Source organism: Melanotaenia boesemani, chromosome 22, assembly GCF_017639745.1.
Source record: "Melanotaenia boesemani isolate fMelBoe1 chromosome 22, fMelBoe1.pri, whole genome shotgun sequence".
Taxonomy (NCBI): domain Eukaryota; kingdom Metazoa; phylum Chordata; class Actinopteri; order Atheriniformes; family Melanotaeniidae; genus Melanotaenia; species Melanotaenia boesemani.
In genome coordinates, this window is record NC_055703.1 from 5619773 (window position 1) to 6150117 (window position 530345).

At 39.9% G+C, this 530345-nt stretch overlaps 16 protein-coding genes and 5 long non-coding RNA genes across 45 annotated transcripts in view; 12 read left to right on the forward strand and 9 right to left on the reverse strand.

Moving 5' to 3' along the window:
- The window catches only part of LOC121633944, a 20351-nt gene extending 20104 nt beyond the window's left edge, over positions 1-247 (reverse strand). Inside the window, exon 1 of the long non-coding RNA XR_006009154.1 lies at positions 236-247. This is a non-coding gene — a long non-coding RNA (uncharacterized LOC121633944). The remainder of the gene's footprint in view (positions 1-235) is intronic.
- Positions 248-2670: 2423 nt separating this feature from the next.
- On the reverse strand, positions 2671-12482 carry LOC121633343. Its single transcript, XR_006009044.1, has 3 exons — positions 12472-12482; positions 9392-9396; positions 2671-2797 (listed from the first exon to the last, which is right to left on the reverse strand). It is a non-coding gene; the product is annotated as an uncharacterized LOC121633343 (long non-coding RNA).
- A 20353-nt stretch (positions 12483-32835) lies between these two features.
- LOC121634030 (thrombomodulin-like) lies at positions 32836-35886 on the forward strand. The gene is made up of 2 exons (XM_041976423.1): positions 32836-34532; positions 34779-35886. Coding segments are annotated over exons 1-2 (1527 nt in total). The 5' UTR covers positions 32836-33007; the 3' UTR covers positions 34781-35886.
- Positions 35887-36516: 630 nt separating this feature from the next.
- On the forward strand, positions 36517-41380 carry LOC121634148 (thrombomodulin-like). The gene has a single exon (XM_041976643.1). The coding sequence runs from the start codon at positions 36686-36688 to the stop codon at positions 38318-38320; it is 1635 nt and encodes a 544-aa protein (XP_041832577.1). The 5' UTR covers positions 36517-36685; the 3' UTR covers positions 38321-41380.
- Positions 41381-41828: 448 nt separating this feature from the next.
- Positions 41829-50547, forward strand: tlr5a (toll-like receptor 5a). 2 transcript variants are annotated; one of them, XM_041976159.1, is made up of 5 exons: positions 41829-41847; positions 44260-44319; positions 46293-48567; positions 48753-48841; positions 49118-50547. In XM_041976159.1, the coding sequence occupies exons 2-5, from the start codon at positions 44272-44274 to the stop codon at positions 49376-49378; spliced, it is 2673 nt and encodes an 890-aa protein (XP_041832093.1). In that variant the 5' UTR covers positions 41829-41847; positions 44260-44271; the 3' UTR covers positions 49379-50547. The 2 variants fall into 2 exon arrangements, with proteins under 2 accessions (XP_041832093.1, XP_041832094.1); XM_041976160.1 differs by lacking the exon at positions 41829-41847 and adding an exon at positions 44156-44179.
- Positions 50548-57579: 7032 nt separating this feature from the next.
- Positions 57580-159783, reverse strand: disp1 (dispatched homolog 1 (Drosophila)). 6 transcript variants are annotated; one of them, XM_041975253.1, is made up of 13 exons: positions 159653-159783; positions 158387-158463; positions 133143-133220; positions 106963-107067; positions 89630-90294; positions 67354-67383; positions 66666-66789; positions 66229-66356; positions 63741-63835; positions 63565-63662; positions 61885-63474; positions 60172-60435; positions 57580-60081 (listed from the first exon to the last, which is right to left on the reverse strand). In XM_041975253.1, exons 5-13 carry the CDS (start codon positions 90253-90255, stop codon positions 58282-58284), a joined length of 4755 nt encoding a protein of 1584 aa, XP_041831187.1. In that variant the 5' UTR covers positions 90256-90294; positions 106963-107067; positions 133143-133220; positions 158387-158463; positions 159653-159783; the 3' UTR covers positions 57580-58281. The 6 variants fall into 6 exon arrangements, with proteins under 6 accessions (XP_041831187.1, XP_041831186.1, XP_041831189.1 ...); XM_041975252.1 differs by lacking the exon at positions 159653-159783 and adding an exon at positions 158726-158826; XM_041975255.1 differs by lacking the exon at positions 159653-159783 and adding an exon at positions 158738-158809.
- LOC121633346 lies at positions 78493-86348 on the forward strand. Of its 4 annotated transcripts, none has more exons than XR_006009046.1 (5): positions 78493-78511; positions 78637-78739; positions 78824-79773; positions 85582-85684; positions 85769-86348. It is a non-coding gene; the product is annotated as an uncharacterized LOC121633346 (long non-coding RNA). The 4 variants fall into 4 exon arrangements; XR_006009048.1 differs by lacking the exon at positions 78493-78511 and having other exon boundaries at positions 78518-78739; positions 85769-85845; positions 85981-86348; XR_006009047.1 differs by lacking the exon at positions 78493-78511 and having other exon boundaries at positions 78518-78739; positions 78824-78900; positions 79036-79773.
- A 615-nt stretch (positions 159784-160398) lies between the features above and the next one.
- On the forward strand, positions 160399-162536 carry LOC121633347. 2 transcript variants are annotated; one of them, XR_006009049.1, is made up of 4 exons: positions 160399-160572; positions 160997-161230; positions 161904-162418; positions 162496-162536. It is a non-coding gene; the product is annotated as an uncharacterized LOC121633347 (long non-coding RNA). The 2 variants fall into 2 exon arrangements; XR_006009050.1 differs by having other exon boundaries at positions 162351-162418.
- Positions 162537-173499: 10963 nt separating this feature from the next.
- On the reverse strand, positions 173500-192487 carry LOC121634245. 2 transcript variants are annotated; one of them, XR_006009202.1, is made up of 3 exons: positions 192451-192487; positions 175229-175485; positions 173500-174364 (listed from the first exon to the last, which is right to left on the reverse strand). It is a non-coding gene; the product is annotated as an uncharacterized LOC121634245 (long non-coding RNA). The 2 variants fall into 2 exon arrangements; XR_006009201.1 differs by lacking the exon at positions 192451-192487 and having other exon boundaries at positions 175229-175701.
- Positions 192488-198133: 5646 nt separating this feature from the next.
- On the forward strand, positions 198134-222171 carry hmbox1b (homeobox containing 1 b). Of its 3 annotated transcripts, none has more exons than XM_041976780.1 (10): positions 198134-198406; positions 200284-200964; positions 209645-209730; positions 211840-211950; positions 213214-213367; positions 213589-213671; positions 214336-214431; positions 215093-215187; positions 215483-215566; positions 218134-222171. In XM_041976780.1, exons 2-10 carry the CDS (start codon positions 200288-200290, stop codon positions 218275-218277), a joined length of 1530 nt encoding a protein of 509 aa, XP_041832714.1. In that variant the 5' UTR covers positions 198134-198406; positions 200284-200287; the 3' UTR covers positions 218278-222171. The 3 variants fall into 3 exon arrangements, with proteins under 3 accessions (XP_041832714.1, XP_041832713.1, XP_041832715.1); XM_041976779.1 differs by having other exon boundaries at positions 198135-198406; positions 200281-200964; XM_041976781.1 differs by having other exon boundaries at positions 198135-198406; positions 200281-200964; positions 215096-215187.
- A 1358-nt stretch (positions 222172-223529) lies between these two features.
- Positions 223530-267329, reverse strand: LOC121634243 (kinesin-like protein KIF13B). 5 transcript variants are annotated; one of them, XM_041976774.1, is made up of 42 exons: positions 267198-267329; positions 266968-267061; positions 266702-266796; positions 265565-265658; positions 258243-258255; positions 258091-258151; positions 257679-257771; positions 254337-254517; positions 253924-254011; positions 253695-253829; positions 253058-253170; positions 252769-252880; positions 250472-250684; positions 250282-250392; positions 249993-250127; positions 248842-248972; positions 248357-248443; positions 247972-248162; positions 247632-247866; positions 247386-247548; positions 245648-245794; positions 245366-245515; positions 245155-245283; positions 244855-245028; positions 244622-244779; positions 244034-244166; positions 239469-239612; positions 239349-239378; positions 239148-239247; positions 238161-238287; positions 237957-238012; positions 237757-237875; positions 237497-237673; positions 237327-237419; positions 236124-236273; positions 235848-235925; positions 234254-234301; positions 233157-233244; positions 232857-232939; positions 226807-226872; positions 224439-225696; positions 223530-224354 (listed from the first exon to the last, which is right to left on the reverse strand). In XM_041976774.1, exons 3-42 carry the CDS (start codon positions 266760-266762, stop codon positions 224110-224112), a joined length of 5970 nt encoding a protein of 1989 aa, XP_041832708.1. In that variant the 5' UTR covers positions 266763-266796; positions 266968-267061; positions 267198-267329; the 3' UTR covers positions 223530-224109. The 5 variants fall into 5 exon arrangements, with proteins under 5 accessions (XP_041832708.1, XP_041832707.1, XP_041832712.1 ...); XM_041976773.1 differs by having other exon boundaries at positions 232857-232975; XM_041976778.1 differs by lacking the exon at positions 234254-234301.
- A 277-nt stretch (positions 267330-267606) lies between these two features.
- Positions 267607-298896, forward strand: elp3 (elongator acetyltransferase complex subunit 3). Its single transcript, XM_041976005.1, has 15 exons — positions 267607-267762; positions 268015-268114; positions 268697-268835; positions 269058-269128; positions 269398-269461; positions 270173-270241; positions 270808-270962; positions 283287-283448; positions 284657-284783; positions 291830-292023; positions 293364-293454; positions 295344-295409; positions 295510-295737; positions 295971-296052; positions 298051-298896. Exons 1-15 carry the CDS (start codon positions 267741-267743, stop codon positions 298140-298142), a joined length of 1662 nt encoding a protein of 553 aa, XP_041831939.1. The 5' UTR covers positions 267607-267740; the 3' UTR covers positions 298143-298896.
- Positions 298897-302661: 3765 nt separating this feature from the next.
- Positions 302662-312927, reverse strand: si:ch211-63o20.7 (uncharacterized protein LOC566836 homolog). Of its 3 annotated transcripts, XR_006009123.1 has the most exons (5): positions 312750-312927; positions 311690-312439; positions 309644-309866; positions 303759-304071; positions 302662-303470 (listed from the first exon to the last, which is right to left on the reverse strand). XR_006009123.1 is itself a non-coding variant. In XM_041976006.1 (4 exons), the coding sequence occupies exons 2-4, from the start codon at positions 312422-312424 to the stop codon at positions 303833-303835; spliced, it is 1197 nt and encodes a 398-aa protein (XP_041831940.1). In that variant the 5' UTR covers positions 312425-312439; positions 312750-312927; the 3' UTR covers positions 302662-303832. The 3 variants fall into 3 exon arrangements, 2 of the variants coding, with proteins under 2 accessions (XP_041831940.1, XP_041831941.1); XM_041976006.1 differs by having other exon boundaries at positions 302662-304071; XM_041976007.1 differs by having other exon boundaries at positions 302662-304071; positions 312662-312927.
- A 7175-nt stretch (positions 312928-320102) lies between these two features.
- Positions 320103-346659, forward strand: pnocb (prepronociceptin b). The gene is made up of 3 exons (XM_041976249.1): positions 320103-320173; positions 337301-337556; positions 344416-346659. Exons 2-3 carry the CDS (start codon positions 337419-337421, stop codon positions 345061-345063), a joined length of 786 nt encoding a protein of 261 aa, XP_041832183.1. The 5' UTR covers positions 320103-320173; positions 337301-337418; the 3' UTR covers positions 345064-346659.
- A 1597-nt stretch (positions 346660-348256) lies between these two features.
- Positions 348257-369513, reverse strand: znf395b (zinc finger protein 395b). Of its 2 annotated transcripts, none has more exons than XM_041976248.1 (10): positions 369400-369513; positions 367265-367427; positions 366610-366725; positions 366413-366525; positions 360608-360807; positions 360405-360505; positions 357100-357391; positions 349910-350005; positions 349462-349568; positions 348257-349164 (listed from the first exon to the last, which is right to left on the reverse strand). In XM_041976248.1, the coding sequence occupies exons 2-10, from the start codon at positions 367379-367381 to the stop codon at positions 349053-349055; spliced, it is 1254 nt and encodes a 417-aa protein (XP_041832182.1). In that variant the 5' UTR covers positions 367382-367427; positions 369400-369513; the 3' UTR covers positions 348257-349052. The 2 variants fall into 2 exon arrangements, with proteins under 2 accessions (XP_041832182.1, XP_041832181.1); XM_041976247.1 differs by having other exon boundaries at positions 357100-357394.
- A 21175-nt stretch (positions 369514-390688) lies between these two features.
- paqr8 (progestin and adipoQ receptor family member VIII) lies at positions 390689-394970 on the reverse strand. 3 transcript variants are annotated; one of them, XM_041975087.1, is made up of 3 exons: positions 394765-394970; positions 391840-392979; positions 390689-390807 (listed from the first exon to the last, which is right to left on the reverse strand). In XM_041975087.1, the coding sequence occupies exons 1-2, from the start codon at positions 394869-394871 to the stop codon at positions 391884-391886; spliced, it is 1203 nt and encodes a 400-aa protein (XP_041831021.1). In that variant the 5' UTR covers positions 394872-394970; the 3' UTR covers positions 390689-390807; positions 391840-391883. The 3 variants fall into 3 exon arrangements, with proteins under 3 accessions (XP_041831021.1, XP_041831020.1, XP_041831019.1); XM_041975086.1 differs by lacking the exon at positions 390689-390807 and adding an exon at positions 390894-391447; XM_041975085.1 differs by lacking the exon at positions 390689-390807 and having other exon boundaries at positions 391711-392979.
- A 4480-nt stretch (positions 394971-399450) lies between these two features.
- mcm3 (minichromosome maintenance complex component 3) lies at positions 399451-407198 on the forward strand. Its single transcript, XM_041976719.1, has 16 exons — positions 399451-399666; positions 399897-400009; positions 401459-401667; positions 401753-401883; positions 401961-402199; positions 402284-402392; positions 402486-402639; positions 403522-403862; positions 403960-404134; positions 404221-404347; positions 404427-404577; positions 404664-404804; positions 404898-405007; positions 406179-406252; positions 406457-406553; positions 406665-407198. Exons 1-16 carry the CDS (start codon positions 399592-399594, stop codon positions 406861-406863), a joined length of 2445 nt encoding a protein of 814 aa, XP_041832653.1. The 5' UTR covers positions 399451-399591; the 3' UTR covers positions 406864-407198.
- Positions 407199-414391: 7193 nt separating this feature from the next.
- il17a/f3 (interleukin 17a/f3) lies at positions 414392-418893 on the forward strand. 3 transcript variants are annotated; one of them, XM_041976265.1, is made up of 4 exons: positions 414392-414506; positions 414813-415015; positions 417156-417299; positions 418409-418893. In XM_041976265.1, exons 1-4 carry the CDS (start codon positions 414498-414500, stop codon positions 418530-418532), a joined length of 480 nt encoding a protein of 159 aa, XP_041832199.1. In that variant the 5' UTR covers positions 414392-414497; the 3' UTR covers positions 418533-418893. The 3 variants fall into 3 exon arrangements, with proteins under 3 accessions (XP_041832199.1, XP_041832200.1, XP_041832201.1); XM_041976266.1 differs by lacking the exon at positions 414392-414506 and adding an exon at positions 414597-414733; XM_041976267.1 differs by lacking the exon at positions 414392-414506 and adding an exon at positions 414610-414733 and having other exon boundaries at positions 414863-415015.
- Positions 418894-423130: 4237 nt separating this feature from the next.
- Positions 423131-431289, reverse strand: stmn4 (stathmin-like 4). Its single transcript, XM_041976646.1, has 6 exons — positions 431182-431289; positions 426611-426671; positions 426301-426396; positions 425927-426132; positions 425111-425302; positions 423131-423286 (listed from the first exon to the last, which is right to left on the reverse strand). The coding sequence occupies exons 2-6, from the start codon at positions 426621-426623 to the stop codon at positions 423227-423229; spliced, it is 567 nt and encodes a 188-aa protein (XP_041832580.1). The 5' UTR covers positions 426624-426671; positions 431182-431289; the 3' UTR covers positions 423131-423226.
- Positions 431290-475750: 44461 nt separating this feature from the next.
- On the forward strand, positions 475751-514235 carry emilin1a (elastin microfibril interfacer 1a). Its single transcript, XM_041975798.1, has 12 exons — positions 475751-476112; positions 493083-493199; positions 495696-495874; positions 496354-496453; positions 496901-496997; positions 497084-497260; positions 499188-500453; positions 509542-509956; positions 510304-510429; positions 510574-510591; positions 510690-510824; positions 511840-514235. Exons 1-12 carry the CDS (start codon positions 476000-476002, stop codon positions 512157-512159), a joined length of 3063 nt encoding a protein of 1020 aa, XP_041831732.1. The 5' UTR covers positions 475751-475999; the 3' UTR covers positions 512160-514235.
- A 2576-nt stretch (positions 514236-516811) lies between these two features.
- ankef1a (ankyrin repeat and EF-hand domain containing 1a) lies at positions 516812-524559 on the forward strand. Its single transcript, XM_041976727.1, is given in 8 exon segments — positions 516812-517001; positions 517250-517411; positions 519612-519811; positions 519893-520042; positions 520272-520395; positions 520607-521414; positions 523213-523442; positions 524231-524559. Coding segments are annotated over 8 exon segments (2193 nt in total).
- The last annotated feature ends 5786 nt before the right edge of the window (positions 524560-530345 follow it).

Sequence of the window (530345 nt, forward strand, 5' to 3'; positions counted from 1 at the left end):
AAAATAATAAATGAAGATTTTTATTGTAATTATTACTATTGAAAATGAAGTAGTTTTTTAACTAATTACTTTTTAATAAACTATTTCATTACAATTTCCTCTGGAGATTAAAGCATTTTTTTACATGTGATTTAATCTCATCACTTCACAACAACACTCTGTATAGGCAGCTATACAGAAAGTCTTCATAACCTTCTGACGCTTGAATTATTAATAAACTGCACATTTCTTTCACAAACAATATTTTACTTCTACACACATAGTGACTCTTTCCTGCATTTTTAATGTTATTGGACTTTTAATCTAGTTTATTTATTTAGTTAATCTATTCTATAAAATATTTCTAAAACTTTTGTTGTTTATGTAACAGAAAATATGTATAAAAATACAGCTGTATCATTTTATTTTCCTATTAATCACTGAGTAAAACTTAGTTTACATTGTATGTATATGCATTACATTTTATATTTATTTATTCTTCAGTGAGTGGTAGTGTATTAGAAATAGCTAATTTGCAAATGTACCATCCACGCCCATGCAAGTGCTAGAAAACAGTCTTTAAACAGGTGTCCAAGACATTAAAGTGTTTAGTGCAACACAGTACAATATAGTTCTAATCCATTTCAATTAAATTCCTTCAGAGTTAAACTTCAACATTAATTTACATGCGTACTCAAAGTGTGAGCTACAGGTATGAAGGAGTTAAAGTTTGAACATGTTTTGTCCATTTTTGTTGTGTGGTGGTTGTTGTGTAGGTTTGCAAGACAGCTGTATCACCAATATACAGTCGCTATAACTTGAAATAAAAAATATTTATTTTATTTTTAATTTAAGAATGTAATCAAGAATGTTTCAGCTTCATGAATCGTGTGACACATTGATGTCAACAATGGTTTTGTAGGTACTTCAGAGTTTGTAATGTTGTAAAAAATGGGCTTGTCCCCAAGCCGGCAACTAAGGCAAACCACGGTGGACCCCTGAGCAAGGCCCTTAACCCCCAACTGCTCCCCGGGCACTGGAATCTGGCCCCAACTGCTCCTTGCTGCTAGGATGGGTTAAATGCAGAGAAAGAATTTCCCAGCTGGGATTAATAAAGTAGAATCAATAAAGCAAATAAATATAGATACAAAAAGCAACAGAGCCAACATGACTCAGAAAGTCATATCATGGTAGCATATGACACTTAATCTGCTTGTACTCTTATTAATCTACTTGTGGATCAGACATCTTGTAAACTTTTCTTTCTTTTCATAAGCAGTAATCATCCTTTTAAAAGAGTGAGACATCAAGTCTGATGGAAGCTATATTTGAGGAACTAAAACAAACAGCTCTGTTTTTACTTCCATTTATTTTAGCAGTTTCACACAGTTTGACATTTACAGTAGAGTAAAGTTCAACTTTTTGAACAATGTCACGTTAACAAGCCTGAGTGCATCCAGCTGCAGCTTTCAACAAATATTTAAGTTTCTTTTAATAGCACAGTATGCTGTTTATACCATAATATTTTCCAGTTCAGTATAAATTCCTTATTTCAGTTAAACTGTTATTTTTTATGGATCTGGTCTAAACATAATTCATTTTTATTTATTATTTGTATTAAGGACTTCTTTAGCTTCTGGATAGAGCATCTACTACCACAGTATTCTACAGCTTCTGCATGTGCTCTGAGAAATATTTAAACTAGACCATCCTTTCTTTCTACAGTCCCCAAGTATTTAAGTAAACATGTTGGTACTCCCTCCATTTGAAAGAACAATATATCCATTTTAAGGTCGCTGCATTAGCTGCCCAGGTCTTAGAGGCCCTTTCATTTCCTGTAGCCTTCTGACAGACATAAGAACACGAGTAGCAGGAAATACAATCAGCAACCAGTGTGTTTACCTGGCGGGAGAGTGGGCTAAAAGGAGAAGTGGGCCAAGATGTAATCTAAAATGTTACTCTCTAAACGTCTAATAAGACATATTAAAGCAGGTTAAGTACTTCACCTTGAATCTGCTATAATGTAGATAATCAGGATTTAATATCAACAATTAATCAAATAATTACTGCCGTTTTAATGTGTTTTTTTACTTTCTTTTTTATTTCAAATGCAAGTTTTCTTATTTATTCCCTTTAATTATTAACTCTAACCATCAAATATACTGTAGAATATCCTCTAAGATAGCAGATAAGACTGGCTGAAGCTGCAATAGGGAAATGACATCAGTAAAGCTGGGTGTTATGAAGGACCTCACGGAGACAAGACTGAATTGACAGGTTTATTGTTCACAAGGTTATCTCATCCAGAAAGAATCATACGAGTTCCAAAGATAGTTCAGAGTCCAAGTAATCAGCTGGGTTAGTTGGGACTGGGACGGGGAGGAGGAGAAGGTCAGGTTGCATGAACGAGGTCTGACGAAGACTGTCTGGAGAGCTGGCGCTTATATATCCTGGAGCTGGGATTACTTGCGATTACTGATTGATTGGAGCAGGTGTGGGCGTAGCAGAGTCTGGTGAAACGGTGACACTGGGCTTACACCAGAAGACTTTTAAAAGATTTGCATAAGACTCTAGAAAACCACCAGCGCACACAAGCTCACATCTAAAGACAAATGTTTAGAGTTTTGAGTCTCAGCCTAGTCTCAGACTGAGATTTGACAAAGACTGTGAATCACTCTTTACAGACAACGACTAGATTCTTTTAGCATTTTTTGTGTTATGTTGAACAGTTTATATCGAACAGGGCTGATCTGCCCACAGCAAAACAAACAAGGGGAGAGTTTCCCTCCAGGACGGAATTACACATTATTAAGTGTGCCTTGAAAGTTTTTGAGGAAATTGCATTCAATAGCGGATGAGGAAGCGTCACAGTCGGTGATGCAGAGTGGATTCCAGAGAAAGTAGTAACATATTGAAAAGTTTCTTCACCGTTTATGAGGACGTTTCTCAGCTATCAGTCATCTCTGATTCTGGAAGGAAATGTTTGCCTCATGACAGATTAGTGACGGTAAAAGTAATGCTTCTGTTGGAAATCAAGGTGTGTCCTTCCATAATAATAACGTTCTGAGGTCAGGCAAGCAGAATCCAAATGTTTTGGAGAATTTCTGAACATGGTGGAGACAACATGGGGGGAAAACGTAGCTCTGAAACATCTGTGGGAGCAACATATTAATCATTAAGAGGCTTATGCAGAACTTGACAAAAACCTGCAGGACAGGTGATGATCCACTTATTAATCTTCCTCTTTACATTCAGGTATGAACTGCAGTATTAGTTTGAGACAGGATTTTGGTTCACATTAAAAACTCTTGGATAAGTTATGTTAATAACATATTTACTAATCTGAAAACATTTCCATGTTCATCTACAGGTTTTCTGAACATTTCCAGAGTGTGAGGATGACGAGCTCTGATGAAAAGAGGAAGATGGAGAATCACCTCTTTAAAAAGTTGTGTTGAATCAAGGTTGGTGCTGGTTGGTGAACCTATTGGATGAAAGCTGCAGGGGAAAAAATTAAGTTAGATGGAAAAGTTCAGTATAATAGGAAAAATACTGTCAAACTATACAGTGTGTGCATAATTATTAGGCAACTTCCATTCCTTTGGCAAAATGGGTCAGAAGAGAGATTTGACGGACTCTGAAAAGTCAAAAATAGTGAGATGTCTTGCAGAGAGATGCAGCACTCTTAAAATTGCCAAGCTTTTGAGGCGTGATCATCGAACAATCAAGCTTTTCATTCAAAATAGTCAACAGGGTCACAAGAAGCGTGTTGAAAAAACAAGGCGCAAAATAACTGCCCATGAACTGAGGAAAATCAAGCGTGAAGCTGCCAAGATGCCATTGGCCACCAGTTTTGCCATATTTCAGAGCTGCAACATCACTGGAGTGCCAAGAATCACAGGGTGTGCAATACTCAGGGACATGGCCAAGGTAAGGAAGGCTGAAAAACGACCACCACTGAACAAGACACACAAGATAAAACGTCAAGACTGGGCCAAGAAATATCATAAGACTGATTTTTCTAAGGTTTTATGGACTGATGAAATGAGAGTGAGTCTTGATGGGCCAGATGGATGGGCCCGTGGCTGGATCAGTACAGGGCAGAGAGCTCCACTCCGACTCAGACGCCAGCAAGGTGGAGGTGGGATACTGGTATGGGCTGGTATCATCAAAGATGAGCTTGTGGGACCTTTTCGGGTTGAGGATGGAGTCAAGCTCAACTGCCAGTTTCTGGAAGACACCTTCTTCAAGCAGTGGTACAGGAAGAAGTCAGCATCGTTCAAGAAAAACATGATTTTCATGCAGGACAATGCTCCATCACACGCATCCAAGTACTCCACTGCGTGGCTGGCCAGAAAAGGTCTAAAAGAAGAAAAAATAATGACATGGCCTCCTTGTTCACCTGATCTTAACCCCATAGAGGACCTGTGGTCCCTCATCAAATGTGAGATCTACAGGGAGGGAAAACAGTACACCTCTCTGAACAGTGTCTGGGAGGCTGTGGTTGCTGCTGCACTCAATGTTGATCGTGAACAGATCAAGACACTGACAGAATCTACGGATGGCAGGCTTTTGAGTGTCCTCGCAAAGAAAGGTGGTTATATTGGTCACTGATTTGTTTTTGTTTTGTTTTTGAATGCCAGAAATGTATATTTGTAAATTTTGAGTTGTTATATTGGTTTCCCTGGTGAAAATAAATAAGTGAAATGGGTATATATTTGGTTTTTGTTAAGTTGCCTAATAATTATGCACAGTAATAGTCACCTGCACACACAGATATCCTCCTAAGATACTAAAACTAAAAAAGCCCCACCCCAACTTCCAAAAATATTCAGCTTTGATATTTATGAGTCTTTTGTGTTCATTGCGAACATAGTTGTTGTTCTATAATAAAATTAATCCTAAAAAATACAACTTGCCTAATAATTCTGCACACCCTGTATTAATCATCTTTATTCTTCACCAGTTGAAAACGGTTTCTCCTTTTCCATCCTCTTTGGCTTCAATTTTTCCTGTACAGCATAATTTCATGATCAAATCTAATTTTGTTCTCTGGTAAATTTTAATCATGAACTCCCTATTCTTCTCCCACGATGCTGCTCTGTTTGGGCTTTTTTTGGAGAAAAACACTGGTTCATCTTATCTTCATTCCACTGCAGTAAAGCCAAAGCTGTTGCACAAGATTTCCATTTCGTTATCCCCACTGAATGTTGTTTCTGCCACTCTTCAGTCTGGTTGAGTGTTTAGGTTATGATAATGTTACAATGCAACCATTTTATCAGGCTTCACCACAAGCTGTGCCACAACCCATCCAGCCTTCAGGCATGTCGTTCTAAAAATAAATATTACATTAAACATTAGATATTATATAAAATTAAATAAATAACATAATGCTTATAAATGGAAGATGATTTTGGAAGGTGTTTAAGGTGTACATAAAATATTGACCAATATTGCCAATTTTGGAAGGACAAAACAACAAAACAAGCAAACAAACAAAAATACAATGGACCCACTTCATAATTTGCATTAAAGATAACTTCCTCATCAGCCTAAATATGGAAGTTAGTCTGCAATTAATATGTATTTGTTTATTGAACAGGAAAGAACTTTTGTGCAACTGGTAATGCAGGTTGATTAACACTTATTACAAAAAACTACATTTGCAAACAACATTGCAGTAAACATGTAGAATATTCACAATGTGTGTATCTAAACTAAAGGCCATAAAAATGCCAGGCAAGGTCATCATCAGTCATTAGGAAGATATACATGAGACAGCTATAGTCAGCCATGTCAGCAGCCTGATTTTCCTGCATTAAGCAGTTATTTGAGTCAGTTTAATAAAAACCAGGTCCGTCTCACGGTCCTGGTTCTGCAGCTGATTTCAAGTGGAAAAAGGAGCATAAATGACCTTTATCACAATTCATTAGCTTTTCAGATGGTTTAAAAGAAAAGGTCTAGAGAGCAAAGAAAATCACTTCTTTTAAGTGGTATAGGACATCAGATAGGGGGGAAGAAAACCGAAATCAAGTTTGTTTATACATCATTGTTTGAGAATACCTTAGAATAAAGCAGTGGTGGAGCTAGACTTTTATTCGCGGGGGGGGGGGGGATAATCTAGGAAAGGAAATTGTGTTTCTCTCTCTCTCTAACGCACACTCACATCCACTGCTTTGATAACTGTGGTCACTTTAGAGAGACATGAGAAATCATACATCTTTACATCAATATCATGGATCACCAAGTGGAATTTTTTTTTACAACAAGTTAAAAAAATGTCCATAGAAAGGAAAGCTGGTTGTTTTGCATGGCTGTAGCTTTACATTGGAAGCTTTCAGGGCTGCACTGGGTCTGGGGTCTGTCTCGGCCTGAACTGTGTCCTTCCTTTTTATGAAAAAAATCAGACCTATCTCAATTTCACTTCATTCTGATACCTTCCTGTACAAAAGCAGACTGGCTACACGATACATTTCTCCATATTTTCATGCAGTAGCTGTCATGAGACAGTTCCTCCCTGTCGCTCGGCAAGCGCTGCACTTCCTGGTCTCGCTCGGCCCCTCCTTCTCTACCTGCAACTGCACCTGACTGGACAGGCTCTGTCACAGTCCTGCAGTAAGAGTCGCCACACTTTCATAGACTTCCATAGAAAAAATGGAATGTGGAAGTCATGTGGTTCATGGGGCTGCCGATAGTTCCACCATTGACCGCCGTCCAATCTGTGTTTCTGCAGCATTTTCTCTGGTAATTGGCTGAAAATACTATATTTCTTGGAACTGAGAGGCATTAACAGAATGTTCTACAAAAAATTAAGTCAATTGCTTTATTCCACATGGCCACATTTTGTTAATTAATTGTGTTTTTAACAAGCTAGTGGTAGTTTAACTGTGTTTAGCTAATGTGAGCCAGACTCCAGTCTCTGTTGACGCCACCAGTAAGTCAATATTTATCACAAGTTTATTGCAGCTATTAGCAGTTTTTTTGTACCCATGAAAAGATTTTCTTTGATTATTAGATTTGTCCTTTGAGATGACATAGTAGTATACCGGATTTTAGTTCCTGGTAGTAAACTATAGAATATTAACTATATTTTAAGCTTTTCTTCTGTGAGATTGATTTATTGGTTGGTCGATTGGTTTATTAAGTTGGCGTTTTACACCCTTTAACAGACAATGCCTCAGAGCAGCAGCATTAATGGGGAGACGGCCTTGTCCTGCTGGATAAATGTGGATAATATAAGTTAATATTTTATTGTGAAATTATGTATTTAATATTTTTCAGCTCCTGTCAGTGCCTATTGAAACTCCACTGGTGTTGGGACAGGATTCCTCTGCCTGATGCAGCTGAATCAGTTTTCCAGACAGTCTTGGGTTAACCTTCTCGTCAACACAAATGTGTCTTTTTGGATAAATAAAATTGTAGATGTTGCCATCATAAGTCTTGTTTTCACAGGTGTCCAGAAATTAATTTGACTTAAGTCCAGAAGAGTTTCATCATGTCTTGGAGGAACTTAGTGGCGTTGTTGTGGTTCCCTGCCAGTTGGAAAATCTGTTTGATTGTTACTAACAAAAATGCAGGACCATACATATGCTGCAGCAGCACGGCAGCCGTTTCCACCATCGCCAATAAAGAGAAAAAGGACACTTAAAAGGACACTTGCTACCATGGGCAGCATAACAGTAGTTTATTCTAAAATACACTAGCCTCACTCAGCCGGACTAAAAGCTGGTGGGAAGGCTTTATAAGCTGGCTTTCACTGTGACAAAAAGCCAGTGTTGTGTCGAGGTCAGTTTCCCCGTTGAGATTTGTTCCCCCCCTGTGAGAAACACTCTTCCTTCTAAACGCAGAAGAACGATATCTAACATTGAATTTCCGTCCACCAGATGTTTTCCTCCTGACCAATTATGATCCAGACCTGAGTGAACACGTTTTTTGAGATACGGCGGCTAACAGTGTTGCAATGAGTGTTTAAGAAACTGAGACACTAGAATGCACTTCCAATGTTAGATGGTAGTAATTCTCACACAATGTCCCTTTAAGAACATGATCTCAGTGATTAATAATGCTCTTTGCTTTCTGGAGCACCTGCCTGCTTCACAGAGTGTAAATCTGGAATATGCACATACATGACTTTGGCACAAGTTTTGACATTGCTGGACAAGCTGTTTTTATCCTTCACTGACAACCCATAAAACCAACACATAAAAGAAAAAGTTAAAAGACTCTCAATTAAAGAACTATAATCCACACATAAAATGTATTTAGATACATTAAAACAATTCAATTTCTGCAGCAAATAGATATGCTGTCGGCCATTTTGTGCAATAGCCTCAGTGTTTTTATCAAATTAGAGAATGGAATCCAATATTATGCCCAAATATCTGTAGTTCGACTCTTTCCCCGTTGATGATACCAACATCATGGTTTGAAGATTTTTTCCTAAAGTCAATAATCATTTCTTTAGTTTTTGTCACGTTGAGATCAAGAGAATTTTCTCCACACCATGTGACAAAATCACACAGAGCTCTACTGCCTGGATACTGGGCCCTGAAAAGGAGACAACAGAACATTGTCATCTGAGAATTTGACCAGATAAGTGCCCTCCTGGATAGCTCGGCAGGTCTCCATCTATAAAATGTACAGCAGCAGCAATAGAACACAGTCCTGGGGTGAACCTGTGCTGGAGATGACATAGTCAGAAATATGCCCATTTACTAAAACCTTACTGAACTCTGTCGGTTAAAAAATTTAACAGTAAGAATAAAATCTGATCGGAGAGGTTAAAAATGGATGCTAGATATTCTATTAAAATATGTAGTTGCCTCTTAGTAAAAGCAGAAGAGAAATTGGGAGTGGGGTTTTGTTCATAAATTATGTCTAAGATAAAAATCTTGGCATCGTCCACATCCTTCCCTGCTTGGTTTGCAAACTGCAATGGATCCGGCTTGCCTTCAATAAGGCCAAGGATCATTTCTTTAAGGATTTTCTCAAAGTATTTCATCGCAAGGAATGTGAGAGCTATGGGCCTGAATTCATTCAGTTCTTTTGGTTGTTTAGATTTAGGGAAGGAAATAATGTTGAAGCTTTTCCACAATTTTTGGACATATCCACTAAAACTTTTCAAAGCAGTGGTGCAATGTTCTCCCACAGATGAAATCAGCAGTTTTACAGACATTCACTTTCCTAAGCTAAGATCCTAACTTCACTTTTTAAATTACTGTTCATGAACCTTGTTGAGGTTTGAAATATTTCAGAAAGTTCTGTCTTTTCAAGCCTACAGAAGAATAAATTAAAAGCATTACTGTCATTTATACCATTAATTAGACCTGGGCGATAAAAATTATTTATTCGGATTTAATCATTTGAAATGTCTATAAAAAAATCACAACTGTATCAAGAACACACCATAGACCTTTGCTTTTAAAATAAAAAGATGAACAAACGTATAGCTTCAAATTCAAGTAAATATAAACTGATGGCACATTTTTCAAATTATGCATTGATAAAAAAAAATTGCACAAATACTGTAAACATCTTCTTCTGTTTGTAGTGGTTTGAAGATAATCACAGGTTTTTGGCCAGGAAGACTAATCTGTTTACATTATCTGGCTTCACAGCTGCCCTGTGGCATGACACAATATGCCATGTGTACTAAAGGCTCTCTCTGAGGGTGTGTTGGTAGCAGAAATACACAAGCAGCGTTTTGCAAGGGCACTCACTCTAGCGTACGTTTTGCAGTGGACCTTCCACCATTTCAGGGGATTGGTCTCGCTGTCTACACATGGAGCCAGAAGGTAGCTACTTCATTCAGCTTCAGAAGCCTTCTGCTCTATTAGTCCAGACACGGAAGCAGTAGAAGTGGACTTCTTAAAAAAGCTGCCCAGTCTCTTCTTTTGATCTTTGGCAAATAAAAAGAAAGGCACTGGGCTAGGTGAAGTGCTGAACATTTCACCACAGACAGAGTAATAATTTACCATCTGTGCAATGGCATCATGTCTTTTTGTATATAATGTGATCTAGCGTTTGTGATATTTTAATAATGTTAGCACCTGTAGCAGGAGCAGCAGCAGCAGACGAAGTAGAAGCTTGTGCTGGGACAGCATGCCTTTTCATATTCTTTGTGTTCAAAGAGTGGTACCTTTTAAGGTGTGAAATACTCTGGTTTTGTTTCCCGTCTTGGCATCACAGAATGCTAGCACTTTGTGTTTGGAGTTGTAGAATATTATAGTCAAAGATATGTGAAAAATTGTCCGGGGGTGCTGTAGAGCACCACAAAGTAAACTTAAAAAAGGTTTAAAACTTAATGTGTCCTCCTATCTCTGCAATTATTAAATGCAAAAATTAAGTCCATTACCCTAGATAATCTTATCTAGTTTTGCCAATTGCTAAGCTGTTGTACTGTTATTTTAATTACTTTAACAATAATGCCCCCCAATTAATGTTTGTATTTTTGTTTTCAAGCGTCAGGGAACTACAGGGCCAAAAGTGAGATCTAGAGTTCACTGCTATTGTTCAAGGAAACCAGCTGAGAACATAATTAGTAGTGAAGTCTCATGTTTAAAGTTTTGTTGAACATGTTTTGGATTTTTACTGTTCTACCATGTTTCAGCTTGGCCAAAAAAAAAAAAAAAAAAATATATATATATATATATATATATATATATATATATATATATTAGCCAATTATGTGATAATGACTTTACACACACAAAGTGTTCTGCTTACACTCCTGCAGACTCGAAGTTGGGGCGCAGCCTTAACATAAATGTGGAAATACCACGTGCATACAGCCTTTTGAAGCACACTTAATCTCTCATCACCTTCAACACTGATACAAAAAGGGTTTCTTTACCCACCAGTCACCAGTCCATCATCAAATCTGGGAGTTCCTGTAACCAGAATCCTGCCTTGAACTTGACAATTTTTGTAAATAAAATTATCTTTGATCCTTTGAACCCTTGCTAGCCTCCTGTTTAAAATGATTGGATTGAGTAGTACTAGCTTAGTGTGTGTTAAGTAATGTGGAAACTGAAGTGCTCTTTGAACATATTTATAGTTAATTTTCAGCTCCAATGTAAAAATCTTAAAATTAATATAGTGCTACTATATAACTATATTAGCACTGCTACATAGCGTCATGCTAACATCAGAAATGGCCTTACATAACATTAGTAGTTGTACTTGCACATGGACAAAATCTCTTCTTGAAATGTGCAGCCAAATGTCAATATTTTTGAAAGGATGACTAATTAGGAAACTACATTAAAAATGACTTAAAACTGATGTAGTGATACTGGTGATCCGTGGAGGTCTGGAAATATGTTTGGACCTCCTCCAGTGACCTGTCAATCACCTGAAGGGGCATCTGGGGTGTCCTATCAAATTTCAGGGGGTGGCCAGTGCCACCCTGCTTTCTCCAGCTCTGCCACTGGGAAAAAAAAAGCAGACCATCAAACTTGAGAATACAATGACATAAAGGGTGTTAAGAAGCACTTCAGAACTTTGGTAGATTTTCTCCATGACGAGCCCCCTATTCGACAGTTAAATCTGCATCCATCTTGCATCCTAGCTGTACTGTCTGTGAGATCTGTCCAGCCAGTAAAATTCTCTCTCTTGTCGTATATCTTGCTCTGTCCCTTTCTGTCTATTCTGTCTTCCTCCGACAATGTCTTGCATTTCTTTGCTGAATCAGCCATGGTGCGCATTTCTAAACAGGCTGGTGTGTTTATATCTGCTTACTAGCATGTGAAATGGTTCATAAAGCAAAACTCAGCTGCAACATCACGCAGCGCCCAGGCTTCACGTAAATAATGTAAGCTCTACAAAGATGCATCCATGGAAGTTAAAATTACACAATCCAGCACAGACACAAAAATGATAACAAGTTATAAAGAGAAGTGTTTGCAGACCTCAATGAGCTGGTCCACCAGCTGGTTGACAGGCCTGTTTCTCTTGTTTGACATGTGTGTCTTTATAAAATTGACTGCATAAACCAGACAGACCATGAAACAAGAGGAGCCTTTCCAACAGGGTCTGTGCATTAGGGAAAAGGTTGTTTTACACAAGGGACTTTATCAGAAGACCTTGCTCTGTGGGAAACTCAGGTCTGATGTTGAAATTTATAATGTATGAGAAAAGATTTACAGGAATCTAATTTCCACCAAACATGTTGTTATTTCTTACTGATGGTGCTCTGAGGATAAACCCTCCAAGGAAACTAGTTTTCCCACAAGGTATTATTCTACAGCTGACATTTTGGAGCTCACTGTGCGACAGTAACAAGGTCATTTTTCCATCCAAAGACATGACATTGGTTGTCCTCCCTTACCATTTGAAGTGGTTCATTAATTAATCTATCTATACAACAAAGCCGTAGAGACAAGAGTACGGGAAGAGTGGAAATTGTTGACATGACCTTTTGCATGACTGTAATCTCTAGATGCGCTATAGTATGGAAAAAACATGGATCATTTCCAAACTTTTCAGACCCACCATCTCCATCACACACACACACATACAGAGAAACATACCTCCTCAGACCAGTTACTGTTGACATATCTGGACTGCCTCTCTGCAGATCCCTCCCTCATGTTTCCTTCCACATATGTACACATAAAGACATGGGAGTGAACATTTCGGTCAAAGGTTGCACAAATAGTCAAGCTGCACAGAAAACTGGAAGATGGAAACAGCTTTAAGCCCCCAAATGTAAATGCAATGAAACTTTAACCTTAGTTTTCCATTATTTTATTTAATTGGGATAATAATTTCTATGTTAGGTTAATTGAAGCTACTGCATGTTCCAGCAAAATTAAGTAAGATACTGTTAGGTTTTGAAATACAAACTTCTTTGTCCTTTAAATCTGTGGATACATAATCTTCCTGATTTGTAGAGTTCTGCTTGCAGGCTTTCATTCTGCTGTTATTCCAGAAGAGAGCATAAAAACAATCAGGCGTTCTCATGTTGTCCCAAATCTGTGCTGGGGTCTGTTTTCCATGTGTAAAACAAAAGGTGTGTTTAAAGAGCCAAAACTTTGTGTGTGTGTGTGTGTACTTCATGTAGAACATGGAAGGGTAAACCTGTATGAAATGGTAAATGAATGTGAGGATTTGATGGAGGCCGGTATTTACACCTCCTTTCCAAGGGTCTACATAGAGTATTGTTTCTGGGGTTAAGGGAAGTGCAGAAAGTTCTGTCAGAGAGCCAAGTTGACCTCTTCAAGAGAGCAGTCTTATTTACCACAGAAGTAGCAGAAACACATTCGGGGTGTTCTTGCCCGTTCCTTGATACATCCACGTGACTTGACAATGGTCCTGTAAATGGAACTGGGAACAGTGGGAAGGAAACCTGAGGGGAAGCAGTGGTCCTTAACAAAGAGGCCCATGGGAGACAGAGTTTATGGCGATGCAAACACAGTAAGACTTTCCTTGTAATTAATCTGTCAAGATCAGTATTTTTTTTTTTTTTTTTTTTTTTGGTTGTTATTAATAATATTATTTCAAAGAGAAAAAATCTAAGAGGATAACACACGCCTGCTGTGATTACAATCAGCCAAACAATCCCTTTAGGGCACAGCCCTGTTTCTGTGCCCATGTTGTATAAATCTGGATGGAAATAAAAGCTGATAATGATGAAAGGTTACCTAAAACAAGTTAACTTTAGTAACTGCACGTAAGCATCTGTCATCCCCTGAGAAAGGTAAGAATTTACAGTGTGTCTTTAGATACCTCCTTAATTGACTCCTTTCTGAGCTGCAACACAATAGCAGGAAATGTAATTTCAGCCAGTCTGGACCCCCAGAACGGCAACCTAGCAGGAGTGTGGTCCATCTCTGGGTCACGCCCCAGTAGCAAGCTCACCAGTTCTGCAGCGGGGATGCAGGGATAGCCTGCTGGGTTTTTGGGTGGCCAGTTCATTCTGTTGGGTTGCAGCGTGGATAAGGTGAGGACCCAAGTGTAGGCAGATGAGGCAGAAGGCAGACTGGTGCAGGCGTTTAAAATTTCCCATCCCATCCCACAGCAGTGTTGGACCAAGCTATTGACCAGCATGAGGAGGTACCAGGCTGCTGTGGCTGTGTAGGGATCTTTCGCATCACAATGAGGCTCCTGTTTGTTAAATGAAAATATTGTAAATTGCCAAAATGTCTTGTTTCTTCAGACTTCAATCTTTCAGTCCAAACAAGAGTCAACAGCAGAATCAGCCGATTGGCAGAGAAGATTTGAAAGGTTTTTCATGAGCACAACCCATACACATACATTTAAAGACTAAATACATACATTTCCAACCTTAAAACTGTGTTACAGATTTGTTTAATGGTGCAGTGACATCTATTATGTGCATTTCTGAAACTGTCGCTGCCCAACAGCATCCTGAGGTTGAGAAACTATGCAGCTTTTTCACTTCACATGCTTGCAAAATGGATATAAACACACCGGTGATTTTGAATGCGCACCGTGAATGATTTAGTAAAGAAATGCAAGAAGACATTATTGGAGGAAGAAAGGAAAAGAAAGGGAGAAAGGGAAAGAACAGCAATAAAGATATAACTGTCTTTTGGTGGCTGCGGAGATCTCACAGTACATGTAGGATGCAGAATGTAAGCCAAATTAGCTGTTGATAGCAGGATGCATTGCTGGGAAAATTGCAAAGGTTTTGTAGTGAGTCTTTAAGAGAGAAAAAACAGACTTTTCAACTATGTAAGTTATATTTCCACAAAGTGTTACAAAAAAGAGACATTCCACCAAACACGAATTTAGTTACGTTTTAGCCAAGTTTGTTTTATTAATACATTTTTCACAAGTCAGTTTTTCAGCTTTTCTTCTTGACTGCCTCAGTTTTGAGAAAAACATGTTTTGCCGATCATCAACCTATTTTTTGAAAGCCTTCAAAAGAAGATAATTACAAAATGACCTCAGCTTGACCCCCACAGAGATCCCAAGCCAAATATTTTCATGCAATAATTTCCTGTGTTCTTTTGAAAAAAAAAATCATAATCTTTGTTGAAGCTGCAAGAGAATATTCGTCAGTCTAAGAAAAAACAATCCTTCTAGCTTGATGTGTTTAGTTTTACTATTTAAATTATCTGCAAGTGTAATGTAATAACAATCTGATTCTGAGTTTATGTTAAAATGTTCCAGAGAAATTCATAGTAAATCAAGTTTGAGCTGATATTTGCATTCCTTTTTTGTTATGTTCCATTGTGTTTTATGCTTTAAACAGAGCCACTCAGGAATTAAAACAAAGATGTGCTTGTTTAACACGAAGGCTTGTTTAACAGGGAGACCTAATATGTGGGGGGGCACTTCCTGCCATTGAGGCAGTGGTGCTACCTTTTCCCTCCTCTGTACCTCCACACAGAACATGATTTATGCTGCCAATATTTATCTCTCTGTCTCACATGGTTAAAGGTGAAATGTAGTATCCTCACAGAATTGTGCGGTTTAGAGAAGGAACCCAGGCTGCATGCCTGCCAAAATTTCACAGTCAGGACCAGCAGATAGATTGGTTTGACTGGCGGCCAAAATATTCTGTCCAGGATATTTGATATGACTTCAATAATAGAAACTGTTCTCTGCAATGTATCATTAACCTTTACCTTTACGCTAGGCAGCATACTGAGATTTCTAGAGTTACTTATTGCAGAAAATTCTAACATATGTGCCGTCTTATAGCTGCGACGCGGCCTCCACAGCTGTTCGCAGCTGTTTTACTCAATGATTTGGTCCACACCGGGCGCTCCGTGGTGCATGTCAGGGTGTCCCAGTGTTTTGTTTTTTTGTTTGTTTGTTTGTTTGGGTTTTTTGTTGTTTTTGTTGTTTTTTTATCATGTGGAGACATTTATCCTGGAAGTGAAGAATCACACGATTCTCCAAATCTCCTGTGATTTCGTGATCTCTGTAGGCGACCGCACCTGACACACTACAGGTGTAGATTGACGCACCATAGAGGTTGGAATTAAACCCCGATGCAACCGGATGCAGCGCACACACACACGGTGTAGGCGTTATACAGACCTCTCGTATTCTAATGTAGCTATGCTGTAAAGTTTGCAGTTTGTTTTTAAGTTAACTGATTTGCATCCATCACCTTTTTTTTAAATATCTGATTAGGTCTTTTTTATCCACATTTCTACATATGAGATAAAACAAATCGTATTATGTCAATAGTACAAATCATAAACCAAAGATTGTGACAGTGAATGAAATGATTTCCTGTCATGACAACAGTGATGTGAAAAGAGATTTCCTTTCTAACATCTAATTTATGCAGCTGCAGCGATGATAACATTAAACACAAGTTAGCAACCGAAACCTGTTTATGTACAGATCTAACATAATGAAAAAACAAGCAACAAACCATCAGGTAAGCCTAAATACAACTCATAGGTCCCTCCCCATCCCTCTCTGCTGTGCTTCAGCTCTCCAACCAGGTGCTTATCCTTATTGAGGAGGCTCCTTGTATCTTCAGGCTGTCAACCAAAGCGAACATAAAAGTGGAAGTTATTGATATTTGCTCACTATTATTGTTGGTTTCATTCAAGCAACGTGCAAGACAAGTCAGATGCACCAGATAAAACGTCTTTCTCCTTAAGGTAATCATGTTCTACATTAGGACCAGGTCTACACTCTCAGCAGTATTTTTATGGAGGAGGCATGGAAGTATGCCAAACCAGTAAACATGTAGTTTGTGGACTTGGCGAATGCGTTTGTCTGTGAGTCCTGTGGGGAGTGCTTCAGGAGTATGGGGTACCAGACCTCCTAATAGAGAAAAAGCCAAGTTTGGATTTTTAAAACTGCACCAGTAATAACTCTGTTTCAGGACACTCAATGGTAAAAAATAAATAAATAAAAAAAAACATCTAAATGTAAGGCTGGAAAACAATCAGAAACTTAATAAATAAGAAAAAGTGGGTTTTAGTGGATTGAATTCACCACTGTAACAAAATGCCCAAAATAAGCTTCTCCCATCGAGATTATTCCAAGTTCGGGTTTGTAATATGGCATGAGTAATAACTTTGTTGTTTATGTGTTAAAAAAAAAGAAAAAAAAAGACTAACATCTTAATTTAATGTATTAATCTCTTTGTATACAGCCCTAGTTTTGTATGGTTATGTAGCAACAGAACACTTTAATGAATACCAAGTACAAGTTCACACACAGTATCAGGGATATACCACATAAATTGATATCAGTGCATCCCTACTTATTTTAGGTCTTTCACTCTGATGTTCAGCACTTAAGGGAATGGTTGCTGCTGTTTTTAAAGTGCTTTATAAATAAAGTGGGAAGAATGCTGCAACACTGCTGAACATGATGGACAATTATTCACATCCTCTGCACAACACAGACAAGAAACAGCGCATGTTCAGTCAGAGGCTTTCTCGAGTCCACAAGACGTCATTCCTGCCAGCAGACATTAGGAACAAAGCCAAAGAACAAAACTAGTCAACAGCAAAAAGTTTTATCTATATTCACAACAAAATTATATCAACTTTTAAAGATAAAAGCCAATCCATCTGATTTAATTCAAATCACTGCAATCTAATTAAATCCAAATCATTCTAACAGATTATATAATCCACATTATTCCAGTTCATTATATTTGTGTCCACACATTATAAAACCATTAAATAAAAAATAAGAAACCAAAGAAAACACATGCGTGTGTGTGTGTATGTGTGCGTCTGTGGGTGTGTGTGTGCATGCGTGTGTGTGTGTGTGAATGTTTAGAGCAGCTTCTCCCTGGAGGGCAAATTAGTTCACTGTCCACTGGTGCCGCCCTTTTCATAGCAGCCCAGCTTAGTCAGTTCCTCTGGGTGTGGATGGTACACGACAGCAGATAAACCAAACTGTCAAACATACTTAATGTGTGTTTTAGGAAAGTTTACTTTAACAGGTTTCCCTGTGTGTCTGTGAATGACTTCTACATCTGGATGCACAGATATGATTAACTGTGTGTACATGTGCATGCGTGAGGTCATGTGAGATCACAGACGAGGTCTCCTTCCTTTCATCACCATCCAGAACATGGAAACACCTTCCTTTTCCTCCTCAGATGATAAATCTCTGACACCCAAGTTTCTGTGTGTAACTTGCTGTCGTGGGCGACTGACATCAAACTGAGAGTTAAAGATTGGGGAAGTGGTCAAAGTTAACATTAAGGACGAGAATGATGTTGATGGGAGTGCAGTGTTTCCCCCGGGTGGGACGCCTTTGGAGTGGGGATTAGGATGACAAAGCTGATAATAATAATCAAAATAATTAGTCTGTTTTTACTCTTCAGTTCACATGTGTAACTTAAAGGTCCCATATTATGCAAAATTCACTTTCTAACGGGTTTCTAACAGTCATGTGTTCTTGAAGCCCGTGTATGAGGCTAAAAAGGATGTAAATCTCAGCCACTTTAACATCAGCTCTGCTGAATCATGTATTTAGGATTTGAATTACGGAGGAGCTAAGGGGAGCCCGGCTCCTCTGAAAGGCACAGGAGCTCCCCTAAAGACATTCAGCTGATACTTAGAGGGGGAGCCCTATAAATAGTTCACTTTCAGGTTTCATTTATTGTTTCAAAAAGTTTCCTGATGTGTATTGAAAAGAATAGCAATAATTAGTCAGCTTTGTGTTTTATTTATTTATTTCTTTTATTTAATTAATTAATTCCTCCAAATATGATCCGTTCTGTTTCCTTCAGCACCGTGGACAGCAGCGTTGTTTGTTTGTAGGGTGCTGTGAGCTTCCGCACAAAAAAACACTATATGCTTTCTTTTGTAGCTATTAAAAGAACTTTCCGTCCCCGTTTCTGATAAACAAGCTGCATACAGTAGCAGCAGAGGGTTTTTTTTTTGTAGTAACCATATTTTTGACTGCACTTTCACTAATATATATGCACATGAACATGATGTGCAAAGTCATGACAAAGGCTCCCCCAAAAGCTGTGACAAATTTGATAATGGCAAAATAATTTAAACCTCATGTGACAGCTAGACTCAGCTATGAAGTTACGTCACATTTTCAAACTAAATCAGTTTGAAATTTTTTCCATAAAAGTCTAGATGCTGTGATGAAAAACACTCAGGACAGAAACTTTTTCAAATTTCCTGATGAAACCGTCTCATTCAGTGGAGTCACTCTAAATATTTTTTAAAAGTTCAAAAGTCAGATAACATGTTGATGTTAGTAAAACCTACAAAGAATAGTGATTACGTTTTAGTTTAGGTAGATTCAGCTTGTTCAGCACGCTCCCGTGATGGACGTGAAGTTTTGTCTGACTTTCAGTAGGTTGACATGTTTTCTCTGCCCGCTGATGGAAATGTCATCGCCTGTCATCGTGTGTGTGTGCATGTGTCTATGCATGTGTCATCTGGGCAGAACTCACAAAGCAACACAGATGACGTGTTTTTTTTGTGTGACACCATCTTGTGATTCTTCCATTACCGAGCTGGTGAGTAGGGGTGTATAGTGGTGCAAGATTTGGTTTCGACCTGATACCAAGTAAATACAGTGCAAGTATCATCAATACCTGTACCAATACTTTTTTAAAGGGATATCAAAATTAGCATGTTAATGTGAAGTGATTCATCTGTGGAATTTATGCAATCATTTTTAACACATGGATGTAAAGAATAAAGTTAATACCGATTCCATAACATCTGAATTTAGTGTTATCTCTCTGAGAGAAACTGATTCTGGGCATGTCTCCAAGCATAATTCACCTAAAACCACTTCATCTTCCTTATTTGTCAAGATTCTGTCCATATCAATACCAATGATGGTATAAATGTTATCAATATTTGGATTGATCCGTCTACTAGTGGCGAGTCCTAAATACCTAGTTAGACGTCAGCATCTGGACTGACATTAGACAGGGGTCAACAGTTATTAATATGGTTATCTGGAGATCTCTGGAGTCGCTTTTCATATTAGTCTGACATCATCGCATCAAACTGTGATTAATTCTGACAATCCACATTTAAATATAAAACACCAATACTGTTATAAGTGATTAAAAGTTGGTAGATAAATAGTATCAAACTTTTGCAAAGGTTTTTAATTTTCTATTTAGGCAGATATTGAGCTTAGTTTTGTTATAATTAGTTTAGGTTGCAGGAAACCTTGTAAGTGATCTATTTGTGTTAATGGCTGAATAATTTTTCTTTTTGTTAGGTTTTGAGGCTCCCACCCTGCTGATCCCCAATCCTTTGAGGAGATTGAACACCAACTTCCTCCAGAGGACTTCCACCAATGATGAACAGACCACACTTCAACTCTCGTCTTCACTGAGCTCAGGGTTTTTACTTCACAGATCGCCAGTTACAATCAGCCGTATACACCTCCGTCCTCTGACCGACCCTCACAAGGCCAACCACCTTCATATTTACACAATACATAAAAACCTACGGTCAGCCCCATTACCATACAAAAATGGGTGTACATACAATTGTAACTCCCCAAACCACCTCAAATTAACATACACCATTCCCCACCAAATACACCATTACAACCCCCTTTAACCCAAATGCTTAACTTAACACAATTACATAAATCAATAAAGCAAATACACAAAAATAAACACTATCATCCCATCCTCCTCCCCCTTTCTCTGGCCACTTGGTGCGTGCCAAATCAGCCAATTCAGCACACCAGGCCCTGGTTAACACCCTCATGGGCGCGCCTCCATGAAGGTGCTGATCCCCAAACCACCTCAGAGGGAGAGAGAGAGATTAGCAACCAAAAACACACACTGAAAATAATCCAAACCCGATGTATTACCCAACCTAATAGGATCCAATATTGGTGGATAAATACATTAACAAAAACTAAAGAAACACAAATTAAAAGGATATTACAGTGTATGCAGGGCATGTATGGGTGTGGTCTCCTACTGAGCACCTGCTTAGTGAGGAGATGTATACAGCATCCTCACATCTCCCTCCCCTTCGGAAGACTTCAGCGCCTCCCGGCGGGACAAAAAGTCTGCCACTATGTTCTGCTTCCCTGGCACATGTCGAATGCAGAACCGATATGGCTGAAGAGACAAGAACCATCTGGTGATGCGGCTGTTGGTATCCTTCATCGACTCCAACCATTGCAGAGCCCTCTGGTCCGTTTCCAGAGTAAACTCCCGCCCCAGCAGATAGTACTTGAAAGAATCCACCGTCCACTTCAAAGCCAGACATTCCAGCTCCACTGCAGAATATCTGGTCTCCCGTGGAAACAGCTTCCGACTCACATACGCCACCGGTTTCCTGTCCTGTCCTTCTCCCTGCAGCAACACTCCGCCGATTCCTCTGCCAGAGGCGTCTGTCTGCACTGTGAAGGGTAGGTTGAAGTTCGGGCTCTGTAACACCGGCTCCTGACACAGTGCTGCCTTCAGATCCTGAAAAGCTTTCTCCTGGGCCTCCCCCCAGACAATCTTTGTCTTTGTTGTGCTAGTGAGATCAGAAAGTGGCGCCGCCCGTGCAGAAAAGTTCTCAATAAACCGCCGGTACCAGCCAACCAAACCCAGGAAGGATTTCACCTGCTTCCTGGTTGTGGGCCGCTCACTGGCTCTGACCGCTTCCACTTTGTCTCTCACGGGTCTGATGGTGCCGCCCCCCAGAACATGGCCCAGGTACTGCAGCTCCTGCTTCCCCAGGACACACTTCTTCGGGTTTATTGTTAGACCTGCCTGCTGAATCCGCTGTAACACCGCCCCCAGGTGGATGAGATGCTCCTGCCAGGTGTTACTATGAATGACAACATCATCAAGGTAGGCTGCTGAAAATGACTCCATACCTGTCAGGATCTTGTCCATTAGCCTCTGGAATGTGGCTGGTGCTCCATGGAGTCCAAACGGCATCTTAGTAAACTGCCACAGGCCTTGGGGAGTCCTGAAAGCAGTCACAGGCTTTGCTGCCTCAGTTAGTGGGACTTGCCAGTACCCTTTACACAAATCAAGCGTACTGATGAATTTGGATTGACCAACCCGCTCAATAAGGTCATCCAGTCTTGGCAAGGGATAAGAGTCGAATTCTGATTGTGCATTTACCTTACGAAAGTCAATGCAGAAACGGATGCTGCCATCCTTCTTAATCACCAAAACCACTGGGTTACTCCATTCACTGGTAGACGGTTCTATCACACCCAGCTCTAACATCACCGCGATTTCCTCCTTCAGTACCGGCACCAGCCTCTCAGGGATCCGGTACATCCGCTGCCTGATAGGAGTTCGGTCCTTTAAGTTGATGTCATGTTCCACCAGATTAGTCGCCCCCGGCCTCTCTTGGAAAAGGTCAGGGGGAATAATGTCTGCCAGCTCTTGCTGATGGTTGAGAGAGAGATGGGAGAGATCAAGTGCAGATGAAGAACATTTGGTGGGAATAAACTCCCCATCCACCTCCTCCTCCTCCTCTTTCACGACCCTAACAAACAACTGCTGACTGAGTGGAGGTTCCCGGGTTTTCCACTCTTTCAGTAGATTGATGTGAAATGTCTGTCTGGGACGCCGTCTATCCGGCATCTCAAGCTCATAGGTCACTGGACCCAACTTCTTGGTAATGCTGTATGGGCCTTGCCATCGAGCTAACAGCTTATTCTCAGATGTTGGTAATAACAGCAGCACCCGCTGACCTGGCTCAAACGATCTCTGTCTCGCCCCCTTATCATACCAGGTACGCTGACCCTGCTGGACTTTCTCCATCTGTTTTCTCACTAGCTTCGTTGTTTCCTCCATTTTCTTTCTCATCTTTAGCACGTAGGTGAGCACACTGGTTGCAGTTCCTCCCTGATTACCTGTCCATGCCTCTTGGAGTACATCCAATGGACCCCTCACCTGTCTGCCATACAACAGTTCAAACGGTGAAAACCCCGTAGAGGCTTGGGGCACTTCTCGGTATGCAAAAAGAAGATACGGCAGCCACCTGTCCCAGTCTTTTCCACTGATACTGACTACCTTCTTCAGCATACTCTTTAGGGTTCTGTTATATCTTTCCACGAGACCATCAGTCTGGGGGTGGTATGGCGTGGTCCTTATGCTCTTTATGCCTAAAAGCTTGTAAACTTGCTTAAGCGTATTCGACAGAAAATTAGTTCCCTGATCAGTTAGTATCTCAGAGGGAATGCCTACTCTGGAAAACAGCTGTAGCAGTGCATAGGCTATCTGCTTAGCGGTGATATCTCGGAGAGGAAAAGCTTCCGGATACCGGGTACTATAGTCACACACTACTAAAATAAACCGATTACCTGCCTGCGTTCTCTCCAGTGGTCCTACAATGTCCATCGCGATTCTACTAAACGGGGTGTCAATGATGGGAAGTGGCTGCAATGGGGACCTTGCAACATTTTTGCTTCCGGTCAACTGACATACTGGGCATGATTGACAGTAATCCTGCACAGTTGTGTACAGACCCGGCCAGTAAAACCGACTAGCGATCCTGTCGTAAGTCTTCCTAAACCCCAAGTGCCCTGCCCATGGAATATTATGACCCAGCTTCAACACCTGTTCCCACAGAACTCGCGGTACCACCAGCTGCTTTGTTTCCAAATCAGCAGATTTATGGTAAAGCAAACCCTCCACCAGAGTGTACCCTTCACCTACCGGGTCCTTAACGTCATCACCCTCTAGTGCAGAGATCGCTCGTCCAAAGGCCTCTTTCAGCAGCTCATCCTGCTCTTGCAGTTGCTGAAAATTAATAGGAATGTCAGCATCACATTCCTCAGGTTCTGGTAACTCATGCGACCCGCATTTGATCGTTCCCTCCATTTTTTCCCGTCTTCTTACACCTTTACTTTTCTTTACCTTAGCCCGGCTCTCGGTAGGAATGTCGGACCCAAAATAAGGCAACTCAGTCCATGTATTCGGCTCGGTTGTTAATGGTACCTGGAAAATTTGCCGATTTCCCTCAGTCCCATTCGCGCCCCTCTGGCTCCCAACACTGTCTACTTCTCCCAAAGTACGCATGCGCGTTTGAGATCTCGTTACTACGTTTACAGGTTTACAGGACTGTATTAGCTTCTGCAGAGCAGGAATGTCTTGCCCCAAGATAACCTGATGGGCGAGGTTTTCTACTACCCCAACTGTTAGCAGGTATGTTTGCCCGGCCACCTCGATATACACCGCCGCAGTGGGATAAACCTTATGGTCTCCGTGCACACACGAGATATCCAAGCTGTGACCCCCCAACCGACAGTCTCCCCTCAAAACTGAGGGATGAACCAATGTCTGTACACTGCCAGTATCTAAGAGGGCTCGAGCTGGCTGCCCATTAACCATCACCTCCATTATTTGCTGTTTACCGCCCCCCCAAACATCTTTATACCCTGGTCGGGGCACCGTACAAAAATACGCAGTTCTAGCTTTCCTCAGTGGGCAGTCAGGTTTAATATGCCCCTCCTGGCCACAAAAATAGCAGATAGGATTAACTAAGGATCTAGCTTTATTGGCAGGTACCGTTCCTTCTTTAACCCTTGCCAATCCGGCAGTTTGACCAGGACCACCACCCATACCAGAGCCCCCAGACTTACCTTGGCCAGCCCCGTGCCTGGGTCGCGCGTCATACCGGAAAGTCTTTGGCCCCCGTCTGGCAGCAAGGAAATTCTCCACCAGCTCAGCTGCCTCCTTAGCTGACTTCGGATTGCGCTCTTTTACCCACACTCGCAGTTCAGGGGATAAGGACCGGAAAAACTGCTCCAATATCAGCGCTTCTCCTACTTGTTCCTTCGTCCGTTTTTCTGGCTGCATCCATTTCAGATAGAGGTCTCTAAGACGATTGTAAAACTCCCGAGGTGTCTCACCAGGTCGAATATCCGGCTCTCGAAACCGTTGCCTGTACACTTCCTCATCGATCTCGTATTTCGTAAGGATCGCCGCTTTAACTTGCTTATAATCACCTGTATCGCCCGCCGCCATGGCCACATACGCAGCCCGGGCTTTTCCGGTCAGATATGGCACCAGCCGCACTGCCCAGTCTCTCTCCGGCCACCGGTAGGCTGCTGCCAGGCGCTCAAAAGTCGTCAAATACAGCTCGATGTCATCACCGTCTTCCAACTTAGGGATCGCGGACTGAGCCCACCTCCTGGTTGCTGGTTCACTTCTAACTGGCGATGGAGGCTCTGCGTCGTCTTCCTGCTCGGAAGAATCGGTCCGAGGACGAGCTTCACTCTGTTGCTGCGTCTCCAGATCATCCCTCAGGTTGTTAACCTGCACCTGGATCTGCCGCCATCTTTTCTCCTGCTTGATCGCCTCCCTATCCCATCTGGCACTCAGGTCACTCTGGGATTGGAGACACCGCCGTAACATGGTCAAAATGGAGTCAACCTCTGCCGGCTCAGATAACTCCTCTCTGGGCTGAGTAGCTGCAGGCGGACCCCCCGAGATTCCTTCTCCTGGGTCTTCTCCTGGAACCGCATCTCCCACCTTGTTCGACTTTGCTTGATGTTTAGGTCCCATATCCTCCTTTACCCAGCGGATGCTCCGATCACTGGCGTCGCATCCCACTTCTGACACCAACAGTTAGGTTTTGAGGCTCCCACCCTGCTGATCCCCAATCCTTTGAGGAGATTGAACACCAACTTCCTCCAGAGGACTTCCACCAATGATGAACAGACCACACTTCAACTCTCGTCTTCACTGAGCTCAGGGTTTTTACTTCACAGATCGCCAGTTACAATCAGCCGTATACACCTCCGTCCTCTGACCGACCCTCACAAGGCCAACCACCTTCATATTTACACAATACATAAAAACCTACGGTCAGCCCCATTACCATACAAAAATGGGTGTACATACAATTGTAACTCCCCAAACCACCTCAAATTAACATACACCATTCCCCACCAAATACACCATTACAACCCCCTTTAACCCAAATGCTTAACTTAACACAATTACATAAATCAATAAAGCAAATACACAAAAATAAACACTATCATCCCATCCTCCTCCCCCTTTCTCTGGCCACTTGGTGCGTGCCAAATCAGCCAATTCAGCACACCAGGCCCTGGTTAACACCCTCATGGGCGCGCCTCCATGAAGGTGCTGATCCCCAAACCACCTCAGAGGGAGAGAGAGAGATTAGCAACCAAAAACACACACTGAAAATAATCCAAACCCGATGTATTACCCAACCTAATAGGATCCAATATTGGTGGATAAATACATTAACAAAAACTAAAGAAACACAAATTAAAAGGATATTACAGTGTATGCAGGGCATGTATGGGTGTGGTCTCCTACTGAGCACCTGCTTAGTGAGGAGATGTATACAGCATCCTCACACTTTTCTTGTCACATTTCTTTATTAAGAGCAAATGTTACACCTCACAGTATTTTCCAAATTAGTCCAGAACTCTCAGCAACACCACAACCTCTTGTTCTTTGTCTGTTAGCATTAACTAGCATAGCAAACGTTACCTGTAAAGGTGGATGGTAACATGGATACGAAGAATTCAGATTGACGATTTCAGCTAAGTTTACCATTTTTTTTGTTATTGTTGTTGGAATAAAACCCGGTTTTTCTTCTGCCATAACTGTTTCATTTCTTTTCTACTCTTTAAAGGTTTGTGTGTTCCACCCATATGCAAACACACCGCCATCAGCAGACAGTGTCAGACAGATACTAACAGGGCAGTGTTAAGAATGAGGTTGGATGGCAGGAACCTCACAGAAATGAAGAGATGAAGCTGAAAGTAAAAAGAGGTTTAATAACAAAAAAGCTGGGAATTGGTAAAGTCCTGAAAAGAAGCTGTGGTGATGCAGACGGCGCAGGATCTGGTGGCTGAATGCAAGAAATGAAAAACTCGTGCAGTCTCACTTAAGCTGGACAGAGAGGGACTAAACAGAAAGGATCATTGGAAAGTCATGACAGGAAAAACAAACCTCAACTGATTGTTAGATGGCCATACAATACTGCTACGAACTGGTGGTGAATGAACAGCAGTCCCAGGTTTTTATGGTGGAGCCAAATCAGGAACAGCTGTGTCCAATATAGGAGAGCTAGGAGGAAGGAGGAGGGGCAAAAACACAAAGCAAATCCTAACAGACAGTCTTCATGTAATATATATATATCCCTGATCTTTGCATTCACTTTTATATCACAGTTTAACAACTTTGGCTTCTTCTTCTTTGAAGTTGCTTGAAAAAATGGTCAATCACGAGTAGCTGGTTTTCAGGCTTGTTTATTTAAACAGCTGTCTAATCCAGGATGGTAATAACAGTGTGTAAAGCCAAAAATATTATAATGTTCTTTTGTTTTGTTCTAGTCTTTGTCTTTGTTTTTGTAGTATTGGGTGGTAAATCTAGTACTGTAAAACTTTTATTGTGAAATTGTGGGAGAAAAGGAAATGTAATGGACAGAGTGGCATATTATAGAAATGGACCTATAAGTACTTCTGCCTATTCCTATCTATCTATCTATCTATCTATCTATCTATCTATCTATCTATCTATCTATCTATCTATCTAATCTATCTAATCTATCTATCTATCTATCTAATCTATCTAATCTATCTATCTAGCTATCTGTATATATACATAATCATCACCTTAAATTAAATTAAATTAAACTAAAAGTACAGTAGATCAAGTCTCTAAAGAAAGTTAAAACAAAAACACAGTTTCTTTTACCTTCTGATAAAAAGGGAATGGGGGAAAAAAGCATAACACCTGAAAAGAAAAGCATTTATGCAGCACAACACACTTTCCTGCCGTCTCCTGCTGTGGTAGATACTTGGCGGTATTTCCTCTGTAATCCTCTGTCTGCTCAGACTGTGGGAAGATATAAAATTAATATTTCTCTATGTCAATTAGAGGGTCCACCAGTGAAGCTCGGGAATATCTTCAACCACATGATTTCCCTTCATTTTTATCCAAACATGCAAAAAACACGAGACGCCTGAGGTGGTATCGGTTTTATAGCACTCCCTCTGGTATCTCTTTTGGTTATTAAAGGGGAAAACATATGCAGACATCACAAAATGACTGGTTCAGTGAAGTTGGTTCAATAACAGCATCTTTCTGTCATAAGCATCTATTAACTTTTTAAAGGCTACTTTAAAGAAGCAGCATTTACTGTTTTTATATTTGCATTTTACCTGGGATATGTAGGAGCTTTCCACTTCAGCAAAACTAAAGAAATATTTCATTTTACTGCTGGCTCACTGTGTGAAGTCCATTTGAAGAGTGGCAAATCAGTTTACCAATGAGGGCACCAATGTTTTGCAGGTACTAATCTATTAGCATGTTTATTCAGTCTGAACAATAACATGGTCCCTCTGTTTAAGAGCACTATGGTGCAGGAAGGAAACCTGAAGAGTGTGAAGGTGGTTGCATTTGACATTGAAAATATCTTTGGTATCTCACAACATTATAGCTTCCTTTCCTGCTCACTACCAACAGGATGAGGCAGATGACCTGAGCACGTCGGTAAAGTGTGGTGCTGAAAGATTTTACAGGTCTTTTTATCAAGTGAAAATAGCAATGTTACAGTGTAAAACAAAAGACTCACTTGTGTAGGTATTGAATGCAAAATATAGTTGCATTTTCAAAATTTTTCAAAAGTCATTTTAAAAACAGATAGAGCTGGAATGGCAGTAATATAAGTATGTACATGAGTGTATAATTTGGAGCCAAGAAGAAAAGACTTAAAGTCAGCACTTAGTTTCAAACAATGATGTTAAAAACCAGCAACCAAGCCAAAAATCAGGGAGTAGTCATGGATTAAAATCTGAATGTTAGCATCACATTACAGTATTTCTCAGTTGCTCAAACACTGAACTCCGTTCTCTAAGCTAAATAGTCAGAAACCTAAACACAGGTTTCATATCAGACCCGGTGTGGTCAAAACTTTAAGCATGATTCACCTTGTTAGACAGTACTTATGAACACATTTACATTATGATGCATTTTTGGTACAAAATGGTAAACACATGCAAAACACCTTGATCAGTGTCAGCAGCTGAACACGACTCGAAATTAATTTCACCATTAACTTTTGATGAGAGAACCAATGTAAGTCAGTTCAGAAAGCACTGGTTAGTGAAGATTTTACAATGAACAGAGGCAATCAGAGAGGAAAAGTATATATATATATATATATATATATATATATATATATATATATATATATATATATATATATACATACATACACACACATATCTTCTATAAATTTAAATTCAGTGTTCTTTTACAGAAGCACACTGTGCCCCTGTGTGACGAACCAGCATTACATCCTTCAATAATTACAGTACAACTTATAATAATGAGGAACATTTATTCTTTCTGTTTTCAAACACCACAGGCCGATCGTTTATCAGGTTGTGTGATGTATTAATGTTGTCAAGGCATCTAATGAGACAGCACTCAAATCCAAGTCTAATTTCCCTTTGGGGACAATAAAGTTAATTGTGTGGCGTTGCATTGTATTATACTATAAATGTAGGTCATTTCAGTAGAATCATGTAGTAGTAATTCCTTCAACAGTTTAAACAAAAGCTAACAAAAGTTCTGGATATACCACAACATAAAATATAAATTTCTTAATAACTTGTCATGTGTGAGGTGTCATCTTGGTCAAACGTGAACAGTTTGATGGTGAGGATTGTTTAAATACAATTCATCGGTCAGACACACTTTTTGTTTTGTTTTTTATGGTTTATCACCTTGTTAGACAGCAGCATGTTCTCCACACTTAAACACTAAAAGATTGGACATATGCATTTTCAAGTTTAGAGAAAGTCAAATTAATTTCATCCATAGAAGTTATAGAACATCTCAGGTTCTTTCTGATAAACTTATTTCAACCACTTATTATCATTTGAAAGAATTCATCTAAGCTGGTTCAATTTTCCTCTTTTCATACAGTTTTTATAAAGAATTAAAATTGTCAAGTAAGTTAGAGTTTCCTTAAAAACTTACGTGCAGGACTACTGGAGCAATATTGCAGAGGGCAACTTTAAAACACTTTCACTGAGGATGTTGTTCGTAGTTTTGTAGTGTAAAGTGATGCTGGTGCACCACATGATTTAATTAAAAACAGATTATAGTCACTGGAGCACAATTTGATTTATAAGAAACTTGATGAGCGGTTAAAGCAACATAAACATTGATGGCGCCTTTGTTTCCCGGTTTTTATTACCAAGCTGATAATGTCTTAAGATTACAATGTGCCTGTTGGATTAAACCCATGCCACCCGCTGCTAGGAATCCTGGCAAAAAAAAAAAAAAACTAAACTCAAATGTTCATTACTAAAGCAAAAACATTAAACTGATTCTTTTTATTTCTACAGCTTGAACAAAGAATATCCTTCCCTGTGTGCCTTTTTCACATCCTGTCCACCCCCTACCACCACACCACACCCCTTTCATGAGTCGATATGAAAAGGAATAATGTAGCAGTCACCACCTCTCTGCAGGTCGTTGCTGTGTCATGATATCAGGGTAATAAAAAGTCTTTTCAGATTCCTGACCACAAATCAAAACTTATTTGCTTTGTTTTCCATACTTAATGGAAATGTTTAATCATTATTTGCATCCACTGAGTCACTCTGGGAGGGAATTTATCCGATGTGATCATATTCTTTCAGACCCAAAGCAAACCAAAGCAAACTCCACCTGGAAACTGAGCTGCTCAAGCTGTGAGAATGCAGATAACAGGTTTAGGTGATGTAATCACATATTTTCTTTTTTTTCTTCTTTCTTTCAGCATCCTTTGGCATCAGGAAGTCTGTTCAGTTTTCTTACTCTTTACTTCCTCTTCAAAGTCCCAGCACCTCCACCCCAACCTGCACACAAGCGTATATGTTGAATAGCCTAGTTTATGAATGATGACTGATTTAGACTTACAATTGTCTCTACCTGTAGTTATTCTTATACCTGCGAGACAGAGTCCATGAGTCAGTTACATCCTGGAAGGAGGTTCATTTTTAAGAGTTGACTGTGTCTCTATTATTGGGTGCATTTTAAATGACACTGTAGCATGCTTGCAGTAACAAAAAAAAAAACAGACAGCCTGTACGAGAAAGACAAGTTAGCAAACACTAGCTGACTAAACTTGACCCAAGCTAGGTGGATGTATGCTAGGAGTTATGGATGCTTGGTCTCTATCAGCACCTGGTTAACTTCTCTTTAAAGCTGCCCCCTCATTTAAAGCATTGCTACATAACTTTCTGACTTTAAAACTCTGGCTCATTTTCATGATAATCTGACATTCATTGTGTACATTTCTGGAGCCATTGTTGCCCTGCAGCATCCCAATGCCGACAAACTGCACTTCACAAATTTTTTCCAGCCCAGAGCATAACTTTACAGGTGTGTTTTGCTTTATGCTATTGCACCACACACCAGCAACTGGATGTGTTGAACACACACCATGGCTGAGTTAGCAAAAAAACACAGGAGGATTATCAGAGGAAGTGAAAAAAAGAAAGAGAGAAACAGAGCAAAATATAAACAAGAGTCAACATCAGACCGACTTTTACTGGCTGGAGAGATCTCAGAGAAGAGACAGGATGCAAGGCAGATGCTGAATTAGCCGTTATTAGCGGGTGCTAAAGTGTGAAACTCAGTACTGCTGTTTTAACGCTGCAGACATCCAGATCCCCATTCACTGAGTAGAAATGTACATTTTGAGAAGAAAATAAAAACATTTTTAGATTTTTTAGATATTTTAGTAATCTAGACTAAAAGTCAAAAGTACAAAATACAAATAAAAATGACAATAGAAATCTAACTAAAGTGAAATAAGTGCAAAAACATTCAAGAAATATGATTACATGAGGAAGTGTCGGTGCACCCGTTCATTAAACTGGTAGTTAAGTCCGAAAAAGTTAAGCAAAATCATGCAATGCTATACGGAGGAAATTAAAGGGATTTTTTTTTAAATCTAGAGTCTTTTTGTCCCTTTAACTTTTTTTTTTTTTTTAAATAGCAAAAATTATTCTTGTAAATTTACCATTTATTACCATGTGATATGTCAACATTATTGGAACCCTTTATTGTGCTATTGTATCTACCAGGGGGCTGTGTACAGCAGGGTTATATGCAAAGTTTTTAACAAAGTGATGCAAAAGGTAACTGTATGTATAAATTTATAGGGTTAATTAATCTCAAATAATTTATTGAAATAAACCCTAACATCTAGGGACAACATAAAATGTTAATATCTTGATATTTTGCTGTGTGTCATTTTGGTCTGATGTCTAAATGTGAACAGTATGATGAAGAGGGCTGTTTTATACAAGTTGTCAGTGAAGCAGAACATTTTGTGGTCAATACAAATTTGGAGGAAATCAAATTAATTTAATCTGTGAAGGTTATACTGCATTTTAGGTTCATTCTGACATCATACAAAAAGCTTAACATCCCCAACTTTTTGTGAGTATATTGTGATACCAATTCATGGACTTCTGAAATCTTCCAGAAGAGTGGCAGTACTGCTCACACTATCAAGTCATTTACATTTTTTTTCAACCTTTAAATATATCTAAAAAGCCAAGCAAATTTAATTAATTTAAAGGCAAACACATAATAGTTACTGTTTAAGATGTTAAATGTTAACATTAAAGTTAATTTAATATTTCTAACGTAGTGGTGCTTTCAGGAAAATATTTAAACAAGTCTTTGTGTGTGAGCTGTGTGAGAGCTGAATTTGGCTTCATTTCTTTTCCCATGACATTTAAACTTTAATTTATCATCTACGTGGATGCAGGGAACAGTCACTCCTGGGAGATGATTGTGGGGTTCCTTATTAAAAGTTCATGCGCGTGTGCGCGCGAGCTACTCAGACTATGTGTGTGTGTGTTTTGATGGGCCAGTTTCTTTTAGATAAGCACTTTGGACAGCATGGGGGTTGAGCAATCAGACCAGGGCTCTAAACCACTGGCCAGAACGGAACTTCCGTCCTCGCCTGGTCCTACAAAGGAAAAAAATAAGAGTCGGGCGTTTATAAATGGGGACTATCAGCTCTCCTTTGCTATATCAGCTTCGGTTCGTTGAACACAGAGGTCCACGCCACTGAGAGTCACAAAAAGAAGCGTTTTTAACATCGACGGCATGATTTCTGGAACACAAGCGCTACTTTTCTGCGCGCTTCTCCTCTGCGGTCAGCAGGAAGCGGCTCCCTCCCCACGCGGACGTTGCGCAGAGGGTCTTTGCTCCTTTCAAGTTCTCCTGGACTTTCGAGGTGCGGAAAACTTCTGCAAAGACTTAAACGGGAAGCTGTTTTCGTCCAAAGACATAAAGACAATTATTAGCCTACTGAGGGGACTCAGCGGTAGATTCTGGCTGGGCAACAACGAAAAAGCAAGTCTCCACGACTGCCCCGCCGTCTCCGTGACGGGGGGGCAGAATGTCACGGCGCTGACGGTGCCGTGCAAAGACAAACTGGACGGCCAAGTGTGCCAGTATGAATCCGACAATGTCTGTCGTCCTTTTCAGGCGAGCGCAGGCGCAAAGGTTAAGTATACCACAATTAAAGGCTATGAGCTGGTCGATTCGGAGATGCTTCCACCCGGGACCTTCGCCATAGTGGGAGACGATAAATACCCTGATTCCAAGCATTTGTGCTCCTCCAGCTGGAATACAGCCCCCTGGAACTGCGAGGTGCTGAACGGCGGCTGCGAACACAGTTGTAGTTCAGGCGCGTGCATCTGTCCCATCGGACACACGCTCCATCCCAACAACATCTCCTGCATCACGGACTCGTGCGCCGCTTGCGCGCAGGAGTGCCAACAAAAAGGTGATAGCTACGTATGCAAATGCTATGAAGGCTACAGGCTGGCTCAGGACGGGACGAGCTGCGAGGACGTGAATGAGTGCGAGGAGAAGAGTGACATCTGCACATCTGAGGGTGAGAAATGTGTGAACAACAAAGGAGGATACAAATGCGAGTGCGCCGATAACTTTGTGGAGGAGGATGGAACGTGCGTAAATAATGCAATCTGTTTTAAATGCGAGCATGAGTGTGACAAGATCAACGGGGTGTTCCAGTGTGTGTGCAATAAGAATTTCAGGGTGTCACTTAAAGACCCAACCAAGTGTGAGCGTCACTGCGGTCAGAGTCAATGTCCAGCCTCTTGTGACCCCAACCCAGACCTGGAGAAGAAGGACATGCAGCAATGTTTCTGCCCCGATGGCTACATTTTAGACAGAATTAACCAGACTTCTATCTGCTACGACATTGATGAATGTGAGCAGCAGAACCCGTGTGACCACAGGTGTGAGAACATGTTCGGAGGTTATAGGTGTTGGTGCGATGAGGGGTTCAAGCTGGTAGAAGAAGAGTGTGTGAGACTGGAAAATGAGGGCGATGAGCTTGGATCAGGTTTATCTTCTGAACTTGTCACTCCAGGCAACGTTCAGACACCTGCTTTGCCCTCTTATGTTAAAGCTGGCAGCGTCATGGGCATCACCATGTTCTTGGTGCTGATCGCGGTGCTGCTGCTCTTCCTGGCCAGAAAAATAGTGAAACGCTGCGGCAGATTTACATTGACCACCTTTAAACACCCAGATATAGACATTTTCTACCTGCAGCAGGTGACAACTGATACATACAAGAGGTTATCATTTGACAAACAGTTTAAAAATGATTCGCAAAGATGAGCACACTGCTGAAAACACGTGTTTTTTCTTCATAGAAACTTTAAAGCTACAATAAATCATATTATGAAAATTCAACATCACTGAAAAGAGAAATTATGCTTCTGGTGGATTTCTTCTTCGTTTTCTACACACAAGGAAAAGTACATGATGAACTGATTATTACAACTAAAGTTGACATCTAATATAAAATGTAAAGTAAAATGTGTAAAATCAAACGGCCAATGACATTTTTAATCAGCAGTTTACTGAGGATGCTCGTGCATCGCTTTGCTGCACAGACTTACATCACTGATAGGAGAAAATTTTACTTTGAGCCAAATCACAAGTTTTATTATTTTCTTCAGCTTTACTGACTGTTTAGGTTTGAACATCTGGTGGTTTTATGACTTTTACACCCTTTTCATGAAATGTAAACAGTTTGCACATAAAAATATCAACACCCAACAGTTGGCAAGATGATAATGTACCTGGGAGACAGATTTTAGGTGTGGCCCCGTGCCCCACCAGGCCAGAATGTTGGCGCTTGTCTTGTCTAAATCACTTAAAATTCTCAAAATATGTTGGACTGTGGTTAAAATAACATGATCATTGCTGTCTTGCTGACAGTTTCCGTCATTCCCACAACAGAATTCGAGTGTTTTTGTAACATTATTTCTTGTTTTTGTTTGTGGAGTTAAATGAGTATTTTTTTATTCTAATATGATTTATTGTGAAGGGAAAAATATGTTTGTATCAAGTAAAATGCATAATAATTGCTGCTGTCATGTAGTCCCTCACTGTCACAGATTTTGTTTTTTAATTTTAATAAAATAGTCCTGATTTTGGGGATTTTTAACATTTGGAACACACAGGCTTTGCCCTGTGGGTTCATAGTTACTGAACTTCAGCTTATATCCGCATCAGATATGTTAATGCCAAGGTGTAACGCTGTCTTTACACTGCTGCCTGACATTTACAAGAGACTGAATGTTTTTAACTTTTCTCTACAACAGGCTGATCATCACAGATCAGCTTCACCTGAATGTAAACTGTGCTGCTACTGACAATAAAGATGTATCTTGCACCTCGCTCAGAGATGTTGAGCTGCTAACAGCCTCTCTGCAACCTTTCACATGATGCAGTATTTATTTGCTGTCAGATGATTTACGGTATGTTTTTGGTTTGTATCCTGGTGTCAAATGGAGACAGACCACATGTTTAATCTCTCAGTTAACTTTGCTTTAAACTCTTTAAATGTCTAAACTAAGAACAAAAGCAATGAACAATTATGAAATCGATGTTTTTTCGCATATGGTTCAAATAAAAGTTAATAATATATTAACATAGTTAAACTCGTCCAAAATGAAAACAGTAAAACACGTTTGGTAAACCATGATGACTCAGGGAGGTTTATTACCCTTTTATTTCACAGGATTTATAATAGGCAATGAAAAATGTGCTTCATCAAAAGGTAGAACTGGCAGTTTAAGGGTTAAATTACAAAGATTTAACATTCACACTACCTCCTCAATAAGACATTTAACTGGCTCTTTTCGCCCAGTTTTGAGGATTTGGGACTCAGTTTTAAGGTGTTGTGCTACGTTAATTTATTTCTTTGCAGTCAGTTTCTGTTTATCTACTTAAACATTAATATAAAGGGAGCAAAAAACGTTTTTTCTGCGTTTCAGAGCCATGTTCTCAATTCTCATATGAAAGTCTGGAATGATGACTCGATTTAAAATATTATTTAGCTATATGTTTTAAAGAAATATCGAAATCCAAAAAAAACTTGAATCAAACACCTTTTATCTATTCTGATAAAAGCATGACTCAACAGCTTGCTCAGATGTTAACAATGGTTGAACTGGGAGGGGCTACTACAATTTGGGGGAGTGGGGTTAAAGCTCCATAGCGTGCGTACGGCCTCTGTGCGTACATGCGTAAAAGCCGTGCGTAATTGGGACGTTGTCAGCTATGAAAGAGACAGCCAGCAGTTCGGTAGGCAGTTTGCAGAGCGACTTCCTTCCTCCGCCGGGACACTAATATGGAGTTGGGGGGCTATAAATGTGAGCTGACGGCTTTCTCCAACAAGCACGCTGAAAGACCGCTGGAACGCACAAGAACTTGAACGGACAGCACCGATGCTTAAACATGAATAACGCGACGGGTTTATTCGTCGTGCTGTCGGCTTTCCTGGTGGGAAAAGTCGGTGGGATGACGCCGAATAGCGGGTACTGCATTGGGAATGAATGTTTCACGGTGTTCCGGAATTCAGATGATTTCCCAAGTGCATACGCTTTATGCAAACAAAAAGGTGGTCATTTAATGACAGTGCGCTCTTCTGTATCACATGATACCCTCTCTATATTGTTGGGAAACTTTACGGGGAAGTTCTGGATCGGTTTAAACCTACCGAACGACTGCCCAGACGCCTCAGCGGGTCTGAAAGGCTACGAATGGGTAACTAAAGACAGAAGGAGTGATTTCACCAACTGGCTGCCAGGCTTTGACAGCAGCTGCTCTGCTCACCGCTGCGTCTCAGTTTCCAAAGAGAACGACTTTAAATGGACCCAAACGTCATGCCAGGAACATGCTGCGGGATTTCTCTGTGAAAACAACTTCACCGAACCGTGTAAAGGTTTAACAGCTGCAACGGATGAGTCTGTGTCCTACATCACTCCGTATGGGTTTGGAGGAGATGATGTGCTATCTTTGCCCCCTGGAAGCATTGCCACTCGGAAGCCATCTGAGAATAAATATTTGTGCTTCGCCAAGAAGTGGCTCCAGGCGCCCTGGAGCTGCGAGATCCTTAAAGGTGGATGTGAACACAAATGCACCGTGGACCCCAAAAAAGACCCGTCCTGCTACTGCCCGCCAGGGCAAACTGTCAATCCTGTAAATAAAGTCACATGTGAAGCAAAAATTACCAATGACCCGTGCGCGCCCCTAGGCTGCCAGGACACCTGCTATAAGAAAGGGGACTCCTACGCGTGCACGTGCCCCCAGGGCTTCCAGCTGGACGCTGACGGCAGGTCGTGCGCGGATTTTAATGAATGTGAAGATGAGCGCCAGTGTCCCGAGAAGAACTTCATGTGCGTCAACACTGTCGGCAGCTTTAAGTGCGTCTGCAAGGCGGGATTCAAGATGACGGGCGGCCAGTGCGTCGACATGGACGAGTGCACGTTAGGTCTGTGCGAGCACGAGTGCATCAATACTCCTGGCAGCTACACGTGCACGTGTTATGAAGGATATATAGTGGACCGGCAGTCGCCAGATAAATGTGAACTTCACTGCGGGATGGAGGAATGCCCAGCGGTGTGCGACCCCAACATCAAGTACCAGTGTGTCTGTCCGAGAGGTTATGTGGCAGAAGAGAGGGAAAGTGAGACAGTTTGCATAGACATCGACGAATGCGAGTCTTCCTTTTGCGACCACTATTGTAAGAATTTCTTTGGCAGTTATTTGTGCTCGTGCCGTCGGGGATATAAATTAGTTGATGAGGTCAAGTGCGTAAAAAGCGAGAACGAAGACGACTCCGGGATGACTGTTACTCCAAACATCCCCACCTTATCGTTTGTCCCATATCCTGGTCCGACCCGGCGGCCCTCGGCGGTGACAGCGGGGGGGCTCGTGGGAATAATAGTGTGCACAGTTTTCTTTATTGTGCTGTTGGTTTTTGGGGTTCATCTCTTGCTGAGTCGCAGAGGGAAGATGGAGAGCGCTAGTGCGCTCAAAGCCGCGGAGGGCGAGGCCCACGGCTTACAGCAGGTGACAGATGACTGCTGAAGAGACGGGGCAGAGACACACGAAAGAAGACACGTGAATGTATAAGTCAAGCTTAAAACATAAACCGGTTTGAAAGGAGGTAGATTACACAGTAAAACACAAGAAAGGGGATGGATGTGGCGAAGATGAGGAGAACACAAAATCATAATTACTGCAACAGACTGTTTATTCACCATCTCTTATAGGACATGTTATAACAAGAACGACTAAGGACATTTTCCCTTTTACAGTTTGTATGCAATATTAAAAAGTGTAAATGATTAAATGACTGTTGTCTGCTCCTTTAGCCTCCTGCTCTTCAGATACAGGAGGATGAGTGCGACACCTTGTGGAGAAAAGATAGAACTGCAAGGACATCAGTCAGATCTTTTCATTCGCCTCTTGTCCTCCACTTGTCCAGTTTCCTTTTTGTCTACAAACTGTGCCAAGTTTTCAGCTACTAGAAACCCCCTTCATACGGCAGTGTCAGTTTAATTACAAAAACAATTATTGTGAAAATAATAATAATAATAGTGATCATAGTAGTAATAATAATAATAATAATAATAATAATAATAATAATAACTAATATTAAATAAAATAACCAGCATTCAAATAACACAAGTGGGAAGAAAACTTTCCAGGAACTACAAAGCATCACAGTTTTGTTTGGTTGGACCACATTTCAGTTATTCTACATAACTAATCATGTTTTTTCTTATAAATGTGAAGGTGAGCTCTGTGTGTGTCAGATATTTAGCTACTCCTCTGCTTAAAGTGATCATTGGAGAATGTGACTTGTAGTTTCAGTTTCAAACTTAATGCTTTCATTGAATGTTTTAATCAAAGACAAGATTCTGTTGGTTTTCTTCGCTTGACAACCACTTTTAACAAATTGTCCTGAACACAGTTATTATAAATGTGGATCATGTCACAAATTTATTTTAACTGGATTTCATTTGGACTAAAAAGAGTTGGACTGAAATGAAGTGAGATAGAAAATGTCGCAGCTACACTAAAGCTGAGAAAAGAAAAAACAAATATTTTGTTTCAGCTCATTGAGGTTTGGGGCATTCATTTATTCCTGCACAGTTCTCTGAAGGTCCTAACATTTCATTCAAGATGAGGTCTGGACTGGATCATGTCAACACATTGAGTCTTTTATCTTGCAGTTAATGTGTTTCTAGCTGTGTTTAGGATCCATTTCATGTTGGTTTTGATAAAACTTTGGACAGAGGGCTTCACTGGACTCCAGAAGACTTTGGTATCCAGACATATGACATCGAGATGATGGGCCCCAGGATGTCTGAGGATGTTAAAAATTTCCTCTGCCAAATCTGTTCAGTTTCTACCTGACCATTTCCTGCCATGGCATGAAAGGAAGAAACATTTTTTTCTTCAGTAAAGACAACACTGCTGCAGAAGATACTATAGAATCTTCGGCTGCCATGGATATGAAAGGAGAAAAACTCGTGGTGTGGCCACCATCCTCCCCTGAACTCAACTCTACTGAGAACTTGTGGAGCATCCTTAAAAAGAAGATGTATGAGGGCATTAGACCTCCAAACAGCAACTTGTGGAGGCAGTTCTGGTCTCCTCACTGAGATCCAGACAGAAACTATTGTAAGATGAGATTCATTTTTGTTATAGGTGAACACACGTTCAGACTATTTTGCATTACTGCTCTAGTGGAGAGGAGACAGAGTAATATGGTTGGACTGGAAAATACCCACTCACTGTTTGAGTAGAAGAAGAGTTGCTGCGTTCTGTTGTGACCAGGTGCAAAATGAAGCATCCCATTCTCACAAGAAAACTCGACCCCAAATAATTTCTCTGCCATGACCTGAATTCAGTTAATAGTTAATTCTGAATACACATATTACACACACAGACTTCCAGGTTCAACGGATGAGAAAGTTTTTATGTTATGTTATGTTATGTTATGTTATGTTATGTTATGTTATCATAGAGCTGGACTAAATGTTTTATTCATTTCTCAGTCACCTACAGTCTAATGAAAAAATCTGACAGGTGAACATTTTCAGTCCTTTTAACCTATTTAATGTTTGAAAGCGCAGTGTAGAATAGTTTAGAACACTGTGTACACACACGCACGCAAAACACTTAATACAGAGTTTTTTTTTTGCAGGGAAAGACAATAATAAAGATAATTTTAAAAAATAGCCAGAGGTTAATCCAATATTTTTAATCAAAAAGAAAATTCAATTCAGTTTGATGGGTAGCCAGCTTTTTTATTTATTTATTTGTTTTTTTTAATGAATTGTCCTTTATGATCACAGTGAATATAAATTGGACTAATGTGGATCTAGCTTGTGCTGGTATGGCAGGTTTGTGTGTTTTGTTTTTTGTTTTTGTTTTTTTTGTTTGTTTGTTTGTTTTTTTTAACTAAATGTGCTGGTCATATTGATCGTGATGAATATATTATTGTACATAATGAAAAAAAAAAACACCACCATGTCTAGGTTTGTTCAAATAAGCTTTTGCAAACCTAACCTTTGTTACTATATTTTCTAGAGAACAAACTTTCTCCTGAAACATTTGGGCCACAAAATCACTGCTGATGTCCTTCCTCTTTGCAGTGTGTTAACACAGAACTGAATCCTCGAAACCAGCAAACTGCAGATACTTGTGCTTCAACCCAGATTGTCAGATGAAGTACCTTATTCTCAGCATTTCATAAACTAAATTAAATGACATAGATTAGGATAATTCAGGGATACAGTTTAAGCAGACTGCAACTTGCTAAGAGTAGTGAATTTTAGACTCCATGTATAGACAGGCTGATGTAAAGCACACAGAGGTTTTACCATTGAAGGTAATTAGGGTCTTAGGTGCCCTGAAGACTGGACTTAGCACAACACCATGTGTATAAACACATGTGTGTGTTTTCACAGGATTGGTCACTTCAGGACTTCAGGAATGTCTTTGTCTGAAACGTATATAAGGATGCTTTACACATGTTTTCAGGGGATTCTCAAAATTGGCCAGAGACCTCACAGAGATGCATATCTGTTTAAGATGTCACTTTTTGTAATAAACCATCATTTTCTTATACATCAAGCTGATGTCCGGAGCTCTTCTTTTTACCTGAAAGTATTTTTTCACATCCACAAAATAAACACCAGAGACTATTAATTTATTAAGTGCATATGATCGGTTTCTCACACACTGTCGCTGCCTCGTGGTTTAAAGGTTAAAGCTGGTGCTTCCTTACATTTTTGTTTTTAATCGCTGTTGAATTAGCCTTTAATTGGCCAGTGTTTTAAACATATATTTTCTTTATCTTTTCACTCAGTTCATAGCACAAGTATGTTGCAGTGTTTTGTAAATTTGAGTTTAAAACGTCCTGAACCAAATGCTAAATCACTGAAAAAGGAAGGAAGGAGAAATGGAGCCATGTGGGAAATTGCTACATATTGTTGTTGTGGAAGAAAAACGGCGGATGTTTCTGCAGGTTTATCTGCAGGAGGAGGAGCTCCCCACTCAGCACACAGAGACCTTTCAGTTTTCTTCATCCAGCTGCTCAGGTGAGACATTTCACTCTGTCACACTGTATTCACTAACGGTAACAAAACAAAAATAACTTACAAAAATATTTACAACCGAATTCTTCAAAGTTAGTAAATGTGGAATTTGATAGAAGCCTCTTGTTGTTCCGGGATCGAACAATCCGAACGAGTTTGGTTAAAAACAGCCGGATTGGGCAACATACTGAGGGAGCAGCCCCGAAGCTGCAGCTGGAAAACGACTTACACTACGAAAATAATAATAGTAATATTAATCATAATAATAAAATCTAGAGATATTTGGGCTAAAGAGGTAATGACACTGATAACAAGGCGGTGACGAGGCTTGGGTCGTCCTGCGCCGTTTAGTTGAGGTCAGAGCAGCTTACCTGTTGTAGCGTCCTCCTATATTTTTATATAAAAATATAAATAAGTAATAACTAAATAAAACAGAAAACACTTGTTTTTTTTATTTTATTTTCGTTTCCCAAATCAAAGTAAAGTGCTCAGATTTGTACACAAAACGAAAATGAAATAAAAGTTCTCTGTTGAACTGCAACTGCAACTTTATAACTCACTTTAAAAACAACTGAGTTAACAAAGTGCTATAATGTGCACAAAATATTAAAAACTATTCAAATAAATGGTATATAAGACATTAAAATTTTTAAATACACTTAAATAAAATCAATTAACTAAAATCAAAATAAAATTAGATCAAACTCAAATCAGATAAAATGTCAACATGTCAAACTGTGCCAAGGTGAACAAATGGGTTTGAAGAGATTTAAAAACAAATAGATTGTAATATGCCGTTACTTTGTTTCACATGTGCACTGAGAAAATTAAATGAATTTACTGTTTTATAGAATTATTTACTTATTGTTTCCACCCGTATCTGTAGATACAGAGCAGCTGACTTGAGATAGTTCATAGTTGGCCAAAAATTTCCTCCATCTACGGTGCTCACTGCCATTTAACACGAGCTGAATCTGCTGTTTAACTTACATATAGGCCATAACCATTATTTTATCAATAAATCATTGTCAATATTTTCTTTTTATCACAGGTAAGGTCAGGCTTTTGGTAAGTTCTCAAGGGTAACAATGAAAACTCGCTATCTACAGGCGGGATGCTGTTACTGCGCTCTTTGAGAGGTGGTGTTTGTCACGGCAGGGGTGCTTTTTTCGGCAGAACACCTGCCGATGCTCTACTTTAAATGGAATGAAAACTCCACCCACCTGACTTGCCGCCGGGTCACCCGGGTGGTGGTGCAGACCCAGTGTAAAGTCTCTTTGTTTTATTTCTTCTCTTATTTGTTAACATTAAGTTGGTATATAAATCTATGACTGGCGTTATACAAGTGCGGTACACAAGTACCAGGAAACAAACAGGATCAGGCAGACTGAGGCAGCAGCCGCAGGGGCGGCACATCTGTTCATGCTTATAAATTAAAATTCAGATTTAGAACAAATGGTAGACAGCTGCCAAGTAACAAGACAAGCAAACACTAATGTCGATCGTACTGCTTAATGCAGATCAGTTACAACAACACAGCAACTTTTAGCACAGACATGGCAGCAGTTAAAAATCTGTAGACTCTTCTCGTGTGGTTTTAGCCTCATTATTTTAAAAACGATGTCCTCTGTGGTAATTTGTTGTGGAGTTTTTTGTCAAGACAGAGGTTTGTTTGTTCACTAGGAGCTTCAGCAACTGTTGTAATTACAACTTTACTCCATCTTTCCTCATTAAACACGGTGGACTACAAATTTGACCAAAACTAAAGCATTTGTTTCTGATTTCTACATTTCCCACAGTGCAATTTCATTTCTAACTTTGGTCATTTACAGACTTTAAAAAGAAAAAGAAAAACATCCTTCAGATTCACGCAAGTCGTTCATCCCTTTAAACGAATAAAAATGTGATTCTGTGAATTTGTTTATGTTTTAAATCAGTAGACTGCCCCTTTAACTTTTATGGAAAATCATTTTAATGCCCACCTACTTCAAATGCTTGTGGTTTGAATTGAATAAAAAGGCTAACATGTCCACTGTTTACAGACCTATAAATCCAAAACATTAAGCATTTAACAGGCACAAACACTAATAAACTGTAACAGCGTGGCAGGTGCTGCAGAAGCAATAATCTCTAGGAGATTTATTCCAGGTCCCATATTTACTCTATGCAAACAATTCAAGTATTAAAAAGGAGATTTGATATTAAAACTTTAGTTCAGACATGAACTAAGCACTATTTACTGGGACTCTGGAGCGACACCAGTGAACCATGAACCTGCCTGAGTAAACAGCCTGACAGCTTTTCCTGTATGCATTACTAAGCCCTGAAGTTGCCAGTAATGTTTACACTGCTGAGATAATTTAATAACGTTACAGACTTTAAGCTTTGCTAACTTCATTTTCTCTGTCTTTATAGATTAAGAACACCATGTTGGTCGTGGTCCTTCGGTTGGTTTGCACTGCCTTTTACCTACAGGTATGTTTGTAACTTTAACCTCACACAATTTAATTTAAATTTAGGCTTCAAGTCCATGTGCTGCACTTAGCTTACTAGCTCCGTGTTTACACCTAGTAGAGTGCTTTAAACGGATTAACATTTTATCAAGTTGAATTTAAAGTGATTCATTCATTTGAATCAGGTGTGTTAAAACAGGAATACATCTAAAACCTGCAGGACTGCAGCTCTTGAGGCCTCAACCTATGTATCTCTGGTGTAGTGTGAACTAGTCTTGCACAGGTCAAATTTTAACAACCCGCACCTGTCTGAACCCACTAGGATGATTACCAATCCCCACCCGTTACCCTCGGATATCTCCCAGTAAAATCTGGACCTGACTTGTTGACGTATAACCTTCAGCTCGACCCGAGACCCACACTTTAACACATTAAGTAACTGTAGATGTGATAGTGTTGTTCTGTAATCTATTTTATTTACAATGAAAAACAAAGGAAAAGACAACATAGTAAATATGTTTGAAGATTATTTTTAAGCAGAACTTTCTCAACATTTTTTTTAACTTTCATAATATTGCACTAAACCACTAGATTACGTCCCTATAGTCTCTGTTTGATTCAGATATTGCTGCATAAACAAGATTTCATGCACTGGTTTCAGCTGTGGTCTCCGCTCCTGAATCACACAACCAGCAGCAGGAAAATCCTCTCCTCACAGGGATGGCCAGAACATTCCTCACAAAAGGTGCAAGGTTAGGAAATACTCCTGTAGGGCTTCGAAATAAAGGTGACCACGACGCCTGATAAGAAAAACATCTGTCTTTCCCACAAAAATAAGAAAGAAAAGAGAAGAAAGTAAAAACAAATCCTATTCTCAGCTGCCAGCACCCATGAAATTTTATCCGTGTCATTTTTACCTGTGAAACAACGTCTTTGCAGGTTGCCCGTTGCAGGACTCTGGTGTGAACGCTCATTTGTTCTCTGGTGCAGACAGAGAAGTAAACTCTGATCCACTTGCAAGTGAATCCTGATGTAGTTCGTTCAGTGTGAAAGTAAACAGGACATCCAGTAAATGAGTGTCTGGATGTGATGTCGAGCACGTTGGATAGTAACCTGCTGGAAATCTTGCCGCATCTCCGGCTGCTCATACTGGACAGATTCTTATGAAAACTATATTAGTTTAACACCAAAGTGTCATTCCTCACCCAATCGAACTGAGAGCCCTGGACTAATCTCGTATGAATGCATCCTAAATTATAATGTAACAACCTAAGGAAATCAGAACTGAGCATTAAGGCCTGCAGGATGAACATAGTCGCAGGAATGCATGTAACATGGATCGTTTTGATTTAATAAATAAATAATTAATTTTAATCTTGGGATGAATATATAATTAGTAAATTAACTGATTTGCTACAAAGCAACAAACTGGGACAGGATGCCAGTACATCATTCATTTGTGGCTTTATTGTTCCCCAAAAACTACAAATCCCACAAAACTGGGCATCGGTCTGCCTACTGTATAACCTCATTTCCACCAACGCATTCGGTTTGGGATGGATGATGCAGTTTGGTTCAGCAAACCCTGCATTTCCAAGCCAACTATACCCTTACCTGGTAGGTGAGGTATAAGCCAGATAGCGTAATAGCATGACTCGAAAAACCCAAAATATGAAAGAAAAAGATGGTCTGCAACAATGATATTGTAAGATCTCCTGTGATTAAGCACGCTGTTATAAGTAAAAGATTTAAACACTTAATTTAGGGGCTTAAAACTGCCTTGAAACTAAAACAATATGCATATATTGGGTGACTCATTATCTTATTAATAATCTGTGACCAGTATAATGTTTTTTCATCCAGTGTCACCAGACGGGCTCCACAAAGTTGAGTTTAGTACCGAGAATGTTCATTTTTCAACACATTTACAAAGAACAACCAATCATTCAGTTGCTTTTCCAGATTACAGAAATAACTAAATCCTCCAATCCGTAGGTGACCATGTGCTACCAATCATGCAATTTTTATGGACAAATCGCTTACTGCCCGGGTCAGGAGCACTACTGGGTTCCAGTTCTACCTCCCAGCATCACCCACCTCTACCTGGACAGCAACTACATCAGTGAGATCAACAGCACCTCGTTGAGATCCTACGAGGAGCTGCTGGAATTAGATCTTGGAAACCAGAAAGTAGTCCTTGTCATCAGGAACGATTCTTTTCTCAGGCAGAGGAAGCTGACCCGGTTGGTTCTTGGCCTTAATCCTGGACTTAAACTGGAGCCGAGGTCGTTTGCAGGACTGTCCAATTTACAAAACCTATTTTTGGATTATTGCTCCCTGACAGAATCCATACTGGCAGAAAATTATCTGGAGCCACTTTTGTCTTTAGAAATGCTTAACCTCTTTGGTAACCGTATAGAGAGGCTCCGTCCTGGTCTCTTCTTTTCAAATCTTACAAAGTTTACAAACCTTAACCTCAAACTGAATCAGATTGACAGGTTATGTGAAGAGAATCTAGTTGGTTTCAGGGGCAAATATTTTACACTCAACATTCATTCCAACCAATTATTCAAAACAGATTTTGACTGGGGCAGCTGTGGAAACCCTTTTAAAGGAATGGGCTTCAGACTTCTTGACTTATCTAGCAATGGAGTAAATTTGATGAGAATAAGACAGTTTTTCAGAGCCATTAATGGAACACCGATTGGTCATCTTGTGTACTCTGGACTCATTGGGAAAGACTTTTCACACGACAACTTTCCTGATCCGGATAACAACACATTTGAAGGCCTTGAGAACAGTTATGTTACTATTTTACAAATCCCTAAAAATCGGATTTTTGCTTTACAGAGTGATGTCTTTAAGCCTTTAAAAGACGTGTTGATTATTGACATCTCCAGTAACAAAATTAATCAGATTAACAGAAACGCCTTTCGTGGTCTCCAAGGACATCTAAAAATACTCAACCTGTCATCAAATCTGTTGGGAGAAATATATTCGGACACATTCAACAGTCTGACAGAACTTGTAATCTTGGATTTGTCTTACAATCACATTGGTGTGTTGGGAAGCAAAGCATTCAGAGGTCTTCCCAAATTACAAAATTTACACCTGACAGGGAACTCACTGCGAGATCTGGGTTTTCCTGAATCGTTACCAAACTTAAATATTCTCTTCTTGGGAGATAACAAGTTGAATTCAGTCACACAAATCAGTCGTTTTGGCATGAACAGTGTCTATGTAGATGTTTCAGATAACAGATTAACAAACTTGGAGGATATTTATGAAATTTTAAGTCATTTCAAGCATCTCCAGTATTTATTTTACGGTGGCAACTTCATCAGATACTGCATGGTAAATCAGGCAAAAATCCCTCATAATAATAGTTTGCAAGAGCTGGATCTTCATGGCGTTTTTCTGCAGCTGGTTTGGTCACAGGGGCAATGTCTCAACCTGTTTGATCATCTCAAGAAAACGAGACATCTAAATATAAGCTTCAATTCACTTACGACTCTTCCTCAGGGGATTTTCAGCGGTCTCAGCTCGATTGTAGAGATCGACCTTTCGTCAAATGCCTTGACCTATCTGCAGGCAGACGTCTTTCCGGTCAGCCTGAAAAAACTCCACCTTTCAAACAACTTACTAGCTTCCCCTGATCCTGTGACTTTCCAGTCTCTCAGCTTCCTCAGCCTGTCAGCAAATCGCTTCCACTGCAACTGCACGCTGGTGAGCTTCCTGAATTGGCTGGACATGACCAATGTAACCTTCATGAGCCCAGTAGAAGAGTACAGATGTGAGTTTCCAGCTGCCGTCCATAACCTTTCCCTGCTGGAATACGCCACGATCATCGAACCCTGTGAGGGCGATGATGAAGAGGCTGTTCAAGCTCTTAAATTTGTACTTTTTATCTTCTCTGCCATCCTCATCATCATTGTTCTACTCGGTGGGATTATTTACGCCCGTCTACGTGGGCACATTTTTATCATCTACAAAAAGATTGTCGGCAGAGTTCTTGAGGGCCCAAAACCTGCTCCTGCAGAGCAGAACTGGCAGTACGACGCCTTCTTCTGCTTCAGCAACTGTGATCACAGGTGGGTAGAGGATGCTTTGCTGAAGAAGCTGGATAACCAGTTTTCAGAGGAAAACTTGCTTCGGTGTTGCTTCGAGGCCAGAGACTTCCTGCCTGGTGAAGACCACCTCTCAAACATCAGAGATGCCATCTGGTGCAGCAGGAAGACTTTATGCATCGTCTCCAAGGAGTTTCTTAAAGGTACTGTTTCTCTGACTGATGTAATATTGAAGTATTAGATCATGCTTAAGTTGTGGCCTTGAATTATGCTTTCTTTTTACTGAGATAAACATTTTTAAATAAATGATATCTGAATAGGTCCTATGTATGCCTTTTATCAGTCTGATCTGTGAGAGCCAAAATAACAAGGTTGTGCTTCTTTGTAGATGGCTGGTGCTTGGAGGCGTTTGCGCTTGCTCATGGTCGGATGTTGGAGGAGCTGACAAATGTCTTGATCATGTTGGTGGTAGGGAAGGTGTGTATTCTCTAAACCTGAGAGTGGATCCAGTCTGTGGGATACAATATTAACAACATTTCACCACCATATACACAAGTAAAGTCTTAGAATATTTGGCTGATAATGAGCATTGCTAGCATATTGTTGGTGAAGTGTGCTAGCATATGTCACTGGCCACTTGACAAAGCTAATTACCTCATCATGTAGATCTACTTTTGGTTGGGAAACTTGGAGCTGCTTTATTCAGGTTTTTGACCTTTACCTTCTGTTTATTGTGCTGTAATCAATCCATAGGTGGCTCACTACCAGCTGATGAAGTGCCATGCAGTCAGAGCATTTGTCCAGGGGAGGGAGTACCTCACCTGGCCAGAGGACCCTCAGGACCTGGAGTGGTTTTTTGAGCGACTTGTCTCACAGATCCTTAAAGACACCAAGGTGAAAAAGTTTGTAGTTGACAAGCCTGAGCCTGCAAAACCTGAATGTCCGCTGGATAAAGGGGACCACATTCCACTTGAGAACATTAGAGCGATTGTCACAGAAACTCCACCTTCATGATAGTTGAAGAAAACTCCAGCCTTGTTAAAGACTGAACTGTTGGTTTCTTTTATAAACATGAAAATGCAAACAACTGATATATTGCTGACTTTATCACACCTTTCGATAAAGTTAGAATTATTACATGGAGATAAGGTGTCAAAGATTAAAAGGAAAAGAACTTTGTTGTCCAAAAAACATTAGAAATAAACTAAAAATAGATCAAGAGCAGGAGTAACATATGAAAACTATACTAGTATTTGGCAGTACACTGGTTCAAACTGGTAACAAGTTTTTACTTTTGTTATGATATGAGTTTATCTTGTATTGGTAACACTAGTTTAAGTGGCCTACGATGGGAATGTGGTGCAGCAGGAAACTGTTTGAGGGGGGACCTTTTTCACTGCTGCACCACTAAACATGCAGCAGAGCAGCTGTGATGTGGGAGATATTGAAACTTAAGATGGTCACCCTCCAAATCCTCAGGTAAAACTGAAAAATCTGAAGGACACTGGAATCAGATGTCACTTGTGGATGTGTTTGCAAGATGTTCTGACTATGACAAACAAGCAAAGGATCAACTCCACAAGACCTGGTTCTGATGACAAGTTCTTTAGGGAGAAAACGGATCATGGGACTTATTTGTTATAATAAGTTTGTTCTAATGTAAAATTCTCATGACAATGAAATAGTCTGTTGTCGGCCAATCTACTGCAGCAAACCCCCTGCAGCAGGGGGTTTACTGACATCACTCCCAGAGGCAGCAAAGCAGCTTCTTGTCATCATAAAATCTCCACCATGTTTTACTTATGACTGTGAACTCGTGCACTGCGTCCACAAAGAGTCACATTTGGTCTCCTCCATCCATCAAGCATCATCTCTAAAAGAAGCGTCTATGAAAGCTGTTGTAAACATAACTCTTTCCTCTTTGTGCCTTTCTTTAAACAGCAGTTTCCTCCATGGCTCATAATAACAACAAGGCTTTAAATCACAACATCAGCCTGAAGCTCACTGGAGTTCTCACATGTCGTACATATCTGTGATAAACTGTTGTAAAGTAATTAAAAGATGTCAAAATGTTTTATTTCATTGGGAGAAAGCTTTTTTAGCCTTTGTACAATAATTGTGAACATTTTAATACTATATTCAGATATGCAGTTGTAATAAAGTTTTCATTCAAGAGCATAAACAAAATTCTGAGTTCAGTAAGAGACAATACATAGAATGGGCTTTATAAATCTGATTAAAATGCACATATCTGCCTTTGTGTGTGTACTCATGTTATTTGTACAAACAAATCAAATTGAAAGTTTTGTTTTTGCAACGCTAGATGTGCTTGCCAAAGATACAAAATGTGAAGCATTGTGCTGGATATATAATGGTACAGGATTATAATAAATACATATTAGAATAATTATAATATTTTAATAATGCAGCCATTTGTTTATCTATGAATTCTATGTAATATGAAATCTTCTGCAATTACATTTTTAAACACCAGTTTGTGAACTAATTACATGGAGAATCGAGTGATTTGTGTCATGTTTCGGTCTATGTCAATGAATAAAGTACAATATTAATATGAGGTGTTTGTGTAATAGTGCTCAGCAGATGGAAGGAGCTCTTTATTACAACTTTAGCCCAGGGTTTCAGATCATTGGCCATTTATTTCTGATTGTTGGTAAAGAAAACTTGAGGTCAATATGAAGGTTTTATTCACTGAACAATTTTGGAGCACATAACAGACATTTTTTAAGTTATCATTTTTGGCCACTAGATGGCGACAGTTGCACGTCTCCAGTCAGCAGTGAAAGTTCACGGTTTTTAATAGCATATTGACACTATTTACTGAAAATGGCATGAACTCTCTGGGCGCCAGGGTTTGTCTGACAGAGATCAGAGCGAATCTTTAAAGGTCAGCCAGTTTCCTTCTGTTTGAGCTGTGTCTGAAAACAGGAAGCTACTGGGCAGAGGAAAGCTTCCGGCCTGCTGGCCCCGGCCGCCTGCATCCTCCCAGCTTTTATGATCCAGCTGCTCTGAGCATTAATAGAGGGGGTCTGCAGACCTCTGTGACTTATACACTGTGGAAAGTTCATTAATCTGAACACAGTCAAACACCAACATCTGTCTTGTCTGCCACTTGAATGCAGATACTTTTATTATCTAAGACAAGTGTTGTCATTAGGACCTTCAAGTGAAAATGATGATATTATAAAGATTGATAGTTTCATTGAGCAAAAGGCTAAACAGTTTAATAATTATAAGTGTGAAAACTGTTTTTTTAAAACAGTTCGGTAGTGATTCTTTTCTTTTCCACGGAAAACAAAACTGTTGCTGTTATTGTTTACATGTTGAACCAAGTCTGAGCAGGCTTTAGCATGAGCCAAAGAACTGGTGTTTAGGTCACATGGGAAGACAGAGGGAACATTTTAACAATTAGGGAAAAAAAAGGCCCCGTGTGTGTCTCTAGTCTTGTGTCCTCAAGGTCCTAAAAAAGGGGTTTCCAAAGTTGGTCCTCGAGGGCCAGAGAGTCATGCACGTTTTCCATGTTTCTTGCTGCACCACACCTCGATTGGAATAACTGATGGTGTTTGGGCAACACTTGATAACAAGCTGTTGAGGAGAGACATTTAAGTTGGGTGTATTGTAGCAGGGAAACATCTAAAACCTGCAAGACTGTGGCCCTCGAGAACCGCAGCTGGACACCCCTGTCCTAACCTCCCAAGATCATAACTCAGCAGAACCATCTGTTCAACTGCTTGTTAACACTATTAGCTTGTCATCCATTCACATGGCAGCAACTCTGTGTATTTAGTCATGCAGACATAATGAAGATGACTCCATGAAGTTCAAACTGAGCATCAGAATGAGGAAGAACGGAGATTTAAGTGACTTTGAACGTGGCATGGTTGCTGATTTACTGGGATTTTCACACACAACCATCTCTAGGGTTTACAGAGAATGGTCTGAAGAAGAGAAAATATCCAGTGAGCAGCAGTTGTTTGGACCAGCTAAGAACAGGAAACTGAGGCTACAATTCACACACACTCACCAACACTGAACAATAGAAGATGGAGAAACGTTGCTGGACTGATGAGTCTCCATTTCAGCTCCACATTCAGATGTTAGGCTCAGAATTTAGTGGAAACATCATGAAAACATGGATCCATCCTGCCTTGGATCAACAGTGTAGGCTGGTGGTGGTGTAATGGTGTGGGGGATATTTTCTTGGCCTTTTTTGTGCCCCTTAGTACCAACATGGCCTGGTTTAACCAGCACAGCCTACCTGAGTATTGCTGCTGACCATGTCCATCCCTTTATGACCACAGTGGAGCATCTTCTGATGCTACTTCCAGCAGGATAATGCACCATGTCACAAAGCTCAGATCATCTCCACCTGCTTTCTAGAACATGACAATAGGTTCACTGGACTCCAACGGCCTCCACAGCCACCAGATCTCAGTCCAGTAGAGCATCTTTGGGATGTGGTGGAACGGGAGATTCTCATCATGGATGCAGCCGACAAACCTGCAGCAACTGTGTGATGCTGTCATGTCAACATGGAGAAAACATCTGAGAAATGTTTCCATCACTTTGTTGAATCTATGACACCAAGAATGAAGGCAGATTTTAAGGAAAAAGATGTCTAATCTGGTACTAATAAGGTGGACCTGATAAAGTGGCTGATGCGTGTATTAAAATAATGATGAATCAAAGGTCAACTTTTTTATGGCCAACATGAGTTTAAACAAACTCAATAATTGAACAGTTAACATTTATTTAACCCAACAAACCCTTAAAAACATCACATGCATAAACTGTTATATGGTACAACTTGGCCATCTGGACACATGAATCTCAGACCTTTATGTCTTCAGAGATGATGGCTCATGGACTCCTCTGGTGGGATCTGAGTTTCATACTTCATAAACTGAGGCAATAACATCACATATATAAAATCCTCAAAATCCATCTCTTTTCATTCATTCATAGATGAGTGAAAAATTGCAACAAGTAATCAGTATTTTACCCCTTTTGTCAAGTTGATTATACGTCGCATTCACACTGTCACTTATGACATTGTCAGTGGAGAATAAATTTTACCCTTTATCTGAGTCTTATTGTTTAGCTGAAATGAAAAAATAGAAAACAAAAAAAAATTCTCTCATAGATTCAGACTAATATCTGAAACATGCATCTTCCAGGCACACTTCTACTAACAGAGTGACTAGATGAAAGGTGAGAAAAGACTTAATGATGAAAAAGAGAGAAAAGCTTGTAAACTTCCCTAAATCTGGAGCAGCACAGCAGCTCCAAAAACTGTAATTTGAAAAGTGGAAGCAAATGTTTACCTTGTAAACAAGCTCTCCAGCTCTGCGGCCTCCTCACAGTTATTTCAGGCCTGCGGATTATACTTAGAACAGACACACATGCTTCTGAGAGTCTCCCTCTCAGGGAAATGTAATAAAACCTGCCCCATGGCCATAGCTAATATTTGACCTCTGTTTAAGCAAATATAATTACAGGGATGCTCACGCAGGTCTGAGGCGGGACCTTCAGAGGGAAGTCGACTCGTCTCCATTCGGGTGATTGAGCCACAGAGGAGAAGAAAGGCACCCAAGGGGGATCAGAGGCTGAGGGGAGCACAAACTGAGCTGTATGGACCAAAATAAGATCTTTCCTTTCACACAGAGGCATCAAACTAGCCCAGTGTGGTCATTTACTTATGTAATGTGTTTTATAGGTCTTGTTTGTATATACAAGTCTGCTTTAGGATGAGGATATGAAACTGAAGCAGTACTTTTCCTACGCTCTTTAACATGGAGTGACTGCTGGAACATTTGTGCCTCACAGATTTAATTTTTTATGTTTGTTCAAGTGTTAGATGAGTTAATTAGTTTAGAAAGAAACACTCTTCTTTTAACCATGAACTCAAAAATACAGGCAGATGCTAAATTATTTGGCATTTAATATTTTGAGAAGTGTCTCAGTTATATTTAAAATGTGTACAATGTATTACATGTATTTTTAAAGTAATTGAGTGTTTAGTGGATTATTTCTTTGTTGTAACAATGCTTTCTAGAAATAAATCTGACACTGATGGCAAATCTGTTTATTTCCCTTTAAAACAGAGAATTTGTGGGATGAGCAGCAGAGATGAGTACGTGGGTTTCGCCCATGAAAAGCTTACCAAGTCTTCTGTCAATCATCTGTCACCTGATTCTGCTGCTGACTTTTGTTTGGCATTATTGAACTGGCTGATTGAAGCATGAAGAAACAAGACATAGTGGTAATTTAACAAAAGACACAACAGCCTGGTACCTCATCCTGGTCACAGCTAGAGTCGCTAATGTGGTTGTGTTGGTCACTCTGGTACCGACAAACAGCCCACTGATCCCACAAGTGTTCAATGGGGTTGAAGTCATGACTGCAGGTCATTTCATCTCCCAAATTCTGGAGGAAGTCTCTGATAAACCTGCTCTGTGGGGATACTGGCAGGGATTATTTTATAGATACAGCCCACTTACTCATATCTGCTGCTCATCCCACAAGTACATTTGCCTTATAAATGTGGTTCCATTTAAAAGAAATCAAATGACTCTCCAACAGTATAAAATCTATTACCAAAGAGCTTTGTTACAAATAAAGAAATAATCAACCATACACTTATTTTCTTACTTTTCCTGCAATGCTAATTTCATCGGAGTGTAAGGGAGGATTATTATTAGAGACAAATGTAGATAACCAACTTTCTCCAGAAAGTAAACACAGCTCTGGAGAAAAACAGGAATATGATCAAAGCCCTACTTTCTACCCTTGCTGGAAGTGATTTAATAGCAGAGAGAAAGAGGAAAAGCTCAATCAGGAACTTTTGATTTCCAGCTCAAATGTGCCCTCCTGTTATTTTTGTAGCAGATTATCCTGAAAGAACAGGAAAGATAGTCACTCTTACCATAACTGACCTCAAAAGGTATACTTCTGGTTTCATGAAGTGCAGTTTAAATAAATCCAGCTGTATTAATTGATTATTGTAGACAAGATGTGGGAGTACAGCTGGACTCTAAACAGAAAATAGACATGTAACCCTCTTAAAAGTTCCTGTGGCCTCCAGAGCAACAGAAGCATTCCTTTGGGTTTGGGTTTCCGCCCCCCTGATGAAGGAGAACTTCCATTTTCCCTCTTTAAAAATCACATTTTTGGATTCTAACTCCAGAGGTTAAAGTTATTTCTCTAATCCACATATATCCCCATAAAAGTTTGGAGACAAAGAAAGAACAAGCCATAGCTATAAAAAGAATAAACAGTCAAACAGTCAGCAGATTCGGTTCCAGTGTCGTCCTCGTCGCATTAAAAAAAGCATAACTCACTGAAAAATATATTTGTTTGACTTGAAAAATGAGTATTGATGGCAGCTGGGTTGCTTTCTTAGCACTTAGTGCCAGAGTGTTGTCTCCCTGTAATTAAAGCTGTCTGCCTCAGCAAGTCTGTTCTGTAAGTGTAGAGCGGTCCTGTCAGCCGATGTAATGATGTAATGTAATGAACCTCACAACACAAAGGGATTTTTTTCATCCATCTATTAACCCGTCTCTTTGACTGATGATTTTACAACAAAGGTTTTATCACAGTATGCGATTCTGAAATTTTATATTCACGATTGGAAATGCTGTCGATGGATTCTGAGTCGGACCCTTGAGAAAAATAGCTCAACCAACCAAATGGTGATAAAATGGGATGGTTATTCTTGTGTAAATCAAGGGTACGGGAGCAGGGAGCGACCTCGGGCCACATGTAACAGATAGCAGCAAAGGCGCCAGCTGTCATGAGACAATTGAACAAGTGCACTACTGTTACTAAAGCTAAACTCTTCATATTGGATGGAAAATTTTCTTTTTATGGAGTGAACGTGAATCCTGATATGAACTGATACGACAACAAGGCAGCGATGATAAAAGAGAACATTTTAATCATACAGTACAACTTTTATCTGAGGCACAAGGAGACTTAAGCACAAAAGCACAATGAAAATTGAAAATGAGCCCAAAATACACAAAGTGACAGGCAACAACTTTTTTCTTTGTTTAAATCAGCTTGTGAAATGTGGCACACTGAATGTGATCATTTTGTTTAGATATTATTTCCAACATGAACCGCATGGAGGCATCTTTAAAAAAAAAACAGATATTTTTGGTTGAAACTAGAGATGGGAACTGATTTCACTGATACAGATGTCTTTATCAATGCTCACAAATCTGCCCATCGATACCCTCAATGGTTCTTTTTTATTGGTAATTTTACTAAATAAAATGTTTTTCCAATTATATTTATTTTTTTGTTAAAATTTTTAGTTTTTCTGATTTGATGATTTTTTTTTTTCTTTAATCATACTTCAAAGTTCTGCGAGCATCCTCTCATCTGCAGGAAGTGAAGGCTGAATAATAATCAGAAGCAATGTCATTTAGTGTCTTACAGAAGGATCCTTTAGCTACTCTGGATTCTTTTACTGTGGAGCTAAAACCGAATCACGCAGAAACTTGCCATGTTTCTGCAGAACTAGAGACTTCCACTGGACCGCAGTCATGGTGTCAGGAACATTTTTCAAATGTCACTTCCATTACTTTTCAGGTTTCATTCACACACAGGATTGTGATTTTCTTACAATTCATAACTGTGTGAGGGTTACAAACAAACAAACTGTTGTGAGGAATTGAAGGTCCTGATGCTGCGGTCCTGAAGCAGCAGCTGGTACTGCAGATACTTCCTACTCATGATGGTGGATGTCCGTTGTCATGACTGCATAACTTGGAAGTATCTCATAAATTCAGAAAACCAAATTAAATGTATTTCTTTGCTTTTCAAATGATCTAGGTTTTTCTGGAAAACTGAACAGATTTTTTGGGGGATACAATTATCTATTAAATTCAGAAAAAACAGACTAAAAATTGATTTTGTTTTGTAAAATTATCCTGTTAATCAGAAAAACAAAGGCTTTAAAAAATATATCAAATTTTGCTGATTCAGAAAAACAGATGTTTCTGAATTATCTTGTAAATTCAGAAAATCCAAACATTTTTTTTCTAAAATGATCTAGTCGATAAAAGTGTTGCTTTCTATTTAAAAACCCAAACTGAATTTACTTTTTAGTGCTTTTGTCAACTCTATATAAATAATTAGAGAGCACTTACTTAATAGAATAACCTCAAATTTACACCTCTATTTATTAGACTGTTGTAAGCTGTAATCTGTGGGTTCACTCATATTTAACAGGTTTGCTCTTCTCCTTTTCCCTGTGCTCACTGTATTAAAAAAAGCTGTTTTTACCGACACATTTCTCTGTTTTTTGTCACATGGCCAAAAAGTCCTGAAAGCTACAAGTCAGCTGTAATTCAGCTGTAATAAAACAACAACGTTACATTGCAACCACTCCAATACACCATTCAGATAAGTAAAATATGTCTGTGCGTCATTTTGGCCAGATTTACAAGCACAATGATGCTCCAGAGAGAATCTTAGAAATTTCCTTACAGCTTCCTATAAATGCTCTAAAAGCACAAAACTGCTGCTGAAGGAGCAAAATCAGGTGGATCAGATTTTGTTTTTCACATTAGAAAAAGAAGATGTTGATTTGAAATCATTTGCCAGCAGCTGTCGACATCAGTGGAGGAATAAAGGAGCTCTCATGCTTTGGAAAATTTGGAACTAGTTCTCAGTTCCCATCCCTAGTTGAGAAATCTTAAACTGTAAAAACCAACATAATCTGGTATGTGAAGAACTGGTGAGAACAAAGCAGAAAACATACAGGCACTTGGTCAACAACAAACCCCCCCTTTGTATGAATGCACAGAGATGTTGAACATGTCACGTTTTTTGTCTTTTTTATATTTGCTATTTCTTCTGGATTGTTTCATTAAAAGATGGATTTCTGGTCAGCATACAGTTTCAGATGAGGGATGAGTGTTTACTAGAATAGGAGGCACGCTGGCTTCATTTTTTGGCACATTAAACTCTGAAGCTGAATTGCACTTCACTTTCAACGTCCTGTTAAAACAGTAGAGTTTCTTTGGGGAGGCGGAGGACGCCCGCTCTCTTTTTGAGTTCTGCTTGCACTTTTTGAGACTTTCCTCCCGCGTGACGAGAACACTGTTGCGCTCCTCCTGGTTGCCAGGGATTTTGCTAGCGTCACTATGTGTCACTGTGTCTGTGATTGTGGCAGCTGCAGGATTTTCTCCACAGCAGATGTCTCTGTCCTTCATCTTCTGTCTGTCATGACAGGTTGTGTGAGGTGGGGAAGGGGGACACAGAGTGTGGGGAAGCGCTGAGGCCTCGCTGATTATATTTTGGCTACGATCTGGACTTGAGGGGCTCATTTCATGTCTATGAAAGTCTTCTCCTCCCTCAGTCTCAGAGCCAGTGACTGGTCCTGGAGCTGAGCTTGTGTCCTGGTTTGAGGTTGTGGATCTCTGTTCCCTGGCTGAGTGGACACAGTACTTCCTGAGGTGGCAGGTATGAGCAGGTCCTTGCCTCGGGGTCACTACTCTTCCCTGGGAGCAGTGATGGAAATGAGTAAGGGGGCAGTGAACATAGTGCACACGGCACCCCATGTGTGTGTAGACAGGGTCCAGGTTTGTAGGTACTAAAGCTTTGTTTTGTTTGTTTGGGGTGTTTCCTGAAAGGGGGAAAAGCTGTGGAGTGGGAGGACAGGAAAGAGAATCATGGGGAGGCTGAGCACAGGAGTGTGGAGTCCACTGCTGAAGCAGGTGAGGAGGAGGAGGAGGATCCCCACATGTACAGTTTGTGTTTTGAGAGTACTGACACCTGGATGGGGCATTGAGCATGGCTACAAGTCCATTTTCTGGGCCAGTTCTGCCAGTTTCAGAGCTCTTATAGTGGATGTGTGAAAATGTAGCAGTGAGGTGGTGAGGAGGGATGCCGTTATACAGCTGAGTGCACAACTCGTCTTCTTCTCGTGGTTTATCTTCTGTTTTCTGACTGGATGCCAGTGGCTCCAACTCATAGTGCTCCACCTCCCCAGCCCGGGTATCCAGCTGGTATTTCCCAGAGCTCTTCCCTTGAGGAGGAGGGGTTGTGGTTGTGGCTTTGGTGAAGACCTGACACTGCAGCTTTTTGGGCAGTGGTATCTGACCACAGGTGCCCTGGGGGCCCAGGCAGCGGCACATGCATTGGAAGAAGAAAGTGGCGAAGGCCCAACTGATGCACATGATCAGCATCATGAACGTACCCAGCTGAGTGTAGGCTAACACAGTCGAGGGCATCATCATCGCCCCGGCAACAAAGGTGGTCAGTGCTGCCATAGCGATTGCAGAGCCCATCCGACTGAGGGAAAAAATCACCTTCCCCTCACGGTCGGGCTCTGGAGCTAGTCTGTATGCCACGCCATAGTGGACGGCAAAGTCCACCGACAGTCCAACTGCAACAGAGATGGTGACAGACTCCAAGACATTCAGCTCCCAGCCCAGAAGCACCAGCGAGCCAACGGTGACAAATATGGTCCCCGCGATGGACAGGATGGCGTACAGACTGATGATGACATTCCAGGTGGTTAGCAGCATGACGCTGAAAGCAACCGCCACAGACAACGCCATGGCAACCAGAGTGCCACCTGACAGGCTGTCCTGGAGGTCGTAGAACTCCAGGTTGCTGACAAACCAGCCATGACTAAGGCCTGCTGGGGCGTAGCGCAGCTCCTCCGTGATCCAGGCATCCACCTAAAACAGAAGCAAAAGTTTAGTCCAGATCAAGCAGATATCGTCTGCACATGAGGGTTCGGTGGATGCAAGATTTTAAATATCACAGACCTCACGGTAGAACTGGTACATCTTCTCATAGGCCAGAGTGAAGAGGTAAGTACTCTGAAACTCTAAAACTATGGATCTAATGGTGTCATTGATGTCAAATCGAGGTCCTGGGGTCTTGCTGTCCAGATGGTAGCTCGTACTCCGATCCAGCTCCATTATGGCTCTCTTGATGCACAACTCAAATACATCCTGCTTATATGGAAAAGTGGACTGACTGCAGCAGGGGTAGACAGAGGCCTCTTCACAGTCCTGGTTCTCCATCCACTGCGAATAAAAACATCGGATGAAGGTGATTGTTCCGGGGTAACACTTTAAAGCAGCATTTATCAGACAACGTCAGGGGGGGAGTTGGCAATCTATTGGTCAGTTTTGATGATTGATACCTTTATTACATTACAGTCATTTAGCAGATGCTCTTCTCCAAAGCGACACAGTGGTCAGGCATTAACATCTTGCCTAAGGACTCAACTGAAAGGTGTTAATATCTGTCCCCTGGGGGATTAGAACTCTGGTCTCTGGCTTCGGAGACTGAGAAATGAGGGCTTTCACTAAATTCAATATAAAACACCAATGAAGATCCAAAAGGAAGTAAACCCAAAGATAATAAATTGTAGAAAGAGGGCACACCTGATCCTAAAAAAGGGACCTTTCTTCTTTATGAAACAACCTGGACTTTCGTGATTAATGCAGAGTCTCAGGAAAAAACTTTAGCATTTTTTTTTCCCAGCTGGAATATAGGAATTTAATCACAAAACAGCAAAGGTAACACATACTGTATGATTTCTAAAATTTTGGGGGTTTTAATTGTGCATAGTTTGGGTGACAATGCTCAGTAGAGGGTTTAGGGTTTTACAAAATCCTAGCTCATCTGGTGGCAGCCAACATATACAAGGACTACAGTTTGTCAAACAGCCACCCCAGGTTTCAATCCCAGCATTGGGCCCTTTGCTGTATGTTAAAACTTGCTCAATAAAGCCACTTTAAACAAAAAATTTCTTTTAAAAAGTATTGCAATTTGAATTTGCTGTCTAGGTGCACAGTGGCTAAAAATGACTCCTCTTCAGTGAAAAAACTGGCAGAGAACCACCAAGCACTAAGTTTCAACACTATTTAGTCCTTCTCCTCTAACAGACTGAGAAGCTCTGCTGTCGTACGAACAGATACAGGAAATCTGTCCTGCCACGTTCCATCACTGTTCAATAAGTCACCTCAGGCAGACAGGGAAGAGCTGCTTAGACACCAGGCTTTACCCGCTGTTTTAGGTCTGATATTCAGTGAAAATATTTAAAGTACATTCACACCGCAGGTAAATATCTTTTGCCCACAGCACTGAAGTGAGACAGACGTCACATTCTGCACCAGAGGCGGTGAGAAACAGCAAAAGGTAAACAATGGTAAAAACAATGTCATATTTTTTCAGCTCTGATTACACAATAATTTTAAAATGCATGCAACATGTGAAGCATCTATATTTTCTTCTGTAAACACAGTGTGCTGCATATGACATGTTTTCTTCTGTGCATGCAGGTCACTTCAGGGCAGTGGACTGTTCATACTAGAGCCTGATGGCAGTCGCATTTAAGTCAGTTGCCTTAGCCCACATTTTAATGGTGGGGGGCGGTAGGGGACCTGGGTAATGGGTAGGTGGGCACTGACTCAAAAAAAAAAAGTTGAGACTCAATGCTTCAAAGTGTATTTTCTGATGGTACTAACCTGTTTGAATGTCTCGATGAAGCAGCTGGTGAAGTCCTGCTCATCAGACTGAAAGACGAAGCTCTGGTTTCTCAGCTTCTGGCAGAAGTTGAGGATCCACAGTTGAGCTGCTGGACTGGCTATGTTAAAGCTGCTATCCAACATCAGCTTTCCCTTATTTTTGGGGTTGAGGGGATCCCCATTATCTACAGGAATAATCCCCCAAACAATTGTGATTGGCATGTGAAGGTCCTCACCGTGATGAACTCTCTCGAACATGAACAGTTTTTTGTACTCTGCATCGTAGCGCTCAAAAGGGTGAGAGGATCGAAACACCTGGAACTCTGCCAGCTCCAGGGATGGGAGCTTCATCTTTGGGTTCACACAAACCACGTATGCCCCCCCAACTGTGATGGCAAGGAACCAGAGGAGCCAGAGGTAGCGAAGCTTGATAATGATACAGGGCAGGACCTTCTCGAAGAAGATCCGTGACGCCTCGGAGACTTTGAACAGGCATTTGTTGGCCTTCTGGCAAAGACCGGCCCAGAACACTTGAGAGCAGAAACGTCTTTGCTGGTGCGGAGGCTTGGAACAGGAGAACACGCTGGGCAGGTAGCGTTCATGTAGCACCACCACGGCAGGCAGCCACGTCACCATGAGGATATAATTGACCAAAATGGCAGTGCCAGCGTAGACCCCGAAGCAGCGTATGGCGGTGATGTTGCTGACGTAGTTGGCATAAAAAGCTGCGGCCGTGGTGAAGCTGGTGACGAACATGGAGAGAGCAGCATGCTGTAGGGTCACACTGACCGTCTCTGCCAACTCAGCGTGCGGTTTATCAAACTTAGTGTAGTTCCACACATCACAAAGCACAAAGGCGTCATCTGCCCCGATGCCAACGAGGATGATGAGGGCCGTCAGGTTCATGAAGGGGAAGAACTCAAAGTTGAAAACCATTCGATAAAGAAAGTAGGACACAATCAGTGAACTGATGATCGCAATTATGGTCATAAGAGTGATGAACACTGACCGTGTGTAGACACACATGACCAGCAGGACAATCACTATGGCTATGGCGGGGTACACCGTGTCCGTGAGGAGGTAGTCCTGAAAGAGGTCGTGTTTGATGCCAAACTCGATGCCTGTCACCGTGGTGATGCCATCTGATGAGTTCCAGTTCTCAAAATTGTCCAGGTAAATGTTCATCATAGACTCTCCTTTCTCTGTGGGGGAGAAGAGCATGCTGTACTTGAGCACAGGATGTGAGTGCTCCAGGCTCTTGGGGCTGAGGAAGTCTTTGTCTACCAGGAAGTGAAGGATCTGGTAGATGGCGTTGTACTTGGTGCACTTCCGGGGCACACTGGCGCACTTCAGCTGGTCTTTTCGACGCAGGGCCATGTCCCAGCAGTCGGGTCCCAGCGTGCCGTTGTGGTAAAACTTGGCACATAAGCGGAGGGTCTTCAGTGTGTGGGACACATCGCGTTCTGTGATTTTCTGACAGGATGACCGGTTGTTGAGGACGGCGATGTAGTTACCAAGTGTCCAGCTTGGGCAACAGGAGTCAGCGTTGGTGCGCTGACAAAGACTCCAGTAGTCACGGTGAGAGCGCACCTGGAAAAGAGGGAAATAATAAATACAGGTATAAAGAGCATAGTAAGGCAAAAAAAACAAAAAAAACAAAGTGCTTTATTATATACTTACTCTCACGTTGTCCTGAATGCACATTGATTTGATGATGTGAATATTCCACATATTCTTCCCTTCGGCTGACGCAAACACCAGCCGAGAGTATCTGTCACCTGTGTAAAGATTTCAAAAACTTACAGAAGAAATCTTCTGTGCTTCACTTTTGGAAAGCAAAGCATTTCTGTACTTACCAGGTACATCACAGAAGAATTCTTTACTGAAGTCCCACTCCGCCTGCCGTTTTTCTCTGTCAAAGTGATCCTCCGGCCATCTGGGCTCTTGATGACTAGAGAACATGAAATGCAGATTTACACCGTGAACATGTTTTACATTGCAGGTCAGCGCAGTGCGAGGTTTTAGACACTAGAAAAAAAACTGGGCTTTTCTGTGAAGATTAAGAGGGTGAAAACTATTGTCAGTTACGGCTCAGATGGCACATATTTTTTCCTTTTTCTTCCTTGTTTTAGGACTATATCTTTTGTTAAAAACCGGACGGCGGATTAATCAGGTGTCTGTCAGGAAAGAGGCTGATGGTCAACAGATGAGGCAGGAATGCATGCTGACAGGAGTAGAGGGCTCCTGTACGCTAAACACACATAAGTACGCAATTACATCTGAAGACAGATGCGTGGAGTGAGACTGATATGCAGACAAAGGCAGCTACAGGCAGAGAGAAGATCCATTATCTCATCAGCAAAGCGGAGCTGCAATTTTTAGACATGCTAATCTTAACCACATGGATGCAGGAGTCTGACGAAAGGCGGATTCGGGAGCACCACTGACATGTCAGCATCTTTAGTGACTGCCACGTCATTGTTGGGACAATGCTAAAATCTGGTCGTTTGTAACAAAATATCTAAGGAATCAGATATCAGAAGAAGTTCTAGACCTTTGTAGACGGTCTGCCTGCAGATGACGACCTGGCGGATGGACAAATCTCTGCTTTGTTCCTCTCCTCTTCCACAGACTTTTCAGCATGTCAGTCAACAGTAGGCATGAACCCTGAGCCCAGCACCCACCTTACTTTCATCAATCCCTCAGCCTCCTACTCTGTCCTGATTGTAGGCCAAGCTGAAACAGCCTAAATATTTTCCTGTCTGCAAGACACAAAAACTTATAAATCCATGAAGATGAGACCCTGAACGGCTGGGTCTCTGTTTGTTCCATTATTTAAAAAATGGCAGTGTTGTGGCCTATTTGCTAAATTAACTCTAAGTGATTCCAGTAGTCACGGTAATTTAACCTGAATATGTATATTATAAATAAAACAAATGCAGAATTTAGGTCTGTAATCTAGTTATTTATTTATTTATTTAGAAAAGTGTTATTTAATTTGTGTTTAGACTCCCATACTTGCAGACTTACTTCTATCACAACTTTTTTTGTAGAAATTTTGTAGAATTTTTTTAAAACGCCTTTTGACAGTGTAGCATGGATCAAGTTCATCTTTGTTTTACTTTGAGTAGGGCTGATATGGCCAAAAAATAAAATCTCAGATATTTTCAAACCAAATCCGATTTCTGATTTTTATTTTTTTTTCCCCTTTTCTTACTTAAAAACATAGTAAACTTATTGAAATCAATCAATCCATTCATCCATCACTTATCTGGGGTCGGGTTGCAGGGGCAGCTGCCTAAAGGCAGATTTATACTCGCATCATTGCAGTAGGCGCTGCATAGCTCTGCAGAGGCTCGACGCGCACCTTTTCCAGACCTGATGTGCACCCCTGCTACGCAGACGAGTTTCTGGATTTCTGCATCTTCTTGATTGTGTGTAGTAACCGCCATTTTTAAAAACCACATCCAATGGAGCAAATTGATGAGAGGCTGATCGAATTATTTCTTTGTTTTTATCCACAAGCTAATAAAGACACTGAACCACACTGGCCGCTACTGTCCTTTTAAAATAGAAAATACATACTGGAACTGAAGTGAACCATCAAAAGAACTCTGACCTATTGAGTTTACCGGCTGATACCACCCCTGCTGCCACCTTCAGATTAGGAGGAGATTAGTGTCGGACTATTTGTGACCAATAAATATTTAAAAAACAACTCTGTCCAAGATTACATGTTTTGACATCTGAGAAAAGCATCCTGGTTTTTATTTTGGTTTATATAAGTCATGGCCTCATGGCAAAGAAAATAATAGTATATAATATATAGTTATTAAAATATAAATATATAATTCCCCAGAGGTCTAATGCTTTGTTGCATGTTTTTGTACTTGAAAATTCCTCTCTGTTAAGTTAAACAGTGAAATGTTCTGCCTGTAATTAATATATTTGTTATTGTAAGAATTAAGGGACCAAAAAGGAAGATATTTTATTTATTATATATTTTTTTCATTAATTGGCTGATTAATTAGTTATCAATTTCTTTTCTGACAAATACTGGCATCAGCATCGGCCACCAAAGATCCATGTGGGTCGGGCCCTACTTTTGATACAAGCAGAAAAAAAGTGCAGTTGTGCCCTTTGATATACTTTTCCTGTGCAAACGGAATTCCTGACTTCTTCTCCCCTTGCAAAGGTCTTAAACTGAATAAACTCCGATAAATATTTTCATGTTAGCAGCATGAATAAGGACAAGCTCTGCAGGAGGCAAACACGGAGAGAAATTCAGGTAACTGACTTTACACAGTCTTGCCTAAATAATGTAAGAGATGTGTGTGAAATTACTTTTTGGCTTGTTCGTCGGCATATTTGAAGGGGTAGTTGGCCAGCGTGGCTTTGTAGCCTGTATTCTTCACCATATTGTTCCATGTGACCAGTCGCTGGCCAATGGCAGTTCCCCGTGGCTCAAAACCCTTTTGAGAAGAGAAATTAATAGAATTAAAAAAAAAAAACCAACAAAACAAAACAGCTTGTCTTCATTTTATTCACCCTACTAATTTAGATCAAACACATATACTTTTTTTTGATGAACTGATAGAAATGTAAAGTAAATAATAAAATAATCTCCAGCTGGACGTCATTCACAGTGAGCTGTATTGTACACACTAACAAAAACAGAACCACACCCACTCGGTACCCCAGGAAAACCAGAATCAAAGTGATGCTGTGACAGTACTGGCACATTGTGTCTAAGCTCAAAGCTTGGATGGAGCTGTACTCACCAGCAGTGGATCAGAGAAATCAGGCAGGTCAGGCACCAGGATGCCCACCAGGGCACAAATAACAATGAGCACTGTGCAGACGCCGAGCACAACCACTGGCCAATCAGCTATCAGCTCAGCATAGCTGGAGATGGTGACGAGATGGGGAATTTAAATTAGATATCAAAATGATAACTGACAATACCTAACTAAAAGAAAAGACTGTATAACATAGATCAAAGTAGTAGAACAACTACAATTTAGCACATTACAAGAGTGGATGTTTCAAGAATTATGAAATTCAAATGAAAAGCAAGAATGAGAAGGAAACAGATCAGTCGAAGCCTCCATCTCGGCAACTTTTTTATACATTTGCTTGATTATAAATCATGCATTCAGGGTTTTGCTGAGGTACTGACTCTGTGCATGTGATTTTGCTCCTAAACCTTTCTTAATGCAGTGGATTTTCCTGCGGTGTAATGGACAAATGAGGAGACCTGAGTTGCTAGTTACCAAAGGCCAGGTACACAGAGAGAGAGAGACTCACAACTCCCCCCTCCATAACTCTCATGACTCACTACTGAGGAATGATGGCTCCACAAGAGCAGCGATGGATGGATGACAGGAATAAAGGGGAGAAGAGGAGGAGGAGGAGAACATTGCAATCCAGAACATTTAAAGAGTAGAAGCAGTTCTTGGCAGATCTTACCTTTTGGGGAATCGAAAAGGCCGTGCAGGGCTGAAAAACAAAAAGAGAGAGATAAATCAGGTTTACATTTTGAAGTCAAAACAAGAGCCAATCAAAAACAGACTTGCAGATACTTTTTTATTTAAAAAAAGTGTGGACATATTGTATTTACGATCTGAAGTCTTCTCCTTTTTCTAGCACATACCTATTGGTTCTGGAGCACTGAAAACATTAAAGCCGATGTGGATGTCAGAAGCACTTTCCACTGAACCTATAATATGTTCCTCCTTTCAAATCCGATCAACAGTGACCAAGCCTTTTCTAATCTTTCTGCACATCACAAGAAAACATATTGCCATTGAAACAAACACATAAAAACTATTTACATATTTACATTTTTCTCTCCAGCTGTTTTAGCTATTTTAAGCTATCTATGCTACTATTTACCTACCTCACAAAACCAACTCCAACTCAGCTGGTTTTTGTGCATAAAAAAACATCTTGGCTTTATTCCAGCCGTAGAGGAGCATTACTTTGGTTCTTTCAGACACATACTTTCTGCTCGCTTGTTGATCTTTGGCTGCTCCTGACGAGATATTAATGTCAATTTAAGCTCTCTGATTGGTTGAAAGTTTGTTATAAAGGGGCTTCACTATCATTTCTGGGTTAACATAGAGGTCTCTTAGCAACATAGTAGTGATAGTGATCTTTTTTATTACCAAATGTTATAAATAATAGAATAGAAATAGAATAGAAATACTTTATTAATCCCTTTGGAGAGTCCTCAGGGAAATTTGGGTTATGGTGTTACCATGGATCACACATTGTGGATTTACCATATAGCCTCTGAATAAAAACACTATATTTTATGGCTGGTTTGTGAGCCTCCTGGTCAGGATGTCACCACACACAGACAACTTCAATGTATCTAAGGTATAAACATTTATTTTACATGCTGATAAGAACCTGAAGATTCCTGCCTGGCTCAGATTTCTTTTTGAACTAAACCAGATCTGAAAAGGGTATCAGCCTGAACCCAAACAAAACCCCAAATGTTCTCAGTAACATTTCTGAACGCGAGCCGAACCTCAAACCATGAACCCAAATGGGAAGTAATGCAACATGAGACTGTAGTTTTTTTCTAGTTTTATGTATCGCTGTCTAATAAGGCTTCCTGACACGGTAGGGTTGACCCAAATGTACACACACAAGTCCTTCAGCTGCTCAGGATTTATCTGGATTTCTCGTCTGCTCCTCCTGGGAGCAGTGGGGGAGCATCCGGTATGCCGGGAGCAGAAGAACCCTCCGAGTGTAAGGGAGGAGGGAGAAAAGGAAGTGGGAGAATCAGATATGGCCACCTGATCAGAGCTGGGCTGCAGGAGATAACTGATCTGGGATAAAGGAGTTAAAGGTAGGGAGAAACATCTTAAGGGAAAGTATTCAGCATGGTTCACCTTAGCACACTGTAAAAATGCTGTTTTAATGGGTAAAACTGAAATGGAATCAATTTAGATTAAGCTTTTCTTTGTTGCTAAATAATAAAAAAAAGGTAAAAACTAAATCTGTAAAGACAGTGAAAGATGTTCTGTTTCCTTCAGACAGAGAATACAACTGGATTTAACATCTTTAGATCAGATTCTGCCAGAAAAGACGTTTATTAACATAAATATTAGCTTTTTTCCCCTCCAAATTAGAAGAAAATAGGATTATAAAACTTCTTCTGCATACATGTCATAATAAATTCACACCTCTACTGTCTTTAAATGAATCCTCTAACACAGAAGAGAAGGAAAAAAGTTCAGAAATCCCTTTCCTGCAGCCTGTCAGGTCAAATCAGTCATTACCTAAAAACCGCCACTGTGTTTTCACCCGTTCGGCTGTCAAAGTAAAATCTGAGGAATGTTATAATTAGTGATAATAGGAAGCAAAATGAACTGAAGCTATTGGTGAGGAATTTTACTCCACAGGGGTGAGTTGTATGACGGCCGTAAATCCCTTCAGGGTTTTCACCAGGCACATGAATATGACAGCCAGATGTCAAGTGGTACCAGGCTTAACCAGGACATGGTTCTTCCGGCTTAGATATGCAAATGATGCATGATGAAATCAGATTTTTTCAGCTCTAGTTCAGGGAGACTTGCTCATACACATCAATATTTATAAATTTACCTTTTCAATTTGCAACATAATCTTTAACCAGCTTTAAAGCAACAAGCCTAATGGAAACCACATTTCCAAAGCCCGTCTTTGAACCAGCAGCCAGGGGAAAATTCTGCATTGCTAATGTAATTCTTCTCAGTGCGCACTGACTCTTGGCTTTCCATGTATGGCCTTGAACTGCAGACCTCAGGACAGAGATATGGCCCGAAATGGAGAAATGGAGTTATTGGAAATACTTGGAACAGACTCACGACAGCGCCGTCAGGCATATCTATTTATCTGCTTACGGTCTGTTTTGAATTTTGGTCTGTGACGTTCTGATGTGAATTTATTTCAGATGATTGGAAAGATGTGCAGCATACCTGAGGACCTTTAAACGACAAAGAGGAGATAAATCAAGAATCTATCGTGTCAACAGAAATAAATAGATCCTATTCTCATAAAACTGAAGCTAAGCTGGAAAGCTGAGATCAACTTCTGTAATCTCAATAATCAATTTTTTTTAAATCTGTAATTTATAAACTACAAAAAATGACCATGTGCAAATAAAAATAAATGAAAGTGTTGAGCACAGGGAAGGTGGTGAGCAACAGGGAAGCAGTGTTGACTGATGAGGCTCTAAATTTTGCAGGATGACTGCACACTGTATCGGGTTTCCTCCATAACTCCGATCACCTCGACTCACTTTCCCTTTAAAGCAAATTTAACGTGCAAATTGTCCATCTGTCCAACTTTTACTCCTTCTTTTTCTCCTTCTTTCATTGGCTTCTCCCACCTTTCTTATTTTCTTTCTCCTCCGGCTCTGAATAACCCTCCGGTGTTATTTTATTTACCAGAGGGAGAGTGTTTCTGGATCACTGGGCTAATTAATAAGGTAAACACACACCGCCAGCTGCTCACTCAGCACTGTGCTGACAGAGGAGAGAAACAGAGGAGCAGCTGGGAACTGAGGATACCGAGGGGAAAGCTTGGCTTGTGGGATAAATAAGATTTTTCTTTGGCTAAATTCAACAAATCTGCTTAAGACTTCAACTAACAATGAAAAATAATATGGTTATTCGGGTGAGAGTTAACAGTCAACAGGGAGGCAGGTAAATATCCCACAAGCCACGCTGGAACGCTGCACACAATAAGAGGCTCGAACCAGCATTGAAATAGGTTCACGCCACCTGTACTTCCATTCAAATGAAACTAAGTCTGCACTGCACTGAGATATGACCTACCAGTCACAAGTTTTACAACACCCTAGTTTTTTTCTTTTTACAGTTTAAAGTCTCACTGTACAGTAAAATAAAACCATAAAATGAATAAATAATTAGGATTAATTAAAAGACTTTTGACTCATCAAAGTAGTCTCTTTTAGCAGATATTAGCTGAACACATGTGTGGCTTCTTTCTATAAGAGAAAAAATTATCCTGTGAACCCCAGTATGGGGCCCAATGAAATCTCTTTTATTTCTTACCAGATTTTTTCCCCCACAAATTCTGTGTTTTCTGTTTTTTTCCCAATGAATTCTGTGTTTTAGTCTGTAACGTCATGTTTTCTAAAGGGTGTGTGTGTAATCATGTGGTGGATGTATAAAATATTAGCAGGTCAAAAGGAAACTTTAATTTTCTTAAAGATGTTTTGGCTGTAGAGGCATTTATGACACAGGTGCTGGTCAGAGACAGAGGAGCGACCTGCAGCATATGGCTTCAGGCCGGGATTCAAACCTGCAGCAGCTGCATCAACTAGCTGTAGTCTCTGTAGCCTATGTGAGCCGTCTGCTGAACGATCTTAGCACCAGATAAATCAGGATCTTTTTTCCTAATACACACCAGTCTCTACTGAAAATAGTTCTGTCTGATTTTTGACTGATTATTTTCCTAATGTAGCTCAAACACTCAGGGTAAGTGAGTCTGATGGAGGATGACAACACTCCCCCTTGTTTGTAAAGCTTCACCAAACACAGAGGCAGCTTTTTCATTTTTTAATTTTATGAATTTTTACAATTAATTGTTTTCAAGAGCATTTCTTCATTTCTTGGACATCTTTGGTGTTTCTGATTGTCTCCAAAGGCCCACGTATACTCCCTTTTTGTACGTAATTACGTCAGTTTCAAAGATTGCTGCCCTCATACTTCATGTGTCCTTTGCACTGGCGTGGTTATTAGCAAATACAATCACTAGAGGGCAGTGCAGAGTTCAGAGTCCACCTCCAAGTTGCAACATCAGTTTCACACATGAAAAAACAGCGACATAAGAAGAGATCATGATAATGTACATTCTCAGAGAGATATGAAAGGAAGCAGCACAGTAGATGAAGGTCATCTGGGCGGGCTTTGAAAACATTGTGGCTTCTTCTTTGTTAATTTCGTGGGTCGTCGTTAGAAGCTCAACACCGCCCCCATGGTGGTACTACTCAGGTTTCTCCATCAGGGTTCGCACATACAAAGGCCCCGCAAACGGACCAATCTGTGCTCCTAAAGTACCCAGAAAACAAACAAAATACTGTGTATCTGTCTTTAGTGTAGAGCATAAATGGGCCTCAAGCTATCGCTGACTTTCTGGGAAAGATTAAAATCCTGCCAGTTCATGTGAGGTCATACAGACACAGAAGCTACAGCGGTTGGACTCTAGTCTTCTTTATATTGTTCATGTGATTTAGACACCATGAAAAACTCGTAGATTAGTAGGAAAAACAGATCACACCCTCATATTAGCAAATTCCATGATAATCCACATTTTACAACTGATTCCATTTTTATTGTGAAATTCTGCAGTTCTGCCCACATTTTCCACATCACATGAATCATGGAGCTCCATCTATCACTGAGCTGTTGGCTTGTCTTCCAAACTTATTTCTGTCAGTTTCTCCCAGTTCACGACTGCCTTTTGATGAGGGAGACTACTCACTGACCATTTTTCTGTAGGAAAGAACTCCTATGGCTCCCATGGCCAAAGCAATGCACTGATGTTGACATAAAAATAACATTAATCTAACTGTAAGGGTGCAGGAATAAAACTTTATGGAAGAGAAAAGTTCAATAAACAATAATATTAGGGGTGTATATCACAAGTTTGATTGCAATACAATATGCAATGTTACACCCAGAAATAATACTGTATACAAAGATAAAGGAATCTTAAGATTCAATACTTTAGAGAAGTGGCCAATAAGGGCTAAATATGTCTGAGAAAATGGACATTTAGAACATTTTAAATACCTTATTCAATATAAATGAATGAAAATCAATATAAAAGCCCTTTTTTAACTAATAATTAAAATTAAGGACCACAGTTACATCTAAGACAGGGATGAGTGTTGATAATAAGTTGGAGGGTTATTAACCGCTCTGAAGTGCATTAGCTTGAGCAGTGACACACGGTGATTCATAGGGCATCAAGTTTCTAACAGGCCTCCAATAAACACTGGAACAGGCCTGTGCTGTTTAAACAGAGTTTAAACACAGGTCAGCTGAGGAGCCGCTCCCATTATCACACGGAGGAAACACAACCAGACATGGAACATTTTTGTGGAAACGTAGCAGCTCTGGAAGTTATACTCCACGTTTCTTTGGACATGTTTGTGCGAGATGACGACATGTCAGCCATTTCTGACTTTTATGTGAAGACCTCTAACCTAATTTTTTATGCAAAAGCCAACAGAAACATGTGTTTGTGTGTGTGTTGGGACTTCTTCTAGGATGACTGCATCCACTGGTGAGCATGGCCTTTTCTGTCCGCACCTGCCACTGCCTTGAATTCCTGGAGGTGAAATATGGGCGTGCACAAATTCCAGGCAGACAGTTGGGATTTGAGGACTGTAGCCAATAGTTACAAGATGTCAGTTTGTGTGACATCTTCATCACGGCTGCACATCAAGCTTACAGATCCAGAGCTGTACCGCAGTGTAGTGGCAACAGGGTTTTTAAGACCGCCTTAACTTGTAACAGTAACCGAGTTTAAGAGGCCATGTGTGGCCAGAGAGGTGGAACTGATTGTTTTTACCTGCAGCTGCATCCATCAGCCTCCTGTCACAAGCTGCATACTGAACAAAACCACACCCCTCTAAAACTTAGCTTGTTTATTTTTTTCACCTCAAGGAGAGGTGTTTCTTCCTCTGCTGTGAATTCCCCTTTAAAGCAAAATGAGAAGCTGGATGACTCATTTAGGCTTCTGTAAAGGCCTCTGGTATCAAATAAACGACAAGAGAACAAGTCGATGCAAAGACAACGTTTCTCATTTGAAAATCATTTAGCAATTCTTGTTAATAAATCTTTTCCATACATTTTCTTATTATTATTTTCTCATTTTTTAGACAACAGAAGCAAATAGTTGCTGAACTATGATCTCACAAACAGAAAAAGAGTTTAGTTTTTCATTTTTTACTCTTTCATTACTAATTGTACGTAAAATTAATTAGATTTCAGTCTGTTTTCTTTTGTGTTTTTGTTGTTATTATCTCTGGGTCTTCTGAGGACACAGTAATGTGTTGTTATTTTATTCTAAGTCTAATTAAGTTTGCTTTATTTACTGAACTGGTAAGAGCTTCTGTTAAATAAAATAAAATGCCTCTCACAAACATGGCAAAAAGTGTTGCTTTGATGAAAATAAATTTAGGAAACACGACCACAGCTGACGGTAAATGATGGACAAAATATGTCCACCAGGTCCCTTCGAGAGCCACCGTGAGTGTGTGTAAAAGTGTGTGTCCAGGTGAGTTACCAATTCTGCATCTAAGACATTCTGCATCCAACAAAATGCAAGCATTTCTGATTTCATTCAATTTAAAGATGATTCTATAACTTTTTAAAATGTAATCTCTCCTGTTTTAGGAATGACTGCTAAATACAAACAAAGAAAATCACAACATCCTATTAAAATCACAGCAAAGCAACTGGCAAATAAACAAATGGATAAATTATGTCTTTTGATAAGTTAGAGTAAAATGATGAAAAACGTCCACTTTTGTCAAGCATCTACTTTTGTTAAAAATCCCTGTTAATCACTGTCAATTAACTCAGTCTAACCAGTCAGTAGATTTATTTAGCACATCACGAAAGAACGTTCAAACAGATGCAAGATAATCAATCCCAACAAACCCAAATATATTTTACTAGTCTGGACACATGTAGTAGTTTATCCCCTTCAAAGTGCAGTGATAATTTTTACCAGCCTGTAGCAGCAAGCCATATTTATCCAGCTGAGGCCTGGCTGGCCGCTCAGCTAACTTATGAGAAGTTATGACAACATTGTGCTCACATCAGGCTTTGATCCTGCTTTATGGGACATCGCGGGCCTTTCATCTGGGCTGGCTATCTTTATGAGCTTTAGACTGAGATGGGGGCACAGAAGAGGTACAAACAGAAATAAAAAAGGATGTAAGGAAGATAAAGAGAAATGTGAAAAGAGAATATGTAAACATAGAGCAGAGATTAAATTAATCATTACTATCCATCTCCTGCTCTGGCTGCAGCAGTGAGCGCTATCGGACGGGGGAGGGGTTTGCAGAAGAGCTTGTCATCTAGAAAAAGTAAACATGCTTTCACGTCACTTTCCAAAAGTCTCCAATAACACTAGAAAAAGTGGCTAGGTTTGTCGCTAGTTGATTCTTTGAAATAGATGGGTCTGAAAACTGACTGAAAACGACTAGTCGACCAATCGGATTACGTATCTCATAATTATTAAATGGATCTTATTTCACTTTCAGCTTTGAAATCTTTCATGAGGTTGTTATGCAAGTCTGACGTGCCTCCTCTTTAAGTGTTCGAGCATTGCAGACGTACTTCCGTGGTATACAAATCTCAAGTGTTTAATTTATTTTATAAGTTCAACATGAAGTTATCCCAGACTTTTGATGTTCTCTGCCACCGTTTTGCTTCCTAGTCCGCCACCATATTTTTACCCTGGCGGACTTCATTGCATTTGTGCAACTCTCAGCAGAGATAGGATTAAAAGACGATGTCTCTCTCTGTAGTTTTATTTTAATTTTTGCCGACAATAGTCGACGGCTAAATTCGTTGTTGACTATTTTTATTGTCGATTCTATTGTCAACAACGTCGACTAATCGTTGCAGCCCTAGTCTCAATTTAACCGATGTACCAGGACATCGTGCTGTGACAAACTTTCTGCGTTGTTTGGAATGCAAACTGCGTTTAATGAGTTAATTTTTTTTGTAATGAATTGAACGTAATTAACGATTATAACGTAATTATATTTAAAAAGATAGGGCAAAACCAGCTAATAAAAAGCTGTGTGCTCGATTATGGTACAATTAAGCCAATAAGAAATTTGCAACACATTTATTTACAATTATTTAATACAATTATTTAATTTTACAATTAATCGCAGGATTAAATGCTACAATTAATTAATCAAAAAGATCCCCCAAAATCGGCACTTTATATAAAATACTTTGTATGAACTATATCAGTGGACCAGCAAAACTTCCACACGGAGGGAAAACAAAGTTACACCACTTCCATCTTTTTTCGCCTGCTTTGTTTTGGCTCCATGAGGGCTGCAGAAGAGGCTGTCCGAGTGGGACATTATTACAAAGGAAGAGTTTTTCCCTCCAAACAAACAAATTAAGACAGATTTTCTTATTTTGTTTGTGGGTTAAAAAAAAAAAAAAAGACCAAGTTGCCTCACCTGCATCAGCAAGGCTAAATAAAACTTATATTTTTTGCACTGCTAGCAAAACATGGACAAATTTGTGAAAGTACCAATGGGCAAATGATGATCAATCAACGGAGATTTCAGCTACCCCAAAGAAAAGCCTGATGACTCACTTTTCATATAAAGCAGAGCTGTTTAACTAAAGCAGCATCTGCAGCAGCAGCTTTTTTGTGATTATGTCTGACTCGAGTTGGTCTTACAGCACAAGGTGACGCATTCACTGAACGTTACATTACATGTTCTACTCTAGTTGAAATGAAATTAAAGAAATTCAAAACAAGCTCTTATAACGTGGTTTTATATAGAAAGAAGCCACCCAAGTCCAGGTAGCGGTCCTGTAGCCTTTTCCATGTGGGAGAAATCCAGAGTTAATGTGGAGGATTTATTTATTCTTCACACAGGAGAGGAGATTTGGCTGAAATGAGACTTTACTTTGTTTTATTACTTAATTATTTTAGGATGAAAAAATGGAAATAAACAAACCTAATAGACATATTAAGAGTGTTCAGGTGATTTTACACATTATAGTTAGTGTTGGGAAATTTATTTTCGCATAATAATCGTGATAATCGTAAAATCGTGATTATTTCTTTGACAATAATTGTACCAAGAAAGTCTGTAATAATGACATCCCTAGTGTGAAGTCATGAGTTTCTTCCCAAAAAAACCTACTTTATAAAGCAAAGGGAGGACATATTTCACCTGGTCTAACCTTGCAGCTCCAACAGTACGGAGGGGATAAGAGGAAGAGACCTACAGGATGTCTGTAAATCTTCCCCATCCTTCACAGAGCCCTCACACATGCCCCAGGAGCCAGAGAACATACACATAAATACAGACTTGATCTTTTTAACAGATACAGTCCTCTCATTTCAGCTGGCTTTTACAACATGTACATTGGGCAATAAAATAGATCTATAGTGAGCAAAAGAAAAAAGCCATAACAGGCTTTTAAAAGACCCGGATATAATCTGTTTCCCTTGTTCCAAGTTAATCTGCACACAGATAAACAACTAACACCCATAATCCAAATGCTGCAAGATGAACTCCTCTGTTTTTGGGAGTCGTCACGTTTTCATGGAGTTTCCCAAAAATCATAGCAACCAAAACAGCTACCGAATCTAAGCATGATTAAACTCTGAACTCCATGAAACGGAGATAATAATGCTGGTATTTTCCGATACAACATTGGAGGGCATGAGAGACAAAAAAGAATCTAAACCAAACTCATGTTTGCTGTAAACAACAGAAGCGGTTGCGAAAGGCGTTTGCAAAGAGGACAGAAACGTTTACCTCCAGGAGAGCAGTGTGAATGGGAAAGGTTAAATACTCGGCGTGACCCTGGATGCCTGAGTGTCAGTGAGCTCCTTGGTGACTCTGGCAGGGTCGTCAATGCAGGTAGAAGCAGGTTGGCTGAAGCTCAGCCGCCCTGAGGCCACACATGTTTTATACTTTTCCTCTCGGGACAGCTCTCACTCAGGATTGCTTCTACCTTCAGTGTGCAAAGTAGCAGCATTCAAAATGTAGCTGTGGTCTAAGAGGGCACTCTAAACCTTAAGTTAACACATCAAACTTCATCCTCGGGGCTTAAAAACAAACATTTAACAATTACTTTGTACACCTGAGAGACTGGCTTTGGAGCTCCTTTCAGTGTTTCCCCCACCGCTGTGGCTTGAAGGGTTTCACCTCAAGTCGTTAAACCTGCTGGCACACACCGAGCTGACTGGAGCCAAACAGCTACAGACATCCCAAGGACACGCCGTTTCCGTGTGCTCTTAAATAACCCTGTACACATAAAAAAGCTTCTGATAGATAATCTCACAATGGAGATAAACAGTCTCCTAATGTTTCTAACAGATATCTAGACAGAGAAAAACAACTTTTTTAAATCTCTTCATCAGGAGGCCTATTTTTTCTGCCTCCTGTCTGAAATGACATACCCAAAATAAATTAATTATATCTCTACAACTACAAGGGCTCTATGTATAATCTTGGTCTCTACAGAAAATTGAGACATGTGAGATTACTACAGAAGTATCAGAATTAAGATATTTGTTTCTGTGTCAGAGTAAATCCACCTTGACTTTATTTCAGAGGTGTCAAACTCATTTTAGTTCATTGGATACAAACAGCGTAATTTGATTTTAATGTAGCCAGGTCAAATGATAAAGTTATCACTTCTATGTGAAGCAGCTATTATTCTCCTTTTTGCCTCGTGTTCTTGTAAGTGTCCAGCAGATGACGCTGTTGCGTTTTTTTTATTACGCTAAGTGTTTACTGAATCGGGTATATAGTCGCACGCGTGACGTCAGCACAGCGCGACAGCCGAATGCCACTGGACGGTAGCTGACAACGACGGTGCGTATCTAAATAAAGTTGTTCATTTAATGGTCATCAATGGTAAAGATAAACTTAACTGTTATTAAGCAGAGCTCTAAAGGGTCTAGCAGTGTAAGAATGAAAGCTCGATGTGTTTCACACAGCTGATGATTGATGCGGATTGAGGCTGAGAACGGAGTTAAGTGAAACGTGGTTGCTGAGCAGCGCCCATCGCCTCGCTGGGGGAATACTGGACAGCGCAACGGCGTGGGTGTTTCAGATGAGTTTTATTTAGAATTTATAAGTTCGACTAAGTGTAAAACTATGTGTATGTGCCTTTGGTTGTATTAGAGGGGAGATAGCACTGTCTGTTGGTTTCCTGGGAGAGCGTGTTCTTCAGTTGGGGCAGGCTATCCGCCATGGTGAATGTAAGTGCAAGTTGGTATTGTAAATAGGGACTGTTTTCTTTATTTTTATAATATGTCCTGTAACCAAATGCATTTAATAACATGACTGTATTTTGGATGTGTGCTTAGTAGTGTCTATTCTTTGTTTTATAACAGGAATAGTCCACTACTGTTGTCTTATTTTGGGTCTTATTTTGGTCTTATCTTTTCTTTTCTTTCTTCACCGGTCTCTTTGACCTGAACCAGTTTTTTGTTGGGAGTCCTGAGTTTCAGTTTATGGACATTGAAGATACTTTTTGTTCATAAGGAATATATTGAACCTTGAAGAGAGGTGTTTCTTGTTGCTACCTAAATGTTACAGAGGAACCTAAGTTATTTTGTGGAAACACACAAACCAAACAAATTAATGCTGCTCTCCTTTTGGGGAACAGTCGGGAAATAAAAGACCCACATTATTTTTGGAGCTGCCTGTCGTGTGCGGTTTTTTTTCTCGTTCCTACACCTGGCCCCACACCCACACGCCACCGCCAGCCCACATATTGGTGTCAGAAGTGGGATTTCCAGTTTGATTTGTCCCGTTTTGAATTTGCATTTTTGTCAGGACTTTATTAATAGGGTTTTTTTAGTGGTATAAGACAACAGTAGTGGTGAAGAGGAGTCCCATCCGCCTTGTTGTGAGTGGTACAGAGCTTCTGAGGGGCCGAGCGAGGACAAGCTGAGCTGCTCGGACGAGACACGGCTGCTCAGGTGCCAGGAGTTACACATCGACCCCAAAAGGCCAAGGGACAGCACAACTCAAAAAAGGACTGTGTGACCCCAGAGGAGACATTCACAAAATGTCCGACAACGAGGAAGGACTGGACATGTCCATGCCTGGAACCAGCCAGGCGGGAGGTGATTCTGCTACTGCTTCGTCTGAGAGTGGTAACAGTGGTAATCAGTTAATACAGTTACAGTCACAAATCACTGAACTGAGTAAAAAACATGATGCTGTAATGTCAAGTATTGCTTCATTGGGTGATGTACAAACAAGGTCCATTGTGTATGTGCCTAGAGAGAAACAGATAGTACCATTTAGTGGTGATCCAGGTAAGGATGCTCACTCTGTCGATGAGTTTATTGAAGAGGTAGAGCGGGCTGTCAGTCTAAGGGGTCTGAGGGAACATGACCAAGTAGACTTTGTGATGTCACTGCTAAAGGGTTCTGCATTAGATGAAGTTAAACTCCGCATACGTGGACAACCAGTAAGACCCAGTGATCTGTTTTCATACTTGCGTGAAGCATTTAGAGAGAAACGCACTACACCACAGTTGTTACATGCATTTTATGCACGGCGTCAGTTAGAGGGAGAAAATCTGAGAGACTACTCACATGCACTGTCTCAGTTACTTAACTCCGCTCTGTTAAATTCTCCTGATGTAGTTGCTGACTCACAGCTCGCGATGCGAGATCAGTTTATTGAAGGCGTGCGTGACTCCGCCCTCCGCCGCGAGCTCCGACGGCTCATCAGAGAGAAGCCCCAGTCCAGCCTTTTTGAGGTACGTGAAGAGGCCATTATGTGGAGCCTTGAAGACCGACCCCGAGGTTCAAACGTGGCAAGAAGCAGAAATCTGGTAGGTGAGAGCCCCAACAGTCATTCAGTTGAGTTGAGCGTTGAGACCCCCAGCAACCCAGGAAGTGATTTGGCCATGACCCTCCAGGAAGTTGTTAAAATAATAGCTCAACAGGGTAAGGCCATCGGAGAATTAACAAATGCTGTACGTGAACTGAGCATTCAAAAAGCCAAGCCTTATGGCGCAAACCTGAGTAATAAACCAAAAATAACACCCAAGTACACAGAAGATGGCCAGCCAATCTGCCTTAGGTGTGAAGGGGTAGGACACATGGCCAGACAGTGTACTGCGCGCAGAGCCCCCAATCAGCCTAACGCTCAGCCTGCTTCGGCGGTGCAGGGAAACGAGGGCCCTCGGTTGCTATGAGCCGGGCAATGCGAGGTAGGTCCGAAGGCTCACCCCCGACTTTGACCAAAGAGCGTTTTTTGGAAAATGCAGTAGGAAAATGCCCTATAGTAGACATACAAATAGGCGATGTCCCCCTCAAGTGCCTTTTTGATTCAGGAAGCAATGTGAGTACCTTAACAGAGAGCTTTTTCAGAGACCACCTCCACGGAGAGGACAAAGACATGCACTGTACGTCTAAATGGCTCAAAATCACAGCTGCTAACAAGCTCCCCTTACCCTACCTAGGTTATGTAGAGCTCGATATTGAAGCCATGGGCATCACTATCCCCGAATGTGGATTTTTGATCATAAGAGATAACAGTGCAACAGACAACAAGGAACTTGATTCATCCCCTCCTGGCATCATTGGAATGAATATTGCTAAACGATGTAAGGAGTTGATACTAGTGGAGTTTGATGCAGCACTAGGAGGAGAGCTGGATTCCGATTGGAGAGAGGCCTTTCAGCGTGTGCAGGAAGCGGAACTGGTAGAAAAAACAGCTATGGCGCGTGTAGCACAAAAAGAAAAATGTCACCTGCCTGCTCTATCAGTCTCCACAGTTTATGTTAGGGGCCCCAAGAGACCCAGTCACAACCCCTCCACTCTGGTGTTAGAGCCAGGCAACACCCCACTGCCGGGTGGCGTGATTGTGGTGCCCACAGTAATATCTGCCAGCAGACACATTTTTCCTGTCCAAGTGATAAACTTTTCACAAGATGATGTCTGGCTCCCTGCTAAAACCAGGTTAGGTATTTTAACTCCCTGTCAGTGCATTGAAGGTGACACGTGCGAAGTTCAGTTCCAGCGCATATCGGCTACACATGAGGAAGTCACTGTTACTCAGAGGGGTGGTGGAGAACCTGACACAGACATGCAGACACTTTTTGATCGGCTACATCTAGGCGGCACACCTGAGCAACAGGCAGAACTCAAGTCGTTGTTGTTAAAATATGCTGATGTTTTTGCAGCGCATGATGAGGACCTAGGCTACACCGACCAAGTCAAACATGAGATCCCTGTACTGGATGAGACCCCAGTTTCCCAGCCATACAGGCGGATCCCACCAAACCAATACCAAGAGGTCAGAAATCACATTTCAGAACTATTAAGAAAGGGTGTGATTCAGGAGAGTGCCAGCTCTTACGCTTCACCAATTGTCTTAGTCCGAAAGCCCGATGGTAGTCTAAGACTATGCGTAGATTACAGAAAGCTGAACTCAAAGACCAGGCGTGACGCATTCCCACTACCACGCATCGATGAAAGTCTTGATGCTCTGTGCGGCGCAAAGTTCTTTTCCAGCATTGACCTGGCAAGCGGCTATCACCAAGTTGCAGTCCACGAGAAAGATAGGCACAAAACGGCCTTCACAACTCCTTTTGGCCTATATGAATATCTACGGATGCCTTTTGGATTATGCAACGCGCCAGCCACCTTTCAGCGGTTAATGCAAGCAACAATGAGTGACCTAGTTTTTCAGATCGTTTTAGTCTACCTAGACGACCTGCTGGTGTTTTCCCAAACCTTCCAAGAACACCTGGAGAGATTAGAAACTGTCCTAAAAAGGTTAAAAGACACAGGTCTCAAAGTCAAAGTCGAGAAATGTCACTTTCTCCAGTCCGAAGTCAAGTTTTTGGGTCACCAGGTTTCAGCTGAGGGTATTGGCACTGATCCGGATAAAATAAGTGCAGTTAAGACCTGGCCCACTCCCAGAACAGTAAAAGAGCTCAGATCATTTTTAGGTTTCTGTAGCTATTACCGGAGGTTTATTGAGAAGTTTTCCCAGGTCGCAGGACCTCTACATGACGTTGTAAATGCCTGCCTTAAAGCGAGCAGCCCGGCCAAGGCTAATCAGTTGTTTCAGTCCGCTTGGACACCAGAGTGTTCAGATGCTTTTGAACTACTTAAGGACAAGTTAACGAGTGCACCCCTGCTAGGCTATGCAGACTTTAAGCTTCCTTTTGTATTGGAGACAGACGCTAGTAACCTGGGGTTAGGTGCGGTCCTGTACCAGGTTCAGGGAGGAAAGAAAAAGGTCCTAGCTTATGCAAGTCGTAGACTCAGAGGAGCTGAAAGGAACGACAAAAACTACAGTAGCATGAAGTTAGAACTCCTCGCATTAAAATGGTCAGTTACAGAGAAGTTTAGGAGTTATCTTCTTGGATCCAAGTTCACAGTCCTGACAGACAACAACCCGCTTTGTCACCTTTCCACTGCTAAGTTAGGGGCTATCCAGCAGCGTTGGGTTGCACAGTTGGCCGTGTTTGATTTTGACGTTAAGTACAGGCCCGGTCGCTGTAACTCAGCAGCCGACGCCCTTTCCAGACAGCCAGTTGCATGTGAGTCAGATCCTTATTCAGAGGATGCAGAGTTTGATGGTTGTGTTGCCATATGTGACAGCCTTCGTGCAGGCACTGTTTTAGATCCCGAGTTAGTGGCTGCAGGGGTTGAGGATTTTCGGGTGAGGCAGTTAAATGCCTCAGACCCAAACAGTGAGGGGGCAGATGAGGAGATACACATAAACACACCTACACTACCTAGTTACACTAAAACTGAGCTCCAGAACTTTCAAGTGTCCGACCCCACCTTGAAAGTGCTGAGAGAGTTTTGGGACAGGCAAAGGAAGCCCTCCTTTCACGAGAGACAAACCCTGCCCATACCAGTCCGGTCCCTTCTGAAACAGTGGCCCCGTCTCAGAGAAAAAGATGGACTCTTGTATCGTGAGATTGAAGATGCTCACCTTGGAAAATGTCACCAGCTGTTGATACCTGCATGTCTCAAAGAAAAAGTGCTTAACAGTGTACATGATCAGATGGGCCACCAAGGCATGGAACGGACGCTTGGCCTGCTAAAACAGAGATGTTTTTGGGGAAGGATGTATGAGGATGTGGAGCAGTATGTTAAAAATTGTCAGAGATGTGTTTTAACTAAGTTGCCACAGCCCAAAGTTCACGCTCCCCAAACTCCATTCTTAGCTACCCGTCCACTTGAAGTTGTAGCTGTAGACTACACTATCCTTGAGCGCGCCAGTGACGGTTGTGAGAACGTACTTGTAGTCACTGATGTTTTCACTAAGTTTAGTCAAGCATTCCCTACAAGGAACCAGAGAGCAGATACAACCGCTAAGGTCATACTAAAGGAGTGGTTCTTAAAGTACGGGGTGCCAGAGCGCTTGCACTCAGACCAAGGCAGAAATTTTGAAAGTGCTGTGATTGCGGAACTGTGCAGGCTGTATGGGGTAAAGAAAACACGCACAACACCTCATCACCCTCAAGGAAATCCCCAGTGCGAGAGGTTTAACAGAACCTTACATGACCTTTTGAAAACACTGCCCCCTGAGAAAAAACGACGCTGGCCTGAGCACCTTTCAGAACTGGTGTATGCCTATAATGTGACACCCCACTCCTCAACCGGTTACTCTCCTTATTACTTGCTGTTCGGAGTTCAACCTCACTTGCCAGTTGATGCTTTGTTAGGACAGGAACAAGTAAAAATGGAAGGCCCTGATTGGCTTACAGCCCACCGAGAGCGTCTCCAGGACGCACATGAGAGAGCCCGAGACTTGGCAGAGAGGAAAGCTGCTGATAGAATGGCTCACCAAAATGCAAAAGTGCACTGCCCACCAGTCGAAATTGGCCAGTATGTTTATCTTCGTTACCGTCCAATCGGAAGGAATAAGATTCAAGATGCATGGTCATCCACAGTATATAAAGTCACGGATGTACAGGGAACGACGCACACAGTGGTACCAGTGACTGGAGGACCAATAAAGAGAGTGCATAGGTCCAATCTGCGCCTGTGTGTGGGCCCTATACCAGCTCCAAGGCAAATCCGCCAAGCAGCTCCTATTCGAAAGCCTGAAACCGATTTAGACTCTGAAGCTGAATCTATTGAGTCAGAGCCCGAGTTCCTGCTGTTGGAACAAGTCCAAGAACCTGTTGGTCCCAGTTTAGAGGATCTGGAAAGTAATCTTGGGGAGGAGGTCAGGAGTGAAGCGGGAAGTGAGCAACTACCTGGGGTGGAGATGAGGGACAGGCCCGGTGAAGAGTTGTCCCCTCAACTGGAACATGAGAGAAGCCCGGGTTTGTCTGAAGAGGGAACAGACGAGAGACCTGCACCTGCTCCGCGGCGGAGGGTAGGACGATCCGCTACAAGCACGCCTACGCCAACACCGCGCAAAAGTGTCAGAACAAACGCTGGCAAAAACAGAAACCCGTTTAACTTACCTATGTCCGCGTGTAATGCTGTATCTTTCACGCCGGATGTGTTGTCTCAGGTGTTAGCGGGTATGGTTCTTTACACCTCAAAACTTAATGCCATGGTTGATGCTTAGGAAGTCACCGAGACGTTGACTTCAGGCAGGGGAGAATGTAGCCAGGTCAAATGATAAAGTTATCACTTCTATGTGAAGCAGCTATTATTCTCCTTTTTGCCTCGTGTTCTTGTAAGTGTCCAGCAGATGACGCTGTTGCGTTTTTTTTATTACGCTAAGTGTTTACTGAATCGGGTATATAGTCGCACGCGTGACGTCAGCACAGCGCGACAGCCGAATGCCACTGGACGGTAGCTGACAACGACGGTGCGTATCTAAATAAAGTTGTTCATTTAATGGTCATCAATGGTAAAGATAAACTTAACTGTTATTAAGCAGAGCTCTAAAGGGTCTAGCAGTGTAAGAATGAAAGCTCGATGTGTTTCACACAGCTGATGATTGATGCGGATTGAGGCTGAGAACGGAGTTAAGTGAAACGTGGTTGCTGAGCAGCGCCCATCGCCTCGCTGGGGGAATACTGGACAGCGCAACGGCGTGGGTGTTTCAGATGAGTTTTATTTAGAATTTATAAGTTCGACTAAGTGTAAAACTATGTGTATGTGCCTTTGGTTGTATTAGAGGGGAGATAGCACTGTCTGTTGGTTTCCTGGGAGAGCGTGTTCTTCAGTTGGGGCAGGCTATCCGCCATGGTGAATGTAAGTGCAAGTTGGTATTGTAAATAGGGACTGTTTTCTTTATTTTTATAATATGTCCTGTAACCAAATGCATTTAATAACATGACTGTATTTTGGATGTGTGCTTAGTAGTGTCTATTCTTTGTTTTATAACAGGAATAGTCCACTACTGTTGTCTTATTTTGGGTCTTATTTTGGTCTTATCTTTTCTTTTCTTTCTTCACCGGTCTCTTTGACCTGAACCAGTTTTTTGTTGGGAGTCCTGAGTTTCAGTTTATGGACATTGAAGATACTTTTTGTTCATAAGGAATATATTGAACCTTGAAGAGAGGTGTTTCTTGTTGCTACCTAAATGTTACAGAGGAACCTAAGTTATTTTGTGGAAACACACAAACCAAACAAATTAATGCTGCTCTCCTTTTGGGGAACAGTCGGGAAATAAAAGACCCACATTATTTTTGGAGCTGCCTGTCGTGTGCGGTTTTTTTCTCGTTCCTACACCTGGCCCCACACCCACACGCCACCGCCAGCTCACATTAAGTTGGCCAGACCAGTAAAATAACAGCATGAAAACCTATAAATAATGAAAAGTCCTTGTTTTCCTGCAAAGAAGTACAAGTTGATTACCAAGACGTTTACCGTAAAAAAAAAAATGTCAGTTTTTTTTCTAAAACATTAGCAAAAAAAAACAGAAATTTCGTGAGAAACATGAGTGCAGTTTCAACAATATTTTGCATCAGTTACATCAATTGTAAGGGCCAGAATGAACCCTAGTGGTGGGCCGGTTTTAGCCCCCAGGCCATGTGTTTGACACGTAACAGAGTTTTCTTGCAAAATGATGAGACAGACATCTTTGTAATCAGCTTTGCAGAGTTTCTGCTTTCATATGACATATTGTTTATGTTTGCTTGAGGAGCAGAAATTAGCAGAAGCTCTAAAGTGGACAGTGCTGTTCTCATGTTTTTGTTCCATTCCTGTGTAATTATTTGGGGTTTCAATTGTGTTTCATGTGATTGGCAGTGGTTGGTAGAGTCTTTTAGCTGCGTTTTGCTGAGGGCGCTCTTGAGGAAAAGGTTATGGAGGGAGCGTTCAACAGAACTGCTGAGTTGTGTCTTGACCTTTCTGAAGATTTGGGTTATTTCATAGGTGAATAAAGACCTTAAGACCCTTTTGATCATTCTTAAAATAGAAACATTAGGAAACAAAGTATAGGCTAATCTTGGTAACTGGATTAATGCTTTGTGAAGCTGAGAACAGGGGCTGAAAAAATGCCTCATTGTGAAACCCACATAAAAAGGTTTCCCCTGAAGAGCTAATGTTACAACTTCTCACTTCGAGTGCCGGAGACGGACGAAGGCTGTATGTGTGAGTACTGTGATCACAGATGTAATCCCTGAACTAATCTGGCAGATCACAGCCCTGCGGCAGATCAAACTGATATCTGACGCCACCTTGTTCTGTGCATGTGTAAGGTATAGTTAACTACTACTGAATTCTGTAACCAGGAGAAAGAAAAAAAGGAGACAAAGTCTTAAGATTTTTGTTAGCGTCTGGGTTCGGGGCAAAAACTGAGACAGGTATTTAATTTCCTATGTCTAATCTCCTTATCTGACACAGACCCACACAAAATACCATGGTACAGGAAAGGAGGGGGTCTGTAATTCAAACCTGTCATCTTTGAACAAGAGGGACCCCGTTTGGTACATAAGGAGGCAGAGATGATATGCACAAGACGCTACATCTGCTCTCCAGAGAGGGGAAGGAGGGACATGCGACAGAAGGGGTAAACAAAGATGGAATGAGTTTTAATAGAGTGAGAGAAAAACTGAAAAAGAAAGAAAAAAGAGAAATTAGAAGAGAGCAAGGAGGGAGAAAACCACACAAGCAGGCTGATGAGTCTAAATGGAGGCAACACAATCCGACGTTTATTCCCTCTGCCCACCCACAGCTTAATGTGTGCACACCAGGTTTTGGTGTACGTACTAGCTGTGGCTGCACAAACCTCATCTTTCAACGCCACCCACAGCAACCCCTTTTTCTAATGAAACATACCAAAGGGGGGTCTAACTTTATTTCAGTAAGGAAAATTCCACGTTGAGATGTAAAAACGAAAGCTCTCATGCAAATCGGATTCCCCCACGGGATCTGCTACCATAAAAAGAAGCTGACATGAGTAAATAATTTGCCTCCTGCCACTCCTTTCTCTGTAGATGGTAAATATAGGATTATGCAAATGATCATGAAAGGAATTAAATGGTTCCAGTTTCAAATGTGGTGGGAGGCCTGCGGTTGGGGAGTAAATGGGAAAGAACCAACTTACTAAATATGGATCAGTCAGACGAGACGATTTGCCAACATATGCTTTCAAAAACTCACTTGAGCTGTAGAAGACATGGCCACCACGTGTGTATATAGTGCACGTGTGTGATTATGCACGGTTTTCATTTAATTAACAAAAACATGCAAAATTCCTGTCTCATCTTTGCTTTGGCTGTTTGGACTGCAACAGACTGGAGGGTCTGTCAGACACAAGTCATGGAAAATTACATAAAATACTACAAAAAGAACAAACTGCACTCAGTTAAGCCACAAAATTAAATCTGAGCTCAGTTGTAAACACAGAGATCTCATGTTGTTCAGTGCATGCAGCCACTGTATGACACTGATCTGCTGTGCAGGCTTCCAGGAGCCTAAGTCCAAGGCGAGAAATTCAACACAAGCCACAGATTATTCCTGTTAGGAGCTAATCTGTCAACTCCTGCAGTATGAAGACACACGGGATTTAATGAACAGGACAAAGAGTGTGGAAAATTGCAGGATTTAAGGGGAATTTTAATATGTTCACATACAAGAATTTGTTTTCTAGATTTTAGATTAAAGTGTAACTCCACTAGGGCTGCAACTAATGACTTTCCTTATGGTCGATTAGTCACCGACTATTAAAACTACTAGTTGACCAATCGGATTATGTGTCTCATAATATGTACTTCCGTGGTACGAAAGGTCTGCTTTACAAATCTCACATGTATTTATTTATTTTTTAAGTTTAATGTGAAGTTATTTCAGACTTTTACCCTAGTCTGGAACAGAACGGTGGCAGAGGTTGCACATGTGCAACTCCCAGCAGAGATAGGATTAGAAGACAATGTTTAAATTTCACTTCCCTTTCAGCTGAACTTTGTTCAGTCAGTAGCGAGTAAACACCATGGATGATAAGTGAACATGCTAGATTTGGTATCATGTCTTTATTTTTTACGATTACTCTGCAGTTTATACAACTTTATTCAAGCACATGTTGTTATTAATTTTTTAAATAAACTTTATTTTTCTTTCTTGGGAATATTTAAAGAGCTTTAATTTTTTCAACATGCGCTCTGCTGTATGTAACCTGTTGGTTGTGAAATAGTGTGGTGGGCTTCTATTTGCTAAAACCTGCTGGTTAAATCATCCCCCACTCCCTGCATTACAGCTCCCTAACAACCGTAGCTGCATCCTCCTGCATTCCAGGCTGATATGATCCCTGGATGTGACATGTTATTAAGGGTATAGGGAAGTGTTCATGGGGAGACTGGAAGACTATGAGGGATTCTTTGCTTCCCAAAGTTTGTGTATACTAAGAGGTCATAAATACACAGTAAAAGGCATACATGATAGCATGGACTAAGTCAGAAAACAGTCATTTTTAGGAATCAATGACACAAATAGTGTCACAGTAGTCTCCTAAAAATAGGTTTTTGTATTATCTCAGCTCTCTTAAAACAAACAAAAAATAAAAAAAATAAATTAACCCTTTACTCAAACCTACCTGATTCCTGACGCATGCGTCTGGCCCTGGAGGTGATCTTGCCAGCGCTGATGATGAAGAGAGAGAGGTTGCTGATGTGAGTATGTGCAGGCAGAGAGGCAGCATGGGCAGGACGGAGCGGTCCCTGGGTGTGGACTGGAGCCGGGCCCTGGACCTGGACTCTGGAAGAGTGGACACTCCTGCTGTCCACAGGGGCAGCACAGGGTGGAGTGGAAGTGGCAGTGTTGGCAGCAGAGTGGTTGGGGCTGGAGAGGAGGAGAGGAAGGTGGTGGAGACAGGGTGGAGGAAAAGTGATGTCGGGCCGGTCTCTGTGAATCTGTGACAGGGGATGGAGAGGAAGCTGGCGATGGGGGAAGATTCTTCAGGGAACCGTTCTGTTTGACCACACCACCGTTTTGACTCTGCCTGCCAGCTCTCTGGTGTGATCTCTGCTGCAGTTTTGAGGCTTTGTCTACAACGGCGGTTCCATCATCGCCCTCAGCTGTGAGGCATTCACCACTAGAAGCAGCTGTGAGAGGATCCTGAACGCTGCTGGCGCTTGGAGCTGCATTCCCATTGGCACTGAGAGGGTGGTTGCCTTTATTGCTGTGGGCCAGAGGGTCACCACTTGCGTCGGTCAGGGCCATGGTGCGCTCCCCACGGGCCTAGAACGGGCACGGTCACTCCTATGAAAGAAAAGAGAGGAAAACATTTCAGTTCAAGCAAAACCAAAACGTAAACAAGACATGCTCTGGTGCACATGTGGACTTGTGTGCTGGATTATTTCTTAGCTTGGAGCAGAAACAGCCAACTACAGAAAAAACACCATTCCTTGGCAAGAGGAGGGCCACAAATATAAAACATACACTAATTTTTATATTTTCATATTTGTACAGTTTATAAAAAAGATAATTACAATGGTTAATAATGAGCTCTGGAGACACTGGTGGATGGAGAGAAAACATTTGCTGGATGTGGCTTGATAGAGATGAAAAAGAGTATCATTATTCCTAATAAACTCTCACTGTGAAAGCATATTTTCCAAAGACTCACACAACTCCCTTAAACTAAAAACAAAGGAAAGCATATCTGGAACTGTAAAATAATGTGATCAGCTTTCCAGCTCATTATTTATTTGGCAGGAACAAAACTGCTGATTTGAAACAAATGACTGTTTATTTTAAGACTGGACCTACTGGATGCATGAATGTGAATCTAAACCACAAAGACAAAGAAAATAATAGAGGGAAGGATATAAAAGCAAGCAAAGAAGAAGATAGGGGAAGAAAGAAAAAAAAAGGATTAGTCAAATCTTTCTTTGCTGTTTGACTAATTCTGTTCTCACAGAGTTAAGTTGGACTGAAAGAAAAAAACAAAATATAGATTAAATACTGCAAACATGCTGCAAACACGTTATTTGTCCGTTTTGTGTACAAGTAAAATAAACCATGCAGACTCAATCAATGCAGCCTTGTCGTTTGAAAAAAGACAAGTTTTTAGAGCTCCATGTGACAGAGAGGACAGAGGTTATAGCAGAAAGGTCTCCAAAAAGTTTTAAATATGACCACGAACTTAGCAAAAATAACATGACATTGCATGTGCCAAAACATTCACTTAGAAAGATGCTTCAATTTCTCAGAAGCAGCAAATTCAGTTTGTCAATATTTGTTCACTCTGGTCCCACATTAACACACTTAAACTGAGGCCTTTAACAAGAGTCAAAACGGCCACTTTAATAAGCAAGTTCAACAAATTTTACATTATTTATTTGTGAAGACCACAGTAACGTTCAGCACTGGCTAAACATTTTCTGTTTTTATCCAGAGCTCTAAATTAACACCAACCAAACCACCGAATGTGGGTTAAAATTAATTTCGATGGGTATAAATGACAATTTACTGTCCAGTTTCACAGGTTAGGAATGAAGAAATAATTTAGTCAATTTGTCCTGATAGTGCTATCACATTCCTCATGAACACCTTTCCAAATATGTGGTGTAATTTATGTGCTACTGTCTGTACAAAGTACAGCTGAATAAGAAGAGAAAAATAAATAAAGTGACTTGATTTCTACCAAGTAAAAAGGCAGCATATTTTTAGTGACATGCAGAGTAACCGCATCTGTGATTTCTTTTCGCTGGGACTCTGTCTCAAAATTCGAGATAGACTGAATGATTCCACTGATGTTGGTAGACTCCTAACGGGAGTTTGTAGGCTGCTACTGTCACATTCATCTCGCAGAGAGCATAATTTCTAACTGTGGTTAAATGTGCAGCTACATTCCAGCAGAAAGTGAAGGCTCACTTTAACTGTGTGTTGCTCTGGAGTCTCAGAACCTCTGTGCTTTCTGGCAAACCGGCCCACATTCACACTGAGAGAATTTCCTGTCAGCTTAGTTCACCGCCCACTATTCTACTGAGGTGTGAAATAAATCAGTTGTTCTGCCATCTTTGGTAGAAACAGACTTCAAATTATTTCTGCAACGTGTTGTTATTGTTCTTTGCTGCATTGAGTCTGAGGCTGCAAAAAACTGAAGCAGCTCCAAAAGACTGATAACAGTGTACCATTGGGAATGAGCTCTTCTTTGCTAGCTGATCTGTTTAGTTTTGCTTTCGGTGTGTGAGCACTTGTGTGCTCGTCGTAAACTACGCAATAACAAAGTGTGTTTCTTCTTGGGTCTTCAAGTGACAATACTGCACTTTGGCAGATTTTCTCACGTAGGCATCCCCCAAAACAACATCTAATTAAGCATCAATGTTCCTTCTGTCTCTTCTCTGAGACCCCTCCAGGAAGTAAAAGTCTATCTGATGTTTGCTCTTGTCTTATCCTTTGTCATGTCCCTTTCTCTTTCTTTTACTATATTCCTCAGATAAATTCTTCTTGAATTTCTTTGATGAATCGGCCAGTGTGTATCTCAAATTAAAATTCTAAATAATTACATTAATAAAAAAAGATTGGCCAGTGTGTTGGTATCCAGTTGCTGGCGTGTTATGCAATGCCATGAAAAGAAAAAGTGAAGTTGCTGTGAAGTGATGCTCAGGTATGGAGGGAAAAAGAAAAACAAATTGTAAAGTGTGGTTTCCAGTCTTGGGACACTTAAGGGCAACAACAGCTCCATAAAAGGTACATAACACATGTTACTGTACCCTCCAACAAATCAGAAACTCATAGTTTGTGGTTGAAAACTGATGTACTGTTCCTCTCAAGCAATGTAAAAAATCTACTAAGCTAAAGTTGTTCCTTTAAAATGTGCTCAGAGCAAAAGTTATTTGCTTGTTCTTTGCTGGAAAGAGAACATTAAAAATAATGTTGTAGGGATTTTTCATAAAAAAATGTCCATAAAAACAATTTAAAGAAACTCTGATTAAATGTATTCAGTTACACTAATACTCTGACTTATTTTCCCTGGAAAAAAAGTAGGCTAATGGAATTTCTGATTGGCTGTTGAATTTAGGAACTACCAGAAACATTGGCTGGTGGCCAAAAAAGTTAATTTAGAGCCCTGGTTTTATCTACAATCGGGGTTTGAAATAGGGGGGAGCGAAAGGGAGCTTGGCTCCCCTGAAAGGCAGAGGTGCTCCCCTAAAGAGATTCAGCTGATACTTTAGAGGGAGCCCTAAAAGTCTTCCAAACGACACAGATGATCCGTTCTGTTTCCTTCAGCACATGCACAGCAGCATTGTTTGTCTGTTGTCTGTGAGTGTCCACACAACCACCTGATGTGCTTCTTTTTGTGGTTAAAGAACTTTCCATCGCTGTTTCTAATTAAACAAGCTCCATTCAGTAGTTTTTTTAATAGTAACCATATTTTTGACAGTGCTAAATGCACTAATATAGATGCATGCGCACGTGACGTGTGAAGTCGCGGTGCACATGGAAAAATAAGGTTTCCTCGAAAGCCCCAGTGTAATTCCAGCCCTGTCTACAATGCATAAAAGCTACAAATATTGACTGAACCTATAACTGAAATTTAAATAAAAAACATATAAAGTATAAAATATAAAGTAACAATAATAAAATCCATCACTAACAATTGAGAACAGCCCAATAAAGATTACTTTTTCTTTAAAATCTCTGCAGAAATACTTGTCAAGCTGAGCAAATTTTTTCCATCTCTTTACTGGAGCCACTGCTGTCACGCCACATTCAGGCAGTTCCACATCAAAATGATTTACAGGGTGTATATACATACATTTATCTGGAGGCTGAAACACATGTTTACAACAGAACTAGAGGAGTTTATAACATTATTTGGTTTTTATGCCCATGTTTCAGTTTAAAACATCCCAATGTGAAACTAATTCTAGGCTATTTCAGTGTAGCAGGGAGGACAGAGAAAATAAAAATAAAAAGTGGAACTGTGATAAGCTTGGCACAGACAGAACCATTTTAGTATCACGAGTATGCCAGCATCCAGGTGAGCCATGTTAAAACTAAGCCCAACGTCCATGGTCCCGGTGAAGAAAAGCCTGGCATGAGCCAAGACTAAATTACTGAACCACAAGGCTGTACGATGTGTTTGTGAACACTTGTTTGACACAGAGGAAGAAAAGTGTTTTTCTTTCAGACGTCCAACTGAGAAGCCAACTGAGTCCCTAGCAACCATTTCTAAATGCAGTATTGGACACCCACCCAAGCCACCCTTTGCTCTGCATACAGGAGGAGTTCCACTTGGGGAGGAAGGGGGGTGTCTGTGGAGGTTGGAGGTCTCAGTAGAAAGTAGTTTAATAGGAAACTGGACACAAATCTCAGAGTTGGATGTCTTAAGTCAAATCAGAGCATAGTTAAGCATTCCCGATTAAATCAGTTTTTAATTTTAAGTCTGATTTTTAATTGCCTTACTTTGCGTTATAGTCCTTATATATGTTGACGCCCCAAGAATTACCACAACAACAATTATTAAGCTGGGCTGTTGATAGAAATAATATAGCAGGGATGCCCAATCCGGCTCACCGGAGGGTCCAGTCTGGCCCGGAGGACGAATCTGGTAAATGTGAAAGTGACATAGAAGACATGAACTGCCTTTTTTCTATGTGAAACAGATTTTTTTTATAAGTTTAAATATAAAACATATCCCAAGCAAGGAGAAAACTTGTTATATCTTTTACATTTTTCTTAATTAACAGATCTGACAAAAGTTTACTATACAGATTAAAATAACTTTTCTCCAAAAGTTACTCTATAATTTAAATACTGTATTTTTCACTTCAGATATCTGATGAAATCCTTTGTAACTTTAAAGATCTCATTTTGCCCTTAATTTAATATTGCCCCTGTAACAAAGAAAATTCTAAAAAACATGGTGGATTAATAAGTAAATGGGTCGATTTACTAATGTTGTGCTACATGATATATTTTAACATAAAACTTGTTAAAATGTGGGGCTGTACAGTTCCTGCTGCTGCTCAGAGATGCAACAGGTCCTCACTTTTATGTTCAATTTTATAAACCCTCATTTGTCTCATTTGTTTTCAAGGCAAATTTACATGTTATAACATATACACTATATCGTCAGATAAATACTTCACAAGTCAAAGCTTAGGATGCAGCTCCCCATTTATTTTGAACAAGCTGCTGTGTCCAAACTTTTTAAAAGTATTGTTTGTGAATAGTTGCACTCGATCTCATGTTAGTCCCGTCAATGCTGCTCTAACCAACTCCAACGGGAAGGGACTGAATACTTGTTGTTAGGATGTTTCCATTTTCAGTACTGAGAAATATAAAATACACTCTTAGTGCTGCCTTTCATTTTCCCTTGGTAGAGAATTCCTGCTTCCTTTGTTACATATATTAGAGTTGCTGAGCTGTTAAAGATAAAGACTAAACATAATGTGAAGATAGTGAAGTGATAATGCATTAATATAAAAACACAAGATTTTCATTTCCATGACTAAATATTCTCATTATCTCATTGTTGAATCTGCATCATGACATACTGTGAATGACTCATGCATGAAGACAGAGTGAAATCTGTGTTATCTTTCATGCCATCATGAGATAAAATTCTGAACTGGAAGCTGATGACGGAAAAAAAGCTTTTCTGATGCTGCAGACCTTAACCGATTACTGTAGTGCGTTAATAATATACCCACATAGCATGAAATACAGCATAACGCTACCCACAACCAGGTCTCTGAAGTCAGTTTTAATGTAAGCTAAAGGATTTTTTACATGTATATCAACCCTAATTTTTTTTGTTTACTTGAATATTCCATAACAGCCTTTTCCACACAGGTTTTCATATGAATAAAAGCTTGACCTTAAGAAATCTTCCTCTGCAAAATGGATGCACTTGTATTTAAGCAGAAAGTTTTTTCCCCCCACAAAACATGCAGTGTATGTGCCCGATGCACTGTGTGACACCTCGACATGAGCGAGTGGAGAAATATGAGCACGAGAGCTCAGTTGGGTCAGAGGTGGCTGAGAGGACAGGGTTGCAAAAAATAATAAGAAAAAGGAAAAAACCTGGAGGAAAGTAAGAAAAACTGCAGAGTTTGGAGAGCTGAGCACCGAGGAGAACCCAGATGAAGTCATTAGCTTGAATCCCACAGCTGTCAAAAGTCTCTAATGATTTTTAAAAGCTGGATGGAAGCAGGAGAGTGTAATGGAGAATAAAATCTGAAAAGAAAATCTTGCGTATAAAAAGGACCATCCCCCAGTGTCTAGCATACACAACACAACCACGCAACTAAGTATGCATCCACTGTTTGCAGCCAAAGGAATTTAGCCTCAGATCTGTGTGTACCTCTGCACGACGCTGACAGGCAGGTGAGACATCTCGGGCAGACTGTGTGGACACAAGCAGGGTCTTGTGTCTCCATCTCTTTATGGTAGACCCTTAACTGCTGCTTTTGTAAAGTATTTTTTCGGGTTTAATGGGAGAAAAAAAAAAGAAACACAAAAAAACTGTGTTTTAAATTGTGAAAATAAGATTTCTGCCTGGCTTTTAACTTTTTTTTAAAGGCCTAAAACTAAGTGATTTTACATCCTAATCCACTCTAACTTAATCCAGCATGTCAAACTCTGTCTAAACTCAGCAAACGTGCAGGTGAAGTGCCACTTCCTCCACATTTTCACTATAAAACCTGCAGCTTTTAGAGATTACTTTAGACAGAGGGGCTAGTTCTACACTTAAAGCCCACAAATCCTTGGTATGTTAGATTTATTTAATAAAGCCAACATTTAAACCACCAGAAAAAAAAGAAGAAGAAGAAAAAAAAAAAAGAAAAGCACCAACATGTAAAACGATTCCCAGTGCAAGCGGTTTGGAACAACGCAAGTGATGACGAAGTGCTTCTTCTGCCGTCTTTCATGTCAAGTTTATGATTATGGGGTGTGAGAGAGAGAAGAGACCTTGGGCGACAGCATAAGGCAAGGCATCCTGCATCCCTTTAATTAAAGCTAATAGGCGGCAATTACCAGGAATCAGTCAAGAGACGGTTAATAACAACATTGCTTCTAATAATAATAACATCAACAGCAGGCAGTACCTCCTTGCAAGGGTACACACACATGCTTGACATGGCTTTAGGACATATACAGTCTTCTCCGACATGTTTCTGGTTGTCAGGAGAGATTCTGGGGCATATATGACCCCCCCACCCCCCCTTCAGGGTATGTACTCACAGCTGGGCTGTAAAACATACCAAACAGATTGGGGTACCTCAAGGCTACAGTGCTCAGTCTAAACCCAGTAATGCTTTTATTACAAATGAATTAGGAAAATTCATATTTAAGCTTTAATATTTGGGGAATATGCTTCCTTTTCTAATTAATCACTGCAACACAAAACGGTTTGAGTGTATGTGATGGTCATAATCACAATAAGTTATAGATTATTATGTCAAGCTCCATTAGGGTTGATTTATTCAGGCAAAGATAAGAACAAACAAGCAAATGAGAAGATTTAGTAAGCAAAATCATCAATGACAAGATTATATAAGAATATAAAACAACAGAATAGCATCTCGGGTATAATATAAAAGTTATTCTACAACGTTTCCAGCCAAGCCTCAAACACAGGTCAGCCCCCCAAAAAATAAATTATTAAAAAAGACCCCAAATGGACACAACTCTCAATTCATATTTCCACAACACTTTTGTGCCCAATAAAGCACTCTGCGGCTGAAACTCGTCGACGTTTTTCCCTATAAAGATGATGTTCAGAGTCTGGAAAAGCGGCTTTAAAAAGAAGAGAGCGACCATCGCGTGAAGAGCGGCCAGTATTTCTAGTACTCTACCGTGTTTCTGCGTCTCCCGGGCGCTTTACGCTGGTTATCGCCGGTGGGATCCAGAGCAATTCCAACAGCCAAAAAACGAAAAAAGAAAAGTCCGGTTTAAGTTCATATATCCGCAAGCGCCGTTAAGCAAACAACAGAGCCGTGGGGGGAAAAAGGGGGCTGCAACAAGTCTTGAGGAGAGCGGGCTGGTTCTCGTGGGAGTGTGCACTGCCAGAATGACATACGGCCACATACACTCGAGCCCCGGCTCTGTGCTCTACTCTCCACGTAGGAGTCGGAGTCTGGAAACGGTGGGCTGGGACTGAGCCGAGGAGCACTGATAGGACGGTCACGCTGTCTGCTTTAACCCGCAAAATGCCGCACGGGCGTCACGGCACGCGCCACCGAGAGGAACGCTTACATTACATACACAGATTACAGAAAAGTGAAATAGCAGCCGGAAGTCAAAGGCAGCACGGAACAAAGACCGAGTAAGATGTGGAAAATAGCTCACTAGGGTCAATTAAACTCGATAATGTACTGCAAGAGGGAACATAAAAGGGACATCTGCACCACGAATGAGCTATTAGCAGGGCCGATCCGATCCCGTATGGGGCCCTAACCAGAGTTTGATTTGAGCCACCTCCCCACCTCAGCACCACAGGTAGTTAAACATTGCTGTGGCTTAATTATTTAATAGATTATAAATGTAACACTTCTGTTTATTTCTATTATTTGAAATTGGCTTGCATCATACCAGCGTCACTGTGGCAATGGTTTTTAAAGATGCATTACGTAACTTTCTGACCTCAAAACTCTGTGTTCCAGACTCGTTTGATGGTACTGTGGCATCCATTATGTGCATTTCTGAAGCCATTACTGCCCAGCAGCGTCCTGAGGCTGAGGAACCACAGTAAACAATTTCTTTTTATCCAGAACACCACGTGAAGTTGCAGCAGAGTTTTGCTTTATGCACCACATCACACACACTAGTAAAGAGATATAAACACACAGGCTGTTCTGAACAAATGATTTGCCTGATTCAGCAAAGAAATGGAAGAAGACATTATCGGAGGAAGAGAGGAAACAAAAGAGAGACATACAGAACAGGAAATAAAACAAGAGTCAAGATAAGACTGTCTTTTACTGACTGGAGTGAACTCATAGTACAGGTTTCAAATTCAAGATGGATGACAAATTAGCTATTGTTGGGGGAGCATCACTGAAAAAAACCTGCAAAAGTTCTGTAGTGAATCTATAACATTACTGGATAGCAAAATCAGCCCTTTTGTTTGTTTATGCCTTGAGCTGCTCTTATTAACTATTAGTAATCCTAACGAGAAAAAGTGAGTCAAACAAAGTCCAAATTTTCAAAGATCATAATTTAAAATGCACATAAATAAGACTTAACAGAAAAAGTAAGGAAATTAGTGTTTGGTGGATTATGTCTTTCTTGTAACAATCCTTCTTGGCAATTAATCTTATACCATAGGAAATCCTCTTTATTTACTTTTAAATGGAGCCACATTTGTAAGGAAAATAAGTTTGTGGGATGAGCAACAGGATTGAGCATGTGGGCTGTGACCACTACAAAAATGACAAATCTTCTCTGCTAATGTGAAGGATCTTATTCTATTGTTTAACCCATTTACATGCACACCAGAAATATAATCATAATCTGATTTCTGGAGTTATCAGATCAAGTTCTATTGTAGACAGCATAATCCAATATCATCTATCAGATAATGGCAGTTATCTGATTATGAAAAATCAGATTAACACAGCTAGATTTCTACCCAGTCCTCCCATATCTTTGTGCACGTAGACCCATATGTCTGACTTATTTAACTTTCTTTTACATCTGTGCATGTGCAAAACATGTCCGTGCTTGTAATGTCTTCTGTTAAAAGACATTAAAAAGACGGGAACAAGACATATTGGCAATTTAACAGTTTATTCATTTTGCAAACAGGGACCTCATTATCACTGCAAGGTCATTCATCATCTCCACACCCAAATTTTGTCTACGATAAACCTGCTCTGTGAGGGCCAGCGTTGTTCTCTAGGAGGATGGACTTCTTGTTGCAATAAAGAAATAATCCACCAAACACTTGTTTCCTAACTTATTGTACTAATTTTATTTTTTATAAACCTCATTGAGTCACCAGGTGGAAAAGGCCTATGTAAGTCTCAAAACCAGCAAATGCATTTTTAATTAATGAGTAAAATGCCTCCATTAAAAAAAGTTAATCAAATATTAAATAAATAAAAACATTTAACCTGAATAATATGAGATGTTTCCCCACTCTATTTGTCCTCCCTTGGTTCGAGATGTTAAAAAAGTTAGGGAACTTATTTAGTGATAATGGCTCAACGGTGCCATGAAATTAGTTAGCGGCTACATGACATATTTTCCAAAGTAAGACCACTTTAAATAAATTAACCAATAGTTAATTGATGTAGGCAGTTTTATTCATTTAAATGGTAAAAGTAGGTTTTCATGAACCTAGCTTTAAGGGACAGTAAACGGCCTTTAATTAGCTGACCTTCTACCACATAATTTCTCATTATGGCTGCACCCATTCTCAACATATAAGTTTATTTAAATTATAGATTGCTATTCGGTTGTGTCATCTGCTTTTCTTAGTTTGGTTTAATAGCTACTTTAAAACAAGAGTTAAAGCTGGTGTAACTGTGGTTACGCTGAAACCTCAGGGAGGGAATGTCCAATTATCAATGCACCCTCACCCGTCCTATTTAAACAAAAAAACAAATTTTCTAACCTTGTTGACATGCCTGTAAGATTTTTTTGTTGTTGTTGTTGCATATCATGAGAAACATTAGCAGTGGCCCTATGGCTGAGGATTTCTGCAGAGCTTCATCTTTGGTCTCAGAAAGGTGAGGTTAGGGAGCTTGTTATAGAAGACTGAAGGAAACATTATTGGCTGCTTTTGGGGTGAAGCTTTGAAGCTAACATTTAAGGTATAGGTTAGTGCAAACTGAAAGGAGTTATGTTAATGGCTGTGATGATACAAAATCAGTTTCTATGACAGAGCTATGACAGAGGGTTAATTTCATGGACTTTGCACAGTCCCATCAGAAATATCAGAGAAGACACAGGTGTGCAGACTAATTTTTTGGACTGTTTTTTTTCTTGTTGCTAATTTCATCCAGAAACAGTGGAGCTTTGCCACTAAACCAACTATTAAACTGATGATATTCCAAATATTTATCCATTTCTTTGTTCAACTTTTGTTCCCAATTATTGCAATCAAGCTGTGAGAACTTTTCTTATTGAACCGTTGCATCTATTTTTACGAACTCACAGCTGGGTCAGCTGAGAATGGTGAGCAGACACTTGCAAAGGGGCCTCTCCTAATGTTAGTGAGGCCTACCAGCTGGTAATGTTGACATGCCAAAAACTATCTTCATCCAGTTCTGTTGTGCGGCTAATGTTATTAACAAACTATAAAAAGTAAACGTTGATACTTAAACTTGCTCTTCTTTTTCTGAAGTACAATAAATTACAGCTTAACTATCCCAACATTAGAAGTGTTCATAGCACATGTTGAATTAAAGTAAACAACTCAAGTAAACAACTGGACTCTGCTGACATGGCAAATATTCATAGATTTATTCACTGAATGAGGAAAAAGATGCACCAAGACAGAGATTTCTTTTTCTAGGAACACGGACGAGTCTTTAGAGGTATAAGAATTGCTGGATTGGATATTTAACATTTCCATTTTACAGTGTTCAACTACATCTCTGGTTCTGATCTGTTATGTAATTTGTTGAATTACTTCAACTTGACAGCAACACGTAGACCACAAAAACAAAGATAAGCATAACAAAGCACTGCATGACAAGTTTTTCTTCCATACTGGGCAGATTAATTTAATTTTATACTCCGTTATTCTTGTTGGTGTTCCAACATTAGCCATGTGGTTTTGGAGCAAGAATATGTCATGTAAAAGCAAGAAAAGCAGCTTCCAAAGACACGTTCCTATGTTTTAGCATTTTGCTGTTACTTGATGACAGCAATCAGAAACAATACAACTTGTGGATGGCTTTTGGTGGAGTCGGTGCTCTTGTTGGTGCTTTAGCTTTGCACTGCAGTAGAAAACAGTAAAACGATCTGCTTTAAAACAAAGAATTGTTTTGTTTGCTGTACGATTGGGGATTCAGTTCAGTTGGGGGTAACAACACTTAGCTGGTCAGGTTTGCTTTCACACTGCACTTAGCCAAACAAACCAAACCTTTTGAAAAATGTATTCTCATTCCTCACCAGCATCAGGATTACTGAAGGAGACAAGACAAACAGTTAAGAGAAAAACTCAGCCATTTTTTGGTCAATGCAGAACAACTTCAATTTCTACCATATAAGTTGTGGTCTGTTTCCTCCATTTGGTTCAATCGCAGCAAACTAAGGCAACATTTAAACCAGGATAGTTCATGGGACTTGGTTTGATTGGGTGTTACTCAAGGGAGAAAATCACCAGGACAACATCATGCAGTTACAACAACTGCTGGCTAGGGAGCAATATTTCCTGAAATGATGTATGACCAAGAAGAAGAAGAAGAAAAAAAATCAAACAAAAACAAAACAGAAGAAAATCTGGCTCATTAATCAGCCAGGACCAAAGATGGCTTGCTCACTGCAAGTAAATACTGGAGCAACAACACATTTATGCAGTCTTGAGGTTTCCTTCTTTTTACTTTGGTGTTCAAATCTAATTTAGTACAAGAATCTGTCCAGTATGAGCAGCAGGAAAGGCATCGAGCTATTCAGCATGATGCTTTACATCACTTCCTCTCTTTGGTTCACTGGATGGTCCATTTGCTTTCACACTGTAAGTGAACCACACCAGATTTTACTTGCAAGCACACAGACACCACCAGCTTTCAAGTGGACCTGAGTTTGCGTCTTTGGTCCATATCAGAGTACGAACGGGCATTCAAACTGCTCCAAACAAACCATACTATCCGTGGAAGCAGAACAGGATTTGTTTCAACAAACGGCAAAAGAACAACACCAGTGTGAGCATGCTTTAAAGGCCCATTTATGCCTGACGCAGAAGACAGATTAACATGAAACAGACAACAGAAAAAGAAAAAAAAAAAAAAACTGAATAAGAATGAAGACGGGGACAACAACTGTTGAAATTGCGCAAGCTTTTGAAGAAAGGCTAAGTGAGTGTGTAGGACATGTTGGGCAGTTGGATACAACTTTTTAGAAGTGCATTATCACCACCAACCAGTGTCTGAAACGTAAAAGACACATGGAAATATGGGAACAATGACATATGAAAACGTTTGAAACAAACATTCCTATTTAGGTATATAAGGGAGCTGAAAAAGGCCTTGAGACCCATGCTATCAGGTAGATCAAAGTTCCCCTCTTTGAGTTCTGTATTACATTTAGACCATCCCAAACTAACCAGACTTTCCAAGCAAACAAACTGGGATTCAATTCAAAAGGGCTGGTGTACATGCACCATTAGCATTATACAATATAATGTGTTGTGTTTCTTTACTTTTATCTTTTCTGGCACTTCATTCTCTTTGTTATGATATCAGCTGTTGTTGACCAGAGCAGGGCTCTCCCAGCTTTTGATCAATGCATACCATCATCTTGGAGGGTTCTCCCTTTTTAGGTGGTTAAAAATTTGAACATAGAAAAAAAGTCTGTATGAAGAGGCTGAAAGCTCTGCAAAATGATACCTCCATGATAGTAGAGCTCAAAGTTATAAGCTATTGGCAGAATTACTCATGAGTTTGCCCAGCATCAACACAAATATACGATTAGGAGCTGTATGTAGGTTTTGCCTTGTCCAACTCATCTATGCCTCTTTCCTCTTTCACACATGCTCTGGAGTCTTCAAATGTTCTAGAGATGCTACAGAGCAGTGGCATGCAACTTTCGATGTAGTTTTTCCACCCAAAACCAGGGTAAAATCCCTAAATTATCGATGGGGATAACAATGCAAGAATGTGTTAGCAGATAGTCCAAACCATCAAAACCATATGCATATCACCATGTGTTTGTGCTGATGACAGTCAGTCTTTTCTGCTTATATGCTGCATTTGGTTAGCTTCCTGCTATCCTAACCCAAAGCCACAAAAACATCTAGGGGGTGTAAAACAGAGAAAAATGTTCCAACGGTGTAGCTCTGCATTTACTGAGCCAATATGTTAAACAACCTTCAGATAATCTCTATTTTTATACTTAATCACACTTAATCAAAGCTTGCCTTTTTATTCTTTTAGTTCAATCAAAAACTCCCTGGAGACAAGTTTGAGGGGGATGGTTATCACAGGGAATGCTGGAAAGGCAGTGGGCCATACCTGGCTTTAATTTTAGCTGTCCACTAGGATTAGGACACAGTTCATATAGCAAGTGTAATCATCTGCAGTCATGAGGCGCTTGTTCACAGCTGGCCCTGAGGCCAGTTAAAGCCAAAGCCTTTCAGTGCTTTGTAGTTGCCCCTAATAATAATACTAACAAATTGTGGAAGGGTCAGTATATTGTATTTCACTTCTATTTTTAATGTGAAGAAACTATGTTTAGTTCCCACTGTTACTAAAGAGTCTAAACTATAAAGAAACAGTCATTTAATTCCCTGGTCCTGAACACATTTTTAACATGCTTCTGAGGTCCAGACACTGAAGCATTTAATAATTGTCATCATTGTTTAGTTTTCTACTTTTACCGGAACCAACAGTTAGTTAAATATATATAGATAAACTGGTGATAAAATGCACTAAAGCTGGGTTTGGTTTTAGCCAGCAAGGGACAAGGTCTACCCACATGGAACTAAAGAAGGGACAACATCAAAGGCCGTGCACTGTCCCAGGAAGGATAGAGGCCCTGGTGAAAGCGTAACGGCCCCTGAGAAGATTGCACACAACTCACAAAGTGACAGGTTTAGCACACTACGAAAAAAAAAGTAAAGGTGCAGTCAAGAGGGAGAAATGGGTGAAAGAGTACATGATCCTAAGGTTATAATATGAGGTGTCAAAAATTATGTTTAATTTGTCCTCAAACTTCTTATAAAATATGTTTTTACAGTACTAAGCAAACGGTGTTACCTTTCACAGTTAATCTTTGTAAGTAAATCAAACGCAGCACATCAAGCAGGCGTTCAGCACCAACTGCAAATTGTTTTCTTTCTGACACTGAGAGAAGGGCATAAAACCTCAAACAGCTGCAAATAAGAAAGGACAGGGGTGGGGTATTAAAAGAAAAAAAAAAGAAAGAAAAGAAGCCTGCAAGGCTTTGTCCTGAAAGTTTAAACATGATTGAGCTTGCATGATTTGAAAGAGCAATGATCTAATAGTAGAGCCTTCAGATGCTGGGTTGTAATGTGCTTCGACATATATGCAGGAAAGCAACAGGTAATTCTAGATGCCCTCTGAGTGCTCCAGCAGCCCCTACACGTGATAATGTCTGGCTAACGGGAAAGAAAGGCAGATGATGAAAGAAATATCAAGAGTTGAAAGAGTCCATTAAAAAACTGAAAAGAAAAAGGAGTTTGGAAAACTGAACTGAATGTGTAAATTTAAAAAAAAAACAGGCGCTTTTAGTATGGTTTGCTCACTGACTTCTGTTAGTCTAAATTTCAGAAACCCAATCTCTTCAACACCTTTTGCCAGTGAGAAGGGACATCTTCCACAGATTAATGCAGGACCCTGACATCTGTCTGGAAGGGGGTTTTCCACCAGATTGGTTCCAGTGCTGGTTTGGAGCAACAAAAAAAACTGGTGCTATGCTGGAACCAACTCGTTGCTGCCCAGAGCAAAAAAAACATTTAAGTTGGGGGCTGAACGTGTAGTTAACCAGACCAGCTAAAAGTAAAGACCATGTAAAACTTTACAAAAGCATTTATAAACAAGACTGGTAATTTTTAGTAAGTTAGATAGTTTGCAGGGAAAATAAGACGAACTCTGTAGTCTGTTGTTGTTTTGAGGACAATACACTTGAAGGGTCGAATATGTCATGGCAGATTAAGACAATGTAATGCCATGGCTCTGTGTTGGTTTTCTGGCTGTGAAAAACCAAAACAATTTTTAGCCAATGCAACTGGTGCAACTAGTGTTAGCACTAGCTCTGACCTCACTGGTAAAACTTACATCAGTATTACATCACTAAGACAACATTAAAGCAACATTACTGAACTTTGGCAGATTTTATTACTGAGGCGTCCCCTAACAATGGCAGTCAGTCGGATGTTAACTCTTGTCTTATCTCATGCTCTGTTCCTTTATCTTTTTCTTTTCCTTGCTTTCTCCAATAATGTCCTCTTGCATTTCTGAATCAAAACAGCCATTGTGTTGATATCCAGTTGCTAGCTAGAAGTGTGGTTTCTCAGCCTCAGCATGCTACTGGGCAGCAACGGATCCAGGAACATACATAATAAATGTCACTGTGGCATCAAAATAAGTCAGAAACATGTATTTTTAAAGGTGAAATGTAACAAAATGCTACTTTAAAATCAGAAAGTTATGCAGTGCTGTTTTAAGGTTTAATTAATAAGATTTAATTAATTTAATAAAGGAAAGTTTCATTAACCTCATGTCGCTACAGTCCAGAAAGCACCACTAGGTGGCAGCGATTGTAGGAGGTCAGATCATACAGACCTAGGCCAGGGATCGCTTAAGCTGGATTTATACTCGCGTGGTGTCTGCGTGTGGACAGTTACAGCATAGCTGACGCTGTTGAGTTTGCTCTCACACTCAAGCGTAGGGGGAACACTCTTTTTGGTGTCGTGTTGCAGTTTCTCTTCCTAATCTGAAGGTGGCAGCAGGGGTGGTATCGACCAGTAAACTCACCAGGTCGGAGTTCTTTTGATGGTTCACTTCAGTTCGTTAGGTATTTTCTGTTTTAAAACAACAATGGCGTCCATTAGCTTGTGGAAGAAAACAAAGAAACAATTTAATCAGCCTCTCATCAACTTGATCCCCTTTTTATTGTTTTTAAAAACGGTGGTTACCACACAAATTCAGCGAGAAGATCAAGATATCCGGCAACACGTACAATAAAGATGTTCTTTGAAGCTCCAATGTCAGATTATCTATGATGTTCTTTAAAGTAGCTATATGCTAGTATCTTAGTTGAAAACATATCAGTTTGTACCTGAAGAGTAGATAATGCGTCACTATGGTGTCCAGTCTGCCCTCAGTCCAGCATTAGGTTCCTCTTAAGCAATGCTCATCTCCCTAAAAAATAGGTGGCTTGTTTCTGTGACAAACAAAAAGAAAACAGTACTGTAAAACCCATCTAAACTAATCACACCAAGAAGAATCCACTCATCCACAGCAAAAGTATAAACTTCATAAGTAACAACACATTAACACAATTTAATCCTGCAACTGAAGACAAAACTGCTGTTTTTTTATCTTCAAATGTCCCTTTAGCCTAAATTTAGCTCCGTTTTTAATACCTTACGCACAAGAAACCCTCCTATTAACATTATTTGGAATATTTTTTGTTGTAGCTTATGTTATTAGCTGAAAAAATACTTCAGAAGCTATTAAAACAAGGTCAGTTTGCCTAAAGAATAACAATATAATGTTTTGTATTGTGTGTATCTCCATAAGTTTATAGTAAAAATATTTCAGGAACCCTGGTGTAAACTGAATGTTGGTACCAGGTTTTATTGCTTGTGGAAATGTACAGAAATTCAAAGGCTCTGAAGAGCACTATGCTGCACAGCAATCAGTCAGCATCTATCAATAAGCCTACTCGTATGTTTATTTGTAATGGCCCCTGTCTCCCTTCAAGAAAATAACATGATCCAAGTTCTTTTATTGTTAGCAAAGAAAACTATAAGTGAAGTGGGTTTGGAGTTAGCCCTCCTACTATTTCAATGTGGAAAACTGATTTCAGAGGTCTTGAGCTTGGAAACAATTGGATACTATATCAATAGAAGGCCTCTTTTCTAACAAAAGAGATAAAAAATAAATAAAAAAAACATTACATTTAAGAAGTGCATGTAGATGTGATCTAATTAGGGCTGCACGATGTTAGGAAAACAAGGAAAACATGCTACATGCGAGAGCACTGGACAAAGTTGTGATGGCGATATGACCTGGGATAAATTAATAAATAAGCTAATAAAGGTAATTAGGACTACGAAGGTGAAGTCACAACACACAAAACGTAGATTGGAATCGTCAATAGCTCATTGTGGTCGTCCTGTAGGTGGCAGCAAAGATTAAATTTCTGTCCCCTAGTGGTTGGTATTCAACAAGTATTTGACATGTCTTGCAGAGTGTTAATAGTGTTTCTTCTCTCTTTCTTCTGCATCCACATTTTTCTAGCTCCTTTCATTACCTTTCACCATCAAAACGTTTATTCCATGAGCTCTAGTGGCACAGCTGTTAGCACCGTTAGCTGTTAGCATCCACATGGAGCATCCAGGACAGTAAGAGTCCATTTGATTCGCGACTGACGCAAAGAGAGCGTGAATGGCCAGCAGTGTTTGGAAGAGCGTCACGTAACTTCCTCAAAATATGCAAATAAGGACGACTATTTATCTCAGTTTAGGCAGATGTTGCAATATGTACAGTATATCGCGAAGGCCAATATCACGATGAAGGTAAATTTTCGATATATTGTGCAGCCCTGGATCTAATTATAACAATTATCTGATTAATCCCAGTTATCGGATTTTGATGGTTTTGTAAACCTGATGAAGCACATCAGATTATGCTGTTTACGTGAGCACATTTAACTCCAGAAACCAGTTTTGGTGTGAATGGGCTCAAAGAATAGTCAGATTATTCTCTGGTTTCTAATAGTATGTTTGCTTGTAATTTCCATCACTAGCCAGTATTTAAACTGAAAGCCTAGGATTGTCTCAGTCAACAATCAGAACTGAACCCCCTATTAACCCTAGCGCTGAGTCAGCTGTTCATTTAAAGGGAATCAACTAAAACTGTTGGTTTAATTTGTTTTTTCATGGTTAGATAACATCTTGTCATTCTTTTTATTCTGATAAAGGGGTCTACTGTATAGCAATAACATATACACAGACATGTGTGCCCTGACCTGCAATAGAGGGGCTTATGTAGAGGAATCCTGTCTGATCTTTCCCTACCACTGATTTAGGAAGTGGGTAAAAGTGCAAGTGGCCGAAGTTGCCATGTTGTTGTGGTTGAAAAGAGACATGCTGTATCCAGATGATCTGTCTGTTTCTTATCATTTCCCTTCATACACAATATACAGAGATAAAACAAAAGAAAAACATGAGTGGGAGCGAGAAAAAAAGAAAAGTTAAAGAAACTGGCTTTGGCTGAAAGAGATTGGCAGGACAGTTCAGCTGCACGTCTTGTCAACATTCTTCTCTGAGGTGTTGAGTGGCAGCTTGGGAGGTGTGAATGACATCACATTCGTCTTTTACACACTTCGGCTAGCAGGTAAAAACTTCACAAGTTAAGATATTTGCCTCAATTTATTCAATGCTATTAAAAAAAAGAAAGCAGAGGCAACAATCGAGGAGAGTTGCAGGCTAACTGTAATAATCTAATATTTTTTTTTAATTACCTCTTCTGCTTTAGCTGTGGTGCCTTTCTGGACCCAACAGCTCTGTGGGATCTTTTTTCAGCAGATAGGATAGCCGAGATAAGCTGAGATGATACAGCACACAGTTCAGTTAGCCTTTATTAAATGAATCTAATTTACGTACCACCTTTTGTGCATAATGGCTCTTAAAACCCCGACCCTCTTTTGGGATGAGATGCTTAATTCATTTCACATTTAACTGCGATATTAAATGCCACCATTTTTGATAATTACATCATAATGTCAGAAATAAACATCCCTCAATATCATCACTTTCCACAAAAGATTATGTCTGAACCATAACGGCAGATCAGCTGTTACACAACATCCATGTGTTGCTTTACTTTCATCCTGTAAGTTCCAGAAGTGGGAAATTTTAGCAGAGGAAGAGTTATTCCCTCCAAACGAACACATTAAGTCATACTTGTCAGATTTCTGAAGTTGTAGAAAAAAAAGAGGGCAAGGTGTTATTGTGGAGGAGCTCACCAGCCTGTGAAGCTTGACATTAAAAGTTGCAGTGAAAGGAGGAAATATGTGGAATATGTTCCACCTCATGCAGGATAACCACCAGCTTTGTACGTTAAACTAAAGATAAATGTTCAGTAAATGAATTTTACTGATTTAGCTCAATTTAGATTTTTTTTTGCTATTATTTATGTATTTATTTTTATATTATCTGTTGTTGTCGTTATTTTATTTAACATTTAAATAAAATTTTTTATTCCGGTCCTTTTTGGCATAAAGGGGTTAATAGTTGTGATTGCAGATTCCTGGAAGGACTGTCTAATTGGCAGTTTGTAATAATGGGTCCCAACCAGCTCTACGGATTTGTATTTTCATAAGATGAATAAGAAAAAGAGGTGGAGAAGCTTGTTTTTATTATGAAGCTTTTAATATAGAAGACCACTCTTTCTCAAATGTCTTGCATAATCTGGTGGCTGAAGAGAAAGTAGTTTTCCCAGAAGATGTGAGACGACAGGTTATATATAAAGTTTACAATGCGGCGTATTCTAATATGATTTAGGCATCTAGTAACTGGGAAACGTACAAAGCTCATTTAAAAGTCAAACACTGGCAACTTTAATTATCCTCATTTAGGTTTCTAAATGCACACTGAATCAATAGTTACCAGGCACGATCTGGCACAGAAACGCAGCAGAGTTTAGGAATTAAAAACAGAGGCCAGCTGTTTCACTCCTGTTACTTTAGCACATAAAAATATGCACACTTCTGGCACAAAGCTAGGCTCAGCCTTCTAATTATGGCTGTTTTTCTTAAGGATTTCACATGGTGTTAGAGGATTTAGGACAGCCTTTGTCCTTTATCAATACAGATCACCCCTGTCTTTTTCTCCTCTCCTCTCCCAGCTCTCCCTCTTCCCTTTTTTAAGTACCTAAGCGACTTCCTAGTCTGGGAAAAGACACAGTTCAATCAAAAGTATTTCTTCTGTTGTCTGTCGGATGGAGAGGAGTGGGGAGGGGTGGGACAGAGTAAAGAAGAGAGGTAGTGGTATGCAACCACAAAGTTTTTATGAAGTACGACGCAAATGAAGCCAAGGCCTACAAATGAGGACGGTCCAAAACAGAGCAGAGATCTTAATTAGCTTTAACAGAGTACTGGTTTGATCTGAAAGAATAAAGAAAGAAGGTGGTGGACAGAAAGATTTAAGCTGGGGCAATTTGGTGGGCAGATGTTTTGTGTACGTGAATTAATAGAAAAGTGTTTTGTTTTTTTTTGTTTGTTTTTTGTTTTTTTTTTGAGAGAGGAGGGAAGTTGGTGTTTGCTCTTCAGGAGGAGAACAACCTTTGAGGAAAGGAACCCAAACATGCATACCACAAGATTTTACACTCAGCCCCTCTTCAAAGCCTCATGTTTAGCAAACACTGTGTGTGTGAGTGTGCACTGTGTCCTCCTCTGAGGACGGAGCAGCCGAGAAATTCCTTCATTTTCCTGTAGAGTAATATTGCACCTTGTAAGTTTTTCTCCCTACTGAATAACAAATTTTACCACGCTTGGATTCACCATAACAAGGCTTCTTGATTTGCATTTAGAAGATGTGAATAAAAAGAGATGCATAGAAACTAAAGAAATAGTTTGTAACCCATTAAAACTCTGCTGGATCACTTATAACCTCTACAATTTCTCAGAAACGGTAGTGTCCAACTCTGTGGGGTAAATTGTGACCAACTGCTTACTATTCAGGAAGTTTACACAAGTTTTTCAGGCATTTATATCTCATCCAGCAGGTTTACAATCCATCCGCAAAATGTAGTGCTTATTCTGAGACTCTATATGGTAAATCCATAATGATCCATGATAACAGCATTATTTATTACATTTTCATCATAAAAAAATATTACTATCACTACCATGTTGCTAAGAAACCTCTATTTTGACCTGGAAATGATGATGAAGCCACTTCCTGTCAACTTTTCCACCAATCAGAGAGCTTAAAATGACAGCAATGTCCAATCAGGTGCAGCCAAACAAGTGAGCAGAAAGTTCTGTGTGTGTCTGAAAACAAAAAAAAAAAACAGTGGTCCTCTATGGCTAGAGTTCAGCCAAGAAGATGTTTTTGATGCACAGTGGGGCCAAAAACCAGCTGAGTTGGATTTGTGAGGATGGAGGGTAAATAGTAGAATAAATAACTGTAAATAGCAAAAAAAAAAAAAAAGAAAAAAAGAAACAGCTGGAGGAAAAACTGTTGTCTAATTCGGATTTATTTTTTGCACATCAGAAAACATCAGCCACCTGAAGATCAATATCAGCATTTTCTAAATCCTGTCAGGGAGGTGGAGATGGAAACACTCGACCATCCGGAGTTTTCTCCTGCTGTCCATCGCTGGAACGCACACAGCTGAACAATCTGAATATGCCGTCATTATAGGAAATTATGAGATGTACAACAGCTTAAAATGGATCCAAATTTTTTTGTAGGTTTTATTAACATCAACAGGTTATCCGAGATTTGAACTTTAAGGGCTCATTTACATTAGCCTTTTTGATTTCAATCCTAATTTGTTTGCTTGAAAGTCTACTTCTTTTGGGGTATTGTGAATGCGCAAACAATGTCTGATTCAAATCAAAAAAGCAGACTGCCCGCCTACAAAAGGCGGTCTTGGTCAGTTTCAAATGGACCAAAACTAGAAGTGAATTACAAAGCAAAGTGGGACGCTAGGCAGCTCTAGACAGGGGGAAATGTTTCGGGGTCAGACATGGAAGGATTCGGTAAAAGTTTTGATAGAAATCTGATCAAGACCTCTGGGGTCTGCTCCAGGTTTTGCTCCTATGTTGTGGAAACAGGCGTCCTGCATTAACCAAGAGATGAACGAGTTTTCTTCTTTGTTGTTTGTCTTGTCTTCAGTAATTCTTGGTGCGGCGCTGCTTCTGGCGGAGAGTTGAATACTTCATTTAAAAGATCAAATTTATTTAAAAAGTGCAAAGTGAACACAGTCTCAGTCCAGAAGAATATTGCACCCCCCAACTGAACCAAGTCCCCAATCAGACCGAGTCTAGTGACCATCCTGGTGTGAATGCACACTAACAATATTTAGAGTGACCCCACTGAGTGAAACTGTCTTCATCAGGACATTTTAAGAAGTTTTACTTTTTGTGTCCAGAGTGTTTTTTATTACAGCATTTAGTTAATTTTTCGGAAAGTTAGTCCTTGATGTGAATTTCACAGCTGAGTGCAGCTGTTAGACAACGGTTAAATTATTTTGTCATGTGTTATTATTCACACTGTAATGCTCTAATGGGCTGGCTACATGGGCTACAGAGCACATGATTCACGATTCAGTTTGCTGAATCATGGCGTGTTTGCTGAGATTTACATCCTGTTTATTTAGCCTGTAAATTACATGCATGAAACCAACACTGAAGAGTTGAAACAGACTAATTATTATATATGATACCTGTCTCTATTTCAGTACATCAGGGTATCACCTGGGAGTCTTTTTAAGTGTTTGTGTCGGTCGGATGTTTGTGTGCACAGACAGGACTAATGGAAATATTAACATGTTTATCAACCGAGGTACAGCTGAACAGTAAAGCCCTGTTTCCAACACGGTTTCCGGCTCGGTATGGGATGGAGGGGTACACATCTTTTCGTATTTCCACTGGCAAAAACTGGGAAGGCCAGAATATCTAATTCTGCAGCCTGCTGGGTTCCCAATCTTCCACCCAACTCTAAAGGGAATTGTTGCTTCCCACTTGTAATTTGACACTAAAAACAAAACAGGAACAGTTCCATGTTGTAATATGCAGTGGATATTTTTTGTTTGTTTAAAGTGGCAAAAAAGAACACAAACTGCTAGATGTCCATCATTCTCCTCCTTAAGGGTACAGTTGACTATGGAAATGCAACAGAAGTAAGGGTTTACTGAAGCAAACCCTCCTGAGCCGGCAACCTTGGTGAAAATTGGGTTTAAGATGTAACTATCTGCAAGGGAAAAGAAATCAGGAAAAAGCTGTACCGTACCACGTTGTACCACAAAACAGAAAAGGACGAAGAGTCCTAATCCATACAGGAACATTTTTATGTAAAATGTGTGAAGTTATGTGGGCCAATGACATAATTTTAATAGCAGCAATCAAACCAGCCACTGTTCCATTTGTTTCACTAATATAGCTCACTTTAGTAACTTGAAAGTTGGATGAAATACATGGCTGTTCAGACTGAGGTCGCTTTGGAAAACATCAGATATGTATCTGATTCAGTAATTGTATGTACATGTATGCACTGAACAGACTAAATAAACACTAAACTGAATCATAAAATATCTGACAGTATGAATCTAAAGCACATAGGTTTGATGGGAAAACTGTGATAAAACTTGAAAGATCACATCCATATGTCAAATTTCTCTGGAAGCCTCTGACGGAAGGTTGACTTGACTTATTGTGTGGTTGAAAATATTGGAGGTGTGAGATAGCATCCTCCTGCCATGAACCTTTTGGCAGGCAGGAATACTGAGAGAAAAAGAGATGTGGGAGTGAGACACTGTAAAACCCTGAGATGGAAGGATGGAAAATTATTTAGAATAAACAGTGTTTAATATCTTCTTCACTGAGTTTTCAACACAGTTAATTAATTTATCTTTTTGTTAACACATGAATACCTAACAGGGTCATCACAAGACATTTCTAGTACATACCTCATAGTTTTGGTGCTGATGGTTACGCAAACTTTAGGTTGTTTGTGCGTGGGATATATGTAGGCCTGTCGCATTAAGCAATAAGTCAATTAATTGAATGGTAAGAAAAAATGAGCGCAATGAGTTTGCTGGCCGCGATAATTTATTATTTTTTTTATATCTTACTTTACCATAAACTGTGTATGACAGAACAAACAGACTTTATCATCGACCAGACTTATTGTCAGTATTGAGACTGAGAGTCTATTCTGTTTATTGTTTTTGTTTTGTTATTTAAAATTTTTTCCAGTTCCAGTGTAAAATGTTCTTTAGAAATTAAAGTTTATTGACATTTGAAAGGGTGTACTTGCATTATTATGGCACTGTCATTATATTAGTTTAAAATGGTCTCAAAATGACAACGATATTGCTTTGCAGAGTGTTATCGCAATAATTTCTGAGAAAATTAATCGCACAGCAAAATTTGTTATTATGACAGGCCTAGATATAAATAATCCAGACAAGCTTATCTTAAGCCACCACCTGCACTCAAAGAGTGGCATCCTGCTCCCCTGAGCGCCCACAGCTCAGTACAGAGTGGGCGATGCACAAACGTCCAGTCTGTTAAACCGAACAAAGGTGAGGGGCAAAGACCAACTCATGGCTGCACAAATATCCTGCATGGAGACCCCTCTAAAGCAGGCCCAGGATGCAGCCAGGTCCCGGGTTGAGTGAGCACGCAAGCCCACAGGTTTCCTGCAAACCTCGACTCCTATATGCTCCTATAGGCCAGAAAGTTAGTCCCCCATATCCCACCCACCAAGACCTCCTCCAGCAGGTCTGGGAAAACAGGGTGTAGCTATTTTGCCACCCTCGTGGCCTGGGACAATTTTTTCCCTATATCATGATCCGACAGTCTCTGTCACAACGGCAAGCCAGGAGATGTTCAGTCTGGATGCAGCATGTTTGTAGGAGGAGCAGGAGGAGCAGGAGAAGCAGGCGTGCTCTCCTGCTCTCCCCGTGAAGCAGAAACAGTGTTGGGCTGAACAACCTCAGCAGACGAGATAAAGATCTCATGATCGTCATTGTCCTCTTTGGATAAGAGAAGCTAAGAGGTTTTGTCTTCCTCCTCCTCACAGTCAAGTTCGAGGACATCTTCCACAAGCAGAACTGCCAATGTCAAGTCCAGCTGCGAACCCCAACTAGTCATGGTGCGCAGCTTGAGCTTGTCATTACCACTGGGCGACAGCCAGACCGTGGACAAGTATGGGTCCTTGCTCAACAAGCTAGCTGGGCATGCTAGCCATCATCAGAGACCCTTCATGGTGAAGCAGGCACAGTGCCTGTATGAATTAGGGGCTTGAAAAGCCAACTGGGCGTGTTCCATCACAAGGCAACCTGAGCAGACCTGGTGTGGATCTTTGCTCAAGATTTTGTTCCCACAGACGGAGGAACAAGCCCCAAAGTCCCCTTCTCCTCTGGTGTGAGGGAGGTTATTGTCCATTTTTCGCTAACTGGAGTGCTAACCAAAATGAATGTGGTAGCTGAAATGCTATTACAAGACAAGGTGTAAGCTGGTGTGCTAGGGCCGCAAATGTAACCCTGCAGTAGACGCCTTGGTCTATGAAGAAGGCAGAGAGGTGCAGCTAGCATCTGGCGATGGAAGAAGCCAGAGGCATCTGTCTACGGACAGTTAAGCTAGCTATACACTGAGATATACTCCTTACAAAGCGAGAAGAGGTGTTTAAATTGTGCTGTGTTGTAGCAAAGGCTACTTAAAAGTAGGGTGATGTGAGCGTCACGATCACCAGCCTATCAAGATTGGGGTAATGAGATCAGTGCTTCTGAGTAATAAGCAGAGAGGGGTATCCCATAGTGAGACATCAAAACGAGTACTATGAATGAGAACAGGCTTAAACCCCGTACCAACTAAGGGATCCAGCTCGGGATGGAAAATTTTAGTGCGGTTTTGGTAAACCAACAGTACTTCTACCTGGTAGGCGCCGTATCAGACGGGTCCTGTCAGCTAGGTAATAGCATGATGTTATACGTGTAACCTTCGTTGAATTACAATGAAGAAGAACATAACACATAAACAAGGGAGGAGAATGGTGGACATTCAGCAGTTTGTGTTCTTTCTTCTTGGCATGTGGTTTTAAACAAAAAAAATCCACCATATAGTTAAGCATGGCGCTGTTGCCCCGTTTTCTTAGTCGAGTCGCAAGTTGGATGTTATGATTCTTTCAACCAATGAATGGATTGCAATGTCCTGAGCTCCACCCTTTAAGGTTGGATCGATACGATTGGTTCCCACAACAGATGGGTGCCAAAAAATAGTATGGTCAGATTAGATATTCTGGCACCATTCCCAGTTTTTGCCTGTGGAGACGCAGTAAAAAATGCATACCCGTCCGGTATCTCTCCGGTTTTTGACACAGACCTGTTGGTGGAAATAGAACTTTAATAACACGGAAAGATCAAGCCGCCAAATACCCCAAGATCCCAATATGGTCAAACATACACACAAAAAAGTCCCTTGATTTGACCTGCGTTGCAGTTTTAATGTTATTGGTGACTGTAAATATGCATGCAAAGTTATTATTATCCATATATTTAATGGATCCCATCAAGACTCAATGAAAACTGTTATTGAAATGTCATGTCAATTTTCTCTCTGTCGCACAGTGTGCCTCAACTTATTTACCCCCCTTTCCCTATTATTCTAGTTTTCTTTATCACTCCATGTCATAATAGAAGTAGTTTTATACTTTGTCCTATTATAGAAAATTAAAAAGTCTGATGTTATATATCTGACTTACTTATATTCTGTGTCCAACGTAGACCTCCACCCTGATGCCACACACAGACACGTGTGCACACGCATAGCGCTTACACACCAGCCGGCACCAAAGAGGAGGCACATGTCAGGAAACACGTCAACCAAAAATCTGATAAAATGTCGGCGTTTTTTAAACTTTCCCAGGGAGGTGAAGATGGAAGCTGTGAGGAGCAGCCAGAGATTTCTCCCACTCAGGTGTTACACCGAGAACTTCATGTCCATCACAGCAAGACGCACAGCTGAACAAGCTGGATATATCGTCATTGTAGGAATGTTTGAGTAGTATTACAGCTTAAAATGGATCTATTATTCTTTGTAGGCTTTATTAACATGTTATGTGAGATCTTAACTTTAAGAATATTTAAAGTGACTCCAGTGAATGAAATATCAGGAAAAACATTGGATCATTTAAAAAGTCTAACCCTTTTCTGGGTGTTTTTTATGACCATATTTTGGTCATTTGTGGGAAACTGGTCTGCAGTGAAGTTTGTAAATGCAACATGACTACGCAGCTGAGTATAGCTGTTTAAGTTATTTTTTCATTATTGCATCATATCATGGAGCTCATGCAAACAGAATTTATAGCCTTGCATTGAAAGTGAATGACGAAACAACAGCCAATAATTACAGAATGTAAAAAAATTGAATGAATGAATGAAGATAAATAAAAAATTTGTTAGATTGTGAAATGCGTTACATGAAGGATGCTATAGTTTTTATGCCTTGTCCCTCTCAGAGCGGTGGGTGAAAACGTTCTGCTGTGAGAACATGGGCCTTGGCAAATCACCATAGTGCTTGAAAGAAAGATCCCGGTGCCAAGGCAAACAGAGTGACTTCATCCTGTGTCATCGCACTGAAGGACAAGGGTGCTCTAAGAGGGCCCTGTGGGGGCCAAGGGGGTCTAGAGCTGGGTAAAACTGAAAGAGCTTTGGGCTCCACAATTCCATTTTGTATGCATGTTGAAAACAGTGTGCCACTGCTATATTATCTTAATGGCTTATAGGTTTTCAGATTGTTGACAAAAATTTTTCTGAAATTATTCGGATGATCTCAATACTACAGTAGAGAGGATGTACGATAGAAGAGAAGTAAGTGGCAACCGTGTAATGCATGCATGCATGTAATCAAGGGTATGTATGCATGTTTGTGTGTGAGAGAAGGAATAAATGAGATGGGTTGTCTGTTTCTGGGGGTGGTGATCTCAGGGCACTTGGAGCCCTTCCTGCTCCCTGTGGAGAGGTGTGCGCCAGAGAGGTGGGAACGAGGGCCTCTGCAGCTGCTTTCTCCATTCTTGCACACAAGCACACACTTGCACATTTAATATGCAATGTTCTTTTCTCTAATAACTTCTGTCCCACACTTAGTAAATGTGTTCTTTTTCATCTTCATAAAAAAAAACTACTGTCATAAACTTACATTTACAAAGTAAATTACTTAAAATCAAACAGTTTGGAAATGCAACACTTAAGCAACAGTTTTTAATCTATTTATTTTATTTAACCATACAGGTGATCCTATTTACAAGAGGTGTCTGATTCAGATGAAATGTCAACATGAACATGGGTATTTTTGATAAATTGTTGGCAGCGTTTACAAAAAAAGACATGTCTGTCCAAATGAAAACACACAGAGACACAATGTAAACACTATCAAGAGCAAAAAGATGGTGATCTACAAACTGTATTTATATGCAATCATGCAAAAAGTCCAGTTTACAAGACTAGCACCAGCTACGTCTTGGCTACATCTGCCATTGTCAGGTAGAGAAAAGTTATCTCTTCTTTACCCATTTCTGAAGAACAGTTAACCATGCATATTATGATGTGAGACAGAAAATGGCATGGAATATGTCGCTGCAAGCCAAACAATGCTGGTTACATGTCCACACATTAACAGCACAGCCTGATTATCTGAATCTAAATGTTATCTAAACGTTAACTTTACATTTGTCCACAAACCCAATGCACGTATGGACAGGTCCTGAAACTTTTTCAGGAGACAGTGGAGGAGACTATACTTGTTAAAGCCCCAATAAAAGAACTTCAGCAGATTTTTGCACTGAGACGGCAAATATTATTAAAGCTGAATAAAGTGAGAACTTTGTTCTTGTTCTTGAGGATGCAAGAACAAAATGAAGTTATTTTGTTCTCATGGCCCTGGTTTGGGTGCTCTTGTGGCTTGTCCTTCACTCATCATTTGAGCAAAACCTAAGCAGATGGTATGGGAACAATTGTGTGGTAAAAATTTTGAAGTAGGTGTGGCTAACACATAAAAACTGAAGCGGAGAACGAGCATTTTCAATTCTCCGCTGGTGTAAAATGTTCAACAATGTTGGACGGATAGTTTTAATGAACAGCTGGTTAAGGTGGTGAGATAGTACAAAAATGTATACAACACATGTGGTTAAAACCAACACGGACACAGCCGCATGCACAACCTTGGCCTGCCACAGACGAAGTTTAAATATGAAATAACCAAACCAAGACTGTGTCCGAATGTGCTCCCTTCTCCCTACATATTACCATATATAGGGGTCACGCCATTTTGTCGGAGTGTCCGAATGTCCAGAGAGAAAAAAGTAGGGCACTCAAAATTACCCACAATGCATCTTGAAAAGTAGTGAGCATTGATGGTCACTAGACGGGTCAATATAGACCACAATGCTTTGCGGGCAGAAGCTCTACATGGTACAAGGAGGCGAAAAAATTGAGCTGCGTGAAATGACCTATAAACAAACAAAGAAAGAATAAAATACAACATAAGGAATAAAAATAAAAATATTTACGCACAACTTTTGATTGGATTTGAAATGACATCTTGACCCGGGTTGTGGTTGCCGTGGTGACGGCGGTAGTCATGGGGTTTGCAGCGAGGAAAAAATAGGCAGCTTCGTGTCTGAATCGCCAAGAGAATGAGTCACTATGTAGTGTGCTATGTAGTGCAGCCCTTTGTAGTGAAGAGGGGTTAGGGAGTATGGTGGACAAGTGTCCATTGCCATATTTTCTTCTTCTTCCTGCTTTTTTCTTCTTGGTCAGGGGTCATTTCGGGAAATATCACCCCCTGGCTAGCAGTTGTTGTACATGCATGACCTTGTCCAGGTGGTTTGGTCTGCTTCAGTAAAGTGCAGTGTGAAAGCAAACCAAACCAAAAGTAGGTGTGAGCCCCCCATACTATCCTAGTGTGCATGCACCCTGAGATATAGCTGCTTCTGTGGTAGAGATTAATCTTGCACAGGTTGCTATAACATAATAGAAAACAATAGAGTGCCTTCAGGCAGAGGCTCCTTTAACTCCAATGCAAAAAGGTCAAACCTGCCCACAACAATAAACTTGTTTACAAACTCTTTAAAAGGGAATTTCTTTTAGATGAAATGTCTCCACTTATTCATAATCTATTTCTATTCTTACATCGTGAATAAAATGCAACAATTTAATTTGCAACCAGAATTATTAAAGTATTTCAACTCAGTTCAACTCAAACAACTTTTTGTTCTGTTTTCCTCTTCCTGCTGTCAGATAAGAAACCAAAATAAAGGGAAATTTAAAAATTGGCCACAAGTGAATTAGATTAAACAGCTCAAACATTTGGGTAACAAGAAAAAGAAGCTCAGACACATGAGCTTACAGGTCTACTGGAGTAACACGTCGGCCAAGGAGGTTTAAACAGAGTCAGTGCTGGTCAGGACAGCTCGAGTCCAGCTCTTTTGGCTGACAAGAGGCTGAAAGCTTCTGTCCGGAGTTCATGGTTCTAATTCAGTTTCATTACTGAAATGAAGTGCAGGGACAGAAGACAAACAAGTATGCGGCACATTTAGGGCCCAAGAGTAGTTTGCAAAATCCTTCCCTAAGCAAAGCATAGGAGGAAAAACAGAGAAGAGTAAGAGAAGGGATTTTAAATCTGAAATAGTTATAAAAAGACATATATTAAAGAAAAACGGAGCTTCTTGTTAGACTAAGGTCGCTTCCTTTGATTCAATTATCTTTTGGATCAGATCTTTTTGTGTGGGGGTTGTGCATACAGTAGAGCTTTGCATTATGTACAAATGCTGTAAATGAGTGTGTGTGTGCATTCTTTGTCTGTATAAGACCAACTGTATGTGTCAGGTCAGGAGTTGAGTGTCTATTTAAGTACCAGCATAGTGTAACAGAGTCATGGTGGGAAAGCAGCAGGTTTGACACCAGTGGGTTCCATGATAAATGTACACTTTGACAAATGGAACCAAGAAAGAATCCTATCCTACCGCCTCTTTCAAAGCATGCACACGCACACACACACACACAAATTGTTCACTCTGATACAGCAGATCTAAAGCAGTAAATGAGGGTGAAAAATATAAGATAAATAGCGGTGGGAGCAGTTTTCTCCTTCCCAAAAAGGTGCCACCTTAAAATGATAAACAACCTGTACTGAAACAAAGCTGGCGCCCTTTTCTCCGCATGACAGCTCGTCCACTTCACACAGCATCGGACCTTCGCTGCAGCCACTGAGCCTCGACCACCAAAAACAAACTCGACATCAAAAGGTAAACCGATACAGTATCACAAGAAGAAGAAAGAGCCTACAGGTGTCTGTGTGTGTGTGTATTATTACACGTTTGCGAGGATGTGCAAGCATGCACAGGTGTGTGTGCATGTTTGTTTCAATATTCCTCGGGCCCATGCCACCACATGTAGAGCAGACGTGGGCCGTGGACTCATGAGGGTAAGTTTATCTGTGCCAGGCATGTATATGGACTAAGGGCCCCCTTCCCTTACTTTCCTATGTGAGAAAACAACTTGTTATTATTATGACTCAAATGGTGGGTGCAGCTTTTTGGCACCGGAAAGCAGTGCGGGAAGCAGAGAGGAGGGGTAACGCTAAAAAACACGAAAATGAGTGGAAAGTTGTCCAGTTTTATTCAGCCGGTCAGGACTTTATTAGCTGCCCGTATATGTCCATAAATATTTATAAACAGTGTGAAAATGTTATAAAAACAAAAGTGGGAGGAAAATAAAAATCCATACCCTGCAAAGGACGGGGGCCCAGTCTCAGTCTGGCATTAATCTCAGAGTCATTAAAAATGAGGGGGAAATTATTTGTGACAGGCTTATGGAATTACATCATGCTTTGGGTCAATGGGCCCCAAATGTCATAATAATGAGAGGACAAGATGTGCCCCAGCGATATCTGTAGCTTACGGCTTGTTGGTGATCCAAGCTCTGTGAAGTATCATGTATGTACTAGAAACCAAAGTTGTTCTGGATTAACCAACAGATGAACAAGTTTTCTCTATCGTTGTGTGTCTCATCTTCTCCTTCAGTAATTCTTGGTGCAGTGCAGTTATTTAAAAGATCGGATTTGTTTGAGAGACTATCCTGGTGTGAATGCACCCTTAGAGACTTGCAGCTGCAATTTCTGCAAAATGCAATTTTTTTTTTTTTTTTTTTTGTTTGCTTTTTTTTTTTTTGTCTTGTTTGCTTCACAACAACAAACATTCAGCATCTTCAAGCTTTTTTTAAAAATCCAGTTTCATTTCAGGTTGTAAGGCAGCAAAAAAGTAAAAAATGCCAAGGGAGGATGAATACTTTTGCAACCCAATGTACAGATGAGCACATCAGGGACAATGTGGGGTTCAGCATGCTTTCTAAGGGCATTTTGGCACATTGACTCAAGAAGCTGGGGATTAAACCAGTGACCTTTTAATTCTTGGATGGTTAGCACTCAGGAATTAATGAGCATCTGCAGCATTTCTCTCTTGGAAAAAGCCCAACTTAAGTATCAAAATGCCTACGCTATGCAAGCCTTAAATGTTATCCTGTGTTGTTTTTAATATATTAGTCCAACAATTCTTCCTTATAAATATTCAATGGTAAGTGCACTGACACAAAAATGCATGAAGGTTATTGAGTCTATTAAAGTTGGCTTACTGCTCTTTACTACAATGATCTGCAAACAATTTCACACATTTTTGGACAGAATTTTTGGAGGAAGTCTGGATATTGTCACTTTCACAATTTCAAATATATTGTTGGGTTTCAGATAAAACTAATGTAGGAAGTAACTTGCAGGTCTGGTGCTCTGGAATAAGAATTATCTCATGTTTGTTTCAACTGGCTGTGTATTCACGGATTACCAAACACTAAACTAAGCAAAGGTGTGAGGCTGCATCAAAGCCATTTTAAGGCCTAATGTAATTTTATTGTGGGAATTTCTTTTACAATGTTAGTTTTAAAGAACAGAAGTTAGTTATTAGGGGTTTTACCAATGCCCAGAGAAACCAAAGTTATATACTTTTCACAAATGTATGACTTTGCATTGACTGAAATTACTCCACTGAAATTTTTACCATGCACACACAAACACAAACCACACAAAAACTTTGAGCCACATGTTTCTACCAAAGAAATCCTTAAAACCACAGTGTGCAAGTTAAGTTCTTATAAACTTGCTATTTTCTGGCGAGCTCCAATCTTATTCTTGCCAGGCCTGCACCCCACTGCACAATTTCACACTGTATCTGACATATAAGAGTTCTATCACAGACCTCAGCCAAGACAAATCTTATTGGGCCAATTAACGGACCTATGAAGAAGCACATCGCAGCAGCAAGCAAAATGATAATGATTTGATTTGGTTGCTGCCTTCATAAAATGTGCTGATTCACAGGCTGTGTGCTCTAATTAACAGAGACAAAAAGAAAATATGTGGGAAATAGAGGGGACAAAATAAAGCCGGAAATCTAAAAGTAATGCCCTAAAGATGTCTTCATATAAGAGTAAGTTACACTGAACTGATGATTCTGTCACACAGTATTACAACAGGCTGAGCTCAAACTGTCAGACTGCATCTCTCAGCTAAACTGCTCTGCAAGCCTTCACTTGCAGAGGAGCATTTCTGACTGTGCTGACCACGTCTCTTTCTACTGTTCTCAAGTCTTCTTAAATGTGACATTCCTACTTCAAAATCTAAATTTTATACAAAGGCCTAACCATAGCATTGATCAAGATCCAACATTTCTGTACAAAAAAATAAGAACAGTGTCAGTTTAGTCTTTGTGCTTTTAATTTAAATCAATTAAAATGGATAGGGTTGGAAACATTCCTCAGAGGTTTTGCTCCATATTGACATGACAGCATCACACAGTTGCTGCAGGTTTGTCGGCTGCATCCATGATGACAATCTCCCGTTCCACCACATCCCAAAGCTGCTCTACTGGACTGAGATCTGGTGGCTGTGGAGGTCGTTGGAGTCCAGTAAACTCATCGTCATGTTCTAGAAAGCAGGTGGAGATGATCTGAGCTTTGTGACATGGTGCATTATCCTGCTGGAAGGAGCATCAGAAGATGCTACACTGTGGTCATAAAGGGATGGACATGGTCAGCAACAATACTCGGGTAGGCTGTGGTGGTTAAACCAGGTCATGTTGGTGGTAAGGGCTCCAAAGTATGACAAGAAAATTTCCGCCACACTTGATGATGATTAAACTTCATCAAGTCATCTTGACCACATATACATGACTAAATGCATTGAGTTCCTACCCTGTAATTGGCTGATTAACCATTTGTGTAAACAAACAGTTGATCATAAAGAACCTGATAAAGTGGCTGCTAAGTCTAGATATCATCTCTTGATTGATGTTTATTTTTAATGTGAATCTATCTGCCCATGAAGTAAAGCACTTCTTCAGTAGTGCCACTACAGTTGGGACCTCACCTCAACATCTGGTAAATACCTATGTTTAATAGACACTTTCCTCAATAAATAGGATGAGAGAGAAGATAACAGAAACATTATTATATTTAATTTTACCATTTCCTTAGCCACAGAACTCAATCACAACACAGACATACCGGCAGTGTACCAGGATCTTCCTGCAACCCATCTTTAAGCCCAGACTTACATGAGCCCTGCCAACATGCCTTGCATGAGTTCCAGTCAGTCTTTCTTCCCCAAGCTGGCCATTGTTGTGGGGGCTGATAAATATTTACTCTTCCCAGCATGGCAGGGAAATGAGTGGGAGGGGAGAAAGGTCCATTGTGACTGAGGGGTCATAGACGCTGACAAGCCAGCAGGGTCCTTCCTTCCCCACTGACACATAAAACCCCAATACACGATTAGCTCTGCAGTGGGACTGATACACTGCCAGTAATGGTTTGAGCTGGGATGTTTGCGATGTGATGAAGATGGGGAAACAGAACAAGAAGGGGAAGAGAGAGGAGACAACAAGGACAAAAACAAGTACATAGTTAAGAGGGGGACCACAGAAAGAAGAGAAGGAGCGCACCTTTGAAAAGGAGACTGGATAAAACCCCCAGTTTGCATGAGAGACCACCAGCGGAACTGACCAGACAATAGAGCAAAGAGGATCCAGGACGCCAGACAATGCAGACTAGAAATAAGATGCACTGATGTTATGAATACACATGTCCCTCGAGGCTTCATCTCCACACTTACCAACTTCTTAACAAAAGAGATCCAATGGCCACGGGGCTTTCTAGGAGCAATGTTGGTTTTCATGCTCAAAAGTGGCTTATGAATTTGTGTTACACCGCGACACTGGTTGAAAGAGCCTAAACAACATTCTGTCCTTCCAAAGCTAAAAGCTCCCTCCTTCTGCTGCCTCGTTTAGGTCTTCTAACAGTGCATTCACACCAGGATAGTTCTGGGGTCTCAGTTTGATTAGGTGGAGAATTCAAAAACTTTTTGTAACTGCTTTTGGTTTGCTTTGCTTTCACAGTGCAATTTACGGAAGCTGACCAAACCCCCGAACAACGTCACGCACTTACAACTCCAGCTCGCTTTGAAGAAGTGATCTTGACAGACAACAGAAAAAAGTTAGCTAACATCCAAAGAAGGGTTAGTTTGAAAAATAATAATGGCTGTAACAACTATTATTCGTCAAGCTTGTTAGAACTGATCCGCCACTGTGTTTGCCTTAAAAACAGCATTTCCATTTAAGTTTGCACATTATTAACAAAAGAAAATTTTTTTCCTGTTTTTCTGGCTATGTATTGAGAAATGAGGGGTTGCACAAGACTTGCAAAGTACTGTACAAGCAGAGAAGGCCAGCAAGGTGACAGACACAGATGTTTGGGTCAAGCTTCCAATTAGAGTGAACTAGCAAAAAGCAAAAACAAAGAAACTCACAAACCTGAGTCCTTATAACAACAAACAGATCTCAAATTTGGATCAATGTGAAGGGATGTGACTATGCATTTCTTTACTTTAACATTTCCTTTCCCATTCTGTGGTTATTAGAGTAGCTTCCTGTCGGATAGAAACTTGGGAATGAACAGTCAGCCGATTCAAAGCAAACCTTAGATGATTGAAAATAAAAAAGGCTCTAATCCTAAGCCCTGATATACAACTAAGGAAAATTAGTTTTAAACAGAAGGTCAGGTAAGAACTGATTCATTAGGTTTTTTTTATTGTTCAGATTTTCAATCATCCTGGTCACGGTAACCCCATCATCAGATGATTTGTTTCACAGAAACATCTAGGGAAGTCCTCCATAAGGACCATTTTTAAAAGGCAACCACTTTCAGACAATATATTTTACAGGTGATTCCACATCTATCTGAATCATTAGAACTTTGATCAGCTAGATTAGTAATTCTTAATCAAGGGGACCACAGTCTATACTTAGGCCTTACGCACCACCTAGAGGGGCTGCAAAAAACTTTCAATTTTGCACCCGTGGGCCTTGAGGGCAGTGAAGGGTCATAGAACCAAGTAACTTAGCAGCTGAGGACAAAAGCAATCAGTTAACCATGACAGGCTCAGTTGCAGTGCAGCTTCCCACCACGTGGTGGCGGTAATGTGTCAGTTGTTCAACAAATTCCAATAACCGAACAAGACACTCAGCTAGCCACAAGCCTGTAATGAAAGTTATGAAGAACTATTTAAAATGCCAAAATGTAGACAAAAAAGTTCCCAAACATCTCCTAAACGGCTGAAATATTGCACAAGAACAATCCAATTCATTAAAGGGGCAATATGCTAAAATTAATCATTTCTAGATTAAAGGAATTAGAAAATCGCTATGCGAAGAACTAGAGTTGGGAATTTATCTGGATAGCATGACGTCACACACCATCTCTCTGTGTTGATCTCCAGCCCTGTGTTTACCAGCTGGTCCTGCCGCGTGTTTTAATGTACGTTCATATGAACTGCTGCCTCCTCTATTCTCTGAGAAAAATCAGGCGACAATGAAGGAGATCACGATAATGTACATTCTCAGAAAGAATGTCTATGCAGTTATTGAGTATGTCGCTTCTTATTCTTCTTTGCTCCTTTCGCTGGTCACATGTCAGCTATACTGTGCAAGAACTCCCCCACGACTTCCGGTGATACTATGTTTGTTCAGTCTGGCTATGCATCCGTAAGCTCTCTGAAAACGGACCAAGATGTACGTAAAGGAAGCAGAAGACAGAAAGAAGGCTCCATCTGAATGTGTTTTTAGTGTATAAATGAGGCTTTAGCCAACACTGAACAAGGGTCAAGGGTGAGGTGTTTGAAGAATGGTTGAATAACTATCACTGATTTTGAAAAATATTTTTGCTCTAAATGCCATCCATCCATCCATCCATCCATCCATCCATCCATTTTCTGCCGGAGTATCCGGAGTCGGGTCGCAGGGGTAGCTGCCTAAGCAGGGAAACCCAGACTTCCCTCTGCCCGGCCACATTCACCAGCTCATCTGAGGGGATCCCGTGGCGTTCCCTGGCTAGCCGAGAGATGTAGTCCATCCAGCGTGTCCTGGGTCTTCCTCTTTCCGGTGGGACGTGCCCGGAACACCTCACCAGGGAGGCGTCCAGGAGGCATCCTTACCAGATGCCTGAGCCACCTCATCTGGCTCTCGATGTGGAGGAGCAGCTCTAAATGCCAATTCCTAATATCACCTCAGGTTCCTGAATGGAACTGTAGGCTTTGACCTTTGGGGACTATGAATGTCTGCACATTACTGTATGTTCCCCATAGAGTAGACCTACCCCAAGAATGTCAACCCTTTGCTTTAATAAAGCAAGTAAAGACAGAAATCTGCAATACACTTTGTATCTTTCGAGACAAACTTGACAGCACACAACATCTGGTATGAGTCCATCTGTGCTGGAGATAAGTCCCTCTGCTTCATTAAAATTCCAGCCAACAAACAAACTGTATATTTTTCCTCTAATAACCACATGAAAGTAAAGCCAGGTGGATTTTGTCTGACATTTTTAATGCTGTTACATAACATGCAGGAAATGCTCAGATATGTCCGTGATACAGTGCGGGTAATTAGAGTTTGGTCTTTTTCCTTTGAGGCATGTAAACCATTCACAGCTGACCACACACTAATGTAGTATGTAGGGACAGACTACACAGTTCAAATAGAGCACTAATAACAATCTGTTTACTGTGAAAGACTGGACTTTACCTTGATTGGCTAAAGGAAACACTGCTAACTGATTCATTCATCCAACCTTGATGGCAACACCACCTAAAACTGATCTCTAATCTCCAAAAAACCAAGACAGCAATTCTTAAAAGCATCTGTTATTGATCACTTACCAAGACTTCTTCTAAACAGTCCAAAATACTTTAATACAAGCAGTTTTTTATTGAATTTATGACCCATCAATATTAATATGTTTTTACATAACATAGGGCAAGGTTAACCCTACATCACATAGTGGACGTTTTTCAAGAAAATTCTATTATTTTTGTCTCGAGAGCCACTTCCAACTGATGTCATTTCACGACACCTGTATTTTATTATAGCAAAGAGTGGTGCTTTTCCCCCAAAAACTCCCTAACAATCACATCTAGAAACACAACAGATTATTAAAATCAACAAATCATAAACTTTAACGAAGACATTGTCTGCAGCCATTGGAGTTGAAGCTTCTAATGAAGCTCACAACATGCAATTGTCTGCCAGCATGTGCTCGTTGGACATGAGCTGGCTGCCCCGGGCGTCTTCAAAATGGACTAACTGCGGCATAGATAAACATCCCCGAACCATTCATTAGGCTAATAAAGCCTGGTGGATAACCTGAGGCCTTGGGTGATGGAGCAGCAGTCATTTACAACCCTCCACGATCAAAGTGAGGAAATCTGGTTTGTGTGCGTGCTGGCCGAGGGAGGCTCAATGAACTGGCTGCCAGGCTCAGCCTCAAAAGTACAGTCACCCCAGTAATCAAGGGTTCCCATGCACGAGATGGTCAACACAGCTGGTAGTGGCGAGCAGGGAGGGTGAATCAGTCACTGGTTACAGGGAGAATTCTTTAAGCAAGCAAGCTTAAAACCCTGCGTAAATGATTTTTCTTCCTCGGGGTCTTCAATCATTTAGCAGCTGATTGGTGAACTTGGCGACTATATTTTCACAATTAGATAAATTCATCTGAGAAACTGGACTGAAAAATGTGACTATTTTAATGGTGATGAAACATCAATATGATATTTGAAACAACTCAAGCTTTTCAGTAACAGATTACAGTAGATCAGGGTTGTAGATTGCAACATAATTTCCTTCAATAGAAAACAATACAGCCATAACATTAAGACCATTTGCCTAATATTGAGAAAAACTACCTGTAGATGCCAAAACAGCACTGACCGATCAAGGTATGGACCTCACTAGACCTAGGTGTGGTAACAAGCTGTGAAGCCCAGATCTTTTAACCCTTTGAGCCCTGTGCCTATTTATAGGTCTTTGCTCGAGGATTGTGTAGCCATGATGAAATGAGTATCTCTCTCCAACTACAAGGTCTATTTGAATACTACTGGAGTCATAATCTCTATCCAGTCAGGGATGAGATTAGGTGATTCTGAAACAGTTGTTTATCATTTGGACATTTAGTCCACACATAACCAGCGTTCTGGGGATCTGAAACTGGCGCTCTTCCACCCTTTTTCTGACTATGTAAACAACATAGACGCAGCTTTTCTTTATAACCCAACGACACAATTGCCCAAACCCTAATGCTTTACACCAGTGATCTCCAACCCTGGTCCTCAAGACCCGCTATCCTGCAAGGTATTAGATGTTTCCCTGCTGCAACACACCTGATTCAAATTAAATGGATCTCTAATAAGCTCTGCACAAGTCTGCTGTTGAGCCAATAATTTGAGTCAAGTGCGTTGCAGCAGGAATACATCGAAAGTCTGCAGGACAGAACTGGCATTGGGGATCCCTGCTATAAAAACTACCATAAAAACTGTGGGGGCAGTGTTGAGCAGTACAGTTGATGTGTGACACATAAAAGAAACAAAGATGAAGCTGCAATGTATTTAATGGACACACAAAGCACCGCCTCTTTTAATGTCTCTTTCTGAGTGTACATGATCTCCTCCTTCGACGCCATGTTTGCTGTTGTCTGAAACTGATGTAGAAACTTGCCTAAAAGAAAAAGAAAAACTTTCAGAATGAATATGAATTTCTCTTTGGAATGATGCAGCTGTAGCTCTAAATCTCAAATAAATCATAGTATGTAAATATTATCTCTGCAAAGGCCAGCTCTCATAAAGTAAAGCAGAACAAAATTAGAGGGTTTCGTACAGATGGTTCAGGCAAGATCTCCAAAAAGGCCATTTTTGGCACGGTTTGGCCATCTGTTCTCCACTTCCACCAACTGGAGGACATAAAGTTGTAGAAGGAAAAGTAGCACTATACAACTTTATGACCTGAAAAATATGAATTTATGACTTGTTTTGACGGCACAGTGACATATATTATGTAGAGAAGTTCTTGCCCTGCATCGTCCCAAGGCTGAGAAACAGCACTTCACAACTAGTTGTTTTTCTTTAACCAAATAACATATTCCCACATTTTTAATGAAAATGAAATGATAATTAAATGAAAAAAACTTTAATGGTCACTAAAGCATCTATTATATGCCGTGTTGCACTGATTGCAAGATTTAAACTTTTCATTTCAACCAGCTGCTTTGCAAGAAATAAAAAGTAATAATTCTGATAAAAGCTGCAAATATCTATATAATTTATTACGTTAATATTAACTCTTTATTTAATCAACTACTCCCTCATTAGTTCCGCCATGCAAACAGTGTATTGTTTTTGTTTTTTTCCCCCTAAATGATGATCAGTAATTATTGTATAGATTTTAACTTTATGACCAGGATGATGTTCCCTCCCTTCAGGGCTGGAAAACGCTTTTCAACAAGCTGTGAAGTCTGTTCAAAGGAGAGTCCAAGCAGCTGGGCAGCACTGAAACATCCAGTCCAGCACAATCAACAACAGACTCTGTCGGTGCTAAAGAGCAGCCACAGCTGCTCCTCTATTTCTCTTCTCCAAATTTATCAGTGATTATGCACACGGTGATCACACAAGCTAATAAATGCATCGCAGCACGCTCATAAATACAGATTTATTACTTAACGTACACACCTGTATTGGGTTCTCATCCTATATATTGACAAGAAAACTGATGTGGAGGACAGAGGAAGGTGCACAGACCAGCGTCCAGATTGAGCCCGAATGTTGCAGAAAGACAGACTGAGTTTAGGCCGACTGGGTTAAGTGAGAGAAGTGTGTGTGCTGGTGATTACCTGTGTGTGAAAGGCTGTACTGCGGCCCGAGCTCTGATTTAGGTCTAAACATGACGTCATGAGTTGGACAAAGTAATAGGACACAGATCACGCTGAACTGTTGATGCTGTTTTTCTTGGTGGGGATAATTAGTGAACAGTCATACGCCACCGCACGTTGCTATAACCACAAATCACCTGAAATGTTTTCATAGAAAATTATCCTCAATTTGCACATACAAGTATATTGGACATGTATTTTTTTCCCTTCACAGAGCCAAGTCATTGTGAGCCGTAGGTAAACACCTTTAACTGGCTTAGTGACCCAGCTGTAGCGAGGTGAAGAACAAAAACCCTCACCTTTTACTGCAGGCTTGTCTAGACTCGCCAGACGAAGGCCTGGGGAAAGGAAGAGGACAAGCAACCAGGTTCTTTACTCTGTACACGCTTTCTTTATTAGGCTGCTTGTGATTAAGGGACACTGATGAAAGGGGACCGACTTTTCCAGCACATAAAGCATCGAGATCATAATAAATGCTTTCAAAGGGTTGTTCATATGATAATTTCAAGACGTTAAAATAAAAAAAAAAGGAACCTGTCAAATCCCACTAAAAGATCAACTGTATTCAACTAACAGGCTGAATACGAGGCTTAACTTGTTTTATTCCTCGATACTAAAGAGCTCTTTTGTTGTTCATGAATAAAGCCATAAAGTCATGCTTTCTGAACTGGGTAAACAATCACTGCAATGTTCATAGTGGAGTTTAGGAAATCCTGGATATTCTTTCTTTGTGCAGCTGAATGACTTCCAGTTCAACCAGTTTATCTATGTACAACCAGAAACTTCGTCTTTTAATTGAAAAACTTAACAGCCTGATGGTATTTATTTCACTTACATGACTGCATGTCATGTCTCTACATCGCCCCGTGTTTACAATCCTCTGTCCACACAGGTGAGCACACTTCTACCAGCAGGCAAAGAGTGTTTTAGAAAAAATGTTGCATCATGCAAACAGAAATATCTGCATTTTATCTGACACTCTTACAATGAGGAATGTAGTGATGGTGTCCATCACCCATACTAGATAAAACACTGCACCACCTATCTTTTAAGTCCTTTATCAATTAGGGTGGCTTCTCCAGCTCCATCCTGCCAACAGAAATGACGTACAGTTGCCTGTTTACAAACAATTTCTCAATGTCTGACAGACGTGGGAAGGAAAGCGTGAAGCTATTGTTGTGCGTTACGTCTTTGTTCATGTCTTACCTGCAGGATGACTACGAACCACGCTCTGCATCTATTCATGCAATCCGATGATCCAAGCCTTTACAAAAATGGATAAATCTGTGGAAAGAAACAAAGACAATGTTCATCTGTCATTTTTTATTTTTCCAGTGTATATTTCAATCACAGTTAAAACTAAAACTTGATGACGAAAATGTTATTCAACTGGTTAAAAAATTAAACTGGCATTTCAACAGCATGCACATCACAAACTTCTCTACTAAAGGAGATGTCAGATAATACAGCAGAAAGACATTCAAAAATCAACACTACACACAAATATTCACTAAATCTGCAAGCATTTTCCTATCCGACCCCTCCAGCTGAGAGGTCAAACCAGTGCCGGATCTGAAAAAGGTCCAAGGAGGTCACTTAATGGTGAAGATTACCCACACTGACAGATCTTCACCCTGCGTGTCTGTGGCTCTAGGTGATGATTTGACAGATATAAAGAGACGGGAAGGTCTGAAGAAGGAAAACAGGACTTTATAGTCCTGCCTGCGACGCCAGTCCCGGAAGGGACAGGTAGGCCTATAACAAGGTTATGATATGTCCTTTACTACGTCTAACGGCTCTCCAGAACAGAAGCTCATTGAATCCCAACATATGGTCCACATCACCAATTACTAAGGTGTGTGTCGATTGGGAGAAGATGCAGAGAGTGGTAACCATAGTTTATAGATTAAATATGGACAGATGAGAAAAGGGAGGAACTTTTACCCAATTTAGAGCTATGACCTCAGGTCAGAGGGATCCATTTAACCCAGAAAAAAGGTTTAAATTTCTTTCCAGCCGCTCTGTCTTAGTTTAGGTGTAGGCAACTAAATTATTCAAACCAGAAAGGGAAAAGCATTTCTACCAAGAAGAAATCCCACTGAGAGCTGCCTCAGTGTGAAAACTATTTTCAATCTTGACAAACAAAAGTCCTGAATCCCAAATAAATAATACTAGCCTGGAAATACCTTCTTTGTTCAGAAAAACAATGTTTTTACAACTCATATACACACTGGCTACTTTATTAGGTTCACTTGTTCAGTTGCTTTTATCTAATCAGCCAATCGCATGGAAGCAACTCAATGTATTTAGTCATGTAGACGTAGTCAAGATGTTTAATGAAGCTCAAACTGAGCATCAGAATCAGGAAGAACGGAGATTTAAGTTACTTTGAACGTGGCATAGTTGTTGGTCTGAGTATTTCAGAAAGTGCTGATCTACTGGGATCTTTACACACAACCATCTCTAGGGTTTACAGAGAATGGTCTGAAGAAGAGAAAATATCCAGTGAGCAGCAGTTGTCTGGACCACAATGTTTTGTTGATGTCAGAGGTCACTGACATCAACAAACACTGGTTCCAACCAAGGTCTGCAGAACAGCATCTCTGAACACACAACACATCCAACCTTGAAGCAGATGGGCTACAGCAGCAGAAGACCACACCGGGTGTCTCCTGTCAGCTAAGAACATGAAACTGAGGCTACAATTCACACACACTCACCAACACTGGACAATAGAAGATGGAGAAACGTTGCTGGTCTGATGAGTCTCCATTCAGCTCCACATTCAGATGTTAGGCTCAGAATTTAGTGGAAACATCATGAAAATATGGATCCATCCTGCCTTGGATCAACAGTGTAGGCTGGTGGTGGTGTAATGGTGTGGGGGATATTTTCTTGGCCTTTTTTGTGCCCCTTAGTACCAGCATGGCTGGGTTTAACCAGCACAGCCTACCTGAGTATTGCTGCTGACCATGTCCATCCCTTTATGACCACAGTGGAGCATCTTCTGATGCTACTTCCAGCAGGATAATGCACCATGTCACAAAGCTCAGATCATCTCCATCTGCTTTCTAGAACATGACAATGAGTTCACTGGACTCCAACTATACACCAGTAGAGCAGCTTTGGGATGTGGTGGAACAGGAGATTCTCATCATGGATGCAGCCGACAAACCTGCAGCAGCTGTGTGATGCTGTCATGTTGATATGGAGCAAAATCTCTGAGGAATGTTTCCAACACCTTGTTGAATCTATGACACCAAGAATTAAGTCAGTTCTGAAGGAAAATGGGCTCCAACCTGGTAATGACAAGATGGACCTAATGAAGTGGCTGTTTTGTGCATCGTCTTACTCAGTATGTGAAGCTGCAATCCTGAAAAACAAGTTTACTGTAATCCCGGAATCAGCAAACAGGCATACGTTTTCTTGACTTTTTTCTTCTGGCCTAAAGATCAGCACCAGTAATCAGTATGTAGATTAAATAGGACAAAATGGCGCCTGTGGTACAAAACAGTGGTCAAGGAAATAAATATGGTATAAGGAATATCAAGATAAATCTAGATTAAGCATTTTTGGGGTTTTATTCTTGGACATTATCCCTCAAACTTCCTCCATGAAGCTTACCACAAACATGTGACAAGTGTGTTGGAGTGGAAAAAGCTTTCATGCTGATTTGCGCCCAGTTTGACCTTAATTAATTCACATACAACCATCTCCCATCTACCTCAATTTGTTTGTAGGCTGGGGCCAATCATGCACACACAATTAATGCAATGGCTCGAGTCACAGTCTGCTCTCATTTCCAAATAAGTCACTCAGGTTCAGAGGATTCGAGTCCAGTAATCTCCCTCTCAAAGAAAAACTCCTTTATAAAAGCAAGGAACCTAAGCTTATGAAAAATCACAGTTTCAGAAGAGTTTTTATCAAAAACTGCAGTCATGTGGTGAAAGGAGATATTCTCCGAATCCCAACCTTTCCACAATTTTGAAAACGTTCCCTTTGAGCCTGCAAAGATATAAACAATCTGTTGATTCAGTGGCAGAATCCTTCCCCTCTAAGCCGTTATTTGCTTTAGCGGCGATGACACAAGGGGAGGAATTTGAGCAATGCCTGTGTATCGTAGACTCATTTCCTCTGCCAGAAAGCAGTTTCCAGACAGACAAGACAGCAATGAAATCTGGTTTATTCCTGCTCTGTTACCGGGATGGCAGCGTCCCGCAGACATGTAGCATTCTAGTGTTCCAAATCCAAGGCCAATGGCATCCGCAGACATATACTAATATAAACAAGCAACTTCCAAACTTATTTATTTCTTATAAGCCGTATTATTTAATGGCATGAGGAATTCATAGATGGATATTTTTCCAGGGACTTCACACTTGTTTTGGGCTATGTAAATAAAAGGAAGTACAGAGTGAGATAATAAATTAATCTGAGCTCTCCTAAAGGACAACATAGAGCATTTTTAAACTAATCCTACTTATAGTTCTGTAACCATGTGGCTGTTTTTAAGAAGATCAACTCATTCTTCCTTTCTCTTCAGCCAACCTTGACATTTTCCACTGGTATATGATAAAAAGCACTGAGGGTTGCCTTTTTTTCTCAAAGGAAAAAAAGAAACACACTATGAAAGCAGATTAGTAATCTTTGTGATCCATGGATGGCAGCCAAAATGCATCTACCCGCTCCTCACGCCACTTGTGTCTTTTTTCAGCTGTTCGTTTCCATGCCAGATATGTAAATTGCAACGGGACCAGTCGGATTTCCAAAGCGGGAGGGAAGATTAACCTTGTATCAAATGGCATATGGATATCAACATGGAAGATCTCCAGCGATAAAGGCAGCCGTGCAGGAGAAAGTCAGGAAACTGTGGGACTGAAACAGGCTATGGTGGCTCAGCAAACTAGATGGGAGGAGACTGGTTCAAAATCAAGCTAAACCTCGGTTTTAATACAACATATAAAGATGGGGATCAAATCCAGAGATGAATACCCACATGCTCAGCAAAGTATGCATCCACCCACATGCACACCTGTCACCTCTCATGTGGGCGGATCATTCATTCTCACATGTTATCTAGATAAACAGAGAAGCATCTGCAGCGTGTCAAGATTATTGAAGAGCTGCTGGTCATCAAGGACGTTGGCTTGAGGGTCCATTTCCAGCTTAACTACATTAACTTATATCATAGCAAATCATCTGCAAGACTGACCCTAAATAACCTCACCTAGCATTCCTTCAGAAAAAGCATAAAAGTCAGAGATCTGCTGTTTGCACATACACTCAATGACCCCATTTTTTAGGTCCACTTTGCCCAGTATGGGCTTTCAGAATTGCCTTAATTCTTGGTGTCACAGATTCAACAAGGTGTTGAAAACATTCCTCAGAGGTTTTGCTCCATGTTGACATGACAGCATCACACAGTTGCTGCAGGTTTGTCGGCTGCATCCATGATGAGAATCTCCCGTTCCACCACATCCCAAAGCTGCTCTACTGGACTGAGATCTGGTGGCTGTGGAGGCCGTTGGAGTCCAGTGAACTCATCGTCATGTTCTAGAAAGCAGGTGGAGATGATCTGAGCTTTGTGACATGGTGCATTATCCTGCTGGAAGAAGCATCAGAAGATGCTACACTATGGTCATAAAGGGATGGACATGGTCAGTAGCAATTTGTTTTTTCAGCAAAAATCTCTTCTTCAGACCATTTTCTGTAAACTTGGTTGTGTGTTAAAATTCCAGTAGTTCAGCAGTTTCTGAAATACTCAGACCAACAACCATGCCACGTTGAAAATCTCTTAAATCTCATTTCTTCCTCATTCTGATGCTCAATTTGAACTTCACCAAGTCATCTTCACCATGTCTACATGACTAAATACACAGAGTTGCTGCCATGTGATTGGTTGCTTAACAGGTATACCTAATAAAGTGGCACATTCCTGTTTTTCCACTGAAATAACAAAAGAGTTTAAGTACAAGCTGAAGCACACAAGACTGCAGCCTTGCCTTCGTACGTTCATTATTTGAGTTCCCAGGAGTTGGGGACAAAATGCTTCCAGGTCACCCGCTAACCTACCTTCTCATTACCAAAGGTCATCCTGCAGGAACACAAAGCTGACCTCTCATGCCAAAGGTTACGTATAGAAGAGGGGGATGGGAAACGACAGGAGGTGGGAAGGGGGGTAGAGTAAAAGCAAGAAATGTTAGAACAGTTCTGCATGTTGAGCTTAACGCTTCCTGATTTCACACAGTTGTTTCAGAAATGATCCAGACTTCCTTTTGGAAATTATTGAGGCCAAAAATAACAAACAAACAGTGATTTTGCAAATAAAGTTTTTTTTTTTTTTTTTTTTTTTTTTTTTTTTTAAGTTTCTACCGGGAAGGTTGTCTTGTGTTGCTCCCCAACCCCCTCCCCAAATCTAGGTTTGGCATTTGGCACAGGCTGGGGTGAATGCCCATACATGGCATTGCTCTTAGATCACAGCAAGCTCATTAACTTTGACCCGCTGTTGTGTTCACTCAAACCAGACCAAAGACATGATCGGCAGGAAATTCAAAGAGGCCGAGGGGGGAGGGAGGGAGGGAGGGGGTGGACTGAAGGGGCAGAAATGCTCCCTTAGTTAAAGCAGAACCTAATAAAGACTTCCTGTTTTTAGTTTAGAAAGCAAAATAGAGGCACCACAGACAACGATGCAAACAAAATCATATTTAAAAAAGCTGTGATGCCATGAATGAAATATAATCCAGCGTTATGGGTACACACAGTAAACATGAGCATGACAGGGTCGGGTGTATGCTGGGGAATTGCAACATCTGGATCTTGTCGTACATGCCTTTGAGGTTTTGACAGTTTCCCTCTCAACTGAGGAAAGAAACCTTTTCTCTGGCCAGCCATGCCACTTTCTACCCTTCTTGTTTGCATTGTCTTCTTTTCCTTCCCTCGATCCTCAATTCTTCACCCCTCCATCACCCTTCAGAACCTTGTGAAAACTCCCAATTACCAGAAACATGAGAAGTGCTAAGGGCTGGACGTGAACTTGGACTATGCAAAACACAGGAGCCCTTAACAAGAGCCATGCTGCACTGTGATTGAATGAGTCAGCAGGTCGTAAAGGGTTCAACATCAATGTAATTATGAAAGCTTTATGTGAAGGACCTTCCGGACTGGGGAGTGGTCGGCGTCAGGAGGAGGAGGAAGAGGGTGCTGCCAGCATTATATTCAACTAACATAACCCCTTTCTTAAGCCGAAAAATGGAAAACAAGCAAAGTTTCTCCAGCTGCCTTCCATCATAGAGAAGGGAAAAGAAAGACGGGGTGAAAAGAAAGGAGGTTTGTAACACCTGCAGCAGGGTGCCAGCAAACATTCCCAGGTCCTCCGGCCTCTTGGTGATGCACTCTATAAATCCTTGTGATTAGCTACAGTAGCGAGCCTAAGTGCCACTTAAAGAGAACCCCAAAGGGCAAGCTGTTGTGACCCCCAAGCTTTGGAAATGTGATTTCAGCCAAAGTGATAATTACAAAAACAAAGGGAACTCTGTTTCTCTAATAAAAGAGGATGGTTGTGATAGAGGTGCATGGGAAGCAGAAGAGAGCATGACAATAGTTTTCCTTCAAATAATGTGCCATTATTTGAAGGATTCATGGGAATCAGGAGTAATAACACCCTGTTATTAAGCTATTAAGTAACCTTCAACTAAGAGTGAGTCCATTGTGCTTGAATATTCTGGGAAAAGTACACACCAAAACTAGACACAGATGGGAATACAGGAGCTTAGCCAATGGTTTGTTTTTTTTTTTTTTAACAAGTTAACAAGAAAACTGTATAGTCTGCATGTGGGCTCTGAATTCAGAATCAGATCCTATAAATTTATCATGGTTTTTAAAGTATCCCCCCAACTGGGCAGCATCTCCCTAAAATGAAAGCTAAGATGGGTCTACACTGTAAATCAGATTTAAAGTGGTGTCACCAAAAGTTCCACCAGTGCCGGCGTAATGACGGCATTAACCTGAGCCACAGTTGGTCAATAAAAGAGAATGTGCTTGACCCCAAAGACATTAACTCCACAAATCACAATTAAGTCCAGCAAATGAAGAGTCGGGGGCCAGGATTTAGTACGGATTCTCCAGAGGTCTGTAAACACACAGCGGCTCATGGTACGAGAGGAGATGGCCGGGATCAGGCCGGGCCTGCTGCAGTGTTGTTGTCAGCTGACAGAAAACAGACCCGAGTTTGTTACAAGTGGAAGGCATAGGAGAGTAAACTGTACAGTATTTCTGCATTTAACCTGTCTGGAAGATTATACTCCAACATTAATAACAAAATACTACTACTAATAGACTCCAGGAAAGAATATTATGCAATAATTACTGCTGGTCAGCTGACTGGCTTTGTGTAATTACTAGGGCTGGTTGTGATTTTTTAATTTTCAGAGTATTTTAATTGTAAGAAGTCAAATAGTTCATTTAACTATAACATTAATATGTAACTATTTTGTTTTAACAAGCACCTGGTAGTAATGTGTTACTACCAATACACATAAAAGACAGAAAAGCTGCACATGAAATACGACCGGTACCCTCTGCATTAAAAGCTAACGAGTGGAAGAACTTCGGCTACTGTAGGGGGGGATTCACAACACCCCTTCTGATTCCTAGTCTGATTCCTAGATCTTCACTTCAACTGAACAAAATTCAGGAAGCAGACTACAATGAAAAGTCTGTGGGTAAACACAAGCAAAACATACACATGTGTGGGATTATAAGCGGCTCTGGCCGAGAGAAACTACTTGCAGTCATACATGGAGGAACTCTGTAAAAGTTCTGATAGAAGTATGGTCAACCCAAGACCTGTAGGATCTGATGCAGCTCTATGTTTTTATGACAAATATGAGAAACCATATTACACGTTTCCACTCAGGAAGTAGCAGTAGTCAAGTAGCTGCACAGGGAAAAATGATGCATGTTTTATAATCGCATCACAGATATTTGAATCATAATTGAACAGAATCATGATGTGCCTAACGATCCCCAACCCTAACAGACTGGAAATATACTTACTGTGGCATCAACAGCAAAACGAGCAGCAGTTAAAGTTCACAGCAGCATCAGGTCCCTAAAAATGTTCAAACCTGGCATCTGAAGTATTTGTACAGACAGCAAAACTAAGTGGGTAACTGATCCATTATTAAAACTCATGAGCTTTGTCCCTTCACGATGTTCTCCAGAGCAGCAAACTAGATGATTTTTGATAAAACAACATGATCTGTTTCAGAACCATGCTGTCATTTTATGCATACATGTCACATGTCCTGTCTAGTCCGTGATCTGATCTGTATGGACGGGTTGATATAAACACTTGTGCTGTGTATGTGTTAAGAGAGACAAAGGTTGTGTGTTTTGTATGCTGACATGAAATTATTACTAAGAACAAAAGAACAGGTGTGGTGTCATCAAGCCTCTGCCCTTCATCTCAAACATACCAAGACACACAACTATGAAAATACACACACACACACACACCTTTAGTCAAACATTACGCAGTGAAATGCTCTCAAGCCGACCTTGACAGCTGAGGACATGTTGTGTGAGAAGGCTCACGTCTGCACTTGGCAGCCAGGGGCAATCAAAAGTCCGGTCCAACGGGGTGATGTCAGACTTGGACATCGTTACCAAGACTTGTGTGCCTTCATCGACACATCTCTGATGCTTTCAGAGCAAGCTAAATGGCTTCATGCCCTAAAAGAGTTTGGTTTCTAAATAAGATGGAGCTGTAAGGCATACTGTTGTTTAAAAAAATCACTTAGCTCTCCCAGAAAACAAAGCTGGGAATGCTTTTATATCTAAAAGACCAGATTTAGAGTCAGTGAATCCTGTTGTTTAGCCTTTTAATGTTGTTGGATGACAGATGGCCAGGCCATCAGGTAACGCAAACTCATGCAAACTGCACACTTAATGTTTTTCTGGGCTGAAAAAGCAACATAAAATTTAGTAAAATGCATGATTTGTGTGTGTGTGCGTGAGGTGGGTAATAATAAAATACATTTACTTGAGTAACTTTTAAAAAGTTCACCTAAGAGTCGATATTTTTACTTGTGTAAATTCGTGAAGAATAAACACTATTCTTACTCTGCTATAAAAAATAATTTAATTGCTTTTTTTTTGTTTGTTTGTTTGTTTTTTTTACCATTGATTCAACAGAGAATGCACGTGACGTCGCCTTGACTTTCTCCGCATCATAAGGGAGCCCCGGCTACTGTTAACATTTACACTTTTAGCTTCCTCACTAGTACAGATTGTAAAAGAAAAAGCATGTCTATAAACACGCTAGAGAAAAGCATCTCTAGGAGCAGCAAAGAGTCATTATGAAGCAAAAAACTAATTAATAACTTAAATGATTCCAAACTGCTCCATCTGTCTGCATATCCGTCTTCGACATCGAGCCTTTAATCTTCAGTAATTTCTTTGATGGCTACTTTTTACTTATGTTATTTTACTTTTACTTGAGTACAATTTTTGTCTACCCGCCTTTAGTCAGATGTACACCTCACACATGACATGACGTTGTACGTCTCAAATGTTTACATTTATAAAATTACTTACATTATATGTCTAATAATGAGGATGTGAATAGAAATGCATCACTTTTATTGCATAAAAAAGGTGAACATGTATTTTGGTTGGAGAGAAAAGTTTCTCAGAAAATGGTTGCTCCTCACTTACTGCACTGTTGACCTTCAACAAACAGAAACACAGCAAGTCCAAATTCCCCAAATACTTAGTTCACAAAGCAGCCACTGCTTAATCATTACTGACAGACTTCTACTGTGTTAATACATAATGTTAACTCCTGGTTAATCATCAAGATATTAAACAATGCAGGTGAAGGAAAAGAAGGATGAGACAGTCCTGTGCCACCTGGCTAACACTCCCAGTAAGAAAAGTTTAAAATCAGGACGTTTTCAGACGTCTCCCGTGCTCTGTTTTTTCTGCTTGGAGATTCAGTGACACAAACTCATGTTTGACATTTTAAGACATTCAAAGTCTTTCTGTCCTAAAAGTGTCGGGTCCCAATGGACAGTCTTTATAGACGTCTTCTCACACAATATCCACATTATTAGGAAGAACCTTTTGCACATGGCCTCAGTGACACCACAGAGACCCATAATCCCTGAGAGTGTGTCCTGCCACGGATTAAAGAGGCAGCATGGATGGAAACTGGACCTTAATGATCCCAGATGGAGAACTGGTTTATTCAGACCTTTTTCCTCCTCTGTATCACTGCCAGAAAAATGGTACATTCAACAAGTGCTTTTCACATAAACGTGGTTTTTAGCTTTAGCAGCCTGCTGTTTTCCTGATAACTGTTCCATGCTGCTACTCTGGTACGTCTTCCCTTAATCTAGAAAACCAGTGTCATGGAAGTAACCAGGACCTCATACTTCCTGCTCTGATTTTTCAGAGCAAACATTTCTTACCCAACAGGCCTTCCTCATGAGTATGGTCATGTTGTGATCGGAGTGTGCAATATTTATGATTCATAGTCTGAACACATCCTAATAACATATACTCCCATTTTTGGTCATGGTCTGTGGGTTTCGGTCTATGGTTTTGTAATCCACCTCTGTGTATATATACTCCTTGGTTTCATTTATTCCCTCAGTTCATTGAAGTCGTCATGTCTCGTTTAGTTTAGTCCGTGTTGTCTAGGTTAGAGTTGTGTTATTAAAACCTGAACTTTTGCTCTGGTCTGCCTTCTGCTCTTCCTCTTCGTCAGCCTGCATTTGGGTCCTTACTTCCGCCTCAACCCGTGACATTATCAGGTAGTACAGGGTTGGACTCCTTCCTTCAGATCTGCCTTAATTCAGATTCAACAAGGTGTCGGAAAACATTCCTCAGAGATTTTGCTCCATGTTGACATGACAGCATCACACAGTTGCTGCAGGTTTGTCGACTGCATCCATGATGAGAATCTCCAGTTCCACCACATCCCAAAGCCCCTCTACTGGACTGAGATCTGGTGGCTGTGGAGGTCGTTGGAGTCCAGTGAACTCATTGTCATGTTCTAGAAAGCAGGTGGAGATGAACTGAACTTTGTGACATGGTGCATTATCCTGCTGGAAGTAGCATCAGAAGATGCTCCACTGTGGTCATAAAGGGATGGACATGGTCAGCAACAATACTCAGGTAGACTGTGGCAGTTAAACCAGACCACGTTGGTACTAAGAGGACCAAAGTCGGCACACCATTACACCACCAGCAGCCTGTTCATTATATTTCCACCAAATTCTGGTCCTACCATCTGAATGTGAACCGTCGGCCAGTTTAGTCTCACATGCTGTTTATTACACATCAGTTCATCAGGAGTTCCCACACACAAGTCTTTAATCAACCAGACTAAAGATCTTACTGTTGGATGAGAAAATGTCAAAAATTAGAAAGTAAAAAAGCAAAACCAATGCAACAAATGACAAAGTCATAAGGCCTGCTTTGTACATCCTGCCTCTACCCAACCCAGCCAGCTGGGAGTAGCTGCCAACAACCCAGCAAGTGCTATTAGCAAACATGGCTGAACACAAAGCAGGCAGACGCCTCTGTCAAGGCCCTCAGCGCCAACAGCCGCCAGCCTCCAACTGCTCAGGGTCACGCTCAGCCACAGAGAGCTGCGTCCACCAGGAATCCAAAACAAAATCAACATTAATGAAAAACTGTACTTAAAACAAAGAACTTTGAAGTACATTCCCCTCATTGGTCCCTGTTCAATCTTCTCCAACCCCCTCTGCAGAAGACACCCCCAAGGAAATGTAAGCCAAATGTTGCTGTAGCTCACTTATGCTGACACACATGGGTGTGTATGTACATTCATGCATGTGTGTGCATGCATACATATACCATATGTGATTGTTTGCATGCAGGTGTGCCCGTATAACTTTCTCAACCTGGCATGCTGTGCAGTGAACATGCTTTTCATCAACTTTAATCCACTTGGAAGAAGGGAAAACTCCTTGGCTGAGACGGAGAATTATCAGTTTTTTTTAAGGAGGCTTAGGAAATCGATGGTAAAGTTCATGTTAACAGGATTAAACACTTTTTAAACATCGCTTAAACCAGAACTCGGGAGAATGGGATGTAAAAAAAAAGGCAAGGACAACATTTAGGACAAACAGCACTGTCTGATATCATAGTGAGCAGGTAAAAATGGAAGAGTATATTGAGAAAAAGGGAAGAACAAAAACCAGGCAGAAAAGGAGGAAGAAAGAAAGAAATTGAGAGGCATGTTAAATCACCGCTTGGCAGCAGTTCTACAATCAGCCTTTTAGTCCAATTTATGGATGCACTGAAGCTCTGTAAAGGTTTTTGTTAACTGAAACAAAAGAAAAAGGGATTGAGCTGACCCTCTGCTTCAGGCTGCTTTCTCCTCTCCTCCATCACTTCCTCCCTCCATCTCTCTCCTCCCTGTGACCCTGTGACCCAAACAACAATCCCTCCAGTGGTCAGTGGCTTGGGCCCAGGCCAAGACTTCTCTCTTTCCCTCTCTCTGGGAGCACCTTCCCACCCTCACAAACCCTTTCTGGTTTGTGTCAGTCTAATCAACAGGCTGTTCTATAAGTAAGCAGACAGAGCTCAGGAAGGATTTACAGCCCACAGACAGAAAAAAACGAAGGAGGAAAGGGCAGCTGGGTTGCAAAATGGAGTATGAAACTTAAAAAATGCTCTTCTAGTGAGCAAACGTAAGGTATGGCTTGCATTAGCAGATTTTTCTAGTTCTTCTTCAGATTCCTGGATGACATTCAAGAGATACCAACAGAGGAAGAGGAAATGAGATAAGGACACATAAATATGAAATTTCAGTACATAATGTAGAATATTTGCCAAAAAAATTAATCTAGTGAAACCACTCTGGTCTATAGACAACTCATGTTTGAAAAGATAGTTTGAGCAACAGATGCTAAAGAAACCATTAAAAAAAAAAAAAAACAATAGAAGGAAAAAGTAGAAAAACTGAAATATGTTGTGACACTAGTATGAGATTCCTTTAAATCAGTGTGGGGAAAAAATGACAAGATGCGGTGCCTTTTAGCCACAATATCTTAAATGTTTCGCCAACTGACAAACAAAACAGAAAATACAGGAAGAAAGCAACTTTTTTAGCAATTTGGCTGTATTATTATACCTTTACATCCTAAAGACGGAAAAGGGTAGGAGCATAACAAAACGTCAATCTACATCAATCCATTGATCAACGAGCCAACAGCATTGATCCAAATTAAAGATACTACATTAATTTGGATACAGTAATCACTTTTCAATAGAAAAATGTTTGTTTACATTTGCTTTGTTGTAACAAATAAAATTTCTTGTGTTAATTTGATGAGGAAAATGCTGATATGCGAAGGTGTGGTGTGTAGCTATAATAAACTGTATTACCTTGGGTAATATAACTTACGTTTTGTTCCTATACTGTGTTATTACACGTTGTCTGTGTATTATGTCATGGTATTTTAATGTTTGATTTCCATCTACCTGCCTATAGACTAAAGAAGGAAATAAGTCACAGGCTATAATCTTGCATATTTACACAATATTTTTTATGTGAAAAGCACATGTTGAATGTAGCATTGTTCTGGCAGTGATACAGAGGAGGAATAAGGTCTGAATAAACCAGTTCTCCATTCTCAGATCATCTCCAACTGCTTTCTAGAGGCAGGATGTACGAAGCAGGCCTTATGACTTTGTCATTTGTTGCATCTGTTTTGCTTTTTTACTTTCTAATTAAGTAAGATCTTTAGTCTGGTTGATTAAAGACTTGTGTGTGGGAACCCCTGATGAACTGATGTGTAATAAACAGCATGTGAGACTAAACTGGCCGACGGTTCACATTCAGATGGTAGGACCAGAATTTGGTGGAAATATAATGAACAGGCTGCTGGTGGTGTAATGGTGTGCCGACTTTGGTCCCCTTAGTACCAACGTGGCCTGGTTTAACCACCACAGCCTACCTGAGTATTGTTGCTGACCATGTCCATCCCTTTATGACCACAGTGTAGCATCTTCTGATGCTACTTCCAGCAGGATAATGCACCATGTCACAAAGCTCAGATCATCTCCACCTGCTTTCTAGAACATGACAATGAGTTCACTGGACTCCAACGGCCTCCACAGCCACCAGATCTCAGTCCAGTAGAGCAGCTTTGGGATGGGGTGGAACGGGAGATTCTCATCATGGATGCAGCCGACAAATCTGCAGCAACTGTGTGATGCTGTCATGTCAATATGGAGCAAAAACTCGGAGGAATGTTTCCGACACCTTGTTGAATCTGACAGCAAGAATTAAGGAAGATCTGAAAGAAGGAGTCCAACGCGGTTCTACCTGATAATGTCACGGGTTGAGGCTGAAGTAAGGACCCAAATGCAGGCTGACGAAGAGGAAGAGCAGGAGGCAGACCAGTGCAAAAGTTCAGGTTGTAATAACACAACACTAACCTAGACAACACGGACTAAACTAAACGAGACATGACGACTTCAGTGAACTGAGGGAATAAATGAAACCAAGGAGTATATATACACAGAGGTGGATTACAAAACCATAGACCGAAACCCACAGACCATGACCAAAAATGGGAGTATATGTTATTAGGATGTGTTCAGACTATGAATCATAAATATTGCACACTCCGATCACAACATGACCATACTCATGAGGAAGGCCTGCTGGGTAAGAAATGTTTGCTCTGAAAAATCAGAGCAGGAAGTATGAGGTCCTGGTTACTTCCATGACACTGGTTTTCTAGATTAAGGGAAGACGTACCAGAGTAGCAGCATGGAACAGTTATCAGGAAAACAGCAGGCTGCTAAAGCTAAAAACCACGTTTATGTGAAAAGCACTTGTTGAATGTACCATTTTTCTGGCAGTGATACAGAGGAGGAAAAAGGTCTGAATAAACCAGTTCTCCATCTGGGATCATTAAGGTCCAGTTTCCATCCATGCTGCCTCTTTAATCCGTGGCAGGACACACTCTCAGGGATTATGGGTCTCTGTGGTGTCACTGAGGCCATGTGCAAAAGGTTCTTCCTAATAATGTGGATATTGTGTGAGAAGACGTCTATAAAGACTGTCCATTGGGACCCGACACTTTTAGGACAGAAAGACTTTGAATGTCTTAAAATGTCAAACATGAGTTTGTGTCACTGAATCTCCAAGCAGAAAAAACAGAGCACGGGAGACGTCTGAAAACGTCCTGATTTTAAACTTTTCTTACTGGGAGTGTTAGCCAGGTGGCACAGGACTGTCTCATCCTTCTTTTCCTTCACCTGCATTGTTTAATATCTTGATGATTAACCAGGAGTTAACATTATGTATTAACACAGTAGAAGTCTGTCAGTAATGATTAAGCAGTGGCTGCTTTGTGAACTAAGTATTTGGGGAATTTGGACTTGCTGTGTTTCTGTTTGTTGAAGGTCAACAGTGCAGTAAGTGAGGAGCAACCATTTTCTGAGAAACTTTTCTCTCCAACCAAAATACATGTTCACCTTTTTTATGCAATAAAACTGATGCATTTCCATTGAGTCTGGAAGAATAACATTTTTCATTTCACTTTCAGCAGAGAGGTGCAGCTCCCTGCTCCAGAGAGAAACATTTTCTCTTTGTGATGGCACCTTTATGTTTCCATTTGAGACAAGGTGTGATTGTAGGGGGGAAAATCCTGCATTTCAAAAGGGACAAGCGATAGTTTGAGTGCTACATTTGCAAGTAGGGATGTTACAATTACTTAATTTCACAATTTTTCGCAATGTTAAATGGCACGATTAATTAATCGTCAGGATAACTCAATATCCTTAGTTTCCATAAAAATTATGTCTGAACCTTTAAGCCAGATCAGCTGTTTAAGATCAAGTGGGTCATCCTCTAAATCAGTGGTGGGGAACCTTGTCCTGCAAGTTTTCCATGTTTCCCTGCTTTAACTCACCTGATTCAAATGAATGAGTCATTGTGCAGAACTCGTACCTTGCAGAGAACCTCAAGATTCCAGATTTCAAGATGGCTGCTTCCAATACCACATGTAGTCCATCGTTGTCTTTATTTAATTTCTTTCTAAGGTGTTCATTAAGCATCGAGTTTAACAGCACCAAGTTGTTGTTATCAATGTTTACGTTGTTGTGTTGTAGTTGCAAATATGTTTGGTTTATCAACCATTATCACCAAAAGGAGCTGGTGTTGTCACAGTGCACATTTTTACAATTGTTCTGCGATTTTCTAGTTTTATACAGCATAAACGTAGATGCTCACGAATTGGCTATTTTGAAGGCGTCCTTTATTTTGTGTAGGTCTAGCGGGAACACAAATGGTAATGACGCCACCTACTCTTGAGCGTTCAGAATTACTAAAACGAAGAGAGGATATTTTGAAAATAACAGGAAGTTACACGAACCAACTTCAAAATAAATCTGATAATGGACTGGAACAAGTAGACAAGGAATCTTTGAATAGGGTATTTCTTTCTTTTTTCTCTTTTTTTTTTTTTTTACCTGTCCTGAACAGGATCATAGCAAGCAGAATGATAGTCTGGTTGCCGTACTGTGCCAAACAAATTTGCTTTGCCAAGGGGAGGCTTATGGGTATAAGGCTCCCCTTGATAATCTGATTCATTTATTTATTTATTTACTTTGAATTATGGAATCTATGTAATCTTGCTGGACCTGACCGGAGGGGACAGAAAAAGAAGGAAAACAGCAGAAAAAAGCAAAAGGGAAAGCAGAAAGAAGAAAGAGGAGACAAAAACTCCACAGACAGAAGCAACGACCCTTCAATCCACACCATTACCAGACAACAAGCTGCTATACTTATACATGAACACACCAGAAAATTTCCTACAGCTTTACTGAAAAACAGAGCTGCTAGTTATTAAAAGTTCTTAAATAATAACCAAAAAACACATCACAAAAGTAGCACAACAATGACCAGATACAAACTCCCTGAAAAAAAAGAAAAATGATCTCTTAGTGTATAAACCTACTAGATAACTCAGTGACTGTGTCAGCATGCAGAGGATGAGGAATAACGAGTGATCAGTGATGAGGAGTGGTGAGTGAGATCGTGCAAATGTGACCATGCCTCTACGAAGGCTAGAGGCAGACCAGGGCAGCCCAGAGACCTGGGCCATCAGCAGCAACCCCGGAGCACGAACCCAAGCTACTCTACCCCGAAGACGACCCAGCCCTACCCGGAGGGTGGCAGAGGAGAGCCTCAGCCAGAGCGGTCTTGGGGCAAAGACTGGCAGCCACCAGCCATCAAGAGCGGCCCAAGCGAAGGGTCCAGGGCCCCAGGAGCCCAGAGGCAGCCCCCCCTTCCCCCAAAGGTAGTGGGTCCGCACCATGCCTAGGAGAACTGGGCCCACCCAGACAACCACCCAGCGTGGGCCAGCAACCACCCCAATATTCCAACCACACTTCCCGGGAACCAGGGCACCATCAACCACCCACCCCCACCCTCCACCTACTCCAACCTCCACCCCATATAACCCCACACTCCGCTGCGCTGTACTCATGAGCACTCACTATCACACAGTCACATCACACATAACTCTCCCATCATGCCCCGTGAGGGACGTCCATGGTGGACCAGAGGACAGCCCGGTCTACACCACCACCCCCAGCCACCCCCCCACCCCACTTAGATGCGGCAGACCGGGCACCCCCCAGAGCCAGCAGCCCATCAGAAAATAGTATTTCAGATGCGTTAGATCGGATTATTATATTTATCTGATTACTCCCAGTTATCGGATTTTGATGGTCATGTGAAGTGAGTGTTGCAAGGCTCTGGTTTCTAAGTGAGTGTGCAGTAAGACTCAATAATAATGGAGTACACCTAAAACAAAGATGCAGATGAAAGATAACTGGCAAAAAATTTTTGTGGAACCACCTTATGAGGACGAGTACAACCTATACCAGGTAAAGCTAGCTTCTGATCAGTTTACTATGACTATGAACAGTCATTTGAGAGTAAAGCATCCAGTAGAAGGTCCATCCACAAATCAGCAGTCAATGGCAGCTTTGTCACCAGAGGAAGTCAAATTGAAGTGAAACTTGAAGAGCGCATAAGGTACCTATGATGTTTGCATCAGTTTGGTTGAAGGTGAAAGTTTTGAAGTTTTATGGAATTTGTTGGGCCTGAGCTTACAGTCCTATCAAGTAAAACCATCAGCAGTGGTGAAATAAACCATATTGAGTAGTAGTTTTGCTTTACATTCCCATCCTTAGTTCATAGTTACTATTGCACTACACAGTGAAGAGACTGCTGAAGATGTAAACCTGAAAAGCTGGAAAAAAATTAGTTTCTCCCAACATGCAAAAAGTACATTAGTAGTTAACAGTGTGTTGATCATCATAAATAAGCTTTTAATGGCCGTTGTTCTGCTATAACCAAACATATTCGGATGTATCCACAATATTGTCATGCAAGGGGATCTCTTAGCATCATAAAAACTTGCTCACATTAAATTTATATATAGAACATTTATCCAATTTCCAATGCCAGTGGCGTCCAAAGTTGGTCCTCGAGGGCCACTGTTCGGCAGGTTTTGGACGTTTCCAGCTGCAGCACACCTGAATCAGATCAATAAGTAAATGTGCTTGGGCAAAATTAGACAACAAGCTGTTCAGGAGTGCCATTTAGTTTGAATCCAGTGTGTTGGATCAAGGAGACATTAAGACATACAGGATTGCGTCCCTCGAGGACCGGAGCTGGACCTCCCTGTCCTGTGCAAACTAGTCAACAAAATTATTAAAGCGGCAAGTATAAAATTCGATTACCCTCGGTAAGAGAAACAAAAGCTATACAAAAGGTGGATATAGCCACAGTGAAAGTCCACCCTTGCAAAGAAGAATAGAAGAGCAATAGCAATTACATAAAAGCAGTGAAAGGAAGTGGACAATCGAGCCAGTTTCTTCATTCGCTCAATATGCATGACACCACAACCCTCTTTTCAAGGTGACACCGAACCGCCTGCCAATTCATTTAAAGCCACCCTGTTAATCAGAATCCCAGCTGTCAATGCTAAACATGAATGATGATACATCAAGCTAAAAAAGGACAAAATGTCCCCAGTAAAACAGACTGGACTGACTTGTCCAAGTAATTGGATTGCTTTAACTCTGACTTACAATGCCACATCATAATTACAACTTCTCCAACATTTCCTCCAGACTTTTAACAGATCAAAGTCAGTGTGTAGCGCATAACCATTTTGTCAACATATTTAAACTATCAGTAAAATGTGCTCGTATTTGATTGACTGGGTGACTGTTGGTAGCTTGTGTTATGTATGTTGTTAGTTTGAGACTCCAGACATATACTTTGCTTTACAATTACATCTGCAGCTGCAGTAAATTAACCACATCATTTGGAACAATGTATACATATATTACCACTTCAAACATATAAATTTCAGAAAATCATTTTATCTAAACTACAAAAATGGCCCCAAATTCCATAATAATTGTTACATTTATTTATGATAACAAAAGTTGCTGGCCGAGTCCTTTGTTAGCTGCATCTTAGTGGGTGTTATGTCAGTTTTAAGTGTCAGTTTGGTGGAAACATCATGAAAACATGGATCCATCCTGCCTTGGATCAACGCTTCAGGCTGCTGCTGGTGTAACGGAGTGAGGGATATTTTTTTGGCTCACTTTGGGTCCGTTAGTACCGACATGGCCTGGTTTAACTGCCACAGTCTACCTGAGTATTGTTGCTGACCATGTCCATCCCTTTATGACCACAGTGTAGCATCTTCTGATGCTACTTCCAGCAGGATAATGCACCATGTCACAAAGCTCAGATCATCTCCACCTGCTTTCTAGAATATGACTATGAGTTCACTGGACTCCAACGGCCTCCACAGCCACCAGATCTCAGTCCAGTAGAGCAGTTTTATGATAGAATAGAACAGAATAGAAATATTTTAATAATCCCTTCAGAGAGTCCTCAGGGAAATTTGGGTAATACGGAAAGGAGATTCTCATCATGGTTGTTCAGATCTGACACCAAGAATTAAGGCATTGCTGAAGGCCAAGTGGACCTAATAATATAACCACTGGGTGTAGTGTGATACAATAATTAATTAGAGCATTGATAAAACTACCCAAACTACTGAGTACAAATAGTTAAGAGTTATTGTTTTAGGTAGATTCTCAACTCCCCCCAGTTTCTCTACATGTACCAGAGACATCGCATTACGTCTTAGTTCACCAAATTAGGAACATAAGAATAACACCTCGAGGTGTAATACACAACACCATCCCTTGTGATAGTAACATCAGCCTTCTGTGTTTCCTCAACAAGCGCTCGCCATTTATTAAAACCTTAAGCTCCGTTTTACATACAAGCCTCAGTGAAGCTGGTTCAGAGGTAACTGAGCCCATGACTGGGAGGCATTTGAGCCAAATATGATTCGACAAGGCCCAGAACTCCAGGGTCAGGCCTCAGTGAGAAACATGTGTCCCTGGGACACGGGGCCTCGCTGCTCCCTTAGCCAGCCAGCATTCTCCAGTTTGTGCAACAAATCCTAATGAGACTGCTCTCTGTGGGGGATGCAAAGCCCTGTCTGTGGGGATTTGTCTGAAGAGCTATGCAACCAGGGGGATGATGCAGAGAAGCAACACACCCACATCACATCTTTCACGTACATACACGTACAGAAACAAAGCCTGATGAGGTGAGGAAGCCAAATGCTATTCTGCAGGCCGCAAACACACACACACACACACACACACACACACACACACACACACACACACACACACACACACACAGAAAACTGATCGAGTGCATGTAGAGTTCCTAAAACAGATTAAATGTAGCAAGTTTGAAACTTTTAGGTTCAAATAAAAACTGTACGCCTATAAAATAATCAGGACTATGGAGCAGTATCCATCTTTATTACATAGAAGAAAAATGTCAAAAATCAAATAAAAGTCTCCATCTGTGGTTAATATTTCTGCAAACTCAATGAAGTCCAGCAGAACTTACTGAGAAGTAACAGCAGGATGGAAAAGGCCAGCGTTCAAAGACATTCCCATGTTTCTGATCTGTCTTTTGGGTTAGCCCACCTGAACCACATTAATTTATTTTCCCCTTCCTTTCGGTGCCTCTTACATATCCTCGGGAAAATTGGGAAGCTACTGCTTTTGTAACAAAGCTCAGATTGCCATATATTACAATGATCCACTCTGACAACTACACTGACCACAGCTTTTTGTTTTTTTCAACCCCATTTTTCACAAGGGGGTTGAATAAAATAGTGGCACTAATGCGAAACACCTGCTCCAGAATCAGTCAGTATTTCCAATATGCAAACTGTGACAGCTGTGGTGCCAGTTATGATAAGTCAAGGTTCTGGGCCTAGATGATACAAAAAAAAGTGCCTCTTAGTGCACTTCTTCCCTCATAGGGCCCTCTTCAGGTCAAAGAGTTGACAGTGCAGAGTCCTTTGCATGTAAAACTTTCCACATGGGTCTGAAGGAGCACCAGGCTCTATCAATTTCTTTAATCTAAAGCCCAGCAATGAGAAGGAAAAGAGCCTATCAGGCCGCCTGCTTTCCATTACGAGGCCAGTAAAGACGCCGAGAAAGGAGCTGATGTGATGGACAGTCTGAAAGATGCCATGATAGGATCCATGCCTCCGTCTGCTGAGGCTCAGTTTGACCTGATGGTGTCATCTACAAGCCAGACACACTTAAGACTTGAGCCCAGCTATCAGTATAATCAGTATAAAGAGATCATACTCATTTTTTTACTTTTTGAGTTAAAGGGAGGAAAAAAGTAAAACTAGAGGAAATGTGTCTAATAAAAAGTAGGTTAACAGGGGCAGTGAAGGAAGGTGAAAGGTGATTCAGGCACAAATGCCCAATTCCTCTCCCTGGCCTTAACTCTCTATTGTTCCATCTTGCAGAAAGGGTAGGCGTCACTTTTCTTTTGAGCCCCATTTCCACCATGAAGCTCGGTTCAGGACGGTACAGTACACATTATTTTGTTTCCATGGGCAAAAACTGGGAAGGGTATCAGAATATCCCTTCCTATGGGCTGCCAATATTACCAGTCCATTCCAAAAGGATGGAGATTGACACACTGCAATTGACTGATTGTTCAAAAGAGTCATTGCTTCCCCTGTAATAAGAACAAAGTGTGACACGCGCCATGTTTAAATAACATGTTTTTTTTTAAAGCCAAGTGCCAAGAAGAAAGAACACAAACTGCGGGTTGTCCACCATTCCCCTCCTTTGTTTCAGACTCGCATTCTTGTCCATTATAATTCAAGGAAAGTGTTGCACTGCTACAATGTCACACTATCAAGTACCAGACGCTTCTATCGCTATCCGGCTTATACACGACTACCAGACAGGGGTACAGTTGGCTGTATAAGTTGATTAGGGTTTGCCTAATCAAACCATCCCATCCTAAGCCAGACCCCCTTGTTGGAAATGGGGCCTTAGAAAGAAAGAAGCAGTGTTCATTGAGCCATTTAACAGACTATATGTCCACTGCTTCTTCATCTCAAGAAGAAATGAAGCACATTACTGTTACTAAACGGAGGTAAACGATCGTGGATGGGAATCAGGATTGAGCATAAGTTTTGACAAAATTATTGAATGAAAGTAACCACAATTTTTAGCTCCAGTTTGTGGGTTTTCAACCAAACATACACAGAAAGTGAAGCTACACCTAATCATCTTAAATATCTGATCCATTTAGAAATTTGTCTTGGATTCGGTCATGAGACCATCACAACGACTGTTTAAACATCTCTCATCTCCTTTCATGTATGTCATCTTTCATCTGGGTCGGCCAAAAATCACCCAATTCATACAGAGCTTTACGCAACCCTGAAAAGAAAACTAAAACCCCTCGTATTCGTAGTCGATAGCCTCAGCTTGCTCTATGTCTAGCATCAAAAATCTCTGTGGAATTCCCACTGAAGGGAAAATTTCACTCTGAAATCTGGTGGGAGGTGAGTTTTTGCAGGAACCATGTTTTTTGCAGGTCTTATGTCAGAGAAAGAGCAGAGACAGCTGCCAGAAGAGCACATATTAAAGTACATTAGCCATTCCCCCTTTAAATCCACTTCATTCTGTTGGAGCTGGTCCTGGTTCACACGGAGCCAGAGGTAGGATACACAGTGGGCGGGTCACCAGTCCATCACTGGGCTGATTTAGGATCACCGAGAAATAAAGCATGTATGGAAAGCAGGACATCTGAGGGAAGCCCATACAGACACAAGAACATGTAGAGTGAGATTTAAACCTGGTTACTGTGAGACACCAAAAACTGAGACAGTAGAAGAAAATGTTTCCTCTCTGGCAGATCCTTTCCTTAGTGTCATCATTAACACCTATAAAAACAGCCTGAGCCTGTCAGTGCTAAATTAGCTGTGTTCAACTGGTCATTAAACTGCAGTAAAGACTTATATACAAATGAATATTTAGCACCTAATGCCAAGGGAAACAAGGGCCCAGGTTATAAAATATCTTAGACTTAAAGTTAAAGTTGGCACCTCTTCCCATCGTTCTTTTTACTTTATAGTTATCACTTATTTATCATCTCTTGAAAAACTCCAAGTCAATTGTTGCAGCTGTTACTGGTCAACATACTGGCTGATGGACTGGTTCTCATTCCCAAAGACCAGTCAAGGCTGAAACTTTGAAATTTGAGTTCTGGATTGGATTTCATCCTTCATGAAAGCAAAATATTTCTCTCTAATAAATCTAAATCCATGTCTTTGACAGGCCAGACGGAGCAAAGCTTTGTCTCTTCTCAGGTCTGGGACATTTCTGTCAGAAATCTTCCGTGAATCTGTCCGACCGAGCTGTCAGCACCAGAAGATCCCAAATCCACACTGTGTAGCAGCTTCTCATCTCCACAGAGACAGGCAGAGATTAGGCATGCCGGTGCCACAGGGGTCCACAAGATCCGCCAGCAGTGTCTCCGTCCTTCAGCTCCATATCAAAGACAGCAGTGCAACAGTTTGAATTATAGGCAGCAAGTGTGCCTCCAGTGTCACCCAGCTCCTAGCACGATTAACCTCTGTGCCACCCCGAGGAGGAAAAGCAGAGGATACATCAGAGCGAGGCGAGATAAATTACAATCCCAACAACTGCACATTAGCAACAGGACTAAAGGTCACTGGTGTCATCTGGGGTTTTGATAGCTCAATCCCTCAACTGCAATGAAAACATTTTGACGCCATTAAAGCCCATTTTTCTGATCATTTGCTACACTTTTACATTGTTGGTGCATTACCTCACTTTACCATCACTGTGCAGGGATCATTTCCCCAAATCTGGAAAGTTACAGAGTTTTATCAGCCATTGGACAAATGACTATTCAGACCACGCTATTTCAGCTCAGATGACATATGGGATTCATTCTGTGGCAACAAACACAAATACCAGTGTAGTCCGCTGAGAGTTAATGGCAGTAAAAGAACAAAAGTTGAAACTGGATAAAACTCTGATGCTGATGAAGAAAATAGCTTATTTCAATGATACTGGAACAAAATTGAAAAAGAGAATGATGATTGTTTCTGAGCAATTAAAGTTATAAGAGTGCACAAAAGTATAAAAACTGCTCCAAGCATTAAAATAAATACAAATAATTATGGATTCAGCAGGCAATTTGCTGAAATGACAACAAAGATAGCATCAAGACTGATTTAGAAACAGAAAGGTTGGCTCCCAAAAAGGACAACACTATGGAGGAACACTTTGCCAGATGCAGACGGAGGCCAAAATGAGACGGCAAGCAGCTGTTGCAACCAGCTGTCCAGACCCAGTTGTTCATGAGGGCTGGGAGGCCAGGAGGGGATCCATCCCTTCCTAAACACATTTAGGAAGGGCTGGGAGGCCAGGAGGGGACCCATCCCTTCCTAAACACATTTAAGAAGGGATGGGTGAGAGGTGATTAGATATAACAAGCAAGCAGTAATGGTGAGAAATGGAGGACTGGTTCACTACATTATAGGAAAAAAAAAACAGATGACTACAGCAATAAATTAAGTTAAACTTCCAAGTGATGTATTGTTTATGGAATAATACTTCCATGATACACACCACACACACACTGGTATAGCTGGTAATAAATTGACTGAAAGGGTAGTTAATACTAGTGTATGCTGATGGAAACTTTTTTATTTTTCCCTTAATGGTTGAATCTCTTCAGGAAGCCTCACAGTAAATCTTCAGTACACAGTAGACGACTGGGCTGATCAGGGGAATAGAACGCGCAATGCTGCCATCTAGTGGTGTCTTCTAAACATTACAAGCAGCTGCTGGAAGATGCAGGAGAAAAGTAACTATAGGAAATGCATAGCTTCAGGCAACGTAGCAGATTCCTGCACATTTTCAAAGATCGCTTTCCAAGAAAGATCAGAAGATGGTGAAGATGTGTCTATGTTCCATGTACTTACTGTAAATTCTCAGAAGAAGCTTTCTGTTTTTATTTCTTGTCTCTGATGGCAATGAAACAATCTGCTTCCAAAGGTATCTGACAAGAAAAATATATGAAGAAACATATAAGTACAATTTCTTAACAGGGTCAATGTGTCTGAAATTTATCATAACTATTTTCTGTGGAGCCAGCTAAGCACAAAAAACTACAGAAAATATTCAGAAAATAGCCTTAAGTACTCCAGGGGTCACTTAAACTTATCAGTAAACATTCCTATAGCCTCATGGGCTTGCTCTGTGTACTTATATATCTCATACTCATTTAATGCTGTGCACAAATCTTTAGAAAACATACACACAGAATTAATTACTCCTTTTCCCCACTCGCATTTCTAAACAGATATTTGGCTCCTGAGCTTCTGGTCACGTTTATATGATGTTGAGAAGCGATAAGAAGAGGATGAGTTTCTTAATGCGCCTGAGAGGAACAATTTCACAACATAATGGCATAGTTTAGTTATCCACAACAGAGACTAGTTTTTATCATGTGAATAAAGACATGTAATATAGACTGATAAATAGGACTGATAAGATTAAAGGGACTGGGCAAAGATAACTGGATTAGTTGACAGTCAAGTTGGACTTTCCTGCAAACAAGTAGGTGTTCAAATCCCTGAGCTGAGAACCGTGGCAGAGCTCTAATTTCAGTCTGCTCATTTTCTGCCATAATACAGTCATAAACAGAGAAGTCTGGACCAAAAAAATTCCTAGAATTTCTTTGTCTTAGTACACCTTTACGCGTGCTGCGTTTATCTTACAGTATACTCTTAACGCTTGTGATTGTTCTGGATGTGCCACTGTTTTTTTCGTACTATTTAACAGCTAAAACGCCGTTTTCCGAGTCATTCATTTGAGGAAAGTTGTTTGTCAACTTTAGGCTGAGGCGTGTTATTGTGTCCACTATCAGCCAGATATGACGTTATGATTATAGCTTCGGCCTTACGTGAAATAACAGCTGACTCCAATCAGCTTGCAAGCTAACGTGAACTACGCCAAATTGTCACGCGAATCTGGAGCAGGTCACATTCACTCTACCCCGAGTGCTTATTTTAGGTTTAATTCACCACCAAAACCCAGCACAGGGCTCTTGTTTGCCCCCCAGCAGGCTAGCTAAGTTTATGTTAGCTGACTGTTGCTGCTAGCCAGCTAACCTCGCTGACCAAAACAGCTGGCTAAACAACAGCGGCTCCTCTGTGGTTCCTTTCACCGCCAAGCTGCGTACTCACATTGGCAGGCACTCGGTATGAAAGCTCAGCAAAGACTGAGCGCGAAATGGTGATGATAAAAAGTATTCCCGATGTTCTGCTGAAGTTTAAGCATCAAACCATGCTGGCTGGGTGGGCGGCTGCGCGCTGAGTTCCAGACAGCGATGTGCCATGCGCGAAAGAGCCGAATGATAGCTGACATTTCACGGTTATTGAAGAAGTTTAACAACTTCACGCCAGCTACAATGAATCCCAAAGACCATGAAAAGTTGTAAAGTGCAAACTAAAAGGCATATACAGCGCTTTCAACCAAGAGAGAGAAATTTCTGCTAAGACTTCGAAGGTAAGACCCACAGAACGTCTTTTCTATTAGAATTAGTTTGACGCCAGTATTTCCAATGGGAAAAAACTTTGTGCGATTACTGTCCAGAATTAACTGAGAGAACAGGGTCTAACAACATCTGTTGTGGTCCACGGAACTTGTGTTATTAAGCTATTGTGTTTAAATGCAGTTAATTTATTTTAACACATTGATTAAAAGTTTGTAATGGATTAAAACCACCATATGGACACGCACACACACAGACACGTAGTTTAAGGCTTGCACAATGGAGAATATGGAGACATTTATATGACATAGCATTATGAACATGTTCAATCACCATTTGATGACTGTGGTACTGCTATGGTAGTATCAAATTGTATTTAAGCCCAATTTTTTTTATTTATTCATCTGCCTTTATTTAGGAGAAGAGTATTATTGGCGTCACAAGGGAAGTGCAAAAACAGACAAAAGTGATCTGTGGTGCTGAGGAGGCCAACAAAATTTTTCTGGACTTTCATGCCGGTGCTACCGGTGCACACTGATGCCAAACAAAGACAAAGAGACAATATCAAAGCGATTCTACTGGCCAGGCATGTTAGTAGACATCAACAACTGAGTATGTACAAAACACATCATTATTCCAGAATAATATGATAATACTTTGTATTTCATTAACACATGTTTTATACCATTTTAAACTATTTTAAAGGGATGTGTAAGATCTTTTGTCTAGTATTTACATTACTTTTAATAAAAACTTGTTCTTTTTACTTAACATACTGTATTTACAGGTCTCACAGTGCTTAGCCTGTCAGGCCAGCGGTCCGTCAATTAAAAAGCCATCAGAGTTTACCCCCAATAAATGTTAGTTCATTAACTCTGCTCATTTTATACTGATGTCCATGAAGGTTTAAAAAGTACATCACTCAAAAAAAATATCTTTTCTTTTAAACTTTGAAAACATTTGAGAGACTAAATTTTATGTATGAGAGTTGGGGTTTGGAAAAGGTTTGTTCAATTGAAAATCTTTGTTGTTTCAGGTTTCTGAGCCATTTGAGTTGTTGGGAATGGACCTTATTGGCAAATTAACGACATCAAATACTGGAAATCAGTACATATGCGTAATGGTTGCTTGTTGTACTAAGTGGCCAGAGGCTTATGCACTGAAGTCAAAGTCTGCCAAGGAGGCTACTGGATGTATACTTGAATTTGTATATCAGTTTGGAGCCCCCAAAAGGATCCTTACTGACCAGGGAAGACAATTTGTTAATTCCGTAAGTACTCCTGTCCCATCACCATGGTATAAACATGTTTTAAACTAATTGTAATACTTTCAAAACAAAGCCATTTAAATGATCAAGTTAAAAATGCCTCAATTTTCAAAAATCCTTGAAAAGTGATTTATGGACTGCTTAAACAGTTATATCAATAAGTATTGCTTATTTAATGATAGTCAGTATGGTTTCCATAACAACAGGTCTACTACTCTCACTTTGATTGATCTGGTTGAGGAGGTAAGTAATATTATAGAAAACAAAGATTTCTCAATAGCAATTTTTATAGATTTAAAAAAGCTTTTGATACCATAGATCACAATATTCTACTAAAATACACCTACACCTCTAAAATGGTTAAAATCTTACATAACAATGAGACAAGTATAACTTGAGAGAAGAAATTAATGTTAAAAAAAACTGCGCCAACCACCTTAAAAAAATGTTCATCACTCGTCCTGGAGTTGATCTTTGGAATGAGCTGGATGAACAATTAAAGGGTTGTACCACACTTAAGCTTTTTAAAAAAACATATAAATACAAAATATTACATCAATATGCTCTTAAAGATGATTAATTATAACGTATTTTCCTTTTCTCCCTTTCCTCAGAAATGATTGTAACTGTTTGTAATTGTAATTGTTTACTGTTTTCTTTATATGTATGCACACAGGCACACGGAAGATTTTGCATGAATGCCGACACCTGTAAATAGAGTCGATGTAGTAGGGAGTTTCTCTTCTTCCCACTCCTTTTTGAGTCACACCAATATATATGTATGCACATGTTATTATGAGTATTTCCTTTGTTTTGTTTTCTCAACCCATTGCGGGTATTATAGATATATAATATTATACAATATATTTTGACATCCACACCCAAATATAGTAAAGCTGTCGCTTAGAAATGTGAGAAATACTTTGGCTAAATTCTTATATTCAATTACGTTTGACCCACAATTATCTTTCCACCATATTAATGATGTATATTTAAGTGTATGACATAGGTTTGCTTAAAACAAAAACTTTAAGCATTGATGGATTTATTAGTTGCTATCAGCAACAGTTTTAACCTTGTTTTCTACTTGTTTTTATTTTTGTTTCACATGTCCTCTCAACAGTAGGGGCCTTCGAAATGTTCTGCTGGGACATTTGTCAAATTGGACCAAACAAGGTGCTGGAAAGTAAGGTATACAGTTATTTTTATGAGATTTACTGCTTTGTAAGTTAACTACAAAACTGTCTACATACAAATTTCCTTCACAGAGTATTAACGCCTACATGTCGATCCTGATGCGTGATCACAACAACAATTTAGCCATCTTCATTCCAAAACCTAAAAATTTAACACTTTTTGCTTGAAATTAAGACTCAAAACAACTTATTTATATTAAAACACGCCAGCTGTTATTAAAATGATTTCTTTTTGCAGGTTAAAGTGTTGTACAATACCATAAAACTATCCCATTTTACACCATCAAAATGCACTGATCACCCATAACATAATGAACACCGACCAGATACTAACAAGGTCCCTTTTGATAACTAACACATTTGTTCCTTATCAGGGCTGAGATGGAGTTTAGAGGCATAGAAAACACCTCACACTGTCTGCCTCTGAACATATTATGTAACCAGCCATGTTACTTTTGTGACAAACGCTGTAGTAGGCATTTATTGTTTTTCGGTTTGTATAATCCCACTGGGTGGCAGTAAAGAGGTGCACCAGATGTGTTGCAGCCACAGGTGATGTGGGCATTCTAATTAGCTTGGGTGCGGGAGAATGACACAGTTTTTACCACTATCACATTTTTGTTATTGACACCTTTTATTTTGATCGTAAATGTGACCTGTCATCAACGCATACAATAAGAGATCATTGAAAATAAATGGAAACTTCACCCAACATGGACAGTGGCGTTTGGGTTGATTCTTGAAGAGCATTAAAAACCACACTATTATAAAATAAGTATTCATGATTTCTTTCTTTGTTTTTTCGTTTTTTTTTTTTTAAAAGATGACCTTACAGACTTGTGCTTGTATTGTGGGGGAAAGGAGCACAAGAAAGATTTTAACGGGGTAAGAAAATTAAGTCATTTTTCATCTGAAATGGGAAATGAAATATGATTTTTCTCATAGTTTTATAATCAGTCATGTTGGTTTACACTATTTTATGTGGATGAAAAAGTGCCTGTTTGAATATTATTTTAACATTACATGAAAAATATATATTAACAAAATCTGTGATAAAAGATTTTGAAGGTTGTCACAATTTGAAAACAATTATGTCTTTTCCAGATTCAGTGTGATTTTTATCTGAGGTGGTTTCACCAGATGTGTGTTGGATCCCACACACATCTGTGATTTTTTTTTTTTTTTTTTTCTTTTTTTGCACTTGTTTCCAAAGATGTTTACATGTGTGTGAATAGTTTGAAGATGTTTGAAGATACAGTATATAGATTGAAGATTTGTTAAAAGATTGAACACTGTCATGTGAAATGAACAAAATAAGAGGAGACAAAAGCCTCTGTGAACTGCAGATGAGGTGTACAAATTCTGTCAGACGATGAATAAAATCGTCTAGATTTAAGGCCTTCCATAACTTTAAATAAAAAAGATGAGACTGAGAAAGACTGGCCCTTACTAACTTATGTAAATAAAGGCCAAACATGCTTATGTTTACTGCAGATGTTAGGTATGATCTAAAGTGTCAATAGTTAAAATCCTCTGGTGAATAAATATACACTGCTCAAAAATATAAAGGGAAGACTAAATTAACACATCCTAGATCTGAATGAATGAAATATTCTTATTAAACATTTTGTTCTTTACATAGTTGAATGTGTGTGTGTGAAGATTCTATTTACTGTAGTTTTTTTTCACAGCATCTGGTCTAAGGGAGTCCTGATGGCAGCATTTTGTGTGTAAGGATCAAAGCATCTCTGGGAGTATATACAGTATTATCAGTACATAACATGCCTCATTTCCTCATGGGGAACTGAATATGACCTTGAAGAAGATAGCACAGCTTTAACAGTTGAATCATTGTTTAGTTCACATTTTGGTTCGCAGCCTTATTTAAAGTTTTTTTATGTGAGGATCCAAATGCATTCAGATCAGAACCGTGCTGGTAATAAAGGTCTATTTCTAGAAAACTGGAACAGATTTTTTATTTTTAAGGACTCATTAAGAGCTTAGTTTCTAATGTAGCCTGGGAAATGAGTTACCTCACAGGACACAATTACCAGGGTTCTTTTACATCAGTTTAATATAAATGACAAACTCAATACTGTATAAAGATTAAAGTGTACTTGGAATATAATGAAACAAACTGCACTGAAGTCCATATATGTTGATATTAACAGAAACATATCTGTTTTATTATGTGAAATTTCACAAAATCTAAAACAAAGCATGGCTGTCATTTTAAGAAGTATTTATTAGTGCAATAGTTGCAACTTTTACAAAGAGAAATGGAAATAAAGGAAACTGGGTCAAGTATAGCTAAAATCTTTATTTAAGCAACGACCATCTTTTTTAATGACATACTAATTATAAATCACTTTTTTTGTTTTCAGAAAAAGGGTGAATTTTATTTCTCCTTTCTTGGTCTGTTGGAGGGGTCAGAGGACGTGTCCCATGTCGTCAAGTTGGAGGCATCTGATTGGCTGGGTCGCCATGGCTCACTTCTGAGGACAGATACAGAATAATGTCATAACACTGTTCATCGAACCATATTTTTACATTGATCACCATTTTTCTTGTATTTTTTATACTATTTTATCATCAGTTGATTAACTGCTGAAAAACATACGTTAATATAAAAACGTTTTGATTGATTCATTTTCTCTTTACTCACTCATAAGATGGGTAAAGAAGTTAAATATTGTATTTTAAAAAGTTAAAAGCAGCTCACAGAGCTGTCTGCTCCTTACTTCAACAGGTTGGAAGTCTTCTCCAGAGAGAAACTGATCAGCTGATGGCCCTTGGTCCAATATTTCACTTAGATAAGCAATATAGTCAATAGCCTGAAGCAGAACATCCATTTGAGTGAGTTTTGCATCAGGACTGATTCCAGGTAACACAGCCTGCAGACAGATGCATGTTTAGAATTGGATTCAAATATGCACTTAAGAACCCCTCTGCACTGCGACTCCAGGTACCTTCAAATTATCGAAACCCTCTTTCAGCTCTCGGTAACGATTTCTCTCACGAGTGGCGTTCCAAGTCCTTGTCAATCGGGCGAGGTCTTCAGGCCCAGGACCAGATACAGAGACTGAGCTTGACCGACCATCATTCTGCACCTGACACAAAAACCAGTGAAAAGTTTGATTTTAGCTCTAAAAACTCTGCTAATGTATTCTCCTATGACTCTGCCTTTGTTTGAAATATGGAAGTTTTGTAATAAATTGATCAAATTTATTTTAAAAAGTAAATACTTGTCCCAACATTTTTTATGAGTGACAAAGAAAATTATAATCAGAATAAAACAATTTATTTGTGAATTTAGGGCCTCATAGCAAATTAAGTACCTGATCTAGTAATTCATGAAGGGTGGGAGGAGGGTTGTATTGATAGAAAACTAAATTCAATGTTTATTTAATTAGTTAAGTAAAATAAAGAAGTTGATTACCAATTTTCTGGGTTCCTTCTTCACCTCGTTAAGTTGTCCCAGGAGAAATCCAGGCTGACGGCTCTCTTCAGCAGACATGACACCTTCAGACGATTCCCGGCAGTACATGGTTTAGAGAGACATCCTGGATATATATACAGCTCAGGCTTAGGGTGACCTTGAAGCCACAGCTGTCAAAATCTTACACCTGCAAGACTGATAAAAATTACTTTTTGGGTGGAGTAAATACTGTTTGAGTAACTGTCATAATTTCTACCTAGTCTTTTTAAGATCCAGTCAGAATTATAGTTTTTTTAGGTCAAATTAAATGTTGTATTAATGTAATACACGAACTATGGGGACAGAATAAGTTTTATTTTTGTTTTCCTCATAATATTTAAATGTTTAATATTTGTATGTACATAAACTTAGAAATACTGCATAATTTTTTGCTCTGAAAGTGCAGTGTTTTGAAACGCATGCAGGACGCTTGCGCATTTGCGCACCAGGACTGGCTCTGGACGTTACAGGGTGAAGGATCAACTAAGACTAGCACGTAGTCTTACTTGATTTGATTTTGATATTTTCCATAGTCCGGTGTGTTATGTTGGAAACACACACACACACACACATGATAGATTACTACAGAAGTGTCAGAATCATATATGTGTTAGTATGTCAGAGTAAATGTACCAGGGACACAGTAGAAAATGTAAATGTTTATCTCCTCTTAAAAGAAAACCACATTACTTTCAATCTTAAATGGTTTGTTGTTGCAAGCTGCTTGTTTAAAGACCAGGTTGAAGAAAAAAGTATTTTTCTGTTCTGCTCACTCGATGTTGGAGGAAAATGAACCAACTCTCAGAGAAAAAAACTGTTAATAGTAAACAGAATTGTTTACATTTAAACACAAACAAAAGTATCAACACAAACAAGAGTTTGAATACAAGTACAAATTTAGTTTGAATTTAGCTTCATTTTCAGCAGTAAACACCTGTTCATGTTCCCATGGACACCCAACTTCTGTTAAAAGAAAATCTCAATCTGTTCTTTTGTACTTTTTCAGTGGTACGAAATAAAACAGATTTTTTCATTTTATTAAGCCATTCATGAAAAAAATAAAATAAATAAATAATCTGAATTATTTTATATTACCTTTGACTCTTCTAATGTGAACACATTGAATTGTCCCTTTTAACTCATTTATTCTTGTTATATCCTGTTTTTAGTGAACTACAGCATTTACCAGCTGTTATATTGCAAAAAGATGGATAAAATCATGTTGCAACATAAAAAACATGCATGATCACACTGTCACCCACAGTCTTTGCTGTTATGGACAGAATAGTGAATATGAAGATGTAAGGGATATGTTGTTGGACTGCTATTTGCTGTTTCGTACACAACCGTTTGCTTTGCTGGTGACACTATTTGTGTACATGCATGTTTTTTAGCTTCTGAAGCCATGCGGGGCTCCACTCCTCTGGATGTTGCAGCATCAGATTGGTTTTGAATTACTTATCATCGCTACAGTGTCCTGAGATGACAAGTGCAGTGAACTTCTCCCATATAAAGAAACACTGTTCAGTATGTTCCCTATAATTTGATCATTTGTTATGCCTACATAGAAATTAAAACTGTTGCAAACAAATGGCCTACATTTACATTTTAATTTATTTTTTTACATTTTGTTAGAATATTTAAACATTGTATTTTAGTCATTTCTATTTAATAATATATTTCTTTAAACACCTTGAGTCTGGAAGTTTTGTTTGTCTAGATGCGGGTCGTCTCGTAAGTGTCAATGAAGGCAGCTTGGTCAGCACTGTGTTTGTTGAATTTACTAACAAGCAACGTCAGATAGGCGTTGATCACCTAAAAAACAAATCCATACATAAATATAGAGAGATATATGTACAATATTCACAGTGGTAGCTCAAAATTAGTTGATCAGTATGAATTAAAGATTTACTTGGTATCGATAGTAAAAAGTCATATCAGACAACTTGACACCTACCAGTCATTCCGTTCCACCACAAAAAAGTGGCTTATTGATACCTATATTTGTCAACATTAATGTTGTTTTTATATTTTTAAAGTGTGTTTTTTCTTTTCTTCCTGATGATGCATGAAATGATGGTCTGTGTTTTATTTTTATTTTTTTTTTTTTGAGGGTTTGTTACTGATATGTATAATTTTAGTACTTGTGTAATGTGTAATGTGGTGTTATGTATGTGTGTATGTGTATATTTTATATGTATGTGTATGTGTATATGTGTGTATATATGTATGTGTGTGTGTGTGTGTGTGTATGTATATGTATGTATGTATATATGTATATGTTTGTGTGTATATATATATGTATATATATATTTTATCATTTTAGTAATTCTACGTTTGTGACATTTATGTGTATGTGTGTGTGTCTGTGTGTATATATATATATGTGTGTATGTGTATGTATGTGTGTGTATATATATATATATATATATATATATATATATATATATATATATATATATATTTACCATTTTAGTAATTCTGCGCATGTGTGCGTTCATAACGTGTTTTTATAATATTTTATTAGTTACCAGGTAGCCTTGTAAGATCTGGCCAGGGACAATGGGTGAAAATTAGCCTTTTGGCTAACCCTGGCATATTTACACTGATTTTTTATCTTTGTTTCTTAATATGTTCTGTCCCTGTTAAATAAAATAAAATAAATCTCTCATCATTTCTTGTTCTGTATTCTGTATCTTCTGTATACATTGAAGGTCAGAGATGATTCTGTGTTTTATTGTGGCTAGCAGGGTAAAGTAGTTAAAGATTTGTTTAACAGGGTCCGTGTTCTTTTTGCTAAGCACACTGCACAATTGCATTTTGTATATTGTTTTGTGTATTGTTTTGATTGGTTTTATAATGGTGCCTTAAGTCTGTTTAACAAAACAGAAAAAAACTTCTGTGCATTTTTTTTCTAAAGATAACTGGTTGTTTTTTGAAGCCTTTGGAAGTGGTAATATTGGAGCTCACACACTATGTTTTATGTAACCATCCTTTGAAACCTGTGAAAGGTTTTTTTTTTTTTTTTGTTTTTTTTTTGAGGCATGTAAATATGGAAAATATCATTTAAATGAGATAATTTCACTGTTTTCCTGTCATTTTAAAGGTTTTATCTGTCAGGCACCAGAAAGAATAAAGGTGGTGTTGTTTAAAGACTATATTTTTCATGTTTTATTTCACGTTAAAGGTATGGATTTGACAAAATATTGGCGCCTTTGTTGGATGACATTCGATCTCTTGAAACAGATGGGATAAAGGTTGAAATTGAGGGTCAGATTTCTCTCCTTCATGGTACTGTCTGCCTTTTGACTGCTGATAATCTTGCTTGCCATTCACTCTGGAGGGTTTCTAGAAAGCTTTTCAGCAAACAGATTTTGCCAATTTTGTCTTACTGATAAACAAGTGGCCCAGTGTGTATTTGATGATGATCACCAGGAATTTCGAACCAAAGTAAACTATAAAGAACATGTTGCGCATAACAATCCAACTTCAACAGGCATAAAAGAGGATTCCTGTTTAAACTCACTGAATTACTTTCATGTGACTGAAAATTCTTGTGTTGACATTATGCATGACATTTTAGAGGGTGTTGCCTTGGTTGAAGTAAAACTGATGTTAAAACATTTCATCTATAATGAAAAGTTTTTCACATTAGAGCAGTTTAATGACAGATTGGTAAGCTTTGATTATGGTTTTGCAAATGAAAAAAACAAAGTGTAATTCTTAATTTGAGAACATCAGATAATCCCATAAGACAAACGGCCAGTCAGATGTGGTGCCTTTTCCTCTTTTTACCCTTCCTAATTGGAGATTTTGTAAATGAACATGATCAACATTGGAAATTGTTCCTTCTCCTCAGAGAAATCTCTAGCATAGTATTTGCTCCAGTTGTCAGCATTGGACTCTCTGTCTTCTTAAAGCAGTTGGTTATAGATCATCATAATTTGTTCAAGATTCTTTATCCAGACAGACCACTCACCCCGAAACATCATTTTATGACTCACTATTGGCGCATGATGATAAAGTTTGGCCCACTTTTGAAGTTATGGTGTATGAGATTTGAGAGCATGGTCCCCTGAAAAGACATGCTCATGTTGTGTGTAATTTCATAAATATTTCTAAGACTTTGGCTTACAAGAATCAAGTTCAAAGTATGTATAATTGGAAATTTAGTGATCCACTGAAGAAAAAAATGACTGTACCAAACGCCTTTCCAGTGATGGTTGGATCTTTGGAAAAAAGAAATCTGTTAATTGAAAATCTGAAAGAACTTGGGTATGATTTTGGCACTTGCGACACAATTCATGTGGCTCACTCTGTCTGTTGGCTTGGTCAGACATATAAAACTGGTTGTGTTCTTGCTTTAAACCGTGATGTAAGAGGGGAACATCTATTTGGAGAGATTATACACTTGGTTCCCAATTGTGAAAAGGAAGAAGTGCTAATTTTTCTCAAAATTTTAAATGTGAAATATTTTGATGATCATCTATTTTCATATGTTGTGGAGAGGACTGATGAGTATGAAATGATAAATGTAAAAAATTTAGCGGACATCAGACCTCTAGACTTGCTGTCATATTTCAGTGGAAATGCACTATATATAAATCCAAGATACAAAGTGATTGTATAAATTTGCATTACTTTTAACTGCTTTACCAGTAGCTACCGGTAAATTTGGGAAAGGATAGTTAATGGTTCTAACTGTTTTATGGTCTTGCAGTTCATGACGGTGTGACCTGATATCCCCTGCATTGATCATATACAGGTTATCCTATTGTTGTTTAATGTTGGACAGTTTTTAATTTGAATGTTTGCCATGAATTGTTTTGAATAAAGGTCACTTGAATTTAATGCAAATGTGAGTGTTCTAGTGGCTTTTAAGCATAAGTTCTATATAAGAAAATAATATAGAATTTTGTATAAACAACACATCTTTGTGTTGACATATTTAACACACAGTGTGTGTTAAATGTGCTTACACACTGATTGTGTTAAATTCAACACAAGATGTGTTGTCCTTAACTAGACACATTGATGTGTTAAAAATTAACACACCGAAGTAAATACCACTCCAAATTTCTTTCAGTGTAGTGAATTTTAGAATTTTAGAGATGCATTTCTGTTTAAGATTTCACTTTTTGTAATAAACCATCGTTTTTTATACATCAAGCTGATGTCCGGAGCTCTTCTTTTTACCTGAAAGTATTTTTGTCACATCACCTGCGTCCACAAAATAAACAACACTTGCGCTCCTAAAAATTTAAGTTAGGGGCCGCTGTGCTCCTCGTAAAAAAAAAAGTTACCCTGCTCTTCTGTTTCCTGGACTGTCCTTTGGAGGATTTAATCATCTCTTGAAGATGTTAAATAATCTTTGGTAAGCGCTTTGCTTTACCGTAGTCTTCTGAGACGTTTCCAACTCCTTCTTCAGCTTTTTATTTTCACAGCGTAACGAGAAACATGTTTCTACCATATCATTATATTCCTTTAGTTTGTTGTCATTGTAATAACTATCTTCAGCATAATCTTTTGCACGCTTCCAGTGCTTTATTTCATTTTTGTGCGCTGTGTGGGTCCTGTCTATACGATCTCTTACTTGCTTCATTGCGTCTGTGAAATGCTGAAACACTTCTGTGTATTCTGAAACATCAGCTCCGTTTGAGTATTTCTCCACTAACTGACCGAATGCTTTAGGAAATTTCTTTGGATTACCGTAAACATTGCGGCATTGCTGCACTTCTCGTTGGAAAATAAGCGCTTTGTGAGACATACTGTCCATGGCAGCTTTGAACTCTTTAATTTTGGTCTGACAGACGCGTTCAGTTGACTTCAGACGTTCATTTTTCTGGGTGAGATCTGAATTAACCTTCAATAAATGTTTGATCGATTCGACCATTGATTTATTTTGATCGCCCAAAGTTTTCTTTTCGTTCTCAAGATTTTGCACGTTATCTTCCATTGTTTTTCTTAGTTCTTTCTCAGAAGCGTTTTGCAATTTGAGAAATTCTATTTGCTGTAAATATTTTTCATTTTCTGCTTTCAGAATTTTTAGCCTTCCTTCCATGTCCTTTATATTTCTAACCAAATCTTCGTTTTTCCTTCTAAATGATTGCCCTAACTCTGCAAGATAATCCTTCTCCAGTTCTTTATAACTATTTCTCAGCTTCTCTATAATATCAGACTGTTCAGTCTTTTCGCTTTCCAGGGATTTTATGTAGTCATCCTTTTTACATAGATTTTTTACCAGTGCCTCTGTTTGAGTTTCCAGACCTTGGATCTTTTCTTTAGCTTCCCTGGCATTTGATTTAAATTTCTCTTTTTCTTCGAGATATTTATTGTTAATTTCGGTAAATTTCCGTGTTTCCTCTGCCAGTGAGTTTGAGGAGAATTCCTCTAATCTTCTGTATTTTTCCTTTTCTACGCTCATTTCTGCATCCAGGCGTAACACCGTTTGTTTGTGTTGTTTTGATGTAGTCACAGTTTCTTTCAAATGACCTTGACTTTGTTTTAATTGTTCTTTCAATTTGATTATCTCAGAATCAGCGTTTTCAATTTTCTTGAGTAAAGTTTTGGTTATAGTCTGATCCTGTTCATTTTGAAGCTTTGATTCTTTAACCTCCTTGGTTAAGTGTTGATTCTTTTCCAGCAGAAACGTGTTAGTTTTTTCTAATTTTTCAGCAAGTTCTTTGAACTTTTTTTGTTCTTTCGAAAGACTCAAATTTTTCGCCTTAAGCTTTCCATTTTCCTCCACCAGTGAGCAATTTAGTTTTTTATAACTTGATATTTGCTCCGCTACTTCAGCTTTCATGTTTCTTTTTAGAAACTCTTCATAAGTTTCGTGTTCATTCACTTTTACGCTGTATTCCATGATGCAATCAGTTAAATCCAAGTTTACGAGAATTAATAACTTGTTCAACGCTCAGCTGCTGGTAACTAAATGCTGAATTTCCTGTCTGACTAAATATAAACCTTCCAAAATAATGACGTCATAAAGGCAAATGTTGTCATGTTGCTTGGCAACATCATAGCACTATCAAAGCTCCAACCTTCCAACTGACGTCATAAAGCAAGATTTTGTCTTGAAAAAAAAAAAGAGCCCACACTGTAAAAAATAGAAAAGTTCGGCGAACTCAACATTTTAAGGCAACAAACTTCAGGAAAATTTTAAGTTTAGTACTTAAACTGAACACTTTTAGTTTTGCCTATGAGTTTGTCCAACTCTCAATTCTAAGTTTTCTAATTTAATAATAAGTTTGAGAGACTTAAAAGTATAAGTTGCAGTAATTTAAAATTCCACATTATAACAACTCTGAATCCAATGTTTTTTGCTTACCCAAGTTTAAGTTCTATAAACCTAAAATTTTAAATAGCTAATTTGAATCCTGATTATTTGTGACTCAAGTTGCACTAACTTAAAATTCAAACTAACTCAAATTTTAGATTTCAACAACTCTGAATCACAATCTTAAATAACTCAACTGTAAGTTGCTTTAACTTTGAAAAATTAAAATGTAACATGAAATGACTATATTGTAATCAATGTATACACTGACTGTTACACAATGCTAAAAAAGTAATTTAAGAATTCAAATTGCAGCATCAAAATTGAAAAGTTTTTTTTTATTGAGAACATTTGTTAGAGTACAGCTGGTAAGACAGCAATTCAGCATTTTCTTGTGCAGTTGGGGATCTTTGAAAACGCCAAGTTCAGCAAGTATGAAATTTACCTTCACAGGTAACACTGATTAAAACAAAGATATAAAACATTTTTATACAACAGCTCAAAAAGCTGAATAAAACTAGTGCAAGCCTAACAAATGTATGAGACCACAGCTCAAAAGATTGTGTACAAGATTACATATAACAAAGTACAGCTAACAGACCCTGAGATGTGTAACAAGATGGCAAGGCCAAGTCCAGAATAAGAACAAAATAACCTTTGTATCAGACAGTTAGGAGGTAAACTCACTTAAGAAAATACCATTTAACACTAACCACAATGCATTGTAACGTCTAAACACTTTTTATATGTATTATGCAGCTTCTTTAGAACTAAGGGTTTATACAGTGAAAAAAGTCAGAACTCTAATTTCAAGAAAGCCTGAAATGAAAAAAGATACGGTTGATCACAGCACAACAGCTCCCTTACTGGATTCACTGAAGGAGTCTGTTTTCAAGGGATCTTACCCTTGCAGAGAGATCTGTTCCAAGTCCCATAAAAATCTTCTGAACAGTTTCAAAAGTGTACCTCAGGTCTTTTGGGTACTGAAGGTTCAAACTGTAGATCAGCCCAAGGAGGTAGGCAAAAGCCGTTGTCAGGTCAGGAAGATCCTGTAGAATGATCGTTTCTTCCACAACAACAGCAAGATTCCTCACATTTGCAGGAGGTGAAGTACAGTCATCCTCCAACACAGTAAGGATACCCACAATGAGACCCTTTGTCTGCTCCTCCTCTGAGTCAGTGTCCTTGTAAGAAAAGAGAGAAAAATGTTTAACACTAGAATTAGAAAACAAACTGAAATATATTCTTAGGGAATATAAATCACCTAACACACAAATTTTATATGATGCCTTGCAGCAGACGTCACAGACGCAGTAATCTAACTCAGTGGTCCCCAACCCTGGTCCTCAAGGCCCACTGTCCTGCAGCTCTTGGATGTCTCCCTGCTGAAACACACCTGATTCAAATTAAAAGACTCGAACAAGCTCTGTACAAGTCTGCTAATTAGCCATTAATTTGAGACAGGTGTGTTGAAGCAGGGAAACATCAAATGTCTGCAGGACAGTGGGTCTAGAGCAGTGTTTCTCAATCCTGGTCCTTAGGGACCACTGCCCTGCATGTTTTAGTTCTGTCCAACTCCAACACATCTGATTCAGATCAACGTGAACTGCTTATCAAGTTCTTTGCAAGCCTGCTAACGAGCCATTCATTTGAGTCAGGTGTGCTAAAGATGGACACCTCTAAAACATGCAGGGCAGTGGTCCCCGAGGACCAGGATTGAGAAACACTGGTCTAGAGGACCGGAGTTGGGGATCCCTGATCTAACTGATTAGATTAAATCCGATTAGACCCTTTGTGCCACAAATGCATTTGATTTACAGTTTTCAGTTTCTGTAAATGCTGCTAGTGCACAGACGTGGCCATAAATAAAACAATAGGGAAACCGATTAAAATATCCGCTGCTGTTTTACCGATCGTCAGTTATTATTAAGACAGCACAGACTGCAGAGAAGCGTCCGGATTTAATCTAATCAGTTACTTCTCTAAAAAGTTTGTTCATCAAACCCCGCTAGCTAAAGCTAGCTCTCCTAGCTTGCACTGAAACTCACCTGATATGAAATGTACACTGCACAGACGGCTACTTGCAGTCGGCGTCCAGTTAACCCTCCTGATCGCTGAAAGCCATCTCTGACGACGTTCTTCTTCCTTTGGTAATCGATAAAAAGCTATATCTCCGTCTCCTTTCTTTTTGTGACACCCAACTGCACAGCATTTTGACGGCATCTCCGACTACCTGTGTGGTTCAGGTACTCAGCGCAGGTACTCAATATGGCGGCGGCAAGAATTCGAACGCAGTGGAACGCGTCTGTGACGTCAGCTGCAAGGCATCATGACCCCTCCTTTAGCAAATGACTTTCATCTCTAAAAATATTCATCAGCATGTAGCGCAGTTAATGTGTGGAGCAGAATCTCTTGACAGCTCGTTTTGGGTAGTGTGCCTCTAGAGAGAGAGTGGCGCCACCGGAAGCTCAAAACGCTTGCCGATCACGTGGTCCATGTAGCCTCCAAAAGTTCCAGGAAGTGCTTGGCGGCCAATACAAAATAATAAGAAAACTACGATAATCGGTAAATAATGATCAATGAAGGCTTTGCTTTGCAATATTTTTATAGTTGTGTTCATTGATATGAATCATGTTAAGTTTACTAAACCTGTATGACATCAACAGCAATGTAAATCGTAATATTTTCTGTTTTTTTAACTTTATCTTTCAGACTTGACTGAGGCATACCAACAGGTGACGACAATGATTTACCAAGTGACTACACAATAAATCTAGGCTCACAGCATAATGATAACGGTTCTTACAGGAAATCTATATCCAATAAATAAAATTTAGATCCCAATTCATTTCAAATAAATGGGTTATCTATTCTTACTTATTAGTATCTACTTGTGTGAATTGCTTTTAAGTCTTAAGACTTATTTTCACTGATGCAGACTGATAACTAAGTCTGGACTCACAATATAATGTGTTCTTACAGAAAATCCATGGCAAATAAATAAAATTTTGAATTCAATTCATGGAAAATACATGGCTTTCTATCACTATTTGTTAACTATCCCAAGACTTACTCCCTACATATACATAATAAATCAGACAAACACCCTTTGTTTTCCAAATGCATTTAATACCTAAAAGAATTCCTTTACAATAGCATAAAACTCGACTAGATCAGCATGTCTAGCCATTTCTTTTCTCTGCTATCCTTGAATACAGTCTTCACCATGGTATGCTGTGCTGCATGGGGATGCTCCACTCGCTCAGAGAAAGGCGTGCGTATGTATGGCTTCCCCAAAGACAGGGACAGAAGGAAAATATGGATGGCCAAAGTCAGCAGGATACATTTGACCACCATCAGGGACTGTAAAAACCAAAAAATATGTGAGGTAATCATATTAAAACAATGCATTTACACATTTTCAAAGACCATATCATTGGGAAGTTTAATATTTTTAAATTAAACACCGAGAACACATCACAGAGAGATTTATATGGTTGAGGTTGCAGAATGTAGAAAAAAAAGACAGGAAACAACACCTAAAAGTGGCCAAACCAGGAAGGTGAAGAAGAACAGTATCCCAGTTAACGTCAGGCAACCCCAGAACAGCTGAAAGTTCTTCAGGACAATGCTGCACGAGGGAAGAGTGTTATACTTCCCTTAAGCATCTCTCTGCTTCTCTGCTCTCATCCTGCACACTGAGTGCTGTCTAGTGCAGCAAATGCATTCAAGTACAATCAGCCACTTATTTTGTATTTGTATATTTTGTTAAGTTCTTAAGGTTAACATGTTTGTTACATTTAACAGGTTAGGTTTTAGAGTTGCAAAGATTGTAAACATATATACTAAGAGTATTGTGCTATCTAATACTGTGTATTCATTTTCATATCTTTGTCCATTATTCCACAGCCTTATAAATACATTAAAATTAAATAAAAATGTAACTACAATTGCTCTCCCTACACATTAACCTCGCTATCAACGGCGTTGGATCAATTTATATTGACGAACAGAATTTACATTCATCAGCCTGTGGCATCTGTTGCTATCAGTGTGCTAGCATAAACTTTTATCGGTTTATAATCTCTAAATATATTAATCTAGACGGTGACAATCCGTCAACATATTTATTTACTCCTGTCAAGTTGATTGCGATGCACAACTGATATGGAAATATGACTATTAAAACATCTTACCTTGAAGAAGTGTAGCTCCGACAATCTGCTCCATTGAAATACGTTGACCGTCGCTTAGCTTTTGCTAACTTCCGGGTACTTTTGAGGGGCTCCATACGCCGCCATTGCTGTGAAAAAACTGAACCATTGCAGTGAACGGAGATGGCGCCACTCTCTCTCTCTAGAGGCACACTAGTTTTGGGTTTTGTGACTACATACATTATGGTATTCTATTTCTTATTTTTTCCCACCCTCTAACCATGGGATATTCTGTTACTATGGTGACGCTATCTTCCATAGTCCAGTGTGTCATGTTGGAAACACACACACACACCCATATTGCAATATTTCATTTTAGACATCCCCAAAATAAAGTATATCATATAAATATATTTTCACAACTACAAGGGTTGTATGTATAATCTTGTTCTCAAAAGAAAGCAGAGACATGATAGATTACTACAGAAGTGTCAGAATCATATATGTGTTAGTATGTCAGAGTAAATGTACCAGGGACACAGTAGAAAATGTAAATGTTTATCTCCTCTTAAAAGAAAACCACATTACTTTCAATCTTAAATGGTTTGTTGTTGCAAGCTGCTTGTTTAAAGACCAGGTTGAAGAAAAAAGTATTTTTCTGTTCTGCTCACTCGATGTTGGAGGAAAATGAACCAACTCTCAGAGAAAAAAACTGTTAGTAGTAAACAGAATTGTTTACATTTAAACACAAACAAAAGTATCAACACAAACAAGAGTTTGAATACAAGTACAAATTTAGTTTGAATTTAGCTTCATTTTCAGCAGTAAACACCTGTTCATGTTCCCATGGACACCCAACTTCTGTTAAAAGAAAATCTCAATCTGTTCTTTTGTACTTTTTCAGTGGTACGAAATAAAACAGATTTTTTCATTTTATTAAGCCATTCATGAAAAAAATAAAATAAATAAATAATCTGAATTATTTTATATTACCTTTGACTCTTCTAATGTGAACACATTGAATTGTCCCTTTTAACTCATTTATTCTTGTTATATCCTGTTTTTAGTGAACTACAGCATTTACCAGCTGTTATATTGCAAAAAGATGGATAAAATCATGTTGCAACATAAAAAACATGCATGATCACACTGTCACCCACAGTCTTTGCTGTTATGGACAGAATAGTGAATATGAAGATGTAAGGGATATGTTGTTGGACTGCTATTTGCTGTTTCGTACACAACCGTTTGCTTTGCTGGTGACACTATTTGTGTACATGCATGTTTTTTAGCTTCTGAAGCCATGCGGGGCTCCACTCCTCTGGATGTTGCAGCATCAGATTGGTTTTGAATTACTTATCATCGCTACAGTGTCCTGAGATGACAAGTGCAGTGAACTTCTCCCATATAAAGAAACACTGTTCAGTATGTTCCCTATAATTTGATCATTTGTTATGCCTACATAGAAATTAAAACTGTTGCAAACAAATGGCCTACATTTACATTTTAATGTATTTTTTTACATTTTGTTAGATTATTTAAACATTGTATTTTAGTCATTTCTGTTTAATAATATATTTCTTTAAACACCTTGAGTCTGGAAGTTTTGTTTGTCCAGATGCGGGTCGTCTCATAAGTGTCAATGAAGGCAGCTTGGTCAACACTGTGTTTGTTGAATTTACTAACAAGCAACGTCAGATAGGCGTTGATCACCTAAAAAACAAATTCATACATAAATATAGAGAGATATATGTACAATATTCACAGTGGTAGCTCAAAATTAGTTGATCAGTATGAATTAAAGATTTACTTGGTATCTATAGTAAAAAGTCATATCAGACAACTTGACACCTACCAGTCATTCCGTTCCACCACAAAAAAGTGGCTTATTGATACCTATATTTGTCAACATTAATGTTGTTTTTATATTTTTAAAGTGTGTTTTTTCTTTTCTTCCTGATGATGCATGAAATGATGGTCTGTGTTTTTTTTTTGTTTTGTTTTTTTGAGGGTTTGTTACTGATATGTATAATTTTAGTACTTGTGTAATGTGTAATGTGGTGTTATGTATGTGTGTATGTGTATATGTGTATGTATGTGTATGTGTATATGTGTGTGTGTGTGTGTGTGTGTATGTATATGTATGTATGTATATATGTATATGTTTGTGTATATATATATGTATATATATATTTTATCATTTTAGTAATTCTACGTTTGTGACATTTATGTGTATGTGTGTATGTGTGTGTGTATATATATATATATGTGTGTATGTGTATGTATGTGTGTATATATATATATATATATATATATATATATATATATATACCATTTTAGTAATTCTGCGCATGTGTGCGTTCATAACGTGTTTTTATAATATTTTATTAGTTACCAGGTAGCCTTGTAAGATCTGGCCAGGGACAATGGGTGAAAATTAGCCTTTTGGCTAACCCTGGCATATTTACACTGATTTTTTATCTTTGTTTCTTTTGAAGTTATGGTGTATGAGATTTGAGAGCATGGTCCCCTGAAAAGACATGCTCATGTTGTGTGTAATTTCATAAATATTTCTAAGACTTTGGCTTACAAGAATCAAGTTCAAAGTATGTATAATTGGAAATTTAGTGATCCACTGAAGAAAAAAATGACTGTACCAAACGCCTTTCCAGTGATGGTTGGATCTTTGGAAAAAAGAAATCTGTTAATTGAAAATCTGAAAGAACTTGGGTATGATTTTGGCACTTGCGACACAATTCATGTGGCTCACTCTGTCTGTTGGCTTGGTCAGACATATAAAACTGGTTGTGTTCTTGATGTAAACCCTGATGTAAGAGGGGAACGTCTGTTTGGAGAGATTATACACTTGGTTCCCAATTGTGAAAAGGAAGAAGTGCTAATTTTTCTCAAAATTTTAACTGTGAAATATTTTGATGATCATCTATTTTCATATGTTGTGGAGAGGACTGATGAGTATGAAATGATAAATGTAAAAAATTTAGCGGACATCAGACCTCTAGACTTGCTGTCATATTTCAGTGGAAATGCACTATATATAAATCCAAGATACAAAGTGATTGTATAAATTTGCATTACTTTTAACTGCTTTACCAGCAGCTACCGGTAAATTTGGGAAAGGATAGTTAATGGTTCTAACTGTTTTATGGTCTTGCAGTTCATGACGGTGTGACCTGATATCCCCTGCATTGATCATATACAGGTTATCCTATTGTTGTTTAATGTTGGACAGTTTTTAATTTGAATGTTTGCCATGAATTGTTATTCCACGAAGTGACTGAATTATTTTGAATAAAGGTCACTTGAATTTAATGCAAATGTGAGTGTTCTAGTGGCTTTTAAGCATAAGTTCTATATAAGAAAATAATATAGAATTTTGTATAAACAACACATCTTTGTGTTGACATATTTAACACACAGTGTGTGTTAAATGTGCTTACACACTGATTGTGTTAAATTCAACACAAGATGTGTTGTCCTTAACTAGACACATTGATGTGTTAAAAATTAACACGATGTGTTATTTTTAATACATCTGTTCTGAGAGTGTAGTTAAAATAGCATGTAAATCTATTTTTTTAAAAAGTAGAATAGCAAGTTAAAAATGCATGAAAATCTATGAATCTTGAGGAGAGATTTGTAATTAAGTGAACATGTCTTCCAAGTAATATTTACTCTAATGATGCAAGTAAACTCCAGTGACGGACAGAAAAACAAAAATGAAATTTACTTAAATATTCTGATAAGAGCAATTCTTAACTGCTAGTAGAAGTTACTTGAAAATATCTTAAGTAAATTTTACTAAGAGATTCTGTGTGGAAAATGTTACCGAAGTAAATACCACTCCAAATTTCTTTCAGTGTAGTGAATTTTAGAATTTTAGAGATGCATTTCTGTTTAAGATTTCACTTTTTGTAATAAACCATCGTTTTTTATACATCAAGCTGATGTCCAGAGCTCTTCTTTTTACCTGAAAGTATTTTTGTCACATCACCTGCGTCCACAAAATAAACAACACTTGCGCTCCTAAAAATTTAAGTTAGAGGCCACTGTGCTCCTCGTAAAAAAAAAAGTTACCCTGCTCTTCTGTTTCCTGGACTGTCCTTTGGAGGATTTAATCATCTCTTGAAGATGTTAAATAATCTTTGGTAAGCGCTTTGCTTTACCGTAGTCTTCTGAGCCATTTCCAACTCCTTCTTCAGCTCTTTATTTTCACAGCGTAACGAGAAACATGTTTTTACCATATCATTATATTCCTTTAGTTTGTTGTCATTGTAATAACTATCTTCAGCATAATCTTTTGCACGCTTCCAGTGCTTTATTTCATTTTTGTGCGCTGTGTGGGTCCTGTCTATACGATCTCTTGTTTGCTTCATCACTTCTGTGAAATGCTGAAACATTTCTGTGTATTCTGAAACATCAGCTCCGTTTGAGTATTTCTCCACTAACTGACCGAATGCTTTAGGAAATTTCTTTGGATTACCGTAAACATTGCGGCATTGCTGCACATCTCGTTGGAAAATAAGCGCTTTGTGAGACATACTGTCCATGGCAGCTTTGAACTCTTTAATTTTGGTCTGACAGACGCGTTCAGTTGACTTCAGACGTTCATTTTTCTGGGTGAGATCTGAATTAACCTTCAATAAATGTTTGATCGATTCGACCATTGATTTATTTTGATCGCCCAAAGTTTTCTTTTCGTTCTCAAGATTTTGCACGTTATCTTCCATTGTTGTTCTTAGTTCTTTCTCAGAAGCGTTTTGCAATTTGAGAAATTCTATTTGCTGTAAATATTTTTCATTTTCTGCTTTCAGAATTTTTATCCTTCCTTCCATGTCCTTTATATTTCTAACCAAATCTTCGTTTTTCCTTCTTAATGATTGCCCTAACTCTGCAAGATAATTCTTCTCCATTTCTTTATAATCCTTTCTCAGCTTCTCTATAGTATCAGACTGTTCAGTCTTTTCGCTTTCCAGGGATTTTATGTAGTCATCCTTTTTACATAGATTTTTTTACCAGTGCCTCTGTTTGAGTTTCCAGACCTTGGATCTTTTCTTTAGCTTCCCTGGCATTTGATTTAAATTTCTCTTTTTCTTCGAGATATTTATTGTTAATTTCGGTAAATTTCCGTGTTTCCTCTGCCAGTGAGTTTGAGGAGAATTCCTCTAATCTTCTGTATTTTTCCTTTTCCACGCTCATTTCTGCATCCAGGCGTAACACCGTTTGTTTGTGTTGTTTTGATGTAGTCACAGTTTCTTACAAATGACCTTGACTTTGTTTTAATTGTTCTTTCAATTTGATTATCTCAGAATCAGCGTTTTCAATTTTCTTGAGTAAAGTTTTGGTTATAGTCTGATCCTGTTCATTTTGATGCTTCGATTCTTTAACCTCCTTGGTTAAGTGTTGATTCTTTTCCAGCAGAAACGTGTTAGCTTTTTCTAATTTTTCAGCAAGTTCTTTGAACTTTTTTTGTTCTTTCGAAAGACTCAAATTTTTCGCCTTAAGCTTTCCATTTTCCTCCACCAGTGAGCAATTTTGTTTTTTATAACTTGATATTTGCTCCGCTACTTCAGCTTTCATGTTTCTTTTTAGAAACTCTTCATAAGTTTCGTGTTCATTCACTTTTACGCTGTACTCCATAATGCAATCAGTTAAATCCAAGTTTACGAGAATTAATAACTTGTTCAATACTTAGCTGCTAACTAAATAATGAATTTCCTGTCCGACTGACTAAATATATACCTTCCAAAATAATTCTGACATCATAAAGGCAAATTTTGTCATGTTGCTTGGCAACATCATGATTGAACTATCAAGGCTCCACCCCCTCTTCTGTTACTATGGTGACGCTATCTTCCATAGTCCAGTGTGTCATGTTGGAAACACACACACACACCCATATTGCAATATTTCATTTTAGACATCCCCAAAATAAAGTATATCATATAAATATATTTTTACAACTACAAGGGTTGTATGTATAATCTTGTTCTCAAAAGAAAGCAGAGACATGATAGATTACTACAGAAGTGTCAGAATCATATATGTGTTAGTATGTCAGAGTAAATGTACCAGGGACACAGTAGAAAATGTAAATGTTTATCTCCTCTTAAAAGAAAACCACATTACTTTCAATCTTAAATGGTTTGTTGTTGCAAGCTGCTTGTTTAAAGACCAGGTTGAAGAAAAAAGTATTTTTCTGTTCTGCTCACTCGATGTTGTAGGAAAATGAACCAACTCTCAGAGAAAAAAACTGTTAATAGTAAACAGAATTGTTTACATTTAAACACAAACAAAAGTATCAACACAAACAAGAGTTTGAATACAAGTACAAATTTAGTTTGAATTTAGCTTCATTTTCAGCAGTAAACACCTGTTCATGTTCCCATGGACACCCAACTTCTGTTAAAAGAAAATCTCAATCTGTTCTTTTGTACTTTTTCAGTGGTACGAAATAAAACAGATTTTTTCATTTTATTAAGCCATTCATGAAAAAAATAAAATAAATAAATAATCTGAATTATTTTATATTACCTTTGACTCTTCTAATGTGAACACATTGAATTGTCCCTTTTAACTCATTTATTCTTGTTATATCCTGTTTTTAGTGAACTACAGCATTTACCAGCTGTTATATTGCAAAAAGATGGATAAAATCATGTTGCAACATAAAAAACATGCATGATCACACTGTCACCCACAGTCTTTGCTGTTATGGACAGAATAGTGAATATGAAGATGTAAGGGATATGTTGTTGGACTGCTATTTGCTGTTTCGTACACAACCGTTTGCTTTGCTGGTGACACTATTTGTGTACATGCATGTTTTTTAGCTTCTGAAGCCATGCGGGGCTCCACTCCTCTGGATGTTGCAGCATCAGATTGGTTTTGAATTACTTATCATCGCTACAGTGTCCTGAGATGACAAGTGCAGTGAACTTCTCCCATATAAAGAAACACTGTTCAGTATGTTCCCTATAATTTGATCATTTGTTATGCCTACATAGAAATTAAAACTGTTGCAAACAAATGGCCTACATTTACATTTTAATTTATTTTTTTACATTTTGTTAGAATATTTAAACATTGTATTTTAGTCATTTCTATTTAATAATATATTTCTTTAAACACCTTGAGTCTGGAAGTTTTGTTTGTCTAGATGCGGGTCGTCTCGTAAGTGTCAATGAAGGCAGCTTGGTCAGCACTGTGTTTGTTGAATTTACTAACAAGCAACGTCAGATAGGCGTTGATCACCTAAAAAACAAATCCATACATAAATATAGAGAGATATATGTACAATATTCACAGTGGTAGCTCAAAATTAGTTGATCAGTATGAATTAAAGATTTACTTGGTATCGATAGTAAAAAGTCATATCAGACAACTTGACACCTACCAGTCATTCCGTTCCACCACAAAAAAGTGGCTTATTGATACCTATATTTGTCAACATTAATGTTGTTTTTATATTTTTAAAGTGTGTTTTTTCTTTTCTTCCTGATGATGCATGAAATGATGGTCTGTGTTTTATTTTTTTTTTTTTTTTTTTGAGGGTTTGTTACTGATATGTATAATTTTAGTACTTGTGTAATGTGTAATGTGGTGTTATGTATGTGTGTATGTGTATATTTTATATGTATGTGTATGTGTATATGTGTGTATATATGTATGTGTGTGTGTGTGTGTGTGTATGTATATGTATGTATGTATATATGTATATGTTTGTGTGTATATATATATGTATATATATATTTTATCATTTTAGTAATTCTACGTTTGTGACATTTATGTGTATGTGTGTGTGTCTGTGTGTATATATATATATATGTGTGTATGTGTATGTATGTGTGTGTGTATATATATATATACATATATATATATATATATATATATATATATATATATATATATATATATATATTTACCATTTTAGTAATTCCGCGCATGTGTGCGTTCATAACGTGTTTTTATAATATTTTATTAGTTACCAGGTAGCCTTGTAAGATCTGGCCAGGGACAATGGGTGAAAATTAGCCTTTTGGCTAACCCTGGCATATTTACACTGATTTTTTATCTTTGTTTCTTAATATGTTCTGTCCCTGTTAAATAAAATAAAATAAATCTCTCATCATTTCTTGTTCTGTATTCTGTATCTTCTGTATACATTGAAGGTCAGAGATGATTCTGTGTTTTATTGTGGCTAGCAGGGTAAAGTAGTTAAAGATTTGTTTAACAGGGTCCGTGTTCTTTTTGCTAAGCACACTGCACAATTGCATTTTGTATATTGTTTTGTGTATTGTTTTGATTGGTTTTATAATGGTGCCTTAAGTCTGTTTAACAAAACAGAAAAAAACTTCTGTGCATTTTTTTTCTAAAGATAACTGGTTGTTTTTTGAAGCCTTTGGAAGTGGTAATATTGGAGCTCACACACTATGTTTTATGTAACCATCCTTTGAAACCTGTGAAAGGTTTTTTTTTTTTTTTTTTTTTTTTTGAGGCATGTAAATATGGAAAATATCATTTAAATGAGATAATTTCACTGTTTTCCTGTCATTTTAAAGGTTTTATCTGTCAGGCACCAGAAAGAATAAAGGTGGTGTTGTTTAAAGACTATATTTTTCATGTTTTATTTCACGTTAAAGGTATGGATTTGACAAAATATTGGCGCCTTTGTTGGATGACATTCGATCTCTTGAAACAGATGGGATAAAGGTTGAAATTGAGGGTCAGATTTCTCTCCTTCATGGTACTGTCTGCCTTTTGACTGCTGATAATCTTGCTTGCCATTCACTCTGGAGGGTTTCTAGAAAGCTTTTCAGCAAACAGATTTTGCCAATTTTGTCTTACTGATAAACAAGTGGCCCAGTGTGTATTTGATGATGATCACCAGGAATTTCGAACCAAAGTAAACTATAAAGAACATGTTGCGCATAACAATCCAACTTCAACAGGCATAAAAGAGGATTCCTGTTTAAACTCACTGAATTACTTTCATGTGACTGAAAATTCTTGTGTTGACATTATGCATGACATTTTAGAGGGTGTTGCCTTGGTTGAAGTAAAACTGATGTTAAAACATTTCATCTATAATGAAAAGTTTTTCACATTAGAGCAGTTTAATGACAGATTGGTAAGCTTTGATTATGGTTTTGCAAATGAAAAAAACAAAGTGTAATTCTTAATTTGAGAACATCAGATAATCCCATAAGACAAACGGCCAGTCAGATGTGGTGCCTTTTCCTCTTTTTACCCTTCCTAATTGGAGATTTTGTAAATGAACATGATCAACATTGGAAATTGTTCCTTCTCCTCAGAGAAATCTCTAGCATAGTATTTGCTCCAGTTGTCAGCATTGGACTCTCTGTCTTCTTAAAGCAGTTGGTTATAGATCATCATAATTTGTTCAAGATTCTTTATCCAGACAGACCACTCACCCCGAAACATCATTTTATGACTCACTATTGGCGCATGATGATAAAGTTTGGCCCACTTTTGAAGTTATGGTGTATGAGATTTGAGAGCATGGTCCCCTGAAAAGACATGCTCATGTTGTGTGTAATTTCATAAATATTTCTAAGACTTTGGCTTACAAGAATCAAGTTCAAAGTATGTATAATTGGAAATTTAGTGATCCACTGAAGAAAAAAATGACTGTACCAAACGCCTTTCCAGTGATGGTTGGATCTTTGGAAAAAAGAAATCTGTTAATTGAAAATCTGAAAGAACTTGGGTATGATTTTGGCACTTGCGACACAATTCATGTGGCTCACTCTGTCTGTTGGCTTGGTCAGACATATAAAACTGGTTGTGTTCTTGCTTTAAACCGTGATGTAAGAGGGGAACATCTATTTGGAGAGATTATACACTTGGTTCCCAATTGTGAAAAGGAAGAAGTGCTAATTTTTCTCAAAATTTTAAATGTAAAATATTTTGATAATCATCTATTTTCATATGTTGTGGAGAGGACTGATGAGTATGAAATGATAAATGTAAAAAATTTAGCGGACATCAGACCTCTAGACTTGCTGTCATATTTCAGTGGAAATGCACTATATATAAATCCAAGATACAAAGTGATTGTATAAATTTGCATTACTTTTAACTGCTTTACCAGTAGCTACCGGTAAATTTGGGAAAGGATAGTTAATGGTTCTAACTGTTTTATGGTCTTGCAGTTCATGACGGTGTGACCTGATATCCCCTGCATTGATCATATACAGGTTATCCCATTGTTGTTTAATGTTGGACAGTTTTTAATTTGAATGTTTGCCATGAATTGTTTTGAATAAAGGTCACTTGAATTTAATGCAAATGTGAGTGTTCTAGTGGCTTTTAAGCATAAGTTCTATATAAGAAAATAATATAGAATTTTGTATAAACAACACATCTTTGTGTTGACATATTTAACACACAGTGTGTGTTAAATGTGCTTACACACTGATTGTGTTAAATTCAACACAAGATGTGTTGTCCTTAACTAGACACATTGATGTGTTAAAAATTAACACACCGAAGTAAATACCACTCCAAATTTCTTTCAGTGTAGTGAATTTTAGAATTTTAGAGATGCATTTCTGTTTAAGATGTCACTTTTTGTAATAAACCATCGTTTTTTATACATCAAGCTGATGTCCGGAGCTCTTCTTTTTACCTGAAAGTATTTTTGTCACATCACCTGCGTCCACAAAATAAACAACACTTGCGCTCCTAAAAATTTAAGTTAGAGGCCACTGTGCTCCTCGTAAAAAAAAAGTTACCCTGCTCTTCTGTTTCCTGGACTGTTCTTTGGAGGATTTAATCATCTCTTGAAGATGTTAAATAATCTTTGGTGAGCGCTTTGCTTTACCGTAGTCTTCTGAGCCATTTCCAACTTATTCTTCAGCTCTTTATTTTCACAGCGTAACGAGAAACATGTTTCTACCATATCATTATATTCCTTTAGTCTCTTTTCATTGCAATAACTATCTTCAACATAATCTTTTGCACGCTTCCAGCGCTTTATTTCATTTTTGTGCGCTGTGTGGGTCCTGTCTATACGATCTTTTACTTGCTTCATCGCGTCTGTGAAATGCTGAAACACTTCTGTGTATTCTGAAACATCAGCTCCGTTTGAGTATTTCTCCACTAACTGACCGAATGCTTTAGGAAATTTCTTTGGATTACCGTAAACATTGCGGCATTGCTGCACTTCTCGTTGGAAAATAAGCGCTTTGTGAGACATACTGTCCATGGCAGCTTTGAACTCTTTAATTTTGGTCTGACAGACGCGTTCAGTTGACTTCAGACGTTCATTTTTCTGGGTGAGATCTGAATTAACCTTCAATAAATGTTTGATCGCTTCGACCATTGATTTATTTTGATCGCCCAAAGTTTTCTTTTCGTTCTCAAGATTTTGCACGTTATCTTCCATTGTTTTTCTTAGTTCTTTCTCAGAAGCGTTTTGCAATTTGAGAAATTCTAATTGCTGTAAATATTTTTCATTTTCTGCTTTCAGAATTTTTTGCCTTCCTTCCATGTCCTTTATATTTCTAACCAAATCTTCGTTTTTCCTTCTTAATGATTGCCCTAACTCTGCAAGATAATTCTTCTCCATTTCTTTATAATCCTTTCTCAGCTTCTCTATAGTATCAGACTGTTCAGTCTTTTCGCTTTCCAGGGATTTTATGTAGTCATCCTTTTTACATAGATTTTTTACCAGTGCCTCTGTTTGAGTTTCCAGACCTTGGATCTTTTCTTTAGCTTCCCTGGCATTTGATTTAAATTTCTCTTTTTCTTCGAGATATTTATTGTTAATTTCGGTAAATTTCCGTGTTTCCTCTGCCAGTGAGTTTGAGGAGAATTCCTCTAATCTTCTGTATTTTTCCTTTTCTACGCTCATTTCTGCATTCAGGCGTAACACCGTTTGTTTGTGTTGTTTTGATGTAGTCACAGTTTCTTTCAAATGACCTTGACTTTGTTTTAATTGTTCTTTCAATTTGATTATCTCAGAATCAGCGTTTTCAATTTTCTTGAGTAAAGTTTTGGTTATAGTCTGATCCTGTTCATTTTGATGCTTCGATTCTTTAACCTCCTTGGTTAAGTGTTGATTCTTTTCCAGCAGAAACGTGTTAGTTTTTTCTAATTTTTCAGCAAGTTCTTTGAACTTTTTTTGTTCTTTCGAAAGACTCAAATTTTTCGCCTTAAGCTTTCCATTTTCCTCCACCAGTGAGCAATTTAGTTTTTTATAACTTGATATTTGCTCCGCTACTTCAGCTTTCATGTTTCTTTTTAGAAACTCTTCATAAGTTTCGTGTTCATTCACTTTTAAGCTGTATTCCATGATCCAATCAGTTAAATCCAAGTTTACGAGAATTAATAACTTGTTCAACGCTCAGCTGCTGGTAACTAAATGCTGAATTTCCTGTCTGACTAAATATAAACCTTCCAAAATAATGACGTCATAAAGGCAAATGTTGTCATGTTGCTTGGCAACATCATAGCACTATCAAAGCTCCAACCTTCCAACTGACGTCATAAAGCAAGATTTTGTCTTGAAAAAAAAAAAGAGCCCACACTGTAAAAAATAGAAAAGTTCGGCGAACTCAAAATTTTAAGGCAACAAACTTCAGGAAAATTTTAAGTTTAGTACTTAAACTGAACACTTTTAGTTTTGCCTATGAGTTTGTCCAACTCTCAATTCTAAGTTTTCTAATTTAATAATAAGTTTGAGAGACTTAAAAGTATAAGTTGCAGTAATTTAAAATTCCACATTATAACAACTCTGAATCCAATGTTTTTTGCTTACCCAAGTTTAAGTTCTATAAACCTAAAATTTTAAATAGCTAATTTGAATCCTGATTATTTGTGACTCAAGTTGCACTAACTTAAAATTCAAACTAACTCAAATTTTAGATTTCAACAACTCTGAATCACAATCTTAAATAACTCAACTGTAAGTTGCTTTAACTTTGAAAAATTAAAATGTAACATGAAATGACTATATTGTAATCAATGTATACACTGACTGTTACACAATGCTAAAAAAGTAATTTAAGAATTCAAATTGCAGCATCAAAATTGAAAAGTTTTTTTTTTATTGAGAACATTTGTTAGAGTACAGCTGGTAAGACAGCAATTCAGCATTTTCTTGTGCAGTTGGGGATCTTTGAAAACGCCAAGTTCAGCAAGTATGAAATTTACCTTCACAGGTAACACTGATTAAAACAAAGATATAAAACATTTTTATACAACAGCTCAAAAAGCTGAATAAAACTAGTGCAAGCCTAACAAATGTATGAGACCACAGCTCAAAAGATTGTGTACAAGATTACATATAACAAAGTACAGCTAACAGACCCTGAGATGTGTAACAAGATGGCAAGGCCAAGTCCAGAATAAGAACAAAATAACCTTTGTATCAGACAGTTAGGAGGTAAACTCACTTAAGAAAATACCATTTAACACTAACCACAATGCATTGTAACGTCTAAACACTTTTTATATGTATTATGCAGCTTCTTTAGAACTAAGGGTTTATACAGTGAAAAAAGTCAGAACTCTAATTTCAAGAAAGCCTGAAATGGAAAAACAGATACGGTTGATCACAGCACAACAGCTCCCTTACTGGATTCACTGAAGGAGTCTGTTTTCAAGGGATCTTACCCTTGCAGAGAGATCTGTTCCAAGTCCCATAAAAATCTTCTGAACAGTTTCAAAAGTGTACCTCAGGTCTTTTGGGTACTGAAGGTTCAAACTGTAGATCAGCCCAAGGAGGTAGGCAAAAGCCGTTGTCAGGTCAGGAAGATCCTGTAGAATGATCGTTTCTTCCACAACAACAGCAAGATTCCTCACATTTGCAGGAGGTGAAGTACAGTCATCCTCCAACACAGTAAGGATACCCACAATGAGACCCTTTGTCTGCTCCTCCTCTGAGTCAGTGTCCTTGTAAGAAAAGAGAGAAAAATGTTTAACACTAGAATTAGAAAACAAACTGAAATATATTCTTAGGGAATATAAATCACCTAACACACAAATTTTATATGATGCCTTGCAGCAGACGTCACAGACGCAGTAATCTAACTCAGTGATCCCCAACCCTGGTCCTCAAGGCCCACTGTCCTGCAGCTCTTGGATGTCTCCCTGCTGAAACACACCTGATTCAAATTAAAAGACTCGAACAAGCTCTGTACAAGTCTGCTAATTAGCCATTAATTTGAGACAGGTGTGTTGAAGCAGGGAAACATCAAATGTCTGCAGGACAGTGGGTCTAGAGCAGTGTTTCTCAATCCTGGTCCTTAGGGACCACTGCCCTGCATGTTTTAGTTCTGTCCAACTCCAACACATCTGATTCAGATCAACGTGAACTGCTTGTCAAGTTCTTTGCAAGCCTGCTAACGAGCCATTCATTTGAGTCAGGTGTGCTAAAGATGGACACCTCTAAAACATGCAGGGCAGTGGTCCCCGAGGACCAGGATTGAGAAACACTGGTCTAGAGGACCGGAGTTGGGGATCCCTGATCTAACTGATTAGATTAAATCCGATTAGACCCTTTGTGCCACAAATGCATTTGATTTACAGTTTTCAGTTTCTGTAAATGCTGCTAGTGCACAGACGTGGCCATAAATAAAACAATAGGGAAACCGATTAAAATATCCGCTGCTGTTTTACCGATCGTCAGTTATTATTAAGACAGCACAGACTGCAGAGAAGCGTCCGGATTTAATCTAATCAGTTACTTCTCTAAAAAGTTTGTTCATCAAACCCCGCTAGCTAAAGCTAGCTCTCCTAGCTTGCACTGAAACTCACCTGATATGAAATGTACACTGCACAGACGGCTACTTGCAGTCGGCGTCCAGTTAACCCTCCTGATCGCTGAAAGCCATCTCTGACGACGTTCTTCTTCCTTTGGTAATCGATTAAAAAGCTATATCTCCGTCTCCTTTCTTTTTGTGACACCCAACTGCACAGCATTTTGACGGCATCTCCGACTACCTGTGTGGTTCAGGTACTCAGCGCAGGTACTCAATATGGCGGCGGCAAGAATTTTTTTTTTTTTTTTTTTTTTTTTTTTTTTTTTTTTTTTTTTTTTTTTTTTTTTTTGCGGCGGCAAGAATTCGAACGCAGTGGAACGCGTCTGTGACGTCAGCTGCAAGGCATCATGACCCCTCCTTTAGCAAATGACTTTCATCTCTAAAAATATTCATCAGCATGTAGCGCAGTTAATGTGTGGAGCAGGATCTCTTGACAGCTCGTTTTGGGTTTTGTGACTACATACATTATGGTATTCTATTTCTTATTTTTTCCCACCCTCTAACCATGGGATATTCTGTTACTATGGTGACGCTATCTTCCATAGTCCAGTGTGTCATGTTGGAAACACACACACACACCCATTGCAATATTTCATTTTAGACATCCCCAAAATAAAGTATATCATATAAATATATTTTCACAACTACAAGGGTTGTATGTATAATCTTGTTCTCAAAAGAAAGCAGAGACATGATAGATTACTACAGAAGTGTCAGAATCATATATGTGTTAGTATGTCAGAGTAAATGTACCAGGGACACAGTATAAAATGTAAATGTTTATCTCCTCTTAAAAGAAAACCACATTACTTTCAATCTTAAATGGTTTGTTGTTGCAAGCTGCTTGTTTAAAGACCAGGTTGAAGAAAAAAGTATTTTTCTGTTCTGCTCACTCGATGTTGTAGGAAAATGAACCAACTCTCAGAGAAAAAAACTGTTAATAGTAAACAGAATTGTTTACATTTAAACACAAACAAAAGTATCAACACAAACAAGAGTTTGAATACAAGTACAAATTTAGTTTGAATTTAGCTTCATTTTCAGCAGTAAACACCTGTTCATGTTCCCATGGACACCCAACTTCTGTTAAAAGAAAATCTCAATCTGTTCTTTTGTACTTTTTCAGTGGTACGAAATAAAACAGATTTTTTCATTTTATTAAGCCATTCATGAAAAAAATAAAATAAATAAATAATCTGAATTATTTTATATTACCTTTGACTCTTCTAATGTGAACACATTGAATTGTCCCTTTTAACTCATTTATTCTTGTTATATCCTGTTTTTAGTGAACTACAGCATTTACCAGCTGTTATATTGCAAAAAGATGGATAAAATCATGTTGCAACATAAAAAACATGCATGATCACACTGTCACCCACAGTCTTTGCTGTTATGGACAGAATAGTGAATATGAAGATGTAAGGGATATGTTGTTGGACTGCAATTTGCTGTTTCATACACAACCGTTTGCTTTGCTGGTGACACTATTTGTGTACATGCATGTTTTTTAGCTTCTGAAGCCATGCGGGGCTCCACTCCCCTGGATGTTGCAGCATCTAATGTACAACAGCAGCTTGGCTCTGGCTTTGGAGGAGCCTGATCTGGAAAAAGTTTATAATTTTCAGAGGATAATAAATAATACATTAATAAAACAACACTTTTTTTTAAAGCACATAAGCTTTTTCATTAAATATCTGTACCCAACTTATTAAAGATGATCAGTACTGACTCATGGTGATCTTAAGTTAGATTTGGGAAAACTCATACCATCCATAATTTTTCTGTAATAATGATATTCTGACAATAAATTTGCTCAGCGGCTTCTCAATGAGGCAGTGTGTTCCGCTGAAGCACCCAGGAGTGAAGCAGAGTTGTTGGGAGTGACATACCCATTAGATGGAAAGCACTACCTGTCATTCCTGAGGTTTGCTGTCTTCTGCAACAGTACGTCTGTCAATTGTCATTCTGACTTCATGTTTTAAATTTAGTAAATACTGACTCTAGTTAAGTGTCCTTGCACCCACTGAAAAGTTACCTCTGGCTGAGTCGATCAACTCACCTTTACTGCTACAACACAGAAGTACGTTCCAGGATGTCATGAGGTTCTAATAAAGCACACTGTTTTTTTTTTTTTTTAATATTATATTTATTAATTTTTTTTTTTTTAGCTTACAATACAAGAAATAAAACCATCACAAGAACAAAAACAAAAACTGCCAGACAATGGAATAGACATGCAACAGACAATGCATACATTGATACAGCGCAGAATGGTTGATCAGTATGACCACTGGTCCAGATCATGTAGTAATGTGGCACTGGGCCAAGAATGGTCCCCATATAGTCTCATGCCTATTTTGTTTGTCCGGTTTATCTAAACGAAGCCGCTCCATCTGTATCACAGACACCATTTCTTTAAGCCAGTGGTCAAAGGTTGGAGAAGTGGTGGATTTCCAGGCCAGTAACACAAGCTTCTTAGCAACCACCATTCCGAGGTGCAGGGCCGCTTGCATATCCAACGTGTAGCATAGCGTCTCTGTCGAACATCCAAGTATTGCCAGATTTTGATTAGGTAAAATGTCTTTAGAGTAACATTTGGAAAACCAGTGGAAGATTGCAGACCAGAAACCAAACAGTTGGGGGCAGAACCAGAAAAGATGTGCCAAAGACCCCTCAGCAGAAGAACACTTATCACACTGGGGGGATATTGACGGGAAAATTTTGTTCAATTTAGTCTTTGAATAATGCAATCTATGGATCACCTTGTACTGTATCAGTCGATAGCGGGTGTTAATAGAACAGGAGTGAACCAGTGCTAAGGCTTTTTCCCAGAGCTGTGCTGGTACATCAGAGTGAAGGTCTTCAGCCCAGGCATGCCTCAAGAATTCTGAGGAGACGGAGGAAGCGAAACACTCTACAAATTTAGTTATTAAATGTTTTGAGTCTGGAGCAAGCAGTAGATTGTCATAAAAAGGATGAGAATTTGGGATAGTCTCAAAGTGGTCAAACCTTTGTTTGACATAGTGCCTAATTTGGAGGTAACGGAAAAAATGTGAGTTAGGTATATCATATTTATTACGTAGTTGAGCAAATGAGGCAAAGCAACCATCAATGTACAGGTCAACCAAAGTTGCAATACCTTTTCTTTTCCAAATAGCGAAGGTCCCATCCAGCTGCCCGGGTTTAAAAGAAGGATTTTGACAAATGGGAGCATAGACAGAATCTTTGGGGAGTTTATTGGCTACTTTAATCTGACGTAATATGCGCAGGGAGTTATTTAGGACAAAGCCTTTCTGTGTTGATTTATCTAATGTAGGATTGGAAAATAACCATGCACAAAGCAATATATCATTATTACCAGTAACAGGAGTTTCAAGTTGTAACCAGGAGGGGGTACCTTCCTGCACCTCCACTGTGGGACTGTGTTTCCAATACGTGAGAGCCCTAGAGTTAGCTGCCCAGTAATAGTGCTTGATGTTTGGAAGGCCAAGGCCACCTTCATTTGTTGATTTATACAGGTGGGCTTTAGAAATCCTGTGTGACTTATAGCCCCACACAAAGGGTAGTATAATAGAGTCCAACTTTTTAAAAAAACTTGTGCTTAAATAGATGGGTAAGTTCTGAAACAAATACAAGAATCTAGGTAAACTAACCACTTTGATTGCATTAACTCGTCCAATCATGGTTAGAGGTAATGTCCTCCAGGCGTTGATATTGGCCTTAAGTTTGTCCACCAAATAGGCAAAATTTAATAAAGCACACTGTTGACCGGCAATGATGATGGATGGGGTTAAACATGTTGGAAAAAAATGTTATCCAAGGAGGATAGACGCTAAGTCTGGTTTTACATTTATAAAATGTAAATGAAGTGAAGTGAATGTGGGGAAAAAAGTTTGTTTCTGAACAAAACACAAAGACATTTTGCTGAATTTTGAACTCTTGACGAGTCTTCGAGGTAACCCTGTCTGGCAATACGGGAGCCTCTATGTCCCATAGTGAGATACAGAAACAAATGTTGAAAGAGAACTTTAGGTTAAGAAATGAATTCTCTCTGAAACATGAGTGAGGTATCTCATCAGTCCACCCTCTTCACCTGGAGGGAGGAAGAGGTATGCTTACCTTGAGTAGAGAGAGATGGTCATGTCAGGCTCTTATAGTGGGAGGAAACCCCTCCCTTACGGAGCAGACTGCATCTGCCAGTCAGGACTGGTGTAATGTAACAGGGCTTCTGGGGACAGCGACTGGGGGCGTTTCCCATAGTGAGATACCTCATTCATGTTTCAGAGAACTAGGAATAATTTCTTAACTTAAAGTTCTTCCACAGAAGATTGCCTTCCCCAAGATGGTGGCCAGCTGCTGTCGTTTCCTCTTATTTCTGTCGTATCAGCCGCCAGAATCAGAAAGCCACGTTTGACCACCTCAGCTATGTCCTGAAAAACAGCAGCGTCAGGCTGGCTAAGTCATCATGCATTCACTAAAAGAGAGGGACAGCTGGAAGATGAAGGACAGTGTCATTTAAACAAGCAGGACAGGGCTGACAATTCTGTCTTCAGGTCCTGCTGAAAACTAAAGCATCCACCTGCAAACAAACACAGATTAACTTGGTCTGACCAGTGTTGATGAAAGCAAACACACCAGTTGTGGTGCAAAAAAAGTGATGTTTCTGGTGACAAGTGTGAACTTGTTAGGTTATTGGCAAGCAAATCTGGGAAAGACAAAAAGTGAGGATATTTATGGGGGTCAGAGACATACCACTGATTGTTCTTAGGAAATCATGTTTATTCTTATTTTTTTTTTTTTATTAAACATCCCACCTGAAGGATGTAAAAGCACAAACGATGCTCTAGCACTTATCAAACAAAGCACTGCAAAGTACTGCAGTTTTAAAGCTCAGAGGTTCTCACTTCACACACAGAATTGTTTGTCCATTCAGTGACACCGTAGTAAATCTGGCGGCACTAATGTAGCAGTTGCCATGCTTGTGGACCCACAGAAAGTAAATATAAATTGCTAATAACAGAAAAAAGTTATATTAGTATGTGATTAGATACCAATAAAACAGTTTTTAATTACATATTAAATTTTTCTGTCACTGACCTTTGATTTAGTTACACACTGCATCTTTAAAGAAGTGTAATCAAAGACACCACAATTTAAAAGATTTGAAGTATTTGTTTTTTTTTTATATCTGTTTTAAATGTTTAGATGAACTAAAGTTAATCAGTTTAGTATGGCAGAAAATGTTTAAAATAGGATCAAGTCAACAGTTTCTATTGGGTGTGGTTATTTGTTTTTTTTTTTTTGTTTGTTTTTTTTTTGTTTGTTTGTTTTGCAACTTAAGTTTAAACCACATGCCTTTGCTGTGTGTTTTCACCAAAGTTTATCTGGATACTCTGCTAATCCTTCTTCCTGGGCTGAATAATTTCTGATCTTTTCCAGTTCATTTAAAGCAGGGATGCTCAGTTCCGGTCCTCAAGGATTTACTATGCTGGGGCCTCTTGGCCAGGTCATGTTTGCAAATGAGAACTGGTTCTCAAACATTTTTACCTGGTTAAATAAAGGTTAAATAACATAAATAAATAAATACTATCCTGGAGGTGTTAGATGTTTCTTGCTTCAACATGGGTCATTAACAGGCTTTGGGAGAACTTGATAACAAGCTGTTGAGGAGACTGACTGAGGTGTGTTGGAGCAGGGAAACATCTAAAAGGATATCCCTGATTTTAAGACTTTTTAAAAGCAAGGTAAAAAATAGACCCCCATCTTGTTCTCACACTATATATCATTTAGTTTATGCAATTTATGATTTGTTTGCTGTTAGAGGGCTTATATTCAGCAGCTAGTGGTTGGTGAGATGACAGAAGCCGGGGGCAGCCGCAACTGCTGGGTTAAGAAGGGCAGCCGCTGTGGCCACATTGAAATTGCATCCTTTTTTGTGACAGCTGTAGATCAGCGAGCCATCAGCTCCCTTCGCTCTTATTCCAGGGACTTGTAGTTTTTAAGGTGGAGAACGGTAGGGGCCTTTGTGGGAGCAAAACTACAGTTCCCTCTGAGCTGCTCGGAGGTGTTAGTTGTCAATATGGCTGTTGTCAGACAGACAAAGCAGAGAGGCAAATAATTCGCCTCTGATTAGAAATCCTTGGAAAAGGGTCGCGCAGGGCACTGTCATTAAATTGCGCTATTGTTCGGCTGCAGTAAACGACACAGCTGGGCTTTGCTTTAGTTCTCAACTTAAATGGTTAAGTGGACGATCTGAACCGAGGTAAGTCATGTACTTAGCTGTCTACAATACTAAAAGTGATGTTATTAATATCAAACGTTCGCTAGCCAGCGACGGCGGCTAGCGTTGGCATGGTTAGCATATTATGCTAATCATTCCACAGCCCCAGTGCAACCGAAATAGCTCATGTTAAGTTGTTAGCCGTCCTCTGTGATGCCAGCGGGCTGTTGTCAGTGTAAATACAGCAACAGGACCAGTGAAAATAATACAAATGATTGCGTGTTAAGGAGTCGCAAGTTGGCTGCTTTGATATTAGATCGCTCATTGTCCGCGTGCCACAGAAACATTCGCTAACGTTAGCTTTTGGGCAAAGGGCGTGAGAGCTGGCATCACCAGCGGCTCGCCTGCAGCGCTGAAAACAGCGACAGATATGCGCTCTCACTGCGGGCCCCATAGTCAGCAAAACAAAAACACATGGTGGAAGAGATATCACGAGCTGTGGTCATTTTACGAAGCGGGACACCTATAAAGAACCGTCAAAGAAACGAGTTTTGCTCGAAGCGTCTGATACATGCAACCTGTGTATAAGGGTAATGTTTATTTTTTTTTAAAGTTAGACAACATTGAATCACTAGTTTATTCTTCTATAGTTACTTTTAAAAACTTTGGATTGTTATCCAACCCGACTGCAACGGGACCAAGAAATCTTTTTCATCACAATCTATCAATTGCTTTTATCCATAGTTTGATCTTTGCCTTCCTCCAGGATTCACTTCCCTTCAGTGTATCTTCACCAGCCTGGGTCAAAGTGAATTGTTAACTCGGTTAATACTTAAATAGGATGCATAATCATTTGAGATTGAGCCCTTTTTTTGCACCTCGTGCCTTTTAATTAATGGTGCAGAATCTCTCAGACCACTGACACAGGTACTGAAAAGACTAATGTTCTTGTTAAAGTTGCTGGTGAGATAGTTGTGGTTTAAACTCTCATCCCACAGCATAGGACACGTTTTACTGTCTTAACCATGACTGGTAATGATTTACAGCTTCAGCAGCTTGCTTTTATGAGTTAAAAATGATGACTTGAGGGACTAGTTAATATTCACCAGTGCTGCACAGTTACTGTATTTTCAGAGCTCTCCCAAAGTGACTTTCCTCTGTGTGTCTGAAACAGCCCCTCTCATCTTTATATCAGACCTCAAATGAGTTTTCTCCACTATAACTTCAAATTGCACTCCAAAGACATTTTATTTCTAGAAAAACACAGTTGTATCCAGATGCCAATGACCCTTTTTAGACCATTTATCATATCAACATAGGTCGGGCTGGCACACAAAATGGAAAAATATGCCGCAGTCGGATTCCAGTGGCATCGATTTTGAGCACAGAAAATTGCTTATGAAAAACATATGGCGTGGGTGGTGTGCAGAGCAGGATTATATAGTAGCTCTTAAAGAACGACAGTCAGGATGTTTAAGATAGCATCAGCTGTCAAGGTGACTCTGGCGCTGAGCGCGTGTTGCCTGCTGGTTCCCAAAAATAGCTGATTTTTATGCCCTGCCCCTCCCTTCCGCTTTCTTTCACACTTCTTTCTCTTGCTTTTGTCATCCTTTCATCTGCTGCCACTTTATTTTCTCCTATCCCCCCCCTTTTTTTCTTATTACCTGACTTTTCCTTAGTCCTCCTCCTCCTCCATCATTTAGATTCTTTTCCTTTTCATTCTTTCCTACCTAATCCTCTCATTTCCTCTGTCTCCACCATCCCTTCATCAGTCTAATTTATTCCTGGCTTTCCTAAGGATTGCATTTCCACTTTCCTGAACTCCCCCCACCACACACACACACACACACACACACACATACTAAATTTCCGTGTTTCTTTTATTAACAACCTGTCTGTGCCCCCCTTTCATCCAGCAGCAGGATGTCTGAGTTCAGCGAGGAGCCGCGCTTCACCATCGAGCAGATAGATCTGCTGCAGCGGCTGCGTCGCACTGGCATGACCAAGCAGGAGATCCTGCACGCGCTCGACACTCTGGACCGGCTGGACCGGGAGCACGGCGACAAGTTCGGCCGCCGCACCTCTTCCTCCTCCTCCTCTTTGTCCTCCTACGGAGTAGGCGGGGCAAATAACTGCACCAACAACTCTGCCTCCAACGCCGCTACCACAGCGTTTGCCAATAACACCACTGCCTCGGCAACCACCACCTCTTCCGTGTCGTGCAACGGCAACAACAACAGCGGCGAAGGCGGCACCGGCGATCACTCTACCGCCGCCGCTACTGCTTCTTCCACAACCTCCAAAATCTCCACAGCCACGCAGACGCAGTTCAGCAGCGGCGGGGGGATGTCGCCGTCTCCCAGCAACAGCTACGACACCTCCCCGCCTCCAGGTCCGCCGCCTCCCTCTGCGATCCTTCCATCGCCGGTGTCGCTGGTGGCGTTGTCTCAGAACGGCCGAGACAGCCTAGCTGCGACGCCCAACGGGAAGCTGTCTCCTCCACGGTATCCGGTGAACAGCGCCGCGGCGACACGGGCGTTCGGGTTTGAAGCTACAGAAGAAGACCTGGACATTGATGATAAGGTGGAAGAGCTGATGAGGTGAGTACAAGGGAAGATGACATGAGCTGTAAAACTTTACAGATGGTCGGCCAGAAATGAAAAGAAATATTTAGAATTTTCTCTCTTTGAAAAGAAAAGATAAACAAAAATCTGCTCCATCTCAAACCTTCATTCACATTGGACCTGAAGCACCACAGAAGAAGACAATAAAGTGCCTTTTAGAGCAACCATGGAGGCACTTTCTTTTCCTCTGACAGATGCATTTTCATTTTGAATAGTGTGAGTGTTGCAGTGTTAATAGGCTGGAGTTGTTGAGTCTTTATTGGCTATAATGTTCAGCAGCATATAGCAGCAAGTGAAGCTTTACTGAAGCTCTGTTGTGTGCAGCTACCGTTGGAACGCATACATGTCTTAAAGTTCATTCTTATTTCTAGAAACATAAGCGTAAACAACAATCTCTCCAAAGCATTTTAGAATCACATGAGCATCATCAGCTGATAGTGTCTGTGCATATATTTTTAATTGTCAGTTTTAGATGATTTTTTTCTTTCTCCAGGGCATTGTAAGGGTTGTTGGTCCATGCTGGCTTTTAAAAGGGATTAAAGTCCTGTTGTGGTGTGTGCAATCAGGAGTTCATTATGACTTGTCTGGTGTAAGATGCTTTTCACTGTGTTTGAAAACAAATTAGTCCTGTTTGGATTTTAGTTTGCCCCATCTTTGTTTGCTTTTTTTATTGCTGGCTTATGAGCTTGAGGAAATTTAAGTTATGTTCTTTTGATATGCATATGGAAGCTTGTCCTGATTAAAGATGTCACAATTGCTTTGTTTCACAATTGCAATATAAAATGTCACAGTTATTTAATCGTATAGATCCCTCAATATCATCACTTTCCATAAAAGATTATGTCTAAATCATTTTGGTAGATGAGTGCAAGTTGTGCATGGAAGGAAAACAAAGTTGCACAACATTGGCGAGTTACTGCTTGTGTTGCTTTGTTTTCATTTAGTGAGTTGCAGAAGAGTCAGCAAAGGAAGAGTTATTTCCTCCAAACAAACGATTTAAGTCACCCTTGTTGGCTTTCTTTGGTTATAGAGAAAAACACCAAGGTGTCATTGTGGAGGACGGCTCTTCAGCCTGTAAATCATGATATAAAAAGTTGCAGTCGAAGGAGGAAAATGCGTTGAATATGTTTATGCCCCTACAGGATAAGCACCAGCTTTGTGCAACAGTAAGGGTAAATGTTCAGTAACTGGTTTAAATTACATTAATGTTACATTAATTATCTTTAAATTAAATGTATGGGGTTCTTTGCAGTTTTGTAAGTGTGGACGACTCAGATCGGGGCTACAGCTTATTGTGATGAGTTTTAACATAACCAACTTGGAACGACTTCAAAACCTTTTTCTGTGTCAGTGTGCAATGGTCTGTGAAAGAAACCATATTTAATTTCAGATATGTGGTCTTTTTTATTTATTTCCATTGTTCCAGTTTTATTTATGTGTCAAACAAAAGCTATTCTGCTAAAGCTGGGCACACACATGAAGACTGTCGGGCTGTTTTTGTCCCGATTGTCCCCCTTTCCCACCAAGGACAGCAAACTCCCGATTATCTTAAATCTTATAGAATACATCAAATGATTATTATTTAAGATTATCATTTGGTCTGAGGTTTGATAAGAGCAAGTTTGTCCCAACAATCAGCTCCGAAATTGGTCGTGGACAATTGCAGGTGTTAAACATGTTCAATAAATCTGACCAAAGATCTTCATGTGTGTGAGTGGTGACGTTGAACAGAAAGTAGCCAATCAGAGAGCGAGCTGACGAGGAGCAAAGAGGGATATGAAGTCTGTGTTCACGCCGTCTCGTTATTTTTTAGTTTAGGATTTTTCTGTTAATAGTCACGAGACCACCATCATTACTTCCATCATGTATGTCTTCCACTCAGGGTGTTGTGTTTTCCAGTTGTTGCCATGGTTTTTCTTTGTTTTTGTTGGCTCACGTTTGATCACTCCAGACTTCTGGCTCAGAGGACTAGATTCTAGATCAGCTGTGGGTTAGAATCGTTAAGCGTGTTGTTCTGTGCTGAGATTATCGGAGCCACCACACACAGTACGATCAAAACTGTTAAATGCCTGATTTTTTTTTTATCTTCACGTGTGAGGTCTCTTCAGATTTAGAAATTCCTTGTATGTACCAGCCTTAAAGGACAGCTGGAAGTTAAAGATTGGAATGCCACTTCTTAGTTACTTTACTTGCTTCTCTGGGTGAAACAAAAAAAAATTAGAATATGGTGTAAAACTCAATTATTTCAGTAATTCAATTTAAAAAGGTAAACTAATATATTGAGTCATTATAGATAAGTTGTATATGCAAAGTGAGATATTTTAAGCATTTATTTGTTGTAATTTAGATGATTATGGCTTACAGTTGATGGAAACCAAAAATCTAAATCTCAGAAAATTTGAATAGTGTGAAAAGGTTCAATGTAGCCTCTACGGGTCACACTCTAATCAGCTAACTAATCCAAAACACTTGCAAAGGACTCCTGAGCATTAAAATGGTCTCAGACTATTTCAGTAGAATTCACAATCATGGGGAAGGTTGCTGACCTGACAGTGGTGCAGAAAACCGTCACTGACACCCTCCTCGAGGAGGGAAAGCCTCAAAAGGTGAGTGCAAAAGAAGTTGGATGCTCTCAAACTGCTGCATCAAAGCACATCAATAAAAAGCTGAGTGGAAGGGAAAAGTGGATGAAAAAGATGGAACAACCAGTAGGGATGAAGCAGGCTGGAGAGGATGGTCAGGAAAAGGCCATGTAAAAATGTGGGGGAGCTCCACAAGGAGTGGACTGAGGCTGGAGTTTCCAGAGCCACCACGCAAAGACTGATCCTGGACCTGGACTTCACATGTCGTATTCCTCTTGTCCAAGCTGCTCCTGAAAAAGTGCTCTTTTCTGATGAGCAAGTGTTGCATCTCATGTGGAAACCTAGGTCCTAGAGTCTGGAGGAAGAATAGAGAGGCAACAATCCAAGACCCTTAAAGTGCAGCGTGAAGTTTCCAGTCGGTGGTGATGTGGGAGCCATGACATCTGGTGCTGGTCCACCAGGCTTTATTAAGTCCAGAGTCCACGCAGCATCTACCAGGAGGTTTTAGATCACTTCATGCTTCCTTAGCAGAAAAGCATTATGGAGATGCTGACCTTATTTTCCAGCAGGACCTGGCACCTGCCCACACTGCCAGAAGAACCAGAACCTGGTTCAGTGACCAAGGGATTACTGTCCTTGCTTAGCCACCAAACTCCCCTGACCTGAACCCCGTAGAAAATCTATGGATCATTGCCAAGATAAAGATGAGACATGAGACCGAGCAATGCAGAGGAGCTGAAGGCCGCTACTGAAGCATCCTGGTCTTCGTTCCACCGCAGCAGGACCACAGGCTGATAACATCCATGCCACACCGTGTTGAGGTAGGACTTCATGCAAAAGGGGCTCAAACCAAGAACTGAGTTCATGTGCGTGACTGTACTCTTCAGATGGTTAACATTTCTGTTTTTATTCATTTCATGTAATATTCACATTTTCTGAGATTTAGATTTTTAGGTTTTCATAAGCTGTACACCATAATCACCAAAATTAAAATGAATAAAGGCTTAAAATATCTCACTTTGCATGTAATTATTCTATATAATACATTATCTTTCCTTTTAAAGTAGAATTACTGAATAAAAGTTTTGTACGATACTCTATTTTTTTTTAGTTTCACCTGTGTATTATTCTGTAATGTTGGCATCAAAAATTTAAAAATAAATTAAAAATTAATGGGTGTTAATGTGATTTTATACATTCATAGTGCTGGGGAATTAACACGTAATTGTATTTTTTTTTAACAATAATTGTTTCAAGAAAATGTACAATCATGACATCCTTATTCGTGATCACAGATGGTAGTGACTTGCTGTTACTTGGGAGGGGTTAGCATCAGAATATTTCGGCTGCTTGAGGCCCTTTGTTTTGCTGCTTCTTTAACATCTCCTGTCTTGTTTCTGCCTGATTTCAGTAACTATAACTGATTGATATAGTTGGTAATTTCATTAAGTTGTGTTAATTTGTTTAAGGAAACAGCTGGATGAGACTAACTTATTTGTCTCTGCTGTTTGTGGCCCCATCGTTCACTTGTCACAGTTTATCACAAGATGCTAAATGTATAATGCTCCACTTGGAAGAGGCCTGATTTAATTCTTGGTGTCATAGATTCAACAAGGTGTTGGAAACCTTCCTCAGAGGTTTTCTCCATATCAACATGACAGCATCACACAGTTGCTGCAGGTTTGTCGGCTGCATCCATGATGAGAATCTCCCGTTCCACCACATCCCAAAGCTGCTCTACTGGACTGAGATCTGGTGGCTGTGGAGGCCGTTGGAGTCCAGTGAACTCATTGTCATGTTCTAGAAAGCAGGTGGAGATGATCTGAGCTTTGTGACATGGTGCATTATCCTGCTGGAAGTAGCATCAGAAGATGCTCCACTGTGGTCATAAAGGGATGGACATGGTCAGCAACAGTACTCAGGTAGGCTGTGGTGGTTAAACCAGGCCACATTGGGCTCAAAGTGGGCCAAGAAAATATCCCTTCCACTATTACACCAGCAGCAGCCTGAAGTGTTGATCCAAGGTGGGATGTATTCATGTTTTCATGATGTTTCCACTAAATTCTGAGCCTAGCATCTGAATGTGGAGTTGAAATTGAGACCCATCAGACCAGCAACGTTTCTCCATCTTCTATTGTCCAGTGTTGGTGAGTGTGTGTGAATTGTAGCCTCAGTTTCCTGTTCTTAGCTGACAGGAGGCACCCGGTGTGGTCTTCTGCTGCTGTAGCCCATCTGCTTCAAGGTTGGACGTGTTGTGTGTTCAGAGATGCTGTTCTGCATATCTTGGTTGGAACCAGTGCTGATTTCATTTCCTGTTTTCTTTCTATCATCTCCAACCAGTCTGCCCATTCTCCTCCTCATCTTTACTAAACAGATTTGATTGAATACTCATCGGACTGAAAACTTTTTTTTACCACCTCCCTCTCAGTTGTTTGTGTCCTTTATGATGATAGTCCCTGGTTTATTTTGATTGTCGCAGCAACAGATGACAAGTGAAGACCCGTTGGTCTCAGATTCATCCCTTTCTGTCAGGTTTACACACACAGGACCGCACTAGCAGCGCAGCCACACAAATCCTTTCAGGTTTCTTTTCAAGAAAAGCTATTAAAATGTTTGCATCTGGGAATCGCAGCTGTTCAGACTCAGACCCAAAACAAAATGGCGACGGGGCATCTGTAGTTGGAGGGTTTGACTGTCTCTGATTAGCTGTCAAAAATATGAATGTAAGTTATGAATGTGTGTGATATTGTGGGAGGTATAATGACACAAAACTAGTACGCTATTTAAAAAAATGTTCAAATTTTTGGTTTTGAGAAGTCTAGGAAGCCTCTCCCACTAATTTTAGTTGGTCTCTGGCTTGATGACGTCTTCTATATAGTAGCTCTGCGTTAAAATAATTTTCTCTCTCTTGTTGTTTTGTTTGTGGCCTGTGTGTTCAGAGGTGCATGTACACGGCTCAGATTTGTCATTTTATTCGCAGGCAGGAAGTAAAAAATCTGGCTTCAGGTTCAGGGTCTGCTTCAGGATGGTATTGGATCTGGTATCACTTGTAGATGAATGCAGAGTTTATTTATGCTCGTTATGTCAGGTGTTGAGGTGGTGGTTAAACTGGAAGTGTTACCTGGTGATTGTGACCCTGCAAGACTTTTTTTATTTGTCATCTGGAAGTGGTGCTCCTGCAAGCAAAGTCATGGCAACCTTTCTGCTAGATCCATTAACCAAAGTTGTTGGAGTTTAACTTACGACCTGTTTTCATCCAGGCAAAACAGCCGACTTCCTGTGGAGCCGGTGTGGGTCATGTTGTCCTGACATGGTTAGACAGAAAGACAGGTTAACTACAGACACGCACAGTAAGCACCTTTTAAGCATGAGCGCTGATTAAACATTAGTGAAACCAGTTTTTATTTCCTTCTGAATTTTCTGAGTCTTAACCTTTAACATGCTACATACACAATAAATGCAGTACAGAAGATGGTTACACACACTAGGAAGCAGCTCTACTAGCATGTAGCATACCAAAATGACGGATAGAAACTCAGCTAAATGACCCTACCAAGCGTCGGCATCTGAACGAAACACAGTTCGAACCCCAAGCAGTTATATGGCAATATAACAAACATGAGAACAGCACTGTCCACTTCACAGCTTCAGAGTGTCACAAAAAACACAAAATCATTAATCATGTCTTACTTTAGCTTTTTTCTGGTTAAAGTTGAATTCCAGTTAAAAAAAACTCTGCTAACATGTGTGACTCTGCCTTTTTGTTTTTTTACATAAATTATGACAGTCCTGGTAGTTCAAAAGACGATGAAGGGGGTTTTATAGTGAAGTATTTACTCTTCCTATCATATACTTCCTCTGCTTTCGCTTCTCTCTGGATCTTCATGAAGTTTCTTAAGTGAATTTGGGGGCTATCCTTCTGTTCTTCTTACTGACAATTGATTCAGGTGTCCATCATCATTAATGGTTTATGGATTCCTGAAATATTATCTGTGTAACATCTCTGTAAACATCTGGTAAACTGCTCAGGTTCACTTTTTTATCTTCTACTTTTGCACAGTTCCTCATCAGACATTACTCATTCCTAGATAAACTGGTCTGCCATCCTCTGGTTTCCACTATAAGTAATGTAGTTTTTTTTCTACTGCATTCCAGGTGAATTGACTGTGACACAGTACCACACATGTATCAGCCAATAACATTTTATTTCAACCATTTTAAATGTAATAAAGTCAGTAATGTAATAAATTGCTAATATAATCCTACCTATTTTAAACTGCTAAGAAAAAGCTTATAAATTCTGAGAAATGCAGTCCTATTTATTTATAAGTACATTTTTAGTTGTAGTTATTACATTTTTAAAGTTTTTTTCTTGCTAGGAAAATAACCAAGCACTAGCATTATAATTTTATTATGCAATTGGCTTTATTACATTTAAAATGGTATGTTATTTTGGACAGGAGGCAGACAAAATAGGCCTCATGAAGAAAAGGTTAAATAAAGAAGCGCTGCAAAGAAATATTGACTTTTAAGAGTTCCTAAGCAAACCTTTCTTGTTTTGATTTAGTTTTTTTTAACAAATCCTGGGTTGCGTGTAAGAAGGAAGCTCTTAGAAATGTTGGAAAAGTCCTCAGGATTCGTGACATTTTCCAGGAAGGCAGATGATCCTTTATCCTGCACCTGCCTGGAAACAATACATGTAAATACATTTAGCCACATCCAGTTAGACCCGTCGCTCTGACAGGTTAAGTGTTCATAACCTATCATACAGCGTGCGGTAGTCATTTCCTCCTGTAGCTGCGTAGCCGTCTCCTCCAGCTGTCCTGCAGGAACAATCGGAGTGACAACAGGCGTTTAGGGCTCAGTTTCAGCTGTCCTCTGCGCTGGATTACACATCATCTTTAGACGGCTCCAAAAGTTAAGTAACGTTCAGAAGCCCTCGTCCTCTCTGCAACACACTCTGCAGATGTGTGTGAGGTTTTAGCTTGTCAACAATCCTGCAGTGCCCTTCCAATTCCTCTCTTTGTAAAGCACATTTCCTTCTTTGCAGGGGTTCGGCCTTTGAGCAGCGCATCCCCCCCCCCCTCAGTCTTGTGCTACATTGATTTGCCGGTGTCGATACAAGCAGCGTTTTCGAGCTCTAATTTTAGCTGCGCCGCAAGAGGCTGATGTGGAGGATATTGATGCCGGATGTCAAGAAGTCGTGACGCATTTTCATCTCAGAAATATGCCAGCAGAGCGCTCGGGACTTTGAAGTGATCTGCATTTTGAGTCTGGCTCAGAGCTGCTGTGATTGTACGCTTTAAGTAGTGTTTAACTGCTGTTGAAGAGGAAACTATATACCCTTTATTGTAGATAAATGCACCAAAAAGTGGACACAGTCTCTGCCAGAGAGGAAATGGGCTAAGAAAGTCATAAGTTTGTTGGTGTATGTTTGTGTGTGTGTATTTATATATGTACTAGGGAGGGTCTGGGCTTACCGCCAGAAAGCAGGGTGGGTACACTCTGTGACTGTACATCCTCCATTCCTGCAAGTCTGTGCACGTTTGTATTTATTTTTTCTCTCCCACTCAGGGCGAAGATTGTGAAAACATGCCCCTTAAATGCATTTTCAGAAAATATAGATCAGCTCGATTTTGGCTCGATTGCTCATGGAGCCGCCGCCTTTGTGTTCTTATGAAATGCTGCGCTGATTATGAGGGAGCCATGGAAAAAGAACAAAACATGGTCATGCTGTTCGAATGCAGCCCAGAATTAAAAGGCAGAGGGGGTGGTTATAGTTTTCCCATGAATTAATGCAACACAGAAAAGAGGGAGTCAGTTATTGTGCAGCATAAGAAAAAAAATCTTATTCAAATGAGTGCAGCATTTATAAAGCTGGGATAAGATGGCAGCTTGCACTTTTCCACAAGCAAATCTCACATGCATCTTTTGTTTACACCTCCTACATTCCCTGCATATATTTTTATTTTTAACACGTGGATGTTGCTGTTTCTCAGATGTTTCCTCTTTATTTTTTTTTACCTTTTTAGATGCTGAAAGTCTGTTAAGTGTTGTGTTTTTTGTGTTTGCAGAAGGGACAGCAGCCTGGTGAAAGAAGAGATCAAAGCTTTCCTGGGGAACAGGAGGATCTCTCAGGCGGTGGTGGCACAAGTGACTGGTTAGTAGTGCACACAAACACACAAATTGTTGTTTTACGCAAATGTGTTGAAGTCACGTTATTTTCCCAAAAATATCCGGTAAAGCTTTGCGTCTGGTGCACATCGATTTTATCATTTTTCTGTTCACTGTCTGAATGTTGGTGCAGTTGGCAAACCTCCTCAGAACCACACACCCAATAAACTCCTACTTCTGTGACTGTTCGGCTGACCTGGGGCCTGCACTGTGAAGCGGGATCGGTGGTTTAATGAGGCAACTTTAGGGTCAGCTGAATTTTCCTTGTCACAAAGCTGGCTCAGTTTTTACCAGGGTGTATCACCATGGCAACTTGAACTGCCCCAGAGCAGACTGGATTTTAAGATGAGAGATAAAAACACGTAAACGCTCTGCCTCTGGAACAATTAGTTCTTATGGAAGCGTATGAGTGTGCAGCGTATTAAACTCACTAAATTCCCTTAAATGATACCTCTGTAATAAATCATGTGCACTTCTCTTATAAAATGTTTTAAAAACTAAATGAAATCAGTGGACGTCCTGGATGTGATAAACCTGCTTTGTGGTGAAGGTGTCAGCAGCCAATCAGAAGAGGTGTAACCACATCACATTTTAAGCCAGCTGAGGAAAATAAATCGGTCCTTTTTGTAAAAACTGACGTTTTTTTTTTTTTTTTTTTGGCAAAGTTCTCCACGTTCTGCCTCAAAATGAATGGCAATTTATCCAGTACATAAATATCATGCACCACCTTAATGCAGTACTCATTTGTAGGAGTCAGTTGTCATCCATTTCCTTGTAGTGCTTTCTTACTAGCTGCCAGTGAACATTGGGCAAATATATTGGTGATTCCTTTCTCTGTCCCATTCAAGCAGCAACCTCCTGAGGTGAAATGTGAAGCCTATGTGGAAGTGCAAAAAATTGCAGTTTACCCCTCGTCCGCTAGGGGCTGGCTCCAAAACAGAGCAAATCCCCATAGACTCCCATGTTTTTTCTAGCTCTGTTTGGATGTTATTAATCTTGAAATTTGGCATAATTAGGGGCGTGTCCTTTTGATTGACATTTATCCAATATCCGCGCCAAGAAGGGCGAGTGTAGCACAACGCGGTTTTTAGCCGGCTAACAGCATGCCTTAGCTTTAGCCCGCCTACCTTCATTAGCCAGTTAGCTCACTTTAGATCTGAGTTGGCTCAGTTAGCTCTTAGCTACAGGCAGCTCAGAGTTTGATAGACGTCAATCATCCACCCCCCCCCCCACCGCTCCGCCACTTTGCCCATTTCTGTATTTTCCGGAAGCGACGGCAGGCGTGACGCTGCCAAGATGTTGACGGCCGAACTTTTGCTGTTCAGAAACCTACGGTGACGTCACGGAGGCTCTGTCCATCTTTTATATACAGTCTATGGTCCCATTACTGTCATTATTCCAAGACAGTATTGCTCAGTTAAGGGGCAGGACCAAAACACACGTAAATGATTTTTTTCTGTGGAATCTCACCAAATTCTTCCATTTGAACTCTCCATGACATGGAGGAAGTGTTTTCCCATTACTAATCATTTAGTTTTCCCCATGCTACCAATGGCATTAAGAACCACTCTGTCTGAGGACTGGCTTCCTTCAGTTGTTTGGCCAGGGTATTAAATGTTATGATGGCCTGTACAGGAATATCACTTGCCTCCTTCCACTGTGCTGTGTTTGATGAATTGCAAATATCTGCTAATGTTTTTATCTGTGCGGACTTGAAATAATCTGAGATTTGGTAGGAAAAGACCACCTCTCTCTTTACAGTTGTGGAATTCTTTATCTAATTCTACGTTTTCCGGATAATTCATGAAATCCATCTGTCTAGGTCCTGAAATAAGTCTTCAGGAGGCTTATCTGGGTTTGCAAAAATTAAGTTTTGTGTTCAAATTTAACACATGTACAGAGTAAAGAAGTAAAAGTGTGAAGCAGGATCTCTGTGTAAGAGACACATGACTGCAGAATAAGTAAATTCATAGCTGCGGGGAAAGACCCCCCTTTTCCACGTCTTATATTCTCCTCTGTGTCTCTTGAGTTCTTCTGTGGGTTGTGTATGGATCGATTCAGACCTGTTTCATTTCCATGTCTGGCTGCTTTTCAGGCATCAGCCAGAGCAGGATCTCCCATTGGCTGCTGCAGCACGGCTCCGACCTGAGCGAGCAGAAGAAGAGGGCTTTCTACCGCTGGTACACACTGGAGAAAACAACACCAGGTACAACTTCCACACTTTTTAAGTCAAAATACTTCTCTGGAGTAGCTTGAGAAAGTAAAGAAAGAGGCCGGACTTTGTCTTTGGTGTTTAAAGTTCTGACTTTGCACCGTGGATGTGTGCAAGACAAGTTGAGTTGGTGTGGTGGGATATGACCAGTTTTACATTTCAAGATAATTAAAAAGCTTAAATTAGTCTCAAGTTTCAGATATTCTTCATGTCTTTCAAAATGTGTTTGCAGCTAATTGCTCATGTTGCTGCTTTTGGCAACATTCTATTTTGCCACTCAACATCTCTTATAACACAGCTGCTCTGCTGCATGTTTAGTGGTGCAGCAGTGAAAAAGGTCCCCCCTCAGTTTCCTGCGGTACCACGTTCCAACTTTATTTTCAGTCCATTTCTGTTTACCACCAAACACTGAGTGTGACTAGTTTAAACTCATGGACTGGTTTTAATGGCTAAGCAATTCTGAAGTGATCTTTTAACAAACTGCAAAATAAAAAGATAAAAAAAATGTTGTGTTTTTATTAACTTCTACTTCCAACATTTGCCCGGATTTGGCTATAGGCAAACATGGAATTGATATAAATTATACTGCGATCCAGGATTATAGTTTACACCCTGATGGAGTTCAAAACAATGTTTATCTTGACTGAACATATTTCTGTAATCTTGCACACATCCAAGCAAGGTCAAAAGCTTCCTGTATATCCAGGCGTGGGTGTGTGTGTTGTATCAAACCTTAGCCTCGTCCTCTGCGGCATGCTCCTTGATGGAGCCCTGCCAACACTGTCAGCACTGGAAGCTGCTCTGTGCTATTTATGGCCAGACTGATCCCAGTTCATCTCAGCCCAGCTCGGCCCAGAACACACACCCCCATTACTGCTGCCGAGTAAACTGGTGCCTGGTTCATTTTGTTCTGACATGCCGCGCTGCGTGACCCAGTTAGACCTGGTGCTGGTGCAGGTCGCGAGCCTGCGGCCATGTCTTGTGTTCTGCTGCGGGTTTTGTTTCTGCTGCGCTCATGACTTCAGAAGAGGCAGCAGAGTCTTTGTCAGTAATATCCAACTAAGTGTAGGATGAGAAAGTGTTGAGGTTAGCTGAAGCGGGTGTTCTTTCTCACTTTGATTTCAGTTCATTTATGAAATGAATTCATCAGCGAGGCTCAGACCTTTCTGATCCCTGCACAGTCTCTAGATGGGAGAGAGCTTCTCTTTGTCTGAAACATCTTTCTGGTGGAACCACTGAATTGTTTTCTTATTCTAGGAGCCACTCTAAACATGCGGCCAGCCCCACTGCCTCTGGAGGAGATGGAGTGGAGGCAAACCCCGCCTCCCCTCACCACTGCTCCAGGAACCTTCCGGTTGCGCCGAGGAAGCCGCTTCACTTGGAGGAAAGAGTGCTTGGCTGTGATGGAGAGGTGAGGATTGAAGGAATGAAAGATGGCTGTTGGGTTCATAACTGAGCTCTTATTTCCTCAAGGATTTGTGACAACCTGGACAATAAGGAAAATAAAGTCTGATTCTTATTGTACTGGCTAGGTTGTACAGCACACACAACATAGAATTAACTACAGTTTGTTGACATTTTTTTTTGGTAGTGAAATGAATTTAATCAGTGTGTTTGTGTATTTATTTATAGCTACTTCAATGACAACCAGTATCCAGATGAGGCCAAAAGGGAGGAGATAGCTAACGCCTGCAATGCTGTAATTCAGAAACCAGGTAAACTACACAAAAAATGCTCAGTATTAAATAAATGCTCATTCATGTACTTATCAGGGCCACCTTAGTAGTACTGGGTTGGACCCCCTTTTTCCTTCAGAACTGTCACAGTTCTTGATGTGATGGATTCAACAAGTCAGAGGTTTTCTCCATACTGACATGACAGCATCACACAGTTGTTGCAGATTAGTCTGCTGCATCCATGATGAGAATCTCCCGTTCCACCACATCCCAAAGCTGTTCTATGGGATTGAGATCTGGTGGCTGTGGAGGCTGTTGGTGTACAGTGGGCTCATTGTCATGTTCTAGAAAGCAGTTGGAGATGATCTGAGCTTTGTGACATGATGCATTATCCTGCTGGGAAAACAAACTGCTGCGACAGGTGCAGAGATTCTGTGTCAGTTTGTTTACATGTGTGAGTCTTATCCAGGTATGAAAACCATGTGATCCATCTACAGACCTGTATAATTGTCAGGATGTTATTTTAGCTTTGGAACCCATGTGATATATCCATCCAATCTGAGAGCTTAAAGCTCCATTCAAAGCTTCATATCCTATGAAGAGCATCATTTTTAAAGACTCCTCCTCTCAGTCAGCTGATGACTTCATGACACTAAGGCTGGAGTGATAGGAGATGGTAACTCTGTTTTCATTCCTTTGCCAGGGAAGAAGTTGTCTGATCTGGAGCGAGTCACCTCCCTAAAAGTTTACAACTGGTTTGCCAATCGTCGCAAAGAAATCAAGAGACGGGCCAACATTGGTAATGTAGTTTTTAAGAAGGGACCACCAGTGTCCAATGCACATTTAGTACCATTCCTTTCTGCTAATGGGACTTCTTTCTTATTAAATACCTGCAATTCTTACAGGCTTCCTTTGCTTCAGTAATTTCTGGGGGTTTAACTATCCATCTATCTCCATTGATACATCAATTCAATGATGAATGAGCCAAGAGCATAGATCCAAATGATCTTAAGAGAGAACATATAGAATTGTTTGCATTTGCTTTGTTCTTGTAATTTGATATTAATGGAGGCAATTGTGTTAAATCAGCATCTGATTTAGTCTCTTATTGATCACTGGCTCCTGAATTAAATCAAAATGTTGTGGCAGAATTTGTGAAATCAGCAAACACTGAATTATTATTGACTGAATTGATGTATTTAATTGTGATCAAAATTGTGGTTTTACTCCTACTAATTGCCTCATTATTCCCGTTGGTCCACCAGTATAATCAGATTTATGACAGACATTACTCTGGAAAAACATCTCCATTACTCCAGTGAAATTAACTCAGTTAATTCACTACCTTTTTAGCATTTTCATGTTTCAGACTTTTCTACTCATACACTTAATTAAATGTAATATGTGTCAGGTAGTTTATGTTTCATCATAAATCTAAAAGTCCATCCTCTTCCTCCAAGAAGCCACAATCCTGGAGAGTCATGGTATAGACGTCCAGAGTCCCGGGGGACACTCCAACAGCGATGACATTGACGGGAACGACTTCTCAGAGCAGGTAAAGAGCCTGAAACAAACTAGATATACTCTTCAGACCGACCTGCTGCAGCAGGCTTCATGTTCTAATTTTATGTCACACTTATTCAGTTTTAGTCCCTCCTGCACTGTGTCCTTGTTTTATGGACCCAGTCCTCATGATTCAATGGAGCAGTTTTTTTTTATCACAAATTTTACTGTGATGCTTATTATCAGTTAACAAATATTCTATTTTTTTTTTCTGTAACCGATGGAAACACACGTGAAGCAGTGGAAAATATTTTTTTACTTCTAGAACTTCTGTTTTACTCCTGCAGGCCTGTGACCTCCCATACTTTGACAAGAGACCTCTCAGCCGACCTTTTGGCCTTTACCGACTGGAGCCCACTTCGCCAACACAGGTACCCCCCCCCAACACACACACACATGCTGGCATTTATTGAATTATCCTTTCAAGGCGTGATAAAGACACAGACGTAAATCTGTGGATGTTTCCAGTATTACCAGCAGGGACTCAAACTGAACCACTGTCACACTGAAATCCACTGGGAAATTATGGGATTAATTCTGCAGGTCTGTTATCAGCTGATGACATTCCCCTTGCTCTTGACACCAGATCTGATCGACCCAGTCGTGACTTTTTATTTTCCTATTATAACCGATTGTATGTTTAAAAATAAACCTGCAAACATCTGGTTCTTGGTTGCAGTAGGAACATGTTTCATTTACATTCAGTCTCGTTTAAATTGACTGCAGTAGATGAAGGTTTTTATCAGCATCAACTTATCACTTAATTTCACTCAGTATTTTATTTATTTATTTATTTGTCTATTCAAACAGGGATAAATGCATAAAACATTGATTTATAAAGTCTATGCCATACATACAGGTTTCTAACAAGGCTAATTTGCCATCCCTGTCCTTGGTTAGACTTCTGGAAAAAATGACACTTAAGAATACTATAACCATAAAAATGTTAGTGTATAAAAAACAATAACATCAGTGTTTAAATTTTTTTTTTTATATTTTCTTTGCAGAAACTGTCCATGAGGTCTCGTAAAGAAACTCAGTCACAACTCAACTATCATCACTCTATCAAACACATCGTGAAGGATGTGGTGTAATACCATCCTTTCATGTTGCCATAGTGACGTATCTGTTCTCTAGTAGTGCTTTCAGACAGACGCCTCACTGATTCTGGCTCCGTTCTGGAGTCTCAGAACTCGGTGCTTTCTAGTGATCTGGCCCACATTGACACCAGTTTAACCAGAACTGAAGTGGGAGGACTTTACTCCTGGAACCATTTGGAAATTTGGTCCAGAAAGTTGATGGTTAGGTCGTCAGGCTCCATTATAACTTTATTTTTAACTGGGGGGCTGTTGTCAACAGTTGGAATACGGTCAGCTTCTTCTTTGATGGTGGTCGCTTCGGTTGCAGTATTTTTTCTTCACTTTCTGGAGCTTTTGCTTGATTATTTGGTCTCAAATTGTTGTCTTTTTCAGGTTTTTGTTTTTTTCTTTTTCCTTAATATCAACACAGTGTGCACATAAGTGCTTTATTACACGCCAGCAACCAGCTGGCATAAGTGGTTTTCTTTTTTTCTCTTTAACATAGAGCGGGTCTGGCGTTCAGGCGAATACAGTCATTCGCCTACTGACATTGTCACGGTTCATGAAGAAGAACCACTATTTTTTGACGCCCCTTGAGAACCAACTTTTCATGTTCCAAACCAACTTTTTTATGCTTGGCTGGTTTAAAATTTGGTTTGGGAACCACAACATGAAAGAGCCCTGATGATAAAGCTGTTACTAAACCACAGGAAAGGCTTTGATTGTTAGGCCTGCTAAAACAAGCCAGTGTGTAAACAACCAATTTAAATCCATTACTTTTGGCATCAGATGATCACATCATCCTCACTGCTAGACGGCTTCGTTGTGATTTGTGTCGCAGATGTCCACAGCAGGTGGATGAATAAAACCCATCAGATATGGTAAACTCACCAGGGAAATAAAACATCTTATAACACTTCTCAGTTTGATGCAGCAACAATTTCTCAAATAATTTCTGATGTCTTTCCTCCTTGGCATCATGCTAACACACATCTGAATGCTACAGATTAATCCCACTCTTTCACCTGTACATGTCTGCTTCTAAATCACTAAATTCCTGCTTAGTTTATGGGATGAACTTCAGTTTTCTGTTTTTTGGCTCAGTTTATCAAGTATTGGCTACTTCCTATATACAGTATCTGGCACTCTATTGGCTGGAAGTTTGACAAGGATGCTTATTGAAATCCAAGAGCATAGACATCCTTATATATAATATACGAGTTACATTCACACACGCCATCATATATGAGAGTAAAAACATAAACACTTCCACCACTTCCTATCCTGGACAAACACACATTCAGGACTGAGCTGACCAATAAATCATGTGTAGAGTTTTATATATGTATACATATATGCATTTTATTTCTGTATACATGTGTATACATGTATTTACACTGATATGTAAATATCAATGTTTATTATTTTTATTATTGCTTGTCTTTTCAGTTCTTCTGTTGTTGTTTCTGCTACAACAGTCATGTATTTATATGCACTCAGTGTTTAAGTCTGAGGGCAGAGTTTAGAGAGAGAAGTGTGAAAACAAGGAAAGGAAAAACTAGTCAAATATCCCCATTCACTTGCAAATTAACAGGGATTTTGGCCATTATTTACCTAATTTTTTGTGGGTAAAATGGATCATAAACCTCTTCCTGCTGGTCAAATTCAAACATGTCCATAATTACTATTCAGATGTTACATAAATGATGACAAGCAGAATATGCAGGTAGCATGTAGGCCCATAGGGCTCCATAAGAAAGCTGGAAAATTGGTTTACATTCCTAAAAATTTGACACAAATGCAACTTAATGCTGAAGGTTTTTTGTTTTTAAAGCTCCTATCTGTGTTTGCTGTTGCAGGATGACAGCGCAGCGCACAGCGAGCACCAGGACCCCATCTCTTTAGCTGTAGAGATGGCCGCCGTCAACCACACCATCCTGGCCTTGTCCAGAACCGGAGGGGGCCCCAACGACATCAAGACCGAGTCCCTAGAGGATGAATGAACCACACAGGAACTGGGATGGAGCAAGGGAATGAAAAGTGGAGTTGAGAGGGGGAAAGTAAGGAGTGTAAAAGACAGTGAAGGGTGGGTCCTTTAATAAAAAAAAAAAAAAAAGAGGAAAAAAGACCAGAATAATTCTACTTAGTAAACCTTCAGTCTCTTTCCTCAGTCTGCTCCTACCCTCCTAACTCCCCTTCTCTACCTACATCATCCATGTAAACTGTAATTACTCCCCCACCCCCATTTTACTCAATATATTGACGCAGCTGGTGGAAACGGGTCCCTCCATGTCCTTTGATCTTATCTGAAAATGATCGACTGAAAGAAAAAAGGGGAAACCCAGTCCTTACCTTCCCCCCTCCAAAAACAAAAACAAAAACAAAACGGTGTCTCTTTTCCAGGAGTGTGCTCCAGGAACTCCTCTCTTCCTCCTCAGCGCACTCTGTTCACAGAATACCTCTTCTTTCTCCTCTTCCTCGCTGCTCCTGACCTTGTCTGAGCTGATCCTCAGTCTATCTCACCTCAACGTCAACCTCAGAAAAATAACGTGTACTGTATATATAATATATATACATATATGGTTCTCAATCACATTCACCTCATGGTGTGCTACCTGCCTACTCACCTTCCCCTGAAATTCACCTCTTCATAGTGCAATTTGTCAGAAGAGCAGCCCTCTAGTCATTGTCTCGAGGAAAGACTGATGAAGAGAGCTTCCTCCTCTCCCTCCCGGGCAGTCAGCAGGAATATTATTGGCAGACAGAACTGTCCAGTCAGTCTTTTCCCTTCTATAGTTGTCATTCCTCAGTGGATTTTTTTTTGTTTATTTTTATTTGCCTGCAGTAGAACTGCTAAACCAAACACCTTCCAAAAAATGTCTGCTGAAAGAAGTAGCCTTACCATCACAGAGACAGCTGTTCCTTTCTTTTTTTTCCTGACAATTATTCAGCGCACAAATAAACATTTCTGCACACACACACACACACACAAAGAGTTTTTATCCAACAGCAGCTGCTGCAGTCGTCGCTCTTTTTTTCTTCTGTTTGTTGCCCAAATTGTGACTGGATGTACAAATGATCATTTTGCCTTTGTATTAAGCTCCCCAGTGACACTATTATTAAGTCCTCAAGTCTATGTGGATCAGTTTAGGGTCAATGTGATGATGAAGCAAACTTTCTAAGCTAATTATGCTTTGTTTTAAATGTCATCCATGCCAAAGGAAAGATGCCGAAACACTAAGCTGAGACTGATCTGAACGTGGTGTTCAAGTGAATCCAAAGTGATTTCTATTAACACCTTTGTTTTGTTTTCTTTTTGTTTTTTTTAAAAAATATGTTTAGTGAAGCTACTCAAGCCGATGTCGGCTTATGATATTACAGCAGACCCGTGTCAGTAAAGGTAGGTATTAGCAGGACACATATAATGATGAATACCCCTGAACTATTTGCTACTTCTGTGACGCTGCCTTTTTATAATAGTGATTTTTTTTTTAAAGGAAATATTAAATTAGAGTAAATCCACACTGGAAATTGTAAGAATATCACAAAACTTTTTTTTTTTGAGGAGGGGGGGTTCATGTATATAAAAAAAAACCTCAGAGGTTACCGTTGAAAGGCATCTAAATCAACAACACTGAAAGTGTTTTTGATTGGAACTTCTCCAAAACCATCTCAATAAAAATCCTCAAGTGCACATATCAGATGTTAACAGTATTCTGTCAGATATTGTCAAACTTGATCTTTTGTGGGTGATCAGGTTAAAATATCAGGCAACATTTTTAAAAAATGTTTTGTTTTTGACAAGAGTTGGATGAGAAGTGTGATGCTGCCATGTTCACATGCTAAGTGTCAGAGCTAAGATCCCATAAAAGCCAACAGCATCTTTAAAGACCATTAACACAAAATGTATTCAGAGTGATCAGGATTATATTTTATATTAAAGGCTAAAATATTTCTTTGTTATTCGTATTATTCATATTATTTGAACATTAATTTAAGAAAGTGCTTTACCACTGCTGTCTTTAAAGCATTTCTGGCTCCAAAAAGATTGACACTTTTACCAAATTTGAGTTTTCACAACTGAATTTCATTCATCAATGGCCAGTGGCAGCTGCAATATTTTAATATTTGAAGTTACCACACTACAAACTAACTTTGACTTTATGTTTAGCTGTGCTAATAAGCTAGCTTCAGTTTCATATTTAGCTAATAGGGTGTGGGTTAAGACCCCTCTACATGGTTTTTCTTTTCATCAAACTCTTGTCAAATGAAGTGATTAAGTTAAACTTTTTCCACAGTGTTGATGGTTTTGGAGAACTGGGGAAATATTCTACGGAGGATTGAACAAAGGTGATAATTCATGCTAAAGATCATTCCCGTTTGAAATGGTTTGGATGTTGGTGATGCACCAAAGTACCTGTTGCAGCACTGAAAGTGTTTTAACATCAATCTTTGCAGCTGTGTGGTTCTCCCTACGTCTCCTGCTCATGTGATGACTCCCAGTACTGAGCTTTGGTTTAGTAAAGCTCTATTTAACTGTGCTGCTTCAGTATGTAAGAAGCTGCAATACAGTGGCTCAGAACTGGTTTAAAAAAGGAAAGGGTTTAAAGATAAAAAAAAAAAAAAAGTATTTATGCTCATTTTTATGCTAATGTATTAAAATGAATTACATGTTTTCAAATGAAACATGACTTTATCGTTAAATTAATTCTTTAAAATTTGTCTTTATTTTAATCTCTTTTTTTGTCATCCTTCATTTGACTGAGCAACAGTCTCCCCTCTATTTTATCTGAGGTCGCGAGTCGTGTAACGTAAAGGCGAATGATGATGCACCTTATGAAAAGTGAATATCGTTGACTAAGCTTGAAATGTAAACGCCGGTCCCCAGAGACTTTCATTGAAACATCCAGAGAAAAAATAGGGACAAGTAAACATTTCATTGCAACTTTTAAAAACACCATATGGTCTGTTTGTGAAGCGTCACACCAAACTCCCCAATGAAATCATGCCCTTTTTGTGTTGTAGAACTCACTAAAATTGCCTACAAATGTACAAATAGTGGACACTGATGGTTCCACTGTTATACTGAAGCTATTAGAAACACAACTGATGTTTGGATTATGGTACACATTGCTAAATACTCATCTACTTATATTAGAACCAACTGTTGCTATTAAATTACATAACTAGTACCACGTAGTAGCTTCTGATTGGATTTAAACTGTTCTTCCATGTACAGACTTTATATTTGAGAAAACATTTAAAGTCTGAGGAGTTTGCTGTGACAATGTCATACCGTTTATATGGCTGGAAAGGTGGGAAATAAGACTGCAGAGTGCATTTCATAAACTGCCTTTCACCTTTTTGAGATGCCATGACCCAGTAAGCAAGTACTAGTTTATTTTAACCGAGAAGTTTTTTTTTTTTTTTTTTAATTAATTTCTTTTTCTGGTTCAAGCTTGACAGAAATGTTTGTGGGGTGGAAGAACAAACCGTTCTTTCTCCTGGAGAGGCCTGAACCAGGCTCTCCTTATCCGATGTGTGCGCCAGTGCTTACTCGAGGGGGGCGTCCACTCATGGTGCGTCAGGGTCAAAGTGTCTACATGTCTGTCAGTGTCCACCCCGCCCCCTCAGTGAAATGCCATCCACTTTCATCCCAGTAGAGCTCAGAATAAAGAGGACTGAATACTGTTGTATCAATCTCAGACCTAGTTATGTTCAAAATTACTGTATTGCCCATTTCAGAATTTAGTGCCTTTTTTGGACAGTAGACTGTTCTGTAATTAAGATGTAGTATATATACATTTTTTTGTACAGTTTCTTTGTTCATTTTTTTAACTTGTGTTTATTTTAGTATGATATATATAATGTACAAGAGAATAAAGCTATATCAATGAGTTTGTTTGTGTACATAATTTTCAACACACAATTACTCCAAAAGCAGAAAAGCATTTATCATTTTTATCAATAATCTGTCTTTATTTTTGCATAAACAAACATTCAGGCAGTGAAAATGATCAGCTTAAATTTACAATACTCAAGGTTTTAGCTAGAAGTGGCGGGCAAACCCCAACCAAAACAACAATCCACCCATCTTGAAGGGCTGCCCTCAGGTTATTCAGGTTCTGGGTTGTGTTAGAAACTTCTACAAGACAACTTTGCTGATTTCCAGTGGTTTTTTTATTTTTGTTTGTTTTTTTTCAAATGGGATTCAGATCTGCCTCCAGCAGCCAGTCCCTGAGGATTCAACTTCAATAAGCTGTTGAGTTGTCCATGAAGATGAAATCAGGCCGGTGTTGCTCATGCAGAGGCATGACTGGATTAATGATCTGCTTGCTTGCAGCTTCGGCTGTGTTGACTGGAACAAGAGGCTGATGCACAGTGTTGGACTTTTGGACACCAGTTTCTTGTCCAACACAAAAATGCTCTCTTGCTCATGCCAGCTGATGATGCCTGTGCCTGGTGGTGTGGTCAGATGCCTTTACAAGCAGGTAGGTTTTCTAGCACCTTGCTGATAAATAGTTTCTAATAGTCTGACGCGACACCTCTCACCTTCCTTAAATGTCTCACGAGTGGCATTCACCATCCAGTTCTGCAGGGCACTGTTTTCATGAAGCAATCATCAGCTTAGATGTTCACTTCTACGCCTGTTTTTTGCAGCCTTCCCTCTGAGAATGGACGGGTACTGCTTACTGCTTGGTCTCATATACTTATACTATACTGATACTTTTTGTGGTTTAAGTAGTATATTAAAATGTTAGAGAACAGCTTGTTACACAATAATTACTGAGACATTAGAGTAGCACTATGAAACTTCAACTTTTAAAATGCATTTGACTGCTTTTGATGGCACAGTAATACTTTTTATGTGCATTTTTGGAGCCACCGTTGCTTCAGAGTGTCCCGAGGTTGAAAAACACACTTTACGACTTTGTGTTTCAGTCTGAAGCATAACAGTGCTGCTCAGTTTCGCTTTACAGCAGCGTGTCGTACACCTGCAACCAGATGTCAACACACTGGTCGTTTTGAACGTGCACCATGGCTGATTCTGCAAAGAAATCCAGGAGATGAATCTAACACGGTGCACGTTCAAAACAACCAGTGTGTTGACATTTGGTTGCTATAAAGCGAAATTTGGCTTGATGCTTGAGGCTGGAACTTTTGTGAGCAGTGAATATGTATATAACATCTTTAGGACCCAACAATTAACTCTACATGCATTAAAAAAAATCCCTCAAGTTTCCTTACAAGTAAATCAGCTTGACAGTAATATTTAATGTCACCACTCAAAAACAGATTTACATACAACCACAAAAACACACATGCTTAGCAGGAAGAGATAAAATATGATTTAGAAATTATTAATAATTTGGTAGAATTTCATGAGTGTACAAGTTTAACACTAAAAAACAAACATTCAAGAGCCAAAATAATAATAATCCCCATGCTGAATATTTTACACCATACCACAGATTCAGGTGTTGCGTTTAAGGCACATGAGTTGAGCAGGAGAGTATTTTAAGGCACAAGAATCAGATCACAGTCACAATAAAGAAATTCAGTTCACGGATGGTGCGCTAGCTTCAAAACTAAATATGTGAGGTGTTATTCCGAATATCTCACTGCTTATGCTAATCGTTTTGCCAAGCAGAGCGTGCAACAAGATAAAGAAGTTTTAATTGTAAACTTGCTGGAATAAATAAGTTTTAAAAATTAAAGTACCTGTAGAAAAATGCTTTTCTGAAAATACTAACCTAAAAAATAAAAAAAATTCACATTCTTTGATTAGCCATTCAACACTTTTCAGAAGTTTTCCACTGTCACATCCTTAAACTTCAGGGGTTCCATGACTTGCGGTTCTCTCCTTTGTTGCGCCCGCCTGGCCCCGTCTCACCTTTAGCCAGAGCGGTGAGGGCAGCCAGGTTTGGGCTGGATCCGGACAAGTTGGCACTTTGGCGCTTCTGCTGCTGGCGACGCCGTTTGGCGCCACCGCGGGCCACCCTGTCAGGGCGTACCAGCACTCCATAACCAGGGTTGCAGTGGAAGTAGTGCTTTCCACCCACCGAGCCGTCATTTTTTCCTGGAGACAGACCAAGATTGATTATCCAGGAAAAGTTGAGTGCTAATTTAAGTTAGCATCAGGAGTCAGGACTACTTTTCTTACCTGCCGGTACCTCCAGTTCTACTCCAACCCAAGTACCTGCTGCAAAGTCTGTGGGCCCCACATACCGGACCGTACCGCTCTTGTTGGTCCCCACAGTCACAAACTCGCCCTCTTTCAACCAGTCAGGAAGAACAGCTGAGGCAGCCTCGTCACCTTCCTCAGAGTCTGAGATAATTTCCAGACTTTCCATTGGCACTGAGAGGTTGAGTCCTGCCCCAAGACTGCTGGCCCGGTCCACCATCGCAGACTTGCCCCCCTCCTCACCCACCATCCTCTGAAAAGACTTCAGGTCTGAAGACTTCACTTTCTGGATCTTGAAGGGATTAGCTGCTGATGAGCCAGACTTGGGAGGCTGAACCTTTAATGGAGGTGGAGCTGTGGCAGAAGAATCAGAAGGTGTGACCTGTTGGGTCTCATGTGTGATTGAGGATGGGGGCAGAACTGAGGTGCTTATTGGGTCTGAGGTTTCAGAAATCAATGGTTTGTGGGGTGAAATTTGAAGAGCAGAGTCTCCGTTTGGTTCTGGAGCAGGACCTTGGGTATTATCAGAACCTGTGTGGTCTTGTTCAGACTGCTGTGTGACATCTAAATCCAACCGACTGTCACCTACTTGGTCAAATTGTTGAGTTTCATTGTGGAGTGGTGGTTCACACTCCTTCCTGGTCCTGTTATCCACCTGTTGATCTTCTGTTGAACTTTCTTGCCGTGATTCTGTGTTTTTTTCTACTACTGAATCAGTGTGTGTCTCTGAATTGTTCAGTGCTTCTGATCCAGCATTGCCAGTTGTTGAATTCTGATTTTCTTTAGTCTGATCTCCTAGACCTGGATCAGGTTCTTCTTCCTCCTTCAGCTGGACTGATGAAGACCGATTTGTCTCTAGGTGACTCGGTGTATCATTTGGTTTCTGGTCCCTCCTCTCCACTGCCTCCTTATTCAAATTCAACATTGTTTCCTGAGGTTCTGATTGGTCTAGAGAGAGCTCCTTTGTCACAGTTTTTTCCTCTTCATCTTCATCTTCATCTGGCACCGCCTCAAAAGGACCTCCTCTGGAGCTGGAGGGAGCAGGCAGGTCCCAGCTCAGCGTGTAGATGTCTGACAGTGTTGCCGTGGAGATGCTGGTGGACATGTATCCACTGGATGTGTCGCTCACTGAGCTTGGGGAGAAGTCTTCTGTCTCAGGGATGATTGGAGGTGGGAGGGGGACGGATCTCTGGATCTCTGTTTCAGTGTCGGCAGGAATTATTTCTTCTACTGGGACCTGGAGAAAACCATGGCAACGATGGGGGTTAATAACCCAAAAAGGGCACCACAATGTTAAATCTCTGTAGCCCACTCCATGCAATCATTTAGTCATTTAGCTCCAGGGACCAAATATTTTGCAAGCTAACACAAGTTGTTAGCCTGTTAGCTAGAAGCTGCAGCAGTGAATATAAACATAAAGTAAAGTATTAAAGTATCAAGAGGAGCCTTATATCCATGAAGCTCCTCTTGGAAAAGCTAACATCAAATCATTATCCACTGAATCGATAAAGTATTTTGGTGGTGGTCTCTGCAGTGCTTAAATAAATAAATATGTCACAGCTTCTTCTTCTTTGTTCCTTTCACTGATCACACATACTGTGCAACACCCCCCAATGGTTTCCAGGGGTGCTGCTCTGTTTGCTACATCTGTCTCTAAAAACAGACCAAAATATGCATGTAAAGGACACAAATCTATCCATATTTGACGTATAGTATTAATGAATCTTTAGGCTGCATCTGGACCATGAGAAAGCATAAATGTATAATTTTATATTTGTAGAGAAAAAGCAAACCTTTGATGAGACGGCATTCAAAATATGGTTTAAAATCAGAGATCAATCAGAAATATAACAGTGTATTCCAGCTCGAGGATCTCATCACATCTGTAAAACACAGTGGTGGTAGTGTCATGGCTTGGGCCTGTTTGGTTGAATCTGGGCCAAGACTGCTTACTACTGATGGAAGAACAATAAAACACTCCAATAAACCTGCGAGTTTAAAGAAAGAAAAAACATCTGTCTGTAAACAAACTACTGTCCTCTCCAAGTCCTGCAAGTTTTTAGATGTTTCCCCACTTAAACAACTGATTTAAATTAAATAGCTCTCCTCAACAGCTTGTTAGATTTTGCCCAAGCATGTGTATCCATTAATCTTATTCAGGTGTGCTGTAGCTGGAAACATCCAAAACCTGTAGGGCTGCGGCCCTCGTGGACCGCTTTTGCCCATCACTGCTCTGTGATGTGAATTTGAACACAAATCCTGGTCAGAAATGTCTCTCAGGTTTCTCAGAGCAGTGGAAGCCAAAGTAACATCATCCAGAAACATCATTTAGAGTTGGTGAACTTACCGGCTGCTGATGTTTACCCATATTGTCCTCAACACTGGCTGAGTGCACCATGATGAGCGGCAAACTCTGCAACAGTGAAGGTTAATGTCAGTTTAGTCAAAAAAATAGAGGCACGCAATTTCAGTTTAAATCTGTAAATGAATTATTATTATAAACCTGTTTATTACATGCTGATTAAAGAGGTGATTAGATGCTGTGGGGAGGTTCTAAATAAGACAAGCTGATCACTGCCCTCTTTCTGGCAGATTTCATTCAACAACAATTTTTATTCCCTCTGACCGCCTGTTTCAGCCATTATGACTGCTTATAAGTGTGTGTCATCAGTTTACTGTATTAAAGTATTAAAAACAAATCAAACGGCTAATTTATTCCAGCAATCAGCAGTCTGGTTGTTGATATGAAAAAATTTGTTAATCAGATCACACAGACAGATAATGACAATAAACTGATAAAACATGCAGGATAATTACACCTAATTATAACTGCGCCTTTATTAATTAATCCCTTTCAATAGTCAAGTTACCTTTAAAACTCATTATGATCTGTCAGCTAATTAAACATTCTTCGATTTGCTTTGTGATTAAGAGGATAAAAATATATATATTATTTCATATTTTAAGGTGTGTGATTTATTCAAAGCAGTGATTTTAAATGTGCTTAACAAAGCTGAAGGGTTTGAATCAAGATGAGTGGCTGACTTTTAGGCATCAACTGATATTAAACATGCAAATACATTGTGGATGTTTTAAGATTTTGTTCTAAGTAGTCTGAAAAACATACGTGGGTGAGGGGTTTTATATCAGAGAGCAGGTCAAACACATCTATCCTGCCCCTCTCTGACTCGGGACAGTAAATCTGCAAGTTTAACACATGTCAAATGCACAAGAATGATTGTCTGACTCGTTGATCATATACTATATATATATATATATATATGTATGTGTGTGTGTAGTGTTTTATTTATTTCATTGAATCCTATGTCAAATAGTCAAATACAAATTATTTCTATGCCATATAGGTCTACTCTCAGTAAAGTCTACCTAGAAAATGCAGTGCTGTAAAGTTTTACAACTTAATGAGCCTTCCAAAGACTCAGCTTTGACTTATTATGACTTAACTTAGATTAAAAATTCAGATTTTATTTATCATCATTGATGTATTCTATTGCCACACAAGAACCTGCAAGTATGAACTTTGCCGTTGCTCAGGCCACTATTTACCCTCTTCCCTATGCTAACCGGCTAACAGGTTAACGGGCTAAGATGATAGCTTACCTTGCTAATCAATGTTAGCATGCTAGCATTTCTTTTAGCGCCTGAGTTTAAAAAAAAAAGCTAATAATAATACTAACTTTATGGCTAACTTTGTGGTGGTGCAGGGTAGGATCAGTGCATGACATGCAAAGTAGGGAGCTGGGAACTTACATCAGCCCTGCATGAAGACATAGGTTTATTTGTGTTTGTGTGTTTATATTTATAAAATTGTTTCTTTAATAAAGCGACAAACACTGAACAGAATGACACTTGGTCAAAATGTTTCTTCGCCACCACACTGAAAGGGGACTGAATGCCTCAGTAATTTTTATTCACATAAACTTTATATTTTCAATGTTTGGTTAAAAAAGATGTTATTTCATGTTGACTACTGAATACAGATTTTACTGAATATAGATTCAGTAAAAATGTCAAAAGATCAGTGTAAAGCAGGCCCACTGGCAACAACTAAAGGTAAATTAATCTCTTCTTCATACTGTTGTAGCCTAAAGTCTCCAAAAGCTTTTTTCCTGTTCAAAGGAAATTTGTCCTTATTGTGGGTATTGAATCAAACTGAATCAATGCAGTCCATTGGGATATTTAGCTAAGCTACTTTTCCCAAATAATACTATATTGAATAGAACTGTAATGAATTATAACAAACTGGTTTGAATCAAATTATAATTGGATTTAACTTGTTTGTATTTAACTGGAATTTAACTGAATTTTGGCATCAGCAATCAGACAAGGTGGGTCAAAGTAAATTTCTTCATCCTTACCAGATGATGAAGGGTTAAATATGAGTTACAACTCAGATTAAATACTTTTTTACACATATATGTTATAAATAAACATCTACAGTTCTATTTTACTGTAGTAAAGTCTCACAGCAGCCACGTGCAAGTCTGCATAATTTTTTTTTTTTTATTCAAAACTGAAGTCTGACTTAAATCCAAGTTTCTACTCTGCTGTGGACAAAAGTTGACAAAACCAAAGCAGTGATGCACAGTGCAGCCCTGCCTTCACACAGACTAAATATTTAAAATGGAGCTTTTTGGTTTTTTTTTTTACAGGAAAATGTTAGAACTTTATCAGCTGGGGTTTTATGATTAGGGTTACAACCACTGACCATATGAACCTCAACACGCAACCAATATTCACAGTCCTCTAGGCTTCTATTTTTGTGTTGCCCTTTGTTAACATCTGTTGCAGGCATGAAGCATGGTGCTCTAATTAGAGCAATGGCCTCAAACAATGCGACAACAAGGCCTGATGGCTTCCCACTCCAACTCAACACCACGGCGCGTGGTTTCCCTGATTAGCTTCCCTCTGCGGCTCAATGTGCTAATCAGTCAAATCAGATGCTGCAGTGTTCGGCTGCCATGAAAAAGCTGCAGACCCCCGGGTCTCTGTGACACATGATTGAAGATCAGCGGGTGAGGAGGTGGCGAAGGAGCGGGAGGCAACGAATCAGGACGACGGGGTTCACCTGCCCCTAATTAACCCTGCTCCACGCTCAGTGTGCTGCTGTCTCAGAGGGGGCTGTTTGTATGTAAAGGCTTTGCTGTGATCACAAATACGACAATGTGTCAGTCACCTGCTGTATGTGTTGATAATTACGTTTCTATTTAAGCTGCTATAGTAACCTGGTTTTGATCCAGCAAACATGCATTTACCTGTGATAATTAGAAGCAACTGGCAAATTATATGAACGCAGTGTTTTGTTTTTTATGATTGTGTTTAAATTTCAGAAAGAAAAACAGTGATAGGTTGTTAAATAAGACCAGCTATCCAAAGGTTGACATCATCCTACAACCCTAATTGCTAAAAAGTTGATACACATTATATTATTTCCAGTAGAACATAAACAACATATCAGATGTTGAAACGGAGACATTTTATCATTTAATGGAAAATATGAGCTCATTTTGAATCTGATGGCAGCAACACATCTGTAAAACATTGGAACAGGGGCAACAAAAGACTGGAGAAGTAATTGGTACCATTAAAAAATAACTGGAAGAGCATTTGACAACTAATCAGGTTAATTGGCAACAGGTCAGCAACATGACTGGGTATAAAAAGCAGCATTTCAGAGAGGCAGAGTCTCTCCGATGTGAAGTTGTGCAGAGGTTCACCAGTCTGATACAATCTGGGCCTAAACATTTTTAAACAATTTCAGAAAATTGTGAAGATTTTGAAGATCCCATCATCCACAGTGTAATATCAAAAGATTTAGAGAAACAGAGAATCTCTCTGGGCATGGGAAAGGCTGAAAGTCAAAACTGGATGCTGGTCATCAAGGAGCCATCAGCAATAAAACCAGATATGATTCTTTACTGGAAACCCTGGAAAACTCTGGAAGACTTCTAGAAATCACTGTCTGAACACATCTCACCACAATCCACAAATGTAGGTTAAAGCTCTATCATACAAAGAAGAAGCCATATATGGAATTACCTCCTTCTTCTCTGGACCAAAGCTCATTAAAAATGGTCTGAGGCAAAGTAGAAAACTGTTCTGTGGTCAGATGGATGAAAATATTAAATTCTTTCTGGAAAGCATGGACGGCATGTCCTGCCGAGTAAAGAGGAGAGGGAGCATCCAGCTTGTTATCAGTGGACAGGTGAAAAGCTGCATCTCTGATGGGATGGGGCTGCATTAGTGTCTATGGCGTGGGCAGCTTCCACATCTGTGAAGCTCCATCAATGCTGGAAAGTACATGGAGGTTTTAGAGCAACATCTGCTCCCATCCAGACAACGTCTCTTTCAGGGAAGGCCTTGCAGATTTCAGCAAGACGATGCTGAACCACATCCTGCATCCATCACAACAGCATGGCTTCACAGGAGAAGAGTCCGGCTGCTGAACTGGCCTGCCTGCAGTCCAGACATTTCACCAGTACACAACATCTTGAGCATCATGGAAGCAGAAATCCAGCAACCAAGGTCCAGGACTGTGGAGCAGCTAGAATCCTGCATCAGACCAGAATGGGACAACATTCCTAAAACTCCAGCAACTGGTCCCCTCACTTCCCAGATGTTTACAAACAGATGTTAGAAGAAGAGGAGATGCTACACCATGCTGAGCATCACCCTGGAACTACTTTTTACAGACAAGTTGCTGCCATCAGATTCAAAATGAGCTCATATTTTCTATGAAATGGTAAAATGTCTGTGTCAGCATTTGATGTGCTGTTTATGTTCTACAGAGAATAAAATATGAGTTGATGAGAATTGTAAATCGCAGAATCTTGTTTTTACATTTTATACATCGTCCCAACTTTTTAAGAATTAGGACTGTATATTTCCAGTAATGCAACTAATGCCATGTTATGACTCATTCACATAACTGTGGGATGACCGTTTTGACCAGTATGAGTTGTAAACTGTGAACACACTCTGTCTGGCTCTGTAATCGGTAATGTTACTGAAAAGGCAAACATGTCAGTAAGAGTTTATTATATATGGAGGCTAACAGGATCGAGTGCAGTATCACCAACTCAAAATCCTCTGTAGAAGAGTTTCTCTTCACTGGTGAAGCTAATCTTGAGAAATCTCATGAAAAGCCACAAAAAGTGAATCAGACATGTTTCTACTGACTGGTTCAGAGGGAACAAACGAGGCTGCACAGTGTGCTAACCTTAAGACGAGAATAATGAAGTAAGTTCTTTTCCAGAAATGGCTTTAATCTGTATTATATCATATCTGGACAGACACAGGTCAGTTTGTATCCCAACTCAATCCTGAAACAGTTGTTTCCATTAACTTTCCTCTGGGCCCTTACGTACCAATCCGACATTGTGGACACCAGTCTCCTGTTTTTTGGTGTGTGACAGTGTTGGCTTTACAAGACTGCACTGATGTTTTCTGTGTCAGGTCTGACTGTGAAAGCTAACTGTAATCAGCTGTTGAGTGAAGTGAATGAGTTCCTGAGAACTGCAGCAGTAGTGATGACAAAAAACAAAGCACTGAATCTGTCTATAAAACAACTAATTTCTTCAAGTTTGTCATCATTTCTTCGGAACATCATGTTTATGTGGAATGAAGAAACCAGCTGATCATCATGTAATATCATACAGATCAACTCTGTTTAACATCATTCATTCATTCATTCATTCTCTCTCTCTCTATACTGATTATTCCAATTCAGGAATATGGGGAAGCTGGAGTCTTTCCCAGCAATTAGCATGAGAGTGGCAGGGTTCACCCTGGACAGGCCACCCGTCCATCACAGGGCCAACAAAGAGAGACAAACACAAACGAACCAGTGACCTTCTTGCTGTAACACCGCACTCCATGCAGCCAACTTGACATTACCAAATAAAGAAAAACAACATGTTTTCATCAGCTTTGTGACTTCAAAACCTCAGTGTGGACTCTGATCTGTTAAAAGTGTAATCTATTAAAACACATGTGCTTTGCTTCCTGAATCTTTTTGGCCAAATGGAAATCTTTGGCAATCGCAGCATGATCGGTCTTTAAAAGAGCGGTCTTAAATCATTCAGTCCTGTTAGGAGGTTGACACGCTGGTGCACTTTTATGCTCTTTGTTCATTTATTTCTGAAAACTAGTTATCTTGGGCACTGAGGCAATTTATATATTTATCTGTTTACTAATTGTCTTTTCATCTACATAGCTCCGTTTCCATGGCAACTACAGAAATGAGACAGGCTGCTGATTAACTGAAGAGATATTTGGATTCAGGCTGCAGTGATGCATGTGCACATGAATTCCCCGATATGAGGCAGGATGCGAGGTCAGATCCAGGGCTGGGTGGACTCATCTGAGTGTTGGTACCTGCTGACTGGCAGATGGCTTGTCTTTATCATCTTCTTTCCCACCAGAAAGTAGCGATTTCAGCAGCTGGGGTACGGCCTTCACTGGGGGGAGATAAGATGTAGCAAAGCCTGAATGAGCTGATGAAGAGAAGAGGTTGCATGGAGCAGAGATGAGATTAAGGGTGGGGGTGGGAACACAGAAGATAAGGTTTTTGAGGGAGCAGAGGGAAAAGAGAAGAACCAAAATGAGATCCAGAACTGAAGGCTTGATATGTTGCAAAGCAAGAGAGACAGATGATAAAGGTTTGATTAGATGTACCTGTCTCTGGGTTCAGGTTCTGGGACACAGAGCTGGGCAGAGTGCACCTGGCTGGAGGGGGTGCCACAGAAAGGTCCTGATGGTTCTCCTGAACACAAGAGGAGAGTGACATACATGAAGCAGCATTTCCAACAACAACTATCAGATTCATTCACCATCTACTGAAATAAATTCAGTAGATTTAACTTAATTTTGTGGTGCTATGGGAGATTCAAGATATGAATACATCCCTCTAACTTCTGGGTTACTAGTACAGGTTGGTTTGTTGTGCAAGAGGCAGTTTTTTTCTGTCCTCTTCACCCCCAACTGGTCCAGGTATATGCCTGTCCTTCATGGTTCTGGTTCTTCTGGAGGCTGTTTTTCTTCTCCACTGTCACCTCGTGCAACTCAGGATGGAAGACTGAATTGAAGAGAGGATTCTATGCAATTCATGGCACGGTTTTCCTAGCTAGGTTTAATTTTTTTATGAACTGGTTTATGCGATCACAGTTAATTAGAAACTGGACTATTGTGGATTGAATTGTGTAATAGATTTGTTTTAATCAATTAATTTTAAATAGACAACAATGAATTGGTGCTATACAAATAAAGCTGAACTGAACTGAGTCAGTGAGATAATCTCAGTATTTGTCTGGAGACTCTGGTCCTCTAAAAATTGTGAAGATTTTGAAGATCCCACCATCTACAGTGTAATATCAAAAGATTTAGAGAAACAGAGAATCTCTGTGGGCATGGGAAAGGAAGGTCAAAACTGGATGCTGGTGATCGTGGGGCTGTCAGGCAGCACTGCTTCAAAAAGCAGCCATTAGGCACAGTTTTTACGAAGATGGTGGGCTGTTATTTTTTGCTTATTTCTTTAATAAAGGTCACGTAACCCACCAAAATTCAGCAAAAGAAAAAACATGTACACATATATCTAAATATAAGTGAAAGTGCTTCCCTCCTTCAGGTGATTTTCTTTTCATCATGGATCCTGACTTAGTACATTAGTAGAATTAGTAAAAAGAAATGATATGAACGTTCAATCCAAAGAACAGTAGATGTATAAAAAATATTAGAAGTTGCTATAAAAGAGAACAGGGAAAATTGAGTCTCACCTTGAAGTTACCACGATCTGAGAAGAGATCTAGACTGCTGCCTGATATCTGGTTAAAAGGTTAGAGTGATGTGTGGTTAGGTGTTAGTTAGACAGGACAACAGCAAGGGAATTATACACCAGAGAATGGCTCCCCGTTTCTGACTTCTATACATACTTCCATAAGCAGAAATGAAGATTTACAAGACTGAAACCTGAGCCACTGATATGGCTGCATGGTTTTAGGTCTTGCATGATGTTGTGGAATATTGCCTTCATCACAAGACTTAATTCCATTCAGTGTTGCATTCATTTTTCACCAAGATCTTGTATCGATAATGAAAGAGTCCGACCACCAGCACATCCCAAAGATTCTCAACGGGGTTCAAGTCTGGACCCTGTTGGGGCCAATCCATTTGTGAAAATGAACCTGAACCACTCTTTCACAGTCTAAGCCCCATGAATCCTGGCACTGTCATCTTGGAATATGGCTGTGCCATCAGGGGAGAGGGAAAAACCTGCTCCTTCAGTATATTCAGGGAGTCAGCTGATTCTCATTCTTCAGACACATAATGTTGCAGAAACTAGACCTGACCAACTGCAGCAACCCCAGATCATAGACTTCCCCCACCGGCTTGTACAGTAGCACTGGACAAGATGGCTGCTATACTCCATCTGCATCTCTTTACCCTGCTGCTCCCATCACTCTGAAACAGAGTAAATCTGGACTCATCAGACCACATGACCTTCTGCCATTGCTCCAGAGTCCAATCTTTATGCTCCCTAGCAAATTGAAGCCTTTTTCTCTGGTTAGCCTCACTGCTTAGTGGTTTTCTTATGGCTACACAGCTGTTAATTCCCAGTCCTCTTAAGTTCCCTTTTGCATTGTGTTTGTGGAAATGTTCTTACTTTAACTATTAAACATAACCCTGAGTTCTTCTGGTGTTTTTTTTACCATCTGATTTCACCAAACATCCTGAATGATGGTGATCACCAGGATGTTTTTCTGACCACAACACTTCATGGAAGACGATGGTTCCACATTATCTTTCCAGTTTTTAATAATACGTTGGACAGTTCAGTAGTTTCTGCATCTCTTTAGATGTTTTCTCTGACTGATGCCAATGACTGGACCCTTATTGACCAGACTAAAATCTTTTGACAACCCACATGGTTGCTTAGGAAATGAGAAGCTATTCATTGCATCAGTTGGGGTGAAATAACGTGTTGCAGCTGAAAGATTTTCACCCATGCAGTAATTATCCAATACGAGGCTCCGAACTGTTTGCTTAGTTAAATCTAGGTGGTGACTTTGTACGCTGCCTGACCAAAAACAAATACAGGTGTTAATCTCAGGGGTTTTAACAAAGGCTGCATTTCACCTCTGCATGCTCGTTAGCAAACATGCACAACTTCCTCTAACTGAGATTCATCCCACACTAATACACCCGTCCTGTTTTTGTAATACTGATACTGGGATAATAATAGATTTTCAACATGCAGCTTCAGTCGGTTCAGCAAAGTCTGATCAACATATCCCAACTAAAGCCCAGATCAGAAGATCAGTTGGCAGAGAAGTAGTGGAGAGGCCATGATCTCTGCTAAATTAAACTTACCTGGTTGATGTTTGGAGAGCTCATGCAGCGCCTGACAGCTTTCCCTTTCACTGCCAGCTGCTCCCTCACAGCCACCTCCTGCAGACACACAAACAACAAAAGTGTTGTTTTTAAGAATTTTCCTTAGTAATTTATATAAACACGCTTTCATTCTGACTCAAGGTTGCAAAACTAAGAAATGAAGAAAACAACTTTAAGTTTAATCTATGAAGATTCATACAATAATTAATTTAATTATCTTCACCATCATGGTACCCATGAGCCATCTTCCCTGACCTGTCTGAGCCGGTCCAGAGTGAGGATGTTCTCCACAGCCAGGACGCTGCGGAGGTATTTCTCTATGGCTTCCTCGCTGCCGGCTGACTGACCCTCAGCACTGGCAGCCAGCCTGGCCAGCATCTCCCTGTCCTCTGGACCATGGATGTCCTGTTGGAACAGGGGAGCAGAATAGAAGGGACAGAACCTACGTTAACCCTGCTGGGAGTTTCATTCATCTACGAAGGACTCAGAGGAGAACAACCTTTGTTTTAAGGCCTGTCTTATTCCTTACACTTTATTACTCCTCAACTCACAACATTCCCTACCCCCCCCCCCTCCCCCTCAGGAAACAGCTCCCCTCACTCCCCCGTAAACTACAGACATTTTCCTCTTTCTCTGCTGCCACTCTTCACCAGAACATATATATATATACACAATAGTTTACTACTTTCTATATACTACTGTCATTTATTACTATTATTGCTATTATTACAATCACGCACTTTATTTATATACTATTTAGTTATTGTACTACAGTATAATACTGCACATTATTATTGTACAACTTGGATAATTATTTGCATACCGCTTATCATACCATAGCACAGCCTATGGTATTTTATAATATAATATAATATAATATAATATAATATAATATAATATAATATAATATAATATAATATAATATAATATAATATAATATAATAATATATTATTTTATTGGCTATTCTTGACCTTATTGTATATCTGTTACAATAATAAGCCATTATTATTATTACTGATTACATTATACTACTGCATTATACTATATTTTAGTGTGTACCACTATCACATTACTTTCTTATATTTGATTTATACTTTCTTGCCTTTATTTTTCATGTACTGTACTAATGCCTGGATTGAAAAGCGATTTGTGTTTTCAGAGCTGTTTCTTGTTTCTTTTCTTTTCTTCTTTTCTTTTTACTCCCTGCACACTGTGAAACTTGAAGACTACTCTGTGTGCCATAAACTGCCCCCCCGGGAAAAATAAAGTTTATTTTCTATTGAATTAAATTCTAAAACCCTGCTCATATCAGGGCAAAACAAAGTCACTCCAGAAAATCTTTTTTCTTTCCAACAGACCTGACAAGTGTTTTTCAGATTCTAGACGTTTTCTGGACAAAGATGAAGATGCTCAGACTGTTTCTGCTGTCAAAAGCAGACCTGTGGTCTGGTACTTACACCTGGGATGTTAGAAACGACTTCAAACATGACTCCACAGCCGGGGATGGTGCTGCGCTGAGACATCCTCTTCAGGAGGCTCTGAGCGAAACCCTGATGACGACATGCGTCTTGTTAGTAGCCATGTGACCAACAAACACTAGCTTGCTTGTCATCACGCGGCCGCCCACCTGCCTCCCTGTGACGTTGACACAGATGCGTTTCCTGAGGACCAGCTGCATGTGGGCCGGGTGGCTCAGCTGCACCATGGTGCAGACCGTCAGGTACACCCTCTGGTTGGCTGACGTCAAGCGGCTCAGCTGGGGGCACTCGTGGACTGTGGAGTCCCATGAGGCCTCCACCTTCACCTGAGCCATGTTCAAGTTGAATATTTGGGATGTGCAGTGAAAACTCGAGGAGCAGAACGAAAGACGGATCAGAGTCTACTTACCTCTGGATTATAGTGCTTAACTATATGAAGTTCAAAGAAATCGTCATCATCTTCCCCGCTGAGCAGAGCATCGAGGCCCCCAGCCAGCGGGGCTGACAGACTGGACTGGAAATCATCAGCTGTAGGGATTAAAAGAAACCAATTCTAAAAGAACTGATGGTTTAGTTAAAAATCAAGAAACTGGAGAGAAAACAACAAACCACTGAGATCCAGGAACAGGACGGGAATGTGTGTTTCCATTCCAGGGACAGGAACCCTGTGGAGAAACTTGGATTAAACGTCAATCAACAACTACATTAACAACCAAATAAGCACATTTTAAGCAGGATTTAGTTCACATGTGGACAAGACTAGTGAGAAAACCAGGGAGGTTATTCATGGGGGATCAAAACAAGAAGAAACACCTCTCTACTGGCGCTCCGGGGATGCCACTTCCAGCCGACGGCACCAGGACAGCGTTTCGCTCCTCTGTGAGGGTCAGACGACACTCCAGCAGCTGGGATTCCCTTTCAACATCATCCTCTGACCTGTCTATATGCACAAAAAGATAAAAAATTTAGAAAAACAATTACTTCATTAAATAACAGAAATAAAAATAAAGTCAGCTGGACAGCAGTGGGGTGGTTAGCACTGCAGCCTCACAGCACGAAGGCCGCTGGTTCGAGCCTCGGCAGGGGGGAGGTTCGAACCTGGCCTCTCTTTGTAGAGTTTGCATGTTCTTCCCATGTTCCCCATGTTCTCTGGGTTCTCCGGCTTCCTCCCACCATCCAGAGACATGCATGATAGGTTAACTGGTCACTCTAAATTCTCCCTGGGAGTGAGTGTGTGTGGTAGTTTATCCCTCTGTGTTGGCCCTGCGATGGACTGGTGGCCTGTCCAGGGTTTACCTGCCTCTCACCTGTTAAAATGCTGGGATAGGCTCCAGCTTACCCGCAACCCATAATGGACTAAGCAGTACAAATTAAAAAAGAAAGTCAAATAAAATTAAAAATTAATTTAATTAAATAATCTATAAAAAAAGAAAATAATAAAATAAAAATGAATGAAATAAAAAGTAAATGAGTAAATAAAACTCTGGAGTTGCCATTTTCTGATCTGGAAGACGGACTTTGCAAACATTAAGATTTAAGAGAACGGACACTCAATGCTTCCCATTTATCCACACGACTGCACTGCTGCGTCTGCTTCGCTGTGGCTTTAAATTAAAGCTGACTCGAGCTATACATCACCAACAAATAGTGACAGCTGAATTTAAAAAATGACTAAATTCACCACTTGTGCGGTAAAAAAATTATATCCTGATAAATATGTATTAAATTAGGAAGACGAGCCAAACATGAAGTGAGAGATGTGCTGATTTTGCAGCCATTTTTGCGTGTTTGCGGCTCTACCTGGTTTGGAGACGATCTTCTGCAGCTGCTGGTCCAGATACTCTTGCCTCTGAGTCAGTGTGACCAGCCACTGTTCCCTCATCCTCTCCAGGTCCACCTCCTACACTCGTGAATACACATTCATATCAGCTGGACACTAACAACCTCCCCTCTTGTTGTTAAAATGACACATTCTGCTATTTTTATTGATGATCTACTCACTTGATAACTGTCCATTTCTTCACCACTTTCCTAAAATTTAAATTGAGAAAGCTAGTTAAAAAAAAATTAAATGTTTGATAAGAAATCGGGCAGCAGGAGTGTGAAGAAAGGAGGACTCACCAAATGTGGGTTATTTTTGGAGAGATGGATCTGTCGAACCTTTACATCCCCGATGGACACGGACAGGATTGAGGCTGTGATGAGGGGCATGGTGCCCGAGTCCGGCACTGAACGCACCTCCACCCGGACCCGACGCGACTGACCCTGAAGGAACATATTCACATCAGAAAGCTGATACACTGATGTATGACTGGCAGGTGTAAAGGAAACTTTCTTTAAGCAAACTTGGGAAAACTCTATTGAGGAAAAGTTGATTATTTCAAATGTCTTCAAAGCAAAAAAAAAAAAAAAAATCCAATTATAAATGCATTTAGTTGCAATTATAATCTGATTATTTTCCTTTTGGCAAGAGGAAACTGTGATTGGTATAAAAACTGATAATTAAAGTATAAAGATTTGGCCCCAGATACAATCTAAAGCTCCAGAAAAGAAGAAAAAAAAAAAAACACTTTGAGGTTTTATCTTTTATTGGTGCAACTACTGGTGAACTGATGTTTCTCTTAAATTGACCTTACTTTGAAAATTGAAATTTTTTTAACATTTGAATGTTATTAACTTCATATAAATATATATTAATATTCTATACATATTTCTTCTAATATTTTATGTATATTTTTCTACTTAATTTATTTTTATTCCATTAACATTTTATGTATTTTACATATAGGCAAGGCCGTTTATTTGTACAGCACACTTCATGTACAGGACCATTCAAAGTGCTTTACATAAAACAAAAGCATTACAGATATTAAGAAATAGTAAAAGGCATCAACACACAGCAGGAATCACAATGAAATAATAAATTACATTAAATGATTAAAAAGATAAGTTAAAAAAAGTTAACATGCAGATTTCATGCATAGGCGCATGAGAAAAGAAATGTTTTTAACTTGGATTTTAAAATGTCTACATTTGGTGAAAGTTTAATCTCCACTGGCAGTTTGTTCCATTTGTTTGCAGCATAACAGCTAAATGCTGCTTCTCCATGTTTAGTCTGGACTCTGGTCTGGACTAGTTGACCAGAGTCTTTGGATCTAAGAGCTCTGCTAGGTTTATATTCTCTGAACATATCACAGATGTATTCGGGGCCTAAACCATTCTGGGATTTGTAAACAATCAGAAGGGTTTTAAAATCTATTCTGTGACTGACCAGAATCAGTATTCAACCTAATATCATTTAACACTTTGACCAGAGCTGTTTGTTTTATTCTGAGTTATACAAGGTATAGTTAACAGATCAGATCGATTCACCGTGTTCGATTCCTTATTTTACTAACTAACACAGGAATCCTACTGGGTCCAGGCTTGATCTCAGAACAGCTGTCAGTAGTAGCAAAACTACAGCATGACCCTGAACGCATCATGGCGTTATCTTTGTTCTTGTTTGTTTTGGAATTCTGCTGCTGCTCTGTGAACCTCCTACACCGCCTCCCATGTCCGGCTCTGCAAGGACAGATGCTCTAAGAGGAGGATGAGGAGGGGGAGCCCTGTATTTCTTGGTAGATGGAGGTCGCTGGGGTTCAGACCGGGATAGAGACATCTTTTGAAGACCCTGGGTGATGTGAAGAAGAGGGTCTGGTGAGGGGGGAGAGCTGGGAGTTGATCGCCTCTCTGCTGTGTCCTTTGCTCTTATCTGTACACTCATGTTTGGATTTGCCAAAGTAATCTGCATCCAGTTAGATTTGGATGCACACCATCAGGTCTGAGTTGCTCCTTACAGTTCCAGAAGATATTGAAGTTATCAATGAACTTTATCCCATGGGTGATACATGCGTTTGATAATCATGTGTTCAGGCCAAGAAGTCTACTGAAAAGTTCAGTTCCTTTACCCGCTGTAGGAATGGGTCCTGAAATGTAAACATGGTACTCCAAACTGACACAGTCTCTCCAACAGCAGAGAAAAGTCTTTTTTCAGGATCTCGGAGCCAGTTTTCCTCCTCAGAATATCAAAAGACCCTGTGTGGACAATAAACTTCATACCATCTGGATGTGAAGACAGAATGGTCGGCAACATCTCTGTCAGTTCCCTGACTGATGTATCAAAAATGTTAGATTTTCCGTCTTTGCCATCCTCACATGCTGTGTTATAGAGTCCCCAATCAGAACTGTGTCTATTTGTTTTTGTGTGGAGGCGCCGATAGCTTCTCTAGTCCTCCTGTTTGTGGAGTTTTGGCCTCTCCTCCTGGTCTGGTTAGCCCTGGGCTGAGTTTTGGGGCTATTTCTGAAATATTTATTTATCCTTGCAGTATGTTCATCACCCTTCATTTTAATATGAGTCAACTTATCATATTTATTATGCAGTGAGACTTCAGGTGGTGGAGTGAGTGCTGGAGCTTTAAATTTCCTGCTGGATTTACCTCTGCGACGAACAACATCAGACCAGGTTCTGGCCGGGGTTGATGACTTTGGTCTGGCACCAACACTGTTCCAGTAGGAGAGATCAGTCTGATGGTCCAGTTTGGGATTTTCCTCAGCTATTCCAATGTCATTTGAACACATCCAAGGAAGCGTATCAGCCAGGTCTGTAGCGGGAGGCTCCACATTTGAAATGTCTTTGCATATGAAGATTTTACTAAATCTATTTGACAACTCAGTAGCTTGTACAGAAGCTACAATAGAGTCAATAAATTCTTCATTCACACGAATGTCTTGCAGTGTTTCAATCCTCTTCTCCAGCTGTGTTATCCTCAAAGAAAGTTGTTCACACGCAGTGCAGCTCACTGATACTGCAGGGTTAGGAGATGCCGTTCCACTAGTTCTCTAATCATCTAGATTTATCAAAAAAAAAAAAAAAAAAAAAAAAAAAATTTGTTCCAGTGAGTTATAAGTGACCAGGAGTCCTTGTTCCTACATTTCTTGCCAGTAAAGATAAGAAAAACGAAGAAAAATGCAAGCAGAAGGGGGAGCAAAGCAGGAAGCGTCCGCACGGCAGCAAAGGAGGAAGTTTACATATTTACTTATTTACATGTGCATTAAAACACACAATGGATCTATAAAATTACAAAACATTTAATGATAGGCATCTAAAACAGAAAAAATGCAGTATTTCACATTGATTAGAGTAACTTTTCAAGATTTAGAAGTCATTTTAAATGTGCATACATGTACATTTCCACATGTGTAGTAATCCTGACCGCCTGAACTGACTCACGTCATAATGATAAAAACTGAAGTCAGATCTATTAAGAAAGAAAGATATAAATGATAGAACAAGTAACCCCTCCTTTATTTTCTGACACACTTCCAGGAGCATCTACAAGTACCCCAAAGAGGTATTTGTACTCTCATTTGTAACCCCTGCTGGGAGACGGGTCGAAGACGCACCGCTGACTAATGTTTATGAGCATCTTGAACGAACTAAAAACCTGGTCAATAATATATTTAATGGTGTTAGTAGAGCTTTTAACACAATCCAACCAGATCTGATGGAAAGGAAGTTGTTACGCCTTGGAGTAAATCCCACACTGATCCTTTGGATGCAAAAATTTGTGAGTGGCTCAGATTTAACTCATGTATCTCATTCTTAAAAATGACTAACAGAGGAGCAGCACAGGGGTGTATGTTGTCATCTGTCCTCTACTGTACACCCTACACTCTAATGACTGTCGAGCATCAGATCATGCTTATTTTAAGTATGCTGATGATCGAGCACCAGTGGGCTTCTTATAGCCAGAGGCTTTATCTCTGTACAAGTGTGGAAAGGGAGGGACAGCGGTGCTATGACAGCGTTGCTGAAATCATTGTAAAGTAAACAAAAGAGGTCATAGATTGTAATATAAAGGTATAACATTTTCCCCCTCTAGGATTAATGGTGAGCTGGTAAAGCAGGTCTCAGCTTAGAAATTTTTGGGGGTTGATATCGACAACAAACTGACTTTTAAGTAATGGCGGATCCACACCAGGATAGTCTGGGGGGCTCGGTTCGTTTGGATGGGGAAAACTAGAAATTTAGTTTCACTTGAACTTGGACCAAACCACGTGGACAACATTGTGCAGTTACAACAACTGCTGGCTAGAGAGCGATATTCTGCTGATTAAGAGGACAAAAATCTAGCTTAATGATTGGCCAGGACCAAAAATGGCTCATTCACTAAAGAATGGAGCAACAATAAATTTTATTCTGTCTTGGGGTTTCTATTTTTACTTTGGTGTTAAAAACTAATGTGGTTTCACCAGAATCTGTCCAGTATGAGCAGCAGGAGATGCAGTGAGATATCCAGCATGTTGCGCTGCGTCACTTCCTGTCTTCGATTCACAGGGTTAGGGGTTACTGGGTGATCTCTTTGCTTTCACACTGTAAGCGGACCGCACCAGGGTTCACTCGAAAGTGAATTGAGACCCTCAGTTTTCAAGTGAACCAGAATTTGTTATTTTGGTCTTAACTTTGGCGAGAATGAGTGTTCACATGGCTCCAAACAAACCATATTTTCAGTTTAAAGCGGACCGAACAGCACCAGTGTGTTTGTGCATAATAGTATAACAATTAGGATTAAACAATGTAAACCTCAGAATTAACTGACTTGTTTTTCCTTAGAAATCTATATAGAAAAAAGACTCTTAGATACTTGTCGGAGCTGGAAGACTCCTCCCGTGCGGACATCCTTGGCAGGAAGAACTTCTACAGCTGTAAACTCTCCTGCCTCGTTCAGCTCCATTAGCTGCACCCACAGCTCCAGCCGCCGGGTCACCTCACTCCACCTGAAACAGGCCGAACCATCAGAACCATCAGGGCACAGCAGATCATCTCCATTCAGCTGCACAGTCACATACCAAGCTAACTGTTCTTGTGGTTATTTTAGCTCAACTAAACATCTACAAACTTCTGTGGCTGTCTAAATAATGAAAAAAAAAATACTTAAATACTTAAATTGTGTAAAAATATTAGTGCTGGACAATATATGAAAATGTACTCGTGGCAAAACAGAACAGCATGTTGGTTATTAGGAACTATGTTGGTTAGAGGAGATGACACAGGTACTCTGCAAGACCAGATATAATGCTAATGATGTCTGAGTGCAGCCTACAGAAGCAGTTTCTCCATCTACAGCTAAAGATTAGAAGAAAATTGAGTTACTTTTTCTCTTTTTCCTAACAGTATGGACCCCGTCTATGAGCTGCTTTTTATATGAGTTTGGTGGAGTGTGTTACTGGACCTCTCTCTGAGGGATCTGGTCTTGGCTTGAATTACTCCCAGGTCCCACAGGGCCAGGTTCCTGCGGTGGTTGGCCTGCTTGTGTCCGTAAACTTCGATAGCTACCGCCCCTTCAGCCAGAAACTCCACAAAGTCCTCCGATACCGGAACAGACAACTCCTGAGTAGAAAGGAACAGAGGATGGAAACCCATCTTTTCTTTTATTGACAGCCACCTCCCATTTTAAGTCTTTACCTTGGCGCTGTCGAAGACCACAGAACACTCAGGGTCTCTGGAGGCAGATGACGAGCTGGACGGCTCCATCTCCGGAGCGGTGAACACGGGCTCCTCCTGCCCCCAGAAGTGGTACTGACAGAAGACGAAGTTGGAGAGGTGGCGAGGAAGACCAGTGGCTTGAAGGATTTTCACCTGGAAGAGAGAAGAGGGTCATCTAAACTTCAATATATTAAAATATACACAAAAAAAATTAACAAAAGGGACTGGGAAACCCAGATAAAAAGTTGAGTCAGACTTAAAAACTTTGAGACATCTCACCACACAGTCCAGTTTGCGCTCTTGAGGATCTCCATCCATGATGCTCAGCTGAGTGCCAGCCTGTCCTGCACCTTCATCTTCAGAGTTCTCGGTGCCTCGCCATACCTCCACGTGCAACCGACCTGCCACCTGACACACACACAGGATCTGAGTCTGGCTTTCTGTCTGTCTTACATGTTCAACCAGTCTCTCATCTGCAGCAGTTTCCCACCTCCCCCTTTTGGTTGATGATGGGCACTGCATACTGCAGTTTGACATCATAGAACAAGCAGGCCAGGAAAACGTTGGCTACGCCGATCAGACTGTGATTCTCCTGCTCGTCAAAGAAGGGGTCAGCACGTTTGAAATACGACCGCATCACCTGGATCGGAGAGAGAAAACAGGTCAAATGCTCTGAGACTGATGAATGAATGAATCACTTCTTTGATTGCAGACTGCTCCTTAAGTTTCTCATGTTTTTATATATATGGTGTCCTTCTTCTTCTCCACTCACAGGATTATCCTCATCAAAGTCTTTCCACTCTTGGTAGAGTTCCCTCATGTCCACCACCCGGTTCTCCATCTTTTCCAGAGCCCAGATCTGCTTCCCTTTCCCTTTACGACGGACCTGGATGGCCGGTTCACTCAGAACTGCATCACGCTGCATGGACAGGAGAAAAGAAAACACATTTATAAGAAAAAGAAAACTTGCCAGCAAATTGGGACAAAAAGTCATTTCTATTCTGCCTCACCAGCTAAATGCATGGTAGTTACCATGGTAACAGATGCTTATCGTACTTTAACAGAAGTTATCAGCTCACCTCAATAAGCAAGTAAACACCTTTCAGGACCCATTACAGTTTGCATAGCATAATGGGCTTAGGGGTTGAAGACGCCATCATCTACCTGCTTCAGAGAGCCCGCTCTCATCTGGACCAATCAGGCTGCACTTTGAGGATCATGTTCTTTGATTCAGAAGTGTTTTAAATGCAATTCAGTTGCCCTGTTATGTGAGGAGCTCCATTAATTCCAGTTGACACTTCCACCACCACAATTTATGACTACCTGACAAACAGACCACAGTGTGTGAGACTGAAAGGTTGAGTGTCTAAGAAGCTGGTCAGCAACACTGGACACCACAACGGACTGTCCTCTCACCATTTCTCTTCACACTGTACACATCAGACTGCAGGATGTACACCTACAGATGGATGATTGTTGACTTCAGGAGGAATGGGAGTAAACAAAGCACTATCTACATCCTGGCAGAAGAGGCGGAGGTTGTTGATAAATACAAGAACCTTGAAGTTCAACTATGAAACAGACTACACTGGAAATGCAACATAGAAGCATCTAGAAGAAAGGACAGAGCAGACTATTTCTGGGGGATGCTAAGATCAGTCAATGTCTGCACAAAGAGGTTGCAGATCTTCTATAAGTCTGTTGTGTGAAGTACAAGCCACAATAATTTTGCAGCATCATATATGAAAAGTAGCTGGAAAAAGTTATCAGGAAATTCTGTGCTGGGGATAACTCTGGTTCTGGTTCTGTGAGGGGGATAACTCTGGTTCTGGTTCTGTGAGGGGGATAACTCTGGTTCTTTTTTTTTGTAAGATGTGTAACCACCAGAAAAGCGTATTAAAACACCCTCATCCCCAACAGGTGTGACCACTCATCCTTTTCCGTTTTGCCTGTAAACACCTCCATGTCTTGCTGCCATAAATGACGGATGCTGTGCACGCGTCAAAATTTTTTATTTAATTTTAACGCAATTAACATACTTTTTTGTTTTTGTTGTTAACGCATTATTTTTGACAGCCTTCATATAGTTCTTTTTTTCATAGAATATATCATGATAAATATAATAAAAGTCAAATAAAATGAAAAATAAAGAAAAACATCACAGTACATGTCTGTAGAAGTAAAGTATTGTATATAAAAAAAATGTGGTACTGTTTTAATAAATTCCTGCTTGACAGTCTGACTTTGCTGTCTGGATTATCATCAGAAGAATCAGAGAAAGGACATCTCTGTTTACAGATTTAATCTGAAATTGCTCTGATGCAGGTACTTTACTTTAGGCTCAACTTATTTTTCTTCCTTGTATATAAAAAAAAAAAGAAGTTAAAAAACATACAACACCTCCTGCTTTCCAGGTGGTGTTTCCAACAGAGCCCCAGCTTACAGATATGGTGTTAAAGCAGCTTATTTCACCATTTTCTCTTTTTTTGTTTTTTACTCAAACCTCCTACCTTCCTGTTAGCATCCAGGTTGGCTGAAGGTATCTGCAAAGTGACCAGATACTCCGTCCTCTTGTTGAGCTCCTCAGCAATAAAGCTGGCCTCCTGGGCCAAGAGTTTCGCCCGGACAACCTGTTCCCGAAGACGCCTCAGGCTGCGGGTCATCATGGCTTCTCTGCACCGCAGAAAAACAAAACTTTTAAAAAGTGTTCTGAATATTTTTCAGCACAAGTTCCAGATCATGGAGCTGAACATCACCTGTCCTCGCTCCAGCGCCGCAGGCGTTTGTGAGAACCGGGTGAGGTTACGCTGGTGGTGGCGGCGCCGACTGAGAGGCTGGATGTGTCCAGAAGGTGGGAGGGCTTCTCGGGGCTGAGTCGCTGGCGGAGCTGCTGTAGCTCCTGCTCGTACATCAGCCTCTGGCGCTCCAGGGCGCAGCGCTTCTCCTCCTCGTGCTGCCTCTCCAGAGTCTGCAGCACTGACTGCAGGGGGTCTGGAGGAAGAGAAGGAGGGAAAAAAAGAAGGTGGAAGACATGCAGAAGAGAAAGAATGTGTTGGTTTTATCCATTAAAGGCTAAATTTGGTGTTTGTGACTCACCGTTTGTGCCCATGCCTTTCATCATGACCTCAGTCTGTGCAAACTCATAGCCGAAGTTCAGCTCGCTCGACACGTCACTCGATGTGTCCAAATCTACCTCCAGCTGGTCGGTGCTCAAACAAGTCCTCATCACAGCCCTGCTGTCCTCATCCTCACCCCCTGCATGGGCCATATGCCTGGGTAGGTTGATCCTGTGTGTGCATGGAGCGTTGGTGGTTGTGTGAGGATGTGAGAGAAAGAGGAAGGGTAACAAACGGGAAGAGAAAATGTGTTTGTAAAGTGTAAAATATAAACCAGCTCTGTTTGTTCAGGAGGACGAGTTGCAGATGCCACTGGGACATGTCGGTATGGGACAGAAAATACTGGTTTCTGATCTGAAACGGACCTGAAGAAGTGGTTGTTTCCCCACAGGATTCTGTCTCCATGTTGGAGCTGAACTGGACTGGTGACCACAACACCATTTACACAAGTTCTGTACAGGGAAAAACAAAAGAATAAAACATGATGTGCTGGTAAAACATGGAAAAGGTACTTGGCTGGCAGTGTGGCTGCACCTGTACGACTGCACCAGTCATTAAACAATTCATTCAGTATATTTTCCACTCACACATGCATATACAGCCACTGCTACAGTTAGTTATGTTTTCATATACTTGTTGCTTGGCTTATGTTTTTCTCAGTTTTTTCTCCTGTAGGTGCTCCTAATGATTGCCTGCTTTGTTTTCATACAGAGGAAGTTTTCTGTTTCTTCACAGGTGAAGCACATGGTTGGTATTTTTGTAGTTACAAATGACCTCAACGAAGATGCAGCAATAATCACAGTGACAGAGGCAGGACCTGCAGTATTGTTGCAGACGACCAACTACGTACCTCGCGTTGCGGTGAGGAGTAAGCACCACACTACTGTTCTCAGCGATGTCGATGACACAGTGCTTCGCCTGGATGGCCATCCCACACAGCTGGATGTCTTGAGAGTTGGCTGAGCCCACACGAGTGTGTTCCTAGACACAAAAGGAAGCATAGAGGAGAGAAAGTCAACTAACAATATTTACCACGCTGAACACTGACACTTTATGCTGACACTTTGTCAGGTCCACCTGTTCAATTACTTGTTAACACAAATATCTAACCAGCCAATCACTTGGAAGCAACTCCATGCATTTAGTCATGTGGACGTGGTGAAGACGACTTGCTGAGTTCAAACTGAGCATCAAAATGATGAAGAAAAAGATTTAAGTGACTTTGAACGTGGCATGGTTGTTGGTTTGAGTATTTCAGAATCTACTGGGATCTTCACACACAACCATCTCTAGGGTTTACAGAGAATGGTCTGAAGAAGAGAAAATATCCAGTGAGCAGCAGCTGTCTGGACCACAATGTTTTGTTGATGTCAGAGGTCAGAGGAGAATGGACAGACTAGTTGGAGATGATAGAAAGACAGCAGGAAGTAAAATAAGCACTGGTTCCAACCAAGGTCTGCAGAACAGCATCTCTGAACACACAACATGTCCAACCTTGAAGCAGATGGGCTACAGCAGCAGAAGACCACACCGGGTGCCTCCTGTCAGCTAAGAACAGGAAACTGAGGCTACAATTCACACACACTCACCAACACTGGACAATAGAAGATGGAGAAACGTTGCTGGTCTGATGAGTCTCCATTTGGTTCCACATTGAAATGGTAGGATCAGAATTTGGTGTAAGCATCAAAAAAACATGGATCCATCCTGCCTTCTATTAATGCCTCAGGCTACTGCTGGTGGTGTAATGGAGTGGGGGAACTGTGGGCCCTTTAGTGCCAATGTGGCCTGGTTTAACAACAGCAATAACAGGAGATTCTCACCATGGATGCAGCCAACAAATCTGCAGCTACTGTGTGATGCTGTCATGTCAACGTGGAGAAAAACCTCTAAAGAATGTTTCCAACACCTTGTTGTATCTATGACACCAAGAATTAAGGCAGTTCTGGTCTGGTACATGTGTGTTATACAAGCACAGGATTTTAAGTTTGTGTCAAATACTTTGAGGTAGTAGACCAGCAGCTCATTGAGGGCAGGGTCAGCATTGAGGTTGACCAAGAAAAACTTGTCCTCCACCACTCTGATGCCAGATGACTGGAGAGAGATGCCCAGGCTCTCCAGCTGCTTCTGTCGCTCCTACAGGAAGATCATATGTCATTTATATTAGAATTAATACACTAATTTGTCTTAAAAGATAGAGATGAAATGTAAGACTAAGCAGACAAGGAGCTGGGCCAAGACTCATATATAAATAACCCTAGTAAGAAAATCCTGAAAGTACGTGTGTTACCTGTGCGATCGCCTCCGTCTTCCTGAGTTTCTCCTCCCAGGTCACCGTCATCTCCTGGACCAGCTTCTCAGACTCTTCCAGTCGCTCCTTCAGCTCTGGAGCCTTCATGGACTGAAAACGACAGCAGTCACATTACATTCTGCACACATTAAGCCATCCACGAAAGTCTTGAGTCCAGCTGAATCTGCACCTCAGCCTCAGTGAGCTGCTCCCTCAGTTTCTCCACCTCCTCTCGGAGCTCGCGGATGATCCTGGCGTTGGGGTCTTCATTCACCACGGCATGGTTAATAATGTTCTTGGCCCTGTCGGCGTAACGCAAAGTGGACAGCGTCTCGTCGTAGTTGTCTGCTGCTGGGCTGATGGTGGCAACCATGGCGGTCCGGCTGTTCCCTCCAAGACTGTCCTGCAGGAACAAACCAAACACTCAGAATGGACACGGATGTCAGGAAAAAACATAAAAAAAAGCCAGTTTAATTCTGATAAATATGGAATAAATATGTGAAAAGAGAAAGTTTTATGGGAACTAGTACAGGGAAAAGATGAGTTTCTTAAAGAAATCCACACTTAAAAGCATTTAAACTGTTTACAGTTCAATTAAAGAGTGATTAAAGTCTTGAATCCTAAAACTTGTATCTGCAGAATTAAATATTCAGAAGCTTAAAAGCACTTTTTTCCTGTTGCAGTCTTGAAAAAGAAAGACATTACAGTCTCTTGTGATTCTACAGTTTTTTGTATCAGGACATAAAAACGCATCTGGAGGCTCGTGTATAAGAGTGTGAGGAAGCCAGATAAAAAGCATTTGGATTTGGGCTGCTTGCCCTCTGGATCAGTAAATAACAGTACATACTGAAGCAGCACAGTGGCCTCAGGATTTTGTTCTTCAGTGATGGTAGGATGGAGTGAGACGTGGACAGATGGGATCGGGGCTCCAGCAGCAGTAATGAAGCCTCTGTTTGGTGTGTTATGGTGATGAGAGAGCTGAGCTGAAACTTTCCATTTTCTGACCTTTCTAAATTTCAACCGTCACTTGTGGTCATAAGATTTGTGTAGAGACCAAAAAGATGAGATTGTTGATACAAGTTACTGAAATGGGCTGCACAGTGGTGTGGTGGTTAACACCGCAGCCTCACAGCAAGAAGGTTGCTGGTTCGAATCTCAGCTGGGGGGAGGTGGCCTTTCTGTGTGGAGTTTGTATGTTCTCCCTGTGTATGCGTGGGTTCTCTCCGCGTACTCCGGCTTCCTTCCACCATCCAAAGACTTGCATGTTAGGTTAATTGATTACTCTAAATTCTCCCTGTGAGTGTGAATGGCTGTTTGTCCCCTATGTGTTGGCGATGGACTGGTGACCTGTCCAGGGTGTACTAGCTTACCTGTAATGGACTTAGCGGTACAGAGAATGAATAAGTTACTGAAATCGGTTTCCTTCGGAAGGCTGGATGTTTACACATCTGGAGGGAGCTTGACATGGAGTCGCTGCTCCTCTGTATTGAAAGGAGCCAGCTGAGGTGGTTTGATTAGGATGCCATCTGGTTGCCTCCCATTGGAGGTTTTCTGGGCACAGCCTGGTAGGAGGAGATCCCGGGACAGAACTGGATGACAATTAGCTTGATCATCTGTAAGGGTTTAGTTTAACATCTGGCATCAACTTTCCAGGGCACAGTCTGATGGTCTTCGTTCTTCTTTTCGGGGTCAGCTGATTAAATTGTTTATTTATTTTTTACCACTGCTTACTGTGTCAATACTACAACCTTAAGTGAGCAACAACACAACTTATTTCACTCACTGTGTCATTGTCAGCATTTCTATTGATATGCTGCGTTTTCATTTTTTGGGCATTCTGACCAAATATCTGCACACAGTCTTGTGGTTGTTTTAGATGCAGCTTTGCAGGTGTAAGCCGTGCTGCCAGGTTGTTTTTAGAGAGAAGAAGCACTTTTTCCTGCAACCCTCCCAAACAAGCCATACATGTTCAGTCTAACTGAGGCCTTGAGAGTCTGAGATGTTCCTCCCCTTTTTTTTTATCTTTGCACATTACACGGTCTGACATTGGATGTGCACACCTGAATCTTTCCACTAGTGAATAATCTTTCTCTCTTTGGAATGATGGACTCCAAACTATTTGAATGATCTTGTAACCATTCTCATTCTGATGTGCAGCAATGGTTTCTTCTCTAATATCACAGCTGATGTCTTTCCTCCCTTTCTTCCTTTCCCTCCACATTGGGCCTGAATGCTCCAGAGTAGGAATCTACTAAAACATCTGATTTTGCTATGGATGTACAGAGTTTTTCAACACTCTGCTCAGGTTGTATTTCCCAAATTTTAAGACCTGATAATGACTCTATATTTTTTTTCTGTTATATACTCTGACATGTAAAACCTTCAAATGAAAAGAGCTGTTTCTTTTCCATACGACTGCATGTATTGAAGTGAATCTGCAGTTCAGAAGAAACTGTGCTGCTGTCCCGTTTCTCTTTGTTTTCGTACCTTGAGCAGCCAGGTAAGCACAGAGTCTCTGTAGGGAACAAACTTGCTCTTGTTCTTCCCTGCTCCCTGATCAGCCAGGGCCGAGATAACCAACCCCAGAGTGCTGAGAGACCTGTAGAGAGGGGGTGGGGATGGAGAGGAGCTGTAATGGGTGGATTAAAAGTCTGCACATCATCGGGATAATCACAAGTTTCTAGGGAGTCATATTAAGGAGAAGACAAACACAATAGAGGCGACTTATCCTTGAACCGGAGGTAAAAACTGGTTCAAGCATTTTCTGTGGACCTACTTGTTGATATTACTGCCTTCTTTCAGCCTCTCCCCTGCTGCTCCAGTCTTTGCTGCTCGCTCGCTTCCAGCAAGATCCACCAGGCTCAACTTGCTCACCTTCTCTCCACTCGTCTGGAGCAAACGCATGAAAACAAAAAGACACAATCAGAACAATAAAATCCCTCCTTTTGTAGCCACCACTTAATTAGAAAGACCCATAAACAACAAGGAAAGATTGATGGATGATCTATCCATTCATGCAGCATTTCAACAATACAACCCCACTTCCAAAAATACCGTGCTTGGTTTTATGCTTTAAAAAGGGAGATTCTCACCATAAATAATGTGTTCTGGCAGAATCCTGCCCTTTGATAAAGCCAGAGTTAAAATAAAACTATATAGCCTTGCTTTTCTTTTCCCAAAAAAAGGACAATGTGTGGACATTAATCACAAAGGCTCTGACTGTTCAAAGCCTCGGGGGCCCCCTGTGTTCTTTTGAGGGACCCCCTTGGGGGGTCACGGACCCAGGTTGGGAACTACTGAGTTAGAGATTAAAACAAAAATAATGATGGAAAAATTTTCTTCTGGAACTGCTAATAAAAAAAACAAACAATCTTGAAAGTGTGAGTAGAAACACAAGAAAAACAATGTCTTACTCCAGACTGCAGGTCCATGAGTGTGTGTGTGAGGATGATGTTGAACACAGCGTGAGATCTGCTGCTCTCTTCGTTCATGTTTGTAGCTGCAACGGTGCGAGATTTATTTCCCTCTGACATCAGAGACTCTATGTCCTGTTGAAAACATCCATCCCTGTAATATTACATTTTTCCCACGGCAACACAGTCTAATAACAAAAAATCCTTTTTAATGAAATGTTTGCGTTACCTTGTAGCTGGCCACAGCTAGGCGAGACAGACCATCAACATAAGGCCCCAAAACTTTGTGTTCTCTTACTCTCAGAGATAGTCGACTCCTATAGAAAGGAGTCAGGAAGAACATAGGACATTGTTTTCTTATCATCTACACACTATTCATTTCACTTCATTAGAAATATATTTACTGAGAAAATTATTAATGTGTCCAATATTTATTTCACCCACTGTATGCTGTAAAAAAAATTAATAAAAAAGCAGGACTTTTTATGCAACTGCTGAGACGCAGTTTTTCTGCTAAATCTGCAAAAAACATGCTTGTATGATAAATTACGCCCAACAGACTCACAGAAACTGAGGTACCTAAATACAGTTCGCTCTTTTTGTGGTTCCAAACAGGACGTACTGGAATAAACATGTCCTCACCCTTTAGGGTCGAGCAGATCTCGGACCTTCTCGTTGTAAATCTCCATGTAAGAGACCTCCACAGTGAAGGTCTCTCCCTCGCGGGCCTCCTGCACCGTTCTGCTAAACAGGGAGCTGCAGAGCCGAGGGATGAGACCGGGCTGCTCCGCCGAGCCCATCATAGTGTACGACTTCCCAGAACCTGGAGATGCATTGTTTACAAGCCCGTAAATCACACAGGGAAAACAAAGCAGGTCAAATTCAGCATGCTTTGGGAAGATTAACAGCTAAGACTAAAGGCTAAATTAATAAAGAACATAAAGATCTGACAAGTGTTGGCAGCAGCCAAAAAAAGGAAGGAAGGAGGTGCTAATGAATAAGCAGCATTAAATAAAACATTTTTAATAAAAAGTAAAAGAATGGAAATTTTTATTGATATAAAAGCCCTGTAATTAGCCTCTTGAAGCTACAACCCTATAATAATAATAATAATAATAATAATAATAATAATAATAATAATAATAATAATAATAATAATAATAATAATAATAATAATAATAATAATAATAATAATAATAATAATAATAATAATAATAATAATAATAATAATGTGTCTAGCCACAGCTGCCCTGGGTCAGACTGATGGAAACGTGGCAGCCAATCAACGCCCACGGCCACTCCGACCACCACCGAACGTTCATACTCTTTCATACACCAGCGATGCTGACACTGGAGGCAAGGAGGGTGAAGAGTCTTACCTAAGGACACGACGACGGATCAGTGCATGTTTAAAATAAAAATAGTATGGCACTTTGAATGGCAAAGTGTGAACCAGTGCTACTGATGATTTATTAACAGGATTAACAGATTGTTGGGGGCAGAATTTAAGAATGGGTAAGAATTTAGCAGCTCTGTACATAGACATATCTGCCCCCTTAAAGGTGCATCGTACAAAAAAATTCAAAGGTCAATGACGGAAAAACTTTACACATCCTTTAAAACTGTGTTTATCTTGGCATCTGATCACTTTACTAAAATAACTGTTGTGCTTTTTATTCTTTTAGAATGAGCCATTTATATCTACTTGCAGTGGATCCACATACAAGGCAGATGCCATATTTGTGCCACCATTTTTCTACGGCGTCACTGGATGGACAAATAACTGTGTATGTGAAGAGAGAACCCTCTGAGTTTTAAAACTACAGCACCGGCTCTCTTTCATAGACACTAGAGCACAGTTTGGGCTAAGTAACTTAAAAAGGACCACTGAAGAAGACAGTACACATGCACACAGTGTTGACGTAGTTGCCTGTAGTGCTACAGATGAAAACATGTTCATACCGAGATTCATTTTGGCCACTGACAGCCACTGTTCTTTCACAACTATGCTTGGCACGTGAAGTAATTTCTATGCTTATCTTTACTACTAAATGTCAGTCATTTTACACACTGTACCTGTAACATCCAACCAATCACAAATCTTAAATGATTTAAGTCATAATTCGCTGCATTAACTGACAGATTTGTGATCTCTAAGGGTCTGATATGTTCAATGACACTCTGTAAATGTCAATACAACAGTAACAGACCATTTTATCTGAGTTTAAGGGATTTTGTGAACAGTTTCACTATGAATATGACACTTAACATGTAACATGTCACCCAGTCTGTTAGAATATGAACTTTATAACAGATATAAACAATACAAAACTAACATTTCATTATGAGTAACATTGATGATTAGAGCCTGTGCCAACCCCCCGATCTCCATAATCTCTCTCCTGGATTATGGCTCAAACTCAAAACTTGACAAAAGTGTTCAGAGGTTTTTTTGTTTATTTTATTTGTTTAATTAATGCTGATGCAGAGGTAGCATTGTTTTACAAGGATGCAACTTTCTCCTCTTTCGATGGTGTGATTTGGTGATTTGGGCCCCTATCTGATGATGCTACTGATATAGATCAGTATCTGGAACTCTACTTTGAGAACATTCAACCTTGTGCATCATTATGGAAAATTTTTTGTCCAGTTGTGCAAATGTTTCCTCTTTTTATGCTCATCATTTTGGTTGCTACTGCAAATGGCACAATTCTTTGTAAGAAAGTCTCTTCACAAACTTTAGAATTCAACTTTTAATTTTCCTAGTAGCAAATTTATGCATAAGCTTATAATGAGGAGCTGGCCGTTTTTAGTGGTGAACAGTAAAAATGTCTAATTCTGTGCTTAGGGCACCCAAATGGCCAGCAGAGACCCTGGTGAAACAGAACTCTTGTGAATCTCTGAATCACTTTAAAACAACTGCTGTGAAACCAACTCACTGCTTCGAAGCATCTGAACCAGTTAAAGACTGACATCTGTGGGATGCAGGGCTTCATCACTCTGCGGGTGTCATTGGTCTCCCTGCCTCGTCTTTTATTAGTGTTTAACACTTTTAAACCTGAGTCTTCCAACTGGAGGCCTCTGATGGTGGCAAACGGTACCAAAATGGCAGCTTTGGAGACCCCACCTGAACTGTTTGTACTAAAACCTGTAATTTTGTTCTGCTTCACGTTATCAGAAATAATGTTCACATACTGTAAAATGATCAGATTGAGGTTTAGAGCTGCAGCTACATCATTATAAAGAGACATTCATGTTCATCCTGAAACCGTTTATTTAGTCGTTTTTTTAGGCAAGCCTGAATTTTTTTTTCATTTGTGCTTTGTGCACAGTAACTGTATACTGTTATCTACACAGCTAAACAAATGTCGCAAGTGCTGCCTTTACTACGACTCCAAAAGTATTCAAATCTGGACTCAACCTGCGCCCTGAACCTCGATTATCAGCTGAACTGAACATTCAAATAACTTGCATTATATTGCAGTTTTTGCAGGGATTGTTTATTCCTGCAAAGTGGGGCACGGTAGAAAAGTTTGAGATCCAGTGCTATGTAAGAGGTGCCATAACACCTACATGTCATTTGTAAAGCATACATAATCTGAAAAGAAACATAAAATTAGGTAAAAAAAAAACATTAAAACAGTGTTTTAATGTGGACCAAACAAGTATTTACTAAAATTATGTCAAGCTAAACACAAACAATTTGCTTCACCAGCTTAGCCATAAACATGCTCTGAAGAACCAAGAATGCATGAAGCGAAGACCTGCCCCCTCCACTTCCTCAGGTAAAACTAAAAAAGATGCAGGTGTCACTTGCCAATTCAAGCTGTGGATCAGAATAACCAACGGCATTACAATCCATACAGCCAAAAACTACTAAAATCGTGTTTGTAGAGCAGATTACATAAGAAAGAGCTCTGACAGTTTGAGCTTTTTGTCTGTCAAGAAAAACTCAACTATAAATGGTTACAGGTGTAAAATTACCTGTTTGTCCGTAAGCAAAGATGCAGGCGTTGTAGCCCATGAAGGCATTGTCCAGCAGACTCTCCCCAAGGCACTGGAAAACCACATCCTGACCTGAACCAACATCACAAATCAAACTAGAATCTCAAAGAAAAACACTCAGAAAAGCCAGGATAGACATTTTGTTCTGATTCAGCACATTTATTAAAACCACACTAAAACCAAATGTAAATAATGTGCAACTCTTCTTATCGCCCCCCCTTCACAGTCTCTTTCTTCAGCTCCATAAATAGCTCTGAATATCAGGAAACATTTTGTCAGGAGATAAGTTGAAGAAATGACTCACCAGTCACACATGAGCTAAAAACAGAGTGAGAATCAGAAAGAGAATCAACGCTCGCAAAACACAGCCACAGAGCGAAAATGCACCAACCTGCAAACTTGTCTTTCTGGGATTCATCCATAGACCAGAAACAGTAGTCGTAGGCAAAAACCTGAAGAAAACATCCAAGATGTAAACACAAACCAGAGCACCAAAATCTCCAGCATGAGAATTAAATTAACACAATTTTCTGTAATATTTACCTTTGGTTGGTTCCTGTGGACAAAAAAAGGGGGTAAAAATGTTAGCTTCCAACACAAGTACATATGGAAATATCTGATATTTTGATCCTTTTATGAAGCAAATCTGAACATTTAAATATTTTTTGACATCAAGCTTACAGAGATTAAGAGAAATATTGCATGTAAACAAAATAAACGAAGAACAAATATGAAATATACTCTCCTACGCCATTTTTATTAATAAAATCTTTGAGGAGCAAGTAAGAAAAACCTGAGCTATTCAACTCTCATCAGAATGTTTGCTCTTCAGGAGTCGATTTTCACTGTTTTTTTTTTTTTTTTGATCCATTTGTCTAACTCTCAGTCCTTGCAAACTGAAGGATTCTGGGAACTTTCTGAATGCAAACTTACAGACATGCAGCCCTCTAAAAATCTAACACCAAGTTTGCAGAGCTAACGCTACACACTGACTGAATGCTGGTTGGCTGACAGTAAATTTGAGCTTGGGAATAACCAACAGGATAAAGATGTCTTGTGTTATCTGGTGGCAATCCATACATACTTTCATAATTTAATTGAAGATGGAAGCAGTAGAAAGCCAAAAACAGTCAGTGGTGTGTTTGTGGGAGCGGGTTGAGAAGCAATATTCAGACATTTGTTTTTTATGCTCAACATTTCACTGTATATTAATGATCATTTTAGAAATATATAAAATATTTAATAGGTGAAGTTTAAGCAAAACTCCAATGGGTGGTACAACTGCATTATCTGCAGGTAGGCTGCCTACATTGTCCCTTTACCAGTGAGGTTTGAAATGTAAACATGGCTTCCTTATCAGGTCTACCATGCTAGAACCAGGTTGGACCCCATTTTCATTCAGAACTGCTTTAATTCTTGGTGTCATAAATTCAACAAGGTGTCAGAAACATTCCTTAGAGGTTTTCTCCATATCAACATGACAGCGTCACACAGTTGCTGCACGTTTGTCGGTTGCATCCATGATGAGAATCTCCCGTTCCACCACATCCCAAAGCTGCTCTACTGGACTGAGATCTGGTGGCTGTGGAGGCCGTTGGAGTCCAGTGAACTCATCGTCATGTTCTAGGAAGCAGGTGGAGATGATCTGAGCTTTGTGACATGGTGCATTATCCTGCTGCAAGTAGCATCAGAAGATGCTCCACTGTGGTCATAAAGGGATGGACACGGTCAGCAACAATACTCAGGTAGGCTGTGCTGGTTAAACCAGGCCATGAAGGTACTAAAGTGGGGCAAGAAAACATCCCCCACACCAGTACACCACCAGCAGCATGCAGCATTGTTACAGTGCAGGATGGGTCCATGCTTCATGTTGTTTTTACCACATTCTCAGCCTAGCATCAGACCAGCAATGTTTCTCCATCTTCTATTGTCCAGTGTTGGTGAGTGTGTGTGAATTGTAGCCTCAGTTTCCTGTTCTTAGCCAGTGTTGCTGCTGTAGCCCATCTGCTTCAAGGCTGGACGTGTTATGTTTTAAGAGATGCTGTTCCGTATACCTTGGTTGGAACTAGTGCTTATTGGACGTCATGTTACCTTTATATCACCTGCCCATTCTCCTCTAACATCAACAAGAAAAGCAAGTGAACAGGTGTACTTAACATGGTTAATGAATGTAGTACAGGCTACTACGTTTAAGCTCTATTTAGTGAGAAAACAACTGATTTACAGTAGCTTATCAGCTATATTAGTTATTCTGCTATTTTAGGACAACAATAATTGATGAAAAACCCACATAAAATCATTTAAACATTGTTTAAACAGCCCTACAAGGTCCTTTGTGGGCAGTTATAAACCTCATATGAACAAGCAGTAGGACCTGTCGCTGCTCATGGATAACTCATTTTATCACTGCATTCCAGCAAGCGAAGGCCAAATTTAATTATCGAACATGTTTTCGGTTGCTCCCCAGCATTTCTGCTCCAGTCCAAGAAGTATTACAAAGAGGTCTGTGAGATTTTATCTTGCTGTTTTGTTGCTAGTTTTGTCCTATTAATTTAATTTCATCCAAGGACTGCAGATGAAAAATAGCCATGTGGATAACTCTGGTACATTTACAGTAATGTCTATTAATGTACAATGCCCCTGTCAAATAAAATAATAAATAACCAAATAAATAAGAAATGGAATCCTTTAAAAAGGTAACAGTTCAGGGTCTGAGATGGCACAATGCACTGATCATATGTCAATATGTCTATGAAGTTAACTCCAGCCAAGAAGGTCTGATAAAAAAACAACCAAAAAAAACAACAACCAATTTCACAATAAATAGCATAAAGTACCAGAAAAGTACCCAAAAGCATCACCTGTAACAACATTCTCTAGCAAAGATCCATACATTTAGTAATTTAGCACTTTTAGAAAATGAATAAGAAGAAAAACAAAACCAAGAAGCAACAACGCCTTTTATGTTGTGCACTGCCCCCATGTGACGTTGGAAAGCCAAAACAGGTAGCTGCACATTCAGAAGCACAACGCAGAAATATGTTCAGCCCTAACTCTGCAGCAACATTTAAAAAGGCTGTAATATGTTAGCAACATTTTAGAGGACGTGCAGTTCTAACATTAACACTTTCCCTCTTAATTCTGACTTAATATCTCAAAGCTGCTATAAGCTGGAAAACTGAAACAAATACTGATTGGTAAACGAAAGGCTGTACTGAATACGAACACAAGCTAATTTATAAATGTGACATTGATTGAATGTTTAACATTCTTCAAAAAAATGTGCCAAATAAAAAAGGGGAAAAAATGGTGGTAGCATGTTTTTTTTTTTTTTTTAATGAACCGTCATCAAACTGGCTTCTGGCTTTTAAAGGAAAAGAAAGAAAAAATAAAAAGCTGGAAATGTAGTCATGGCGACACAAAAGAAAGAGCTGTAATGAAACAAGGTCTCCCTATGTGAGAACTGGCTGATCTATGAAAGAGCAACATTAAGTCCTGTCCTCCCCTGGGCTGGGAAGGACATTCCTGAGATAACTGGCAGAGCCTTGAATCGCCAAGGACTCACTTTAGGAGGAGGAGGAGGAGGAAGGTAGATTACCGAGTCTATGACCAACAACATACAGGCTGACAGAACTAAACTTACATTATATCCCAGGTCTGCTGACTATTCGTGTTCTCCCGAGTTATAAAAGCAGTAACAGGCTTCATTAATCTCGTCTCCAGAGTCTTGACAGCCCCTGCTGGATGCCTGGTTTGCAGCTATTGGGGTGCTGCAACATATTAACACCCCCTGAGGGCCATGCAGCAATTTGGTAAAAACCTTTCAGTGAGCTGACTAAGCACCAACTTTTCAGAAGTGGCTGGTCAGTGAGTTCCCCAAACAACAAAGCTGCACAGATTTTAATCATGATAATTCAGTCGATATAATAGTTAACTTGGAAACAATTCAAGACTTCCTTATTGTTACTTATTCACTGCTATAAGTCATTTCATTTCTTACAGTTTTGCATCTGTTTGACCTTTTATGCTGCTCTGAAACCATCAAAATACTCGCCTGTGTTGAAGTGAGCCTGTAAAACCAGTTCACATTGACTCCTGAAGGGGAAACAAACCAGTGCTGAAGCAAGTTGAGGCAAACATACAAATATTTATGGACAGAAAAGGAAAAAAAGCCATTTGATTATTATGAAATACAAGATTCTTTCTACAAAGACAAAGCTTCTTTCTTTTTCATGCCTGCAGGGGATTGCCTTGAAACATTTTTACTGGATGAGGAAACCTGAAACTCCAGGGAATAGTGGCCTGCATCATACATCTATTCCTAAAATGTTTAATAACTGCACTGACTGGATTTCTGACACCATGCAGACACATTTTCACATTGACCGGAAGAATAAAGTCTGAGTAAAATTCTGCATCTTAAGTCAAAAACATTACAAAGTGCACCTCTTTGTTCAGGCATGGCTGCCTACCTGAGCAGGACTGAGCTAGAACAGACACACCCTTTGTAAAGACAGCAAAGTGGAAGGAAAAACAGAGGGAGGGGATGGAAAAAATGTGTGCTAATCAGACAGGCTTTTGTTTTATTTACACCTCACCCCCTCAGCATAAAAGCAGGGAAACGGTTACCTGTTTGAGTAAGAAAACCTTGTTTGGAAATAAAGACTCACACAGCAATTAAAATGTATTAATCACCAAGTAATTCAGAACACCTTTATCACGTGGTTGTTTCCCAGAAGAAAAGAAATATGTCAGTCAGCATGCATTAAGAGTTTAGGTGCTGAAGACCTTTCTGTGTATGCTAGCAGATACTATAATCCAAAGCCTTTACCTGCAGGAGATTAGTTTTTATTATAGTTCAGGTTAGTTTAGTATAACGTCAACTATTAAGAATTTACATACTTTTATTAAAATTTAAAAATCAATCATTACAACTTCTAATTTAAAAATATGTAACCTAAATAAATGTATATAATTTATTATAATTTAGAATAATTTATTATAATTTCTAATTAGCGTTATTTGTTTTTACAGCGTATATAGTTAGCATAATTTAATATTTTTTATTTCTAATATTTTATTTATCTTATATCTAAATAATAATTTTAGATATTTCATTTAATTTCTAACTTATTTTTCATTTTTGATAAAATTATAATATAGTTTCAGATAATTACTAATTCGAATCTATATTTTTATTTTCTATTAATTTATTTAACTAAGAATTTATATAAGATAATCTATCAGAATTTCTAATCACTTACTACTCACACATTTTTAATAAAAATAAAGTAATTTATCTTTTATAAGAATTTATCATAACCTAATTAAATTTCCATTATAATTCTTAATCTTATTTAAAAATGCCCTTCAGAGATTAATGTTGTCTTTCGGCTAAAAACTGACCAATCCTCTCCCTGTCGCTCTTTTCTTTGACCTCAGCATTATGGGTTTGAGTTATAAAGGCTCGTGTGGTGACACAGAGGACGTTTCATACAGATCACATCAGTTTAATGTAACAAAAAAGTTATAACCAGGGTTCATCTCATATATTGGGTTAGAACGATCTTTTCTCTTTCATAACGAACAGTTTGGGGTTTCCTGTTCTAAAGGAAACAATAAAGAAAGATCAAACAGATTTTATCATGGCTGCTTCTTTGATTCTCCTGGATCATTAAACTCAGGAATTTCCCCATTAAATCCTTTATTCTTTATAAGTTCATTTTGACAACAGCTGGCACTTTTATTCAGTTTCTAACAAAAAAAAAGGGTTACTGATATATTTATTTCAGGTGTCATGTTCCTTTGATCACAGACATTTTGCTTAATTAAAATAAAAGACTCTAAATTTTAAGATTTTATCATGTTAAGAGTGTTTTGAACTCTTTTATTTGCTATCTTTTGTGGTGGACATCAGGACTTACTACTCATTTCCATAAATGAGGCAGAAAGGACTTTACTCTGAATTGTTGCATGAAAATCAGATTTAAAGCTGTCGGAGGATAAAATGAGACTATGAAAGTTTAAAAAGATCATTTTTGTCCCAAGAAGGAACCAATGGACGATATAAATAATGTTGGCATCTATTCATTGTGCTAGTTCCTGTAGTTCATGCTACATTTACTAAAACCCTCATCAAGAAAGGAGAACACTGGCAGGGCTCTGCGAGGACTTTAACTGGTGCAAACATAACCAAGTTTTGGGGGGAATAGACCAAAAACAACAATAAAAAACTGCTTGGTCAGACCTAGTTTTTACCAGGTTCATGAAACCCTAGCAGCCCTCTATCCTGCTGGTGTTTGTAATACTTAGTGACAGTAAGTCAATGATCTACCCTCTGTCATCTCTGTAATACAGTGCAAGTACATGTACACGACTTGCTGACATAAGAAACTCAACCACACTCAACATGACTGCTTTTGATCCAGTTCTGAACAACAGGTTGAGGCTGTCTGGGTCCAGACCTGCAATTCTGTGAGTCTGGCATTAAAGTTCTCATTTAAACAGCTGTTCGTACCTCTGCCTAGAAAACATGGGACTGCGTCTCAGTGGGCTGCACAGAGGCTGCAGCAGGTGATAAACACACTATTAATCAGCCTACAAACGTTTCTGTAAATGACATGCTGTGATTGCCATGTTTCAGAGCAGCCTGAGTCGAGCTCTTAGAGGAACTTGACACTGACAAACGTTTCAGTGGGTTTTGTTATGCAACAGATGCAAAACAAGAGAGAAGTTAAAAAAGAAGAAAGACGATACATGTAATTATAGATTTGTGGTTTTGCAGGATTCAGTGTTAACAGCAATTCTGAGTAAAAAGATGCAAACTAAGGCCTTTTAAATCTGCAGTTTCTTGTTCTGAAGCAGTCTCCTTTTACTATAAAATGTGATTTAGCTACTGGTAATACATCCATGGGCTCTATACATCATATACTAAACAACACATTCTCCTCTTCCTCTGAAGCTTCTGAAAAAGGAAATGGAAAATGGGAACTGAGAAATATTTTTCCACATGTTCAGAAGTCATGAATACATAATCAGATTTTTCACTCTCACACATGCCTCCCAGGACTTCCATAACATCAATAAGATGACATCATCAGTCAGCACAGTCGCGTGCACGAGTCGAGTTTGACCCGGTTAGGGTTGGGTTTAAATCAACCATGTCCTTGTCCCAGTAAACAGGATGGGAGTGTAGTCACTGATGCTGCTGCGTGTCTGACGTTCAGCTGATTCCTCTGACTCTCTCTGAGAGATCATCATGTAAGAATTAAAACTAAATTCACTGCTTAGTCGATGTCTTTAAGTTACCTAAACAATGATCTGTTTACAAAGAAAAACAACAAATAAACTAAACTTTTGAGGGTGTGCAGAGCACTGAAGGTTGTTTAACTCTAGCTAAGTGTGTACATGCAACTGCATTATTATAATCAGACTAACACCTTTACAAGCATTTTAAAAGTCTGATTTTGGTCAGACTCACATTATGGACAAAGGCAAAATTAATGCTGTCATCTCTAAAGTTAACAAACTTACAACTATATAAAAACTGTCACAGGACTTTAACTGATTAAACCACAAGTTGAGACAAACCAGTCCTTCAAACCAGGTCCAGATCCGAACATCTGATTTTTGTGTCTTAAGCAAATAATGAGAAGCTTTTATTTTTTCTTTAACTGTGCAAAAGTCATCAACTTTAAGACTTGTCACATTATGTGACTCATGCCGACGCCTCTGCAATAATCTCCTAAGCAATGTTTCTTGACTAAAAATCTAAGAGGAGATTAAAATCTGCTATGGTCAAAGCATAAAAGAAATAATGACCAAAATGAATGACAAATTAGCGTGCAGAACATTTTGCAGCTTACCGGGGATCTGCTTTGCTCACATTGGTGATGGCTGGAAACAGAACAGTCTGGTTGCCCTCCATCTCCACCACACTTTTTGTTTTCAGGTCTTTTTCTGGATTAAGGGGGAGAATATTGACACACTTTTAATGAATTATGTAACTTTTCAAATAAAATGAGTGCTTGGTGGATTATTTATTTGTTGTAACAATGCCAATAAATCCTGTTCTGTTGGAAGTTTTGTTTATTTCCCCTTAAAAAATAAATAAATAAATAAAAACAGTAAAAAAATATATAAATGTAGTCGCTGACAGCTCACTGTAGAATGACAGGTGGCACTCGCTGTGTGGGTCAGTTCCTCGTGATCAACACACAAACGGGCCAACATGGAGAGGCAGGAAATAGTTTTATCATTCAGGACCTGCCTGTGCAAACATTACAACCAGTTTATAACTCCCTACGCAGACAGTAAGGAAAAGACAAGGCACACCTTTTCTTCCCCATTCCTACCTGCATGACTAGATTTTAAAAGGCGGAGCCTGAACTCAAACTTCCTGTCATTGTATAATTTAGGGCACATATGTGCAGAATATCCACAATACTTCTTCTTCCAAGTTCCATAAAAGTTAAACAAAACAGCCCATATTTTATTACCAATAAAACATAAAAACATATTAAATGCTGAACTGAGAAATTTCACCATTTTGTGGAAAATATTAGCTTATTTTGAACTTGATGCTAACAACACATCTCTAAAAAGTTGGAAAGGGGGCAACAAAAGGTTGAAAAAGTAATTGGTACAAACTAAAGACAAAACCTGAGTAGCAAACTAATTATTTTAATTGATAAGAAGTTATGCATGGCTGGGTATAAAAGGAGCATTTAGAGAGGTTTGCCTCTCAGAAGCAAAGATGGGCAGAGGTTCATCTTAATTCCAGAAAAATGTTGCTCAACTCAGAAATGTGAAGATTTTGAAGATCCCTCCATCTACCGTGTATAACACCATAAAAAGATTCAGAGAATTAGAAGGAATCTCTGTGTGTTGTTTAAATCATTTAGATACAAGGGGGGGGGGGGGGGGGGGGGGGGGGGGGGGCAGTATGGTTCAAATATTAATTTTTTCTTTAAGTGTAGTTTTTGGCGTGACATTACACTTACCTCTCCTGTTCATGGGTCGCACGCGGACAGCGACCTTTACATTTGAGTTGTTGTCATCCATGGTGCCACCTGACCTGCGGCTATTCAATGAACACCTGTAAAACCAGTTATCGTTTATGTAGCTACTTCATATTCCCTCTGAATTATACACAAGGACTCATTTTAATTGTGCCGCGCAGCTGCAGTTTTTACTTTTTAATATTTATATATAACAGTCCAAATAAAATATGAATGTTTATGAATACACGAGATAAATGTGAACTGACCGTGTGTGGGAGTGCGCAGTAGTTTCCCGTCTGACTCCCACAGGCACCTTCAAGTGCTCCCACACAGCAGCTAGCCGTGGACGCTAAGCGAGGGCTGGGTAACAGCAAACACACACACACACACACAGTTAAATATGTTCACCATGACCGCTGACAACTGAAACTGGCCCCCAGCAGAGACCACGGCGGGAACCCCATGTATCTATCTTCAAAGTCTACACAACACTTACAAGAGTCTGTGGTTGATTCCCTCAGCTTTCCACCTGTTGCATTTCCTGAAACTTCCCACAGAGATCAGTCAAGCCATGTCAACTTGCAGCTAAAGGGATTTGCTGTGAGATTTAGTGTGCGAGCCTTCAGCTGTCCCGCACACACTGCAGGAACTGGTTTAAGATGGGATTCAGCGCCACTGCGTGGATCCATAGGGAACACAAATCTGCCTCTCTGTGAACGTTTATTCAAACCATACTAAGACTTTTTAACAAAATATCCCCAGACAGCCCTGGTTCTATCAGCAGAACATAACTGCTATAACTGTGGCACTTTTAAATTGAGAAATCGAGGAAACACGTGGAAAATATTGTGGTTTCCTAGATGGGAAAGGGGCATGTACGTCATTTTACGACAGTTTCACTTACCTTACGGTAGTCGTATTTGGATGTAACGTGGAGTTGTTTACTATTTATCCCGGTGCTCTTGAGATCTTAGACAAATTTATACCCTTTAACAAACACCAGTTCGTGGTAAATTTGAATGTGTGGCTAAAGGAAGACATGGGGAAGCCAAAGAAAAAGAGTGAGTGTGTGACAAATGATTTAAAAGGTCGGAAATTGCTTTTAAAAGTAGCTCGGCCGGCGGAAGCTTGTTGATAATGCTAACTGCTGCTAGCATGCTTTTTCTTCTGCATTTTTTACTTTGCAATTTTTTTCTTTATTAAATACTTTAAAAATCTGTACCTTTTGTTAAAATTGTTGTGTTTTATTTACGGTACCTACTACATGCATTTGAAACTTGCTTATCCTAAATAATTTATTTTTTCATTGACAGGTGACCTCAGCCGAGCTGAGCTGATGATGATGACCATTGCTGATGTCATCAAGCAGCTGGTAGAAGCCCATGAAGAGGGAAAAGATATAAATCTCAACAAGTAATATATGATCTGATGGTTTCTGATAACAAACTTTTCTTACCAGGAAATTTATAAAATTTCATGAGATAATCTAAGCCAAAATTACCTGATCATATTAAGTATAATCATGTCTGACTTAGATCTTTTTTCCTCAGTGACACAAAATTTAAGCCACTCCACTAAAAAAAAAATTGATATGCAGAGATCATGATTTGTTTAAAGACATCTCCACAAACTTACAACAACGATCATGTTTAATATAATACATGACAGGAGTACAGGCTGTAGTGTAAGCAGTATTTGATCATTTTACTAATAAGATTCTGATTCCCATGTACAGTTTCTTTTGTAATTGCATAAAATATGAAATTGCTCCAGTTAATGGTTTTGACATTATAATTAGACAATACAATAATTTCATTACTCTTTAAAACTCTTTCTCTTCAATTTTCTAAAGTTATACGTCTAAAAAATGACAGCATTGTACTGTAGAATGTGCTGTTTGTTTTATTGCCTTTTGTTTAAAAGATTTATTTACATTTTTCCTATTACCAGTCTTAATCAGTTTAACATGTTTTTTTTTTTCATTATTATCAACAGGGTGAAAACTAAGACTTCAGCTAAATATGGACTTGAAGCCCAGCCTCGATTGGTGGATATAATTGCAGCTGTTCCACCGCAGTATCGCCGCGTTCTGGTGCCCAAACTCAAAGCCAAACCTATCCGCACTGCCAGTGGGGTGAGAAGTGTTCATCCTTCTGTCCGCCATTCTGTCTTTAAGTGGTGTACTCTAAACGAGTAAGGCGAGTCGGCAAGCAGCAACGGGTCCCAGTCCAGGACTCCAACCTGGGCTGGTTGCACTGAGGAGGTGTAGCCTCTGTCCATGCGTTGGTTGCTCAGCCAATTGAGCTACATGCCATCAGAAATATTAAAAAATGTTCAATATTTGTGTCTGTCACAGATCGCAGTTGTGGCTGTGATGTGTAAACCTCATCGATGTCCTCACATCAGCTTTACAGGAAACATCTGTGTGTAAGTCTGTCATCTGTTGTTATAGATTAATGTATTTACTGTTTGTTTTTTAATTATGCTCTATAGATGTAAACAGATTACAATTACGTACAGTAAATGGTTGCTTTTACAAAAGTCAATGAACAAAAATGTCGTGAGGTCAGTGTAACCCATGAGCTGGGCTTTTTAAATGACTTTATGAGAAAATTCTTCAAGAAATACTTATTTTTTTATGTCCTCTCATGTTCAGATATTTAGTTTATATGTTAAATCCATATTTATACTCACAGATACTGTCCGGGTGGACCAGACTCTGACTTTGAGTACTCCACACAGTCTTACACTGGCTATGAGGTAAAGTTATTTAATTCCATCTGCAAACCAAAAAAAAAGCAGCATTTTTTATTTTTGGTTTGCAAATAAATATTATATGTTTTAGAAGTAATTAATTCTGGTGTTTTGTTTTTCAAAACTGTCAAAGAAAATTCTCTTGCTTTCTTCTCAGTTAACCCAGATAACTTTAGAATTCGGAGGATGAGTTCAGCAGGTTATTGGATAGAAGTCAACATATATAGCTTTATATCTAAAGCCAAAATAAGGCAAATATGGACTATTTATATCGCTATAAAATTTGTCTCAAAATCCTGAAAAAGTTGTGATTTTTAAAAATAAGGCACATTATAATTTCCCACATCTGATCCTTGTTATGAGGTTCAGTTAGTTACGACCTCCTAGATTAAAACTATAGCACCAGTCAAAAGTTTGGACACACATACACATTATATTTAATGGGCAAGTATTTCTCAATTGATCTGGATCCATCATGTTAACTGATATCAGTCTTTTAGCTGTCGTCCATTAGAATTTGTTTGTCCTTTAACACTACATTTGAAAAGACGAAATGCCAGATCACAGTGGAGAATAGCGCCAATGACTTTAGCCAAGAATTTAAAACATTTACCATCCAGCTCACTTTATGTCTGATACATCAATAAGCATAAGGGTTCAACTTGCAAAGAATTTTTTGCTTTTTAATTTATTAATGTTTGTTTGTTCTTTTGATAGCCAACGTCAATGAGAGCAATCCGAGCTCGATATGACCCCTATCTTCAGACCAGACACAGAGTGGAGCAGGTCAGTGAATCACTTCACTCTGTAGATATATAGTAGAGTTTTAAAGTCCTTAGATGACCCTTGAAAATTGTACAGGGTTTGATTTGAATTGCATCATGAAAAAATGGTTTAGTAGCTGAGTGCGTCCTTTTCTGTCTGGTAGCTGTGAAATCTGGCTGCATTTGTACGAACACATTAGCTTCTCAAACAGCTGCTTCTATAAACCTGCAGTTCTAGCTTTTACTTACATACATCACTATGAACAATGATTATATATGACGGATGCTGCATAGTGTTTCACAGCTTAGACCTAACCCTAATTATTCTAATTGTTTAAATTTATGGTCACATTAATCTAACGCAGCAAAACAACGTCTTTTATTAGAGCAGTTTTATCTTAATTTGCCACAGTTTTAATCTCTAATGGAGTGAATTAATTGGCTGTTTGAATTATTATCCCAACATGTTTTACAACCTTTATCCTTATCTGTTAGACTGCATGACACTTTTTTCACTTTTTAATCCCCATTACAAACAATAAAATGTGTCGGTATCAGATGGTTTAAAACCTTGTGTGTGATCTGCAGCTGAAGCAGCTGGGCCACAGTGTCGACAAGGTGGAGTTCATCGTGATGGGTGGGACCTTCATGGCTCTGCCTGAGGAGTACAGGGACTACTTCATCAGGAACCTCCATGACGCCTTGTCAGGACACACCTCCAATAATGTAGCTGAGGCCGTCAGGTACTGAACTCATGCTGAAGTTTTCCTGTTTGCAGCAACACACTGGACTGCAGTAGCCTCCACATCTGGACTGATACGACACATCAGGATGAAAACACACTTATTGTAGACAAAAAAGACACCAAATCCACTTCTGTGTTTCAGTTTTAGCCATTTCACTGTAGTCCAATTATAATCCAATTAAAATTAATTCACTAATGATCCACATTAGTCCAATTTATAATTAACGTGTTCATATAAAACAATTATATTTTGTCTAGCTAAGGGAATTTTCATCTTGACTCCATGTGGCGGCGGCTGATACTTTTAATGTCATATTTATACACGCAGAATAAAAAGCAATGGGAGAAAAGTGCAGAGAGGTGCTCAGGGCATCATGGGACGTCCTAACTAAAAGGATGGCTAACGGCCACCAAGCCAGCACTATAAGCTAACTATGAGCTTAATCACCAAGGAAAGTTTGAAGCTTAATCTTTAAGGTAGAGAGAGTGTCTGATTCCTGAAGCCAAACTAGGAGCTGGTTCCACAGAGAGGAGTCTGATGACCGAAGGTTCTGCCTCCTGTTCTACTTTTAGAGAATCGCAGTAAACCTGCAGTCCGAGAGTGAAGTGCTCTGTTGGGAAATATGAAGTTATGAGATCTTTATCATACAATGGAGCTTGGTCACTAAGAGTTTTACATATTGGGAGAAGAATTTAAAAGTTTTCTTCTGGATTTAACAGGAAGAGAAGACAAAACTAGAGCGTGCTAAAAAAAGCCCATCACAGCTCACTGGTTAAAATAAATAACATGTTATTAATTTATTTAGATATCCAGCTCCCTGTATTATCTGTACGGGGACTTTGAGTGTAAAGAAAGGTGCCTATAAATAAAATGTACTTTATTTATTGTTATTTTAAATGCAAAACTGGAAAAGAATCAGAAAATTCATTAATAGGAGGATAAAGTGGTTTTTGATGGATTCCTGCTGTGACAAAGCTCCCGCATGCAGAAAATCAGCTTCTCTCATTCAGATAATGCTAAATTCAGATTTTTAATATGGCATGAGTAAAACTTTGTTAATCTGTTAATGTGTTAAAAACAATTAACAAGTTAATTCCACAGATTAATGTCTTTGTATTAAAGTTTTAATTTAAATGTTTATATTTTTATGTATTATTTTACATTTGAATCATACGGAAGCGTGGAGCTGTCACCCAAATAAAAAAAAATCGGCCCTTATCACGTTATAACGTGATAAGTTTATTGTAAAAACGTGAAACGTATCACGTTATAACGTGATACTTTATTGTAATAACGTGAAACGTATCACGTTGTAACGTGATACTTTATTGTAATAACGTGAAACGTATCACGTTGTAACGTGATACTTTATTGTAATAACGTGAAACGTATCACGTTGTAACGTGATACTTTATTGTAATAACGTGAAACGTATCACGTTATAACGTGATAAGTTTATTGTGATAACGTGAAACGTATCACGTTATAACGTGATAAGTTTATTGTAATAACGTGAAACGTATCACGTTATAACGTGATAAGTTTATTGTAATAACGTGAAACGTATCACGTTATAACGTGATAAGTTTATTGTGATAACGTGAAACGTATGACGTTATAACGTGATAAGTTTATTGTAATAACGTGAAACGTATCACGTTATAACGTGATAAGTTTATTGTAATAACGTGAAACGTATCACGTTATAACGTGATAAGTTTATTGTAATAACGTGAAACGTATCACGTTATAACGTGATAAGTTTATTGTAATAACGTGAAACGTATCACGTTATAACGTGATACTTTATTGTAAAAACGTGAAACCTATCACGTTATAACGTGATAAGTTTATTATAAGAACACAGCCTGTACTGTATGCAGATGTTGTTACGACCTATATTGGAGCAAAATACATTTCATGGAAAATATACTCATCAAGCAGAAACATTTCAGTTCTTTTTGACAATGATTAATTGTTCTACTCTGGTTTATTGTTGTACAGAAATGTGGGACAGTTATGAGAAACACGTAGGTCACCTGCCTGCGCACAGTGAGACCGTGCGTGTGTGTCTGAATTGCCACAGAGCAGACATCCCCAACCTGGGACCTCTTGAGCCAGTGTCCTGCAGGTTTTCAGTATGTCCATACTGCAGCACACCTGACTCAAATAATGGGTCGTTAAGAGGCTGGTGCAGACTTGGTTTATTATTGTACACAAGACCGTTATAAGCAACACGGTGCGTCACCTGCCTGTACACAGTGAGACGGTGCGTGCATGTGTCTGAGTGGCAATAGAGTGTGTGCGCTGCTTTCAGTTAATAATATGTTGTCTCCTGACAATAAAAATGAAAATTATAAAGGCTTTATGCACCGCTGGGACTGGGAGAAATAAGTTGCCGACACAAAGACGTGGTCCTGTCTACTTAAAGGGTCCAACGTCAACAAGTGTCCTCCGAGCTTCATCAAATCTCTCCAATGAAGTAAAACGTAATCCCATGTAGTAAATTAGGAATTTCTCTGGAAATAATAAACCACACTGAAAACCTGCAGGACACTGGCTCAAGAGGTCCCAAGTTGGGGATGCCTGCTCTGTGGCAATTCAGACACACACACACACACACCGTGTCACTGCGTGCAGGCAGGTGACCTACGTGTTTCTCATAACTGTCCCACATTTCTGTACAACAATAAATCAGAGTAGAACAATTAATCATTGTCAAAAAGAACTGAAATGTTTCTGCTTGATGAGTATATTTTCCATGAAATGTATTTTGCTCCAATATAGGTCGTAACAACATCTGCATACAGTACAGGCTGTGTTCTTATAATAAACTTATCACGTTATAACGTGATAGGTTTCACGTTTTTACAATAAAGTATTGTAGTATCGCAGCCCCGGAACCTGGGTGGGGGTGTGTTTGTGTGTGGGTGTGTGTGTTTGTGTGTCTGTGGGTATGCTGGTGTGTGGGTGGGTGTAGAGGGACGTGTGTGCTGTATGTGTGTGTGGGTGTGTATGAAGGTCTGGGTGTGTGCGTGTATGTGTGTGTGTGAGTAGTGTGCGGGTGTGTGTGTGGAGGTCTATGTGGGATGTGGGTGTGTGTGAAGGTATGTATATATGAGTGTGTGCACGTGGAGGTCGAGGTGTGTGTGGAGGAGTGAAGGAGTGGGTGGAGGCGTGAGTATGTATGGAAGTGCTTGTGTGTATATGCAGGTATGTATGTGAGTGTGTGTGTAGTGGTGTATGTGTATGGAGGGGTATGAGAGTGTGTGTGTATGTGGGCACCGGTGTGTGTGTTTATAGGTATGTGCGTGACGTGTGTGTGTGGAGGTATGTGCACGTATTGAGGTGTTGGTATATAGAGGCGTGTGAGAGTGTGTGTGAGTGGCTGGGGAGAAGAAAAAAAAAAAAAAAAAAAGAGTGTGTGCGTTTGCAGGGGGTTAGGACGTGTCCTCTGGGGGGCGCCCTGGCTGGGTGTTGGGGGCGGGGGCCTGGGGTTCCCTTCCTTCGCCTCGCCCCCCTCCCACTCAGAAAGAGGAAAGTGGCCCCTTGGGCTGGTGGCTGGCCCCTGGGGGGGTTCGTGGCGTGCCTGGGTTGGGGTGCCTGCTCTGGGCCTGTGACGCCCTTCGGGGCCGGCGGGGGACGGGGGCGCCCTAAGCCACTGGCGGGTCGTCTTCCAGGGGGGAGGCTTACCCCCCTCTGGACCTACATCTCCTGACCCCTCCCCTCCCCACTCTTCACTACATACACAGGTAGGGCCGTGGGGGGTGTGCTTGTTGCGCTGGGCGGGGCAGGGGGGTCATCATAGTGGCCCCGTTGCTTCGCCGAGCGGCAGCATGCCTCCCAGCTTTTAATTCCACTTAGTCACTGAGCACAAATAACATTTGCAACATACAAACACGTTTTGGGGGGTGGAACATGCGAGGTCAGGTGGGTGGGACTGCTCAGGTGGCCCCACCCCCTCCTCAATGCAGTTACTGCCCCCCAATTTTAACCCTCTTTTTTTTTTAATTGCAAACAGCACATAATATATTCCCTCACTAGTGGGGGAGGGAGGGGGGATGGGGTCTTCAAGCGCCCCTGTCTCCATGGATGGCCCGGGGGCGGGGCGGGCCGGGTGGCCTGTCGCGTTGGCCCGGGGCGTGGGCGGGCTGTCCCGGGGGGTTTGGCTGCTGGCCCTGGGGGGAAGGTGCTGTTTTGGGGGTGGGGAGTGGGGGACTGGGGCGGGGTGGGGGGGGTGGGGGCCTGGCTCGTGTCTCCTCGCCTCCTGGCTGGGGCTGTCCCCCCGCGGCGTGGGGTGGTGGGGGGATGGTGTTTGTGTGTGTGTGTGTGTATGTGGGGGGGGGGTGGTGTATGGGTGGGAGAGTGGTGTGTGTGTGGGGGGATGGGTGGTGGAGGGATGGTGTGTGTGTGTGGGAGGGTGGGGTGTGTGGAGGTGGATGTGTGGTGTGTGGGAGGGGGGGTGGTGTGGGTGTGGGAGGATGAATGGTGGAGGGATGATGTATGTGGGGGAGGATGGGGTATGTGTGGGAGAATGTATGGTGCAGGGATGGGGAGTGTGTGGGAGGATGGATGGTGAAAGAATGGTGTGTGTGCAGGAGGATGGATGGTGTATGGGAGGGAGGATGGTGTGTGTGTGGGGGAGTGGTGTATGTTTGGGAGAGTGGGTGATGGAGGGGTGGTGTGTGTGTGTGTGTGGGAGGATGGGGTACGTGAAGGTGGATGTTTGGTGTAGGAGAGGGAGGACGGTGTATGTGTAGGAGAATGATGTATGTGTGGGAGGATGGGTAGTGGAAGGATGGTGTGTGTGTGTGTGTGTGGGAGGTGTGAAGGTGGAGGATGGTGTATGTGTGGGAGGATGAGTGGTGGAGGGATGATGTGTGTGTGGGAGGATGGGGTAGGTGTGGGAGAGTGTATGGTGGAAGGATGGTGAGTGTGTGGGAGGATGGATGGTGGAAGGATGGTGTGTGTGTGGAAGGATGGATGGTGGAAGGATGGTGTGTGTGTGTGGGAGGACAGAGTATGTGAGGGTTGGATGGTGTATGTGTGGGAGGATGAATGGAGGAGTGGAAGGAGAGTGTGTGTGTTTGTGTGTGTTGGTCTGGGGGGGGGGGGGCAGGACTGGTTCTCGGGGTGTGCGGCTGGGCGCTGGGGTGTGGGGCTGGCCTCTGGCGGTGGCCGTCTGGGCGGGCCGGGTCCCCCCGGGTGGCGTGCTGGCCCTTGGCCTGTGGGGGTGGGGGGTGTCCCCGCGCTCCTGGGCCCGGGCCCTCTGCCCCGTCTGTCCCGGGCGGCCGGTGCCCGGGGGGGTCGGGGACTGCTGGCCTTGGCCTGCCGGGGCCGGTGCCCCGTGTCCGCGGGGCGGCTCCTGCTGGGGTCTCCTGCTGCTGCCTTCCTGGGCGGGCGAGTGGTCGTCTCTGTGGACCGGTCGGGATCTGTAGCCTACGGGGGGGCGGGTGGCCTGGGTCTCGGGACCGCTGGCCTGACTCTGGCCTCTGTTCAAGTGAGGTGGCATCTGCATGATCACTCTGCATGGTCACTCCTCCCTGAACGTCTCCACACAGTCTTTGCGTCGCCGTGTGGCCGAGTTCTCCAGCATATCCACACAGGTTTCTCTGCGCGTGTTCTTGAATACAGCAGTTTCACTTATATCTATTATCATATTTTTTTTCTTTTTTTTTATTACTTCTGTTCTTATTATTATTATTATTACTCTTACTCTTATTATTATTACTACTACTATTATTATTATTACTATTATTGTGATTATTATTATTGTTACTATTATCAACTAGTTGTGTAATGACCTACTGGTCAGGATGATCTTAGCTATATATGTTGCAAGTAGTATGGATTACATGGTTTTCTGTATAATGTTTTAAGTCCCCACCCGCACTCCCCACACCCTTTCTGTCCCTCTCTCTCCCCTCCCTCTTCTCTCTACTTTCTTTTCTATCTCTCTCTCTCTCTGTCCCCTCCGGTCGAGTCCAGCATTAAGAGTCTGATTTAATAAAGTTTTTCATGTCATCAAGAGGGACTTTATACATGTAGTATAAATCCCTGCTTGATAGAGTAAAATTGCCCAGCACCAGACAGCAGCCAGACAATCATTCTGTTTGCAACGATGCTGGACAAGACAGGTTAAAAAGAAGAAGAAAAAAAAAAAAAAAAAAAAAAAAAAACAATAAACATATCACGTTATAACGTGATACGTTTCACGTTATAACGTGATACGTTTCACGTTATTACAATAAAGTATCACGTTATAACGTGATACGTTTCACGTTATTACAATAAACTTATCACGTTATAACGTGATACGTTTCACGTTATTACAATAAACATATCACGTTATAACGTGATACGTTTCACGTTATTACAATAAACATATCACGTTATAACGTGATACGTTTCACGTTATTACAATAAACATATCACGTTATAACGTGATACGTTTCACGTTATTACAATAAACATATCACGTTATAACGTGATACGTTTCACGTTATTACAATAAACATATCACGTTATAACGTGATACGTTTCACGTTATTACAATAAACATATCACGTTATAACGTGATACGTTTCACGTTATTACAATAAACATATCACGTTATAACGTGATAAGGTCCGATTTTTTTTTTTAATTTGGGTGACAGCTCCACGCTTCCGTAGTATCAGGTTCTGTATTATCGAAGTACTTTTTTAAATACAAAGATTAAGATAGGAAAAAGTAAATTACAGTGAGCTCTCCTGATAACATACCAGTATCAATAACTGTAGACCCCTGTCTCATGTCGTCAGTCCAGATATCCATGTTGCTGTCCATGTCGGCAGATGCGAGGTAATTAGGACTCACTACTCCAGTAATGGTGGCGCTGCAAAATGGTGCAACACCCAAAGCAGCCGTCTGATTATCTCAGCCCTAAGACTTTACATTATCTAGGTGGCAGCAGATGTTGTTCCAGTTCAGCATTAATGGTGCCTTCACAGCTGTGCATCATGTGCAGTAATGAACCCCCGAACCATCACTGAGTCTTGCTTTTAAAAGCATCTCTCACAGATGTAGCATACAAAAGAATAGACAGTTTTCCACTTTATCTCGGGCTGTCTTAAACGACCTCATGGCCAGAAAAGACAAACCTGCTTATGTGAAGTTTTACGCTGCAGCACCGAACTCTGCTCACTGACTAGAGTTTTAGGAGTTTTACGGAGCCTCTGAATAGATTTGTCTGTTTTGATTCTTAAACACCTGGAGAACAAAAGCCTTTAATGCAAAGATGATTAAAATGAGCACATATTTTCCAGATAACCTTAATGTACTTATTTTCTTTCATCCTTTTTTCCTATTTGACACAAAAAGTCTCCTTCAGAGTTTGGCTTTATGTATGATGTTTAAACTTGATCCGTCCTTTTCTGTACCATGTTGTAAGACACATCTCCTGCATGTTAGAATCCATGAGAATATGAAGCATTTTGTTCACCAGAGGGAGCCAGTCCACCACGTACAATTTTCTCCTCTTTAATTTACTGAGTTGTTCCCCAAGAGCTTAGATATTTTATTATTTCTCCCCATTTTGTTCACATATTTTCAGGAAATCTTACAAAATGCCAAGGAACCGATGGTCTTGTTTTGGTTTGGTTTCATCTATGAGCCTTCCCACAACTGTTACATATATTATTATGTTAATAAAACCCCAAACCAGTGAATCTGGGATGGTATGGAAATCTTTTCTTTCACAGAGAAAACCAAAGTGATGAAGCATTTCAGGTGTTTTGTCCCATTTTTCCTGCAAACGTGCCTAAAAGGTATTCTTTAATAATAGCAAATATCTTTGTAAACATTTGAAATTATATTTCATTTAACATCTAATCCCTTTGATGAATTAACTTGTTTCCGTGCCCTTAGAATAAAGCATTCTTATGTATTAACACTGCAGGTCCTTCTGCATGGGAGAATGTCCACAGTACCACCATAGTACAAAAGTAATAGATGAAACTCCTCAGATGGTGATGAGGAAGAAGAACGTGGAGAGTATGGTGGCAGTATTGCCGGGTCTACATTTTAGTCACTTGCTTTTAAGGGTGCAATAATTGGCTGATAATTCTAACCCATTAAAATACAATAAAGACAACAGATAAAGAAATTATCTTTTTTTATGATTTTTTTATGTGGTCAGTAGAATCACGTGGTTTGATTCACGTCTTCAGGTTCTTTGTTACACCTGAAATGGCTGCTGCCTCCAACTTGACCACTAGATGTCAGTCAGCTGTAAATGCTGTTTCTTTAAGCTGTGGAGCAGTACAGGCTTGTTTTGGCCAGTCTTTCATTTGAAGAATCAGACCTGAAAGCAGACAGCATATTTACTGAAGGCAGCAATGAAATCTTCTTTTACTTCAATGTTGCTATGACAGAAGCGTGAATGAGCTTTGTCTTTGATCCAGAGGACACGGCAGAGATTTGAACACTGATTGGTCTGACCACAACACACATTTCCCACTGTGTGATGGTCCTTTTTTAATTAAGTTTTAATTGTGTGCCAGTGGAAGTTTGTCTCAGGCTTGGTACTTTTTTTGAGCGCTGAATCTCCACAGTTCTTAAAACGGTATGTTGCACTGCAGGAGGAGAAAAATGCAAATTCTTTTTTTTTCTTTGCTTTTTTACTGCTTTTAAAGTGTTCAGAGATTTTCTCACAGAGCTGGTTGACTATCCCTATTTTTGCTCTTTTATTTGGTTCTATGTATTTTGTGCCAATTCATAGTTACAGCTGCTTGTAGCATCACTTGTTTGAAATAATACATTTATTTACTCATTTAGTCACTTATTTAACCAGCTTCATTACTTCAAAACAAATAGAATTTTTGCATTTAATTAGATTTTCCTAAATGTTCCTACTTTGTTTTATTTTCACATGTCTTTCTTATTATTCTTATAATATTCTAATTTTTATTTCTTATTTACTGATTCATCCATTTATTTAACCAACTTCAATATTTGCACCGAATTGTTGCATTGGAGTGAATTAATAGAACTTTTGACAGTTATTATGGATTTTATTTTGCTTTTATTCAGAAGAGGGTAATACCTGCCTGTTTATTTATTTAAATGTAAGCATTGTTTTACTAAGCAAACATTTAGAAAAGATTCTTATTTGCAGTGTTGGCCTGGCAAGTGCTAGAAAACATTTATGGGGCAAGACATGAAGGGAAAAAATAAAGAGATAAATTTCAGTAAATCTTTAGAAATATGTGTTTAAATTTGGGTAATAGAGATTTAAAAATGCCTTTAGGTAGCCTTTTATAAAACAAATAAAGCATCTGGTTTCATTGTTTTGGTTTTTTGTTACTAGTTCCGGTAATCTGTTATAAGCCTGCTAGAACAGCAGTGTTTAAAGTAAGTGCAAGGATAATAAGCATATTAATACAAAGACACATCAAACAAGTCATTTCTTAATATTCATTGATAATCTGCACACAGCACTTATTTTCCTTAAAGATTTTCTACTCCCCAATAACTCAACCAGTGGAGAACGGAGGGGATTTATTACCTTTTATTTAGGCTTTAATATATTCTCTTTTGGTCTTTGATTTGTATATGACTTCCTCTGTTTATTAGGAAGCCTTGACCACTTCTGTTTCATCCAAGTCTTCAAAGCTCAGGCTGAAACATGCAAAGGAAGCCAGGACTCAATGATCCGCTCTCACAGAATCAGCTGTTGAATGAACTCATTGGGAATGCAGGGGGGAGATAAGTGAGGCGTCTCTCCATAAGGCCTCTTCATTTCAATCGATTTCTGGCGTGCTGAGTTAGGCCAGCTGTGAATGAGATCAGCCACACGTCTGCTCAGTATAGATGAGTTGCAGTTTTCAGATGACTCTGAGCAGATTTAATGTGAAGGTAAAAAAGCACATTTTATTAAAAGTTACCTCGTTGAGATGATTGGCCCAATAATGGCTTTTTCATGGGAATGAAAAGCCCACTGACTGGTGTGTGAAGTCGGAGCCATTTTCTTTTCTAAAGCCCGATAAGACTCAAGATGCCAGTCTGAATGTGTGTGTGTTTGTCTATTTTGTTACACGTATGTGTGACTACATTCATTTTTGTGTGTGCCTTAACTGACCCTATTCTGCTATCATCATGCTTTGTTAAGATACTGTGATTACAGTAATTGTGGAGACTGCTGTTCAGCTTGGAAAGCTGACCTAGACATCATAGTGTGTGTGTGTGTGTGTGTGTGTGTGAGATATTTCCCATGTTTGTGCATGAAAAACAAAGCTTGTGTGTATGATGCTCACGTCCCAGCCTCTCACCGTGCGCGCCCTGCTCTTGATCTGAACAGCGAGATGCCTCGAGATAATCGCCTGAGATAATAGACTTTTTATTGATTCACCTCGCACAATCTGATCATCCTCTCTGGAGCATAAACTCTTGTAATTAGAGTAAATCAGCCAACGGACTGTAAAAGATGGACATTTATTGCCAGCAGATACAAAATCTGAGGGCGTATGGGCCGGCATGAGGGGAGCTAATGGTCATTGGAGCAGCTGGAGTGGAGAAAATGACAGCTGGCTTGTGTACCGAGATGACGTTTTAGTTAGGTCACTTGTGTTTTTGCGATTCCGATCAGTGACTTTAATAACTTTGGAAGAAGTATGCAAGTCAGATTCAGGCTAGATGAAGCTGGGAATGAATTTCTCTTGAGATTACATTTAGAAAGAAAAAAAAAAGATAAAGGAACATGCTGCATCACTGATAATCGCTTTCTATCTGAATGCTTTTTGTAGCAACTTCTTGTTTTATTCTCATCATGTTGCAGGCTACTAAACTTCATTAGGTGGTAAAGCTGTGTCTTCATTCTTCCAAATGTTAAATATTTTACCCAAAGCAAAGCAGAGATTTAGGTATGCATACATAGGATGCTTATGTCAGACACAACTAGACTGAAGAATGGTTTTATCTAGCAGATATTAGGGGTGTAACATCAATCCACATTGATTCATCAGTTCAAAGATCATCAATCAAATATCAATCACTGGCTCCTGAATCTAATCTAAATCATGTTGTTGCAGAACTTGTGATATTGTCAAACATTGACTCAGTATAATATATAGTGTTTAAACTTCCTGGAAGAAGGTTTTGTTAAATGTAAATTGCTTTTTTCTGCTGACAAATTTAAAATCTTAACAAGCTCAAAACAATGAGCTAAAAGCACTTTTATAATACAGAATTAGCTAATTATTTTTTATAAAATTACTATTAGCTGCTTTGACTCTTAATTTGTAAACTTAGCACAAAGTAAGGCAATTTGTGTTTGATGATTTATTCTCAATAATAATAATAATAATAATAAGTGGTGTTGTATTAACGCTGCAACAATCTGAACGTTGCACATCCTGAGTTCAGATTGTACTTAAATTTACATTTATACTGCACTCATTTGCACAATTTTTCTTTTATTATTGTTGTATATTTCCTATTTATTGGTTTTATTTATTTTATTTCGTGTATATATATGCTCTTATTGGGACCCACACACCAAACCAAATTCCTTGTACGTGTAAACCTACTTGCCAATAAACCTGATTCTGATTCTACATAACTGGAAAGCCTGATTAGTTACCTTTACGAGGTATAACTTGTAAGGATCATGCTTCTGTGTAATGAGCAACATAGCTGAACATGTGGGTAGCGCCCCAAATATGTACCAAAATCTCCAATATTCTCCCGTCGGTGTTCACTGTAGTTTTAAACTACAAGAAATTTGAAAAAAATGTATTAATCACAGAGGGAAATTCCAAAGTTGTAGTAGAGTATTTTAGTGCTAAGCTTATAAGAAACACACTGGACTCATATTTAACTCAAAACACTATAAAACTAAATAATAGGGGAGTAAATAACATGTTTGATCACTGATATATGAAATATATAATGATATACATGGATTCATGCCTCTTAAATGACTGAAGTATCTTCTAACTTTTCATATAACTCAAAGAAAACACTACATAAAATAACTTTTTTTCTAAGCGTGGGCAGGAACCTTCTCTTTTCTGCGTTAGTTTGTTGGTAATGTGAGGTTAGTGCTAACTGTTGGGATAATGAGCCGTTTAAACATACAGCTTGTAAATTGATGTTGCTAAATGATGCCAGTAATATTTCCCATTGACACAACAACCTCAGATATTTGGTCTCATTGAAACTAAATGGTTAAATTAAAGAGCTATTATTAAATCAGAGCATAAAGGAAAAAAATATTAATTAATTGGAACAATGTGCAGAAATGACATCAGCCAGAGTGACTGAGACGGTTTCTTCCTGCAGGTACTCGGAGCGCAGTAATACCAAGTGTGTGGGAATCACTATAGAGACGAGGCCTGACTATTGCCTGAAGCGCCACCTCAGTGACATGCTGAGCTACGGCTGCACCCGGCTAGAGATCGGAGTCCAGAGTGTTTACGAAGACGTGGCCCGTGACACCAACAGGTACTACAGGAAAACCACAAACCATTTCTTTATGTTCAGCATCCAAAGAGTCGGACTTCATTGCAGTGGTCTTGAGCAGCAGTCCTGTAGGCGATCTGCAGGTCTTAGACAGTGTTTCTTTGGATGTTGATTGCCTTTTCACTCATTTTCAGTCCAGTCGTTGTACCTAATCATCTTCAAAGGAATGTTTTTTTTTTCTTTGTTGAACACATAAAATACAATTAAGCAAAGAACAAATTATAAATTGAATCTTTTAAATTTGTTACCACACATTTAAATCATTTGCATCTGTGAAAAATACCAAAGAGGTTCAAGGTTTCTTTAATGATACCTGTGGGTAGATTTGTTTGCAGAAACAATGGCAGCAGTTGGCGTTCCCTAACAAAACAACAACATACATTGAACCTGATAAGACGAGGTCGAGTGACAAAAACAAAAAGCTCATTTTGTTCTGCTAGAAATCAGTCTAACAGCAAGAACAAGTAAAAAAAATAAAATATATAAGATCGTGATAAACAAAAATAAATAACACCGTATAATAACAATAGAAAAGCCCTAGGAAAATAAAAAAATCTCTGAGATAAAAACCATGACAGATGCAGTTTGACCGATGGACAACAACAAGGTGATTCCCACACAGCTATCAGCTGAAAACTCGGCATATCTCTGCATGGTTTGCAGCTGATCTGCGGAAAAACTGAACAAATGAAGAGCTTTTAGGCTAAACAAAAGTTATAGCAGTTTGACAAGATCTGAAAGTAATTGTCCCAAAACAACAGGCAAAAATCCAGCAAAGACCTGACCTGAGAGGTGCACCCAATGACACAAGAACTGGACTAAAAATCAGTGACAGCGGGTCACAAAAGGCAGCCAACACTCAAGTCTTTCAAGCTCGTTAAAATTGTACAAGCTGCCCTAACTAGTGGATTTCCATTTCCATTTGTTCATGATCCAATAGATCACCACTACGGTCAAAAGTTTGGACACCTTTTCACTTTAGATTCACTGGGAAAGTGTATCCAAACCTTTGACTGGTACCATATTTCCTGTTTTCTGGTAATATATAAAGATATTGAGAGTGGCTCAAGACTTTTGCACAGCACTGCTCATAAGGCCTGATGTGTTTACATGAAGGACGGATGAATATGAGTTTCTCATCTTTACAGTATAAACTGAGTGCAGTTTGTCTACTTGTGTGTTTCCTCCAGAGGCCATACAGTGCGAGCTGTGTGTGAATCTTTCCACCTGGCAAAGGACGCTGGCTTCAAAGTGGTCGCCCACATGATGCCAGACCTGCCGAACGTGGGCATGGAGAGGGATGTGGAGCAGTTTATTGTGAGCAGTTTATTCTTTCAAGTTAAATTACTAAGACTGAATTAACTGTAATGATGTAATGATTCAACTTCCTTTCAGAAAAGTTCCCTACAAAGGAAAGCAGCTCATAAAAGGAGGGTAAAACGAAAAGTTTAAACTTATGTGTGGCTGTTGAGAGAGTTGAGATGTCCAGATATCTGAACATCTTTATGTGCAGGGGAATTACTTCCTTCTTTGAAATCTTTTTTCACTTTACTTTTGGAAATTTAAGAGTTTGTTTTGATTAAAGAGGTTTGCTGAGTTCCACACAAATATCAGTCGCCATGCTCTGCTGAAGTTTCCTTACGTGGGTGTGTTGTAGTATGCAAGGTAGATACACTCACCCACCACTTTGTCAGGTCCACCGTGCTAGTAACAAGTTGGTCCCCCTTTTCTCTTCAGAACTGACTTAATTCTTGGTGTTATGGATAAAACAAGGTGTTGGAAACATTCCTCAGAGGTTTTCTCCATATTGACATGACAGCATCAAACAGTTGCTGCAGGTTTGTCGGCTGCATCCATGATGAGAATCTCCCGTTCCACCACATCCCAAAGCTGCTCTACTGGACTGAGATCTGGTGACTGTGGAGGTCGTTAGAGTCCAGTGAACTCATCGTCATGTTCTAGAAAGCAGGTGGAGATGATCTGAGCTTTGTGACATGGTGCATTATCCTGCTGGAAGTAGCATCAGAAGATGTTACACTGTGGTCATAAAGGGATGGACATGGTCAGCAGCAATACTCAGGTAGTCTGTGGTGGTTAAACCAGGTCACGTTGGTACTAAGGGGCTCAAAGTGTGCCAAGAAGATATCCCCCCACCATTACACCAGCAGCAGCCTGAAGCGTTGATCCAAGGTGGGATGGATCCATGTTTTCATGATGTTTTCACCAAATTCTGACCCTGCCATCTGAATGTGGAGCTGAAATGGAGACTCATCAGACCAGCAACGTTTCTCCATCTTCTATTGTCCAGTGTTGGTGAGTGTGTGTGAATTGTAGCCTCAGTTTCCTGTTCTTAGCTGACAGGAGACACCCGGTGTGTCTTCTGCTGCTGTAGCCCATCTGCTTCAAGGTTGGATGTGTTGTGTGTTCAGAGATGCTATTCTGCAGACCTTGGTTGGAACCAGTGCTTATTGGACTTCCTGTTGTCTTTCTATCGTCTCCAACCAGTCTGCCCATTCTCCTCTGACCTCTGACATCAACAAGACATTGTGGTCCAGACAACTGCTGCTTACTGGATATTTTCTCTTCTTCAGACCATTCTTTGTAAACCCTAGAGATGGTTGTGTGTGAAGATCCCAGTAAATCAGCAGTTTCTGAAATACTCAGAGCAACAATGCCACGTTCAAAGTAACTTAAATCTCCGTTCTTCCTGATTCTGATCCTCAGTTTAAACTTCATCAAGTCATCTTCACCACATCTACATGACTAAATTTGTTGAGTTGTTGCCATGTGATTAGCTGATTAGATATTTGTGTTGACAAGCAATTGAACTGTATACAGTGATTGCTAACAGTTGTATGGTGGCTGGAGGCTGTTCTAAGGGGGGGGGGGGGGGAAACAAAAAACAAGTAAAATGTAATTTGTTTCTGAGTTTAAAGAAACAAAACTGCAGTAACTGAGCTTTGGTACACTGTGGTGCACCAAAACTGGAGTGGGGAAGGCTTGACACACTGATCCTGAACAAAATAAGCAGACATCCGTACTAAAAATACTAGAAAAGTTGGGCACCAAGTTAGTCATAAAGTTTATTATTAGTGACATTAGTAATCATACCTGTTTCTTTTAGTCAGCATCACGGTGCGTCATCAGCATTCTTACCTCCCAGCGATACAGCAACAAGTCCTACATGTAGCATCTTAAAATAGCAAATCAAAAGCCGTGACAGTCGCTCGCAGCCGCCACCGTCATGTTGCTTGATAGGAAATTCTGTCAGATGTTTTCTCAACAGCAGGCTCACTTTATTCTCTGATTAGAAACAGCTATAATATGAAAGTGCAGCTTCAGACAGCGTTCCCTCCTCTACATGCTTGATTGTAGGATGTTAATGGTGGCTCGGTTTGAAGCCACATACAGTTTCAGCCCATTTGCTTTATTTTTTTCACAGAAATCAAGTAATTAAAGCACAATTAAGCAAAAGAAATGTTGTTAGTAATTGGTGCAGGTGAGACTCTAAACTAAATATGTCAATCACTACTTTAGTCCCTGCTCTTCCTGTTTCATTAAACTTTTTCTGGCTTTGTTATTGGAATGATCCAGTGTGGATGCAACCCAACACCCTGGAAATATCCCGAGGTTTTCAGCTGTAAAAAGTGCAAATTTTCCCCAGTCAGTCCACACTTGATGAGGCATAATAAACACGTAGAAACAGGTTTGTAAAACCTTGTAATTGTTGTCAAGCCCATAATTCGGCACTTTGAGGAAGCTGCAGCAGCTCTAAGTGCTTCATCTTACACCACCATAGATTGAAGCTGTGATAAAGCGTGTGTGTCTTCCCACTGGTTTGTTGCATTACCTCCATGTTTGTGTGTGTGTTTACTGGGAGACTTGCATCAGTGAATGTGTGTCTGATGGTAATATGAAGGACGCCATCAGGTCGACACTGTGAGAGGAAGCAGATTAAATGTGTGTTTGGCCCTCAATGTCTCCTCCTTTCTGTGTTTCGAGCATTTCCTCTGTTGCTTCTCAAGTTCCTCAATATTTTCTCTCCCTCGCCTTGTTTGCCTCTGTTTTTACCCCCCGACATACTTTTTCCCCCTCCTCTCTGTTCTAGCTCCATTCTTATCTCCTTCCAGTCCGAACTTTCCACTTGATACTTTCTCTTCCCGCCTGTCATCAATCTCCCTGCCATCGCCTCTTTGTCCTCTTCCAGTCACATCGTCTCCCTCTCTGCCTCCCTCCCCTTCTTTCTTATCACACTGACACTTAGATTATACAACTTGTGTGTGACTTCCCTTTGCTCCTCTTCACCGTATCTAATCTTCCATGGCACACTGCCTGCCTGAGAGTTGGGAAAATTATGCAAGTTTTTACTAAATTTTCACTTAATGAAGCAAACCCAGCATCTCACAGTTTTTACTGGAACTAATAAAATGCAGCACCGGGAGCATCTGGGAGTAGTGGCTCATTGAAGCTTCTCTATTTCCAATAAATTAGCCAGACTTCTTAAAGGGCTTTCCAGAGCTCTTCTCTGGATGATTTATGTTTCTTGTTTAGTCTCTGCATTAATGCTTTAATAATGTTGAGGTCTGGGCTCTGGGGAGGTTTCATCGCTCCATGACACCTCCTTTTTTTTTTTAAACCTTTATTTAACTAAGGAATAGTCACAGTAAGATTTGCATTTCTTTTGCAGATGAGCCTTGTCAGAGAAAAGCAACTATTTACTGACAGATAAAACATACATCACAAATAAACACCACGAGACATATAAAATACAGAAAATTGCTTCTGTTTAGGTTCCTTAACCCTTTCATCCACAGTGTAAAAGCTGTTTTTGTAGTATATGAATGGGCTAGGATGGTATTAGTGAGTCATCCAATACATTGCCACTCACTCACGAATTGTTCAAGAAAATTATACAGCTACATTTTTATATAATATTTATGTTATACAAACATATTTTATATTTTTATAGAATCGCTACAAATAAAAAGTAAAATATGGTTTTAAAAAAAGCATCACTGTTCATGTTTGTAAAATATTGAATAAGGACAAAAATGTGGAGCTGCTGTGCACATTCACACCAGCGCTTTGGAAATCTAGGTCATTTACATGGAAAGTCAGCTTTGTTTGGGGAATTGTGAATGAGCTTTCAGCGGACCAAATACAGGAAGTCTGAGTAGTAGCTGAGTAGTGCAGCGTAAATGCAAACTCGGTCCGGAAAAATTGTTGCACTCCCCAACTAAAGCCAAGCATCTTGGTGTAAACCTAAAAATATTTAATTAACCTCCATATGCCAGGTTCAGAATATTTGAACACTTTTAACCTCTTAAAATCCTGCCATTTTGCCTAAAACTGATTTTTATGGATAAAAAAAACTTGTGGTGGACTAACTGTTTTACTAGACTACTTTTGCTAAACCTTTGCTGATGTCACAGGAGGGACTGGTCAGAAGTGTTTATGCTTGATGCAGACAAGGGATACGCAGATGGATGGACAGTTTTGTCCCCCTCCTGTGTCGGTTACGGGAGTATTTAGTTGGAAATAGCTTTATAGTGAAGCATTACCTCTGCCAAACAGTGTATGAAACTGACATCGGCTCGTGGGGGTGAACTCTGAACTTAGCGCTGTACGCTAGTGGAAGAATTGGCTGAACAACCATGGCAACGCAAAAGATGCATGGACGTATGAGGATAGCAACGTCCGTTTCAAACATTGCCATACGTCGCCATCCTCATACGTCCATGCATCTTTTGCGTTGCCATGGTCACATTCACATGTCAATGGTCTTAGCTTTCCAAGGCTGTGTTACATGTGTAGGTACTTGGAAGGAAGACTGAGGTAAATACATATATTTGTCATGTCCCGCCCACAGGACATCTAGTACCAACGGGTTGACGTAAATATTACCATGGTTTATATATCAGGACATAACATTTCAGATGTAATACAGAAATAACAGTTAATCCTAGTAATTAATTTGTTTTATTGATACTATTAACTTCTAGTGAAATTGTGTAAGAAAATGCATTAAGACAAACACAAATATACAAGTTTGGTTTCAACATGAAGACTCAATACACAATTCATTACCCAGCCCCTCACCCTGTCCTTATCAATCACAGCTGAATGACTAACCCTGAACCCAACCTACTGACTCTGATGTCTGACTTTTTTTTTTTTTAAATAAAAAATATTTATTTTATTACATTAATGTTCAAGTTGAGATTCACATGAAAGATTTTAATTGCTGGTTTGCAAGAGAAGAAAAGAGGCTTATTTGTTTTAACAAATTAGTGTTTTTAAAGCAAATGTTACTGAACTTCTGTTGATTTAGAGGTAATTATACCTCAAAGTTTTCAATAAACCAATTTTCAGTTATTATTGAATTAACAATGTGATTAATCGTGATTAAAAATTAAACACAATTTAAACCAAACAACTTAAACTAAAATAAAACAAAAACATTGTTTCAGCTTTTTTAAGGTTTTAATGAGATTAAATTTAAGGGTAATTTGGTTTTTTTGGTTTTTTTGGTTTTTTTTGCCAGCCATGTACATCAGTGCACATTTACTCAAAAATATATTTTGACCCCTGGTGCTTATTGGGATAAAATTTCTGTTCCCACATTCACAAATTGTCCCCATAAGTTGGTGCGCAGTCTCCATGGTGCAGGAAAACACACACACACACAGGATTTTTATGGGAAATAAAACAATTTTATGGCAAAGACACAACAGCTTGTTTGCTCAGTGTTGAATAAGATGTCTGCTGTTATTTTTAGACACATTCACGCCGCTGTCCTGCACCCAGACACCAGCTTGTCTCCAAAGCTTAAAGGGATTATACAGATAAACAGAATTTCCAGTTCTTACATTTTGATTTGCTTGTGGAATGTGATTTTAATGGGACGTAAAACGTTGCACCTCATGTAAACAGTGGCTGAGATTTCAGTGAAAGGACATTAAATCTGAAAGCACATCCATGAAAGCTGATCATTTCATTCAGTAATGTTTGCCAGCTTTAGGAAGCAGGTATATCTTTATTATTTTTACCATAATCTTTGACTTACTGATAATCCCACTCAGTGTTTGCTGCCTTGGTGGGCCAGTTTTGTACCTGAAGAGGGTGGCAGCAGTAAAAAACCACCTTTGCATCCTTCTTATGTCCTGATACTGGAATTCAGTTGCCACTTCCTCCCAGTCTTAGACTGTCTCTGACTTATCTCGTGTCTCAGCCTAGGTATCCTTAACAGGATTCCTCGTCATCAACAAACAGCATTTGTGATGTTCGATGCAAAATAGCAGCAGGTGCAGAATCTCCAAAGTGGTTTCTAGACGCATTATTTGTCAGATTAGCTGCCCCCCCTTCCCTTAAGTTTCCCGCAGGGCCATGTGGGACACGTCCTCGTGTGATTATGAGCTGTGACGGTGGAGAGATTATGAGATACCGATAATGCAGCCTATTTTGGAGAATGTGCCTCGATTCCAGATCTTCACGGTCGTGATCATGATAGTTAGTGCAGAGAGGAGGAGGATGACTGGAAACCACGCTGTTTCCCCTCACTGCACTGAACCAGGTCGCAGGATTTGTGTCGTCCTATTAAATAACCGCCGTGTTGTCCTCTGCTTTTGTACAAGCTCAGTGGATGCTTGCTTTCAGATTAAGGTGTCAACTCCTTTGTAAATTGATAGTTTTCTATTGTACACTCTTTTCTTCCTCCATTTAAAAGTGTTAACATGAATGAAATGGTCTTTGTTCATACTTCTTTAGATCCGCTTTACTGTACTTTATTTTCATTCTTTTCAACCGTTTTTTGTACTTCAAAAGAATAAATTTAGATGATATGGTTTGTTATACGAAACAGTGACTGGAGAAGGCATTGGCTTGCAGTAAAAGGCATAATTTTAGATCAAATTATTCATTTTAAACTACTGAAATGTTCTACATTCACTTGGTGGTATCACAAATGCAGTTTCTAAAAAGAAACAGACTGTTTCTCTTTCTTTACTGTATAATGTCTAGCTCTGTTTCTCTAACAGAGCTGTTAGTTAAAGTACTTAAAATGGCACTTTAACTTTAGGTCTGGTAATTTTTGGACAGGGATTTTTTTTCTATATCTTTTTTTTTACAGTTTTCAATTGAAATGCAATTAATTACTAGAGCCTGAGAGAGAGAGCCTATCATTTGGTTCAGGGGATTCTAAAATCCAATTACATAAAAAAATGTGATTTTTGAGTCAACTATTATGTGATTAAAATGTGGTTAATCGAGATTAATAAATTACAAAGCATCTAATTTTTTTTTTTTTTTTTAAATTGAGACCCACTCCTATTAATGTCGAATTTAAAACTGTGTGTTTGTTTCAGGAGTTTTTTGAGAATCCGGCATTCAGGCCTGATGGTTTGAAGCTCTACCCGACCCTGGTGATCCGAGGTACGGGTCTGTATGAGCTGTGGAAGACAGGGCGGTACAAGAGCTACACACCGAGCGCTCTGGTGGACCTGGTTGCCCGAATTCTGGCACTGGTGCCACCCTGGACGAGAGTGTACCGTGTGCAGAGGTGAGAGGATAAATAAGCTGAATGTAGGGCTTGGCTTTATTATGGCTATAATATCAAGCTGGAATAAATAAGGTACATTTTAATTAATTTCATAATAGTAGTTTTTATAGAATAGTTTTTATCATATCATAGATATAAATCTACAGTGGGGAAGCAGTCCATTTCCATCCCTCTTTAGTGAGAAAGATTTTTCTCAAGCCAGCTGCCAATCTTTCCAGGAGTGGACATTCCAGCAAGTTAACCCCAAGATTTTCTTTGAAATTCTCTGAGAAAAAACCAAGTGCTACGTCTAATGGGCTCGACACACGGGAAGCGACGTCACTCCTTCATTCATTTACTATGTAACTTGCACGACGAGGCATAAAACGCCAACCAAGCGACGGCGACGTTCGTTGATGTGAAATAATCGTTGACGTAGATGCGTACACGGGGGATTGCAACGCAACACAAGAAAGTTGAAAAATGTTCAACTTTTGTTGTTGTCTAATGGCACTACAACCAACCAGTGAGGGTTTCATTGACCAATGAGCAAGCTAGACAGTGCCGTCTGTAAACGCTTTCAACATGGAGGAACAAGTCATTTTACCTGTGTCTGACTTTCCCATACTTTACAATACTTTATTTTAAGACTAGAGATGTAAATAAAAAGGCGGCTGTGGCGCCAGGGTGAATTTGTCCAAACGTAGGTCCTGGATTTATCTGGATCAGCCCTGAGGTCCGCCATCAAATGATGATATTCACCATGCTGTTTCTTTGTTTGTAAAATAGGATGAACCCAGGGTTGTCTGTCTCTTATGTTCGATAGTCAACAACAAGATTTCTGTCAACTCAAGCAAAAGCTTCTGTCTCTTCATCCTTGATACCTTGTCTGTTACAGACAGCTTTGAAAATGTCAAAATTTCCTCCAACTTCATAACCAATCAAATTTTTTGAAGACAAGCAATTCGAGAGCACATTGTGCAACGCTGCCACCGTCGCTGCTGTTTGTTTTTGTCCTGTGTGCTGCGTTTCACCTGGGTGGCGATGAATATCAGCTGTCACTGTCGTTGATCGCCCCTTTTGTGTCGAGTCCATTAGACTCTAAAGGCCTAATATAGCATGTTAATTGTAAAAGTTTCTGACAGTGCAATTAGAAAAAGACTAAACTAGCATGGTTTATTTGGAAAAATTGCCAGGAAAAAGCCTGTTCTTGCAGCACAGATCAGACCACAGGGTGTTTGAAAGAAGAATTAATGTGTCGCAATAGTATAGTCAAAATCCAGAACTCAATCTGACTGAAATGCTGTGCAGGAGTCACATTTCTTTTTCTCTTCCTTCTCCGTCACTGAAATGCCCATCAGGGACATCCCCATGCCACTGGTGAGCTCCGGGGTGGAGCATGGCAACCTGAGAGAGCTGGCTCTGGCCAGGATGAAGGACATGGGCACTGAGGTGAGACTCAAAGACCTTTCATCATATTCTAAAACACTGTGTGTCAGCTTATTTTGAGTAAGGCAGCTAATAGACTTTTCCACCTGGGATACTATCCATAAAAGGCTCCGTAGGACTGCCAACAAACCAACCATGGCCGAGCTCTTCTCATACGTTACTATGATGAATGTCAGATTTAAAAACCTATATGGAAGTATAGTGAAAGACAGAGCAGAGCAGCCTTTCTATCATTGAATTTATGTTGGAAAGTAGATTAAAACTTCAGTGATACGAGGCTTAAGATGCTCTACCAGCTTCCATCAAAGAAGTCCAGATAAAAACCATCACCAGAAAAAAGCTACAGGATAAAAAGCCGTCTGTTAGCTTGAGTTAAACAACCAAGTATGTTTGTTTAGAGTTAGTTCAAGGCGTTGCCACACAAATACTAGTAGTACCTTTTCTTTTCTTCCTCCAAACACTCTTCTTCCAAAAACTCCAAAGTCTCTTTGTAGGCTCAGCCTTCATTTTCATACAGAGTGCTCACAAACCACCTCAGACGTGTGCTGCATTTGATGTCACATATTGCATTGCTTATCTTCAAGACTGTTGTGATGATGTTGTGCAGAGCTGAAATTATCCAAACTTTGACCCAGTTTCCTGTTGCCTTTTTCCTAAAAAAGAAAAAAGTAAAAAAAAAAAAACTTTTCTAGCAGGTTTGCAGTTTTTATGTTGCTTCATATCAGTTTTACTCTACAGGCCGAAACTTGCCTTCTCTGTGTTAAAAGAACAAAATAAAGTTTACTTAATAATCTTGTTTTTATTTCTGGGAAAAGGTTTCTTACCGTTAAAACAGAAAAGCTTTCACGTCATAATTCAGACCCGGTTGATTTAGGCACATCAGTGGTTGCCGTAGTAGCGCAACTGTTCTCCCAGAGCAAAAACATGAGAGCAACCAAGTGAAAAGCAACCGACATCTGATATCATGCTGCACCCATGATCAGTACTGATCCACTCCCAAAATTATCCCCTAAAGATTCTTTGCTTTTTCCAGTCTGTATGTTTTACTAACGACGTACAATCATAATTCCAAAAGAGGTTGGGGACAATGTTTGAACACACCTGTATCAAATAAATGGCTCGTTAGCAGGCCTCTGCACAGATAAATGACATGCGGATGAGCGAATTCAGCCATTTGATTCAGGTGTGTTGGAGAAGGGATGCATCTTAAAGTTGAAGTATAGTAGCTCTCAAGGACTGGACTTGGACACCCAGTATATAATAGTATATCATATCAAAAGGTTCAGAGAATCAGGAGGGAACTTTGTATGTGACAAGACTGGAGGTCAAAACTGGATGCTGATCATCATGGGGCCCTCAGACATCAAAACATTAAAACAGACACGATTATCTACTGGAAACCACTGCATGGACTCAGGAAGACTTCTAGAAATCACTGTCTGAACACATCTCACCCTGAAATCCACAAATGCAGGTTTAAGCTCTGTCATGCGAAGAAGAAGCCAGATGTGGAATTACCTCCTTCTTCTCTGGACCAAACCTCATCTAAAATGGTCTGAGGCAAAGTGGAAACCTGTTCTGTGGTCAGATATATCAAAATATAAAAATCTTACTGGAAAGCATGGACGGGGTGTCCTGCAGACTAATGGGTCGTGGTTGAGCGCCTTGCATGGTTGCTTCCGCCATTAGTGTGTGAGTATGTGTGTGAATGTGATGTATAATGTAAAGCGCTTTTGGTATCATTCCAGGTACAGAAAAGCGCTATATAAATACATTTAAAGACTGGATGATTTGTGACATTACATGTTGAGTTTTATGTACAGCATCATGCAGTTTCTTAGGCTTTTCTTAGGATGATTTTTTCTCTAAACTGTTGAACTTTCTTTGTTCAGTGTCGAGATGTAAGAACCCGAGAAGTCGGCATCCAGGAGATCCACCACAAAGTCAGACCTTACCAGGTAACCTAAGTAGAAAATGAAAACAGCAGATAAAGATTGAGGTTTTGGATCGTTCAGGTCACCGTAGTTAGCTGTAAGTTAAAAGCTGATGTGTACTCAGGTGGAGCTTGTGAGGCGGGACTATGTAGCCAACGGTGGTTGGGAGACCTTCCTGTCCTACGAGGACCCGGAGCAGGACATCCTGATCGGCCTGCTCCGGCTGCGCCGCTGCTCTCCGCTGTCCTTTCGCCCGGAGCTGAAAGGAGGCGTGTCCATCGTCCGTGAGCTGCATGTGTACGGCAGCGTGGTGCCTGTGAGCAGCAGAGACCCGAGCAAGTTCCAGCATCAGGTGGAGTTGTTTACACACAGATCTGAATTACCATACCATACTATCCACCGTTTTGAACGTTTCTACCTGCTGTGGATCTGATTGGTTTTCTCCTACATTGTCAGAAATCATACCTGCCCTCTATTTTCTTTGGCCCAGCAGACTGAAAATGTTGAAAACTGAGATTATTAGCTCAAAATGTTTTGAAAAATGGCCGACTCTGACTCTACTTGGCCGCTCTCCTTCCTGCGCAGGGTTTCGGTATGATGCTGATGGAGGAGGCTGAGAGAATTGCCAGAGATGAACACGGCTCTGGGAAGCTGGCTGTTATCTCGGGTAAGAGATGAAGCGTCATTTTTTTCCAGGTCACATTACACCGTTTGTAATTGCGAGTACAAAATGTTGTCGCTTTGAGCTCATTTATTCTCAGAGAATGTGTATCTGCAGTTTATTTTAGGCTTTCTTTATTTTCTTTAGTAATACAGATTCAGTCAGAAGTTTACACACTCTCATCATGGACACGGTTGTCATGGCAATATTAGGCTTTGTCTGTTTCAAAGGAAGAATGATGGCACAACAGAAATCTCTCATGGAAATGGAAGCAAACGTTTTTGAATCAACAAAGTTAAATTACACATTCAAGAGTAATCATGCAGATGAAAGACTGTAGTTCACCCAAATTTTCCCGGCTTCACTCTCTACTCCGCAATTTAATACATTTTAATGCTGGCCTTTTTACCATTACCCATAGACATTGATGGTTATTCAGTTATTGTGAAGAAGAATGAGGTTTGGGAACATGAGTTTATTACATCCAACATGGCGGCGGTCGTGTCTTTAGCAGCGTTGGTTTGTCTGTCTGTTAGCAACATAACTGAAAAGGTTATAGACAGATTTTGATGTCAGGAAATCAATGTCTGGATCCAGGAATTTTTTTCAAGGATTCTTTAATGTGACGACACACAGATAATTTTGCCATTAGAGGTTTTAACTCAAAAATAAAACCCACAGCCATAAGCATTCTTTTTTTTTTCTTAAAGTGTCTCTATTATGCTCATTTCAGGCTAATTTATCTTAATATGTGAATCCACAAGGGCAGAAATCAATCCTGCATTTTTCACAAAACCCGTTATTTATTTATATCGAACTTCTCCGTAGGCCCTCAGATCAGCCTCTGGCAGAAATAAGCAGAATGAGACTCTTCCATCCTAAGCCCCGCCTCCCCCTGATGCAGGCTGCTTCTGATTGGTCAACTGCCGGGAGTAGTTGGTTTTTGTGATAGAAAACACTGGCAGAACTAACCAAAGTAATATAAATACTCAGTAAACAATGTCAACACAAAACATGAGAGTGAGAAAAATGAGAGTGAAGAACTCTGCAGCCCGTAGCAACGAAAGCCGCAGGACTGGTTATGATGACCTGACCTCGTTGTACCAGCCCTTATTCATCCAGCAGTCTTCGGTTAAGTGCTGGTTATAAAAATGTTTGCAAAACTCTGTGGCTGGCTCCCAAAAACGAACTCTATCCATTGCTGTCTAACCGCTGTTTCTTTGGGGAATTTGAACAAATGTAGCTTTCCCTCACAGCCGAAGAAGCATTTTTGGTGTCACATGTTGACACTGAAAACCTTGCGGTGTCCACCGTGGTGTTTTCCACCTTACACTGAGCAGTGAAGGTAGGTGTGCTTTTCTTCTCGTGAACGTGCACAATCTGGAGAAGATAACCAATCACTGAGTCCCCCACCCCTCCAGGGCGTCACTAAAATATCAAACTAGAAAAAACTGTGAAACCAGTTTTTTTCAACGCCATGGAAACTAAATGTAGAGACACACTGGGCTCAAACATGTGTTCATGTGATTAAAAAAAACAGCGCTTCTTGCTTGAGTGATGAGTATTCATCGTTTAACACTAGAAAGCTCAGAAAAGTCCAAATAGCATAATATGGCCCCTTTAAACACGTGGCTATGGCAGTCTCTCTCTTCGCTAGTTTAGTCGACGATTGTTTTTTCTTTTTCTTTTTTTCCATGGATCTTCTTTGGGACATCCTCCGGGTGCAGCTTAAACACACGGGGTGACTATGACGGTGGTTGCTCTGGCTTTTTCTGGTGGCACTCCTCATCCTCCTAATACTTCACCAGAAACGGATGCAGCTATTTATTTTCTTTCTAGAACACTTGGGGTAGCATTTCCTAATTCTTTGGACAACTTGGATGTTTCTGTCAGCCCGTAAGCCACTGCTGAACCTCTGGGGGAGACCTGAGGCCCGTCAGTTCAGGTGACGTCACACAGACGGGAGGCTGCAGCTGTTTAATTTTATTTTGTTTTGTCCTGCAGGTGTAGGAACCAGGAACTACTACAGGAAGATGGGCTATGAGTTGGAGGGACCTTATATGGTGAAGGACCTCTACAGTCCAAGAACTGACTGAATCCTGCTCATTTTTTTTTTTTTTTATCTGGATGGTCTATACAGGTTCTATAAACACAGAGATTGCTGCACTAGTTGCAGTGAAACTGTTCCAGCATCCACGGAGATAACTTGGTTTCTTTTGCACAGCCAATGCATCTGCTTTTATCTGAACACACCGGGCAACGCTGCTGCATCTCCTCTGTTTTATTTAGATAAGAAGATGTGTGAGAGGACTGGTGAAGTAAAGCCATTTACTTCCCGAAGCCAGCCTCGTCTGGTGGATGAGGTTTAGAGGTCACTCTAAGAGGCAAACATATTTTACAGGCACAGTCGCAGCAAAAAGGCCGGCAGATGTGGACGTTGGCGTTGGGTCTTTTTCTTAACAGGTCCTCGGATGCCACCAGTGCCTCGATGGTGAGCCTCTGATATGAAACAAGAAACCTGTGAGGGATTTTCTACTCCGATGAAACATGTCAGAAAATGTCTGGCTATTCCTTAAATAGTGTTTGAATGGGATGAGAGGATGGAACTTCACGGTTTGAGTTAATCACATTTATGTTGCAATGCGATAGAAACCCGTAAATTAATGGTTGGCAGTGGATGAATAGACACTGGGACGTGTCCTGGCTGGGCAGCCCTTGTATAAGTGTTACATAAATAGCGTCTTTTTTTTTTTTTTAAGCCCCAGTTTTTTGTTTTTATGTCATGTAATTCACAGGATTCACACTCAGAACTTGCTTGTCTTTCTCAGAGAATAAAGTATATTTCAGTTACTGCTTTGTCTCCTTCAATGTGTGAGTCTTTCATGTGCCAAGACATTTCAGTAATGAACTTAAATGACAATATAGCCAAAAAGGCCACAGCCTCTAAATAAAGGTCGCATCATCAGAGCGGCTCCTCTAATATATTCCACAGTGTCAAGGATGCTGGCCCCTCCAGGAGACCCCTGATGACTGCCTTATGACACTGTTTACCTGGCTCGTTTGAGCCTGCCTTTCCAATTACATCTCCATCAGCTACCTGTCTATTGAACATTGACTGAGTGCTGCGTTCAGCCACACTGTTACTGGAAAAGATTGGTCATTTGAAAAATAGCCAGCAGTAAAGCACAAAAGGCCCATTCCTTTCTCGACCTGTGTCTGGTATAGATTCCAGCTCTTTGGGGGTGACTGAAGCTGAACGGACACGCGTAATTTCCTGGATGTGTTTGGGGCTGCGCTGTGTGTTGGTGTTGCAGTCCCGATGCAGTGAAGAATAGGCCGCATTCGCGTTTCTTCTCCACGCTTGCTCACTCCCGCTATCAGCTGTGAAATCTGAAAGGACTCCCCCCACCTCCAGGCTCGCACTCGCTGAGTCTGCTGGGCTGATTTGTGCTGAAGAGGAAAGCAGAGCTTGGCTCTAATCTTCACTGCAACATGAGCAGAAGTGGAGAGAGTTCACAAAAACTGCTCAGCTGAAGGTTACAGGACTTGTCTGCAGATATTAGGATGCAGGTGTTCTGATTGTTTGCATCATTAGATATTAATGAAATACTAGATTTACTCTGAATTTTACTTCCTTAAGTTAAATTAACTTGATTTATTCCAGTTTGTGAATCCCAAAGGGAAACAGCATCGTTGCAGTATACACTACGCTCAAAAAGGTGGGTATATTCAGATTGTTGTCTGATGTCAGAATGAATCTAAAATCCATTATAACCCTTCCAGGTGAATCTAATTTGACTTCCTCTGAACATCTGAATGTTTTAAGTATTTATTAACAACCTGATCTTTGACAAGAGGTGATAAATAGCAAAAGTACAAACAAAACACGTGTCTAACCATGAATGCTAAATTTTCTGCTCCAATGACTTCTTGTCTTCATCATTCTGGTCACATTTAGACATCATCGCACCCAAACGACCCCAAACACATGACAAGTTATTGACATATTTATGTTGTGGTAAGCCCTCCACTGTTCAATAATTTGTTTGAAATGAAGGTATTACAACTGCATGTCCTTAATGGAGCCCTGCTGAAGAAGCCTCTGGCTGAACATACTCTTATGATAATGTTTAATTAGCATGTTGAAAGTTTCCTGTACACATCTTCCTGTGCACCACGGATGCTCGAAGTGGAAATGATCCCTTAAATATTACTAGGTTTGACCACTGAATCGTAAGCAGTATAAATATAACACAGTTAAAGTGGATATTATAATAGGATGCAGTCATAATGGCAAAATAGCCACTTTATTAGGTTAAATTGTTCAATTGCTCGTTGACACAAATCAGCCAATCATATGGCAACAATTCAATACTTTACATGTATGTAATGCATTTTCTTGTCACACACTTTGGGCTCCTCACCACCAGCATGACCTGGTTTAACCAGCACAGCCTACCTGAGTATTGTTGCTGACCATGTCCATCCCTTTATGACCACAGTGTAACATCTTCTGATGCTACTTCCAGCAGGATAATGCACCATGTCACAAAGCTCAGATCATCTCCACCTGCTTTCTAGAACATGACAATGAGTTCACTGGACTCCAACGGCCTCCACAGCCACCAGATCTCAGTCCAGTAGAGCATCTTTATGATGTGGTGGAACGGGAGATTCTCCCCTCATCTAAACTTTCTTCAGTTAAAAACAAAACTGAGGTGATTGTCTTTTAGTCTATACACCTAAAAACCACCAACCAGACCAGAAACCTGGGTGTATTGATGGACTCAGACCTAAACTGAAAAATCTTTGAAAAGGGAATAACAAAGTCAGCCTACTATCACCTTAAGAATATTTCAAGGGTGAAAGATGTGATTAGCAAGACTTGGAAAAACTAGTCCAGCTTTCATCTTTAGTCACCTTGATTATTGTAACAGTGTTTTTACAGGTTCTACCTAAAAAATCACCTGCAGCTGATTCAGAACTCTGCTGCTCGAGTCCTCAATAAGACCAACAAAGTGGACCACATCAGTCCAGCTCTGAGGTCTTCACACTGGCTGCCTGTATGTCAGAGAATAGACTTTACATTTCTGCTGCTGGTCTATAAAGCTCTGAATGGAATCAGTGACCTCTTGACCCAGTATGAACCTACCAGAACCCTCAGGTCATCTGGATCCAGTTTCTTATCAGTTCCCAGAGTCAGAACCAGACATGGAGAAGCTGCATTCAGCTTCTATGCTCCACATGTCTGGAACAAACTCCCGAAAAGCCTCAGATCAGCTGAAACAGTTTATTTAAATCCAGGTTAAAGACCCACCTGTTCTCTGCTGCATTTCAATTACTAGTTCAGTAGTCCAGATCTGCATCTGTTTCTTTTAAGCTTGTATTTTTAATCTTGATCATGTTTTAATACTGTTTTTATCCGCTGTTCTTTTTCCCTTTTCTTTAGTTTTTAGTGTTAAATTATGCTTCTTGTTTTCTATAAAGCTCTTTGAATCACCCTGTTGTTGAACTGTGCTACAAACAGTTGCAATAACTTATACATGCAATAGTGAACTGGGAATCTGTACCACCTCTACTGTGTGCAATGCTTGTTTATATTGTTTTATTTAACTTATCTTATTGTTATTATTGTTATATTTATTGCATTCTATTTGCCTCTATTTTGCTTTGTACCTGTATATATTGTGTCTTGTGCTTGTCCTGCTTTACTGTTGGTGTTGTATTGCTGCTGGTACCCAAACTTCCCTGAGGGCTCTCCGAAGGGATTAATAAAGTATTTCTATTCTATTCTATTCTATTCTATTCTAAATAAACGTGTCTTGGTTCATCATGGATGCAGCTGACATCTGCAACTGCATGATGCTGTCATGTCAATATGGAGCAAAGCTTCTGAGGAATGTTTCCAACACCTTGTTGAATCTATGACACCAAGAATTAAGGCAGTTCTGAAGGGAAAAAAGGGTCCAACCCTGTACTAGTAAGGTGGATCTGATTTGGAGATGAGCTATTATGAGTGACCTAATGTAGATAAGGGGAAACAGTCTGGAGTACAGATGTTTTTCAGGATGTACATTATGCCTGCAAAACGCATACACTACTTCTTAAAAACATTAACCCAGTCCTGAAGGTTTTCACCAGTTCACGGCTCAACGTCTGCACTTTAAGTAGTAAACCCGAACACAGAAAGAGTTGCTCTCTGTAATCTCTTTCTCTGTACATACTTCCTGTAATTTGATCCCTTCCTAATGCAATTTCAATTTTGAGTAATGGGGGATAAGAGTGTTTGGCAAGTACAGATTAGTCAAATCAAGTTGGCATCTTCTATAAGATAAGTCGGTTTAGCCCTAAATTTCCTCCTAATGTTATTCCTCCATGCAGCTCAGTGAAAAATTGAGGGGATTTGGTACTTAAAAAAACCATGAACCTGCTAAGGCCTTATATCAGCTAACATTTGGGATGAAAGCAACATTCTGTTAGGGTCATTTTTATACTTTTCTGTTGCAGAGTTAGAATATCAGCTGCATGGGAGACAAAGAGATCATGGATGGATTTGCATCTTATTTCTTATATTGAAGCATGCATTCACATGACAAAAAAGACCACCACCAATTATAGATCACAACTCCATCTTTAATTAATTTGCATTCCTTTTAATTAGTTTTTAACTCCATATCTAATACATTATCTGTTTCCACAAGCACATAAAAATAAAACTTTAAAAGGAAAAAAAGACCTGAAATGAAATCAGTGACTGAGATTGATGGTCAGTAATAAATGGTGTGGATGTAGCCTGGATATGATCGCCAACAATCCTAATCCCTGGTTTTAATTTCCTGTTCATAGGAGGGTAGTATATCAGAGATCATTAGTCACACTGACCTTCATGCTGCTAGCGCTCAGCTAGCACATATACCTGCAAACACACTACAAGTTAGAAACTTTTAAAAAATCTTCACAATTTGGTGGAATTATGTATTTCTACATGAAAAATGACCGGAGAAAAAACATGTACAAGAACATTAACAAGCAATCTTAAAAATCATGCACTGAGCAAACAAAGCAGAGAAAAACACATCAGAACCACAAAAATCCTTAAATTTTACCAATCTTACAAGTTTAAGACAAAATCAATTTGGGAAAAGTTGTCTGCATCTGAGGCATAAATATTAGAAACAGCAGCACAAACAACAACAATCAAGAGAAACGATCGGCATTGCAGTTTTATGTTTTAGGGCTTTGCAATGAAGTTTTTCCCTCAGTCATTTAAGACATCTTGATGCACGCTAAGTGCTGCACGGAAGTGTGAAACCATCCGGACAAACAATATATGCACAAACTCATTTATAGTCTTTTCTTTTAACAGGTAAAAATTTTATTAAGACATAAAATAAAGCAGAGACGAGCCACTGCAACGTGCAGTCCTGTTTGAAGAGCATATGTGCATAAATTAAATAGATTTCCAGTATTGAAAGCCTTACCACAGCATGCTCAGTGGAAACACAGTAGGTCTCTGCATGGACTGGTCTGAGCACCACTGTGTGTTTCATAAGCAGTGCAGTCAGGTCAAGCTTTCCACTAGAATCCCTGTTCCCCTTTCAATGTTAATAACCTGAGCTTCTCTTTCCATTACAAAAGAATTCCCTACAATCACCTTATAATATATATTTAGAATTTCCACTTCCCTGAGGCAGCAAAGGAAGAACGCTTACAGGAAGAACAGCAGTCGGAGGGGTCCACAGATATTTTTTATAGTCGCTGTGGCGGTCATAGCCATTGCTGCCTGTCAGTAGGAGTCCTCTTTCAAAGCAGATCGCACTCTGGCCTCCAGCTGGTCTGCCGGGGGCCGAGCATCCGGGTTTGAGGCGAGCATGTCTAAAAGCAGGGTACACATGGCTGGGCCGGGAGGGGGCGGCAGCGGGGGCGCTCTCTTAAACTTCATAGGGATGCACAGCTGGAGGTCAGCATTCTCCCACAGAGCTTCCCCCAGCGGCATCAACCAGCGGCTCTTGCACACGTAGGCGCCTGAAGGACAAAACATTTGGAAAAACTAAAGGTGAGGGGGCGTACAGGACCATCCTGACCAGCAGCAGCAGAGGCCACAGAGAGTCTCTGCAGTAACCTGATCTCCATCACTGCAGGATAAGCAATTTACAAGAGGTTAACTAGCTGGCGTGTCTGGAATATGTTTACTGGAGACCAGGGCGTGCTTCAGGTATTGATCAGGAACATTCCAGCCAGTGGACGATAAGGTAAACGTGTACGAGCAACATGACAAAGAAAGACAAATTTGTTTAACTTTCAAATAAAAATGTTTATTGAACGAATAATCAGGTTTATTAGTTTATTAATCAGACTTAATTCACAGCTATGCCAAAGCAACTCAAATATGCTTGGTTTGTAGCATATTTAGGTCCTGTGCTGCAGGTCTTGATTCATTTTTGGTCACGTTTGGCTCTTTGGTTGTTGTGAAGAAGCATTAAGAGGACTCTAGTGTGGGTTTGGGTCCTGTTGACATTTTTCTGTGGAGGCTTCGGCTTACTGGATTACAAACATTGTTTACATAAAAGAACATTACTTGTTCTTTAACGTAAAGTCTGATGAGGCCAAAGAGTAGAAAGGGAAAAGAAGTAATCAGCCAACTACAACATGATGCTGCTGTTTACAACAAGCAGTAATCTGTTAGCTAAAGTAATTGACTTAGGATGTACCCAGTTAAATGTTTCCTTTACCAGTAGATGTAAAAACAAAGAGAAGCAGCAGTTAAATGCTGCAGTTTGACTAATGGGTTCCCAACAATTCCAGATTGTGGGAAACCATGAAATACACGGAAAAAAGCCTGAAAAGATTCCATAGAAGTAACAAAACATACACCTCGTTTGGTCCAGCGCCCTCTCGTGGTGATAATTTCTTAAGATAATGTCTTTTTCTGGTCCTTATAAGGCGTTACTTATCCCAAACTGTGCTCTAGCGCCTATTAAACGAAGCTGGTACTGCAGTTTTAAGCTTAGATGTTCTCACTTCACACACACAGTTGTTTGTCCATTCAGAGACACCATAGTAAATATGGCAGCTGCCATGTACGTGGACCCACAACAAGTAGATTTAAATGGTTCCTTCTAAGAGAATAACAGTACAGTTAGTCAGGTGATTAAGTTTTAATGTTATATTAAACTTTTTTATCATTGACCTTTGACTTTGTTCCACGCTGCACCTTTAAGATAAAACGTTTACCACACGGTTTAAAAGCGGCAGGCTCCACTGCTGCATTTATTTGTTCATGCATGATACATACTATCTGCAAGGCTGCTGTTCAAAATGCTAAATAAAATAAATAGATCTGAGTTTTGGAAACTGATAAACAGCCCTCCAAACAAGCAATCAAAGAGCAACACCATTTTTGAGAAAAATTTATGCTGTTTGGTTAAACACAATTAATCTATAATGATTAAACAGTGAGCATACATAGGCTTATATCATATAAGACAGATATCTACATTAATTTCCTGTTCATTCTATTACACATGATGAACCTACAACCTACATACCAACACTGCATCTGGCAATACATCTGGAAGTGACAAGTTGGGTTTTCTCCTCTCCGGTGCTCTGAATAAGACATACTTAATGTTCTTGGCTGCTGATCAGAATAATTAGGAAAGCACAAGTAAAACTTAACTCAGTCATTTGTCATTACTTGACATTTTCTAGCCTGTATGATTAATTAGATAAATTTGCAGATTAATGAGCAAAAAAAAGGATTTTTTTCTGCATCCCTGAAATGTTCACAAAACATTAAAATGGGTTCTCCATGAAGGTAATTAAAAAGGCATTAAATGATGCTTCATCTCAAGGTTATTTGCGGCTCTTGAGTAGATTAACATTTCTGTCATGAAAGTGCTTTTAGTTCAGATTACTGGTCTGAACAGTGCAGGTGGAAAATTTTGTCACGAGCCTGGTGAAAAGGTGGTGATAATTTGATGACCAAACTAAGCAAAAAGCCAACGTACATTAACAAATCCACCTTACTTGTACCGGGTTGGATCCCCTTTTTCCTCCAGAACAGTTTTAATTCTTGGTGTCATAGATTCAACAAGGTGGTGGAAACATTCCTCTGAGATTTTGCTTCATGTTGACATGATGAGTGATTGACTAGATTGAGATCTGGTGACTGTGCAGGCCACTGGAGTCCAATGATCTGAGCTTTGTGACATGGTGCATTATCCTGCTGGAAGTAGCATCAGAAGATGCTCCACTGTGATCATAAAGGGATGGACATGGTCAGCAACAATACTCAGGTAGATTGTGGTGGTTAAACCAGGTCATGCTGGTACTAGGGCTGGGCGATATGGTCTAAAAATAAAATCTCCGATTTTTTATAACCAAATCCGATTTCCGATTTTAATCGATTTTTTTTCTTTTCTTTTACAAACATAAACTTATTAAAAACATTTATTTGTTTATATAGATGAATGCCAGCAAAAATAAAGCATATAATGTCGTAGCTTATCCACCATATAAACGACTTCATATCTTACATAGAAATATGCGACACAATGCATCCATGATCTCTTTCCATCTGGATCCTTATCGTACAGGATCCACAGCAGGAATAATTCCCCTGATGAAGGTTGTCTCTTTACTAGGGTTTGAGGGTTAAGTTGACTTCTGCATCTCGTACAGAGCAGCATTTCTCACTGCAGTTATATGCACAGCTAAATCCCAGGCGTGAGTGAAGGGTCACTTCACTGAAAATCTGTCAGACTAACACCGTGCTGGTGTGGAGGGAAGGCTAAGTCTGCTGCTAACTATGGAAAAAAAATCCCGATTTTCATAAAAATAAATCTCCAGAAATGCAAAATTCGATTTATCGATTTAATCGATTAATCGCCCAGCCCTAGCTGGTACTAAGGGGGTCAAATTGGACTAATATCGCCCACATCATTACACCACTGATCCAAGTTTCATGTTGTTTCAACTAAATTCTGAGCCTACAATCCGAATGTGGAGCTGAAATGGACCAGCAACGTTTCTCCATCATGAGTCTGTGTGAATTGTAGCCTCAGTTTCCTGTTCTCAGCTGATAGGAGGCACCCGGTGGGGTCTTCTGCTGCTGTAACTTCAAGGTTGGACGTGCTGTGTGTTCAGTGATGATGTTCTGCATACCTTGGAACCTGTGCTGATTTGACTTCCTGTTGCTTTTCTATCCTCTCCGTCTCCATCAAGACATTTTGGAACAGACAACTGCTGCTCACTTAATGTTTTCCCTTTTTCAGACCATTCTCTGTAAACCTAAGTTCGCCTTTTCAATCCGGCAAAAACGACAAATCATCTGAACTATGGTGTTTCTCAGACATTTCATTTATGAAATGGTGCAGGAAAGAAAAAAAAATATATCAAGGTTATAAAGGTAAACATGAACTACTGTAGCTCCACCATCTCAGCGAGCTCATTAAACCACACAGAACATGGATGGAAACCGACTGGATGCACAGGGAGTGGCCTATAGAGTAGCTTATTTATTTTTGATAAAAAAGTGGATACACATCGACTTGTCTATGTGGACATGGTCTATTTTTAACAGTCAAATGGGTTCAGTACAGTCAAAACCTTTTTGACCCCCTGTGCTCTGTGGGGACACCAGGTTGGGAAAATGTAATTTGAATTTAGTTAGTTTCTGTAATACTCAGACCAACTCGTTTGGGCTTCATCAAGTCATCCTGACCACGTCTACGTGACTAAATATACCTAGTTGCTGCCATGTGATTGGCTGATTAGTTACCCGTGTTAACAAGCATCTGGACAGGTGAGCTAATAAAGTGTCTGGTGAGTGTATGTTAACATGTGTGTGTTTTGGTGTTTTCAAGAATGTAATTTGCCCTTTAATCATACTGTTTTCTCTCTCCTGTCTTGCAACAGAACTGTAGATGAGTGCATTTTGAAGGAGGATGAAATGAAATAATTGGCCATTTTATCTGACTGATAAAAGCCTTAAACCATCACTCCCCATTACATCATTGACTATAAGGATTGTTATCAGGGGTGTTAAATCCCTTTTATATTTATATAGACTGAAATCCCCCTCTTCCTCCAACAGTAACCCCTTTTTTTCATTCAGCCTAATGAAGTTTCAATGATTCAAGGAGTATTGTGGACTCTTAACTCTGGGATAATGGTTCATATTCCCTCGCCACCTGCTCTGGTCAGACCCATTTTTGTGAATAAAATGAGACATATGCACCTCAGTCGTTTCATTTCTCTCTGCCAGTGGAGCTCAGAGCAGAACTGAGCCCTGCGCTCTCACATATTAAGACATGCTGTGGCTGCACAGCGTTCTGACAGGATACAGAGAAATTAAAATCTCACTTTCACATGGCTAAACTGGAGTGTGGGCACAGTGATTATTTTCCCTGCTCACATTAAACTGGCCAGAGCTTTAGAAAGTGTTACTACATCAAAAATCCATGCAGACCTGCTGTTTGCAAGAATTATAGTCCAACTTATAATTGTGGTTAAGGATAAATTAAAGTAATGATGATAAATTTGCTGGTGCCACTGTTGTAACTGGTTAACTTCTACTTATTTTGGCTAAAATGTTGTTAGAAATGATATTTAATTCAGAGGAGGGAGATGGAGTTGGAAGAAAAGAGAAAGAAAGTGGACCTCCCCAAGAGAAACATGCTCTTAAAACGTGAAAACATCCAGTGAGCAGCAGTTGTCTGGACCGAAATGTCTTGTTGATGGCTACTTCCAGCAGGATAATGCACCATGTCACAAAGCTCAAATCATCTCTACCTGCTTTCTAGAACATGACAATGAGTTCACTGGACTCCAACGGCCTCCACAGCCACCAGATCTCAATCAAATAGAGCAGCTTTGGGATGTGGTGGAACGGGAGATTCTCATCATGGATGCAGCCGACAAACCTGCAGCAACTGTGTGATGCTGTCATGTTGATATGGAGCAAAACCTCTGAGGAAGGTTTCCATCACCTTGTTGAATCTATGACACCAAGAATTAAGGCAGTTCTGAAGGAAAAAAGGGTCCAATCTGGTTCTAGTAAGGTGGATCTGATAAAGTGACCGATGAGCGTGTGTGTGTAGGTGCTGGACAAGCTTAATGTAAAACAAAAACAGATAAAGAAATGATATTACACAACCCACTGGTTGTTTTGTACATCATTAGTAACTCAGTTATGACCCAAACATGAACAGGAAGACTATACAATACATGCAAAAAAACCAACACCACCACTACTTCAGTAGGGTGTAGCGCTGAATTACACACTGTCAGCTTGTGTTAGCGATTCAAGCTACTATAATCCACATCAACATATAAATTGCATAAATCATCATTCATCTCTTTGCCATTTAGATCTATGATTGTACCATCCATGGCTGATGAATGTATGATGTATAGTATCTGACATTTTTAATATGTGCCAGTTCATTAAGTCAAACTCGATTCGGTGTGATGCGTCATCAACCTGCCTGACTACACACTCAACCTCTGCAACCTTTCTGAGTGCGGTGACAGCAAACAGCAGCTTTGTCATGGCCATGACGTGTAACATTACAGACTTTTCCTGTACACTTACCCAGCTGCTCCTCTGTGCTCCCTTCTTCCAGAAAAGTGATTCTCTCCAGGACAGCCCAGAACATCACACCCAGGGAGAAGATGTCTGCCTGGGCAGTGTAGCTTAGCCCTCCCCACACCTCTGGAGCCATGTAGAAGTCAGAGCCACAGGTGGAGGAGAAGTGTTGCCTGATCCTGCCGTCCACTGCACCGTCGCTCATCTTACTCAGACCAAAATCTGCCACCTTAATGTAGAGCAGGGATAAAATATCATTTTGGGATTGTTGTCAGATAAAAGGACCAGGCGACTTTGGAGATGAAAGCAAATGGAGAAGAAGACAACCAAATTTTGGACATTTTCCCCCCATTTCATTAACTTAAAAACACCTTTAGTGATGCTGATGTAAATAAAGATAAAGCATCTAACCGCAGACAGAGTTGAACATTTTTATTTTATTTTTTTTATGAGCGACAGATCAACTCAGTGGCACAATTTAAATCTCAATCCAACTGAAAACGTATGATGGAGATGGAAAAAGTGAAGACAACTTCATCCATAACTCTGTTGGCAGGGCATGGGGCTCCCATGTGGGAGACCTGAGTTCAAATCCCACAGGGGACATATTAACACCTGCCAGTTGGGTCTTTGGGAAACTACTTCCTTATCCTTTGTCTATTCTCAGATGCAAGTGGCTTTGGAGAAAAGCATCTGATAAATAACAGACCTGTAATAATGTAACTCCAAAGAACCCAATCTGTCATAAAAGCCAGAGGAAGAACAGCAAAGATTTTCTTCTTCTTTTCCATTTTGATACATATTAGAAATAAATAAATAAATGTAGCTTCCAGTTTAAGGTCATCAATTAATCAGACAGCAGAAAATATTCTGTAACTAATTGAATAGCTTGTAGTTTCTTTAAACTGTTTATTTATTAAACAATTTAAAGAAACTATTCAAAAATAATTAAATCTTTTTTGTTTAGTCCTCTCAAAAACTAAATGCTTAAATTTAAAACGATGTTTTTTTTGGTATTCTTTGACAAACTCAACTTTTGTCAATATGGGTTTTGTGCTTAGCAAAGTTTTTATTTATCAGTAATTTTTTTTATTCAAATACCATTTTGGGACAAAATAAATAGCTTTAAAAAAAACAAACAAACAGAAAAAAACTTTATTTTGTCCCTGGAAATAAGTCTTGAAGTGTTGCATTTAGGATTAGATGAAATGAGATAAGACGACAAAATGAACATCTTTGAGTTAGGAATAGTAATCTTACTACTAATGATATTACTACTAACTAATATTATTATTATTATCATTAATGCCTAATATTAGGTCTTACTACTGTGATAATGTAAACATAAAATTCAAATATTAGTAAACTGAAGTTGTAATAACTGGCTGATTTCCCCTCAACTTAATCTAATATTATTAACTATTTAACATATTTTCCCACATTTTTCTTTCAAAATACCAACCATGTCAGTGTTTCTGCCTCTCAAATGCGTCATTATTGTTGACAGGTAATATTGAATATCATTAGCTTTGATGACTGATGGCATAGCTGTAGCTTAGGGAAACCTCATGGACATTTTTCACTACACAAATCAAGCAATTAATGGAGAAGGGGCAGATTAATCAATAATTAGAAGAAAGAATAAGATCGGTAGCTGCAGCCCTTATCTAGAGCGCTTAATCAATACACAAATACATACTGGCCTCAACAAGCTCTCATTCAAATGTCCAAGATAAAATTTTGTTTAGATACTTTTTATGTAGCCTTATAATACCTGTCATACTGTTGAGACATGGACTATTACTTCTTCACCATACAATACTGCCCTTTATTTATCTGGAATGCCTTTAATTTAAATATTCAGAGAATTTCTTTCTTAACTGTCTGCAAGTAGAGGCACAAAATTTTTATTTTCAACATTTCTCTTTTTGTTTTGTTTATTTCTGTGAAGACAGAATATATTATTGAAAAAAAAACTTCAAGTACACGCATGCCTTCAGATTTAAACAGTGTGACTTTTCTTCTAAGCTTTATATGAAACAAAACATCTACCTTGACCACGGGGCCTTTGGGCGTGACACACACCAGAACATTGTCAGGCTTCAGGTCTCGGTGGGTGATACCCAGACCATGCAGAAAGGCCACAGCACTGCAGAGCTGCTGCACCACGTTGTAGTTGCGTTGGGTATCAGGGGGCCTGGAAAGCAAGTACTGATTTAAGTCGCCTCCATCGCAGTATTCCATCACAAGCCAAAGAGCCAAGCAGCGCAGGGGTCCAGACTGCTCTTCCTCGCTTCTGGCTGATCTCTTCCTGGCTCTGTTTGGAGGCCTTTGTGGGGTTGTTGAATCAGATGCAGTTGATTTAGTCTTGCCAGGGAGTTTAGCTCTCACCTGGACAATATTGGTCCGGTCCTGAAATCTGGAGGCAGAGTTAGTCCTCCTCAGGCTGCTTGACTGGACACTTCTTTCTTGACTTGGTGGAGGCCTAACGCTGCCCTTCAGCACACTTTCAACCAGACGCAGAGGCAGTTTTCCTGGTTTTAAAGGCTTCAGGGTCCTGGGTCCAGTCTGCAGGAGACAGCTGTGGAGAGCAATGACATTGACGTGGTTCTTGGCTGTGGCTCTCATGGCCCACAGTTCTTGCAGGTAGAGTTCAATACACTCCGGGTTTCGGCAGGGAAGCCTCTTTATAGCCACTCTGTGTTTGGATTTGGCCAAATGGCCCTCAAAGACAACACCATAACTCCCTCGTCCAACCTCCCTCTCTAAGGTGTACAGCTCCTGCATCTTTCAGTGAGCAGCCTGACAAAATAATAATAATAATTAGCATGTATGTATAAATACACAGTAAAATTACGCGAATAACTAGCAAACTGTCTTACTAATGCTAAACATTGATTCATTTGATATGAACGACAAATCTTAAACTGTTTTTACAGGTTGGTGTTAATATGTCCACGAGTTTGCACAGACAAAAAAAATTACTTGAAATCTTAAAGTAATTTCAGAGACCAGTTAACTTACCGAGCTAAACAGCGCTGGCTGTGGCTAACAGTCAAAACAAGAAGCGAAACAAAGCTATAACGCTTTGTTATTTTGACTTCCGACTTACCCAGACGACAGCAATTTGTCTCATAAGTCTTGAAAAAGCAGCCCACATAAGTGACAGACGCTCTCACACAACGTTAAGCTTTCCTGGTTTTATTTTAATATCCATTAAACGAATAAAATGAAACAGTTAAACAGCTAATCACAACAAACAAGATAGGCTTCCGTGTATAAATTCGGAGCGTCCCGCTCAGCGTAAACGTGTATCGTGATTGGCTACGGCAAGTAAAGCGCGTATTCTGATTGGTCAGAAGAAAAGCGACAGGGCGTAATAGGATTGTTTAAACCAGCCAACACGGAGCTCCGAGATCTCCAGGCTCCAATCAGACAAATGTTCGCAGACGGAAATAGGGAAAAAAATCGAAGTTGTGGACGTGATAACAGTATGTTTAAATAAAATAAAGTGGTAATGCCTAATATTAGGTCAAACATATATCTAGATATTGATATAAATATAGATTTGATGTAAGTACGGATACAGTATTAATGATGCAACATGGCAGAGGGACAAGTAAGATGTTCTTCATAAACTGCTCTTTTTAAGGCCATAAAACTTAAATAAACTTATCTGTAATTTTATGCAGTTATAATACCGTTGTGATACAATAAAATATTAAAATTACATTGCATTTACTTAAATATTAGATATTAGAATTTTCACAAACATGAGGCCTACTTTCGAAATATAATGATTTAAATTTATTCTTTCTTTTTTATGTTTTCTAGCTTTAATTTAAACAGGTTTATTGGGTATTACACATGTTTTGTAGCTGGGTGTATTTAGACATTTACATGCAAAAATGTTTCAGTTCACTTCAGTTTAATTAAAAAACTCTATTTGTCCCTGAGAAGCAATTTGTGGCAAACAGAGTAGTTTCCAAGTTTCAAAGTCTGTGTGGAGAACAAACAAAGAAAAAGGAAACAGGGCACAAAACACAAGTAGCTATGCAAAAAGGGCACAGGTATAGCAAAGTATAATTTAAACAAATAATGTAGAATGAATAAAATAAGTATAATCCTAATAATAAGCAGGTGAGAGGCAAGACAGCTTGTCAGTCTATTACAGGGCCAACACAGACAGACAAGCAACCATTCACGCTCATACAAAGAATTTAGAGTGACCAAGTAACCTAACATGCGACTGTGGGAGGAAGCCAGAGTACCCAGAGAGAGCACACACATACACAGGAAGAAGATGAAAACTGCACACAGAAAGCTTGAATCCCCCTCCCCAACTGACTTTCTTGCTGTGAAGCAGCGATGCTAACCACCACACCACTGTGCAGTCCTATATATCATATATATAATAAATGTTAATATATATTCCATGCATCTTTATTTATAGAGCACTCTAAAAACAAGGAGGCTGACCAAAGTGCTATACAATAAACATTAAATCAAAATAAATTTAATAACAGAAAAAACATAACATGACTGTGAACAACAGAAAAAATTGTAGAATGTTAAAAATGTTTATTTATCTGCTATTTGACAGGTTCAAATACCCTAAACTTAAAAACAAAACAAAAAAAACAAAAAAAAAAAAACAGAAACCCACAACCTTCCCTCTGCGCTGTGAGCTCACTTAATCACGAGAGCAAAACCCCCCCCACACACACACACACGCACACACACGCACGTAAGTGGGTGCTGCATCAGTATTGACTTTTTTTTGTATGGGAGTGTCAACAGAGGTGACGATAGTTAACAGCTTTTGTATGTGTGTGGTTTTGTGTGTGTGTGTGTGTGTGTGCTTTCAGATAATATAATAGGAAATGTGGTGATTCATTGCACTGAAGCATTCCAGAAAAGAACAGCTTTCAAGCGTGTGTGTGTGTGTGTGTGTGTGTGTATGCTGATGTGATCCATAGCTTTTATTAGCAATGCCAATTATGAATTCTCTTCATTACCTGAGGAAGATGGAGTCAGTCACACTTCACTTGTTTTTATCTTGAGGCTGATGCCCTTTATTCTATTATCATATCTCACTGTTTTGACAGATTTTTGGATGCAGATGTTGGGTAAAAAACAGACTGCAGTCTGGTTGAGGAATTTCTTAGGAAGTAGAGGGTTGTTTTGGGGAAGCAAACAAAGGAGCCCAAACGTGATTTCTTGACAGATTCAATAAATATGTCCAGGCACTTCAAACAGATGCTGATGAGTCCAATTAGAGTTATTGTTTAAATCACAGCTGTTTTCATACTAATGGTGTTTCTGTGGCGGCTTTGCATGCTAATTAAGTAGTACACCAGTAGGAGGGGCAAGAGTAATTATTTCTCTGATTGAGGTCAGAACCCTTGCATTAAACTAGAGGTCCATTGCTAGCTTCCCCACACACTAAAAGTAAACATCTTTCCACAACGTCATACTCACTTTCACAGCAGTCACGCTTCTAAGGGTATGTCCATGTGGCACCAAAGCCAGTTCAGGTGTGAAAACAGTGGCAAAAACTAGGAGAAAGGCTTCAACATCCCCACGAAACCGTTGTAGTACAAACTACAAGGCTGTGGGGGGCGCTACGATAATTAAAGAGCAACACTTCAGAGCCAGAACAAGATGTAGCAAGTGCGCAGATAATGACATATCTGCTTGCTCCTGCTGTTGCTGGTACAGTAGTTTAATACTGTGTTGTAAAAGCCCTGCATTTTGGTGCTATAGCTGTACAAGCCAGGACTGTCTGGAGCAGTACCACAACACAGTTGGTCACGGACGCCATTACTGTTGTTGTGTTTGGCCTGCGTTCATCACAATGACGTCATATCCTCTAGTGGTGCAGTTACGCTGTCCTCACAGTACAACAGACAGTAGAGGTCTCAAACCTATCCACCTTGGTACCTGGTTTCAGACATGGTTGGTTTCATGAAGGCTAATCCCTGGTTTCGTGGGGATGAAAGGGTGGATTGCTAAAATACTTTAGCGGTTTTTCTGCAATTCGGCGTTGTGGGGACGGCCCCTGAGTTACAATTTTCTTCCCACAACAGGACAGATATACACTGGAGCTCAATGTCTGTCACCACTTTTACATATTTTTCTGATTATATACATATAAAAAGATGTGGGGACCAGTTAATCGTACACTTGCTTACAACTGAGTATTGTTGCTGACCATGTCCATCCCTTTATGACCACAGTGTAGCATCTTCTGATGCTACTTCCAGCAGGATAATGCACCATGTCACAAAGGTCAAATTATCTTGATCATGACAATGAGTTCACTGGACTCCAACGGCCTCCACAGTCACCAAATCTCAGTCCAACAGAGCATCTTTGGGCTGTGGTGGAACAGGAGATTCTCATCATGGATGCAGCTGACAAACCTGCAGCAACTGTGCGATGTTATCATGTCAATATGGAGCAAAATCTCTGAGGAATGTTTCACCACCTTGTTGACTCTATGACAACAAAAATTAGGCAGATCTGAAGGAAAAAGGAGGTCCAACATGGTACTAGTAAGGTGGACCTAATAAAGTGAGCAGTGAGTGTACAATTCTTTTTATCAGAAATAAAATACTCCTCTGGTTTCATACTCCCCTTCAGAAACTGCATGTGGTACTGGCAGGAAAATATCTTGGGGGAGTTACGCAACATGCTCCATATATACAAACACATGACAAACTGCTGCACGACTGGTTGAATGCTTACACTCTCAAACAAAAGTTTCCTGACTGTTTAGTGGTTGACACAGCAGATTTTCCATGCTGAGGTGTAACTCTCCTTCCACAAGAAAGTATGGCGGATTTTGGGATGGAAATGTAATTCCTTCCTGGTAAAATTCATTTTTGGCCCAGCTGTTAATAACAATCAGTTGTGTCTTGACAGATGAAAGCCTTGAGCCACCATAAAGCACCACATTGATCCCTCACTCGGATTCACATCATTGGGTTTGATAGTGCAGGAGGACGGTAAAACACCCCAGCTGGACGAGACGAGGAGGAGGGGGGGTATATGAGGAGCTAGATGTGAGCAAAACACTGGTCAGTTTTGGTTGCAGCTGTCTGTGAGAGCCATGCACATTGTTGGCAGTGTGCTTATGAACCATCAGTCTACAGTTTTTCCACCCCCACCCAAATGAAAACATGGGAAAGTATAGGATTATCCTAAACATCCTACAAACCTAGAAAACTGTGTTTTTCATTCTTAACTAAACAGATTTTTATCCATCATATCGAATGCATGTCAAAGCATGGCAATAATAATTTTGTATGATGCCATTCATACAGTTTTTTTTCTCATCAGATCAAATGAACCTTCACTGCAGCACTCACTGTCATTTACTAGATAGCTTTAATATTGGGATATGGCTCCTTTTCAAAGCAATTACTCATTTCAATTGAAGGCTATTTATGTTTCTAATCCTTGTGGGTGTTATTTAACAGTAAAACCTAATTTTCTTAAACACTCAAACTGGGTTGGGTTTACCCCAAGGCAGAAAATATTGTGCACATTCTGGTATATCATCTGTGTCTTTGACACAATCAACAAAATAATTTCTATTGTGTTTTTTTTTCTTAGCAAAAGGGCGTGAGAGCATGTTAGCATTATAGCTCATGAATGGTGAAATCCTACCTGTTTCATTTCTTGTAAATTTGGAAAAACATGACTATGACAAGAATATTTACAAATCATCACTACAAAAACAGGAGTTTTAATGTGAAATGAAGTTAAGCATGACCATGTTTGCCATCATGGTTATCACTGCAAGTAGACCACCAGGTGTTTATGTACACTGAACAGCTGGTGGATAACAGCGATATCAATGACAGACAGGCCTTGCAGTGGTTGCTTGTTTCTCTGGGCCCCTTATCTCAGCTGCACCCAGGGCTCTGTCCATGAATCCAATTCATCCGTCACTATCAGACCTCACCCAGGTTTAGGGCTAGCATTCACACTTTCACAGGGATCGAGGCTAACAGCAGCTCAAGATGAGAAACTTCTGGACCTAAAAAGAAGCTTCTATGATTATCATAGACATTGGATGAAAATGAGCTGTTGCTATAGTAAAAAAGTTGGTCTGATTTAGCAAACAAAGTGTTTTATTAGTAGTTTCATGGTGATTGTGGATATAAATTGGCTGATGTGAATTGCAGATATCAATTTATACATTTATTAATTTGCTATTCATCCATCCTTTTTTTTTCTATACTTACTTAGTCAAGTTCAAGAAGGGCTGGAGCCTGAGTTTTAGGACTTATTTTAGGCCTGTTAATTTTCCTACAAAACCTCTAAAATCACCTTTATTTAAAAATCATCTTCAGCTTGGTACTTTGCTTTGTTCTGCATCTCTTTCAATGTTACATTTTTTTGTTCTTTGCTAATTTCTTGGCACAAATAAGCCAATGGGTAAGCCAGCATCATTGGCAATGAAAACAAACAAATCACAGAATTACACAGAATTACAGTTTATTTTCCTCTGGAGCCAGGAAGAAAGTGCTGACGAGCCCCACGTGGATCAAGATCCACAGGATGTAGACCCCTGACCTAGGCTAAAAACATATTTTAAGTCTGTTTGTCCTGGACTTGATGCAACCATAATGTCTACCAGATGCCAGCAGTTAAACAGGTGGTGGCATGGATGTGAACAGTCCCAAACGATGCTCCTTGCTCTATTTAAGCAGTGAGTGTTGTAGATGGAGTCCAGGAAGGGGAGGGGGGTGATCAACGATCTCATGTTGGCTCAAATTAACCATGTTACAACAAACAGAACTGGTTTTATCTGAATCAAATGGCCTCAATGAGTTACAAACAGGCTCAAAGCTCAACTTGACAATGTTGGATAAAGTTACCAACATTGTTTAATTGTACAGCTGACATTCTCATGGTCTTGCTGAGGATTCAGGCAAGAAATTGATGGATTAAAACCATGAAAAGGTGGAGGAAGACCGTACCAATGCATGTGCTAATTTCAGCTATCTTTTGTTAATGTTTGTAAAACACTGGGTGAAAAATGAGGCAGGTGTTGGAGGCAAACCTCCACTTACTCACTGATCAGTCTAACTTTGCTTATTAAATTATATAATTATAGGCAGACTCTCAGATCTGCTTTGCACATCAATGGTTCTTTTAAAGATGTGTAGTAACTGTTAAATTCCTACAGGTAAAGTCCTGTAACAACTCCGGTACAAGCTCTTAATTATTGCCTTTCAATTCACCAAGGTTAAATTAGATTATATGAGCTGTTTGGCCAATTATTCTACAATGAAACTGAAACATTTACATATTTAATGCCACAGAAATTAAACAATGCTGATCTGCTGTTGCTAAGGCAGCATAGCTGTGATCCACTGGCTGTTGGTTTACTTCACATGCATCCTCCACATGCTTAACTAAAAGTAGTAGTGAAGATTTAAAGACACTACACATGGCCATTTACCACTTTGTGGCTTTGATTTGTTTAAATCAAGGTTGCACAATAACAGCAACACCCATGGCCTTTGAGGAGATAAACTTATTATATGTGCTTCTATAAGTTCTGTATATGTCTGGAAACTGGTCCATGTAGTGTTTGTGTTTAGACCTGAAACTAAATTAGGGATCATTTGTGCAAAATTTGGCAAAACTGCAGGTAAAAACATATACTTTGCATTACAGAACATATGTTAGCGTGCTAGCATACAACATAAACATTAAGATTACATAGTGAAAAACTTTTAATATCACTTTAACCAAATACTCAACATTGTTTTTAAATCAGAGCCTGGACCTCAGCAGAGATCCAGTTTACCTTCCCCACATGTCCTATGGGAATAATCCTAACCATCACTAGGCTACCTGCGCTCTCTTTCCACTCATTATGCAGCTTTTCGATGTTTAGAGAGATAATACTATCTCCTATACAGGTGTGACATCTTTACTATTAAAAAAGGGTTGTTATTTAACCTTTTTCTGTCACAAACACCCTTATCGACCCATGATCATCTCCATGGCACTGCTTTTCTCACCAGTGCTCAACTTTTCTGGAGAAAACATCAGGTTTGAGGCGCCTTTGTCTCCCTGACCTTAACAGCAGGTTGGCATTGGTTAAGGCTTTCACGGACCCTTACACAAGGCTTCTAGATCAATCTCGAGGGAGACGATGCATCTTTTTAGTGCCCATTAGTTGGCTCTGTGAAGACGAAATCGGTGGCGTAGACAATGCCTCCTACGTCATTGCGGGCCATCACTGGTTTGTGTGTCTGCCTAGGGTTTGTGCGTAACAGAATGGGGGAATCCACCTCTTTCTCTTGCTCTGCTCTGATATGAATGGTGTTATACACTAGAGAGGAGGAGGGGGGGAGAGAACTAGAGGGTTGAGCCAGGAGGGAAGGGGTGTGCCATTATAAGAAGCCTCAGAGGAGGCATGCATTTAGTTGTTGAAAACCTGAGCCAAAGGATACAAGCTGAGCCATCAAACTCTCTCTCTTGTGCCTGCAGAAGGGAGGACGCTTACAGGTAAGGAAGTGACTTTCTTTCATGTAAATGTGAGCCCACCTGTGTGGAGAGATTATGTTGTTTTTCTGGAATAAATAAGGCAAGAGAAAATACCTGTTTAGAGATTGGAAAATTATTAATTAGAAAAGGGCTTGTGGTCTTATATATGCACATTTTACTGGTTAATAGATCCAGAAGTGAATATTGTTACCTTGGAACAACAAATGTTTGATTTCTTCATCTTAAAATCCCCTTTTTATTCAATCTGCCTTTGCTGCATTATCTCTGTCTGGCTCTGTGATTTTAAATTTTGATGCCTTAGATAATTCTGTATACAAGCCTCCTCACCTGGAGTATTTGCTTTTTCCATTACTCATTTTGTGTCCCTGTGGTTCTAAAGGTACCACAGTCACCTTCAGCAGTGCAGTACTTAATTAACAAGCCAGAAAGTCCCAGGTCATGCTGAGAGAGAGAGAACTACTATACATACAATAATAAATAACAGAATATATTTTAAGATCAATGAGGAATGTTTTTATTTATTTATTTATTTATTTGAGACGGACTAACTGAAGCAACACCAGCTAAAGAACAGCCGATTCTTAGCTGGCTCTTCTGTTTATAACTGAGTTTCACACATCAGATTAAATACATACAAAAAGCTCTAAAGAAATAGTAGCAAAAAACTATTCTATTATTTTCTCAAGCAGCAGTGGTGTCAACCTGTGGAAAGGCAAAAGCTTGAGAAGTGAATCCGGTTATTATGCTAAGCACATAATAATGATGATTGTAATGATAATGGTAATGAATGTGCATAATCTTTTCCCATTTTCAGTAAAGGCGATACTCGTAGAGACTGGGAGAAAATGGGTGGTTAATGTGCCATTCTTGGATAAATGACTCCGCATTAAGGAAATGTTTTATGGAGAATGCAGAGTTTACAGGATGGTGTTGAAGTATTTTAGGGGAATATTTAAACATTTTCTTGTTTTACTTAATGAAAAATAATGAATTACAGAAAATCCATTGCTGGATTGTGGAAGTTTTTCCTTCTTTTAAAGAATTAAATAGACAATGAAAAAGTAAAATGTGAGAATCTAAACATTTTGTTATTAATGTCAAGAACTTATTCATTTAATTTATTCTGTTTTACACCTGTGCAGTGAACATACTTCCCTCATTGTTTAACATCTGCAAATCGAAGCGAGGAGTCAGATTCCAGATAGATAAAAGAGTTCGTCATCAATTCGTCATCACTGAAGTCACCTCATGCCCACAAATATTTTGCAGTTCAACAATATTTCTGGCTTCACTGTCGTCACCTCGGTGAAAGCAGGGAGCTTGTCTGGGCGAGCTAGATTGCTTTCTCCAGGCTCCATGTCCAATGGATTCGTGCAGGTGTCAACGCAGCTTAACAGCAACCAGATCAATGATGACACCATGTCAGCTGCCTAACTCTGCAGAATTTCCGATGTATAGCCAGAGCTGGAGGGCAAGTCGAACTGCAGAGCCGAGAGCATCATTGCCGTACCTGTTGTGTGAAAACCTTTCTGTTCTCCAGATGTTAGAAACTGATTCTGTTTTGACATTTTCAGTTAACTTTTCTTGGTGGTTATTTCCCTCTCTGTCAGAAATTGCCAGTGGGTCATATAGAAGTAAGAAAACTTGTGAAATAACCTCATGTCCCTTTATAGGTTTAACTGATAACATTGGATGAAAGTGCCTACATACACCTCATTGAGTTTTATATCTAATCCTGCATTAGCTTCAGCCAGTGTGACAGTTTATCAGCTGCAGCGACAGACTCTGTCATCACTGTTCTGTCCTACAATAGTATAATTTTGGGGTCATTAACGCCTCTTAATAAGGGCTAAATGAGATGATTGTTGATGTGAATCTCCTGCTATGAAAGACTTATCTGATGCTGGGAATGATTGCAGTGGAGATGTTCTCCAACTGAGTGTCTACCCTTAGGTGCAAATATGTTCCCAATTAAAATAAACCCTGCAAGTACAATTGAAGGAAACAGTAGTAATGATATTCTCATTTTATTTGCTGTGGTGTTGCCATGAAAAAATCCAAATATGAATATTAAGAGGATCATATTTCCCCTTAATGGTTGGGATAAATTAGTGTTAGTATAGCCTCAGTGGGAAATGATGAGAAAAAAATGGTGCAGTTTATCTTATTGCTACTCAATTTGTGCGCTCAGCAGTGTGCATCATGAGATTTCCTAAATAACAGCAGCGCAAGATACAGACAGCAGCAGGAGTTATGACTTGCCAGTAGAGGAGCAGATATTAAGACAAAGAGAATTTAAAAGATATAAAGAATCAATATTGCATGTTTTGGCATCACTCTTTTGTCATATGCTTGGAAATATCTGCACCTACAGCATCGTTATGCCTTCAGAATCCTCTGCTCCGCATCCTTTTCCCTTTATGACCTGTCAATTCTGCATCTGTGTGACAATAACAGGACTTGAATGCAGCAATGGGGCCAGATAATAGGTGCAATCATGAAATCTGCTGCAGCTGTAGAAGGAACGTCTAAATCGGATTAGGTGCATTCATATAGATTTGTCATTTTGGGATCCGTCCTGCAAAGAAGGGCACAACACAGCCACTGCTCCTCATCTAAACTCTCCACTGAGTGAAACACTTTATCTGTGGCTGCACAGGCTGGATTTACACTGCTGATGATCCTGTGGCTAAGTGTGTAAGTCCTCCACAAACTGAAGGCTTTTAGGAGAGTAACCTGTTATCAGTGTTTTGACAGGACAACGGGATAATTTGGTGTTGATTTTAGAGGTCTTGCATGAGTCTTGTGGGGGATTGTGGACGGCTGTTTGAGCAAATCGAGCGTTTGAAAGCTGTTTTGGAGCTTTGGAAGATTTCTCTCCAATTTTCTAAACTAAACAATTAGCAAAATAATTGACATTTTGCCGTTTAACCTTTATTTGTGTGCCTTTGTTATTTGAACCTTCATTTTTTTGATGCAGAAACCAATTACAAAATGATTCCATTAGAGTTGGGACTTTAAATTAGTTTGAGTCTGGTCTATTTAAAAGCAATCAGAAACCTATGAAAGAGAGAGATGCAGTTTTTTCTGCCAATGCTTAATGAACCTTAATATATGGCAGAAAACCTGGATTTGATGGCAAAACAGTTTAACCCATAAGAGCTCGACGTGACATATTTGTTACATACAGTTTCTGAGGCATTTTGCTTTAAGTTATAAACTTTTCTCAAAATCCTGTTGAACACAATCTGATACTAGCCTTCTGTCCCCTAATAGATACCCAGAAGCAGAAAACCACATTATCATATTTTTAATGTATCACATGGTAATAAATGGTAGATATCCCTCCAAAAAAAATTAAATTTTTTTGTTATATTTTGTTAAAATAAAGACATCATATTAAAAAAATGAGACTTTTCTTAGTATTTTTTTGTGGGTTAGGCCTTAATGGGTTAAGACACATAATCTGACCATAGACTATGTATGATTAACCATCCTCTGCCTTTGTTTCCCATTTTGTTTAGTAAAAGCATTGACAAAAGCAGACAAAAATGTTGATTGTTTCTTGTATGTGTCTTTAGAGTGTCTTTACAGCCAGATACTGATACAAGGGGCTGAAGCCAGTTCCAGCAGATTTGGTGAGATGTAATGAAATGGTCGAGGCTTAGCTTTTTCTCAAAGACTCGGCTCTTTTGGGTTGGCTTCTACAAAAGAGCCAGCTCTTACAGTTCCCAAAGGGCTCTCACTCCTGGCTTCTATTTTAGCTTAATTTAGACATTATGAATGGTTTGTGTGTAGGTAAGCAATTTAAAATCAGTTTTGATAAAAGCCTTCTTTTTATTATGTTTTTGTTACAAAAATAAAAACACTTTTAACCTTTACATCAGTAAATAAATATAATAAATAAATCCCAAAGTCTGAACATGATTACACTTTATTTAAAAGTCTTTAGTGCAGGCCTTCATTCAGATCATCTGTGTACCTGGCCTGTAGCACTACACGCACTGCATAGTGAATTTCATCCTCTCCTTTTTAAACACAATAGTATGATCTTAGTCTGCCTTTCCATGGAATTGGCTGCATGGGGTGCCCATTAAAATGAAGTTTGCCCCTACCGCCATGGGTTTTTATGCTCTGAGCAGGAAGAGCTAGTCTTACATTCCACATGTCTTTGGAATACGTTTTCCGAAGGAATTTTTGCTGGAAATGAATCTTGTTTTTCTGAATGGCGAGCTCATAAATTGCACAGGGCCCCATGATAGCAGATTTAAAAATGGCTGTGCCCAGTACTATCTATAGTCCATTGTTGTCTTAAGTATATTTAGTGTCAATTAAAGTTCTAGAGTAAACAGCACCAAGTTGCTGTTATTGTAATTACATTGTTATGGTGGGAAAAGTCACGTTTATGGTTTATTGATCATTAGCACCTATAATATCCTGCTGTTTTCATGGTGCATATTTTTACAGAGTTATTGATTTTTATTTTTTTCTGAGCTAGTTAGCTAGCTGCCTGGCTAGCTGTCTTGCTCCATAAAAGCTAATGAGCACTTTTCATATCAGAGCCAACAACAGGAAAAACAAAACCAAGAGCCAACTATATTTTAAGTAGTTGCACTTTGATCCATTTTTTGAGCACTGCCCCTCCTACAACAGTCAAAAGCTAAAACAAGTAGTCACACGTTTGTGGGAGCTCTTTAGAGGCAGATGAATATCCCAGAGTGAATTCTTTACCCAGGCAACAGTTTGACTGTAAAGCTGAGAAAATACTTTCTTTGTAACCTTGTGTTCACACAGGCAACCAGGTCCATCGTGAGCATAACTGGTCACATACCTGCTCGTGTTACAATTTTTACCAGACAACTCGTACTAAATAGAGATGCCAGATTTAACGTGTCTCAACGAGTCTCACTCCATTCAGATCCTCAAGTGCCACTGCCCTGCATGTTTTAGATGTTTTTCTAATCCAACACACCTGATTCAGATTAATGGATAACCTCATCAAGATCTTTGCAAGCCGGTTAAGGAGCCATTCATTTCAGCCAGGTGTGTTGAAGTGTGAAAACACCTACAACATGCAGGGCAGTGGTGCATGAAGACTGGAATTAAGAAACACTGGTTTTAAACAAAACGATAAGCAGTCTCAGGCTCTGTTTCCACAACGACGTTTTCATTTAACCCCCCGAAATGTTTGCTTTGTGTATTTATAAAAAAGAAAGCATGCAGCAATGGTGCAAGGACATAGGTAATTTCTGATGCGATCAACCTTGTCTTTGAAAATTTCTGCTATTTTTACTGATTATTGACCTTCTGAAATTGGTCCCCACTGCCCCTACTTGCTTAATGCAGCATGTCAAGACATAGTTTTAGTATCTGATGATCTGCACAAATGACACTTCAAACAAAATCAGATACGCTATATTCTTGGCCTATTCAGAGAAGATGCAGGTATGGTTGGTGAACCTGGGATTTATTGATTCTCTTCCTTCTTTGAGTTGAAGAACAAGTTGGAAGTAAGTCTTTATTTTCGACTGATAAGTTGGGTCGAAGGCATCATGCAGGAGTGAAACTTCTTATATTATTTATGTTATCAAATATTTGGGGGATTTGTGTGGCACAGCTTGTTTTTCTTTTACACACTTTGAACATTTTCACCACTTAGTGTCATGGATTGGGTGTATGGATCCAAAGAGAGGAGCGCTCGGAGAATGATCAGAGACACTTTATTAGAATTGTGCTGTGCAGTATGCAGGGTTTGCTGGAAGGACGGGCTGGAGCGGGCAGACAGGATTCTCCGTGGTGTGGACGAGGTTCAGGTACGGTTCTTGGAAGAGAGAGGGTACAAGTTAGGTCGGTTCAGATACAATACGATATAGATCATGTGCACGACTGGTTACCACGATGAGTAGTATAATCCAGCGATGACTGGAGGTCCGGGTGAGGTTTATATGGCGATGAGAATGATGACTTGATATCCTCCAGCTGCGTCGTCCTAATAGCTGTGATGATTGGAGATCCAAATATGGTCAGCAGGAAGCAGGGAGTGGGAATGAGCATGGGCCATGACACTTAGTGCTTCCAAGCGAGTTGATTAAATCCAAATCCCACCCAAACGTCTTTAACATCAGTTTAATACAATAACAGAACTGATCCACCAAGGATGGAAATAATCAATTAATTTCAACATCTTAAAGTATGTCAGTATAAAAAAGATTCTACGGGTCTACTATCCATCTCTAGGTATACAGACATATAAAAAGATATATCTTAAAGGTCTGATCCTTTTGGGGTCTGGGATGGTGGCAGAAAGGTAGGGATCATATTTTTCTAGCTTATTCTGTCACATCAGGAAAATAAGCTCCGGTAGAAAAAGGTGCCAGCCTGCTGATGAATCAACAAATATTGCTTTGGCTCAGAAAAACAAAAGGCATCATGGTGAAATCAAAAAGAAGTCAAATGACTTTGCTCCTTGCTCACCTCCCCATAACCGACCGATTATATTTGATTGACAGCTTCAAAGTTGCTGGAAGGGGTCAACACTGCTATCTCTCATCAGAGAGATGTTGGGTGGAGAGGATTTCCGAGCATTCGACATGCAGTTTGAACAGGATATTAATCCCATTTTAATCTTCTTAAGACAAAATACACAAACTGATGTATGACACTTTTTTTTAATCCATTTGGAGCCATCGCCAAGCTATTGAGGAAAATAAAAAGTATGCTTTGCTGAAGATAACATGAAAAAATGAACAAATTTGTGAACTTACTGTAATGATTAAGGATCAAGAGCACTACAAAGAAAGAAAACCATTTACTGTAATGCTAGTAAGAATTTTAGGAATTTACTTTCAACTATCTCTATCTGTTATTTACATTTTATTTATTTTTTTCCAATATTAAAGCTTGTTAATGGAGATTAAACTGTAATTTTGTGTGTATTAAAAGTCTCTAATCCATAGAGCCTGAAGCAGTTTGCTCTGGCCATCCATTTCTGGAGATATTACTGGCTGAAATTGAGGATTTCTGTCCATGTAGAAGTTTAAAAAAATAGCCTTAGGCTTAAGTACTCATTGAACGGCAATAAACTGATCCTCCTCTAAAATGTTAATCCAGGACACAGAACAGCAATTAGTCGTTGACCATTTTTAAAGAGAGAAAAGATTCATTTATCCAAAATACAATTTTTTTGTCATGATTAAGTGACGGCAGTTTTTACTGGCTATTTTGTAGGTCATCACTCTTTCCCTGACACTCATGGATTACCAAATAAACACGTTATCATTTCCTGGGGCTCCTGACAACCAAACCCGTGAAGAGTCCCAACTTCTTCATATGGTTATAATTTCAAATTCAATATGTGTGACATTTTGAGCCATGAACCAACACACTCATCTCTCTGCTTTATTTTCTGTAATGATTCAGTTCTCGCTCTTCATATTGCCACTGGTCAATTTTTGGCCACACCTGCTGATAAATTTGCATACTATTTCAGTTATCCTTTACCATTTCATATCATTTGCATAAACTGTGAGAAAGCAGGCTTTTGGCAGGGTGCAGGGGGCTGATATAGGTGTGATGTGCAGCAGAAGGATGAAACTGGGTTCACTGGGATGGGGATGTCAGACGCCAGGCTTGTTCCCTGACAACATAATCCATCAAACTGGCTGGAAACGCACAGCAGTCCGGGTTACATCTGAAAAAAAGATCTTCATCATATATAAGTTCAAGCAACCTTGCTCTTCTTAATGAAAGCTGGCATGAAAGCAAAAAAGAAAATGGACTTTAACGAAGAGCCAGATGCTGCTCTATTTTTAAATGTGTCTTTCCATTCTGCAGAAACAAATGCTTTTACCTGGTCCTTTCCAAACAAATATATTGCAGTGCATTTCCATTAGACTTAACTAAGACCTTGAAAATATGACAAGGTTTTCAAGAGAAATGCTCTTCCTGTTGAAGCAGCGAGGAAGCAATCAGAGCATTCACAAAAGATGATGCATTTGGTTTTGTTATCTGAGTGCATTTCTTGTCAGAGCAGATAATATAAGAGCAGTCTGGTTCCACCTGTTTATGGTCTTTAAGCAGACAGTGGGGGGGTCAGAAAAGAAAATTATATATCTTCTTTTTGAGTTAAAGGAGAGCGCTTTAACTTGGTCTTATCCTGAACCTACAGTATGTCCTTATTATACTCTTTCCTTGTAAAATCTCTTGAGTTTAAGTTGTGTTTTTGGCTAATGCAAAAAAAAAAAAGTAGAAACCCATTTTAGATTCAGCCAACATTTTTCACAGCCTTTAGGAAAGCAAACAAATGGATAGAAGACAATGTAATTTATGCATTAGAGACAAACCTGCATAGCGAAGTGAATTAATAAAGCTAAATTAGCATTAACAGTTTAAATGAGGAGCGAAGAGGGTGCCGAGGTGTCATGGATGTAAGTGGTGGAGAAGAAAAGCTCATGCTCATTTCTGACAAAGCTGTGACACACTCTATCTCGTCCATTAGATGTCTGCATGGAGCTGAAAAGCACAAAGAAGTCTGCTAATGTGTAGATAACCCAGGGGTCCCTATGTGTCAGTCTCTTTCGTTTCCCCCCTGTTCCCTCTTTTGCATCTATCTTCCTGTTCTTGTTGCACCTTTCTCCCCCTGACACCCTCTTTTTTCTCGCCTCACCTCCCAGTGTTTCTCCTTCTCCATTGCTACATTGTGAAATATGTCTGGGAGCTTTTTATTTTTATTTTTTTTTATCACCGGTGACATATTACACAAGATTTCAGTCTCTTCCATCGGCAATCGTGACAATCTTTCATTAATCTCCAGGTAGAAGCTGCCAGAGATGGATAACGTGAAGATGTGGTCACTTTGTAGAGACAAAGATGATTAAAATTTCTGTTCTACCAATAACATCTCGTGGACCATTAATGATACTTGATTAATCTTTACATCCTGAGATTCATGAGGGTTTTATGACCTTACACTCTGTAATTGCTGGTGTAAAATGCATTGATCTGAGATAATGGGCCCGTAAAGTGTGGTGTAGTGTGTGAATGGAGAGTTAAGGAAGCAAACGCCATGCAGGCTTTAATTCTGGTTCTTAATTAATCGTGTCTCCAGTCTGATTCTCTTACCTAAATCTGAATACCTAAACAAGTGATACAGAATGAATAAAAAATCTGTTGCAGTATTTGTGGTTTTATCACAATTTATTTATTTATCCAGGTGTTTCTGTAAGGAAGTGGAAGATTTTCAAGCTTTTCTTTTAATGGAATTAGATGGTCATGTTAATTTTCTTTATTTTTTTTTTCCTTTATGAGCATAAGCCCGGGGTCTGTTTACAACTCTTTTTTTTAGTAATAGTGAATGTGAAATTATCTTTATTTGAGCTAATAAGGCAGACATGATGACGTGATAAATCTATTCAGTTTAACTTTATTAGTGCCAATTTACAACAAAGCTATCTCAACATGCTTTTACAAACACTGTCCAGTTCAATGTAATTAACTGTTGTCCAATTATAACTACAATTTAAACACTGATCAACATTAGTTCAATTTATAATAACTGTGTTTATTTAAACCAGTTCATAAAGAATTATTACCAAGGTGAGAAAACCAATGGATCAAGTTGGATTCAATGCTCCATCCTGAGCTGCACAAGAAGATAGTGGAGAGGAAAAAATCCTTTTTAACAGGAAGGAAAATTCAGGCACATGTCCGTCCTTCCAGGTTCTGGAAGGACGGACATGTGCCTGGACTAGTTGAGATGAAGAGGACAGGAGTTAACAAGCACCATAATGCCAGAAATACCTGCTGAAATAGGAAAAGAAATACACAGGTTAATGACAACAATCATTTATACATGGAGAAAAGGAGTAAGAACAGAAAAATGGAGGGAAACATCCAAGGCATCATGAGACGTCCCCAAGCAGTCTAAGCCTACAGCAGCACAACCAAAGAAATGACTGAAGGCCCATTAGGCTCTATGCAGGAGGAAGGATCCAAATGCCGGATCTCCAGGCAGACGAACAGACTAACAGAATACCTGGGATAAAATGGGATGATGACAATCTGGGACAGGATGAACAAGGAATCCAAGAAGTATCTAAACAGAGGGAACGATGGAGTAAATAAAGAGCAGATTAGGACAGAAACCAGGTGTAACACAAGAGCAAGAAAGCTTGACAGAAAACTCAAGGAAGAGGCTAAGAAATATAAAACAAGATGACAAACAGAAATCTAACAAGAACTGAACCAAAAGAAACAGAAGGAAAACCAACGGGGGGGTATTTCAAAAAGTGGGTTTGCTGGTTTAGATAGCTATGTGAACCTAGACTAAACTGTTATCTTGGTGTTTCTGTTCCAAATTGGCTAATCTAGATGAGTTAAGACAGAAACATGCTGTGATCATGGTAGGGAGTAGGTTTTGTTCAGGCTATGCCGAACATTTTTCCAACATAATGATTTGAGGGAAAGCAAAAAAAATTAGGAGACAACTGAATTTTCAATATTTTTTTATTTTCATTTTTGTCTGGCAGCTTCTGCATTACCTTTAAAATAGAAACACTTTGTTATGCAATGCCATCACTCACTGACATTTTGGCCTATGTCTCCATGGATTTCTTATCTTCTGGCACTGGAGTTACTTTGCAGTCATCTGGGCTCGGCTCTGACGATGTAACTGCCTGGATGCCCCCACATCATCGGGTGGTCCTGGTTGATGCTCACCACAAGCTCTTCCACAGGGGTGAGGGGTTGTTGCGTTCGCCCTGAATCTGTCTTTCATCCTGATGTCTTCTTATTGACTGTGAAATAAATATACACCCTTTGCGCTGAGCCTACAGCAACATGGAAATTATTGGCTACTGAATGAATTTTTTCTAAGGTTCAGATGAGAAATCATTACTAGTCTGAAGAATGTTTTTATAGTTTGTGTTCACTTAGACCTAGGTATGCTTGGGGATGGATGGGCTACATCTTTTTTTAATATAATATAATATAATATAATATAATATAATATAATATAATATAATATAATATAATATAATATAATATAATGATGGGTGATGCCTTTCTTAGGTTGGTCGTGGACATGCACACACTGGCTTAACCAACACGGGGTTGTGTAAAGACTGATTGGGTAATCAGAGTGGGTTATCAACGGTGACGAGTGTTCAGGCAGTAAAGCGTTAAATGTGCAATTCTTGGTTTTCATGTGAGGGGGAAGAGTGCAAACATGTGATTGAGTGATGTGGTAAACATCAGATAAGTGGTGTCGCTTCAACCTTTCTTCTGTCAATGGGTTGACCAGTACAGATCACTATCACACCCGCTCTGGACATCTCGAGGCCACAGATGGCCGACAGTCCATTAACCCTCAATATCTACATCACCTGGACACAACATTCATAATGATTTCCATTAAAATGTTGATTGCAGCCTAATGAAAGAAACTGAAGACGCATATTAGCTTATTGTGGAAAACTTACTTTTAAAGTTTTTTTTAAGTATTTAATTAGTATCAAAGTCAAAGTTTGGAGTCAAAAAGCACATAGTTTCACAAAGTTTGTTTTAATGTTCTGTACAACACTTTGGTTCACCAGTTGTAAAGTTAGTATATAAATAAAGTACTTTTACATTAACATCTTCTGACATGTCAAACAACCTCAGATGTCTTCTGTCTGGCAGCAGAGGTGCTTATCAATCACTCTGAGGCTTCATAAAAAATTGTTTCAGGATCTTTTGATGAAGCAAATAATTTCCTGACTAAACTCAATCAAGTCAAAGTTTAACTTATCCAGAAATTATCTTTAAAAAACACAGAAACAAATGACAAATGAGCAACATTGGAAGTGAGGCTCTGCAGCTTCTTGGGATGTATTAGGTGTCTGCAGAGCTCTGATCATGCACTGTTGTACATAAAAATGAGTCTTTTTGTCCTAAATCACAGTATCTGAAAATGAGGCTGTGAATGTGCAGAGGCAAAGAAAGGAACATATTTTCTCTAATTACAAAAACATCAATATGGCATGACTTTGTTCATTAATAATGATGTTGACAAAACTGCAGCTTCAAATGTCAGCTCATATTAATACACTGGTAGAATATTATTAATGTGTGAGAGCTGCATCTTTGTAAAGCTGAAGTGCACCCAGAGCCCACACCATCACTCACTCTCCACTGCTTTACTCATTTGTTTAACTTAGAAAGGGCCACTTAAGGGAGTACATAACAATATCAAATGGGCTTAGTCAGCGGGCTTGTAAATGATCATTGCACAAAACATTTCAGCAAAGCAAACAAACAGGTTCCATAATGATTTTCCATAAAGATGTTTATAAATGGGCTGGAGGCATGCATGACCTGTTCCGTGTGCCGGTGAATCTGAGTGGTGGTAATATGACAAAGTGGAAATGGTCATGGTTTGCTGGTTTGTACCCATTTGTTTATTTTTACCTCAGTACACCTGTCAATACAACACCCATGCTGTTGATTGTCAAAAGATTTTCTTTCATTTGCATCAATACCGTGTCCTCACCGTGGTGGTGTTGAGCTGTCACTTGCTGTGACTTCTGCCACTTGTCTCTGTTAGTGTGAATATCTTCACGGGTCGACATGACAGCAATGTTATCGACACATTATGATGTACTGGTACTTTAAATGGATTCCATTTATAGACCAACTTTTCCTTCAACTTTGTTGTTAATCAAGGTCTGGTCTGGTGTTTTCATAGCCTAAGAACTGACCTGCAGAGTTGGTTCCACAGGGGTACACACACTTCACTTCCAACAATAGCTTAGCCAAGCTTCAACTAACAATAGGTTGACTTTCCAGGGTGTCCTCGCCTCTCACCTAGTAACTGTTGGGATACGCTCCAGCTTACCCACAACCCTGAATTGGAATAAGCAGTAAAGAAAATAACTGAATGAATGAACAAACGAATTATAATCATGGTTTGGGGGAGCAAACTGTGGAAAATGAACTGACTGCGCTCCTGGATGGAGAGCGCATTTGATGATATTTCAAGGAATCCATGACACCAGCAAAACACTTCCACAACATGTCCAAACAGACATGCATAAATGTTGGAGATCGTGTACTTTTTGTAAAAATAAACCTCTTTTAAACCAGTTTTAAACCTGGTGTACAGCTGATGGGTCCGAACAGATAAAGTCTCTATTTTATCAAACAGAATCATGGAGCTCTACATGTCTGCTTAAAGTTACCTGAAAGCTTGTTTCGTGTAACCATGGTGATATTTGATGGGTTTCCTGGCTAAATATAAATAAATATATATATATATATGATAATATATATAAATATAATAAATAAAATTATATTATTGCACAATTAAATTCACATCAATGTCAAAGTCAGCTTTATTGTCAATTCTGCAGCATGTACAAGACGAACAGAACTGAAATTACGGTTCTCTCAAAACTTGGTGTGATGAAATACAAGAATATAAGCCAACAAACGAAACAAGTACTATCACTAAATAAGTGAGGTGTTAATTCTCAGATGGTCCAGTTTCAGAATCAGCTGTAAGGGAATGATTGTGTTATATGCCGAACTGAAGTCTATGAACAGCATTCTGACGTAACGTGTGAGGGCTGTGTGGAGGGCAGTGGAGATGGCATCGCTGGTTGAGCAGTTGGACAGAAGCACTTTAAAAGAATGGGAGTGAGGGCTACCAGATGGTAGTTGGTGAAACAGGAGGGCAACACCTTTTTTGAGACAGGGATGATGGTGGCGGTTTTGAGCAATAGTCTGGCTCAGCGAGATGTTGAAGATGTCAGTGAAGACATCCATGAGCTGCCCCAGCACACAACCAGGTGTGTTATTAGAACCAGAAGCTTTGCAAGGATTGATCTTTCTGAGTGTCCTCCTCACACTGCCTGCTGACCCTGAACGATGGCTAAATGTGTTGCTGCAATCAAAAGAGATAACTGGAAACTGTCAGAGAGCTCTCAGCTGTGTAGCGAGCACTTTGTCAGTGGTAAGTTCATCAAAAATTTTGTTTTGTGCGCTTTCCAAGTCTACTTATGTTCGGCTGCTCTTATTTTGAATATATTTATTTATAAAAAAAAGTAAAGACAATGCGTTACTAAGCTTAATAAAGTGTTTTAACGTTATTGCTATGCAGGACCAGACACTTCATGATAGTCTGTTGTTATCGGACATGTAGTTGAGGCTAATTTTGTCTTCCCAAGGTAAAATGCAACAACCTGTTGTGCCCAGCCTATGTCCCATCCATTTTTGTATTTGTTTGCACCCCTGAGAAAAGAAGGCAAAATGATGATCTGGAAAAGTTTGAAAAACAACAGCAAGCAATAACAAGAAGAGTATAAATAACATTAAAGTTTTTAAAAATGGCTGTTCATTTGTTTAATTCTTGAACAGATATTCTTGTTCGTTCAACAAGAAATACAAAAACGTTCATGTGTAACTGGGAGGACAGTCAGTTAAGTTTATACATAAGTCATGTTGTATGTGAAGCAGCAAATGAACAAAACCTTCTCAAGTTTCTCACGGTGTAAATGCGACCGCAGTGAAACTGGTTGGATATTCGACCAATTCAACCTCCACTGCAGATCACCACGGTGACGGCAGTTTTCAGTGTTAATGAAAAGTGTTTGGGGGCACTTTCCACAGCTGAAGGTCTGATTCCCATCTTGCCATGAGATATTTATAAGCCTCTAATCTGACTTGTATGCTTTTAATTCTGCCCCCATGAAGTGCGACTGTTGATTGACTAGGTAGTTGTAAATGTCAAGGTACGGTAAATCGGCTAGCAATATCATCAACAAGTTTTGTTTGACTTGACCACATAGGTGCTGAACTGGTTTGGAGTCTGCTAGCGCCATCCCTGATGAGAAACAGTTAATAGTCACTACAGTGGGAACGGGTCCCAGCTAGCTTTTTACCATCAAATGTGGTGGCCTAAATGGAAAGTGTGACGTCAGTGAGAATGGTCCATACATTACTACCAAAAACATTCTACTAGTTTTGTATGCAGCTGATACAATCAGAAAAATAATGCATACACAAAAAAGTTATTACTCATGTTTTAAATATTTAAATTTGACATGTTCTGGGTGTTAGAAGCTGATTTTGGTTTGTAGGTGTTTTATCACAATGGTGATCCAGGTCAACAACAACAACAACAACAAAAACATATTATCCTCCACATTCATAAAGTTTCTGTTCATTTTTAAGCATTACATTTAGAATTTTTATCACTGGGTGTCCAGAAACTAAATTACGCTATTACTGGAGCTATCTGAAATATCCCAGTTTGAGCTGTTCTCTGTGAAAAACTTTCATTTGGATATGCAGCTGCTTTACACTGGTGAACAGAAGCCAGCAAAAACAGCTTTATCCTCCTTATATGTAAAGTTTCTGACCGTTCTTAAACCTGACATTTAAAAGATGGCTGAAGGATCACCATCCATCCATTTTCTGCCGTTTATCCGGAATCAGGTCGTGGGGGCAGCTGCCTAAGCAGGGAAACCCAGACTTCCTTCTCCCTGGCCACATTCACCAGCTCATCTGGAAGGAACCCAAGGCGTTCCCAGGCCAGCCGAGAGATGTAGTCCGTCCAGCACATCCTAGATCTTCCAAGGGGCCTCTTTCTGGTGGGACGTGCCCGGAACACCTCACCAAGGAGGCGTCCAGGAGGCATCCTAACCAAATGCCCAAGCCACCTCATCTGGCTCTTTTCGATGTGGAGGAGCACCAGCTCTACTCTGAGCACCTCCCGGATCACCAAGCTTCTCACCCTATCTCTTAGGGAGAGCCCGGCCACCCTGCGGAGAAAACTCATTTCGGCTGCTTGTACTCGCAATCTTGTTCTTTCGGTCATTACCCACAGCTTATGACCATAGGTGAGGGTAGGAACGTAGATCGACCGGTAAATCGAGAGCTTTGCCTTTTGGCTCAGCTCCTTCTTCACCACGACAGACCGATGCAGAGTCTGCATCACTGCAGACGCCACACCGGTCCGCCTTTTGATCTCCAGCTCCATTCTTCCCTCACTTGTGAACAAGACCCCGAGATATGTGAACTTATGTGTGTTTATATCTACAACTCAGCCATAAACAGAAGACAAAGTTTAGCCAATAACTGAACAGAGTGAAATGTTGAACAGATTATATTTAGCTGGAAAAACCTGCTGCTGAAATGACTTGATGCTGGTCAGGCAGACAGAAACACACACTCTGTGTCTGATGGGTATGTAAATTAACGTTTCAGTGTTCTACTTCCAGCTTATTTCTGCAGCTCAGTAGTCAGAAAATCTGTTAATTGAATTTTTACTTACTAGACTGTTTTAGAATAAATTAATAAGTCTTTTAAAAAACACAGAGAAAAAACATTTTCTTCAGCTCTGCATAATTTACTTCACTCGACTCCAAATACTTCAGTTTTTTATTTTCAAACCTGCAGATGCTACGTGCAGGATTTTCTGTTCAGCAACAACCTCTGAGCAGAGGCACTTTGGGATTTCTGTTCTGAGAGTTTGTTTTTCCTTCCTCATCTCTGTGTTATTATCTGATATAGTAGTGAGTGACAGGATAAATGCAGCTTAGGGAGTGAAGGTCAAGAAACATGTACTGTGTCTGTGGCCAGTCAGAGACAAAAGGATTCTCTGGAATTCGTTTATCCCAGCTTTTATCTTTCAGCTTATTTATGAAGCCTTTAGCATGATTTTTCAACATAAATCCATCATCTAATTCCTATTTCTTATCTCTCTCCAACCTTACATCTCCTCTAAGATGGAATAAAATGGTTGTGTACAAGTTGTTGCTGCCAAAGGGCATGATCCGTGTTGGGGCTTAAAGCTAATATCTCCAATATAAACTCTTCCAATTTCCAACTTGTGCTTTTAGAAAAAGTCCAATCTGTGAACCAACCCTCCAGTCTGCAGAGGACGATTCCAGCCCACATGGAAAATACCTATTTTCTCATTTATTGCCTCAGGTTGTGCTCTCTCCATTACACCTCCACTGTCCATCTCCTGGTGTTGGCTAAACAATCTTTCACCACCAACGCTTTGACTGACCACACAAATGCAACTAATTATCTTCATAAATTGGACCTTATGCAACATTGCTGTCTTTATCTGCTCTCTCCCTGTAGGCTGGAGCCAGATCCCATAGGCACTGCCACCCAAATTCTCCAGCTGTTGACTCCTTGTTGTAGACTCTTCTACCTGCTGGGCTCCCGTTCGTCGTTGCCTGTCTGGGTGTGCTGAGCGATGAAGATCCCTCTGTGGTGCCTGGTGGTTCTGCTGGCATGTCTCTTCTCCCCTGGACGCTGTGATTGTCAGGGGGAATGTGTGGCTTGTGGTCTGCTTCTGCAGGAGCAGCAGCTGCAACACGCCTTCAACACCATAGTGAGTATGTTTGTGTGTTATTCTCAGTCCGTGTGGGTCCCTGTTGATAAGAACATCTGCTGAATGCCTTGCCAACACTGTAGTGTGTTGTGTTGTAGAATTCTGTTGAATTGTTTGGGTAAGTTACTTTCAGTCTTAATGAGTGTGCTTTGTTTGTTTTCACAGTGCATTCATAAAAAATATACAGGCATTTACTGCACATTTAGTAAAAATTAACTACAGAAACATGGGAATCATGAACAGAAAGGCCAAACAAAAATAGCCATAACATTTGCAGACACATCCGCATGTCTACAAATTTTTTAAAACTTGCTTGGGGAAGCCCTTTTCAAAGATTCAGCTCTTTTTGCTCTGCTCTCGTAGAATAGCTGGATCTTTTCACTGCCAAATGGCTATTTAGTATTATTCAGAGCTTCTTTTAGCCTAATTAAGCAATTACAAATGTTTTTTCTTCCAGAAAAACACTGTTTTTATGTATGTTTTGTTAATAAATACACTTACTTTTTAATCAAACCTTTCAATGTACTAAACATAGAACAACAACAAAGATGTCAAATAAATAAAGGCTGAAGTCTGCAGATTATGTCTCTATAGATTAGCCTTAGAGGAGGAATCCATTAAAATTTGGTTAATTCAATCAGCTAAATCAACTCTTTCACTAAAAGTATCAAGCTGCTTTTAAATAATTTGAAGGTATGTAGATTTGGCATATGTTATGGCCATAACTTACTATGCTTACATGGAGAAATATTTCATTTATCCTACTGAAATCAGTGATGGAGATTCCAGCTGACATGTTTACATGGATGCTGGATAAAGTTGTATTTACATGACGAAAGGATTTATTGCTACTACTTGTTTCCCTTTTGTTTTTATTTTGAACCTTTTCACTGTTTAAATGATTAATAATCCTTAACTCTTCCAGATTCTAACTAAAATGTTGCATCTGCCACAGTCCCGTTCTGCTTTGCTGCTGCCATTGTTCAAGTCTTCCCTGAAACTCATTACGTCATGTAACCCCAACATGGTTCATGCATGCGTAGAGACAACACACACCCCAGAAACAATTGAAATGAATACATACATGGTCAGTTTTTCCTGCTGATCCGATCGTGAAAAGGTTGTAACCACCCCTCTTGATCAGATTGAAAATTCTTTTAAATGGATCGGATCAGCTCACATGTCCCATTTTTATTCTGATTGGACATTCAGTCGGATTAAAAGTGCTCCATTAAACATAGCTAATGAGGAGGCGGGATACTTATTTGACCTGGGATATCATGCAGAAAACTTCCAGGATAAATGCTCCCCTTGGAACCAAAATGGGAAAAGTTGTGGCCATTATTAGCCAACAGATAATTAAAACTATCTGTAGAGGCTTACAGCTAAACACAATTATAAAGCATCACATTGAAGAAATTATATGTTGTAAACCAGAAGTAGACATTTGGATTAACCATACCAAATCACTGTCATCTATGCTTTTTTTTTTTTACAGTGACTTAGCTGAAGACATCAGTAGTGATGCAAACCAACAATAAATGGGGATTCTATTCTTTTTAGTAACTTGCATTTATCGGAAATATGTTAAGACATCAAATGTAGTGGAACAGTTCAAATAAAGAGCTGCTTAGAACATCTGGAAAGATGAAAATATAGCATGAGCTTTTAGCTGGGAAAAATCTGGTGTTCCCGTGTCATGTTGGAGGGCATTATTTGCATGTCCTTTGTGCATTACCTTGTAACAAACATCAAATATCGCCCCCTGCTCTGAGAGGGTGCCATTTCTCTGTGTACTCAAGCCAAAATTTCAGCACAGCATACTTTCTCATTTCCAAACAGTCTGAGGCACGTCATCAGGTAAAAATAGTCTGTGGGCGTCCATGAATGGCTGCAGGATGGCTAATTTAGCTGATAATGATGCGGAGAAAGACAGCTGGGACCTTTTTGGGAGTTGTAATAGAACTATGTAATTGACTGCGCCTCAGTATCATGAGCCCAGGCTTACATCGGTGACTGACACATTTTTATCAGCTCTTCATTGTGTTAGCCACCTTCCCATTGAGGCGCAGATGGAATCCACTGAGCAATTCCATTGTTTTCGGCTCCAGACGAAAAAGATGTGTGGGGCCGCCGCTGTTTGGTATAATGTCAGGACCCATTGATTTATTCCTGCGCACAGCTACACACTCACACATGCATCCAACCACTGAGACTTACTGTACACACACACACAGGCTTCCTGCTATCCTCTGACAGCATTAATTGCATAATGAAACTCATAAAGTTAAATGCCAGCTTTTGTTTACATTTGTGCTAATTATTAGAGATGTGGCTCCTAATTGGCCAATTCTGCACAGTCCCTGCATAAGCAAGTAGCTCTGATTGTATAGTGTTGAACCATGTGTATGAGGATGTACACAAGTAAGTTTTCTTATTTTATATATGTCACAAATTGCTCTCTCCCAACCTAGGAGTTTTAAGAAAAACCTAACAAAACATGGTCGCTTCCGTTCTAAAAGGGAATAAAGTACATCTGTGTGTTAAAACATGTATTTAGGATCAGTAAAAAGTCATGGTCCAGCTGGTTCCTGAGAGACCAGGTATGGTTGTAACACTTTACTTCAGCACCTGTAACTCAAACTTTTTATATAAAATACTCGCACTTGTTTACTACAAATAGCACAGATTCTAAACCCTGCAAGAATATCACAGATCTCATGTGGTAATGGTAAATACATGGTGGTTCTTACCCCACTACTGGGATGGGTTGTAACACATAGTGGGGAGTGATGCAACACTTTGACAAAAGCAGCAAAAACAAAGGCCACACCATAGAAAATGCCTAAAAAGGTGTGTATTTCAATAAAAGAACAATCCAGAAAAAGACACACTGTGTTTAATTCCGGAGTGCACGTGTGTGTGTAAATGAGTCTACGAGAACAAAGTTTGAATGCTTAATGAAAGCTCTAATGCACCTGTGTAAAACAAAACAACAAAACACTTGTACAAATCATATATGTTAGGTGTCAGTATCTTCAGCGGCTTTCAAAATTTCTAAAATATCTAGCAGGTACACCTCTCCCTGTCTTTCTTCTTATTTCCTATACACACTTTGCAGCAGATCAAATCAGGAAAATATTCTTTGTTTTATGCGGGGAAATGGCTATAACTCTTGTTACAACTGTCCCCACCCCAGGCAGCCATTGTTCAGCTAACTGTATCAACATAGTAGGAAAATGCATCACATTTTGTCTAAAATACAACTATTTAATTTACTTTAGGTCATGTGATTTCATCTTTAATTGTATGAAAAAATATACAACTCAAGAACATTTGTCAGTGCACGATTTCCTGGAGCACCGATGATGCAGACGTCAGAGCTCAGCTAAACACAGCAGCTTTGGTGCCAAATTGAGTTTTCAGACCCCTCCAGCAACTCAATTTTAAAAAAGCCACTACAAATCTAGTGACTTTTTCTTGTGGTATTGGAGATTTTTGGAGACTGACTTGAAAGCACGTATAGTTTATTCTTCTGAATGAACAACAGGTGCTGCTGCAGGCCCTTCACTTTACAAAAGGTCCTCATGCAGCATAAGTCCCAGCAGCAGAGCAGGAGCTGTTCAGCTCTGCTCCTTTACCAGACTGAAAACCAAGTGCACAAAGTTGCCACTGACTGATCCTGCCTTGGCTTACCTTCAGATATTGATGCCTATTAAAGAAGAGTGTGCATGAAAACATTTAATAAGGTAAAAGTGCTCTGACATGTTCTAGACTCTTAACTGAAGCCTCTAGTTAAAGTACTTAAAATGACACTTCAACTTTAATCTGTTCATTTTGGCCAGGGATATTTTCAATTTCTTTTTCTACTGATTGGAGTTGAAATGCAATTAAATGCATTTTTCCATACATTACTAGAGCTTGAGTTTATAACGTTAATGTCTGTGTCTATTATTTGATTCAATCGTCCATAAAAATCTGCATAAATGAAAAAAAAAAAAAAAAAAAAGCTTTTGGGGCAACTATTGTTTTGCAGTTAAAATGTGATTAATTTAGATTAATTATTGCAAAGTCTCTAATTAATTTGATTATTTTTTTTAATTGAGAGCCACTGTTAGTACAAATACAGATAAAAAATAAAATACAAATGAGTCTGCCACAGAACTTTGCCCTTTGTAAGCCCACGTTAGGGAGGAAATGTAAAACTGTGACATGAAATAAAAAAAAAATAATAGAATCAACAGAAGAAAATGAATTTGTTGTTCAAGACATACATATTTTGGTCACTTTTTCCCGCTCCCATGAAGTTATTCCTCCTTCCTAATCCAACCATTACAGCTACATGCCCTTGATTAATTATGGATGATGCAATTTAGCAACTTCTTGTGACTTTAAATACAACCAATAGCTTTACTTATTGGCAACACTGCCTCCTCTTATACTGTCCAGATGATCTTGTCTGTCTTTGTGAGCATTTTCAACTTTCAGTAGAGACTTATATGTTTTCATGTCAGGTCAAGGTAGATGGCTGTCCTTCCTTACTACTGGAGGTTTTCCTCCCTGTTAAAAGGGAGGTTTTCCTCTCCACTGTTGCCCCATGCATGCTTAGGACAGGGGAATGAATCAAAGAAAAGTTTTGATTAAATCAGATGGTTTTCTCTGCTTGGTTTGTAGTTTAAGGAGTTGGTGCTATATGAACACAATAATTATATTAATTTTATTTTAATTTGGATTATAATTAGATAACAGTAAACTGGATTTCATTGGTTAGGACTGTATCTTCGAAGTGCCTAGATGACTTTTTATTCTGCTTCCATAGATGGCCATCAACACATCATCACTGTAGAAGGGATTAAGAAACATCACACATTAACATGCCCTCTGCGAGGTCTCTTCCTCTCTGTAATCCAACAATTACAGCTTTATCAAACAAGTTATTACTGCATAACCCCTTACATTTTATTTAGGAGCTTCTTTAAAATACACCCTCCAAAGCCACGTCACTCCTCAACCATTTTATCATCTTGTCCTCTCATTTATAGCAGGCTAAACACACACTCACTTAAACACACTCATGTCCTCTTACTCATAAACTCCTTTAGATTGCTCCATTGATCTGGTGTGGAGAACCCCCTGGTGTGCTCATTTAATTTACGACGGATAATTAATTTCCGCTGATAGATTCGCAACGGAACTCCCTCTTCTGCCGTTCCTTTGATGTGAGCAGGTTTTCCAATAACAATGCAATTTATCTTGTTTGAGTGAGATTTGATGAGTAAATGGGATTTGCTTCTTAGCCTAAACTGAAATTTAACTTGAAGGGCTCAGAAGTTTATGAAAGGAGAGAAGTGAAGAAATGAAGATGATTGAATCTCTGTTGCATAGTGGTTATGGCCTATAAATATGTCTGAATTGAATATGTATTTATTTAGATATAAAGAATATCCTATTCTATTATTACCAAGGTCTATTCTGTTTTCTCTATGTTTATCAGAAGAAACAATAGTTTGATGTTCTTAACATTGGCAAGAAAATAAATGTCAAATATTGAGTGATCTGGAATGGTTATTAGTAGTCTATTGATATTATACTAAAAAAATAAAAACTTGAAAATGTTGTTGGGGGTCATAAGAACGCAGAGGAATGCACAAGAAAATCATATCCTTATCTCCATACTGGTGAGGTTGTGGGCCATCATGGGAGTTCGGGCATGAAATCAGACTGTCAAGTGTGATGATAATAAGACAGGAAAGTCATTAAAACTTCACCATAACTTTATTCTATATATAACAAAGTTAAGTTCTTAAACTTCTAGAATTTCAGGAGCAAAAACATCATGAGAGTTGAAGAGTCAATCAGAAATAAAGAGTTATTGCCAAAGGACATCATTTACCTGCTGCCCTTCAAGCCAGTTTGTAATGTCTTTCAATTTTGTGCTGTCAATCATCTTGTGGTAGCAGATGCCCCGTTTGTTGAATGATGGACATTTCATATTGCTGCATAACCTTCCCTACAAGCTGAACACAAGGGAAGCAAGACCTGAGCAAGACTCATTAACTTCTCTGACACACGATACTTGGATACGAGGGCCTCCACTGAGGACTTGTTGAGAAAGTGTGATTATATGCCATGTTTTTGTGGCATATGAAATATCTGTGGATATTAATTTATAAACAGAGAACTATGAATGGCAAAAACAGCTTTTTGTTTGATTTTTCTGCACGTGTTTGTTACCTTGTCTTTTTTGTGATGGATTTATCAAGATAATGGCATAAAAAATTCATGATCACTGTAATGGCAGTTCTTGACTTCTTGTATTAATATATAAGTATACTTGTATACTTTAGTATACGAGTATTCCTATGGTAATGATAATACAATAGCAAACACCAATGTATTAGCATTGGTGTGCTAATACAAACACGCATTGGGTGATCAGAAAGAGAGTACTACTAGCATTCTGTGTCTTTGCTAGCACATTAGCGAATGTTCCTATGCTAATGATAAGACAATAGCAAACACTAATGTATTAGCATAAGTGTGCTAATATTAATGCTAACACATTCCTCTTTGATACAACCTTTTTGAGGTTTCATTATTTTTGTTTCCCTCAATGAAAAACTAATAACATTTTCTTTGAGGGTATATTAAAACCTCATTTTGAGAACTTAATGCTCTATGTTATCATTCATTCTGTCATCTGTGTGGACTAAACTGCTCTACAGTGATTTGGACTAACTTCCAATTTTCTCATTAGCTCTAATTAGATCTGATCACTGCTTTAATCTACTAGTTTTTTAAAAAGTTTTTACAAATAGCTTAAGTATGGCTAACATCATTAACTCTTTTCCCTCTGCAGGTGTGTCTGATGGAGTGTGAGGGTCATGCCTCCTCTTCGCTTACATGGGAAGTGTGCAAACATGCTATAAAGCTATTACACCATCCTTCTTTTCCTGAGGGGGGCGCTCTGTTCAAGAGAACAGGAGAGGAGCTGGAGTTGACCCCTCTTGACCTGAACTCTGACAATGAGCTGCTGCAGTCTGCAGCCACAAAGCATTTCCAAGAGGAGGATGAGGATGAGACACCCTTCGAGCAGCGCAGTGTCCAGTATGACTCATCGCTGCTGGAATCCTTGGAGGAGGGGGAGAGCCTGGAGGGTCTGGATCTGGCAGATAAAGAGAGGAAGCAGAGGGAGGAGAGGAATGTGGAAAGTGACAACCAATTAGAAGGGGACCAGGATGACAGCTCAGAGGGCATCACCTTATCCAAGCGCTTTGGCGGCTTTCAGAGGGGACGTCATGGTTACAGGAAGCTGATCGGCTCCCCCATGAGGCCCCTACAAAAGCGCTACGGTGGGTTCATAGGTGTCCGGAAGTCTGCCCGCAAATGGAACAGTCAGAAACGGGTAAACCAGCTGCTCAGGCAGTACCTGGGCATGAGGAGCAGCCGTAGCGGCAGGTTTAACAACACCCCCATGACTCGGGTTTGGAGGCAAAGCAAACTGTAATGTGTTTCTGTTGTCGTCACAGAATCCTGCCCCGGTTACCTCAACCTGTTAATCATTTTTATCAGCAGCTCCTTCAGTTTGAACTGTGACGTCAGCATCGTGATCAGAACAACAGACTCCATATCTCTGCACCTCTCTGTGTCTCTCAGTAACAAAGAATGTTTTGACCGTGATGTCCCTCTTCTTCAACATGCCATTCTGTGAAGTAAAAGAAATAGAGAAATGCAACTGATTATATTTTTGTGTGTCGGTATAATAAATGTGGCCAAATGAGATTGGAAAACTGGCTGACTGTGAGGTTTTTCAGAACTTAGGGTGTGTTCATTAAAATCATGTTGAATGCACTTTCATACATGTGTGGATGGGACACAAGTCATGGGTTCTGCACTCTGTGGAATGGATGGGAAATGGACTTACATATTGTATGCAACCACCACAATAATTTCTTAGTTTAAAAAAGTATTTATAGATTTGGGACTAAACTAATCTGATACAGATAATTCTGGACTACAAGTGCTAGTTTTTCCAAATGACAGAGCTTAAGCATCATTAAATTAGTTGACCAGCATTGTCTTTGCAAGAGGGTTCAGTCCGATGTACATACGGTTGGATAGTGTGACTGCTGAAGCACAAACTGCTAATTACTGGTATGAGAAACCAATTTTCTGCTTAAGAGATTTAATTAATTAAACACAATGAAGATAAAAATTGATTTTCTGAACTTTATAAACTTAACAAAACTCAACGTTATTCCTCCAAAAAGCCTAGTTAATTACTCCTGCCAAAAAGAGGCATTTTCTTTACTATTGTATGCAGATTATAGTCACAAAGTGGAATTTTTTCATTGCAAACCTCATAAGTGACGAGTTTCCAACTGGAGCCAATGAGCTCTTCAAAATGGAACGAAAGTGCCCTCTAGTGTTGGAGGAACAAAGTTGCTCCTCTTGTACACGTTACGGATTGGTTTGACCATAACTGACATAGGATAAATTTTCCTCCTGTAAACTGATATTAGAAAATTTAAGTAAATGCAAAAGAAATGACTAAATCTCAAGAATAAACTAGTTATTGTGGTTTCAGGTGTAAAACTTTGTTGCAGCCCTTTGAAAAATGTTTTAAAGGTGACAAATCTTTAATTAATCTCACTGTTAATAGCTGTAGAGACACATGAGGAGGGCATGGTGAAGAGGGATTGTATTAAGTGTGATAAAACCTCATTTTATTTGATTTTAATCAAATATAAAGATAGGGTGCTGCATAAAATGTAGATAAAAACTGGATGCATTGATTTGCAGATATAATAAATCAATATTTTATTCCCAACAGAACAAATAAAACATAAAAATGTATAAAAGTGAGACATTTTACAAATCTCATAAGGAATATTAACTCATCTTGTCTCATAAGATTGTGACAATCCCATGTTTGTTGCTCTTTAACATTTTTTTAATTACAGTCTGCAAACATTTGGAAGCTGAGGAGACCAGTTGCTGGACCTTTGGTGGAGGAATGTTGTCCCACTCTTGTCTTGAGGATTATAGCAGCTCAACAGTCTTTAGTCTTCTATGTTGGTGGACAGCAGTCCAGCTAGTCCAACATCCAGACGTCTCTATAACAAAGTCACACAGATGTAACCGATGCTGTATGGGGTTTAGCTTTGTCTTGCTGAATTAAGCAAGGCTTTCACTAAGAGATGTCTGGATCGGAGCAGATATAGCTTTAAAACCTGCGTATACCTTTCAGAATTAATGTTGCTTTCCCAGATGTGGGAGTTGCCAATTGTGTAGTAACTGATGCGTCCTTATACCATCAGAGAAACAGGCTTTTTAACTGATAACAACCCAGATGGTCCCCCTCCTCTTTGGTGATGCAGCATCCATGATTTCCAACAGAAATTTAAAATTCCTTTAGTCTGACCAAAGAACATTTTTCCCACTTTGGCCCAGTCAATGTTTTTCTAATGAACTTTATGCAGTGCCACCTGACGTCCTAGAGATAAAGCTTACTGATACTGATGTTTGCCTGTGTCCTGGTCAGCAAAGATATCTCCAAATTATCAGAATATTTTGATCATATTATGAAGTTTAGATCATAAAGTACTCTAAGTCTTAGCAGTTTTTCTTTGAGAAACATTGCTCTAGAAGATTTCCAACAAGTTGTAGATAATTAACATAATTAGTTAAAAAGTGTCCCTCCTCAAGCTGTTCCTTTTTGGTACTACTTTCCAATTTTTCAAGGAAAAAGGCCTCATTTTTAACATTTTGAAAATCTTTTCTGTGTTCTGTTATAAATATAATATTGGTTTATAAGATTTATTAGGTTTTATATTCTGCTTTTATTCACAACTAACACACATCTCAAACTTTTTTAATTAGGCCAAGCAAATTATTATGGATTAGCAAATATTTTGTGTAATAGGACACAAGTGACTATTTTTCAAGTATTTCTCTTATGTGGGTAGTTTAAAATCATACAATATGATCAAATATTAGAAGATAAATTGCAAATAAACAACTCTTAAACAAGATCCGCTCCATGTATGTTGACAAACCTGCTGCCTACATGTCAAAATTATGGAATAAACCCATCATTATATCTGATGTTTAAAGTAACATTTACTCCCCAACTTCTCACTGCTTTTAGCTTCTTATTTTCCCCTCATCCCCACCTATCAGCTTCCTACAGCTGCAAAAAAACTGAATCATTTAAAGTGTTGTTGAAGCAAAAGGGTCAAATGGCACCTTGTCCTTGAATTCACCATCGTAATGCACCATTTAAAACCAGGAGGATGGGATGAACTGTGCATGTCTGCTGTGATTATTGCTACTGTACCAGAGTAAAAGCAACACTTCTGCTTGGTAAAAAATAAAAAAAATAACTTTGCCATCACATTATTTTCCTCAAATCCACCATTTTGCACCTTTACAGTGTTTAAGTGTTTACTGGTGTTTGATTAAACAATATTATAATTTTAGCTAACGAGCATCGAGTGATTGCAGTGTGTCTAAGTGTGCACATGCATGTGTGTGTGTTTCTCTGTGAAACTTAACACAGACAATGGATTTTGTGATTAGCGTTCCACATGTTTGACATCTCTACCATTGTTATGAGTCTTCATACAAAATGTGTACATAATAAAAATAACAATAAAATAGTTTGCTTATCCTTTCGTGGACTGTCGTGCAAAAAAAAAAAAAAAAAAGCATTGTAAACTCTCAGTGCTTTTTATTGTGTTTGACAATATATGTCCTTTAATACAAACTCGTTCCCCTAATGCTTGTCCCCACTGCCATGACTCCAAAGCTTCACGGATAAAACCATTAATACTGGTCGTATGCCAACATGTGGGCAGGAAGGAGACTAATTTCATGGAAGGAATTTGGTTGAGTCAAACCAAACGTAGCTTATTCTTGTGAGTTAATATTCCAACAAAGTGCAAAAAACATTTAAAAAAAAGACAACCCATTCTGCCCAGTACACGGGCTAAACAAGACGATACAAAAAAAAAAAAAAAAAAGTAGAAAATACTCATACATAACTCAAAATACACAATATAATGTACATCATAACCACTGTGTAACCACTGGAAGAGAAGACTTGAATAAAGAAAACAGCCAAGTAGCAGTCTAATACAGTGGAGCTACAGGGGCAGTAATATGACCTTTGGATAAAGTAGGAGAGTATTGTAGGCTTAGCACATCACATGGTCAAAGTCAGTCAACAGCACCATTGCAGACTTAAGTTTCCAGGATCAAAGATACAAAGATACACAAAAGTCCATTTGCATTCCTTGAGGAAAGAAATAAAAATTAATAAAAAAAACAAACAAACAAAAAAACCCCATAAAGATAACACGTAAAAGAACTTTTTCTTCATGGCTCACAGGCCCTGATTTATATTCTCTTTTTTGATAAAAGTCTCTATTCACACTCATCCATCTGTCCAGGTTTTACATTTTTTTGTCCTCTCAGGCTCTCTCGCCTTCATATCTAATCGGGGAAGCGCTGGCAGGCCTTTTTCCAGCGGCAGGCGGTGCACCACTGATCCTTACGCTCCACTCCGTACACCTTCCGGCACTTCTTGGCCTCCCCACGACCTTTCCTGAAACAAAATTAAAAAAAAAGACAATAAGGTTATAAGCGCTCCGTGTGAGCAATCTGCAAAAAGTAAGGTTCATAAAAGTATTAAAAATTCCTGTTTGAGCCAAAGAGATGTCATTTTTAATAGCAGGTCTGCAGAGTTTTCCACAGCTGCACTTTTACTGCTAACATGCTACAGTTTAGCAAATGTTAGCATGCAGAGGTGCATGACTTAGGCCGTAACCATGATTGTGTGGCATTTAGTTCAGATTGCTGCAGCGAGGCTGCAGACTCATGAGCTGTGTTTAAGTTTTAATACCTGAAGGAGCAGTGAGTGCGGGAGGGAGACGCACTCATCGGCTGCAGCTTGTTCTGCTGGAGCCATTGTTCCCCGACACTGACAGACCGGCAGCGAGGTTTCACCATCTGACGAGACAAGCACACATTAAATGCAGCAGCAGTGTGGGGAGGGAGACACAGAAAGTGTTGGTTTGCACATGTGTGAATGCACAATTGTAAGCGGTCGGTGTAATCTGTGTGAAGTGCTTGGTGGAAGCCTGAGTGCACTCTGAATTTCTTGGACACACATGTTAACTACATGACTTCCCTCTTTTCTGTGACAGCCAGCTTCTTCATGTGCTATCAAGGCTTTTTTCCTGATCTAATATGATCAGACAGAAACTTTTTTTAGGGGGACGATTCCACTTTTACCCAGTCCTCACTATTTGTACCAGCCGATACAGTAGAATAACAGGCAGAAGACCTACCGGAAGGTTACTGTGGCTGGAGACGGAGGCGGAAGGGGTCCAACCCTGGCTGCAAGGGCTTTTGGGGGCTGCAGATACCTGGACAGGACTACAGGCCTAAAGGAGGTAGAGAAGAGAAGACATGATGACGACAACAATTTAAGTTTTCCCCATTGTTTTAATTTTTTTTAAAACACTAGTCCAAACACATTTAGCCACAATTAAAAACCAAAAAACTGATTTTTGGAGCATTTTGTTCATTTAAAAAAAAATGTTCAACAGATAATTAGCTGAAGGAACTGGAACTACTACACAAAACTTCCCTAAGATAATGTGGTAAACCACATAAAATCATCTCAGCAGTTAAACATGGTGATGGCAGTGTCATGATGTGGGGATGTTTTTATGCGGGATTGCAGCAAAATCGCTAAAGTATTTTAGCAAACCACCCTTTCATCCCCACAAAGCCAGAGGATTAGCCTCCATGAAACCAACCATGTCTGAAGCCAGGTACCAAAGTGGATAGATTTGAGTCCTCTTCCGTCTGCGGTACGGTGCGCACAGCGAAGCCGCACAACTCGAGGATATGACGCAAATGTGATGAACACGCGTCGACTCCCAATCCACCCTTCCTCAAGTTTTTATGCTTTATAGTCAAGCATTTTTTAAAGAAGCAGCTCAACTTCATTTTTAGTCCAAAGAAATGTTTCTCTTTTGCTTCGCAGTGAATCCTCAGCTATATTCTATTCTCTGCTTCCGATGTGAACTTCCTGCAACACGCAGTGAGCCTTTATCTGCTCATGCGTTGTTTTGCTCTAGCTTAGGAGTGTTACTCTTTAGCGCCCTCCGCAGCCTGTAATATGTACTACAGCGGTGTCGTGGGGATGTTGAAGCCTTTCTACTAGTTTTTGCCACCGCTTTCACACCGTCTTCACACCTGAACCGGCTTCGGTGCCATGTGGACATAGCCTTAGTCTTGACCAGTAACGCATATACTGATAAACTTTTAAATAAATTAAAAGAAAGGGTAGCACATCTCAATATCCAAATGTTTATTCAGTTTTCACCACAAATAAATATACATTAATGCGTTTCAGCACAAAGCCTTTATTAGCAAGTCTGGCAAAGTCAATCACAACATAAATACAACCATTAAAAAGGTTATACAGGTGTCTGCTTCACCCAATCGGTCAATCAGTTGCAGGATCATCTAAAACTTTATGATCTTTATGAAAAATTCCAGTCTGGTTTTAGGCCGTGTCATAGCACTGAAACAGCCCTTCTTAGGGTGTGCAATGATTTATTTTTAGCTGCTGATACTGGAGCCTCTGCTGTTTTTAATCCTTCTTGACCTTACTGCGGCCTTTGATACGGTGGATCATGACATTCTTTTAATGCGCCTCCAACAGTCTGTAGGAATTAACGGTGTTGTACTCAAATGGTTTGAGTCATATTTAAAAAAGAGAAGTTTTTCAGTCCATCTTGGGCATTGCTCTTCTTCTGAGGCCCAACTTAGTTATGGGGTTCCTCAAGGCTCCATCCTAGGCCCTATTTTGTTTTCGTTATACTTGCTTCCCCTGGGATCTATTTTAAAAAAATATAGAGTCTCTTTTCACTGTTATGCCGGTGACATTCAGATCTATTTATCTTTTAAATCTGCAGAAGATCATTGTGTTAAAAATCTTCAACAGTGTTTGCAGGACGTTAAAATTTGGATGGAGAGAAATTTTCTGTGTATAAACAGCAAAAAAACAGAGGTCATTATTTTTGGTAAATCTGACCTGCTGGCAGGATGCAGCAGCGTTATTGGTACCCTGGACTTATTTATTCATTCTTTTATTAAAAACCTTGGTGTTTTATTTGATCCTAACCTTAAATTTGACAGGCAGGTTTGTGCAGTAGTCCAGTCTAGCTTTTATCAGCTGAGGCTTATCAGCAGAATTAAGCCTTACCTTCCCCGTGATGCCCTAGAAAGGGTTATTCACGCTTTCATTTTCTCTAGACTGGACTACTGCAACTCCCTTTATTCTGGGATTGATCAGTCTCTTCTGCGCCGTCTTCAGCTGATTCAAAACTCAGCTGCCCGCTTACTAACGGGGACTAGACGGCGGGAGCACATTACGCCAGTGCTGCGATCCCTTCACTGGCTGCCTGTTGCTTTTAGAATTTCTTTTAAACTCTTACTCTTGACTTTTAAATGTTTACATGGTCTAGCACCTCTTTATTTGTCCGAGTTGCTTCACCACCACCGTCCTGGTAGGGCACTGTGGTCGGAAAATTAATTCAGGTTAGTAGTCCCGAGGACTCGGTTAGTCACTCGGGGAGACAGAGCTTTTTCCGTGGTGGCTCCAAAACTCTATCTGTGAGGTCTGCCAAAGATTTGATTAATTTTAAATGTCTTTTGAAAACTTATCTCTTTACTTTAGCTTTTAACCCTGGAGAGCAGGATCATTAGGCTAGGTCTTTTAATTTAATTATATTTTTATCTGTCTGTTTTAATGTTTTAAACTGCTTGTTTTATTGTGATTTGATGTTTTATTTGTTGTCATTTTATCTGTACAGCACTTTGGGTACCCTGGGGTATGAGAAGGTGCTATAGAAATAAAGGCTGATTGATTGATTAATCGTTTCAGTCACATCACTCAGACCATTCCCAGTTCTATACCGCTCTTCTTTCAAATTTTAACACTGAAATGAATAAAGACTGAAATCATCATTAAGTCTAATTGTCATCATAGTATTGGGTATAAATATCCAGTACATCTCTCTTTGGATCACCTCCTCTAGTTGATGTTTCAACCAGAAAAAATCCACAAACTCTCAATGAGGACAGTGAGCCAGCAATTGCATAATCAGCGTTGCACGTGCCTGTGAAGCCACAACTTTACGCTTCATTCCTTTCCGCATTAACCACGCCCACCTCAAATGTTCGACCAATCACACAAAACTTCTCGTAGCCCCACAAGAAGAAAGTTCTGCTCAGCGGATGTGTTGCGAACTGTCTTCTCGTGGCCTCAAGAACAAGAAAAAAGTTCTCACTTCTTGCGGAGTATGTTACAGCCTTTAGCCAGGTTTTCTTTTTTCTTAGACTTTTTTGTTTTTTAAAAAAAACAACTCAAATGTGAGTGTGTGTTTGTTCTCTTTTGTTTTCATACAGAGATGTGCTCAAAGGGTTAAACCAGGTCAGGGGTGTGTATATGGATATCCTGATTACTTCATTTCACAATTAATTATATTGTATTTAACACCACGATTAATTAATTGTAAAGATTTCTCAATATTGTCACTTTCCATAACAGATTTAAGTCTGAACCATAACGGCTGATCAGTGAAACTTCCACATGGAACAAACCCGGAGTTGCATGGATTTATATAAATTAATTCATTCATTTGCCAGGGGCATGATCAGCAATGCATTGTCCTCAAAGGGAAACATGTCTGGTGCCAGGCTTTAGCAAAGCTGCTAATTTCCACCTGCAGACTTAAAAGTTAGATGTTAAACAACATCTGCACGTTGCTGCTTGTGTTAGACTGGAAAAGTAATTATGAAAAAGAATTTATTCCCTCCAAACAAGCGGATTAATTTATGCTTGTCACACTTTTTTGTTGCAGAAAAAAACAAAAATAAAGCATCGTTGTGTAGGACGGCTTGTCAGCCATGAAACAGTTGCTATGAAAGGAGGAAATACATCAAATATGTTTCACCACCTGCTTTTAATGCTAACCGTAAATGCTCTGTAGTTTAGTTAAATCAGGGGTGTTCAGCCGAGGAGGGCTGCTCTCCTGCAGGTTTTGGATGTTTCCTGCTGCAGCACAGCTGAATCAGATTGAGGGGTCAACATGTTTGGGCAGAACTTGACAACAAGCTGTTAAGGAAAGTGATTTCATTTGATCAGGGAGACTTGAGGACTGGAGCTGGACATCCTCGGATTAAAAGATGTTAAACTTAACGTAGCATTGAAATGAAATGTTATTGTGTTATTTGCAATTTTGTAATTATGTTTGATTCGGGTCGGTTTTACAACGTGGTGCATTCAGCAGAACTCACTGAACGTTACATCATACAAGTGAGAAAAAACAGAAATCCGTCTTTTTTACAGATAGTTTCGCTGTTCAAACAACCAGCTCAGCATGAGGTCTGGAGAAGAATCAGCATTTATTTACAGATATATGATCTTGTTTATTTTCTCTGTTCCAGTATTATTTACTTATTATTTACAAAGCAGGTGGTATTTCGTTGAAATGAGACTTCTTGGTTACTTTATTTTTATGTTGGCATCAAAAGATACTTACGACCTATAAGGAGTGATCGTGTGATTTATAGAGTTTAATTAAATCAACGCATAACTGATTTGTCTTAAAAGTTACACTCAAGTCGAGGTGATTGAGGATGGGAAGGAGTCCAGTGTTGGCAGCCATGATGAGTTCGGAAGGGCTCATGACTGATAAGAAAAGTTTTATGGATCTAAGTTCTTTCTTTTCTAATTAATAAGTCTAATCTATGACATACACCACCACTGTACAGGAGAGAAAACACAACTGCTACTACAACTTACCTCCCAACGCACAAATTCCCATAGCTGAAACAAAACAGTCCTCTCACATCATCTAAACAGCCAAATTGTTAAAAAATATAATCTATTTCAGGCTTGTTATTGCAACCGACTGCTGTAACAAACAGCTAAAATGCCAGACTTTTAATGATCGTTTCCTGTGTAGCTGCCCCCACTCCCCATTTCTCCTCCTGCAAAGCTCAACTCTGAACAAACAAGGCACAAGCTACACACCGAGATGGAGAGCACAGGAAAGAAATGTGCAGAACAAAACATAAGGCATGCACTGTGTTAACCATAGCTGCTAACAGTGAGATAGCCAAAGTCAGGAGGAAGAAAATGCCCATGTGAGTGCTGAGCTGTGGTCAGGCATTTCAAGGCGCCAGCAGACATCACACACACAGAAACGCTGCTTCTCCAGCAACACTGACCCACAAATCAACCCAACCTTTTCTACAGGCAGAACGCTCACTAGAATTCCTGCCTCGGTGGGGAAATTCAGGACAATTGAAGCGCAAAAGAGAAGACATTTTCTAAAAAGTTTAGAAGCTGAAAGTGGGCAATGGTGTGTATGCATCTAGTTCTAACCGCTGCACAGCTACACTGGAAGACATCAGACGGTGTTTTTCTGCCTTTTGCAGGCTGGTGAGAGTATAGTATTCTTGGGAGAGCGAGCAAGCCGCCAGCTTGCTCTCTCACTGCCACAAAGCATCCATTTACAGGCTCTGCGGTTCAGGGTAAATGCAGGTCACCAGTGAAATGTGCTGCTTTGTGATGCATAAACAACACTGTAGCTCACTGGCTCGTTAGAGCGGCTGTCTGCTGGGGGGTGCTGGGTGAGGAAGACCTCTGAAACATGAGACTAATGCCCCAACTGAACTACTCTATTTAAAAAAATAATCCATCTCTGGTTTTACTTACAATGACTTGAAATAAACTCAGTTTGGGAAAAATTTATATTTGGATTTACATACACTAAAATTGAATAATTTAAATCTTGTACAGTCTCCCTCTGAATAGTTTAAATCCCTAAAATTCTACCTTCTTCCACAAAACCTAAATTCTAGGAAACAAATGAAGTATTTACGGTAATACAGTTCTTTTCACTTTAACAGGTCCACATGAAGCTTAAAAAAAAGAAAAAAAAAAACTATATAATAGACAAAAATATTCTATGCGTCCACATAAAGAAAATGTTAATAAATCAAGTAATAAACAAATTTCTATGTAAAATCCTAGAAAGAAAGAAATCTTTATTGCTCACTAGTTACATTTTATTATGAGCAGAGGTCTATCCGTGTTGGCACACCTGGTCCTCCAGACAGCTGTAACCACTAGACTACCACCCCATATGGGATCATAGACTCTGTGCAGCAGCATCAAAAGGGTGCATGTGCAACCAGGGAGCAGAAAGCACAGAAAAGATGAATGCTCTACTTATATCAATAAATGGTAAATAAACGGTAAATGGTCTGTGTTTATATAGCGCTTTACTGTACCTTGAATGATACCTAAAGTGCACATTCACACACACCCACACACACACACACAGCTGCTATACAAGGTGCTCACCACGACCCATCAGGAGCAATATGGGGTTTGGTGTCTTGCTCAGGGACACTTCTACATGAGCTTGACAGGCCGAGGATCGAACCGGCAACCTTCAGGCTACAAGACGACCACACTACCCACTGAGCCATGGCAAAAATCCATCATCATAGATGAGTTAAAGTTTGGCTATACTTTGTAGAGTTAGGATCAAGGAATCTTGAATTAGGAATGGGCCATGTAAGGTAGATAGGGCTGCAGGGTGGTGAGGTGGTTAGCACCGCTGCATCACAGCAATAAGGTCACTGAAGTGGCAAGTCTTCACCTCAGCCTGAGTCTAGGATTTGGGCTGAATCCCATTTTTACCTATTAGCCCATCCCCTCTGTTTTGCACGTAAGGGGAGGGGCTATCTCGATTCTCTTTTAGATAAAGGGGAAGAGCGATGGGTGAAGGCCACACAATCTCCAAACAAAGACGGCCCGAGGCCGCACTTTAAACGAAGGCGTATGAAAAATTTCCAAACATACACTGAATACATCAGCAAAGATGGCGTCAGAAGGAAGGCAGGACACCCATAAATGTATATGCAGCATCAATAAGGATGTAAAAATGATTTTAAAATTGGTTCTCATCTTGTGCCCATTTATTTCCAGCCCCATCAAATGGTCAAAAATGCCAACTTATTGTTAACCACTAATTAATAACATTAATTAACATTTAATGTTAGTTTGCTAAAGCTGCTAATGTTCCTCAGCATAGCCTTCTGAGTGTGTATTATAACATTATACAAAGTCTCCTTTCATTTTTTGGTCTTATTGAAGACAAGCACAAAAATATGCCCACAGCCCAGCAATTGAAGTGATACGGCATCTTTGTTTGTTGCCATTTGGTTGTCATGGATACTTGCAGCTTTGTCTGATGACATATAACGGTGACGTAGAGGTATCTAATTTCCTAGGGGAATGTTTTCCCCCCTACTTTAAAAACACATGTTAAACCTTAAACTCAGTAAACGTGATGGACAGGTTGCAATTTACACTCAAACTACAACTTTTGTTTTAAAACACCTAAAAAAAACACATTTTTCTTGCCAATGTTGCTGCACCCACCTGATAGAGATGCTCAGAATGGATCTGCCAGAAGCTGCTGGGGGCCGACTGGCTGAGTGGACTGGGCCTGATTGGGCCAGGCCCGGAGCTTGAGTTGGACCTGGGCCTAGGGGCCAGAGGGATCTGGAGCTCTGAACCTGGAGGGGAACCACAAGAGGCCCAGCCGGGATGAGTGGAGGAGGCCTGGCCCAGAGCCTGCTGGACTGGAGCTGCAGTAGAACTGGTCTCCACGGTTTCACAGCAGATCTTGGTGTAGTAGAAGTCCTCCTCCCTCTGGGACTGATCTGATCCACTGCTGTGTGTGTGGTAGGGACAGCCCAGTGGTTGCACAGAGAAAAAAGTGAATTATGTGTTTGGAGTGTCACTGAAAGCAGCACTCACTGCAGCCTAGATTTAAGATCTTGCATTCCCTCTTCAAGTCAGAGCTCTTCCACCATCTGAAAATTTTATTTCCTTCTTGTTTTTTTAATGTTGTTTTGCAGCTGAGAAATGTTCTTAAAGGCTAAACTGTCTGGTTTCTACTCCACTTCAGACTGGAAAGTGGTCAAACAATGTACACGCAACCAGACTGGTGTACATCATCACATACTAGTGGTGACCAGTGGATCAAATCCACAACTCAAGACCTGATTAAAATACTTTATTTTTGGCGCACCATTAAAACTGCATAATCTGGAGGGGACTACAAGCTGATCTTTCAGTTAACAAGCAATAATGTTTGGTACATAAATCTTAATACCTCGGTACGACACTAAATAATATATAAAGCTGGGCTAAAAAAATCTGCTCAGATGTGTAAGCTGATTGGTTAATTCTTTAAACATGTATAGCTGATATACAGTCCTATAAAAAGGAAGTACACCCTCTTCTGATTCTGTCCTCACCAGGTCATTAAACAAGGAAAATATGCCCTCAAATGAACAACACATTAGTGGGAATTACTGGAATTAACTGGTTTCTGTATGACATCAGAGTTTCACGTCATTGTGGAGGGATTTTGGTCGACTTCTTTACAACTTTGTTTCAGTTCATTGAGATTTGTAGAACTGGTTTATCGACACCTCTCTGAAAGTCCCATCACAGGATTTCAGTCAGGTTGAGGTCTGGACTTGGAATCATTTCAACACCTTGATTATTTTCTTTCTCAGTCACTCTGTCGTAGATCTGCTGCTGTGTTTGGGGTCTTTGTCCTGTTACATGACCCAGTTTCAGCCAAGATTTAGCTGTCAGATGACCTCACATTTAACTCTAGAATACTGGTTTACAGAGGCGTTCATGGTTCGCTCAGTGACTATAAGGTGTCCAGATCCTGTGGTTGCAGAACAAGCCCAGATCATCATCCTTCCACCACCATGCTTGACAGCTGGTATGAGGTGTTTGTGTTGATATAATGTGTTTGGCTTCCACCAAATGTGATGTTATGTATTACCATCAAACATCTCCACCCTGGTCTGATCTGGCAAAAGGATGTTTTGTGGTTTGTTCAGTTGCAGCTTTGCAAACCTAAGCTGTGACATTGCTTTCTTTTTGGAAAGAAGCTTTCTCCTAGTAATCTATCCTAACAAGCCATGCCCTCTGTGTCTATTTGTACTGTCATGAGTTTTAACATTCAACATGCTAACTGAAGCCTCTAGAGTCTGAGGACACTTTTCACACTGGTGCTGTTTGGTGCAGTGTGAACGTTCATTCGAACTCTGGTGCAGACCAGAGAATCAGGGGTCTCAGTTCACATGTAAGTGAAGTTTTCTTGCAGAGTGGAAACAAACGAAGCATCTAGAGGTGATGTCTGGCTGCTTCTCCTGCTGCTCATACAGGAGTCTTGTGAAAGCTGTGTTAGGTTTAAACATCAAAGTTAAACCTGAAAGGCTGCATTACTTTATTACTGTTCTAATGTTTACCTGCTGGGAATAAGCCATTATCAGTCCGGGCCAATCAACTAGCCAAATTTTCTTCTTTTTTCTCCTTGGTCAGTGGTTGTTTTCAGGGAATATCACCTTAGTTCTTACTACTGTGTGATGTTCTTCAGATGCTTTGTTCCACTTGAGTAAAGTTCAGTGTGAAAGCAAACCAAACCAAAGGAAGGTGCTAAATTGGTTCCACGTTCCCCAGACAGTCCTGGTGTGAATGTACCATGAGATGTATCTCTGAGGTTTTTTTTTTTTCAGTTTTTCTGACCTTGGAGTGAACTGGCTTGGGCATCAACTCAACTGGCAGCTTCCCCGATTGTTTTCCACTCCACATAGTTTGGAAATAAGAGTTATAACCCATCTTTCCTCTTTGACTTTGTGTTAACACACCTGAATGCTGCAGAACAGCAAGTTGACTAAACTTGCGATGTTATAGAGGAGATCACTGAATCTACTGCATTTCATCAGCATCACCTGGCTGCTTTTCACCCTCCTAACTCCTATGTAGGCAGTAAGGCTGTACTTAGTTTGTCACACATTGCATTTAAATTTTGGCTTAGTTTTTGTTAACATAATGATATAATAGGGCAAAATTTGTTGTTCATCTGAAGTTGTATCAGAATCATAAGAGTATGAACTTACTTTTTCACACATCAGCCATCTTCTGGAGCTTATCACAGAATATATGTATATTTCCCTGAAAATTTAATATGTATGCTCTGTAGGACAGCATATCTTAGCTCAAATGAGCTCATATGTAATTGCTGGGACCTCTTCGAATTAGCACACATTACAATAAATATAATCTGGAGGCACCAAGATGATCAAACTGAGAAAAAAGATGGTGCAAAATGAAAGATATGGCACAGAAGATCACCAAAATGAGACACAATCAAACTGAGACATAAAAATGGCCATAATAAAGAAACAGAATGCTTATAAATAAGTGCCATACCACCTGACAGATACAAAGTATTTAAAAGCAAGACAAGAGGATGTACAAAACAACCAGAACTGGACAGGGATTGTGTATATGGGATCAAAAAATTATAAAGAGACGCTATAGGACCAGAGGTAAAATAAAAGGATGCAAAAACACCTACAAGATACAAAAATGGAAACACAAAACAAACTCAAACTAAATCTTCGTGGCTTTTAGTCTTGGTGTTTTTATTTCTGGTTGGAAGTGAGGGGAGCATTCTCACCCTAGAGGTAAAGGGATTAGAGGGCAGGGCCCATCTTTAAAGATGAAAACTGATGCTCCCTCTTTCCCTCAGTTATTTAGTCCCTGATTTAACAAAAAGGTGCTTTTTAGACAAAACAGTTCTACTGTCATCCATCCTTCAAAAAATTAAACTGACTGTACATGAGGTCAAAACATTGAAGGAGTCAGCTTACCCCAGATGCATCACACGGATGTGTCTTTTAATCCCAACTGAAGATGTAAGCACTTTGCCACAACTGGGCCACAGACACTTATACACACTTCTGAAAGAACTCTGTGGGGAGGGGACAGAAAACACAGAGAGGTGATGAGTCTCCCGCTTCCACATTCGAGGCTTCTGAGGCAGCAGTTTTCATCCACACAAACAGACATCTACCTTTAGCTTTTTGGCAGTCTGCTCCTCTCCCTGCTCCCGCTCCATGTGCAGGCCTTCATCAGGACTGCTGTCTATCTCAGTGATAGAGGGCGAGGGGGTGGGGCTCCCGTTGCCGTGGTCCCAGCTCCAGTAGCCGCTGCTGCCACTGTCTGAGAGCTCGCCGCCACCGCTCTCCATGTCAACCGATGATGATGAGCCAGCTAGAGGAAGGTGAATCACATCCACAGTTTAGCTTTCAGAAACTGAAATCTCACATAGTGTCTGCCACAGAGCTGCACTAAGCCAAATCCGACACTCTGCTCCGCTTTGAGATGGAAGTAGCTGCAGTGTGTTTGGGACTCAGCTGCCTGCTGCTTCCTCTGTGCATCCCACAGAGAACAGCAGGTTTCACGCACTGCTGCCAAACTTATGACCTGGATCTATTTTCAAAGACAGCTTTACCATGACTGCAGCTCTTTTTTTTTTTTTTATCTCTCCTTTCCAGCATCATAGCAAGCAAAATGATAATCTGGCTGCTGTATCGTGCTGAACAAATTTGCTATGCCAAGAGGAGGCCTATGGGTAAGGCTCCTCTTGATAATCTGATTCATTTATTTATTTATTTACTTTGAATCACAGAATCTATGTAATCTTGCTGGACCTGACCGGAGGGGACAGAAAAAGATGGAAAATAACAAAAAGTTGCAAAAGGGAAAGAAGAAAGGAGACAAAAACATCACAGACAGAAGGAAATGACCGTTCAATCCACACCATCACCAGACTGTTACACTTGTACATGAACACACCAGAAATGTCCTACAACTTTAAAAAAAAACAAAACACACACACACACACACACACAAAACAAGCAAAAACAAACAAAGCTGCTAGTCATTAAGAGTTTTTAAATAATAACCAAATCAAAAAGACATCATGAAAGTAGCATAACAGCGACCAGATACTAACTCACAGGAAAAATAAAAAAAAAAAATTATCTCTTAGTATAAAAACCCACTGGACAACTCAGTGACTGTGTCAGCATGCAGAGCATGAGGAATAAGAAGTAGTGATCAGTGATGAAGAGTGGTGAGTGAGATTGTGCAAATGCGACCTCGCCTCCACGGAGGCCAGAGGCAGCACAGGGTAGCCCAGAGACCCGGGCCCTCAGCAGCAGCCCCGGAGCACTAACCCAAGCTACCCCACCACGAAGACGACTCCAGCCCCACCCGAAGGGCAGCAGAGGAGAGCCCCAGCAAGAGCCCCCCATGGTCTTGGGGCACAAGTCCCAGTGGGCCAAGATGGACAGCCGCCGGCCCCGCCAGGGACCGGCCACCCAGGGCAGCCCAAGCGAAGGACCCAGGGCCCCAGGAGCCCAGAGGCTGCTGCCCCACCCCCCCAAAGGCAGAGGGCCCGCAACATGCCTAGGAGGACCAGGCCCCCCCGATGTTCCAGCCGCACACCCCGGGAACCAGGGTGCCTCCCCCCCCCATATCTGCACCCCATATAACCCCACACTCACACCCTCCCCTGTGCTGTACCCACAAGCACTCACCATCACACAATCCCGTCACACATAACCCACCCACCATGCCCCGTGGGGGACACCCCAGGTGGACCAGAGGACAGCGAGCCCCAAGCAACCCCATCCCCCCTCCCTCCCCCCAAGCAAACTTCCCTCTGGATGTTGAGCCTCTAGTGGCATCAGGCACCACCGCTCCCAAGGAGGTCCCCCAGGGCAAGACAGGCCAGGAGGGGCTGCCCCCCCCCCCCCGACCGGGCCATACAGGGGGACTGCAGCTCTTTTTACTTACTTTTTACTCAGTTCCCAGCTAACTGCAATTTTCTTTACTGCACTGATAATAACAACAATCTATTTTTACTCGGGCGAATGGGTTAACTGCTAATTGCAGATGTCAAATTTTTCTTTTAGAACTACATCAGAACGGAGTAAATCCAAAGTAGCAAAAAGTAAGAAAATTAGTGTTTGTTTTTTTAACAATGCTCTTTGGTATTAAGTCTGATTCTGTTAGAAAGTTTATTTCCCCTTTAAATGGAGCTATGTTTTTAAAGAAAATGCATTAATGAGATGAGCAGGAGAGTTGCGTTTGTGGGTTGTACCAATGAAAAAACACTGGCCACATCTTCTCTGCCAAACTGCTGATTCTGCTATCGACTCTGGTTTGGTGTCGTTTACTGGACTGGATGATTGAAGTCTGAACAAATAAGTCATACTGGCAATTTAATAGTTTCTTCATTTAACAAACGCAAGCTTCAATGTCATGTTGAAGAACCAAACACACCCCCAACATCCTGGTACCTCATCCTCAGCTGTGGGATGGCATCCCATTCTTCTACCAGCATCTGTCACCGGTTAGCCACTCTGGTACCAACAGTACACCCAATCCTACGAGTGTCGAGTTCACAGTGAAAAAGTGAGCAGGTTATTTCACCCTCTCCACACCCGAATTCTGGAGGTGTTTGTGGGGGCAAGCTTTGTCATCTTGGAAGATATAGTTCAGTCCCAGACTGTGGATATTTGATCACTACTGGTTGCAGAATTTCACCTCCACATCTCTCTGCATTGAGATTTCCTCCAATATTGACAAGCCTTGTTTTTCCAGTGAGGGAGGTGCCGTCCCACACTGTGCAGCAATCAGCATAATGTTCTCCACGTCTTCTCCACACTTTGACCCTATAATCCCATCTGACCCCTGTAGCAGGATCAATGCTCGTAGCTGCTGATAATCAGACACCAGATTAGCAGCACCTGGGAAGCTCAAAACAAGAGTCAATAGTAGAATCAGCTGTTTGTTATTGGCAGTGAAGATTTAGTAAGTTTTTCATGGGTGCAACCCACATACTCAACTCATCACACAAATGCATTTTCCTTACAAATGTGGCTCCATTTAAAAGGAAAACAAGGTGTTTAACTCAACTGGTTGAGCAGCTGCCCCAAGCAGCTCCTCAACACAGTCATCCCAGGTTTGATTTCCGGCTTGGGGCCCTTGGCATGTCATTCCCTGCTCTCTCTGACCCCCTTTCCAGCCAAACAACTGTCGATTAAAAGCCACTAGAGCCAAATACATAAATAAATAAAAGAGCAATGAACAGGCTTTCTAACAGTACATGATTTATTGCTAACAATTATCGTTACAAAAAAAAAAAAAAAAAATCAGCCAAACACTCATTTCCTTACTTTTTGTGCCTAAGCTAACTATCAGTGCCTGTAAATCATAAAATGAATGAAAGATGAGAAAGAGTAATAAAAACACATTATGTGATTTTATTGACTACACAGCTAAAAAAGGTAAATACTGTCATTTTTAGTGCCCGTCCCTGTGGCTCACCTAGCCACAGGGACGGGCACCGTCGTGTGCACCGTGTACAAAATGTGGAGAAGTTGAGTCTTTGAGGCAGCGACCCAGTTTCCATTTGGTCCTGGGCCTTTTGCTGCATGTCATCCCCTTTCCTCTGTCTCCGCTTTCCTGCTGCTCACTAACTGTCACTATCGAATAGAGGCAAAGAAAACAAACTATAAAAAGAAAGAAAAAATGGGCCATAATTCTTAAAAACTTGAGTATGTACAGACTGTTTTTGGACCTTTAAAATAACACAAGTAAGAAGTGGAACACACAGTCAGGCTCTGGCCTAAAGCTTCATGAAGATTGGATTTAACTGTTTGTTTGGTCGCTGTTGTAATACTATTACAAAACATTTAAGCATACAAAACCAGCTGGGACTCTAAAATCTCTATATTTTCTGAGAAGAAACTGTTAAAAGGAGCATGTTGTAACTAATTAAGTAAACTTGCAAAAGATCAGTAACATGACTGGGAATGAAAAGAGCACCTCAGAGAGGCAGAGTCTCTCGGGAGTAAAGATGGACAGAGGTTCATGAGATTTGTAAACAATGCTATTCTGTTTTTATTTACATATTTCGGCCACTTTAATAGGTACTTATTCAATTTCAATCACATGGAAGCAGCTCACTGCATTAAGTCATGTAGACGTGGTGAAGACGACTTTCAGAAGTTCAAACTGAGCATCACAATCAGGAAGAAAGGAGATTTAAGTGACTTTAAACATGTCAAGGTCGTTGTCTGAGTATTTCAGAAACTGCTGATCTACTGGGATTTAAACACACAACCATCTCTAGGGTTTACACAAAATGGTCTGAAGACCAGAAAATATCCAGTAAGCAGCAGTTGTCTGGACCAGAATGTCTGGTTGATGTCAGAGGTCAGAGACTGGTTGGAGATGACAGAAAGACAACAGGAGGTCCAATAAGCACTGGTTCCAACCAAGATCTGCAGAACAGCATCTCTGAACACACAACACATCCAACCTTGAAGCAGATGGGCTACAGCAGCAGAAGACCACACCGGGTGCCTCCTGTCAGCTATAAACAGGAAACTGTGGCTACAATTCACACACGTCATTACATGTTGCTGACCATGTCCATCCCTTTATGACCACAGTGGAGCATCTTCTGATGCTACTTCCAGCAGGATAATGCACCATGTCACAAAGCTCAGATCATCTCCACCTGCTTTCTAGAACATGACAATGAGTTCACTGGACTCCAACGGCCTCCACAGTCACCAGATCTCAGTCCAGTAGAGCAGCTTTGGGATGTGGTGGAACGGGAGATTCTCATCATGGATGCAGCCGACAAACCTGCAGCAACTGTGTGATGCTGTCATGTCAATATGGAGAAAACCTCTGAGGAATGTTTCCTACACCTTGTTGAATCTATGACACCAAGAATGAAGGCTGTTCTAAAAGAAAAATGGGGTCCAACATGGTCCTAGTAAGATGGATCTGAGAATTGTTTTTAAAAGGTTTCTGCTTTGTGAGTTAATTTGATATTATATTTATGAAATTTTAAGACCTAGTAAGAGCACAATAATTTTCTTTTCAAGATCTTATAAAAAGAAGTGATGGTTAAAGGTTTAAGTCCTGAGCTGAGATCTTGGCACCGAGTGGCAAAGGGAACATAATGCAGGGTCATTAATCGGAATAAGCTTTGTAACATAAAAGGAGAATATAAATGGCTAAATATCCTATTTGCAACTCATGTTATCATTTCCAGAATAATTATTTTGAAAATGATTAGCACTCAAAATGCTGCAGTCCACAGGAAAGCCTTGTCTTTGAAATGACCAAATTCACAATCCAATCAAACACCTGGTCCTTGGAGACCCCAGTTTCGGCCCCAACCCCTGCAGGCAGAATAATGGGGGCCCAAATAATATTAGCAGAGTGTTTCGTTTTTTTTAACTTTAATTCAATGTATTCATCATTTGCAACACATCGAAAGTGGGCAGAGTTAAAAAGCCCACGGCTCATCAATGACAGACTGCTCCTTAGAAGACTGCTAAACCTTTTCACAGATAAACGAAAACGATGTTCTGGAGAACATGTAGCTCATTCATACATGTACTTCACAGCTGGTTTTATTTCTTTTGAAGCAACTGGAAATTGTGAAGAACATTTTCTTGCCCCTCCTAAAGATGTTTGCATCCATCGTTTATAATTATCTATGAAAGCCTTTTGGTTTAGTTCCTTGTAAGGTTAGTTAGACACCATGAAAACCATCTTTGATGATTTATCTGGACCAAAAATCCATTAATTGAACAAGTTAATAACATTTTAAGCTGCAGATTTACCAATTAAATTAATTGTGACCTCTTGACCAATTAAAAAGAAGGAATCCCTTTAAACAGGGATTACCAGCAACTCAAGCTTTATTTTTAGTTTTTAAAATGATCATAAATTAAATAACTTTTCACAGTTTCATATTTGATACAAATGAACTGGGTCAGACCTGGTCCAGGATCAGTCTGTGGGGGGCTTTGGACCACAGGGCTGCAGGACAGACTGGTCAGAACCATGGCCGCCATGATCTCATCCATCTCCACTGACTCTGGACTCCTGAAGCTGAAGACAAAGACGAACCAAATATAATTTAACTCTGTTTTATAGAGAGACGGCTGTAACACAACGAGCTGCAGCATCTCCCACCTGTAGGGAGCCTCTCCTGTAGCCGTGGCTGTCATGTTTTGTCTCTGAGCGGCGAGGCTGCCCCAGATCATGGTCTTGCTCTTGTGAGGCCCACAGTCTTTGAGCGCTTTCTCTGCCTGGACACAGAGACAGGCGACGGCAACTTCAAGTAAGAGAAAGTTTACTGACTTGTTCTGCTTCACTTCAACATCAATGTTATTCCCAGTAGATCAGGATGAATCATGAACAGGATCCGTCTGTGTTTAGGCCTTATTTGGGTTAAGCTGTTTACATGAGACTTTGATACCCTCCGCCTGAGCTTTGCTGTTGCCACGTATAAAGCAGCTAAGAGAATATTTCCTGTCCATCTGTGGCATCCTGCCTGCAGACGGCACAACCTGCCAGTGAAACAGAACGAAAAAGAAGCTGCTGCCAGCATCGGATCAGGCACCGTGTTACATCTAACGGAGAAGTAAGGGGCCTAAACTTTGTCCCCTTTTTAGTTATGTTTTTTTTAATTTGCACAAAACAACTAAAGGAAAACCACCAGAAGGAAACAGATGCTTTAATCAAAGTGAAACTGAATTTATATGATTATACAAGAAAGAATTTTATCTGGGAATAAACAAATTACTGAAAACTAAACTGGTAAAGTCTCATCCCTCAGCCAGCTCACCAGATTCTGCTGCACGTCAGGCCTGTTGCTGCTGCTCGTTGTAGAGACGGCGTCCTGTCGTCCCAACGAGCAGCCTGTCTCTGCTCCAGCTCTGTCCCCTGGTCCCATAGCTGCCATGGTGCCGCTGCACACAGTGAGGGGGACCCAGCAGTGTCACACTTGCCTGCAGAAAAAGACACCAACATGAGATAAAAAGTAGCCTAGCACATCAGTTTTTAGGAGATTAATATTATGTAAAACTACTCCACAAACAGCCTTATGCAACTTGTTGGAATATCTGCACGCCTTCCCTCTTGAAAGCATTAAAAAAATGAGGATAAAGATAAAAATGCACCGAATGAATAATGAAAAAATATGTTGATCTGAACAGACGGCAGCTTTGCAGACAAGTGATTGTTGGCAAACACTCGTGCACTCATACCATCTTGACAGCCCAGAGGAACAACACCACAGGAGGTTTGGAAATTATTGGAGGAATCGAGGGTAAAAACAAATCTGAGTGGATTTAGATAGCGGCCAAACGGAATACTGATGTAGGTTTGTTGTCTTCGGAGGTAAACACATGACTGATAGCACATGCCACAGACGTAATCTGACATCTGAGTGGGCCTGTCGCCTGTAGAGGTAAAATGTGGGAGATGCTGTATTCATCACTTAGAGAAATAATCCTGAATAAATACTTCAAAGCTCAAATCAAGGCCTCTGCAGCAGTGAAGATACATAATTAACTATGTTCCTAAAGTTGAATGGTGCTTTTAGCCCTCTAAGCAAATAAAGTAAGTTTTTTGCAAGAATCACATAGCTGATCAAAACATGTTCATAACAGATAGAGGATATTCAGAAATTACATTCATCTTTTTATTTATTTATTTTTGTATTTTATCCAAGATTCTAAGTACATTTAAGTGCCACCAGGGTTCATCTATTACAATTCAGGGAAAATGAAGGACATGTTTTTGTCATAATTTTAAGGTAAAATTAAATGAAAAATATCAAAGGATGTGTTTAATCATTTCAGTCCTAAATATTCAGATTAGTTGCTCTCAGTATTTGTGCGTCAATTATTATAACAGTAGAAAATCTAAGAAAAACTGGGTTAACCTGACAAAACACAATGACTAAACCGTTGAGTTAACATACATCACTTTTTAAATTATACGTTTTAAACAACATACATATTATTTTAGGTAGTATATTATCGACACCAACGGCTTTATTTCATTTTTATAACCCAGTTCACTCAAATCCATTGGTTTTACACAGATGCTGTAATTGGTTACTCTTTTAAAATCTACTACGACCTGCAAAGAACGAAAAAAGTTCAACTCTCCTATTCCTTTCCCCGTCTCCAAATGCAGCACAAAGCCCGATTTTCCCCCACCTTTAAACCAATCAGAATCGAGTATTGGTAGTAAACAAGCGCCACAGTGTGGGTGTAACGCCGTTGCTGATTGGCTGAGCTCTGCTTCTTCAGACACACACCCCCTTTCTAACAACGTGTTCAGGCACGAGTTTCGCCGGGAGGGACTGAGCTGGACGACGGAATATGGCTGAAAATAACTCGATTTTTTTTTTTTTTTTAAAGAAAACACAAAGTAATAACAGAAAAGGGCGAATTGTAATCAAATCACACCAGACAATGCAGATACAACGATGGAATTGCGGTATATGGGAAAAGTATTACAACACAACACAAGCTCAAAAATAACGTCATCTCCGAGCTCATGTAGTATGGGAGAAGATGCGATATACTGTAGGTCATATTTTAAATGCCTAATCAAGGTTCACACATAATTATAGCCGGGTTTCTTTTATTTAATGTACAAGATGATTGAGCCTGAAATGAGGTACTTAGAAAATTAAACAAAAATACATATTAAAAAATACATGCAAAGTTGGATTCCGTTTGATACCTGAATTATATTACGTGTTTCGGTTAAATTACCCTTAAGTCAGTTTCATCATTCCCCAAGTACCTCCACTGATCTCCACCCGGCAACGCAGATTGAGATCAGGAGGAACACCCCCGCTCCCTCCCCCTACCACACCGCCATGAAGGAAACTGTGTTTTTACCGTCTTTCCTGCAACACAAACCCGCCTCCGATTGGGTTGAAAAATATTTTTCTTTACTTACTCTGTCCGTGTGGACCTGTGGTCCTGCCTGTCCGGTCCGAGTTTGCAGCAGCGGGTCGTGGCTGCTTGGCTGTCCCGCCGGTCGCCGGCTCTACAGTCTGCCGGAGGAAAAAGGGGGTTGGTCGGATACGCGCCTACGTGTGTCTGCTTGGTGGACCAATGCCGGGGGTGACAGCTGGGCAAAGCGCAGAGATATCAGCCTACGGCGCGCCGTGCACAAAAGGATGATGTAGGTGAGGGGTTACCAGAGCAGCAGCAGCATCCACTGTCTGCCTGTCTGTATGTCTGTCTGTCTGAAGCATACGCAAATCTGTCTGTTGGTTCAGCTGATCTGTTTTAATCACATCAACATCCGGCGTGTATTCAGTTAAAAACATAAATAAATAACATCCAAATAGTACCTTTTGAATAAATAGTTATCTTCTCAGCATTTTTAAAAGATGTCATTGGTTACAAATTCCAGTTTTCATGTCAAAAATGTTCATACATTTGTCAGTAATGGCTCAAATAATCATGCATATGTAGCCTATATGCATATTTATGTGAATTTTATATGCAGTCAAGTTATTAATCCAATTTAGGGGAAGAGCTTTAATTTAAATTTCATTAAAAAGCACACAGATCAGCAGTTCGATCCCTTCAAGCACCATTTACTGTTTCATTTAGAAAGAAAACAGCCTAAAAACCAACAAAACAGCTGACACCGTTGCATTCAGGATATCAACCCCCAACATCACATGATGAATTGCCTGCATATGAAACACGACTTGCATGTGTGTTGCAGAGCGCATGCCTGTGTGTGTTTGTTTCTGTGTTTGAGAGGCCGGATTAGTGTCGGCTGTCTGCACCCTCTCCACCAGACATCCAGTCAGCAGGGATTTCAGGGTCTGAGCACCAACACAGCCAGAGAGAGTAACCCAGGCCTAGTCCCAATCTGATTCCTAAACCAGACAGAATTCCTTCCATGCTTACATTTCATCCATTAATGACACTGTGGTGCATCAACAGATAGCTGGTTGTAGCCTGCACTAGACAGATTGAGACTAATGAATAATAAAAAGATTACAGAGCAGGAAGCTATACCTAGTAAACATTTACAGCAGTGACAGTATTTCAACAAGACAAAACTAGCAGTTGTAGCATACAAGTATGAAAGGTTTTAGTAGTTGTCAGTAGGAAAATATTGGAGTCATTTTCAGTAGGTGATAGTCATGTAAAAGAGAAAGCTTATCATTTTTATTGTAATATTTTACATAACTAATGACATTGCAAGGAAATTATTGTGCTTTTACTAGGTCTTAAAATATGATAAATACAGTATCAAATCAAGTCATAAAGCAGAAACCTTTTGAAAAACAATTCTCAGATCCATCTTACTAGTGCCAGATTAAAGGCATTTTTCCTTCAGAACTGCCTTAATTCTTGGTGTCATAGATTCAAAAAGGCAGTGGAAACCTTTCTCAGAGGTTTTTCTCCATATCAACATGACAGCATCAAACAGTTGCTGCAGGTTTGTCGGCTGCATCCATGATGAGAATCTCCCGTTCCACCACATCCCAAAGCTGCTCTACTGGACTGAGATCTGGTGGCTGTGGAGGCCGTTGGAGTCCAGTGAACTCATTGTCATGTTCTAGAAAGCAGGTGGAGATGATCTGAGCTTTGTGACATGGTGCGTTATCCTGCTGGAAGTAGCATCAGAAGATGCTCCACTGTGGTCATAAAGGGATGGACATGGTCAGCAACATGTAATGGTTTGTGTGAATTGTAGCCTCAGTTTCCTGTTCTTAGCTGACAGGAGGCACCCGGTGTGTCTTCTGCTGCTGTAGCCCATCTGCTTCAAGGTTGGATGTGTTGTTCAGAGATGCTGTTCTGCAGATCTTGGTTGGAACCAGTGCTTAATTGACCTCCTGTTGTCTTTCTGTCATCTCCAACCAGTCTCTGACCTCTGACATCAACCAGACATTCTGGTCCAGACAACTTCTGCTCATTTTTCTCTTTTTCAGACCATTCTCTGTAAACCCTAGAGATGGTTGTGTGTGAAAATCCCAGTAGATCAGCAGTTTCTGAAATACTCAGACCAACAACCATGATACATTCAAAGTAACTTAAATCTCCGTTCTTCCTCATTCTTATGCTCATTTTGAACTTCATGGAGTCGTCCTGACCATGTGTACAATACCAAATGCACTGAGTTGCTGCCATGTGATTGGCTGATTAGATATTTGTGTTAATGATCAGTTCAGGTGTATCTAATAAAGTGGAAGGATGTACAGAAACAGAAGGATGTACATTTACTGGCCGTAAATGTACATCCTTCTGTTTCCCTAGGAATTAAGATAGGGAATATAGACCAGATGCTACTAATTCAAAGCAATTGATAAACTGATCTTAAGCAACTGTTTGTGCCTCTATAAAAGTAGAAGTTTTGCATAATATAAGTTTACTTTAACAAAATGCCAAGGAGGAACGAGCAATTATCTTAGGGTGCATTCACAGTCCAGGGAACTTGATTCAACTGGGTGAGGAATTCTGGAAATGTTAACACCTTCCTTTTGTTTGGTTTGCTTTCACACTGCACTTTAATCAAACTGCCCGAACAATGTCACACATTTACAACAACTGCTCACCAGGGGGCGATATACCCCGAAATGACCACTGACCAAGAAGAAACAAGGCAGGAAGAAGAGGAAAACATGGCTCACCAGTCAGCCCAGACCAGAAACAGATATCCTTTCCTCTCCGCCAGTTTGTTCATCTTAAGCAGTGTTTCTCAATCGTAGTCCTCAGGACCCACTGCCCTGCATGTTTAAGATAGAAACCCTACTTTAACACACCTTTGCTAAGAACTTGATGGGGAAGTTTGTTAATCAGGTGTGTGGGAGTATGAACTCATCTAAAACATGCAGGACAGTGGGACCTGAGGACCTGGATTGAGAAACACTGATCTTAAGCAAGCAACAAGCAGACCAGAGTCACACTACTTCAAAAGAATTGTACTATTCAGGGAAGCAGACCAGGGTTTGTTTAAAACGGACCAAACAGCACCAGTGTGAGTGCACCCTTAGAAAAGCAATTTTTGCTGCCCATCAATCTGGGAAGGGTCATTAGGCTGTTAACAATCAAGTTAATTCTTCTACAGAGAGAAAGATTATGGACAAATATCTGTCCACCTTCATTGCAATCCAGACCCCAACCTGATTGAAATCCTGAGGTGGGACCTTCAGAGAGCTGTGTATAAATTAATGCTGCAAACCTGAATGAAGTCAAGCAACACTAAAGAAGAGTGGAACAAAATTCCTCCACAATGATGTCAGAGACTGACAACATGAAGTCATGAATCGTGGGGTGGACTCAGTTTTTCATGCACTGCTTGTTCATTCTGGCTTAGTCTGTTAAATAAATGATGACACTGTAAAATTTGTGGTGTTTGAGATAGTTTTAACTTCCTTTTAAGACCAGGAAATGACCAAATTAGATTTTTATTATAACATTACACCCTCATACACATATTTTCCTTTCCCCACAATTCTTGTGTCTAAAACTAACAAATATGAGATATTGTCCACTGTTTTAATTGTACCCAATATAAATAAAGCTAATTATCTTCCATACTTGGAGATGACAGTGGAAATACATTTGCCATTTTTATCCTTTTACCTTATCATGTGAAAACACGTCTGTTTGCTTTTAGGATCTTTTGAGTCTTCACCGTTGAATTATTCACTCAGGATTACAGAAGTGGAAAGTACTGTGAAATGTGTTAAAAATGCATTCCTTTAGACAAAGTCTTCATCACAGATACTCAAACACAGCAAACCTGTCCTTGCCCTGCGGGTTTTTCTGGTAAGAGAAAGAGAGGGTGAGAGAGGAAGAGAATGGCATGTGTGGATGTATCCGTCCAACACAAAGGGGTCAAGAATGGAAAGAGGTGCAGTTCAGTGTCCTTCCTGTAAACACTAATCTTCACTACGGGGTCTCAAAAACACCAATAAATGGTTCACCTAACTGGCAACATTACCATACAGAAGTACAACAACAACAAGGGGCTGAATAATCTTGAATAATTAAGGGACTGGATGCATGTTTTCTTGCTGTTCAAAACAGTCTTTGTACCAATATCTGCATCAAAACAAACTGATAAATATTACTAATATACAGTTTTTCATAGTTGTTTGTCCAGACGTTCAACCAAATGTCTGATAATCATCTCAACTAGCTTTTTATTTCAAGGATTTTTGAGCAAAAGTGACCTTCATTTGAAAGTTGCCTGACCAGAGAGGAGTCAGAGCTAAGGTGGACATGCAGCAGGGGACCGCCAGTTGGGACTCGTACCTGGGCTGGCTCTGTCCAGGAGCTTCTGTATGGAGTGCCCTGCTCCACATGTTGCTATTTTAAGCCCCGATAAAAGTTTAAAATATTGTGAACCAAAGGTAATTTTCTGGACCACATTTCCCTTTACGTTCTCTACGTTCTCTGGTCTCACCATATTTAAAGTATTTCAAAAGTTTGGGGAAATACATACACATGTTCAGTATCATTGTTATGTTTACTGCAGAAAAGAGCCATGAGAATTGTTTATATATATCCACTGTTTTTATAATTAAAATGGATCTGTTTCAATTTCACACTGCACAAATTATGTACAAAGAAATAAATAATTCAATCCCTAAAAACATCCTGTTTTTTTTTTTTGTTTTTTTTTTAGAGAAGTTGGGGTTGTAATTTGATGGTGGACTTTAAAACATCTCTGTGTCTGTATGCAGCAATGCCCAAGTATGACACAATTTACAAGGAATGTGCAATAGAGTATTTTTTGCAAGATACAGGAAAGAGGAGGGTCTTTGGCTTTACATGATTACTAAATAACACCAAAATGCAAAGATTCTCAGAATATTCACATTATACACTGTAAATGGTGGGATTTTCAAAGTCCTCACAATTTTATGTTGGGGAACATTTTTCTGAAATTGTTCTACTATTTTTAGAGGCAGTTTGTCACAGATTAATGAACGTCTGTCCAGCTTTACGTCTGAGAGACTCTACCTCTCTAAAATACTCCTTTAATACCCAGTGACTTGCTCTGCCTGTTATTGCCGCTGTTCCAACTTTTTAAAAAATGCGTTGCTGTAATCAAATTGAAAATGAACTAATATTTTCTGTGAATCTTATGAAATGGTAAAAATGACTCAGTTTTAACATCTGCTATGAAATGAATAAAATAAAACAAAACTACTTTATTTATCCCAGAGGGCAACTGCAATGTTGCAATGTTAAAAAAACAAACAATCAAATAAAAACAATGATAACTGAAGATATTGTTTGCTCTGGAGGGCGATGGATGCTGGTAGGACTGTTCTCCGGTATCTTTCTATCTTGCATTAGATTTGACGAGACCTCACACTGAACACGATCCTTTGTTTCTTCACTGTATTGTACAAAGGACTCGAAGAATCATCCACTAGTTTCCGCAGCTTGTGCAGCAATCAGCTCCAGCAGCTCCAGAGTTCTCCCCATCACAGAACCAGAACCAGCGTTATCCCCAGCAATGAACCAGAACCAGAGTTCTCCCCAGCACAGTACCAGAACCAGAATTCTCCCCATCACAGAACCAGAACCAGAATTCTCCCCATCACAGTACCAGAACCAGAATTCTCCCCATCACAGTACCAGAACCAGAATTCTCCCCATCACAGTACCAGAACCAGAATTCTCCCCATCACAGTACCAGAACCAGAATTCTCCCCATCACAGAACCAGAACCAGAATTCTCCCCATCACAGTACCAGAACCAGAATTCTCCCCATCACAGTACCAGAACCAGAATTCTCCCCATCACAGTACCAGAACCAGAGTTCTCCCCAGCACAGAACCAGAACCAGAGTTATCCCAATCATTTCCAGTTCGTTTCTGAACCATCTCACAAATTGACTAATTGTCTGTACTCAGCTTCCTGTCCACCACTGATACTCCCCACAACTGCAGAGTAATCAGGGTATTTCTGCCGATGACAGGACTCAGAGTTGTATTGGAAATCTGAGGTGTACAGTGGTAGCCCCACTCCCATTATGATAAGCAAGCTGAGCAAGGGGTCCTAAAGGTGTTCTCTTGCCCTTTGAGTTGAGCCAATAACAGTCTCTGCAGGACTTTCATGATGTGAAACGAAACTGGTCTGTAGTCTTTTGGTTCAGATGTTTGGGATTTTTTTAGGTACTTGAACAAGGTTAGATGTTTTCCACAGCACGGGAACTCTTCTCTGATTCAGGCTGGTGTTGAAAAGGTGCTGAAAAACCAACATAGTTGTGCAGAGCAGGTTTTCAGAACCCTGGAGCTGACACCATCTCGACCTGCAATCCTGTTCTGGTTCAGTGTCTCCAGATGTTCCTTCACCTGACTGCTGCTGCTATTGCTATATGTATATACTTCCACTAATTTTATATAAGGACTACTGTTTGTCTTATTTTTGCTACAACTGAGAAGACTCTGTCTCCTCTGGATTTATGAAACATCTTCTGAACAGTTAAAATCATCTGGTCAGCTGGTCTAAGAGAAGACGTAAGACCATTAACAGACTTACAAATAAAAAAAAAAGAATCTTAAATGGATTTGTTTGACTGGTAAGCCAGTGAAGGGACGTTAAAACTGGAATTTTGTGCTCTCGTTTGCTTGTAGTATTTAAAAATTGTGTAGCTGCATTTTGTACCAGCTGTAGGGGTGAGAGGGTTATACATGTTAGAAATCTTTAGCATGTATTAAAACAGGAAAAACATTTATTTATTCATTAACATGTCTGGCTATTATTGCATTAAATCAAATAAAAGAGTATATGAATGACCATAAAAGCAACAAGGCTAAAATATGAAGCACACTTTAAGAAAAGTACAAATAAATAGACAAAATGTGTTCTGAGTGTTTAATGTACACTGGCAGGAAAAGCAGGGTATTGACAAAAGTGTGTTTCAATAGGGTGTGTCTCATTTGAACAGTTCAGTTGACAAGAATGGCAGGGGACAGCATGACAACAAGCATTACAGGAATGACGACTCCACCCTACACAAGATCTGACGGCCTTTAGTTCCCGTTGAATTCTCTGTTGTACCAGGTCCCACTCCCACATTATCACCATCAATCACTTTGTTTACATTAAAGCTAATTCTACTGTTGACTTCATCAGAGGCAGCTGTATCAGCTGCTGGAACAGGACAAGAGATACAATAGAAAAAATAGAAACAGAGAAGTGATTTGTTCATCGATAATGAAAGGTCTGAAAATCCCTTCAGTTTATCAGCATCAACACAAATATTAGTAACCAAAAGTAAATTTAGTTAATATGTAACTAAACTTTTTGAGTTGCTGTTTTGGTTTCATCCAACTCTCTAAACAAAGGTAAAACATACTTACTAAAATATTAAAGCGAATTATTGTAACAGAATGTGTGATGGGCCGAATATGAAAACTACAACCTTCATAATATGGTAGAGTTAAAGCGGTTTTAGGAGTTACAGAAAAATGTACCACTCCTTATCATATATGTGAAAGTGAACCATGAGATCAAAGAAATTTGTTCTTTCACTTAATTTTTTGTAAAATCTTAACATTTGGGTGTATGACTAGCTTTTGAAGCTAACCTCAACTGGCAACCATTACAAGATGATTTCAGTTGCGGCAGATCTAATGTAATTGAAGTTGCTGTGTAGGAAAAAACACCACATTTAACTGATCTGAATGGGTGGTAACAACAACAAGATTGTTTTAATGTTTTAATCTTCAAAAAGATGCTGCTTTTTCTTTACTAAGCCAGTTCTGTTTCCCCTCTCTAATCCTTGAAGTGAAGTTAAAGCCAATCTGTGATAGCTCTGTTGGTTCATATAGAAATCAACAGGCAAATAGAAGTATATTTTTTTAACATTTTTAAAGAATTATTAGCTTCTGAAATTATTTCTCGATTAATCTGTATCCTGAAGGCAGCAGGTTGTCCTATCATTTACATTTCACAGCTCCTAAAGACTCAACATGTTAAGCACCAAACAGGTAATTATTGCCTGGAATAATTAGCTCAAAGACTGGACATCTGAACTAATCTACTACTGGTAACGTTGGCTGTCCTACTTTCAGTATTTTGCATTGTTTATGTCTGTATTTTTACATTCTTATCGTTAAATCAAGACAATTGAGCTTATTTTGAGTATGATCAGTGTGCTAACTATGTAGGTGAATATATGAAAGAGCAGATGAAAAGTTCAGAAAATGCAGAATCAGTCAATTAGAAGCAAAAAAGGTGTCTTTCTGTTAGTGCCCAGATGTGCATCATGAAGTGTTCAAGATACGGATGGAAGCTGAAGTATGGGCCAGCTTCTCCAACCCTTCCTTGTCTTTTCCATTCATATGTTCATTTGGGACAATGTCAAGTTTGGAAAACTGGTGCCCGGTGCAGTGAGATGTTGAGCATGATAAGAACATCTTTCAGACTTGTTGCCTTAGAAACATGGTTTTCTTTGCTGTGTTTGTTATGTGACTGTGAGGTTGGTGTTCTGGATTGTCGCTGGCTGCTCAGTGGGTTGTTGCAGACCTCTCTAGTGTGTTTGGAGGCATGTTTTTGTGGTTTCGCCATGAGGAGTAGACTGCAGTTTCCTGTTCTGGAAATTTTAAATGAGAAATATTTAGTGAAATCATAATTTCTATTTTAATGTTTGCGGGAAATTTCTTCAAATTTGCAGAGAACTTACCATTGGATCCTCCCGTCTTTGTGGCAGAACTCCCATTGGCTCCTGCTCCATCAGTCTGTGAAAAAATAGACAAAAAGATGTATGGTATATGGTAAATGTGATGTTGGCACTTAGCAGTGGTTTAACCTACTGTTTACTGTTTATATGCCATTTTCATCATGGGTACACCCCCCAAAACAATCATATGAAATGGTTTCCCACTGCCATTGGTCATGAGTTCACCCTCAATGTGCTGAGGGATTGTACAAACACAACAATCTCTAAGCTATTAAAACATGAATAGATCGCAATAAAAGCCCAACTTTTTTTCATATTCATTACCTTCTTTTATTATAGGTTTATGAGTTTAGACTGAACTGCAGACATTAGTCCCAAACAACAGGACTGAAAATTAGCCCATGGTTGTCTTACAGAAATCCGTTTTTGACTAAAATTGATAGACCTCATTTTATGAGTAGCTGTTACCTCCATGTGAGATAATATATTGGTAAATTAAAATCCACACCCAGGCTGACAACTGATACCTAGACCACATGTGGCCCACACAACATCTTGCCAGTTCCGTAACTGGGCCATGAGTGCCTAAAGTAGATGGGATTCAGCCCTAACATGTCTGCCATCTGGGAGATGTTGTGTTACCATCAATGCAGTTTTCAGTACAAGAAGTGTGAGTTTAGCACATTATTACATAGACATACTTGGTGTTAGTAGCAGCTTGATCATTATTCACAGATGTGAAAGTTGTAGCAATTATTTCATATATCGCTTTGTAAAACATTAAATAAACAACCTAGTTGCTAGAATAAAACAGTTTAGTTTGATGTGTCTATAAACCATGGGTACGTATAATCCAATGCTAACATGCCAGTCCATGTTGGCTTGGAGGTAAATGAAAGTATTTTCTATGCTTAAGACCTTTGTTGTTTCATTCTTCTTCTTTTTCTTTATGCTAAAACAACAGAGGTACTTGGTTAGGATTAATCAAATAGTTTTGCCTTTCCAAACCTTGTCAGTCATTTGGTGGCGCTGTAGCCCTTTTGACACAACTAAAACAAACATGCTAGCACCTGCTAACATTTGGTTCTTGACTACAATGGGAAAGTGTTTATTGACATTCAGATCCACATCAAACGATTCTGCTGTAGGTTTTAACCAACTCTAGTTCAGTTTGATAACAGTGGCGCATGTTCTAATTGTAAAAGAAATGGACAGAGCTATTTTTTTCTTCACAGAAACATACATCTACTGACTATATTGTCTTATGGTGAATGGTTGTTTGTCCCTCTGTGTTGGCCCTGCGATGGACTGGTGACCTGGCCAGGGTGTACCCTGCCTCTCACCTTCTAAATGCAGGATTAGTCTCCAGTTTACTACCTTTTCTTATTTCACAGCAGAATAGCAGCTACTGACTGACACACCTATACCTTATCATCTCTCTCAGTATAAATTTTCCAGTTTTTCCTCTTTTCAGGACTACATTCTTGTCATCTTTTTCATTATAGCGTCACCGGCTTAGCCTACAATGTGTGTTTTTGTCTCAGCTATGTGTCTCGTTTTGGTCTTTATAATACTTGTTACAGACACAGTTCAACATTTTGGAATTAGCTTTATACATCATTCAGCAGCAATACTTTTTAAAGTCTCAAACATCATTGGGCACAGAACAAGAGGCAGTAACAAGCAGAGCAACTATTCACAGTCATCACTGGAATTTTTTTACACGGCTTTGTGGCTGTGATCATAGATTCCTGTTGGTGTTAACACTGGTGTCTCACCTGTCAAGGTATGCATGTCTCAGTCTGAGTTATTCTTCCTGAATTACATTTACTGCTGACGTTTAGGTCGGTATCTTGTGACACTGATGAGTTAATTTTATCATCCAATCAAATTCCATTTTATTGATTTCATTGTTGCTTTGATTGAACAAATAAATAAAGTTCGGCACCAGAAGCTGCTCCTGAAAAATGTAATAGAATGACGTTTCGGGCGCCTTTGGACTAAAGGAGGACAGGCACCCCTTTTGCTTTCTGAGACATTGTACTCCAACACTTTTACTAATGTAAATCTTAAATTATGTTTAGCTTCCAGTTTCTAAAGATTACACTAAATTAAGTTAGCATAATTTTATCTGAAAGCTTAAATTTAACTTCAGTCGGTTTCCTATAACTCTCCAATCATTGGCCATCTTATATCTTGCTAGTAAGTTTAGTGTGGAGGGCTGATGAAATATTAATTCATGCTGTACTCTATACTATACACTTGCAAGCCACTTTATCAGGTCCACCTTACTAGTACCCTTTTCATTCAGAACTGCCTTAATTCTTGGTGTCATAGATTCAAAAAGGCGGTGGAAACCTTTCTCTGAGGTTTTTCTCCATATTGACATGACAGCATCACACAGTTGCTGCAGGTTTGTCGGCAACTGAACATGCAAACCTACTAAAGTGGCTATATATATATATATAAATTATTATAAATAAATATGTATATAAATAAATAAATAATATATATAAATGATTTTTCTGTATGTTATTTTCTCCTGGATGTATTATTATAATTAATTGCTTATTCAGTAAACTAAATTAGTTGTAATATGAATCCCAAACTTATTACCTACATTATTTCATAAATCTCACACAATTCGATGTTTTCATTGATGGGGCAATCAATTTTAACTATGTAATGAGTTTTCATGGTTTGGATGTAATGAGGCCAGTAGCAGCTCCCGTCTCACAGCCTCCACCATCTTCTGACTAATAGCTGATCATCAGCTGGTAATTGCTCTTAATTAGTATCTAATGAACTGCAATAAAGACTACATGCTATATTTACACATTGATTCAGTTGCATTAATGGAGTGCTTCTTTGGAGACAAATGAATATAGAGATGGATATAAAGATCAAACATTAGACAGAGAAGAAGATGGGAGTTCATACCGTGGCTCCGCTCACATCATAGGCGCTGCTGCTGCTCCTGTGAATGTGAAGAGAGTAAAATGAGTGGTCATCAAATGTTACAGTGGTGTCATGTCTATGTTTCATGTGCAAATGAGGGCAAAGGTCTGCTTAGATGTAAAATTTTGATTCATGGTTCAAACCTCTGTCACGTTTGGCTCTTATCCATCATTGTTCATGCATACTGATTTCCTCCCTACATCTATATGTATCTATCAATGCTTTTATTTCACCGTCAGCTCTCTTCTTTTCCTTCTCACCACTTTATCCAGTTCACCGATGCGACAAGTTTGTTCCTATTCTTGTCAACAGTCAGCCGAGACCAGACTGGATGTTTGAGGGATTGCTTAGAAAAGTTCTGGTTGAACACACTTCTTCAGCAAAACATAATGGATTTCATCCTTATTTGACATGTTTGAAATGAATTTGAAGGGTGCTTTTTTAATTGATTCTGACTTGCTTTGACAAGACCTATCTCTGACTTGAACTGGCCAGACTTGCCTTGAGACTATTGTGACAACTTCCACTTAAAACGGCTTGAGGTTTGACTTGATTTTAACTTCAGGCTCAGTTTGATGAAATTGGTTTGGAGGAACTATCCTTTTAGCCTGGGAAGCTTCCTAACTGAGTAAATTGATCTGGATGTGTTTGAGTTGCACCATAAGGAGACTTGCTCAAATTCTGTAAGGAACGGAACATTAGTGTCAAGACACACTGGGCCATTCTTTGTGATTTATCCAGTTGTACCAACGGAGCTTCATGTAGATAAACATGAGGACAGAAAGTTGGATGTCAGCAAACTTTAATAGCAGTAAAAGTATTTTATTTAGTTCCCTTTTTAATTTCAAGATAATGTAGGGTAGTGGACAGTGTCTTTTGTGGACAGAGAGTGTCCAGTGTGGTCAAAGAAAGGAATAAATAAAGATGATAGGAGATCATTTTTGGTTGTACCAGAAAAATTTAACTGGATTTGAAAGGTCTCTAGAGGCCTTGGGACATGACTAGCATTAGTCTTAGCAGGGTTTGATGGCCACCGCACACTGAGCCAAGGTTGTTATGGTAACCATTTTTGTTTTGTTTGCTTATGTTAAAAGTCAGATTGGGACATAATATCTCCCAATAGGTTAAAATGTAACGTGCACCTGCTGAAATTAATCAGGGTGGGTTTTGGTGTATAATATAGATTCAGCATAGATTCATTTAATTTGGCTTTACACTACTTTATATGAGGACTCTGACATAACACTTGCATTAATATGTTTACAGATCCACTGGTTTGTAGCCAACATGTTATATCACAATCAGCATATGTCAGAACTCCCAAATGAGCTATTAAATAAATGAGACATCAAGTCAATGAGCCTTACGATATTAGCCAGAAAGATTCAACACATACATGAGACTCCTTCGTTCCCTCACTAGATTGTTTACATTAAGTAACATAACTTGTCATGAGACAGCTCCGCCCTGTCTCTCTGGCATCCCTGCACCTTCTGGTTGCTCAGCTTCTCATCTCTTGCTACCTGCAGCCATGCCTGATAGGAGTCACAAGAAAAAGCCTGATTTCTTTTCCCACCAGTCACCAGGTTGTTAATTCAGCATCCATCTTGCATCCTGTGTCTTCTCTGAGCTCTCTCCATTCAGTAAAAGTTAGTCTGTTGACTCTTGTTTTATCTCTTGCCCTGTTCCGTTCATTCTTTCTTTTCCTTTCTGCTTCTGAAAATGTCGTCTCATGTTTTTTTTTTATTTCTTTACAGCCACAGTCAGTGTGTTGATAGCCAGTTGCTAACTTGTGACACTGTGCATAAAGCCAAGCTATAAAATGATGCAGCGTCCCTGAAATACAAGTTGTGAATTGTAGTTTTTCAGCTCTGGGGCTCTCCAGGAAAGTACACAATCAATGTCTCTGTGCCATTAAAACTAGTCAGAAAAGCTTTTCTATAAGGTCAGAAGGTCACATTGTGCTGCTTTAAGTTAATATACAAACTGACTCCAAGAGCTTATTTTTGTAGGGTCCACTCGCCCTCCACACTACATAGTTTGGGAGGACTTTTAAAATGGTGGAGCCTTAGTGAGAATGTGCAAATGGAGGGGGCTGAGATATACTTGGTGTGTACGCAAATGTGGACATCAACGTTCTGCACCATCTGTGTATATATATGCTGCAGCACGATTCAACCAACAGGCTCGAAACTGGAGGTCACCACTAGGCGCTGTACGCTGCACTTGGACTGAAATACTGAAAAAGCCTGTCTGCTGGTCACATTCTATTTCCGGTTGTGAGCTGTTAAGGCACAGGTTTTTGTCACTGTCTGAGAGACAGTCTTCAAAACTATCCATCATTGTGTTTACCTTTAACCTTGTATTCATGCTCTTGTGTGCATGAGCGCCACTAGCATTCAAGTCAATATTGCAACTCATGCACATGACACGTTACCTCACGTCAACGCAAGTGGCTTACATGCCACATGAATGCTAGGAATGTTTGGCAGCCATGACACACACATGAATGCGTTGCTAACAGGAAGTATATCCCAGCCCTAAGGGGTGTGTAGGGGTAGTGTGTAGGAGGCGGTTAGGAATTGAGCCTAGGATCATAACATGTGAAAAAAAAGGAAGCAAGTCTGAGTGCCAGAAGATAGAAAGTCTTGAGGTTCAAGCCAGGTACACAGATGGCAGACAGGGTCCGGATTTAAATTACGTGTGTCAGGAAAAAGTTGAGAAATCATTGAATCTGATGTGTCAAATGTTCAGACTTTGTTCAGAGTTTGTTGTGGTTCTGTGTTCACTTTTTCATTTAAATGCTCAATTAAATTATTAAATCATTACTGTACTTTTTAACAAAACATGCACAAGATATTAGATGTTAATTAAAAATTTGCTTAAAAATTGCTAATCAGCATACAAAACATTCGAAATGCTAAATTAGGATAAAGTGATGCTAAATTAAGAGCTGTTTGGGAGCTAATAGAGCTGTCTCTTCTTGGGAAGTTGAACCAAAAGAGCCAGACTTCCCATCAGCACAAGGAAAGGAGTCCCAGCTGCCTTAGATCTGCTTAAATATGTCTGATCCCTAACTGGACTACATAATTTTCTTCAGGCCATGTTGGAAAGGTTTAGGTGTTTCTTTTTTCCTTATAGATTCATGTTTGGCATTTTATGGATCCATCTTATCTCAGTTTGTTTTGTTGACCTCTTTTATGGGCCTAAAAGGGATTGTATTATAAAAAATAGATATATATTCTTTTTTTTTTTTTTTTTTTTGTAAATAAAACTGAGTCACATGTTTTCTAATTACCTGTGTCTCTCTGGTTTGGAACCTGACACAAGATCTAGAATAATTTTAAAGTCTTTATGTTAATTCTATGAAGCAAAGTTTTATCACTTGTCCATCTGCCTTCTAGGATGACAGATCAGACGCCTGTGTGGAACATTTCACTTAATCTTCTCTGAGAAAAATCAACACATGCTGGCACCAGTGCACTTCCCTCTTTTAAACCTACAGACAATCCTCTGTGTTATGAGTAATGACTCCAATCTGTCACTATAGTCTGATCGTGGTTTTCATTCCTATGGGTGAAAAGAAGCCCTGGAATGTACAGGAACAGGAGGAGATAAGCCTCAAACTTCCTCTGTGTCACTCTCACTGGTATGTCTAGTGAGACATCTGGAAGAATGGGTGTGCAAACAAACAGGTGCTTTAATAAAATAGGCTTTAAAACTCCCCATGCACATGAGTTTTCACATAAAGATCTAAACAGAAGCATCAGGCTTGAAGCTTATTGATCTGAGCCTGCCCCGCTTGGCTTAACTGCTACTGCCGTAAAATGATATGTGACTGTACTTTACCGCCTCATTCTCTTCAAACAGGCAACACCCTGCATCCAAAAACCGCTGATCAGGTCTAACAAGTCTCTGGGCTGTGCTTTCAGAGGGTGACGAATAGTAATTAAAGCCTTACGGGAACAAAAAAATAAATCAGATGAAGACAAGTGACCCACTTGATAAGAGAAAACTTGTTTTCTACTGGATGGAAGCGTACTAATTACTTTAGTCCTTGGTGTGACATGCAGTAATGATGCGGTTCAGTTTATCTTATAATGTAATGGAGTAAAACAGACTTTCATGTCTTACTCACCTGTGACACTTGGCACAAAGGGCGAGAAGAGTGATGCTAAGGACGAGGAAGGCAACTAGGGAGATGATTCCCACCTCTGGAGAGGAAAACCAACTCAGATCCCCAACCAACCCTACTGGAGCCATCGTGCTCTGTTGGAAATAGACAATATGGAAGTTAACATTCAAAAACACAATGAGTGAAGGTTTACGGCTGTATGTAACAAAACTCCCATTCATTTACCCAAGTTTACTATATCACTGTAAAGACCAACAATCCAATGAACAGAATATTTAAAAAAAACTAGAATTACACCTGAAAAAGACAAAAATCTAAATCCAAAGTGGTGATTATAACTCACGTTGTGTGCTGCCTGGCTGTGCTGTAGCTCTAATGTTGCTCTGTCACCAACTGCTGTCAGTCATTCAGCTGCTTTTTGCTTTATATGCCTCACAGCATTCTGGCAAGTTAGGGAGGGACTCCGTTCATTGGCATCCCGCCTGTTATGAAGGAGGTGTTGACACAGCCCCATAGGTAGCTCATTGTCTTGTTTATCACATCTAAATTACATCCCCACCACAGTGCCTCTGCACCTGACATGCCTGTGGCCTTGAGGAATGCAGGAATGCACATTTTTAGCCAAAACTGGCACAGTGACCACACTGGCTGATCAGTGGATTATCTAAGAAATCATTGAAAGACGCAACTAAAAAGTGGCTAAATCTTCATGTTTGATGCTAACCTGTGAGATGACTCAACTTCTGATGTTAGTTCATGTGAATATTGTTTTCTGTCAAGGATATGGTAATTCAGTGCTGATTCTGTAATGCAAACAATACCTCCCTCTAGCAGCAGTTTGTATTACTGCAGAAAATGTGTAGCTTATTACAGGCCGAAGGGAACTTTATATCCCAATCCTTACAGATTTTTAACATGCAGTCGATCTTTCTTTTTATCTTGTTCCCATGCTATGATTATACAGTATGTTTACTTGGTATTTCAGTCATTTCCGTAACATTTAATGCTGTATGTAAATATTTATGGAAAGCATTTAAAACTGCACTGTTGATATAGTTTCTTCATTTTTATCCGATGGACTCTGGGCACTGAAATTACACTCACAAGGGAGGTATTAAAAGAAAAAAGGATCTTTGTTCTGCTGCAGATTGCAGCTTAGAGCTGGATGCAGAGTGTGCCCGGAGCAACTGGGTTTGTGTTTCTGGGCTGCAGTTTCAGATCTACAAGGAAAAGTTTTTGTTCTGGTTATTTTGAGAGGGTCAAGTGTTTTAGCTATGAAAGTAATGATTAGTTTTAGATGAGACTCCCCATAAGTGAAGAGTGATCAGGTCCAGATCCTTCCATATATGAGACAACCAAACATGCCTTTAGAAAACAGATTCTTTTATGTGTGCTGGTGGAATACCAGGGTAAAACTGCAGTGTGTGGTTAATGGAGTGAACGCTTGAAGCCACTCCTGCACAATAATGCTGTCAGACATGAATATTTTTCTCTTGTAGTGAAGTAAGCTCAGTGTGGTGAGCTGTGGAATTGTTCATTCATGCTGTACTTTGTACTATGCACGCACAAGGCACTTTGTCAGGTCCACTTTGCTAGTATCAGGTCTTAATTCTTGTTGTTATAGATTCAACAAGCTGTTGGAAACATTCCTCAGAGATTTTGCTCCATATTGACATTACATCCAAGATGAGAATCTCCCGTTCCACCACATCCCAAAGCTGCTCTACTGGATGGAGATCTGGTGGCTGTGGAGGCAGCTAGAGTCCAGTGAATTGTCATGTCATGTTCTAGAAAGCAGGTGGAGATGATCTGAGCTTTGTGACATGGTGCATTATCCTGCTGGAAGTAGCCATCAGAAGATTGCTTGTCTGTAGTCATTTTCCCCAGATGTAACACTGCCGTAACGTCACACAGTCACACCCACAGTGCACGAGCAATCAATTAAAACATTGACAGTACTGAAGAAAACAGATGTTGCTGCAGTGCCATGGTAACTTTTGGATATTAAAAACTTATTTTAAAAAGGGACTGGTATAAGACCAGCAAACTGGAATGTCTGTGAAATAAAAATCCAGGGTGCTGCATCCACCACATCCACCTTCAACCCCCTTAAATCACACCTGGAGAGGTTAGTCACTAAAAGCTAATGCTAACATCTATATTAGCAATGAGCTTAGAGCCTTGGACTTGTAAACATCACTGGACCAAACATTTACCTTGTGCCTTAGAACACCAAGTTACAGCTTACAGTCCCATTGGTGAACTGAATGGATTAATGGTTCCAGCTTGGTAGAGGGGTAAGGTGTCACAATGGTGAGAATTTAGTTAATAAAAATATCTGAAGTGCCAAAAGATTGTTGTGTTTTTTGTTTTCATGAAAGGAAGACCAGTCCATAGGCAGATACCAGAAAGACAGAGCATTCCTCTGCAGAAAGATATTTATAAACTTGGATGTGAAATTACTCATTTTGAACCAAGTGAAGGCAAGATTACAACCTATATAAACCTTACAGAACACTCACAGCACAAATACACCTGGCGACAACACAAAACACACAACAGAAAAACATGGACATCTGTGATTCGCAGCCCTTTCTTTGGCCAGAGTCTCAGTAATATGGACATCAAAGCAGAGAGGAAGAGGAGAGCCTTCCACATCGCCACAATCTGGCATAAAGGTCCTCGAGATGGATGTGGATCAAAAGAGAATCCATGGATTCAGTAGCTAGCCATATGGACATGAACAGGAGTCTGGTCAGCTGTTGTTGTGTCACTTGGAGCATGTGTTATGTTGAAAAATGCTGATTTCAGGAACATTTCAGGCATCAGTGGGTGCATGTACTCAGTGACTGTAAAATAAATTAAATGTTAATGCATGTTTCGCTCCCCCTTGAATGCTAGGATAACTGCTTGCTTCCAGTTAGGCTGATGGTTTCATAGCTCCATCTGCATGTTTCACAAATAAATATGATTGTTCTTAACTTTACAATCATAGTCCATGCACAAAGGCAAATAAACTTCATCTTTTATTTCTTTTGCTGTACCATAAAGTCTTGCATTGTTACACCTCAACACACACATCTGCACATCTCAACATCCATAAATCTTTACACACACCCACATCGTAATAACACCCATGCCCAATACTTGTTTAACAGCCCCACGCTGACACAATCATCTGTTGAAACATCACACCAAAGGCAATTCATACCTCTCAGCAGTTGTAATTTGTTCCCTTTGCAGAGATCCACATGAGGTTTGTTCAGAGGCCAAAAGCAAAATCAATAGGCACTGCCACAACGGGTGACAGGCAGCCAGCTCATGGCTAATTTCAAATATTTGTGGCAATATGCTTGAAAACACAATTTTTGCACACAGCAATCCAACAAACAAATAATTCCTGTTTGTTTAACTCTGCAGAGGAAGAGGGGATCTCTGCAGGTGTAAATGAATCCACTGTGCTGTCCCAGGGTACATTAGCTCTCTGCTAGAACACATTTCATTAAGCACCATACAACAGAGAAAAAACTATAATAGTTAAGTATGTTGCAGCAAACATCCTCACTTTCTGAGACTTAAGTCTGATACTTGTCTGTCTTTATTAAACAGCAACCCCAGACACAACAGGAAACAGCTCTTTGCAAAGGTTAAAAATATCCGCCTACCAGCACCTCAAAAGGTGTGATCTGACAAAACACATGCTTGATTGTAAATGTATTATGGAATATGAAGTCCAGGGGAAAATGCAACCAGAAACAGAGACATAATGAGGGGGTTAGTGTGAATTTTTACCTCGGAGCTGTTAATCTAGTCTAAAACACTACATATCTACACTACATCTACACTATATACAATACATAGCTTTATCTTTCCATCTGTTTTCAGTCTACACAGCAAGATTGGCTAACAGATATTACAATGACAATAGTTTCTTTAAGATAAGCTTTTTTGCACTGATACTGGACTCTCCTGAAACCTGTCGTTAGGGAATTCACTTAAAGGTGTGGTTACATCTTCAGAATGGTTAAAATGCAGAGTGTCTGACAGAGAGCGTGTAAAAAAACACAAAAAGTAAAGAATCACTTAGCTAGCTTAATATGTACAAACAGGGTTAACATGATCAACTTGTGTTTAAGGGCGGCGTGGCTCAGCAAGGTAGAGTGGTCGTCTTGTAACCCAAGGGTTGCCGGTTCGATCCTAGGCCAAGTCGAGTTCATGTCAAGGTGTCCTTGGGCAAGACACCGAACCCCTAATTGCTCCTGATGGGTCGTGGTTGAGCGCCTTGCATGGCAGCTTCCGCCATCAGTGTGTGAATGGGTGAATGTGATGTATAATGTAAAGCGCTTTGGGTATCATCCCAGGTACAGTAAAGCGCTATATAAAATACGGACCATTTAACAGTATTAATCATGTTACAAATATTTGCCAAGTACTTCCAAGTTTTTCCATTTTCTTGGATTTGCTAGAACTATTTATTGTATATTTCATGTTATCTTACATTGTGTTAGACAGTGTCTGGTTGGTGTAAATTTACTATTAACTGGTTTTATTCTCGTTTTTGTATGAGATGGCAGAGAAGAAAATAATATGCGAGTCATCTCATAAACTCAGTTTGGGTGTCTGGAAATTCCTTTTAGCATCTTGAATAGTAAAACAAACAAAATATGAAGTTTGTGTTGCGTTTCTCAGCAGGATAGTGGAAATTTTCTGCTTTCTTTGTTAACCACTCACCTCATTGTTCAGGCATAGCCTGTCACCCACTTTGAGGACTGTAATGCCAACTTCTCTTGTAAAAGGATTAAATTACCCTCTTTGTTTACCTAAATCCCACAGGCTAGATCAGTTTAGTGAAAACCATAATCCAGATTTGCTCTTTCACTCTGGCTGTGAAGTGGGCTGCACCGGGTATTTAGACGCCTTACGTGAAATTAAAACTGCAGGAAACAGAAATGCTCTGTTTAAAGGGAATTGAATAAGTCTTCACCACATTATGTTGAGAGTCAAGGTTCCCCGTTAGTTACTGAAGCTTGCAAGCTCCAAATTAAAAAGAAATAAAAAAGAAGGCCAATCACATGGCAGCAGCTTGATGTATTTATGCATGTAGACATGGTGAAGACGACTTTCTGAAGTTCAATCTGAGCATCAGAATGAGGAAGAAATTAGATTTAAGTGTCTTTGAATGTAACATGGTTGCTGGTCTGTGTATTTTAGAAACTGCTGATCTACTGGGATTTTCACACACAACCATCTCCAGGGTTTACAGAGAATGGTCTGAAGAAGAGAAAATATCCAGTGAGCAGCAGTAGTCTGGGCCAGAATGTCTGCTTGATGTCAGAGGTCAGAGGAGAATGGGCAGACTGGTTGGAGATGATAGAACATGACGATGAGTTCACTGGACTCCAACGGCCTCCACAGCCACCAGATCTCAGTCAAGTAGAGCAGCTTTGGGATGTGGTGGAATGGGAGATTCTCCTCATGGATGCAGCCGACAAACCTGCAGCAACTATGTGATGCTGTCATGTTGATATGGAGCAAAACCTCTGAGGAATGTTTCCAACTCCTTGTTGAATCTATGACATCAAGAATCAAGCCAGTTCTGAAGGGAAAAGAAAAGGGGATTTTACGTGATACTAACAAGTGGGATATAATAAAGTAGCTAAGGAGTGTAAGGTCTTGCATAGTAATTAATGATTTTAATAATTAAATTATTTGAGTTACATCAAAATAACAACAATAAAAACTGTAAGAGCTTTAAAATATCTTCATTTAAAAAAAATCTTTAGCTGACATTAAAACTAGTCTATTAAAAAGCTGAGATAACATTTGGTGGCCCACAAAGCTAGCTTACAACAAACATTCATGTCAGCTATAACTGCTAAGATTACTGGACCAACAGGAACAGTATGCAAGGTTATTTTACAGGCCAATACGGAGGGAGGGCTTTTTGTCTATGTGACATATTTCAGTCTTCTGAATTGAGACATTTTGCTAGGGAAGTACCTTTAGCCTGCAAATAATGAGTAAGCCTACTGTTAGTTACACTTTGGAAAGCAACTAGTCTGTAGGTAACAGAAATGTTCATTTTTTAAGACTGAGAAGCAGATGTGGAGTGGTATTGATTTGCGTATATCTTCAATGATGAAGATATGCAAGCCTGGCAACCTGTCTGAGGTCTATCCTACTTCACACCCAGTAACAGCTGGGATATTCCTCATCCCCATGGTGGCCCAGAACAGCTGGATAAAGTGAATATGAGACTAATAAGGTAAAGATATTTGCAGAACATCAGTTAAATATTAATTAGGACTCCTTCATTTTAAGTTTATCCCTTATGATTCTCTCCAAACAGCATCTGTCATCAATGCTAGCGGCACAATGAGGATGATTCACTGTGGAAAACTTTGACTAAGGCATATTTAGCAAACTATGAGCTAGACTGAGGCAACTATTTCATTCTTAACTCAGCAGTTAAACTCTTAGGAATTTTCAGATGACTTGATTGTTGCAGAGCAGAAATGTTTCACTTTGTTTTATTCAATTATTTAAATTAACCACATTCCTCAGAAAATTACAAGCTCTTAAAGAAAACCATAAATTACATGTTGCATTTAACTTTTAGTGTTATTACCTTTTCTTCAAAGCCAACCCCCTTTTTTTGCACGCACAAACATGTCACTTGTTTCTCTCCTGTTTACTCAGCAGCTCCTTGTTAATGTGCTTCATTGCGATTAATACTGTCAAGATGCAACACATGAACAGGGCAGGGAAGGACACACAAGCCCACCACAGCTGCCTCTCTCCAAATAATTCTACCACTGTATCTCGCCGCCTGGCGTAGTCTGTGAACAGCGCCTCCAGCTGGAACATGGTGCAGAGGGACAGAAACAGGTGGAAGACCTGGTGACCTTGGCCCACAACGTCACAGCGACCTGGAAAGAAGTGCTCAGGGATGGGAAAGGAAAAGAAGAAGGCAGCCAACAGAAAAGAGGCTATCTGCAGGGCATGAAAGGGAAGAGAGACTTCCTGTGTCCAAGAAACTGTGAGCAGGCGATGGGCTACAGGGCTGATATCCAGCAGATAGGCGAGGCTGGTTGGGATCAGCTGGCAGATTTTACGCTGGAGTGGATATGGCCGTCTGTACCTGGACTTAGCGAAGCAGCAACCAGCACAGGAGAGCCATGCAAAGAAGGCGGCTCCAGGTAGAAAGTACAGCCCGATGCTTTCTCTCCATGATGGCTCTGATGTGTAGAAGTAATGACTAAGTGAGCAACCATACTGATACACAGCCACACCTACATAGTCCATGAAGAAGAAGAAGTAGTGTGCATGTTCGGAGTGAGACTGCAAGAGGTGAGCTGCCACACTGAGACACAAATATGTGAGGGAGGACACCATGAAGAGGGTGAGAGGTAGAGAGGCTGCATCCAAGGTGTACCCCAGGGCGCCTGCGTTGGCCCACCAGCGGAGCAGCAGCATGGGACCCGCCAGCAAGTGAGTCCACACATTCAGGGATTCATTGTGTCGCTGAAAGAGGCTGACGAAGTAGCAGCGCCAGTCCTGCTGGGCAGGACGGTAGCCTGACAGGATGTAGGGCTCTCTGAACAGGATGGGGACCTCGGAGGCAGTGACGGTGGGTCGGGGTGATGGCAGAGAAGAAGGGATGAGGTCTGAGAGGTGAGGGAGGCGACTGAGGTGCTTGATGCTCAGCGTCAAGGTGCTGAGCCGCTGCAGCACATCAGCCGACATGACTTCTGCTGGACGGAGAACTCTGTATGAGACAGTAAATGAATACAGGACTGTTAATGGAGAGGTTGCTGCTTAAAATTCAGTTTACAAAGTCCCTACATAAGCTAATATGCTGATCGAAACTCATTATGTGCTTTGTTGTGATGCCACCATTGTCAACTCAAGTTAGGCCAAGAATATACTTGCTTTTAATTACATGAAAGAATGTTTATCATGGAGCCTCATTTGTGCACGTTCTCAGAAATTAATGCCAATTTGACCACATGTAGGGTCACAGAGTCGAAAGTGGTTAAAATGATGGAAAGTCACGCAGACAAGCTTATAGAAAAATGTAGGCTAATCATAAATTATAATCATGACCACAGCATTTTTAAAGTTAAAAAAGCATAAGTTAAAAAATATTGTAGCAGTCTGTGTGGTGACGCTTGACCCAGTGTTGCTGACAATTTATCAACAGGAAGTCAGGATGCCGTAACCACGGCAAATTTTACTATTCCTCTAGATATATAAACCCCAGCATCACAGAATGCATAAATACATTTTTTAATAGCTATTGGATTTAAAAAATGACAGTTTAACGTGAATCATTGGGTCATTTTGTCATAAAAATGGAGGACAACAACAGTTACATCAAGTTATCAGACTACCATTTAAAGGATTAAAATCCTTACAATTTTTTAACGGTTTGGTAGTTTGGTGCATGGCTGAAGTTTTTCCAAGAAAATTTATGCTGAAAATATTAATCTGTAAAGTTTTGTAGCGGTGCTATTTGAAGTGGACGTTTTTGTTCATAAATACTTATGAGGTAGTAAATTAAACCGACACCTGAAGGTTAATAGTGATAATTTATATGGAAATAAAGACAAATGCACTGGTAAAAATGGAAATCTTCTTTTTTGGAGCCATCTGAGAGGGTGTGTTTTTGGGAGGCACCACAAAGCAGTTTTGCTTACAGCACCCAAATGACTAGTAGAGCCCTGCAACCATGCGTTGAATACGTGTACTGGATTATCAAATAATCTTCACCCTGGCAGATGTTTTTCTGAAAGTTCACTTTCAGTGCCCAAAAAGTGCATTTGCATGTGGATGAAAGGTGCAAATACACATAAAAATCTGAATTTGTCCAAATTTAAACTGGGAGAAAAGGTCTCATACAAACTATTCAGAGACACGTGGTGGCATTTATAGTGATAGATTAACTAACCAAAAATGGTTTGCAAGCCCGGAAATACTGCAGCTGCAATTCACTCCATCATTTTTTTACAAGGCGTTGCCTCATGTTGAACGTTTTCTACATAGTGACAGGATGAATAACTACCTGCACAATGAAGTTTGTGTTGAAGTAGAAAAACATTTGTCTGCATAAAAAACAGGTATCTAGTCAAACCTGAAACCATTTCACTGATACAGAGAGAAATGTAAACCACTGTTGTCACAAAGTACATAAGAATGCGCAGCTTTCAGAGCAGCTCCTGTATGCCCTCCTACAGGGTGTGCTTTAACCTTTTCTCCCATTTACTCTTTAATGCCACAAAAGCAATATTCGCAACACTACATTTCAGACCCTGACAATCCCTGCAATGACATCTTCTCAGGTAGGGCAATTTTGAGAAACAAGGTGAAATCTAGTGACTGAGGTTTGGTGCTCATAACAAAATGATTATTTAGTAATAATATTAATTGTTACTTTGATAATAACAAGCAAGGCCGAATTAGAGACGCAGGGTCGGTGCCATGTCTAACATAAAGTTTCTTATGCTTTATTTAAAGGTTATATGTCAACAGAAAAAGAGAGAGATCCTCTCACCTGCTCGTATCGACCGGACACCTGTTGATCTTCCAGACTCGCGAATCTCTGCAAAAATATTCTTTAATGTCTTTTTTTAAAAGCCGTTCAGTTCCACTGGATCTCATCCGAAACGAAGCACGCTAACCGAAATTACTACATGTTGCAGCAGAGAGATGTTTGGGAGGCAGCAGCGGGGAGGAAACCGGTAAAAAACAGCTGAGGCGGAGAGTGGGCGGGGCCAAATTCACGAGACAAGCTCAACAGCGAAGTTGTGTGTGTGTGTGTGTGTGTGTGTGTGTGTGTGTGTGTGTGTGTGTGTGTGTGTGTGTGTGTGAGTGTGTGTAAGCAAATTCACAATAAATAATAACCGAGCTGATGTTGCTCATGGTTAAATAAATACTGAAATTAAAATAAATATGTATTTAGTTATCTTTTTAGTTATCTATTTATAAATACTTTTATTTATTTATTTATTTATTGTTAATTTGTTTATTAATTGATTAATCTATATATATATAGTTTTTATTACTTTTATTTAAAATGGTATTTTATTTAATCTAGAACTTTGATTTTGCAGTCGCATTTTTATTTTCCACTTTTTATTCGGGTTTTTATAGTAAAGTGAAGGGGCGTGGTTACCTGTCTGAGTTTGTCCGCTGTGCTGCACTTCAGGAAGTGAACTGTGAATTTTCAAACGCGACTGACCAATCACAGCTAAATGTTCCTCCTACTAGCCAATCGATATCAGGAATGAACTTGTTTCCTGAAAGAAGTCAAAGTGTTTAGCGGGACACCAAAATGTGTAACCTGTCATTTCTCTGCATGTACGTCTTAGTCATAGTCATATAGTAAAGTGTAATAAAACATTTCCATGTTGAGATTGTTTTCCTTTTCTCTCCTGTTTTTCTGTTGTGACAATAATAAACTGGTAACTGGTAATTAACCTCCTTTGAATGTTCTGCCTTTTTGCTCTTACCATAAAGATTATATCACCTCTTACCAGTACTAGGCCATACATTAACAAAATAATTCACTTTCACATATGACAAGCGAATTGTTGAAAACACTTGTATTTAAGTCTGAGTTTATTTTAATGCAGGTACAGTAAAGTCACACATTGGTGATCCTGGCAATTTGAGGGTCACATATAAGAGTCCAGACTATTAGAGAGGTGAGCTAGGACCGAGATGCAGTGGATGCTGTGTTGGAGTTGCATCCTGTTTCAATTTGCAAGGATGAAAAAATGTTCTTAAAAAAACAAACAAACAAACAAAAATTCTCAAAATTAGAATTTAAAAAGTTTTGAACTCTTAAAAGGCAAATAAATAAATCCATAAATGAGCTGGATTAGGCTACAGTACTCAACTGACAACCTGACTAAACCCGGGATAAGAAAAACAAAGTAAAGAAAAGAATAACATCAATAACATTTAATTCTGTTTTTTGATGGGTCTCGGCATCACAGAGATGGAGGGGTAACGTAGAGGCTGCAGTGGGTGAATTATTCTTTTTGCTGGCTGTGATCAGACACTGTGGATGGAGACAGGAAGTTCATTTCCATTTGCGCAAAATAGAGGCTACAAAAGGAGATCAACTCCAATAAATTGTGAATTAAACCTCATTAAAAAGTCTTGACCATAATAATGAATAATGTTATTTAAGACGTGTTGATATTATACAAGTATATTATAAAATACATATGAGGCAGTGAATGGTGTTTGGCTAAAGTGGTGGGATAAGCGTTGGCTTCTACCTACTTCCTTCGGACAAGGACTTATTTTACTTTTCCTACTTTTTTATATGCCTTTTGTTTTTCTGTTTTTTTATTTGTCTTTTGTTCAAATAAAAACTTTCAAATGATCAATAATTTGTGACTTACTCACTGAAATTCAGCAGGGCACAAGGTGATATTATGTGGGAGGCTAACAAGAATTCCCCTGAAGACACAAACACAGAAAAGATTCAAGAAGCTCTTGTGTTTTTATCTGCCCCCCTGGGTCAGATTAATAATAATATTATATTAATATTATATAATATATGATACATTACATATATTATTAATAATAATTGAGTTGCTCTCATGTCAGTTTACAAAACACACCTGCAGAATGAAATAAAAATAAAATAAAATGAGATTAAACTCATCTTTTATTCACCACAGAAGAAAACTGCAATGTTGTAGGACAGGATTTTCTTTTTAAATAAATAATGATTATGTTAATTATGACTAACTATGCTTTTATTAAAGAGAATTGATGTTGCTGGTATCAGAAAACTCTAACCTTTGCATATTTTTTCAATCCATTTTCTATATCATCTATTTTCTATACCACTTATTCTAGTTCAGGGTACAGAGACGGGGTACACCCTGGACAGGTCGTTAGTCTATCGCTGGGCCAACACAGAGAGACAAACAACCACACTTAGGGAGAATTTAGAGTAACCATTTAACTGACTGTGAGAGGACGCCGGAGTACCCGGAGAGAACCCACTCATACACAGATAACATGCTAACTTCACCCAGAAAGGCCACTGTTCGAAATTGTAAAGACATTCTTATTTGAAAGTTGTTTAATAAATATCAACTTTGTTCTTCTAAAGGAGGAGGAGGAGAAGGAGGAGGAGAAGGGGGTGGGAGATTGAATATGGTGGAGAAGGAAGAAAAGGGCGAGGGGGTGTATGAAGGTTGGTGTCCTCCAGCGCCTGTTCAACCACCTCAATGAGATCAGCGACCATATTCACCCACTCCATCTCAGCCTCAGGGGATTCAAACTCTGTGAGGAGTTCCTGCACACAGGAGGACATGTTGATGCTTTTAGTCCTTTACACGGGAATAAAGAATGTGTTTCCAGTTTACAATAAATGTCTGATTCCCTTACATATTTTTTTCTATCTGAATAATAGAATCAGCTGTGTTATCTGGTTATCTGTGCGGTATGTCCATTCTGCACCACTGTCCCCGGGTAGGCCAGCACTCTGCAACAAAACACGTGTAAGAAAAATGGCTGCACATGAACAATAATGCAACAAATGTGAATTTAACACCCTACAAGATCTACTTTCCTGAAGTAAATAAATGGCTTTCTAAGTGAGCTTAAGAAGCTTTACAGCTGTTTAAACCTACAGACTTCAGTATCCAGACCCTGCTGATCCCCAGAATTAGATTTTATTTATTATAATATTATGAAAATAAAAAACCCTTATAGATACATTGATTTAGGCTTATTCAAAGTGAGACCTAACTAAATAAATGTCCTATTGCCCCTCTAAATAAACTTCTACTTTAATGTATTTGCTTTAAGCTGGTATGTTACCTCATTAATGAATATTAAAATCTCCAAAGGAAAATAAAAGAAATAACTCTGTAACCTACAGGGATTATAGGTGCCAGATCTTACATTTTCCATGTTGGACTTTTGTTTGTTTGTTTGTTTATTTGACAGGAAGTCAAATAAGCGCTGGTTCCAACCAAGATATGCAGAACAGCATCTCTGAACACACAACTTGTCCAACCTTGAAGCAGATGGGCTCCAGCAGCAGAAGACCACACCGGGTGCCTCCTGTCAGCTAAGAACAGGAAACTGAAGCTACAATTCACACACACTCACCAACACTGGACAATAGAAGATGGAGAAACGTTGCTGGTCTGATAAGTCTCCATTTTAGCTCAACATTCAGATGCTAGGCTCAGAATTTAGTGCAAACATCATGAAAATATGGATCCATCCTGACTTGGATCAACGGTTCATGTTGCTGATGTAATGGTGGGGAGGATATTTTCTTAGCCAACTTTAGGCCCCTTAGTACCAACGTGGCCTGGTTTAACCAGCACAGCATTGCTGCTGACCATGTCCATCCCTTTATGACCACAGTGGAGCATCTTCTGATGCTACTTCCAGCAGGATAATGCACCATGTCACAAAGCTCGGATCATCTCCACCTGCTTTCTAGAACATGATGATGAGTTCACTGGACTCCAACGGCCTCTACAGTCACCAGATCTCAGTCCAGTAGAACAGCTTTGGGATGTGGTGGAACGGGAGATTCTCATCTTGGATGTAATGTCAATATGGAGCAAAATCTCTGAGGAATGTTTCCAACAGCTTGATGAAGCAATGACACAAAGAATTAAAGATGTTCTGATTGCAGAACTACATCCAACTAGCAAAGTGGATAATAGTCTGATAATACTGAATATACCCATATGTTTTAAATAGTAAAATTCTCCCTTTCCTTTACTTTTCACGTATGGATGCAGTCAGCAGTGTGTTTGTGAGTCTTTGAAGAGTTCACACAACTGAGACTTATCAGCTGTGCAAACTGATCACAAGATTAATACCTGTTATACATTTTACATATGCTCTATTATTTGAGCGCTATTAAGTTTAATATTAATGATATTTGCGGGAGAAGTTGTTGCTTTTAACATTCAAATGGCTCTACTGTTGATACTGTTGACATCACGATGTCACATTATGTTTCAGGTATTAATAAACTCGTTTATGTCGCCATCTCCTGGATTAGAAGGAAAATAGTTCAGTTTCAACCTTTTCCGCCTGTCTCTAGCAGCCCCGCCTCTTCCTGCTTCATTTTCGCGGGAGTTGTTGAAGGAGGCGGGGTCACGTGATGATACGAGGATTCCATTGGACGGCTCCACTTTTACCCGCTGACCATGCAGAAGAGCGCGTGCTGTGACAACCAATCGCACGGCACGCTTTACTTACACCCGGCACGCAGTGGCGCGAAAACTTTTCAGTTGTGTGGTTTGACGGCGAAGGAGCGCACAGCAGCGAAGAGTTTGCGTGTTTTTTTGGCCGTTTTGGATAAAAAAATTACTCGGACATAATGGCAACCGACACCGTAGATGACCGGGAAATGAGAGAAGCTCAGAGAGACTACCTGGACTTTCTGGATGATGAGGTAAGTCTCACTTTAATCCGGTTAAAATAGCTTTTGTGAGGTTGAAACGAGAAGCCATGCGGCCACAACAAAGGAGCTACGAATTATATTGATTAATTGTCAAGAAATATCATGAATAACATTTTAAGTAGCTTTAGGTGTTAGCATTTCTAATAATTAGCATTAGTAGAAGCTGGGAAAGTGTGTTTCACATTGACTTGGTGTGAACAATTTTCCTGTCCGATCTGCAGCAGGACCAGGGGATCTATCAGAGCAAAGTTCGGGACATGATCAGCGAGAATAAAGCTCGGCTCATCGTCAACATCAACGACCTGAGGAGACGCAACGAGGCCCGAGCCGCAAAGTAAGAAAATGCTACACACATGGCTTGAGACATTACACAGAGCTTAAGTCCACAGGAAGGTTTACAGTTGGACTTTAGGCTGTCTGTGTGCAGCTCTGCAGCAATTAAAAAAACATTTTAGGTTAAATAGGTAAAGTTTATTACTCTGTGTTCAGTAAAACTCCGGGGTTTTGCTGCTCCAGGTTTATTTTAGTTATCTCTTTTGTTGATGTCTTTACTTTCCTCTGCTGCCTCTTGTGGTTCAAGGCGAGACACTCCAGGCAGATGTTGCACATTTTATAACTAGCATCTATCACAATAAAACCTTCCTGGTTTGTTTCTTATAATTTAAATTTTTGTATGGAAAGTTTTCTGAATGTTTTTGTTTAAATATGCTAATCAAGTTATATAGGTTGCATCCATTTCTAGGAATAGAAAAATCTGAACACTGAATTAAGCCAGGTTTAAAGTTAATGATGCACTTTGTTGACATTGAAATCAAAGGTTTTTTACATTGGGTATTTTAGATATCTCTACCACTTTGCAAAGTAGAAAATGCCATCAAAACTAGAAACTAGTCTTTACCACATTATTGTGATGAAATGCTCAATAGCTCAAACTGTGAATGAGTGGTAAAAAAATTCTTCTGTATCAGTGTTAGCAATAGAGACATAAGGGCCATAAGCAGAAAGTTTGCTGTGGGTAAGTGCTGCTGATTAGATTTGTGGTCCAGAGCATGAGGTGAGAAAATTCATTGGCTTGTTTTAAACTTGTAAGATTGTAAAATTCATCACATTTCATATTTACAGACAATTAAACCCATAAAAAAAAAAAAAAAAAGCGCAACTTTTATAACAGATCAAAGTGGACAAATATCCAACACCGTTGTAAATGTGTAGGACCTTCAGATGAAGACAACCGTAGAAACACAGGCATACATGTACTACTTGAAGACCTGACATCACATTATAAGCCGTCATCAGACTCTGTGATGTTACCATGCCAACTTCACCAGCTGATCTCAGTGTTAGGCTCGTGTACTGTGTCTTACAGATTGTCTGCATTTACACCAGCCATTGAGAGTTCATGCCTAGCATAAACTCCCCGCTTTTACTAGCACAAGCTGCTAATGTAGAGAGAATAGTTAAGTTTGAACATGGTGCAGGAGAGACGGAGCTTTCAGATGATGCCAACCATAATGGGGTGCGGAAAAATCAAATTTTCAACCAATGCATTCAAAGCATCTTGACATTACAAACCTAAAATGTGTATTTTTGACATTTTCTTTACACTAGTCTGTAAAAAGACATTCCCGGGGAGAAAAACAAAATCCATAATTGGGGGAAGAAATAAGGTTTTGCAGCCATGTTTTCACTTAAACCTATTAAATGAGAATTATTAGTAATTAATCACGTTAGAAGCCCTGCGTGTCGATCTTCCCACGTTACAAGATGTAATTTTCTCTATCAGACTGATGAACTATGCATTTGAGGAGCTGATGGCGTTCCAGCGGGCTCTGAAGGACATGGTGGGCACGGTGGACGGCACCTACGCTAAGCAGCACGAGGAGTTCTTCATCGGCCTGGAGGGCAGCTTCGGCTCCAAGCACGTCTCCCCGCGGACGCTGACCTCCCGTCTGCTGGGAAGCATGGTGTGCGTGGAGGGCATTGTCACCAAATGTGAGTTTACCGCAAGATAGTATGGCCTGAAAATAGCAAAGGTGGATGATAACTTGGTTTATTTTCCTTGATGTCGTTGTTTCAGGCTCCCTTGTGCGTCCTAAAGTAGTCCGAAGTGTTCACTACTGTCCAGCCACCAAAAAGACGATGGAGAGGAAGTATACAGACATGACGTCGCTGGACGCCTTCCCTACCAGTGCCATTTACCCCACAAAGGTACAGAAGGCGTTTAATTCTTTATAAGGGATTTACTTTGAAAAACACCCCAAAACAAACTCAGAATGTTCCAACAGGATGAGGAGAACAACCCTCTGGAGACAGAATTTGGTCTGTCTATCTACAAAGACCACCAGACTATCACAGTTCAGGAGATGCCAGAGAAAGCTCCCGCTGGCCAGCTCCCTCGCTCGGTGGACATCATCCTGGACAACGACCTGGTGGACCTCATCAAACCGGGAGACAGAGTCCAGGTTATCGGGACGTACCGCTGCCTGCCCGGCAAGAAGGGAGGATTCACCTCCGGCACCTTCAGGTGAGACACCTTCAAGCAACAGCTCAGGCTTAGAAAGTCATCAGTCGCCATTCTTCTTCTAACTTGCCTCCTGTTTACTCACAGGACCATCATGATAGCATGTCACGTCAAACAAATGAGCAAGGAAGTATCGCCGCACTTCTCTGCCGACGACGTCGCCAAAATCAGGAAATTCAGCTGCACTCGGTCTATAGTATGTCCTCTTTGCATACGTCGCTTGATGCTGATTTTATTTCAGCTAAAGAAGCAGCTAAATTAGTCTTTTTTTTTTTAAACTTCCCATCAGAATGTGTTTGACCAGCTGGCTCGCTCCCTGGCTCCCAGCATCCACGGCCACGAGTACATCAAGAAAGCTATTCTCTGCATGCTGCTGGGGGGCGTGGAGAAGGTGCTCGAGAACGGGTCCCGCATCAGAGGCGACATCAACGTCCTGCTCATCGGTAACGCACATGTGCATAATTCAGATGTCACCATTACAGATTTTCTTAGTACGATTGTCAGTGAAATAATCCTTTTATAGGTCTTTAAGTTTTTTTATTTCCATCTTTTGATGCCAACTTAAAGAAATACAGAAACTAAGTAACTAAGAAGTCTCATTTAATGAACATTTATCTTCACTGATGGGAATAACAGTGTTATGTTTTTTCATTTACTGGTAACAGAACGGGTACTTCCCTGGTAACCCGTTACCTCCAGAATGCTCTAACTTAACTAGAAGCATTAATGACTTTCTTTAAACTGACATGCCTGATGCTGGTTATCCTGCAGGTGGTGAAACGCATACGATATATTTCCTCTTTAACAGCAGCCTTTTTAGGTCATGCTTTTCCAGGCTGGTCAGCCGACCTCCAAAATGACACCCTAGGTCACAGGTATCAAACTCCGGTCCTCGAGGGCCGGTATCCTGCAGGTTTTCATTGTTTTCCTGATCCAACACACCTAACTGAAATTAATGGATTATTGTGAAGAAGTTGACAAGAAGCTGTTGGATCCATTTGATTTTAATTGGGTGTGTTAGATCAGGGAAACAATGAAAACCGGCAGGATACCGGCTCTTGAGGACCGGAGTTTGACACCCCAACTCTAGGTCATTGCTTCTCTATAACCAAAGAAATCCAACATGGATGACTTAAACCGCTTGTTTGGAGGGAATAACTCTTCCTCTGTCGTACTATTCAACTCCAACGCACTTCTTCTGCAATTTAAGGGATCTTTCCCATTAACTGATTGCAGCATTTAATGTGAAATCAAGTAATCGTGACATCCCTGGAGCGTAATGATTTGTTTATCGACCTTAAGATGAGACGTGTTTCTGTTATCAGGCGACCCATCGGTGGCCAAATCGCAGCTGCTGCGTTATGTGCTGCACACGGCGCCCAGAGCCATCCCCACCACAGGACGAGGCTCATCTGGTGTCGGCCTGACTGCTGCTGTCACAACTGATCAGGAGACAGGTGAGCGTCGCCTGGAGGCTGGCGCCATGGTGCTGGCTGACCGCGGCGTGGTCTGCATCGACGAGTTTGACAAGATGTCCGACATGGACCGCACGGCCATCCACGAGGTGATGGAACAGGGCCGCGTCACCATCGCCAAGGCTGGCATCCACGCGCGCCTCAACGCCCGCTGCTCCGTGTTGGCTGCTGCCAACCCCGTGTACGGCAGGGTGAGTGGCGCATCAGCCTCTAAACTGCTGGAAACTCATGTTAGCCATGCTTGAGGAAACATTCACTCCCCAACCTTCTCCCGCTCCGCCTGTGCAGTACGATCAGTATAAAACCCCCATGGAAAACATCGGACTCCAGGACTCCCTGCTGTCTCGTTTCGACCTCCTCTTCATCATGCTGGATCAGATGGACCCGGAGCAGGACCGAGAGATCTCGGACCACGTGCTGAGGATGCACCGCTACCGTGATCCCCGTGAGCAGGATGGAACAGGTACTGCATCCATTGACAACATAATTTATGTTGTAGGTTTACAGCATTGCCTAAAATAAAGTGTCTTTTCCTGGTTTGATCCTCAGCCATGGCTCTGGGTGGGACGGTGGACGTGCTGACCACAGAAGATCCAGACTCTGTAGCAGAGGAGGATGAAGAGCTGCAGGTCTATGAGAAACACAACAACCTGCTGCATGGAAGCAAAAGAAAGAAGTAGGACAGAATAACATTCTACTTATCTAGAGCTGTCCAGTAAACACGTGCATGATAAATCCTGTTTATTTCTTTGCAGGGATAAGATAGTGAGCAAGGAGTTCATGAGGAAGTACATCCACATCGCCAAGGGCGTAACACCTGTGCTAACGGAGGAAGCGGCCAATCACATCGCGGAGGAGTACTCCAGGCTGAGGAGCCAGGAACAGCTGGGATCTGAAATCGCCCGGGTGAGCAGATACGGAGCGTAGAGGTAGAAACTGGTCGTACCCCTCTGTGAAAGATGGCGCTCTGACCTCGTCTCCTCTCCGTTCAGACCTCTCCAGTGACGGCGCGAACGCTGGAGACGCTGATCCGTCTGTCCACGGCGCACGCCAAGGCCCGCATGAGCAAAGTGGTGGAGCTGGAGGACACAGAGGTCGCCGTGGAGCTGGTCCAGTTCGCCTACTTTAAGAAGGTTAGATTGAGTTCACTGACACCAAATAAAGGAAGGAGTTGTGCAGCAACACATTGATGAGCTCCCGTCGGTGGGGGTTTGGCTTCTGTGCAGGTTCTGGACAAAGGGAAGAAGCGCTCAAAAAGGGATCAGGACTCCGGCTCAGAGGATGAGGATAATGAAGAGACAACCACTCAGCCTTCACAGAGAACTCAGAGGAAGAGGTACTGATGCACATACACTGTGCAAAGGTGTTAAAACAGGAGTAATGGGCTCTTTGTTCTTGGTTCTGTTCTTGGTTCTAGTAAGAACTCCTGAGTTCTCAACAATCTGGAGTCAGTTGATAGATTTTTGGATGATATGTATATAAAGGTGGTTTCAGTAGGTGTGGTGTGAGGAGATGAAAGCATGTAAAATGGTGTCTAAAAAATAAAACTGATTTTAATCTAAAAACTTTCCTTAAATGATAACATGACTGCTCAAGTTTTGGGATGTGCAGTCCAACCAAACTGGTTCTTGCGTCTTCATGTTTTCACCCAGGAAACCAGCAGGTGGCAGCGTTTCGTTTTTGATTGGTTGTGGACCAATTAAAACCTCTTCTGTTCATTTTAAATTAAGATGCATACATTACAGAGTCGTCCAGATTTTAACATTTTGAAGGCAAGTCCAGTTGTACATGAAAGAGAAACATGTTTCTAAAATGACTAAAAGGAAGCATCGAAACAATCAATAAAATCCTAAAACTGACCCTTTTGGGACACCATATTGACCAAAGTAAAACTAGACCTTTGTTTATTTAATTTATTTTTTTTGCTAATTGTGGCAGTTTACGGTGCAGTTGTGTAGATAACAGAAAAGAATAAAACATGAAAAATTATCCTGAGGTTATTGGCTGCAACACAAAATTCTTTATTAGATCAACGTGAAAACTATTGTAAAACTGTACTAGATATAGTCTAAAAGTTTCATTCTCACTCTAAACTGCTGCCTTCTGGTCTGTTTACTTCCCCCTCCCCTACACAGGCAGTCCCTGAAGTACCATAAATAATTTGAGTCATTGAAATGCTTCATTTCCCAGTTTTCAGACTCAGTTGGACATATTTGTCATTTGAATTGCACATCATTTTCTGTTGCTGGTTTGGGTTAAACTTAAACACAGAGACGACTTGTTTTAAATATAAGTGGTTTATTTTGTAAATCATTTATTTGCTTATTGGACTTTTATCTATGGGATTTTATTATTTTTTTTAAAATAGATTTTTATTAATCTTTAATGTTTTTTACTGATCACTGCTGGTTTGCTGGTTTGCATGCATATGGGGTAAATCTGCAAATTAATTTTCCACTAGATCAATCAAGTTGTCTGAATCTGAATATTTTTCTCGTGTCCTGCAGGGGGCGACGTGGTTCCCAAAGCAGTGAACCCTACAGCCCATATGATTTCAGTGAAGAGCAGGAGGTCCCTGAAAGTAAGCAAGAGGCCTGAAAGAGACTGCACCACAAAGAAAAATAAATGTTTGATAGAATGAAGCTTAAAACAAATTAATTAAAACATAATTTGGTGCTAATTTTAGCAGCTCCTGCTCATCAAGTAATTTTGTATCTCAAATAATGTATATTACTGAGAAATATTTAAGATTTTAAGTCATTTTTGGGATTTTTTTGCTTTGAAGTTCAGGCTGGCACCCCTAAACCAGCCAAGGCCCAGCGAGAGGAGGAGCCCATGGAGGCCACGTCACAGGCTGCAGACGTCGAGCTTTCAGCTGACAGGTGGGCGACTGCTTTCTGAAGATGCACAACCAACTTAATTTTAAGCGTCTGATCAGCTTGGTAGGAGATGGCATGCTGTGAAATGTAAATATTTCTTTTTTCTTCGCGCAGACTAAAGGAGTTCAAGTCCTCGCTGTTCGCCATCTTCCAGTCCACGTACGCCCAGTCGGTGATGATGACGAAGCTCATGGACGAGATCAACAAAGAGCGTGAGAATCGGTTCACAAAGCCTGAAGTTCGCGCCGCTTTGGCTCGCATGCAGGACGATAACCAGGTCATGGTGTCTGATGACACCATCTTTCTCATCTGATGGAGGAGGTGTAGGTTTATAGCACTTACATGAAATCAGTCACACGGACTGGGAGGCTGGGGGAGGGGAAGACGGTGGATTCGAAGTTCTGTTGCTTAACGTGCTCATGTTTGACTTTGTTTGTGTCCTTATGAGAAAACATAATGTAATGATCCAAGAAGTTAATGGAGGTTTATTGTAGTTGCATAAGTTTAATTAAATGAAAATGTATTATTACCACACCACAATGCAGACGCAGTAATGTTTCCTACCTTCTCTGGTATATACTTGTATATAGTTAAGTTTTGAGATAAAGTTCAGCTGTTTATTAACAAAAATAAAAATCATCTTTAATACTTTTTTCTTCAGCAGTTTTTATTCAAATTTCTCATGTTTAAGGAAGTAATCATAAACCCCGACAAAGCAGCAGCAACACTTGGGTGTAAAAATAAACCCTCACATCCAACCTCACTGACTTGCTAACATAATGGCTCCGTTTTAATAGAATGGAGCAACAAAAATGTAAGAATTAAATGTAAAATTACTGCAGGAAACAAATAGTTGTCCTATAAATAAATAAAAGCTTTAAAATGAAAATGGAGCTATTTAAATGCATTTAAATTTGGCAGAAAAGCAAGAAAACGAGTGTTAGGTTCATTTGTTTATTGTAACAAAGCTTTTTGGTAATAAATCTTGTGCTGATTGAAAGTATTTCCCTTCAAAATGAAGCCACATTTGTGAGGAATTGTGGGTTGAATGTCAGAGTTAAGTATGAGTTGCACCCATGAAAACTTGCCAGATCTTTTCTTGCTTTTTGGGTTAAGTTTTTGTTTAATTATTTTTTTTATCTGGTTATTTATTTGATGGTGACTGGAAAAGGATTCCACAATAAATCTGTGAATATACATCTTAATCCGGCCAGTGTTGATCATTACTTCTGTTATGGTGAAGTTAGTGGGAAACTACCACTGGGGAACTTTGCAGTCTCCCAGAAGGAATTTCAACATGGATAAAAGTCAGCCACTGTTTACAACTGTTTACAAGGTGTCTGCAACTCTTCCAAATGAATCGAGGCTTCAAGTTAAGTAAGACCCACATTCATAAACATTCCTACACCTACACACTGGTTTAAAATGAATGTTTAGCTTAATAAAACTTGTGGTTCATATTTCTTTTTCATTCTTCTACCCAAGTTAGTATTCACTGATCTGTTGAGCAGCTCTTGATGTTTTAGGTGGCGATGCCACACAGCAAATCACTGCGCCCGTACATCGTATGTGTGAAGTGAAACCTTTTGCTCCATGACATGGCCCTCATATGACTGTAGTTACCACTCACAGCTGCGCATAGCAAAGAAAAACCACTGGAGATGACAATGAATGCAAAGTACAAGGCCTCATATGAGCTCGACACCCACACCTCATTCCTGTCATGATAAATTCTAGTCTGCCTGCTGTCTGTGACTATAGCAAGTGGTTCAGTTTTACTTTCTCTTTTAACTTTTTGATCTGATTTGAGCTAAAGACTAAAAAATGCTTCTTTTGTTTGTCATAAGTGAAAGCTTGAGATACAAACTATGGTTCTAATATTTAATTTGATCTCTAATTCCTAAAAATTAGGGACACACTGTGTTAAATGTAGATAAAAATGCAGTGATTTGTAAATCTCATCAACCCATGTTTTATTCCCAATAGATCACAAACATATCAGATGTTGAAACTGAGACATTTTACCATTTCTTGGAAAATATGAGCTCAATTTAATTTGATGGCAGCAACACGTGTGTAAAAAGTATTTCCAGGGTGATGTTTAGCATCATGTAGCATCCCCTCTTCCTCTGTAAACGTCTGGGAAGTCATATACTAAGAAAGTTCAAAAAGGTTCATAGAAAGATAAGTTGGTTAATGGGGTGCAGCATGTGGAGTTTGCCTTGTGTGGCCAGCTCCACATTGGGAGCTGTCAGGGCTGCTGATACTGGGACTGGGTTTGTCTTGGCCTGATCTGTGTCTTTCCTCTTTATGAAAAAGTCAGAAATATCTCCTTTTCTCTTTATCCTTATATCTTCTCTTACAAAATGAGACTGATTACAGACTATTTGTCCATCATTTTTATACTGTAGCTTATTTTAAAAACAACTAGCAGCCTTACTAGCCTCCTGTTTAAATGTAACTGGATCATGTAGCTCTAGCTTAGTTAGCGCTAAGCAACGTGGAAACCGAGATACTATTTGAGTATCTTTATTGTTAATTTTCAGCTCCAATGTGAAAATCTTGATTAACTGAGTTGACGTGTACTCACTGAAAACTAAACTTGACACGGTTTCCCCACATCAGTGCTACTATTTAACTTGACTGGCACTTCTACATCTCTTAATGCTAACATTCGGTATTGTAGTTGCTGTTCAAGAAATGTGCAACCAGATGTCAATATTTTTAAAGACTGATTACTTAGGAATATTCTTTAAAATTTACTTTACACTGGTGTAGTGATACTGGTGATCCATGCAGGTCTGGAAAGACATTTATAGTCCTACCCCTCCAGTGATCTGTCAATCACCTGAGATGGCACATGGGGTGGCCACCTTAGTCCCCCCTCTATCTCCACCCCTGATTTTTATATTTCCATCAGGAGATGATAGAAAAAGAATTGAGTAAATGTAATTACAGACATATCTATCAGATAGAAATTGGATCACAGTGTTAATATTTCATGTCCCTGACGGATGTTTGTAGTTAATTATTTGCTTAAAGGTGAGACTTGAGAGAAGCCAGTTCTGCATCTTTTTTTTTTAACTTTTATGTCCATTATTATTTTCAATTCTTCAAACTGACTTATACTTTTAGACTACTTCAGAAATATTATTTTCCTATCTACTTTAAATAACAAAAATAGTATATTTGTGCATTATGGTGTATTAATATTGTTTATACCAGTGGCTTCACAGCTGAGGTGTAACCTCAGATAAATTGATTAAGTCATGGATGTCTTCCTTTAGGAACTTTGTTTTGCTTTTGAAACTATTACATAGTCATTGTATTTATTTTATTCTGTTTTGTTTTATTTTTAATGTAATAAGCAATAAAGAAGTTAGCGTGTTTCTCTTACATTTGTTTCTGTTTACATTAGACCATCAGAAGGAGCAATTTACCTTGTATACATGACAATTTAATGTTGAGCTTGAACCATCGCTTTCATCCTCTAAATTACCCACAAATAAAACCTCACCACACTGGTATCTGTCAGCTGCATCCCATTTCTCGTTTCTCACCTTTACCCACTTCTGGTTTCTTCTTATCAGATTACAGAATCTCAGCCTGATCCGTTCATGTTTATTAACATGTTATTGATCGTTGTTTGCGATGCTCTCTGAGTGTATTGTTGACCTCAGCCTGGCCTACTTATTGCAGACATCAGCCACTCATTTTAACTTATTCATGCGTGTAGTTTTGCTCTCCATCTTTTACTGTTTGCATCATGGAAAATCGCTAATGATGTGTTTGATTAAATAGGTTCTGATCTATGCTAGTAGTAAAGGTCTATCAGTCAAATATGTTAAATTCTTTAGAAATAAGTTGACTGAAAACAACTACTGAATGGTTAAGATGCTAACTGATGGGATAACAAAGATATTTGTTAAAAAAAAAGAGAGAAACATTAAAAATTCACGAATGCAACTTTCTGCTTAGTTCAAGTTGATATTGTCCAACATGGTCCCAGTTACAAAACTAATGTAAGCAACAAAATAAGCCTCTATATCACAAAAACAACACTTTATATTTTTCTTTCCCTTAAATGTTATGCACTGGCATTTTAACACAATCACAAACAAATGTTTAAAGAAAAGTCACATTTAAAAAATACATAGTAGATTTATAATTATTGGCCGCTTTATTAGGTCAATGAGCCAATCACATGGCAGAGTTAAATGCATTTAGTCACATAGACGTGGTCATGAAGAACTTCAAGTTCAAACTGAGCATCAGAATGAGGAAGAAAGGAGATTTAAATGACTTTGAACGTAGCATGAGTATTGCAGAAACTGCTGATCTACTGGGATTTCTACACACAACCATTTCTGGGGTTTCCAGAGAATGGTCTGAAGAAGAGAAAATATCCAGTAAGCAGCAGTTGTCTGGACCACAATGTCTTGTTGATGTCAGAGGTCAGAAGAGAATGGGTGGACTGGTTGGAGATGATAGAAAGACAACAGGACGTGAAATCAGCACTGGTTCCAACCAAGATATGCAGAACAGCATCTCTGAACACACAACACGTCCAGCCTTGAAGCAGATGGGCTACAGCAGCAGAAGACACACCGGGTTCCTCCTGTCAGCTAAGAACAGGAAACTGAGGCTACAATTCACACACACTCACCAACACTGGACAATAGAAGATGGAGAAACGTTGCTGGTCTGATGAGTCTCCTTTCGGTTCCACATTCAGATGCTAGGCTCAGAATTTGGTGAAAATAACATAAAAGCATGAATCCACCCTGATTTGTATTAATGTCTCAGGCTGCTGGTGATGTAATGGTGTGAGGATATTTTATTGGCACACTTTGGGCCTCTTCGTACCAACGTGACCTGGTTTCATCACCACAGCCTACCTGAGTATTGTTGTTGACCATGTTCCTCCCTTTATGACTAGCTTCTTTTATATTAAAATTAACTTTCCTATACAGTTAATTTTATTCCAGTTGAGGTTTTTCACTTAATGAAAAAACAAACAAAAGTAAAATTTTAATTTCTATTTCAGTCAGATTGAAGCATGCATGAAATTCTTAATCAGTTTTTAACAGGGATTTAAAACTCCCTGCAGGCTGCAGAGCTGATCTGAGGCTGCTTGTGTCACTTTCACTTCTGAAATTAAGGCAGTTTTTTTTTAAATCATTACAAATTTACTTAAATTGAAGGACAGTACAATTGTAATGCCAGTGTGTGTGTTCTGTCATTGAATCTGTACATTGAGTTTTTGCACTTTGCACCCAAGAAAACTGGTTGTCACATTTTGTCCCTTAAATTAGACCAAATGAAATGATTCAGCTTATCCATGGGTATAAGTTATGCTCTGCAGAACAATGCAGGGCCACTACCTTGTGCAGACAGCTTGGCCTCTCTGCACTGATCTTCTAGCCAGGAATAAAACTTATAAAATAAAACAGATGCCTGTATGGGTGATGGTTTGACTCCTTTAATGTTATTTTTTATTTTCAGCACATTTAATTATTTTGCTTAGTCCAATTAAGGGTTGTGGGAAGTTGGAGCCTATCCCAGATTAACAGGCAAGAGGCAGGGTAAACCAGTTAGTCTTTCATAGGGCCAACACGGAGAAACTAACAACCACACTCACTCCAAGGAAAATTTAGAGTTAACAATCAACATAACATGCATCCACTATTCTAACTGTTCAAACCTCGAACCAGTGACCTTCTGCTGTAAGGCTTCAACCATTCACACACACACACTGATACCCCAATCTTCTATTCTACAGTCATTTGGCAGATGCTTTTCTCCAAAGCGACTTACATCTGAGAGTAAGAACAACACAAGCAAGATTTCAAACAGGAGGCAATGTCATAATTAAACGGTAGTCAGCCTGCCATGAGTCCAGCTGGACCCAGGTGCTGTCGTGTAGTGCTAGAGGCACTCAGCTAAGACAGCTGTGTAGGTCTGATGGATCTCAAGTTTCTGCGGTAGGACGCCATGAGGAAGGAAGACAGAGAATTTAACCAGGAAGTGGTCTGAGAGATGCAGAGGGGTGACGGACAGGTCGGCTGTGGAGCAGTTTCTGGTCAGGGTCAAGTCAAGAGTATTGCCAGCTGTGTGTGTTGGAGGATTTTGTACCAGTTTGAGATCGAAAGAGTAAATGAGAGCCAGAAGTGAGTTGCCTGTGGTTTGCCAATGTGAATGTTCATGTCTCCCATGACAACTAGTAGAATGTCAGAGAATCATGAGACAAATCTTCTCTCCAGGAGGGCGGTAAATGACCAGAATGTATGCAGTGATGGGTGTAGAGACCTTTACTGCGTGATACTCAAGTGAAGAGCAGTTTGCCATCGGACGGAGAGAGGTAAAGGTCCACTTTTTAGATATAAGAATGCCTGTTCCACCTCCTCGTCCAGCAGAGTGAGGTGTTTGGGTAAATTCTGGAGTAGCTGTGTTTTCTGGATGGATCCAGATCTCAGTCAAGGCCAGGACCTGAATGTGTGAGAGATTTATGAATGAACTGATGAATTCTGTTTTGTTCACTGCAAACTGACAGTTCTAGAGAACGAAGGTAGCAGAGGATGTGGCTGATGTGGATGCCATTGGAAGGGACAGGTTTGGTTGCGGTGTCTATGGTGACACGTCTTGGTCTGTACCCATGTACAACCACGTTGTGCGTTGATTTGGTTGTTTGGAGGTTATAGCTTATGCACTTGCTCAGCAGACTCTCACAGGTAGACTCGCAGGCCTAAGCCTATATGGTCTTAACAGCTGCCTCCACCAAGTCTCATTTAAGTCCTATTTAAAAGACAGGGACTGCTTTGTGTCCCAGAAAACTGCAGGTCTGCTGAAACTCTCAGCTGCTTTAAATTAATGATAAATCCTTTTCTATTTGCTGCTATTTATCATAACTGTTAATTCCTCACACTGGAACCTTTATTTCTTGCATTTTATTTTATTTTAATTTAGCTGGTCTTAATTAATTTATTTGTTTGTTTTTAATGCACCTTTTAATGCTTCTCCTGCACCCCACTGCTTCAATGCTTTATTTTTTAATTGTCTTGTATGTGATATGTGCTGTACAAATAAACCTGCCTTGTCGTGCTTAGTTGCTGTGAAACTTTTTCTTTCATCCAGAACTTCTGTGCCCCACTTTCTTCGTTCCTTACTCATATAATGCCCGAGACATGAAGATCTTATCGCATTTAAGAGTCATGATGATATATTACCAGAACCTCTGTCAGCAGTTCTCTGACCTAGTTGTTTAGATTGCGCTGGCAGAGCGTAGGTGTTACGATCTGAACGACTGAAGTAAAAAAAAATTGAGGGAGATCACAATGTTTAGTCTCTGTTTGTACCTTGTGATAATGTAGCTGAAGCAGTCCAGGTCCCTTTTCACTGATGTCAAATTTAATTCATGGACATCCACTTGCAGGCTGAGATTTGAACCATTTTCTGATTCCTTTTCAACATCGATCAAATTAGATTAGATTAGATTTTTAGATTTCTTTTCTTCTTCTTTTTCTGCAAAAACATCTATTTTCTGAGAGTTAAGAGGAAATGCACAAGTTTCCCCATCAGATCAAAAAGTTTTTTTTTTTCTTCACACCTTTTGATAGACTTATAAAGGTGTCAGTCTTTTAGGGGATTATTCTCTCTGAGAAGCCTGCACAATCAAGTTGAGAGTGAAAAGAAATGGAGATGTATGCTGACAATGAGAGAGAGAGAGAAAAAAAATAGACCACAAACAAAAACTACTTTATCTGGAGTAAAGATCAACATGCACTCCTTTCAAATCAGTGGTAGATGAAACGGAAATCCACTGCACATCTTAGCAAAACACACAGACACTCTGGCTGCATATAAACAGTGCTGGAGACTAAACACAGCGAGCTTGCAGAGGAGTTGCTCACAGCTGAAGCTGGACGACCAAACTGAAGCAACACCGTCATGCTGCTGGTGAGTCACACTCCTTATCTCTTACCAGAAACCATGAGATTATATGATTACAGGGTTATGTAACTATACTAATTTGTAATTACATTCACATGAAAAGTTTCAGTAGTCAGTCAGCTTTAGTTTTAATAACAGAGAATTCTGAATCTAATATAACACTAAATATTTGCATTTTAAATTTCCTAATCAGAAATCCACCTATGAGATGATCTCATTTTACTCTTCTGCAGGTATTTGTACTATTTGTTTGCACTTATAAGTTACAGTACTCAGAAATCCTCCCGTTTGCTTTTGTGCTGTCTTCTTCAGGTCTTGAAAGCTTTATTGTTGCTGAGTTTTGCCTCACTGCTGCACGCCAGGAAAGGGCAGGTGCTGACGGTGCAGATGAGGGACGGAAGCAGATCAAGAGGCGCCAACGTGAAGCTGGTCCTGGATACGTCAATTTTACCTGACCTGTCTAGAAAATCCGTCTCAGACATTGCCAACATGTCTTTGTCACCATGGATTTACAGGTGAGGAGTCTTTTTTTTCAGGTTCACGTGTTGAGTTACTGACGGCTGTGTGGTTTGGGTGTATTCCTAACGCAGCAGGTCCATGTCATACCAGAGGATTTTCTACAAATTTCTCTTTCTTTTCATGTTTCCTGTATCTAAATCTACTGCCAGAATCAAGTTCAAGTGAACCGAAGTGATACAAATAAAAGTAAAATAGTAAAAATGCTGATCAGTATTCCTTTTTATCTATAAACACGTTTTTTTCTCCATGTGTTTTTTGATGACATGTAGATTTATGTGGCAGCATCTCCTGAGGATGGACGTTTCCCTTTTTAAAATTTTCTTAGCTCTAATTGTTTGATTTTACAGGATCCTGTTCAATTTAAACAAGATAAAACAAACTTTAGTTACTAGTTTTATGGTTGGCAATTCGCTAGGAACATCAGTGTGGTTTGTAATATGAGCTTCAAGCTTGATTTTGGGTTTAAATGAGCTCAAAAATATCCCCCAAAATTACAGTAACCTTCTGAGTAAATAATAATAAATTTGCACTTTGTGCTGCATCATGTTTTGTATAAACAGTTGGAAACAAAACAAGTCGGATTGATATTCTTTTAAACGTTTAAAAACTATTTACTTATAATTTTACTTCTTCTTGTTGGACTGTTTCGAAAAATAATTTTGAAACAACCAAAAGATCTTAAGTTGGATTTTATGTCCCTCACACTTACATCATGTAACACTAAATCCTCCTTAGAGCCGCCGTCCTCATCTGTGGCCTTCACATTTTTGGTTGTCTTAATGTATAATTACATTTATATCTACATCAAATTAAAACAGGTTTAACTGATCACAAAACGGAGGGGTCCTCCTAACCCCAACTATTTTGAGGAAATCTGAAATACAAACCAAACTGAAGCTCAGGTCTCAAGCAGGTATGGGGGCACTTTACCGTCTATAATCAAGAGCGTAGCTTTTTTCTTTTTTGCTTTCTTTTTTAAATTTGAGCGCAGCTTCCTTGTTTTCACATTTAAATATCACACTGCTCTCTCTTAAAACTCTGAAATCACACTCAAAAAGTTCCTGCTTGCATGTAAATATGTTCTACTTCACATCAAAACTCTCTCAGGTTTAGTGTTGCACATGATAAATCTCCTGAACTCAACCTTCAAATCTTCTTTTTTATATTTGGATTTTTTTGAGAGGAGTCTGTCAAAACTCCAGCCAATAGAAAGCCAGATCTATGTAAATTGTCACTGCCTCCTTCTGGGTGCGCCCAGTCGATGGTTAACTGGGCTCCACAGATCAGTATAACCCAAACCAGCAATCAGGGAAGAATTATGTTTCAGTGATGCTTTTCTTCTGGAATATTTCACTCTCTAAAATCTAAAATCCAAGAGCAGACCTAGTCTGAGTGCAGGAGAAGATCTCAAATTTTAGCGCAGGACATTTAAGTTAAAGGAGAATATGATTGCGTTCCAGCAGGAATGTGATGGCAGAGTACAATATCACAGTATTAAAATGATGAAGGCTGCTCTCAAACTGAAATAAATAGTGAAATACCCCCATAGTGTGGTCTTTCAGATTCTCTGACAGGAGTGTACTAGTTTGCATGACTACATATTGTAGTTTTTATACTACAATTTGTAATCCAGTTAGGAACCTGGAACATATAAAGGTTTAAAACTTTAAATAAAAACTAAGATCTACTTTACATTTTCAGCTTATTTTTTCTTGGATGGCCTTCCATTAATTTTCTATCCCAGCGGCCATCAGGACAGAGGCAGGGTACGCCCTGGATGGATCATCAGTCCATAACGAGACAAACGCACTCTTAGGATCAGTTTAGAGTTACCATTTAACCTAACAAGAATGTTTTAGGACTGTGTGGGAGGAAGCTGTAATACCTGAAGAGAAGCCACACATGTAAATTCCACACAGAAAATCCCACCTGAGGTTCAAAGCAAGAACCTTCCTGCTCTGAGCTAATAGAGCAAATATTTTCATGTTAATAATTCTTTTTATTTCTTATGTGTTTTATCAGCTTGTTGATCTTGTGTCATTTTAAGTCTTCATGATCTGTCTCATTGGCATACTCAGCATCCATGAAGCAAGCTGAGATAAACTTATGTTTTATGCTTATTTAATTCCTACTCAGAGACTCCTGTGATGCCTCTCGTTTACCGAGGCGGATCTCACAGGCCCACTGCTTGACCTCCGGCTGTCTGAGCCCGCTGGGGGGACAGGAAGATTTAACTCTGGAGGTTAAACCCATCCAATATCAGATCCTGGTCCTCCACAGGTGAGCTCCTGCTGTTGTAGACGGTGATACCTTTTCCTCTGATTTCTCCTTCCCTTTTTAAAGGGAGGATGTTTTTGTGTGCGTAAAAAGCACACCAAGGAGTCCAGGAAGTGTAATTGGAAAGCATTTTTCTCAGTTAATTGGATGTGTTTTCTGTTGCATCAGAATTCCAGGGCAGGATATAATATGAGCATGTAGTATAAACCACCAGTTTATGATAAACTGCAACAGTTTCAGACAAAAGAAATAGTCATCTCACAATTAATGGTTTTAGACAGACAGTAAACAGACAAGAAACGATCAGACAAATGTTTACTGTGAGCCTTAAAACACCCATAATTCTCTTCAGTACATAATCTAACAGCTTTTCCACACAGGTTGTAGGTAGATCTTTTTTTCGTATATTATAACGTCCTAACAGTCCCTTTGTGGATTTATGCTGTCCCTGTGTCTTCTTTTCATTTGTATAATTCATATTAGATCAGGGGTGTGTGGGAGACACAGTGGTTTTATTGGTTTCTTTTGTCCTTGCAAATATTTCCTGTTAGCTCTGCAGCTAAACGAACTCAAGCTGCAGAGCCAATCAGATAGCTCCCTACTGACATGTTTCATAAGATTCTAAACATCGTAAAAGAAAATATTTGAAACAAAATATTGTTTCAAAACATTTGGCCTGCTTTCCATTTAATTAGATTTGGGCTTTTTAAAAAAGTAAAAGTAACCTGCTTTTGTTTTTTGGGTATAAAATAAGCAAGAAGCATAAAAAATAAAATTTTTTTTCTGTTTTTGTCATTGAAAAAGTAAATACTGTGGTATTTACAGCTGATACAACAGCTGGAAAAAGTGATTTCTACTGTTATTAATATAATTGGTTCAGCTAAGCTCTGAGGATTAAAAAGAAAATAAGAATAACCTCAACATATGAACTGCTCTCTTGAGTGAAAATACAAAGAACGGAATTACACCAATTAAGTTTCTCCAGTTGTTGTTGTTGGTTTGTTTTATCTTCATCCAAAGCCTCTTTCAGTGCGATCAAATTGGATTAATTTCTTTAAACTGATGATAACAATGGATTCAGCTCACACAAATTTTCCTTTTCCCCTCCACAGAGTCCCAAAGCAAATTAAGAAAACCGGAAAAAGGACAAAGAAGAAGTACGAATTTGTTCTGGGGACCGAGGTGGTCACAGTTGGCTGCACCTGCGTGAGGCCTGCAATCATACCTCAGCAGTGACCAGAACCTACAATGTACAGTGTTGTTCGTGTGATGCTTTACTTATTTTAAATCTGTTTCTGCAAATGGTTTAAATCAGTTACTGATCAATATGACTGCAACTTTCTCAGATGATGCTGTGGTTATCATATAAGGACTTTATGGCCAGTGTGATAATTTGGTAATGCTTTTATGCTTAATGCCTCTCTGTTCAGTCACAATATGTGACAGCACAATGAAAATATGTGAATGAGAGCAGTTTTTGGGTGGAATTTTGATGTATTAAAATACACTTGAGCTTTGTTGTTTTACAAATAGATGTATACATGCAGCACTGATTTCATTCATATTCCAGTTTTTTAGATTAAATTTTATACATACATACTAACATGTTTACATGCTTTTTCAAAGTTTCTTTTGATTCCACACAGGGCAGGATTGGGACAAAAAATTGGCCCCGGCAGACCTGGCAGATGGCCCAGATCGGCCCATAAACGTTAATGCAGACCACAAATCTTTGAGCGCCCTTGAATGTGAACATCAGACATGCAACTCCTTAAAGCCACTAAAACTATGCAGGGAGTTAGCAGGAATCAGTTAGACATGTTAAATAATTACAAAAAGTGTAATTTGTTAATAAAACCAACATCTATACTCCAGCACATTGATAGATGTTAGAGCAGCATTCACCCTACTTTGTGTTTTAAGGAGAAAAAAATTAGAAAGGACATGAAAAATAATAAGGTAAATAAAAAGGTGTTTTAGATCAGGGAAACAATGAAAACCTGCAGGATACCGGCCATCGAGGACCAGAGTTTGACACCTGTGGTTTAGAAAGAAGAATTTTCCTCACTGAGGGAACAGATCTTGATTGGGAAACTGGCCTTGACAGCACTGGCTTTTTGTCACAATTTAGCCAGCTTATAAAGCCTTCCCACCGGCTTTTAGTCCGGCTTTACTGCGACTGAAAGCTGGCGTTTAACATGACTATGAAAGGGACTGAAACCACGTAAACATACACTCCTGTACCAACGAGGCTGGTGTATTTCAGCAGAAACTACTGTTATGCTGCCACGGTAAGAAGCAACACTGTCTAACAAAACCAAATGAAAAAGGTTAGCTTTAGGCCAATTTAGGTGATCTTAAAATCTTTTACCTTCTTGAGCTCCTTCCACCTGCGGAAGGCTAGCTGGATGATGGTCCTCCTTTTTTGTATTGTCTGGTCACACTGCCTTTTAAGGGCCCTTTTTAGTTTTTTTTAGTGATCGTAGATGGCTGCCGTGCTGCTGCTGCATATGCATGGTCCTGCATTTTTGTCAATTACAATTTAACTGATTCTCCAACTTGCTGCGGTAGTAAACGGCTCTTGTTTACCTTCTCCTCTCCTCTACCTTCTGGCTGGCAGGGATTCAGCGTTGGTGCTATTTGTCCCTTGCCGGTGGCGGTAGTTTCAAGATGGCTGGCCGCCATGGCTTCTTCCCTACCGGCTTACTCGTCATGCGTATAAACAAATCTAAAATTCTTCACTTATGAGAATGTGTCCGATTATTAACGGAGGCCCTAATACAATTATTACACACGAGTACATGCAGATATATCGACCAATAAACAACAAACAATGTTACACAATGTCCCTTTAATGGACCAGTCAGACGAATAAATAAATTGTGTCAGTGCAAAAAACACGTGTATCCACCGGGAAAATGCCGGATGGTCAGTCCACACTATAATTTATCTGTTTAGTTTCACAAAAACATGTTCCTCATCTAATTAAAACAAAAAATAATAATTTTTGGTTGACTTTTTCTTCCCTTTAATATCAGTTGGTGTTGTTTTATGTATCATTGGAAAGTCTGATTAGTTACCTTTACAATGAGGTATAAATTATGGGGATTACACTTCTAAGGAATAAGTAACACCTAAATATGTGTGCAGCGCAACCAAAAAACTTGCCATAACCCCCTGTAATATTCTCCTTTATGTATTCACACTTGGTTCATTTGTGATCCCATGTCTCCATAATCTGGGGCATAACTCCACCCTACAATATGACAACGCTCTCGTCCACAGCACGATTATCGTGGAGTATCTCTAAAATTTGAAGGAAGCGATGATGGAATGATCTGCGATGAGTCCATACATCAACCCAGCTGAACACTTGTGGGATCAGCTTGGTCATACTGTATGTGCCACAGTGACCTTGGTTCAGTACCAGGATGCCATTCCACAGCTAAATGGTACCAGACTGGTGAGCAGCATGAGGAGGACGTACTAAGCTGTTGTGCCTGTGTGTGGAGAATCTTCTACATGCTACTGAGGCCTCTGACAGTGTAAAAGGAATAAAGAGTAAAAATGACCAATATCTGTGTTTTTTTCCCTTCTTATGTGTACTCAATAATATTTAATAATAATAGTAATAATACATTTTATTTAAAAAGTGCCTTTGAAAACACCCAAGGACACTGTACTGAAGAACAAATTAAGGTGGGCTAAAAAGTAAGTGTGTGATTGGTAAAACTTAACAGTCAGACATGTCACATGTCAGTCTTTGTCAGACTTGATAGAAATAAAATAAGACGTATTGATCAGTGATGGGTGTTGCTCTTTTGTTTTTTTATCCTGTCCTGTCCAGGATCATGACAGCTGAATGATGGCCTGGTTGCCGTATTGTGCTGAACAAATTTACTCTGTCAAGAGAAGCCTGTGGATATGGAGCTCCTCTTGAAACTTATTATTCTTTCTGGACCGAGAGAGAAACAGAAGGAAAAAGGTGAATAGAGATGAAATGGGAAGAGAAAATAGGGAGAACAAATCAAAAGGTAGAAAGCAAACCACAACAACTGCAATCAAACAGCTGCTACATGTGGAAAGAAACTTTAAACATCCTAAAGGCTTCGCAGGAAACACAACAGCAACTGGTAGGTGTGTGTGGGTGTGTGCCTGCTTGTGTTTATATGTCTGTGTGCAGGGGTGTGTGTGTAGATGTGTGTATTAAGCATTAGGAGTGAGTTGTGTTGCGTGATTATGCAAATGCAACAGTGCCCCCTCCAAGGATCAGAGGCAGACCAAGAGGACTCCAAACCTCGGGCAGCCAGCAGGCACCACAGAGACCAGAACCAGGACATCCCACCACAGGAACAGCCATGTGCCCGGACAGAAGGAGGCGGAGGAAGGCCGCAGCCAGAACACAAGCTTGTTTTCTTGAAATAAAGAAATAAATCATCTCAATATAATGAGAAACGATGTTTAAAAAAAACATGCGAGCCCGGCAGCTCAAGGCTTCTGTATTGGTATTATTAACGGTAAAGTTTAGCTAGACCACCAAACATCTGATTATACTTAACCAGAAAGTTCTGTGTTCAATCTGAAAATAAAGAGACCAAAGTGACTTCAGTTATTTTTTGTTTTTACTGATCATGCCAAATTAATACAGTCAATCCAACCTTGAAGATATACAGCACACACAGTTACAGCAAGTACAAATCCCATGTTACACCTCCCCGTTACGATGCAAACAGCTACACATTTCAGTCCGTATGACTCAGAAACTCTGGCATATTTCTGCTCACTCTTTTAGACTTTATATCTTTTCGTTGTGACATGCCAAGGCAAACAGAGACTGATGGTGTTAAGTTCTGAACTGTCCCTTGTTACTTTGCCTCATCCTAATGTTTTATTGTTTTTAATATACATGTTCAATGTCCCTCTTGTATGCATGTGCTTTCCAGTTGTGCTTAATGAAAGAAGGGTGCAATCAGTGCTCTAAAACTAAGAGACTCAGATGCAAGTCACTGATCTACTACACTACAGCTAAGGTTTTTACAGAGAATCTGAGAGTGGCAGAATACAGCAGAATTTCCTTCATAGTTCAAGTTTATTTTTTACTTTTAGCCCCAAGAGCATCGTTGAAAGAAGCAAAAGCCTCACTCTTCAATTCTATTTCATGAAGTCTTTAGTGAGATTCACTGAGCTTAGCACACACAAATGCCTCAGTGGTCTGAATGGTCCTAAAATGTTGCAGTGAAGCAAAAATGGTGAACCTAAGGAGTTTTATTCTTATTTCTGAATCTGCAAAAGCTTCTTGTTACATTCTTTTATGTGTATTGGCTACATAAGAACACTGGAAATGAAAACTGAATAGATGGTTTCAGTGTTTGTCATGTTTACTAGGTAACAATTAAGACAACTGTTTTCCAATAGTCTGATTAGAAACTGTCTGTGTGAGTTTCTGCCAGTTTACAAGCATTTAGTGACTGGTTCTGCTTCTGATGCAGCAGTGAGGAAACACACAGCTTGTTACACGATGCTGAAATTTCACTGGTAATTATTATGTTCTGCTTTCAGTTTGAAGCAGTGGAAAATAGAGAGGTATGCTTAGAGTTTTTATTCTTAATTTTGCACCAAACATCGGAAACGTTTTGTAGATGTCACCAGCAACCCCACCTGCCCTCCCACCTAATTTCCTTCAGAGGAAAACCACTTTTCGATATTAAGAAATGGCCAACCTTTTCTTACAGCATCAACAGGAATTAGTCATTTAAGTTGCTGTTTGATTTTTTTTTCTTTTTTTTTTGTTGCTCTTTTACTCTGTTTTGATTCCCTCTTTTTATTTTTTTTTCTTCAAAATGGACTCAAAAAAAGAAAGGAAGAAAAAAACAAAACAAAAACTTTGCAGTCTCGAACTTTTGCCCTTTTAGCTCCCTGATTCCTCTCGTCTACCGGCAGGCCTCCTCCTTCATTTCCTTGTTCTTCCTCACTTCTTCTGCATGTTTATCCTGCCAGACAAACACACAAGCACAGGAAGTAAAAGAGTCAATAAAATCCACAAATCTGTGTACATTATTGAAGGAGACAACTACTGAACAAGGGAACACCACAGAGGCTGTTCATGAAGATTTGACAGGCAGCAACTGAGGAGAGCTAAAAATTCCTTCTCGTCCTAACCAATATTCACAATTATGGATCAAGCTAGTAAATAATATTAAACTAGAATAACAAGCCTGTTTTATGAAACTAATCTTTTTAAAAAGTTTTAATTAAAGGAATTCAATTAAAGAAGAAAATTTGGTAAATAGGTAAGTGTAACATCTTTTCTAACCCATTTTAACACCTGACAACGTCTTACTCTTATGAAGCTTGTGGTGACTTTGACAGAAAATATGTGTGGAAATTCATGCTCACAGCACACCTGTAACATGGATAATTATGATTCAGTCTAGCTTCATTTTAATTTAGGATGCACAGTAATGATGTAACCAAACTTACTGGATTAGATGGAATAGTTTGAACCATGTTGGGCTCCAAGGCTCTTAAGTGCAATGTGAAAGTGATAAATCCACTTTCAGTCCAGTGAGAAATGACTGCAATAGACATGGGTTCTTTATATGAGCTCTTTAAAGATGCCAATATCTATCAAAAGTCATGTTTCACATGGATCCTCTGGAAATTATTATTTTTTCTTAACCTGTCATTAAGACAGCTGGAAGCTACCATGTTGTGTGGGTCCAGTCAATCAGTCATGATTAGCAGGAATGCTTATAAGATATGGTTTTATTTATATTGTGACATGCTGTCCCTCTTGAAGGTAGAGGTATACTGGACTATAAGTTTTAGCCTTTACAGACCTGATGAAAACCTAGCTGCTATGTGTAACTGGAAGGACTTTAATTAGTTTGTTTTGTTGGGTATGCTGATGTTTACTAAAAGACCTGGTTAAACATGCTATTTTTGGTATAAAGATGGTTATCTAATGTTGGTAGATCTTGTTAGTAGCAAAATTAGAAGCTTGGTGGCAGCAAATAGCTGGTGTCTGTTTTCTTATCTAATTCAGTGCACCTGAAGTTAGCAATTAGCCTCGCTTAGCAAAAATGGCAGAACAAAATGGCAGGAGCAGTTAGCAACGTTATGGCTGAATATGGGCCTAGTATTTAACATGTTATGGTGTTTTTGTTCAGTCTTTCAAAAACAAATAAATAAATGACAATTTGACCCTGACTTCAGTTGTTTGTAAGCTAACAATCTCCTAGCTTGGTCTCAATTATATCTTACTGAAAAGACAGAAGGGGCCAAAGGCTTGTTATTTATATGTATAATTATTATAACATCCATTATATGTATTAAAAAAGGGCCTAACTGAGTTTAGCAATAAATGTAACTTAGAATAATATGTATTTATGTATGTATATAGGGCCTTTCACAAGACCCAGTATGCCTTATACAAAAGATTAGACAAGCAAATCACAAAAAATAATAAGAATCATACTGTATACGAGATAACAAAAGCTTTGAAGAGGAAAAAAAAACATGTAAAAATCTTGATGGAAACCACATCTGCCTCTGCTGTGTTTTTTATTTCCATATCTCTTGTGGGAAGTGTAGAAAGCAACTCTCATAGCTCTGCAAGACTGATTTGACATTTAATTTTTGCTTTATGTAATACACAAGTTTGAAAGTGAATCAGATCAAAACTGTATTAAAGAATATTCATGGTGGGCCTGGCTAAGAGTTTGTGAACACTGTGCAATTCTTTTGGAAAAAAACAACAACTTTTGATTGGATCTCTGAAAAATGGTTAGAAAGTCAAATAAACTGAGGCGTACCTTCTCCTGCAGCCTCTCCAGCATGGCTGCTAGCAGGGCCTCCCTGTTCTCCTTGTTGGCCTCCATCTTCTGCTCCAGCTTCTCCTTAGCGTTCTTGATGAAGTTGTTGTTTTCCTCAAAAGCCTTTTGAATCACCTCTCGCTCATGCTCTCTCTTCTCTGCCAAGTGCTTCAGCAGCTCAGCTTCCTGGCACTACAGGTGGACAGAAAATTTAAAAAGAATCATCCAGTGATGCTTGTTTATCAGAAAACTCTTAAATTTCACTTAAAGTGATTTGCAGTTAATTTGTCTCTTTTTTGGTAGATTGCAGATTTATGTTCATGGTTTATGTTTTGACTTTTCTGTCTCTGTTGGATGTGACCTGCAGGTAAAACCATTACCAATATATTGGGATCCAGACATCTGTCATGCTTCAGAAATGTGGTGCAAAATATAAAAATACAAGCAAAATATACATACAAATATATATCAGAACACATCACTTTATATGTGTTTTTGTGTAACTCAGGAAATATGAAACTAAGTATTTGAAAAGATGATGCTGTGGTTAGCAAGATGTATTTTATAAAACTGTTGTTTGTGTCCTTGCATTGGACCCCTCTCAGTTTCAGTTTTACATAATTTCCTTTCCATTCAATTCTGCACTCCCTCTCACTTTATTTTTCATCTTCCTCCACCTTTTCTGTTTTTTTGGGGGGCCCTTTCATCAGCTGATAGATCACTCAAAGAGTCTCAACAGGTGTTCAGCACCACCCACTCGAGCTACAAATAGTCAGGGTTAGGGTTACTGGTAGAGTTCCAGGCCTCATCCCTCACCTTTCGTCTCTCCTCAGCAGCCTCCAGCTTCTTTTGGATCTCCTCCAGGGACGGGTCACGGCGCTGCGGCATGGAGGTGTTGAGTTCTGGAACGCCATCAAAGGACGGGGGCTTGAGGATGACCTCGAAAGCCTGGCCGGACGTCCGCTTGTTCAGCTCAATCACTTCAACGTCTTTGATGACGCACCAACCCAGGTCCACGGCATCTGTGGTGTTAGATAATATTTTGTTAAGCTCAGCCATAAACCTTCCTGCCTTATCTTCCACCTGAATGTTTTATGTTTCTCAGTCTCTCAGAGCTTCTATAATTCCATGCATCTTATAAATGAGATAATTTGACCCCATTTTAATTATGGATGTTTGTTTATTTTTACCTTCTGCTTTGTAAGTAGCTTTTTCTGCAGTCTGTGGGTTCAGGCAGGAGCAAAACAAAGACACCAGGGGGAGCTCTTTGACCTTCTCCTTATACGCTGAAGATGCAGACACACACACAATTACACACACACACACGTTTGTCATGACCCAGCATTAAATGAGCAGTGATGTAACTCTCCTTCCCACTAATATTGATTAGTCATTTGCATTATGTTATATTAACAGTCATCATAATAACACAGCACGGATGATAGAATCCTAACTCATCAGTACTGTAAAAGCGAGGCTCTGTAAGGTGACTGTGTTTACCTGCCAGAGTCATCTTCTCACTGTGTATGTACCTCTCCAGGGATGCTGAGGATCTGTCTCACTGTCAGAAACACATGCAGAGACAGAGATGCAGACACAGGGGAAGGTTTTAACGAAGCAGCTTCAAAGGTCACAATGAATCTGAGAAGCAGCGGCTAAGGACAGAATTAAACCGACCCAACAATGCAGAGCACTTGTATTACCTCTTACCACGAAGGTACTGCATTCTACACTGATGCTGTCCTTTTACGCCACTTTGCATTTTACGTCTCAGTTGCTCACCTGCACACAAGCTGGGATTTTAATTAGGCTAGTGGTTTGCTGCCAAACAAGCCACTGCGCACACATAATTCAAATTTGTTTCACACTGATGTCATTAACAAAAAGAAGAAAAGCCTGGACTATAAAGCATTTGAACCAGTTTAGGAACAGTGTCCTTTTTCCTTTGTAGACATTTTCCATCAACAGGAAAAGCAGCATAACACAGAGGAGTTAAGAAAAAATATCCCAAAATAATTCAAATTAAACAAACTTTATGACGTGTTTATATGGTTTATGTTTTGACTTGAGAAATCCTCAATAATATATTAATAGAAATTCTTGTAAAAATAAGAAATAACTACTAAACTGCTTGAAATTTCACAGTTTTGCTCATGTATTTGATATGACAGCACTATGCTGTCTCACTGAGCAGTTTTGCAGCAGAGTTATGAAGCAAATGTTAGCAGTTAGCAGTCTTGGCCAGAAAAAAGAGATTTACTGTCATGAGGACATACATGAGGGACACGATTTATAAGAAGAAGGTTTCATATGGCATTCAACACAGGAAACCCAAGCTTTTAGGAAATGATTTTGTATTGCTTGGTAATGAACCAAGCTTTGGGAGGATGATTCTGGGGACCTTATTTGGTGGGTATATATTCTCTTCCCAGCCAAATGTTTTGTTGCAGTAAATCACAGTCATGACACAAGTGGGAGAGGCAGCTGTAAATCTTTGAGAGGATACAAGAAAGAAGAGGTTAGTGTAGCTTAAAAAAAGGACTGTATCAGCCTGTTTCAGGACTTGCTGAAAATGTACTCAAACCATTAAACTGTTCTACAATCTTTGGTGTGTATGTCTGTGAAATGCCTTGATTGTAGACTGATTATCATAATAAATTACCATCATTGGCAAGTGGCTAGGGGGAGGAAATGCAAATCAACAGGATTTCTGGAGAATGTAGGATGATCCTGAAAGTGGAGAGAATTTGTACAGGAGCAAATGATCTCACCAGACTTTACCACCACCTCTGGCTGTCTCTCTCTGTGTCTGTCAGATGGTTTTATGTTGACTTTTTAAAAATTTTTAAAATGAGGGCCAAGCCATTAAGCTTGAAAATAAAAAGCAAGATAATTTTCTCTACCATTACTGCTCAGTGTTATTCCATCAAAAAACTCTGAAAAAGTCTCTCACAAATACTTTTTCGTGATAATTTTATCATATGCAAATCCAAATATGACCAGTACAGCTTGTTGACCTTCTCTCAGCAAAGTGCAAACACTAATTAGATTTGCTTAATTACTGGAAACTAGGACTTTTTGCTTGAGCTCCCTTATTTTGTTATGCAGCAGAATTAGACTCAAAGTGTTCATATTACAGTTTTCCACCACAGGGATAGCCATGGCAGTGGTGCCTGATATGGGAATTATTTAATCAAACATCTGTGATCAGTCGTGTCTGCCAAGAGTCCAACAGATCATTGACAACAGATGGAAGTCATGTCACCGAGAGATTAATTTGTTCAAACTGAAGAAAACTTTAAGGCAAAGAGGAAATGCTGTTAAACTTATATAACTGAGTTTATTTAAATTGATTTAGCCAATCTACTAGATCAGTGGTTCTCAACCTATTTCCATTTTGGAGCCCGTTCATGTGAATACTAAAAAGCCACCCCATGCTGAAATCATGCTTGGTTTCATGTTTTCAAAAGTGTCAAAAGTGAGATTCTCTCTATGAAGTATGTATGCTGGCTGAGTCCTGTTCTTTGATAAAGCCAAAGTTAAATTAACAACATTTAGCCTTACATTTTTTCTTAAAATAGGGACAATGTGTGGACATTACTCACAATGGCTCTGAATGCTCAAAGGCCTAACCCTTAACCCTAGCCTGGGGTCCGGGACCACCTGCTTTATTAAACTAGGATGCTAGAATGGTTTAAAGATTTATCTATCTACAGAATACAGCAGCTGGACTTTAAAGAGAATTTTTTACCAAGATGAGGCTAACAGGTGGCAGTCATGTAGCTATTGGATCAATTTATTTAAGTTTAGGAAAACTTAAAGGCAAAAAAAAAAAAAAAAAAGCTAGAAAACAAAAACAAACAAAAATAATTGATATGGTGTTGAGATATTAATAATGTATTGGCAGAATGCTAACTGTGTGCAAGCCCCTCTTTTTTTGTGTTTTTTGTGATGTGTGTGTGTTTGATGGGAAGGGGTGGGGGGTGGGCTTGCTGCTATTGGGTTGGGGTTCTGGGGGATTTTACTCTCTGTAAAGCACCTTGAGTTGCTATTTTTATGTATGAAAGGTGCTATATAAATAAAGTTTGATTTGATTTGATTTTTAATCCATCTTTCCAACACTGCAGTCAATTATTTTAAGCCAATACTTCACCAAGATAAAATTTTCAATCCCTTATTTTCATCTGTGTACACAAATTATGTAATATCTTATTGAGTTATAAACTATGGCGAATCAGTCTGGCTGCTTCAGCCTGCTACAATCCTAAGCTAAGCTAACCCGACTCCAGTTTTTTATCCTGCCACTTGAATCTGGAAATGTTGCATGACCTTTCAGTAGCTGAAACGTCACAACTTAGCCCACACTAGCTAGCACTCTTTAGTGCTAATCTTGATAAACTGAGTTGACACGAGTGAAGCATTTACCATCTATTTATCTATTCATAGCTAGCTAATGAGTGAAAAAAAGTGTACTAATGAGACAACCTATGGCACCAAGATGGGGAGCCATCACATTATGTTGCCCTGCACACTCCCCTCTGACCACCCTGACATCCTGTGGGACAGACACATGCAAGGACACACATGTATACACATACTAATCAGATGGTAAACACATCGCTTTGCTGCACTGTTGGAATTCATGCAGACAAACACACACACACACATGCAGCTACATCTCATATTGTGAAACCACCCAGGTTGCAGATCAATGCGTTGCTTCCTGCTGGTATAAGAGTGCTCTGTGTTTTGTTTTAGTTTGCGCTAAGCAAGAAAGTAGCTAGTAAAGGGACATTTAGTATATCAAAATGAACTTGTTCATTGAACTATTTTGCTTATGTAATTTTTGTCTCAGGAAATCTGAGCTAACTGAAGGTGACAAAGGCTAAAAAATTCAGTTAATCCACATACAACGAAACAATTGTTTGAGTTTGCATACTGGAACAAAAGATAGCAACTGTAATGTCTTGCTGTCTGTTTTTCTATCTTTCAATCATAAATTTAGTTAAAGTTCAAGGAACAATCGAAAAAAGAAAAAAAAAAATGGAGGAGACGCCTGTTGAAGATTGGGAGGGGCTTTTTGATCTACCATGCAGTTAACATTGTCAAAGCATTTGATCTAACACTGAGCCTAATTAGGACTTTTGATGTATAAACAAAACAAAATAAAAAAAATACTTGCAAAAGAAAAAAAAAAAAAAAAAGTGTCATGACTTCGTTATGCCTCCACCACGCCCACCAGATCCGTAAGTGCACTTTGTCTGCGAACATGTCCACGTCCTTTTTGGAAGTCATTGGCAGGCAGGCCGAAGAACTTAAATATCTTCCCATACATTCAGTATTTCTGCTTTTTAGCTGAGCAACCTGAGACTTGAGCTCTGATACCCTCAGTGTGTGACATGAACCTTGATTTTTAATAATAATTTAATTTTTCCAGTCATATCTGTTTCCATGGCGGCGGTGTTTGATATATTACTTGTATATCATATTCATGCATAAAAATAAAAAGCACTTTTCGTTTATCCCCAGCTTATTTGTTTCATGTTTGCACACTTATATTAAATTGCCACTATGATGGAGTTATTTTACAGAGGTTGCTTTGTACCTTTCATTTCATGCCTAATGTAAACACTGAACTCCTAAACATGAATTGATTACAAAATTAGCTAAATGTTTAAGGTTGGAGTGATCAAGACCACTTCTTACAGATTTTTTACATTTTTTCTCCTCTTAACAGATTATTATCTTAATGCTACTGGTACTGCCTCTGTCTTCCTCCCCCACTCCCCTCTGAAAGCTCGAGCAAAGCTGCGTTTACACTGATGTGAGATCAATAATAAATGACAGAGGTTACATTGCCGTTTATGGGCACACTGAGATCTATCCTGTTCTCTCTTCTTCTTCCTTCATCAGCAGGAAACTACCGCATCATCACCCTCACCCCATTACACCCCGTCAACACACTCGAAAACACGCACTCTCAGGTAGTATCAGGTTATGCAATTAAACTTAACATCAAGAATTCAAAGTGACCTGAGTAGAAGACAGATGTGTGCAGCTGTTGGACTTACCCCCCCCTTCTGACCCTGTCGTCGCTGCTGCTGCTGGTGGTGGTACGCTTGGTTCGGTTACCTCCGTCTGGCTGTGAGGATGCAGACGCCGGGCAACAGCATCAGCAACAGCATCAATGCTGCCTTCATGACATCACCTTGGAGACACCTTATTGGTCTAAAACACTGCCAGCATCCAAGCCTCTCAGCCAATAGGAGCAGGGAGTAAGGATGGGGGGGAGGGCCGTCGGCTCTTTGTGTTGTACCGCAGGGTGGGTGGTAGAGTCAGGGTTTTATTAGATGCTGCAGGAGTGTGCGGTTGTCTGTGTGCACATGTATTCATACTCTGTGAGTTTAGGGAGGTAGCGTGAGAAACTGGTGAAGACTGGTGGGCGTGTGATTGAATATGCATGTGTGTCTATCTCAGCAAGAGACTCTGAGAGGAAGCACACAGGACTTTAAATTATTTAGATGTAACTGTAAATACAAAAAAGAATAGAAATCATTTGCAGTGTGGAGCACATTTATTACACATAATATGTGTTCCTGCGATATCTGTAAAAACTACAAATGCACCAGCATCTCTTGAATACAACTTTAATTATACCTGTATAAAAATCAGGGTCCCTATTTAGGTTCAGTTCACTTTTTTTCCATTTTTTTTTTGATTAGAGATTAGATAGATTTATTACAGCAATTATCATTTATCAAGAAAAATGCCAACAATAAAAAATGATTTTTAATTATATTATATATTTTAATTCAATTTATATATTTTGTCTTTATATTTTTTTTAGCAATTTATAATGAGTTAAATTTACATTTCAGTGCCCTGGTCCCGTTAATGCAATGTGACTGACATTCATAATACTGTTAGAAACATGTTAATACAACCTGACAGGTCTGAGATCAGGGATGAGGCTGGGCCCCCACTGTGGCAAAACACCGGCAGTCCACTGTGATACTGAGTTTTGAGGTTTTACTTTCCCATGATTTATTACAGCAGGAACAATTCATCTCAACCCAAACCTAACCAAGAATCTAAATGCTGTATGAAAACTTTATGTATGAAAAATAAAAGGGCTTCTAGTCAAATTTAAATTCTGCCTGTACACTTGTACACTCACTGGCCACTTTATTAGGTCCACCTGCTCAATTGTTCGTTAACACAAATCTCTAATCAGCCAATCACATGGAAGCAACTCAATGACACTGGTTCAAAGTTTGTAACAACACTTTGGAAATGATACTGGAACTGTACACCCATCCTCCACTTTACCAGGTACACCTGGTTGTTAACACATATTTAATTAGCCAGTTACATGGCAGAAATATTTACTCATGTATACATGAAGGTAACTCGCTGACGTTCAAACTGAGCATCATAATGAGGAAGAAAAGAGATTTAAGTGACTTTGAACGTAGCATGATTGCAGCTCTGAATATTTCAGAAACTGCTGATCTACTGGGATTTTCACACACAACCATCTCTAGGGTTTACAGAGAATGGTCTGAAGAAGAGAAAATATCCAGTAAGTTGTCTGGACCAGAATGTCTTGTTGATGTCAGAGGTCAGAGGAGAATGGGCAGACTGGTTGGAGATGGTAACAGGACGTGAAATAAGGTCTGGTTCCAACTAGAACAGCATCTCTGAACACACAACTTGTCCAACCTTGAAGCAGATGGGCTACAGCAGCAGAAGACCACACCGGGTGCCTCCTGTCAGCTTAGAACAGGAAACTGAGGCTACAATTCACACACACTCACCAACACTGGACAATAGAAGATGGAGAAACGTTGCTGGTCTGATGAGTCTCCATTTCAGCTCCACATTCAGATGGTAGAGTCAGAATTAGGTGGAAACATGAAAACATGGATCCAAAATGGAATAAAACCTTCCAACATCTGTTATATCTATATCACAAAGAATTAAGGCAGTTCGGAAGGAAAACAGGGTTCCAAACCTGGTACTAGCAAAGTGGAATTGAAAAAGTGGTTGGTGAGTGCAAGATGCTTTGGTTATAAGCATCTGTTATTTTAATGTAATGCCATCTGTCTCCAAACCACAGAACACAAGTCTGTTAATAAGAATTAATTCATTACTGCTGTTAGTAACTTTAGTGCAAAGTCAGTCTTTGTTAACTTCTGGTTTAAAAATAAGGGATGAAGCTGTCGCTGCCCTTTGATCCTGTATTCAGCTCACACCGCCTACATGATGTCACCATGCTGTCCACCAGCACGAGATGAAAGAGCTGGAGGAGAGACACAGATATGCACGAGGTCGCATCAGGGTGTGTCCTGCTGTCGCTGTCTCCTCTTCCTCTACTCTTCATCTCCTCTCTCTCTTCCTCTCCTCTCCAGCTACCCATGTGACGGTAAACACACTTGTGACATCAGACATCACACACATCCTGGAAATGAGATCACCGGAGGGAGAGAAGGAGAAAGAAATGAGAGAGACAGAAGAGAAGGAGAATCAGGAAGAGAGGGAAAAAAAGATCAAACAGATTATATGAGCGATGCGAGGAGAACAAAGATAAGAGGGAGGACCAGAAGAGGGGTAGACCAAGAGAGGAAGAGGGAGGCAGACTGGAAACACCCTAGGGAAAGGTTGGGAGCATAAGGAAGGAAGGAGACATGTTCTAGGGATGCAGGATAAAGAATCACATTTTAAAGAAACTGATGGAGCAGGAAACTAAGATAAAGAAGATGAATTAACTCTACATTAAAGGAATAAACCACTAAAAACAAATCTGTGGAAAAAGATTTAGATTTGAATAAATTCATATAAAACAGACATATATTTGCAGATTATTGTTACACTGATCATAAATACTAAAAGTTTAGAATCAACATGTTTTTCTTTAACATTTCTTATGTTTTTGCTGGTGTTGCTGTTCCCTGCTTGTAGTGCATGCACACTCGTGCCCACGCCCTCTCCAGCCCTGCAAACCCTCGTGGCTTGTAAAAACACAAACAGTTACAGTAGATCGGCAACAGCATTGGAGTCCTGATCTAAAATCTGACATCATTCTCTCAGTATCTCAGGATGAGATCATCCATAAGTACTGGGTGTGTGCATCTTTGTGTGCTTAATACAGATTGTGGTAAGTTGTGTGATTATGTGATTGGATGAAGTGGGCGTGTGCTCTTGCAGGTGTCTATTGTGAAACAATTAGATTAGTGTTAAAACATTCTGAAATGACATGATTGAGGCTGACAGGCTTTTACTGGCGCTGATTTGACATGCAGGGGCAACGAAGCAAATGCATCCACTTCTACAGAGTAAAGAGTTCAGATCAGCTGAAACTTATTTAAAATTAATTCGAATTAACCCCTTGACACCTACTGTCACTAATGTATATATATATATATATATATATATATATGTATATTAGAGAGAGAATTGTGAATAATTTCACGTGTTGAGGGGTTAAATGCATCAAAGGAAATCATAAAACATAAACATCATCACACTAAGTGAAGTATACAATCAAACTGATTAAATTAATATAAAACAGACATATCTTTGCAGATTATTGTTAGACTGCACCACACATGTTAGTCTGTTGACTGCTAGTAACCATAGTAACAAAGAGCTGATAAATATGGTGAAAAAGATGGTAATGACTGTTAGAGTGTGTGTCTTTACACTGACGAGCTTTGCTTAGTTGAAGTTGTTGGAGAAGGAAGTGACAAGCCAATCCGTCTGAGCATGTCTCGACTGTTTCTGTATGAACCCCCTAATTTAACCTTAAACCTAAAGAACACGTTCAAAATCACAATAAACAATAACCATGAACAGAAATATGTAATACGACACATTTTGTAGCCATGAGCTGCTGCTCACTGGTCAGTAAGGTTTGTAGCATAACGACACATCAGGTAACTTATCAGACTTTGTTAAAATTACAATTAAGAATTTACAGACTGAATTCAGGCTATATTCTTTTATACTAAAACCAGCAGAAACAGCCCCTTAGTTTGAAAGAAGATAGCATAAGCATGCAGATTTGCCTATCTTTTCTGTATACTGTATATGTGGAAGGATTACTAGATGTCTTGAATGTTGTCTCATGCAAATTATTATTATTATTTACTGTAGAATGATGGTAAATGTTTGTAATTAGTTTAAAAATCTTTTTCACATTGATGAAGAATTGCTTCTCTAAGATTATTGTTGATGTCTTTCCTCCTTGGCATTAGACGCACCTGAAATGTCAGACCAATAAACTGCCAAAACATCTGCTTTTATAAAGATGATCACACTGATGATGAGCTGTTAATGTTTGATCAGCAGCACCTGGATGCTACTCATGTTATTTATTCTCACAGAAAACTGTAAGATTTCATTTTTTAATTTGATTGTTTTAAATTATATCAGAATTTTATGATTTTATTTAGTTACAAAATTAAATATTTGTAATTATTGTTTTTTATTTTAATTAAATTATTTTGATCATTTGTTAATTTCATTTAATTTCATTTAATTTCATTTAATTTAATTTCATTTCATTTCATTTCATTTGTGTGTCCTTCTTGGGGAATTAAGTTGCAAAAAAAAAAATAAATAAATAAATAAAAATAATCTTTTTATTGTTCTACTAGATAATGACGCAAAATTTCTATTTTGTTGTTTTTCCATGTGCAGCCCGTATTTGGTTTTGGATCTTTGGTTTCTTTTCTGCATGTGTACTGAATGAGGGTGGACTCCTCGCTCAGTAGCAGCCATGTTGCTGCCAAGTGTAAGCAGCAGGTTATAAACAACATTAAGCAACAGCTTTAAGGTAAACATTCCTTAACTTTCCACATCTGCTTCTTTCTGTTTTTCTTTTGTCTCCTCTTTCATACACCTTTATCTGAGTCCTCTTGGGGTTAAGAGTGCAGAGCACCAGGTATCTTTTTCTAATGTGTGTGTGCTGTGATGGTTTTATTGGATTTCTATTCTCTTAATTTTGTGCAGATGCTGAACCGGAGGGTAAGGTTTGAGCATGCATGTTTAGGCAAAGACAGAAATTCCCTGTGCAGCAAAGGTCAGAGATGTGATGGCATGGGATGACAGTTATGAGTCTCTGGTGTGATGGACGTGATGCACGACGTATGGTTCAGTTGGGGCAAAGAGATCCCCAGAGAAAATGTTGATTTAATAGTTTTCTGTGAGCACAGCAAACACTTGCTTGTCATTCTCACTAAAGCTTCTCTCCTGTCTTTTCTGTCTATATGGTTTGATATTTAGAGGTTAATTTAGTGATTTTCAGAAAGAATGAGGAATATTTACTTGCAACTATAACTGCAGCCCAACTGATGCTGCTCCTTTGTTTGCATTTCACCATCATGCTGATTTCATGCTGGTTTTATGCTGGTCAGAGAAGGAAGATGCAACAGTTTCGTTCCTGCAAGATAACTACAAAGCATGTTTCTGATTTAAAGTAGAGAAAGAGTAACATAGGAGGCAAGGAGAAAAAAAGTAATTCAGTGGATGAGCTGTAATATAAAAACACATATTTTGTTATAATATATTATAAGTTCATTCAAACTATTTTAAAATGATACCTCTGCACTGAGTAATTTTCTAGTGACTGTAGTGTTTTTAATATTTTATTTTTCATTATGTCAAGCTCTCAAATCAACCACAAGCATCACCTGAGTCAAAGCAGGCTATATAGAAAACACCTGAAAGTGCCTCCATACTTTTTTAACGATGTAAAACTGAGATGAACTTGTAAAAGATTTGTTACAAATCCCTGTCCAACATGGTGGAGGTAGTTTTACAGAATATGTTTGTGTAGCTGTTGATGGTTTATCTGTTGGCAGAAGTTGCTGAAGGAAATATGAAGCAGCACTACTGAACTCTGGCACATTTTCTGACTCAGGCGTTCCATGACGACAGCTAATCCAGCATCCGTCTTGCATCCTGTCTCTTCTCTGAGTTTTCTCCAGCCAGGGAAAGTCAGTGTGATGTTGTCTTATGTCTTTCTCTGTGACTTTCTCTCTTTCATCTTCTCTTTTTCTCTAATAATGTCCTCTTGCATCTCTTTGCTGAATCAACCATGGTGAGTATTCAAAACATCTTATGTGTTGATATCCAGTTGCTAGCATGTGATGTAGTAAAGCAAAACACAGCTCTTGTGTGATGCTTTAGGCTAGAGAAAGTTGTGAGGTGTGGTTCCTTAGTCTCAGGATGCAGCTGGATAATGACAGTCCCAGGAAAGGTACATGATGAATGTCAGTGGACCAACAAAACAAGTCAGTAGCACAGAGTTTTAAGGTTGGAAAGTTAGGTAGTGATGCAATGGACTGGAGACCCGGGGGACCTCGCCTGTTAATTGCTGGGGTTGGCTCCAGCTTCCTCGCGACCCTTAATTGGACCAAGTGGTACAGAAAATTAAGGAATGAATGAAGTTAGATAGTGTTTATTTAAATGACAGACTGAGTCAACTAACCCTGAAACCAAAGGAGAGGACAGATAAATAATTCTAAAATGACCTGTTGCTCTTTTCTTAAGCATTTTTTTTTTACTTTGTTGGAAAATAATAACTTTGTTAGCTTGCATGAAATGAACTTGGACAGTATACTACTTAATACAATTTTATGTCATTAAATTAGTTTGGCTTACACCACAATAACAGGTTTAAACAGCCTAAACAGCAATGGGAACACGATGAGCAGGAAGCAGTTTGACGGGGAACCTTTTTCACTGCTGCACCACTAAAGATGCAACAGAGCAACTGTGTTATGGGAGATGTTTAGTGGAGAAGTTTAGAAAGTAAAGCTGTAGCAGACATTAAGTTCAACACAAAAAGAAAAAAGAAGCCGTAACTGTTGTCAAGCTATTTTCTGTAAAACCTAAAGTTTTTAACATGAGCAATTTGCTGCACCATCTTAGCTGCAAACCTGGTTTGGAGTACCTGGAATGTCTAAAACTATGACGTGCTCAGATAAAACTGAAAAAGCTGGAGAACACTGGGGTCAGATGTCGCGTGCTGCCACTTCATTGAAAACTATCCCTTTGTGGTGCCTGCAAGTCAAACATAATAGTTGGTTCTTAGCCAATCTACTGCAGTAATTCTGCCTTGGATCAGTGGAAATGTGGTCAAAACCCAGTGATGCTTGAAAAAAAAGCAAAAAAAAAAAAAAAAAAAAAACAAAAAAAAATAATTTTGAAAAATACAATGATATGTTCCTTTGGTTGTCCTGTCCAACATTACACGAACACAAAGAAGATGGTGATCAACTTCAGTAAAACATTTCCAACACTGATTGCAATAGATAGATAGGTAGAGTTACTTTATTTTATCCCTATAGGGAAATTATATTCCCCGAGGTAACAGGACAGTGCAACATTAGAATAAGTTGCAAACATAGAAGAAAAAAGAAAAGCCAACATTCAAACCAAGGCAGAGTTATATGGCTGTCAGGATGAACGATCTCCTGAAGTGCTCGGTCTTGCAGTGCAGTGACCGGAGTTGCTGGCTGCGTTTGCTTTCCTGTCTGGTCAAGATGGAGTGAAGGAGTGTCACAGCTCAGGGTGCTCTGCACCTTTCTGTGTCAGTCCCAACTGTGTCCAGCTTCCTGGCCAGCACTAAATCTACTTTCCGGATTAGATGTCCAGACACTTCAGGCCGTAGCATACAATAGAGCACTCTCTACAACACTCATAAAACATCTCACTGCACACATTAAACAGTTTCAGTGAATGGAGCCTGATCTGCCATTTCCTAACCAGGGCGTCAAAGTGTAGACAAGTCCAGACTGTCATCCAGGAGGACCCCCCAGGTACGAATAGGTCCCGACCACCTCAATATTGGCCGGCAAGATCAGTGTTGACTTAACCTGCAGAAATCAGTGATCATCTCTTTGGTCTCCATAGTGTTCAGTTGGAGGTGGTTTCTGAAAACTCCACTGACTAAAGGCCCTCATTGGCTCCCTGTACTTGCCCTCCCCCTCAATCCAGATACATGCCATGATGGCCATTTTGTTTGAATATTTCTGGACATGGCAGGATCCAGAATGGTGCAAGATGTCTGACGTGTACAGAGTAAAGAGGAATGGTACCATTAGAGTCCCTTGGACATTTTTACTGCTGAATTTCAGATCAAATTCATGTATAAAAGGGCATATATTTATAGACTGCGACAGTTCAAACATGAACTACAGTGGAATTATTTTTATTTTAGCTGCTTAACAAAATCCAGAATAATCAAATTATAGTGATACAGTCATAACAGTGAATAGTCCATCCAAATAAGTGGAATGGTTTGGGAATAATACTTTTTAGACAAATAGATTCCTTATCATTATAATTCAGTTTTAACAGCAAATAATAAAACAGCTTAAAATCACCACATGAGCTCATACTGTTTTCTGCACGAGTGCTCTATCACCCTCTGCTGCCTGTAAAACGGATGACATAACTGCTGAACATAGAAAGAGAAAGAGAAAATAACTGTTAGGATTTCTTGTGTAGCAGGACCCCTAATCACAGACTGACTTATAGATAATGTTTTATTGAAAGGGTAAAGTGAGTTGGCCCAAAATGTGGGTTTGTTTTAGGTAACTGAGTGGCTGAGATGGTCTGCAGAGAGGAAGTTAACATGAGAATCTCCAGATGAGAGATTGAGATTAAGTAGAAAAATAAATATTTTCTGAACAGACTGGGCTGTTGGTGCAGAGTAGCTTTACAACAGGTTGTGATGAAATGCACCTTATCCACTTCAAAATCAAAACTTCCCGTCCCAGGCTTAAGAGCAGTCAGTCCATCACAGATGCATCAAATAATCCGCCATCCAGGAGCCACTTCTGTGGAAGCCAGGAACAGGAACAGAAAAAACTCCAGAAAAACACATATCCCAGGATTAACTGCATCAGTGCTGAATGCTTGCAAGGATTAAAGTTACAAACGACGAAACCAGGAACAAATAATCTGACCAAAATTAGACTGCTGTCAACACGAGACCACGAGGAACAAGTCCAGAGACCCACAAGTTACAGTGCAGCAAAGACACAACCCAGGTGGCAAAAAATCGTTGGCCAAATACGGCCTAAATGTGCATTTTTGTCTGGCCCAAATTTGGCCTTGACTAACAGCGTTGACTTAACGTGAGTGTAGCTGTCAAAACTCAGCTACATGACCACCACATGTGGCCCTAAGGAAATTGCCAAAAGGAAGGCTTTCATTAGGACCATTTCTGGCTTACAAAACATTTGCCATAATCAACATCCAGGCCAAAAATTGACATCTGGAGCACATGTGGTCCACAGGAGACTTGCCATTATCCAAACCAGGCTAGCAACGGACATCTGGTTCACTTCTGGCCCACAGAACACAAGCTGGTGCCGTAACTGAGCCATAAGTTGGGAGCAGTGGGAGCCTAGTGGTTACTAAGTGGCCTTAGATCTGGAGAACCTGGGTTTGCGTCCCTGGAGTGCCAAAATGTATATCAATCTGTCTGTCTATTTATCTATCTATCTATATATGTGTGAGTATTATTATTATTATATATACTACAATATACTATATTCTTTTACTTCTCATTCTTCTTCTTGTAATTTTTATTATTATTATTATTATTATTATTATTATTATTATTATTATTATTATTATTATTAGTGCCAAAAGTAGTCCGTATTTGGCCCAAACATGTCGTCTGGGAAGTGACACCAGGAGATGATTGTCTCAGTCCTGCTTTTTCAGTAGCAGGACTTAGACATTTTGAGGCCCAAGGCAAACCCAGCCTTCACCAGTTTTCAAGCCTTATTTAACTAATAACTGTAGCTCAGTAATCTTTACTCAGATAGACTCAAACAACTTGTTTTCCTGCCATGAAATGCAAGATTAAGATCTGCCAGATGGTTTACGGTTGCAATTAATCTTCACAATTATTTTTTTTTCCACCAGTTTGCCTGGTAATGAGTCCTTGGTCCATTTGATCTGCAACTGTGAATATTTGTAATTTCTGTGACAGATTGTACCAGCTATCCATAGTAGTAAACTTTTTATGCTGCCTCAATTGGGCTGAAAGATTTTTCCAGTTCCTAAACTCATCCCCATTTAACTAATTAATGCTGTGACAAAAGCACATGATATCTGTCTTTGTTTTTACCGTTCGGAGGCCTGAATCTTTCTCATATGACCCCTCTTGGTTTTTTTTAAAAAAATAAATGTTATTGTCTTTAACTGTTCCTCTTTGCACCACTGAAAACTTTCTATGTGTATTATGTATTCTATAATAATAGAATCTGTGCAGTAAGTTGATTGGACATTTTATGTAAATGTATTTTATGCTTACATTGTATAAGTATGCCAACATAAACACAAACATTCACCTCAGTATCATATGAACAGTCATAAATGTCATGTCCACACACAGCTGCAACATTTGAATCAAAGACCAAACAGCCACACACAAGATGTAAAAACTTCTACCTGCTAGAAAGATTGAAGATCAAGGCTTCAGAGATCTGTTTCCAATTCCATATTGTACTGGATGTAAAGTGGAGTGTGAGAATGTTGACTCACTTATCTTGCTCTGCACCATCAGTTAACTACTGACACCAGATGGATGCCATACGGAGTCAGACTCATGAATCAAATAATTAATCAAATTAATTGCAATGTTCTTCATTACTAAGCTTGAGAAGCACTACGTGGAGTACATTTCGCTGCTGTCGGGCACAAACCTCCTATCTCCAAAACTGTCATTTTTCAAAAAATGAATAAAACTGTATGGTTTTGTAATAACATATAACAATAATATATCTTTGGTTAAATATTTGTAAAACAGATAGACATAAGGGGTGACCAATAGTACTGATTTATGAAGGAAAACAAAAATCATGAATTTTGGACATAGGAGGTTTTTGCCCGACAACGATTTACATCATTATGAATTCCTTCACAAGATGCACCCTCCTCCATCATCAAAACACAGACAGGATGTGGATGGCATTTTGCAGCTCTGCTGTAACTCAAACTCCGGCTGACCTTAGAAGGTTGACACTTCTGAAACGTAAAACTAAGTTAACTGGCTGTTGGCTAGTTGTGGTTGAAAAGTGCACAGAAGGTTTCTGGCAGCTTTCAAACTGGAAGCAAAAGTTCTTTACTGAAAATAATTCAGACCCAGATCAGTGGAGATGTTAGCGTTAAACACAAACCGAGATTCCCCAAATTCCTCCACAGCTTGTTTGCCAAGCTTTTATGCTGTAATTCTCACATATTTCTTTCAAATCTGCACCTGGGAATGGGCAAAGTCGATCCTCAGGGTTTGCTGTCCTGCAGGTTTTGGATGTTTCTTGCACACCTGAATCAGATTAATGGGTGAACAAATTTGGGCAGAACTTCACAACAACCTATTAAGGAGAGCCTTTAAATTTGAGGTGTATTGGAGCAGGGAAACATCTAAAACCTGCAGGACTGGGGCCCCCGAGGCCTGCTTCAGTGTTCACCACTGGGATGTGTCTGCGCTTCTATTTGTTTTAAGATAACTACATGGTGTACTGTAGGCTAATGAGTGAAGCTGACCAGCTGAAAAGAAAACAAAGTGCCACAAAACTCCCCACTGAGAACAACAACACTCGTCTTTGTTCTTGTCTCTTCTACTGAGACACTACTGACCAGGCCGGACGAAGACAAAAAGACAGAGCGACAGCACTCGGTGAAAGATTAAGAGAACAAAACAGCAGAGAAACACAAGTGATTTTAGAATCTGCACACACTCATCCTCCCTGTCCTGTCATCCTGTCCCCCCCCCCACCTGTTTGATAAATAACCTCAGCTTCCCCTTACTGTAACTAAGGCGTATTTCAAGCGGGGAGCCACAATTAGAAACAGATCCAGGTGGTGACCCACTGAACAAACAAAGAGTCAGGCTCACACTGTTCTGACCTTTGACCCCTCTGGCAAATAGGTTTAACACAGCCTCCGGGGGATTGCACGGGGTCTTTTCTTCTTGAGGCTGAGCATGTGTTTTAAAGGCTACTGTCAGGGCTCATTGAACAAAATTTACCCTCCATTTACAGCTGCTGTTAACCTCCTGCTAGGTGGCTGAAAGACGGAGCTGAAGCTCATCTAACCGAGCAGAGCTCTACAGCGGCTTTGTAAACACCGTAACAAAAATCTTTTATCACCATGGGATTCACACTTCCTACTGTGATCAGACTTCTTCAATCAAACATCAAGTTTGAGAGAATCTGCTTAATTCTTGCAGCCGTATGAAGCATTTTAACATCTTTCAACTTGTTGTCAACATTTTTTTTATTTGGCTCAGCTCAGCATTGGTGTCAGCAAATGTGAGCAGCCCACCATGGCTGCATGCATCCTGCCAGCTGATACATGTTTGTTTCCCGTCTTCACTTTTCATTTTGTGCTACATGTGCTGCATGCTCTGAGGTGGCCCAGCAGGGAATGCTGGGAATTTAAACCTCAGGCATTTCTCCACTGTGTCAGCCAGGGTTCCTTTTACATACAATCACATTTCCATCAATTAACCAATTCTGTAACAACTGATATGCTGTTTAAGTCAGCCAGGATCAACTCGTACAGTGTTTCTATGCAGTGGAAATAAGTATCGTGTGGTTGGAATTAATCCTGCTTCTGTAGCTGGTGGTGACATGTCATGTTAATGTCAGGGTACAAGAACAGATCAGATATGGTTACTTAAAGCTAAATTTTCCTGTTATTAACTGAAATGTTGATAATCAGTCTTAAAGCCTCTAAATTAGGCACCTGTTGTGTAATATTATACAGTACAAATGCTTAATGATTAGTTTGTGACACACCAAAATATTTCTTGCCAAACATGAAATTCTGGCATCTGGGACATAGAAAACACAGAATGATGACATGAAAAACAGTTAAGGATGTCGCTGTCAGTGACAAATTAAATCCTTTTGAGGATCACAAGTGTCCATATTTCACAGGAACTGCTAGAAGATGTCTAAGCGGAGCATTGGACATTAGTTCAGCCCCCCACCCCCTCGCTGCCATGTACATGTGTTCTCGTGGAAAAGTGAATTCCCCCTTCTGATCTTAAGGCCCGTCGGCTGACCGCCACACTCTCATAAACCAGGACCAGACCTCTGCCACGCCTTTGATCATCCTACATCTTGAAGAAACCTTTTCCATTTATCACGGATTTCTGAGGGGCGCCCGGCGATCTGATGATCTGCCGCATTCTTGGTGCGTTTCATCACAGCGGCTTGTTTGAAGAGTTGGTATCACAAACACAAAAGTAATGGCTTGAAAATAAGATTCAGCTTTGAAGACTGTTTTTGCATTTGGAAATATCTTATCTGCAGCTATCAGTTATTCTGAATACTACCAGAAGTTTTTTATGTATGATTTGTTATTTGGTGTAGAGATATAAAAAAAAACAACCAATGCACTTGAATGTGGCAGGTAGACAAGAATAGTTTATCTTGTCAACTTTATAAATCTCATGGTCTTCTCTAATTCAAGATCAGCTTCCAAACTTTCCTCCCATTCTAATTATTCAGTCTGTTAATGATCAAACTTCCAAGTCCTGCAACTGGCACAAAAACACAAGTTAAAACAGTTTTTTTTTTCTTTTTAGAATTGAGTCTTAAATTTGTTTCATTCCTAAAAAAAGACTTGTTGCCGCTACTTTTATGTCTTATGGTGGTGTTATTTATACTCACCAGCCACTTTATCAGCTCAACCTTACTAGTGACAGGTTGGACATACTTTTTCCTTCAGAATAGCATTAATTCAACAAAATGGTGGAAAATTTCCTTAGAGGTTTTATTCCATATTAACATGACAGCATCACACAGCTGCTGCAGGTTTGTCAGCTGCATCCATGATGAGATGATGAGCCACTTAAATATCCTTTCTTCCTCATTCTGATGCTCAGATTGAACTTCAGAAAGTCGTCTTCACCACGTCCACATGACTAAATACATTGAGTTGCTGCCATGTGATTTGCTTATTAGATATTTGTGTTAACAAGCAATGAACAGGTGGACCTGATAAAGTAAACAGCAAGTATATATGCATGCATCTTTGCAATGTATGGTAATTTAATTAAAAACGTATTTTTAATTTCGTTGCACTTGTTGCAAAAATAAAGTTCTGTTCTATGTTATGAAGTTTATCTTTTCCACATATATAGTTTGTTTTCTTTAAGTGTATTATTGTATTTATCACTGCAGACCTGAGTTGTTATCTTGGCCAAGACACTGGTAAAAATATTTTATAATAATAATAATAATAATAATAATATTAATGATAATAATAATAATAATAATAATAATAATAATAATAATAATAATAATAATAATAATAATAATAATGGTTTAAAAGTTCCATTCACCTGTTTTTATGTGTATTTTCAATTTGCTAAAGAATTAATGGAACAATCTTAGGATGTTTTTTCATCTAAATGTGATAAAAACATAGCATCATGTCTGCTGATGCACTGCTAAGTAACCTAGAACATTTCCACTAGAAAACAAAACCAAGTCAAACCTGAGAAAAGTGTAACCCCAGCTCAGCTTTAGTAAAACTTGCTGTGTGTGTCTCTAAACATCTCAGACCTCACCTTTCCAGGTCATAGCTGAAGTTTCCCCTGTGGTGTGCTTTAAAAGCAGGAAGCAGAGCCTCCTGCGGGTTGCAGCTTTCTCCATCTGCTGTAAATCACAGCAACCTAGCCTGCAGGGGGCAGAGGGGAACATAAAAAATGCAGCTCTGACATGCATGAAAGACAGAGGCAGCGCTGCTCAGTGCAGGAGGCCTGCTAGAAGCTGAGGCAGGACAGACAGGCTGCAGATGATGGACGGATGAATGGATACACTGAAACCCTTCTGACTGTTGGGGTAAAGGGCAAATCTCTGTCTGTTTAGAGATTTTCTTTTTTACATTCAAAACATAGATGGTTCAAATAATTATTTAAAGTCTTTGTTTGTTTCCTTATGTGTTAGTGAAGTAATTACAAGTCATTGTGATCTGGATGTCTGAAGGTCCCAACTGGTTCTAGGTGTAAGAGAGAAAAATACAGAAAACTAAGGTCTGGTTTGAATCACTTTGAAAAACACACCATCACTGCTCCCCTAAACTTCGTCAAGGCTTCTTCTGTCTGCATTTCTGTTTGTTTTAAAAGACAGATAATTTCATTTTCACTTGCTGCCTCCTTTCACCAGGCAGTTAAATGGTTCAAGATGGATGGGACAATCAATTAGGAAAGGTGCAGCCGTCCAGACAGAGCAGTGCGTATCTGTTTTTGTATGTGTGTCTTGCAGGGTTCATGTTTTACTATATTTGTGGGGTCTGAAAACGGATGGTGTATTACACAGATAGCTTTGTGAGGACTAAAGTAAAGGATCTCACAGGTTTAGAGGGTCAAGGTTATGCTTAGGTAAGAGTTAGGGTCAGGGTTAGACATTCAGATGCCATAGCTAAGATAAGGGTAAGGGGCTCAGGAATGTATTATGTTAGTAGGGCTGACAGGATAGTAAGATGTGTGTGGGTGTAACGTGGGAAGGAGAGAACAGATAGACATAAAACCATAGAAGGATTTGGAAGGATAAAATCCAACAAAAAGTATAAATGATCTAAACATTTAGTTATAAAAACACAAAGAGCAGCCTCACAGAGTGTCAGTGGTGAATGTGACTATTGTCTGTTTTTGACTCATGTTCAACTTCCAGTCAAAGCCTTTTGGTCATATCCGTGAAGTCACTATGCACACTTTTCCTGAAAGAGTAGCCTCTTCCCAGGAGTTTAATCAGATCAGCTTTGGGACAGGAAGTAAAAGAGTAATCATATGCAGTTCCACACATTTTCATTTCTTTAGTGTGCTCCATGAGGCACATTTTTAAAGATTAAGTCATGGCTTCCTCATATTTATGCACAGATTACTGTCAATGTACAGCACTTTGTTTCAGCTGTGGTTGTTTTAAAGGGCTATCTAAATAAAGTTGAGTTGAGTTAAATGGACATATGAATCAGAAAATCTTGGTCCAAATATTGTCCAATATTTGTTAATCAATTTTGGAATATTGACTCCAGAGGTATCAATATCTTCCAGATTTATGTTAACCTGAATCATTATCAAGCTGGGTTTTAGTTTATTAACTTGTTTGTTAACAGAGGAGTATTTGCTAATGGCTGTAATTCAGTTAATTAAATAGTGAGTCCTAACTGGAAACAAACCAGAAGGAAAAGCAACAACTAACAGAAAATGTGGTGTTCTTCTTCATAAAAGAACAAAATGATGTTATTTTGTTTTTACAGCCCTGATTTGGGAGTTCTTGCAGTTTGAGAGACATCATCTGAGCAGAAGTTTTCTATTGTGTGATGTCGGAGGATTCCTGTTTGATTTGTCAGAAATTTAAATTAGGCGTGATAAATACGGAAAAGCAGAAAACGAAAAGTTGTCAATTTCACTTTTCAACAAAGACGGTCAGGAATCGTATTTCTGTTTGGCTTCTATTTCCTTATATCTCTTTCTTTTTGCTCGTTTTGTGGCTCAGAACTGCTACTCGGTGTGGTAGTGGTGGTGCTAATGGGAGATTCTTCTCACCTGCTGCTGTTCAACTCAGCCTGCCTACATAAGAGCCAGTCTGCAGTGCACTCATCGTCAGATCTTTGCCTAGTGACGGATCCCATTTCCAAACTGGTAAACTTTCTCCAAGCCCGTGTTGGCTTCCAGACTTTTAATTTATGTAATGATGCAGGAAAAATCAAGATGACCAGGGTAGACATGAACTACTCGACTACTGTCCACGCTGACCTCACTAAACCACAGAACGTAGACGAAAAATAAGTTTCACTACAGTAGATGTGGGAAGTGCCACCCTGGTCACCCCTCTAGCTCAACCCCTACGAGAAAGTGTTGTTATTTAGTTGTTGGTATCCAACATGGTACTGTAAAGCAAAATGGTGTCATACAGGGCCTGAAACCAAAGTTTTAGCTAATGAAATGTGCATAACAAAACACAAAGTTTTAAAGTTCTCAAACTTCTCAAGAGATGCTTGGATTTCAAAAAGCTCAGTTATAACAAAGTAAGTTAAAGTAATTGTCATTCTTTTCTTATTTTTTGGGGAAAAAAACTGAAAGAGTTGTATTGGATGCAAGAAGGTCCAGCTGGTACGATGCTGCAGCTCTTACACCCTGAAAAACCTTTCTGAAGAGTGAAGGTTTCCACCTCACCATAATCAAGAAGAAACCACTGCCCCCCAAACAGGAAGTTGCTGTTTCTCAAACTGTCACCATGGCAGCTCAAGGGAAGTGTGGAATGATTGTACTGCACCACAGGGAGCGTGCTTCAAGCATGAGGGGGTTGTAGTGGAAAGGCACGGTGTGAAATATGTGTGTGTGTTACTGTGTCTGTCAGGTCCAGGGGGACAGGTCTGCTCCGTGATGCTGTTGCTGCCACTGTGTATGTGTGTGTGGTGATTTAACTTCTGTCTTCTCCATTTAATCTTGGGGCTAAACGTACATGACAGCCCCACACTGCTGTCACTGAACTCCACAGCCAACGTGCTCCAGCTTCTGATCCCAGAGCAGCAGGACTCACACCCCAGAACAACACGCAGAAGCCACTGAGCCCCCGGTCAAGCTTTTTAAAGGCATAGCTGCACTCCAAGTCTAAAATGAAGGGGTTGTGCTTGAACATCACGCCATGTTTTTAATTTTAACTTGCAGTGTTTCATGGCTGCTGCTCATTGCTCACCAACAAAAAAATCATTGGAAAATCATGGCAGTATACAATATTTTAGATCATTTATGCATTGACTACTGACATTTCAATACAAACCATAACAAAAAGTGCAGGATTACGTTACAGTACCATAAAGCTGACGTAATAGGCATGCTCATTATCGATAATTACTACCTCAATTATGGAATATATGTGTTCATACATGCCGATCAAAACAACAACATAACCTACTCATCATGAATGAAATTTTAACCCCATACAGATAAAGCTGAACTGACATAAAGCTAACCAAACAAAACAAAATGTAAACCAAATTTCTTTCACAAAACATTTTAAAATCTAAAGAAAATTTGCATCTCATAACTGTTTAAGAACCTACTGTGTGACTTTATTGCATCTTTAGTGTCAAACTGCTACCGTGAGAAGTTAAAAAGGTGTGGAGTTACGCTAACTTCTGTGTATGAGTGAGTCAGATACAATAAAACATCTATTTTCCTTTAATATTTTCCCTCAGTGTCGTTTTCATTTTGTCTGCTTTGCAGTCGTCTCCTGAGACGTCCTTCCTCCACATCTGTCCTCCTCCGCTGCTTCCAGCCTGTGATCATGATGCGAGTCAGTGAAAGGCATGTGTGCCAAAATCAAGCTGCAGCCAATGGCTGGGCTCCAGTGAGCAGCCCCTGAAAAACTACAGCAAGTCTGACTATAGTGGAGCAAAAACATCACATTTAGTTTCGAAATGAGGCCTACGGAGTTGGAATAAAGCCAGACTTTCAATATGATGACTAGAGTTGCTGTTGAGAAGTAAAACTAGCCACAGCTGTAGCATCAAAGACATTATAAACATAAAATGTAGACATAACATGACGACACAAAGGAAAAAGGTAGCTTAACATGTCTGTAGTGATGGATTGCTTTGTTCGTGCCTGCAGGTACGGGTACTTTAAACAGATAATGGGATGGTTCAGATTTTTGGACACAGGGTGTTTATTAGTTTCTCAACAGTAGTGGGACCTTTATGCACAGACATCCATAAATGACAAGAATGAACAGCAGGAAGTGTGGCATGCTAACCAATAATCAAATAAGAAATTAGAATTCAGCTAAATGCAGAGTGACGAGAAGGTTGCTGTAGTTCCCTTCAAAAGGTATTTTAGGACCAAATTTGTCAGCTTGTCCACTGATATTTATTGATTATGTTGGATGGATGCCTTTTCCCTCTTTTGTTGGCTTGCATCTTTATTTTCACAAGGGTTATACCATACAGACAATATTTTGTAAGACTGTGTGAAGTAAATCCAGTTTTTTGTGGAGACTGAAAAAAGAAATTGTGGCTTAAGAACATTTTTCGAAACAATTTCATGAAATCCAGTATGGAAGAACATCTGTCTGTGTTGTATTCAAGGAATCCCTTGCTAGCTCAGTTTTAGTTATCCGGCATAAAGGAACAGACTGGGTGGACCGACTACGGATGCTGCTAAATCAGAAAAACATGGCACTAGACAAAGACAAGGATACAAAGAACACCATGGACTCCATAGTGCTGAGGTTTCTGTACTGAATGCCTATAAATATTAAGCTTTGGCACACCTGAACCAAAAGGTAATAAAGAAAGGAACATATGCATAAATCAACTAAGACTCTTCAGAATAGTTTAAGGAGATGCCATGAATCTCAGTAGAATACAGCACACTGGAAAAGGTAGAATCACAGTTGGTGCTTGTGGAACCTTTCAATCTAAGAACTGATGCACTGCAATACAATTCCATATCAAAAGAAGCTGGGATACTATAAAATGCAAATAAAAACAGAATGCAATGATTTTCAAGTCTCAACCCATTTTTTATTTCCAGTTACATGCAGATAAACAACATATTAGATGTTGAAACTTAGAAATTTGAACATTTCATTAAAAAGGAAATGGTAGACGATCATGGGGCAGGAAGTGGAGATAGTTGAGACCTGTAAGTACCTGGGAGTGACCATCCACCACAGACTGGACTGGAAATCCAACACAGATGCTGTGTACAAGAAGGAGATGAGCAGGCTCTACTTCTTGAGACTGCTCAGATTCTTCAATGTCTGCAGCAAAATGTTGGAGATCTTTTATCAGTCTGTCGTCTCCAGCGTGCTTTTCTTTGCTGCTGTGTGCTGGAGAAGCAGCATCAGAGCAGCAACACCAAACTCATAAAGAAGGCTGAAACTGTGGTGGAGAGGAGGTCGCTGAACAAACTGGTTTCCATCATGGATAACCCCGACCATTCTCTCCACCACACACTGATCAGACAGCAGAGTGCCTTCTCTACCAGACTGAGATGCGTCGCTGTTGGCAGACTTGGAAGCGCTGCTTAGACACCAGGCTTTACCTGCTGCTTTTATCCACATGCCTTTTTATAAAACGCCGGATGGTGGACCAGAATCTTCTCAAAGCCGTCCAGAAGTCATTCTCCATGGCCTCTTCAAACGCCTCCCATGCCTGAGTTTTTGTCTTAGCGACCACTGAAGCTGCGTTCTGCTCAGCCCGCTGATACCCATCAGCTTCCTCTGGAGTCCCACAGGCCAAAAAGGCCCGATAGGACTCCTTCTTCAGCTTGACGGCATCCCTTATTGCTGGTATCTACCACCGAGTTCAGGGGTTACCGCCACAACAGGCACCAACGACCTTGCGGCCACAACTGCGGCTGGCCACCTCAACAATAGAGGCACAGAACACAGCCCACTCTGACTCAATGTTCCCTGCCTCACATGGTTGAAACGGAGATGGGAGTTGAAGCTCTTTCTGACAGGGGACTTCGCCAGACATTCCCAACAGACCCTCACAACACGCTTGGGTCTGCCAGGCCTGACTGGCATCCTCCCTCACCATCTGAGCCAACTCACCACCAGGTGGTGATCAGTTGACAGCTGCTGTCATTGCCCATGTGGGCATTAAAGTCGCCCAGCAGAACGAGGGAGTCCCCGGAATGAGTGCTCTCCAACACCCCCTTCAAAGGCTCCAAAAAGGGTCAGTACTCTGAACTGCTATTTGATTCATAAGCACAAAACAACAGTCAGGACCTGTCCCCCCACCTGAAGGCAGAGGGAGGCTACCCTTTCATCCACTGGGGTAAACCCAAACATACAGGCGCCATGTTGGGGGGCAACGAGCATGCCCACACCTGCTCAGCACCACTCACCGGGAGCAACTCCAGAATGGAAGAGGGTCCAGCCCCTCTCATGGACAGTGGTTCCAGAGCCCAAGCCGTGCGTCGAGGTGAGTCCAACTATATCTAGCCGGAACTGCTCAACCTCGCGCACCAGCTCAGGCTCCTTCCCCGCCAGAGAGGTGACATTCCACGTCCCTAGAGCTAGCTTCTGCAGCCGAGAATCAGACAGCCAGGGTCCCCTGCCCCTGGCAGCGACCCAGCTCAAGCTACACCCGACCGCTAAGGCCCCTCTTGCAGGTGGTGAGCCCACAGGAGGGGCGCCCATGTCACCCTTTTGGGCTAAGCCCGACCGAGACCCATGGGTAAAGGCCCGGCTACCAAGCACTCGCCTCCGTGCCCCACTTCCAGGCCTGGCTCCAGAGGGGGGCCCCAGTGCCCCACGTCTGGGCAAGGGAAACCTGGGTCCATGATTTGTCATCATCATAGGGGTGTTTTGAGCCGCTCTTCCTCTGGTTCCTCCCCTAGACACCTGTTTGCCATGGGTGACCCTACTAGGGGCATTAAGCCTTCGACAACATAGCCACTAGGATCTTCAGGACACGCAAACTCTTCCACCACGGTAAGGTGGCGGCTCAGGGGTGCCTGACCAACTAAGTGTTCCCAAACCAGCTGCTAGTGCCTCATTCTGCTCTTTACGCTCTCTAAATGAGGACGAAGACTCTAAACTTCTAGTCAGTTTAAGACCCACAACCTGTCCTCTTGATCCTGTTCCATATGACATCCTGTAGAGCATTTTACCCACAATCAAAACGCAGTAACCCATATTATTAACTCTTCTCTTAAATCCGGTTTCTTTCCTTCTGCCTTCATGCAAGCTCAGGTTACCCTGCTGCTGAAGAAACCCACACTCAACCCAGCCCAGGTTGAAAACTACCGGCCGGTCTCACTGCTTCCCTTCATATCTAAATTACTAGAGCGTGCCGTTTTCAGTCAGGTCTCACAGTTCCTCCAAGACAACAACCTGTTTGATCCATATCAATCTGGCTATAGGCAAGGCCGCTCTAGTGAAACTGCCCTCCTGTCAGTCACTGATTCCCTATGGCTTGCCAGATCCACTGGTCAATCCTCAGTTCTTATGCTGGACCTGTCTGCTGCCTTTGACATGATCAACCATCATATATTGTTCTCCACACTCTCGGAGCTTAGCATCTCGGGATTTGTCCTCTCGTGGTTTTCATCCTACCTCACAGGGAGATCATTCAAAGTATCTTGGCGAGGGGGAATGTCCAGATCACATAGGCTGACAACAGGGGTGCCTCAGGGCTCGGTGCTTGGCCCTCTTCTCTTTTCACTATACAACTCCTCACTTAGTGCAGTCATTAGCTCTCATGGTTTCTCCTACCACTGCTATGCAGATGACACTCAGCTTTTCCTTTCTTTCCCACCTGACGACACACCCATATCAATGCGAATATCAGCATGCCTTGCTGATATCTCCGCATGGATGAAGGATCGCCACCTTCAGCTAAATCTGTCCAAGACTGAGCTTATTGTCTTTCCAGTCAATCCTTCCTTACCACTACAGATAAGTGTACAGCTTGACTCACACTTGTGCCTACGTCTTCTACCAGGAATCTTGGCATCATGGTAGACAACCAGCTGACCTTTAAGGACCATGTTGCCTCGGTTGCCCAGTCTTGCCGATTTGCTCTCTACAACATCATGAGGATCAGACCCTACCTGACTGAACACACGGCCCAGCTCCTGGTCCAGGCTCTGGTCATTTCACGCATTGACCATGCAACTCCTTACTGGCTGGCCTGCCTGCATGCTCAGTTAAACCTCTACAGATGATCCAGAATGCAGCAGCACGTCTGGTCTTCAAGCTGCTAATTGCTCTTCACTGGCTTCCAGTTGCAGCATCCAATTCAAAGCTCTGCTTGTGGCTTACAAAACAATAACCCAAACGGCTCCGGTCTACCTTTACTCCTTAATCCAGAGCTACACTCCCTCTTGACAGTTACGTTCTGCCAGGGAAAAACGCCTAGTGCTCCCACCACAACGTGGCGCAAAATCAGTAGCTAGACCCTTCTCCTCTGTTGTCCCCCGGTGGTGGAACGATCTACCAAACTCCGTCCGATCCGTAGAGTCCTTATCCACTTTTGAGAGCAAGCTAAAAACTCAGTTGTTTAAGGAGCATTTCCACACTTAGCATAACTCTTCTACAGAATGAGTTAGAAAGATTTGTCAAGCTCTTTGGCTCAACCAAGTACTGAAGAAGCTGTGTGCACTTATGCCCAAGATGATATTGTGTGATGAAATCATGCACTTATACCCAAGTTGATAGTGTTTGATGAAATCCTGATGTTTGTATTTAAACAAAATGACTTACAAAAAACTTAAATATATATATGCACTGCCTCTAGCACTACATGACAGCACCTGGGTCCAACTGGACTCAAAGCAGTCTGACTATCACTTAATTATGATGTCCCATCTTGTTTTAATTCATGCTTGTGTTGTTCTTACTCTCAAATGTAAGTCGCTTTGGATAAAAGCGTCTGCTAAATGACTGTAGAATAGAAAAGAATAGGGAGGAGAGAGCTCAGGAAGAAAAATGTTAAAGGATCTTCTATTTGTTTTTTGTGATTTTGATATGCTGAACCACATCCTGCATCCATCACAACAGCATGACTTCACAGGCGAAGAGTCCGGCTGCTGAACTGGCCTGCCTGCAGTCCAGACCTTTCACCAATACACAACATCTGGAGCATCATGAAAGCAAATGTCCAGCAACCAAGGTCCAGGACTTTTGAGCAGCTAGAATTTTGCATCAAACTAGAATGGGACAACATTCCGCTCCTAAAATTCCAGCAACTGGTCTCCTCACTTCCCAGATGTTTGCAGACAATGTTAGAAGAAGAGGGGATGCTACACTATGCTGAACATCACCCTGGAACTACTTTTTACAGACGTGTTGCTGCCATCAGATTCACAATGACCTCATATTTTCCATGAAACAGTAAAATGTCTCAGTTTCTTTTTTCTTTATTTCTTTTTTAATTTATCAGGCCTGTGATTGTGCAAATGCAAATGGGCCCCTTCAACGATTAGAGGCAGACCAGAGGCACCCTGGACCTGGGAGACCAGGCACAACCTCAGAGCACAAATCCCAGCCAGCCCACCACAGAGATGACCTCGCATCCACACAGAAGGAAGCAGAGCAATGAGGCAGCTTCAGGAGGCTAGGGGATGGCAGCTGCTGGCCCCACTACAAGTAGACAAAGCGCGGGGCCCAGGGATTCAGAAGCTCAAGAGCCACCCAATCTCCTAAGGCAGAGGCCCTGCCCAGTCCCCAGAAGGGCCAGGCCCCCCAGATGGCAACCCAACATGGGTCAGCACTGACACCAATGCCCCAATTCCACCACCCCCAAGACTGCCCTGTTCCTCCATATCCATCCCCCACACACCCCATCTCTCCAACCCTGTACACACATGTCTATGTTTCAACATTTGATATCTTGTTTATGTTTTTATTGGAAATAAAATATGGGTCGATGAGATCTGCAAATAATTGCATTCTATTTCTATTTACAATATTATTTATTTTATTCTATTATGGTTGCAGACCAAAGAATGAACCACTTAGACATTTTTTCATATAATAATTTTTATATTTTAATTAAATTTCTTCAGTTATCACAGAAACTGCTTTGGTCCAGCTTTTGACTACACTTAATATATCTAGAAGATGGAGAGTGGGAGCTAAACACCATTTACTACATTAATCCAAAATGAGTCTAGAAACAACAGCGGTGGCTGAAGTTAATAGCGCTCTTGTGCAGGTTAAATTCCTCTTTAAGCAATCTCCCAGGGGGTCATAATAATTTAACAGCAGCTTAAGGCCAAGTCAACAAGTTCGCAGGATTCTTTCTGGTCCCAAAACAGTCAGTCACCGGCCACCTGGTGTTAGTTGGTCGGCCACAGTTTCATACACTTGTGCACAGAAACAGTGAAAGATCCAGTGGCACAACCTTGTCAGATACTCAGATGGCGTCTGTGCTGCTGGCCGTGAAATGGGAGATTCCCAAAGTGCAGAGTGAAATTAAAAAGAAGAAATAAGTTCATGTCAAAGGAATGTTTCACCATAACATTGGGACTGATGTAAGGAGGTGGTAACCCAGTGTGTATATTTCCCCACAATCCAGTGAAGCATAAACATTATGAAGGAGATTCACAATTAAGGGTATAAAAGGTAAACAGAGCCTTAAAGCATTACAACAGTCTCAGAAGAATAATTTACAGTGTTTTAAACTATTTTAAGTCTTTTACTTGAGCCCATCTGACAGATTTATTTGAAACGTTAGCAGTGTTTAGTGATTCAGGGGGGGTGATGTCATGGCATGGCATGAGAACAGTCTTAGGTTATATCGCTCGGTTTGTCAGTTCTCCGAGATAAAAGAAATCTTGTTCACAGATCAGTGAGCCCTGCCTATCTCTTGTTTGATGCTGAGGTCAAGGTGGCTGGACTTCCCACGCAGCTGGCATCTGTGGTCCGCACATGGTTTCTGGCCCGCACATTAAAAGAAGAGCTTGGTATTTTTCAGCCCAAGCTTTAAGGTGGACTCACATATTTATAGTGGAATGTTTTTGGAGAAAACAGAAAAGTAGATTCACTACCATATGCACAACTGAAGGTAAGGCAGCTGCTTTTGCCCAAAGCAACACATAACAGAGGTCCAACCCGAGCCCTGTAGAATCCAAGGAAATAAGGCGGCTCATCACATTCCAGTTTATGCAAGTTATATCAGCCTGCAGGTGTATGGAACGACACAAGCTTGCATAGGAAAAAACATTTTTGACAGCAAAAGAGATCAAATATCACTGAAAAATGGTGCAATTTATGTTTCATTTTAAGATTTTATGATGTAATTAGAAAATCTGTAATTCTGAGATTACATACTCTCCATTGCACCACATACTTGATCCATTTCTGAATCCCATGTAAATTAACATGTAGAACCAACAAAATCACACATGAAGTCCTTTGTGAACCCAGTGTCTATGTGAAACCTATGTGATCACATGTGAATCTCACGATAATTCTTATTTAAAGTTAATATAATCAGATATATGACCCCTATGTAAATGCTCATGTGAAACCCATGTAAATTCCTAGGTAAATTAAATGTAAGCACATAGGAAGTCTGTGTGATTACACATGGAACCCGTGTGATTTGAACTGCTATTCTGTTCAAGCTGTACACTTTAAAACATGTTATTACCATAAAAATTTGATAAAAACCACATGATCCCCATGTTTCATGTGTTCCACATAATGTTTGACCTGTTTTACATGCACAAAACTACATGGGGTTGCATGCTTAATCAATGGTGTAAGAGGATGATGTTTGTAAAGAGTGACAAACATTCATGTTTTCATATGGGAATAACTTCCGTATGTAAACCAAAGGCGCTCGTAGTGATACTAAATTATCTTGTTCCAAAATAATAGTTGAACCTCAGATTGAGGAGAAGCAGTGTGGTTTTTGTCCCGGTCATGGTATAGTGGACCAGCTCTACACCCTCTTCAGGGTCTTTGAGGGGGCATGGGAGTTCGCTGAACCAGTCTACATGTGCTTTGTGGATTTGGAGAAAGCACTCGATCGTGTCCCCCGGGGACTCCTGTGGGGAGTACTCCGGGAGTATGGAGTGCTGGACCCGCTTGTACGAGGTGTCCGCGGTCCCTGTATGACTGGTGTCAAAGTTTGGTCCACATTGCCGGCAGTAAATCAGAATCGTTTCCAGTCCGGTTTGGACTCCGCCAAGACTGCCCTTTGTCACTGATTCTGTTCATAACTTTTATGGACAGAATTTCTAGGTGCTGCCAAGGTGTTGAAGGCATCCAGTTCGGTGGCCTCAGGATTGGGTCTCTGCTCTTTGTGGATGATGTAGTTCTGTTGGCTTCATCGGGCCGTGATCTTCAGCTCTCACTGGAGTGATTCGCAGCCAAGTGTGAAGCGGCTGGGATGAGAATCAGCACCTCCAAGTCCGAGACCATTGTCCTCAGCTGGAAAAGGGTGGAGTGCTCTCTTTGTGTCTGCAGTAGGGTCCTGCCCCCTCATGTATCTCGGGGTCTTGTTCACAAGCGAAGGAAGGATGGAGCGGGAGATTGACAGGCGGATTGGTGCGGCGTCTGCAGTGATGCGGACTCTGTATCGGTCTGTCGTGGTAAAGAAGGAGCTGAGCCAAAAGGCAAAGCTCTCGATTTACCAGTCGATCTATGTTCCTACCCTCACCCATGGTTACGAGCTGTGGGTAGTGACCGAAAGAACAAGATTGCAAATACAAGCGGCCGAAATGAGTTTTCTCTGCAGGGTGGCCAGGCTCTCCCTTAGAGATAGGGTGAGAAGCTCTGTGATCTGGGAGGGGCTCAGAGTAGAGTCACTGCTCCTTCGCATGAAGAGGAGCCAGATGAGGTGGCTCGGACATCTGGTTAGGATGCCTCCTGGACACCTCCCTGGTGAGGTGTTCCGGGCACGTCCCACCGGAAAGAGACCCCAGAGAAGACCCAAGACATGCTGGACAGACGACATCTCTCGGCTGGCCTGGGAACCCTCCGGATGAGTTGGTGAATGTGGCCAGGAAGAGGGAAGTCTGGGTTTTCCTGCTTAGGCAGCTGCCCCCACGACCTGACTACGGATAAGCGGCAGAAAATGGACGGATGGATGAATGGCAAAATAAGTGCTAATTCAGCTTACAAATTTTGATGCAGTTTGTTTGTAGATACCTTGTTAACTGCATTTAAAATGTTTTTCCTATTTGACCATTAGTCATCAGTAACTGTTGCATTCAAATAGAAGGGGAAGCAGAAAGCCTTTGTCAGGACATTAAAGGGCAACAGATGTGCAGACCAAGCTAGCTATTTGTCTATGATCATTTTCCCACAACGCACTTGGATTTAGGATTCAAAGCATTCATTTTAGACTCTTGGGAGATCAAAATTTGAAAGCAGACAGTGCTTTAAGGTACAAGTCTCTTAAGAAGTGGCTATCCCTTTATTATATCTGGGAAGTACTGTGGTAGCAGTTACACCTTTGTTTTTTTTAAAAAAATATAATTAAAAAGAGTTGGGTTTGTACAATCACTGTGCTGTTTTCAAACACTACCCCTTCTGACTTCCATGCTAAAAGCTGTCTTATGTGTTGAGGGGACTATTCATTCAGCACTCTGTCTTTTTTCTTTCCATGAAATATCTGTTCTACGTTTCTCTCCATCCTGCTGGCTGCAGCTTTCTGTATGCTGTCAGAGCTGAAGGCGTCAAGGACTGCAGACCAACATATGAATGCCCTGCTTTGTATGCTGGCACGTGTGGGTTGGGATCACCTCTGCTCTCACCATTTAGATGGAGGCAAAAAGGGGAAAACCACTGGGTTTGCATTGGGACTGTATAAAAATATATTTTATAGGGAATTTCAGACTGGTGCTCAGAATTTTCTAAAGTGTTTCCAAAAAAATCTATTGAGTAACTTTGCGTCAAGACTCCGGGAGGTGCTGGGAAAACTCTTGCCTACATAAAAAGTTAGTTGTTTAAAATGAAAGTACAAGCAATAGTAGCAATTTACTTTCACTGCTAAACCCTTTGGCCTTTTTCTTCCTGGGAAAATTAGCAAGAAGGAAAGCAGGGGAGGAGGTGTGGGGAGCAGGGAAAGGAATTACAGCCATGTCTGAGCGAGCCAATAACCAACTGTGCTGCTGATCGGCAGTGTGCATATTCAGGTGGCTGTATCCGTTACACAGAAACAGGTCTCCAGGGCCAGCTATAGGCGAGGGTGGACTCCAACGTGCCTCACCAGATCAATACACGTCAGGGCAGACAAAGAGCACCTTTTAGGAAACAAAAATTCCAAGTAGCGGGAATAAAAACAGAGGTTGCCCACTGTTTACTTTGGATGGTGTTTCACTGTTACACTCTTGCTACTGCAGCTGAACCTGCAGCCAGAGGCAATGGGTGGTGTTAGTGGCAGTTTATATGATCTTCTCCCCTAAGCACAAGTGTGCACATATGAGAAAAGCATTGCATATAAACAGTTGTTTACCACTAAAAATCCAACAAAAGAAAGGCTTTCTTCTCTTTGTCTTGTTTGTCTTTATAACTCTTCCTCTCATTAAACCTCCTACTGCTGCTGCTTTCTGGCTTTCTATTAAATCAGGGAATCAGTTGAACGGTCAGGTTGGGACGAGTGTAGTCAAGCGCAAGTTTGCCCCAGAAAGGTCCTAAATTCTCAAGGCTGGACATTTCCTTTTAAGGAGGAAAACCAGACCCAATGTTTGGAATCTGTATTACATTTTGACATTTAAGTTTGGGTTCTACTGGACAAATAAAGCTTTTCTAAGGCAGTCATGTCCAAGAAGACTTTTATCTTTTTTATTTTTTTCTCCTTTTTTTTTAGCTAGCTGCAATAAGTATTACTGTATTCTAATTATCCCATAAAGACAACATCTATTGCCTCTGGAAATCAAAAACATATGACTTCTCTTGGGGATTTTTCTTGACATCATAATTTGACCTAAGAGTATTCATTAACTGGATAAAAGAGAAATTATTAATGGGTAAATCAATTTGCTACAGAAAGCACAATGCTACAAAAAAACAAACAAAAAAAAAACAGCTGCTTTATGGTCATATGATAACAGAAGATGCTTTTACTTGCAGTAAACATGCTCCACTCTGCTGACCTCTGACCTGGGCAGCCCAGGGCCATGTAGGGGTCATTTTCTTTGCTGACAGATGCTCATTATTTGGTTTCTTTCATGCTCATCCTGTGTCAAACCCGGCACATCACTGAGCAAAGGACAAACTAGGAAACTTGTTCAGGAACCAAACCAATTTGAATGGCCATTTTTATTTCTAAGTGTAAAGCTCTAATAAGCACTCAGGTTCTGGAAAAGAGATCAGAGTATAAATGTCAGAACAGTGTTGTATTGCCAGAATATGACCATTCAAGTTCAAACAAACGTTTCCCAAGAGGACCAACCTGTGGATAAAAGTTCAAAATAAGTGCAGATAACAAGCCTGCTTGCTTTCAAAGAGTGAGGCTATGCAGAGCAACACAGGGACAAACCTACCACAACAAGTTGCGTGCGATTGCTGCAGACACATGGTAAACATTAAGCTCATTATATAAGAAAATGTGCAAATCTGTGGCTTTTTTTTCTACAGTTGTTTTGGGGTGACAATGCTGGACTTTGTTCAGGTTTAGGTTCAGAGTTAAAACTCTCCGGATGGGCACTAGATTGATGGACTGTCCTTTTTTCCCCCCTCCTCTTCCTGTCTGTTTGTCTGGTGCAAGACCTTCCCATCTGCAGCCCCCCCTGCAGATAGTGTGAGAAAAGGACTTTTATAGTTCAGCAAAAGACCACACCACAACTAAACAGCTTGTTAATGTTATTTTACTGAATACAAAAGTGTTGTTTCTACAGTTTAGTTTGCTAGTGGTTTCTACTTTCACTACACTTTAAGTGTCTCTGCAGAATACACACAAGTGTTAGAGTTAAAGAGTGCACATATGAGTATATGTGTGGCAATGACCCCTGGTGCCGATACCTCTGCGGTTCCTAATGAATTCTACCTCACATACCTATAAACATCCTGTTGCAACTCCCTCATGGTGTGTTTATAAGCTCAAACTCTTCACACACACATATATGAAAGCCCACACAGGCGGCTGGTTTCCTCTTGTAAGATAACAGGAGAATCACAGCAAAAGGTGTACCAATAGGCTTTGAAAGTGCCATAAAGTCAGAAGAATACAGAGATGTCAGCATCTGCCTGAGTATGAGCTGTTTCTTTGTAGAGCATGCCAGATTATAGTTTTTATAGAGGCATGTGGCACTTGAGAGTAAATTGGTAGCATGCATCCTGCTTCAGTTTTCTATTTGCACTGCATGGTTTCCCAAATAATCACCTGCTTTCTTTTATGCTAGGACAATGAGACCAACCTGTTTGATTTTGTGGAGATGTATTATCTGCTGCATAAACAAAGACCATACATGTAGTTTTAAGTGAAGTTCTGAGGCTGAACTGGTTCAAAGCATCATCACACTCACGAGGGATAATACCACCCTCATCTTCATAAGGGCTGAGTAAATGTGGGACTTCTAAGACAAACATCCGTGATGATAAGGACCGAGGGTAATGACTATAATGATGAGAAATTGTTTCCCATGTGCCCCACCCTACATCACTGACACACAAGCTTCAGCATAGCAGGATATATATCAAAGGCCAAGATCTGTGTGTGGTTATTTATTTTTACCTGTTATAGTGATGAGACATTATCTTGGGAAAATAGACAGAAGCGTGCTGATGTTGGAGGGCAGTAGATTTCACAAACATTTCAAATAAAAGTAGGTGAATTTTGAATGACTGACAAACAAACTGAAGCTGTTCTGAACAACATTGTGTTATAAAAAGAAATTAAATGTAATGCTGTGACTTGCAGACGAATAAGGGTGTTTTTGTGTCTTTACTCTTTAATCTACACAATGTAATGTGATGTCAGAAGAAAATCCATATGATGATGTGGTCACAAACTGCCAACATAACTAGGTCATTGCATCTTATTACTACTTCGTAGCCACGAAATGCAAATGTGTGGAAACGAGACAACTAAGTCTTGGATTATTAGCACATGGGAACGAGATAATTAGGTTGTGGCCAGTCCGAGTTCTTCTCACAGGTTAAGTTGTGGGAAAGAGATAACTAACCCATGGTCACTAGTTCCGAGTTATAGTCATGGATTACTAGCAAACAGATAATTAAGTTATGACTATGACTTAGACATGGCCACAAATTGCTAACATGTGGGAACAATGTCAACTTGTCAAAGTCAACTTATGTCAAATTGCTAGTCATGGATTATTAGTGTATAGAAACAAGATCACTAAGTTGTGGTCACATGTTACTAAATTTTGGTCATGGATTGCTAATGTATGGGTATCAGATAATTGAGTTGTGGCCACTCGTTCCAAGTTGTGGCCATGGATTACTAACATGTGGCAACAAGATCACTAAGTTGTAGCCACACATTACTAAACTGTGCTTACAGGCTATATATTTAATATTAATCATGTCATGACTACTCATTACTAAGTCATGGCCATGGGTTGTTAACGTGTGGAAGATGTGGAAGATAATTGAGTCGCAGCCATGCATTCCAAGTTGAGGTCGATTATTAATGTCAATTTCATGGATGTCTTTGCAGTAATAAAACATGATTTCTAAAAATAAATAAATAGATAAATAAAATAAAATAAATAAATAAAAAACAAGATCACAAATAATTCCAGGACCAAGGACCTTAGCTGTATGCCAAGTATTTTCACAATATATTGTACTATAAACTGTAAAAATGTACTATCAGATACTTTTAAAATAACTAATAATTCATATAGGGAAAAAAACACAATTGCCAAATTAACATCACATTTGAATCCAATATTAATTTACTTTACTTAAGGAGGTTTTACTTCTTTTAAGAAGTGGCTTTAAATAGTCAGCACAGCACAAGTGGCTTGTTTAATCCATTTCAACAGATCTGTCTCACAGCAGACATTTTAACTTGTCACGTAAGGGAAAACACTGGCAGACTAAATGATGACTCAGTTCCATGAGTGTGCCAGTAAACCATGACAGTGACCCAGCATGGAAAAACAACAGAACTTCCCTTCAGTGGAATCCATCCATAATGACTAAACCTGTACTCCCCCACTGTGACAAGTTGTTGTGTCTGTCGTGCCAAAAGCTCTGTGGGGTTCAGAATAATGCAAGAACTGTCCCACATCAGAGGTTAACGCTGTATGAAAGGCAGTATACGACACTCAAGATGTTGCACGCGATTGGGGGCTAACAGTGAAGCTAATAGAAGAATAAGTGTTGGGCTTTTATGGATGTGATAGCTGTTAACATGAGTCTGTTTCTGTGGTTCTCTTGATAGTCGATTTATTTCCAATTTGCTCTAATTAAAGGGTAATATTTCAAGGACGGGCTGCACGGTGGTGTGGCTTCCTCTTATCGTCCAAAGACATGCATGTCAGGTTAACTGGTCACTAAATTCTCCCTAGGAGTCAGTGTGAATTTGTCTCTCTGTGGTGGCCCCATGATGGACTGGTGATCTGTCCAGGGTGTACCCATCTCTCACCTGCTAAATGCTGCATTGGGCTCCAGCTTCCCCGCGACCCTTGATGGATGAACAGATAATGGATGAATGTATTTCAAGGAAAAATACTTTTTGAAAATGCTAAAAATCATTAAAATTTTCTTTAAATAACACACCCCATATCTTCCCGTCCCAAGCAGCTGTTAGCTAGCATAGTGTTGTTAGCATTGTACAAGCTACAATCTCCAGTATTCAGTAGCCATGGTAAGCGCATTTTTCAGCAGTAGTTAATTATGTTTGTGGATACTGAGATGTGTACCCTTTTTTCATTTGTGCAGTTGTTAGTAAACAGCTTGGTAAATGGATGCCACCATAATGCCGCATTGACACATTACTACTAGTTGCTGGTTATAATAAGATATTTGCATAAACTAATTGATTCCTGACAAATAAATTGTTATTTTAAAAATCTGGATAATGATGAACCATCAATACTCACAATATCAGCTTTGTAAGATGATGATCTGTCATCGTATGTTTACAACTTGCCCTCTGGTACCTGAACACACCATCTCCAGGGAATAATGCCTCTTGGTTAATGTGATGTTGCTTGCATGTTTTTATGTTTTTGGACTCAGGATTTTTCACTGAAAGGTTGGGTTAGATGTAGAAACATCATCTCAAAAATTAATAACCATGTCATTAAACTTTTTTTGTTTAAATCAGACAAAATTAATATCTAAAGCTCTTTTTTTTCTTCTACGTTTTTACATTTTTATTTAAATATCTGTGAAAGTACCTAATGTTAGTGTCAAAGCCTTGCTGACCTTTAGCTGAATTTCTATGAGCCTAGAAAGCCAATAAATTTGGGCTTTTCCTCATCTGTCCACAAAGGAAGGCGTCGCTATCTGTGTTCCCTCCTAAGCTCTAAATATTCACAAATTTAATGCCATTGAATGTGAAGTTGCTATGGAAAATATCTCATGTAAGTATTGGCTGTCAGTATATTTATCTTAGCAAAGTAGTTCTGTTAAAAATAGTCTCTACTATGATGGCTGGCTCAGTTAACAGAAGCTCACCAAGCTCTTGTCAAACTGTTTAAATGTATTCTTAATGGCACACTCACATATACTCTGGTAAAGTAACACACACACAAGGTAAACATTAACATTACTGTTAGTCTGTGCATATGATGCAAGTCTGGAGCAACCAAGAACAGTGTTGCTGAATTTTTATAGCTAATGTTGGCAGTCTGAATCGGGTGTGTATTTCCTTTTTTGCAGGATGTCTCAGTCACCCACCCATGAGTTTATAATCATTTTGTGTAATACAAAACAAAAAGAAATGATCTGTGTGTTTATTTATAATGACTTGTTTAGCAAATGAAGGAAAGCAGTGTTTAGGCCGATGTTACCTCACACAAAAAAAAATAAACCTGGTTCTTTCACATAGTGAGTGGTAAAAAAAAAGTAAATTCATCTTTTTATGGGACATCTTCGGATCCCCTCCAGTTAACAAGCATGCTCTGCAATTGGTGTGCATTCAAATGCTCACAACACTAACAGAAAAAGAGACAAATGCTCACAAATTGTTTTACAGTCTTTATTTTTCAAAAAGACAAAAAAATCAACACAACATCCTGTTGCACTTCTCAACTCATTTATAAAGGAACCAAAGCTTTGTAATGATTTCATGGCAATACTCATAACAATCGGTGTGATGTGTGATGAATTAAGTGTGAAATGGGTGTGTCAGGTAAGGTAAGGTATAGCAGCAGCTATAATATAACTTTGTCTCACCAGTGTGTGAAATAAAGTGGGACTTTGGGTGTGATGGAACCACAAAGAAAATCGACATAATTTACATACTTTATTAGTAAATGGGGTTTTGAAAATATTTGTACATATTTTCACAATTAAATTGATATATGAACATATTTCATATTTGTATTTCTGCATACTGTCATGTGTGTTCATTCATCTCTTTTTCTTTGAGTGTTTTTGTCAAAAGCATAGTGGTAGAAAACTTATCATCTCATGGGAAAATAAAATAATAAAATACCCTCTTTAAAAAAATAGAAAATAGAAAAAAAGTTTGTCATTAAAAGGTCTTCTATGTTTATTTACAGCTCTCTTTAAAGACCTGGCACAGCATTTCATGGTGAGCACATTCAAACCTCAATGAACTGAAGAAACATTAGTGAGTAGTGTGTGCCAAAATTCCTCAATAATGTTGTGAGAGACTCATAATGTCATGTTATGACCACTAAAGGTAGTTTTACAACCTACTGGATTATGAGGAGTACTTAATTTTTCATACACTACTTCTTTCTTTTGTTTTAGTATGTCTAAAATAAATAATGACGTGGTGTAATATGTCATGTGTCGTTAATTTGAGGTTGTATTGGCTTTATTCTAAGACCTGGTAAAGACCAGATGACTTGGCTGATGCATTAATACAAAGAACTGAATAAACTGTTGGTAAAAAATGTCTCCACCTCAATCGAAATCAGCAGGATTGAAGAAATAAAGCCCAGCATTCATCACCCCAGGAGTACAGAAACCATTATCATCGAACACAGCTCAGGCTGTGGAGTGAGGCACTGTGAGGATACAGTATAAGTCATCATAAACAATCCTGCAGAGGCAAAGCCCCAGAGTTTAAATTTCTCCTCAGGGTGACTGAACTAATGTTCTGTCAGAAAAGGTCACCAGAAGACTGAATGAACTTTACCTTTTTTTGGAGCATCAGCACACCAATGCTAATGATTTTCTATACAACTAAGGCTTCAGGCTTTTGATAGTGGCTGAGATAACACTAAAGGTAAAACAGTCCCCACAGCTACATTTAACTTTACAATTTGTTTTGTCTTTGTCTGACGTGAGCTTTAAAGTGAGGCAACATTTTTGTTTGAGGAATATAAAAGAACCTAGATAAGTTCCAGAGACAGAGGCTCCTGCTGTGTAAAGTCTGGAAGATTGAGCAGTACTCTGAATTCGTTTGCTTAGGACGTTTGCCGTGCACACATTACAGTGCGACTTTTAACTGTAGGCTGTCTTGTAAGTGCATTTGAATTTGGAGTTTTAAGCCTGAGTAAAAAAAAAATCCATCAGTGAGTCCAGAGATTGACTGAAGCCTGCGAAAAAATCACCCCAAGACCACCTCCCCCAAGGGGCAGGTCTTTTCAGTTCAGCAGAGCATAGCACACCAGCAGAAGCATTTTAAAGGTTCCTCCAAAGTGCGAAATAACAACTGGGGGTCTCCCATAATAGTTTAGGCAAACAAAATACCCTGACCTGACCAAATGTGAAATGCAGGCCAAGCCTTGAAGAATGTCAACACGGCAGCCGCAATGCATCAGAAACATGCACCGGTCAAACACCACACACACAAAGTCTTGATAAAGCCTTGAAGGAAGCGGTGGGAGTGGATTTTTTAAAAAAGAAAGAGGCAGAATAGAAACAATAGAAAAGCACAACATCCTCATTTATCGAAGTATACAAATCTGTGAAGTATGCTGACTGTTTAGAGGAACAGTGGCCTCATTAACACATAGTATCATGCTACAACAGCAAGACTTTTTGTTTGTTTTGTTGTATATATGGCCTAATCTTGCCTATTTATAATGGTAGAGATATAGTGGTCCCCCCACAGGAATGTTAATCTGCCTAAGGGCTTTGGTCAAGAGTCCAGTGACCCAACCAGCGAACGCTACACAGTCAATCCGCAGTGCAAGCTGGCTCTTTAAGAATGATGCAGCTAATCTGAAGCCACAGGAAAGAGAAGAAATGCTGTCCAGCTACATTTTTTCAAAGACAGCCTAATAGTGCAGTGCAACCACATGAACCCACAAAGAAGCCAGTAATTCCAATGAAATGAAGCAAACTGAGAGGAGGGACAGCTGCAGACGCCCATCAGATAAACTAAAAGAAATAGCCTGTTGCTCTTTCTGATGGTCTCAAGGTCTCTCTGGACGTATTGTCAATGTGAATGTTATTGTGGCTTTGGGATCAAAGAAAGGTCAGGCTGGGTGGACCCTGTCACACATTAAGTGAAAAGGAGCATTAGCAACAAGTTCTTATTTATTTTTAACTAAGTACATTCAAGAGCTGAACTTGTATAGCTCAAGACTAAAACATCTGCAAAGCATCATCAAGTGTCGTTCAGTGACACATTAAAGTGGAGCACATGGTGTAGTGATGAACATAGTACGCATACTGCATACTACCGAGTATGTAGGTGGTTTAACAACCTTGGTCTATGGGTAATTTCCTTTTGCAAAAGACAACATGAAGACTTTAGATCAAGGATCTCCAGCTTTGATCCTCTTGAGCTACTGTCCTGCAGGTTTTGGAGGTTTTCTGGCTGCAACACTCGTGACACAAGTCAACAGGTCATTAAGAGGCTTGTGCAGAACATTTCATTTAAGTGTGGTGTGTTCTACTAAAACCTGCAGGACAACAGCTTAAGTTGGAGATCCCTGCTTTAGATGGTGAGAGGTGTTCAGCGCTCCATCTTGAACTTTGTGCACTAAAGATGGATTTATGCTCGTGTGGTGTCTGCGTGTGTTCAGCCAAGGCGTAGCTGATGCTGGTGAGTTTGCTTTCGCACTCGAGTGTAGGGGGTGCACGTTGTTTTGGCGTTGTGTTGCAGTTTCTCCTCCTATCTGAAGGTGGCAGCAGGGGTGGTATCGGCCGGTAAACTCACCAGGTCGGAGTTCAGTTCGATAGGTATTTTCTGTTTTAAAACAACAATGACATCCAGCATGGTTCATTGTCTTTATTAGCTTGCGGAAGATAATGAAGAAATAATTTGATCAGCCTCTCATAAACTTGATCCACTGGTTATTGTTTTTAAAAACGGTGGTTACTGCACAAATTCAGCGAGAAGATCCAGATATCCAGCAACACGTGATCCCAAACTGACCAATCACAAGGGAGTACCACAAGCATAAATCCGGTTAGCAGGGGTGAACGTCAGGTCTGGAAGAGGTGCAAGTCGAGCCTCTGCGGAGCTACGCCGAGCCTATGGTGGTTACGCAGACGCAGATGCCGTGCGACCATAAATCTGCCTTAAGAATGGAAAGGGTAAGTATGGAAGCACATGAACCCCGATGTGGTGTCTGTGTGCGACTCAAACTTTGAGTCCACATGGACTGTATACACTGCAAATGCACTGGTTGTGCCAGGGAAACAAAAATAGATTCAACTCTTGTATGGTTTTAAGGAGAGGCTGTGTGGTAACATTACAAGCATTATTTACCGTTAAAGACAAGAACATGGATGATCTTCTTTTTAGTGCACAGGCACAGTAATAGTACCCTTTAAAGTGTGGACACATCTGTCTGCACTGAATATCTAAATTTGTCTTGGAAACCTCACTGTACATGAATGATGTGACCTTTAAACTAATTAGTGACTCAGGGATTTTGCAAATGACCACGAGGCTGTCCTGTTTTACTATTTTAAAGAGAATTTACACACACTAGATCAGCAGTCGCCCTGATAATTGAACCTTACACTCATCAGAAGTTGCATAAGTTTATTAGATAATTTGGTGACACCCAGTTTTCGTATCTTTTTCTGGAAATGGTATAAATTAATCTTAGAGGGGTTTGGATTCAGTGAAAGAACTCATTTGGAAATTTGGTTGAAATTTAACATACTGTGACTCCGTCTATCTTTAACTATTCAGATTAATTGCTTTTATAGATTTACAGTCAACACAGAAGGCAAAGGCCATTTGTCTTGGTAAATGTCACCTCTTTTTTTTTAGTTTACCCCCATTATAGCACAGATTCTTCTTATTTCTGCTTTGTTTCATGTATCACATGGCTTGCAAGGCCCCTTATTTATTCTCAGTGTTATCACTTTTGCAGCAGTCTGGTTAGTATCCAACACCGGCCACACGTCATTTGAAAAGTGCAGCTGCTGTTGATGAGCATAAGCCTTCCATAAGCAAACATAGGTCGCCAACCTCAAGTCTGATTTAATATTGTGAAACTTTTGTTTGGCAAAGTCTTCATGTAAAAAGTTCAGGGGTCTTAGTGTTGGGGATCTATTTCTACAGCTAAGTATCTGTGTCTGATGCTTTGACTCCTTTAACTGTCAAATAGAGTCATATTGATGAGCTACATGAAAACAAAGATGACTATACCAACCACTTTGCACAGTTTGACCTCTTCATGCGGGTAGTGTGCATTAGAGAAACACATGTTTCATTTGATTCATGTTCTGGGGTACCATAAGTGCTGAAATTAAATACCAAGTAACCATGTTTAACATCATGCCGGTGCTAACAGTGGCTGTACACTTCTGTTATGGTTTCATCTCAGCATGCCTTGTTCTGCTCTCAGTGGGGAGTTGCAGAGTCTGTCATAGAGCAGCTGGGAGAGCTGATCTTATTAGTGGGCCGATGGGAGGATTGCTGAGCTCGGCATTCCTCTGTGGAGGAGATGCACAGCTTCCAGTGAGTAAAAAGGTTACAATAAATCACAGAACAAAAGAACTCGTGAAAAAAAGAAGCCCTTTCTAAAGATTCTCATAAAAATTGCTAAGGGAAATGAAACCGTATTTCTAAATGAAAAATATCCAAAAAATTGAACTTATCTTTGTTTAATTTTGACTCACACAATTCCAAAAAGCTCAATAAATGTTTGTGAATGTGTTTCGACACACTGTACTGTTAATATGAATTTCAGCTGAATTTCTGTATTGTGTCACACACTTGAGAAGTGCTTAGCCTGCAGCTGTCTATTTTTAACTTTCTGGCATGTACTGTATCCTAACATTGGACACAGATAATGACAGGAAAAAGAAAAGGGGGGAATGAAGTGCGGCACAAATCACGGCATGAAGTCAAACTCTCTTGGCTCTGCAAGTACAGCGGCATCAATCACACCTTGCTAACAGCTTCCCTTATCCAGCAGATAAGGAGTTGCTGCAGCACGCCATGTGTGCATGTGTGTGTGTTTCATCCACTTCTCCAATTGGAATCTGTCACACAGATCAAAACGGACACAGAGCAGACTGAACAGAGCTGAAAGATTGACTGTGACTCACCTTCAGAACTGTCTTAATTCTTGGTGTCAAATCTTCGACAAGGTGGTGGAAACATTTCAGAGGATAAACCTCTCCCCCAAACTCCCAGCACGGAAACGGCTGAGGAAGGAACAGGGACTGAGAGACGGGTGAGGACACCCGTCACTGTTCCCCGGTATGACCCGCCGTCCCCGGTCAGCCCGGAAGCCCATGATGGGGCTCAGCTGAAAGTGCACTTGGCTCGACTAGAGCTGGAGGCCCAAGAAAAGGCTCAGGCTCGCCTGGCAGAAATGGAGTTTGAATTGAGGAAAATGGAAATCGAGGCTGACAAGGCTGCGCGGGTTGCGCGGGCTGGAGCTGGAGGCCCAGGCACCGCCCCCGCCGGTTGCTGCTTCAGCAACTGTTCCTGCAGATTCGACCATCTTTGATGTGACTAAATGTATCTCTTTGGTGCCCAGTTTCAGGGATACAGAGGTAGATTCATACTTTGCAGCGTTTAAACGCATCGCTGGTGCGCTAAAGTGGCCATGTGACGCTTGGCCCTTGCTGTTGCAGTGTGGGCTCACTGGAAAAGCTCAGGAAGTAGCAGCTTTGCCATTAAAGGATAGTTTGGACTAATAAACAGTAAAATCCACCGTTCTGAAGGCTTATGAGTTGGACCCTGAGGCGTATTGACAGAAATTCCACCAGCAGAGATATTCTGCTGGTCAAACATATGTTGGGTTTGCCCGAGAAAAAAGCAATCTGTTTGATAAGTGGTGTACTGCTTCACAAGCTGGGGATTTTGGTTCTCTAAGGGAACTAGTATTGTTAGAAGAATTTTAAGAAATGTCTGCCTGAGAGCATTGTTTTGTACTTAAATAAGTAAAAAGTTGTATCTGTCTCTTCAGCCGCCTTACTGGCGGATGAATACGAGCTGACACACAGGTTGTCACAGGCTCTTCGTGAAGTACTCGATTGCCCAGCAAAGGCTTCGTTAACCCTTAGCTTGACGAAATGTGAGTTTGCACAAGCCACCGTAACCTATTTAGGTCGTGAAATAGGTAGAGGACAAGTCCGCCCCCTTGATTTGAAAGTGACTGCCGTCCACGAATTTCCTGCACCCGGCGTGAGCTCCGTCGCTTTCTTGGTCTAGTCGGGTACTATCAGAATTTCTGCAAAAACTTTTCTGATGTGGTTTGCCCTCTCACTGACCTCATCAGCCCAAAACGCCGGTACACATGGACTGATGAGTGTCAGAAGTCCTTTGAGGCAGCTAAAGCCTTATTATGCCATGCTCCAGTTCTCACTGCCCCGGATCTCAGCAAACCCTTTAAATTAGAGGTAGATGCGAGCGTAGTGGGAGCTGGTGCTGCTCTTCTGCAGGAGGATGAGCAAAGGATTGACCACCCTGTGTGTTATTTCTCTTGTAAATTCAATAAACACCAAGCAAACTATTCAACCATTGAGAAAGAAACCCTCGCCTTGTTGTTAGCCTTACAACATTTTGAAGTGTACCTCAACCCAGCAGCGGCCCCAATAACCGTTTACACAGACCATAACCCGTTGGTTTTCCTATCACAGATGTTCACCTGTGGCTCCTCTGGTACGCAAACCCCAGCTCCTGATCCAAGTGTCTGAGTGGCTGAACCCGACACACCTCTTTCTCCTCCCCTCGGATTGGTCAAGCCCCGACCAATCACGCTGCACCCTGCCCGCCACCCGGAAATAAAGGACAACAGTTGTGATCATTTCAGGGGGAGAAGCTGTTTGCCCCCCCCAGCTCGGTGGTTTAATGGTGGCTTAGTGTCTGTGTGTATGCCCTCTGTGGTATAGTGGTGGAAAAATCTTGTGTAGTTTAATGTGTGATTTCGGCAGGGTTAATCCTGACTGTGTGCTCTGTGGTTAGTGCCTAGAGCTACACGAGTGGTTGGAATTAGATTGTGCTCAGCCCTTGTGGCTGCTCTTTAAGTTTCTCTTCGTTCTAATTGTTTGGGTATTTTGTATTATTAGTTAAGGTTAGCATGTGTTGGGCTAGGATAGGATAAATTGTATCGGGTTCAGATTACCCGTTTTTAGTTTATTGGAACTGCTGCATTTTGTTTAGAGAAACCATGAACTGTAAATAAGATGCCAGTTTAAGTCCCTGTTGTTTCTTTTGTTTTGCTTGGATGACTTCCTTTTGTTCTAATTGTTTGGGTTTAGTTTCTTCCAGCAGTTCCGCTAACCCCAACACTGGTTTGAGGGTGCCACCTGTTGCATTTCCGTTTCCATTCACAACAATAAATCTTTTAATCCACCCGTTTGTTGCGCCCTTCTTTCCCCTAGACGGGGTCATAACAGGGTTAATCAAAATCTGTGATACAACAATATTATAAACATATATCCTCAGTTGAAACTAAGAAAGCTACTTTAGAGGCCACATCTTGTGCATCCAATCAGTTTCCATCAGGCATGTTGTTTCCACCAAATTCCACCAGGAGTGGCACTTTGTGTGGTCTTCTGCTGCTGTAGCCCATCTGCTTCAAGGTTGGACATGTTGTTTGTTCAGAGATGCTATTTTGCATATCTTGGGTGGAACCAGTGCTTTTTTGACTTCCTGTTGCCTTTCTATCATCTTCAGCCAGTCTGCCCATTCTCCTCTGACCTCTGACCACACCTACAAGACTAAATGCATTGAATTGCTGCCAGGTGATCGGTTGATTAGATAGTTGTGTAAGCACACATCTGAACAGGTGTACCTAATAACTTGGCCAGTAAGCATATGTGTCACCATAGTTTCCCAGAATAAGCCTGCAATCTACTGTAGTAAAATAATGTGGCTGGTCTATTTTTTTATGTTTTTTTTTTATTAACCAGCACAGACTAGAAGTCAAAGAAGTCACCTCTATAAAGAATCCAGTTGATATTCAAAATTCATTGTGTGGAAGATTGAGTTGTTTAAACCAGTGTAAATATATGCTTTTAAATTAAATACTGGATTTGATGCCAGTTGTATAGTCAGGTACTGTCTGTTTTTAAATCTCTCCTGCTGTGAAAGAAGATGCAGAAGATGGAAACTCAGAGGGAAAGACATCAGTTATGCATGTAATTTGGTTCGTTTTCACAGAGCAAGACGGCCAGGAATCGTGGGGGCAGTGCTGAGCATAATAGCTGACATCCAACCACCAAAAGAAAAAAAACCAGAGAAGAAGAAAATCAGGGAAAAAAATTAAAACTGTAGTGATTGCACAAGCTTTTAAAGAAAGGCTATGTGAGTGTTTAGGGTGTGTTGGGCGGTTGGAAACAACTTTATAGTGATGCATTACCGCCACCAACCGCTGTATGAAACTGATGTTGAATCGTAACAGTGAACTCAGCAGGGATGGGTGTACTAATACTCTGGAGTTGATACTTTAAAATCAGCCAAATATATAGCATAATATAATTTGATCATTTTTCAGAGAGCTTAGCCATGTCGCTTGACACAGAAAATAGAGCAATACCACCAGAAATCGCGGGGGCAGTGCTGAGCAGAATAGCTGACGTGTGACCAGCAAATGAAACAAACCAGAGAAGAAGAAGAGGAAGAAGAAATAAAGCAGAAGAAGAATGAAGACACGCACAACAACTGTAGAAATTGTGCGAGCTTGTGATAACAGGCTATGCGAGTGTTTAGGGCATGTTGGGCGGTTGAAAACAACTTTGTAGGAATGCATTACTGCTGCCAAACGTCTGAAACTGATGTCGGCTCGCGGGAGTGAACTATGTACTCAGCACTGCCCACTATTGGAGTAATTGACTTAACAACCATGGTAACACAAAAGATGCATAGGAATATGAGAACAATGACGAATGACTTTTTTTTTATTTACGTATGTAAGGGAGCATAAATGGACCTTAAGTAGAATTTAGTGTTTTTCAAGTTTGGCACACAACCATGATTAAAATAGTTTAAAAATTATTTTTATTTAAATCATTCATTTGTGTTTGTTATTATTATTATTATTATTATTATTCAATCAAATGAGTTTGAAGAAAATCCAGGGACATCTGTTGATATAAAAATGGTGGCTATAAAAACTTTATACATAATAAAAGTAAATGGTCTGCATTTATATAGCACTTTTACCCAAAGCGCTTTACAATATACATCACATTCACCCATTCACACACACTGATGGCGGAAGCTGCTATGCAAGGGGCTCAACCACGGCAATTTGGGGTTCGGTTTCTTGCTCAGGGACACCTCGACATGAGCTCAACAGGCCGAGGATCGACCCGGCAACCCTCGGGCTACAGGACAACCCCTACCCACTAGATTAAAGAAATGTAATTTTAAAAAGTCATCCCTGGAGAAAAATATTCTAAAAAGCAGAATTTTAAAGAAATCTATTATTATATATATATATATATATATATATATATATATATATATATATATATATATATATATATATATATATATATTTATATATATATATATAATCTGTGCTATGAGTTTCAGGATGATTGCAACGGGGGGGAAGCAGGAAAGAAAACGGGGCGCAAGACGAGAGAGAGAGAGAGAGAGAGAGAGAGAGAGAGAGAGAGAGAGAGACCTCGAGCTGGCACAAGCTGTTGGAGGTCTGACTGGAAACTTTCTTCTCGTAACTCAGCAGCGCTCAGTCCTCAGCACCATCGCATTTTTCCGTCTGAAATGTTCATCACTGGACTCGGTAGGACTTTCTCATGATGTGAAGTAACGGTATAACACCTTCATCTGAAGCTGAAAAAAAGACCTGAGTGAATTTTACAACTTGGATAAACTTCGGACCTGAATGACAGCCGCTTTTTTTACACCCTGACGCTGGACTTCATGATGGAGCCTTTTCTGTATTTGCTCGCCTTCGTGTTAACTCGCGGCTGTTCGGGTCTTGGGTATGCGGAGTCCAGTGTTCAGACAGGTCAGAGAGCCGCGAGCAGACACAGGTAAGCTCGAGGGGAATTTCTGTGCACGTGCGTATACGTTATCAGCCTGTGGCTCGCTCTGGTTGGGTTGGTCCGTAGAATGACAGAATGAAGAGAGCAGCCATACAATACATTGATTTAAAAATGGTTACCTTTAAAAATGAGTGAAAGATGAAGGTCACCAACTCCATTGTGGTTGTATTTGGTGCTCCCAAAGCAAAGTTCAAGTACTGTGGGGTAGTACGTCGTTTCCAACTAAATATGACGTCATTTACGCGTGGACTGATTAATTGATGAATTTATTTTAAAAATGTTTTCACAAACTTTTGATCTATAATTTTTAACTTCTCTTTTTTTTATTTATTTATTTATTTATTTATTGTTCTCACCATCCTTCCCTGTTCCACAAATGTTTTCTGGCACTTGTCAGGTCAACATTTTAGATAAGAATTTGTTCTCAATGTTTTGCCTGATAAATTTATGGTTGAATAAATAAGATAAAATAATAATTACTACGTAATTAAAAAAAAAAGAGAGAGAGAGAGAAATAAACCCAACATTTCATGTCATTCATAGCCATGTTAATATGTTAATGCCTTTTCTCTTAGTGCATATTTTCAGCACAAGTTAAACTGAAAGGACCTCTGGAAGTACACATGGGCTGAGTTCTCATTTTCACAGGAAATATCTTATTGGAGATTAGGTCTATTACTCAACAGGGTCTGTGAAGGGGGGGTGACGGGTGGGTGGATGGATGATGATGTGATGATTCAAGGGGGCCTGCAGCTGAACAAGGCTTTAAGGGATTACAAATATTTACTGTTTCGGAGCCTCAAGTGTAAAGTTTTCAGGGGGTCTAAAATCTCTTAGGAGGTCCCTGGTGTCAGTCTTGTTGGAGGGGAATTTATTTTCCTGCCCAGCAGGATTATAGACAAGGAGGGGGATTATCCTGTGTGGGGAGCAACAAGTTGCAGAGATTGTTAATGTTAGACACCTTTAATCCTTAAGAGTGATACTGATCAGTAAGTGTAATTTTTCCTCTCAGGTTTATCTTCAACTTTTTGCTTGAGTGCTCAGAAGGATGCCCAACCCAGTGTAAAATCTTTCCTCTAACAGACACACCCCAAGAGACCTTGCATCAGTGTTTCAGCTACTACCATACTGACCTTTATTTAGATCTTAGTGAAAGCTCATGAATAGCCACTTGTAAAGCCAACCTGTGCATGTTTTTATTGTGCTGTTACAGCTCCATCGGTTTTCTGCCTGAGGGGATCCTTGTGTGAAAGCTCCATGGGTGTAGATCAGTCCATGTATGTCGTGTTTGTGTGCCTCCAAATCAATAAATGAGCGTACTTTTGCAAGAAACTGTTAATGTAGATGGTGTACAAGTGTGTGGATAAAAGAGGTCACAACAAAACGTCAGACTGAATGAATGACAGATCTCTTCCATGTGGTACGCGTCTGCTTGAATTCCTGCATGTGTTTGCACTTTGTGTGCACGCATGTGTGTGTAAAGCATGCCGAGCTTCTGGGAGTAAAGCTCCTGGAGTATGATCATCTATCAGGTTTCTCTCCACTTTATGGAACAATTTGCTGCTGTTGTGGCCACCTGAGCGATGGGGTGTAGTTGCTGTGGGGATGTATGATGAAGATGAACCGTTAGCTACTGCGGATGAAAGAGAGTGGGGGGCAGACATAGTTAAGAGGGAAGAAATTGAATTGATGCAAACTGTGTTTAAAATGAATAGAAGATAAGAAAAATATTGAGAGGGTTAAGACAGAAAATGTTCTGGACAAGAGGAAACTGTAAAAGAAACAGACTATCCGGTGGAAGAGCAAGCAAGCGTGACAAGAGGGGATGAAAGAGCAACAAAAGGTAGGGAGGAGCGCCACAAGAGAAAAGGCAGGCTGATGGGACCGAGAGGGAGCCTGGGTTCTTAAATGCCTTCCCCCTGCTGAAACCAAGGCTCTGAAGGAGCCAGCATGACTGGCCCGCGACACACACACACATGCACACTCAAAATGACGCATCAGAGAGAAGAATGCGCTGGCCCGTGGCAATTTGATTTGCCCCTCTGACATCTGTTTGAACTCAATTGATGTTTTGACAGATGTGTGAAGTATTCCAAAAGTGGTAAAGGTTGTTGAATGAACTGAAGACATCCAGTGGAGGTCTTATGGGGGATCAGGAGGACCAAGAGCTGTCCGACACATCTCCTGCCAACATTTCAGACCTGCACATCAGCCAATAAGCAGCAGCGAAGGGTTGAGAAGGCAGTGTGTTTAGGGATAGATGCAGGTGGACAGATGACCTTTTTTTTTGGCTCATTTACAGAGTGATAGACAGACAGTGGTAGTCAGCAAGAAGCTACAACCAAACAGGATTATTTGCCTAACTATTTATCATACTTATCTCCCCTACACTTGCTGTATTTGAATTAGCCTTTAAGTGCTCCATTCAGGACCCATGATGGAATACAGATAACTTCTATTCAGTCATTGGAGTGGCACATCTTAGGTTCCCAACACATTTTCGTTGAAGAGCCCTTCTTGAAAGAGCAAGTGAAGTCATGGTAGCTGAAAACCAAGAGTATATACGAAGGGAACTGGTTAGCTAACAGAACTGACTAACAGAATACATAAAGGAGGAGCCCAGGTTGGGAACCACTGTTCTAGTGCAACACATGAATCTGAGTTCTCATTAGTCATAGGGAGCCATTGCAGCTCATAACTTGTATTTTTAAAAAAGTCACTTGATTTGAGGACAATTTTGACGCTGGAAAAATATGGAAATTAATCTTTTTAGTATTTTTCAGATGTAGATAAGTGGAATAAAAATATTTTTGTTTAATTTCATTATTCTATTTTCACAAAGATAAAAATCTGATTGTTTAAAACTGAACTGATCGAACACCTGTGATCAGATGGAAAAACCATCTTTTATGTCACCTCTTGGTTCATCTGCCATTCTTAATTCTTAATTACAGTGTTTAGTGACGCTCTTATTTTTTGTTAATAAGATCCTAAAGACACCATACAAGCCACTAAACAGAAGGCTAGCAGTTCAGCCTGTGACCTTTCCATGTGTTGAGGTGTCTTTGGATAAGGCACAGAACCCCATATTGCTCCCATTGGCAGTTGTGTGAGAATGACAAAAACATGGTACAGCGCTTTGCACACTTTGCTAATGTTAAAAGGACAATGCATGTGCAAACCATTTACCATATGCTGCAACATCTCAGTCACAAGTCAGTCCAGCATGAAGCAGGTTTACTTTCTATTATATCATAAATGGGATCAAAGTTTCATAAAAGAATAGAAGCCCTAAACTTAACAAGTTAGACCACGAATTAATCAGGAAATTAGGTTATAAATCTACTTAGAGGTGAAGTATTTTCTCATAGACAATCCAAAATGGTTTTGGAACCAGAAGCATCACCTTCTGCTGGACATTAAGGAGATTGCAGGTTAAAAGCACTTTTACTTTGGCTTCACTTTTCAGATCTGAAGGCTGTGTCCATCATTTATAAACAATCCGTGGATTTTCATGGTTGAAGCCGTCAGAAGAGGAGGGATCAGAGAGAGCTTAGTGTTTCTGAACTCTTCATAGTTGCTTTTACAGTAAATTCCACAGAAACAGCAAATAAACAAGGCTCAGAAGAAGCCTTAAAAATGTAAACACTGATTTTTTTCATATTAGCTTTATAATGTTGTGTATAAAGAGATTAAAATATAGAGGGAAATTCATATATTGGGAAGGTATCAGAATAGTTGACTATGCTTAGTTATATACTGTTTGAATAGAGATTTATTTTTCTATTCTGTATTTTTCTTTGTTATGCAGCCTGAATAAAATGCTGATCAATGGTTGGGTGTTAACTGATTTGTATGAGCTGCAGCACCTGAAGCTACAAGTTTTTGACAAATATTTGAAAGTATAACAAAACACACAGTCAGAATATAAAAGCCAGTTCTGCATAACATATAAAAAAACTAGAATATGAATTTTGATGTTGTACTGGAACATGTGTAAAAACCCCGTATGTAGCAGGAGCTGTAAAGATGGAAATGCACACAGCAAAGGCTCAGTTAGCCGAGACAATGAGCAAGATTCAGCGTTGCTACTTCATCACACACAAGGTTTTATGCTCGCGTTATGATTACTTTGCAATAGCAGAAAGTACTAACCAGAACCTGCATTAATATGCAACAAACAATGTGGGAGGTCAGGAATCAAACAGCTACTAGCTGCTTATGGGATATGTGCATAAACTACAACTGCTATGTAATAAAGGACTACTAGAAAGTGATAAATCAAAGAGAAATTGATTTATTATTAATAAGGTAGCTTGTGGTGCAGCTGTTAAAATGTGTATGTGTTTTTTATCTGTTCCTTTCTGCAAACAGAGGCTTACATGCCCAGTGGCACCAAGTTCACTGTGTTTAAAGGAACTGTGGGAAAAGCTGGAGCAGCAACTCACAGACAGGAATTAGTTTTGAGAAGCCAATACAATTTGGCAATCTGGGCACAGGAAAGCAGCCACCGTAAGTAATTTAGCTTCTATTAAAATTGCCCTTGAGCAAGTTAATAAAGCCCAGTGGCACCAGCAGAATTTCAGGGGGTTTACTGTCCTCTGTTCCTCTCAGTGCATCTAAAACTGCATGAATCATCCGGGCCGGTTAGAAGACCAGTACATTTGCTTCTGAAGATAAGATACTTTCAGGATTTATACATGTAATTAAACAATTAATGGCTCTTTCATTTCAATTCTAAGCTAAACAAAAATATATATTAAAAGAACTAATCCTAATGTTGAATAACAAACGACAGCTGTGACAGGACTGGACCTGTATCTGCAGCTGGTAACATCAGCCAGTTCATCCAGACCGAAATCTCAACATGTGTGATGCATTTTTCCTCCAGGACCTCCACAGAGTTGATATTGAAAGTCACCACAGACATCTACGTCCCACTGAGGGTGAAATGTCATCAATGTCAGATCAATTTTTACACTAATGGCATAATTTAGAGAAATAATAGGTATATATGTAAAAAGTAATTTTTATTCATGTCTGATGACCCAACTGGATGGTTTATTTCTCTACAGAAGCAACATTGTTGTATTTTCCTTGTTTTTTTTCTTATTTTGCATTTTGAACATTTCTGGTCCACAACCTTCTTGAGAAAATGGCCTCATTTAGAAAAAAAAATCATATACAGAGGTGTGGACATATTTATTTGTTATTTAGAACAAGCTTACTGTGGTTGTTTATGTTCTTTTATTTCTATTTATAGTTTTCTGAGGTTTGGAAGTATGTGTCATGGTCTTTGGTTTTGGTTGTGTTTTTTATTCAGATTTACCTTTTGGGTAAGAATCTGTGTTTCATTTGGACTTTTCCATGTTTTCCTGTTTCCACCTTTTCCTCCTGACCCTCTCTGCCACTCACCACCTGTTCCTGATTGCTAACTCACACATCTCCACTCATATAATGGCCCTTATCACTTTATATACTCTGGTTTCTCTGTCAGATCCTCTGAAGCTCACTGGCACTCTTTGTAGCGTCTACGCCTACATTTGGGTTCCTTTGAACAACACAGGACAGTAGCTTAGTAGAACGCATTGTTTTGCATTAAAGGGGTAGTGCACTCAAAAATGTGTTTTTGAGCCTTAAACAACACATTCTTACTTAAATATTATGATGAAAACCCCATGTACTGTTGATAAAATTAGTATTTTTTAAATTTTATTTAAAAGCTGTCCCCTACAGGGATAAAATTAGGTTTTGTTTTTTGTGATGTGGAGCCATACTTGGTGCTTCTCTACATCACGACAAAATTTTAAAAACCTCATAATCCCCTCCCTCCAGACAGGCAGGTCCTCGTCTTGCAGACATAGAAAACCACCTCCACCAACGCATATGAATGGTGAAATGGTGTAGATTTGCTAGTTTTAGAATTTTATTCTTTCACAGAGTTTCTGATGAAATATTCCTGCAATGGGGCGGATTTGTGCTTTTGAGGGGTGTAAAAGTAACACCGGACTTTATTCTTTACCTGCTGATCCTCATCTGGCGACAGACAGCAGTTCAAATCGTAGCAGCAGCAACTTCCAGCAGCACTTCCTGCAGCTGCCACAACCTGCCGCGAGTCTCCACAGCTTTCCAGAGCTGCTGGAGCTGCTGACAGGCAGCTAACAGCGCTAACGGCTCAGACTGGTACGGTTCAGGACCACCTAGTTCATGTGTAGCTCAGGAGAATCAGGAGGGGAAAGTTTTCCACCTCAAAGACCGCTCTGTGGCATAGGTAGCATTTTCTACTTTTAAATTAGGGTACAAGAGTCTCTATAAGGTACTAACTGTAAGGGTAGAAATACAGAAAGTACTGTTGAGGGTACAACAGCAGTACCTTCGAGGTTACATCCCCAGTGACCAACCTTTGCACTCCTAAACCTTAAATTAGGTATTTTATGTTCTGAGAGTGTACGTGCGTTCGAAGTAAACTAAGGATCACCAACTCTGTTCCTCGAGGGCTACTGTCCTGCAGGTTTTAGATGTTTCCCTGCTGCAACACACCTGACTCAGATTAATGGGTCATGGATCATTCTTTGAGGAAATGTGAACATATGCACTGTATATGTGCAAGGCTGTAGACTTTTAGTCTTTTCTGAATATTTTAACCTAAAAGAGGCAATTCTAACAGTTACATAGCTATTTATTCACCCCGGTTTACTGCCATATAAGTGGGAAAAACCATATAGTTGCATACAGTTTGACTACAGCAAATTGCACCACTATGTAGTCAAGGAATTGGACTGTAACAGGATCGTCCTCTTCGCCGCTAATCCATGGACCACATCCAAACTCACTTTAACTGTGTGTGATTTTTTACATCCTCTTAATTAGGTCAGAAAAGAATCTCCTTACATATGGTAATGCAGTGGGAAAAGGGATGCTTTCCAGACTTGGCCATTGTAACCCAATTATCATAGTTTCCGGCATGCATTGCACTGAAAAGCTTTGTTTTGTCAATAAACTAATAGAACACTGAAGAGACTCGAACATTTTCACATCCCACACCAGAACTGAACTACTGACTGAACTGACTGAACTATGAAACCCCTCTCAAAGCACAGAATAAATTTAATAGCATGACAAGACAATTGTACTTCAGAAGAGCCAGTAAAGTCTAAAGCTAATGAGCTGCACTATTTAGGGCAGCTGGGATTTTGAGGCTTTGCACAGACTTATGGTTCAAACACAAATGCCTCCATAAATGGCTAAAAGGAAGGCACAAAAAACCCCTGCAGGTCTGAGAAGTGTGACGTATCTAACAATACTAAAGCTAACGGCTGTATCATGGACATTCTCTGTGTATCTTCTTGACCGTCAGGCTAAACAAATCAGTGAGAGGTTTACACAGTCACGCTGTCCCTTGATGTGAGAAGAAGTCCAAAGGGAAAAGTGTGTGTGTTTGCATGTTTGTCTGTTGGAGTGTGATCACTCAAGCAAGTGAGTGCACTCAAGTGCATTACAGCTGTTTGTAACAATATGTGTACCGTTGGGTGTGCGTACCGGGGTATGTCTTTACAAGAGCGTTCTTGGGGGTCATTGACCTGGGGGTCACAGTTCAAATGCTAGGACACGCCCCTTTCCATCCACTCATTCAGGTCGCTGTCCAAAACTTTCCTTGAAGCTAAATGAAAGATCCCTTAACAATAGATGCCGCCAAGTGATTTCTTTGTTAAAGTATTAAACCTCAGCCCCCTTTTTTCTTTCTTTGATTTCCTCTTCCTCCCTCGTACTCTTTCCATCACTTTTGTCTTGGCATATTCCAGTTTTACTCACAATTCTTCTCTCTGGGGCTCACGCAGAGATGCTTTGAGTGAAATGAGCCTGGCATGTGTGTGTAGAGATGATTTCCTGCTTGGCTGTGAAGTTGTCTGTCTGCTGTTTTATAAGAGTTTAAATTTACTGGGGAATAAAGCAATGCCCAGACAGGTGCAAGAGTTCCACTCATGCTGAGTTTATGGCTCTGTAAATAAAAATAAAGGTTTCCAATGGATGTTTCTCTAGGCGCCTCCTATAGATGTATTCAAGACACAGCTTGCATGTTTCTGCTGAAGGAGGTGGATGAAGTGGCTTGTGTATTAAGTGTGTGTGGCCTTCTTTCTGATCTTGTTTCATGGAAATTTCAGCATTCACCAGCAGAAGCTTTTAACACAGGTTTTGCATTTCTTTTGCCTTAATGTTGGTTATAAAGTAATTTTCTGGATCAGATGACAAGATACATATGAAATATGTTACTTGCAGTGAAAATTTTCCAGTGAGAAATTGGGAATTTTGGACTATCTTCACATAGATATATGTGGAATCCACTTAAGTCAATATTGTCACATTATGGGTGGACCATATGTGTTATGCACCAGTAGAGTTGCTTTGTGACAAAGTCTTAAACAATAACTGTCTGACTTTGTTGTCTCACTCAGCACCACTGGGCATTTTATAGCCGTTAAGATCATTGTTTTGGTTTTATGGCCACATCTTGACTGCTTGGGTTTCTTAGAGTTATTTCCAGACATATTACGAAGCTCTAAAAACACACACAAATTTAACAACAAATGAAAACAGGGAGGCTTTTAGTAGCGGAAACACAACCTTTTTCTTCAGAGCTGCACATGAATTTGTAAAGTACACACAGACATACCTCTAAATGTGTCTTTTTGCACCTTGTAAGCTTATGAGCTTAAAGGTCATTAGATCTCAGTTTTATATATTTCTATTTTTGTTTCCAGTGTGTGCATCAGAGTATTAATAGTTGTAGTCATGTGTGAGGAAAGGGAGGGAAAAAGACGATTGTTATGCTTTGGGTCAAATCTGGTTTAAATTTATGTCATGTGACATTGAGTAAACCGAATTTTTGTAATGGCTTTCACTAGTGCTGGGCAGCATGTATCGTGGTATTTTTCAGAACTACACCAGTTTTACGGTATTTGGCAGAATTATTTTTTATCTGTGTTTGACTGGATGTTATTCCCATTTTTCATTGATTAAGAGAAGAATAACTGTAGCACATTAGCTAAGAATAAACTATGTCACTGTTTGTACATTGTACAAATAAATAAGTAGATATTGTTCACTGTCAGCAATATCTGGGATCTATGTCCATCGTTTTGCTAGCGGATGTGGAGAGTGCTGATCAGATTTATAAATTCTTTGTACTCCAAAGCAGGTTTGCAGTGTAACTTGTGCAGCATATTGCTCCTGTTTATGCCACTGGCAACAACTTTAGCTCAACAGCTGTTGCAGTAACTTGTTGTTTGGTCCACATATGACTTGTTAAAACCAAAATATCTCCAGACCACAGATACAGCTCCTTTTTCAGCAAAGTTTCTTCTTTGCCATCATGTTCAACTTCATCATCTGCTACAGCTGCACTTTCAGAACTTTTTCCATCCATTTTTACCATTCACCAGCTCTGATAACACAGCAGCCTTTCTGCATTAATTTTTAGTAGTCCAGCAGTGAAAAAGGTTCTCTCTCAAACGGTTTCTTGCTGCGCCATGTTCCAAATGCTGTTTAAGGTGTTTAAACAGGTATTTGTGGTATAAGACAAATTCATATCATAAAAAAAAACTCTTTTTTTTTTATATAAACCAGTACACCACCCAACAAAAGCTGTAACATTCTGATATGTTAGAGATCTTGTCACTTTTCAAAAGAAAATTTGGATAAGCTTTTAACATCAGTAATCTATTTTTAATTTAAAATAAATCTGTAAATCCTTCAGATCCTTCATAAATGGATATGTCAGGCTGTTAAAAGTTTTGCCTTGTGGTCTGGCAGCGAGAAATTTAAGCTAATGATTTATTTACAAAGATTTTTAAAAAATAGGAAATTAAGGCCATCCTTACAGGTCAATCACAATGTCAAATACCCTGAAAAGTGTTTTTGTAAGTATTTTAGACTTAGGAACAACTGATGACAAGGCTGTCTGTGGACTTTATGCATTTTTGCAAATGTCTTTTGTGCTGGGACTGTAGGTGCGTTTCCATTACCCCTAGGATTGCACAAAAGGTAAATATCGCAATAAAAAACAGTAATGGAAACACCTACATTTCGAAAAAAACTCTCAGATATCGCTAAAAAGTTTTTACGCTCTCATGAGGTGGTTTTTCGGACGTGTCAATATAGAAGTATATTGCAAAAGTGTAATGGAAACACTTTTCCTGCATTTACGCTTCACTGAATGTGACGTAGCGGGTCACGTGACCAGTTCATTTCAAATAGAGATGGCTCAGTCTAAGCAGACGCAGGAGGATACGGAGATCTTTTTACAGAAAAAAACATAATCATTATCCTTGATAGCAAACAACGGCGAAATGCAGAGTTTTACAAAGATTTAGAAATCTCTATCCTCCTCAAAGTGGAGTCTCGCGGGACGAGAATTTACGAGAATAAAAGCTAATGCGCTAAACACTATTCAATGGAAACACCAGCCAATCGCAATTGCACTTTATAGAAATATCACTTTTATTTTGCGAAATACTGTAATGGAAATGCAGCTAGTGTTGCCAGTAAGACATAACTGGTATGTGAAAAGAGCTTTTGTAAGAAGCAGTTGTCGTACTCAATGGTGGCAAGAAACCTGTGGTCTCCTCTGCTACCCACAAGGGGCAGTGGAGGCAACACATAAGGATATATTTATGACTGCCTGCTTTTCAGCACAATCAGCTACAGCTGGTCCATTGACAGCAAGAGTTTCAGTACATCTGCAATCAGTACTTCTCACTGACTAACTTTGTTGTATTTAGAAACCATAAACAAATCTAGAATATGTAGCTAGCCACTCGGAAAAAAAGTTGGAATAGAGGCTTGCTTACCGGTGTGTTACATCAGCTTTCATTTTAGTTACACATTTGGTTACTGGGGATACCATTTGTTTCAGATTAATATGGAAAGACTGTTTTGGTTTTGGTTTGGAAACATTGCACATATTCAGCCTGCACATTGAGGATTTCACATAAAGTGTGAATTTTAACAATGTTAACTAGCAAAGCAAGAAGTCTGTGCTGCTAGCGAACATGGGTGTAAATTCAAAGTTTTAGGGACAATGCTTGTGATGAAAGTATTGTGCCCAAGGTCCATTTCTTCTCTTATCTACAGCTATCAGATAGAGTCTGTCAATACATTTTGTAGTTGTGAACATTCACGGTGTTCAGGAACTGGTCTGTGTATCTGCAGTGTTTTCCTGAGGCTCTGATATACAGCAACACAGGAAACAGATATTTTTTTGTTTTGTTTTTTTTTTAGGAGCAGCACGTGTGTTTTCTTTTTTTTTTTACACATTTTCTAAATTATAGTTGCCTTTGTGTAAAAACTTTCCTGAAGTGACAGGAAAGTTGCTAGAGAGATTTGAGGTGAACTGCAGCAGTCACAGTTCTGGGCTTACACCCAGGCCTTAAAGCCTTTACACATTGGGTACCTGCCCATCCAGCTGAGTTACCCAACACCCCATGCCCACACGCACTTTAGTTTTACCCTCACACTTAATCATCTTCTAACAGAGACCTCTCTCATATAATCACTTGATGAAAAGATGGAAAATAAAACCTGCTGGAAGTTTGACATGTGCGGTATGTGTTTGGAAGCTGCCAAAAATGAAGCCAGTTATGTACATTTGTTCATCTGTGTATGCACATCTGTGTCTGCTCAGAGGTGAAAAAATTAGAGATGGTTTATTTATATAAGAACATCGCCTGTTCTCCATCAGCATAGATGGGGTGTGCAAGTTGCCAATTTTATACTTTATCTGCTGTTTGTGACGTTGCAAGTCAGATAACAGATTGGCAGAGCCGCCCACTGAATCACGGTGACAAAAACAACACAGCTGAACCACATGGGGGGAAGCGCCTGAACTATTTCTGATTTATACCAGCTGTCTGAGTGATATGTTCCCTCTCCCCTCTGTGTTGGTTCAGCTCCTGATGGTGATGTTAGATTGCTGTTTGTAAAACATGTGGCGTCCAAAATACACTGTATAATAAACCAAGACCAGAACAAGATAACCCAAAAACCCAATATGCATTAATGCAAACTTTAATGAACTGCAGAACTCTGGAAGAGCGCTGATGGCAGAATTTCCCTCTAAATAATCAGTGTTCTGATAAAAACATTAAATGCTGCGTACCAAACCACAGAATAGCAAACCAGAATGTAATGCTGGATCAGTGTGACGAACCACAAATCCAGTGAAACACTTGATGATTTCAAGTAAAAGATATTTACTTATGCTGCATCTGGTTCTGACTCCAAGTTGAGTTAAATCCCCTCAAAACTTGGACTCTTTTTAAATATACATATAAAAAAGGGGAAATATAATGTCAATGTACCAAATGAGCTGCGTTTATATAAGGTAGAGTTTCAGTACAAGATCTTGATCTGCAATCAGTACTTCTGTGCTTTTTAATGACCAACTTTGCTGTATTTAGAAAATATAAACAAATCTAGAATATGTAGCCAGCCACTCAAATAGAAGCTTGTTTACTAGTGTGTTACATCAGCCTTTATTTTAGCTACACTTTTGGGAACTGAGGATATCAGTTGTTTCAGTTTTACAGAAATCTCTGTTCTTTCTTGCTGAATTTAAGATTTAAGCTGCTCGACAGTCTGTGGTTGCTGTTCCTGATACTCCTCCTCATAATGTGCCATATATTTTCACTAGAAGACATCTGGACTGCAGGCAGGCCACTTAAGCACGCACATTCAGTGTCTATGAAGCCACACTGTTGGAAGTAATTCAAAACGATGTTTTGATGTTGATATTGTCTGATATTTTCCTGCTGAAATTACCACTTGACTACCACAAAGAGATGTTGCCTTGATGGAAGCGCACGTATGTCCAAAGTTACAGTATTCACCCCTGTGTCAGTGATACCTTCACACATACTGTAAGTCATGAATTTAGCATCTTTAGCTAATAATAGGCTGAAAAGTGTCAGCTTTGCTATGTAGGACCCAACTTTGGGGCAACTCGGAGGTCTTTGGGCAAAGCACAGACCCAACGTTCAGTGGTTAAGGTGGGATTTGATAGGTGGGGGAGCCTTAAAATTCAGTGTTACTTTGCAGTAGACGTAATGACGCAAATAATTGCAAATAACTACAGTGATAGCTTTATTCTCAACGGAAAAAAAAAAGACTGGATTAACAGAAAAAACACACACAGAGCAATCTAACATGGCTAACTAATAGGAGCCAATTAATAATTAAAACATTAAATAATCTGTCCAAAGTAATGGCTAACATTTTTAATCAAATAAGACCATTATTCTATTTAAACACTATTTTGACTGCATGGACTTTTCACTGGTGGATCTATTGTTTTCGAACCAATCCTTACACTTGAACGCCATTTCAAACTCCCGTAGATTAGTCCCTGAACACATCATGCACCTTGCACTTATTCAAACAATAACACTGTGGCGTGACTGACTCTGTAGATGCTGCGTTTTAATCAAGGCGGGGCCAGCAGAGGATGATGTTGCGTTCTGATTTGTTGAGCATCTTGGTGTTTATTAGAGAGCCACACAGGTTGTGCATGTGAAAATGATCCGCGGTGCTACTGCCAGTTTGAATGGAATAATTTATTTAAGGTGTAGGAGCCCAGCTCTGGGATTGTGGAGCTCAGTGGAGGTGGAACACTGACTCATCCTACCACAGGCCCTTTGTTTTTCTGTCATTCTAAGATTAACTCCCAGAAAATTATTTCTGGACCAAAGCTGAAACATGGCGGTGGAATGACTATGAGGTCACACATACTCAACGTTAACTATCAACTTTGGTCTTTACAAACTGAGGTTTCCTCAGACGGCCTTAAAATTATACTATATTCTGCTTTGTAGATTTTTAAAGACCTACATTCAGACACAAATTTAATGCGTCAGTAACTCCCTGATTAAATTTTGCTGAAAATTTTGCATTCACAACTCATTCTTGGAAAGACTAAGACAATGATGGAGGCTCCTTTTATACCAAAACCTGGCACCCTCACCTATGACCAGTTAACCTGCTGATTATTGTAGAATCTTCCATATCTATGTTACATGCATATTAAAAGTTTTTCCTCCTCTTTGTTGCTCGCCTGCCTTTTCACCATTACATTATAGATTTGTTAAAACTTTCTGAATGCAGCAAAGTTGGACAGAGAAGCCAATGAAAACCATTTCCTCTGCACTTGTGGAAATTAAATTTGAATTTAAAAAAAAAAACAAAAAAAAAAACAGAAGAAGTTTCTTATAATTACTTTTTTTGTCAGTTCAAATAGTTAAATTGTGTAAAACCATTTAAAAACAATAGTTATAAATGGTTTTACACCCCACCATGGGAATTGGTCAATATATTTTATCACATGCTTAATAAAATTTGTATTTGTTATTGTGTTTTCACAACATCATCAAAACATCCATAATCTCACCATATAAACATTATTGTGAGCTTAAATCCACTTTTAAAAAAAAGTAAAACGTACAAGCTGATAACTAATTAGTCTTGTTCACTTTCCCACGTTCAGTAGCAACAGGTCATGAGGAGGAGGCCATGAGGGGCTGGGAGGATCAAAACATGATAACCTCTTTGTGTCAGTGAAGCAAGCTCTGGTATGAAGGAGAGAGTGGTGGTCTAGGAGAAGAGAAAAGAAGAGGGCGAGGGTGGAGAAAAAAAAACTTTAAGAAATGAGAAGCAGATGATAAAGTTAAACAAGGAAAGAAACAGGTGTGAGCTTAGAAGAAAACTACACATAAGTATAACCTTAAAAAATGTATTCATAGGCGGATATAAACTGAAAGGATAGCAGAAAGAACGAAAGAGACACACTGACAGACGTGAAGACAGAAGTAAGATGCTGACTGACTTTCCAACATGAAGGAACTCCCTTGTATGAATTTATCTGTAAAGCCTTCATAGCCCTGCTCGGATGAATCTGAGTGACACTAATTGGCCATAATAACCACCAGAGAAATAGCACTGGACAGGGATTCTGGATAACATTAAAAACGATGATAGAAAGCGACTGAAGGGCATCTGTGTTTTAACGTTTCTGCAGTCGCTATCATGAGAGGCATCTGAGGGTCATGGGAGGGCAGGGGGATGAGGACACACTAAGCAGCCTGTGGACTGTGGCACAAAGTGGGATTGTGGGTGTTGTAAAACTATCGCCTTGAGTTTGAGCTTAAAAGAACGTTCAGGGGCAGATTTTTGTTGTTTTAGCACATTTTTGGCAGACATTATTTTATTGGTGTTATTTTGTGTTGAATATAGTTAGGGTAAAAAACCTGAAACTCTTTAAGTTAAATTTGTCAGCAATGGATTTAGTGCTGTTAAAAGGTTCTTTGCAGTGAAGCACCCTGTTACTTTAGCTATAGCATTGCACAGTAGCTACTTGCACAACAGCAGATTTATTGGCAAAATTAGCGCTAGTGAAGCATGTAAGAGTTTAAAAATCAAAACATTAGCCCAAGAAATTTTGTGAAAAGTAAAGATTCATGTGAAAATATTGGACAATGACTCACACTTGCTAGACAGCCAAAGCCAGAATAACTGCTTTCATGCTAATGTTGCTCATTGTTTTCTAGATGTGTAAAAAATCAGCATTGAAAAAAAGACTTTAAACAAAACAAGTGCGGGAACAACACCGCACACAACACAACACCGCAGAGAGGTGCCTGAGGCATAAATGCTATCAGCAGAGAATATTGCTTTTTAATCTCATGCTCATGTAACTAACAGAGGCCTGTATGAAGAAGCGGGATTAACATACCGCTTATATCTCTCTGTTACCTGGGTTGACTTACCCAGACATTCAGGATCCGAATAAGAGGTACTACAGGAGGAAGACTACCCAGGTAGCAGACAGGTCTGGGCCAGATCTGGCATCACTCCGGCACTTCTGTCCAACAACTGGCATGGCAGTGGTATGTTAACCGGATGTGGGCAAGGTCTGGTAATGATGGCTCTGTTTATACAATGGCATGCCGTATGTGGCCCAATTTTGATTTGGTATATGTGACCCAGATCTGTCTGTGCCTCAGAACCCCAGAGTGACTGTGCTAGCAGGATCAGGTTGTGACATCATCTGTGGCAATTTTGGTTCCCTTTACAGTTGTTGCTGTTTATTGTGATCAGTATCAAAGCTGTTTAATTCACTCTGGTGAATTCAGCTTTGCAGTTGAAGCAGTAGGTTAAAAGGGTTTCTTCGCAAGCTAGTGCCACCTCACGCTTTCCTTCAATCCTTCTGTTCCTTCATGCATTGCCAGCTGTTGTTAATATCTGCTGCAACAAGGAATTACTACAGGAGGCATCACAGAGGGACTTTAGTGCTTTTTATGCACATAAATTTTGATAGATCCCCAATACAGTATTAATTTTTGCACACAGTGATGATACAGGGAGTATATTTTTTATATCCCGCTGACCTTACAGCCACAAAAATACAGAATATTTCCAGAGCAAAAGTGACTCTTTCAGATATGAGCAGCTAAGTTTCTGTTGTCTCTACAAACTTCTAATAAAATGTGACATGCTTTCTATATTTGTGCTATGGATGTAAGCAGTGGTAGCATTTTTACAAATATATGCTGTAAACTACAATGATGTCTTTTCCTGTGTGAGTGTGTCTGTGGGGGTTGGTTAATATAGTTGGAAGCGCAACACAATGGCACCCTTTGTTGAGACCGTGGAGTTATCCTGAACTGATCTGACATTTGCTCCCATTTCTCTTGAGTGTTGTAGAGAATAATAATTGAGGTTAGGTCTTGAGATATTGATCTTAAAACATTGTGGAGCCTCACAATCAACAAGTAACCAGATTTTTGATTATTTTTTGTTTTCCTTTTTTTGTGTGGAAACAAAGAATAGAACCAGACTGGGTGTACTGGGTGCCGTAGCCCATCACAGTTATTCATTTGACGTTTCCTTTTCTGCATTTGTGTATCGTATAGGAACTGGTGTGCTTATGTGGTGACACGCACAGTAAGTTGTGTGATGGAGGACGGGGTGGAGACGTACATCAAACCAGATTATCAGCGCTGTACCTGGGGCCAGTGTCCACGAGTAGCGTGAGTATCCATTCCCCTTTCACATCTCCAGAAATTCCCCGGTTTCTGCTGAACTCTAATCTGTATTCGATGGTGCTCCTCTAACTTCCTGACCAGGAAGTTTGCATCCTCCCTTCAATCCATCATCTGTCCCCTTTTCTCTCTACAGACGCTGATTTCACAGAGTTTCAAATGACCTTTTCAGGAAGGTGTTGGGTTGCAGCTGGGGTTGTGTGTAGCCAGAACATCACTGCAGGCAATATTACAGCACAGCTCAAGTCTCACATGTTGCTGTGGTCGAGCTCTCTGTCTGATGAAGACCTGAGTATATTCAGTATTACAGATCCAGGAGAAAATTTGCTATAAATGAGAGGCGCTGAATTATTTTTCCAAATGTAGGTGCTGTGCTTGCAAGAAAACATTAATCAAAAGTTGCTAATGTTTTTCCTCTTTTGAAGTTTTCACTGTGCTTTGACCTTGGCCTGTCTGCTTGATCTGCATGCCTGCCAGGGGCTTCAGCGTAAACCTGGACTATGCTAAGAATGAAGCCAACAGGGTTTCCAGGCACCACAGTCTAGTCTCATATCCTATTAAACAGTATATTCTAACTTGCATGATTCTCCTTTCTCGCTCTTTCTTTTCCATCACTGACTCCATTCTTCTACGGCTTGTTTTGTTTTTCCTCTGAGAAGTCTGCTTTTTCTCACATTCTTAAAGCAATTTTTTTTTATTGCACAGAAAATTACTTTGTGATACCTGCAGTGATGTTTGTGGATCACCACCAAATAGAAAAACCTGCCAAACACTCACAGTCAGAGCCTTTGAGCATGATTGTAATGCTTTGTTAAAACTTTATTGAGACTTCTGTCCAATTTTGCACAATTTATTGGTTTGTTACTGCAACAGGGAGTTTCTTAACTCATAAGGTTGAGTGACAATTTAACCATAAAGCTGAAGCAGAAATGTTTTAGATAAAACATTCATTCATGCATTCATGCAGGGGTTCTAACTAAGTGCAGTCAGTGTCTCTTGGAAAATGGGAGAGGAACTGCAGGCCAGAAATAACATTTAAAGTTTACAGAGCACTGATAATCCCATCAATCATGAGAAGCTGTGTCCAACTGTTTCCTGACATCCAGTGACCCCATGCATATTTATATCAACACTGTACAAAGCGCTGATGTATTCATTGCAAAGTTTAGGAACCATTATGGGTCAATGACATGGATCAAATCATCTTATGGACACAAATGAAATAAGATTAAGGTTGATGAAATGATCATATCTACCAGAAGGTATAGGTGAAGGGGTGCTATTGTTAGATAGATTTAACAAGAATTTGATAATAAAGGAGACATTAGGAGACATTTTATATCTTTAAACACAGAAAAGTAATATTTTCAGTGGTTTCCATCCATCTTCATAATTTTTGTACGCTAATATAAATTTAATCATGATATGATTAAAACTGAAACTCTAAAGCCTGGTACACACATGACGATTTTTTTTAATCTGGTGAGATTTTTTATCGGTTCGAAACCTCACAAAAACAGCCCAAAAATTGTTATGTATGTACCAGGCTTTGCACACATAACGATTTTTGGGCTGTTTTTGTCCCGATTTTGCCTCCTCCCGATCTCAAACGGCAAACATCGGATCATCATGTGATTTTCTTGTCCAATCATCATTTGGCCTGTGGTGTGTTACAAGCCGATTTGTCCCAGTAATCTGCTCCGAAACGAGTCGTAGCCAACAATCGGGAATATTGAACTTGTCCAATATTTCAGAGCCGATTTTTGAGGAACGCCGACAACTTTTGCATTGTGACTGTGTGGGTGGTGACGTGGTACAGAATGTAGGCAATCAGAGAGCGAGCTGGCTGGAGAAAAAGGAAGTAAATAAAGTCTGTGTTCACGCCGTCTCCAGTCTGTTATTTTTTTCATTTCTGGCTTTTTCTGTTAACAATAGTCCCAAGACCACCATCATTCCCTCATCCTATATATCCTCTTCTATGCTGGGTGTTGTGTTTTCTGATTGTTGCTATGGTTCTTCTTCTACGTTTTTTGCCGGTTGTTGCTATGGTTCTTCTTCTACGTTTCGCCGTTTGTCCGGCTGGGAGGACTAGATTGTAGATGAGTTGCAGGACAGCATGTGTGTGTTGTTCTGTGATTAGATTATGGGCACACACCACACACAGTACGATCAAAACTGTTTAATGCCTGATTTTTTTATCTTCACGTGTGAGGTCTTGAACCGATAAAGATTTAAAAAATCATTATGTGTGTACCAGGCTTTATACGTCATGTTTGAGTTGGCTGTTGTTCACTCCATGACTTTCACAGGCATTTTTCAATAAAACATGAGAAACATTGATTCAAAGACAAACATTTTCTGCTACTTATGTCAGAAAAGGGCTTTAAGTTGCATTAAAAAAAAAGATAATTTACTTGATGGGAACAGTTAAGAGCTTAAAAACAAACCTGTTTTAACACTTAAAAATTTCTGTCTCATCCTCAGCTACCGAACATACAGGAGGCCAAGGTATAAGGTAGCTTACAAGATGGTGACAGAAATGGAGTGGAAGTGTTGCCATGGTTACTCGGGGGAAGACTGCCATGACGGGCCACACGGGACCCCGGACACTCACATCACGCAGACAGGTCACAACACAGGAGGTGGACAGAGGGGAGGAGCAGGTAGGAGGCAAATTAAAAATAAATGCAACTAAAATTTAGGTGTATGTTGTTTTTCTTCTGTTAAATGAAAATGTTGGGTAGTCGATGGGTAAGATTGTTGCACCTGGGGGTTGTTTTATCAGCTATGACAGGCAGTGCTGGCAGCGTTAGCAAATAACCCTGAAATTGTCTTTAGACTTGTGATACTCTCTGCGGTCGGTGCTTGGAAGTGCATGACATCAGTTTTTCCAAATGAGTTCCACCACACTGGACATTTTTCCAGAGAGGAAAGAAACACACATGCAGAAATCCTTCTATAGAAATTACCAACAGTGTTCAGACTTTGACCACATCACTCTTAACTGTAAGAAGATTTATGCTGATTAACCTGGTCCATACATTTCAAAGGTTCAAAACTTAAGTAAATAAGAGACTTTAGAATTATACAGCACTTTTTATATTATTGTTTACATGTTATAATGTTTTTTTTTCTTGACCAGGTGATGCAGACAGGATCAAACAGCTGGAGGACACCATCCGTGGTCTGACCAAAGACCTCCACAGCATGCAGTCCACCATTCACGGGATAAACCAAAGACTGTGTGTGAACGTTGTTTTCAATTCATCAAGTTCATGTTTTACTGCATGAAGTGTGTTCACCTGCACACTGAAATGTTGTTTAAGGAAATTCAGGGAACACAAAAATGTTAGTTTTTAGCCCACTGTGTATGATTTCCTGTGTGTCAGTGTTTATGGCAGCAGGTCAGTGTAATGGGGGAGCTTATTTCTCTTTATTTCATTACAGAAATAGGAAAACATTAATGGTTAATCCTAATCAAGAGCTTAATAGGATGGTATGTAAATAACGAGCAGAATCAGCTAATTTTGGACTGAAGCTTGTGTACTTACTACACACACTACTTTCCTGTTTACAGTGTGTATTTAGGTAAATTTATTTAGCAGCTTCATTAACGTTATCTGTTAAACAAGTGTCTTTTACTTTAACAAATCCTAAGACATCCAAACCCTTCTTCTTTTTTTGTATAGTCCTGGACTGAGCCCTTCTGACTCAGCTCAACCTCACATGAAAGACACTATAAACAGTATTCAGACTAAACTGGACCATCTCTACAACAGAACACAGGTAATATGTGTACTATGAGTCTTTATGACAACCTGGATATACACAGTTCAAATGTGTAAAACCTGTTCATTAATTTGGCTGCTTAGGTCCATGATCAGACCCTGCTCACTATCAACAACCACCTGGTGAACGGGGGAGGTAATGAACTGGATGGAACGCCTGGGAGAGGAGGAGGAGCAGGAGGGAACCAGCTGAATACACTGAAGGAGGAGATACTGACTGAGCTGGAGAGGAGGGTGACTCTGTCCTGCTCTGCCTGCCAGGTGAAGATCATTATGTGACAATAGATGCAACATTCACCAGGAAGTATAAGAAAACATTTTTCAAAAGGATAACTTCTCGAGTCAAATGCATAAACAAAACAAAGTTACACTTACCGGCCACTTTATTAGATAAACCTTTGGACCCCCTTTTCCTTCAGATTTGTAATGTAATGGTTGAAATGGCTTGTAAACAAGATGACTTCTTTTGCACTTGGAAATATCTCATTTGCAGCTATCAGTTATTCTGAATATTAGCAGAAGTTTGATATGTAGGATTTATCTGGTGTAGAGATAGAGAAAAATCAATGGACCTGAAGGTGGCAAGTAAACAAGAATAGTTTATCTTATCAAGAAGCTGTGATCATAAAGGAACAGACATGGTCAAGATCTTTTGGTTTAGTTTTTCTATTGTCTGTTTTTTAGTTTCTGGTTTTTGTAGTCTTTGAGTCCCCTGTCTTTCCTGTTTTATTTTGTAGAGTTTATTCCCCTGTGTATTCTGTTCAGTTTACCTCCTGATACTGATTCTGGTAACTAATTGTCACACATTTCTCATTTTGTAATGAATTCCTCTGTATTTACGCTCCAGGTTTTCCTTTGTTCTTGGCCAGTTCATTGTGTTGGGTTAGTTGCATTACGTTGCTTGTCTAAGCCAGCCAGTCCCGAGTGCTCATTTAAGTTTTGTTTTAGTTTTCTACTGAGTTGATGTACATCCTGTTTGAACAGTGCTTATGGTAATAATTTTATCTAATATTTCCACTTTGCTGTGAGTCCTGCATTTGGGTCCTACCTACTTGTTTCCTGCTGCATTAATCCGTGATGGGACATGGTCGGGGACAATACTCAAGAGTTTCAATCATGGTCAGTTGGTACTAAGGGACCAAATTGTGCCAAAAAAATATCCCCCCACACCATTACGGCCCCAGCAGTCTGAACTGTTTATCCAAGCCAGCATGGATTCTTGTTTTCATGATGCTTTCCATCTTCTATTGTCCAGTGTTGGTGAGTGTGTGTGAATTGTAGCCTCAGTTTCCTGTTCTTAGCTGATAGGAGGCACCTGGTGTGGTCTTCTGCTGCTGTAGCCCATCTGCTTCAAGGTTGGACGTGTTGTGTGTTCAGAGATGCTGTTCTGCATATCCTGGTTGGAACCAGTGATGATTTCACTTCCTGTTGTATTTCTATCATCTCCAACCAGTCCACCCATTCTCCTCTGACCTCTGACATCGACAAGACATTCTGGTCCAGACAACTGCTGCTCACTGGATATTTTCTCTTCTTCAGACCATTCTCTGTAAACCCTAGAGATGGTTGTGTGTGAAAATCCCAGTAGATCAGCAGTTTCTGAAATACTCAGATCAACAACCATGCCATATTCAAAGTCACTTAAAACCTCCAACCACCCACTGTGGTCAGTACCAGCCCCAATGTACCTACCTACGAGGGCCTCTGAACTTATCTTTTAAAAATCATGGAATAAATCAGAAAACCAGCTCATGGTTAATATGTTTTGACTGTTTTGACTTAGCCCTAAATGGATGAACTCTTCTTTGTTAAACATTTGCATAAAAGGTGTTTGCACCAAAGCTAAATGGAAAATGTGAAAAACAACAACTAAAAGACATATGTCTCCAAATGTGTGTAATGTTGTCTCAAAAATATCTGAACTGCACCTCAATCTTTTTTAAAAACACAGGGAGTGGTGCACATGGTTTTTGTGGGTAAGCACCATGTTTGCATCTGCCTCCTGTTTTGTTAAGCTGTTAAATTTTAATACTCTCTTCATTTGGGGCTGTGTAAAGGATTTCTGCTGCGTAAGGCAGTTAAAGGTAATGGCCACATGCAGGCTGTAATACAAGGAACCCCCCCCAAACATCAGTCACTATACCAGGAAGAGCAGAACCTTCATTAATTTTGTTTAATTTCCTTCCAGGCTGGTGTGGAGGACTTGAGACAGCAGCAGAAGGAGGACAGTGAACGCATCAGTGCCCTGGAAAAGAGGATCAGCTCCATGGACCAGTACTTGAGGCAAAACTTGGAAATATCCCGCCGTGAGACCGAACTCTCCCAGTCCTGCTGCAACACAGTCACAGATCTCGAAAAGAGGATGTCTAACGTAGAACTCCGGGTCACGTCTACCGAAAACAAGTGTGACACCATTAGAGGGCAGCTGGATAATGAACTAGCTGGTTCAGGTGGAGGAAAGGGAAGAGTGACCGAGGACCGGTTCAACAGCAGGCTGAGAGAATTGGAAAAGAGGATGAACACCACGGTGAGAAAGACGGAGCAGAGGTGTACTAACACAGGGAACAACGTGAAAGACACCGTCCAGAGAGATGTCACCCAGCTGCGCAACATGGTCCTCAGTCGGCTGGATGATCACAGCTTCAAGATTGGAAAAATAGAGCTGGAGGTGTCTGTCCTTGGAGACACGGTGACAGATCACAGTCGACGTTTAAGCCGGCTGGAGAATATCACAACCTTTCTTGACAGAAGGCTGACATCAACAGCAAGCATGTGCAGCGAGACCTGTGGGCCTAAAGGAAAAGACCAGACGACTGATGAGACTGTAAAAACCTTGCAATGGAGAGTTGTTGCGAATGAAGAGAAGATCCAGAGGTTTAACACCAAGCTGAATGATTTGTCCGTGACTGGGGACTCACTGATTGACAGAGTGATCGACTTAGCTAACGATGTCAAAAAGATACAAAGTGTGACAGGGAAGGACGGCGAGCACTTTAACCGGATAGTCACAGAGGTAGAAACGTTGGGCCGGGACTTTGAGGACTGCTCTGTTTGCCGCAGACTAGAGCAGGACTTGCTCTTGCTTTCCAACTCGACTACAAGATGTCAGACAGAACTAACAGATCTGTGGAGAAAAGTGGATGCAGGAGAAACTGTTTGCTCTCAGGTTTGCTCCAACCTTCAGGAGGAAGTGGGACGACTCAGAGAGGAAGTGGAGGAACGTACCGGGCAGTGTGAAACCAGCATAAATGATCTGAGGAAACGTTTGGACGGGCATACTGTCCACAATGGAAGATTAGGAGGAGATTTAAAGTCCATTCAAGGAGAGCTGGCTGAGGTCATGGTCACATTTAACTCCATTAATGAGACACTGAAAGGCCTGGGAAGGACCGTGCAGAGACATGGAAACACTCTGACGGATCTAATCAACTCCAAGAATAATATAATCTCTGAGGTGAGCTAATGTGATAATAATACGGCACTAAATTTGGCATGTTGCTGTATTGTTGACTTAAAAGCCTGTTAATCCAATTAATTCTTCCCTTTACATACCTGTATATTCACATAGATTTCTGAGTTTGAAGAGTAGTTAAAGGTATCATTTGAAACCAGAGGTATGACAGTCTAGTGTGGATGGGCACCCTGTCTTGTTTAAAAAACACTAAGTCTTATCCTTTTTCAGACTTAGACTTTAGTGGAAGTGCGTCATGGCACAAACAAGGCTTCTGATAACCTTGAACAAAGAAGCTGGAAAATGTTACAAACCATCAAAGTGGTCAGACTCCACCAGTTGACCAGTGAGTCAGATTGTGTATAAATGGAGGGAATTCAAGACTATTTTTATCCAGCTCAGGATGGATTTGTTAAAGAAAGATTACTTTAATAGTAAGTAAGTAGGATGACTACAATATAACCCGTATTACCATCTTCTGGCAAGTTTATATAGCCTAGTTTACCCCCTTTAAACCAGTTAGTGGAAATATGATTAACATTTTTCTTTTTATTTATTTGTTTATTTATTTTTTAGCAGTTAAAAAATTTGTCAAGACTTGTTTTACTGGTTTTACTTGTACTGGTTTCTCCACTCCCAACTAGTCTAAAAAGATGGCCGCCCTTCCTGGTTCTGGTTTTGTTCGGGGTTTTGGTTCCTATGAACGCAGTAAATGGGTGAATGCGACATGTAGTGTAAAAGTGCTTTGAGTGGTCAAGGTGTTACTAGAAAAGCTCTATATAAGTACAGTCCTTTTACAATTTACCATGAATTCTGAGTACCAACAAAGTAAACTTCAAGAAAAATATAAGCAAAGGTCATGATGTTTGTACATCGAGTAACATGAAGGAGTGAAGTAATTTGTCAAAGTTGCATTAAAAATTGCATGGTCATGCAGAATTCACAAGAATTAGCTTTATTTCCTTTTTTTTTTTTTTTTTTTTTTTTTTTTTTTTTTTTTAACCTGTCTTGTCCAGCATCGTTGCAAACAGAATGATTGTCTGGCTGCCGTCTGGTGCTGGGCAATTTTACTCTATCAAGCAGGGATTTATACTACATGTATAAAGTCCCTCTTGATGACATGAAAAACTTTATTAAATCAAACTCTTAATGCTGGACTCGACCGGAGGGGACAGAGAGAGAGAGAGATAGAAAAGAAAGTAGAGAGAAGAGGGAGGGGAGAGAGAGGGACAGAAAGGGTGTGGGGAGTGCGGGTGGGGACTTAAAACATTATACAGAAAACCATGTAATCCATACTACTTGCAACATATATAGCTAAGATCATCCTAGCCAGTAGGTCATTACACAACTAGTTGATAATAGTAACAATAATAATAATCACAATAATAGTAATAATAATAATAGTAGTAGTAATAATAATAAGAGTAAGAGTAATAATAATAATAAGAACAGAAATAATAAAAAAAAAGAAAAAAAATATGATAATAGATATAAGTGAAACTGCTGTATTCAAGAACACGCGCAGAGAAACCTGTGTGGATATGCTGGAGAACTCGGCCACCCGGCGACGCAAAGACTGTGTGGAGACGTTCAGGAAGGAGTGACCATGCAGAGTGATCATGCAGATGCCACCTCACTTGAACAGAGGCCAGAGTCAGGCCAGCGGTCCCGAGACCCAGGCCACCAGCCCCCCCGTAGGCTACAGATCCCGACCGGTCCACAGAGACGACCACTCGCCCGCCCAGGAAGGCAGCAGCAGGAGACCCCAGCAGGAGCCGCCCCGCGGACACAGGGCACCGGCCCCGGCAGGCCGAGGCCAGCAGTCCCCGACCCCCCCGGGCACCGGCCGCCCGGGACAGACGGGGCAGAGGGCCCGGGCCCAGGAGCGCAGGGACACCCCCCACCCCCACAGGCCAAGGGCCAGCACGCCACCCGGGGGGACCCGGCCCGCCCAGACGGCCACCGCCAGAGGCCAGCCCCACACCCCAGCGCCCAGCCGCACACTCCGAGAACCAGTCCTGCCCCCCCCCCCCCAGACCAACACACACAAACACACACACTCCTTCCACTCCTCCATTCATCCTCCCACACATACACCATCCAACCCTCACATACTCTGTCCTCCCACACACACACACCATCCTTCCACCATCCATCCTTCCACACACACACCATCCTTCCTCCCACACACTCACCATCCTTCCACCATCCATCCTTCCACACACACACCATCCTTCCTCCCACACACTCACCATCCTTCCACCATACACTCTCCCACACCTACCCCATCCTCCCACACACACATCATCCCTCCACCACTCATCCTCCCACACATACACCATCCTCCACCTTCACACCTCCCACACACACACACACACACCATCCTTCCACTACCCATCCTCCCACACATACATCATTCTCCTACACATACACCGTCCTCCCTCTCCTACACCAAACATCCACCTTCACGTACCCCATCCTCCCACACACACACACACCACCCCTCCATCACCCACTCTCCCAAACATACACCACTCCCTCACACACACACCATCCTCCCTCCCATACACCATCCATCCTCCTGCACACACACCATTCTTCCACCATCCATCCTCCCACACACTCCCCATCCCTGCACCATACATTCTCCCACACATACCCCATCCTCCCCCACATACATCATCCCTCCACCATTTATCCTCCCACACCCACACCACCCCCCCTCCCACACACCACACATCCACCTCCACACACACACACCATCCCTCCACCACCCATCCCCCCCCCCCCCCCCCCCCCCCCCCCCCCCCCACATACACACACACAAACACCATCCCCCCACCACCATCCTCCCGCCACCCCACGCCGCGGGGGGACAGCCCCAGCCAGGAGGCGAGGAGACACGAGCCAGGCCCCCACCCCCCCCACCCCGCCCCAGTCCCCCACTCCCCACCCACACACCAGCATACCCACAGACACACACACACACACACCCACACACAAACACACCCCCACCCAGGTTCCGGGGCTGCGACCAAGCACCAGGGCACGGACCAACCCCCGGCACGGCACATCCGGACGGGCCCAGCCCCCCCCAGCAGCGGCAGACCCCCCACCCCCAGGAGCGGGGGGAGACCCGACACCCCAGAGCCCGGGGCCCCCACCCGGCCCACCCCGGGCCCGACCGGCCACCCGGCCAGGGGCCGACAGACACCGACCCAGGCACCCCGGCAGCCACCCCCCACCGCCACGAGGCAGCCCCACCCCGGGGCCCACCCAATGCCGCCCGCCCAGACCGGAACCCCCAGCCGACCCAGCAGCGGAGCAGCCTAGATCCCCACCCAGGAGACAACCGGAGACCTGAAGCCACCAGGGACCCCCCACCCACATCCGCCCCCATCCCAGCGAAGCCGCAATCCTCCACCTACATTAAGTGATGTAGCCAGTCACAGGGGACCAGAGGGAATGAAAGTCATCAGATTGGTTCCTGGAGGAGGCAGACATTGTCTCAATGCTGATGTGATCTAACAGGAGATTTCTAAACTGCTGGATAGACAAATTATTCTTATCTTTCCAGTTCACAAGAATAGTTTTCTTTGCGATGCATAAGACTGCGAGGACCAAGTTTATGGAGTGTATTCCTATGTTGGTGTCACCCAGGTCGCCCAGTAGGCAAAGTGTGGGGTTTGCAGGAAAACTAGTTTTAAACCATTTTGAGAGATCTTCACACACCTTAATCCAGAACCTTTGGACAGGTGTGCAGGACCACAGCGCATGGATGTAGCTATCAGAGGTGTTCTCAGAGCAGTGTGGGCAGATGTCTGATGGTGAAAGGCCCATCCTGAACATCCTGTGTCCTGTATAATGAGTTCTATGGAGAATTTTGAATTGTATTAGTTGTATATTTGAATTCTGAGTCATTTTAAACGTGTTTAAACATATTTGTGACCATCTTTTCTGATCAAAGTTATTAGATAAATCATCTTCCCATTTTGAAGTTGGGAGAGATATCCTGTCTTCTAGCTTTGCAAGTAATCTATATATTTTTGATAATAATTTTGGAGTATTATGATTCAGGAATTCTGCTATTCTGACAGGAAGCTGCAAGTCTAACTGTACAGGGGTATACTTCTTACATATAATTGATTTTAGTTGGTGGTACTCTAAGAATTTATTGCTGTTGATTCCATACTGTGAGACAATTGTGTTGAAAGATACAAAGTTTCCATTTTCTATTATCTGTCCTAACTGTTGTATTCCTTTAGTCTTCCATTGAGTGAAGTTTATCATCTTTTTGTTCTGCAGGATGTCAGGGTTGTTCCAGATGGGTGTAAGTCTACATGGAAAGAGGGAAGATCTGGTTATCTTACAGAATTCCCCCCAAGCCATTAAGGAAAAACGGATGTTAAGGCTTTTAAAGCACTTATATGGTTTAATGGTTGAGCTGATGAACGGCAGGTCAGAGATGACTAAGTCCTCACACAAAGCCTGCTCCACATCTAGCCACGGCTCATCCAGATAACTGGGTTTGAGCCACTTGGAGATGTACTGCAGCCTGTTAGCTATAAAGTAGTTATTAAAGTTTGGTAGATCCAGTCCTCCTCTATCTTTAGTCTGCTGTAAGGTTTTAAGACTGATACGTGACGGCTTGTTTTTCCAAAGAAACTTGGATATGAAAGAGTCCAGAGATTTAAACCAACTGGTGGAGGGTTTAGTGGGTATCATTGAAAATAAATAATTAACTTTAGGTAGGATCATCATCTTAATGGTGGCAACTCTCCCCATTATTGAGATGGGTAAGCGCCTCCACCGTAATAGATCATCTTCTATTGTTTTTAGTAGCTGAACATAGTTTAATTTTGTTAAATCTGATAATCTGGGGGAAATATTTATACCTAAATATCTAATGTTTCCTGTCTGTATTTTGATATTAGGGATGTTTTGTAGGTCACAGTTGATGGACATGGCTGTAGTCTTAGACCAGTTAATAGAATAATCAGATATTGATGAGAACTTATTAATAACTGTGATTGTCTCAGAGAGTGATGTTTGTGAGTTCTGAAGGAAGAGTAATACATCATCTGCATAAAGACTTATTTTATGTTCTATATTTTTGCCCTGGATTCCTTTAATTTCTGTATTTTGTCTAATAGCAGCTGCTAACGGCTCTATGAAAATGGCAAAAAGTGAGGGGGAGAGTGGGCAGCCCTGTCTGGTGCCTCTCTGTAAGCGGAAGCTTGGAGAAGTTTGATCGTTGGTTTTCACACATGCATTTGGGTTATTATATAATATTTTAATCCACTCTATGAAAGAAGGTCCAAACCCAAATTTGTCTAGTGTTGCAAATAGAAACTTCCAGTTTACCCTGTCGAAGGCTTTTTCTGCATCTAGAGAAATGATTGTGGATTCTAGATTATGTAAAGTAGAGTAATCAATGAGGTTAATTAGTCTACGTGTGTTAGTAGATGAATGTCGACCTTTTATAAAACCTGTCTGGTCCGGATGTATTATAAGTGGGGTTATTTTTTCTATCCTTCTGGCAAGAGCTTTACTAATTATTTTCAGGTCTACATTTATTAAAGATATGGGACGGTAACTGGATGGAAGTGTGGGGTCTTTGCCTGGTTTTAGCAATAGTGTTATATTAGCTAAGTTCATATTTTGCGGTATTTTTTGTTTTTCCTGTATTTCTAACAACATATTATAAAATGTAGGAGCTAGCGTTGTCCAGAATTCCTTGTAAAATTCTGCTGAGTAACCATCTGGACCCGGGGCTTTATTGTTGGGCATATGTTGGAGAGCTTCGTGGAGTTCATCTACAGTAATGGGTGCATCTAAATTTATTTTATTTTCATTTTTTAGTTTTGGTAGATTAATGTTGTTTAAAAATTGTTCAATATGTTCATCTGTTGGATTAATCTGTGATTCATATAATGTTTTATAGAAGCTTCTAAACGTGTCATTTATCTTGTCTGGGTCATGGCTGATGTTTCCGTCTTGATCTTTAACAGAGGAGATTGTTGTTTTCTCCTTGTTTGTTTTTAGTTGATTTGCTAAAAACTTTCCAGATTTGTTACTGTGTTCAAAGTTCTCCAAGCGAAGTCTTTGCACTAAAAACTGTGTTTTTTTATCTATAATTTCTTTAAGCTGCAATTTAGTTTTCCTTATATTATTCATTGTGTGCTCTTCGGGGGAAATGCGGTAAGCCTCCTCCAATGATTTAATCCTGAGTTCTAATTCTAAAGCTCTTGCTGTTTCCTTCTTCTTCTTATGTGAGGAGAAGGAAATTATTTTCCCTCGCATTACTGCTTTTCCTGCTTCCCAAAGGAGACACGCTGAAGTTTCAGGCATGTCATTTTTTTCTATATAAATTGACCATTCTTTTTTAAAATAATCAATAAACTCAGGATCTTTCAATAAAGAGGTGTTAAATCTCCAGCTTTTACCAATCGGTTTATTATTTTTGATTCTCAGACTGAATGAAACTGGTGCGTGATCGCTGATGCTGATTGGATGTATCTGAGTCTCTGAAATGTCGCCCATTAGTGAGTTACTATTTAATATATAATCTATTCTAGAGAAGGAGTGGTGAACTGAAGAGAAGAAGGTGTATTCTCTTAGTTTAGGATGGTGAGAGCGCCAAGCATCGCAAAGACCAAAATCCTTCATGTACTGTTTGATAGTTTCTGACGACTGCCAGACTCGATGACTACCTGATGTGCTGCAGCGATCTTGTTCAGTCAAGACTACATTAAAATCACCAGCTAGCACTATTCTGTTATCTGAATAATTCTGGAGTGTAGCAAACAGGGAGTGGAAAAAGGAGGGATCATCTGCATTGGGGCCATATACATTGGTAATACATAATTTGATATTACAAATAGATAATAAAGTTATCAGAAATCTGCCTTCCGGATCCACTACTGTGCTATCTATGTCAAAGTTTAGTCTCTTATTAATAAGAGTAGCTACTCCTCTCTGCCTAGAATTGTAACAAGCTGAGTAAACATGAGGAAACTGAGCTGTTTTAAGAAGATCTATGGTTGAGTTTGTTAAATGAGTCTCTTGTAGTAAGACAATGTCAGCCTGCAGCTCCTGTAATTTATTAAAGATCTTCAACCTCTTCTCCCTGGAACCGGCTCCATGTACATTCCAACAGACGATTTTTAACATGGTTATTGTGAACGGTTTAATGCTTCATGCGTGTTACTGACGCGTGTGTCTTTGTGCGCCCCTCTTGCGTGTTCGCGCGTGTTTGCATGCAGCCTGATTGCGCGTGTTTGTCCGTATGTTAAATGTCCGTATATGTACCTTAATGTGTGTTCTCTCATACATAAAACGCCAGTGTTTATATTTATCATGTATGGTGCGGCTGTGCGTCCTGACGGTTTTTCGACCGGCCGCGTGCGCTGCTGGTATTACGAGCTGGATTACAATTAACAGTGAAAGCGTGAAAGATAGTGAAAAGTGAGAAAAGTATTTGTGTGAAATATAAAAACAAAACAGAAAAAAATACATCGATTATTAGCTTTATTTCCACGATAGTTGAATATCTGAAGGGACTGGTGCAATATGTTAACAGATATTAACATTTGGCAGATTGTTTGTCTACATGCTAGCTTTCAGAGTACCGTACAATAAATACACTGTGCAGCTGATTATGACAAGAATAAGTCTTTAATTTGCAAGTATTTGGTGATATTGCAAAGTTTTCACTCACTAAAAAATGGTAGATGAAAAGTGAAGATGATGTTAAAGTTATCAGATATATCCCTGCAGTAGTTTTACGCTAATTTTTCAATAACTGCTTAGACATTAAAAGAAATGGTTGCCTTTAGGAGTGTGCCATTTTAATTTGATCCCGATTCAGGGTGCTTCAATTAGATTATTAAACAATTATCAGGAATTTTAGTGCATCTTTTTTTCCTCACTCCATGTGTTCTTCATACTTTTAAAACCAATTAATATCCATGAATTCAAGTAACCAAACACATCTTCACTCCCTTTTATTTACGTCAAATTATAAATAAATCCTCCTCTTGTGTGTTTCATTAGCGTTGCTTCTAGACCTCCAGCCTCCAGGCTGTCCCGCTCTGCTGAATGACTTTCTGACATTCTGGCAGCAGACTGTCCACCTAATTTAGCTGAATGTATTTTATAACATGTAAGTTTTGTTTCACAATGACAGAAAATATTGTAGTGGTTGAGGTTCTTATTAATATCATCTCCCTTTTTCCTGAATACCCCCCCCAACCCGAGTGTGCACTCCTAGGAGAATTAAATAATGCGTCTTTATTCATTTCTGCAAACAGCTTTAATATCTAACATGTGGGGTGAAAGGTAATAGTGGACAAATGTCTCACATTTCACAGCATTTCCTCAATTTTATTCTGTACCGTTGGTGTCGCCGTTTCCTGTTTTTCCATATTTTGTGCATACGCCTCGGTCAGAGTTGCGTGGAGAACTTTTCCCGTCAAGTTTGGTTTTTATATATCCCAAAATGTGACTATATTTGGCATACACTGGTTTTTGTTCCTACACCAGCTTGATAAATAAGGCCTCAGTAATCCAGGTGACATAAAATTTGTCATGTTCATGTCATTTAATTATTATGAAAACTAATCTATTTTGAACATTTATGAAGCATAATTGAATCGGCATGTGTCACATGGCAGTTAATTGATTAAATAGTGAATCGGCCCACCCCTAGCGGCCTGCAGGTGAAAGTGATGCTGCTGTGGCTAAAAGAAGAAAAAAATAGAGAAGAAAATGGAAAACTTCCCATTTATTTGTGTACCATAAATCAGAGTTCCCACACCATCCATCCTGTAACTTAAACCTTATGATCCCCTCTGATTTATCTCGTACCTATTTGTTTATCTTAAGCTCCAGGGTTAATTAGACAGTTATAAAGATAACTTTTCTTTTTGTGATGTTAAAATGGCATTATTCATTGTCTTGGCAACAAAGTTTTAAACTTTTTTAAATGTTTAAGTATGTTAGAAAAGAGATTTTTACACAGATGTGACTGGGATGAGAGGAAAAACTTGTTAAAATACTCCCACTAACAAGTTTATATATTGTCTTCAAGGTGGGCGATTTGCAAAACAAGTTAACGGAGCATGAAGATGAGTCAAAGGTTCGATTCGGCAGTCTGGGCAAAGAGATCCAAATCATCAGGAGCAACTTCGTAACCGAGGTGGGGGAGTGTCGACGGTCCAGCGACGGCCTGGAGCGAAGGCTTTCCAAGCTGGAGGGAGTCTGTGGCCGCTTTGACTCTTTCTCACACAGCCTGGAGAGGATCAAGGAGGGCCTGAACAGACACGTATCCGGCCTGTGGAGCTGCGTTAATGGACTCAATGTCACGGTGACGTCTCAAGGAGATCTCATTGACAATATCCAGAACGTCCAGCTGGAGACCGTCCACTCCAAGATACACATGCTGAACTCTTCAGTGCTGGACTTGGGCAGGCAGTTCCATGTTTTCAGAGAACATGATTTTATTGGTGAGTTATAGTGGATGGTGGGAGGTGGGAGGGGGCATGGGATTTAACTTTTGGACCAAGAATAAAAACACTCGCTTGAAGGCATGCTCTGGCTGAGGTTAAAATAGACCAAAGAAAGAATTCACTTAAGAGCCTATAAAGTCTGCTAACAGTTTGAAGGATAAGTTTTTGTAAACATGAGCGTGAAAGGCGCATCTTGAGCCCCAGCAGGTTAAATGTCTTGGCTTTCTTGGCTTGCTGGACTTGTTTTTGGAATCTGCCTGAGAGATATTATCAGATGGTAAACAGGGTTTTTCAGTGGGGTGTTTCTTCACTGTGTTGTCTCACCAAACATTTCGCTCCTTCAGGTCCACCAGGTTTACCAGGGCTCCGTGGAGAGAGAGGCGAGCGTGGACCCCAGGGTCCTGTTGGACCCCAAGGGAGGGTGGGACCTCCAGGTAGAGATGGCAGACAAGGAGCAGTTGGACCCCCAGGTACAAACAAACTGAGCTGAGGACAGTAGCATTTTACTGATTTGCATCTTTCTTTAAATCCTGCATAAATAAAATATGACAATCAATGAAAACAATGTTACTGGATGATCAACTCTGCTTTTTATCTTTCATCTTACATGTCAGGTCTCAGAGGCGAACAGGGTATGTGCTGTTCTCACTACACAAGAGATGAAAGCCCTTATGAGTCTTTGATCCTTAATCACACTAACCCCATCTCCGTGTACCTGCTCTGTCATCAGGTCGTGCAGGTTCTGATGCCCACGTGCCACGCCTTTCTTTCTCCGCTGCACTAACTCGCCCCATGAGAGACTCGGGAACCATAATGTTCAACGAAGTCTTTGTAAATGAAAGAAATGCCTACAATCCCAAAACAGGTGGGTGTAACTGCACCTGAAATCAGTCACTCTCTCAAATATTACAGACAATTTACAGATTTTCAGATCTTTGCTGATTTGTGAAATATTGAGTTAATTTCTCCCTTTGTGAAATGCACAGGATACATTAAAATGCCAGCATATAATAAATGTGCCTACAAAATTATCCTTTTAAAATTTAACTTCAAATAAGAAGTACACAGACCTTCCAGCTCTATATCCACAATGAGTGCTCCTTGATAACACCATTATTTATCACATTTTTGGAATGAAAAAAGATCACGCTTTGTTGCTAAGACACCTCTATTTTGACCTGAAAATTATGATGCAGCCACTTCCTGTCATACCTTTGACCAATCAGATAGTTCAAGTGTAAATATCTAAATAGTTTCTGTTATGTGTTTGTTTTAATGACAATATTTTTCTCCTGAATGTCAAGACTTGAGAGAATGATGTGCAGATGAGAAAAGGCTTGGTCACTGTTGACTGAAGTCATGTTAGTAATAAATTCTATCTTGTTGTTTTGGTTGGTTTTTATGATGCTAAATCTACCGATATATTCATTTTACATCATTTTAGTCTCATAATCTGACAGAAGAGGTTGTCCTGAAAAAAAATGTCTGGATGTTGACTGGCATTGAAAGAATTGAGCGTCTACATGAATTTTTATATTGGGGGAAAAAAAATAGCAAAAACGGATTTAGGGCTTTATAGGTTAATCATATTTTTATGTCATTATACATGGGGAAGAGGGGGAGTGTGTCTGGGAGCTGGTTTTACATAGAGGGGTCAGATAACTTAAGGTTCTGCCTCCCATTTTCCCTTTAGAACTTTTAGGAACCACAAGTAAACCTGCAGTCTGAGAACGAAACACAAATAAATCTAAACCTTCTAAGATGCCATATGATTATTGTTTAACAGTTGAGAAAAAAGCCAAAAAATAAAGAGGGTTTCTGCTCTTGTCATGCAGCTGAAAACGCATCCTCACCCTTCCAATTATACTCCCATCCTCTAGGTTTATTCACAGCACCTGTACGTGGCAAGTACTTCTTCAGCGGCATCCTGACAGGCCACAAAAACATGAAGATCGAGGCAGTGCTGTCCAAGTCCAACACTGGTGTTGCTCGAGTGGATTCAGCAGGATATCAGCCTGAGGGGCTGGAGAAGCCCATGGCAGAGGCCAAACACATCCCTGGAGCTCTGGCTGTCTTTAACATCATCTTACCAATGGAAGCAGGGGACACGGTCTGCATTGATCTTGTAACTGGCAAGCTGGCCTCTTCCTCCGAACCTTTGACCATCTTCAGCGGGATGTTACTGTATGAAACTAACTGATTAGTTAGTATGCTTTCAGTTAATAGACTGAGAACGTCTCTCTGTTGGACTCCAAGGAGACGGAGCCTATGACAGTCGGACAGTCGGAAAAAAATGGACTGGATTCAGCCAGCAAAGAGAAAGATGTTTTATAGTTTACTGTATTGTTGAGAAGGATGAAAACTCATTTTTGAACCTCAAATGTTTTGTGTTTCACAGCTTTAAGGAAAACTATTAGAATAAAAAGTCATTATGTTTTTTTTATTCTTTGACATGTATTTTCCTTTGGAAGAAAAGCCACTGCAGGTTTGTCTTATAAATCCATATTTTCATGTCACACTATCAACTTGAATACTTCACAGATAACAGTGTAACCTGTAAAAGGATTTGGAGTTTTTTTTTAATGTGCGCTGTACACCCACAGCTATTCTCAATCATTAAGTGGTCATTATATCCTTTTTTCTAGTTTCTTATTACTCAAAGTTTCACTCTGACTATTCCCAAAAACATATACTTCAGTGTCAGTTGTATTGGAAAAAATGCAAAAGGGACAGAGTCCAAACCACTGTTCTCTGGGAGGAAATGGACAAATGAAGTCACTGACAGTTCAGAAGAGAAACCACAGGATTTTATAAATCATACCACAAAACAAAAAAAAAAACAATAAGGCTGATTTAGGATATTAGCTATGCCCAGAAACATGAAGGAAGGCGTATCGGGGGGAAAGAAGGGGAATTTCTTTTCTTTGTCCTTATAAGGGCCATGCAAAGTCAACAGAGGATCAAGATGGCCCAGTTAAACTGAAGCTGTTACTATCAGCCTATCATACAAAGGAATTCTTATGTAAAGCTAATGCTAATAAACAAGGAGGCTAAACTTGTCTTTACTGCTCTGCTACAAGTCTCGCGTCTTTAATGACCACCAGCACATACCTTTGAAAGTTTGTTTTCCTAAAGTGCTCATGATATGCAGTTTGTTTATATTACTGAATGGACCTTTAAAAGACACATTGCATGTTTTCTGCAGATTGGTCTTCAGAGTATTTCATTCACATACATGCTAGTCCAGACCTTGAATTTCTCAGCGTGGGAGAGTAATTTTATGTGTGTATGCAATGTATACCTTGTCAGATTGTAAATATTTTTCAGCAATTGTTCTCTTATAAGATTTTTTTTAAAGTTACCACTTCACCTTGACAGGTACTCTGTATGTTTTTTATGTTTTTTTTTGCCACATGTGTGCCTTAAATACAGACACCCATTTTTACACAGTTTATGTCAAGTCTTTTTTTTTTTTACTAAGTGAGTGAGTCTGCAGCCATTTTTACACACTGTTTTGACCATTTTGAACTTCTCTTGCTTAGTCTGGCACTGTTTTGGCCTGCACAAATACACACAGCTGGGCTGACTTTTCTTTCTGGACCCTATTTAAGCCCCTTTCTCTCATCTCTTTGATGGCCTGCCTCTCTCTGGCAGGCTAATTTTAGCTCAGTACTTCAAAGAGATTTCTAATGTTGCACTCTAGTGACACCTTGTGTTCAAGATCCCAACTTTTGTTACATGAGTAACGTTGAGGACTCTTAGGAATAAGCATTGCTTTGCACATTCATTACCTATCAATTGGAATTAGAGATCTTTTTGTCAGAATCTCTGCAGTCAATAGCTGTCATTCCATTGATACACAAACAAAGTCATTCTCAGGACTTTGTAAACTGATCTATTTGCACTATCACTCAAGGGTAAAGAACCGGTAATCCTACCTAGACTACTTAACGATGTAAGAATGCAAAACAAGTTCGGAAATAGATATACACAAAGCCTCATGGCAATTTGCAACCACTTTGAGGGAGCTCAGGAACATGATAAAAGAAAAACAAAAGGTCAGAAATACCAGTGCAAGTTTAATGCAAATGACATGGAAAAATCCACCTGGAACTACAAGGAGCCCATTTTCTGCTGCCACCATATTCCAACACTGCAGAGTTTCCAGAAGCATAATGTGTTGAGCGTTAGGAGACATGGCCAAGATAAAGAAGTCTGAAATATGACCACCATTTAATAAGACGCACATGTTGGAATGGCTATGGACTTGTAGACAGATTTTTTTGTTGCAGTCATGAATGGATAGAATAAGAGTGATGCCTGATGGAGCATTGGTGGACCTGTGTGGGGCAAAGGACTGTATTTGAATGGGCTGTTATCATCCTTGTAAACATTACATCAGGAAGAAGTCTGCAACATTCAAAAAGGCTGTGGACTTTATGCAGGACAAAGATCCATGACATGCATCGAGATAATGCCCCAATTCCTAAAAAGTTGGAACGCTGTGAAAAATGTAAATAAACACAGAATGCAATGCTTTGCAAATCTCATCAAGCCAAATTTTATTCCCAGTAGAGGATAAACAACATGTCAAATTTTTAAAATGAGACATTTTATCATTTAATGGAAAATATGAGCTTATTTTGAATCTTATGGCAGCGACACATCTGTAAAAGTAGTTCCAGGGTGATGTTTAGCATTGTGTAGCATCCCCTCTTCTTTTAACAACTGTATATAAACATCTGGGAAGTGAGGAGACCAGAGTTTTAGGAGAGGAATTTTATCCCATTCTGATCTGATGCAGTATTCTAGCTGCTCTACAGTCCTGGAACTTCATGCTGGATGTTTGCTTTAATGATGCTCCAAATGTTTTCTGTTGGTGAAAGGTCTGGACTGCAGACAGGCAGACAGGTCAGTCCAGCACTTGGACTCCTCTCCTAGGAAGCCATGCTATTGGGATGGATGAAGTATGTGGTTTAGCATTCTCTTGCTGAAATCTGCAAGGTCTTCCCTGAAATACAAGTTATTTGGATGGGAGCAGATGTTGCTCTAAAACCTTCATGTTCTGTGAATAAAATGAGGACATATAAAGTTTACAACCCTTTGCATTCTGTTCTTTATTTACATTTTATACAGTATTCCCAATATGTTGGAATCAATGTTGTATAAACTTTCACATCAAGAAAACTCAAAAGTGTCGAGACTGATCTAATAAGGAATCTGTTTTGGGGGGAAGAAAAAAAAGTTTATATGTAACTAATATCCCAAAACGTATACTGTTAATTGTCTTAACTTATTAGTCAAATAGGTCGAGAACTATAAAGTATGGAAACTTCAGTAAAGAAAAAATGTTTTATTAATTTATTCCATTATAATTACAATCTGCACACAACAAAGTAAATTCCATCATACTTTAACATAACGTTTAGCACTGTGCTTAGTAAACACTAATCCAGGAAAATTTTTATTTGCTTAGCTTTCCTCACCGTGTTCTCGTGTTACGGAGTTTATCAATAGCACCTGAAAGCAGCATATATACACTGACGTCCTCAGCGAGATTTTCCCACGTTCTGTTGACATTTAGTTGACAGTTGTTTTTTCTACATTTTCATCCGTCTCAAGTGAAAGGTTGTGCTTTAAAGTCGAGGAAGACATCCAGGAAGAAACTTGGAGAGATTTTGTCTCCCCGCTGAACACACCAGAGTTACTTGGTAAGTAAACGACCAAATATAAAGGGAGAGCTTTTCTTCCCGGTTGTCTAAAGTCTTAGTACACAAGGAAGATGACATGAGTTACTAATTGGCAAACCAAAACTAGCAAACCAATTATAAATGCTGTTGGTGTCATTATAAAAAATTTACCAGTCTACGGAATGCGTGTACCGGGGCTAGTCTAGAAACCTTTTTGTTAATTACAGCTACTACACTTACTTTTTAGGTGTTGGTTGACACAACTACAGTTTTTACAACTAACGACTATTCACGACGCTGAAGTTTCCAAGCTTCGGAGTGTGTAACGGAACAGAATAAAAGTTTAAAAAATTAGGAAATGTGTTTTTATTAATCAAAATGTTTTGTATAATATTTCCGTCCGGGTTTGAAGAGTTTAAGTGTTGTAGTTTTTGATCAAGAGCTGTCTATTTTGGTCTATTTGCTGCAAATTTAGTGGGATATTTAGTAAGGCTGACTTCAGCGTCGTCAGGTATTCAACGTTACCAACGTTGAAGACAACGTAGAGTAGCTGTTGGTTCTTTTGTGACCTCGGAAGATGCTTTATATGTGTGTGTGTGTGTGTGTGTGTGTGTGTGTGTGTGTGTGTGTGTGTGTGTGTGTATGTGTGTGTGTGTGTGTGTGTGTATGTGTGTGTGTGTGTGTGCGAGCGCTAGTATTTGTTAATGGAGATGAAATTAACTGTTTTTGTGCTTCTCAAAGCGGCGAAGCACAGTGATGCACAGTAGTGGTTAAACATTTTTGGTTGAATTTATAAACTATGTAGGTCACATTACACGTATTTAAATGATAATAATGTAGCTTCTCAAATTGTCAAATTTCATAACCAGCAATAACTGTAATAATTTAATATTGATTAAGATGTAATTCAGTTTGAACAAATAAATTACTAAAGTTGTTTTCGGTTTTGTTTTCAAACCTGCAGTACATATGCATTAAAAAGGATTCAGACCCTTTTCACTTTTTGGGTAAAAATTTTATGTACAATGTTAAGAAAAGCATAAGGCTGTAATCTTATTGAAGTCATTTTGGCACTAAATGTCTATTGATTTATTTTTTTAGTTTTGTTTTTAACTCATGTTTTTTGTTGTTGTTTTGGCATCAGCCTCTCAGTGACCACAGAATGAGCTTTAGAGAAGCAGAGGGCCGCCAGGAGGTCCTGCATATCTACCGCCTACTCCAGGCCATCCATCAGAAAGACACGGATCATATCAAGAAGATGGAAAGGCTTGGGGTGGAAAACCTCCTCAATCTCACAGAGCCGAAGGACGGCACAGGGGCGCTTCACTTGGCAGTTTCAAAAAATAATCTTGGTAATAGATCCCTTTCTTACTTTGTCAGATAATAAACAGTCTATTGAAGGAAAACTGGTGCTCCGCCTGCCTGGAAAGATGGAATAATATGATCTTTTTCTGACCAAATATCTGAAAGTAATCACATCAGATCATTGCTATATAAGTAGAACATTGGATATTTATATTTAGGCTGTGTTTGGCCTGTGTCATATGTTCAGTCATGTCATCTTCCTTGTTAAGTGTCTTTCTATTTTGTCTCTTCACAGACATTGTCAGTGTTCTTCTCTCCCTCGGAGCAGTCCCCGATATACAAAACAAACAGGGCCAAACACCAGTTATGTTAGCTGCTGAGTTAGGCAATGACGCCATTGTGGCTCTGCTGGCCCAGAACAAAGCTAACATGAGGATCTTGGATGCTGAGGGTAAAGGTAGGCTGTCAAAGACGTCACTTGCCACATCTGTAACAAATCTAGACGGTTGTGGTTTTAGTGGAGAAATTTGTAAGAATTCAGTTTCAGTTTATTCACACACACTCCCATATTTACAAACATTTACCTTTACATAGAAATTTAGCTATGAGTATGTGTGAATCAGATTTCCCCCAGTAGCTAACACAAGATTTTTGAGGGGAGTCTGAGTACATACATACAAAAAGACTGAAACAAATAAGTAATGATAATAAAAAAAAAGATAAGCATGACATATTACAACCTCCTCATACAACATCGACATACCAACTTACAACATATATTAAACACAAAAACACAAAACTTTCTGATATCAGGTGAATCTAGGACCATAAGTATATATGAACTGATCAGTTTAGCCTTTAACACTTTTTTAAAGGTGGAGATGGATTTCAACACATATAAATTCTCATACTAGAGCTCCTACTACATACATTACTCAGATTAGTTCTTATGTGTCATCTTCTTTTACCACTAATAAAATATTTCTTCCTAGTGTCATAATTGTGTGGCAATGTTGTTATGACAGTGAAACGGATTTGTGCCTCACAGATAAGAAGGTTTTTAGAGGGGCTGCATGATGGGCCCTCCCATACTCTCTTTTCTACTGTTTCTTATAAATATTTTACACATAAAGCACACATTTTATTTATGTGCTGGCATTGTCAGTGTTGCTCTGTCAAGTGAAGTTGGCTATCAGAAATTGTGACCTACCCTACCTACATCACTCTTCTTATAGTCTGGACTCTTCTAACATAATATCCGATATTGTGGACAGCTGTGAGAGAATCTGGGGGCTTCATAACAGGAGCAGGACAAGCCCAAATAAGCAGCTACACTCAGAAAAAAAACAAGCCCAAAAACCCACAAGTTTCTGTCTTGGTTTCGGGTTATTATTTACATTGCTGGTGTGGGGCTCTGTCGTTTGCACCTTCTCTCTTCAACCAGTGGAGGCTGTGACGCGGGTCACACCCGCTGTGTACTGCGCAGGGCAAAGCAGGTAGAGGCGGTGATTTTGAGGAAAACCCCGTATAATAGAGAGAATTTGTTTAACTTCAGCAGAACAAGCACTGATTTCAGTCAGGGTTGGTACAGTCAGTTAGGTGAGTTTACTGCTTGAGTTTCTGTCTTGGTTTCGGGTTGTTGGGTTACCCAACTTTATGTGTCTCTGTCACCAGATGACTGCAACCAAATAGACTTAATGTGTCAGTGTCTGGAGCAAATAAACACCTGGATGAAGGAGAATTTCCTACAATTAAATGAAGATAAAACTGAGATTATTCTGTTTGGTAGCAAAGAGAAGAGGGTCAGCATTGGCAAACACCTGGAGACTCGGGCTCTTAAAATCACCAACCAAGTTCGTAACCTGGGAGTGTTGATAGACTCAGATCTGACTTTCAGCAGCCACATCAAAGCTGTCATTAAGAAGCTTTTTACCAGCTCAGAAACATCAACAGAATTAAGAGTCTAGTCTCCCAGAAAGACCAAGAGAAACTCATCCATGCATTCATCTCCAGTAGGCTGGATTACTGTAATGGTCTTTTAACAGGACTTCCTAAAAAGAGCTTTAAACATCTGCAGCTCATCCAGAACACTGCTGCTAGAGTTTTAACCAGGACTAAGAGATCTGAACACATCACACCAGTTTTGAAATCTTTACACTGGCTTCCAGTCAGTCACAGAATAGATTTTAAAACCCTTCTGCGGGGTTGGTACAGTCAGTTAGGTGAGTTTACTGCTTGAGTTTCTGCCTTGGTTTCGGGTTATTGTTTACATTGCTGGTGTGGGTCTCTGTCTTTTGAATCAAAGTTGTAGGCTTATTATGGATGAATGGACCTGTGTGGATGGATAAACAATAGAGGGGGAACAATAGATGGGAGGATGAAAGAGGATAGGAAAGGTGGGGTTGAGAGAATAAGATGAACAGAACTGATTGGGTGAAACAAGTATAAGAAGACTGACCAGGTGATCAGAGTTGAGTAGGAGGTGTGGCCTCACTCCCAGACCTAAGTTAACATGTTAACTTCATTTGTTTTTTTAACAAGCAGGAAACAAGAAAGGATTAATGATTGGGATGTTGTTTCAGTCTCACTTTATAAATACTCTCTCTCACTTTTCAATTGAATTGTAAACTATTGTCTCTCCCTCAACTGTAACTCAGGTGTGCTCTTCTACTGCATCTACCCCACCAAGTGCCACACCAAGTGCCTGGAGATAGCACTGAAGAACCAGGCAGATGTCAACAATGTCTCGCTAAATGGGATTCACATCTTCCACCTGATGTGTGAAAAAGTCTCAGAGGTCCCCTTAATGTGTATCATGATGTTAGATGCTGGTGCAGACCCCAATGCAACAAGTCAGGTAGAAAACATTAAATAATAGAAAACCTGAGGACTTCTAGGAAGAGTGTTGTTGACGTGAGGTATCTTCTTCTCTCCTGAGGAAACTGGTGTGACACCGTTGATGATGGCTGCCAAAGCAGGCTCCCTAGAGGTTGCTAGAGCCATTCTTAGGAAAGGGGGAAACGTGAACGCCTTGGACCATAAACGCCTTACAGCAGTACACTATGCAGCCATGGGCAGCTTCTTTAAGGTGATAGCTCTCACACACAGGTGTCCTTCAGCAGGATATCAGAAGATGAATCTAGATTATTTTTTAGATATAAAGTTATGACAGTTAATTGCATATTTTTGTAGGGTGTCATTTAAATGTTAAGTTGGGATATTTAACCATTTCATTTTTAAATGCATGCTCTAAATTTTATTACAGTGTTGTGATAAACACATTTTATTTTAGATTTTCTAACTTTTGTATCTTGCAGGTGATTCAGCTGCTGTCTGCATACTCAGCAGACATGAATGTGATGGACCGTGAATGCTGCACACCTTTACATCACGCTGCTGCTTCAGGCAATGCTAAGTGCTGCAAGTTCCTTGCACAGAGAGGTAATGTAAAAGAAACTGACAGCTTAATATCAATACTGTAATTTAAAGCATGTTTGGTAGATAAGAAAAAGGTAGGTCTGAATATTTCTCCTCAGGTTTTAAGAATGACCGTAATTATATACCACATGCTTTGATGCATGTGGAGCCAGAAGCCAGATTGCTCCACATGTAATTTTACCATGTGTTGAAATTTTCTCTGCTCTGTGTTCAGGTTGTAACCCTTAAGTGAAAAATTGGGCAGGTTTGATGCCATATCAGATTGCCAAGACATCCGGTCACAGAGCAGCAGCTGAGGAGTTGAAAAATGCAGAGAAGATAAGAAGGAAATTCACTGGTCCTGTCATGTCAATTTTCTGGGCCCTGACCCTCCACGACTGGTCCCACGAGTATGAGACTGAATTACGGCAAGCCTGTGTGGACAAACCAGACATCATTAATACGGAGACATTCATTTCTGTGTTAGAGAAGCTAGATGCTCCGGTTGACCGAGACCAGCTCCAGAAAGTCATATCAGCTCATGATAAGAAAGGAGAAGGATGCATCAACATGGCTGACTTTATCCAAGGAGTGAAGTATATTGACAAATCCTTTCTCCTCTCCTCGTATGTGCCTAAAAAGAAAAATGAGGGAAAGGCAAAAGAAAGAGGCAAGGGAAAAGGTAAAATTGATTATCCCTTCATTTATGTCATGCCACAAAAAGACATGCCCCGCAGACCGAATGGAGGCCCTCCCCTATACATGATTGAGAAGTACCAGGAGTTCTCAGGCATGTGTACCTTTTCCACCCATTGCCCACCATCACATCCCTTAATGGACGATTCAAGATGGTACATGGACCCGCCAGAAAAGGAGTACATCGACATCTCTGACTGTGTGATGAATGAAGATTTTGCATCTTTGCAACTCGCATTCAGCCAGGGGATACCTGTGGATATTTTAGATCCTTATTACACCACACCGCTGATGACGGCCTGCTCCGATGGCCTCTACGAGATGGCTAAGTGTCTAATCCAGCAGGGGTGAGAAAACTCATGTTGTCTTTAGATTTCAGTCCAGGTTTATTTGTGTTTCCATTAAACAGCCAGTTCATATGATGGACCTGAAGTGTCACAGCAATTCAAAAGCCAGCTGCAATTAGTTGCAACAGGGATACAATAGCCACAACACACTTTCTTTTTTTCTGGAAGGGTTAGACACTTAATGGATGAGAGGTGAGAACTTTTTTGAAAAACTGAGAAGTGAGTAAAATTCTAATGGTAAATAATGTTTATTAATTCCAGTAATTGCTATTATAAATCTTGTTCATTGGGATGTGTAAATAAAGAGTTATTGCCCTTTACAGGTAGTAATTTCCATCGCCGCTCACTTCCTGTGGCGTAACTTTTGCTGTTTCCTACTTATGGAGGTATAAATAAAAAAAAAATAAAAGGCCACAACTTCTGTTAGAGCTTTTGTGTTGTGTTGTGGCTAATTGTGGAGTGTTGTGTCTTTTGTATTGCAGTGACACTTCAGTGCCACTGTAAATTCATCTTTTCAGCTTATTCAAAAAGGAAGATGTAGCTTACAACTTGGACTGAATGAGGTTTATGAGATAAGCTAACAAACTGTAACTCAATTTTATGATGCACTGTTTCTTTTGAATCCCACGAACAGTCATTGATGGGAACAGCCATGGGAAAAAAAACTCAACTTAAATGCATTTAATGACTTCTGCAGAACAAGCAATTACTAACTCTTCCTGACTAACATTTAGTGTAAGCTCAAAAGGAAGAATTTCAAATGTTCCTAAACTTTGGTCTGCAGTACATCTCAAAAAAGTCAGGACACAGGTAACAAAAGGTTGGGCAAGCAAATGGTCTCAAGCTTGAGCAAGAGAAACAAGTTGCAATCAGTTATGTTGATAGGTAACAGGTGAGTAACATGATTTAGTATAAAAACAGCACCTTAGAAGAAGAAGTGTCTCTCATAAGTGAAGATGAGGAGAAGTTCAGTAATCTCCGAAAGCCTTTGTGTATAAACTGGGCCATAACTTGTTCTTAGTCCTAATTTTATCAAGATAGTTGCATTCACAAATGTTTTCTCATGCAGGAGGACTCTTATGCACAATTAAATGCTGGCATCTTTGAACAAAATTCGCTAAATTATTAACCTTTGGAAATTCACAAGGCATTTCCAAAGTCATTACGTTCACACACTGAGGAAGATGGAGAAACAGAGAGGGGACGGTGCTGATTGGGTGTTTTGTCCACCAGTCATCAGAAGCCCGAGTTGGTTCAGCAATTTCATCAAACACTCATCTATTGGCACATATTTCCCACAACACCTAATGTGAAATAGCAAACATGCTACACTGGGTTACCATGGCACTCTCTGATAATGTTACCATTATCATGTTAAGGTAAAACTATCATTTTTTTTCATTAATTCAATTTAATTAATGCAACACTGTCGACATTTGGTAGTTTTTGTTAACAGAACACAGATCACTTGAGATTTCTTAATAACTTCATTCTGTTTTTATTGAGATTTTAAAATGAGTCTCTACTTTTTTTGGAACTGAGGTTTTATGTTACCATTTACAGTTTGTTGCTTTCCAGGATCTATTTTCATTGCATGATTCAAGTAGGTACAAATTACAGTCCTTGTTGTCTATTTCTGAAAATGTATACAATGCTCATCAAAAAAGCAAAATAGAAACACAAATAATATGTCTTAGGTGTTAAATTGATACTTTAAGTGGGCAAAGTTCTCTCTTGATCTTGTTAATTTATTTGTGCTGAAGCATCTCTAAACTAAGCAAAAACCTGTTTCTGGCAGGGCTGATATAAATATGAAAGACCCCGCGAAACGCTGGACACCCCTCCACTATACAGCCTTTGGAGGTGACGCACGGCTTATTGAATTTCTGTTAGAGTCCGGGGCGTCTGTAGATGCCACGAACCGCAGCAATACAACGCCCCTCATGTTTGCCATCCGGCTGGGTAAACTTGAATGTGCGGAGGTCCTCATCAAGGCAGGTGCCTGTGTTTATGCAGTAAACAAGAGAGGTAAACTTTAAAACACTTGTTTTTCTACAAGAGACAGGCTGTCATGTGCATTACAGTAATAATACAGATTAATATGCATCTCATTAATCCCCAATCTATCTTGTTTCCTGTCTGTCTTTACAATATATGGCTTTATTTGAGCCCTATGCCTATGTCTTTTATGCATACACATGATGACATGAGTATCTCTTCAACCACAAGGTCTGTTTGAATACTTTCGGAGTCAGTAAAAGAATATCAGTTAAGATGCATAGTTATAAGTAAACTGGTGAAGATTAAATGTGCACAAATTGAAAAAGTTTCAGACCTGGCTGAAAAAAGGCTTTCAGGATGAATATAAACATGCTTTTGGAGTGATGCAACTGTAGCTCTAAACCTCAATCAGATTATAGGACAACATGCAAACATTTTCTCTGTAAAGGCCGACTCTGATAAAGCGAAGCAGAACAAATTTAAAGAGGTTTCCAGTTCAGACACTTCACCATGAAATGAAAGACCTCTCCATGAAATGCCTATTTTGGCCTAATTTGGCAATCTCTGCTCTCAGTGTCCTCCAGACAGGGGACTTCAGGGTTTGAAAGATTACAGCAAAATGTGAAATGCTAATTTAATGAATAATACATAAAAGCAAATAGTTATTGTGTGAATTCATACCAGTAATTCATTATAAACAACAAACTGTTCACGAAGCTAATGGAGGCTGTATATTTAGAAAGCAGTCAGCCTTTCCTGATTAATAAACATAATTTCAGTTATTATTTATCTAATTGTAGTTTATTTCCTTTTAGGACAAAACTGCATGGACATTGCACTAGAAGAAGGAGATGAGCGTGTAATTAGATATGTCCAAGACAAGATGGATTCACTGCCAAAGCCAAAGGCCACGCCAGAAGAAACCGTGGCGGCAAAGCCAAAAGCCACGCCAAAAGCAACCGTGGCGGCAAAACAAAAAGCCACCGTGGCGGCAAAGCCAAAAGCCACGCCAAAAGCCACCATGGCGGCAAAGCCAAAAGCCACCGTGGCGGCAAAACCAAAAGCCACGCCAAAAGCAACCGTGGCGGCAAAGCCAAAAGCCACCGTGGCGGCAAAAACGGATATAAATAAACAAGGACAGTGAAATCAATTGACAGCAGTGATGTGCAGTCGGGAGAAGCAGCATGATAAAAAATAAAAAAATAAATAAAAAAGATTCAAGTTATTAATGTGACCATTGTGAGTTTGTCTTTCATTAACCAAAGGGTACCAACAATTTTGTCCAGGACTGTACATTGGCACCAACAGATTTATTGATTATTCAAGATGGTCAAAGTAGTGATATAAGAAGTGTTTTCTTTTTTGTTACTTTTATCCCAGAATGAGAGGCGGGAGCGCAGCATTCGAGGTGGAACTTTCTTTTGGGAGTCTGTATCAGACCTTTGAGACACAGCTAAGCTATGCTTGAACGTTAGCCTGCCCCCCAGCAGGCTAGTTCTGGTGCATAAGTTACCATGGTTACTCAGTCAGCGGGCATTCAAATAAGTCACGTTGATGGAACGGAACTCTGGCTTAAATGGGCCAGATTTATAAAGATAATCCAGGCTTTTCCTTAATCCAGCTTCGTGGAAAACCCCCATGAACTGAAATATCCTAAACAACATCTAAATGTCATGGAAAACGGTGGAGGTGAGGACCCAAATGCAGGCAGTTCAGGCAGGAGGCAGAAAGGTGCTGGTAACCAAGGATTTAATCCAAAACTCATGAACTAAAACTAACATATACAGGGATAAACCAAAAGGATCCGACAAGGAGTAACTGAAATCCCAGGACTTATACACAGACTGACAAATTAACCACAGGTGACATGAATGGGCAATCAGACAAGGTGCACTAACGAACAGAAAACAAAACATAAAACTAAGCCCTGAACACTAAAACCCAAAAACTGGAAACATGACCAAAACTAAACATGAAATCAGAACAGAACTAAATGAGACAAAACCAAAACCATGATCTTAAACTAAGAACTATAAACCGGAATAATAACTAACAAATGAAAACATGATCATGACAAAACTACAAAACAGAAACACAGCCCATGATCATGACAGTAAATTCAAACACTGTTTCTGATTTGTGAAATTTTTATTCCATTAGCTAAGCTCTATGAATGGGTTGCACAGTGGTGTGGTGGTTAACACTGCTGCCTCGCAGCAAGAAAGTTGCTGGTTCGAATCTCAGCAGGGGGGAGGTTCCAACCTTGAGGGCAGTGGCCTTTCTGTGTGGAGTTTTTCATGTTCTCCCCGTGTATGCGTGGGTTCTCTCCGGGTACTCCGGCTTCCTCCCACCATCCAAAGACATGCATGTTAGGCAAGGCAAATTTATTTGTATAGCACATTTCATGTACAAGACAATTCAAAGTGCTTAACATAAAACATAAAAACATTACAGCAAGGTGCAGGGAAAGAAAAAAAAATTATAATAATAAATAAAGAAAAGACTAAAAAAGATAAAATTGATTACATAAAAACAACAGGAAAAAGCTCAGATAACGAAATAAAGTTAAGATTTCAGCGTAAAAGAACCAAATGCAGATCTGGATTTCTAAATAAAAACTAGTGAAATGCAGCAGAGAACAGGTGAGTCTTTAACCTTGATTTAAATAAATTAAGTGTTTCAGCTGATTTGAGGCTTTCTGGGAGTTTGTTCCAGACATGTGGAGCATAGAAGCTGAATGCAGCTTCTCCATGTCTGGTTTTGACTCTGGGAACTGATAAGAAACTGGATCCAGATGACCTGAGGGTTCTGGTAGGTTCATACTGGGTCAAGAGGTCGCTGATGTATTTTGGTCCTAAACCATTCAGAGCTTTATAGACCAGCAGCAGAACTTTAAAGTCTATTCTCTGACGAACAGGCCGCCAGTGTAAAGACCTCAGAGCTGGACTGATGTGGTCCACTCTCTTAGTCTTAGTGAGGTCTCGAGCAGCAGAGTTCTGAATAGGCTGCAGGTGTCTAATTGATTTTTTAGGTAGACCTGTGAAGACACTTTTACAATAATCAAGCCGACTAAAGATGAACACATGGACTAGTTTTTCCAGGTCCTGCTGAGACATCGGATCTTTTACCCTTGATATATTCTTAAGGTGATAGTAGGCTGACTTTGTAATTCCCTTAATGTGTTTCTCAAAGTTAAGGTCTGAGTCCATCAGTACACCCAGATTTCTGGCCTGATTGGTGGTTTTTAGTTGTATAGACTGAAGCTCTGTGGTGACACTTAATCGTTTCTCTTTGGCTCCAAAAACCATCACCTCAGTTTTGTTTTTGTTTAACTGGAGAGGTTCAGACACATCCAGTCATTAATCTCCTCAATGCATTTCCCGAGAGCCTGTACAGGGCCTCGATCTCCTGGTGACATTGTAATATATATCTGTGTGTCATCTGCGTAGCTATGGTAACTAATTTTGTTTTTCTTTATAATCTGTGCCAGTGGGAGCATGTAGATGTTAAACAAAAGAGGCCCCAGGATGGAACCTTGGGGAACTCCACATGTAATTCTTGTCTGTTAGGTTAGGTTGATTGATGACTCTAAATTCTCCCTAGGAGTGAGTGCAAGTGTGAATGGTTGTTTGTCCCCAATGTGTTGGAAATACTGACTCCTGTATTTACCTATCCACTTTTCTGTAAAATCACCTGACCCTGAAAGCTAATTATACCACCTGGTGAGGTAGTTGGAGAATAGCACTGTTTGTGTTACAGGATGTGGGTGAATTAAAAGTTAGGCAGGAGCAGAGGTGGACACACTGCAGAGGGAGATGCTGAGGACACACAGGTATGTGGATTACTATACCATCTGTTATTTCTTTATTCAAACATGTACTTCCACATATCTCAGATTATTAAAAAAAAACAAAAACTGTCCCTTGAACCCACTGGAAAATATTATGGGGTTGATGAAATGTGGGATAAATTTGGAAGGACTCTTCAATAAAAATACAACAACACTGACTAAGCTGTGATGGAGGTCTGCAGCATTAAAACTATAGATGTTCAATGAATATTCTACAAAACATGCTTTAGATACTCCATCTGATGCAATCTTATAAAAACATTAAACAGATAACATATATCATTTGCATGAAAAATAGAATGTAAATGTATTATTTATATATCAAAGGGTTCTTTTCCTTTTTTTGTATAACCCCAATTCCAAAACATGTTGGAACACTGTAAAATATAAATAACTGAATGCAATCATTTGTGAAGCTAGACTCATATTTTATTCCCAGTACAACATAAACAACATATCAGATGTTGAAACTGAGACATTTTGTCATTTAATGGAAAATATGAGCTCATTTTGAATCTGATGGCAGCAACATGTCTGTAAGAAGTAGTTCCAGGGTGATGTTTAGCACTGTGTAGCACCCCCTCTGCTTCTAACATCTGTCTGGAAACATCTGGGAAGGGAGGAGACCAGTTGCTGGAGTTTTAGGAGAGGAATGTTGTCCCATTCTGATCTGATGCAGGATTCTAGCTGCTCATGACACTCCAGATGTTGTGTATTGGTGAAAGGTCTGGACTGCAGGCAGGCCAGTTCAGCAGCCGGACTCTTCTCCTGTGAAGCCATGCTGCTGTGATGGATGCAGGATGTGGTTCAGCATTGTCTTGCTGAAATGAAATGTTTCAGAACCTGCCAGAACCCTCATGTCATTTGGTTCCAGTTTCTTATCAGTTCCCAGAGACAGAACCAGACATGGAGAAGCTGCATTCAGCTTCTATGCTCTACAAGTCTGGAACAAACTCCCAGAAAGCCTCAGATCAGCTGAAACATTCGGTTTATTTAAATCCAGGTTAAAGACCCACCTGTTCTCTGCTGCATTTCACTAGTTTTTATTTAGAATTCTAAATCTACATCTGGCTCTTTTAAGCTGGAATCATGTTTTAATATTGTCTTTCCCCACACTGGAACTTTATTTCTTGCAGTTTATCCATTTTATTTTAGCATCTTCCTTCTGTTTTTATTAGTAGTTCATCCATTCAGAGAAACAAGTTTAGTCCAGAATTAATTGTGTTTCTTTTAATCTTTGTTTTTTTCTATGCACTTGTATTGCTTTCTGCACCCTGCTGTAATGTTTTATGTAAAGCACTTTGAATTGTCTTGTACATGAAATGTGCTATACAAAAATTTTTTGCCTTGCCTTGCCTTCAGGCTGGACCCACAGAAGTTCAAATAACTCAGAACTGGTAAAATATGTGTTTATTGCAGCTTATGTAGGTGTTGAAAACAGCAGAGAGACTCTGGCAGCTGGTTCTTCTGTGGATGTGAATTAATTAGGTGAGTATCACTGACTAATTTGTAGTTGGAGAGATTCAGTAGTTTAGTGACATACCAGTGGGTATGTTCAGATCTGTACAGAGCAAACAGAGAGCACGTGGTGGGAGCTGGAAAACAAGATGGGGTTTGATTGAACTCAATACTTTAACTCAGTCAGATAATCTCTAAGTTAAGTTTCATCCATTACTAGTTCATCCATTCAGAGAAACAAGCTTAGTCCAGAATCCTGAATCCAATCTAAAAACAGTCCTAAATTAAAACAGAAAAAGATCAAGATAAAACAGGTTATTCAGTGCAAAGCCGGGGAAGGCAGGAGTGCAGGGAGCAAAACAGGTCATATCCTACACTAAAGGTTAAAAATAAACAGGGCAAAGCTTGAAATGCACTGAAGAAAACTCTGAAAATCTGGCCTTGGGAAGAGGAGAGACCATTGCCTAAATAGAGAGAAGCACAGCTAAGGAGAATCAGCAACCAATGCTGAAGATGAGATGCATTCACAGGCCGCTTGGAAAAACTCATGCAAGTCCAAGACAATGACACGAAATCTGCAAGGCCTTCTCAAAAAGAGGCATCTGGATGGGACAAGTTTTAGACTCAGTTTGTCTCAGACTGGTGAACCTCTGCCCAACATCTGAGAGGCTCTACTTCTCTGAAATACTCCCCTTATCCACTCATGTTACTGACCTGTTGCAATTAACCTAATTAGTTGTTCAACTGTCTTCCAGTTGTTTTTGATTTGTACCAATTACTTTTCCAACCTTTTGTTTCTCCTGTTGCAACTTTTTACAGATGTGTTGCTGCCATCAAATTCAAAATAACCCATTTTTTTCCATGAAATTGTAACATGTCTCAGTTTCAACATTTGACATGATCTTTATGTTCTGCTGGGAAAAAAATATGTGTAGTTTGAATTTTCATATCCTTGTATTTTATTTGTATTTACTTTTTACGTAGTGTCCCAACATGTTTGGGATTAGGGTTATGATTAAGAAAGGTAGGTTGCTGACAGTTACTCCTCTCTCCTCATATTCATTCACAAAAATCACATTTAGTGCAACTTTATAAACATGATCAGACATCACTTTGAAGGCTGCAGCTTCAGGAAATTGTGGAACTAAATGATGTTCTATTGCAGGGATACTCAATCCAGTCCTACAAGGAGCAGGCTTTCATTGTATTCCTGCTTCAACACACCTCAATCAAATTAAATGGGTCTAACAGTTTTTGCACAATGACTCATTTATTAGAGCCAGATGTGTTGGAGCAGGGACACATGAAAACCTGCTGGAATGTGGATCTTGTCAGACCAGATTGAGCAACCTTGGTCTATGGTATCCTTTGCTAAAAGAGAAAATAAAGGAAGCATTTGAGCTTCTTTAGTAGCATTTAGATCATCTGAAAGTCTTTTATCTTTTATCAAAAGTGCTGCTTTTAAATTTCTGAAGGTCTTTAGAAATTAAACCCCTGCTTTTCAACCAGGTGCAGTTCCAAATAATTACCAGCATGGGGCACTGTTTTAGCAAATTTTGCAACCCAGGGGGTTGGTTTTATTAAGCTGGTAGATCAGAAAACTTGGAGGGAGCTCCTGTGTT

Excerpts from the sequence above, each read along its gene's own strand:
- LOC121634030 (XM_041976423.1), top strand. The coding sequence starts at position 33,008 with ATGATTTCTGGAACACAAGCGCTACTTTTCTGCGCGCTTCTCCTCTGC.
- LOC121634148 (XM_041976643.1), top strand. The coding sequence starts at position 36,686 with ATGAATAACGCGACGGGTTTATTCGTCGTGCTGTCGGCTTTCCTGGTG.
- tlr5a (XM_041976159.1), top strand. The coding sequence starts at position 44,272 with ATGTTGGTCGTGGTCCTTCGGTTGGTTTGCACTGCCTTTTACCTACAG. Across the intron at positions 48,568-48,752 it reads CTCCAAGGAGTTTCTTAAAG|ATGGCTGGTGCTTGGAGGCG; the intron begins GTACTGTTTCTC and ends GCTTCTTTGTAG. Across the intron at positions 48,842-49,117 it reads TCATGTTGGTGGTAGGGAAG|GTGGCTCACTACCAGCTGAT; the intron begins GTGTGTATTCTC and ends ATCAATCCATAG.
- disp1 (XM_041975253.1), bottom strand. The coding sequence starts at position 90,255 with ATGGCCCTGACCGACGCAAGTGGTGACCCTCTGGCCCACAGCAATAAA. Across the intron at positions 66,790-67,353 it reads CCTTTTCGATTCCCCAAAAG|CTATGCTGAGCTGATAGCTG; the intron begins GTAAGATCTGCC and ends CACCATCTCCAG. Across the intron at positions 63,663-63,740 it reads ATTCTTCTGTGATGTACCTG|GTGACAGATACTCTCGGCTG; the intron begins GTAAGTACAGAA and ends ATCTTTACACAG.
- hmbox1b (XM_041976780.1), top strand. The coding sequence starts at position 200,288 with ATGTCTGAGTTCAGCGAGGAGCCGCGCTTCACCATCGAGCAGATAGAT. Across the intron at positions 213,368-213,588 it reads TGCTTGGCTGTGATGGAGAG|CTACTTCAATGACAACCAGT; the intron begins GTGAGGATTGAA and ends ATTTATTTATAG. Across the intron at positions 213,672-214,335 it reads TGCTGTAATTCAGAAACCAG|GGAAGAAGTTGTCTGATCTG; the intron begins GTAAACTACACA and ends TTCCTTTGCCAG.
- LOC121634243 (XM_041976773.1), bottom strand. The coding sequence starts at position 266,762 with ATGGATGACAACAACTCAAATGTAAAGGTCGCTGTCCGCGTGCGACCC. Across the intron at positions 250,393-250,471 it reads AGCAGCTCACTGAGGCTGAG|TCCATGAAGGCTCCAGAGCT; the intron begins GTGCAGATTCAG and ends TGTCGTTTTCAG. Across the intron at positions 239,613-244,033 it reads GAGTCTTCCAGCTCCGACAA|GGTCAGTCGCGTCGGGTCCG; the intron begins GTATCTAAGAGT and ends ATGTTCCTTCAG.
- elp3 (XM_041976005.1), top strand. The coding sequence starts at position 267,741 with ATGGGGAAGCCAAAGAAAAAGA. Across the intron at positions 268,836-269,057 it reads CTATCCGCACTGCCAGTGGG|ATCGCAGTTGTGGCTGTGAT; the intron begins GTGAGAAGTGTT and ends TGTCTGTCACAG. Across the intron at positions 270,963-283,286 it reads AATGTAGCTGAGGCCGTCAG|GTACTCGGAGCGCAGTAATA; the intron begins GTACTGAACTCA and ends TTCTTCCTGCAG.
- si:ch211-63o20.7 (XM_041976006.1), bottom strand. The coding sequence starts at position 312,424 with ATGCAGGAGCTGTACACCTTAGAGAGGGAGGTTGGACGAGGGAGTTAT. Across the intron at positions 309,867-311,689 it reads CCAAAGGCCCCGTGGTCAAG|GTGGCAGATTTTGGTCTGAG; the intron begins GTAGATGTTTTG and ends CTCTACATTAAG. Across the intron at positions 304,072-309,643 it reads GAGCACAGAGGAGCAGCTGG|GCGCCTACGTGTGCAAGAGC; the intron begins GTAAGTGTACAG and ends TTTGTCCTTCAG.
- pnocb (XM_041976249.1), top strand. The coding sequence starts at position 337,419 with ATGAAGATCCCTCTGTGGTGCCTGGTGGTTCTGCTGGCATGTCTCTTC. Across the intron at positions 337,557-344,415 it reads AACACGCCTTCAACACCATA|GTGTGTCTGATGGAGTGTGA; the intron begins GTGAGTATGTTT and ends TTCCCTCTGCAG.
- znf395b (XM_041976247.1), bottom strand. The coding sequence starts at position 367,381 with ATGGCAGCTATGGGACCAGGGGACAGAGCTGGAGCAGAGACAGGCTGC. Across the intron at positions 357,395-360,404 it reads ATCCGTGTGATGCATCTGGG|CAGTGGATCAGATCAGTCCC; the intron begins GTAAGCTGACTC and ends CCACACACACAG. Across the intron at positions 349,569-349,909 it reads CCAGCCACAGTAACCTTCCG|ATGGTGAAACCTCGCTGCCG; the intron begins GTAGGTCTTCTG and ends TTGTCTCGTCAG.
- paqr8 (XM_041975087.1), bottom strand. The coding sequence starts at position 394,871 with ATGAGATCCAGTGGAACTGAACGGCTTTTAAAAAAAGACATTAAAGAA. Across the intron at positions 392,980-394,764 it reads TGTCCGGTCGATACGAGCAG|AGTTCTCCGTCCAGCAGAAG; the intron begins GTGAGAGGATCT and ends TGTCTCATACAG.
- mcm3 (XM_041976719.1), top strand. The coding sequence starts at position 399,592 with ATGGCAACCGACACCGTAGATGACCGGGAAATGAGAGAAGCTCAGAGA. Across the intron at positions 399,667-399,896 it reads TGGACTTTCTGGATGATGAG|CAGGACCAGGGGATCTATCA; the intron begins GTAAGTCTCACT and ends TCCGATCTGCAG. Across the intron at positions 406,554-406,664 it reads GTCGAGCTTTCAGCTGACAG|ACTAAAGGAGTTCAAGTCCT; the intron begins GTGGGCGACTGC and ends TTCTTCGCGCAG.
- il17a/f3 (XM_041976265.1), top strand. Across the intron at positions 415,016-417,155 it reads TTGTCACCATGGATTTACAG|AGACTCCTGTGATGCCTCTC; the intron begins GTGAGGAGTCTT and ends ATTCCTACTCAG. Across the intron at positions 417,300-418,408 it reads CAGATCCTGGTCCTCCACAG|AGTCCCAAAGCAAATTAAGA; the intron begins GTGAGCTCCTGC and ends TCCCCTCCACAG.
- stmn4 (XM_041976646.1), bottom strand. Across the intron at positions 426,133-426,300 it reads AGCTACTTACAAAGCAGAAG|ATGCCGTGGACCTGGGTTGG; the intron begins GTAAAAATAAAC and ends CTAACACCACAG. Across the intron at positions 423,287-425,110 it reads TGGAGAGGCTGCAGGAGAAG|GATAAACATGCAGAAGAAGT; the intron begins GTACGCCTCAGT and ends TTTGTCTGGCAG.
- emilin1a (XM_041975798.1), top strand. The coding sequence starts at position 476,000 with ATGATGGAGCCTTTTCTGTATTTGCTCGCCTTCGTGTTAACTCGCGGC. Across the intron at positions 476,113-493,082 it reads AGAGCCGCGAGCAGACACAG|GAACTGGTGTGCTTATGTGG; the intron begins GTAAGCTCGAGG and ends TGTATCGTATAG. Across the intron at positions 509,957-510,303 it reads CAGAGAACATGATTTTATTG|GTCCACCAGGTTTACCAGGG; the intron begins GTGAGTTATAGT and ends TCGCTCCTTCAG.